Raw genomic sequence first — 576,716 nt, 5'->3', positions numbered from 1 at the left:
ATTAGTAAATGTTTCATCTGTTTCCACTTCTTCATGACTTATGGATATTTAAACTGCAAGATCACTGTTTGTTACAGTCTTTTTTTTCTCTTTAATGGGAAAATACACAGGCATTGATTCACATGCCCACCTAATAACTTTCTAAGGACTTAATTTGGGGGTGGGCGGAGCATCATAGGGATTGAATTCTGGGCTGGGCACTGTCCCTGAGCTCTTCAGCTCAAGGATATCCTCGAACCTCAACCCCACTTCCTGCTTTCTAGTGATTAATTGGAGATAAGAGTAGCTTGGCTTTGTATTGCCAGGGCTGACTTTGAACTGTAATCCTCAGATCTCAGCCTCCTGAGTAGCTAGGGTTATAGGTGTGATCCACTGCTCTGGCTAGGACTTAAAAAATCTGATCAGTGTAAAAAAATATTTAAAAAGTTCTTAAAAGACAATTAGTCTATGTAGAAAAACTACAAATTGGTGAATGCATTTTCTGCATTTGTCCTTCCAAGAAATGTCTCAACCAAACAGACTGAAATCAGTGGTAATAACAGAGGAAGGACTATCATGAGTAAAACACAATCATAAAAAGATGATCATGAGTTTTGCTTCTTACATTTTCTCTCTTAGATGGAGAAAAGTTAAAATTAATTATGCTAATTAATTTTTCAAACATTTAAGCAATCATTTTCAGGCAAACACAAAATGAACATATGCCAAATACTTATGTATTTTATCTATGCTGATGAAATATGACATTATAGCTACTTCAAATCACTTCGTAAAACTTATTGTACAGGAGAGTAAAATGTAGTGTACAGGCTATCTTATCTACAAGATAGAAATCAATTCCTTCTTTACCTGCTAATATTTCTTTGTATTTTTACAGGCAAAAGTAATTTGCATTACTATCTGCTTACTAAATTTTTCTAGTACAGAATTATAAAACAGGCCTTTCAATAGAATAATATTCTAAAGTGAACATTTGTATTGTTTCAACACCTGATTCATCTGCTATTCAAATCCAGCACTCCAGTGAAATAGAATATAGTGAATTTCTTTGTCTATGTCCAAATTCTCAATTATCATTATTATTTTTTTGCACAGGTCAGTTATGATGTTTGAACTCAGAATCCGGGAGCTGTTCCTGAATTTTGGTACTCAAGGCAAGTACTTTACAACTTTGAGCCACTTTGAAGTTTCCTGTGATTAACTGGAGATAATAATTCACTTTCCTCAGAGGCTCAATGGTTTCCTTCATTTGTAATAACTAGTACAAACCTAGGACTCTCTTAGCAGAGGATTACAATATCTTAAAACCTAGATACATAAGATCATGTAGGGTGCGGCTAAATGAAAGGACCTACAGCATATGGAAATGAGAGCTATATAATGTGTGATTGTTGTTCTTAACATAATATGTTATTTCTCATCTCTTTTGTTTTCCCTTGGTTATTCTCATATTGTTACAGTATGTTACCTTATTATTGGTATAGCGTAAATAACTTTATTTGTATATTTGAGATAGGAAAGTGAAGGAGGGGGAGAAGATGAAGAGAAGTGGTGGGGGAGGAAAATGGGGACAAAAACATGAGAAGGGATATCAATGTGTGTGAAGTAATGCTCGTTTTATCTGGTGAATATAACTGTAACCCCTCTAATAATTACAATAATATATATGCATAATTTAAAAAGAATTCACTTTCCTGCCAGAAATGATTTCCAACTGCAATCTTCAGACCTCAGCCTTCATAGTTATCTGTTATAGGAATGAACCACCAGAACTGGGCTGTAGATGGATATTTCTTTCTTTCTTTTTTTTTGCATTTTCTTTTTTAATATTTTTATTGTAATTAATAAAAGGGTTACATGATATTTGCCAGATAGAAGGTGCATTAATTCACATACATTGATACCCTTTCATATGTCTTGGCACCCATTACCCTCCCCCCCACCCACCCCCCTCCCCCTGTCTTGGTTTTCCCCCCTTCCCTAGATGAATATTTCAAATTATTCTTCTCACATAATTATTACTTTTAGTTGTAAGACTAAATTAAGACTTTCATTGAGAGTACTATATATACACACAACTTTCTTGAAGTTTATAAAAGAAAATGGGATTGGAGAAGAGAGGTCACCTGGAGAAATAGGACCTATCTCAACCTTTCTGTCACACACCAGAAGGCCTTGCTAGTACCACAATTACAAAGGAAAGGGACGACATTCAGACTTCAGGAGTTCTGGACCATTGCTTGCAATTAAAGCATTGCTGATTGATAGCTTGTTGGGTGTTCCCTGGGAAGAGAATGCATATTTTTCATAGGATGATGCTTTCCCCCAAAGTTATGAATGAATAAGACTTTTAGGTAAGGATTCACTGTGGTGTTGGAGAGGTTTTAGAGCAAGGAGTCTGACTCAGAATGAAAATGAATGAGGACATGAAGTTGAAACTACCTGCTGAGATATTTAATCCTATTTTGCTCAGCTGTCAGCATGTCTGAAAAAAAAAAAAAAAAAAAAAAACCTGAGAGATTCTGAGAGTCCAGTGCCATTCTGGCAAATTCCAAACCAGATTGAATAGAAGTTGTTATGAAAACCTGCCTTGATTTCACACCTTGCTGCTAAAAGATGTTATCACCCTGCCAGCTCTCTAAAGGAGATAGGCCTATTCTGGGAGAAGGAAATCAGGCTGACAGGCCGAAATATACCCTTGGTTTTGAAAGTGGAAAAGACATAGATCAGAGTGGTGATTCAAGAAAATCCTGTCCCACATGGATCCTGATAAATATGCAAACACTAAAACATTAAGCTACCCTTGTCAGCAATCTTAGATTTTGTTTTTTTTTTCTCTTCCACTAAGTTCTTTTATTAGACACAATGATAATGATGCTAATAATAATCCACTTATTCCAACCTCTGGAATGATTCTTAATAATTTATGATCTTCATTTTTTGTCTAAAATTCAGCACAATTCAGCCTTTATAAAAAGAAGAAAAACTAAGTCACACATAGAAAATGAATTATGCACCAAATTGTAAATATTCCATTTCTTTTGCTGATCTGAAACTCCCCAAAGAAATGTGAGCACTTGCTTTAAAATTCAGCTGCAGTGACATTTTCTAGGTGGAAAGAATACTTGCACAAATTCACAAATATTTGCAAGAAGATAACTTTTTTTGGTGGTTAGTAGTATATTATAATGTGTTTTTAAAAACCATCCTGCACTTAAATTCCCCAAAATGAATAAAATATTTCTTAGTGAAACATTCTTCTGTGAATAGACTTTTGCAACATTTCAGCAAGAAGGAAGTTTGCATTTCCAGGAATAACTTCATGACTGAAACTTCCTACCTGGTGAGTGGCAGAAGTTATACAAATGCTTAACATCACACTGTCAACTTCACAGTTACTCACCATGCCCAAATCATACATCACAAATGTAATCTCTAAGCCTGCTAAATTATTTTTTGAATTTATTTTTTCTTTTATTTTATTGTTGGGATAATGTGTAGAGGGGTTACAGTTACATTCATCAGGTAGTAGGTGTGTTCCTTCTCCCACATTGATACCCCTTCTAACCCTACTCAATTCTAAAAGGAGAAACTTCCATCTGTTTCCTTCTTCTCAAGCTTTACATACATGAATCAAATTAATTAATCTCAAGGGAGCTCTATTTGCTCTTTTATTAATCAATTTTGCCTCTTTATTTTTCTATAATTCTTGTCCTGACTTATATAGTACATAATTTTGGATGAACCAAAAATAAAAAGTGTCCAAGTATTTTGGACAGGTAGGACAGACAGCAAGCTGCAAATGGAAAGGTGACAGAGATCTTTCATTGGCTGATTTCACAACACACACATATACAAAAAAAAAATAAATGACATTTCAAGGAGAGTTTGTCTGAATGAGAGGGAAAAGTTTATAATGTCTAGAATTAAAGAAATATCAGTATCAATCAAGATATATTGTACTTATGAACATATTTTAATGGTAACTCCTTTATACAACTATTTAAGATTATATAATATAGTTAAAAGAGTAAGAAATGTATAACATTTATATTTAACAATTTTCTCCATGTACCCCACGAACATTATGATATTCTTCTACATGAACAACATATATGCAAACTTACATATTCACATTCATTCACATAGAATTCTAGATTCTTGACCCTTACAGTTAGCTTTAGTTAGCTTTTACTGTAAAGGAAGTATACCAATGTTTGGAAATAAGGTAATTTTGTCTTGTTAAGAAATATAAAGACCAGACCAGGCCAGGCACGGTGGCAGACTCCTGTATGCCTAGATACCCAGGAGGTTGAGATCTGATAATTGCCGATCAAAGCCTGAGGAAAAAAGACAGTGAGACTTTTATCTCCAATTAACCTCTAGAAAAGGAGAAGTGGGGCTGTGGTTCAAGGGGTAGGGCAGTAGCCTTGAGCTGAAGAGCCAAGGGACAGTGCTAGGCCCAGATTTCAAGCACCAAGACTGATGAAAAAAAGAAAAATGGAGATATTACACAGAAAGGTCCTTGTTACTGAAAGAAATAGAGATAATCAAGTAGTAGGCTGTCAAGGAAAGGTGTCTATAAGGCTGATATTGATGTGACTACAACAAGATTTTGCATCACTTCCTGATTTTCATGAAGAATCACTATATTTTCAATTTTCAATAGACAAAAGTCAGAGAAATGGCTAGGTGAGTTGTCTAGTTGTAGAGTTCTCACGTAGCATGTATGAAGACCTGGGTTTGATTCCTTAGTACTACATACTAAGAAAAAGCCAGAAGTGGCACTGTAGTTCAAGTGGCAGAGTGCTAGCCTTGAGCAAAAAGTGTCCAAGAACACTTAGAGAAATGACAATCAACCTGTATTTATATTTATGCTAACTAGGTACCAACAAACAAGTCTAAAACGAAACATGATTTTTGGGAAGCACCAAAGTAATTCTTTTCTTCTAACTACTCAGGATACTATCTAAAGATTGCTCTTCTCAGCCAACCCAGGCAGGGACTCTATAAGGTTCTTCATTTAACAATGAAGTATGTTTATCAAATCTACTTTCTTTAATCATAACAGCTGTCTCTATAACCTGAGTCCTAACTGAAATAAGAAGACACACCTACCACTAATAATCTGTACCTATGCATACTTTCTGCCCACTACCCTAGATTTGTCATCTTTTTCTCTGTCTCTTTCTACTTCCCTCATTCTCTCTCTCTTCCCCAACCCCCATTCTTTGAATCACCCTCCCTTTTTGGTGTTTGACTTATCAATATATCAAAAAGCAAATATGATAACTCCTCCACGTATCTGCTTTCAGACTTCATTCACCTTTGACCTATAATAGTTCAATTTAGCTCAAGTACTTTTATTTATGCTATTCCCAAGACCTATAGGTTTTGATCAAAGGAACGACACTCACTGTTCAGTGCCTTCAGAGAGCACTTTGCAGGTACCATCCGTTCAGAAAAAGCAGTCACCCAATACATGAGATTGTGACAAGGTATAATGTAATGGTAGTTACGCGAACCTCCAATAAACCAGTGCTACTTCACAGATTACTTGGAGAGAAAGTCTCTTAGCGTGCTTGAAGAAGTATGAAATGAATTTCATTTCCTTCTCATTTGCCTTGCTTCTGAAAGGTTTCATGCAAGATATGTGACCAACTATTATAGTACTAATCCATCCATGACAGAGCTCAATTTTCTCTGAGAATTTACTTCTGAATGGGCTTCCGAAACACTTGAAAGCTCAAAATTAAAGTACACTGAACAGAGCGGCCACTGAGCTGTGGACAACTGTCAGTCAAGGAAACCAGTCAGAACAAAATGTAAATTAGATTTTATTTTATTGTATTTTACTTTTTAAAAAGTGATGTATAATGAAGAGCTGGTAAAGTTTTATAGTCCATTTCCAAACAAGAACAGTAAGAAGGGCAGGGGCAAAACAAAACAAAGCAGAACAACAACAACAACAAAAATCCTGTGAGCTTTCCTTATTATTGCAAATGAAAATAGAAGCCTCTGATATTTCAAATGTATTTGGTATTTGCAGAGGCTGTGGCTTTGCTGTGTACACTCTTTGTTCTAGGTGAGAAAAGGGAATGAGCAGAACTGTGAGCCAGTCATCTGAAACTCAAATGTCTGCAAGACAATTTCTCCTATGAGTAGTGGTCAACTCATTTCTGATATTTGTTACAGCAAGAAAAGTTTGAATCTTTTATTTTTTTTAAAAACCACAGAGCTGTTTTATCTTGGCTTTAATTTTGAATTGAAGAGGCAGATAGGTATTCAACAAAAATAAATGTAAAATATGCTTGAAAAAGGTCTAAACATTCTGATTTATAGAAGAATAAATTCCTTACATACTGGGAACAGAAACTTACACTTGGTGCCCCACATATGCCCAGTGAACAAGAGTTGTAAAAACGTACATACAATTGACTTCATGATCTGAAGTGATAACATTCTACCATCAGTAAGAAAGAATGAGGAAGAACAATAGTGTTCCCGATTTGTAATATCAGCAACAAATTGTACAGCTAAGAATAAAATGCACTGAGATTTGGTGAAGATGTTTGTGTAGGAAATAAGCCCAGAGCAGTTGTACTTGCATTATTTTCTTCTAGAGAATTTTGGTATTGTTTCCTTTTGAAGAAGCTAGGGTGCTCCATTTTTCAGGAGATGTTGAAAACTGGAATCAGACATTGGGCATCTGAAAATGGTTTTATGGGAGACATCAATCCTTACTCTTCTAAAACAAGATCATTCAAGGAAAATTTTCACTGAAAATGATAGGATTTATATGAGGATGCTGTTGTTTAAATTGGGGAAGAAAGCCTTCTAAGATATTGAAAATTCCTTTCTACTCAGAAGACTGAGAGCTGAAGATTGTTGTTCAAAGCCAGTCTGGATAGAGATTCTTCTTAGCTCTAAAATTTTTTTAAGTCTGGAAACGGAGCTATGGTTCAAATGCTAGCGTGCTGCCGTTTAGCAAAAGAAACTCAGGGTGGTATTTGTATACAATGGAATTCTATGCTGCTGTCAGAAAAAACGACATCTCCCCATTTATTAGGAAATGGAAAGTCTTAGAAAAAATCATATTAAGTGAAGTAAGCCAGACTCAAAGGAACTTAGGCTCAATGGTTTCCCTCATTTGTCATAATCAATAGAAACCTTGGGCTCTACTAGCAGAGACCTGCAATAGAGCAAAACCTTGATACATAAGGCCATATAGTATGAAGCTAATTGAAAAGACCTCCAGGATATAGAAACAAAAGCCATATAATGAATGATTGTTGTCCTTAATGTACTATGTTATCTCTCATCTCTTTTGCTGTCCCTTGGTTATCTCATATTGTTACAGTATCTCACTTTGTTATCTGATATATTGGATTTATTTGTATTTGGTTATTTGAAATTGGATAGGGAAGGGGGAAAAACCAAGACGGGGGATGGGTGGAGGGGAGGGTAATGGGGACCAAGACATGTGAAAGGGTATCAATATATGTGAATTAATGCACCTTCTATCTGGCAAATATCATGTAACCCTTTTATTAATTACAATAATAAAAAAAAGAAACTCAGGGACAGCACCCAGGGCCCGCAGTTCAAGCTCCAGTCCTGGAAACATGCAAACATGCTTAAACACAAACACACACATACAAACACACATTCATTTTTAAAATGATATTAAAGAAGATTCTACAAGACTCATTCTGCCTCTTTTTTTTCCAGGTTCCTTGGCTTTTTTAATTTGTTTACTGGCTGATTAGTATCAATGAAAGGATTTTGTTTCGCCAGACTGTAAACCCAATTAAATCAACCACACAAAGGGTACAAAATGATTGCGTTGTGTTCCATAAAGCTCCATCTTCCAGAGTTTGCGTATGGATAAACATTTAAAACATGAATAATTTAAAAACGCTGATTTTACTTCCTACTTAGGAGAAAGGTACAGGTTAGGATATCACAGAAACAGATGTTCTTTTAGTCTCTCTCCATGATGACATTTCCAAATGCTTGATTTAAAACTCTAATGCACTATGAAGTCAGGAATAATGGAAAAGGGTCTGATTATTTTGTTTTCCTTTTGATATTTGTCTAAAGGCCAAATTCAACAAATTTAGAATATCTTTCCAGTTTTTCCCTCTGAGAATAAGCTTGATCTTTCTATCACATATGAGTAGAGTAATTAAAAAAGAAGACTATTCAAGCTCATCTTAATGACCTAACATTTTAGGAAGGTCACAGTAAATAAAGAAACAGGCATATATAGTGCAAACTATCACATACAATAGAAGACAATATTTCAAAGCAAAAATCTAAAAATTTGCTAGGCTATCACTATGTTGATTATGATAATGAGTGAGACAGAGTGAAAAGAGAAGACAATAGAGCATGATTCATTTAGAAGCTTTTCAGTAAGGAGCCACATATTTGGTTCTAAATGACTACCATAAAATATTTTATTTATTAATATTTTAAAAGTAATCTATACAGGGGTTACAGTTACATATGTCCGGTAACAAGTGGATTTTGTTTTGAGGAACATGATCTCTTCTTTCATCTTTTTTTGCTATTTCTTTTTTATATAAATTTATTGTAATTAATAGAAGGGTTGCATTATATTCACCAGATAGAAGGTGCATTAATTCACATACATTGATACCCTTTCTCATGTCTTGGTCCCCATTTCCCTCCTCTCTACCCCCATCCCTCAAATTTCAATAACCAAATTCAATAACCAATTTCAAATAACCAAATACAAATATATCCAATATAACAAAGTGAGATACTGTAACAATATGTGATAACTAAGGGACAACAAAAGAGATGAGAGATAAAATAGTACATTAAGGACAACAATCACTCATTATATGGCTTTTGTTTCTTTATCCGAGAGGTCCTTTCATTTAGTGTCATACTCTCCACACCTGCCTCCCAGGTTGCATAGTTTATTTTCAACATATGTCTAGGTAGTATCTCTTCTGCTTCTGTTCACCCTGTGTCTACCATTTCTGTTCTTTCCCTTCCCCTTCCCCAATTTGATAAACTTACATACAACACAAAAGGTAGAGAAATAAATAGCAACAATAATGGGGAACGCAAAAACAAAAAGGAAAATAGAAAGAATGACTTCTTTTTTCCATTTTTTGGAGTTCATATCAATAAACATCATTTTGTATGACTGTAGACATATTGCTATTGAGCCTGTGTGAGATTCTCCTGAGACTATTCTCCTTATTCTCACAGTGTGACTGTCTAGAGACCTGTATAATTGATCATATCCCACTGTATTTTTGTTTGTCTTTTACCATTCAGTGTGTTTAAATGCAGATTTATAAGCACATTCTAGTTATAACAAATGAGGGAAACGATGCAACCTATGTTTCTTTGGGCCTGGCTTACTTCATTTAATATCATTTTACAAAGTCTTTCATTTCCCTGTGAATGGCAGAGTATCATTCATTCTGGTGGTAGCATAGAATTCTATTGTGTATTTATACATTTTCTTGATGCATTCATTAACTGAAGGGACTCAGGGTTGATTTCTATTGTGGCTATGATAATTAATACTTCAATGAACATGTGCTGGTAGTTTTAATGTGGTCTTATCAGATAAATTCCCAAAAGAGATTTGCTGGGTCACAGGGGTAACTCTATCAACAGAGATGTTGAAAAATCTGTTCATGTGTCTCTTCATTCTTATCACTTCTTCTGAGAAATTTCTCTTTAATCATTAGCCCATTTAAAATTGGGTTGTTGTTTCTTTGAGGGATTTTTTTTGTTATAGGGATTAACTTTTGGAGTTCTAAGAGTGTTTAAAAAATGAGGTTGTTGTCTGGTGCATAGCTAGTAGAAATCTCCCATTCTTTGTGCTCCATATTATCTTTCTATCAACATCCTTTGACATGCAGAAAATCTTTAATTTGATGCACTTCCATTTAGCTAGTCTTTCTTTGGTTTGCTATGATTCTTGATCTGTACTTAGAAGTTTTGATCCATGCCTAGTAGGCCTAGTGTTTCCCCTATTCCTTCTTGTAATGTTATCATGATATCTGGCCTTTGATTCATTTAGAAATGATTCTGATGCAGGGTGATATATAAGGATGTAAGCTTCAGTTGTAGCCCATTTTTAATGGGATTCATCCCAGAGATGCAAAGCTGGTTCAATATATGCAAATCAATTAGTGTAATTCAACACATCAGCAGAAGCAAGGATAATAACATGATCCTCTCAATAGAGGCAGAGAAAACATTTAACCAGATTCAATGTCCTTTTATGATGAATGTTCTCAATTGGTTAGGAAACATTGCATAATTTCTAAATATAATAAATATTGTATATGACAAAGCAACATCTACCAGTATACTTAATGGTGAAAATTTAAAAAAAATTCTGTGAACTCAGGAATGAGAAAAGGATGTCCACTCTCTACACTGCTCTTCAATATAGTAGTAATAGTCTTCCTAGCAAATGTAAAATTGCAAGAGGAAAAGATAAATGTGATATAAAAGGGAACACCTTGCATCCATTTATCAAGAGTCGGAAAGAATTAGAAAAAAATCATAGTAAGTAAAGGTGATCCAAATAGACAAAATAGACATAAAACTATCCCTCTTTGTAGATGACATTATCTGGTACTTAATCCTATAATTCCCTTCATCAAGTTACTTGACCTTATCTGAAACTTTGATAAATGATCAAGGCATAAAATTAATTTTAAAAATCAGTAGCTTTTCTGATATGTCAACAATGAGATCATGACTGAAATCAGGAAAACAACTTCATTTGTTATGGCATCTAAAACATACCTATGAATTAACTTAGCCAAAGATGTGAAGAACTCCTATGATGAAAATTTCAAAAATCTGAAAAAAAATTAAAGCAAAGTTAAGGAAATGGAAAAACTTTTCATGTTTCTGGATTGGAAGGAAAAGCATTGTGAAAATTACAATACTGCACAAAGCTATCTACCAATTCAAAGCAATACTGATCAAAATGTTCAGCAATGATATAAAGAAAGCAGTTCAACAATTCATAAGGTGTAATAAAATATCATGAATAGCAAAAACAATGCTTAGCAGAAAGAACAGTGCTGGAAGAATACAATATCAAACTTCAAATTCTATTACAAAGCCACAGAAATAAAAACAGCTTGGTACTGGCACATGAATAGGCCTGAGAAAAAAATAGGACAAAAGACCCATAATTGAATTCATGGCTCTATAACCACTTAGTATTTGATATGGGAATCAAAAAATATTACAAGATGCAGGGTACTTTGAAGCTTAAGAGAGTTCTAGTGAACGAATCAAAGACATGGGAATCTTGAGTCAATGCCTTGAGTCATTATATTTGAGATAGATCATTTTTCTATAGGATTTCTTTACCTTTACTTTGAAGGGTAACATTTGATGATGACAGAGGACAAGTACTTTGGACTCTCACTTGTGGCACTATGGGGAGATGGGAGGCCCCTTTAGGAGGTTAGACACAGTGGGAAGATTTAGATCATTGAGGATATGCACTTAAAAGGTTTATTTTGTTTATTTTATTTATTCTGTTTCAGGATGAATTAGATGACTTGCTCTGCTGTGTTCTCACTTTATACGAATGAACCAAAGCAACATAAATAATTGATCATGGACTGAAAGCTCTGAAAATTTAAAGCAAAATAAACATCATTATAAGATGATTATGGTAAGAACTCCATACTGTAGCCCGAACTGATTAATACAGGAAATATCAACTGATATTCACAGTGTAGCATGACAAGCTATGATTCCCTCAAGCTTCAGTGAGGGCAATCTCCTTATCTGTTCCTTTCTTAAGTAATGAAAAAGAATGAACCAATGAGTACTTCTTCTCACTTCACTATAATGCCAACAGTATAACTCATTAGAATTTAAACGACAATGGGCTGGGAGTTTGGCCTAATGGTAGAGTGCTTGCTTAGCATGCATGAAGACTCTAGTTCGATTTCTCAAGGACTGTGCTCACGCCCTGAGTTCAGTTCCCAGGACTGGCAAAAATAAAAATGTTGCATAACAGAAACACAACATTGGTAACCTTGAAAAGAAAAAAAAAAGAACAAAAGGCCTCTAAGAGAAAACACTGTACTGTAATTACATTTTCCTAACTCACAAATTACCTCATCTCCTTAGGCTAGGCCTGGGGATTAGAGTTCATCATAAGCAGTCTCAATGAGTTCTAGAATCCCAAAGGCTAAAGAAAACATTCACACTGTAGAGGTAACCCACTTTTGGTTTCTTTCTAATAGAGGACTTAAACCTCTGTGATTAGATTTACAGTCTAATGCCTTTCTCAGTCATTCTACCTACCTATGTTCATCAACCATTGATTGTTTTCCACTAACCATAAAGACAGTACTCAAACTGGTTTTACTGGAAAACAAACAAACAAACAAACAAACAAAAACAAGGAAAATCTAACTTACTTGAAACTACAAAATAACTAAAAGCAGGAGAAAAGCATAACATCCTTGCTTCTATTTTGTATTTATCTTTGCACTAAGCCATTGCCTCTATAGTTATTTTGCAAACGTCTTGTGAACCAGAAAATGTAGGACTGTTTGAGAATAACTTTATGACAAGAAACTGAAGCCTTGTAGAAGAGACCACCCCAAAATTAACGAAGACCATTACCTATAATGGTCAGGATACCTGAAAGCCAGAGGAATCATCTCATGGGAATCAAGTTACTTTTTTTAATCATAACAGCTGTCTCTATAGCCTGAGTCATAACTGAAATAAAAAGCAACTAGGATGTACCTATTACTAAAAATCTGCGCCTATGCACACTTTCTGCCCTCTACCCCAGATTTGTCATCTGTTTTAACATAATACACAATCTGTAACCCAAAGATAACTGAAGGTTCTTTAAGGTAACATGTCCATACCACATAATAAATTTCCTTTCCATGTCCTATAATGTATCTCCTCATTAGTCATATAAGGACCAGTGGTTGGACTTAACATATTCCTTTTGTAATAAACTTTCCAGTCACTTTCACTATGCTTTGAGTCTCACATACATTCTTTTGTCACCAGAATCAAAAACTAGGGTAGATGGCAGCACTGACTCTCCAATAACACTAGCATCTATCTTAATGAGAAAGTCCCTTAATTACTCAAGACTCAGTTTCCTCCCTGACCCAATCCATTCAACTGGATAATTGAAAATTGATGTAACTGAATTTTGAGTAGGCACTCAATGTATACACAGGTTTGTTTTAATGAGAGAAAGAAAAAAGAAAAAAAAACAGCCCAGAATATTGTTGACATCTGTAACTAGTCTTGTGATACCATCATTCTCTCTTGTTCTTTGAGTGTTACTGGTGGCCCATTTGGAAAAATTATACTCTCTGTTTATGTGTCTTTATATGTAGTCCCTATCTAGCAAATTCCTGACTTAAATTCTTCTGTTGATTTTGTCACATTGCCTTCTCAAAGCAGATTATTTATCAACAAGTTCATAGCACATTTAATGCTATCCATTTGTGGTGTATTGCACCAACAAAATTTTACCTTTATCGTGATTCCTACAAAAGTTTGAAATGTGTTTAAAGTTTTCAGAGTATTAATTCTAAATTAACTTGATTAAGGCATGCTTCTTTAAAGCAAGAATCTTTGGTATACATCAAATTCCTTCTGTCTCACTTTGAACACAATAGCTATTCAACAGTTATACAGTTACCAGTAGTGTGCAAATTATATAAAGTTGATAGGATCATGCCCAAACGAGTGCTGAAAATGTTTGATGTGAGGACCTCAATGAGGAGTGTTTTATGCTTTGGCAAGAAGGAGGTTTTGAAACTGAAAAGTGAGCTAAGTCATGATTCTCCTCATTTTCAAGAAAGTTTTCATCATGAAGACAATATCAGTGGGATATTCAGTAGTTTTACACTTTTTAATAGAGATGGCTGTGGGATGGGGAGACGATGCATACTAAAACTTTTGCACTGAGGATTACTGTCAGTCACTGGACATAACTAATTTAGATTTGGTTCAATCTTACCTTTCCATTTACTTCCTGTAATCATGACAAAGCAACAAAAATTAAAATTTACCATGAGCCACAGAAAGTAAAAAATGAAGCAAGAATATCTTTTCATCTGACAAATATGTATTTTATTCCTATTCCATAGGCATAATGTTTTTCTGTATTTAAAGTGACAGATCCCGTCACAGAGGGTCTTAATATTATATTGAAGAGATATCTGCATTATAGCAGAGGTTAAAAAACTCATTTATTTGTAAGACTCTAGGGTCCTGCAGAGGTCTTCTCCCTCTTTCTCTCTGCAGACAGTTAATATCATTGAACTAAAAAGCTGTTATATTGTATGATAGTATTAATAACCAACATAGTGTGGCTGGTGCCATAAATGGGCTCTGAAGTTGGTAGATTGTTTCTTCTAATTGGAAGTAAAAATATAGGTGCTGTGTTTGTTTTATTTCCCTTTCTTGTTTCCCTTTCTAGGTAGTTTTGGAGGTTGTGCATGTAGATCTGTTTCATTAAAAAGTTACAAGTGAGTCAGATAAAACCAAACAGACTTTACTTTTATTTTTACTTTTATTTTTTTCAGCTTCAAGAAGAAAAAACAAAAGAAAACAAAACAAAAGTTACCTAAGGAATAGATGAAGGATGAGAATTGATCGGAGAGCCAGGAAGAAGGAGAGCACTCCTCATCTAGACTACAGAGCAACTCACAGCCTAAGAAGACAAGAAGCAATAAACAAACAAACAAAAAACAAACTCTGGTTAAAATGAAAAGGAAGAGCCATCTTCTCCCCTGCAGCCAGTATGGACTTTTATGGCCTTCATCAGGAAAGCTTTGGAACTCAGCTGAAAGAGTGAGGAGATGAACACAGGTTGGGTCAGAGTGGTACAGAGGACATTTCCCCTCACATCAGACACCCACTGAGATCAGATCTATAGAGTTCTCCTGCCTTGTATTTGACTCTGTCTCACCAAATGAGGCCAATGGCAACTGGCTCTGCTGAAGTAAAGACCCTGGAGTAACTGGGTCTCCAAAGTCGAGTGGGACCAGACCCAACTGTCACAAACTGGTAGTTTATTATGAGTCACCTAGAAACACATTATTAAACTTACCCAGAGAAAAATGAACAGAAAGTCAAAGGACAATTCAGTGAGAAAACAGTTTTGCCAATCTGCCTGAGCATACAACTGCTCAGAGAAAAGTCTATGTTTCGAGTCCTAAATTTAGAAAGAGTACAAAATTCCTTTTAACTTTTCTTCTCTAAACCAAAGTCCATAATAGGTGAGAAAGGAACAGCTGGAGGGATGGTGATAATTTCATTTTTTAATTTGTCTGCTCTGCTGTGGGCAATTTTTCAACTGAAAGTAAAGCATTTGGCTTCTTTCATTCTGCTCGTGTCGGAAGGAAAACCAAATTAGATTGAGGGTTTTCATCAGTCAAGGCCACAGACTACCCTAGATCAATTGACTTAGGTGGAATTTACCTAGTACTACTGTAGAAGAGGTGTTGGAGAAAGTTGTTGAGAAAATCCACAGTCTTTACCCTTAAAATCTTGACAATCAAAGAAGGAAGATGAGACATTCAAAGAAGGATCTTAAGAGCAGTAGCTGAAAGAAGTACAAACAAGGGTAATTTTTCTAATGACTGACGGATAAATAATTTTGATTCATATAAAATATAATTTGTTTCTGATGTCATTAACTTGAAAGATTGCTTATATATTTATATATATATTCTGCTTGGATATAGTTCTAGTTATAAATATAAATATACAGTGAAAATATAAACTAATTGTTAATTCTAAAGAGAATATGTGAGCTATACATGTTTTTCCTATTTATTAAATGCTGGGTGAAGAACAATGGTCATTACTGCAACCATTCTGCATTTTGTTCTGGAAAGAAATTTAATGCTTCCCCAAAAGGCAGTGTGAGATGCATTATCACAGAAAGGACATAAAAAGTTTCTTTTAAGAGATTTGGAATAATAGGTCTTAAGAGACCTAGACTTGTATCGCTTATCATTTATCACTTCACATAAAGGAAGAAAAATATGGAATTGATGCAAGATTTGTGATGAAAGTCATTTCTCAAAGTTTTCCCTCACTATTTTTTAATTTGTAATTAATAGAAGTGTTACATTTGCCAGATAGAAGGTGCATTACTTCACAAATATTGATACTCCTTCTCATGTTTTTATCCCCATTTCCTTCCCCTACTCCCTCCCCTCAACCTCTCATCTTATTTTCCCCCTTCCCTATCCTATTTCAAATAAATAAACATATGTACAATATATCATTCAGTAATCTTTTTTGCTATAAAAACACATTTCTTCAGATTGTGCATGTAGATATATAAATATATATCACTTAGAGTTCAGTTATTAGTAAATAACTGGTTATTATCAACTATTTAACAAAGAGTAGTTCATGGAATCTGTGAAAGAACTCTTATTTTCTTCCCTGACTGATACTACTAATGATATAATCATAATATTCCTAGCTCAGTTCTTCATTTATGGATGAATTTGTCAGTTATTTGAATGAAGCTACACATCCAGATTTGATTCTGAACAGGTGGCTGAGATCACAATATCTAATGGGATTTTCACTGGCAACAACCATATTTCCTTGTTCAATTTGCAAGGATCTCTTGCTTAATTAAACCTCTATTACAGTTGTGAAAATATATAAAACTCATAGAGTGCTGCTGTTTTTTTAAAAATTTTTGGAGGAGGTTGCCTCACACGGTTAACAACATTTTAAGGTAAAAATCTAAGATGCTGAAACAATAGTGTTGAAATTATGACATGACACATGAGACATGAGAATATAAGCATTAGCATTTTATATAATGGCATTACCTTTCATTTTCTCCATGGAGCCAACCATATAGACAGTGATGCACTAATTACTGGATTAGGGGTAGAACACAAACATAAAGAAACTTTTCCCCCTTAATTGATAACCAGTTTTACACTACAATAACTAAGCTATCATAAATCGCCCAGAAGTTCAAAACAAACTCTAATTAGTACTCAAAAACAGAAATAAAAGATTCAGCAAAAAGAGTCATCAAGGCAGGCACCAATAGTAGGAATATATATATATATATATATATATATATATTACAAAGTAGAAGACTGTATAGTATATGGTGAAAAAGTAATTCAGATAATAAATAGTATAATTATCCTAAACAGTTCCAGAAATGCATTAGTTTTAAAAATTGATTTTTTTTACAGTCCAGGTGCTTGAATTTAGAGCCTGAGCTCTGTTCTTGGGCTTTCTCAAAGATAGCACTGTACCTCCTGAGCCACAGAACCACTTCTGGCTTTTTCTTTATCCATGCAGTACCAAGGAATCAAACCTAGGTCTTTGTGCATGGTAGGCAAGCACTCTAACACTTAGGCAAACTCCCGGTCCCAAAATTGATTATTTAGGCATATAATGAGTGATTATTGTCCTTAATGTACTATGTTATCCCTCATTTCTTTTGCTATCCCTTGGTTATCTCATATTGTTACAGTACTTTACCTTATTATGTGATATATTTTATATATATTTATTTGGTTATTTGAAATGGGATAGGGAACAGAGGAAAACAAGATGAGGGGTGGGGGTGGGGGGAGGGAAATGGGGACCAAGACGTGAGAAAGAGTATCAATGTTTGTGAAGTAATGCACTTTCTATATGGTGAATATAATGTGACCCTTCCATTAATTACAATAAAAATATGAAAAAATGACTTTTTTGGCAGTCCTGTGGCTTGAACTTATCATCCATGACTCGAGCTCGGGAAATATGTTGTGTGCTTAGGCTAATTGCTTTGTCAGGTTGGTATGCTGAGGACACACTTCTATTTTCAATAGTCTATGTCTAAGCTGTTTTAGGGTTGCTATATTCTGTCAAAACAACCTAATAGAATGGCTTATTGTTCTCTGAGAGATACTCCCTCTAAGTTTAGACATTCTGACAGAGTCTCTCTTCTCTCTCTCTCTCTCTCTCTCTCTCTCTCTCTCTCTCTCTCTCTCTCTCTCTCTCTCTCCCTCTCTCTCTCTCTCTCTCTATATATATATATATAATATCTTTAACATTTAAAATATGTATGGGTGAGCAATATTTCAATCAAGCAAATGGTCAGAGATCAATCTGACTCAGAGTTCAGATGCTTGGATAACAGAGCTGGCAATTTCATAGCCTTTCTCTCTTTTAAGTTCCTTTAGAGACCAAATGAGATAAATTGCTATCTGACCCATTGCTTGGGGATAAACATTAAACGTTTTATCTGGGCAACCCAATCAGCTCCAGCCAGAGTAGAGAATTGCCCTAAATAATGAAGGTGTGTGTCATTCATCTCTTTGTCTGGCTCCTGGTAACCTTGACAGGAAAGAGTAGAGACATGCTGATTTGTACACACTCAATAATTCAAGGTGTTTGCTTATCTTTCCTTGTCAGATGCTGCTCATCCCAAGTCTATGTTACCATCTAATTAGACTTTTTTTTAACTTTGCCTTTCACATACTGCTTTCTTCTCCATTTCATGAATTTAATTTGCAGCAACACTTGCCTTTATAAAATGCCACACTTATTTCATTTGTTAACATGTTTGTTACTTTTGTTATTCATACCCTGGATGCATCTTGTCTCCAAATTATGACTTTCCTCAGTGTAATAATCAGTTTAACTTTGCCTTTAAGAATATAAATGAACAATTTTCATGAAAAAAATATTTCTCAACTGTGATGAATAAAATCTGGATTAAAAATTTTGTCTCAGCATTATTTCTCTGGAGTATTTGCTTCAGCTTTTTTTTTCTTTTTAGGTTTGAAAAAGTATTTGAATTTATTTTTAGTACAATTCCCTGCTTTTTTTAGTCACTCAAATGGGTTGTCTCTTTCTGAACCATCAACCAGTAGATCTCTTTCTAAACACCTGGTGGGGTATGATCACCTTAATCAATTAAATATAGGAAGAGACAGTTGAGATATTTAACTGCTTACATAAACATTCCTTCATAATTATCCTCCCTCCTTCAGTGATCAAGACAATAGTATAAAGCTGAACTATGACATAAAAGATAACAGTCCTGGATAGAGGACACAGGCTAGAAGAGCGTTTTCCTAGCATTTGCATAGTGACCCAGGTTTTATTCCTCAGTACCACATACGTAGAAAAATCCAGAAGTTCTGCTGGGCTCAAGTGGTATATCTCTAGCCTTGAGAAAGCCCAGAGACAGTGTTCAGGCCCTGAGTTCAAGCCCCAGGAATCGCCAAAAACAATAAAACAAATACCTAAATAAAATCAAGTAAGATGTTATCCAAGGGATGGAATGACAGGCAAACAAGCAAGCAGCCTGTGAGATCCAGTGAAAAAGAGGCAATAAAGTCTTTTATTCTTCATTGTTCATGTGGATTGCCCCTTCCACCAATAAATTATAAATCAAGAATAATTTTCTTCAACAGTACTATCACAGATATCTATATCTTAACAATAGCTTTTATTATTGAGCCAGACATTGCAATCTGAGTTCAGGAAGACTTATAGTCTTTTGAAGTACAAGTTTGGATTTACTTACTCTTAAAACCCAAAGGCTGAATTATTCAAAATACAAAACTTTTTGAGGGCACAATTATGGATCATACATACACACAAAATCCAACTCAATTAACTCCAAAAATATTTGTTATTTTAAATTTGTCTCCCGAAATGACTGGCTTAAACCTTGCACACAAACAGCTCACTGGACATGCTTTAGTCTTTCCAGCAACTTCTGGTATTTTCAGAAAAACATGCAGTTGGATGGTAGGATAAATATGGAACTTTATGACATCAGGTGTGAATTTTTTTCTCTAATACCCCAAATTAATGCAAACTTACTGTGTATTCTTCACCAAAGGAATATCATAGACCCCTGCATACTGCCATGTGGTTATCTGTCCCTCTTAGGAGCTGAAAATCAGATACAGTAGCTTTTCTTCCCTTAGAGATTCAAAGAATATGATGACCTTTTTGACAATAGTTAGCAATGTTTAAAAAATAGAAGACAATTCGCATAAATCAAATAGAGTTTTTCCTTTGAGCGGCTTAGTTAACTTTGAGATTTCCTTACCATCAAAACTAGCCTTCAAGGCTCTAAAAATGGCTCAAGAAATGTGTTCTTTTCCCTATAACATAAATTACAATTTTCTACACAATATGTAGAATCAATCACTTCAGATTTAAAATGTGAAAATGAGAAAGTATAATTCAACACACATATAGTCCTCCAACATGAACATTGAGAATAGTAGGTACTACCTAATTGCATCTTTTTCCATCTGTACATTTTAAGAGTGGTAGTACATCCCTTCCAGCATGTGTAGGGTTTTGACTCCTCATCCTCATAGGTTTTATTTTATTTATTTATTTTTTTGCCAGTCCTGGGCTTGAGCACAGGGCCTGAGCACCGTCCTTGGACTTTCTCAAGGCTAGAGCTCTACCACTTGAGCCTCAGCACCACTTCCGGCTTTTTTCTATGTATGTGGTACCAAGGAATCGAACCCGGGTCTTCATGCATGCTAGGCAAGCACTTTAACCACTAGGCCAAACTCCCGGCCCCCCTCATAGGTTTTATATCAACTTAATTTTATATTTAATGAATGTACTCAGTTTCTCAAACCTAAAAGAGTCTTACTTCATTTGTAAAGTGTTGAACTACAGCCAAGGGTGGTGAGTACTCCATATGTTCTCCTGTAAAGCCATTCTAAGAGCCACTATGATTAAATTCCATGGCCCAAGTGAGTGGAAACAATTTGTGCCCTACTATTGTACTTTTCATTCACTCTCAGTACTTCCCCATTCCATCTACATTCTTCCTCATGAATACATTTAAATACAGGCATACTAGAAGGAAAATATTCTGTCTTCTTTCTCTGTGAAGACTGTCCTTTCTTGAAGTGATGGCTTTGTCTGCCCAGTGCCTCAAAATTGACTCTAAAGCTTGGCTTGTTCTGTAAGAAGGTTCTGATCAACTGGACATAGGCTTGCCATTTAATCCAAACCAATGACCCAAGTCTCAAGTGCTCCATCTATCAGACCTGCATAATCATGCAGCTTAGCTGTGCATTGCCCATTTTAATTAAGGGCATGCAACACCTATTAGAGAAGTTTATGAGCCAGTGGCTGAACTTGTTTGTGCATGTACCAGTCCTAAACAGAGCTTTCACAGCTCCAAAACAGTAAGAATAATACCAAAAAAAATAACAGTAATAATAATGAAGGCTGTATTTCCTTGAATACCAACCTCCTGCTAAGTGCCCTTTCTCTGTTTGAGTTTCTTGCTAATTCAATGTCATTAAAACAGATTCTCCTAAAGACTGTTCTGTCAAACACAAAGAAGAGAGATATATAGAACATGGGATTTAATTATCACTGCTCTATATCTCCAAATGTGAGTTTTTCTGAGTAATAATTGCCCAAGTTTGTCTTCAAAAGGCATTTTAATAGTGCTAATACTAGTAAATATTGCTCATTTTGATACCGATGTGCCGTTTTAATGGTTCCCATGGTTTCTAAAAGTCATTTCTTATCGTTTTACTGTAGAAAGAATCTTACTTTAATTATGTCATAATTGTTGGGAAGCCATAGAATCTTAATTAATGCCAATGGCTTCAAGGCACAAACCAAATGTAGAGTTTATATTCGTGTTTGTTTCTTCATCTCTTCCAGCCTGAGAAGAACCCACTCTGCCCGCCCCCCTCCCCCGGTGAGATTTTGCAAGCTACATTCATAGATTTCTTTGAAAGATTTCAATGATGTCATTATTCCTTCATCTTTATAAGTCAGATTTTCTCAGTTTTATCTCAAATTTTATAGGTTAATAAGACTCAACATTCAATCTTCACAGGGAATCTTTATCTCAATAATACATTTGTTTGCTCTCCTGTTAAAAGTAGAAACCTATTGCTCTCTATAGGAAAAATGGGATGAATTCCATATACCTCTCCTTGGAATTGCAGGACCGCAGTTAGCAAGCCACAATTTTCCCCTCTCCCCACCTCCTTCTTATTGATTCTTTCTTTTAAACACTCTTGCTCAGTCTTTGCTACCTACTGAAAGCACACCTACCGAGTCTCAGAACCTCACTGCCCTATAACAGGAAGGCACAAGTGATATTTCTCCATTATTTCAATCCCAAGTCTAAGGTGGATTTTAGTTGCACAAGTGATTTTTCTCCATTATTTCACTCCCAAGTCAAAGGTGGATTTTAGTTACACTCATAGATTTTTGAACTGTTAATAGTACTGGACCAAAACAAGCATGTCTTATGAGGTTCACTTGATTGCCTATAGACTTCTCTTTAAGAACTGACAAGGAATATGGTATATGCTTCAAAAATATGCCTAAAATGCATTTACCATTTTGAATCATAATAATCAGCTTAGCAAATTTACTTTCCCAGTTTGTATACAATTTCCTTTTCCTAGTATGTATACAATCTTATATTTAACAGAGGAAATTCCTCCTCAGAAATTTTAGTTATATTTCTTACAGTCTGACAATTATTTAGTAGCACAACTGTAACCAGATGAGGGGCCTTTTGCCTCTATGTGATAAAGTTTACCCCTTAATTTTCATCGATTACTAATTTAGCTGCTCCAGATATCTATTTCTCTGCCATAGTCACATCCTCTTGTGCATTTTAGTTACCAAACACGATGGAAACCTTTGCTGATCTAGAAACACATTTTACATTTAGTTTCTATGTCTGACATAAAAAAAAAATCCAAGCAGCAATATTGCATCTGAATTTATTTGCAAAGAACTTCAGGATTTCAATGATATGACAGGAAATCAGGGGAAAATATTGGGTAGGGGCAGAACAGAAGGAGGAAAGGAGAGGAAACCAAAGGCAGAATGAGCTCTTTCCTGGGTTAAATCCCAGCACCAATTCCAGAATTGACCAATAATTATATGATTTCTCACGAGGAAACAGTAGTCTTGAGGAGTCCAAGAAATCCTCTCAAAATGTGGCAGAGAGGGAAAAAAAATATCTTCATTCTGTTGTAAAATAAACCAAATGTAGACAGTATAATTTTATGGCTGTGAAAACAATAAGGGGTATTCCTAACATCCTGGTCTTGGTAAACATATTCAGAACGCCAGATCTGAGACCCCTTCCAATGTGCTGCAGAGAAGGTTGGGTATAAAAGTAAAGATGGAAGAATGGATGGGACACACGCCACAATGGTCAGTATCAGACTGACAAACCCAGAAAAATACCTGTAGAAATATATATTTTATTCAGGAGATCTTTTCAAGGAATTGAAGTTGCAGACATTTCTGGTAAATGTATTTTTGACGAAACAACTTCTGGGAGACTTTGACAGTTTCAGTCTCTTTCCAAGGGGGACACAAAGTTAAGATAATAATAGTAATTACATAATAATATAAATAATAAATGCAAGTGGTCAGGATTCTCTATCTAATTTTGTCACTGTTAAAGCAGACTTTATCATTACCACATATATTCAGTCTGACCAGTTCATAAATGGTCAGCTGGTCCTGAACAGAGGGAAATCCTGAGTTCTAAAGAGTCTTTTCATCTTCATGCCCTAGGCCACACAGCCACTGGAATGCAATCTGGAAATTAACATTTCACTAATGATGAATTAAAAGATTTTTGAAGTTAAAAAAAGAAAGACTACAAACATAATCAGGATCATCAAGGTAAGTCACTGGCAAGGGACATTATAGAAAACCACTGGCACAAAGGACAGGGTTATTGAAACAAGGGAGTATCTGGATCAACTTTGGAGAGCAGGTATATGAGAATTACTATAAGCACATTTCTGTTATCTTTTCTCATGTTTGCCATCCATTATCTGCCTCTGTTCTGGTTCATGCTACTCTTTTTTATAATCCTTTTTTAAAAATACAAAATCAATAGAACTTTAATTACAAAAAGGCCCATGGCGCCTCTTGAAAAACAGGACAAACAAAAAAGGACATTTTGCAAAGGGGCAAGTGATCTGAGAAGCGTGACCTCAGGGCATCCTATTTCTGAGGGGTGATGTTGTTGATCCCTTGGTCCCATTATAATGATTTACACATCCCTATCTGGCACCTTTTGTTCTCCAGCAGGGCTTTGTGTATGGTAAATGGAGAATTGCATACCAACCAGGGGTTTGACATTTACAGTGCTTTGTAGCATAAGATAGAGTCACATCTGGGCAAACATTGTCTCTGGTGGTTAGCGGCTTGTATCATCTGTTCAGAGTCTGGCTGCCAAAATGATGAGCACTCATTAGAAATGTCCCATTTACTCCCAGAGCCAAATAAAAGCACAAACTAATCTGAAATGAACATTCACAGGGTGTGTATATGTGTGTGTTCAATTTGAGTTCTGCCTTCTTCCAAGGATCTAGAGAAGCTTTTATTTTTTTTCCTTTGAAGATTGTTTATATCAATGGTCTGAATTGATGTGAGTGTAACATTATAGAAAACCTTATTCTTGATCATGCTCCTCGGCCTGAACCAAAGGACGTTATTTAAAATAGTCAGATGAAGCTGGAATTTGGCTGATATTCCATAGGAGACACTGTTAAAAACTTTCTTTGCTACTTGACACGTATCAGCTTTATGAAGGGTCCTGAAGACACTTTTTTTCCTCTAAAAATGAAAAATGAGGAAGTCTTTCCTGAGCAAGTGGATTTTTTTCTATTTGTTTGTCTGTGTTATGCCAATTGTAAATCAAATACCTGATCATGAATTCATCTTTGGACTTGCTTTTAGGAAGGTAAGTCACATAATAATGTATCTAATACATTGTAGGGAAATGCTCAGCAAATATTTGTATGTATTATCCTCACCTCTGATTTCATCTTGTTTCCTATCATAATTTCTGGTCTTCCTAATTTTTCATGCTTTATATATTATCTGGCAGAACTCTATTTATTTTTCAGTCATTTTAAATCCTTCTTGGAATGAGGTGAATGTAAATACCTAAAACAAAGTAAAACAAAACAAAATGAGATGTAACTTGTTTCTGACCTCAAGAAGCCCATAAATTACTTGTGGAGTCTATATAAATTTGGAGAAAGATAAAGATATAGGGAGGCCTATGTAAGTGCCAATACAATCTAGACATTTAAAGCAATATTACCTGTGAAGATGGGAGATTCATCTGGGTTGTAGGACTCAGGGGAAATTAACATTTAGGATTAGAATTCCCTACTAAATACAGGACTTTGAGGCAGTTTTATGATGCTTAGTGGGACAAAACACCTTGGCAATGAAAGAAAATATGACATAAAAGAGTAAGAAACTTTACTGGGTAGGTAGATTAAGGAAGTTAAAAGTCTAAAATATTCACAATTTCAAAGGCCCCTCGCTGTGAATGTTTCATCTCTCCAAAATTTATAAAACAGTTATGGATGTTATTCACTATTGATATTTTTTGTCTTTTTTTCTGACACTACGAAGATTAAGCCTGGCCATGTAGGTGTTCTACTGCTCTATTCCTGAGCCAGATCTCAGGAGAAATAAAAAAGTAGAAACTAGAGCCAGGATTCCTGAGTTTAGTTCAGGGGTGAACCTGCAGACCAATTGCACCTCAATGGCCTGTTAGGCAGGGAGACACTCTAAGAATCCAGCTGACATTTAAAAAGAAAAATTCAGATTAAACAAAGGCAGAAAAATTGTCCATGAACTTAGGGACAGCCTTGACAGATACAACTTTGAATGTTTTGGGCTTAGAGTAACATAAGCATGCATTTTAAGAGAAGACACAAAGGAAGTAATATAATCAATGGTTTTGGAAAATTCTTCTCTAAAGGAAGAAAACAAATGTATTCTGCAGATGGAGTAGATTCAGGCATGTATGTATACTTTTGCTGTTTTTCTTCTACTAAAAGTATGGAATTATAGAAAAAATATGTTCATAGAAATACACACACTTCTATTACACACTTGTACACACTCCACAGTTTCAGGCAGATTTTCTTCATGTTGGTAGGAATTCTCACCTGAATGGGATGTATCAGTGTCATAAGGGAATAAGCGAATAGATGATAATTGTACTTTGCAAATCCTGGCATTCCAGTTGACACAGCTTTTGGTACTAAGGTATATATTCAAAGACCATTTTAAAGAAAAGAAAAAAATATTTATAGAAGTAGAACTAGCTAGAATGAGAAAGCACTGGAGATTAATGGGGTCTTCATTTTTTGTTTAGTAAAAATAGTTTGAAATCCTAACCAAAAAAAAAGAATAAAGAATGAAAAGAACCCTACGAAAACCAAAATCAACTGGTAACTTGTGGCTTATGCCTGTAATTCTAGATTACTCAAATGCTTGGATCTCAGCATTACAGTTTGAAGCCAGCCCAGGCAGTAAGCTAAATAAGATTCTTATTTCTAATTAACCACCCAAAAACTGGAAGTAGAGATCAAGTGATAGAACTTTATGTTAGAGGGAACAAAAATTCACCCAGAGTGTCAAAAAGAAAGAAAAAGAAAAGAGATCAAAACAAGAAATCAAAGTCGGCAAAAGTCACTCACTAATTAGTTGTCTGTCAAGGAGCACTTTCAATGATTGTCAATGTTAACTTTTCCAAAGAAATAGAAGATGAAATGAGGAGGAGAGAATGAAGAAGAATGAATACCGTAGGAAGAGAAAATTAGATAAAATTAGGAAAAGTTAAACTATCAAATGTTTTTTAGCTTTAATGGTCTTTTTATTTTATTTTATTATCAGAGTGCTATATAGAGAGGTTATAGTTATATTCATAAAGGAGTGAGTATGTTACCTCTTGAACATTGTTACTCTTTCCCATTGTAGTTGTCAATCAGAGAAGCTACATATTCTTGTACAAGAGTGTGAGGTATGGGTCTGGTGTTTCACTCCCTAGATCAAATATCTAGTCAAAATAAAGACAAACGAATATGGCTGGCATATTTTAATAGAGATTGTCTTTGAGTTTGGCTCTGAGACAATGGCCTGTGGTTGTATCTGATTATCACTCATCTCTGCGGGGGCAGAGAGCTCTTGTAAATGTCTGAGAAATTATGAGCTTCTTTAGAAAGATGAACTGTGTGATGATAATGACACTTGGCATCTACATATTATATCCTTTCTCATGTGAGAAATTCATGAAACTATGTCTGTATCATAACCAGATTTTTGTGTGCACTTTGGGAGTATGCCAGTAAGTACTCCTTTTTTATGCCTACACTCACTTTTCAGTTCCCTCCTTTTTGAAAAGCAGGTTCTAATTTTGTGTATTGTGACCAGAACAATGAAAAACCTAACCAAAAAGGCAGCCCCAGAATTCAATGAACTGAAGACAAACCTCCTAAGACATGCCATGGGAGCAAGGTGGTGATTGCCTATTAGAAGTTAAGAGGCTAATATAATATGATGCAAAATGAAAGGATCTCGGGATATAGAAACAAAAGCCACATAATAAATGATTGTTGTCCTTAATGTACTATTTTATCTCTCATCTCTTTTGCTGTCTCTTGGTTATCTCATATTGTTACAGTATTTTACCTTGTTATCTGATATATTGTATATATGCTTATTTGGTTATTTGAAATAGGATAGGGAAAGGAGGAAAACAAGTTGAGGGGTGGGAATAGGGGGAGGGGAATGGGGAGCAAGATATGAGAAAGGGTATCAATGTATGTGAAGTAATGCACCTTCTATCTAATGAATATAATGTAACCCTTCTATTAATTACAATAAAATATATGGTAAAAAAAAGAAGTTCAGAGACTACTGTTCAGCATTTTGTCTATAGGTAACCTCAATTTCCAAACATTTTCCCCATTCCTCAGAGGGAATTTCAATATGACATAATTTTAAATATGCTGACAACATTCCTATTTTGAAAATATCTTTTCACTAACTACTCACTAGCCAATTAAGCTCCTGAAAGTCTATCTTCATGTGTGATGGCAATGTAAACTAACTCCATCCAATAAGACTACATTTCTTACTGGGTAGAATTTGTTGCAACCACTTTCAAACGTGTGTGTATGCATGGTTGTGTAGTACACACTTGTATGTGTGTGTGTATGTGTGTGTAGGTGTGTGTGTGTAAGTGTGTGTGTGTGTGTGTGTGTGTGTGTGTGTGTGTGTAGGTATGTGTGTGTGAGGGTGGAGGTAGAAATACGTATTTCCAAAAAGTTTTGGGAGATCATGGACATCCAAAGAAACAGAGCTTTGAACACCAAAGGATGAGGCAGAATGAGAGACAATAGAGAAAAATTCTAGTCATATACTATAAAGTCAAACAATGTTTGTATATAATAATGGCTAGGTTATGCTGTTCTACCTATTTTTTTCTGTGAAACAAACAGGCTTAGTGAAAAAATAAAACATAAATTGAGAATTCCAACAATGAAATATGAGTAGTAAAATACTCCAAAATTTCAAACTTCATTGAGCATTGATAATAGCACCCAGTTGAAATTTCCACACCTGCCTTCATGTGACAGGTTGCAGTTGGAATGTATGTGCACTAAAACTACTGTAGAAATTTACCTTCAGATTATGAGTATAAACTGTAAATGAAACACAAATGAATTTCATGTTCCAACTTGTGTCTCTTCAAGATATCTCATTATGTATATGCAAATAATCTGACATCTAAAACATAAAAAAATTCAAAACAATTCTGGTTGCAAACATTCAGTCAAAGCAGAGGTAAAAATTTCAGAGTCTATATTGATCGAGACTTTTGGTTCGGCAGTAGTTTTATCAATGGTAAAACTTTGTCGGGGGCCAAGAGTTTGGCCTGTGCTGTTGGCACCAAATGAATCTAATAATACAGATGGAGAAAAAAGACCATAGATTTTTAGGAGATTCAATTTACTTCATCAGGTAGTTAAAGCTAATTTCCTTCACCCACAAGTTCTTTAGTATAGCAAATTTCCTTGCAAATTCTAAGATACAAAACAAGATGCCATGATCGTTAAGCTGGTATGAAAAACACATGAACAAATAGTGCACTAGGGAAGGAAGTTGAAAGCCAATTTGATACATGATAACTCAGTTACTGTAGCCTAGGCCCCAGAACCTACAACCCCCCAAAACCATTTTTTCTTCCTCATCCAGCCTTCATCTCCCCTTGAGAATGACCCAGTTTACCTTGTCACAGGGTAAAGCTGGGTTTGGGCAATCAGCAAATGTCTTTGCTATTCAAAATTACTGTAGCAGTTGCTTTTTAGATGCCTGTTCAGTGAGCAGGTTCCTGCTCAAGTTCAAAAAAGGAGCCATACATTCATTTGTGGGATGCTGTGTTGAAGTCAGACTTCAGAGACACGGCTTTGTGCAGCCTCCTGGGATTTAGCTGGGCTTGAATCGCCTGTGACCTCTGTGCCCTTACAACATCACAGAAAACACCATCTCGGTGCCCACTAATTGGTCACCTTGATATCACTCACAGGATGGAGATCAAGGACAGAGCTGGTCCTGGAAAGTGAACTACACACACTCTCAGAGGTGGTCTCCACAGGTCAGGCTAGCCTCCTGCTGAGAGCACAGTGTGAGAGAACCTTACCCTGGGACTACTTGAAACATGGCTGTGCTGCTCAGGAACAAAGGACAGGTGGCCCGATGATTGACCCTCTCCTGGCCACCCACCAGGTCCAAATTGTCAGCCTTTCACACCTATTTTGCTTCCATTATCAGAGGAAAACACTAAGTGCCATGCTCTGAATCCAACACATACAAAGCAGGCTCTTGAAATTAGTTTCTGCTTATTGGCTTTCGAAATTAGTCAGATTATTTTACTTTTAAGGTGGCAAATCAATCACGGTTGGTGGAGTGTTACATGCAAGGTACATTTGAGGAGCTCACTGAAATAATAATCACAGTTTCTTTTTCAGAATCCAAATGCAGTGTGTTTTCTGTGAAGAAGTCATAGCATTGGAAGAAGAATGGGAAGAAAGAGGGAATAAATTGAATATGTCTTGTTATTGTTTCCCTTGGATAGAAGACATTTATAAAATACCCTTTGCATACTTGGAGGCTAAGTATTTTAGGTAGTAAGAATGACTGAAATTTAAAATAAATTTAAAAATTCTGATCGAGAATATGAGAGGGGGGCAACAGAGGGCAAAGCTGAGGGTAAGAGAGAAAAGGGCAGAGGAAAGGGAGAGGGTAAAGAAGAAGGTAAGAAAGGCAGAAAGGGAAAGGAGAGAAAAGGGAGAAAGAAAAGCAGGGAAGGGATGGGGAGGTCTGTAACAATAACCACATAGAAGGTCGATTCTTAGAATTACTTCATTCTCTGGTTCCATTTATCAAATAAAATACTTTCAATATGAACCTTTATTTTAAGCATACTAATTATTCTCTATTCTCAGATTAGGCCAGGTTGTCTCTACAAAGATTTGATTGTTTTAACAGGTGACCAATGTTGCTGCAAAAACTGGATAAAAAAATACCAGAAAGGAAAAGGTGTCTTGGTCAATTAATGCTCCAGATGCTGACAGCCATAATGAGACCTCTGGAGGATGTAATCCAGTGAAAAAGCAGGGATCCACATCTCAGATGACCTGTCATATGCAGGAGAATGTAAGTTTCACACACACAAACATGGATTAGGGAGTCCACAGAGCTTCCCTTTGTTTTGTAAGAGAGCAGTTGAATATATTTCAGTAATGAAGGCAAAGCTATTGGGATGTACCTAGGTATAGTATTAGTGGACTTTAGGAGAGGTTTTTTGCAACATAAGAATGAGTTGGAATTGTATGAATGGATGGACCACCTTTCTTTCTGCTTCACTAGAAGGAAACCCAGGGTGTCAGATAGCCAAGAATCTGTGATTATACTTAATACCCCCAGAGAATCAAGCACTACTGCATTATGTTATTAATTCATGAAATATCACATGTAACCAAATCCCTAGAGTAAAATGCATAGAATTTTTTCTTGGAAAAGACTGAAGATACTTTCCTTTTCTGAAATGTATAACACAGAGAAAGTTCTTCCTTTGGAAACCTAAAGAAATCCTGAATAAAGCCTCCAGCCCTATGTGCCTTTAGATCTTTGCTTTGAACTCTTCACTGTTTTATACCTTGTTTAACTAAACAATGAATAGTGCCTGCAAAGCATGGTTACCTTGGAAACAGTTGGAAAAATGTCTTGAGTGAGGAAGACTTGAAGAGTTGATCAGTTTCCATCACTATGACAAAATACTTGAGTGAATCAACTTAACAGAGGGAAGGCTTATTTTTACTTAACATTTATTAGGTTTTAATTTATGTTATTTGTTTCTGAGGTCAAGGTCAGGTATGATAGTATCAGGCAGCATGTAAGAAGGTAAAGTTGTTCACTTTGTTGTAGCTGGGAAGCAGAGACACTGTGAAATAAGCCTCAAACAAGATCCTCTCCCCAAAGGTATAGCCTCAATGACTTTTGTCCTCTAGCTAGATGCTAACTTTGAATAGACAATAGCTTGTTGACTTGACTCACTTGCTTAAGTAGTCTGAATCACTGACATAACATGCTAACTAGATTTTACATATCCTACCATCTCCACTATTTTGAGAAAACAGATTCACGAAGAGAGCAGAGAAAGGGGAATAAAGAGACACTTGAGAAATTGTTTTGTAGTATGACTCTGTTTCATAAGGGACCTGGAGCTCCAATCTTAATAAAAGCTTAGGTAACTTGCTGGTACTATGGGAATAAAATAAAGGAGCCTGAGGGCATAAGTCCTTGTTTCTCATGCAAGAGGACTATTGAGGGTTCCTCTTCTCAAATGTGAACTCTGCTGGGTAATCAGTCATCCCCATGGAAACCCAGCAACTTTTAATTGTCTTTAATTAAGGGGCTATGGAGACAATCAGCTACATTTCTAGCACATTAATGAGGGAAGTATGAGTTGCAAGATGGCTGCCTGAGGTAGATGATGCTTAAGGCAACTGTGAATCCTGGCTGAATTTCTAAGGGAAACGTGACAGACAGTTCATACTTGAATTTCTTCCTCAGACTCAGGAGGGTAAGATAAAGAAAGTTCAGTAATGTTGAGGGAAGAGAGAGAAATATGAAAAATAAGTAGAAGCACGCAGAGAATTTTCTTGGCTAAATTATCCAAGCAAATAGGATACACTGTGAATCTCTATTTTCTTTTCTTATTATCATCTCTAGGTAGCTATGCAAAAAAGGGTTGCCAATTAACAATGAATTTTATAAATATAATATATTTTGTTCAGTGTTATTCCTTTCAAGATTCTCAGCCATTTTTTCCCACTCCTTCTCTCATTGTTCTTAATTTTGTAGAATAAACATTGGATTCTTGTCTACATTTTCCCCCTTTTCTCCTCTTCATTCATCTACTCCTCCCTTTGACTCCAGTTCACACCTTTAGATTATGCCCCATCCTGGTGTAGACCTTTCACATCACCAAAATCTTGATAGTTAGCTACAAAGTAAATTTGGAAAAATCATGACCCTCCAATTCATCTTATGTCTCCTATACGTAGTGTTCCCCCATCACTGCATCTCTTTCTGACAATTTGTAAAGAGTATTCCCCTCACATATATTTGCCTAATTATAAATGGTTGCACGATTACTAGGAGGGGACCCCTGACTCAACTGAGACAAATTAAGAGCGACTATTCACATTTTCATGCATGGTAATCAGCATTTCCTCATGATTTATGATACAGCATACCTCTCATAACTGTTCACAGTAAAAGAAAGAAAGCAGTGAAGCCTTGCCTGTGCTGCCCAAAGTACCAGAGCACTGCCTAGAACCAGATTAGTGCTCTATCCAGGAAGACATGAAGAAAAAGAGATGGAGTCTGCGTGCTCTCAGCCCTTCTGGACTAACTATGGGTTACCTACAGATATTTTGCCCATATCAGAAAAAAGAAATGTCCAAATAAAGTCTTTTGTTTTGAAATGGACACAAGGACAACCATAAACAACATTTTCTATAAGATGTGCAAGAAAATAATTATGTACTTTAGCATGATTTATTTTCTCTTATAGTCTCATTTCAACACACATGTGTCATATTGTTAAAATTATTTCTACTCCTTTACTTGGGTTGCTAAAGAAAGTCAGGAAGAAAAGATCTAGGAATAAGAATGAAAGGAAGAAAAGAACAATAATGAGTATGTGAACAATTATGTGGGGTAGAATTCTAGTCAGCCTTCCTGTGATATTCTCGGCAGTGATACCATCGATTTGTATTCAGAGCCAGTGTCCAATTGTTACCCAAGTTTACTATTATTTACAAACTAGCTTATAAAAATCATAATTGAGCATAGATTTAAGTTCTTTGACCCAGAGAAAAGTGTTATTGCCCTGGCTTTTGTGGTGTTTAATGTGTTGTAGCCTACATGGAAGAATGCTAACATAGCAGGTTAAACTATAGAATCAGTTTATATTTAGCTAGGTTTGATCAAGCCTATTTGCAGGTTTTATGTGCAGGTTTTATGTATATTTTTCTTATTGTTATCATTGTATCCATCCAGGGATGTAGATATTGTGATTCATATTACATTAAATGTCAATATAATCAAATCTGTGTTCCACAAAATCTTCAAATCTTCTTGCAACCAGCAATAACATAGTTATTGCCTTGGCTGCAAAGTGGATGAAAGAAGGCCACTGGAGTTTAGCTCCATTCTGCCTCTTGCACTGTGGTAGTTGTCTATTTGCCTTCTTAGTGAGTCCAGAGAAAGGGGAAGCTTATCCCCATCGGCAGCTTTGCGGCTTGCAGGATCTATTCACTTTCTGATAGTCTCTTTCTCAGATATTTACTTCAGTTCTCTATCTAGACCAAAATGTTTTGGAATGTCCTTTGTTAATTTCCCTAAAAGAATCTTTATGCCCTCCCTCCCTTCATGGCCACCGCAGAAACCAATCTATCACCCAGCTTTTCTCCATACATTTTCCATGGTAACATATGTGTTCTTATGTTAGTTTATAGTTATGTGTTATGTCTTTCTCCCCTGATGGCAGAGGCTTGGCTTTAATCACAGATATGTTACTGGTATTAAAGAAGAATCTAGCACACACAGGGCTCAAGAGATTTTTGAGGTATTTTTGAGTAAGCAATTTTTGGAGTCACTGAGGTGATTATTTCAGTTACATTGACATAGAAGAATGGTTGATAGTCTAATATTACCTGAATAATGATCACAGGAAAAAAATATTCTGGAATGTGATCGATAAAAACAATTTCCTCATATCAAAACATACAGATTATTTTATCTTTAAACTAATTTCTAATTGTTTTGCTTGTTTATTTAGTTTCATTTCCTTTGATTTAGTTTTGTTTGGCAGTCCTGGGGTTTGATCTCAGAGCCTTGTATATAGTATACAATAATCCAACAATTAAGACATATCTCCAGAGAGCCCTTCATTCTTTTTTTTAAAATATGATCTTATATCCATGTTCATGTTTGCCTGAACCTTGAAACTCCTATTCATGCTTCCTTTTAGTTGGTATTACAGGTCCTGTCAATCTCAGCTTTTTATTAGTTGAGATGGTGTATTATGAATACTGTTTTTAGAGGGGAAGATGGGACCTAGTGTGGATTCTGTGATTATTCTGATCTTTGCCTCTAAAGTAATAGAGTTACAAATAAAAGGGGCCACCATTCTTCAGTAAACTAAATATGAAAGAAAATTTTAAAAAATATTGTCATTATTTTTTATTTTTATTATTTATTCTCTTATTGCATCATCAAGTTAGTCACCATTCTATACAAGTTTACTATCTGTCAATGAAGAGATATAGAAGGAGAAATGTTTGATATATCAATATTTACAAACAGACCCAGAGAAACTCTAATGTACTGGGGCTGTTTTTCTCATCTCTAAATCCAAATATCTCTATTTTACATACCCTTTGAATCCCTTCAAATTAGCAAGACATCTTCCAAATATTAATCCAGTTTAAACGTTTGTATAAGAAACAATTTGTTCCTTTCCTAAATGTAAAGCTGGCTTTGGTGGGGCAAGGCATGGAAAGTGAAAAGAAAAGATGGAAAAGACTCTATTTATTAAAGAAAATAATTTTCTGTTTAAGTTTCTTCCCTTTTTTTTGCACTTCACTTTTCTATCAAGAGAGGGATCTTCTTTTCTCTATAAGGAATAACCTCTCTGCTATATACTAAGAAAATGTCATTTTTGCTTTATCTCTGTAATAGTTTGACAAATTATTGGGCTGCAAGAGATGCACAGACCTCTGCCATCCCAGGTGGCTTGAAAGTGAATAAGAAATGAAGTACAGTGGTACAGTGCACCTTACTATCATGACAGAGGATTTTTTAGGGGAGTGTTTGTGGCAAAATCTAACACAACTTTATAATAAAGGTAATATTCTTGAAAGGGTAATGTTCTCAAGTAGTCTTTTCTTATTGCACTATTTGTTCAACATATTTCTGATACTATAAGGAACAGTTTCTTTGGAAAGAGTCAAGTTTTATATTTAAGTATAAAATATGAAAGTACAAGGTATTTTTGGTTGTTTTTTTTTTAACTCTGTCTCCCAGTTAATTAAATTGAAATGGGGATTCTGCTGTTTACAGCTTTTAAGAGATAGCCAATTGAAATTTAATTGGTATCTTTTTTTTTTACTTTTTGTATTCATGCCCTGAAGCTAAATTAATGATCAGTTATAAGCAATTCAGCTAAAGACACAATTATGACTTTTGGTTGAAATTAAACTTAGGACCACAGAGTGGATAAAATAACTTCTGAGATAAGGTAGACAACTGTACTATAAATAGCAATGGGTTAAAACGAGTCTCTGTGTTCTTTTAGCTCTCTACCCCCTTGTCTCTCTCTTTAAAAACAATTACAGAGAGACAGGAGGCTAAAGTGTATTCTCAGACCAGTCACTGTTGTAAATCAAATTAATTACTTTTGCCCAAAACTGTCCTCAGTGGAGGATTTTTGGCCACTGGACTGTTAATATGTCTTTACTTAATCACTGTCCTATAATGTCATCCCCTGATAGAAGGGATGAACTGGAGCAATGCAATCTTTTCACCTTTCCTAAAGTCGCCACAAGACCTTGATTTATAGGGTAAAAGTGTTATGTATCATTGGGCTAGAAATTGTCTACCACTTCCATTCCCTCCCCCACCCTTTTTTTTCTTCCTTTGTGAGAACAGAAACCAAATAAGTTGATTTGGGAAATTATCATTATTTATTCATATCTTTCTCTTACAGCTGTACCTCTGCTTTTAATTCCTTGTGAATTTCTCATTTTGACTAGATTTTTAAAGCAACCTTGGTGGACATTGTATGCACAGAGACCTTTTTGATATTCTCATCTCTTTGATCAAGAACAAATCACTAAAATGACCTCAATGGTTTACACCAAACAGAACACCAATTCAATATAGCTTACAAGGACACACATGGTTGAAAACAATGCTACAGCAAAGCCGATTCACTGATACCTGGAAATAAATGTGTTCCTTTATAACTTACAATTGCAGATATCTCTATTTTCATATGCAGGTACTTATCATTCCCAAAGTCAAATGGAGAATGTAAGAGGAGAATTCAGAATAAAAACAAATCAAGAGCTCATTTCCTTCTGATATTTAGGTAAAAGTAGATCAAAATTAGAAACACGTATGAAAGCACACAGGGTCAAAGACATGCAGGAACATATTGCCCAGTGTGGTAGTCACAGGGAGGGATTATGATGGTGTCCCTCCTTCAAACAACTTACTTTCAGTGTAATGAATTAAATACCAGAAAGCTGGAATCTATGTTGGGGTGGCAGACAAATGGAAGGTGGGCAATCCTAAGCATAACGTTAATTAGGCATATGTGAGAAATGGAACTAGAAAAACAGAGGGGTGGGTTTGTTTGGGAGTGATGGGGGAGAAGGATGGAAGAGGTGACATTTTTCAAGATGTATTTTAGTTATAAAATGATCTGTTGAGTTGTAAATGCTGTATAATTACTTAAAGATAATTTTAAGTATACATATATAATAAGCAAAAATGTAAATGTCTTATTTTTTTTATATGTGGTTTTGTTTGGACTGATCATCCTGTGATAATCTCCTAATCCTTAGTACTCTAGGCATTATTTTATTTTATATTTATTTAATTGCTTAAATTATTTATTAAATTTATTTTATTTTATCTTTTATTTATTGAAAGGTGATGGACAGGTGGATTACAGTTACAAAATAAGGTAATGAGTTCATTTCCTTTTAAACATTGTAACGACCACTCTTTTTTTTCTCTTACTTACCACATCCCACTCCTGGCCCCTCCACCAAGATATAAAGTTTATTTCTGAGGTAGTGTCTAGTACGTATCATTTGTCCTGGCATTTCTGTGACTCCCTTTTCATTCTACAGATCAGATAAGCTTATATCCAAGACAAATCATTATTTGCTATAGCTAAAATACAGAACCAACCAGATGTTCCTCTGTAGAAGAATGGATAAAAAAGATGTGGTATATATAAACAATTGAATTTTATGCCTCCATCAGAAAAAATGACAGTCCCCCATTCATAAGGAAATGAGAAGGCCCAGAAAAGTTATATTAAATGAAGAAAGTCATGCCCAAAGGAATATGTTACAAGGTTTCCCTTTTTTGTAATAACTGGAATACATTTACGCTATTCTTCGCAGGGGATCACAATAACCCAATCACTAAGTTCATAGGGCCATGGTAATGAAGTGTATCTTACTGAACTCTGTAATTTATTTTCTTTTGTGCTGATTTTGGCCTTGAACTCAGGGCTGGGGCACTGTGTGTGAGCATTTTTGCCCAAAGTTAGTGCTCTTCTACTTGATCCACTGATCATTTTCTAGCATTTTGGTGGAAAATCAAAGATAAGGACCTCATAGATTATTCTGTCCAAGTTGACTTCAAACCACAGTCCTCAGAACTGTGGTAAGATGTCATGCATGCATCGTAGGCACCTAGAATCATTTTATTTTTAATTGTATTAGTGTGATGACCTGGATTATTTTTCTCTTTACGAAAATGCTGAGGCCCATTTTATAATAACAAAAATGTATTGTCTCGTAAATTGTCAGTTAAGGAGGAAAAATGAGATGTATTTGAATGAAAAGACTCCCTTATGTTTGAATACAGAACTCTTACAAATCCATGCAAGACTTGTACACCCGAGGCTGAGGTTAATGAAGCATCTATCATACTCAGCTCCCAGGGCACTGCTGACCTCTGCATGCTTTGGATGAACTAAGGAATTGGTCCCCGACCTTTGTAATTCCAGTTGGAAATTCCTCCTCAGATCTTATTCTCAAACAAAGTTTTACAAGACAGTTTAGCAATAAAATGCTAAAATTCTCTGAGTATCTTGAGAGAGAAATCAACTTTAATTGTTTCATTACTTTGCTCAATGCAACATCTGATTCTGAGGAGGCAGATTCACATCTATGATATTGTCAGCATTCTGCACATTCTAATTTCTTTTTGGCTAAGAAGATGGTAGTGAATAACCAGAAATTAAAGGGTCAGAGCCTGTTAGAGAATGACCTCACATCACTGAAGGTAACATCTAAACTGTCATAAAGATTGATTCCTACATTGTTTTATTTTTAAATAAAATCTGTCCTAACATGGGATGCCCATTGTTTTTTATTTTCTGTTCTAAAGAGTTAATGCCTAGAACAGCAATGAAAACATTCTTTTGCTTAACATTATACAATTTACAACTTTAGCAATTGTTTTTGGTCAGTTTCTTGCAATCTGCAAGGCAATTTTTTTCAATTTATTTGGAATTAGTCAAGTGCACTGTTGAAAAGGCAGAGTGAATTGATGCTAAATAGTTTTTGGAAGATGTAATTGTCTGATGATTTGTAAATAGCCAAGCTTATCAAAAACTAATTTAAATGTTATGCTGACAATTTCGTTCAGTTTGGTGGATTCTGTAAACTGAGGAATCCAATTTTTCCCCTATTAGCATGAGAATTATTTTTGTTTGGCTAAATAATTTGAAGACTTAAAATGTCCAGAGTAATCTGAACCTTTTATGATTTCATACCCATTATAAACATCACTCAATTGGTTATAATGTTTAAGTGCTTTTTAATAAATAAGCCTTGCACATATTTTAATACTTACAATGTATTCCAACTATGTGCTAGTAGTGAATGTGCATCTTAAGAGAAATAGAGAGTTGTTGAATCTCCCCCCCATACTTTCTCAACCTTTGTGTTCCTCAGTATGAGTAGAGTAAACCTCAAAGTGTTCACAAAGACAGAAGTTTTGGAGTTACTTCATCCTAGGCTCCTATTTCTAATAAACTTCCTTTCAAAATTTACTCACTGTATGAACTCAAGTGTTAACCACCATATAATATTGCCATACATACATAAAATGAAACACAAGACTCAGACACATGAAGATCTGTAAAGAATTTAAACAAATCCAGTTACAAGACAGGCTCCTGTGCCTTTAACCTGAAAAGCATAACTTCATACTCATTGTTGTTTACAGAATTATTTTGTTGAAGACTTTTTCATTCACCAAAGGACTCGTCAACAGCTCTTAATTTTAAGACTGCTGAATAAGCTACAGTTCTGCCACCAAAAAATCTTTGAGTAAGTCTTACAGAATGATGGATTAGTTGTTTCCTTTTTCCAACATTATCTCCTCTAAAGTGTATTGAGAGAGATATTAATTAAGGGTGAGATGAGATGTGTGGGAAGATGTTGGAAGGGCTAAGTCATTTGTTTAGTATTTACAGTAACATCTAAATCTGGGAATGACATTTTTTAAGTTGCCTAGCAAAGCCATACATCATGGCATATGACTCAGATCAAAGATAATGAAAAAAATAGAAGGTTCTAGATGGGAGTTCTATTGAAAGCAGGCTTGTATGGACCACAGCGATAGAGGTTTCAGAGAAAACTTGGCCAGTACAATAATACATGAATGGAAGAAAAGAATGGCAAAAACTAGGAGGAAGCTAACAAAGGAAATGGCAGGGTTGATTTGTCTATTACACCCTATCTCATGGCCTTGCTTTTTCTGCTTCCCTATATTTCAATTTGATTTGATGTGTAAAAACATCCACTGAAATGTTTGACCCACTAAGGAAGACATGGCAAAGAAGCCTGGAGTATAGCCAGCACACTTCTCTCTCCTGTTTTGTTCTATGGAGTTGAATAAAATGAATCTTTTCAAACAGATGAATTTTCCAACAGCAATGGTCCAAGCAGCCTCTCAGCTCAATGAATAGAAAGTGTAATGGTGATCTAAGCCTATTAGTTTTGATGGAGTCTGTGACATTTTCTTCTAGCATATTGATCTGCAAGAAAGAGGGAGCAGGAGAGAGAACTTTTTTCTTCACTCCTTGTCAGTCATTGTGATGCTAGTCACAGTGCATTAAAAAGCATTGAGAATCAACAGGGCTGGTATGTATTTTTTTGGAACATGAGTAATAAATGATGTTGCTGAGCTGAATTAAATTGCTGTTTAAAATTTATAGTGTAAATATTTTTCCAATTCTTTACCAAAAAATCTTTTTCTTCTACAAAACTAGAAATTAATATATGTATTATATTCATTAATAGTTTTCAGCAAATGTATGTATTTTACATGGATGATCCCAGACAAATTTTACAGAGAAATGTCACTGATAACTTCTACCTCCAAACTACCTCCTTTCACATGAATATTTACCTCAGGAACCTGTAATTTAGGGTGAGAAATTTAAAATTTAAAGCAATGTGTACTGCAACATCTGCCAACTAGAAATGCTTTGTTGTTTTTGTTTTGCTATTTAGCCATTGCTGTCTTGTATTTCTATTGAGTGATTCAATCTCTGGATATAAATAAATAGAAACGAACCAGCTTCATTGCATTGAAGTATAGCTTGTGAGATTGTGAGGGTTGTATCAGCATGGCTAATAGAATGTGGTGGAATTATCCATATTTCCTCAGAATTAGTTACTAGATTATTCACATGATTCCAGAGCATATTGAACTTCCAGAACCACTTAATTAAAGGTAAATATCATTCATTATTTTCAATGAAATAGTAATTTTCTACATTTGGCATGTATTTATATACAGAAAAATAACCATTGTGAGTTTCAAAGGAATATGTAACAGCAAACATTTCTTAAATGGATTAGGGATACAGAAAGTTCTGTAGGAGGAAGGGAACTACTGAACTATCTTTATTATTAACATTATTAACTTATATTGAACTCATTTGTTTTGTTTTTATCTTAATTTGGTCCATTTCACACCTTGGTCTAATATTTATGTATACTTTTTCTTTGTCTTACTATAAACATTTTGCCCTGCATGTTATCTGAATTTTATAATCTTGCTATTCCTTACAGCAATCTGCTGCTACAGTAGTTGCTAGTAGTTTTTACAAACTAATTTAATATCTGTTAGTACAGTGTAACATATCAAGCTATCAATAGTCAAAAGAACTTAGTATGGTTGCTAAATGGACTTACATTACTAATTGTATGATCCATTCCATATTTCACGATAACTCAGTGAATAATAAGTATTATCTGAGCTATTTTCCCAATGTTGTATACAATCCACATTTGAATCTAATTGCATTTGAAATAAGGGATCTAAATCTTTCTCGGCAAATGACTTGGAATTAGTTCTGATTAAAAAAATCATAGGGAATTCGGAAAATTAGTTTTCTAGTGTAGAAAGAAAGATAACAGTTAACAAAAAATAAGTTGAAGAACCATTTCAAAAGTTCCTTTGTGCTTTTGGTCTAAACAGACAACTTTTACATCTTGGCAGGGACAAATTCACCACAGACAAAACCATATAAACATGTGCTGCTGCACTTCAGGTTGCCAGGAAAGGAACACCTTCATGCAGGTGAGATACTACGAAATGAACTTCGATATAGGCATTAGGTTATGTGCTAGATAAATAAATGCCTCAGCTATGCATGTTATAGATAATTTTGAACAAATCCATGAAGCCTTGTGAGGTCTGGGCTAGAGTCTATAGTCACTTTTCAAGGAGGAAAATGTCAGGATTGAACGTGAAAGAAAATTTTCTGTAACAGGAAGAATCCCAAAGTGGCCCCACATTCCCTTCAGCTGTATAGCTATCTGGTGTAACTTTTCCAGTTGAATAGGGTCTGTTTTCCCTGTGAATATGATGGCAAAATTTTACTTGCCCATGCTACACTGCACTATTTACCTTAGCAAAGATATGGAACCAACCCAGATGCCCCTCAGTAGATGATTTGATCAACAAGATGTGGTATTTATGGAATCCTCTGCTGCCATCAGAAAGAACGACATCGCCCCATTTATAAGGAAATGGAAAGACTTGGAAAAAAAAATCATGTTAAATGAAGCAATCCAGACCCAAAGAACATTAGCTCAAAGTTTCCCTCATTTGTAATAATTAGTACACATCTAGGGCCCTCCTAGAAGAGGATTACAATAGCTCAAAACCTAGGTACATAAGGTCACGTAGGATGAGACTAAGTGAAAGGATTTCTGGGGATATGGAAACAAGAGCTTTATTTTGTGTGATTGTTGTTCTTAATATACTATATCATTTCTCTTCTTTGTTGCCTTTGGTTAATCTCAGATTGTTACTGTATCTGACTTTGTTACCTGGTTTATTGTAGATATGTTTAATGTTTTTTTGAAATAGGAAAGGGAAGGGGGAAAATAAGATGATTGGGAGGGGATTAGGGGAGGGAAATGAGGAAAAAAACATGAGAAGGGGTATCAATGTGTGAGAAGTAATGTACTACTATCTGGAGAACGTTAACTGTAACTCCTCTATACATTACCTCTATAATAAAAAAATAAAAGCAAAGAGAAAAAAACAAAATAGGTTATTCCTGTTAGTGAATAATCTGATGCACATTGTGTGAAAGTCTTAAGGGGAGGGGAGGGCCTTTAGTGAACTAGAACTTGTTTTGCAAATTATCAGCTGGTGATTTTCATATCATATCCTGGTAGTGAACACTTTTTGAAAAAAAAATGTACTGAATTGGATAGATTTCTACTGATTATGTAGCCCAATATCTTTATTTTTTTATTTTTATTTTTATTTTTTGCCAGTCCTGGGCTTGAGCTCAGGGCCTGAGCACTGTCCTTGGACTTTCTCAAGGCTAGAGCTCTACCACTTGAGCCTCAACACCACTTCGGGCTCTTTCTATATATGTGGTACCAAGGAATCAAACCCGAGTCTTTGTGCATGCTAGGCAAGCACTCTAACCACTAGGCAAAACTCCCGGCCCAAGCCCAATATCTTTATAAAAATTGTATGATGGCTCATGAGCTCTCTACTTGCTGGTGATGGACAGATTCACTTCTCTTATTTTTTGAACAACTTCTGGGATTTTTTTTTTTAGACGAGGTGGCTCCCGTTTATAATTCTGTGATTTGGAAACTCCTATCCAGAAGCTACAGAGAATTTTATTCATTAGAATAGGTAAGAATCCCTTTTCTTACTATCCAAATATACAGAATATTCCATCAACCTAGAAAGCATACTTGGAGAACTATAGTCAGAATTGAGTCATTAAATAATTTCTCAGTGCATGAAACGCTACAGGTGGCAAAAGCTTCCATATTTCAAAGTCAAACCATATGCATTTTTCAACAGTATATTAGACTCCTCTGTGAAGTAGTAGTCAAAGCCATAGCTCCTAACAATCAGAAATTCAAAAAGATCAGATTCAGCTTTTGCTTTTTCTCTAGAAGTAGTCATTTTTTACATTTGCTTTATTTTTCTCATAGGCCTGTTATTAAGTATTGATTTTAAATTTCTACACCTAATCTAAATTTCTACTAAACTTCTTCAGAAAAACAACTGCAAAATTTTCAATGAGAAAATTATAAAATGTTAAGATTAAGAACTGACAACTAAATTGGGTGCCTCTGGCTTATGCATGTAATCCTAGCTACTCAGGAGGCTGAGATCTGAGGATCACTTTTCAAAGCCAGTTTGAGAAGGAATGTCCATGAGATAATTATACTGCATTATGAAGTAGAAAAATAAAGTATAGGTACTGCTCAAGTAGTAGAGTTCTAGTCTTAACCATAAACTCTCAGTGACAGCACCCAGTTCCTATGTTAGAGCTACAGGACTTCACACAAATACACACACACAAACACACACACAAACACACACACACACACACACACACAGAGATAGATATAGAGAAAGCATAAAGAACTGAGAACTGAACTGAAAAAATGATTATGACTTAATAAGTTGTCTCTACCTCATTCTGTCTCTACTGTCTTGTGTTCACCATACTGGATCTTAAATTACTCTTCATTATCAAAAACATAAAAGTAAAGCCATATACTAGTGACTCATGCCTGTAATCCTAGCTGATCAGGAGGCTAAAATCTAAGGATTACAGTTCAAAGCCAACCCAGACACCAAAGTCTGTGCTACTCATCTCCAATTAACCATTAGAAAACTGGGAGTTTAACTGTGGCTCAGTGTGGTAGAGCACTAGCATTGTGTTGAAATGCTCAGGGACGGTGCCCAGGACCAACAAAAATATAAAATAAAATAAAATAAAATGAACTAACTTCAGGAAAATTTGTACTAAAGAAATGATTTTCATTCAATGGGCCTGATTCCACTTCAGATTTTTATTTTATGTTTCCTTCTATTGAACGAGAATCAGATTGATTCTGTAACACTGACAGTTCATTTCACTTTACACCACAGAAGCTATTTGCCATATACCTTTCTCAGGTGAATGCAATTTTAGACTACGTTGGTGAAGTACTCAGTTCTAGTGTATCTGTCTCCTTCACTGAGTTATTGCAGAATGCAGATCTAGGGAACTATCATTTTACAGTGTGCCCAGAAGATCAATCCTTAAAATAAAACCAAATTCAGCTGACTAATATCAAAATGAGCAGAGTATGAGTTAAGTGACTATTTCTCTAAAATTCAAAAAAAATCATAAGATTCAGCTAAAGGGCTGTAGAGAGATAGGATAGGGGAAGGAAAGTGGGAGAAAACATGAGAAGGGGCATCAATGTTCAAGAAGTAATGTACCCACTACCTGACAAATGTAAAAAAAATGGGTATGAAACTTAGTTATAGAACACACACTAAGTACTCAGAGGACTTCAATTCTCAATCCCCTCCCATAAAAAAATCAGAAAAAATATATAAAGTTCACAAGATATTTCACTGCATTGTGATATTTTGTTTTACACATGGAAATATCCTTATCATACAGTTCTTGTTTCCCTTTGTGAAAATTAGATTGCTGTGATCACTATGGTTCTTCCTCTCTGCTGTCCTTCTCCAACAGTCTTTAGAGATTGCTAATAGTACTTTATGATTGCTTCTGTAATTTCTTTTACTGCTCTGAAGTGCAATATTTAATGACAAAGACATTTATGTTTATCTTAATGGGCCAAACATAAACGCTCTTATTGTTTCTGCAAAACTTTTGGATTTCAATTTTTTTTGTAAATATGTTTTACTTTCCATCCTTTAAAATAATTAGCCTTAATTGAAAAGAATGAAATGATATAGATTGTGAGTGTGTTTTTACATTGCTGTTTTCTCTTAATGTTAAATTAAGCTGCCCATCCCAAGGAAAGCTATAAAATGACTTTAAGCTCCTCTAATATGCATTTGTTGTGAGCATCATTTTATTCATTTTAACTCTTCCATTATAGAAACAAGCTTTCATCATTTTGAACTAATTTTGGGTTAGCATTTTTTGAAGTCTAAGTGATTGTTTCAGTTTTAGATATTTTTTTCTACTGTACTTATGCACTCATAGTCAGTAGAACTACTGTAAGATACAGGGGAAGTTATTGAACTCATGAATTTTCTTGTTAAACTAATTAAGTCAATAACTTATTATTCAGATTAGGAAAAGTTAGCAAAGGTGAAGTCATAATCAGCTCTATTTGTATTCATTTTTAGATTGCTTTAACTCTGCCTACACTTTGAAATTTTTTATAATTGCTTAGTTCATTCTTATTCTTCCTTTAGTTCCAGTCCTCTCTGTCAGCATCTCTTCCCTCCTCCCACTTCCTTTCTTTCTCTGCCTGCCTGACTTCCTCCCTTCCTTCCTTCCTTTCTTCCTTCTTTCCTTCCTTCCTCTTTCCCTCTCTTCCTCCGTCCCTCTCTCCCTCCCTTCCTTCCTCCCTCCTTTCTTTCCTTCCTTTATTCCTTTCCTGACTATTTCTATTATTTTTTAATGCTATAGTTTGAGTCTTTTGTTTACAATAGCTACACAAGTTGAACTTTCCCTATCCAAATGACATTGTTTTAAGTTTTGAAATCTTTGCATAGATTTTATCAGTTAAGTGTCTTCATTTAAAAAGATTGAAATATAAATGCATCAAAATTTGAAGAATATGAGAATCGTGATTGATTCTTTTAGAAAATTTTAATTTGGGGTTTTAAGAGCAGTGATGCTCAACCCATAATTCTTCAGCTTTTGAGGGTTAGTTCATTTATCTAAAGATTGCATTTAACTGATAAGATGGAATTGCCCTCTTGATTCAGGGTACAAAGGCAAGAGCCTTATTTCAAGACCAGTAGCTGCATAAGAGTCCTTGTGTAAAAATAAACAATAAATACCTGGCATGTCTCTCTGTGGTCGCACACTCTCAGCTCATGAAGACTCTAGGTTTGATCTTGAGCAACACAATAAATAAAGGAAATATTGAATGATTTCTAAAAGCCCATTCACAATCTGTGATATGATTTTTGCATAAAATCTGGATGAAATATCAATGTTAGAACTCTATTTATAACAATAAATGTATAGTATTTTAAATATAGCATTTCTCAATTTTCATATCAGTCTTCTGTATTTTGAACAATTACCCTCATAATTTTTTTTCTATGTGATCTGTGATTATCTCTTTAAGCCTATTTGGAAAGGGTTATTCAATCTTCATTTTAGAATTATATTTGTCCTTCTCTGTAAAATTGTGTATTTATTGCTTTGTTTTATAACTGCTTCCTGTATTTCATACATTCTCCATAGCCTATAGGATTCTGATGTGACTAATGAGGGCTCATAATCCTTTTTGGCTTTGTAGTTAAATATATTTTAAAGATAGTATTAGGATTTCTTCCTTATTTAAAAAATTACCAGTTTGATTATGGTTTTATTCAGTGTTCTTCATGCTTGATATTTTGTAATTTTCTTGAAGCCAAAGGAGTTTTAGTTTCTCCAAATTCAGTTAAATATTATTCCTGCATATTTATCTCCTTTTCTTTTAAGACTTCAGTTATAGATATATTACACCACAAAATGTTGTCCCAAATTTTTCTACATTTCTAAAAATTCTCAATCCTTTTTGTTTGTTTTTCTTTCTTTTAGTTGTACTTTATTGTTAGAATAATGTATAAAGGAGTTGCAGTTACATTCATCAGGTAATGGGTACATTACTTCTCGAACCTGATGATACTCCTTATCATGTTTTTCAAATTTAATATATCATATTATTTCCAAATAGTATGTCACATAATTTTCATTCCTAATCTGAATTTTAGTTTTTTATTACTATTTGAATGTAGTTGTACTAAAGAGTTGGCATTTAATGAAGCAGTGTCGGAATAAAATATATCTTCATCAGTGTCACACCTTTCAACAGTCTCATCCACCCCTTTACTACTCACCCCTTGTTAATTTTATAGGCTACATATTGCATTGTCATCTGAATTTTCCCTTTTTTCCAATCTTTACGAATCTATTCCTTACCCTTTGACCCTAACCCATACCTCTTTGAATACATGTATATAAATATATCTGTGTGTGTGTTATGCTGCTGGGGTTTAAACTCCTGGTCTCATACTGGGTAAGTTGTCACTTGTGGGGCTTCCTAGCTAGTGGCGTTGAGGCCCAGGTTGCTATTTGTGCTCCCATGATATGACTCCATGCCTTTTGGCACCTAAGCTCCTGGGCACACTCAGTGATTTAAGCAGTCCAGAACCAGAGCATGGCCCCTCCAGGCAGCAGGAACTCCAGGAAAATCCTGACATGTGGGGCATGTCTCATTGACTGATGGTCGCATTCAGAAAAGACCCAACAACTGCTACTGGTATAACTTCGCGGCCTTCGCTTGATGTGTATTTTAATGAGCACATTTTCTAAAATAAAATTAATTTGGCACCGAGAGTCTAGTCTCCGGAGTCTGTGTTCCTGGGATTACTCATAGGCTCTGTCACCATTTTACCCCCCTCCCAGACGTCAGAGAAGGACCCCCAACAGTCACTATTAAATTCATCTGTGTTTTTCAGCCCTTAGTGTTTAAGCTATACTAGATATTGTCTCAATATCTAAGTCCTCCTTTGTATACTTAGTTTTGATTTGCAGAATTCTACCTTTCATTCTTTGCCTATTCTATCAGATTCACACTCTGACCCCCCCCCTTTACTCCTATAGGCTATAAATTTAGGAACCCTGAAGGGTCTGCCCTTTAGTGAATGCTTCCATGCAAAAACCTGAAAACTCATAAATGTTAATCTGTTGCAATTCAAGTTTTGACCAAGTGGATTTCTGTGAACAGCATATTTCATAAATGTTACCATATTTTTGACAACAATTTCTATAGATGAGCCGCAGGGCACTGATAGTGTGGAGACATGCGCCTGATTTTTATAATCATCTTTTCTCACGTTGGGTGTTCTGAAATTTCATTTTACTGTTTTTCCCTCATGTGTGATTTTTTCCACCCATTAATAACTACTTATTATCTTTCCTAAAACTAGCTTTGCTTTATTTCACCTTCATCACCACCTCAAGAGGGTAAAATAGAGTGCATTCAAATACAGATCACTAGCTTTGCCTCTCACTGTTAAGACAAATATCTGGTTTAGTAAAAATATTTGTTCACTTTCCAGTACTGAGGGTGTCTATTGCAACTAATCTATATACACATTCTAATCATTATTAGTTATTTCTAATCTTCCATGAGCTTGTATGGCTGTCATTGTCCTCGTTTTATAATGAGAAACTGAGAATGGAATGTGTAGCTGAGTAATGCAATGAATATTTCTAAATGAATAGACCACTCTGCCTGTGTCTAAAAAGCAGATTTCTCCCCACTTCTACATTTTTCTATTTCTACAATAAATATGCCTGATTCTCCATGTCCATGTCAACTTTCAAAAGGAAGATTTATTTTATGTCAAATGAAAAACATAAAATACTCTGATTCTCAGTAGAAGACTCTCTCCTGCTTTTCAAAAAGAAAGATGTTTCATTTGACATCTATTCCTATTCCATCTAGTTTGGTGGAAAAATCTATATTCCTCATTGCCATATCCTAATCATGACCTGCATATCTCTAAGTAGCCGAGATTACAAATGCTTTCCAAGAGGGAGTTGAGTGGAAGAGAAAAAAGAGAGAGCAGCTTAACTATGTGCATAATTAAGGACATTTTCACTCTGGTTAGATAGCAATCATGTACATTAATTGTATATTAAATAAAGCTGTGAAAATAAGGTCCATAACAAGCCTATACCAAGGACCAGAACATAAAGATTTCTCACTACTCTGTGTGGTCTGGGAATAACAGACTGTAGTGATATTATCTTTCCTACAGATCTAAATGAGCAACATTTTTTAAAAGCACATTCAGCAGGCCTCAGGCCATGTAAAATCCCTGGATATGTTTGTGTAAAACTGTGTGTGTGGAAGAAGAGGACTTTGGGGAAGTCTAAATAATGTAATGGCAACTATTCACTGCATTCTTTTTCTCTGATGGTTACACAAACTAGTACAGTTCAGGCTGTAAGCACCTGGAAGGAAATGCCCAGGCCGGCACTCACCATTGAAATATAGTTGGAAAGTCATTCCTGCATGTGAGTATCACCCGTTATTTTCCTTAGGGTTTTCAGCCTGGACCCAGTACAAGAAGGCATCTTTACAATCACAACCAGCAAGGAACTTGGTTGTTTGAGTGGGATCTAAGTTATCTGAATAGGAAAAATAGATAAAGGAAAGAAAAGAAAAGCAGAGAGAGAGAGAGAGAGAGAGAGAGAGAGAGAGAGAGAGAGAGAGAGAGAGAGAGAGAGAGAGAGAGAGAACTTGGAGGAGCAATGGGCATTAACAGCAGAGCTGACTGCAATACAGCATGTTTGTGGTAATAAACAACAGTGTTATTAGTGAATATAAAGCCTGTGGTAAACAATGCCATGATGTTCTATTCACCTTAATAGGCAGGAGCAGATAATTGGGACAAATAAAGTGCTAAAACAGTCTCTAACCACCTTTCTGAGCATCTCTCTGAATGAGTGAATCGCCCCTCGTGCTGCACTGCACAGCGGTAGCCCAGGATACCAGCTTTTGTGTCTTACTAAAAGAATATGCTCCCATTACTAATGGAAAACAACAGAAGCTAAAGACAATTGCTAGGATTGTCAGATCTCCTTTTGTTCTTTCTTTCTTTCTTTCTTTCTTTCTTTCTTTCTTTCTTTCTTTTTCTTTCATTTTTCTTTCTTTTTTAAAGTGGTAATAAGTAGACACCAAGACAATTCCACACATTCATCAAAGCTTGGGGAAGATTCTTTGGAATTCATTGCCAATTGAAATCCCAAACACTTGTAATCTCAAGCCCTTTTAAATCTAACTCAGAGCTCAGTTGTTTCATGTGGAAATTTTTCTTTTTCCATATTCTTTTCACAAACTGGCTTATGGATTTTTATTTATACCTCTCTTGTTCCATGCCCGATGGTCACTTGGGATATTTCATTGATTAATCAAATTTACTCAGTACATGGGATTTTGGCACAGCTGACTGATGCTCTTTGTAGGAAAATAAAGTCAACAGATCATTGTCCAGTAAAGCTCTTTAGCTTCCAGACTCAGTTTCCACATGACTTTCTTTTTTTTCATATATTTTTTATTGTAATTAATAGAAGGGTTACATGATATTTGCCAGATAGAAGGTGGATTAATTCACATACATTGATACCCTTTCACAAGACAAGCCACATGACCTTCTTAATAATAGTGCTTTAGTTTAACACTTCAGGTATACCTGCAGTAACACAAAGCCCTGTAATAGTACTGCTGTGGAGAATCCAGGGATTCACTTAGGTCAATGGACCAAAACTTAACTAGACCTATATTGTGGATAAATGGAATAAATGTGATTCACTCATTCATTCATGCAGTCATTCATTCAATAATTTCACAGATGTTATTGACAGTGGCATATCAAACACTGTGTGTTCCAGTGAGACTTTGTATTCAAATACAATGATCATAGTTTAATTATCCTTTGTTAAAAGAAAAAAAGTATTCTGTATGTTTTCAGTTAAATATTTGTTATCTCAAGTTAATCATGTCCACAGATTCAACATTCAAACATCTTTTGGGGATGTTGATATTTAAACGGGAGGGAAACAGTTTCCAGTTTCTTGATACTTGATAGAAAAATGATTTAAAAAAACAAGAAACAAAACAAAGACATGTGCAATATTGCATGTTATGATGTATAATAAGAAATAGATTTTTTGTCATTCCTGGGGCTTGAACCCAGGGCCTAAGCACTGTCCTTGGGCTTTCTCACCACTTGAGCCAAAATACCACTTCCAGCTTTTTCTACATATATGGTAAACCAAGGAATTGAGCCTGGGTCTTTGTGCATGCTAGGCAAGGACCACTTTTATGACTTACAGCAAGTCCGTTTGAAGTGTATTTTAGTTTGTGTTAAAAAGGTGCCCCATGGAGGATGGCCTTGACTGCCATCATGAGATCAGGGGTTAGAAACTTCAGTCTCATGACAAAACTAACCCTCTTCAAGGGGAAAGAAAATAGAAATTGAGTTAATCACCAAAAAAATGTAAATATGACTATACTATGCAACCTTCTTTAAAAAAAGTTGGACTTTTGGGAATGCTCCATGACTGACAAATGCAAAGAGCATCTTTCATGGATGGAGGGGGTTACCTGGAACTGATCCCCAAACTTTGTGGAAACCTTACTAACCCTTGAAAGCTAACAAGAATGTTATTGACAAGAATCATGTTGCTAAGAGTTGCTATTTGCATTTGGAGAACTGGCTATTGTAGGACAAATACAGAAGTGATGCAAATAAGAAAAAATAATTAAGCTGAAAAAATAGCATGTAGCAGACTCTTGAATATTGACAGAGAATAAGACAACTCATATAGGAAAGCAACATACAGAATAATACAATCTTGTCAAACCACAAAAAAAAGAATAATTAGTAAATTCAGAAGAAAGATAATTCCTACTTGTTTCATTGATTGGATATGAATATTTTTGTTCTAGATTCTTTAGTGTCACATATAGCATTTAATATATAACTATTATTGCTACTAAGACACTGAGATATTTACTGTGAGGAGACATTAATGTTAACTGCATTACAAATATACTGAGAAAATACTTGACACTCAAGGAAAATAGAGAAATAAATAAAAGATTATGTTCATTCAGTATGTTAATATGTTTATGTTTATTCAATATGTTAATATATTATCAATGATTTTAGGTTTTGGAGCTTTTAGGTTTCAGAAATCTAAGTTTCACCCTAATACTCAGATTATCTAATCAAACCCATATATTCAAACTGAGAATATATGTTATTTTTAATTTTTCCAGTATTTATCATAGCAATTAATGTGTTTGGTTTCACTTAATATTATTTATTTGCTGTGACTATATATAAAAATACAAAATGTACATATGTGTGTTTTATGTGTACATTTAGTACATAGATATCGATATATAAACAGATATATATATATATAAAGGTATATATATATTTACTATTCCATTTCCTTCAAATTTTCAAAAATATCCTTAGAGGAAAGGAAAAAAAGGACAAGCATTATGCCATCTGGCATATTTAATAAGTCCTCCAGTAAAATTCATCAGTTAAATTTGGATTGGGAGGGGTCAAAAAAAGTCCTGTGATTTCTGATATGTACTTACCTACATGTGCCTTAAATGAATTGTAGGACTACATGTAGTGGGAAAAGACGGAAACACATTGAAAAGATAGTATACTATGTACTTCCAGTGACTTCATTGTTTGTGTTTGTCATTTGAGTTCATTATCATTTTTGTGTGTCCTGGCCTATTTGCTCTCACCACTCACCCTCCATCAACACATACAGAGCATTCCTAACCCTTATGCACTCATTAAGGCTCTGACCTTTTTTCCTGAACACTGGGGAACATGCTAATATCTCATCCTGTGACAAATATGACATGTAGGTTTTGCTTATATGATCACCTTTTTGATATATATATATATATGTATATAGTTTTGTGAGGTTTTTATACGTACTCCTCCAATTAGCTTTTAAATTTCTCCCATGTCTACTATTGGATTTTTACCAAGCATTGGATTGATTAAAATGCCACAGATGCAATAAATGTTTAATGCTACTTATATCCTAACAAGTTGGATTTTCTGTATGAACTAACTACATTAGCTCAGGGGTTGCCACCCTCAGGCCACATCTGGCTCAGGCTTCTATGTAGTGGGAATGGTCTTTGCTCATTGCATTCCCAGCTCAGTTGTTTGAATCTGATACAAATTGATTGTGAGTGGAAGGTCTTTTCCCCCACAATCTGACAGCTGTCCAGTGTCTTGTATGTGGAGAGGCAAAATAAGATCATGTTGACTTTTTCTGATGGAACATAGGATAGAAAGTGAAGAAAAAAGAATCTAACATTTTTATGACAGTCAAGAATGTGCCCTCCTAGAGCCTGCCTGTATGCTCACGCTTGTCAAGCAGGCAAGATGGCATTCCCACAGTTCCTGGAACAAATGTGGTGACTAATTCTGACAGGATAACTGAAAACCTGGTAGCATCTCTGTGCCTTCTTTGTGTCAACAGAAAATATTGGTCTCCATAGTCATCACTGAACCAGCACTTTCTGCTAAAATTAATCTTCCACTAAAAAATTGGTATCAAAACAATCAATAGAAAGTATGTTACTATCTAAACTCATGGAATTTTCTCAAGATACAAATTCGTTATTTTACTATATTTTCAAGAATGGAAAAGATGAACTTTCTCTCTCTTGCTTCAGAATTTTACCCTCATGGATTGGCAAATACATTCCACTGCTTCTTAGATGAAATTATTATTATCATCGTTATTATTATATCACTGTTAGAAAATATGAGAGGGGGAAAGAGTAAAATATATGAAATAGGCAAAAGAAAGAAGAATGCAGAATATCAGTCAGGCTTGACGAGGTTCCCCTAAGAATAGATTACCTAGTCTAATGTTGTGGAAAAATGGCTGCTATACATCAGCAGAAGAGGTCAGGAAATTAAATTTTATGTGTCTTGCTTGGAGAAAAGAGTTTGGCTGAAAAATAGAATCGTTCATGGCTATGTTGAAATTTTGAACATTTCAATTCTGTTTAAAAAACAAGGAAAGAAAAAGAAAAGGAAAAAGCAACCTTCTGGTAGAAATAACAGCAACTCAGACAATAAAATACATCTCCTGAGCTATAATGGGTGGTGTCAGTGTTGTAGGTATTGGTCCTACTTTATGTCTGGAAGGGTCAAGTTTAACAGTGATCCATTGCATTCTCTATAATAATTTTAAGTATAATTTAACCAGGGAAAACTTGTAGACTCACTGAATAGAGAGATATTCTCTAGTCTATATAGCTAAGAAATTTTATTTTATTTATTTTTAAGTATCATTTATTTGCTTATTTGAAGAGACTTCCCCTTTCTCTTTCCTCATGAACTTGGCTGTTGCTTACTTCTCAAGTGACAGTCTGAATCTGGTAATTATTTTCCACTCTCATGTTTGTTTGTTTTTTTATGTTTTCTAAAAGTCTCAGAATATGTTGAGAAGAGATCCTGCCTTTTCTCTTCTCACAAAGGATAACTAAGTTACTTGTATCCCTCCTTTATATGCCATTGGCTATTAAGTTAGGAAGATTGATCCATCAAAAATTTTGAAGTCAGGATTGAGAGTGTAACCTTATTGGTAGAGTGCTCACTTAGCATGCATGAATTCCTAGGTTCAATTCCTCAGTACCACCACATACACACAGAAAAAGCCGGAAGTGGCTTTGTGGCTCAAGTGGCGGAGTGCTAGCCTTGAGCAAAAGTGTCCAAGGATAGTGGCCAGGCCCTGAGTTCAAGCCTCAGGACTGTAAAAGAAATATGTTTTTTGAAGTCACCTTAACAATCTTAATTTTCCTTACTGACAGGTTTCTAGATAATGGTAAATACTAACCTCTTAATAATAATGAAAAAATTATGACTTTTTCAAAATCACTTAAACACAGTCAGTGTTTAAGTAGACCTTTTATATATCCAATTTCAGTGGTCAAATTATTCCTTATATACATCCATTCAGTGGTCAAATAGAGTCTACTGTCTATGATATGTTAAACTTAATTTCCATAGAAATTAAAAGTTAAGGCAGATGTGGTGGCTTTTGCCTGTAATCCTAGCTACTCAGGAGGCTGAAATCTGAAGAGTGTAGTTCAAAGCCAGCCCAGGCACTGCATACCTTGAGACTCTTATCTCTAATTAGCCATTAGAAAACCAGAAGTGGCTCTGAAGCTCAAGGGGTCAGGCAGCAGCCTTGAGTTGTAGAGCTCAGGGACAACACCCAGGCCCAGAATCCAAGCCTCACAGCCACTACCACCACCACCACCACCACCAACAACAACAACAACATCAACAACAACAACAACCACAACAACAACAAAGAAATAAATTAGAAGCTAATATCCATGTAATTTTTCAAAACAGTAGTTACATATACTTGTATATTTTACTGTCAATATGTCATTCGGATCACCTTTATTCCTCTAGAAATATCAAGAATGTTTTGATTTCATTCCAAAAGCCATAGTCTGAGGCCTTTCAGCTAGTATCCCTTCCCACTGCAATCCAGTGTTGCCCCATACATTCCCCCAAAATATAAATATTTTGGAAATAGAGTCAACTCAGGAAATTGGGGTTAAAGATTGTAATAGTTTCTCTATAAAAATGAATCCTAAATCCAGGGCCGATAGCTCAGGCCTCTATTTCTAACCACTTAGGGGACTGGGGGCATCTGGATCACAATTAAGGACAATTTGATAGTAAAATTCATGAATCTCAATGTTGAAAATAACTAGTCAAAAACAGTAGAAGTATGTTTAAAGTAGCAAATCATCGGCTTTACAAGCATGAGAACCTGAGTGCAAACCAGAACAACTTAAAAATTAAAAGTATAAGGAACTCCATTTTCGACAAAGAGGGAAAGGGACATTTTATAAGTCCAATAGACATGTGACTGTCGGGTTAGATTTTTTTTTTTACATTATAGTTAATCAAACAATTCTATATATTATCACTTTCAACTCAACTGGCCTTAGTTATATCTACAGAAAAAAATCAGGGGCTGAGAAAACATCTATTTTTTTTTTCAAATTCATTGTCAACAGGAGATTTTAAATTGATTAAAATCATGGAACTGTGTTGTAAGGATGCTAACTTTAATTGACAATTTTGTGTTACTTACTGACACAATGAATATATTTCAATAGTGTATTATAAATTAACCAGTAGCCAAATCAATTAACTTGGCAACACCTTTTTTGTCCCTCATCCTATAAATGATTGCTATCTAAATTTATAAGCACTCACAGTTTACCATTCTTTCTACAGATGCAATCAAAAAATAGCTTTGTCAGTTATTGTTCATGACACCATGGATGCGATGGTAAAAAGAAACAAACAAACAAAAAACACAATATTATAGAAGCCAAGTCTTTGTGAACCATAGGAGCGACATAAATAAATATATGTTACAACAGTGATAGATTATTGAGGGCTTTTTATTAATGCATGACTATTTTAAATCCAGATTGTGCAAACTTCATATTTGACAAACATTAGAAAATATGGAATGAGTTATCATTTGTTGTACACAAATATAAGAGGAAAAATGAATCAGGCATGGAGGCTCCTGCCTGTAATCCTAGCTACTCATGAGGCTGAGATTGGAGGATCAAGGTTCAAAGGCAGTCCAGGCATAAAATGACCGGAGACTCTTATCTCCAATTAACCTCTACTAAACGGGAAGTATGGCTTGGCTCAAGGGTAGGGAGGTAGTCTTGAGCTGAAGAGCTCAAGGACAATGCCCAGGCCCAGGGATAGGGTGGTAGCCTTGAGCTGAAGAGCTCAGGGACAGTACCTAGGCTGAGTTCAATTCCCAGGACCCACAACAACAACAAAAGCAATGAAATAAAATACCTGTCCTTATTATAATGGAAATTAGTTATTTAAAATGAAACAAAAACTCTAAAGATAATGTTCAACTATTAAAAGTATACTTTCATCTAGCACTAATTTGCTTAGTATGGTATTTGCCATTATATTCATACAATGGGTAATTCATTTGGAAAAAATCCATAATCACATATAAATACATGTATTCTATATATGTCATTCGTATACATAAGCTCATACATATATACATAGATATATAATAATTTTAAATATATAAATGAAAAAAAGAATACAAAACAGACTAGCATAGTTTCCATAGAAATTATTAATAGTAAGTGGGAATAAAATAGCGAAGTAAATTTCAACTCTTGATCAAAATGAATCAACATGAACTAATTTACAATTCTATCTGTAAAACCAAACCTGGACAAGAGGGGTTTTGCAATATTGGATACAAAACAAAGAGGTACTATGAGAGAAAGGAGATAAATGAACTGGATTGAACCTCAGTTTCCTTAAAAGGGTTTCCACATCTCACGCAGAAGGACAAGTCATTTAGCTGGAGACTCTCTGAATGGAAACAGACACCAGAAAGCTCTGAACAGTTCTTCTACTGTCCACAGGGTAAGAGAAGTGACATTTTTTTTCACATGTCTGCTTTCAGAGAAATCTAACATTTCCATTCAAAAGTCCAACTCTATAATCAATGAGCAGTGCCTACTACTTAGAAGAATAAATCCTGAACTAATCTCAGTATAATAGACGTTAGATAACCTAATACTTAAAGAAGGGCCAATGGTTTGGCAGAATATCAGTTCTATCCATATTCACACTTATGGTGTGGTTTGTTTACAGTGAAATTCTAATTCCCAAGGTGATGCTATTAAAAGATAGGGATATGAGGATGGTGCTTAGGTCTGCAAGGCATAAAACTCACAAAAGAAATAAAGATTTTTAGACTTTAATGTGTTTACATAGTGTTGCTCCTCTCTGGGGCAGCAACACAGGAACGGGGAGGGACACACAGGGCCAGCCTGTAGTCCCCCGGGAGCCGAGCGAGATGGTAAGTGTCGAAGACCCAGCCCTCCCCCAATCACCGGGGAAGAAAAAACCACGCTGAGTCAGAAGCAGTGTTAACCATGAAAGCGCATCAGATCTCTCTGCTGATCTCTGCTGATCTCTCGTTCTCTCTGATGCTCTTCTCCTTTATTGCGTCAGACAATTAGTTACATACTGTTAGGGTAGGAGAAGGTGGGCACTGGGAAGCTAGCCAATAGGAAGAGGGCCCCTGTGCTACCACTAAGGGTCTGGGTGGGGCTTTCAGGTAGTGGGCAGGACAGGTGCAGGAAAGCGCGCGAGACTTGAGCTGCTGCGAGACCCGCGAAACTGCGGGGGGTTCAATCGAGTCACGTACACAGCCTTAAGAGATGTATGCAAAAGACCAAATGCCTGGACAAAGCCCTTTAATTGCAGCTGAGCCAGAATCAGGCCTCAGAGATGGAGGCTAGGCCCCAACAACATAGTAAGATTTAATTTTTTTAAAGAAATGTCAAGCCAGTCATTGTGGTACATGCCTGTAGTCCTGTAGTCTCATATACTCAGTAGATGAAAGTAGATATATGAGGAATTTTGTTAACCTGGATAAACTTAGTGATACCCCATCTCAGAGAGAGAGAGAGACAGAGACAGAGACAGACAGAGAGGGACAGAGAGAGACAGAGGGAGAGAAACAGAGAGAGAGACAGATACAGAGACAGACAGAGACAGAGACAGAGAGAGAGAGACAGAGAGAGGCAGAGACAGAGACAGAGAGAGACAGAGAGAGAGAGAAAGTGAGAAAGAGGGAGAGAAAAGTGAGAAAAAGAGAGGCAGAGAGAAACAGAGAGAGAAAGCAAGAGATCTGGTGGTGGTTGTTCAGAAATGTTTCCCATAAGTTTATGTGTAGCAGGACTAGTTTTTAGCTGGAGGTATTACTGAAACATGATTGAATCATGTGGGGACTAACTCTTATGGATAAATCCACTGAAATTTTTACATCTGAACGGACCATTACAAGTTGGTGACTTAATTAGAAAAACTGGGTAAATGAGGACAAGCCTTTGGAGGTTGTATCTCATCCCTCATCAAACCTTTGCAGCTTCCTGGGACCACAAGGTGGGTTTTCCTCAACCATTCCCTTTCATTTTGATATTTCGAGCTTGCCACGGTTTTAGCTATATTAGAGCCAAGTGACTATGGCCTGAAACCTCCAACCTAAATAACCCTTGTTCCTCTATGTTGATTTCTCTTAGGTATTTTTATTATTTTTAAAGAACAGCTAGTAGGTAGTATAGTGAATTTGGGGAAGTTATTTTTGTGTTGTATTGAGATGGTTACTCTGATGCCATGATCTATATAGATTATGATGCTGGGCATAGTGGTGTTTAAAATAATGCTAAAACAAATAAGGAATTGTTCTGAGTGCAGCATAAATATCCTGCATAAACAAAATGTTAAATCTTTGTATGAAGATGAGACAGCTTCCCACACACTGGCAGAAATCCTGTTCTGAATAAAAAAGACAGTAACAAATGTGTATGTTTTAGAGAAAAATGTGTTCTCTCTTTGTTGTTCTTCTGAAAGCTAAAAATGTAACTAAGCATTCAAGAGAAAAGAAGTCCCTCAATTATATACCAAAGACTCCAGTAGTGGTAAAATGGAGCTACATTTCCACAGTCCACAAATAAATTACTTCCAAATGTGAAATATGCACCTGTGTGAATGCCATGGTTTCCTGGCTTTTGTTTGAAGTGAAGAAAAAAGAAAGAAAAAAGAAGAAATGAACATCTATGGCTTCCTTAACCAGGATATCTTTTCTGACTTAACTTCATTCAAAGAATGATTGCTTGCGACCTACAAAATAAGGAACTGAGCTAGACTAGATTATGAAAATTCTCAAACATGACAGTGATCCTTTTTTAAGTGAAACCAGAATGACTAGAATTGAGGACCAGCTCTCCATGAATACTGGTGCTCATACTCAGAACAAATGTAAATTAAAAACATAATTATGCTAATATGCGCTTTCAGGAAAAAAAGATTTTCATATCAAGCTGCAAAACTCAGTTTTTACAATGGATGTAATAGTAATCAATTTAATTTGAAAAAACATTGAATAGATAAAAAGAAAAAGGAAAAAGACAATAGAAAAAGAGAAAAGTAAATAGATGAGAAGGAGGGAGTAAGAAGGGGAAGAGAGAGAGAAGGAAAGAGAATCATGGAGAGAGAAAGAGAATGAGAGAGTGAGAAGGAGGAACATAAACTGCAGTAGTTGGGATAGCTACTTTAAGGAGGGAGTACAATCTTTGTGCTTATTTGTATGAATAAAGCTTGATATGAAAGGATACAGAGGAGAAACATTCAGGAAGAACATGAAATGTTCTTTAGTTAACAACTAAATTTAGGTGTTAAGAGGAAATATCACCTAAATAATAAGTAAAATTTGGGTGATTCCATCGAGCATCACTTGGACTTAATTTTGCATTGGAATGACAGAACTGGAATAACAGCCACATAATTGCAGAATTGTATTTTCTTAATTTAAATACTTTCCCATTATAATAACAGGTGAAAATAAGTGGCTTGACCTTCTAAGCCACAGGCTCTTGATTGGCTTATTTTCTCCAGAGCCACATCCAGTCAGAAATTTTTGAGACAAAACCAACCAAAAAAAATGCAGTCTTAAATTTGTTATTCAAAGAATTTAGTTAGTACTTTTCTTTTATGGACAAAATGCTTTATTTCAACAATTTGAAGTAAAGTATTTATATCATTTATATTTTAGGGAGATAAAAACATATGGATAAGAGTTGGTACTTTTTCCACAGAAATGTTTTAAGTAAATTTAGAGGATAAAAGCAATTCTGATTTTTTTGTACTGTTAAACCATCTCAAGTAGGGTAGCCTGTGTCTCTAGACTATGTGAATTTTTGTTGTATATTTCCATAGTCCGCCAGAGTCATGTCCAAGAGGCATTCATATAATGCTGAAATGAGAGACACTTCAATACACATAAAGCATATTTTTACGTCTTCTTTGAAGCCTGGATAAAACTGAGGTGCAGATCAGTATTTCTCAAAGAAGAGCCTGTGGACCCCTACATGTACTAAAGATTTTTCTCAGGGGAAAGGCAGTGTAAAACTATCTCCTCCCGCAAAAATTTAAACTCATATTTACCTTTCTCATTGTGTTGATGCACAACTATACCAATAGTGGAAAAGAAATAGCGAAACAAATATGTGGTATATATGTCTGACTAAACACAATGGATTTTTTTTGGCCAGTCCTGGGCTTGAGCTCAGGGCCTGAGCACTGTCCTTGGACTTTCTCAAGGCTACAGCTCTACCACTTGAGCCTCAGCACCACTTCCAGCTTTTTTCTATGTATGTGGTACTGAGGAATTGAACCTGGGTCTTCGTGCATGCAAGGCAAGCACTCTACCACTAGGCCAAACTCCTAGCCCCACACAATGGATTTTATCAGTAATATTGTGATATTGATATTATTTATTTAATACGTATTGCAGAATTAGTATAGGAGGGAGGGAGGGAGGGAGGGAGAAAGACAGAGAGAGAGGAGGAGGATTCATTAGAATGTCAAAAAAGATGTAAAAAGAAAGTCTTTGAGATCCTCAAAAAAATTTTCCCTCTGTGATTTCTTCACTTTGTCATTTATTTTAGTGAATATGAGTTTGACCTTTATAAATCCCCAATGGTTTATCTTTGTTGTTGTTTTGTATTTATTATTTTTTAATCAAGGGTCTTACATCATCCTCCCACTCGTTCCTGGAATTGGCCTAAAATTGTGATCTTCCTATGTGTTTCTCCTGAAGAGCTACAAGCATGTGACAACACATGCCATCACCTTCTTAATATCTCAGCTTCCCAAGTGGCTGGAATTATAGGAATAAGGCACCAACACCAGGCTTTGTTGAATGACCTGTTTATAACATGGAATTCCTGGTACAACCCACCTATCTTACCTTCTTATATGATCACCTGCTGTATTCACCTTTGCCCATAAATCAATTATATTCTTGCTGTTCTCCAGTCTCCCATTACAACACCTATGAGTGATTTTTATGACACACATGTCTTCAAGCTATTTGATTATCGTTTGCAAAATTTATTCATCTCCTAAGCTATGGTGGCCCAGCTTAGACTACTGTCATCACTTACCATGACTAATGCCACGAAGCCTCCTAATTGGTCTCCATGCATCCATTCTTGGCCTCATTTAATCCATTACTTATTCAGTAGCCAGAATGATATTATTAAATCATTATCAAACTACCAATTTCTGAAAAACCCAAATGGATTTCCATATCTTTTAGAATTAAACCCAAATTGCCAACCCTGACCTGGAAATCTTGGCATGAACTGACTTTGCCTAGAATTAAACTTTACCAAAAACCATCATTCCATGCTGTTGCAATTTCATACCCAAGATTAACTTCGTGCTTTTCTTTAAATATCCAAGTTCTTTGTTTTTCAGGGAAGGAAAGATAAATAGAAGCTATATGTTACCTCTTCCTCTGGAAAGCTTTCCTACAGTTTTCACACCGTACTTCCAAGCATTCATAAATTTTCATCTTAAACGTATGTCTTCAAAGAGTATCCTTTACTAGCCCTCTCTTGTTTCTTTTATTTTACTTGCTGAAATGTTCATTTTCAGTGTGTTTAAGTGGGGCAAGATAGTTCATGCCTATTATTATATCTACTTAGGAGGCTGCAATCAGAAGAATATCATCTAGGAGATCTTGGGTAGAAAGTGTTCAAGGTCCACTTTCAAATAATAAACATCTGAGCACAGTGATGTATTTTTGTCATCTGAGCTACATGAAAAATAGAAATGGAAGGACAGAATTCCAGGGTAATATGTATGTATATATATCCCCAACATCCATAAAAATAACAGAATAAAAAGGGCTGGTGAAATGACTTAAGCTATAGAGTATATTTTGAGCAAACTTCATACTAGAAAAAAGCATAATAAAATACTGTAATTTATTTGTATTTTGTTGTCAGAAAAACTGGAATGTGATCTCCTTTAGGTAATATATATATACACACATATATAAATATATATGTTATATACATAAATATATGTATTTATATACATAATACACATATATTTGTGTATATATACATATATAAAGGATATATGCATATACATACACATATACTTTACTCTCCATTTTTTTCATCTTATTGAAATTATGGGAATCAAAAACTAGATCTACCTATTCTAGTCATCTCTCTCACTTTGGAAAGAATTAATTTCAAATTCAGTAGTCAAAAGGATTTATGCTTTTAAAAGTTCATAATGCACCATCTATCTGGCAAATATCATGTAACCCTTCTATTAATTACAATAAAAAATATATATAAAAAAAGTTCATTCATGCAAACAATGGTTTTTGACTTTCATTGTGGCAAGCATTGTAGACAATGTAAAACTGTTAAGCATTCTTGATAAAAAAATAAGTTTTATTAAAGAGGAAGACCCTATATTTCAGAGTAATTTTTTTCCCCAAGGTTTAAGGTACTATTCGTATCCCATTACAATTTGTGGGGTTTTTTTTTTGCTTTATTCAGATCTTTCATTGCATTAAAAATAATAAACAACATGGAACCAAATAGATTTACCACAACCAGTGTTGTTATAAACTTTAGGGACAAATAAAATTGTTTTAAACTTACAACACACCTCAGAAAGAGAAATGAGTTTTTATTTATAATTTACTTTACCAGATGATTGGTTGTACATGGAAAATGGTGCAATATTTTGGATCTGAAATGTTTCCCAAAGGTTAGTGTGTTTAAAAAAAAAAACAAACAAGCAAACAAACAAACAAACTTGTCTGCCAGCCCGTAGCAATACGAAATACAATGAAACTTCTACAATGTCATTCATCCTGGGAGTCTTTTATCAACCTCCTTTCTTTCTGGCTATTGTAGAGTGAGCAGCTTTCCTTTGCATGTATTTTTGTCATTTTTAATTTTGTAGCCACAGACCTAAAAGCAATCAGACCAAATAGCCATGAACTGGAATTTTGGAACTCAGTTGACAAAATGCTACTTTTCCCTTAATAAGTTGAATATTCGAGGTAACTTCTCCCAGTGGCAGATAGCTGATTAACAAAAATACCCATATCAAGCGGCATTGCCAGACACTGGAAGCAACAGTAAAGGTGCACAAGGACTCATTTCTTCTCTTGGGCCTTCTTAAATAGCAATTCATAACATAAGAGACCTAGCCATGGCCAGAAAATGATGCCTCCTTGGCACCTTCCCATTCCTCATCCATTTATTCAAAATTTCAAAAGTGTCAAGTTACATTTCATTGACAAAGTAAATGAGATGTTAAATTAAGCAGTTGGCATCTGAATCACTGAAGTTTTTTAGCCTTATCATTGTTGATATAAGAATCAAATCTCACATATATTGGCTATTCACAAAACATGGAGGGGCTTCTTCTCATACACGTGCCTTGATATACATTGGCACTATGGGATCCATTAAAATAAATAGGCACTTTATTCATAGAGCTTACTAAAAATTTACCTATTAATGGCAGGCCAAGAAGTAACATGACAGTGTGTCTAAACATGTAAAATGAATCCTTGCATTCATACAGTAAATGTAAACTGAAAACATTTTTATGTTATTGAGAAAATCGGTCATTTGAACTTCAGTGAAGTAAGCCAGACTCAAAGGAACTTAGGATCAGTGGTTTCCCTCATTCGTCATAATCAGTAGAAACCTTGGGTTCTCCTAGCAGAGATTTGCAATAGAGCAAAACCTTGATACAAAAGGCCATATAGTAGGATGCTAAATGAAAGGATCTCTAGGATACAGAAACATAAGCCATATAGTGAATGATTGTTGTCCTTAATGTACTATGTTATCTCTCATCTCTTTTGCTGTCCCTTGGTTATCTCATATTGTTACAGTATCTCACTTTGTTATCTGATATATTGGATATATTTGTTTTTGGTTATTTGAAATTGGATAGGGAAGGGGGGAAAACAAGATGAGGGATGGGGGTGTGGGGGAGGGAAATGGGGACCAAGACATGTGAAAATGTATCAATGTATGGGAATTAATGCACCATCTATCTGGCAAATATCATGTAACTCTTCTATTATTTACACTAAAAAATATATGAAAAAAATGTTTCACTTGATTATTTGATTTGAGAAATACGTAAAGTTCAAAAACGGGTGTAGTATTAAATATTGAAATATAAAACATTTGCATCCAAAGGGAAGAATGAACATTGTGTCAAATAAAATAAGCAGATGGCTAGGTGCTTGTGGCTGGCACCTATAATTCTAGCTGTTAGGGATGCTGAGATGTGAGGACAGCAGTTCAAATCCAGCCTTACCAGGGAAATTCATGAGAATCTTATCTCCAATTAAGCACCAGAAAACCAGAAGCGGCACTGTGGCTCAAAATGGCAAAGCACTGGACTCCAGCAAAAGAGCTCAAGAACAGCATGCACACAGGTCGCAAATTCAAGCCCCATGACCAACAGAGGAGGAGGAGGAAGAGGAGGAGGAGGAGGAGGAGGAGGAGGAGGAGGAGGAGGAGGAGGAGGAGGAGGATTAGGAGGAGAAGGAGATATGAGGTGGATGAGGAGATGTATGAAAAGTACAGAAGAAAAAAGCTAAGGGTTTAATCAAAGATCTTAAAATGATCATTTCAGTGAGCCTTTATTTCTACACAGAAGATGGAGTATGGCCGAGTTCCCAATTTAGATAAGAATATCCAGGAGTAAACACAAGGTTGTTACCACACTGCTTAATTTCAATTACATTTCCAATAAATTATTTGAATTAGAATCCCTGAATCTTGAAAAGTAGTATGAGTTTTCTAAATGATTTGTTCAACCAAGTGAACATTAACTGTCACTGTTTATGTTCTGGTCACTCTTATAATTAGAAAGCATCAAGAAAGTAACCAAAATAGCACTGTCCTTTTGGTGTTTGTATTCTAAGGAGAAGAAAAGGAAAATAGTGAATATTACACATATATATTAAATGTGAATAAATATTGTGGTTACAATTCTCTTTGTCTGCAGATGTTATTAGCTATGGTTTTGATGCTTCCAAATGAGAGTATCACTTCCAAATTCTCCGTCTGGAGTCAAGCAAAACGATGGACACTGGGTCTACAGGGTCATGACGAACCCTATGGACTCACTGACTACAATCTGTACCGGTGAGAGTTCACTAGTGGCTAAGTGAAGAGGACATGAAGAGAAGGTGTGGATCATAATAATCTGTCATCACTGCAGGGTTGGGGACACAAAGAAGGCCATGTGGCTGACAGAGGTTTAGGACGACCAAACACACATGACTCAAGCTGGCAGGACCTGAACGACCTGACTTCTTATCCAATATCTACTCGTGGCTGGAATAATTAAAACCCAGGAGAGAACCAGCAGGATGGATAATAGGACTTGATAATGACCCTCTTTGTTTCAACAAATTCATATGGCAGTTCCTGAATTTTAAAAAGTGCTGTGCAAATCGATTTGTTGGCTGATAAAAAAAAAGTGAATAGTAATTAGTTTATAATAAAATGGCCCATTTCCATGCTGGCTCGTGTGATTGGCTATGGGAGAAATAATAGGATTTCTGCGGCAAAACTCACTCAGGTAAAGCTTGGATGGATCACTTGAGCCAAATTATTGAAGCTCATCTACCATAAGATCCAGCAAGCCATATTTCATCGCTATTATACTTTGGAGAACAAGTTTTACTTCCATAACTCTCTTATTTCCTTTTACACACAACACCACATTAGGCCAGGAAAGGATCACTGAAAAGTTGTTTAGCCTGTCCCTCTACTAATCAGAAATTGTGCTTTGGGGTCCAATCAGTCTTTCAGGATGCTGCAGGTAAGGACAGCTACCATAATGAAAATAAAGATGACCAATTATTTAGCTTTTCCCATTATCTTGCATCACCCTTTCTTGATATCTATTTAATGCTCAAGTTAAATGCTTAAAAGGTTTTTTAAAGTACTATAATTACCACTTACAAAGGTAAAACATGGAGATCAAAGAGACTGACTACTAGACCAAAGTTCCACACATGACTACCAAAGCGAGAATCTGATCCCAGTGTAAACACCAAAGGCTCTGCTGTTCTTCTATTTTTGTAACAAAATGGTAAATGTGGATTCAAAAGGAATATATCTAAATCTGTGAAAGGTTAAGAAAGTGTTCTAGCTTATAGTCAAATGTAGTTGGGGTTATAACATTTGAACTTTCTTAGAGATGTTGGAAAGGTTAGGAAAGGGTGATTCGCCAAACAGGAAGAGTCATGGATATTTCATTAAACAATAACATGCATCATAATTAGTGTAACATGTCAAGGGTATCCCAGTGACCTAGTGGGAAATTGCAAAAGTGCCTCAAAAGAAAATGTTGTGCAAAGATGAATGTGTCTAGACGATTATGACCATAATTACCTGTGCTGAATTTTTACTGCTCAGTAGTTTCTTTAGAAATCCAGACAGAAAGTTGGCCCCTGACTGGAGTATGATGGACCATCTTGGAATTTGCAGTTATCTTCTTGGTCTTGGGGCATTCATGTAGTTCTTTAAATAAATGCTAGAAATTCCTCATAGTGGTAGAGTGTGGAAGACACACAATAACTTGGCTTTCCTGTACATAAGCACATTGAAAAACTGTGTGAGCCTTGAAAAGCACCAATAATTTGATAGTAAACAATGTACAAAAAGGAAAATGAAATTTAATGTTCTTTTTCTAAATGACAAAAAGTATGTTTTAGATTTGGTGTAAGGTGACATGTGAATAGCAGGATTTGGGAGGTACTGTGGGGAAAAAAAGTGTCAAGCAACCACAGTATTCAGAATATAGAAGAGGAATTAGGATCGTGTTTGGGGTGAATATCAATGTGTATAACAATTTTTTGTGACATTAATGCTTACCCCATGGGATTTCATGTTATGTAAGTTCATATCTACTGTATTTATAGTACAGGTACATTTGGATGTCTCTTGAGTACTGAGTTCTATGCATTCTGAGAAGTCATGGTTTTACCTTAGAAGTCTTTCTGGAACCATATACCTGTGACTCTCAAACTTCTGTTGTAAAGCAGGGAAATAGAATCATCATTAAAATTTTACAGATCAAATCCCACATCCCTACATATCTCCAGTTCAGTTTCCCCAATTCAGTTTCAAAAATTTGTCTGACAAGAAGTACATACTCATAAACTAATATGTTGGCTTGAAACCCTTTTATACAATTACTTAAAGATAATGTAAGTATAATTATTAAAGATAATAATGTCTTAGTGTTCAGTTCTCATAAGTGCTCCTGTAAATCTTTCTTTGAGATGGAACTTTGCATTATGGAATTACCTCATTTATTTGGTAGAATTTATATCTTCAGAGATGCAGAGTTATTCCTTTTTTGGTCTTCTACAAGTTTCCTCTATCTGCTTGGTTAAAAATGCTTAATTTTCTAAAGCAAATCATCACACATTCAGTATAATAGTTTGATTCTGAGATATTTGATATTAGTGAATGTCCCTTTTAAATGAGTGTTCCATTTTGAGATCACATTTAAATTTGCCAGTGCAAGAACTGAGCTGAAAGTCTGATTCAGTTGTTATGCTTAAAGATTCATAGTCAGTCTAAGCACTCAATCCAGCAACAGATACATAGGAGCTTAGACACATAGGAACTTATCTGCCGTAGAAAAATGTCACAAAATAATTCTTGCTATGATAACTTCGGGAATACGTGTGGGGGGGGTTGTGGGTGTAGGTGTGCGTGGGTGTGTATTTTATATTCTGCTGATAAAGCTTTGGAACCTTCTGAAAATTCTTTTAAAAGCATGTTGCTGGGGCAGGGAGTGCTGCCTAGTGGTAAGAGTGCCTACCTAACAGGCATGAAGCCCTGGGTTTAATTCCTGGGTACCACATACACAGAAAAAGCCAGAAGTGGTACTGTGATTCAAATAAATATAATTGCAATGCTTGTATAATTTTGATTAATTTCATTTAAAAATAGGCCATATTTTCTTTTTGTATATTTCTTTGGTTTGCATGGCAATTCTGAAATCCTTACAATGTGGCAAAGTCTGAAAAAAAATGGGGAGCTTACTACAAAAGTCTCTAAAGAAACAGGTAGAAATATTTAATACAGCTAATTATGCAAACACGATTTTCATATCCTAAGTTTTAATAAAATTAGGTTTAACAAAATTCTCCAGGGATCAAGCCCTAAGGAGTTTATCAAAATGAGCATTCAACTGAGGAAAATTGAGCTTAAGGCTAAATTGATTTAAGGGTGAAAAATTCAGTGCCTACTAGGATCTATTGGAAAGAAATGGACTTACTTTTGAAAAAAAATAGAACATCTGCACACATTTGAAAAAACTGATTTTTTTTATTTTAAAGCCTGAAGATAAAATTAAACCATGCTAATAGAGTAGCAAGCCTGTAGTGTGAATGAAGAAGCAAAGAGTAAAATTTTGTGTTTTCTGTATTCTTCAACCTGGAGTATACCATGGAAGGGTATTACTGTGATGAAGAAATGTTTTGATAAGATAGAGAGCCAGTGGGCTGGGAGTTTGGCCTAGAGGTAGAGTGCTTGAGTAGCACGCAGAAAGACCCTGGTTTGATTTCTGGGTACCACATACATAGAAAAATGTTGGAAGTGGTGCTATGGCTGAGGTGGTAGAGCTCTAGTCTTGAGAAAGCCCAAGGACAGTGCTTCAGTCCCTGAGTTCAAGGCCCAGGACTGGCAAAAAAAAAAAGAACCTAGATCCAATGTAAAGTGATAAGGTATATGTTTGTGTGGACACTCTTGATGCGTTATTTGTATCCTGGTATTTATTACCAGGGAAGACTTTAAATTCCTTTTCTGGGATAATTATGGATGCTTTATAAGTTGTATGCAATATTTTGCATATGTTAATATTTGTAATTAGCCCACTAACACATGACCAAAATAATGGTTAACCTTAAATGAGGATGTTTGAATGCATGTTGAAATTGATAAATGGATGAGACTTTTCCACTATCACATGTAAAACAGTAGACTATATATAGTCTATATATTAGAATGTTAATATCACCCTATAAAGAAATAAAAAGTAACAAATGAAGAAGTCATTACCTTCTTTCATTGAGTTATTACATATAAGCCTTATGTTGGAAAATATCCTTCAACATTGTTTACTGTCACCAAACTTGAAGATAGATATTCATATCATGATATTTCCAGGTCATGATCACTTTTTCTTAGTTTTCCATTTGCAAGATTCTCAGCATGCACTTCCAGGAATAGGGCATAGTAGTATAGAGTGCTTGCCTAGCATGGGTGAAGGCCCAGATTAAATTGTTCAGTACCATATACATAGAAAAAGCCAGAAGTCATGTTGTGGCTCAAGTAGTAGAGTTCTAGCCTTGAGAAAGTCCAAGGACAGTGCTCAGGCCCTGAGTTCAAGCCAGGACTGGCAAAAAAAAAGATATTCCTGTAGGTAGGCTGATACCTCTGTGTATAATCATCATAATTATCATTCTGCTCTTCTTTCCATGTCTTGAAGATTCAGTTGCAAATGCAGCTTAACTCTTGTCAAGGAGGCTTTGTTTGCTTGTGAAGACACAAAGAGGTTCCATTCTCTTTGTCACAGAGCACAGTGCACCAAAGCTTCATAGCACACCCCAATATCTGTTACCATCATTGACTGGTGAATTTGGTTCCATATATACATTACAAATCAGACAAAATGTGTTGTATTAGTTTCAAAACTATGGTCTCAGAGTAAAGTCTAGGTTTTCATGTACTCAGTAAACCATTGCTAGGTCAAAATATGAGTATGATAGAAGAAAAGACAGTCATGAATGGAAATCTCCTGCATTCTATTTCAGTTGTGAGATCTTTGAATGAGAACTACACTAATTTAATGTATGTAACAACAATATCAGCAATAATAACCTAAATGCAGTAGTTTGCTTCTATAATCATATAATCCAAACATTAATTTATTTCAAACTGTAATCAGACTCCCTTCTTTTCTTCTTTCCTTCTTTTTCTCTCTCTCCTCCTGTCTTTCTTTCCTCCCTCCCTCCCTTCTTTCTTTCCTTCCCCCCTCCCTTCCTTCTTTCCTTCCATTCTACCTTCCTTCCTTCCTCCCTTCCTTCCCTTCCCCTCCCTCTGTGTGTGTATATTTCTCTTTGTCTCTTGCCCCTCTCATTTCTCTTTACTTTCTATCTTCCTATTTTTGAACCTTTAAAATTCAGTTATTAATATTATACCCACTGTAAAAATGAAGCTTTTCTCTTGGTCATGAAGAAATACATTGAATTGTATCCTAGGATATTCATGTGCCTGAAATAAGCAAGGTCATGGTTTGAGGCTACCCTAGCCAAAAAGTTCATTGGAATCTACATCATGACCAAAAAAAATGCTGGACATAGAAGACAAAACTTATAAGTGCTACAGATCCCACTTAAGAAACATGGGACCCTGAGTTCAAACATTATTACAATCAGACAATAAAAATAATAAAATAATAATGATGATGATAATAATAATAACCAACAAGATATCAAACATTGAGTACAAGTAGCTGAATGTGATTCCATTCTGTAAATAAAATAATTCATTACAAATGGAAAAAGGAAACAAGGATTGAAGTGAGAAAAATGTCAAATCTTTCTTTAGGTAGACTATTAGAAAAAGAATGTTTAGAAAGAAAAATCCAAGTGAACTAAATGCCTACATTAGATATTTCTGTATAACACAAAAATTTATAATTACTTTGTAACATGGTTTGAACTCACACTGGGTTTTCTTGTTCACGTTGGTACTCTAACATTTGAAAAACATCCCCAGAACAGTTTCAACAGATTAGAATTGCAGCTTCACAAATGTTGTTTTCTGAGCATTATACGCATGAACTCTAGATGTGAGGATTCTTTATAGTTTAAAAATATTACTTGATTGTTGTACCCAAAGGTCATCTAAGTTCAGTGCATCTTAATCAAGATCACTTCCATCATCATCATTCTCTCCCAGTTTTCCTCCTACCATTTTTACCCTCTAGTTGCGTAGTTCATTTTCACATAATATATAATGAATATAAGGACTGTTTTTGGTTCCCCTTTCTTCACCCCTTCAAGTACTCCCATCACCCCTCTTTGGTTTTCCCTCACAAACATGTTGTTTCTTCCTGGTATAAACAATATTAAAGCTCATTGATTGTTCTTGCTAAATCTCTGGAATCCTCTCCTGAGTTTATACCATCTTTTGTGCAGTTTGTTTCTGTATTTGAACATAAAACCTTACATGTGTCATCTTGTATGTTTGTATCGTAAATCTAGCTTTCATATATGTGTGTATTTGAATATCTGGAGATCTCATTTGGTGCTGCAAATTGTTATATAGTTAGTGGATGCTAAAACTGAAATCACATAAAGCTTAAATAAATTTGCCACTCTCTACAAACTCCATGTTGGAAGGAGAAATATACCTACTGTCTGCTTTTGGACACTCAAATAAAATTCTCTCCTTTTTCTCCACAATATTTCTTTAAAGAGGTCTAAGTAAACTTCAAAAGTAATTTGTATTTGGTTATTTGAAATTGGATAGAGAAGAGGGGAAAACAAGATGAAGAGTGGGGGTGGGGGAGAGGGAAATGGGGACCAAGACATGTGAAAGGGTATCAATGTATATATGGGATTTAATGCACCATCTATCTGGCAAATATCATGTAACCCTTCTATCAATTACAATAAAAATATATGAAAAAAAGTAATGGATCATCAAATCAAATCAAAATAGATCACCAACTCAAAGGTCAGGATTCTTCTTAATTTAATCTGGTTTTGTACATTTAATTTGTTTTAATTTTAACTATATTAAACATGTTCTTGAAGTTAAATGTATTTTCTTACTGAAAGTACATATAACACTATTGCCTAGGGAAAGAATTTGGACATTGATCGGGATGCATTAAACTCATAAACTGGTATATTGAATTCAAACCTCTTTATACAACTACTTTAAAATAATAATAATTCTGATGATGTTATAATGTCTGTATATTTTAGCCCTCAGTACAAGAGGTAGCTCAGGAATTATGGCAATTCTTTCTTTTCTAGAAATTTCTACTAAATGTATGTAGTCTACACTAAATGTGTGTGTTGATTGTGACAGCAATAGAATTTATTATCTGTGATGCTTTGAATCCTCTCTAAGTAGCTGTACAAAGGGATTAGTTTAGATGTACAATGCGCCTTGACTGACATACCCCTTTCATCCTTCTCTCTCATCATTCCCAACCCAGCCCCTCCCTTCCATTTTTCTAGTTTTATAGGCTATGCATTCATTATGATTTCAGATGCTTATTTTTAATCTTGAACTTTGCCAAAATAAGTAACAGCCACAAGGAGGAGTCAAGAGCCCCTGCCCTCAGTGTCTCTGAGAAGGAAGAATCATCCAGAGGCAGCAGTGGACCTCACAGGGTGAGGGATCGGGGGTTTCTCCTATCTGAGTGTAGGCTGATGAGAGATGCTTATTTAACGTGTTAGGACAAGTGCATTTCCCTCTTATTTTTGATTTTCTATGATTTTTCTTTGTTTTCTGTTTAGACTACTGCATTTTTTAAATCTAATTGGCTATAGTCTAACCTACTAACCATTTACCTTAGAGAACCCTGAGGTACTTTCTTTCTGAGCTTGAAGTCAGAGAAAATGTATTTTACAAGATATTCCTTCCTTCTTCTGCAGCCAGTAAAACCCGATTTACAATAAAGTATAAGAAACACTAACAAATTAATGTAATTTTTAGGCCACTGTTATGGCTTACTGTGGTCCATTTCATCACGCATGATATCTAGAAATTTGGGACAAAAGACATTAACTAGGGCCAGGTGTTTGGCCTAGTGCTAGAGTGCTTGCCTACTAGCATGCATGATTCCTTGGTATCAAATACATAAAAAAAAAGCTAGAAGTGGTGCTGTGGCTCAAGTGGTAGAGTGCTAGCCTCAAAGAAAGCCCAAGGACAGTGCTTAGGCCCTGAGTTTATACCCCAGGACTGGAGAAAAATCCTGACTGAGATGTCTTTTTGCCTCTACTTCAAGGTGTTTAACTCCCTAGTGATTTCATGGCTCTTGCAATAATGAGTGACTAATTAGCTATTAATACCCTGAAGTTCTGCCGCTACATCATTCCAATGCCACTAATTCTAAGACCTACCTCTTACTCTCTTTCCTACCACAGGAGATATTTGAGGATCAAGGATAATATATGTTGGATTAGCCCATGTTATTCCAGGTGGCTTATATAGGTCCAGGTTCATTTGGATAATTTGATGACCTTTGCAATGTAATCTGCCTCAATAAGAAGTCAAAATGCTCCTTAACACGAGGGTGTCAGCTTTAATATTCCTCAAGGAGTGGCTCCCAATCATCTTAATAGAAGATATATGCTTTATGCATAGGATTATTTGTCTTTCTAAGGGAATAAAATGGACAGTTATTTAAGTGAGGTATCCTTAAGACTATCTTACAGAAAGCTCATCCCAAATATCTATTTATATTCTAAAATTTTTAATAAGCTTTCAAAAGTTTTACATGCCTTCACTGGTTTAGTTCTTTTTTTTTTTCATGCTTTATGCCTTCCTGCACGTCTTTGTCAGTTGGTTCATTTTCTTGAGCAAATTTTTTCATTGCTGTGCTTTCACTGGAAGATGACAATTGTTTCATGTTCCACATTATATGGAGTAAAATTCAGTCATGTGTGTTACAGGGACAATTCTAAATGCTCTTCCTTCTCAATTCTTTTTTTTGTGTCCAAGAAAAGAAGGCCACTCTAGACAGTAGAGTCCTCCAGACATCATATATGAAGTAGACAGCAAAAGGCCAGCCTGCAAATATGGCCCCAGGGGCAGAACAGTAATTCAGTGACAGAGACTACTAGTAAGTGCAAAGCCTGGAATTCAAACCCTGACACCACTAAATCTGAATGAATGAATGAATGAAATGAATAAATAATTAAAATATATTGATAAATAAGAAGGCACTGTACATGGAGAAGTCACTTTGTTGAAGGAGCTTGGATTCTTGAATATCTTCCAACACACTCTGCTGCAAAACTTTGATTCACATGGGACCTTGACATGTAGGTACAAATATTAGAAAAGTTCCCTAAAAAAATTAGTAAAGTTCATTTTCTTTGGCTCTCTCTTAACTGTGTGCAATACAAATTATCATCCCATGTTTTGGGACAGTTACACAATCACGAACCACCTTGTCAAAAGAAAGTTGTTTCCTCTTGTACTTACATTATACATCTTCAGTAATTACCATGTTATTTTCTGCTGTGTATTTTGAAGCTGGAATGATCTCTTCCTTTTTAACCCACCCAATATTCCTCCTTTGCATTCTGATTCAATATGTTGTTTCTCAAAGCATTATTGTCCAAATAATCCCCAACTGGAATCTGCTATGCTTTCATCACAAAAATTTTCCCCTAACCAAATTCGGTTTCTCAGTCATGAGTTAAATTATCAACTCTGAAAAATGAGTAGCATTAGGCAATGGTTCAAGTCAACAAAGTCACACTGCAGAAGCTGATAGGAGGAAATGAAGAAAAGGGTTGTGTTTCACAAAATCCTTTGAGTACTGCAACTCCATGAGAAGCTCATAGCTCAGTATTCATCTGTGAGCAGAACTTGGACAAGGAACATGCAGCTGAAGTGAAAATGTTCATGTACAAGAACATGAGTTGACAGAAAATGTCACTATCACCTGAATAGAGTCTGAGGAAAGTGGAGGAAGTGAGAAATAATTCTGTCTTTCAACCCTAAATATAATTTTCCAGAACTCATGATCAACTCTGGTGACAAAAAAAAGGAAACTATATTCCTATCCCTTATCATTTTATAGATAATCCAGTTAGAAAGACAAAGACAATTATAGTAGAATGTAGAAATGTGATCATCATTTCCTTTTTACTTGTTTTTACAAAGTGCTGTTGAGTTTCACTTGTGGGGAGGACTGAGAAGAAAAGCAATCTGTTACCTTTAGTAGCTATTTGAAAAGAGAGGAAGTTTGTGAGAGTGAAGAATAGAAAATATTCTGAACAAGGAAGATGTAATAGGACAGATATGGAGATAATAAATAAGAGAAACAAACCCTGAAAAGCAGAAATGAAAGAAATCATAGCACAAAGAACATTGCCTAGAAAGTTTCTAAAGTCAAGGATTTACTATGACATTTTCTATGGAAGGAGATAAGCCAACCAAATTATAAGGTGACCATGTTCACAAAGGTTCATCAATTTTATGAAAGCTATTTAGAATAAGTCTTTTACCTCATACAATGTCCTGAAAGGAGTTTAAGCAGAAGTGGAATAATTGAACTTTCATTCCTGAAAGTCCTTTCAGAACAGCACTGTACAGAATAGGGAACAGATATGCAATCTGGAAAGGGGATATTTTATAACTTATTATGTTCTTATTTGCATTATTTTAGTAGGTTTTCTGTGCCCTGTCTTATTTAACGTCATGTTAAATTGCTAAAACAAGAAAAATGTGAGATACTTGTTTTTCACAGAGCACAATGTAAGGCACATGTTTTTTTTTGTTTTTTTTGTTTTTTTCTTTTTCCTCCAAGCAACCAAGCAAAGGATGTTGATTAAATGTTTGATTAAAGTTAACTTTGCCTAGCCCCCTGCTGGGTGGAGAGGGATTTCATTGCTACCCTGCAGGAGAGAAGCAGCTGTATACTCTTGCCTTGAATAGATATCTTAACCTGTCCAGAACAGGGAAATAACGACATCCGTACCAGGGAGGTGTTGGGAAGTTTAATTAGCCAGTGTTTATAATCTTCTTTGAAGCTGAAAAGTGCTAATTATGTTTTTCCCACTTTAAGACTCTAAGTCACATGGACCCTATCTTAAGAGCTTCTGAGTTAGAAAAGTTTTACCTTCATAAATTGAGCTGAATAGCTCTGTGAGCACATGTTGTAGCAAGAAAGCATTTGGGTTGACCAAGTAACTGAAAAGATTTATAAGTACAGAGTCATTTTTGGTTTTGGTTTTGCTCCCTTTTTAAGAAGAGTTTAACTATGTTAACATCATTATACCAATGAGTACTACCCCATGATACTAGGTTCTATTTTAAATATTGGAGAGTTTCACTCTCATACAGGATATTTCTTCTAGATTACCTTTGTTAAATTTCTAATTTTGCTACCTGTGCTAAATTTCTCCCTTTGTATAGTAAAATGCTATTTTTTCAGATTTTAATTAATTACCATTTTGAGATCCCATCTTTTATGTTTTTAAGATTTCTGTTGGATAAATGTACTTTTCTCCTCTGAGAGGAGAAAAATATACTCCCTAAAGGAAGACTGGTGGTCTTTTAATATTGCTTCAATATGTGAAGCATGTAAATACACAACCTAATAGGATTCATAGTCATAGGAAAGACTGACACTAGTCAGGTTACAGTGAACATAGTCAAAGGATAAACATTTCAGAAGTTGCCTAGAGCAACACTGAGGTTATTTGTGTTTAAAAGTTTATCTTGTGAAGGTGGCCCTTCATAGAAATGGTGGTCTTCTTACTGGAGACCATAACCTAAGGGAACTAGTAACCCTGAATCATGCCGATGATATCAACCATGCATCAGTGACCTTCCGAGCACTCTACTGTGTGCTTTGCATGTAACATCTTTTCTCCCTCTTTCTATTAGGTACTAGTAATATGTGTGTATATACATATAAATTAGTGGTAATGAAATTAAACTAAGAATTGGTAGCCAGGATGAATAATCCTAGGTTTTGAGGAAGCTGAAAACGTAAGTCTGGAGTTCGGCAAGACAAGAATCTTGTTTAAATAATCAGCAAAAAGTGGTGACATGTCAGAAGCTGTGGATGAAAAAAAAATGAGTAAATGGGCCTTGGAAACAAACTTCAGTATTTAGGAAGGAAACAAAGAAGGAAGAAAAGAAGGAGGAAACATAAAACTGGTAATGGGTGCAATAAGAGACTTGCTTGAGATCATTGAGCTCATTTGTATCTATGTGAAACACTTCCCATGAATCTATTCTTTTCTAATGTTAGATTATATAACCACTGAAACTGTTCTTGTAGAAAGGAATCCAACAGTCAATAGAGTTGCAAGCTGACATACATGAATGGGATTGTCTTTCTAGATTTAAGCTAATTTAATAGTCAGTACTGAAACTATACTAAAATTTTACAAATTGGACAAGAAAGGGACAATCTTTCAGAACTGTCATTTATAGAAGGTTGTTTCTGATTGTCTTAATCTATTTTGGATTCTTACCCACTCTGCTCTGTCAGTACTACACTTTGGTAAAAGAGAATGATGACTTTCACTCTTGTACAATGCATATTGTAGAATTTTCTCTGATCATCACATAATCAAATTGCTCCCTGACTATCTTTTGCTTTAAAAAAAATATCACTGAGGTAATGTATAGAGTGGTTACAGTTACATTTATCAAGTTGCAGGTAGTAGGTGCATTCCTCCTCACACATTGATATATTTGTCCCCATTTCTCTTCCCTTACCTCCTCTCAATCATCTTATTTTCCCCTTTCCCTTCCATATTTCAAATAAACCAATAAACATCTTTACAACATAATAGGTAACAAAGACAGATACTGTAACAATATGAGATTAACCAAAGAGGAAAAAAGAGAAGAGAAATAACAGTGCATAAAGAACAAGATAAAACTCTTGTCTCCAGATCCTGGAGATCTTTTCATTTAGCCTCATCCTATATGAGCTTATGTGCATAGCTTTTGAGTTATTGTAATACTCTACTAGGAGAGTCATAGATGTGTAGTAGTTATTACAAATGAGGGAAACCATGGATCCTATGTTCCTTTGGGTCTGGCTTACTTAACATGATTTTTTCCAAGTCTTTCCATTTCCCTATGAATGGGGCAATGTCATTCTTTCTGAGGGCAGAATAGAATTCCATTGTATATAAGTACCACATCATCTTGATCCATTCATCTACTGAGGGGCATCTGGGTTGGTTCCATATCTTAGTTATGGTAAATAATGCTGCCGTGAACATCATTGTGCTAGTAAGCTTAGTATGCCCTTGTTTCTGGACATTTGGGTAAATGCCAAGGAGTGGGATTGCTAGGTCATAGGGGAGCTCTTATGTTTAGTCTTTGGAGGAATGGCCATGCTGCTTTCCATAGCGGTTGAACAAGTTTGCACTCCCACCAACAGTGTAGTAGTGATCACTCTTTGACAGCCCACTAGCATCTGTTGTTGTTAGATTTCTTGATAATGGCCATTCTAACTGGAGTGAGGTGGAATCTGAAAACTTTTGATTTGCATTTCTTTTATGGCCTGAGATGTGGAGCATTTCTTTATGTGTCTATAGGCCATTTTTATTTCCTCTTCAGAGAAGCCTCTCTGCATGTCTTTAGCCTACCTTTAATTGGGATGGTTGTTTCATTGAGGATTTGTTTTTGAGAGATACAATTTTCTAAGCTGTAGGTATATTTTAGATATGAGTACCTTATCCATTATATGGCTAGTGAAGATATTTTCCTACTCTGTGGGCTTTCTATTTAACTTACTAGCTATGTCCTTTGCCATGCCAAAGTGCTGCAGTTTAATGCAGCCCCATTTGTCCAAACTTTCTTTAATTTTTTGTGTTTCTGGATCTTTATTAAGAAAGTTATGACCTGCCTGTGCCAAGTAGACTCAGCATATCTGCTATTCCTTCCTTTAAAGCTTTGAGGGTATCTGCTTTTACCTCAAGGATTTGATCCTTTAATTTCCTATTAGTACTTAAGTAATTCTGCCAGCATGATTTGTTGAAGAGACTGCTGTTGTTTTTTTTTTACTTATTTTTTTTGCCAGTTATGGGGCTTGAACTCACAGCCTGAGCACTGTCCTTGGACTTTTCTCAAGGCTAGAGCTCTACCCTTGAGCCACAGCTGCACTCACAGCTTTTTTCTATGTATGTGGTACCGAGGAATCAAACCCCGGTTTTCATGCATGCTAGGCAAGCACCCTACCATTAATCCATACTCCCAGCCCTGAAGAGGCTGTCTTTCTTCCATTGTATTTAATTTGCTTTTGAAGAATATTGTCTGCATGTTTTATGGGAGACAGTAGAAATTTGTAATTCCACATTGTCTATAATGGAGAAAATTAACACTGTTTCCTTCTTTTTAATAGCAAAACTACAGTAGTAAGAAAATACATTAGCATAGGCATACACACACTTGCCCATTGACTATTTAGAAAAAAACCCAAAAAGATAACAGTAATATAGTCTTAAGGATATCAGTACATCTAGAACATTGTACTCTGTTGGACTCTGGTAAGCACCTATACGACAGTAGGAGGGATGGTTCACACACACACACACACACACACACACACACACACACACACACACACATTTCATTTACTTATCATGTAAGCAAGTTACTTGCTCAGATATCCAAAATATTCCTTTTTGGTTTTTGATTATTATAATTTCATTCTTTTCTTTTTTATATATAACCATAAGCTTGTTCTTGACCTAAGAGAGAGATTGAAGAAAATGTCCTAATGGACCATTATGTTGACTAAAGAATTAATTTTCAGATTTACACGTGTCCTTAGTATCTAGGTCAAATGATCCTAAGGGAAGTGCTATGGCAATGAAAGTAAGTTAATTCTGTTTCCTATGCTCATAATTTTATGATGATTCAATTTTCATAAAATTTATTTGGCTCCCTAATAATTTTATATGGTGAAGACTCTAATTTGAGAAAAAGAACTCCACATTTCTCTTCTATTCAAAATAATTGCATTATTATCAAATCATACCAATGGCTCTTAGTGCACTGAATTTAGTAGCTTCCCATTGGCAGGAAGCATGAGCCACTCAAGATAACATTTTTGCCTTAATCCAATTCAACTACTATTCCATACATTAATCAGATTCCAAAGACCTGGTGTCACATGATCTTGCCCACAGATTATACTATATCTGCCATTTTTATAGGATTATATATATAATCGACACAAAGCCTGCTTCAGTGGCAAATCCCATCAAACCATGTGGAATCAGTGGTTCACATGAGTCTTAAGACAGTTATGAACTTCTCTCCCTGCACATTTCACAGTCCAATGATCTTCATATACCCACATGTATTAGGGAGCAGATATTAACTTACACAGTTTCTCAAAGAGTGTTATATTGGGATCAATATTTCATTAGCACTCTCCAGAGCTAATGATTAAGCCATGCACCAGCTGGACCCAATTCCCTGCAGTGAGTCATTGACATTTGCACTGTGGCCTGTGAGGTAATCTGCCCTTTTAAAAGAATGGAAAAGGTTAACCCGGACCCTTGTAAACCTTTATCAATGACTTCACATCATTAAAATCTGTCCAGTCCATTTTCTGGAAGTCAATCAAACATAAAACTCCCAAGTGTTATGCCATCAATTTTTTTTAACTGGGAAAATCAAGCCAATAATCTCTTGGAAAGTATCATTTAAATATCTAATATTGAATAATCAATATTCAACATTGGAGTCAATGTATAAGATACTGTGTCACAGAAATGAAAGAGAATTGATGACTGTCTTCAGTTCACTTATGGACTAGCTAGGAAAATTGCATTAGAATTGATGAATATCCCAGGCCTCTTAAATACCTAAAACAATATATACCTAAAACTCTTAAAACCTAAAACCAATACATAAAAGGAAACACAATCACAAGAGTTGCAACTGAACTTTCAAAATTTATGATATTTGTAGACTTGTGAAAAAACAATAAAAGACTCAAAGGAATGCAAGAAATGTTATTTAAGTTTCATTGCTGATCTACAGGATATTTACTGGTTGGAAAAAATGAGAAGAATATTTTTGTTTGTGGGAATGGATAAGAGTAGATATAATGTAAATAACTAGGAAATTCAGAAAATAAATTTTCAGCAAAATAATTTTACACACCTGAGCTTGAACACTTGAATTTGACACTACTGTGAACTTATGCTGGGAAGTTGTTAGAAGTCTTACCTGTAGAAATGCAGAACAGATCAACTGTTTGCATTATGTGTGGGAGAAAAGCTTGCTTGTATTATATTTAAAAAGATTGCACATTGAAATTCTCTAGGTACATCTTGAATGCCTCCTAACCGCTTTCCTCTTTGTACACACTTCAGGTCTACCAATGTTCACTCTCCAACGGGTATGCTTTGCATTCTATCATAGTTTTCCCTCACAACTTCAATTCTGTTACTGAGATAACTATCAGGTTTGCTCTTGGCAGCTTCCAAAGCACTTGCATCTCCTGAAGACTTTACCCACACCCTTCCCTACATCCTACTGGGCATCAGCAAAGTTTGCATTCACACAAGACCACAGAATGACAGGTCCAACATTTAGCCTTCTCACAGTCTTCCATCTCCCTTGGCAGTAAGTGTGATTAATGTCAAAAATCTCTTCCTCTTAGTAGATTCAGATTAACATTAAGTACTTAATTGATGATAGCAAACACAAATGTTTGGGGGCTTGGTGAGATAGAAGTCACTTAAGAAGGAAAATAACCTGGCAATTTCTTTTGCCCACTTGTGGAGAATTTGGAAAGTAAACACATGTAGATCAATTCTTTCATTTTACTGATGGAGAATATAGAAGCATGGAGATCAATGTATGAAATCCAAGATGTGATGAAAACTTAGTGACCGGAGAGATGTAGTTACGCGAAAACAAAATCTAAAAATAATAATAGATATTTGAAATTCAACTCTACCTAGAACAGATCATCTATTATGCCTGATGCTAAGCAACTGATTTACAAGTTGAGCAACAGCCAAAACCTTACTTTTACCTGAAATTCTCAGAGAGCTGTGCTCTAATTACATTTAGTTTAGTTCTATCCAGCTAATCTACTAATATGAGCATCAATTGTTTGGTTTTTATCTTCTTTTATACCGATAATAGTATAATCCTCAGTCAAGTTGGGTGCATCAATATCTCTTTGGAGTAATAAAAATAAGTAGTGTTATGGGGACAGGAGTTTGGCATTGTGGTAAAGTGCTTCCTGGAATGCATGAAGACCCAGGTTTGATTCCGTGGTGCCACATATGTAGCAAAAGCCTGAAGTGATGCTGTGGCTCATGTTGTAGAGCTCTAGCACTGAGAAAGCCCAGGACACTGATCAGGCCATGAGTTCAAGTCCCAGGACTGGAAAAGAAACAACAACCACAATAACAAAAAAGCATGTTATATGCCTAATTCTTTCATTTCTATTGCTCCTTTAGATTGCTCCACATTCATTGTTTCCCTGATTACACACAATGATATGTCATATGGGAAAATACATGGCATTGAGTCAACTGTAAAAGATAGATTTTTTTCTCACAGAATATTATCACCTTTATATGTGCTAAATTTGAAATGATATTGAAAAAGTATAGAGAACCTGAATTAGCTACATAAAAATCTTTAAAAAGAGAACAGAGAAAGGATATTACTGTCTTCTCATTTTCATTTCTGCAACCTTATCATTAATTGGAAAAAATTGACTCTCTGTGTTCAAAGATTATCTAAAATATATTTCATAGCCTGGGGAAGTATTGAGGACACTTGGGGTATAATTTAAAGCCGTGTGGATTATTTAATGAAGTCCTTTCTCAATAGAATGTATGGTCTCCTAAGCTTCATTTATTTTCTACAATTAATATTTATTGATTTTTTTAAATGTCATTTTAGGTAAATGCTAAGTGTTTCTGAAATATAGACTGTGATTACTTTATTATGAGTTTTCTCTATGTTTTTAGTCTCTTCATATGCAAGAACTGATGATCGTGACCAATGGTCTCTAATCTTGAGTATGCATAATCTAAAACAATCACTAGGAGATAAAAGTAAAGTGATATTACAGGCATACACAGAGTTTAATACATAAATTAAATTATATATTTATATTACATATTTAATTCTTTCTCCAGTAATACTAGCCTAACTGCACTCTGACTTTGAAATGGAAAATGGTCTACTTTAATGTCAGCAAACATTGAGGTGAAACTGTAAACCTACATCGTATCAATACAGAAACAATATGACAAGGTAATTGAAAAACAGTATGAGAAAAAGGGGTGATACATTTAAAATATTTTAAATCTGGAAATGTGGCTAATGGTAGAGACAGTGCTTGTCTAACATGTGACAAAATCATGGGTTCAATTCCTTTCTACCACATACACAGAAAAATTTGGATTTGGAACTGCAGCTCAAGTGGTAGATTCTTAGCCCTAGAAAGCTGAAGGATAGTGCCCAGGCCCTTAGTTCAAGCCAAGCATTGACAAACATTAATTAATTAATAGGATCAGGCTATGAAAAACTTCGTAGAGTTCTACTTGGTTCTCTCAGAGAACCTAAGCAGGAATCGTAAAAGAATTTTACCCCCTAATTTTTTAATTTTATTTATTTTGATTCAATGTACTGCTTTTAAACTGTGATAGTGGTTTATAACATAGTTTGATTTCTCATGGAAATTATTAGAGTTTTAATCATTACTAGTATCTTGTTTATTTTATTACCTATCCATTACTGTTATTTTTAGTTCTTAGCCATTATATTTGTTTTTGATAGAAAGATCGATGTAATAAACTCATATATATCACTCAGGTTTAAGTCACACATAATGGATTCCTCTACCTTCTTTCTATTCAGTAAACATAATTGCTTTAAGGTAACCCACAGACAAACTATCATTTTTGTTTTAAATTGCAGTCTCTCAAAAAAAAAAACCTAGAAAATCTTAAGGTCTATTATCCAATGAAAAATCAAATTTAATAAATTAAGTATAACATCTTAACAGCAATAATTATTAGACAGTGCTGATCATTTTTAGTTTTTGATTTTGGACTTCTGCCCTACCTAGAACACTCTACTTAGAAGTATTACAATTATCTAGCTACATACTAGCAGTAGTGTTCAACAAGGGATTCTCTCCTCTGAATTTTCTTTAAATCTCCTAAGTCAACAGACTTGCTCAAATTCAGTGCCAATATTTCAGGGAAACAATACTTTAGCTATGCCTTTGGAATAGATATTGTGAAAGATCTTCCTATCTCTCACTTCATCACAGGCAAAACCATTAGTAATGATACAAAACTCTCACAAAGTATTCTGTATACTACTTCACATGGGTACATGGAATGTGGATACATTGGGGAAAACATGGATCTTTAGAACATATAAATATGTAAAAATTAAAAGAATTATCACATGGACTGAATAAAATACAGAATAGAATGTCAAATATGATAGACATTGAAACCCCAATGACAGAGAGTGTTTGAATCAAGTCACTTCAGAAATGAAGTGATTGTGTAATAATAAACACAAACGAAGCAAGGTATGTGCCCCACGTTATATGGTAAAGTTGTTTTTCATAGCGGTAGGAGATCACAACACTGGCATTGTTATATCATTACATAAAAACACTGTTCAACAGAGAGCTGGGTAATAAAATAACTGATGAAGGGTGATTGTATGCGTAGTGTCTGTCACAATCCAAGTATGGATTTATATGTAAATGATCAGGAGACTTGCTATCTATAGTAATTTTTGTCTGGATACAAGTTACTACTACATTATTAATTGTGTGCATGGTCACAGATGAAGCATCTGTATCCTTGTCTTCTTTCACTGAATGTGCCCAGAACCATGATTTCCCAGTAAACAGGAGCTTCTAATGTCATAGTAAACAGACTTAGCTTCTAATGGCATTTTCAGTAAATGGAACCAGTGACCAACAGCAAAGTAGAAGATAGTAGGATACAAGGGCAAGAAATATAAAAATAAAGCTGAAGTATCTCAAGTCAGAAAAATGTGGGAAAAAATTATCAACAGAGATGAAAGCACATCAAAAGGATATAGGAGCTAACTTCTAAATGTCTATTTCTGATTTGGGACAAATCAATTAATACTGATAGATCTGAATATTAAACACAATATAGGAGAAGAAAAAAGGCCCATATGAAATAATTAAAGTAATTCTTGTGAGTGACTATTCTCCCTCATGAAGCATGAACATAGTTTCCCAATTCTTAAATACAGGATGCACTGTCAGGCATGGTGGATCACACCTGTAATCCTAGCTACTCAGGAAGGAGGCTAAGATCTGAGGATCAAGGTTCAAAGGCATGGCAGGCACAAAAGGACCTGAGACTTATCTCCAATTAACCTCAAGAAAACGAGAAGTGATTGATTATGATGCATTGTATTAACAAACCATTTTGTAAAATTGCACTTTATTTGTATAACTATTTAAAAGTAATAGAATTAAATAAATTAGTTAAGGGAAGACAATAAATATGAATACTTGTTTTTTAAAAAAAGAAAATGGGAAGTGAGGCATGATTCAAGGCTAGGGTGGTAGCCTTGAGCTGAAGAGCTCAGGGACAGCATCCAGGCTGAGTTCAGCCCCATGACCCACAAAACAAACAGACAAACAAATGTATATATATTTATATGTCTATATATGCATGTATATATATATAATGTACTTTCTAACTTTCTTCTAAAGAGAAAAGTATTTTAAATGAAATAAATGAGTAAATTTTTAGTGGCTAAACCTGACAAATGAGGCAATATCTGCGACAAAAGCATAGGAATAATATGGATTTGATTTAACATTAACAAATCAAGATAAATTCACTAATTAAACAAATATATCATAATAAAGTTCATAGTAACGACATAATTGAGACAAATAGGAATTGTGCATTTATCCCCAGTCTGTTTTTAAATATTTTGTATTATCTATAAATAGCTCTAGAAAGAAATTGCCATTTAACCAAACAGTATATGAATACACATATTTGATCAATGCCACACCTTTGATCATTTTCATCCATCCCACCCCTACCTACCTCTCCCTTCAGTCTTTTGAATTTTGTAGGATATACACTGAATTCTTAACTACATGTTACCTCTTCTTCCCTTCAGTAGTCTATCACTTCCCTCTTGATCCTACCTCACCACTTTAAAGGACCCAGTTTCTGATGTGGTATAGTTACACAGTAGCATTTTATTTATTTATTAGAAAGCAAGATGGTGGTTTATTTGCAAAGAAATTAAAAGACTTAAAAATTATGTTAAGTGAACTAAGTCAGGTGCAGAAAATTGAAGTATGTATGTTTCCCTAGTAGGCAAAAACTAATATTTAACTTACAGATTCATGAGCAAATATATTGGATGATATGGAAATCAATACAAATGTTTTAAGTGAAATATTGCGGATTTAAGAGAAATCTCAATCAATGCAATTCCTTAGAAAGGCAAAAATCAACTAGACATTTTGTAGATCTAAATATTTGCAGATGAAAATTATTAGGAATAAATATTTCACATGTTTTCCTTCAGAAAGCTGAGTAAATTAACATTTTACACAAACATCTGGAATTAGTGATATACTAAACTCTTATAGTAACACACACACACACACACACACACACACATACACACAGGTAGGCTAAAACAAAAGAAAGCACAGGACACACATAAGAATACCTAAAATTTTGTGTTTTTCATTTTTTCCCATCTAAGAAATTCATATAGTTCATTTTGTGTATCTCTTATTGCTTTGCTAAAGAAAATCATCTTATAAGTTAAGTTTTTTTTGTCTTCAATTTGAGTGTTTCAATACATTCTAACATAGAAAAATCACTTATGTTCCAGTTCAAAGAACTTTTTTTCCTTCACTTCTGTAAAATATCTAATATTAGAAACTCATTTACTCTATGGGAGTTCTTTAATACTTGGAAAAGAAAAGTAAAGCATGTCTTGCCCGAGGCCAGTAAATAAGTGACAATCTGCAAATTTAATATAAAAATGATTAATTCTCATAGATAGTGGTGCGGCACAGTAAAACCTTGTAAATTTGCTCTATTAAATAGGTGAAAAATAAAAACTTAATGAAAGCTTATATTTAGTGACTTTTTTTTTATTGTGGAGTAGTAGAGATACTTTGCTAAACCTGGAAGGAATTTTCAACCTTTTTTTAAATAATATAACAAAGCAAAGATGCATTCATCATTTTGGAGTAACTATTTTTGTTTTGTTTTGTTTTTTGGACATGGTCTTTGAACTCTGAAGAGGAACTATTTTTTAAAACATGTATTTTATTTATGCAGCTAAAGAGAAATAGCCATAATGAGCTTCATAATAGTTTTTTTAAATCTATACATTTTTTTCATATAATTTTATTGTGATTAATAGAAGGGTTACATTATATTTGCCAGATACAAGGTGCATTATATCACATACATTGATACCCTTTATCATGTCCTGGTCCACATTTCCCTCCCCCCACCCCCAACTCTCATCTTGTTTTCCCCCCTTCCCTATCCAATTTCAAATAACCAAATACAAATATATCCAATATAACAGGAAACAAAGTGAGATATTGTAACAATATGAGGTAACCAAGGGACAGCAAAAGAGATGAGAGATAACATAGTACAATAAGGACAACAATCACTCATTACATGGCTTTTGTTTCTATATCCTAGATGTCATTTCATTTAGCGTCATACTATATAGCCTTGTGTATCTAGGTTTTGCTCTATTCCAAATCTCTGCTAGAAGAGCCCAAGGTTTCTACTGATTATGACAAATGAGGGAAACCATTGAACCTATGTTCCTTTGAGTCTGGCTTACTTCACTTAATATGATTTTTTTCTAGTCTTTCCATTTCCTAATAAATGGGGCGATGTCATGCTTTCTGACAGCCGCATAGAATTCCATTGTGTACAAATATCACAACTTGTTGATCCACTCATCAACTGAGGAACATCTGGGTTGTTTCCATATGTTTACTATGGTAAATAGTGCTGCAATGAACATTGTTGTGCTAGTGGATTTAGTATGTCCTTGTTTCTGGATGATTGGGTAAATGCCTAGTAGTGGAATTCTGGGTCATAGGGGAGCTCTATGTTTAGTCTTTTGAGGAACTGCCACACTGCTTTCCATAGTGGTTGAATGAGTTTGCACTCCCACCAACAGTATAGTAGTGATCCCTCCTGGCCACATCCCCTCCAGCATCTGTTGTTATTAGTTTTCCTGATCCTGGCCATTCTGATTGGAGTGAGGGGGAATCTTAGAGTTGTTTTGATTTGCATTTCTTTTATGATCAGAGATGTTGAGCATTTCTTCATGTGTCTATAGGCCATTCTTATTTCTACTTCAGAGAAGACTCTCTTTAAGTCTTTGGCCCATCTTTTTATGGGATGGTTGTTGCTTTGGAAATTAGTTTTGGAGTGATTCAATTATTTGAGCTGTTGATATATTTTAGATGAGGACTTTGTCCACTGTATGGTTGGTGAAGATCTTCTCCCACTCTGTAGGCTTCCTAATTAATTTACTAGCTATGTCCTTTGCCATACAAAAGCTCTGCAGTTTAACACATTCCCACTTATTCAGCCTTTCTCTGATTTGTTGTGATTCTTGGTCCTTATTAAGAAAGTTTTGACCTTGTGCCAAGCAGGTCTAGTGTTCCTTCTTGTAAAGTTTTCATTTTGTCGGCTTTTACCTCGAGGTCTTTGATCCATTTGGATTTTTGCCCTTGCTCCTGTTGATGTGTTGAATTACATTAATTGATTTGAGGGTTATACTGGCTTCATAGAATGAGTTTGGTAAAGAGCCTTCATTTTTTATTTTGTTGAAGAGCTTGAGGAGTATTGGTGTGAGCACTGCTTTGAAGACCTTATAGAACTCAGCTGTGAATCCATCTGGCCCTGAGGTTTTCTTAGGTGGAAGGTCTCTTATTTCTATTTCAGTGCTTGAAACAGGCCTGTTTATTTTGGTTAGTTCTTCTTCGTTCCATGTGGGTATGTTAATATTGGATAGGAATTCATCTATTTCTTCTAGATTCTCAAGTTTGTTGGCGTAAAGGTTTGAGAAGTATTCCCTCATGATACTCTTGATCTTGGTAATTTCTGTTGTGATATTACCATTTTCGTCTGTTATTTTGTTTATTTTGGTATGCTCCCTTCTTTTTTTGGTAAGATTTGCTAAGGGTCTGTCAATTTTGTTAATTTTCTCGAAGAACCAAATCCTTGTTGTGTTGATTATTTCTATAGTTTTTTTCGACTCCAATTCATTTAATTCTGCTTTGATTTTAATAATTTGCTTCCTTCTACTGGGATTAGGGTTGGTTTGTTGCTCTTTTTCCAGGAGCTTAAGGTGAGACATTAACTTGTTGGTTTGCAATTTTTCCAACTTGTTGTTGTAGGCACTCAGCGCTATAAATTTTCCTCTGAATACTGCCTTTGATGTATCCCAAAGGAGCTGGTATTTTGTGTGCTCCTTATTGTTAAATTTCATAAACTGTTGGATTTCTGTTGTGATCTCTTCGATGACCCATTGGTGATTCAACAATGTGTTGTTCAATCTCCATGAGTTACAGGGTTTTCGTTGGTAGAGATGGGTGTTCAGTTCTAATTTGATGCCCTTGTGATCTGAGAGATTACAGGGAATCATTTCAGTGTTTCTGAATCTTCCCAGGTTTGTTTTATGCCCTAAAATGTGGTCTATTTTGGAAAATGTTCCATGTGCTGCTGAAAAAAATGTATATTGTGTTGTTGCTGGGTGGAATAATCTGCAGAAGTCTGTTAGATCTAGTTGGTCTATACAGTTGTTCAATTCTAAGTTTTCTCTGTTGAGTTTTTGCCTGGTTGATCTTTCCATAGGTGAGAGTGGTTTGTTAAAGTCACCAACAATCACTGTTTATGGTTTCAATGAAAGTAAAGTTTGCTTGATGAAGTTTGGAGCTCCGGGATTAGGTGTGTAGATATTTAGTATGGTTATGTCTTCCTGGAGGAAAGATCCCTTTAGTAGTATATAGTAACCTTCTTTGTCTTTTCTCATGAATTTTAGTTTGAAGTCTATTTTATCTGATATGAGGATGGCAATTCCAGCCTGTTTATGGGGTCCATTAGCTTGATAAAATTTATTCCAGCCTCTCACTTTCAAAAAAAAATGTTTGGCTGTTTTTTTGTAAGATGTGTCTCTTGAAGCCAGCAGAGCGATGGATCTTTCTTTTTGATCCAACTAGATAGTCTATGTCGTTTAATTGAAGAGTTAAGTCCATTGATATTGAGAGTCAGGATTGAGAAATATTTATTACTTCCTGCCATTTTTACAAGCTTCATTAGGGCCTGTGTCTTAATAGTTCTTGTGGTACTTAGATGGTATGATGTTTAGGTTCCATTTCTTTCTCTGTATTACATTTGTGTTGGTTTTCTATGTGTAGAACATCTTTGAGAATTTTCTGTAATGTTGGTTTGGTTGCTATATAATGTTGCAGCTTTTCCCTGGAATGGAATGTTTTTATTGTTCCCTCAGTCATGAATGAGAGCTTAGCTGGGTATAGTATTCTTGGTTGGTAGTTATTTGATTTCAGCGCATGACATAATTCTTCCAATCTCTTCTTGCTTACATGGTCTCTGCTGAGAAATCTGGGGTTATTCTGAGTGGTTCACCTTTATAGGTGATTGTTCTCTTCTCCCTGGCTGCTTTTAGGATCCTATCTTTGGACTCTTTTGATCCAGTTCGGATTATAATGTGGCAGTGGTATGTCCTTTTCTAGTCAGGTCTGTTTGGGGTTCTAAAAGCTTCTTGTATTTGGATGGGCCTGCCCTTCTGGATATTTGGGAAGTTCTCTGACATGATTCCCTCAAGTATATTTCCAATACCATTCACCTCTTTCTCCAGACCCTCCTCAATACCAATTAGCCTTAAATTAGGCTATTTTATTTATGCAGCTAAAGAGAAATAGCCATAATGAGCTTCATAATAGTTTTTTTTAATCTATACATTTTATTTCAACATTGCTATCATGATTTTTTAGCAATGTTTTATTATTGCTAACATATTGTATGGAGAGGTTAACATTTCATAAGTCAGGAAATGAGTATGTTTGTTCCTTTGACAATGACACACCTTCTTATGCTTTCCATCAGTTTGACTTGGCCATCCCTGTCTACAAGTTACATTGTTCTTTTTCCATAAAATACACTGAATAGCATGATTACAATTGTCCACTCTCCATCCTTTATTATGTCTCCTTCCTTCCCCATAAAAAAATCCCATAAGGAAAAATAAACACCATCACCACCACCACCACCAAAAACTGTTTGCCACAATGACTTTTAAAATAATCATTATAACAACTCTACTCAATCTAGCTAGACTGAATAGTTTTATCAAAAGTGAAATCATTTGATTTTAAGAATTTACCAAACCCAAACTTACACCCATCCACTTCATTAACATGAATAGAAGCCTACTTATTTATTATTTGAAAGATAAAAATTTCCTATTAATAATAAAAGGCTCACTACCTTTGTATATCATTCCACTGAAGGAGAAATGATGGCACTAACTAGAGACAAAGACAAACAACACGAGAGTTATATTGTGTATAATATTTCTAGACAGAAAGAAGTAATAAAGATTTTATTGTGGATTTTATTTACTTGTTTATTTACTTACTGTATTCAGTTTTATTTACTTTGAAAATCAAAAAAGAATTATGGAGGCACAGTGGCAGCCCTTTTAATTTACCAAGTTTTTTTGTCCATAAGAAAAATACTGTCTTGTTTATAGCCTACATATAGTCAGATTCTTTCACAAACAATGAAGGACAAGTTTCTCTATATCCAGAATGCATTGTATCTTACAACTACTAATGGAAATAAATAGCTGTGATATATTTAATAAAACAAGCTTATATTTCATGCTTGGTTATTTTTGTTGTTGTTGTTAGAGGGCTTGAGCTCTGAGCCTGAGCTTGGGCTTTCTCAATGTTGGAGCTCTATCACTTGAGCCACTTGGCTTTTTCTGTGTATGTGGTACCAAGGAGTTGACCACAGGGTTTCTTGCATGCTAGCAAGCACTAACCACCAGGAAAAATGGCTGGCCCATGCTTGGTTCTTGATGGAGATACTAATTATTTTTGAATTTTCTAGGTGATAGAAGCAACCTTCAGGATACAATTTAGAGGACGAAAATCTTGATATAAAACCATAAAGACAATAGGCCAAGGGAAAGAGTCTTATTCTCTCCAGAGAGAAGAGGTGGCAAATGTAGTCAGAATATTTAATATACATATGGGAAAATGGGCATAGGTAATCCGAAGGGGAGGATGGGGGTTGGAGAAGTGGGAGCAAATGATGGAATTTGTAATGTTAATCAAAGTACATTTTACATGTAAATTGATATGTTGAAATAAAAACATATTGTTGAAGCCAGGCATGATGGCTCATACTTGTAATCCTAGCTACTCAGGCGGCTGAGATCTGAGGATCAAGGTTCAAAGCCATATTGGGCACTAAAGTACCTGATACTCTTAATCTCCAATTAACCTCTAGAAAACTGGAAGTGGGCTTGTGGCTCCATGGGTAGGGAAGAGGCTTTCAGCTGAAGAGCTCAGGAAACAGCATCCAGGCCCACTGAGTGATCAAGCTACATGACCCCCCCCACACACTATATATATATATATATATGTATATATATATAATGTATTTATAGTATAGAGAGAGTCCAGTTATTTAATGACTGTAATAACAAATAATAAAAATAAAGATAAATAATACATATGTTTAAGTATATATTATATACTATATAATATATAATGAATAGAATAAAAAATAAGTCTTGAGTATTTTGCTTTATTTCACCTTTTTGAGGAGGGGAGAAGAGCTTGGTTTGAGTTATTTTTCATGGCCATTAGATGAAATCTCCCTGAAGGGGCCAGGAGTATGGCCTAGTGGTAGAGTGCTTGCCTAGCATGCTTGAAGTCCTGGGTTCTATTCCTTGGTACCACATACACATAAAAATCCAGAAATGATGCTGTGGCTCAAGTGGCAAACTGTTAGCCTTGAGAAAGCCCAAGGATAGTGTTTAGTCCATGAGTTCAAGCCCCAGGACTAATAACAAACACACACAAAAAAACTCCCTAAAATTCTACAACTGGATGGGAGAATAATGAACACAGAATTAATGGGAGGAACTACTTTTTCCTGCTGGACTCTTCCTTGTCATTTGCATCTATACTACATGGCTATTCCTGAATCACATTCTTTAAAGTGCCATTTTAAATTCGCAGAGGAAAAGAGGAGAGATTATGAAAAATTAATCAAATGGTGTTGATAGTTATTATTTCAAAAATTGTCTAAATGTTATGAAATAAAAGGCAAATTCTTAAGAAACATCCAGATAACTTTTGTGCATGAAATTAAAATATATTTGCTAAAAAATCTACTATGATAAATTGCCAAATTAATCAAAGAGCTAAAATGTCAGAGATATCAGGGATTACCAGTATATGCAGGTCAAAATTATGAAGGGATTGAAGTTAGGAACAATTTTTCCTTCCCCCCACCTTATCCTCTCTGGATTATAGAATCAGTCCGTGGTTTTAGCTCTGCTAGGGAAAAGAAAATCACAGTCTGTAGTGATGTTCACTGTTCCTCAAAACATTGATGGAGATCCGCACCAAATTTTTCTCAGATTTCTGTCTATATATGGGACAAAGTTTCATGTTTATCTATGCACACACAAACACTCACAGCTGAAAGACTCTGCCGTGAATTTGAACATACAAGTCTAAAGAATATGGAGTTGGGAAAGTGGGAAAAATTTGGGGTTCAAATTTTTAAATATTCTTTCATTTGGTCATTGCATAAGCTTTTGAGAAATCAAGTATATATCCCTCATTAGTCTTCTTAACATAAACTGTCCTTCAGTCATCAAACATCATAACATAAGCTTCCAACCCAAATACCTAAATTGCTATTGGTTGTTTCAATATATTAACTCATATATTAATACTACAAGACAAGGTAATTAGGATTTTTTATATAATATAGCTTATTACTAAATTAACAGAAAAGGATTGGCATTTTCTTATCAAAACATGTTTGATTTTTTAGTTTAGCAATAGTTCTCACTAAGAACTGGGAGAAAGTTGTGGGAGAGTGATAGAAGGGGTGAATTTGATTCAAATGCCATCATCTCCAACTCTATATATTTTAAATAAATTTCTGCATTTCATGAAGACTGTTGCTTCTAAAAGCCCTTTGTGATCAGTTCAATAGATTCACAGAAGAGGATTGCTAAGAGAGTTATTCTGAACAATTCTATCATGCAAAAGGAAAATACTCCTGAAATGTTCTTACTCAATGTTTAAAGAGCTAAAGAATATGAAAACTCTTGTTCTGAGAAAGACCTGAAAATTAGTGTAATGAAAAGCACTACATAATTTTGACACAACTGTGATGAAGAAAAGTCTAGCAGAATTATACAATATAAGAAACAGAAATAAAATCAGACATTTTAACTCTGGTAACAAAGTGATAACAGAAGAAATGTTCCACTAGCCTTCAAACTATTTTGGCAATCGTTTTCTTTAAATTTTAAAAAATATTTTATTTTATTGTAAGAGTGATGGACAGAGGGGTTACAGTTATACAGTTAAAATAGTGAGTATATTACATTGTTATCCCTACCCTCATTTACTCCCACTTACCCTCCCTTTGGGCTTTCTTCATCCCATGTTGTAAAGTTCATTTACAAAGTAATGTTTGTAAGTATTTCTGTTGCATTGGTTCACCTTTGTCCTTTGTCTCGCCATTTTGTTATTCCCCTTTCCTTCCCCAATCAAATAAGGGTATTAACTTCCAAATAGCAGGGAATTTAGAAGGAATTGCCATATATGTGCCTCTTACATAGTTTTATAAATCTTCTAGAAGTTGAGCATGAATAAAATACACAAAAACTAAGATGGGGTAAGATACAGGAAATATAAACACCAAAAACAAAAGCCAAAACATAGTAATAAACAGAAGCTTGAGGAGAGTAAGCAAGACAGAGATTTAAATAAAAGCCACGCCCCAAAATTAGCAAGAATGTTTTCATTGTCTTTAGGATAGATGAAAATAGATAGAAAAGACAGATGGATTTCCTGGAAGATAGATGATAGTTCTAGCTAGCTAAGTAGCTAGATAAGTCCACATATATTTATAAAAAATAGTGGAATGAAATAAGGAAAGAAAGAAATAAAGAGAGCATGAAAGAGAAGATGGTGAAATTGTTTTTGTACCTGAGGAAATTCCTGATGAGTATATGATAGTTTCATCTAAATGAGGAAAAGTTATATAAAAAAATCATAAAAAATGAAAAATAAATGTTGATAATATCTAGATAATAATTACAAAAGTTGTTCCAAAACAGTTAAAATAATATAAGTGGTTGATTATTACACAACTTTAATTAATCTTTGTCCATATAACTATTGTAAATTGAGTTCACATTCCTAAGCAATGTGAAGTTTCTGAATTTTATGCACCTTGAGAGGATTGTTAGGGGCAAGGAATAGCTATGGAAGAGAGCTGAAATATCTGCCCTATTAAAATAAATCCATATAAGCTGGGTTCACATGACTGATGGCTGTAATCCTAGCAGAAGGATTATGGTTTGAGATGAACTTGGCTAGAAACTTCCTGAGACACTCTTTCAAAACTAGCAATCTATAAACAAGCCTGGAGGTATGGCTTAAGTGGTAGAGCAACCCAAAAGCCTTCAATTCAAACCATAGTGGCACAAAATGAATAAATCAATAGGCATGCTACCTAAAGTGAGTCAAAATATTTTATTGCACAATATGAAATTAAAAAAATAAGATGAATATTTAGAATACACTATATATATATATATAAAGTCATTTTATTTCTTTTTATGTGTATCTGATACCTTGTTACACTTATTTTGTGATTTTAAAACATCATGTGTTGGTTACTGAGTTATTTCTGAATATAGCTATATTCAAGCAAAAAGTGAGAAAATATAAATATTTTAAAACGCAGATGTGGGGAACTTCACATTTGGAAACTGGGCCAACCTGCCTGTCGCCTCATTGGGGGGTTTGGCTGTGGTCTGTGATGTTAAATAAGGCTACCTTGAAACCATGCTGCCCTCTCTGGCCACACCTACCTCCCCCTGTCCTGCCCACCTTTATGCTGATAGACTCCTGCATCTTACTTTAGCCCCTTGTACTTTCCCAATAAACGAGTTTATGTTGTGACAGTCTCCCTGGCGCGTCTGTGTCTTCCCTCTGGAGAGGGAGGGCTGGGTGAAGGCGGACAGTTGGCCCTAACCTTTCTCGGCCTTGTCTTAGTTGGGGTGCATTCTCCTTGTACCTCTTGCGGGTCAAGAGGCAAGAAGCGCTAAAATCCTCCTTGTACCTCTTGCGGGTAAAGAGGCAAGAAGCGCTAAAAACCCTGACACGCAGAGATTTAAAGACTATCAACTTAAATGTGAACATAATTGTATCTGAAAGTACCAGAGCAAAATAATTGCAAGATAATATGGGGAAAGAATTCATGACAGATAGGACGGGGTAAGAAAATTATCATTCAGTATGAGTTCTTTTACAATGTTTTAATTATTTTCTATAAAATAGACTTTCAGATAAAGTAGCTTTGTATCTAAACATATAGTTAAACTGGGTAAGATACACTGCACACATGAATTGAAACCCCTCTGTAGAATTATTTGGTGATGATAAACATAAATAAGTAAATGATACCAGCTTTTCTTGCAAATTAATTTTAACCTAAAATTAATAAAAGTGGAGAGTTCAATTTCATATGGAATTGGAATTAGTATTTATAAAATGTGGCCATTCTGAGTGTATTAGTTTACAAAAATCTGTCACAACAAAAATCTCAAGACGAGGTAGCTTAAACATGTGACATATTTTCCTATATTCCCAGAGGCTGATAGTTTAATATCAACTATAGTAAATTTGTTTTGGTCCGCTTCTGGCCCTTGTCTCTTTACCTGAAGACACTAGTGTTCTCTTATTAAAAACACAAGTCTTATTTATCTAGGGCCTATGGTGTATTGACTTCTCTAAAGTCTGTTTTCCAATAATGTCACATTGATGATTTTGGAATCTTGAGAGCACACTGTGTTTTCTGGATGATGCAGTCACCTGTCAAATCGTTGGATATTTTAACTAATTTTTGCATGGGTGGACTAGTGTTAACTAATACCGTTGGATAGAATTTTTCTTCCTAAATTTCCTCCCTCAGTTTCTCCTCTGTAAAATAATGAAAGTAATAACTTCAGAAGACCATTACAAGATTAAATGCAATAATGTATTCAAAACAAGCAAGAGTGCCTATGATTACAAAAAAGTAAACCTATTATAAGTTGTGGAAAATTATTTGCAGTGTAATTTTTTCCTGTACTCAAATACATATGGAAAGACATATAAGCAAATGGCTTACTTTGTGATGTTGGTTACTAATTCAAAGCATACGTGCTGCTTTTGTTAATATTAGGGTTGTAGAAAGTCATGATGGTTGAGTTGAACTTGCAACACATTAAACCACTCTCAACTGTAGCTCATGAATTATCTGTCTATGGGTGTATGTCTATCTGTTATGTACGAATGTTGCCCATCTTTACTCACAGATTTTAGTCAAGATTCACTAGAGCTGCTTCAAGCATGGTCATGTTAAAGACAGGTATTTTAATCTACCAATTAGTTTTGCCATAAATCAAATGTTTTGTAGTCACTTAAATATGTAGTTGAATCCTGGTGAGGATGAAGGTTTGCATCATATGACTGCAGTGTTTAAGATTTCCACAATAATGTATAATATAGAGAGTCTTTAACAGGAATCTTTTCCGTTCTAACTAGTGCATAATATTGGTTTTGCAATCATTTAGTAATTATATAAGGAGGACATATTTATTACATATTATTGATTTTATAATTACTGCTGCTGGTACTCACATTATTACACAATGAAAATCTTTTAATATACAATGCTCTTCACCCTCAGCTGGTGAAAGGACAGTGCAATGTAATTTACAGACTAGCCAACAGTAGATCTTTATTGGCACTTTTGGGGAAGAGCCAACCAGCTAAATGGTTTTATTTCTGAAAAATATTGCTAATGGTGCTTAAGCAGAAAGGAATGTCCAATTTCAAGGTCATTTTTGGAGATTGGTTATAATCACCAATAAGCACAAGGTTCCTATTTTACTGATATTTTATCCTGAATTCATTGCTGGGAATTAAAAGTTATGGCTATAAATTTGCTGCCAGCTAAATAGACATCAAAGGCCACAATCATACACCGGATCGTGACACATGAAGATATATCTCTTATGAAATTGAATTTTCTCCATGCGTAAGGCAGCTTTGCCTTACTTTCCTCTTGGAGTTTAGCACAGGAAATGTCTAGGCAGGATGAGTGTAATTGTCGGCATAGTTTATATTCTAGGCTCAGAACTCTTTTGATTATTTTTCTTTTCTCTGTGAAGATGTGGGGGAAAAACAGGTTGTCTAAACATATATTTTGATTTTACTTGCCAACAGTTTGTGAATAGCTGATTTAAGGTCACCATCACCCCCAAATGGGAAAAGATTAGGTTTCTGAGGACCAGAAATATTAAAAAGAAAAATTGGCCCAAATAATATTTGATGCTCATCAGAATTCAAAATTGCTGATTTTTACCCCAGAAATATCCCATAGAGTTTTCTAAAAGCGGTATATCTATTACACTGTTTTAATCCATAAGATTTTCACTATCATAAGAATAAGGCACAGCATACTTTTATAGAAGCTTGGTTAGAGTTTTTCTGTCTTCTGACTATATTGTTACTTTTACAGAGAGAAATACAAATACTGAAGGTTGAGACTCAATAAAATGCATGAAAAAAATTAAAAAATGAAATTATATTTCAGTGCAAATGGCTGTGTGGGGTGCTATTTGTTAGCTTCCAGTGTAAGATAGGTACGTACAATGTAATGAAAGCTGTATCTTTCCATCGTAAGACTAGGAACCCTCTGTAACAGCCAAGCAGAGGGAAGTCACTGATTCCAAGTTCCCTTCCATAATCAGAAAGGGAGTTTTATTAATATAGTCATGTACTAGCTAAATTCCAAACCTACCAGGCTGACTTTTAAAGGACTAAAAAGTCACTCTAACTTTTCTCATACAACCTGCATCCCATTTCATTTCCTGTCATAATACTTTCAGATAAGATAGTTCTTACTGTATTTAGAACACAGAATTTAAAATACAACATCTTCTTGATCCATTCATCTACTGAGAGGCACCTGGGTTGGTTCCATATCTTGGATATGGTATAAAATGCTGCAATGAAAATGATTGTGCTAGTAGCTTATGTATGTCCTTGTTTATGGAAATTTGGGTAAACACCCAGGAGTGGGATTGCTGCGTCATAGGGGAGCTCTATGTTTAGTCTTTTAAGGAACCTCCATACTGCTTTCCAGAGTGGTTGAACAAGTTTACACTCTTACAGACAGTGTAGCATCATTCCCTCCTGTCCATATCTCTACTTCTTTTATATATCAGTTTTATACCCAAGTACTAGAAAAACAATCTCTCTCTCCTTTCCCATTTAAAATCTGTGGAGGCTTAGTCATATTCTAATTGTTTTAAGTTTGTTTCAATTTGTCCAACTAGATTATTTGCTTAACCTGTGAATAGAAAACTTAACAAATATGTTAAAAGCATTATTTTAAAAGTTATTATTGAGCTGGGAATGTGACTTACTGGTAGAGTGCTTGTCTTGCAAGCAGGAAGCCCTAGGTTTGAATCCTCAGTACCACATAAATAGAAAAAGCCAGAGGTGGTGCTGAGGTTCAAGTGGTAGAATGCTAGCCTTGAGCAAAACAGAAGCTCAGGGGCAATGTTGAGGCACTGAGTTCAAGGCCTAGAGCTTGGAAGAAAATATTCTATTACTTAAGAAAGAAAGAAAATAGAATACTGAGAAGTGAATTCTAAATACCACACATAGGAAATATCTTTTGTAAATCCTACAACCCAGTAAATAATTTTTACCTTGACATCGTGACGGCATCTTTACTTAAAATCTGCAATTTGATCACTGACCTACAGCTAGGAACAACCATCTTCTCTCCCCTAATGTATAATAAAGCAGAAAAAAAGCCTAATATATATTCTATATGCCTTGCCAAGTGCTGATTAGACTGCAGATATTTCTACTTTAAGTCTTATATTAACTTTCTGAAATAATTATTGTTGTACTCATTCCATAGACAAATAGAAAAAAATAACTGCAGAGAAGTTAATGAGGTAGCATTGGTCATGACTTCAGAAAAGAAAAAAAAAAGCAATAGTAGCGAAGTTTGGAATCCTGACCTTGAGGTCCATATTCTTTCACATATTGCCTTCCTTGATATTCTACCAATGCACACGAATACTTTATAAATGTTAAATGAATAAAATAGTTTAATGAAGTTTTCAGAAAGGGCATATTATATCATTTTGTCACTATTAGTAGCATCTCCATCATTCTTTCTCCTCCAGATGATGTCTTCACTCATTTCTACTCTGTGAATACTAAGAGGCTTATCGGAGCTAACAGCAGCCTTAACTACAAAATCAAATTCTTTTTTAAAAAGATTTTATTGTCGGGGTGATGTATAGAGGGGTTAAAGTTACATTCATGAGGTAATGTGAGTATATCACTTCTTGAACTTTGTTACACTTTCCCATGTTTTTCTCCCTCTTTCCTTCCCCCACATACCCTCCCATGTTGTAGAGTACATTTCCAGCACATGGTTCTGTGAATTTACCTGTTACACTTGTTCATCCTTTGTCTCATCATCTTGTTTTCCCCATCCCTTCCCTTATTCAAATAGACAAATAAATGTATATACGATACACCAGGTACCAAAGTCAAATACAGCAACAACAAGGGATAGACCTGAAGGTAAAGAAAAAAGAAAAAAAAAAACAGAAAAAAGATAAGGAAAAAAACAAAGAAAAGGGCCTGGACTTTGGCCTAGTGGTTAAAGTGCTTGCCTAGCATGCATGAAGACCCGGGTTCGATTCCTCAGTACCACATACATAGAAAAAAGCCAGAAGTGGTGCTGAGGCTCAAGTGGTAGAGCTCTAGCCTTGAGGAGTTCAAGGACAGTGCTCAGGCCCTGAGCTCAAGCTCAGGACTGGCAAAAAAAAAAAAAAAAAAAAAAAAAACAAAGAAAAGTAAAGAATATCTTAACATAGTGCATTAAAATCACCAACAACAAGGATCGCTTGTTTCCCTGTCCTGGAGTTCATTTCACATAGCCTCTTCCTATATGGCTATGTGACTGCTTTAGGCCATGTTAATCTCACAGTTTATACATCATACTTGGTCCTTTGTGTATTTCTATTTTTAAAGCATTTTGCTTCAAAATAATTTTTTGGTCATTATGTTAAGATGATTTATTGAAAATTATTTAATGTAAGTGCACAATCTTAGAACTGGATGAACTCTGGCCAAGTTCAACCTTTTGTTATCTTGTATAGTACACATTGTAATTCAAATACTTTTAGACTTACAACTTATACATGTGCATATGCATATACACATACACACACATGTGACAGTGAGAGTGTGTGTGTGTGTGTGTGTGTTTGTGTGTAAGGAACACAAATAATAGATTTCATTTTGGCATTTTTGTAAATGTATACAATGTTCTTCCATTACTTTTATCATCCATCAGATCTGGTCCATCCCATCTCCCACCAGTCTCCTTCCAAATAATGTCCCTTGTAGATTCATGTCCTTTGGCTTATTTCTTTTCCTGTTTGGATTTAGACTATCAGAGAAAAGTGTGATATTTTCCTTCTCTATATGGATTATTTATTTTAATGAGGTGATTTGCAATTTAATCTACTTTCCTGAAAGTTATTTTATTCTTGTTATGAATGAAAGATATTCCTTTACATACAGACACAATTATTTCTTTATCCATCTATGCAAAGCTGGATAATTCCACATCTTGGCTGTTATAAATTGTGCTTCACTAAACATGGATATCTAGATATTTAAAGTGTATGATGTGTCTGAGACTTGTGAATATATGCAAAGAAATGATAGAGCAATTTCTCAGCAAGATTTTCTTTTTCTTTTTCTTTTTGTTGTTGCTTTACCTCCACATCAATTTCCATAGTAGCAACACTAACTTACATTCCCACCAATAATGAAGGAATCTCAAATCATCTCAAATAGGATATTGTCACTAGCATTCCTTATTTGTCTCCTTTGGGAGAGTCATTTTAAGTGAGGTAAAATGGAATCACATTATAGTGTATGTAAGTCCTTGATAGCTAAAGAGGTAAAATATTATTCCATGTCTTTAGTCACCATTTGAACTTCTCTTGTTAAATCCAGTTTATTTGCCCATTTCTTTTCTGAATTATTTGTAGAATAGGTTTTCACAGTGCTCAGATAAATGATGCAGTTACTACATTGTGTACTATAAGCCTGCTTGCCTCAATTACATGAAGAAGGATTCATATCAAAAACATATAATTTAACACCTAGGATTAACAGCTTAGGAGAAATGCAGAGTAAGGCAACGCTCAATTATAATGTCTAGCAAGATCTTCATTGAAAGATTCACATACAAATATATTAAGAAACTCTTATACAACAGGTTCAGAGGAAGTAAATTATACATTATTTTATTCAGATAAAATAATTTTGTTTTTTAAATGTTTATTTGCAAGATATGTGGCTAATGGAAACAGTTTTGAATGTTGTTATAATATTTGGATACCTTCTGTCGTCTCTTACTAATTTAGAAAGAGTCATGTATATAAAATTAAGCAAAGAATGTAGGACTTGTATTCCATAGCCAAATAATGAACAGATTCTTCCTGTCACTACAGAAGAACACAGTTAGAAAGTATTTGAGCATTTCAAATTCTTTAATACTTGATCTTAGCTTTGGTTGAAAAAGTAGTTCAACTCTCACAGACTTGTACTAGATAATCAGAGTGAAGAGAGAAAGAGAGGTGGGGGAGGAAAGAGGAAGAGCAAATTAAATGTGATGCTTCAGTAAAACCTGGGGTTTTGTGTGACTTTGCTTTTTCATTTCTTAACCTTGTATTTCAAATAATTTATTCTTTCTTTATTTATTTAGGCCATATTATTTTCTTTTGCTAGGAACACAGTTGTGAATATAACAACAAATGACCCTGATATCAAATGTTGGTACTCTATGGAAGAGAATGGGTACAAAAGCAATAAAAAATAAAAAATGTAAAAGTAAATGAATAAATTATGGTTTAAAACAGGTTTGTTTTAGCTGGCATCAGTGGCTCACATTTGTAATCCTAGCTATTGCAGAAGCTGAGAACCGAATGACTGAGAATCACAGCCAGCACAGACCTAAGAGGAATATTTCTATTATAAGCAAAAATAAACAGCCAAAGAAGCCAGACTGAGTGTAGTTAGAGTATTAAAGCTCAATCTTACCTTGTTATCTGCCATATTGTATATGTGTTTGTTTCTTTATTTGAAATAGGAAAGGGAAAGTAACAAGATGAGTGGAGGGGGTGGGAGGAGGGAAATGGGAACAAAAACATGAGAAGGGGTATCAATGTGAGTGAAGTAGTGCATCTTCTGTCTTGTGAATATGACTGTAACATCTCTATTAATTACCATAAAAAAGGAAAGAATTTTAGGGGAAAAAAGCTCTGGGTTAGAAAGAGGGAAGCCATGAGTTCAAAGCTGAACTCTTCTCCCCCACAGAAGATGTAAAGTTTGTGATGAACTAAGGCTGAGTACTCAGAACTAATACAGTGGAGAGTCACTGGCATAAATGAGATCTTTTAGGATAAACAAGTAGAAAAGATCACTCCAAATATTAGCGAGGGCAAAAAGTTTAAATTTTCAGGAAACACAGATGTCTTAAGATTTAGAGCAGAAATTGTGAAAGGTCTAATATGAACAAATTTGTTCACTGCTCTATAGAAGGAATAAAATATAACAGAACAGTGAGTGAGGCAGTTGAGATAACAGTTTTAGACAAGGTAAATAGCATTGTTTTAGATGATGTGCAGATTGGAGAATATCTGTAATTGAGGAGCTACTGGGAGACCTAAAAAAAGAAATAATGTGATCTTGTTTGTCATTTGAATGTACACAAAGTTCTATTGTATAAGGAAATCTCAATGATGGAATATTTAATGTATTTTACAGTTCCTACCTGCTTTAGTATTCTCACACAAATATCAACATGAAGGAGAAATTTCCCAGGCATATTTTTACCTCATAGGAGTATATATATATATATATATATATATATATATATATATATATATAAATGTATTATATATATGAGAGTTCCATACTTACCAACATAATATTTTGGAAATAAATTTTAAGAACTGCTTTGTTTGGACTTACCACAAAAAATAGAATATGACTTCTATCATTTATAATTTTGCTACATAATTGTTAACATTTTTTTACTTTCTTATTAAAATTAGATGATGTGACTATGTATATACCTTTTGTTTGTGTCCAAGTGTTCACAATGGTGACTGGTACCCAAGGAAACTAATAAATGGCGAAATAAAATGAACAGTGAACTCAATAATCCCACATCACTGAGACAGAAGGCAGATGGCTTTGACTAAATCTATCTCAGTATTTGTATGGTGCAATAGCACCATGAAGTCTAATGCAAGCAGTAGGAAAATTGACTAGGAAATACGTACATATTCAACAGACTGGAAAAGGATCATCTCCTGAAACAAATAATCACCATTTTTAAGTAATGCCCAAAGACCAGCCTTTGGAACCTATTCACTTACCTTACCAAAGCTGGAGGTGTAGTAAATTACCTTTACACTTTAAGGTATGGTTTACTGGACTATCTAGACAATTACATAGTTATTGTTCTAGAAAAAAAATTGTTGACCTAACAACTCTAATGGAATGGGGTTGGAGAAGGAATGGAATGAAGGATCATTAATTTTTAGGTAAGTGAGATACTAAAAAAATCCCAACTTATGACATTCTATGACCTAGTTGAGTTACAATGAGAATGTTGAGTTTCAATGTTCTCTCCCAGAGGTGATTTTATCCACCATGTAAAAATTTCTTTGTATTTTCACATCACTCTTGGCTATGTGCTACTTACTAATATTCACTTGTTAGAATTCCAGGATGGCAGAAATTCTCCACACTTAATGTTTCCCTTGAGACAACAATTTCTGATTTGAAAATATTTTTTTCCTTTGATGGTTCATATCAGCTTACTAGGTACAAGTCAGGGTGTAGTGTTTTCCTTCCAGTCTGAACTCTTCCTCTGAGTGAATCTCAGGACCAGGAACAACTTGACCTCAAATTGCCATATATTGGCAACCTTGAAATCTGACATTTTGATCAACCTGCTTTCAAACTTTTCATGTCACTGAAATTTGTTGACAAAAAAACAACCAGATGCCATCTAAATTATTTCTCTACTTTAAAGTCTTGCAAATTGAGCCAGCCTAATAGAGAATGTATGTGTGTATGCATAATACTTAACAAATTAGTTATCACAAGTCTGTCTTTCTAAGATATATGATGAAAGGGATGATGAGTGGAAAATTCACCACTTCCAGTTTTTTTTTTCCACATATCTGCAAAACTGAAGAGATGGTACCATCTCAGTCAATTTACTTCATCTCTGTAGTGTATCTGCAAAATATTGGGAATAAATGTATAGAGTTCCAGGGTATATAGTTTATCTCCAAAAATAGTTTTCTTTGTATTGGTTGTTTTGTGCGTTTATGTGTTTGTTCCTATCAATTTATCCATCCTATCTATTGTAAAAAGGCCTAGCAGAGGAATTACCTCTAATTTTCACAGCATTATATATTATTTGAAGTTTCAAATAAATGAGACACACTATATTTTGTATTTCTTTTTTGCAAAGCCATGAGTATATGTTTATTCATTTATACAACTTAAGTAAACATGTTATCATGTCTCTGGAATGCCAAGCCAGTAGTCAAATACTCAGAATAATGTGTCTTCCTTGCTACTGATGAATATTTCTGTCACTCTCCATTCCAAAGAACTTTCAGACTATTATAAGAGCTAGCACTTGTAGTCAGTAGTTTGATTTTACTGCTTCTCATTTTTTTATTTTCTCTTATGCTTTATAAGGTATTGTCATACTATTTAGCTTTCAGACCAAGTCTTTATGTGCCAAGCAAAAGCTCCCACTTGAGTTTAAGATCAATATTACTTGGGACAGACTGACTATCCTTCTCAAAATTCAGGGGTCATTATAAAATTAAATGTGGTAGCACTGCTTTTTATTATCTGTGACAAGATTTGACAAAAATAGCAGATCATTCATATTTGGCCTTGAGATGTATTAGAGGATGGATCTTTGATCTCCTTTTCTAATTATGTTTTGCTTTGGTCTAATGTTAAAGAAATAATTTGCATTCCCAAAGCACATACAACTAATAACAGAGGAAAGGGACATAGAAAAAAAAAGGGCTAGGGAGAGAGAAGCAGGATAAGCTTTGCAAATGCCATGGAGAATTCATAAAGGAAATGTGTGTGTAAATAATCCAGAGTTCATTAAATTCACACTTTGTTCTATAGGCCAGCCATTCTTTCTTGTTTTTTTGTATTTTTCTTCCTAAAATCAAAGTCACTGAGGATCAATAAAATTTTTTTGAAAAATAAATGCTGTGAGAACTTTTTGTTGTAAATGCTAAATAACATTCCTTATATGTGAAGAAGCACATGTCCTGTTATCCAGCAGCTCCTAATCTGTGCAGTGCAGAGCAGAACACATGACAGGACCTTAAATTATTGTAAAAATAAATTAACTGCTTAATAGTTGTGATGTATACACTCCTCAGTATAAACTAATTAAAGAAAATCCACAAGAGCGGATCTCAATCACAACTCAGAGGATCTCCCCAGGAGAACTTGAAAACAGTGCTTAAAATACGATTTAAGTAAATAGAACCAAGAGTAAGAATCTTTGAGATTCTAGGATCTTCAAAAAGAAATATATGGAAACTCACTATTTGATACAGATAGCCATTGTGTGTAGACAGAGTTGAGAAACATCAGTTTTGTGAGAAATTTCAAGTGAATGATCTTCAACTGAAAAGCATTATTTTTGGAAAATACGAAATTAAAGAGGGATAAAGTTCCCTGGACAACAGTAAATGCCAGGTGATGAAATTCACTGCCTCCTTTCAATAAGCACAGTAGCTGGATTTAAATAATTTTACAGATTCAAACAGCATATTACCATGGTAATATAGTTGGAAGGAGTCAAATTTCATGAATGAAATTTTTTGCTGTAAGGTCAAGGTGAGGGTTTGTCCCCAATTTCATGGTCATGTAACATTAAGGAAAAGGTATGGTTTTTTTTTAAAATATTTGCTCTGAGTGTGTGTGTGTGTGTGTGTGTGTGTGTGTATGTTAATATATTTTTACATCCCAAAACCATTTTTTGTGAGAAGATAGCCATAGAGATATACTTACAAAAATAAATGTATGTAGTCTATGACATATTCCTATTTTCCTACATTGTAAAATTCTGAAATTCCTTAAAGACTCTCCTCGCTTAAATATTTCTCATTGAAACCAAAAAAAGATAATTCATTATTTGGTAATAAGCAAATGTTTCTCACAGTTTTTACCAACTACAGTTATAGATCCAGCTGGATGCCGCTTTTTTTTAAAAAACAATATCCTGTGACTAGGACAAAGAATGAGGGAAAATGACCTTAGAAAACATGATATTGCTGTATTCTGAAACAGTCTATAGAGTAATTACAAGGACAAAGTTAACTACAGGAAGTACTCAAAATAATCTAATAAAATAAAGACAGAAGAAGATAATAAGGTAAGTTTGAAATGAGACAATGGGAAATGAATGAGAATTTTAGTATCAACATATATAGACAAAATAGCATCTTCAAAAGAGAAAAGTATAGCAATATTCAGTGTCAAAATATGAAAAAGAAGGACACTCATTCCACTTCAGGGAACATAATCAGGAAAATCTGCAATTTCCTATATTTAGTAATCCACCCAATTTTCTCTGTATTAAAATTTTATTTTATAGCTGGGGACAGGTTCATGAATTTAATCACTTGTATTACATAACTGTGAATGCCCAAATTATGTATGACCAACCCCCACTGCTTTATACACTCAGGAGCTATTTGAATAGATTTTGAGAATGAGAACTAAAGCAGATATGATCTTCAAAATAATCAGAACTAAAGATGATTGCAATTAGGTTTTCATGTCATGAATGGAGATATACAAAGAGGAAGACACAAAGCAATACAAGGGGCACACACAGAAAGCAGTTAGCATCACACAAAGACTTTGAGGCCATTTTAAGCCAAGAATGGAGTTTAAACTCTGTTAAAGTTTCCCAAGAAATTCTGAATAGATCCATGGATGAAAACCAATGACTTACCTGAAATCTCAGTTAATTTTCTTGTATCTTACATTCTACTTTATTTTTAGTTATTTAAGACCTGTGTATTAGATAAATATATTAAGGCTTACACTTGAATGATTTTGCAAGCCAGAATTAATAAACAAAAACACAATATCAAAAACATGTTGGCAACTCCTTTGGGCATGTTAGGGTTTTTAAATGTTTGATTCTTCATCCATGGATTAGAAACAACCACCTCCTACTAGTATTCTAAGTTATTAGGTGAGAGGATAGATGGACAATTTCTATCACAGCATGTGTTAATAATGATGCAAAATTAACCCTGCCATCCACCCAACTTTGCTTGCCTCTATTTTACCACTTTTAATGAGGAAATTGAGTGCACAGACTAAAGCAATTTGTCACAGGTTCCAGAGCTAATTGAAAGCACAGCAAAGCCTAGATGCTTTCAAGCGCCTCTTTCCTACATTGTTTCCATTATAAAATTTTAAAGATAGTGGGAGGAAAAACAATAACAACCATGAAAACTAATTGAAAGGAATAAATAAACTTGTATATGGTTTTCTCTCTCCTACCTAAAAGTCTACAATGTTCCCATGAATCAAGCTTATGACCTGCTTAACCTGTCTCTGCCTCATTGTATTATATACTTTTATCTCTCAGTTTTTGCAACTTTTTTTTTCAAACCTAGTCTGATATCTACATGTTATTTTCATCTTACCTTTTTCTTACTCATGGGGTTCTTCCTTCTTCAATGCTTCCTTCTATCTGAGAATGGCTTATCTGCATCTTTGGAGTGCCTGAGGAATGACCTCAGAGTCTTACTTTTTGTAGGCACATACTTTGTCATTACAACATACATTCAGACCTTTGCTTTCTCTAGTTTCTACTTCAGAAAAGATTATGTTACTTTTTCACATACTGATCTTGAAAGGCAATTCTTGTACCACAGTTTTAGTATGTGTTATTGCAGGTATACAACACCAGGCATGGCTTTTCTTTATTTTTTAATCACTGTATCTCCAACCCTCCCTCCCTGCCTTTTGTGTATGCATGTGAATTTTGGTTCATTTTTTCAGAACTACTTGAAAAATCTACTTGTCTCACAAGACATTTTCTCACAATTTTATCACCTTAGTCTTCGTTGAAAGTGAAAAACTCTAGTCATGAAATTCACTCTTTTATTTAAATTGAGTTGCTTTTTCCTCCCAGAAAAGGAGAGAGGGACAAGGGAAAGATTAAAACTCAGTTCATCAGGAGGTAGTTTTGAACACTTCCCGAGTAAATATTGGTAAAGAATATGTCAGATCATTCCATAGTTAGTAAAATAAGATTATTAAATTTTAGGACAAGAGTACACTACAATTAAATTTTCTTTACATACACATCTATGGTTTAATTCCATGACCATGTGAAAAAAAAATTGAGCAACAAGTCACCTTAAGAATTCAAGTTTATTACATGACCAGTTTTCTATGTGAGAGAAAGTATTTATTTCTTTAATTATTTGAGCTGATTCAGTCCACAATTCATTTTGCCAATAAAGGCTCACTCAAAGTTTTAATCCCAAGCTTGTCACTCATTTCCTCAATGACCTTGGGCAAGTCACTTAATTTCTCCACATCTCAATTTCTTTGTGTGTAAAATTGGGATAATAATCTTGACCTCACAGAGAGGTTGTATGAATTAACTGATTAATGATTATAAAGCAATTTGAAAATACAGAACACCATATAAATGCTAAGTATTGTTATTAAGCAAATCAATTCAGAAAATCAAGATAATGACATTTCTTTTCAATCTATTTCTTAAAGTGCTTAACGCCTTTGCATCAGTGTTGTAAAAATGCACTTTAAATATTTATAACTTGAAGGTTTTTCTTCTAGTTTAATCAGTTCCTAATGCATGTCATGGAAGAACAGAAGAGAAAAAGAAATCTCTTAAACTAGGAATTTGAGGGCTCACTCTGTTTGACATATTTGCTGATGTCTAATAAACAGGTATCTAATTATCTATCATCAACTATATAAATGGATATATATATTCATCTGCTAGAATCCTGGAACTTCAGATCTTACTTGAACATCATGGGCCTTGTATTCCTATTATTTTGTTTTATTATTGTGGAGAAAAACATGTGAAAATCATAACATGATTTCTTTCTCAAGTTTGTAGGAATTTTTTGTTGAAGGTCTGATTTCTATCCTCAGTCCTTGACATTATTCCCTGCATTCAATTTCATAGCATAAACAGAAAGGGAGAAAAACACAAGTCTTGCCTTCAGGAATCCTGCATAGCAGACTTAAAGTTCATAATCTGAAAATATATGACTAATGATTATGAATTTTCAAAGCCATGTGAAGTAAATCTGACCATTTCTTACTCTATCAATTATGAATTTTATCTGCTCAGCTTTGTAGGTACAAATTCATACTGTAAATTTAGAATCAACTTTGTCTCTTTCTCTTAACTGAAAGGTGAACAAATAATTGTCAGAATACATACATCTATATATCTATATAAATATGTCCCTAAAATAGAGATCTATAGATGGAGATATTTATATAGATACATAATAGCTTAAATAAAATATGGCTGCTTGTATGGAGTACTAAATTTCAATTAGTATATTTCAGTTCTCTGTCCAGCTAACTCTAGCCAGCCATATTCACTGAGATGTAACTCCCAAATCTATTAGAGAGTGAAGTTAGAGGAACCTGCTCTACCCACTCAATGCTAAACAGCATTGAAACAGAGGTAACAGTTCTGCAGATGGGCTTTTGTATTTTGCACAGGTCATAGAAAATAAATCTATTTGCAAAACCAATCACACTTTAGAACAAATCCTCGTTTGAGGTTTTCCACTTTCAAAAAATAACTTTTCAGGGTGGGAGTTTGGTTTAATTGTACAGTGCTTACTTAGTTGTAGTGCATACACTAAGACCAGGTCCGATTCCTCAGTATCACATATATAGAAAAAGCTGGAAATTGTGCTGTAGTTCAAGTGGTAGAGCTCTAGCCTTGAGAAAACCCATGAACAGTGTTCAGGCTCTGATTTCAGACCCCAGGACTAGCAAAAAATATATATAATTTTTCAGAATGTTAGTACTGGAAGAAATACTAAAATCATTAGATCTGATGCAGTCATTTGATGATGATAACACTGCAGTCTTTAAATATTAAATAAATAATCCAACATCTCAAAGTCAGTTAATAAGGAAGGTGAGTGTGTGTGTGTGTGTGTGTGTGTGTGTGCGTCTGAGCCTCGCTCTCCATTTTTTTGTGAATCCCAGTTGAATGTAATTTGTTATCAGAGTGATACTTTTCCTTTGAGATCAAAGAATTCATAATCAAAACATTTATCTGATCCTTAAAGTTTTCCTTTGTTATTGTTTTCTTTTGCTCATTAGAGGTGCTTACTCTGAAGACATAGATTCTAAAACGGACATCCCTTTCAAATCAACAAGACATAAATACCATCACACTGACAATTTCATAATATATACAGCCTTTCCCTTTTATGGCCCACTGATAATTGGCCTCATACATTTTGCTGAATAAATCCACTGGAGAGAAAACTTTGTTTTTGCCTTCCCTTTTATAGGATCACACACCTTCTTGTGCCCAGCCTTAGATTTTCATAGTGATCTTTCAGATGAAAAATGTTTCCAGAATTATTATAACACAGGGCTGGCTAAAAACAAATGAGGGTTTGGCATCCATTATTGAGCAATTTCTCACATCAGAAAAAAAATCACCACATTGGCAATTGAAGACGCAGGGAGTGGATGTTTGAGTGTAAAACTGCAGCAAGCAAATCTTGTGTACTTTGCCTTGAAAGATCAGGAAGAACTTCCATAAGAATGTGCTCTTAGAAAAATATGAATCTTGGTAGCAGGAAACATTTACATATCTTATTGTTCAACATTGCTTGTTTTTCAAATTTGGAGCCTTCAGCTTTGGTCAAAATCATGCTTTCATTGCAAGATTTTTTAAATTAATGAGCTACCAGAAGTCATTATAAAATATTAGATCAGGAAAAGCACGTATTTGACCATTTTATTTTCAATTTGAAACCCATAACTTCAAAAGTATTTTCAACTTCACTAACAACTCCCTAAGATTTATTTTCCCATCCACAATCACCACTTTCTGTTTTCTGTGGGAACTTCAGGCTTGAAATACCATCATCATCATCATCATCATCATCATCATCATCATCATCATTTTTGCCTGCCTTATAGTTAATAATTCACCAAGTGGCTCTTCATAAGCTTCTTTTCTTTTTTTTTTGCCATTCCTGGGCTTGAGCTCAGGGCCTGAGCACTGTCCTTGGACTCTCTCAAGGCTAGAGCTCTACCACTTGAGCCACAGCAACACTTCTGCTTTTTTTCTATGTGTATGGTACTGAAGAATCGAACCTGGGTCTTTGTGCTTGCTAGGCAACCACTCTACCACTAGGCCAAACTTCCCACCCATACTTCCTTTTTTTAACCAATGTGTCATTCTACATGCAGTATGATCCATGGTTTAAGTAAGTACCTTATTAAAAGTTAAGATTTCAATATGTAAACATTATTTAAAAATTATTGAACATGTCCATAAGGTATCCAATCATACATGCCATAGAATTAATAAGTTTATTATTTGGAAATTTGACAAAATAATTTTTAAGGAGAAAACCAATAGAAGAAACAGAAAACTGTGTGTGTGTGTGTGTGTGTGTGTGTGTGTGTGTGTGTGTATGTTTACTTATATTGACGTTTAAGGTAGAAGAAATGAAAAAGATATAAATCTATACTAAGTATAATCCTTCCTCATCCAAAATTTGGACCCATCCATTTGGACTCATGAGAGCACGAGTACTTAAATTTCTCTGCATAAAAATTGACAACTCAGACTCATTCCTGAATAATTAGGATTCTGTTGAGTTGATATGGAGCACTTTATTTGATACAATCTTTAAAATTCTACCAGTAATCCCACTAGATATTTATGGGTGGAAGCTGCTGCCCTGAACCTTGCATGTCTTTGCTTTCCTCATCAGCTTCTTCCCACCTTTGTGCCTCCTCCATTTCTCACATGCTGATATGAGATATGTTCCTCTAGAATGAGTTGCCCCCTCAGTCAGCTGACATATGGGACTGATCTTTATTTTTATATTTATTTTTATCGTAAAGGTGATGTACAGAGGGTTTACCATAATGTAAGTCAGGGAGTGAGTACATCTTTTTTTTTGAAAAATATCAACCCCCAATACCTCCCATTTTTTCCCCTTCAGAACCCTTCCTCTACACGTTGTAAAGTTCATTTCCCATGTAGTGTCTAGTAAGTATCCTTACTGGATTAGTTCACCATTTGTCCCACCATTTCTGTGCTTGTCCTTCCCCTGCCCAAATCAGATAAACTTATATATAAGTCAAAAGGTAAAATAGCAACAAAAGAGGAAAACATTAAAACAACACAACAACAACAACAACAATGAAAGAACTGCAAAAGGTAAGCACAGCACATAGTCTCTGAGTTAAAGCACCACAACAGGAGAAAAAAAGTAAAAATTAACAATTAGAGTGATCTTTAGTGCATGAAACTACGGTAACTGCGCAGCTCATAGCAGGAGATTAAATATGAGTGTTGTGAAAAGATCACTACCTAAAATGCACTTGAACCTGAACACCCAGGCATGTCGTCATCTTCCATACATTAGCAAAATAAAATTAGATGTCCATAGAGTTAGGGTTTTAAAGTTCTTGGAAAAAATTCACTGAACGCCATCATCCCATCTCCTCTTGAGACACTCCTATCTGTACTTACATTTTATGGAGTCCATTGCTTTGTAAAGCTCAGCTGTGAACTCCTGTGAGACTCCTGTTCACATATGTAAAAGGATTCCTCTCAAGGTTACTGTTTCTAATGAGGACACATCATATAGAATAGCAATTAAAAACTTGGGTTTTGAGTTTGAGCATGTACTAAAAAATTTATCTCCATTGCTAAATACTGGCAAGACCACAGGAAAAATCATGCAATATTTACTATCTCATCTCTCTCTTTCTTTACTCTAAAATTCATTATAAAAGTGATGTCAGAGGGATAACAATTGCACAAGTCTGGAGTACATTTCTTTTGAATAGTTTTTTTTACCCTTCCTGGTTTTCCCTTACCTTTTTCCATCCTGACCACTCCCTTCCCCAGGTTGCAAAGTTAATTACTACCACAGTGTCTAGTGAATATCATTGTTGAATTTGTTCAGCCCACCTTTTCTGTGATTTCTGTTTCCCTCCCCAAATCAGAGAAACTTATATAAAAGACAGAGTATAGAATTCAGAATCAGTGATAAAAGGGAATAAACTAAAGGGAAAAAAGAAATAACTGAAAACATTACATTAAGATACCTCGTTTCCATTTCTTTTTTTTTTTTTTTTGGTAAGTCTTGGGGTTTGAACTCTGGGCCTGGATGTTGTCCCTGAGCTTTTCAAAAGCTCAAGGCTACCACCCTACCTCTTCAGTCAAGTGCCACTTCTGGTTTTCTAGCAGTTAGTTGAAGGTAAGAGGCTCATGGACTTCAGTGCCAGAGCTGGCTTTGAACCTCAATCCTCAAATCTCAGCCTCCTGAATATCTAGTATTACAGATGTGAGCCACCATGCCTGGCCTCTTTTCCATTTCTTAGAGTTCATTTTGTGAAGCATCATGTGATAGGGGTCATCTGCACATAGATATTGAGCCATTGTGATCCCCTCCTAAGAATGTCCTCTTTTATGCTTACTGTGACAATGCCCAAGTGTAATTATTTGTCTTTTATTATCCATTGGATTAACTTAGAGATGTATAGATGTATTCAAGTTATTACAAGTGAGGGAAAACATGCATCCTATTTCTTTGCGTCTAGTTTATTCTCTTAATGTAATTTTTGTCCATGTCTTTCTATTGTCTTATGAATGGGGCAATGTCATTCTTTCTGATAGAAGGACAGAATTCTATTGTGTATGTATACCTCATGTTCTTGATCCATTCTTCCACTGTGGAGCACCTGGATTGGTTCCATATCTTGGCTATGGTAAACAATGTTGCAATGAACATGGTCATGCTGGTGGCTTTCATGTAGCCTGGCTTGTGGCCAGCTGTTTAGATACTCAGAAGTGAAATTTCTGTGTCATAGGGAAGTTCTATGTTTAGTCTTTTGAGGGATATCCATATTGCATTCCAAACTGGTTAATAAGATTACAGTCCTACCAATAATATAGAAAGTAATATTTCCTTTTGTCCACATCCCCACCAGTATTATTATTTGTTTTCTTGATAATGGTTGATCTCAATATTGTTTTGATTTGCATTTCTTTTATGACTAGAGATGTGGAACATGTCTTTGTTGGTCTGATGGCCATTCTTATTTCTTCTTCAAAGAAGAAGTCTTTTAGCCCATTTATTCATTGGGTTGTTCTTCCCTTGAACCTTTGCTTTGGGGAGGTTTAATTGTTTTTTTTTCTTTTGTGTGTGTGTGTGTGTGTGTGTGTGTGTGTGTGTGTGTGTGTGTGTGTGTGTGTGTGTGCTCTGTACATATTTTAGATATGAGGCCCTTGTCTGATGCAAAGACAATAAAGATCCTCTCCCTTTATGTGGGCTTTCAAGTTATCTTGCTATTTATGTCCTATGCTATGCCGAAGCCCTTCAGTTTGAAGAACCCACATTCATTCAGTCTTTATTAGATTTGTTGTGGATTCTGCATCATTACTTGGGAAGTTTTGGCCCAAGCCTAGGATCCTTAGTGTTTCCTCTATCCCTTGTAATATTATCAAGATATTTTATAGTGAGGTCTTTGGCCATTTGGAATTGGTTCTGATACAGAGTGGTATATAGACAATTCTGCCAGAATCATTTGTTGAAGAGGCTGTCTTTTCTTCTATTCTGTGTTTTTGGCTTGCTTGTCAAATATTAGGTGGCCATTGGTCTGTGCTTATGTTTATATAAAAGGGTACAGAAATATGTATTAGGAATGAAAAGTAATATAAAATAACAAAAATTAGCTATAGTTAATTAAGAAGAAGAAAATGGGGCAATTAAAGGAAAGAACAAAGTAAAGATAATTGATGACAAAATGATGGATTGATTCTGATGAAAGTCCTCTGGTCAGTTCTAATATGGTTGACCAGAGAAATGATTACCAGAAGTTAGTCAAAACTAGCTTTATTGCTACTAATGACAAAACAACCCCAAGGCCTGAGTTTGGAAGCATACACTTATTTTTACCAGCTAATATTTTTCATGCAAACTGACCTTTGCATATAAGAATAGATGAAATCCTGGTCATAGAATATTATTCCATGTAGATCAAGCACTCAAACAGAAGCATGTATTCCTGGGTGTACAGTATTCCCAGGAGGAAGCCCACAACAATTTGTGTTGCTGTAGATTTGTTATATACACCCTATTTTACATAGACAAGTCATAACATTGACTCCGGCATAAAACATATAAGTCAAAGCTTGGTTTTGGCAGGCAAATGCAAATGGAAAAATTAAAGGCATCCACCCTTCCCCAAAGAATGTAAGCACCTCACTGCTAAACAGAATTCTACATAAAATTGCTATATTTATACAAAAATAGATATATTGCCCATCAGAAATATATATATGTGTATGTATATATGTATATATGTATATACTTACATATTTCTTTTTGAAATATGTCATTCTGAGCTGAATTGAGGCATCCCCAACAAAAAATTCAGAGACAGGCTAAGCAACCACACTTTGCAGGAATATCAAGTTAGGAGAGCATTGAGGAGGAACACTGAGAATTAGGGGCCAGCCTATATTGGAGCCACCTACTCAGTGTATGCTCTTTGACCTACTTTCGGCTTCATATACCCAGCTTAGGCAACTAGGTATTTAGTGGACTATGGGTGAAAACTGAATCCTGCTATTCAACTGAGATTTGCACAGCAAACAAAATATCAAATTAAAACAAAAAAATCCCACATATGGATTTTGCTTTCCATTTCCATGGAATTGGATTCATAGGTTGTTAGATGTTCATGCATGATTATTTACATTCAATTATTCAGTCCATGCAATTGAGACAGGTTCACAAGTGCGAATAATGGATCTTTTCTGCTACCTTCTGTACTGAGTTTATAATGTAATAAGAGGCAGTTACCTAAACATCAAGAATCAATCATTTTGCAGAAAGATAAAATGAAAAGAATACATATGTTCATTACACCTATTCAAGTAGAACATCCAAGTAATTCCCTGAACAAGTGGTGAGCCCAAATTACATCAAAAGGCAATCACAACTGAAAGAGTAGGAGCCATAGATCTCTCTGCAGGGAGTTTGCCAATCTCTAAAAGCCTGAGGAGATGACCTGCCCTGAAAAACCCTTACAAATATCTCTTGTCTTTTCCCTAGTTCAGATCCATGTAGAGCCCCCAAGCTCCATTCTTTTCATAGAGAAAAATCTGCTAATGATTCAGCTAAAATCCAGTTCTATCTTCTAAGGTCCATTAAGACCACATGTATCTAAACAAGGTTTGTTTCAGCCAGGAGACTGAACACTCAAACAAAAGGTTCACATTGAGTCCAATCAAAAGAGAACAAAAAAAATTCATAAACCACTTTCTGCTGAACAGAAACTTAAGGAGAGGCAAGGAGACTTCAAATAGTGAAGTCAACATCCTTGTAACTCCATCCTTGATTCCCTGTGTTTAATTTAAGCCCCTAATGAACAAAGACCTTTTCATGAGCCAAACCCTAAAATTTGCCCCCAGAATTGTTAAAATTGGAGAATAGGAAAAATCAATTCAAATCTTTTCATTGCCTTGCCTTTTTCCTTTTGGACTTCCAAGGTCTAAATAACTGCATAAAACAAATCAAGGGAAAATAGGGCCCAGCTGCCTGTGGCCTTTGTTGATGAATAGGGCTCTAAGTCAGTCACTCAGCTGTTTTATTACTTGTCTTTAAGGCTGATGAGTCCCAAGCAGACCTGCATCACTGAATTCTCAATAAAGGGTTAGTGCTTGTCCTGCAGAATAATAAGAACTGCTAATGACACCAATTAAGAGCTGTAAATGTCATTTATACTTGTTTGTTATTTTTCAAATCAATAAGGCTGGAAAGACACAGCAGCCTGAGATAATTTAGATTGGAACAGTTTGTAGAGACATTGTAATGGATATATTACACTCAAGATTCTCGTTCTCCTTTCAGAGAGCTTGTGTACCTCATTGAGTCCATTCTGATATTTATTTAAAACAGAATTTCAGTTCTAAATAATTAAAAGCAAGGGAAATATATAGGGCAAAAGAAAGAGAGACAAGTACATACCTTCTTAAATTTGTGTTTGCAAATATACACATCATATCTGAAAAAGATTTCATTGACAGAATAAGAATAATTTAATAACATAAGAAAAATTTCAAAGACAGGGAAAAATAGTAGTAGAAACTACAGATGTGTGTTCTGATGAAATAATTCCACTATATGCTTTCACGAGATTTTGAAAAAGGTGTTCTTTCGGTAGAATAGGAAGTTTTGTTTATCTGCAAAATAAAATGGCCCAGGAGTCTCATTTTTGAATCCAACATCTAACAATAGAAAACCATTAAACACTTCACTGCTAGCTTGGAATCACTGACAGATCACCTCCTATTTCTGATAGAATCACAAAGATCTACCAATTATAACTCAAGAGATATCTCATGGCATAGTTTGAAAGTAGCTCACCAAACTCACTTCTGTGCATTGCTTTGTGAATGCACTGTTCAACTTTTCTATTATAATATGGGACACAAGATTAAAAGTCATCTGTCTTGGCTGCTTAGCTCTAAACTTCTAACTTTTTAAAAAGTCATATTTAAGTGGTTAACCTTATGAGTGCTCGTTTCTAATTATGTTTGAAAAGGACAGTACAATTTTTACATAAAAACATCTTACAATACAATTCGAGGAATTTACTGTTGAAATAAGCAATCAATGATCATTTTGTGTAAATGTCTAGCTGACAATACAACAATTAATTTAAAAATTCACATTTTGCCTACTCAATTTGTTTTGACTATGTAGCATGTGTCATCCAATAGGGTTATTTACATTGTAAATTTAGCATGTGGATATGGAGGAGGAATTTAAAATGATTTTAAACCTTAACAATATTTCAAAACAAATGCTGGATTAAAGTAGGAAGAAAATGAAAAAGTATAGAAACCTATACCATATTCAATCAACTTGTCTTTTATTAATTTGAAAACTACAATGTCATATAAAATAGAAATATGTTTTGGGGTTACTTATTTACTTTTAGTTATACATTAGTTATATATGAGAAGGGATTGTTATTTCTATGCATTTTTATAATGTATTCTAATCAACATTGCATCCCCTATTACAATTCCTGCCTCTCCACCAGCACCAAGAAAAAATCATCTCCCAAATTTGAGAAATGTTTTAATATCCCCAAAACATGCCAGGCATTTGTCTTTGTATGCTTCTGCCCAAATTATTTAATATTGTTTTGATTCAATGATTTCCAATATTACCAAACTTGTCTTTCTTTTGATCACTCCAATTATTGTATATAGAGATTGTGTCTAACTTACTTCCCTGTTCACTCCATTATATTTTCCCAAATCTATTTTTGAGACATATTTGTCTGCTCACTCTAGGAAAAACTTCTTACCTCTGCACAATATCTTCTAATTTATCTAATGTCTACCTATTAAAAGTATGTTCTTAAGAGGCAAATATGTGTCAAACACCACAAGAGGGATTACATTCAATCATTGCTTCTTCATCCTTTCATTCATCAAACACATATTATGGAAGTTCTACTCTGTTATACATTGTTACAGGCTTGTCTTTACATAAAAATTCTACATCAATATTTAGACAAAACACTTGACACTTGCTGTATAATTTGCAAGATGTTTAAGCCATTTACATTCTGGTGTATACAGAGGTTTTATGTTAACAGATGACTGTATCAATTCTTTCTATGATGAGAAATACCTTCAGTGGCCTCTGAATTTCACCAAACCTGGGAACTTTTCACAGAAATAGTAAATGAAAGCTATATACATAGGATTCCAACACAGCCATCGTCTTTAGTTTGAGACATTAACCAAATTAGGTGGTGAATTATATCAATGTAGATAAAATTCTGAATTGATTAATTTTACTTTTTCCTTTTAGATATCTACATTTTAAACAAAATGTTGTCAATGAACTTTTTAAACTTTGTTCAGAAGGGATAATAAGACCAGCTCTGGCACAAAGTTAGCAAGAATCTATATTAAAAAATAAGTCCATATGATTATTTGTTCATTTGAAATAGGAAAGGGAAGGGGAGAAAACAAGATGAGAGGAGATGGTAGGGGGAGGGAAATGGAGACAGGATATCAATGTTTGGGAAGTAATATACCTTCTATCTGGTGAATATAACTGTAACCCTTCTATTAATTATGACAAAAAATTAAAAAAAATAAGTCCAGAATGTAGCTATTTCTATATTCACAAATATATGGAAGGCATAGTTCAAAGACAGTCATGGCCCAAAATCCAAGACATTTTTTTTTTCAAAAATATAAAGGCCTGGGCTGGAATATGGCTTAGTAGTAGAGTGCTTGCCTAGCATTCATGAGACCCTGGGTTTGATTCCTCTTTACCACATAAACAAAAAATAAAATTAAAATGAAGGACTAGTGGTGTTATTCAAATGGTATACATAATGCCTAGCAAGCTTAAACTCCCATACATATATTAAAAAATTGTGTGTGTGGGTGAGAGAAAGAGAGAGAGAGAGAGAGAGAGAGAGAGAGAGAGAGAGAGAGAGAGAGAGAGAGAGAGACAGAGAGAGAGACAGAGAGAGAGACAGAGAGACAGAGAGAGAGACAGAGACAGAGAGACAGAGACAGACAGAGAGAGAGAGAGAGAGAGAGAGAGAGGGAGGGAGGGAGGGAGGGAGGGAGAGAGAGAGAGAGAGAGAGAGAGAGAGAGAGAGAGAGAGAGAGAGAGAGAGAGAGAGAGAGAGAGAGAGAGGGAGGGAGACAGAGAGAGAGACAGAGAGAGACAGAGAGACAGAGAGAGACAGAGACAGAGAGAGAGAGAGAGAGAGTGTGTTTCCTGGGGACCTGGATCCTATCCTTGAGCTTTTGTATCAAGATTAGTATCACAGCTCCACTTCTGACTTTTCGATGAGTAATTGGAGAAAAGTGCCACATAGAATTTCGTTCTTTAGCTGGATTCCAATCTTGATCCTCAAATCTCAAGCTCCTGAGAAGCTAGAAATACAAGTGTGTATTACCATTGTCCAGCTAATATTCGTATTTTAAGACCTATCACTAATATATAAAAATAGATATTTTTAAATAATCAGTAGGTTTTTATTTTTCCCGAGTCCCTTAGAAATTTTTATTTTAAGTTTGTTGTAAAAATGACATATAGAGTGGTTACAATTACATTAGTAAGGTATGAATACATTTCTTGTTTAATATTGTTACCCCCTCCATTGTTTTTCTTCCACTATCCATCCCCCCTGGACCAAAATTGTAAAGTTCATTTCCATTAGTGTCTTGTGAGTTGCATGAGATCACCTTTTGTTCTTGTTTCACCCTTTTGTTTTCTCCTTCCTTTCTGCAAATCAGATAAATGTGTATACAAGACCAGTCACAACAGGTGATAAACCAAATGCAGGGAAGGGATGGGGGTAGGAGAGAAGTGAAAGAACTTCAAACAGTGCATTAAAAACAACATTAACAACAACACCCTCTTGTTTCCATATCTTGAAGTCCAATTCGAATGGCATCATTTTATATGGTCAGATTTACAAAGCTTTTGAGCTATTGTGATCCTCTGCTAAGAATATCCTAAACATATGCTGATTATTACAAATGAGAGAAAATAGGCAGCCTATGTTACTTTAAGTGGGGCTTCACTAAATATGCATTTCTTAAGCTCTTCCATGGGGCAGTGCCATTCTTCATGATGGAAGTATAGAATTCCATTGTGTATATATACCATATTTTCTTGATCCATTCATTTACTGAGAAGCATCTGGGTCGGTTCCATATCCTAGCTATGATAAAGAATGCTGCAATTATTTAGAACTTTTAACATGTATTTATGTAATCAGTTCTTTGTGTCTGGCAGTGAATATGCTAGTTGTGATTGCTTATAAGATTCAATATAATTTGCTTTGTGAACTAAGGGAAGTAAGATCATGTTCCATAAATGCAGTCATTCTTTGATGAGCTCTATAGAGCTTAAGCACAATCCCTAGTGAAGGACAGATATGATGGCAGCTCATGTTAATGGACACTCAAGTCCATGCTGAAATAGGTAGGGAAACGAGCCAAGGTTTGCTCATTTGTTCCATGTGGTTTCCTCCAAGGCCACTTTTTCCTCTTCATTAAGTCTCATTTTGTGTTATGCCTGAGGCTCCCTGAACTCATTCTTTCACTCCCCAAAAGACATATGCCAGAAAGCAAGAGATAAATGCACTCAGTCTTAGAAGGGGGTTAACTTTAAGCATGAGGTGGAGTTATGTCAAGAGATTTAATACTTTCCATGGAATACCAGGTTCCTGAGTCATATAAGACTGCTTACAAGGGCAATCAGCTCTAAAATTAAAATTGAAGTAACTAGACATTTTGATTACCCTGTTAAAAGGTCATTGTGTTCCAGAGTCTTAAGCCCAATGGACATCTGCTTGATGATAGTGTTGACTCATTAGATTTCTAAGTTTAAGTGCTTCTGTTAGTGACAAAGGATTCAAAAAGGAAGGATGGCCTCCATGGCAGAGTGGACAGACACTGTGCTTATTATATTCTTCATAGAGAGAAATTTCTGTTTTTCCATATATAGGTGAATTAGAGGGTCACTAGTAAACAATATTCTCTGTTCAGAGAGGATTTATGTGAGTGTTCCCTTTCAGCTATTGCATATAGATCAGTATCTCATTATACTGGGAGGATGGGGTCTTTCAGGGACAGTGAGCTTATAAACCTGCAAACCACTTCAGTTTCTAGGGGTCCAGAGCTGGGCAAAGTTATTGGCAGGCTGGAGAACAGGAGATCCGCCTCTAGAGGGTACCTGTTCATCGCCATGAAAAACTCATATTTCAAGTTGTCACAAAAGTTCTGACTTTTCGTGTGAATGCACCTAGCTTTCAAAGGTTCACACATTAATTGACATGCTGATAAACAAAGTAATGTCTGAAGATGCCATTTCAGGTCTGTTAAAAATAAGGGTATCATGGCCAAGTCTTTCTTAGATATATGGATTGTTCAGCAATTTGTCACACTCCTTTGTTCTGCAGAATCCTGCTTTCCCTTCCTGTCCACAACTGTTATCTTCAGACCAGTTATACCCCCAAGGGGTTCGTTCTTTCCTAGGTAAAAAGGCAACTATCTTTTAAAATGACGTATGAAAATAAAAATCTTCTTCTAAAGCCTCTGATTTTTTTTTTGATGTTGTCTTTTCCTAGATAAAAGAGAATGTTACTTCAACAAAAGAAATACTAATCTTTACCTGGCTCCTGTTCTTGTTCAGATTTAAACTCCGTGTCAATTTTGTATTTAAGTGTTAATTAGTAATAAGGGCATATCAGAAGCCACTTGTGACTACAACTAAGAACTTGCTTCTTTATGAGGCTTGTTTATCCTAGCTAAATACTTGGTGATTTTTCTTATTCTAATGTCCTTAATTAGATTTATAGACTCTTTACAGTGTTTTATGTTGATGAGGGACTCAGAATGCAGTCCACACTAATAATACATCCCCACTACCCAACTTGTGTTTTTGCGTGTTTTATTTCAGTAAATAATGACTCTTAAATAATGTTGTGAACATGTTGTCAAAGATGTTCCAAAGAAATATGGACTCGAGATCCATCAGGAAACATTAATAAACAGACAACCACATGGAACTGGTGACCTAGAGAAAGTGATTCATTAGGTCATAAACTATGAAAGAATTTGGGTCATGAATGCTTGCTACAAATAAAAAAATGGATTTCACAAAGATAATCATTATGCATTCTCATTTTTTAATTTCCTTTCTGAGACTTTTAGCTTGCATAAATGTTTTAAATTGAAAGTAATCATTGTATAACATCCTCAATCCTAGGGTAAAGAAATTCACTCAGCATAGTTTTTTTTTTTCTTTTCCACATGGCATAGCCATTTTCATGGTTATAGCTAATTAGCTTCCTTTCGACATTAGATACAGAGGATGTTTAAGAAACGTAAACTAGCTGTCATCCAGCAGCATCATAATCAAAATGGCATAAAATTTGCCATAAAACCTGCAGCTAATAACATTTATAAGGCACCTTATTACATAAGGATATTGGAGAAGCTCAGACACTGTATATCACAATGCTTCCCCAGGGACCTGGTTCATTTTACTAATGACTGTGTGTGGGTTTACTTTAGGAGCTTTTACGCACCTGCCTGAGCACAGGACTAGCTCAGCTAGACAGAAAAGGACTGAGAGGGAGCAAAGACCAAAGTTGATCTATCTAAAAATGTGATAGCAGTCTGGCCACTTGGGTCATTTACTAGATAAACCATCATCATTTGCATGGCCATATTGGTTTTATGAACTTTTCCCATGCTTTTCTTGAAGAAGCTTATGCCTGTTTTCTACTTAAGAATCTTCAATGTTTTCTTCTCCATTTCCAGCTTCTGTACTTTTGTTTCCATTTTTCTTTCAAAGCTTCATTCAACTTCATGTCATTGTTGTCATTCTTCATGGGATCTTTATTCATCTTTTTTTGCTTTCTCTTTTCTGTTTCCCCCATTTTGTTTTATTTTATTTTATTGAATTATCTTGAAATTGAACCCATAGTTACATATTTGCTACACAAGCACTTGACTACTTGAACATACCCATTCGACTTTTTGTTGGGGTTTTGGTAATGAGATATTGACTCACTAACTTTTTACTGGTTAGCTTGCAATTTGTGACCCTCTTTTCTCTGCTACCTGTAATGAATTAAAGTCATATGTCACTGTGCCTGGCTTAATTAGGAAGTTTCTTAATGGTTCTACTACATGATTTTGTTTGGTTTTCCAGGGTTTTGAACTCAGCGGAATTGGAGTCATGGCTCAAGTGGTTGAGGAAGCAAGCCAAGTAAGCTAAACCATGTGTAAAACAACACCAAAAGTACTGTGCTGTAATAACTTCAAGAGAAGATTGACAAGTGTGCATTTTGCTGGGCAGCTTTAACATAACCTCCAGTACTCTCAGCAGTAAATCACTTATTAAAACAGTGAAAATTTTCAGTAAAATCTCAATAAAACTAAGTAATATTTCCTCTTTTCACATTAGCTTCATATACATTCTTTTTCATTAGAATGTTAGTTTAAAACACACAAAAATGGTTTTGTAGCTCTAGGAAGTAATGCACTGCTCCTTTAACCTACATAAATGCCCCCATGAAGCATGTGAAAAGAGCATAGAATGCAAATAAATCCTTTCTTATGAGCTTCACTCTGCACATTGCAGACAATTTTGCTGACCCCAGATCATGTGCACCATTCTCCATTCTTATTGTAAAAATCAAAGCTATCCAGACAGTTTTGAATTCTACCCATGCTGGCTCTGATGAAAACAAGATTAAAATTCATTTTAGTTTATAGGAAAAAAGAGGAGCTTAAAGAACAGTCAGATATACACAAGCAACTTTGAAATTATGATCAAGAGAATTCCTCAAGTGATTAAATCATAGGGCATTTGGGACAAAAGCTAAACTTCAAACATATGTAAACATTTATGAGTTAAAATTGACCATCAGGTTTTATGATTCAAAAGTTAGATATGCCTGTATTGTATCCACTGCCATAGTCAAAAGACCCAAGTACACAAGAAGGAAGGATAAAAAAAAATTCCTCATAGGTTATTGTGTATGGCTAGATTCAAATGGACTAAGAATTCAGAAATTCTTTAGAAAATTCTGAGATTCTTCAATTATGTTTGTCACCTACTGAATACACTAATTTAATAAGTGAGCCTGTGTGGTATGCACCCTTGCATGCTTCCACAAACTTCGTGTAGAAGAGTCCACATATTTGGGCTAATAATACCTAAATTTAGTTTTGCATTTCTGTGTCTCATTTGCTAATACAGAAGAAAGAAATGGCTACTCAAATGGAGAAAAATAGTCAGGAGATTCTGTTCTGTTGTTTTGTTTTTTCTTGTTTTCTACCCTTATACTGGGTTGGACTCCGTGTGTCATGCTTTCCCTTGGCTTTTCCTTTCCCATGAAAAACTGGTGCTTTAAGATTTGAGCCACATCACCACTTCTGGCTTTTTCTGTGTATGTGGTACAGAGAAATCAAAAATCAAACCCACGTCTTTGTACATGCTAGGCAAGCACTCTAGTACTTGGACATATGACAAGCCCTCACTTTTTTTAGCCATCAAAGCCTTTTAACATTGTTAAATAAATACAACCTATTTCTGTTTATATATGTTTGCATACTCACATACTTCAATATATGCACATACATTCTATGTGTGCATAAATAAACACAGTTATTTTGTGCTCATAAAATATTTCAGAATATTCCCAAAGATTTATGCCATTTTTCTCTTAACTTTCTAAAGAAATTTAATGTGTGAGAAAAGAAAAAAATAATCCATTTTTATTCATTTACACTTCAATCATCCATGTTGTTTAATATGAACTATTTGATATTCAAGAACCCTTGGGCCTTTTCAAGCATCCTTTGGAAATATTTTTTTTTCTTTTTACCCTAATGTAAGAAGTAGCATTTTGCCAAAGGCAAGCCATAGCACGTGTCAGGGGAGCAGGGTGCTACTTTCCTCTGAACTTATGAATTTTGAGTAATGTTTGAATGGGAGGCTAGAGCTCTTGGTAGCTTTCTCTCTGTGTGTATTTGTCTGTCTCTCTTTTGAACAGTTTTCTGCTTATATTCATTTTTAGTGATGAGAAGGATGAAATATTTCTATCCTCATGTTATTCTTTATTTCATGCCCAGCTTCCTCATGACTTTTTTATCTTCCTTCCTTTCTTTTCATGCTATCAAAAGAGTCATTAGAAACTGATAGGTTCTAAAATATGGAATCAACCCAGATGCCCCTCAAATGATGAATGGATCCTGAAGATATAATATGTTTACACCATGTAATCATATGCTGCCAACAGAAAGAATGACACTGCCCCATTTGTAAGGAAATGGAAAGACTTGGGAAAAATCATAAAAAGTGAAGTAAGCCAGACCCAAAGAAGCATAGGCTTCATGTTTTCCCTCATTTGTAAAAATTATTATTCATGTAGGATTCTTCTAACAGATGATCATCATAGCTCAAAAGCTATGTACATATGTCCAGATAGGATGGGTCTAAGTTAAATGAACTCCAGAATATGGAAAAAAGAGGTTTATCATTGTCATTGTTGTTCTGAATGTACTATGTGAAGCTATTTCTTTTTTTTTTTCTTTTCCTCTTAGGGTTTATCTCATGTTGTTACTGTATCTGACTTTGGAATCTGGTATATTGTATATATGTTTGTTTGTTTGACAAAGGGAAAGTAAGGGGAAAACAAGATGAGTGGGGAGGGGTGGAGGGAGGAAAGGTGGCAGAAAAACTTAGGAAGGGGTAACAATGTTTAAGAAGTAATGTACCCACACTCGAATGCAGCTTTAACCTCTCTGTACCTCACCCCAACAATAAAATAAAATCATAAAGAAAAGAACTAATAGCTTCTCACAGCATAATTTTCCCCTTTTTGTCTTTAATTTCTTCTTACTATCTTTAAGTAGTTGTACAAAGAAGAGCAATGCATCAAAAGAGTCTATTAATACAATACATTTTTTGTCACCCCCCAAAATTCTCACCCATCTCTCCCCCAACATACCCCTGAGGAGGGGAAGGGAAGCAAAAATGTAGTAAATAATCTTTCCTTTAGGTAGAAAAAAAATCAGTCACTCTGAAAGGTCATCATAGAATCTTGGCTTTGCATTAGATTTAGATTTTTTTCTGTTAAAACTTCTGCCAGCAATTTTCTAACCTCCAGTAAAATCCAGATATGTAAAGCCACCTACCAATATAAACAGCCAAGATTGTTGGGGACAAATGAAAGCATATGTGTATATATACTGTGGATTCCCTTTGGAAAATGCTTTGCTTTATTAACACAGATTTAACTATAAAAGTTAATGAAAACATTACACATTATAATTTTTTTCAGATGTTGTTGATGCTTCTTGAGACAGAATCTTACTAAGCAACTCAGGCTGGCCTTGAAGTTGTTTTTTAGTCACAAGCTGACCTTCAAGTTATGAACCACCTTCCTCGGGATCCACGGTTCTGGGATTTCAGATATATGCTATCATGTATGGTAATTCAAGAAATACGGTATAACTGCATATTTATAATTACCATGGTAGATGGATCAAAAACGTGCCAGATGTTGTCAACCTATTTTCTTTAAATATATTGACTGCTGACTCTGATCACATTTTCATATGACAAACATTTTGTAGAGTTGTCTCTTTTGTGGACTGAATAGGAAGATAAAATTCTTTCCTTTGGTAAGGTTGACGGAAATGTGTATTTAATCATCAATGGCTTATTACATTTTCTTTCAGTGCCTTACCTTGTCAGCAATGCCACATAAATTGTTAACACTACTATCAAAGCTCAGGAAAATTCTCTCAATAATTTTTCATGCATGTTATGTCAGGAGATTTCAAGTTGTGTGTGTGTGTGTGTGTGTGTGTGTGTGTGTGTGTGTGTGTGTTTGCAATGGCAAACAAGAAATTACTTTTAACTTGATAACAGATGTAGCTATTTTTATGAAAATGGTCTTATGGGAGTGATAGGCTAAGATGTTTGTTATTCTTAAATGTATGTGCAGTTTTGGCCTATCATCATGGCATGGCATTAATTACAAGAATATGTAAAGAAAAAGCTTGACATAGGAAATACTACAGAAAAGACAAGAAAAGAAGAATTCAAGAAGTGGAAAGTTGAAAAGAGCAAAAGGACAAAACAAATTTGTTGGATCTGGAGGTGGCCCAATGCTGCAGAGTGTTGTTGAGTCTATTTGGCTTTTAGTTAAGGAGTAGGTAGAAATCTGTTAATGCTTTATCGTACATAGAAAGTGTTGCTTTAGGAATATTTTCATTTGTGTTCCACAAAACCAACTCTTACTCTAACTAGCCTCTGGAATCCAAAGAACCACACTAAATCCACATTAAATTTATCTTCAGACAAATGGTCTCTTAGCCAAGTTTTATAACTGCCAACTGCCTACCTATCCAAAATCACCTCAATGTAACAAATGCCAAGGAACTAAATCTAAAGGTGGTCTTCGTTGTTTCTGGTTCATGCATTTGCTATTAATTATTTCCATATGCCAGATCACAGACATATGAAGGCCTAGGGATGTAGTTCAAGAAAATATGAACTATAGAGTTGTGGGTGGCGATAGGAAGAAAAAACTGAGAGAGAGCAATGAAAGGGGTTGTTGTTCAAAAAGAAATACACCCATTATCTGGCCTATATAAATATAACCCCTTCATATATCACCTTTACAATAACAATAGAAAAATGTTTTTAAAATAAAGACTACGAGAAAAAAAAGTATTGCCTAGCATATCAAAGGCATCAAGTGTGATTCCTAACCCAGACAAAAAGAAAAAATAAAGGTAGCCAAGATTTATTGCCTAAAACTTGACATTTATCCAGTAGGTACAAGAAGGATAAGTCTTTACTGACCATAAGCCAAGGGAACTAAACTAGGTCAGTTCAATGGAAGGTGAATGAGACCTATCATAGCCACGTATGTAGTTCTATCAGTCTTACATATCTGTGAAAGAGACCCATAAATGGGTAGTACACATATAAAAGTATTCAGTTTTTTCCTTGATCATTACCATTACATTCTTTTTGGAGTTGTCTGGTTCAAGTGATACTTTTCTTTCTACAAAGACAAAAGTGTCGAAAGCTGGTCAGACATAAAGAAAAAATCATCAGAAGGCTCTTTAACAGGATGATTCCTGAGTCAGGATATTAAGGTTTACTCTGCTTCTCTCTGCAGTAAAACAATGCTTTTCCTGCTATTTCCTTTAGCATGAAATCTGGAGAAACGATTTGTGCCAGGCAGAGATTAAAATCTAATGCTTTAATGTTGTTTTAGCATAGTTTTCATTTTTAATCTGTAGATAATCCTAACATAATACGTGGTGAATCATATTTTTAAATGAATTTTAATCTTTTATAGCTAATCCATAACAAACCCCAAATTTATTGAGCCCCAAATTTATAGGCCATAGATACATCCTGTAGTATAGTCATATATAGATCCCAATAATTCCCAATTGAATCCCAAGACACTGTAGATATGTTGCTTCACACTGCATAAGTGCTCTCAAAGAAAAAAAAAAGGAGCATATTTGTCTCTTACCTTTCCTTGGGATAAACACTGAAACAGTAAAAATGGGCAAAGCACTGCAGGGGATGCAAAGTAGACAGGCAGCAAAGCTTACAAGGGAGGCCATTACTGACTGACAGTTGCTGTTTCAGGGCAACCAGCTGTGCATCTGCAATGAGCTGGTTTAGACTAGATAGTTTTAATACAGGACCAGCATTTTTTTTCTGCCTTCAGTTTTTATTGGGATATTTTCAGGATGTATCCTCCCACTACCAGATGTGTAAACAATGACCATTATAGTGGTGATGCATCCTTTAGCATTTTTTTCTTCAATAATTGAATTGAACAAAGGCACATAGAGCCAAAGCAACCCAGTTAAGTGCTTCAGGGTCCCCAATCTAAGTACAGAAAGCCATGGTAATTAGGTGAGGTACAACCTTCACCCCTGGGAAGGCTGTATGCTGCTTATCACCGAATATGTTAGCACAGATTTCCTATCAGTCCTTCCTCAACTCCCTCTTAGACAAAACACAAATACACAAGACACCTACACTACACAGAGAACTCCACAAAATGATATAAAGGCCTTTCCAGAAGGCTCTTTGGATGTGTTCTGGGCAAATTTCATGTGAAGAAAATACTGACATTTAAAGTCTTGCCACACTGAGTTGACTTGAGCCTTTGCAGAAGTGACAAGACTGCAAGAACATGTGGAGTTACTATGGACCTGGACCAGGTGCTGCAAGTTTTCTTAAAAATTCATTTTCACTCCTTTACTGTTGAACAAAGACACAATATTTGTGTACCCAATGATATGGACATGGTGTTGGAAATATGAACACATCTACATAGATATAAAAATTATAGCTGTATAGACATAATGTGTTATTATATAGATTAATATGTATTTATGACATATAAACCCTCAGTCTAATTTAAATTATGTTCTAAAATCTAAGTTTCTTGTTCAAAAAATCGGTGTTTGTGAAAAGTGAATAAATGTTTGGCAAATAAAAAAAATGATTTTCAATGCTAAGAGTTGGAAAATATTCTCTTCATTCTCCTTATTCTGCTTGTTTGAACATTGACAGAGTCATTGCATTGTGGAAACTAGAGAATTTGCTGATGGGTATTTAGCAGGTCTCCTGGCTGTCTACATCACCTGAGCTGGAGATGTAGGAATCCAATGTCCCATGCCATATTGCTTGTGTGAAATACAGCCTCAAACAACATAAACATCTTTACTCATTAACAGGTATATATATATATATATATATATATGTATAAACTAAACTAAATAGAAAAATAAAAATGTGCTACAAAAATAGAGAATGACTATGCCATATAACACTTAGACACATCCTCCCTGCTTAGATGTCCTTGTTATAACCTTCTAGCTTGGAATAAGATCTTGACGTATAAATCATATCTTTTTATTTCAGAGATGTTCTTTTTATTTATTGTCAGAATAATGATTGTCTCATTCATCTGATGATAGGTATATTACTTCTCGCACATTGATACTCCTCATATTTTTGTCCCCATCACCTTATTTCCCCCTCTTCCCTTCCCTAGTAAAAATAAACAAATAAATGTATATACAATATACCAGGTAACAAAATCAGATATACTAACAACATGAGATTAAGCAAAAGGAAAAAAAGAGAAATAACAGTACATTATGAACAACAGTCACATAACATAAAGCTCTTGTTTCCATATTCTAGGGTACCTTTCATTTAGTTTCATCCTATATGACCTTATGTATATAGGTTTTGAACTATTGTGATCCTCTGCTAGGAGAATCTTAGATGAGTACTAATTATGACAAATGAGGGAAACCATGGAGTCTATGTTCCTTTGTGTGTGGCTTACTTCACTTAATATGATTTTTTCCAAGTCTTTTCTTCATGAATGGAATCATATCTTAAGAACCAAATGTTCCTGGATGATTGGATAAATGCAAAGTAGTAGAATTGCTGGGTCATCGGGGAGCTCTATGTTTAGTCTTTTGAGGAACTGCCATACTGCTTTCCATAGTGGTTGAATGAGTTTGCACTCCCACCAACAGTGTAGTAGTGATCCCTCCTGGCCACATCCCCTCCAGCATCTGTTGTTATTAGTTTTCTTGATCCTGGCCAGTCTGACTGGAGTGAGGTGGAATCTTAGAGTTGCTTTGATTTTCATTTCTTTTATGGCCAGAGATGTCGAGCATTTCTTCATGTGTCTATAGGCCATTCTTATTTCTTCTTCACAGAAGACTCTAAGTCTTTGGCCCATCTTTTAATGGGATGGTTGTTTCTTTGAAGATTAGTTTTGGAGTGATTCAATCTTTTGAGCTGTTGATATATTTTAGATTTAAGGCCTTTGTCCATTGTATGATTAGTGAAGATCTCCCACTCTGTCGGTTTTCTAGTTAATTTGCTAGCTATGTCCTTTGCCATACAGAAGCTCTGCAGTCGTCCAGAAACAGGGACATAGTAAAGACACTAGCACAAAAATTTTCATTGCAGCACTATTTACCATAGCAAAGATATAGAACCAACATAGATACCCCTAAGTAAATGAGTGGATCAAAAAGATGTGGTATTTATACACGATGGAATTCTATGCTAGTCAGAAAGAATGACATCACCCCATATTAAGTGAAGTAAGCCAGACTCAAAGGAACATAGGCTCAATGGTTTCCCTCATTTGTCATAATCAGTAGAAACCTTGGGCTCTCTTAGCAGAGATTTAAACAAAACCTAGATACATAAGGCCATAGAGTATGATGCTAAATGAAAGGACCTCCAGGATATAGAAACAAAAGCCATATAATGATTGATTGTTGTCCTTAATGTACTGTTATCGCTCATCGCTTTTGCTGACCCTTGGTTATCTCATATTTTTGCATTATTTCACCTTCTTATCTGATATATTGGATATCTGAGTATTTGGTTATTTGAAATCTGGTAGGGGAGGGGGGAAAACAAGATGAGGGGTGGGAGTGGGGGGAGGGAAATGGGGACCAAGACATGAGAAAGGGTATCAATGTATCTGGTGAATATAATTTTACCCTTCTATTAATTGCAACAAAAATATATGGAAAAAAAGAACCAAATGTTCCTTATCTTTTTCTTCCTATGCTGTTTGATGAACTGAAAAAAGACTTAGTGAAATGCACAGAGAAAAATTAGCACCCAGGCCTATGAACAAGAACTTATTACATAGAAAAAGAGAAAAATGAATAAGGAACTAGTAGCCAGAGAAGTGATACTGGAAGAAACAGCAGTGAATCCAGTGATCATTTTGGAGAATATCATTATGAAATCAACTGGAAACTATTTTTTACTGAGTGACTACCCCAAAACCGATTTAGTATATCTGTAACACTGGAAGCACATTCTGTGCTTTAGGGTTATTAACAGAGGGATTGCCAATGATGCTTCCACTTGAAAGAACAGGAACTGAGTCTCTCGGTCCCATATCTTCTTCTTTCTCAGACTTTCCTGTGGTAAGTGGTAATTCTCTGAGTAAAAGTCACAGGGTTATGAAGGCCAGTGCATGGTTTCACACTTGCCATAGAAACTGGTTGATTTATAAATAAAACCTTTGCATAAAATAACAGAGAACAGGAAAATAAGATTTTCCTTTTTCCAAACCAAGTTTTAAAACATCATTTACTGATTATATAATAGATATGGGTGAGAATTTTGAAAGGGGTGATATTGATGCTTTACATTCATAAAGTGCTTTGTCATATGGCAATTCCTTTATACAATACTTTTAAGTAATAAACATCTAGAATATTTAAAATGCATATGATAATAATCTCTTGATGATGGAAAAAAAGGAAAATCTGAAGTGCTAGCTCTCTTCCGTATTAATCAGAAATACCAGGATTCCGCTCTTAAATCTCTGGTATCAAATCATTTGTGTTTATAATATCCTTAGTGGATAATGACACAGTGCTTGCTATTTGCTAAACACTGTGAAGCCTAAATTTGCTGCACTGGAATAAGTTAAGTCTACAAATTCCAACTTACATAACCTTCATAATAATATTTCAACATAGGTGAAAATGTCCCTATATTCTATAATAAGGAAGGCTTGAAGGTACCTAAATTCTCACAGTATATTATGGCAAGGGCTAAATTGTGAACTTTTAAATTTATTTCTAAAGTCGAGCCTTTAATCTGTATAATTCTGCCAATTCAAACACATATTTGAACGTGAGAACTTATTAAGCACCTCTAATAGGCATCTGTATCAGACAGATGGATAGATAGCCAGATAGGTGATAAACATAGAAATAGACATAAGAATAGATGATAGATCTAGATATCAATACATATATATATTCTTGATTATATATATGTATATATGTATATATATATACATATATATATATATATAAAACCTTGTCCAAATGATGAAACTGTAGAAGAAACTAGTATTCAGAGACTACTGTTTTTCTCCTTCTTTGGTATATGGTAGTTCAAATTAGTTTAAGAGTAACTAGCCTAACCTAATTCTCATTCAATAAACATACCACTAGACGTAAAAATATTTCTATAAGATTTCTCCGTTGTACTATCTAGAAAACCTGGCTTAGGAAGACTAGGGGCTTACAATCTATAGTCATCCTGGTAACGAGAAACAAAATCCCAAGACTCAGAAGTAAATATTTAAGAGCTATTGATACCTCCTGGTATTCAGATCAAAAGAGAGTTTTCAGGAGAAAGTCAGATTTGACCTTTAAAAACTTCATATGCATTGAATTTCTATATATTCTTTTTTGAATTTCTATAAATTCTTGAATACTGAGAATTTACACACACACACACACACATGCACACACACACACACACACACACACACACACAGAGTCATATTCTAGAATTCTGAGAAAGGTGCAGGACTTGGGACTCTATACTTCCTACAGATAAGCTGAGACAGACATCATGAACAAAAGTTCAGAGACATTCTTGCCTGGTGTAGAAAGAGTAGGACATAAATTTGGGTACATCAGGTGAAACCCTCTTAAGAAAGCTCTGAAAAATAGCAGAGGGGTTTGGACTTAATGTGATAAAAAAAAAATAAGGCTGTGAAGGTTGTTGAGAGTCTGAAGACATGATAAAAAAAACAGTGCTTGGGAGAGATTAATCTGTCAACATTTTTCAGGATGGATGCTATTTTAAAGATTGTATATTGTTATAGTACTTTGTGTTTCCTAGGGGGTGTTTTGTATGTACTTTTTTCTCTATTGTCTTAGATTATAAACTTCTTTAAGACAAAATACATGCTTTCACCTTAGTCTTTCAATTTCCCACAATATTTAATCCAGTGTTAGGCAGCTAGTCTTGATAATCTCCAGTACAGAAAAGTTACCTAATAGCAAATATTCTAGTCTAGCAGCAATATTTTCCCTAGAGATTTTTGAAAAAATGTAGGGTTTGTGTTGTTACTTTTTATTTTTCTGAGTCAAAGATTTTGAAACCCTGGATCCATTGTCACGACCAGTTATTTTAAAGGAGGTAAAGGTTTTAAAGGAAGACCATGAGAAGACCTTGTTCACATGTGATAAACCACCATATTCTGGCCCGAGCCTCCAATAATATTGGAAATTTCCTTTTATTTCAGTATGCATAGTAAATTGAATAATGTTCTTAGCCACAAAACAAACTGGAAGAAAAATGATCAGAGTTAGGTTATGTATTTTTATCAAAATTTAAGAATGTCTTCTCACATCCCAGTTCTACTCCTGTAATAGGTTTGATATGTGACAGGGAGCAGTAGATAGGTAGGTGTATTACTATTATTAATGTGTGTGTGTGTGTGTGTGTGTGTGTGTGTGTGTATGCACGTTCTGAGTCTTGAACTCAGGGCTCAGACACTGTCCCTTCAGATTTTTGGCTGAAGGTAAATAGTGCACTTTCATTTTCCTGGAGTGGTAGTGAATATGAGATAAAGATCTCATGGACTTTCCTTCATGCACTGTCTTCAAACAATGATCCTCACATCTCAATCTCCTGTGTTACTAGGATAACAGGCATAAGCTTCTGGTGTCCAGCTGTGTTAGTATTTTAATATTCTGGTTAATAATACTTTTTCTGAAAGAGGGTAAGGAAAAGGTAGCACAAATCTCTACTTTTCTCAGTCCCATCATAGACCACATTGGAGCAGAGAGTCTCAAACATCCATTGCGTGGAAGTGTCAAGACTGAAATACAGACTGACTTTTTCCCACCCCCCAAATCACACATGTGATTTTTTCTCCATATCTCAAAAGCAAAAAATAACATATAAATATATTGAAAGTGCATAATATATAATAGCAAATATAAAGTCAAATATAAATATGGTGTAAACATATAAATACTAAAAAGCAGCTGTTTCTGGATATATTTATAGGAAAAAGCAGAAACTCCTTTGGCACCCAGAGATTAAATTTTGGTCCTTTGTGATACCAGATTTGCCAAGGAGAAAATTCCTGAACGTCCTCTTGGACAGGCTAGTATAGAGCGGGTAGCAACCTCACCTATTAACATCTGCAGTGTAAGAGTAATTTATACTTTCTTTAAAATGAAATGATGCAAATCTTTCTTTCATGCATATCTTTCAAGTCTCATACATGCAAACAGTTCTGTGTGTACATGTCCATGTACACACAGACACACACACGTATCTTCTAGGTACACGTAGCATCTTGTTTCCTTTATGTTCATGGCTTTTCCTACTAAGATAAGTGCCTCCACCTCCACAGTGGTACTCTTGGTAATGGGAAGTTCAGCTAGCGGTATAGTTTATATCACCATATACCGTCAGTTAATGGCCGCTTTATTAGGCATCTCCAGTGAGATGATGAGCCATCAGAGAGAATTAACACCTGGATTTACAGTCTTCATGATGGAGCACATTGAAGATCTTTACTAAGCCAAATTACTCAATAACATCTTAGAAACATAAATAATCAAGAAGCTTCATTTTCAAGCCTAAAAGCCAGGAGCCTGTCTTGCTAATTGACCATGATGGAGTTATAATAGTGAAATACAACACAGAAAAACTCCCTGGAAGGCTGCCTTGGGCATATAACATCCATAAAGCAATGGTGATCCCATTTCAAACCCCAAGATCTTATGAAGATCTCCTACAAGGCAAGCCCATGTTTGGAGATGCAGATCTATGGGGAAGAGTTTTAAGTGTCTAGTTATTTCACAGAATACTTGAGAAGCACTATTTTCATGTAATTAAATGTGAGCTCCAAGGAATTTTCAAAATGCGTTTTAGGCTTTTTGAAATTAATTTATAGGCTTTGGTTATCCAATGCAATTGGTTAAATGCATCAAATAAATAACAAATTAAAACAGGCTAGATGAGACTACAGTACAGTAGAATAAGATAGAATCAAATAGAATAGAATCAAAAGAAATAGAATGCAATGATAGAACAGAAAAATAGAAAGGGTAGGATAGATAGAATAGAGCAATACTGTCTGAAGGGATTCAAACAAAGCCATTGATTCTAAAACTAAACAACTAAGTAAATATGCAGTCAAAATAATATAGACATATTAATCCATAAATTATGAGTGTTTATTTAAATCAATGCTAAAGATAATAATTATTCATTTCCCCAGTGCAGAAAACTTTTGATCATAAAACAATTGATCCTTAAAATGTAGAAAAAGAAAGTATTGGTTTACTTATTGATTATAAAACTGCAGCTTAAAGAGTGATGACATATGTTAAGTTTTGTTTCTGGTTTTGTACCTATGCTTAAGATGGTCTGGTACTACTCTGTCCATTCTAGTTTTGTGTAGCAATGGCTGTTACACAGGTTTCAAATGAACAGGATTGTAAGTGCACTTTTTTCTTCATGTTAATGTCAGTCAAATGTACTCTTCATTATTGCTCATATAATGACCCACCGGGATTAGTTACTGTCAAAATAGTATTTATATCACATCCTACATTACTTTGCTGTAAAACAATGATCAAGTTTTTTTTAAGACAATGGCATTCCAAAGTTTTCAAATGTCAAGTATTCTGTCCTATTTTCAAAGCACTATGGAATTTTCTTGAGTGGAAAGGATCTGCATTACTGTAAGAAGATGGTAATTTGTTGGGTGCTTCATTATTACATGTGGGCTCTTTCTTATTTTCTGAGTAGTGATACATATTATCACCAGGGATGAATATCAATGGCAAGCATTTATTACTGAAAAATGTTTCTCTGCCTCTTCATTGACTTGGAATTTTAAACCGTGAGGAATCACCTATCATTTCTCCATTTCCCTCACTTGTCTTCCTTTGGTACTTACACTCCTTCCCCTCTTCATAGCTATAGTCTTGAATCATTTCAATAATGCTGGTAGATAGCAGTATAGAATAATGCTGAACCAGGATTCCAGACATAGTCATTCATGTCAACAAAATTTTGAATAACTGGAAACAAGCAATAGCTATCAAAGCATGTACAGAAATACCAGGCACCATTGATTCAGGCCTGTAATACTAGCTACTCAAGTGGCTGATATCTGAGGATATCAGTATGAGCCATTCCAGGAAGCAAAGCCACCCAAACTCTCATCTCCCACTAACCACCAAAAAGTCTGAAGTGGAGCTGTAGTTTAAATGATAGTGCACTAGGCTTGAACAGAGTTGTTAAGGCACTGTGCCTGGACCAAAATTCCAGCCTCACTAAACAAACAACCGCAATGTCTTTAGTTACATGAACTCTAATAGAAAGAATGTAAGAATAGACTCCTTTTTGGCAATACTTTAATGGAACTGCCTCCTACAAATGTGATCACTATTTAATAGGAAGGTAGAGCAGGAGGGAAAACAAATAGAATAAGTCATCACCTCATAAAGGAATGAAGGGGCACAATTTTAAGAAGCAATAAGGGACAAGCACCAGAGGAATTTATGTTAGAGTTTTTCGGAGAGAGTAATTAATCCATTGCATATGGAATCAACGCATCGAGGGATGCAATGGAAGTAATTAGTAAGAAGTTTTAATAAAGGAGCTAGACATGTATTTAGAGGAAAGAGAATGGTATGATGTACAATTAATAACTCTGAGCCTGGGATGAAGCATCTAGGACATGGGCTTTCTGGCTGCTTTTCCCTAGTCACTCATCAGCCAGTCAGCTAAGAATGTGCCTTAGCGAACGTTTTCCACAGCAGGCTCCCAGGAGGGACTTGTCTGTGGAAATCAGGGAAATCTAAAAACATCTCTGTTCTGTTTCAGAAAGGTAAATGAACCTTCTATGGAAAGCAAGGTGTGAAAGGCTTTAGACAAACTCATTACAAGCTCCAGCACACACTTAGTGAATGGAATTGTGACTTAGAACCTCATACTACCCAATGTCCCTGGGGCCCGGAATAATAGATGAAGTACAAAGAGAGAACACACAATTAAATATTATAAATGAATGGCAGAATGGCTCATAGTGAACTGTCATTATTATTCTGTCCCTGATGAAAGATATACTATAGGAAATGAGGAGCTTAAACTGTGGCTGTCTCTTATAGGCATTTGTAAATAGACTCTCCTATTTTCAGCAAAGGACTCCAGACATTTGAGTGAGAATATACCAGTTAGTGAGCATGGCTGGTAAAACCTGTGACTGGTAGTCAACATTAGAAAACCTACGTAATTAAACATTAAACATTTAAGGAAGCTTTAGTAAAGTTTATTAAATACATTTTGTTTCTATGAATGATCCAATAGGTAAAATATGTGCTGTTATTGATTAAACTGCTTGCATGAGGTTTAGCTATAGTTCTATCTTGAGAATTGAGAAATAGTTCAAGTCTTCTATGGTCTAGAGAAGCAGTGAGCAGACTAAGCAATCTCACCTATGTTTCCCTCAATAATATTTACAGTGGTTTCTGATATCCAATATTTGTCACCAGATAAAGTTTGGAAAGTATAATTTCTATGTTTAAACCCCATAATGATACATGTCTGTCCATAAAAATAGCTAAATAATACTGATGACATTTTTACATTATTTTAGTCATTCAATGTGCTCATTTAATTGCCACAAAATTCAAGATGGTAGGATTTTTTTGCATTTTTTATTGTAATTAGTAAAAGGGTTACATGATATTTGCCAGATAGAAGGTGCATTAATTCACCTACATTGATACCCTTTCACATGTCTTGGTACCCATTTCCCCCCCACACACACACCCCAACCGTCTTGGTTTTCCCCCCTTCCCTATCAAATTTCAAATAACCAAATACAAATAAATTCAATATATCAGATAACAAAGTGAGATACTATAACAATATGAGATAACCAAGGGACAGCAAAGGAGATGAGAGACAACATAGTACATTAAGGACAACAATCATTCGTTATATGGCTTTTGTTTTGATATCCTGGAGGTCCTTTCAAATAGCTTCATACTATATGGCCTTATGTATCAAGATTTTGCTCTATTGCAGATCTCTGCTAGTAGAGCCCAAGGTTTCTACTGATTATGACGAATGAGGGAAACCATTGAGCCTAAGTTCCTTTGAGTCTGGCTTACTTCACTTAATATGATTTTTTCTGTCTTTCCATTTCCTAACAAATGGGGCTATGTCATTCTTTCTGACCGCAGCATAGAATTCCATTGTGTACAAATACCACAACTTGTTGATCCAGTCATCAACTGAGGGACGTCTAGGTTGGTTCCATATCTTTGCTATGGTGAATAGTGCTGCAATGAACATTGTTGTGCTGGTGGATATAGTATGTCCTTGTTTCTGGGTGGTTGGGTAAATGCCAAGTAGTGGAATTGCTGGGTCATAGGGGAGTTCTATGTTTAGCCTTTTGAGGCACTGCCACACTGCTTTCCATAGTGGTTGAACGAGTTTGCACTCCCACCAACAGTGTAGTAGTGATCCCTCCTGGCCACTCTAGGCCAGCATCTGTTGTCATTCGTTTTCCTGATCCTGGCCATTCTAACTGGAGTGAGGTGGAATCTTAGAGTTGTTTTGATTTGCATTTCTTTTATGACCAGAGATGTTGAGCATTTCTTCATGTGTCTATAGGCCATTTTTGTTTCTTCTTCAGAGAAGATTCTCTTTAAGTCTTTGGCCCATTTTTTAATGGGATGGTTGTTACTTTGGAGATTAGTTTGGGAGTGATTCAATTTTTTGAGTTGTTGATATATTTTAGATATGAGGCCTTTGTCCATTGTTTGGTTGGTGAAGATCTTCTCCCACTCTGTAGGCTTCCTAATTAATTTACTAGCTATGTCCTTTGCCATACAAAAGCTCTGCAGTTTAATGCAGTCCCACTTATCCAGCCTTTCTCTGATTTGTTGTGATTCATGGTAGGATTTTTAATAACATCAACAGATTAGGAAAAACTGTCAAGAGCTAGGAAGTAACACATTTAAAGTTGCAAGCAATAGTTTCCAAATTTCAGTCATGGCACATTAACCTTGGTGTTCTTTGAAAGCAAGATATCCATAAAATGAATTATTATGAAAAGAGAACTTTTGGCAAGGCTCCTTCTCCTGCTCCTTCTCCTCTTCCCCCTTCTCCTTTTCCTCCTTTTTCTCCTCCTCCTTCTTCTCTTCCTCTTCCTCCTTCTCCTCCTTCACGGAATACTCAGCCTTATCTGTGGTTATGGGTACTATGTTAATAAAAAAGAAGACAATTCAAAATCACATGTTGTGTAAAAGATTATAATATAGTTTACATCTTATATGAATACTATGTTAATCAAAACAGAAGACATTTCAAAATCACAAGTTGTTGTGTAAAAATTATAATACAGTTTATATCATCGATGAAAACTGTGAAACATTCTTATTTGGCACACAAAAAAAACAGAAAATGTGAGAAAGGAAATTAGATGTTTTCCCTTTGTTTCTATGTCTTTTTCCATGAGTGTAATTTTAAGCAATGGATCATCTAGAGAAAAGAGACTTTACTCTTCCTTTTATATAATATCTAGATGAAAATACACTGTATACACTAGCCATGGTATATATCAACAAAACAATTTGAAAGCAACAATGTTTTATATGAGAAATATTTCTATTCCATGATCAAGGATTAAATCCAGTATTAACACAAACCAGTGTATAAAATACTTTACTTTGGTGTTTTAGGAAACTCAATATTGAATGGAAAACATGGATACTCATCATGAAACATTAGTTGTTGGTATGTTTTCCTTCCTTTATCCAGTTCTTTCTTGATCAGGTATTTACTCAATACCAACTATTTGATCACAATGATAGATGTGCGTGAAGACCATGTGGAACAGTTATACGTGATGCAATCCTCTCTGGGCTTATGTTCCACTGTGGGAATCACAGATATTAGCTAAGTACAATTGGTGTAAATTGCTATGTGGAAACACAATACAGTGGGCAGAAATAAAAGATTGCAAGAGTACATACTAATAAGAGTATGTAGATTGTTGGGGAATGTGAAGTAATAGAAATTACATTTCTTCTTGTACTCCTTTGATATGAAAGGAGAAAGGAAGATATCCAAGGAACAAATGGAGAATGATCATTCCTCATGTATGTGTTAATACCGTAAGGCTTTAAGGTATAGCAAAGCTTAGAAGTATTGAAAACCAATACCAGAGTATATGGTAAAGAATAGTGGAAATGAGTTCATATGGAGTAGAGGGATCATGAGCCACAAGAGACAGACTGCAACTACATGGCTCTGTAGGAGAAGAGTCCAGATGAGATTTAGACATATTCACATTGGTCTAGATCTCTTTTTAGGAGACAGAATCCAGAAAATAGGGAAGCAGTGAGGTATTTACTATGGAATTCATCCGAGATTTATTGCTGACTTTGTGTGCCAAGACTATAAGCGGGCAATCGAAAGAGTCAAAATAGACTTTGGTTTCAGAATGTAGATAACTTCCTTCTGATAAGTTGGATATTATTTCAGAAACTGCTAGATGGAAATATTTTGAATATTTTCTTCATTTTAATTAGCATATGTCAACAGTACAAGAGGTTTTAAAGTGATCATTCCATAGGTGCATGAAATGTGTCTTTGAAAAATTTCACTCACTCTACTGCATTCATTTCACTGTGCTCCTAATTCCTCCACTTTTTCAAGCAATATTTGCAGCATTTCACTATGTTATCACCATATATATGTTACTCACTCCAACCTGTTTCATTATCCATTATCCTTTATTTCCCCTCCACTCCTATTTACTTCCCTCAGAGGGCTGGACTTTCATGCTCTTATTCTATGTTGTTATCATCATCCTCATTATAAAATGAGGATTTGACATAAGTCAAAATTGCACATTAATTAAAATATGGCATTTAGCTTGTTGAGGTTGGTTTCTTTAGTTCAAGATGAGCTTTTATTTTTTTGACCAAAAATTAGCCCTAATGTAAGGATTTTCTTTCTAGATCGCATAAAGGGATAATTCAAGTTAAGGAATAGAATGGTTTATGAAAGAATTTAATTTTCACTGGGAAATATGGATTTCTTTTACTCCCAAAGACTCGAAAGAGTATGCATCCCCAAGATGACATCTCATTTTTTTTCTGATTCCAGTATATAATATGACTGATGACTTCTTGAGACAGAGCCTCTGAAGGATAGGAAACAACAAGGAAAATCCAAGTACAAAAATACAGAAATAATCATGTGAAGAGAAAACGTGATTTTGATGGCCACTCAGGTATCTGAGACTAATTTTAGCACCTTGTACATGAATAGACTAAAAGACTACTATAACAGACAAACAGAAAGTGCTAACGTTGTTAAGCACTTGAAAGAAAACAGATAAAAGTTGGAAGGAAGAGTGCTCAGAAATAGGAAACTAGAAGCATAGAGATAAAACAGAGCAAAGAAATATATTGGAACAAACACACCAGTCGTCCCCATTAGACTCCAAGTTGAAAATTAACTACAGAACTTGTAGTGGGTAGGGGAGGTTGGAGGAGGAAAAAAAATAGGGAAAAATGAGGGAAGGGATGAGATTGTTCAAAAAAGAAATGTATTCATTACCTGACCTATGTAACTGTAACCCCACTGTACATGACCTTTAAAATAAGAATAAATAAATAAAATGATACATCAAACTAAAAAATAAATAGTAATATGTAACCAATTACTTTAAGAACCAAATAGAAATTCTACATGAAAAGCAGAAGTTTGGGTAAAAAAAAGAAGTGTGGATGAGCTTGTGCTTCTCTTATCAGGAGAAAAAGGCCATAGGAAAGAGAAAGCTAGCTCCAAACCAAAAAATTATATACTTGGAAAGGACTGTGGAGAGCAAAATTGTACTTGAGCCAATCTTCCAGAATTCAGCTTACCCTTCCTTGGCCCAGAAAATGTTATAGAAAGCTCTGACAAATTACAGGTGGCACAGTAGCCACTAATCTCACTGGAGCCAATGCTATGTAAGGTTTTATTCACATACTTACTACTCCTATTTTTCCTGTTTTCTAAGGACTAAGCAAAAATGGTTCCCAGAAGAATGTCTACTCCACAGAGCAAGCTTTCTAACAGGTGAATGAAAAAATTGCTTTCAGTTAGCCAGTCAGTTGATTGTGACAGGTGAATTTCTGCTCAAATCATTACAGACATCTTAAAAAGTTGTTTCACTGTGTGTTTGTTAAAATAGTTGTATCTTTATTAATTTTGTCAAAAGATTATGAATTACATGACAAATATCACAATTTAGTTGTTGTTCCCCATTGGAAATGATAACTAAAATAGGCATATTTGGAAAAAGTGGGTTTATATATAGAAAATAAGCCAATAAGTTAATAACAAAAGACTTGTTTTTTTTAAATGAATCTTGGTTTATATGGCTTCATTCTTTTATTGATAATAAACAAAAAATAAATAAGATGGACTATAAATATTACATTTATTATAAGAATGAATGTACTAATGGGAAAAAATAAAGCAGGGAAATATTGACACATTTCTCTTTGGACAGGAGAGAAATGCCCATTGAAGTGGTATTTGTGCCTACATTTTTAAAAATGTGCCATTATTATATAAATGTCTTTATATTACTATATTGTCATTATTAACTGTCATTATTATATCATTATATAAATGACTCTGAATGCAATGAGTTATTTTATATTCATAGGCTTATAGAACTTTAGAAACTGTATTCCTTAGTGTTTAGAAAGAACAAACAAGACAGGCGTTCACTACAAAATAACTGCAGGGAACCAGTAGCTGGCTTAGTCAACTGCCTCTCACTTCCTGACACAAATCTTTTCCAGTTGTTTTCTCAGAACTTGAGTTCAAGTACACATGGACTAAATAGGACCAATGCCACCCACTGTCTTGTATTTTATCTGTTCTTAGGACATAGCAGAGAATTAAATGCACAAACATAAGTTAGGTACATGTATTGCTAGAGGTAAACTTCAAGCAATGCAGATACTGTATTTAACTTTGAAAATAAATTCAAAGAAAGTCTTTGACAAGAGTTTTTATAATACCTGATTTCCTTCCCTGGCATATGAGAAAACTATGGATAGTAATTCTGGGCATACGAATGATACATTGTAGTGTTTTTCTTCCCACTTCTAATTAACCAGTCATTGAAAAGTATGCTTCAACAAAAAAATCATACCATTCTCTCACTAGTGTAATCCAATGACCTGCATATGCTGCAAACTTCAAATGTGTTGTATGAGTCCGTGGGCTGTGACATTTTGGCTCTTTGGCTTTCAGATACAGCTACACTATTGATGTCATTTCCATCCTCTGCAATCTTCCTAGGACCTGCTGAGTGTGTCACCAGCCCTAGGACTTAGACGAAAACTAGACACTAGTTCAAAAGTCAGGAGGCAGCAGGTTTGTGTTTTCTACTGAGTTGTAGGGAACATCTGATCATTGTCAAGAAAGGAAGGTGAATCCGTCAAAGGTCTTCTAAGAATGGGCGGGGGGAACTTCATGAAAGGCAGGTTACAAAGGCAAGCAAGGGGCTGATACATTCCATTCATGCTGCACTCTGGAGGAAGTAAGAAGTTGGTGTGGATTCTTTGATCAGAAGGAAAGGAGCTGTGGAGGGGCAGAGCAGGAAACCACCAGTTGAGGATCATTTGGAAGCCACACCTTTCCCCAATCCCTTAGCTACCCACTCACACTTCTCATTTTCCTGCTCAATACCTCGGAACCTCAAACTTTATATGAAAACTAATTGATTCAAAGAAGAGAGACCAGAGTTACTTTAGCATAACTTCAGTGTTTCCCTACCATAATGAACGTTGGATATGCTCAAATACCTGTGAATGTTTGGGATTTATCACAATGAAACTCCCACTATGTTATTGTTTGGCCTCAAAAATTAAAAAAAAAAAACATTTTTTTAAATAGTTGGGCACCAATGGCTCACATATCTCTTCCTAGCTACTCAAGAAGCTGAGATATAATTATCACAGTTTGAAGCTCACAGAGAGATGAGAAGGTGAATGTGACTCATGTGGGAGAGTACTAGCTTTGAGCAAAAAAGCTCAGGGACAGTGCCCACACCCTTGATTTCAAAGGCATGGATGGATATAGAAGAAAAGAAAAGTGTTTTGTTTTTTTTTGTCACAAAAGAATAATCCTCTTTAGGCTTAAATTTCCTTTTAATTCTCATTGAAATGGATAGATTTTGAAAAAGAAAAAAAATTTACACTAAGTGAAGTAAGCCTGACCCAAAGAAACATATATTGCATGTTTTTCCCCTCATACTCCTATAAATCTACTAGTAAAACCCAATGGAAGTAAAAGACAAACATTACACTTACATATGACAAGCACTGCATTTCTTTTAAGTCATCTAATATATATATATATATGTATCCTGAGGCTTGAACTGAAGTTCTGAGCTTTTAAATTCTCAAGACTAGTGCTGTGCCACTTGAGCCATAACTCAATTTCAAAGTTTTGGGTATTTGGGGGGGGGGGTGAAGGTAGGCTAGATATAAGTATCTCAGAACTTCCTGGTCCAACAGGTACCAAACTGCAGTCCTCAGATCTTAGCCTCCTGAATTGCTGGGATTACAGTTACGTACCACCAGTGCCTATCTTGTGTTCTCTCTTTAAGTAGTGATGCAAAGGTGTTTTGTTTTTGTTATTGTTGCTGTTTGTTTGTTTTTACAGTTTTAGAGATAAAGAAAAATACCTCTGTGTTATGTTTATGAAAAGGTAGCATAAGCCAGGAAGTAGAGAATAATAACTAGTTTCTACAGCCAATAGCTAGATATGGGGATTCTACAGTAGCACTCTAACCCACTGCTGCAAGAAACTAGAAACAGAAACAAATCATCTCTTGACTCTTTTGTAGAAAAATATTCTATCAACCTGGGATTCTTAAGCTATAGAAATTTGAGTGTTACTTGGGCTTGGTGGCTCATGCCTGTAATCCTAACAGCTCATGAGGTTGAGACCTGAGGATCCTGGTTCAAAGCCAGCCCAGGCACTAAAGTCCATGAGACTCTTATCTCCAAATAACCAACAGAAAACTGGAAGTGGCTCTGTGACTCAAGGGGTAGGGCAGTAGTCTTGAGCTGAAGAGCTCAAGGAAAATGCCCAGGCCTAGAGTTCAAGCCCCATAACCCACAAAAAAAAAAAAAAAAAAAAAAAGAAAAAGAAAAAAAAAGAAAATAGAGTTAGGGTTACAGTTCCATAGTTCCCTCAAGAATAAAACTGTATGAAACTTCTGAAACTTGAGGTATGATGGATTATTTTTGTATGTAATTATTTCTTCCAAAGGACAAGTAGTTGGAAGGTAGGTAGGTGGATAGGTAGGTAGATATTTCAATGCTAACTTTCTCCTAGTATTATCAAGAAATAAACACATGGGATTTCCCTTTCTAATTCAGTTGCTAAATCAAACCGTCTGCCTGGTGAATGCAGATTAATCTCTGTGTTATATGAAGATATACCTGCTTCTTCTGCAGAATGAGCTCAATGTAGTGAAGTATTTAATATTTATCTTGAAATTTGAAGAACCGGGGTGACATCATACTGCTCTGTTTCAAAGAAGAGTTTATGATAACTAGAGAACAAAGAAAATATTGAAATGACTAAGATTATTTTTTTATTCGCTTGGTGAGTATCTAAAGTGACAGGTGTCACTTTATAATGCTGTAACTTCACTACAATATAGAGCCAGCACAAATCATAAATTTTACTTTCTGTTGAACATTTAAGCTGCAATGCAAGTTCAATATATAAAAAGAGGTATGAACAGGAAAGAGAGATACTGTTTTTCATCTTGTATGGTTCACCTTGCAAATGCTGAGACCACAAATTCCTGTATTTCAATGAAAAAGTTCCATAACTTAAATATTCACCAAAATACACATTAGTTACTCTGGTAAATAATCATTTCATCTTTTCTAAAGGAGGTTAATAAAAGGCACATTTACTTTTGATTCTAAGACAAACATTGTATCTTGGTTTTGGAGAAGGAAAGGCTACATCATAATTTTGAGGACATAATGAAATTATTAGCAAAAGTACAGACATTTGAACTTAGTCATGGAAGAAATGAAAAAATTTCCTGTTAATTTCATACATATGTTGGGATAAATGATTCATGGATTATATTTATGCATAGTTATAATATGCAAATATATAATATTTTAGTTAGTATATGGTATAAATATAATATAATACAATGATCTCAATTTGAGGGACATGTTATAGAGATTAATCATGAAATTGCTTTTCAAAGATTATATCAGTTGATAACTCATAATATTCACCTATAAACTCCAAGTATTACTACAATTATTTTAATTCAGTAGAACAGCATAAGGATTGTTTTCTACTTGAAATCAAATAATCATTCACAGTTCTTACTTAAATGAATTGTTTTGTCTTCATAAATATGCAGAAATATGATCCAAATGTTAGAATGCCAGCTCTGCCCAGTAGATTCTAGGTACATGGGTGAAAATATGTCCATATGATGACATCTCAGAATATCACTTACTAAATAAATAGGATGAGGAATAAGCTATAGGTATAGTTAATTTGAAATTCTGGGCTACAAACTCTACTATAATAGTTTCAAATTATCTCAGGGCAAACTTTAGGGATTTAAGGAAAGTGGCACATCCACAAGGGTTAGATGACTAAAAAAATCAGGAAGCACAAAGTAGGTTCAATTAGAGATCCAGGCATTTCTTTGTTAAGTACTTGCAGGGCCTTGTCCTTTTGACAAGAATTAATGCAAAAAGTCAAGACACATAATCCTGTGTCTTTAGATGTAAGATAAAAAACAATACAGCCAGTTTTCCCGCTAGTATTATTAAAAAAAATGTGTCATAAAAATCTCCTGCAGTTACAATCCCATAGGATCTAAGGATGAAAGTTTTATACTGGTGAAAAAATATATACTAACTAGTATATATATATATATGTATATATATATGAAAACTACACATCAATTGCACTAAGCAAGACTATTCTTCAACATTCAAAATAGAGATGGAAAGAAACTAAGTTCTTTACAATAAACTTTAGATGAATTCAAAAGATCAGATCATTCAGAAATGTAGGGGTATATGTGGTGTGTGTGTGTGTGTGTGTGTGTGTGTGTGTGTGTGTGTGTGTGTGAGTGTGTAGAGTTGCAGATTCAATTTATAGAATAGTAAGACTCCCTCCCACAACAGAACAAATATCATGAATTTAAGCAATCAAAAAGCATGCAGGCAATCTGATAACTGACACTACAGAGGAAAGAGACGGGGGAGAGAATTCCATTTTGGAGTATTAAGCCCTATATTTCAAATGTGAAATATGTCAACCCTCCATAGTTCTTTATTTTAATTATTATTACAAAATCAAAAGTGTTTAAATATGAAGATGCAAACCAAATTGGATGTCTAAAATGTTATGGATGAACATGAGTTCTGCCATCCTAGAACTGAAAGATGATCTATATAGCTATTATCCTGAAGAAAGGTGATTTATACAACAGTGACAGTACATTCAGCTCTGTACCGTGGGTGAGTGACTCGTCTCAGTTCGGTGGGATTCCTATCTAAATAAGACTACATGCATAAAAGGACAAAGGCAAAAACTCAATTCATCTTCAGAGACACAGAATTGAACTCATTCATATCACAGTCCAGTTCTACATGATATTTTATGAAATGGTTTATAGAAAGGGCTATCTTCTCTCATTTTTAGCACAATTAAGTTGTTTCTAAATTGATCCCCCGCCCTCAGCCACAATGCATGTATTCCCTAAGATCTCATCTTTCCCTTCTACTTTCCATGCATCTCAATTTCATCAGATACCTTTTTTATGAAGATTATTTCTAAAGGTACTTGAACTTGTATGCACATCCAACGTCTTTTCTAATTGGAAGAAGTTCCTCTGTACATCACAGATTTGACACTTGAGCAAGAAACCACACAGTTGGTGGGAAAGGTATGTATCTGCCAGTTGAAATCACTCCTATGGTGAATGAGTGAAAGTTCTTCCATCTCCATCAATAGCACAGTGAGGAACCACGAAGATTTTCCTAGACAGTGAAATCTTGAAGCATGGAAAGAAGAAAAATAAGACCTCATCTCAGAGGAGGGCATTGTTAATCACTTAACAAATCCTTTCAACAAGTGTTTGTTAAGATCTCTAATGGGCCTTCCAGGATGGTTAGTCATTTATGAATGGAGTTAAGCATGCAGAAGGGTAGAGTGGAAAGAAAGATCTAGCACTAGAACAAAATGACAGTTACTTGAAAGGAATATGATCGATCAATTTAAATGGAGGAATGAGTAACCCTCTGTCCTCTAAGTCCTCTGCTCATATTTGACCTTTAAATGCTTAGTGACAAGGTATGTGTGCACATACACTACTTCCTGTATCAGTCACCCAGTCCTGATTAGGAAAATTAATTTTCCTCGTAAGTGAGATTACTCTCTTGTACCATGTGAGCAATAAAGTTCACAAAAGGTAGTAAATAAATTCAGGGTAACTGGATATGAGATACAAGAAGAAGAAAAAATGAAAGAGATGAAGAAAAAGATATATGTTGGAAAATCCAGAAAAAAATAAAAAATATGGGGAAGTGTAGCAATGAGAGGGAGTTGAGATTCTCTAAAGAACATTGACTGGAGATTCTCCTTTGGCATTGATTTTGCCTGGCCCACCTTTCTTTAATTTACATAAGCCTGCATCAAGAGTGATTCTTTCTGGACTAAAGGCCTTTTCTTTCCTTCCTCATAGACAGCAGCTACAAGTCACTATCCCGGGTGCACACAAAGCCTCACACAGAGTAGCACACTGCACCTACTTCTTTGAAAGTCTATCATTCCTTCTAGCATTGGAGAAAGTGTGAACACTGTAGCAACACAGCTCAAGAAGCAGTGTAAAAGCAGGTCTTTAATATTTCCATTTTCAGTCTGTCTTCTCTGTGTGTAGATGTATTCATCTGGAACCTATAAACTGCATGCACAGTCTCTTTCTAGACTTATCCGACCATGAATGTAAGGTAAAATTTCCTGCAACTGTTAACATACATCATTTTAGAAACATGGGAGATATTCAGATGTTTTGTTGAGTTTAAGTTGGTTGTGAAAGGGAAAAGTGAAACTGCAATAAAAAGAAGATCCAAAGGCAGAAACAAAAAGCAAAATTGTGAGAGCATAGCAGAACTGACTGTCCACGTTGGAGAGCTAACAGAATGGATCTTTGGGCCCTGTCTTATTTTCATGCAACTCTTGTCTCCTTCTGTAGCTCAAAGATGCAAGTGCCCTCAGGCTATCTGAAAGTGAGTTTGAAAAAATGAGAAAAAAATCTTAGTTGCAAAACTTAGAGTAAGTTAGTTGATTGTTTATTTCACCTGGGTAAGTGGCAGGGAAATTTCTGACTGAACTACAGACAGACTGAAGGCAAGTGGGCATCAAGAAGATGCCAAATGTAAACCAGACAACATCTCTCCAACAACCAATTTCACTTTTTTTTTTCTCAGTTGTGGGCCTGGGTGCTATCCCTGATCCTCTTTGTACTCAACACTAGCGCTCTACCCCTTGAGCCACAGTGGGTATTTGAGGGGTTAATTGGAGATAAAAGTCTCACAGTGATTTTTCTTCCCTGGATGGCTTCAAACATCCATACTCAGATCTCAGCCTCCTGAGTAGCTAGGATTACAGGCATGAGCCACTAACTCCTGGCCAATTTCACCTTATTACCATGAAATCTATAATAACAATTTAATTTAGTTACTTTTGTAAGATGACTTACTAGGTTCAAAGTACAAAGACCATGTCAAACGCAAAGTATAATATTTAAAATATTTCCTTTTTATAGTATTTTAGCTTTGAGATAATGTATAGAGAGTATACAGTTAACATTAATGGATACTTTATTTCTCATACCATGACACTCCTCATGTTTTTGCTCCCCTTCCCCTCCTCCCATCCCTCCCAATCATCCTGTCTTCCCCCAGCCTTTAAGAGGCAGTCTAGACAAGAGGGCCTCATCTATGAGAAAAGTACCAAGATCTTTGCTGGGTGCCTGTAGCTAACCCCTATAATCCTAAATACTGAGGAGGATGAAATCTGAGGATTTATGGTTCAAATCCAGCCTGGGCAAGAAAGTCTGTGATATACTTATTTCCATTTAATCACCAAAAAAGCCAGAAGTAAACCTGTGGCTCAATTGGTGGATCCTTGAGAGAAAAAAAAGAAATAAATAAATCAGGGAATCTCAGGCCATGGATTCAAGTGGCAGAACCAGCACACGCACACGCACACACACACACACACACACACACACACACACACACACACAGAATATTAAAAATAAAAAAAAGATTCTTATAAAAGAGGTTTTGACCAGCATTTAGTTTATTTGCTTTTTCCTATTCTACCTGATGAGGACACAACAAAACTAACTCCACTGTACCAAATACCAGCACCTTGAACTGGATATGCCAGCCTCCAAAAAGAACAATGTGAAATAAATTTCTTCTTAAAAACAATGACTATTATCAAGTACTCTATTACGGCAACAACAACAGATTAAAACAAGTCTGTTCCAAAATGACAAACTTTTTTGCTTTAGATAAATCTAAGAGTCTTGTCTTCCTATTAAAACTTTGAGCTAATTAACAAAGAAATAAAAGAAGTATTTCCCTTTTTGACACAATCACCCTACTAATTATAACAAAAACATCATCAAACAATATTACTTTTTTCTTTTCAATCCATGCATTCAAAGGACTACTAAAATCAAGACAGTGGGTATGGGAGAGAAAAATTGGGAGATTAGGGAGGGAAGAGATGACATTATACAAAAAGAAACTTTACCTGACTTGAATAATAGTAACTTCTATCACTTTTTAATAACAATAAAACATTGTTTAAAAAAAACAAAAAATATTTCCAAATTCAACAACATCAATTCAAAGATGTTATTTTCCCATCCTATATTTGTCCTCCTTTTCTTGTTTGATTGTATATGCATATGTACATATGTATGCATATAAACATAAATGCACACACAAACATATGTGTATACGTATATATACATATGTACAGACAAATATATACATATTTCATTTAAACACATGAATATATTTCTCTTTCCTTGTTCTTATTTAATTTTAGAAAAGTATTTTCTACTGCAAATTCTTATGAAGCATTTAAATTAAACTGAATTCATAAGGAAGCAAGAAAGAGAAGAAAGAAAAAGAAACAAACAACAACCAAAACAACAACAAAAAAACCAAGAAACGATCAAGGAAGGCAACTAGACCCAGTGCAAAGAATAAAAGCATCAGTGAGTAGAACAGCAAGAGGTTTTGGAAAGAACTGAGTAAGAAATTGAACATTTCTGCTATATGTTCTTATGGCTTACAGCTACTAAAACTTTCCTCTGCATTTGTAGACTACCTAAAATAGGACATAATACCTTTATTGCTTCATATTAAACCACAGGGTTTTGTTTCTCAATCATTTACTTCTCTCTCTAGCCTCACTTGTTCCTGGGTAAGGGGCCACATTAATAATCATATCTGCCTCTCATTTTACTGGATGAATGAATGAATGATACCAGGAAGGTCAGCCATATAAATTGATGATGGAATGTGTTGACTAATTTTATGTGGGTAATTCATGCTTCTGAAACACAAATGATGTTCCAATTTGGGTACAGACAGTTAATTATCTGAATTGTTTCCTTAGTTTAAATGAATACATTGATGTTTATAAAATATGAATGCTCCTTGAAAAGGCAAACCATTCTTAAAAGTACCTAGGCTAAGATCAGATACATCTTGCTAATAGTTAGTTACTCTCCCGGAGTAGCCTATCTCCTCTGATTTCCCCTGGTCTAAATGAGACTGATCAAACATTGTACTTAGGGTTAATTTTTTGCTAAATGACTGAGACTTCTATGGCACATACATGGTGAAATGGAAAAGAAAGGAGATAGAAACTTTGGGAAACAAAGTCACAACATTTCTGTTACTTCAAAACCAATGTATTTGTGTGGGAAAATGTGTTTCCTTGGCCCACAATAAATGATGATATTTTAATTGATTCCATAAATAATGAAGAAAAAATAATATTCCACACAAAGCAGCTAGCATTTAAGCTCTGGTCAATATCCCAAATAAAAGAATATCAAACTTTCAAAAGCAACCTTAGGTACTCCAACTTAGACTTTATGTCTGACCTCTGTTAGTGTGTTTTGTTTGCTTACGTGCAAGAGATTTAAAATAAATCCCCCCTGGTTGATTGTTTTTTCAGAGACTGGAATGTGATAGCATTCCAATGACCTCACCAACAAGGCAACATTGCTTATCTCTGTGAGATGAATTATTCACCATTTCTGCTTTCTTTCAACATTGGTATATGGAAAGAAGGTGAACTTTACAGTCAGACTTGCACTTCTGGGGTCAACCAAGCACTTATCTTCAAAGCAGCCAAGCAATGTTCATTTCACAAGGTCTTCTTCTTGATTCCTCAGCAATGGAAAAGCAAGCAGCATCTTATCAGCCACAGAGATGGGCCTTAAAGCTGTAAGAGAAGAGACTGACCTTGCAATCAGTGATCTAGGCAGTGAATTTTCAGTTTCAGATATGACACCAGCCTATAATTTGTGCATTAGTATCCATCTCGCTTTCTCAATGAGGTTTCTGCCTTTCTGTCACATTTCCGAAAAATATTGAATTGGAATGTTATTCTGTATCTGACTCCATTACCCTGGGATGCTAGAAATCTCTTCACCAAATCACTTTTCTTCAATGGCAGGCTGATCTTAAGGTCCAGTGATAAAAATTGGCTATAGTTGCCTTTAACTTTCCTTGTTTGTACTTGTGGGGTCCCTTCCTCTTACTTTCTTTTGTTTTGATCTTACTGGCTGCCATCAGCAAATATATAAGGAAAGTAAGTTGTAATGAAATTAGCTAATTCACAGGTCCTTTTATTTGGAAGTGGTTTTGCCTGTTTACTTTTATTCATATAGATTAGCTATACTAAAGATATTGTGATATTTCTGAAGATGTACGTAATGGGCTTTGACCTAATTCATACCTTTTAAAATTTTTCTTATCCAGCTACCTCCATTTCAAGCAGTTTCAGCATTCTATTTTCATAAGGCATATAAAGTATTTTGATGCATTTATTCAACACCATCCTACCCCCCATTTGCTCTCTCCCTCAAACAGTCCCAGTTTTATATTTGAGTCATTCTATTTTTGTCCAGGTCACAATATGAAAGCATATGTGACGTTTGTTTTTCTCAGTCAAGCATAATATTTTCATTTCCATCTAATTTTCTTCAAATAACATAAGTTGACCTTGTGGTGTGTTGTGTGCGTGTGTGTGTGTGTGTGTGTGTGTGTGTGTGTGTTATATTCTTTAGCTGAACTCATCAGCTGGTGGGTACTGAAGCTAATTTAATAGGCTGGCTATTTTGAATAGTGCTTCTATGATCATGGCTGTACATCTCTCCTAATATATTTTTTAGATAAATCATCAATGACATACTTTTTTTTCAGAATAGTTGAAACAGTCGACATTCCAACCAAGTGTGTATTAGTGTTCTCTTTTGGTTATATCTCTACCAGCATCTGTTAATAGCTTTTTTGATATTGGTCATTCTAACTAGGGTAAAGTGGAATCTCAATGTTGATAGGTTTTAATGGTACCCTGGATGTTATTTTTTCCCTTTTTCTTTTGGGATATAATTCAGATGGAATCAAAAAGACTATGTAATTTTCTATTTATGTATTTTTTCATTTTTATCTTTGCATTTGTCTAAGGAAGTTTTATTAGGTTTAATCAATGAAAGCTAAAATTGGAAGAGAATAATTAATCCTGCTGCATTAGAGAAAAATTAATATTCATAATTAGATAAAAGAACTAAATTATAAGCAAAAATTTTTAATGCTCTTAAAAGATTGATTCCAAGAATAATTAATTTTATTTTCTTTGGTCTGAGACAAGAACTATCTCTCCACCAATGGAGCCATTCTTGAACAATTGTGTATGAAAATTTAAGAGTATTTACCCTATTTCACTCACATGTAAACAACAAATAATTGAAATAATATTTTGGAAAAAATGTCATTCTAAATGTGTTCACAGGGAATTTTTCTAAAACATTAGAATACTATTTTTTCCTAATATTTTCATGAAGAAAAGCATGTGTTTAGCTACAAACTAAAGTTTCAGTAGCCCAAATATTGAGCACTGGTAAATGTATTCTTCATCAGTGGGTATCTTTTCAGAAGATTCAAGTCACTTAATATTATGCATAAATAGAAGAATTATGTGGCACATTTTCATTGTTACTTAGTAAAGAATTTTAATAACTAAGTTCCATTAAAAATAGTGTTCTACAATATAATCATTTGTCATTTGAAGTACCTGGAAAAAATATCACAATAATAATGTCAGGCGAGATTGCTCAGGCCTATAATCCTAGCTACTCAGGAAGCTTAGATCTGAGGATCAAGGTTCAAAGCCAGCCCCAGCATTAAAAAGCCCCAAGAATCTTATCTCCAATTAATCTCTGGAAAAATAGGAAATGAGGCTGTGGTTGAAGGGTAGGGTGGTAGCCTTGAGCTGAAGAGCTCAGGGACAGCATCTAGGCCTAGGGGTAGGGTGGTAGCCTTGAGCTGAAGAGCTCAGGGACAGCACCAAGGCCTAGTTCAAGCCCCATGAGCAGACAGGAGTAGACACAGTTGTCCACATGGGTCTGTACTTTTCAATGTATACAGAATCGCAGGTCTTTTTAGTGGTTAGTAAGTGAGTTAGAAATTTTGCTGGACATGATCAGCCATGGAAGAAAATGAACAGTAAATGACATAGGCATAAGTCTCAAAGACCAAAACATCTTAGGAAAGATGGTTGCAGAACCAGTTAGCACCATCTAGAGATACAGAACAAAAGGAAACAATGTAAGGTATTAGATACAAGGCTCAAGAAAAAATCTGGAATTTGGGGGAACTGTGACAACGTGTCTTAGAGAAAAACAACTGAACTATGGACCTATTAGTTGTAGTATATTGTAAGAACTTCTTAGCCCCATTTGCATATGTGAAATCAAAGGCAAAGATTTGGATAATATCCATAAAATAAGGAAAAAGGGAAATAAGGAAAGAAAAAGATAAGAGAAGGGAAATTAATATGAACTTAATTTTTATGAATATTTTGTGGAAATTAAATTCCTGTTAAATAATACTTTTGCAAGTTTCTGACCACATCATTGTCTTAACATCTACAAATAAATTGTTCGATGTGTCCTTTCAATTTAGGAAGCAATCACACTGACAATAGTATTCTACAGAATCAGCTTGGTATTTCTTTACATTCTACTCACTGCCACATAATATATATATTATGAGCTCTGGGTCTGAACACTTTCCTTGAACTTCCTCACGTCTAGAGCTCCACCACTCGAGCCTCAGCACCACTTCCAGACTTTTTCTATGTATGTGATATCAAGGAATCCAATCCAAGTCTTCGTGCATGCTAGGAAAGCTCTCTACCACTAGGCCAAACTCCCGGCTCCACGAGGCAATATATTTTATTAAAACTTTAGGAGTCTGGGCTCTGATAAGACTATGTATTTATAGTTTCCATTGTATCTTTCTCACATATATGCCCATGTAATCTTAACATATGTCATTTCCTCTTCTTGGAATATTCTTTTCCCACATTTTCTTCTGCAATATCTCTAGCACTTAGAAAAAAAGAGACTATCATTGAGTTCTTTATGTAGCACAGATTCACATTTCCTCTTATATGTTCAGTTTCTATTACTATCATGCTATGAAGAATAATGACATTTTTTCTAGCCAAAAGGTTGAGTTGATTACAAACACCAACCACATTGCAAGGTCAATGGAAGATATTAAATAAATCTTTATTAACCTACTGGTATACAAAATGAATCAGTTAATGAATGTATTGACAACATCATTCCTGTTTAGTTCTGTTCCAATACATTGCTGCAGAAAACACACAGCTCAGTTCTTAAATTTCCAAGCAGTTAAAAATACCTTTTTTTTTTTAATTTTGAAAGGCTCTTCCAGCTACACCCTAAGTTATCTGCCTTATAATCTATCATAGATAGTAATGGCATAATATTCCCAGTGCCAGACTCCAGAACCCTGTTGTAAATGACACAGAGGATCAAGTAGAAGAAATGAACAAGAGGAATAAGATGAATAAATCAACTATGCATCCTACAACATAACTTCTATTCACTACAAACCTCCCCCTTTTTTTTCCACGATTTGTCACCCCTCTCATTCAGTAGGAAATTGTCTTTCCAATTTTCACAGCACCAACTAGCCATTGTTGGAAATGACAATATGAGTAAATTCAGTACAGGATAGTACAGGCTGATGAAGTGTTGTAATTTAATTTTATTGCATCAGTGGCAACAGTAAACAAATGCACACCATAATATGCTGAGATGGTCTATTGATCGTTTCAGTCAATATTGGATGAAAATTCCTAACAAAACATAAAATTACAATATTGTTAGAAAATACATTATTTTTAGCTTTGAATAATACAAGCAAATTTGGAAAGGTAATTGTTTCATTTTACACACATATATTTGCAGATGACCAATGAATGAATTTATACTTTATTATCTATAGCAATGACACATTTATCCTAAGATTGCTTATTATGTGACTTCTAGAAGAAGTCAGAGTAGAAGAATTTTAAATGCTTTTATTTTGCCAAAATTATATAAAATACAGATTTCCTTGAAAAACTACATCTAGGCACCCATCAAGATAAAGTTTGTTCTGTTAGCATCTCATTAGTGCATAACTTTAACTAGCATAAATATATTACAGAAGATTAAAAAGAAAAATCTTCATTATTAAGAAACAATAGTAACTTTACATTAAATAAATTATACTTAACAAAACATGGCTCAAAAAATAGAAGTAGCTGTGCTGTGGTAGCTTGTTCTTCTATCCTAGCTAATTAGGAGTATCTCAGTTAGAATCCAGCCTGGGCAAGAAAGATCATGAGACTCTGATCTCCAAATAACTATCAGAAAACTACAAATAGCACTGTGACTCAAAGTGGTAGAGTGCTAGCCTTGAACATTATTAAGCACTGAATATTTTACTTAAGCCATTCATTTTTAAACTTGTTGGATGCTTCTACACATTTTGGTAGAACATTTAAAGAACTAAGGATATAATTTTGAGATACAACACACAAAAAAAACTTTATCACAATGCAGTACTTTTGAAGAGTTAAATTTCTGCATTTTGATGTTTCCAACTGAGTTTTTATTTGAAGAGTAATTCCCTTGAAATAGTCATGTTTTTCTTCCTAATGGTGAACTACACAGTGTATCCTTTAAGAATCTGAAAATTTGTCCTACAAAAGAACCTATTTACATAAGACATCTTGCTGGATATTTGGAGGGAAAATATTGTTGTTAAAAACTAAAGTTCTTCTGATGAGATTTTTCTTCTTCCTTCTCCAATATTTCTTTCTCACAATTGACAGGACTGCCTTGTACATTAGATATTAGGGAAAGAAGACTCTTCATGCTACATTTGAGGTGGGATTCTGAATAAAATATGAATTCTTTGCCACCAGATTGTGAAGAACTCCATATATTAACCATAAGGATAGCAAAACATCAGCCTATGGTGACATATGGTTTCAGTCTCAGGAATTCAGTTTCTTCTGTTGTTTATTTCAGTATACTGATACTCATTTGGTGATGGTAATTTTAACATATGACCAATAAATGGATCAGTCTTGGAGGAAACAGGATCATCAAACACTACAGAAAATAGGAATACCTTAAATTCCTAAGAAGTAAAATTTAAGACAGTCTGTATGATATGTTTGTGTGTGTGTGTTTGTGTGAATTCTCATTAGATGCATTGATGGTATGAGAGTTCTTTAGAAAGCATTCAGTTAGGAAAACACTGCAAAGTCAATCACGGAAAGCAGTTTCTGAAGCAAGCAAATTCAAGTCAATTTAATTAGTGAAGGAAGGCATATAGAAACAATCCAAAATTCCATTTTTAAGGAAATTTCCCAATAAACTTTTGAGTCTATAGTAATAAACTATTTCCACAATCCTATCAAAGTGGTGGAAGTCCTAAGACTTTGTATTCAAATGAGAACGCAAATCCCACCCACATCCCTTATCGCTGCAGGATTCTTCTATTCTGTTCCTGAACTTCACTAACTACTGCTAACACTGTGAATATGACTACAATATTAATGATTGACTGATACTAGTAATACTAGTAGTGGTACAAAGAGGTTTCATTATACTGTATCAGTGTATAAATGCAGTAGATTTGAGAAAATGAGCGTATCGGCATCCTTCAGACATTTAAATATGCTTGTACAGCATTTCATATTAATTCTCACAATAGTTCTGAGCAAATACACTAGTGATTTTCACCTTATTTTCAATAGGTTCAAATGTTGCTCATCCAAGTGGCCATTTAATATGTAACTAATCATACCTGTAATCCTAGCTACTCAGAAAGTGGAGATCTGGGGAAAATGGTTCAGAATCAGTCTAGGCAGGAAAGTTCATGAGACTTTTATTTCTAATTAACTAGTCTGCCAGCCCCCCCCCCACTAAAAAAAAATGCCAGAAGTGGAGTTCTCGCTCAAGTGCCAGAATGCAAGTTTTGAGCATCCAGCCTTGATTTCAAGCCTCAAGTGAAGAAAGAAAGAAAGAGTAGAGGAAGAAAGAAAGAGAGAAACAAAGAGAGAAACAAAGAGAGAGTGAGAAACAAAGAAACAAAGCAAAGAAGGAGCAAGGGAAGGAAGGAAGGAAAAGGAAAGAGGGAGTGAGGGAAGGAGGAAGGGAGGAAGGGAAGGAAGAAGAAAAGGAGAAAGAAAGAGATCACAGAAGGTCAAAGAAGTTCCTAGAACTGGAATCAGTTGCCGGCAAACTACCCCAGCATTAACACCAGAATCATGCCCCACTCTAATTCACTAGCCCAGGACTTGCTATTAGAGGAATTACTTGCTCTTAAGTACAAAGAACCTTGCCTGGGAATGTCTGAGAATAAGGAAGCTTAGAGAAACTTCTGGGCTTTGTGTCCATCGCATTGTTCTTCCTCATCTTCCCAGGTCTGTGGCACTGCAAGCATGACATTACTGTTTATGAATGGCAAAAATCTTGATGATGGTCTATATGATTTGAAACCATGTGATCCTTCACATGCATAGCATTCTGGAGATTTCAAGGAAAGTTATTGAAAGTGTCAATCATGTATGTACAGTTCAAAATGTCTGAAGAAAAGATGCAAACTCTACATTTAAAATATTTCTATGTCTTGGGCATGGAGTTTGGCTAGCAAGCATATAGATTCGGGTTCAATTCCTGAGTATTACATGCATAGAAAAAGCTGGAAATGATCTATGTCTCAAGTGGTAGAGCTCTAGCTTTGAAAAAGCCCAAGGACAGCACCCAGGCCCTGAGTTCAAGCCCAGGACTGGATATATATATATATATATATATATATATATATATATATATATATATATTTCGTGTGTCTTTAGATGTCTTAAGAAAAGATGATAAAAAGATTTTGGGAGTTTAGGGGAAAGTTTTCAGATACAATTTGTGAGACAAGTAAAGGAAAATAAATTTTAAATAGCATGTTTAAAAATCTCTCCTTTTGAAATATCTCAAAGCACTCTTGTATATTTGCAACCAAATACGGAATGGCCTTAGAAATGTGTATTACTTTATTACTGAGTTAACAGTCATGAAAAGCAGACTCCTAAATAGAAGTAAGGCCCGTAGACTTAAGAACACAATATATTTGAAGGAAAAAAAATATTTGCAGATAAAGTATTAAAGAAAAATTGAAAGAAGAGAGCTTATATATTTGGAATATGACTTTATTGCAACTGGAAAGAGCCATTGGGTCTTGTTCACTACAAAGTTTTGAAAAGAGACCATTTAGCCATCTTTGAAGTGCCTCTGATAATGAACTGCTTCAAATTTGATAAAGAAGTCAAAAGCATGCTTGGGTGATGACTTCAGAAATTACCATCCCTAATTATTAGCTGCTGAACATTTAAAAATCCAAGAATAGAATATCTTAAACTTCTTTTTTTGGTAACAAGTCAATTTTTTATTTGTCTGGCTTTTAGCATAATGAATAACGAAGAGCTTAAAATTATAAAAAAATAAAAATAAAATATCAGAATCTCAGTTCCACTCTGATTAGCTAGATGATATCTGCTACAGAGATCATTTAATTTAACATTTATCCATATTTCAGAAGTATTAGATTTTAATATATATTGGAAACATTTATTTCAAAAGTACATATAACTGATTGCTATGCAAACTGTACCAATTCTATGTTGTGATTCATGTTCTGGGTAAATTATTTATTAACTCACTTTTTTTTTTCTCCAGTCCTGGTGCTTTGAATGTAGCCCTGTCTCAGAACTCCTTTAGCTCAAGGCTAATGATCTACCACCTTCACCACAGCACTACTTCCTGCCTTTTCTGTGTTAATTGGAGATAAGAGACTCACAGACTTTCCTGCTGGGCTGACTTCAAACTGAGGTCTAAAGATCTCAGTCTCCTGAATAGCTAGGATTGTAAACTTGAGCCACTGGCATCCAAAAGCATTTTTTTTTTTTGCCAGATATGGGGCTTGAACTCAGGGCCTGAGCACTGTCATTGGACTTTTCTCAAGGCTCTACCACTTGAGTCACAGTACTATTTCCGGCTTTGTTCTAGGTATGTTGTACCAGGTAAACAAACTCAGACACCGTACATGCTAGGCAAGCACTTTACCACTAGGCCAAACTCCAGGTCCTCACACACACAGAACACAACACACAAACACAGAGAGAAATCAAAAACCACCAAACACTTATGCACCATTTCATTTATAAATTTACTAAATTAAATCTATCATACTGAATGGAAATATGACCTTATATTAGTTAGTTTTGCTTACATTTACAACTATTTTCATTTCACAAAATTGTGCTAATTTATGAATACTCATTTGTTTTCTAAATTTATGCTATATTAAGAGTTAAAATTACTTCATAGATTTCTATTTTATCCTGAATATAAGGCCAATACTTGCATGTCATGTTACTCCTTCTAAGCTTACATAATGATCCTCAGTATAAGGAATTTTCCAGATGATGTTTTTTTCTCACCAGTAAAAATGCTGTTTAATGAAATGTACTACTTAGGATAATCATGGATTTATTTAATATTTCTAAAAGTATGTTACATATAGTAAATCCTTTAATCCTTACAACAACCTGAGAAGGCAGGTACATTTCTTATCTCTATTTTGATAAAAAGTAAATCCTCTGAGAAGTATAAGTTACTGACTAAAGTAACCATGGGTAGAAAACTAAGACACTAAGAGATACAGACAATTAAACTCAGGATCTGTATCATTACCACTAATGCCATTAGAGTAATTAAAATACACATTTTCAACTAACTGAATAGCTGGTTTAGAATAAAACATATTTAGTATTTTTCAGTGATAGCTTTATTTTGAATTCAGTGGAGATTTTCAATTTTTCCAAGTTGTGAAAGTTGTAAAAACAGGACTTTATCCTTCAATCACAAATATGCCAAGAGGATTTGATTTAAAACACACACAACACACACACACACACACACACACACACACACACACACACACACACACACACACACACAGCTAATGATTTAGCAAAGAGTTTCGTTCCCTAGTTGATTTTCCTTCTATGTTATTGCAGCTAAAACATGTAACCACTTGAGAGTATATTTGGCTTCTCTGATTAGAAACACTTTTATGAATATGTGTATTTAATATTGACAAATTTGTTTCCTGTCCAATCATTTTGTAACTGAGTGGCAATAAGTTGCTAAGAGCTCTAAGAAGTAAATGATTTTTATTGAGATTTTACATAGAGCTGTGCAGTCAGAAATAAAATTATTTGTTTTGTAACCAAACTAAGATAGTGTAGGAGAGTTGTGTGCTCTTGTATGTGAGATCAAAGTTTTAAAGGATTAAAAATACTGCCACATTGTATACATGTTTCTGTATGTTGGTAGATAAGTGTGTGTTGATTCCCAAAATTAAGTAAATTTACACTTTCCCTAAAATATATATTTCATGTCCAGTTGCTCCAAATTTCCTGAGCTGTCAGTCTTTTAAAATGTAGTCATTGTAAAGAATCAAAGATGAGTTTTCATTATGGTGTTGCTTTAGTTCCAACATAGTGACTATCTTTTCAAAAGATTATATTGACCATTCAGATTTACTCTTTGTATCTTTCTAAAAATTGGCACATGCTTTCATGAGTTGAAAATCATTATCTGAGATTTAAAATACAGAATTTATTCACTAATTGTGAATTTATGTATATGTGTTTATGTTTGTATCATTTTTTATTATGCATATCATCCTTCCATGTGGCAGCTTGTATTTTTACTTTATTTAAGATGCCAGTTAATAAAAAGCAGCTCTAAATTTAAATCTACACAATTAATCATTTTGTTCATTTATTTAAAAGGTTGTCTTTCCCTGTCTATCATATGGTCCCACCTTATCATAAATCATGTATGAATCTGAACCTGGATTTTTTAGCCTGCTTTACTAGCACAGCTTCTGATTTCCAGTGAATGTTACACAAAATAAGCATTTCAACCTTCTAAAATAGCTGACCACATTGTAGCTGTGGGTCTTTGATTTCTCTTATCCTTTTTCACTTATTTGCTTTTGTATTTCCATACATTTCATAACTGCTAACATTTTATTTTGTGATTTCATACCACATCTCTACATTAGAGACATCAATTTCTACTTCATTGATATTTTGTGTTTTCTCTTCAGAATTCTTCATAGCCATTTGACTTGTGGTTAATGCCACTGAAAAGTGATATTTACAAATATGCTATGATTAATAGTTGACATTGTTATTTGTAATAAAACAATTGACTTTTTGTAAACTAGCCAAATGAACAAAAATCTTTACAAAATCAGTCTTAGATCCATAAAATTATTTTAAGTATTTCATATGCAGAGTTCATGATCTTCATTTTTCAGAGATTTGGTCACTGTGTTCACCTACTCCAGAGGAAAAACAATTATTCATACCTATAAAATCTACAATCATTTTGCCTTGGTGATTATTTACAAACAGGCACAGAAAGGAGAACATTTTGAGCTGACAACACAAGTATGCTCATCTAAAGATAAGAAACTTTCATATTCTTCTTTCTTCTTTTCTCCTATTCTATTTCCAAGAACCATTTGGACTTATTTTTTTACGTCTATTACTTTGTTAGTGTTTTTGCTATTTTACATTGTCTGCAAAACACAGCGCTGTGTTGTGTAGCATCCCAAAGTGCAAGGACACTGTGTTCTACCTAATACTCAAAATTAATTTGTTAAATAAGGTTTTTTTCAGATATGAATTATAGTGTTGTGGGATGTGAAGTCAATGTAATGAGTCAAAAATAATTAATAAATAACAAATAAAATGATGCTAATGATTCAAAACTTAGCAAGGCAGCAGGGTATAAAATTAACCCTCAAAAATCAACTGCCTTCCTATATGCCAACAATGAGAGGAATGAGGCAACAGTCAGGAAAGCAACTCCTTTTGCAATAGCCTCAAAGAAAATAAAGTACCCAGGAATTAACTTAACTACAAATGAAAAGGACCTTTTTGATGAAAACTTTAAAACCCTAAAAAAGGAAATTAAAGCAGAACTGAAGAAATGGAAAAACCTCCCATGCTCCTGGATTAGAAGAATTAATATCATGAAAATGGCAAACTTGCTAACGAGTATCTACAAATACATCGCAATAGCCATCATTATCACAATGTCATTTTTTAAAGAAATAGAAGAGGTAATCCAAAATTTCACATGGAATAATAAAAGATCCCATATAGGACAAACAATTTTTAGCAGAAAGAACAATTCAGCAGGAATTTCAATACCAAACTTTAGATTCTATTACAGAGCTCTAGTGACAAAAACAGCTTGGTACTGGCACAAGAACATGCCTGAAGACCAATGGAATAGAACTGAGGACCCAGATATTAATCCACAGACCTATGGCCATCTAATCTTTGATAAAGGAGCCAACAAAATAGAATTGAAGACAGACAGCCTCTTCAACAAGTGGTGCTGGCAGAACTGGTTAAGCACCTGCAGAAAACTAAAGATGAATCCTTTGTCACCCTGCACCAGGATTAACTCCAAATGGATCAAAGACCTCAAGATAAAAGCAGATACACTGAAAGCGTTACAAGAAGGAACAGGACATACACTAGGTCTCCTTGGCACAGGTCGAAATTTTCTTAATAAGGACCCAGAAACACAACATATCAGAGAAAGGCTGGATAAGTGGGATTGCATTAAATTGCAGAGCTTCTGTATGGCAAAGAACTTAGCTAGCAAACTAATTAGAAAGGCTACAGAGTGGGAGAAGACCTTCACTACCCATACAACAGACAAAGGCCTCATATCTAAAATATATCAACAGCTCAAATAATTGAATCACTCCAAAAGTAATCTCCAAAGTAACAACCATTCTATTAAAAGATGGGCCAAAGACTTAGAGAGTCTTCTCTGAAGAAGAAATAAAAATGGCCTATAGACAATAAAGAAGTGCTTGACATCTCTTGCTATAAAAGAAATGCAAATCAAAACATCTCTAAGATTCCACCTCACTCCAGTTAGAATGGCCAGGATCAAGAAATCTAGTAACAATAGATGCTGGAGGGGATGTGGCCAGTAGGGATCACTACTACAGTTTTGATGGGAGTGCAAACTTGTTCAACCACTATGGAAAACATATGTCAGTTCCTCAAAAGACTTAACATAGAGCTCCCTTATGACCCAGCAATTCCACTACTTGACATTTACCCAATCATCCAGAAACAAGGACATACCAAATCCTCTAGCACAAAGATGTTCATTGCAGCACTATTTACCATAGCAAAGATATGGAACCAACCCAGAGTCCCTTCAATTGATGAGGGAATCTACAAGATGTGGTATTTATACACAGTGGAATTCTATGCTGCTGTCAGAAAGAATGGTATCGCCCCATTTGTAAGGAAATGGAAAGACTTAGAAAAAAATATTAAGTGAAATAAACCAGACTCAAAGGAACATAGGCTCAATGGTCATAATCAGTAGAAACCTTGGGCTCTCCTAGTAGAGATTTACAATAGAGCAAAACCTAGATATGTAAGGCCATATAGTCTGATGCTAAATGAAAGGACCTCTAGGATATAGAAATAAAAGCCATATAATGAGCGATTATTGTCCTTAATGTACTATGTTATCTCTCATCACTTTGCTGTCCCTTGGTTATCTCATATTGTTATAGTATTTCACCTTGTTATCTGATATATTGGATATATGCGTTTTGGGTTATTTGAAATCGCCTAGGGAAGGGGGTAAAACAAGATGAGGTGCGGGAGTGGAGGGAAGGGAAATGGGGACCAAGACATGAGAGAGGGTATCAATATTGGTGAAGTAATGCACCTTCTATCTGGTGAATATAATGTAACCCTTCTATTAATTACAATAAAAATATATGGAAAAATGATGCTAATGATTGACTAATTGATAAAAATGATGTGACTATAGGCTCTTGAGATCCAAACCTTATATTTCTCTTACAAGCAACAATTCAGTATTTGTTGGTTTACTCTTTATAGTGACGTACAATATCCATAGATCTATAAAGCACATTTGCTGACATATTAATCTCAGGAATTGTTTTCTAATAAGTCATCACTAAGAACAATGGCTATTAACCTTGGGAAAAGTATCACAAGTGAGAACTTCTGAATATTGCAAATAGTAACATACAAAGGAAATTCTCCTACTAAACATAGCAGTCCTGAACACCATAGACCCTACAATTGCAATGAAAATGAATAATTTATGCTTAGTAGCCATTCATGTGCAAAGAATGTCACTGAAGGAGCTCTAATACTCTAAAGCCCAAAAACTATCATTATTTGTGTTGTGGCCAATCTCTGAAAACTCTCACTTAGAGTGTGTGTCTTTATTTGACCTAACCCAGACTTCACCCAGTGGAAACTGCTTTCCCTTGGGGTATCTGTCAAAAATAATCCACCACAATTGTTAACAATGCAATTGCCTGAGGTGGAGATAAGACTCAGAGCAAACAACAGGTTTACCAAAAAGACTGAAAAGAAAAAAACTGAGGAATAAGCTGTCTATAGGGACTTTATAGAAGATCCAGATGTTGGTACTATCTTTGCAATAGAGGGCTGTGTATGTCCTTGGAGGTACTCACGGTTTTAAACAGGAAAGAATTCCCCACATTCTCAGCTTTCTTTGACTCTGAGAATCTATACAATGAGGAATTAGGATGAGAAACTTCTGCTAGAATTTTTATACCACCAACAACTCAAGGAAATTACCATGCAAAAATAGAAAACCACTGGGGCCGGGAGTTTGGCCTAGTGGTTAAAGTGCTTGCCTAGCATGCATGAAGACCCGGGTTCGATTCCTCAGTACCACATATAGAAAAAAAGCCGGAAGTGGTGCTGAGGCTCAAGTGGTAGAGCTCTAGCCTTGAGAAAATCCAAGGACAGTGCTCAGGCCCTGAGCTCAAGCCCAGGACTGGCAAAAAAAAAAAAAAAATAGAAAACCACTAAATATGTTGACAAAATTTTATTGACTTTACCTGCAGAATTTGTTTAAAGTCCCTTGTCAATGAAAGAATTTTTATCCAACACAAAATCCATTACCATCACTACCATTGCCACTAAATTCAGAAAGAGAATCTGATTTTTAGAATTATCATATTATATTATCAAATTTTCAAGAGGAAATTTGCAACATAATTAAGCAAAACAAAGCAAAAACCTCCAAGAGAAAAATAAAAAGTCAGAAGATTATTTTTACTGTCCTTGAGGAAGCCTAACTTTAGACTCATTGGATCTTAGAACTATTATTTTGAAATAAGTTCAAAATGAATCAAAGCTGCCATAAATAATAAAGAAAAAAATATTTAAAAAGTCTGATACTAAATACAGAACAACAGGTTTAAGTATTAAATATATTAAATATAAAGAAGTAGGAATTCTAGCTGGGCATGGTGTTTCACACCTGTAATCATAGCTATGTAGGAGGCTGATATCTGAGAATAGAGGTTCAGAGTCAGCCCCAGCACGACAAAGACAATGAGAATGAGACTCTTATCTCCAATTAACCTCTAGAAAACAGGAAGTGGGGACTGGCTCTAGGTATAGGGCGGTAGCCTATTTCTAATTCCAATTCTATTTCCAGAAAGGAAACAGCACTGAAAAAAATTTAAAGGTGTTTATATCTTTTGGTAATACTTGGATATGATACTTCAGATCCCATTGCAAATTATATTACTATGAGCAATCATTTCCTTTCTTTTCTTTTCTTTCTTTCTTTTTTTTTTTTTTGTGGGTCATGGGGCTTGAACTCTGCCTGGGTGCTGTCCCTGATCTCTTCAACTCAAGGCTACCGCCTTACCTCTGGGCTTGCATGTTGTCCAAAACCCACTTCCCATTTTCTAGAGGGTAAGTGGAGATAAAAGTCTCAGGTCCTTTTGAACCTTGATCCTCAGATCTCAGTCTCCCCAGAGGCATGAGCCACTGCTCCCGGGTAACAATTCTTTTCTTAATGATTTGGTTAGTACTCTGGAATGAGAGAGGAAAATGAGGTTGGGAGGAGTATATACCCAGAGATAGGATGTGATACTACTATGCAACTTAAGTCTATTTGGGTTTATTTTGTCAATATATTCAGTTAAAATATAAACAGATAGATGACCAAAACTTATCAAATGTATCATTGTGAGAGAAAAAGTGGCCACATTTTTTATATTCAAACATTGAGTAAATGTTTACATGATAGCACTAGATCTGCATTATGCAGTGGAAAGAATCATAACATGACAAAAGGACCAAAAAACAAAAAAAGATGCATTAACACTGTGATCTAATAGCTGTCACTAATCATGGCAACAATTGAGCATCAATAGATTTTTGATACTTTGGTGGTAGAGTAAGTGGTTCAGTTCTTTCCACTAAATATCAACAAACAACATTACCATGATAAACTATTCACACAAATAAATGAAGAATTCCTGCTCTGCAGTGTTCAACAATGGAAATCCATTTAGTATGATACCATTTTAAATAAGAGAAAAGGAAGGAAAAATATTTTCTTTTTTTTGAATACTGTAGATGACAAATGGGAAGGTAAGTATTTTAAAATATTAAATAGTGTTTCAAAGTGAAAACTTAACAATAATTCAGATGAAAGACCACATTAAATGTGTTTAAGGAAAATTGAAAACTGTAGTTGCTAATTTAGATGATGCTGGAGAGGATTTCAGATGGACCAGCATGAGTGCGGTGGTACAGAATGAATGGATACATACACACCGCTGTTATCACATGTCTGTATTCTATTCACTTAATTCATTTGGTCACATCATTTTTTAAAATAGCCTTAATAATCTCACTTGAATTATGAGAAAACTCAGTTTTATTAAGGCATGCATCTTACAGTTTGGCAATTCCTCTTGATTTAGAATCTACAAGAAAGCTAGTGAAAATGATAGTGATGTATAGTAGGATAGTGATGTAGAGCAGTAATGAATGGTTGAGCAGTATTCTGTGTGGGTTACACCTTTCTTTTCTTTCTCAACCCTAAATGGTGAAATGAATTTACATCTATAATAAATTGCATGGCTTTGTTTTTGTTGCTATGTCTCATTACTTAATAATACATTTCATTGAGTTCCTTCGCTTGTCTCATCCTGAGGCTTTTATGTGTCCCATGAAATGTTCATACCATTCCAAAAATGGCAAAACAGCTGTTGGAGGCACTTGATATTGCTGGAACAATGCCCTAGTGCACTCTGTAATTTCATAAAAGTCAGTCAGGGCAGGGCGGAGCTTTTAGACATGCATAATGGGAACTTTCCCAGTGAAGAAAAATGGGCGCCACTGCTTTGCCATTTGCATATAGATTTCCCCCCTACTGCTACCTGAGGAAATTAAGAGATTCCATCCTAACAGTTTCTTAAACATGTTGTTGAGAAGGTCCACATTTATGTCAGCGTTTTTTGACACGCTAATGATGTTTTTTTGCAAGGACCCTGGCATGTCTATGGCTTGTTACCAGCCTAATGAAAAGTTGCTTTCGGTGTCAAAATAAATCTAAGAATGTTCTACACTTTAGCTGACGGTAATATATCATCACCACAGTCTGCTTAAGTAGTATAAACTGCAACATGATAAAGCAGCTAACAAAACCTATGAGAACTGGTAACTGGAATAATGGGCATTCAGTAGAAGGATAATAGAAGAGCAATAAAAATTTCAATAACCAGGGTTATATACAATACTTTTTAATGGACTTCTTGGATAACTGAGCTTTCCTCAGTAGGAGACACCTAGATAGGTTGATTCATTACAAATCATCGTCTGACTTTTTCTCACCACTTGGAAAAAAAAAACTTAATGAGCTCTTCCCCTCAAGATGCAGGACTGATTAAATTCTACTTTTGGGGGACTTAAGTTTTATCTAAATTTATAGGTAAGTCCTAAATTTGTTCTGCCAAAAAAAATAGAATTTGTTTATGAAAACAATGATTGATTAATACTAAAAGGACTTGAACTCAGGCCCTGGACACTGTAATAAGCTTTTTTGCTCAAGGCTAATTCTCTACCACTTGGTCCACACCTCCATTTCTGGGTTCTTGGTCCTAATTGAAGATAAAATGTCTCACAGACACTAGACTTACTTGGAACTGTGATCCTTAAATCTCCAGCTCCTGAGTAGCTAGGTAAAGAGGCATGAATCATTGTCAACTGGCATAATCAATAGATTTTAATAAATATACCACTATAATAAATATTCAGCAATCTTTACCATAGAATAACATATACCTGAGCTTCCTATTAAAAAGATATTCTGAGTATGTGATCATTTTCACTTGTTTTTATTTTTACATCATTTTTTAAATTATCTTTAAGTAGTACAAAGAAGGTGACATGTAAGAAAGCATTTTATGCATATAACGCATTTGGATTATTGTCACTCCATCAGCACTTTCAACCCCTTTCAAACCAGTCATCCCCCTAGTTTATTTAGTTTTGTGGCATTCTCCCTTACTTCCTTCATTTGTCTTCCCTGTTGCACTTGTCCTGCCTCCCTGGGATTTACTCATTTCCTGGTGTTGATTTTGTTGGGTTCTGATCTAGTCTTTCTATAAGATTATGTCATTTGAGTTTTCCATAGAGTCTGTTATATTTCAGTTAATTCATTTGTAATCAATTATGTATCATCCAACATGTTTCTTACGCACTTTCAGGTACATTCTAGCTACCAAAAAGGAGGGGAACTATATTTCTCTGGGGCTGGCTTACTTCACTTAATACATATATATATATATATATTTATATATATATATATATATATTTCCCAAGAATTCCCATTTCCTCTGCATGCTGCAATATCATTTTTTCTAATAGATGAGTAAAATTCTGGTAGATAGGAAGATGATAGAAAGATAGATAGATAGATAGATAGATAGATAGATAGATAGGTGATGGATAGAACATGTTTCACTGAGGAATATCTGAACTGATTTCATATCTTGGCTATGATGAATAGTGCAGCTGTAAGCATGGCTGATACTTGCTATAATATTGCGTGTACTCCATTGGATAAATGTCCCAGAGTAGGAATGCTGGTCCCAGGATATTTCCATGTTCAGTTTTTTCATACTGCTTTCCAGAGTGTTTGAATGAGGTTTCATTTCCACCAACAGCATAGTAGGATTCCCAGTTGGCCACATCATAGTCAGCATTTGTTGTGGCTGTTTTTTTGATATAAGCCATTCTTACTGGTGTAAGGTGAAATCTCAGTGTTGTTTTGATTAGAATTTTCATCTGTTTAAAAATAAAATTCAGGTGATCAAATTGAATATATGTACTTATATAAGGATTATGTTTTGGGGGCTGGGAGTTTAGCCTAGTGGTAGAGGGCATGCACAAAGACCTGGGTTTGATTTCTTAGTACCACATATATAGAAAAAAAGCCAGAAGTGCTGCTGTGGCTCAAGTGGTAGAGCTCCAGCTTTGAGAAAGCCTAAAGAGAATGTTCAGGCTCTGAGCACAAGGCCCAGGTCTGGCAAACAACAACAACAACAACAACAACAACAACAAAAAAAAAACCTAAATGTTCTTTTTTTTTTAAATAGGCTATTATTGAGTGAACCCATAGCTGAGTATTATCCTTTTGTATATTTTCATTGTGATATATTGCTTTATCAACTCACCAATTCATGTCATCAATATTTGATTCTTTTATAGTATGGGATATTATGAGTATTAGAAATATTTAGGGATAATTATATCTTAATTTCTCTTGGAAAAATACCTAAGGAAAGAGCTAAATTTCAAAAGAGTATCACTGATCAGGACACATTGTATTCATAAACTGCTTTGTTAAATGAAAACTCTTTTGCACAACTTCTTGATATAATAAAATAATATGAAAATAACTACAGTCTTGGGAAAGTATCTGTTAAAATAATCATAATCCATATTTTTTCTTTTTTTTTTTTTTGCCAGTCCTGGGCTTCAGCTCAGGGTCTGAGCAATGTCCTTGGACTTTCTCAAGGCTAGAGCTCTACCACTTGAGCCATAGCATCACTTCCAGCTTTTATTTCTGTGTATGTGGTACTGAGGAATGGAACCCAGATCTTCATGCATGCTAGGCAAGCACTCTACCACTAGGCCAAACTCCAGCCCCTCCATATTTTTTTCTTGAAAAATATTTTTCCATACCATTTTATTCTTTCTTGTGTGTGTGAGGGGGTGCTTTGCACTGTTCCTAAGTCTTTTTGCATTTTTCTCAAGATTAGTTCTCTGTGGTGTAAGCCACAATTCCACTTGCAGTTTTTAGTGATTAGGAATTGGAGGAAGAAGTTCCACTGACTTTTCTGCCCTGAGCTGGCGTCAAACTTTGATCCTCAGATCTGAGTTTCTTAGAATTACAGGCATGAAACACTGGTGGCCAAACTTACTCTTCTTACATGAAAAAAAATAAAATTTAATCATCAGTTTCACTTAGTCTTCCTTGTTCTATGACATATTCACTTCTAGATTCATCTTTTCCATTCTATTATTTTGACAATATTAAGATTTTAACTTATAGCCTTGTACTTGCCATTTGGACACTCTATCATTTGAACCAAGCCTTTAATCCTTTTCACACAGCTAGTTCCAGAAGGAGGTCCTTGATTTTTCTTTTGTGGAACCAGACATCATGCAAAAGCCAATATTTGTACCTTCCGTAGTTGGGATTATAAAGATGAAATAATGTCCAATTTGTTCCATAGGATGGGTTTTCACTAACACTTCTTTTTCCTGGCTTCAAATTCCAATCCTCACATTCTTTTCCTCCTAAATAGCTGGGATTACAGATATGTGCCCTCACACCTGACATAGTTCCTTCTTATAATCATAATGCCTTGATGTTTATTTATTCTCTTTGGACTTGGCTGCCTTATAATAGTCAAGATTGCTCTTCTTATAAAAATGGGATCAACACTCAGCTTAGAGTTTAGAGTACTTCTCCAGTGACAGTAACCCCAAGCAATTGACTTTATCTTCTTTTGCTGAAGAATTTAGGTGTTGTCATGCTAAAACCTGTATAAATAATTAATAGGATGGAGACCCTTTGATGCATAATTCAATTGTATTAGACAAATAGATCAGATATGTTAGAGCCACTGCACTGGCAATAGATGGGTGACTTCTCCAACACTACTAAAATACAGGGCTGAGAGAGTTTGCTGGTGTTACAAGTAGGATGAATTACTGCGACCAGCAGAGATATAATAACTATGAATTATTGAATTGGCATCTTCCTGAGACAGCTTTGGTCACAGCCTTGCTATGTTCTGGAGATGATAGAAGGAGATTTGTGTGATGTAAATTTATAATCAAAGGGTGTTCAGGATGAAAGATGACCTCCAAGGTTAGGAACCTGAGCGGGAGACTGCGGCGTCACATGAAAAAGAAACTGTAAAATATGAACCATTCTTCTGTGTGTCGTTGGAAGCCAAGGAAATTCCACTCTGAGAAATTTAACTCCGGGAAAGTTTCAGACAGGCAGAGATAGAATGCAAGGCAGTGAGATAATCAGGCAAGAACACAGGCCTGGGCAAGGGCAAGTTTTCTGAAATTTTTCTCAAGATAAAATTTGGAGCTAATTCATACATTTGCCAGCAGTGAAAGCACAGAGACCTAAGACCAAACACACACACACACACACACACACACACACACACACACACACACACACACGCACGCACATACACACATTATTGTTACTTTTGTAGAGTAGCATAGCAAATTCTTGGGAAATTTGAGTCCTACGAACATTGATCATGCACTGTTGTTTCACTGTAACTACATAGAAAAGATGCTGTTAATTTGGAAAGAGATCCAATCCATATGTTCTCTTCCTGCTGAATAGAAAATCCTCTTAAGTTCCAATAGCAGGAGCAAAAAGAGGATGCTGCTTACCCTGGGAAGAACTCCTTTTCTTTGCCATAGCTACATGATGGGTTGAGTGATGGATACAGGTCTGGGATGCAGCCTTTCCTTTCTGAAAACAAAGTAGCCTTTAAAAAGGGCTGTTAAACTGCTGTCTTGTGTTTGATTATTCTGTCCTCAGTAAAGTCCTTTATTTTTTACTACTAAATGGCCACTTTTATGAATGACATTACTTTAGTCCAATGACTAGTTCAAGAAACAATAGGTCAAAAGCAGTGAAACTATAGATCAGGGCTGGAATTATAGAGAAAATTACTCTCAAATAATAGACCATGGTCAGTTCAATTGAAGAATGTAATCTATGGGAAAGTCTTAACAGATATTCAGGGAATTTAGGGAAAAACTCTTATAGACAGTTTTAATTTAATGTAATGAAATAGTAATGCATAGATTTATGCCAGGCAATAAGACATTTTTATGTCTATACATAATTTCAAATTACATATGAAAAATACAGTAACTCAAATTAATGCATTTCTCACATATGATCAATTGCATTGCATTTCCTGGCTGTAAAAATTGTGTTTTATAGCATCAATAACAAATGTAATAAAATGTATTTCCTTATTAGGACCCTCAACTTTTTTTTCAGAGAAAGGCAATAACCTAAAATTGTTATCTGCAATGTAGCATAATTTTCTTTTTTTAAAAATGGTTTAATTGTTCTTATATTGTATAATAAAGTAAACAGACGGTATTGAAAAAATTAATTCCCCCCAAAGTCCCCACAATTTTGCTTTTATTTTCCTGTAAGACAACTAAGATATATCAAAAACAACTAAAAAAAATCCCAGCAAAGAAAATTATTATTACATATAAAGTGTTAGAATCAATAAAATATAACCAATTTAGTTTATTGTCTTGAAGACATTTAAATCAATACTGTTTTACTTTTATATAATTAATTATCTTCACAATTTTATTTACTTAAATAGAAATTGTTTAAAGCTTGTGCTTGTACTACAAAGAACTAGTAGGCAGCTTGTCTGTATTCTTCTGCAATGGAGTTTATATTTTTCTTACCATGGTTATGTAGATTCTTCTAATTCTCTTTCCTCCATCATATTACACCTCTTCTGTTGTAACTACGAAAGCAATCTAATTTGCTCATGAAGAGGAATGATCATTCTATGAAATAAGTAATAGAAAGATTTAGAAATTTCTTTTTCCTAACCAGATGGAAGATAGATTTTGGTTTGATTGTTGAAAGACATAAAGGATTTATTTTTTTTTTTGTCTTTGAGATTTAAGGAGCTGATTCTAAGATTGTTTACACCATTGTATTATGTAACGGAATCCAGGAAGCCCCTACAAAAAATATCTTCATGCCAAGAATCAGGAGAATACTAACAAATGTGGTGAAATACAATGGTAAGTATTTCCCATTGTGATGTACTGAACATTTTTTATACTTCAAAGCAAAATAAAGCTACTATTAATATATGTTACTTGACTCAAAACAGTCTTCACTGGCCTGTTTATTTCTGGGTTATTGAGCATTCTTGTCATGATAATTGTCACTGAGCATACTCCCTCTAACCAAAACAAAAATTAAAAAAATAATCAAGTGCTAAGAGCTATAGCAAACATCAAGATAGAATACATTATATAGAACACATTTTAAACTCAGCAAATTAAATGAAATATTACTCTTCATTTTTCTATTTTTTTATTCTGTCAAGTCATGATTAAGGAGATGTTTGTCTGGTTGGTTCAGAATGGAGTCATTGTTTGTGAGTATGAGTATGCAGTCTTGATCTCTGATTTCTCATCCATGGATGAGTATGACAATGGATATCTGTAAATTACTGATGACCCATGGTATTAATCCTTTCACCTTGCTGGGGTATGCCTTCTCTATCACAGCAATCAGGTCTTTTCTGCTCTTCATAATCCCATTAACAAATTGAAAGATCAGGAATTGTTTCAAAACTAATCCTTATGAGAGAAAATAGTGCAAAGAGGTTATAATTATGGATTATGTCTTTTTTATTATACATTGAAGCAAGTTCACATTAGCCTAATTAAAAACACAGTGTGAATATGCAACTGCATCGAGCTGTGAATGTTTAAGGGCTGTCTGTAACAGCTGAAAGTATATTTTGGTCTCAGGAAAGCTCTTGTCAAGTTGTATGGCAAACTGAGTTCAAGAATAGAGGATTGCACATTTTTTGTTGGCGGATTTAGTGAAACCTCCTCATGTAAATACGTGCTAATCTAGTTGTCAGACAGACAAAGCATACCTGAATGAACCACAGGATTGTAAAGAAAGGCTGTCCATGCAGTGTTTGATGAATATAAAGAAGTCAGATACACAGTTTCAGTAAATCTCCCAGACTCTTTGGATTACCTTTAGAAGAATCTATGAATGAGCCAAATCAACCCCAAATTTTAGCATAAAAAACTGCTTCAGTACCTTATGAGTATACCTCATTTATCAACCTCAGCAGTATTAGTTTAAAACTGTGAAGTTCTAAAGCTAGATTGTCATGTTCAGAAAATGCAATCAAATTACTTGAAACAAGACAGAATAACAATAAGTGAAATAACTAATCACCTGGAATGCTGAGCCAGCATAGTGAAAAGGTATTTGGAAATATAAAATAGCTACCAGAGTAAAACTCTGATGAATGAATTGGGGAGTTCCCACTTCCCATAGTTTATTTCATGGTACCAGTACTTTCTCAACCCTCCTCCTTTAAATATTTAATTCCTCAACTTCTTCTCAGAAATCTCTTCCAATCTGAGATTGAACTTTTCCTTAATAAAAACACCGTATTCTCATTTTGTAGGAGCTGCTTTCCATAAAACAGAATGGAAGATTGCAGTATTATGGTGGAATTGGTATCTACTGATAAAAACTGATCCTTACTTCAGATAAACTGTGACTCATGATCCAGAAAATGCTTCACAGTGGTGGACGTATATAAACATATTCATGGGTGTAACTCATATCTGGACTGAAGCTGAAACACAACTGTGTAATAATGCTTGGTAGAAATGTGAACCTTCCATTGACAGGGAGAGCGCAATTAAGGTGATGCAGGATCTTATCTAGGTGTGTCGGCCATCTTTCATTTCCATTTGCATATAAAATACTGTGTATCAGAACCCAGAATAAATACCAGTTTGTGATCTTTCTTGCTCCAGGCCGATTCCCTCTGTTATATCCTCACAAAATCATTTAATTTTCAAATGTAACATTTTTCATAATAATTATTCATACATATTTCTAAAAAAGTTCATCTTGTTCATATTTAAGCATTAAGCATAATTTTTGTGTGTGTCTTTTATTTATCACTATACAGGGTAGTTAGGATTTTAACTAATGTAATAGGCTTGTCTTTTTCTTTTTTTTCAAATGAGATGATTAATAAGGTAGGGTTTTGTTTTTGTTGATGTTGTTGTTGTTTGTTTGCTTTGCTTTGCTTGCTTAGGGATTGAGATCTAGGCAATACAGTCCTTCGGATGTGTGTGTGTGTGTGTGTGTGTGTGTGTGTGTGTGTGTGTGTGTGTGTGTGTGTGTGTGTGTGTGTGCTCAAAGCTACTCCTCTACCATTTCAGACAGAACTCAACTTCTGGGTATTTGATAGTTAATTGGAGACAAAGACCAACCTGGCTGGCTACCTTCAAACAGATCAAAGCCTTGGGAGTAGCTAGGATTAGAGATATGAGCCATCAATGCCTACAACTTGCTTTTCCTTCAGGTGACATTTATGTGTTTCCCTAGAAAAAAAGTAATAAGTTTATTATTTCCATCATTGTGGTTAACAGTACCTAAGGGAGCTTGCATCTCAGTGGGATAATCAACAGGCTTACTAAACAAAGGCTGGTGTAAATACTCAAAAGGAGAAATGTACTTTCTAGATTGCTCCAAGGCATTGCCTGTTGTCCATGATGTCAGTTATGTATAAGAAGGGTTATGTTTTGTTCATTTAAAGTCTTTACATTCTACTTATTCACTAACTCCTGTAACCTGTCTTCTGGATCTCAGGAAAGACAATACTCAGAGTACTCCACAAACATTTTGACAGCCTGTGCAAGACCAGTTGCCTGAAAGAAAGCTGTCACTAGGTCATATTAATGACTTCATTTATACATGACCTAAACAAGATAACTAAAAAAAGCCATATGGCAAAGATGCTGAGAAAATGCCCCAGGAAACTCTCGCTTCACATTCTTTTCTCCAGGATAAATGACACAGTTCTTTCAAGTTCTTCATAGATTATATTCCAGAGTACTACATTCTCTGACCACTATTCCAAATTATAGAAATAAGTAATTCCCTTCAACCCATACAGGTTTGTTTTCTTTAAAAATCTCATTGAAAAAGAGGGCAATAGGCAGACAAAATCATAGTCTCAAAGTCTTAAGCATATGTAGACATGACTTCAACAATGAGGAAAGTAAGACCTGCAATGTTTGTCCACCTGAACAAAGCTTTGTGAGTAATGTAACTATGGTTTGTGGGGTTCTGCTGAGTATGAGTATGAGTTCACAAGCCTAGATAGCTATGTAATAAAGATAAAATTTGGAATACCCACCAAAATATCTCAGTGTTTTTTAATTGATGTTGACTGATCCATGCCATTGCTAATGGCATCTGTAGTATTGCTTAACGAATAGTAATTGGTTCAATCAAAACTCATCTAGAATTCTATGAGGTAGCATCCCTTAAGATACTTATCTTTCCCTTATTGAAGAATCCTGAATGTTGGAAAATTATACTAGTAAACAGTAGATGTAATTTTGTATCTGGAAAGATGTACTTTTTCCATTTTGGATATTTTTACACTCAATAAGTGATACATAATGCATCCAAACTTGTCATCATTTTTATTTTAATTTTTCGTTAGACTGGGCTAATTGATATTTAAATATGGAAAATAAAAAAGTTTAGGAAGTCAAAGCTGATGATTCTTCTCAAGACACTGAAGCTAGTTCTTCAAGTACATGAGGATATATGCAAACAGTTCTGACATTAGCAATTCTGGCATAAATATAGGGCAATCATTTCAAGGTGTCTTTCTTTCATATAAGCTCTTTCTCTTCAATGCTCATTGTAAACAACATAAGCAATTTACTGGTAATATTCAATAAGCACAATAATTACATGATCATTTAATTTGTCTTTTTGCAATCCCTACATTCTGGTAAGTGATTGACATTATTACAATTAGCTTCTCACTTCTTCACTTAAAAACAATAAACCTGCACAATTTCTCACTAGAAACAATGAGGACTACTGCATCAGTATATTATATATTGTAGTATGTATATTGTAGTATATTATATATTGTAGTACTAATAAAAAACTAAAATGCTAAAGGGATGTTCAATCACTGTGATACACAAAAGATATCACAGATGTCTAGAAAACAAGAAAAATGAAGACTTTCCACCAAAATGTTGACTTTCATGTAGATGGAAACTATAAGGAGATACCATAACACATTTATTAAAATGAAAAAATTAGAAAGACTGGATGTAATTCTAGCTGAGCATTTGGAGGAAGTAGAATTTGAAACAGTTCTGAGGGGAGTTCAATTACAATGAGTTTGGAGGTTTCTTGAAAAGTTAAGCACAAACCTATCATATGATTGAATTTTTCTGTCCCAGGAATTTGCTAAAAATAAAAATAAAGTGAAAAATCTGCCAAGTTGAACACACAGGTTCTCATGGCACTTATATTTATGTTGTCTTAAACTAGAAAAAGCATAAATGTTTATAAACGATGAACTGATTCCCAAACTCCATTACTTTAATGCTATTTAGCAATAATAAGAAACAAACAACTGATACAGAGCTTAGGTAAATCTCAATATAATTATGCTCAATGGAAAACAATCCCACAGGAAAGATATATGTATCCTATGACCTATTTATATATGATTCTAGGAAATGCAAGCTAATGTACAGAGAAAGAGAGAAATAAGTACTAGCTGGTAGAGTGTGGATATCTGGAGAACAGAAGAGAACATTTAAAGTGTGGAACAGAGGCATAAGGAAAATGCGGGAAGAGAGAAATACATTCGTAATTTTACTGTAGTAATGGCTCTACAGGTATAAGCATCTGTAAATCATTATCTATCAATCAAATGGCTGAAACAAACAGGAATATCACAAAAGTACATTTATTATTAAAAAGCAACACATAAATAATATCTTAATTAATTTTGAGAATGTGGTACAAATTAAGAATTGTGAAGTAAATGGAAAAATATAAACTGAAATAGATAAAATAATATAAAGTTAATCTTAAATCAAAATTGATAGTAAAACATAAAATAGCTCTTCATACAAAGCAAACCAAACATCTGATGTACAGATAAACAAAGTGATTCAAAGTGTAAAAAGTATTGAAAAGAAAAACAACAGATTTCATAGATGAAACTAAACATAAAAGAAATTTTGTCAAATCTCATGAAAACAATGTGGGAAAAATTAAAATCATTAAAGTAATACTATAGGAATATGAATATAATAAAATTAACTCCATATGTAATGTTAAAAAAAGAAACATGGACAAAACAAATTAATTTAAAAGTTGATTTTTAAATTAGGCCTAGAATTTTTTATTTTAATATTATTATTATTATTATTATTATTATTATTTTGTTGTTGTTGTAATGTGGTGGTGGTTGTGGGGCTTGAACTCTGGGCCTGAGTACTGTCCTTAAATTATGCAGCTCAAGGCTACTGCCCTGCCTCTCGAGCTACCGTACCACTTCTGTTTTCTGGTGGTTAATTGGAGACGAGTCCCCCGTTCTTTATTGTCTGGTCTGCCTTGAACTTCAATCGTCAGATCTCAGCCTCCTGAAATAATTATAGGTGTGAGTTACCCTGCTTGGCGGGCCTACAAAAATTGGTCAGAACCAGATACAGAAATGGAAAGATATTTAGAATGCTGTTACAGAAAGGTACAAAAGGAAAATGTCAAATGCAATAGGAGAAATATAAACAAAATAGAGTGAAAAGAGCCATATTATTATTATTTGATTGAAATCATAAACAATTACTCCATTTTAATTCAATTGATAATAAAAACTGGTTAACTTTTGGTATGCTTTAACACAGTCTTACAAAGCAACCAGCGCTGTTTTGTTTTTTTTGTTTTATATTTTATGGACTATTACTGTAATGCTATAAGGTAATCATATCTTAATAATAACTTATTAGAAAACCTATATGACATTGACTCTAAACTTCTCTAATAAAATATCTTTAAAATATTTTAATAAGTATATCCATTTATGACAGCATAATCTATACTGGCAAATATTTAGGAAATGAGTAGATGTAGAATAAAGATAGACTAAGTGGACATAACTTAGACAAATCTACTCATAAACATGGATTCATAACTTAAAAGTTAACTACAAAGATTGGTATGCTATGTATATATGTACACTAAATTATGATATAGGTAAATTTTAAATATCAATGAATGGGAAAAATGTATAATATAAATTGGAAATCAGGGTATATTCCTATCTTTAATAGTATTTGTATTTGATACCTGTACAAGTTTATTTACATGCCTAGCTCTCAGAACTTTTGATGTCTCACATACAGAGTTAGTTTTAAGATATTAGAAGAATGCTCACAATAATTTTAAACAAGATTCATCTAATAATATCAGTTTGGTCCTTTTATAACAGTTTAAAAATTTATATTTTCAGAATAAATTTTTATTTTTTTATTTTTTATTTTATTGTTATTTTTTTACCATCTGAGTTTTTTTTTAAATTTTTTTTCATATATTTTTATTGTAATGAATAGAAGGGTTACATGATATTTGCCAGATAGAAGGTTCATTAATTCACACACATTGATAAATTTTTATTTTGAAAACAATTATGCTATTTCCATAACTTCAAACACTCTGGGGAAAGAAAGAATTAACTTTGAGGTTTTTGTTCCAAAGAAAATAATTACTTTGATTCTGGTCTTGTGCTCCTCACTAACCTTCGTGAAGTACCAGCCAAAGAGTACTAAGTAATGTTACTGCTTTGAGCACTGAACAATATTTCTGCTTCGGAAGAGGTGTGTAGGGTGGTCAATAGGATGGGAAACTGTGTACTGTATAGAAATAGAGACAGGGTTTCTAATCCTGTAGTTCAAGATATTCCAACTGTAATTTACTTCAATTTAAACCCTTTGTGTTGTTTCCCAAACCATGAGTTTACTTGACATTGTATCTTGTTTTGAATGTTATCTTATTATTCTTTTTTCTTCAGAAATACAGTGAATCTGAGAGTTTGCAATATGTCAGGGACTTGTAGGAATTTGGGGTGGCATGCTTACATGGAAATCAATAGGAAAGACTGAAATCTAATAGATTCATAGCTCATTCTTAAAACTGTTGATCTCTTTTGCTGTCCCTTGGTTATCTCATATTGTTACAGTATCTCACTTTGTTATCTGATGTATCGGATATATTTGTATTTGGTTATTTGAAATTGGATAGGGAAGGGAGAAAACAAGATGAGGGGTGGGGGTAGAGGGGAGGGAAATGGGGACCAGACATGTGAAAGGATATCAACATGTGTGAATTAATGCACCTTCTATCTGGCAAATGTCATGTAACCCTTCTATTAATTACAATAAAAATATATGAAAAAAAAACTGTTGCTTCTTTTTTTTTTTTTTTTGCCAGTCCTGGGCTTGAGCTCAGAGCCTGAGCACTGTCCTTGGACTTTGTCAAGGTTAGAGCTCTACCACTTGAGCCTCAGCACCACTTCTGGCTTTTTTCTAGGTATGTGGTACCAAGGAATCGAACCTGGGCCTTCGTGCATGCTAGGCAAGCACTTTAACCACTAGGCCAAACTCCCGGACCTGTTGCTTCTTTTTTAACCAATCACCACACATTCTAAATTCAAGCTAACCCAGTGACAAAATCAGACAATCATCAAAGATTTTGACACTGACAAAATCAGACAATCATTGAGGATTATGACACTCCAACTAACTATAAATCTAGCTAAAAGTTAGAAGAGAAAAGAAAAAAACTACGCTGTGTAATTCTCTTAATGTAGAGATATGATCCACTTAATCTGGAACCATTACATCAAAGAGTTTGTGCTCTATTATGATATGAAGTGTTAACAGTGGTTTAGCTAAGTCTTTTATTTAAAGTTAATAGTCTTAAGCAGAGAAGAAAACCTTTGGTCAAAGACTGACTCATCTACACCTGTGGCCTGATCTTCCCAAGAATTGGCATGATTCTGAAACCAGGGTATTGTTTGCAACACTATATCTAGCTTACACACCTAACTCCAGGAGAGTCAACAGAAAGATAGAGAAATATCTTCCCAATCTGGCATTCCTGCTTTATTGTCTTTTGATTTGTTTGCTCAATGTTCTATTTCTCCAATGCATCTCTGACTCGATTCAGTGAATGCTTCAATGACAACTCAGTTTTGATAGCATGAAACTCAAAAATGATGAAAGCAATGGGCTCTGCTCCTCCTTCCCATCTCTTCTTCACCGGATTCTCCCTCTATCTCTCTATCCTGAATTGCTCTTCATTTCTTCTCTATACCCAATATGTTTCATCTGTGGTATCATACGTACACTGGCATGTTATTTCCATGCTGACTCTGTTGCCTGGCTTGCTTTGGTTCATCCTTGATGTTGGTACAGAATCCTTTTGGAGAAGGCATTTTGTCTGACCTCATGAATCTTTCCTGCCACACCTCTTAGTTATCTCAGTGTAGGACTTGTCATCATCAAACAGTTTCTTTGCTTTCTGAGTGTATTTTCAGGTCCTTGAAGTCAGTAGCTCTGTGGTGTTGATTGTTATATACAGAGGCAGAGACTTACCTTATTTCTGGTTTCTAAGGAGTACCCCAAGTTTGTGAATTCAAACCTAAATGAGTATTAAAATTTGCAAATAAAGTCAATGAGTTGTGAATACCATCATAACATAAAATTAACCATGTAAGCATATTGATTGAATTGGAGAAACACAGCAGATGGGACTAAAGTTTTCTAAAAGTATGTTGTAGTCATTCTCAACCCACTCACAAACTAATTTCAATACAGATATTTGCATGTTTACATATGGATAAACATTTATAAATGCACTATTTTACAAATACAAACAATTATATTCTTAACATGAGTTAAGTTATGAGTGTGCTAAGTCAATTAACCAGTTAAACTTGCAACTTGCAAAATAGCTTATACTACTAATTGCCTGTTTCCTGCCCTTAAGTGATCAGAATTTTTTGTGGTTTTGCATTGTATATGATGTTAATCATCAATGGGATCATGGTCCTGATCTCATGGGTAAAGAAGCAAAAATGTGGGTACCAGAAATACAGAGCAAGACCCAAAGCAACCACTGTGTTATTTCATGAATGTGGGAAAGTTTTTCAGGAGAAGTTTAATGCACTGGAGTTGAAATTTTACAAATAATTCCTGTCTTGAGAGACTACAGCCACTTGGGCTGCTTTCAGTTCTTTCAAGTCCTCTCTTCTGCTGATGTAGCGAGAGGCAGCAAATTCAAAGTAAAGCTAAAAGAAGCCTGGAAGCTCAGCCTCTGGGCAGTCGTTTTCAGTATTTATGAGTGCCTGTAAATGGCTAGTGAGCTAGTGGTAGCACCATTGATTCTATTTTTAACAGTTGACTTCCTCACAATCAATGGGATTGACCCAACTAACTGTCAAGTCAGCAACAACAAGAGGATGGCTACAGTGTGGCCACTAATGTGTGTTGCGTCTCCAGGTGGGTGTCCACTCCCACAAAGCCTGGAGTCAAGAGCATGTCCTGTGGTACCAAATATGCCCAACATCTCCCCATCTCCCGCAGCCAAGCTGACCCCAGGACCATAGAAACTTGGTGGACAAAAGCCCAGAAATAAATTATGCAGCTCTTTAGCACCCTCTTCTGTCCAGTCTTCCCAAAACTCCAAATTCTCCTGGGTTTCAAAATTTTCCAAAATGATGGTTCCTGCCTGTTGCTGTGCATCTGTTTGTGGATTACAGGAACAACAACAACAACACTAGAGGAAGGGGCTCTCTCACAAAACCAGGAAATCCCCTGGTGAATAAAAACAAGCAAGCCAAACACCCATTTATGCGGAAGTTACTAATTTGAATTATGTTAAGAGGAAGGAAAATGCCAAACAAGGAAGAACTTACCACTGCCAATCAAAAACTGTTGAGTGGTCATCTGATCTCCACTTCTGGTTTGGAATCCTCTTTTAGACTGAAACGTGATTTGGGGGATATCATATTTAATGAACCAACTGTTATAGTTCTCATCTATAATGGCAAGAGGAAGACATACGAGAATTTAAGATCCCAAAGGGTTATACAAAATAAGTTTCCATACAACCTGAAGACAGATGGAGTTTGATGTGCAGAAGTTTGAATCTTTTTGTAGTAAAGAAACGTTAGATGGCTGGCAGTTGGAATCAATTTTCCATGTTACCTTGAATATCAAATTAACAAGACTCTATGGCAATCCAGAAAACACAGGAAGAATGGTGGAATCTCATTTTAAACTCTCTCCTGATTATATGCTTTAGAATAAGCATTGGTAGTTCAATAAAAATTCTCCTTGTTTTTTAGAGTGGCCTTAAGCAATGAATGAGAAGATGTGAATTAGGGAGAAGGATTTCTGTAGAAAAATGCCAAGTGTTCTTCATATAACTTTTTATCATAACCATGCTCACTTATTAAGATCCTACTAGGTACCAAGAGTTTTAGCTACCTCATTTTATTTAATCCTCCTAACATTCTTGCAAGGTAGATTTCATTATTCTCATTTTGTAGAAAAGGAAAGTAAGCCTCAGAGTTGCAAAGCAATTTGTCCAAGGTAATGCACAACTTGTAGAGCTAATATTCAGATTTATTTTCAATTGAACCCAAGGCCCATTTTCTTTTGATAGAACTAGCTTCTTTTCATTTAGATAGTGAAGGAAAAAAGAGATAGATTTCTGAACCCATTGCTTGCTTTTCTTAAGAATAAATTATTTCTTTTCTTACAAATAGATGATTGCAAGATGTGTTGTCCTAGAAGCAAGTGGTTCAGAGTGTGCTGAGTCTTTCTGTCAGGAAGAGACATAAAGGTAGAGGACTGATGAATTGTATCATTTATAGTGTAAGATATCTGAATATTTTCTGGTCTTTTCAGAGATTTTAATTGAACATCTATGGCCTGTCATCTATTTCCAGATCAATAAATTAAAACTGGAGTTTCTTGTCTATATGTCAGAAGAACTATTTCAGGTAGTCCTAGGTGATACACACACACACACACACACACACACACACACACACACACACGCACGCATGCACGCACGCACATATGTTAGAAAACATAATATATCCTGATTCCCACAAAGGTCATTATAACTGCCAATACTGAGGGCTACATCCATCTTCTCAACAGACAATAGAACACAGAAAATCCTCTAATCCACACAGCCAGGAGGAGACTGCCAAGTCCACGCCACACCTTACAGAGTTTAGAAGGAATTAGAATATCACACTTTGTTCTGATCACACTGAAGTGATGCAGACACCCTACTGAGAAGTCTGCACATCTACCTGGATTTCAAGGTACCTTTTGGCTCTAAGACCAGTGTCAGAACACCACACACAATAGCAGGACCGGAATTCTAAAAGACAAAAGGATGTGCTTCCCTACACCTAGGCTACTGAGGAGGGAGCATGGTGAGCTGGAAGCCAGCCTGGGCTCTGACATATTACCATGGCTCAGAAAAAAAACAAAGAAACAAACAAACCAAAAAAGAATTCTGAAGAGAGTGCTCGTTTAACAATCTTTGTGGTATTTCTTGGCAAGCAGATAATAAAGCGACAAATTCTTATCTAATAATCTTTCCCTGTATGGTAGATTTCCATTCCTAGATATTGAAGAAATGTGTTCCAATCTCCCAACATCCAAGTAGGTGAAAAGCTGTTGGAGGTATTCATCACAGTCACCTTCATCCTATATGCCTTCCTGGGCCTGGCAAAGAACTTCAAGTCACCCAGAGCACTGCAACTGTGAGCTATGCAGGGAGAGGAAAGTGTCAGGGCTTGAAATAGTCATTGTGCCTGGTATAAGTTTGAAATTTGAATGTTGTGCATCTTCATCATCTTCACATGGAAGCTCTTGTGACTTCCAGAGCTGGAGATCAAAGACAATATTCATAATAATCTAGTGGAAAAAAACCAGCTAGAAATGCACAAATGACCGGGCATTCTCTTTCTGAAAAGCCACAAAGAGTTTGTAAAGCCAAGCTTTCAGAAAAGCAAACAGTGTTAACATGCTTTTTAAAAAAAATCTATCCTATCCCCTCCACCTTTTTTGTAGCTTATTCTACATCCTCTACTTTCCCCTTTAATTCTTTATTTCAGGATCACTGGATTCTACTGTGTTTAAGGAAAAAATTGGAACTATAAACCTAAATTATAGCCAATCAGATTGTACTCACAGCTCAACTACTAGACAAATTGCAGTTCATGAAATTTGCTATGGGTCAGGAGACTGAGTAATTTTATTTTAATCAGTCTTATTCGAAGCTCGAATGCCATTGCAGCAAATCCTCTGAATAGGATTTCACAGAGGATAAAAACTGGTGGCCTCTCTCTCTCTCTCTCTCTCTCTCTCTCTCTCTCTCTCTCTCTCTCTCTCTCTCTCTCTCTCTCTCTCTCTCTCTCCCTCTCTGTTTCTCTCTCTCTCTCTTTTTTGTTTTCTTTTTCCTACTAGACTGTTTCAGGTCTCAGGCAGATACAGTGAAATTTCATTGCAGTTCTGAATGAAAACATATCCACCACTTATATTGGCTCCACCCTTCATTACAATGCAGGATTAAGCTCTACTGAATCATGACCCCAGCTTTCACTCACATGTGGAAGCCCCAAGCACAGCTCAGGTCCAGCTCCAAGTCCACAAATGCTCCACTGCAGTTCAGTTTCCTGGGACATTAATTCTATGTCATGGAGACCATGTAGGTTGCTGCAACATTGGATGGACTGATATCACAGCTACACAGCTGCCTCTATATAGGATAGTGGGAGCAAATAAGAGTCTTTCAGGGCCGGGAGTTTTGCCTAGTGGTTAGTGCTTGGCTAGCATGCATGAAGACCCAGGTTCGATTCTTCGGTACCACATACATAGAAAAAAGCTGGAAGTGGTGCTGAGGCTCAAGTGGTAGAGCTCTAGCCTTGAGAAAGTCCAAGGACAGTGCTCAGGCCCTGTGCTCAAGCCCAGGACTGGCAAAAAAAAAAAAAAAGAGTCTTTCAGAATCAGAGGTTTATTAGTAGTTCTCAGCAATCCTCAGATTTGTAATGTGATAGATGGTGAATCTGAGAATACAATGTCAGGCTTCAAAAGTGGGGCAGGCAAATATTTATCATGTTAGGCCAAGAATCAGGGTAATCATCTTACTACTCTTCTCTAATGCTGAAAACAGTGTCATACAGTAGTTCAACCAATGAAGGAGGTGAGGTGCACTGGTGAAACAAGATCATTTACCAACAACCTAACCTACAGCCAGATGCTAGAACCCTCAAAAGAAAGTCCTTTCAATTCATATACATCATGGGTACATAAAAAATATTTCCTGTATGGGCGGATGAGGACCTAAAGTAATGTTTTGTCATACCTTTACAGTTTTCTTCAGCTTTTCTTTCTTTCTTTTTTTCTTTCTTTTTTTCTTTCTTTTTTTCTTCCTTTCCTTCTTCCTTTCTTTGTCTTAAGCTTAATTGCCTTTTCTTCTCTTTCTTTGTTTTTGTTTTTGGTTCACAGAAAATAATAACCTTAGCCAAATAAGCTATGATAACATAATACTGGTAAAATCAAATACCACAATACCTCTCTCTGGTATTTTCAGAAACATGTACTTATTTATATATTCCGTCAACAGAATATTATAAGGCCAAATTGAAAAAAAAATTAATGAGGTCATTGTTAGTAACCTCATGCAGCTGACAGTTTCAAGTATCAGCTATGTGAGGTCTGGGGACAGAACAGGAAGAAGAGTACCTATCTTACAGGATGACGCAGAACATTACGAGACTTTTCTTCAGAGAATGTGCTCCACTACATGGAAATGATGGATGAGGGCTCCTATGCACATTCCTTTGATTAGAGTATTAGCACGTACATACTTAGGATTTACTCAGTGCTGAACCAGGTTGTTCATTACACATATGACCCAATCCAACCTCACATTGGTATTACGACACCATCGTATCATCCCTGCTTTCTAAAAGGATTTTTCTAAAACCTGATCTGAAAATCAACAACTAATTAGGGACATTCCTATTGATAATGTCTAACTCTAACGCCTCAAATTACGTTTCTAAAAATTATGAGGTATAATTCCCTTTGTTAACAGAAATCTGTGAAAAGCAAGTTATTTGTAAAACTAAATAACCTGGAGGAGACACTGTATTTGTGTGTGTGTGTGTGTGTGTGTGTGTGTGTGTGTGTGTGTGTGTGTGTTTGTGTGTGTGTGTGCATCTTTTCTAAATCCACTAGGGGAAGAGTCCAAATATTTACCTCTTAATGAGTAAATTAGAACGATGATTTTCATATCTTTTTATATCTTAAGTCCACTTGTTTCTTATTTGGGACTTTCTTGAAAGCAACACTTGCATTTCTAATCAGCTCTCAAAATTTTCAATGAATGCTTTTACCTTTTTGTCATAATGAGAAAACAATAAACAAACAAGATAAAGTAAGCTTATCTAACAACCATACTACTACTCATTCTGTGTTGGATAGAAAATCCATTACCATACTACTAAAAACTTCGATAATAAACACAAAAAGGTTTCTAACGATTTTTAAGAAATTAGTTTTACTTACAGGTATTTTAAGTATTGTAAGCATTTAGCTGCAGTAACTTTAGTGATAAAATCCCCTCCCCCATTTTGTTGTAAACTCCTTCAGGAGTTTCCGATTTATTTGCTGGAATCTGAGACAGACATTGCAAAATGTATGAGTCTAGATTTGTATTTCTCCCAGCAGTTCAAAAATCTGCCTTTCCTCAGAAACTTTACTCATTGCTCTGACGTGTTTTGTTGACTGGAAACATTCTCTACATAAACTTCTTGGTGTTCATGTTGAATTTCTGCAGCGAATGCATTTTTCATGATTAGAAGTCACCGCGTGCTCGTTGTCTGGGGAACACAGTTTAGAAGAGCAGTCATTCTTAGTTATGAGTTCCTAAGTCACAAGCAGTTTTAAAGTTTGAGTCACTTCAAAATGCATAGATTTAACAATAAAATGGTGACACGGTGAATTGGGGACAAAATATTTATCTTGGAATTATATTTTCATGCAATAAAAACTTACATTTTATTTCCAATGAGGGCATTCTAGATTCATCTTTTCTGTGAGTGTCCACGTAGGCAAAAAAAAGCTGACTCAGTTTGGAATAATTCCAAAAGTTTCTTAACTCGGAACTTGTGGGATAGGATAGAGGGAACCAAAAACGGGGAACAAACCTGGGATTAGCAGCTGAGAAGTAACAAAAGTACTTTCTAAACTGATGGACAAGGAGAAAAAAAAAAACACAGGACCAAAGACAGTGTTACATTAAAATGGGATACTCTGAAAAAAAATAAGTAATCTGTTGAGAGACTTCATGCTGAGGCTATCTTGCAGGAAACAAGCTAAGTAATATGTGCCCCACCATCCATGCTTGCCTATAATTACTTCCTCTTTAGACTATTCTTGACTAAACCCTAAAAAGGACTGCAAGACTTAAAAATGCCTTAATATTACAAATCTGAGAGGGAAATGAAGACAGTGCAGGGATTTTCTGGGAGCAAAATAACTATAGTATTTATCTATAGTATTTATCATCTCTGATAATCTTCAAAACAACAAAAGTATGCATTACTACTTCTTCAATGAAGAGGAAATTAGGCAAAAAATACCCCCCAAAGCAATTCAGCAAGAAACCCAAGTCTTATGCAACAAGTCAAGGAAGGCAACAATATTTTAATATTTACTTCTGTGCTTAAAATGATTAAAAAAAATCAGGCCAGGCATGGTGGCTATGAATGTCATTCATTACAGCTACTCAGGAGGTAGAAATAGGAGGACTGTGATTCAAGTCTAGTCTAGAGAGAAGCACAAGAACATAAACATAAACTCAAAACAGAAGGACTAGGGGCATGGCATGAGGGGTATATTTCTTAAATAGTAATCATGAATCTCTGGACTTAATCTCAAACACCACCACAAGGAAAAATAAAGAAGTAATATTATAGTTATATTATAGTCCACAGAAAATGTTGCTGTAACTATGCTGGACCCAGAAAGATTAGTAAATATTGTGTAACACATTTATTTTATTTTAAAATAGGTATTGTTAAGTAAGTAATACATTTAAGCAATGAATTTAATAATAGACTTCCCTAAGAATGTGTTAAGCAGGGCCAGGAGTTTGGCCTAGTGGTAATGTTTGCCTAGCATGCACAAAGACCCGGTTCAATTCTTAGATACCACATACATAGAAAAAAAGAAGACGGAAGTGGTGCTGGGCTCAAGTGGAAGAGCTCTAGCCTTAAGAAAGTCCAAGGACAGTGCTCAAGCCCTGAGTTTAAGCCCAGGACTGGCAAAAAAAAAAAAGGTGTTAAGCATTAAAGCTCAGGGTGATAATGTTCTCAAATTAATAATAGCTGAATTCTATGGAATCTATATTTTTGTTCATTTACTCAAAATTTGCAAATGATTGATCTACTTAATAATTCAAATGTCCCTATGGATTTTTGTCTTGTTCATAGATGACTAAATTATTTCCATGTCTAAGTAAGACATTTGGTCTCACTGTTTTAATTGACTACAAGTTAAGGAATAAGAAATCCCAGAATAATTATAACTGTATATTTATGTGTGTTCAGATACATACATGGATATGTATATTATAGCATGTCCTCTTCTCCCCCTCTTTCCATTATTGTACCTTTCTTTTTTGTTAGTGTTTTGGTTTTCCTTGTGAAAATTTTTGAGAGCCAATGGCATGTTATTACAGGTTGGTTGAAAAAACTAAACGTAATTTGAAAGTCAGAATTTTTATCAATGAAAAATATAGAGTTTAATTGAGAGATATGCAATCAAACCATCATAAATATATTGGTTCTGAATTGTTCAAGAATACCATGCTGTGTGGCATCATTAGAGAGTTTTTCATTGATGCTATCCATAGATCAGACGAGGCTTCTTAGCAGTCAGGAATGACTTGTATCTATTAATATGAGGTAGACAGACTGAAGGTTAAAAAAAGCAGAAAGAGTAAAATACTGAACAGATTCATGTGCTATTCTAGAGGACTAAAACAGCCTCGATTCACACAAAGAAATAACAGAATTTTTTATCTGTTATCTCAATCTGTCCTTGTCATTTTCTCTCTCATTTTGAAGAAATTCTTTGTTTAAGTTTTAATATAAGATTTCAGATTGGAATGCTTTTGGCTAAAAAAAATTGAAAATCTGAGGTTTCTTCAAACCTCAGATGAGACAAACATATAATAAGGATTTACTAATGAAGGTGATGAACTTTGAGGTGCTAGAAAAGCAAATAGGATGAGTTGGGCTGTCCCCTTCAAGGATGGTTTGGATTTAGTTTATATATACACAGGAGTTATATTCAAAATTGAAACATCTGCTGTGGCATGAGTACTTTCATTGGAACAGATGTGTGACCAGTCAGAGCAGTTGTTCAAAGTACAGGCTGAAAATCAGTGTTGCCTCTGACAGTGTAGGATCACTTCTCAAACTCCTGGCTGAAGTCTCAGAGTGATTTGAGTAAATAGATACAGGGAGGAATTGAATCCTCACTATTGATATGCATGTCATCATCAGTCTTCCAACTGATTGATCACATAGCCTTCATTAACAAGAGTTACTTTCTGAAGCAAGAGTTTTCAAATTTGACTCTTGTGCAAATCCCTATTAAAGTCTGGACTCATTAGTCCAGCATAAGAGGTACCATTGGATCATTAGAACCTTGCAGCTGATGAGCTATATGATCAGATAAAACATGGCTCATACCTCTTTGCCATCTTTTGAGGAAATTTAATTTAACAAAAATGCAAACCATAGTTCAGCACAGATCAGCTTGAAACTTGTTTCTAGCTCTGTGACCTTGGGCTACTTCATCAACTTTGCTGAATCTGTTTCTTCTTCAGGCAAGTCAGATAAAATAATATCTACCAGGGAGGGCTCTTGTATTAAAGATCATTTCTTACATAAACTTCAGATAATGTGTTATGTACATAATGAATAACTTCTCAATAAATGGTGGTTGTTATTGTGAACTCCTTTCTCTAACTTCGTATTTGGCAGGCTCCAAGCATTTTTCTGCTCCCTAAGGTGCTGTCCCAGTTCCTTTTCTACATAAGCTGGGGTCAATTAATTGTCTCTAAATTGTTACCTGGTGAGGAATCAGGGGCCTTGGCTCTGACTCTGCCATTGGAACATGGAATAACCTTGAGAGAAGTCACCAGCCTTTTCTTAGCTCTAGTTTGTGTAGACGTAAATTGAGGTAATTTCTCAGAAAATGTCTGCTACTGCTTCTAACCATCTGCCCACAGATCTTATGGAATTGATTTGCTGAGAAACCATCTCTTAATCTCTGACTTGAAAGCTCTTTGGGACCTAGAACTTTTCCTATATTCCATAATATCATGAGCCTGTAGATATGTTGTCTTGAATAATTAACTATTTTTGATAAATTCATGTTATCAAAGGACTATAAGTATTGATTTCCCCTGAGGTCAGATAGATTTAAGAAAAAAAGAAACAAGAAATGGTTTTTAAAGGACTCTTCTTCATGTTTCTCATATTCATCCACAAAGCTTATCAAAACTAACATGAGTATATGTCTACACAACCAAGGAATTAACCATAGGAATATATGTGGCTTTTTCTTGATGAAATTTGAAGGTCTCTTTTGTTGACCTCAATTTGTAATAGACAGAAATGAAATCACCCAGATTTGTTGCCAAATACATGGTATATGGTGGATGTTTACCCAGTTGGGATCAAATAATGAAACAATTTTGGCAAGAAACCTACATTCATAGCTATTTAACAACTGGCAGCAAGACTTGAATATGCTTGGAATGAGGAAAAAAAAAAGTTGCATGTCTACCAAACCAGGGAGTGGGAAGAGAGAGGGAGGTAGGGAGAAGGGGGTAAGGAGAAATGGAGAGTGTGAAAGAGAAGGAGAGACAGAAGGAAGCAAGGCAGGAAGAAGGAAGTAAGAAGAGATAAAGAAAAAGATACATACGAAAGTAGACACATGAGGTTATTAATAGAAAATTGTAAATGAATGTCCATATATCTTTTGTTCCATGTATCTTTTGATATCATATTCCATTATTTCAAGTAGAACATTTCTGGATTTGTAAATCCTGACCATTATCAATTGGTCAGAGCTCACGAAGTCTGCATTAATGCTTTTAACTTTCGTATAATTTTTAGGTCAGTTATCCTGAGTTAGTATCATCTTTGTGTCCAAACTCAGCAAAAACAATCTGCTTAAAATACTGTTTTAATGTATTTGCTCTAGAAACATTTTAAAAGGTAGCAAATGGAGATTATTTGAAGTTTGAAATAATACATTGATGCAACATTACTAGTTCATTCAAGATTATCTAATGGAATTGTTTTGGATCCTAGAGAACAAAATAAATGAAATCATCAAAGACATCACTTTTGTGGAAATTCTGATGGAGCAAGAAGAAATGAAAAGGAGAAACATTTAAAAACAGACAAAAATGGTCAAAAAAAGAGGCATGAAGGAAGGAAATGAGATGGATAGGTGGATATGCATTCTCTCTTCCCTGACCTAGAATAGGACCTCCAACCACTAGTCCCAGTGTTACAAGGATCCAACCGGGTAGAGGCACAGGCACCACATTTCTTCTGTCCTGTGTGAAGATGGCCCCACCAATAAAATGACTAACCAACATGGCAGTATTTCCCAGAAATTACTCATTGATACATCTAACTTGAAATCTTGAGTCTGAAAACAGCTTTTGCCATAGCATACTCAAAAAGTGTGTTAACTGTTGTTTAGGTGGGAGCCAATGTGGAGAGGAGGAAATACTGAAAGATGAAAATCGAGATTTTACTGTCAGAATTCTCAATATGTTTGTAGGAAGATGGACACCAACCGACCAATCAAGGTTCTTTGTATTCCAGGAGGATGCATGTGAGAAGCAAGCAGAGGAAGAAACTGGTATGTAGGTGAGAAATGGATCCCCAAGGATCCATGAGAGAATTTCTGAGTCTTAGTTGGCAGAGAACCCAGATTTTCCATACTCAAAATTGCAGATTACATGGGGAAAATGTGTCAAATATTGTGCAGAAAAAAAGATCCTAGCCATGTTAGCCATTTTCATAAAAAATTCAAAACCCACATTATGTGGGGTGTTATTTTTCTGTACTGACTGAACATTTCTGCAGAAAAATTCTTGACTATTTTGCGAGTGGGGAGGTGGTTACATCACATCTGTGCTTTATATCCCACAGCATATCATATGTTTCCTGGCACATGACTGGAAATGATTTCTAAGAGCAATTGTGTATTTGAAAAACATATCTGGGTTTAGAAATTCTTTCAAGTTCACGTTAGGATGTGGTCACACTGGAATTGCTGTTAAGTCTGCGCAGTGGACCTTATGATTCAAGATCTCACCTGGGAGATCACTGCATGTTCAAGGTTCATTTAATTACATTGACATTAAATGGCTAAACTGTCCCCTAACACCCACATCTCATCCTGTTGCTTGTGAGTTCCTCTGAGTTTATCTTTTGCTCTTGTACGATGTGACGAGAATATGATGTAAAACCCAATTCTTTCCCCAGTCATGGCCACATTTTGATTCTAGGACCTTGATGCTGTTCAACATCAGTGTCATTTTTTTATCATTTTATACACCATGTGAATGGACTTAAAAGGCATCAAATTGTCTTCTACTTCTCCCCAAAATGCATAGACCAGTTATGTCATTCATTATTAACTTCTAATACTGCATCTCAGTCTCTACAAATTCTTAATAATATATGTACAACTTATTAATAATTAAGCTTCCAAATCACTGTTAACTAGTCAACTATTTTCAGGTTATTGGTTAATGAGATATCAAAGAGTGAAGTATAGCTGGACTAAAAGATGGGACTTGTGCATAAAATCACTTGGTTGACAGTCATAGAAAAGCAAATCTGTCCTCATTAAGTTAGTGAACAAGAGAAAACATTTGGAAATTTATAATTTAGATGTGGCACAAAGGAATAAATAGTGAGAGAATACAAATATCAAAATTGGTGTAAGTTTGTGCTGTTCAAACATGCCCTGATCCCCTTTCCCCACCCCCATATCCCCAACTGGTATAAATGTAAGACTTTACTTGTTCCTGACAATAACCCTGAGGTGCCTAGCCCTTTCTTTTCTGTTTTCTCTCTGTATGTATGGTCTTTCCTATTTGTGTGTCTGGGGAGTGTTCAATCAGTATGAAAGGTATTTCAAAATAAATGTGTAATCATTCAAAATACAAAATCTTCAGGATGATAAGACTATTTTAGATGATATTCTCATCCCAGAATATGTAATAGTGTGTGTATGTGTGTGTGTGTGTGTGTGAGAGAGAGAGAGAGAGACAGAGAGAGAGAGAGAGAGAGAGAGAGAGAGAGAGAGAGAGAGAGAGAGAGAGAGAAGAGAGAGCATGCATAAAATATGCCAATTTATGCAATCTCCTTTCAAGTGCACACATAGAACTAAGAAGCATTTACAGCTGTAAATGGACACTCAAGCATAGCCAGAGAGGATGGAGATTTTTGTATCATTCCATATCCCAGTTTTAAAATGATAGGTCAGTCCTCTAATCCCAAATTACATGCTAAGTTACAGACAAACTTCTTTTGTATATTGCTGAACTTTCCTAGAAATGCCCACTTTGCATAACCACCTAAGGAAGAGGCAGAGGCCAGATGCAGCCACATGCCAGAAAGAAGTAAGGAATACCATTGCTGGGCTGCTGGAATTCGCAGACTTCAAATCTGCCAAGAAAAGCAGTTAAATCCATCCAGCTGCGCTGACAACAATATGAACAAAATTCCCTTTATACAATGGTTTTGCTGAGGTCAGGTGATTACCTCACTAGGCCCCTGTTTGTGGAAATTGCAGTGGTCAGGAAAACGTGGAATGGATGTAAGCTCATCAGCTGGAAAGCTAGGAAGACCATTCAGAAAGCTGTCAGTTGAGAGACATTTTCAACATATCAGCGGTATGATGTCCAGATAGCAGATTGCATAACAACTAGTGCAGCAAATAGATGGATTCCCCAAACCCCAGAGGAAAATGTTTGACACAAGGATATGACCCATGGCTTCAGAACTCTCTCTTCAATTCAGCGTTGCTGGCCTTAACACACTTGATTGCCACATACAAGGTAACATCCAAATTGCCTAGGGTACCATAATTTTAACAACATACCAAACAGCAACCAGATTTCCCCAAAAAATTGCCCCATAAAATTGTTTCAAATATCTTTTAGGATATATTCAAAATCTAACACTTAAAATAGTGTACCTATTACACATCTTCACAATGGATATCTAGGATGAAGATCTACACCTTCTTTTCTGCTGTCAATTTTCTAATTTTAGCTAATTCTGTTTTTTTCAAAGTAAGAACTGAATAATAACAGATTTCAACTAGTGACATTCTTAATGTTTCTTAAAGCTATTTTTCATTGTGAAGTTCTATTTGCAAGTTGTGGCACAGCAGAGTTTGACAGAATTCTGAGAAATTAATTAATCAAATTAATCAAACTGCCAGATGCTTAAATATAAAATACAATAAATTAGATATTGTTTTTGACAGCTACCAATATAGTGTATAATGTTCAAATGGAAAGTGAAAAAATATATTAGTTATTCTTTGTCCCTTCTTATTTTCTAATTTTTATTGTTAATGTGTAGAGGGGTTAAAGTTACATTTGTCAGGTGGTAGGTGAATTACTTCTCATACATTGATACCCCTTCTCAAGCTTTTGTCCCCAGTTCCCTTCTCCCACCCCCTCCCAATCATCTTATTTTCCCCCTCCCCTTTCCTATTTCAAATAAACAAATAAGCGTATATACAATATACCAGGTAACAAAGTCAGATACAGTAACAATATTAGATTAACCAAAGGGCGACAAAGGAGAAGAGATATATCATAGGACAATAAGAACAGCAATCACACAAGATAAAGCTCTTGTTTCCATATCCCAGAGATCGTTTATTTTGTCTCATTCTATGTGACCTCATGTACCTAAGTTTTGAGCTCTTGTAATCCTCTGCTAGATGAGTCCTAGATGTGTACTAATTACTACAAATGAGAGAAATCATTGAGTCTATGTTCCTTTGAGTCTGGCTTCCTTGACTTAATATGACTATTTTCAAGTCTTTCCATTTCCTTATAAATGGTGCAATGTCATTCTTTCTGATGGCAGCACAGAATACCATTGTGTATAAGTACCACATCTTATTGATTTTAGGTCATGGGACCTAAATGTATGTCTTTGAACTTATAATGACTTTTATATGTTCACATATTGAAATATTTTGTGTTCCTTGATAATGGAATAATTGCCAAGGCATAATGATGGTTGTCAAAATACCATTATTTTCCCTAAAATTAGCAGGCATAAGTTGTGGGTTGGGAAAGACAATAATCTTCAAGTGTATGCTCTATTATTCAAGGGTAAATAGATCCCACTGGAAAAGTTTAAGAAAGTGGTGTTGTTTAGCTTGGCAAAGAAGAGATTAAAGGGTGCTCTGAGAATTGTGTTTGAAATATGATGATCTATTAAATGGAGGACAGGAGCCAGCTGTTCTCCATCTCCAGTGAGGCAAAGAAATTGACTCCATAGAAATAATGGATTTAGGTAAAACCTGTCTTCCCTAATCAACCCCATTTTTGTTTATCTGTACATTACTTTATCATTCTTTCACCAGAACATAGGGGGTTATAAGCATAACAAAACAAATACTTATATGTAGGCTTTTATATGTATATGTGTATGTGTGTGAGCATGTGTGCAAACAAAGGTGACATACAGTTTTATTCATCACTCTTAGTAAGCAACTCAATTGTATGAATCATTTCTCTCTAAGTCTAGGACTTATAAGTATTTATGGACTATTTGATATCCTAAAACTTTTTAAACTATAAAGAAAAAGACTAGATGCATCCAAATTTATCATGGTGATCTAGGTATCATTACAAACATCTTTTCATCCTTAATTATATCTCACATTAGGCAACACATAGATATTTCATAGGGAGCTATTGTTCTTTATCTGGTTCCTATCATATTACCAACTTAGCAGTCAAGTATCTCATTTTACTACAAGCCAAAGGATTTTCATAGGAAAAGAGAGAAACCCAGAACATCATGTTACATGTATGTAGAAAATTTGTACATTAAAAATCATATCATTAAGTAAATACATAACAAACTAGCAAGATGCAAGGCAATGACAAATATAGAATATGACGAATATCAATGCAAGGAATGCACACACTTGTCTTCAGGATCACATGTTCAGATAGGAAAAACTAATGCTTTTAGTAAATATTCCAATCAAATGCATACACAGGTTACAAACACTGGGTTTTTTTAATCAAGACAGTTCAGCTGGGCTGGGAGTTTGGCCTAGTGGTAGAGTGCTTGCCTAGCATGTATGAAGACCCGGGTTCGATTCCTCGGTACCACATACTTAGAAAAAAAGCCAGAAGTGGTGCTGAGGCTCAAGTGGTAGAGCTCTAGCCTTGAGAAAGTCCAAGGACAGGCCCTGAGCTCAAGCCCAGGACTGGCAAAAAAATAAATAAATAAATAAAAATAAAATAAAATAAGACAGTTCAGCTTCGGAACCTAAAACATTTCCAGTTATTTATTACATTGTTAGTATGAGGAATATGGAAATGAGACCATGAAATAGGGAATTGCTAGGAGTCAGTTAATCTTACAATACTAATTACAGTTTCTTAGGATGCTGAGATACTGAGGAATGATTTCTGAGTGTATCCCAACAGAAAAGTTTAGAGCAACCCATCTCCAAAATAAACAGGAAAATGTATGTCTTAGCTCAAGTTGGAGGACTTCAGCTGAGCAAATGTTAGGCCCTGGTTTAAATACAGGTAGTAGGAGAAAAATACCCGAGGGAATCATATTGCCTCTCCTACCTATGGAGCTACTAGTAGGCCTTAAAAGTTCAAATAATGGTAGAGGCGATCAAACAAGGGTTTTATATTGCCTCCCCTATATGTAGCTCAGAAGATAAGCAGGAAATCAGTAAAGAAAACAAAAATATAGCAGCTATATACTATGACAGAAGCTTATTTCAGTATAACTGATTGGCAGTAAAGAAGAAAAAAAACATGAAAATAAGAGATTTAGAAATGAAAATAATTTTGTTTCTTTTCAGTTGCCTTTTTTCTTGAACTATAGTTTCCTCAAAATGACAAAACCATTAATAACTAACAATATTTTTAATGGGTTTGAACATAGAAGGCACAGTAAACATCACAAGCAAACTAATCATTTTTTCAAACTTGACCCAGACAAAAGGAAAACCATACCAGGGTAAGAACACATGTCTAGAAGAAAGGAAAGTTCCTTGGGGATCTTGTTATTTAGGGAGGGAGTCAGAGTCAGAGAAATATATTTAATTGTTTAAAATGTAGAAAGCCAATACACTAACAAGTGAGACATCTAAGAAATAAAATAGGAACTCTAACATCAGATGAGGTATAATTCACCTGTAAACAGAGTATTTGTAGCAGCGTGGAATTGGGGAGTCGAGAGATTCTATAAGTGAATTTGGCAAAAGTTAGAGAAAGCAGTTTGACGTTTGGGTAGGACAAACAAAAATGTGCATAAAATTGTCTATGCTCTTTCATACAACAGTTTTATTCCTAGAAATATCATCTAAACATTTTACATATGAATATGGGTTCAAATTTGTAATTTTTGAAAATATGCCCTCAATAATGATGATGGACCATTTGTTCAGAACATAGATTAAAAATATTTCTACCTGTAAGATATTTTGACACTTGTTCTAACAAAACAGGAAAAACAATAGATTAATGCCTTCTTTAAAGTCTTATAGAAGGAGCTCTCTGCAGTTGACTAAGGATGGTAGATGATCAATACCTCATGGAAAATGACTGGAGATGGAAGAGGAACCTTGAGTATATATTGAAATCACTTCCTCACTTTTCAATCCAGCCAAATGAATTATCAAATAAAACTGAAAATGAATGGATGTTTCATGACCTAGATTTTATATTTGTTCTCCCAAACCATGATAGTTGACAAATTGTTGAACATTTGAAGGTTATTTATTTTAGGTGTAATAAACCAGACCAAGAAAAACAAATATCATATGCTTTGTCAAAATATTCAGAATCAACATCTAAAAAAATATGATGGGGACTGTTTGGACGTAGAAACCTTTGTAAGTGGGGAGGGGGACATGAGAAGATGATGGAGGAGGGAGATGGTGGATATCATTGAAACAATTTGAACATATGAAAATAGAATAAAAATGCTGAAAAGCAGGAGTGGGGATAAGAAAGGTTATTGAAGAGGTGAATATACTATATGTACGCAGGAAAATATCCCAATAGAACACCCTTAATGAATTAATATCCAAAAATGTTCAAATTCTTAAGAACTTGGTATCTATAGAAACACACACACACACACACACACACACACACACACACACACACACACACACACATGCACGCACATACATACACAGAAAGAGTGAAAGAGGCTTCCATTTTTAATATAAGGTCAAAACAAAGAACTGAAATAACTTAGACTTTATGTAATTGGAATTAATTTCTTTTAAAACACTGTAGAAATTGTTTTCAAGACACAAGATACCTGAAATTCTAAATCATTGAACCCTGTTTTAAGTAATCACTAGTAAAAACATTTATTCTGGTCTTGATGTGTTGTGGTTTTTTTTTGTTTGTTTGTTTGTTTTTTTATTGTAATTAGTAAAAGGGTTACATGATATTTGCCAGACAGAAGGTGCATTAATTCACATACATTGATACCCTTTCACATGTCTTGGTACCCGTTTCCCTCCCCCCCCCCCCCACCCGTCTTGGTTTTCCCCCCTTCCCTATCAAATTCCAAATATCCAAATACAAATAAATTCAATATATCAGATAACAAAGTGAGATACTATACCAATATGAGATAACCAAGGGACAGCAAAGGAGATGAGAGACAACATAGTACATTAAGGACAACAATCATTCATTATATGGCTTTTGTTTCAGTTTTTGTCTTTCTTGAAAGAGTTAATATTAAATAGCTGAATTTATTTTATGCATATAATTTGGCTTTGGACAGATACAATTCCCTTTTTGTCTTCAAGCTCAATTAAGATCTTTCAACTTTTTATTTTTTGCTTCCTTCTTTAAAAAAGAACAATGATTACTGCTTTACTGCTTTTAGGCTGTGCCTCAACAGGTGAGTTCTGTTACATTCTGGGAACTCCCTCTTAGTTCTCCCAGGATCCCTGAGCAAGATCTTGTTAGCACCTGAAAAGTTTGGCATGCACAAAAGCAATTAGCTTCTTTTCACACTGAAATTTACCTCAACCCCATGCAAACTTGCAGCTGTTCTCTTGCATTTGTTACTCAAATGATCTCCCTGGCAAACAATGAATCATGAGGTTGAGGCAACATAACCTTATTGGCTTCCTAGGGACCTGGTCTTATAATAATCTGGATTCACTGCCATTACTCAGAGAGTCACTTTCCCCATTTAGCACTGGGAAGAGGAATACTTTGTTATGCCTTTCTATACAATTGCAAAAACAAAATGCTTTGGAGATGCTTACCTCCAAGGATTAGCATTTCCATTGATTGTTGCCTGGATTTTCACTAATCAACTTATCAACTGACTTGTAATGGATGAATATTTATTTATTTTATGCACATACTTATGTATTTAGTAGTAGACAGACTACATATTCATTTAATAATAAACACTGGCTGTTTTGAATAAATGTGAATACAGAATTATTCAAGTAAAACAAATGTAAAAGTCAGACAGGATCACTTCATTTCATGAGCTGTGTATCATCACGTAGTTAAACTATTGCAAATATTTGAGGGTGCAGACAATACTAAAGTTTGAATTCAGGACTGTATAATCACTAGTAAATGTTCTATCATTTAAGTCTAGTCCTTAGGGTTTGTGTGTGTGTGTGTGTTTTCCCACTGTGTAGGTCTCAAACAACTTATCATCCTAACTCTGCTTCTACTATTTTATGGTCTTTTATAACACTTGCATTATTGTTTTCTATTTTCAGAAGGATTAATATAAGGATTATGGCCTTATTTTTTTGTGATATTCATTTTACATCAGATAGTTCCCTTCATTTACTTTCTTATTTATTCCCCTTTTCCTCTTAATGGCATGTTTTTCTTTCCTTCTTTCTTTTTTCCAGTTCTTGAAATATACATAATTCTTGTTTGTAATCCCTTGTTTTTCAAAACATTCATCTGAAAATGGACCAATATGCATGGTAACTACAAAAAACTCTATGAAACTAGTAAACAACCACAGCTCATTTACAATGACAAGCTTTTGTCAACATTTCTGTGTCATTTCTACATATCCAGCTACATAAACTATTTTCCACTAGTGCAAAAAGAGGGGAAAAAAAGAATCAGAAGTTAGCCTTAAGTGTCATCTCCTGACATTTTTTCTCATATTAAGATAACAAAACCTTCCTTATACACTGCTTTTTGGCTAGGTGTTACAGTCCCTTTATTGAACTTTTTGAGATAATGTCTTCATTGTGTTTCACAGTCTCATTATTTTCATCTAGAAAGAGGGCACAATTGTTTTCAGTGATGAGAAAACTGCTACTAATCTGGTAGCTTACTACAAAGTATACTGTTTATATCACATTCTCTGTTGCCAAAAGCCTGGGCTTGATTTATGTGGGTTCTCTGGTTAGGTGTCACAAAGTTGCAATCTATTTATCTTTTGACAAGGCTATATTTTCATGTGGAGGCCTGCACTGAGGATAAATCCCCTTCCAAAATCACTCAGTTGCTGGCAGGGTTCATTTCCTTTCGGCTGTGTGACTGAGAGCCTCAGCTTCTTTTTCTTGTCAACTGGAGGCCACCCTCAACAACTCAGCTCCCTGGCAATGTATATTCTCCATAGTGACTCTGACTTAATCAGTTTGATTCTTCAGACAAATGCAAGTCAGGTGACTTGGTACAGTATATGTAGCATGACACCACATAACAAAATCACAACTAACCTGAAGCATAGGGTATTATCAGAGCAACATGCCAGCATTTAAAAATGTACCTCTGGTCAAAAGAAAGTCCCAGCCTCCAACCATTCTAAAAAGAAAATTATATAAACACAGGAGCACCAGGAGGTAGAGGGCACTGAAAGTTACCTGCCACTGAGAGGGTCAGGTTTAACATTCACTGGTTTCAATACTGGAAATCAAGCAATCAACCCAATTTCATCTATCACAGCACAGCTGATCACCCCATCCATTTCAAAAAGATCCCAGGTGGTGAGAAATATGGCACCATAAAATAAAGATGATATTGGAGGGCAACCTGTTAGGTGACTGGTGAGTGATGAAGTTGCTGCTCTCACTATTATTTGTGGTATGAGTTCCTGATTTCTAATCTTAGCCATGATTCAGGGTCTATTAACAATGACAGGTCTAATTCCTCTTTAACTTCTTCCTCAACTTTCAAAATAGAGATGATGATGTGCATCAATCTTAAGAGGGCTTAACATGCAAAAAAATCATCTCAATTCCACATAGAAATACTTTGGAGTAAGATTTCTGCAGAAAGCGGCATAAATCTTTAAAGACCTGGCATAAAACAGTGCTGGAAAGGAAATAGAGTTCTAATTTAATATAGAAAACTGAAGGCTAAGGTGTGATTTAATTGCAATCTCCAAATAGAGGTGAATCTTTATGAGAAACAAACTATTTTGCATATGCAGTGAAAACTCAATTAGATTAAATTCAGCAGATAAGACTTTGTTTGGCCAACACATTTATTTCAAAAGCCATTAGAGAGATTCTATAGTCTTCTCTGGGTCTGTTTGTTTGTTTTTTTATATTTTTATTCTAATTAATAGAAGGGTTACATTATACTCACCAGATAGAAGGTGTAGTATTTCACAAACATTTTTTCATATATTTTTTATTGTAATTAATGGAAGGGTTACATTGTATTTGCCATATAGAAGGTACATTAATTCACGTATATTGATACCCTTTCTCATGTCTTGGTCCCCATTTTTCTCCCCCCCATATTGTTTCCCCCCCTTCCCTATCCAATTTCAAATAACCAAATACAAATATATCCAATATATCAGATAACAAAGTAAGATACTGTAACAATACGTTATCGCTCATCTCTTTTGCTATCCCTTGATTATTTCACAAACTTTTAAAGAGAAAACTGTATGTGTCTTAGAATGAGGGGTAGTGGCCTTGACTCTTATTGTCTTCTTAGATTAAAAGTGTGAAATTATTTATATAATAGAGATAAGCAAATCTTAGTAGATTTGTGAAGAAAAAATAATGAAATAAATAAATGAAATAAATGGCTCTAAGGTTTTGACTACAATAACCAGTGAGGCTCATGAGTAGAACAACCTTTCTTAGGAAAAGTAACTGTCTATGGAAAAGTATAAAGATTATCTATGGCCCCCAGATTTGGGTATTGTTTGTATCAGGGGAGCACTTGAAGACATATCATATGCACTCATATATGAAGATAGAAAAATCATAGTTTTAGGTGTACTTAAGCACGTAAGTATACTTAAAAAAGTAAACTAAAAAAACAATACAGGCTAACAAAGAATGAAAGGAGAAAACAAAAAAGGGAAGAAAAAGGAAGGGAAAGATAAGCAAAGTTATTTCACCACATAGGTTAAGTAAATTATAACTCTGTTGAAGATCAGCTAGAAAAAAGTGTATAGAAGGATAGTCTTAAATTGACTTGGTAATTTAGCTAGATATCCACGTCAGATGTGTAAGCAATTTTACTATACTCTACAGATCTTCGGTTGGATTCTTTATCATCATCACCTCTTTGGCTTATTTGTTACAGTGTAGCACTCTAGGTTCTTGTGCTAACTCCTTTTCACAAAATAGTGTGTGTACCTTCGAACAATGCTTAGCATTTTCTTTTATTTTAATATAGATAACTATTTGCATATGGGAAGGTAGACACTAGAAAATTTCTCAAATCTTGTGCTTTATTTTGGCCATTATCCAAATGTTTTCAACTGTTCAAGTTATCAAAAACAGACTTACGCTCCTTTAGAAGTTTTTTCTTACCTCCAATGTTCATAGGTTAAAGACACATGACAACAGGCCAAAAGACCTAGTGAGATGTGGATGGGGTGGGCATGCCTACGAATTTAGCTCTAAAACCAGTTGGTTAATCAGTTCATCACAAAGACACAGACTGGCTCATAAAACAACAGATGAATGAGCACACAATAAAAACCTAAACTGCAAAGGCCATTAAACACTAACGATATATTGTAGAAGGGAACTTGCTTAGGTAAGAGTTTCCTGCCCAGTGCCAGGCCATGATGATTCATGTGTGCATATGTGAACTTTATGAAAAAGATAATGAATTGATTGTGTTCTTAAATGATGCCATTTTAAAACCTGTTTGGCTCCTTTTTTTGAACCCCCTTTGGGAATCAGCTGACCATGCTTTGTGAGTTTAAACAAATGTACATTTGATATTTGCCATTGTGTCTACCAAGTTGGCTAAAATTGAATCATTTATCAAAGAACAAACGAGCAAACAAACAAAAAATAATGGCTTGGCCTTTTATGCTGAGAAGGAGGTATGCACTCCTGGTTGCTGATGAGTAATGGAGACTGCCACAATCTTTGATTACAGACGCAACATAATCAGGGCCTTGTTCACACTTGCTCACATGTACTGGTTTCTAGCCAACTCTGTATCCAGGAGACAATTTGAGTAAGAATGTTTTTCTCTTCTTGTTCTCAAAGATAAACTTCTTCCTCCCTCCCCCCTCAACTTTTAATGAAGGAAACAAACATACAAAAAACCATCTAAAACCGAAGCATATGGATGAACCACTTGTTCTTGCGGGTCTTGTGTCTCTCCTCAAACTTGACCTTGGCCTCCTGTAGGGCCTTGTCTCTGAAGAATCCTACTGACAACAGTTTTGTCCAAGGGGATATCCACAGATTACCTTGTGGGCATAAGGTGATTGAAGTTCTAAACTTTCACAAAGGACTTGATCTTTGACTTCTTGGTACCATTTTTTTCCACGTTAGCTGTCACTTTTTGGGGATAGCGATCAATTCCAGCCAACAATGCATGGCTGGTGGGACCATTTGAGGAATAGAACCCAAGGGTTTGTGTGTTCTAGGCAAGCATTCTACCACTAGGTCATGCTCTGAGCTCCCTTGTTTATTTTTTCTTGTATGGTTGACAACCTCCTCCTCCTCCTCCTCCTCCTCCTCCTCCTCCTCCTCCTCCTCCTCCTCCTCCTCCTTCTTCTCAATTGTGCACAGAAGACATGGCATATAAAAGAAGAGGTAGATAATTGAAATAAAATATTGCAGAACATTTCTAGCTAGGCATACAGATAATGGAAAACTGATACAAAATCAGTTCTATTTTTATATAAGGTAGTTAACTTTGAGTACCACTTTCTAAATATCCCCCAAGCCTTTTTTTCAGGCTTTTCTCCAAGCCTACTGCCCCCCATCTCACTGGAGATCTGGTCTTTTCTACCTGCAACTTTGTCCTTCCAGTGGTCTCTGGCCTCTCTGTTGGTTTGATACCAGCATCATTTATATTTCCTCAGTCTTTCTTGGGATCTGCAGTGGCTTGAAAAAGTTCCAGATTTTATCTTTTTAGTATTTTTTTTATTCCAGCAAACCTTACATAAACAGTAGCAGTTATTATTCCTCTAATTTCCAAGGGGAAGAAATGGCTATTCCCACACATAAATTATTGAGAAAACACCTACCACATTGTACTGTCATATCAAATAGTCATTTAATCACTGACTAAATCTAAGGCACTGAGATCAGAGGATTCAAGAAATCTGGGAACATTAAAAAACCTTTCCAAATGAAGCATTTATTGTTCTTTCATTGCTCCCTTGCTACTTCATTTTCCCGAGTCTCATGTTAGGAGAAATTTGTTCCTTTACCCTTACATACTTCATCACAACCAAAATGCTATTCTCCCTAGAGGTCCCAAATTATTCTTTTCAAATGTCTTTCTTATCTACCCTTGGAAACAACACAAGCAAATGGAGTTTGACTTCCAGCTGTCAAATCAAGTGTTCAGCAAACCCTGTGAGTGGGAATCATTTGATTTTGTCTTGTCCAATCTGGATAATGTGGCACAGTCCCAAGAATCTACTCCTACTACCAAAAGAGAGAAGGGGAAAAACAAGAGTTGGCATTATTTCAAAAAAATTGGAAAATGTATTGCTATTATTCATAATTTAGTCACATACAAACTAAAAGGTAGATAATGACTCTTCTTTATCATCCTTTGACCTCATTGGTCAGCTAGGGTAAACATCTGGAAATGTTATATGTGAGCAACCTGTTACCTATTCACTTCATACTTTACATTAAGACTCACTTTAAGTCCATGTCTGGGAATCTACACTCTGCAAATAACATTAGCAGTTTTGTGTGTTTCTTTTAGGGACTAAAATATATCACAGAAACAGAATGCTATTCAAAAACTATTGAGTTCATTGATGCTATTTATGAAAAGCATGCAATATTATTGGAATGCTCATCATCATTATGTGTCACAAAATGTTCTATTTAGTTATAGAATTTTAGTAGTGTCAGAAATAATATTTCAAACACTGGGAGAAGAATGTTAGTTTATGTTTGCCTGACATGTTTCCTTTATTTAAATCAAATTGTATTTTCTTCTGAACCTGATTTCTAGGCAATGGAGTTTTTACAAATGCACTCATGCACACACACTCATATGCACATATGCACACATATGCAAAATCACTCCTGTTTTGCAATGGAAACTTACAGACCTGTTTCCTTGCCTTGAGGATCCATCCAATTCTTGTACTTGCCAAGTAGCCTCTATAGGCAATCCCATGACAGATAGGATATGAAATATACAAACATCCTGAATTCTACATTTGCCCTGATGACTACTGTGTACTGTCATCAGGATGATGCTAGAATTTCTAAAACCTGAAATGCCTGGCAAGGTTCAAAGACATGAGGCAGATGTGTTTTGTGTGCCTTTCACGGTGGGTCTAAGTTTCTTCAAATGAGATGATAAAACAGGGATGGCAATTCTTTATTTTTCAGTCTCCACTGTCCCAAATCCTCAGACTCTATCAAAGCATACCTTGAGCTTCACCTCCCACACTGTGCTCTCCATTGGTGCCAATCTTCCTGCTAACTCCATTTCCCCTTTGTAAATGCTCGATGTGCTGACCTATTGAAAAATATAACTCAGGTGCCTGGCCAACCATGATGCCTGCCAACTCTTCAGATAAAGAGGCTCCACTTATTAATCTGCTCTGTCTCCATCTGCCTGCTCAATTGGGATTGACTGCTTGCTGTCCAGACTGATACCAGGGAAATCTGATTGAGAACAAGAATCTCTTTGTACATTTCCCCCACTGATATGGCTACAACATTTCTGTTGTAGCCAGGGAGTTAAGCTGATGTGACGTGGTGTCAGATGGACTGTCATGGAACGTCAGAAATTAAAAAGAAACTATTCTTTCAACCTAGAATTCCTGATGTGATTTTTCTTTTTCTTTTCTTTTCTTTTTTTTTTTAAATTTCCTTGGGCTTTGAGCAGATTGAGTATTGAATTGCTTGACTGGAGCCCATGGATAATTTAATACCTGTAACATTCATCCCCAGGTGAATTTCAGCCACATTTGACTTGTTCAGCATGGCATCTCAGCTCTAACTATTTCATGGAAATCTTGTAAATATTGATTGATGAAATCCCAAAGAAATAGTTTTCTTTTTTTAAGGTGGTACTAAAATGCTCTAGAAGCAGAGTCAAATATTCTGTGTCCATCTTCTAAGTTCCACTCATACTGTGTAAAAAGTAAATGCAAGCTAGAACTATTCTTTTATCATTCTCTGGCTAGATCAGTCAATTTGTACAACTTAAGACAGAGTGATGAGATTTGTTCCACTAAACTAGGCCAGGATAAAAAGTAAACAAATAAGCTCAAGCTAAATAAGTCAAATCTATACATTATTGATTCCTCATTCCATGGGAAGCTTCAGACTCCTCCAATTTGATGTTTTAGCTACATAATGTTAACATCAAGGAGAGTGTATATACAGTGTAAGTAAATGTGTTCTCATGTACTACATGGTGAGTGTCTCATTAGCAAAGAATTTGGATTTAGTGTGAACTTGTGTTTTTACAGAAAAGACAGGCAGGTTTAGTGTTAGATTATATTTAGCATCAAAATAGAATGATACAAAAACAGTACTAGAATGTATTTATTAACTTAAATAGATATGTGAATATGGCAACAGGTAGATAGGCAATACATAGGATAGATAATAAAAGTAAGACAATGATTTCACAGCAAATAGATTTCAGTAATGAGGAGTAAAATCGTATCAATATCCCAATATCCAGCCTTTCTTCTTCAGTCAGAATAATTCATTTGTTAATTTGTGTATGCTCTAGTGCCTCAAAGTTCATATGTGAATGAAATTCATTTTAATCTTTTATTATGACATAAAAGTATTAATGTAAATACTATTGAAAAATTAAGATTCTATTCATTCATTATAAATAGTGTTGAATAAGTTAAAATTGTTCTTCACCTGATATTCATTTGTTATGGCACTGATGTGTGTATATTATGTGTGTTTGTATTCACATGTGTGTCTGTAAATATATATATATTAAAAAATAAAAATAAGGGAGCCAAGTTAAACAGCTGAAGTATCTAACAGTAACAAAAGTGATAAAAGGGTAGGGATATATTTTAAATATCAGGAACTTATGTGAGTGATAACATATGTTGCATTCATTATAAAACTGTGTTATGGGGCCGGGAGTTTTGCCTAGTGGTTAAAGTGCTTGCCTAGCATGCATGGAGACCCGGGTTCGATTCCTCGGTACCACATACATAGAAAAAAGCCGGAAGTGGTGCTGAGGCTCAAGTGGTAGAGCTCTAAACTTGAGAAAGTCCAAGAACAGTGCTCAGGCCATGAGCTTAAGCCCAGGACTGGCAAAAAAAAAAAAAAAAACCAAAAAAAAAAACAAAACTGTGTTGTATACTTCTACAAGAGAAGAAATTGAAAATTTTGAATACAAATGTCTATTTTTATTGTAAAGCTGATGTACAGAGGTGTTACAGTTACATTAATCAGGATATATTACATTTATTTTTTAACACAATACCCTCTCCCTTATTTTCTCCCAGTGTTCTTTTTTTTTTTTTAACTCTCTTGACCCTCTTCCTCCCCAAGTTGTATAGTTTATTTCCAACATAGTGTCATAGTGTCTAGGGAGTACCACTGCTAAGCTACTTTAAAAGTATTAAAGCAAAAGTAAATTCACAATATATAGAGAATATATTTGTTTTAATCTGCTATATTGATTTGGTGCTGACATGGATGTTGAGTGCTCTATATCCATATCCATTTCCCTCAGATCTGCAGCAGAAATAATAGCCTCTAAAATGTACATTGTATTTATCAGACAAGTATTTACCCACAATTTGCTGCAACTTTAAGCAAAGTAAGTCCAGAGGAAAATTATCTTTTAAAGTCTCCACTAGAATCACTCATTCAGAGACCCTTCAAATATGCAGCTGCGTATTTATTTTCATTTGGAACCTAAGCCAAAATAGAATCTCCATTCAAATTTACCGCATCTCTAAAATAAGCATAAAATAAGTGAAGGTAGAAGTGGCCACATCACTGAAATAGTGCAATTGTACAAATTAGTTAGGGAAGCAAGGACCTTCATGATGAAGTAAGAAAATTCAGAATGACTTTGGATAGTCTTCAGGTTACAAACTATAAAAGCAAAGAAAATTTGTAGGAAATCAAATAACTGACACTTTGTTGCTTGATTTTTAAATCTGACATTCTATTAACTATACTATCTAAAAAAACGAAAATCTTGCTTGTTCCACCCTGCATTTCCTACAACATTCTTGAACTCAGTAAGTACCAAAAGAGATTGGAAATAAGAACTCCAAATAAGAGGTTTCTTTCTTTCTTTCTCTTTCTTTCTTTCTTTCTTTCTTTCTTTCTTTCTTTCTTTCTTTCTTTCTGTCTTTCTTTCTTTCTTTCTTTCTTTCTTTTCTTTCTGCTTGATTTTGTCTGTAGGGGCACATGAACCTAAGCTAAGTGAAACTGCATTTTGCACATGGATCTAGAAGAGAAAATTATTTCACAGACTTTGATGAAAGGGAGTCACTGAAAACAAGCAAATATAGCCTGAGGAGAGGATAGAAGAGAAAAAAATGAAAAAATGAAGGCTGTTCATTATTAATTTGCCTTTTGGTTCAAGGAAAATGTTTGCAGGCAAAGTTACTTATATCTGAAACTGAATATTTTTCACATCCACATGATACCATTCTAATAGTATTTTTCCTTTGCAAATTGTATTTCCTTCTTATCAAATAGCTGCTTTGAAGTCAATCAAGGTGGGAGGCAGGAAGGATGATAAAGCGGTCATTATAACAACGCAAATGGAAGACATAAAACAATCCATTTCGAAGAGAGGAGACCATTTTCTTTCAATATTTGTAAAATGTTTTTTTTATTTCACAATTCCTCTTCCCTTTTACCTCTATTGCTACCCCTTACGTGCTCCATAGTAGAAAACTTTGACCTTGCAGAGAGAAATAATAACACAACATATATGTACCATCCATGTGATTAATACCGTCCTCAGAAAGAAGCACGTCGCCTGGCAAAGTACAACTAAAATGCATGAACACACTGAGGAACTCTTTGCCTTATTCACCTTCTTTCTAAATAATTCATCAGTTTAATGATAATGACATTCAAATATCATAATTACAGCCGACTCTTTAAAAAACATCAATTCCGAGGCCAAAAAATGGAGCAACAAGCTCCTGCTCCTTTTCTTCCCATTAGCTGTTAATGCCAAAATATGATCTTTATTCATTTCACTGACATAATATAAAACCAATGTAGATTTCCCATTTTTCATAAAATTTTCATCTGCACTATTAGTTTCACTGATAGCAGACTGCAAAATGTTGTTAAGCTACAAGATGGAAGACACTGCAAAAACCTCAGCATGTTAAGAAGCCATAAAATTTTATTCAGTTCATTTACTTCTACAGTCCAGTAACCCTATAGTAAGAGTGTGCTATTTTTATTGTGTATTTATTTAAAGGTTGAATATTCCATTGCCTGAACTAGACATGCAGCAGAGTTAATCTAGATTGCTAATACATTGTGCTGTTGTGTACTCGGGGTTGATGATTTTCCCCCAAATCTTTTTGCATTTTGATTGTTGTAAAAAGAAATGAAAGCAAGATATTGAAAACAGAAGTGTGACTATCCATAGGTGGTTCTTTGGTGATCAGAATTAAAACACCAGCCAACAGGGCACACCCTTCCATGCTACTTATGAGACATGCTCCATTTTCCATCTTTTCCCTCCACCTGCTTTTCTGTGAAAGCAAAGCTAGCTTCAGGAACAATAAAAAGCATATTGGAAGAGGTTTTGCATTGGATGGCCTGGATGGAGGGGCTCTTGAGCTCACACAATCTTGTAGAAGTCAGTTCCATTTTCCATTCATTACTTTGTATAAAGATACAGTGTGAATATCTTTGTTGTTTGGCACTTTCAGTTAAAATCATTTCAGATAGAAATGGAGAAGGACATACTTCAAGTCTGCTAATGTTCCCAGGCTATTTAAAACTTGCTGATGATTTTCATATCAAATTTTACTAAAGGTTTATTTTTGTCACATGAAAGTTGAGGCATGAATTTGAATGGTAAAGAATAGACACTGTTTATGTATTTTACAAAGGTAACAGGTAGCATTATATATTCAATCCTATTTCTCAATCTTCTTTCAATGTGGGGCAATGATTTTGGGAACAGAGATGATTATGCCATGAAAAAGAAAATGAAGAGGAAGTCTCAGCACAGTCAGAATATTGAATGTACATATATGCAAGAAAATGCACATAACTTGAGTTTGTGGGTACAGTTGGAACCAAGAAGCCAAAAAGATGGAAGAGGCAACTGTGACCAAGGTGTTCTGTACTAATAAAATGACATGCTGAAAGTAAACCTACATAACCCCCTGTGTACAACTATTTAAATGTAAGAAAAGTAAGAAAAGACTGCAAGAACATAAAATGGTAAAGTGAAGCCAAAATATGCTAATGGTCAAAGATGTTATATAGAGTGGATTTGTTCATCAAGAATCAGGATTTTATTTTTTTTTTAATTTTCCCCTAAGACCTAGGTGCTCACTGCATGAGCCTTAGTAAACTCTCAAGAAGCTCATTCATTGCTTTATATGGCTGGGGGCCTCAGTCCCACATTAGTGTCCCGCGTTTCCTACTCAGTCCCAATTAAAGGCCATATAGAAACTCAAGGTACAGTCAATAGATAACTAGTGACAAAAACTACAATAGCAAATAGACTAGACAAATGATCTACCACCTCCCTACTACATTACTTCAGTGCTGGAACTTGTTAGAAACCTAGAAGACAAGCCTGTCCTTACTTGGTCACCTCATCTATAATAGAAGCTGATAAGAGACCCTATGCCAGTTGTAGTATTTTCTCTTGAAAGTTCAAAAGATAGCATTGATAAAAAAAAAACAAAAAACAAAACAACTGTGACTGTGTGTTTTTAAAGGCACATGAGGGAGAGAGAGAGAGAGAGAGAGAGAGAGAGAGAGAGAGAGAGAGAGAGGGGGGGGGGGGAGGGAGGGAGGGAGGGAGGAAGGGAGAGAGAGAGAGAGAGAGAGAGAGAGAGAGAGAGAGAGAGAGAGAGAGAGAGGGAGAGGGAGAGGGAGAGGGAGAGGGAGAGGGAGAGGGAGAGGGAGAGGGAGAGGGAGAGGGAGAGGGAGAGGGAGAGGGAGAGGGAGAGAGGGAGAGAGGGAGAGAGGGAGAGAGGGAGAGAGAGAGAGAGAGAGAATTAAATCACTCAAAATACTCTGTATTTATTCATTCCAAAGAATTACAAAGGCTCTGCCTGAGTAGCATTAAAGAGTAAAGGAGTAAAGGTTCAAAAGGAATACATGAGAGTCCCCAGGAGACTGGAAACATAAGAATGCATTAAAATGAGATGGAGAATGTGTCTTAAAATAGCCAAATAATGACACTTTGTAGTCACTATCTTGTTAGCATCGATTGTATAATATTTGATGGTCTGGAAGAATCAATGTATATGGTAAACATCCACCTCCTAAACCCAAATGTCAGAGATACAATTAAGAATAATGAATATAAAATCTAGACAAAACTAATGACCAAACAAGACGAGCAAATTAAAACAGATAAGCCACAAAGGGTGAGTGACTAAAGATTGAGTTAGGCACAATTCCTATGGAAGAATCTGAACGGCCTTTGCTGCATGGTATCAATGCAAACTGACAGCTGAGCCTTGAATACCATTCTGCTCTCTAGCTTCTGCGAATCAAAATTTGGTCTGTGGCTTCTGAGATACAGTAGCCAATGGAAGAAATATCCTTGTGTCTTCAAATGGCCTCTTCTGCAGTCTTCTAGGAACATGGTCTTCTGACAGTGTTGGGGAAAATCATTTTTCAATTTCATATTTTCACATCCATTCATTTAGCATTCTCAGACACAAAAGCTTTTATCTTCTGCTTATTAGACAACTTTTCAATGGAACCATCTTTCTCTTTCCTATCCTATCCTTATACACTTCTCTATTTTCTGTGTGTAAAAACTGAAGCATTGTAGATATCATAAGACTTCTTTTTGTAGTCTGTGTTGCAGAAGAAAAGTTCACAATTAAAAGTGCATGGATAATAAGGGGTGACTGAGAATACTTCTCTTCCTAGTGATATTTGTCTTGAACATAAATCTCTACCTTATTTTGAAAAAAAATCCATATCTAATGGCAGGAATTTCAGACATAAAGCAGTCAAGTAGAAGGATTTCTTTTTATCACAATTGCTTATCTGCATACCATGTGGGGAACATACCTTATTCTGCCTCAAAATAAGCCTTGGTTGATGCTCTTTGTGAATCATTTCTTGCAGGTTTCCCCCATAACTCTGCTAAATAAAAGGGTCTAGAAAATTAAATTTTCTACCTTGCAACATTGCTGAAAGGAAATTTTAATTTATAAGATATAGACAGCATATTTAAATGTATTATAATTTAAAATATTTCAATATTGCATCATTTCAGAAAATGCATAATCAAATATGCTTTGAAAGTTATCATATTTGGGTATATGACATTTCCTATTTACTATAGAGAATAATATCTCACTATCTTGTTATTTATATGTACATACTGGGTCCTGTCTCTGTAATTGAAGTCAACTCACTAGAAATGGTGCAAAATTTGTCCCAAATTTAAAGTGATGAATCACATCTTGTTGGACTTAAAGAACAATCGTATCAGTCTTAATTGTTACTAAATAATAGAATTACTATGTACTTCTTGTAACATCTACATTAGCTATGTGATCACTAATACATTCTGCTGCTATATCTGCTTTAAAACCTTGGGCCAAGTCAGAAGATAAGTAAAGCTGCCAAAGAAGAAACGTGCCTATCATTTTTAGGTGGATTCTCATGCTTTCTTAACCTTTGTTCAGCAGATTTAGAACAAGAACTTGGGACACTGTTGTATTCTAAGGTCACAGGTTTACCCTTACAAATACCTTGGGAAGTAAATTGAACACCTTTTCCACCAGCCCAAAAGGGCAGACTGATCAAAGGAGTTGACAGAGTCACACTTAGGGAGAAATTCTTCCCAAACCAAAGATGGTATTAAAAACAATGGAGACACGATGGAGATTCTTCATGAATCTCTGGTGCACTGCAAGTATTAAATCAATGACTGTGTCTGTATCCAGAAAGATCTTATGTGCTTATTGCCAAAAAACTTCTTAGCTAATATCTCCCTTTAGGAGTTGTTAATTTTATATTTTAAGAAATTGCCTCCTCCAAATATTGACTTTTTTAAATTAAAATACAACCTACTATATATGTGGAAGTCAGTTGAACCTTTCTGCATGCCCTATCTGGGCTTCAGGGTCCCAGTGCAAGAAAAATTCATACTCTCAGTATTAATCAGTATTGATGTGAATGATTAGTCTTCTTCTTTCCCTCAATGTTTCACGGTTTCTTCATGAACCTTAAAAACTGTGAAGGTTAACTCAATACCTTCTAAGTGGAATAAAACCAAACTCTTCACATTTACTCTTGAGGCCCATGATTAAATTATACTTCATTAACTGACTCTAGTAATTCAACCATCACTTAAATGTTCAATATATTAGTATTCTCATCAGTTTGCATACTTGCTATCAATAATATTCAATCTGAGTCAGCACAGATAGTTTGTACCTGTAATGCTAGATTCTTAGCAAACTAAATTTAAAGCCAGCTTGAGCAAAACACCAAAAAACATTTTTTTCAGTTAATAAGAAAAATGCCAGATTGGAGTCATGGCTCAACTGGTAGTGTGCCAGCAGAAACTATAAAAGCCTGTCAAAAGAACAGGCCCTAATTTAAGCCATGGTATTGGCACAAAAAAATCAATATGAATATGATCTTAAAAAATCATTCCTCATTTTACATGTAATTTGAGTCTTAAGGTTTATCTAAAAGAATGTAGCTCCATTGTGCCATCATGTGAGCAGAAATTTATTTTTTTTATCTTGTTGTCCTTCCAAGTATAGTCACATTCCAGTGCCAATAATGAAAAGTCCAAAGTTGATTTAAGGGGCAAATAACTATTCAAAAGAAATGTATTATAATGAATGAAATATGACCATGGCAAAGCAAATTGTCCATTCTACATCAAGGAAGGGCAGTAGGTTTACTAACTTGCCTAGGTTGGCATAAATCTTGGGATAGAGTTAGGAATGAATTTTTCCAGTCATGAAGAAAACACTTTGACAAGCCACATTTTCCTCTTGGCTAGCTGCAGCTATGTTTGAAAATGTTCTGAAGTAGGTTTTTTTGGATCTTAAATATGTCATGTCAATGGACAACAGGAATTAGCACTTTCTGCATTCATCCAAAATACAGGATTAGTTTCAGCCATCTTTCACACTCTGGGGGAAATCTTCCTTAGAGTGACAATAATTTAACCTCATCTCTCATTTTTTTTAAGCCTCTACACTCTTATCTCTGGAAGCCAATATCTTATTTTATGTTTCCTTTTTTTCCCTCTTGGTTACTATACTTCCAAGAATAAGGTATATTATATACACTGTGCAACAAATAACCTCCAACTCTCAGGGGCTTAAAATGAATTTTATTTCTTGTTCATGCTACACTGCAACTGTAAATCTTCTAGAGATTTTTAACCTGTTTTGTCCTGCGACTCAGGTTGACCAACCCTACACCATGAGAGCTTTGTCAAGACATCAGCTCTAGTGACATTTGTCTTTTAGTGATTATGTTGTCCCTTATGTCTATCCTCCAAACTGTATGGCCATGGCCAGACCCAATCCAAAGAGGAGAGGAAAGGAAAATGTATGCATAACATGTAAGTAGTGGTTTCAGTCAAGGCAGGGACCACAATGAGCTTAACCCTGATGTTCTCTTCATCAAGGCTTTTGTTGAATATCCCCAACCAGTCTAGCACCTTACCTTCTAATTTGGCTATACTTATTATGTTTAAAACATTTCCCTTCTAAAATACTTCACTCTTTTTTCCAAAAAAATTATTGATGCTAGTACATGAGGCAAATTTGAAGATTTTTTGGAAAAGTAAAGTGAGAGGTAAAAAGAAAGTTACAAAAGTGATCAAATAAAAGAAAAGAAAAAAGGGCAGTAGGGAAACAAGAAATAGGGGTAGGGGAGTTAAAGGGAAAGCTAAATAAAAAGAAGGGAAAGGTAAGAAAAAAGAAAGGGTTTGAGTAGAGAAAATATTGAAGAAAAGAAAGCCAGTGGGAAATGAATACTGAGAGAAAAACTTGCACTTTTCAACATACTTAGAACTCTCTGGGAATAAAAAGGTATGAAACCTATAAAACATTATTTAAATCTTATGATGTTGTGCCCCAGGGCTAAAACTAAGTCCAGGACTCATCATCTCCAGTTCCCTGCTGACTTAAAGGAGAAAAATATTTTTTAAAGCAGTAATAGAACAAAAGTTCTGAATCTCAAAGCAACTAATGAAAACACACACATAAAGTCTTCAGATTCTTCCTTTTCCCTTGGGCTCACTTTTTCTTAGAAGGAAAAATTGTGAGAACCCAGCTGAGATCTGAATTTGTTCCAAAGAGGCAGAACATAACTGCTTCCAGAACTTCAAATATGGGGAGACCAAATGACATTTCAAAAAGTAGAAGAGTTCTTGAATATTGTCTTTTTGTGATAGGCTTTACTTTCCTGTTCATCTATAATTCTGATTAATGGCTTTGGACTTGTCCATCAGTGGGTGGGTAGGGATAACTACAGGTGTGCTAGAGCTTTTTCAGATCTACTTATAAAGCCAAATTAGACCTGATAAGAGTATTTTTACCCATGGAAATCACAATACAAATTAAATATGTATATGCTTTTATTTGCTTTCTAGAAAGTTTGTTGTCAAATATTCACCAGAAAACTCGAGGAAGTGATGTTACAAGACCAAAATTGATGATTAAAAAAAAAGGAAAAGTAGAATTTTTCTTATTGTAGTCTTAGGAAAGCCTCTCAATGCAAGTGCCTGGGTTGATTTGGCTTTGTTTAGCTCTTGATTTCTTTTTAACTTGTGTTTGAAATAAGAGTGGGAAAAAACTATCAACTGCAGGGTGCTAGTGGCCCATAACTGTAATCGTAGTTATTCAACAACCTGAGATTTGAGGATGATGGTCTTTAGCCAGCCAAGGCAGGAAAGGCCTCCAACTAATCACCAAAAAGCAGGAAGTAGAGCTGTGGCTCAGTCAGAAATGTGTTAGCCTTGAGAGAAAATGTTCAGGGATAACCCTGAGTTAAACCCTCATGAGCAGCATAAAAACCAAAACAATAGCAAGCTATCAACCTATTGTCTTAGAGTCAGCTTAGTTAGCTATTGTTTTACAGTAATTTTTGAAGAATAAGAAAAGATACATGTTCCTAGTTGCACTGAGCTTTACAAGTTTTGGTCCTCTCAATTAAAAGGTTGATAGTTTGTCAACCTATTAGGAATGTTTGCCCTCAAATTCACAAAAGTGTAACCCCCCCCTTAATTAATTCTGTATTTAAAATGTACATTATGTGACATCCTAATACTTCAAATATTTACACCAGTACATGAATGACCAAGTAATACTTTATAGATAAAAATATATAATTAAAAATTACAAATTTCTTCATTTTATTTTTCCACCCTGGGTTATTCAGATGCTCATTCTTATGAATATCAAATTATAACAAAAGGAAGAAAATACCAGTAGACTTGGAAAAAGGTGTTAATTATAATATTAACGTTAAATCATTGAGGGGAGAAAGAACAAATTATAGGCTAATGCTTTGTTTCATCTGGTTTTGTGTATGCTTGAACATGCAGGGTTTACAGATTTCCCTGGGCTTCTTACTTAGACTGAACACAATGTCACTTTGGAGATGAACATTCTCCCAAAATATAAAGTCAGTACTACAAAGAACATGACTGGAAATTCATGTGGCACAATTCCTGGTTCATTTCTGAGTTTTCCCAAATGGGAAGATTCTCTCCCAAATTTGGGGAATAAACAGCTTGGATTTTGGGGGCCTCCATATGTGGCCAGCATAAGAAAGGAGTCCAAGGAAGGATATAGATATCAAAGCTAGCCCCCTTGATGAGAAGGAAATGATCAACACAGATTGCTAGGGATTCATAAGAAATAACACAAAATCTCCAAAGATAGTTGTTCTCTGTTTCATAGATTTCTCCCTTCAAAAAATGAGCCTATTTTCATTCTCATTTTTCATTTTAGCACTTTAGGCTGTCACAAAATTGGTATGTGAGTGCCCAAATGCAGAGGGTTACAATTACAGTTCTTCTGTTTTGGTGCTTGGAATTATTTGAAGGGCTTTAAGGTTCCTTTCTCTTGCCCCCAGGCAAGGGAGGTGAGCGCTGAATCCAAACAAACACAAAAGAATAAATTTCATCTCTTTCCTTGCTAACTCACATCAGTGTTTAATAACTTCCCTATAGTTTTTATTTACATTTTCTTTAATGTTTGGTCTGTACTGTATAAGTACAGTGTTGGTATTCTCTGCTGTTTCAGGGGAAGGTGCATATTTTAGTGTGTGTGTGAGTGTGTGTGTGTGTGTGTGTGTGTGTGTGCGTGTGTTTTAGTAGTATGAGAAAGTAGTAAGCTAAGCAAAATCTAATGTTGAAACTTAAAAATAACTTCATTAGTTAGCTACCAACTAAAAATTGGACCTGGATGATTTGCTATTGGCACAGTGTTCTAATCATTTGATAGTGTTTTGCTTCCTTGGGGGGCAGCTGAGGTTCTGTATGTGTTCCCATCCTATCCATGCTCATGCTGCATTTATATTAATACACACACATACACACACACACACAGTGTATTCATATTACTCTTAACTATTACAACTGCTTTTTTTCTTCTTTTATACAGTGGTCCTGGGCTTTTTTTTTTGGCTAGCACTGTATCACTTGAAACATTTCTATTTAGGGCTTTTTATTTTGAGTAGTTTATTAGAAATAAGACTTTCCTGCCCAGGGTGACTATAAACTGAGTCTCATATCTCAGCCTCCTAAAGAACTACGATTATAGTCTTAAACTACAGACACTCAATAATTCCCAGATAACTTTTAACCATTAACCACATCTTTCTGTTTGCATTCCTTGTGTAAGTCCATTTTCTCAGGAATTGCCAACCCTAGATCATCCCTAGAACTTCCTGGAGTATGTACTTTACTGAAGAAATAAAATGTCTGTATTCAGCTTTGAGATAAACTGTAGTAATATATCCCTGTAAATTTTGTTACATTCATTCCATGCGAAGAATCAGTATTCTGAGCCATAGCTTTTTTTTTTATCTTTGATTCTCCCACAGTACCTAGCTGAATCCTATGTATGCAATAGACTCCTAATGAGTATTTGCTAGAAGAATGAAGGAAACAATAATTTCATTACTTAGGAAATTGCACATAAACTCTGTGGCAGTGAGTTACCATTTCAAAAATATAATCACTGTCTTTTACACAATCTATTGTGGAAAGAATGTACAATCTCCATGTAATTGGGAAAATATCTTTCCCACTTGATTCCATATTTTAGTTTTTATCACTAATTGAGATTTATTGTTTAGATTAGAGCCATTTCAGCTAGATCCTTGATGTATGCACCAATCAGATTCCTCTTCTGGAATGGAAATCATGTATACAGAAAAAAATGTCAAAGTCATTATTTTTTTTAAAAATTCACAATATAAGATAAAGGATAGAAAAAAATACTACAGAAGTCGAGAGAATTTTTTTCCAAAGGTATGTAAAAAATAGTATCAATATTCAAGAAATAATGTACCCACTACTTGATGAATGAAACTGTAACCCCTCTATAAATTACCCAGGCAATAAAATACAATTTTAGACAAGGTATGTATTCTATTGGACACATAAAAACAATATTCTTCACTTCTTCATGCCTTGGAATAGATAAGAGAAGGGCACAGATAGAAAATATTCAGAATTCATTTTTTGCCAGTCCTGGGCTTCAGTTGAGGCCCTGAGCACTGTCCTTGGATTTTCTCAAGGCTAGAGCTCTAACACTTGAGCCTCAGGACCACTTCCAGCTTTTTTCTATGTATGTGATACAGAGGAATCGAACCCAGATCTTTGTGCATGCTAGAAAAGCACTCTACCACTAGGCCAAACTCATGGCTCTATTCATTTTTATTATTTTTGCTAGCATATGAATGGAATCCTACAAATAATAAAAAAATAATCTACAACCATTTTGTATGCAGATAAATACATTATTTGAGGAAAGCACTGAAATTTCATTGTATGACTGTTGTTTAATTTTGATTTTATAACTACATAGTCTAAGACATAACATAATTAAAGTAGAAATACTCTGTTCAGATTATCAGAGTGCAATTATTTCTTGTTTTTTTTTTCTTTCTTGACCTGTTAAAGGATCTAAAAATACAACTGAACACTTATAAAATAGTTAAAATGGATATTATATAAATAATGTAGGGGCCGGGAGTTTGGCCTAGTGGTTAAAGTGCTTGCCTAGCATGCATGAAGACTCTCGGTACCACATACATAGAAAAAAGACAGAAGTGGTGCTGAGGCTCAAGTGGTAGAGCTCTAGCCTTGAGAAAGTCCAAGGACAGTGCTCAGACCCTGAGCTCAAGCCCAGGACTGGCAAAATAAATAAATAAATAAATAAATAATGTTGAACAGCCCAAGCATGATAACTCTGATGAAATCTTCATTATATAGAATTTACTTACTTTATTGCCATTTTTTATTTTTAATTATTTTTTAGTTAGTACCATTGTATTTGTTTACCATTGATTCTACCTTTACTGTGTCACCCTTACCTTCCAAATGACAAATCATCAATACAAATAGAGAAGAAAATAAAAACAACAACAAAACAACAAAATCCTCCTGTTTCCTTTTCTTAGAGTTCAGTTTGTATAATATTATTATTATATATGATTGTATACACTTATCTATTGAGCCTTTGCGATCCATTCCCATGAATATCTTACTTATTTATGCAGTCATGTAGTAGAAATTTTGGAAACTATAATACTATTGCCCATTTATTATGAGATTATAATAAGTTTCAAAATTTATAGAAATACTACTGAACATTAAAAAATAAGAATAGAGGGCCATGTTTAGCCTAGTAGTAGAGTGTTCACCTAGTATGAACAAAGCCCTGGGTTTGATTGTTCAATAACAACATGCACAGAAAAAGGAAGAAGTGGTGTAGCTCAAGTGCCAGAGTGCTAGTCGTGAGCAAAATATATCCAAGGACAGAGGCCAAGCCCTTTGCTCAAACCCCAGGAATGGCAAAATAATAATAATAATAATAATAATAATAATAATAATAATAGACCTCATGATCACAAAGAATGATATAAGATAAACAATGAATAATTCAATTTGAATGGTTTAATATCAGATTTCCATATTGAGAACTTAATGCCAAGATCAAAAATTATTTTCAAAAATATGAGTATGATATTCATCAGATACATAACCTAAGATTAAATGAGACATGGCTGACTTAGGAACGTTTTCTGTGTTTCTAAAGTGCTAAGGAAGTGAGGAATTAATATTACAGTGTAAACTTGGTCATTAACTCAGAAATATATTTTCTTGATCTCTGCATATAGTTACATAACATGAAGTTGTAATTTTTTTCTCTGAAGGCCTCTATGATCATAATGTAAACCCTAAACAAGCATACTATATAAAACATGTTTTTGTTTTCGTTATCACCCACTCAGTCCTTTTCTGTGTCAGGACTTCAAAAATTTAAATGAAAAGCAGCTTTGTTAGATTGTGTATGCATATGATTCTCAAAGTCCAGGATAAATAAAAGTGGGTTCTGCTCTCCCCCCTTTTTTAGAAACCAAGAAATAGCCATTTCCTCTGAAGAAGAGAGTGTTGTGCTTAAGAATTTGTTCCATTGTGCTGTAATTAATGAGTCCACAGAAAAACATCAGGATGTCAGTGTGAAAGGGCAAATTACTAGAACTAGCTGCCTGTTTTATACTCTGCTGTTTACAAATTTTGTTTGGAGGCGAGTGGGGGTTGGGGAGAGAAAAGAAATAGAAAAGCCCGTTGTTCTCTGCACTGCAAAGTATCTTACAGGCCCTTGAAATAAAAGCATCTGGACTTTTAAGAAATCTTTTGTTTGTTGTTGTGTTTTTCCCCCTCTTTGGGCCACCTGAAAGGGACTCAGTCTAAATTGGTTTAATCAATCAATAGGAATTTGCAATTCTATGCTAAGTGCAATAAGAGATAGTGAAAGACTTGAACATTTTGAGGTGTTCGGTGAAATGGGGGTATTCAGGAGGCAGATGTCCACTGAGGCTTTCAACTGTCTCTCAGAAATCTCCTCAGGTCTCAACAGCAGACATGTTCCCACTTTCAATACTCCTCTGTATTGATTACTAGAGAAGGAAGATTACATCTCTAATCGGTCATTCTAATATCAGGTCTTTAGTTTTATAGAAATAAGTGATGAGGACCTACAAATGATCTGTACTATTCTTTAAAAAGCAAATGCTTTTAGATAAGAAAAAAAAGCACTTAGAAGAATAGAGAGGACTTCTTTTTTTGACTTGTATAAAATAAAAAAAATTATTAAAGCAACTCATGTTGAAATATGTTGACTTACACTGATCAGATACTTTCTTTTGTCAGTATAGATCAGTGGCTTAAATAGAGATTTAATTTTTCTCTTCTGTTTTCAATTTGTATTTGTAACTTACCACTAGATTGAATATCACTGATCAATAAAGGTCACTCAGACATAGAAACACGAGATAAGGGGAAAAGATGTCAAACTGTACTTGCATCTCTATTTCCATATTTCATATAGAGTCAAATTGTCTTTAAAAATGTTAATGTTGAATTACTATTAATTATAATTTTAAATGTTATATGCTAACAACTAATTTTGAAATATGGTACCTCAAATGATATGCAACAAATTATAGAAACTATGAAAACACAGAGTTGACTTGAGGTCTTATATGTCCTGCTATATGTTGGACAATAATTTTTATTAATATAGATTGGTTAAAAAAAACCCACAAAGGGGCTGGGAGTTTGCTAGAGTGCTTGCCTAGGAAGAACGAAGACCTCAGTTCGATTCCTCGGTACCATGTACATAAGAACGAAAGGCAGGAAGTGATGCTGAGGCTCAAATAGTAGAGCTCTAGCCTTGAGAAAGCACAAGGACACTGCTCAGGTCCTGAGCTCAAGCCTAGGACTGGCAAAAAGAAAATAAAAAAAGAAAAAAGCACCCACAAAGTTTCAAAATTCAACACCAGATATAATGGAGCTTCATGTGACCTATTGCTTGAATTCATTTGTTTCAAATTACTCTGTCACCTACATGTCTAATATTTTGAAACATTATTTTTTATACTAATTTAAACAGTGGATTCTTCCTTTCACGTTAGAGGTACAGAAACTATTCCTGGAGATATTGTATAACTTGACTAAAGACATTCATAATCAGTTGTCTCGAAGTCTGATTCATATATGTTTAAATACCAAGATTTAATACTAGTATCATTTTTGTAGTTATACAAAGTTGTGTGTACAATGCTTTTAGCCAGTGTTACCAATGGTAAAAGTAAAAAATCAAAATCTACTGCTTTACTAGTTACAACAATAGATAAAATGTTTACAGGGTCTGAAATCTTGAGATTGATAAGCAAGGACAAGTTTTAGAATTTGGAACTAGTTTTGCCTTGGTAACAAGTTAGTTGATTATATTGTGCTATGATAAATCCCATTTCTTCTCACAGAAATTCTGGCTACCAACACATTTCTATGGAAGTCTGATTATGGTTAATCAGTATGCCAGAATGCACTTAATTACAAATGAAGTTAAATGATTAGCTTAAATTATACAAGTTGTAGACTGGAAGACAATACCTTTACTTATATTAACTCAATCAAAATATGAGAAAGCAACTTTATTTTGATTTAGACTATATTTTTACATACTGGTTTGCATTTATAGTTCAAATAATATTTAAAATCAACCATGATCTTATGTTCCATGATTTTATTTTTATGAATAAATATAAATTTGACTCGTATATTTTTCCTGCAAATATTTCTTCATCACTTTACTTTTTCCTATTGTTTTAAAAGGTCTATTTTTGTAGGTCAAGAGGCTTAAACTCAGCCAAAGCACTGTCCCTAAACTCTTCAGCTCAAGACCCTACCACCCTACCCCTGGGCCTGGGCGTTGTCCCTGAGCTCTGCAACTCAAGGCTATCATCACCCTACCCTGGAGCTAAGCCACACTTCCCATCTACTAGAGGTTAATTAGAGATAAGAGTCTCATGTCCTTTTGTGCCAGGTTGGCTTTGAACCTTGGTCCTCAGATCTCAGCCCACTGAGTTGTTTGGATTACAGGTGTGAGCCACCACACCCAGCAAAACTAATGTTTTCTAGTGTGATTGCTGTTCTTAATGTACTATGTTATTTCTCTTTTCTTTTGTTGCCCTTTGGTTAATCTCATACTTTTACAGTATCTGACTTGGTTACCTGGTATATTGTATATATGTTTATTTGTTTATTTGAAATAGGAAATGGAAGGAGGGAAAACAAGATGATTGGGGGGAGGGAAATGGGGACAAAAATATTAGAAGGCTATCAATATATGAGAAGTAATGCGCCTACTGTCTGGCAAATATAACTGTAATTCCTCTATACATTAAAATAAAAAATAAATAATAAGAAGTCTATATATTTTGAGTCCTTTCATAAATCCCATTGTATCCTTTCATCTGTAAAACAAATAGGGGACATTCATTCATTCCTTGACCCTGCCAAATGTGATGGAATGAAACCAAAGTACTTGCCTTCAAAATAGAATTATTTATGTATTATCATTATTTAGGACAACTCTTAATAACCTCTGCCTAAAATAGGTAGAGAAAAGCTTTTTCCTACCTACTATATTCCCGACCTTTACCTGATTAAGGGATGAGTGGAAGTTCTTTATAAAGCTTGCTCATTCACCAGAAGAATTTACTAGCAGATTTTCTTCTTATAATTTTAAATTTCCACTCTTTTTTAACTTAGAAGCCCACAACTAATTACCTATTCTCTTGGCATTTCTCCAAAATGTATTGTTCTTTGTTACATATTGTGTTCTACTTAAATAAGGTTCCTTAAGTTTTTCTCTTCTTGATGTGAACGTAAAAGAGTTTGTTTCATTCTTTCTAATGTGTCTTTAGTTGCACGGCTCTGACCCATTTATGAAATTTATAAATTCCATAAACTTTTATGAGGAAACATATGAAGAAAATTTAAAGTATTCAATCATCACTATTAATCTAGCAAGAACCTGTAGTTACTATGATCAAAACAAGATTTCTTTTGGATCCTTCTTCCTCACAATCAAACCTATTTTTACTCTTCTCTTTTTACCTTAGTGTAAGTTATTCTAACACAGGGTCTTTATCTCAGCAATTCCTCTGTCCAAAAGGCTTCTTTGGATATTTTAATTCCTAGATTTCTTCTCTTAGTGTTTTCTAAGTATGGAATGTAGGTGAACATTCATATATCAATCTTGAATAGATTTTCTTCTTAAAAATGAACATCGCAGGGGCCGGAAGTTTGGCCTACTGGTAAAATGCTTGCCTAGCGTGCACGAAGACCCAGGTTTGATATCTCAGTACCACATATACAGGGAAAAAAAAAAGCCGGAAATGGTGCTGAGGCTCAAGTGGTAGAGCTCTAGCTTTGAGAAAGTCCAAGGACAGTGCTCAGTCCTGAGCTCAAGCCCAGCACTGGCAAAAAAAAAGGAAAAAAGGAAAAAAAAATGGGAAATGGACACGTGGCTCTGCCTATAATCCTACCTACTCAAAAGGCTGAGATCTGAGGATAGGAGCTCAAACCCAGCCCAGGCACTAACGTCTCTGAGACTGTTACCTCCAATTAACCACTAGAAAACTAGAAGTGGTGCTGTGGCTCCAGGGGGAGGATGGTAGCCTTGAGCTGAAGAGCTCTAGGAAAGCATCCAGCGTGAGAGTTCATTCCCTATGACCCACCAAAAACTAAAAATAAAAGAAATGGGAATCAAAACTGTATCCATACATTCTAAATAAAAATACTGAAATAAAAGCAAATCATTTTAATGTTTCATATTCTCGATACTAAGGTTATATCCATATGGATATTTAGACTGAAAGCTCTGAGTAGCTCTTAGTGAAGTTGAGCACATTGATTTTGTTAATTTCCTGTTTTACAGCTCTAGTTAGTTTAGTTTTTCTTTTAATTTTAATATTGTATTATTAGTTAATTCATCAGAGAAAATTTTCAATGCATGAGGGAATAGAAGACTTACCCAGTTTAATCAAAATCAAAATAACTTGGGGTTCTGAGAGACTACACAACACATAAGTATATGTGTATTCATCAGAGTATTGTCAGGTCTCTATGTATTTGCACATCTATGATATATGTAAATATACATATATGCAGAGAAAGTCGAATAGTGATATATATATACTGTTTCTGCTTCAGTTCACATCTTCATATTAATATATTTGACTACTACATTGTAGTATATAGACTAAGTATTTGAATATGAGTTAAGGTAAATTAAGGATATAATTGGTTCTATACAGATCATGTGCGATTTCATTTAAGGAAAGCAAACTTGAGCCTATTCATGGTTTTGCATAAGATTCTGGAAGCAATCCTCTGTATTTATTAAGAGGTAATTGTATAGATGATTTCATGAGTGATATTCTTGGGGAAGAAAATGTAACTAACATTTAGAAGACATTGAACATCTATATTTTATGTGCATGAATCTATGTATATATGTATGTATATATATATACATATATATATATATATATATGTAGAGAAGTCAAAGAGACCGAGGGAAACAGAGAATATCAGCCTTACTGGTCTTAGGACTTGGATTTATCATCTGTAACATAGACGTTGTAGCATCTTACCACTGTTGAGTAGAGAGAGTTCACACAAAACTTCAGTGCATACATATGCATATCTTATTAGTTTTTCTGGTTTTTGAAGTCCTTAGAGGAACAGAAACATGAAGAACTGAATATAATTGAATACATACTATTATCATCATACTTCTAGATGGAATATAGTAGGTTCACTATTTTCATGTTGCTTCTATCAAAACTGGGAAAAATACTTTTTTTTCTTCCTCTTTGACTCTTGGCATGACTGCTGGAGGCAACACACTGCTGAAGTACTTGAGTAAACAGAGAATAGGAGATTTCTCAAACAAGTGAATTATTTAAATCTGCATATGCAATGAAACCTGTTAGGCAAAACTTCTGCTCATAAGACCCTCAGGCTTCTCGGAAGATATTTGATATGTAATTTCTTAAACTGCATACTGTAGATTTTGCATCTTATTGTTTATTTTTCAAGAACTTGTATTGTCAGTAGGAAGGATCCCAGAGAGAGCTTTGATTGAAATATGCTTGGATGAGCATTAGGATTTACTTTTTTTTTAGTGCATGTAATAGTATTAAATCTTTTAATTATTGCTAGTTGGATATTTTCCAAGATTTAAATCAAAATGGTTTCTTTCTTTTTTGTGTGTTTTCATTCTGTTTGATTCCTTTTAATAGCACACATTTTCGCCATAGTTAAGCAAAAATGCTGTTAAAGTAAACAAAATGTGTTTAATTAGTAATCATAAGTATTTCTAATAGATGCTGGCTCTAATTCTGGAATAAGAAAGGGAACTATAATTTCCTTTGTCCTTAGAGCTTTCTTTGTCATTGTGGTTTCTGCACATTGTGGTTTCTTACTTTTTGAGTGAATTCATTTTCTCTCAACTCATTTTGAGTCAAAGGATGTCATGTATTTAAATGCACACTCAGATCAGTAGATCAGCAGATACTGGCACTCAGTCTAGATATGTTTGTCACTCTGGTGGGGAAAACACACACACAAACACACACACACACACACACACACACACACACAACTCCTGGTTTTGCTTCTCCTGTCTTTGTGAGCCAAAAATATTTTTACATATGAGACCGGTTTTACAAATGGCAAATTTCAGCTGTGTATGAAATCAAACATAAGGTGTATGTCAGAGGATGTCCACTGCATATACACATTCACAATTCATACAGACACATACTACAGGGAATATGATTTTAAATGTGATATTTTGTTCCAAAAATTTAAATATTAGAAACAACCTTTTTGTCAATGTTCTGTTTCATTTAGCTATTTTTTCCTTATCTTTTTTTCTGCTGATTACCCTTTTCTCTGTTCAACCTAAAGAAGGAAATTTGAAAGTTACTCTCTAAATTGTCTAGTTGTTCTTCTATCAAGTTTCTCAATTGTAAAGAATAAAATAATATATGACATTCTTCATAAAGTCTATATAGGGCTAAAAGAATAAAATGCAATTCTTGATAACACTCTAATCCAAATAGATGCTTTCTGGTCCTGGAGCTTGAACTCAGTACCTGGGCACTGTCCTTGGAACTTATTGTGCTCCAGGCTCTACCACTTAAGCCACAGTGCCACTTCCAGGATTTTCTGCATAGTTTAGTGGAGATAAGAGTTTCATGGGCTTTCTTTCCCTGGCTGGCTTTGAACTGCGATCCTCAGATCTCAGACTCCTGAGTAGTTAGTATTACAGGCAAGAACCACTAGCACCAGATCCAATTTTTTTAAAAAATGGACCAAAAACCTGGTGTCTATATTTTGCAGGAAAGCACAGAAGTGGTCTACCAATGAATTAAATCCCCTGTAAGCAAACTTGGCATTATTGGAGTAGGCTAAAAAGAAACAGAATGAGCTAAAGTTAAAATTGTCAAATGACATGGAACCCTGCAGTAGACAAACAACTTCTATTTCTTTTTTTTTTTTTTTTTGCCAGTCCTGGGCTTGAGCTCAGGGCCTGAGCACTGTCCTTAGACTTTCTCAAGGCTAGAGCTCTACCACTTGAGCCTCAGCACCACTTCTGGCTTTTTTTCTATATGTGGTACCGAGGAATCGAACCCGGGTCTTCATGCATGCTAGGCAAGCACTTTAACCACTAGGCCAAACTCCCGGCCCCTAGACAAACAATTTCTAAATGGAAGTAAAACTTCCATTTCTCTGTTTTTAAATTTTATTTTCATTTTAAATGACCTTTTTTCCCTCTATAGAATAATTCTTCTTAAGAATCTTCTCCATTTCTGTTCATTAAACACTGTGCACGATGTGAAGGTAAGTACAGCTACTTAGGCTGCAGTGGTCAGGAAGTCGCTCAGGGCTTAGGAATAATGATTGACCTTACAAGAAAACTGTCAGGCAGTTCAGAGGACATTGTTTGTGAGAGATTATGAATATGTAGTCATTTTTCTTCTATTTTTCTGTTAATTTCTGCAAGCTTTAAGGCTATTTGACTAAGCTCTTCCAATGTTCTCATCTTCCTATCCCTCATTACATTGAGCCAAAGATTTATTGTTCCCTACTTTGGAGGGTGTTGCTTGTTTGCAATTATGTTAGCTTAATTGTAGTTCATTCTTCCTTCTATATTGCTGTGTGACCTCCTTGTTCAGTTTATTGTGGGCTGTTGCTGTCAGGCCTAATCCCTGGAAAGATGTAAGTACATTGCAATTCATTATAGAAATAAAGAAAACACAAGCCATAGTGGATAAAGCTCAAAAACTGGGAAGAAGCTTAACTTGCTTCATCTGCCTTTAGAGATAGAGAAACTAAAAGGCTTAACTCAGGTCTACAACCCTGTTGTTGTCAGTGTAAAGTTCTGTCATGGAAAAAAAAAATGGAGCAAAGCAGGAGCTGAGTTTAAGGAGAATAATGTTTCTGTGCTTGCACTTTTCCATACACTTCTGGGCCTTTTTATGTGCTTGTTTCTGAGTTTTCCTTCACCATATCCTCATCCCACTCTCTGCCATTCCAAACTTATAGCTTCCAAAATTTTCAACCTCTTTGTTCATGATATCAAGACTTGAGGAAAGCATCAGATACTGAGAGTGACATAATCACTTAAATTTTCTTAAGTAGTCCTGTAATGGACTGCACCGTATGGGAATAATTCTTAACCCTAAAAATGAATTGACAATGATACTTAGAGGCCTGGTAAAAACAGGATTCTTGCCCCAATCATAGGATTTCTTATGCATCAAAGGTAAAGCAAGACCTGAGAATTTGCATTTCAACCAAGTCCTCAGAAATGTTGACTTTACCAAGCTAGAGAACCAGAGAGCCAGTGAGCTAATTGCTTTCTTCTACTAGTCCAATTCACACAATTCTATCAACAGAGAGGCATCAAGCCAAGGCCAGTCTGGGCTATGTTTATGTCCATCATTTTATTTGCAAACAGTTCAGCTTGAGAAAATGAGAAGCTAGCTCTCTAATAAGCTAATCTACAAACTTCCTTTGCCCTGTTTTTATTGTTGTTGTTTTAATGAGATAAGAGACAGTGGTGACCATGGTTATTGAAGTCACCCGATACAATTCAATCATAGAAGCAATATAATTCGTCACAGAACAGATCTGCCAGGGGTCTTGCAAAGCTGAACCTGAACTCGCCTGTAGCAGTGTGTTCCTTGGTTTCTGGAGCTCTTCTGCTCTATTGCCTCTATTTGCAAAATAGCATACTCTCACACCATTATGACTTATAGGTAAAATGTAGTTGCTATGGAGTCTGGACCAGTTTCTTAATATTAATATATATTGCATATGTATATGACTTGGAAATTCCTGCTCTATCTTTAGGAAGCTCAAATGGGACCGTATTTACATGTTCTACTCTTAAAACTCAAAGAAAACCTTATCTTCTGCATCTTCTGAATTCTTTCCCAACTTCTCCCATCTTCTCCTTCCTCTTCTTGTTATGTTACAACCTTAATTCATACTCCATCATTTTACTTTAAAAAGCAAATGAGAAATTCTTCCCTTTCCTTAGACCCTAAGTCATATGTGTGTGTGTGTGTGTGTGTGTGTGTGTGTGTGTGTGTGTGTGTCTATACCACAACCAAATTTTGTCAGTCAATCACACATGGACTCATTGTTTTTTCTGCAGCATTCCAGTAATTGCTCAGATACTCCCCAGCAGATAACTTTTACAAGGTTCACACATCCACTTCATTTTTATTGCTTCCTCTTCTACATGTTTGCATCAGTTATTTTCACAGCTCATTGATCCAAATACCTGAGAAAACCACTTTATTTAGTTCACAGTTTTAAAGGTTTCAGTCCAGTTTGGTGGTAGCTATGTCATGGTGACAGGAACATCTAGTGCATACTCTTCTTTATGTATTTACAGATAAGAAACAGAGAGATGGAAATGCAGAAAGCAGGGATCAGCTAGAACTCTCAAAGTTCACCTCCTCCAATGACATTTTCCCCAACAATATCCCCAGCATCTAATATCTGTGCAACCTTCTAAAATATCCCCACAATCTGGATTGGAGTGAGGGGAATTTCACATTCAAACCATAATACTGCTAAAACTCTTTTCCAGTAAGTATATAACATTTTCATTTTCTTTGTTCATTAACGTTTTTATTCTCACTCGCATTGTTGCAATCATGATTCCAACAATAGACTAATCATAGCTCCAAATTTTAGGGTATTGTTCATGATATACCTGTATTAAGGCAAGGACATCATGCAGTTTCAAGTGGCAATTAGGAATAATTAAGATCCACTGCCAATAATGTATAAACCCTTGAAAATACTCATAAATCTCCTTCAAAACACCTACAAAATCTCTACCTGCCTCTTTACTTTTAACTAATTAAAAAGGCTTGTACAAGTATGAGCATGAGATATGTTGCAAGCATATTTTCTTTAAATGTGAACATTCCTTGTCCTTAGGAATTAGTAGTTTTTAATCGATGTTGTACTTTCTTTGGTTTTATTTATTTTATCCTTGTTTTGAACATGAGGAATAAGTTAATTCGACATTGGAATATTTTCCCAGAGATCTCAGTTATTAAAATTAATATCTTCCACATGAAAAATATAAAATAATTTAAATCACTGATTTCTAGACAAAAGTGAAAGAATAATTTATTGTAGGCATGTACTCCTGAGTAGACATTCTTTTCTGCCTGTATGTGATCGCTGATTGGTTTTCCTTTTTAAAAAATCAGATTTGATTATATGTAATTGGTATATCAAATGATTTTTAACAAATTGTATGTTAAAAATAAAAGTGAATAAATTATTGAGCACACAATGCTTAATAATTGTAATTTTTGATATCTTCCTAGTGACAAGGAAGGCAAATCCAGCATCAATAATGGACATCCAAAATATAAAGAGGAAAAACGAAAGACTAATTTGAAATTCATTCCTGAGTAAACCAGCCCAGAATTTTTTTAATGAATTCCTCAGAACACTTGAATAGATGTATTCATTAAATAGTTTATTATCATCATGAGTTAAATAATGGCCACAAAACCTGTTGTGTCAATAAAAGCATTAAATGATATATTGGTCTCCTGGGTGAAAACTTCAGTAGCAAGTAAGGAGTTCAATAGGTTTTCTTTCCCTTAGTTAAATTGAAGACTACCATTCTGTCCCTGGGCCTGGAGGAAAATATCCAACTACCCTAAGCTGTGAGTTAAGGAAGGAAATATATCCCAAATTCAACGGTCCACTTTCCCAAAGTATGAGGGTGTCTATGACAATGAAATATACTCCACCCTAACTAATAAAGCATATTTAATTGTTCACTAAAATATAAATTCCTGGATCCTAAACCAAAACACTTGAATTACAATCAGCATCTATAGCAGGCAAATCTTAGTATTTACAGTATTTAGTGAGATCCTGAGGTGCCTGGATTAGAAACATTTACAACAAATTTTGTGCCAAGATGATACTTAAGCAACAAATTATGAAAAATTTATCAACCTTAGCTTATGGAAGCCATCAATGGAAGAATTTGGCATCTATCTTAAAAGTAATAGAGAGATACAGGTAATTGAACAATGGACACTTATTCCTGGAATACTAAATGTGAAGTTGCCCATACCCAACAAACAAACTTTGAACAAAACAAAAAGATTTATTAGAGTTGCTGAAATTCAGGTAGAATGTTACTATTGCAGAAATGTTTACTTTGTTCATGATTATGAGTTTTAAATAGCAAAGAACTACCTCTTAAATATTTATGTACATGAGATTTGAAGTGGCATTTCACTTACTTGATAATTATATTTTAATTAAAGATATAAGTTTGTTAAAAAATCAAGTAAAATTCACTGTATAAACATTCTTTAAAAAACAGTCACTTAAACATGGAAACTTGATAAAGCTAGAACAACTTTTATTAGAATTAACTTTTATTCTTGGATTTTGATTTTATAGTAGGAGTAGAATTTTTTTGGACTCTTGGAGGACAAATTGCTTATGTAAATAAAGTTTAGCTTTCTGTCTCATACTTAAATGCACAGATGTCTCATTTTACATATATACATCTTGGCCTTCTCCTAGTATGTAGAATTAAGTATGTTTATATTACATAAAATAATGCAAAATAAAGCATCCCATAGTCCCATATTAAGATGATAAATAATTCTACACAGTCTCCATAAAAATGACATTTCCTGGAACTCTTCTCTTTGAAATTCTAGATGGCATGTACCCCTTTCCATGTTATCACTCTCATCTTTATCATTATCTCATTAATTAAGGCTTAATCAAACCTTATTCAAATCCAACAATGGATTTGGTTGGAATGGGTGTAGAATCAGCTCCTCTGTGATCACTGTGAGTCATGCGCACAACTTTACCAAGGCCATTTAAAAAGAGGAGCTCTCTGCCAGTATGATGGCTCATGCCTGTCATCTTAGCTACTCAAGAGGTTGAGATCTGACGAATGTGGTTCAGAGCCAGCCCAGGCATTAAAAAGTCCATGAGATTCATTTCCAATTAACCACCAGAAAACTGGAAGTGGTGCTATGGCTCCTGGGGTAGGAAGGTAGCCTTGAGTTGATGAGCTCAGGGACAATGCCTAGGCTCAGAGTTCAAGCCCCAGGACCAAAATCAACACACACACACACACACACACACACACACACACACACACACACAGGAACTCTCATCTCTGTGGTATGTATGGAAGATGTCTTTTCCCCTTCACTTTATTTCACAGTATTTCCTTCTTCAGTGAACTTAATGTTTTCTTTTCTTTTCTTTCTTTCTTTCTTTCTTTCTTTCTTTCTTTCTTTCTTTCTTTCTTTCTTTCTTTCTTTCTTTCTTTCTTTCTTTCTTTCTTTCTTTCTTTCTTTCTTTCTTTCTTTCTTTCTTTCTTTCTTCTGCTTTCTTGCTTTCTCTTGAGACAAAACTTTTACTAGGTAGTCCAAGCTGTCCTCAAGCTAGCATTCTTCTGCTCAGCCTTCTAAGTAGTGGTTATCAGAAGCATATGCCATCATGCCCTGCGATTTGCATCTTTTTTTTTTTTTTTTGCCAGTCCTGGGCTTGAGCTTAGGGCCTGAGCACTGTCCTTGGACTTTGTCAAGGTTAGAGCTCTACCACTTGAGCCTCAGCACCACTTCCGGCTTTTTTCTATGTATGTGGTAACGAGGAATCGAACGCGGGTCTTCCTGCATGCTAGGCAAGCACTTTAACCACTACGCCAAACTCCCGGCCCGATTTGTATCTTTTTATAGAACAAAAATAGAGAGATTAGGATATAGAAGAAATTCATCACTGAACATAAAGAGGGATAAAACAAGTTCTTAGATTCTTCTGAGAAGAGTATAGAAAATGTATTTTTGTCCTTGAGCAAGGGGAGAAATTTATGTAAATGTCATATACATTGAGAAGAAATTTTTGATAATTACTTCCTATTTGGAATGGGAGGAAGAGATTGTCTCTTACAATGGCTAAGATAAACTCTCTGAGGCTGGGTGGTTTGAGATTCCAAAATAATGGCAAAATTAAATAATGGAACCTTGAGAGATAGGAGAGATAGGGCTAACCTGAGTGCTAGTTGTAAATTCAATCATTCTTCCTTGTTGATGAACACTCAACTTGAACCATGTCTCCCACCACCTCTTGCCTTGGATTGGAGATTAGAGGTAGGGTTTCATTTTATGTCTTGGTTAGTCTGGACTAAATTTTTCCTACCTGCCCTTCTCTGTGTCACTGGAGATGAGAAGTTCCAATCATCATGCCTAGTCAATGAGTTTCCTGTATCTGGGGAAACAGGTGCTGCCAACATGCCTAGTTATAAAATAGTTAAATTACTATTAAATAATACTCTCAAAAATTATTAATTTTTGCATGTGCATGTGCTGTTCCTGGATCTAGAACTCAGAACCTGGGCACTGTACTTGAACTTCTTTTTATCATGGCTATTACTCTACCACTCCAGCTACTTCTGGCCTTTTTAGTAATTTATTGGCCATAGAGTGTCACATACTTTCCTGGATAGAAAGAAATAGATGAATGAGCTAATACATAAACTGGTGAGTGTGTGTGTGTGTGTGTGTGTGTGTGTGTGTGTATGTTTGGGATTGTACCATATTTGGCACAAAAGTTAGAAATTTCTCTAGTCAATCTACTTTTTTCTCATTTTGCATAGATATAATTTGTACAGATATAAACTTGGATGCTTGAACATCTTTGCCATAGTGTGGGATGATGTCTGAAAATGAAGACAACAGAGAAGAGGACACATCCAGAGATGTGCAAAAATAATAGAATTCTCATATGTTTGTTATGGTGATATTACCTCTGCAATTAGACTGCTCATGTTTATGAAAAAATTTCCTTTATTAAAAAAACCTTGAAACCCCTTTAGAACTGCATCATAAGTTTGCAATTTAATAAAAGAACAACAAAAATCTCATCCATAAACTGGATAAATTCAGGCAAATTTGTTAATTTTTTTGAACCTGTTGTCTCTTAGGAAGAAGCACCTCACAGTGTTTCTGAAATACTTTAAGGAGATAAAACATGCAAATAATTTAGCATATTTCATTCATTTATTGTGTTTTATTTGTGTTAATTACAATTCATTGACCGAGATAAATATTCTGAAATGTATAATATGTCTTCATTTTTTCTTCCAAATAGACTCATCTTTTGGAATTATCCTTTGCATGTTTTCTTCATGGTGATAGTTCCTCTCCTGTTAAATATATAAATGATAAAGATCTGCTTAATCTGCTAGTTTTTATTTTCTGATTCTCTCAGTCAATAATATTTTCTGCTTGTTATTTGTGGGATATTTCTCTTGGCTACAAAGACATTCTTGTTTTCTTGGGAGTTCAATGTTTTTCCATATCACTGAAATCTGAAGTGCAGAAAAAAAAACAGTTTAGTATATTTTATTTTGGCTTCTCACTGCAGTAAAGCATAATTTGGCTGAAATAATGAGATTCAATTGCTCATAAGTAAACTGCTGCTTAAACAATGACAGTTGGGCAGTATTTGTTGTTGAATCTCCTGTTTCAGTGGCAAACTTTATTATTGACTTTTTTCTGACATGTTTCCTACAGATTAATAACTTGTTAAAAATATGGGGGAGGGAATAAACAAAAACATACCAGGCATCTAGTCTGAATTCTTACAAAGTGCTAAGCATTTTACATTAATTCTAATTCCATTTTCAAGTATTTCTCAACCATAACTTATTATGAATTGACTCTGAAAAATGCCAACTATCAAAGGTGTTTTGGAGCCTATGTTTTCCATTTGCATAGATCACACCTCAATTCTTTTGTCCAGCCCTAATTCCAGTTAATTTATGATTAAGCATTTTAGAAAACTTAATTAAATTATTCCTTTTAGTGTTCTAGAAGGCAAAGTCAAGATATCTGAGCCGTAAATGCCCTTTAGAATACCTAGAGATTTACATATATATGACATACTGGCTTACTGACATTCCCTAGGCCTACCTTGTGTGAGACAGAGAAAGATCAAGTGGATTTCACTTGAATGACACTTCCACATGAGAGAAGGTCATTTTCATCATCTTCAGTCTCCTTTTGTGAACTTGTCTCCACATTTTTAAATGCCCTGATAATCTTGTCACTTAGTATTTTTACTACGAGGTTATAGAAGTCAGAATTAAAAATCCTGTTTCGTATCTTTTTCCAGCAAAAGAAAATGTATTAAATGAAAAAGCAAAAAATGTAAATTTTATAGGCAATTAGGGATGAGAATTAAATAGTCACGCAGATTAATATGCTCTTGTATATAGGTACTGGATATCTGCTCTTGTCTCCCTGCTAAGATGCTCTACTTAGTTTCTCCTTGTTGTTTTGGGCACCTTACTAGTGTTGAGTGTTAAGATAATAGAGATTCCAATTCACTAGGACAATAGTTAAAACAACTAGTATTTGAGACAACTGGGCACATTGCCCAGGCACAGAGTGAGTAAGATTTTTCTCATACATTTCTACCCACATCAGCCTGCTTGAAGCTGTGGTCTAGCCGTTGACCTTTTTAGAACATTTCATAGACAAAGCTAAACTATCTTATTCTAGTTCCTTAGCATTTAGCTCTCTTCTGAGGAAAAAACTAGCGGTGCATCTGATTTAATTATTCATGACATTCCAAAGTCTATGTGTTGAAATCTAATTCCTAAAATGTTGGCATTGGGATTCGGGCCTCTGGGCAATTATGAGATCATGAGACAAAAAGAGAGGCCTCAGGGAAATTGAGGTGCAGTGAGGAGGCTTCATATTTCAATCAAAGCTGAAGACAAGACCACACCCAGAATCTCTGGTACTTTGGCTGCTTTCATAGCCCCCAACATTATAAGGCAAAGATTCATTTTGTGTATGAATTACCCAACCTAAGGCATTTTGTTTCAGCAGCTGAAGTGACTAAGACACTGGTACTACCATCTAGTTTTCTCTTAATTAATTTTTAATCAAAATAATAAGGAATTCTAATAGAATGATTCAAAAAAGTATACAAGGTTTTATTTATCATTTCCAATAACATTTTTAAGTAGTTGAATAAAAAATACCTTCCCAGTTTGTTCATTTTCTCAAATGCTGTTTAAAATTAGTATTTGATATTACATGTAACAGAAATATGATTCTCATGTAATGCCATTATTTTTATGTCATTTCAGAATTTACATCTTCAAAGGATTGTTGTTCCCTGGGAAATGATAAAATTATTTTAATGGTGACACTATAGCTCCTATCTCTGTTTGAATTTCTCATTTGTAATTTTCTTCAAAGCTTATAGTACAGTTTTTTGAAAGCCTTGGTAATTATAAATCTTCAATTCTTGCAGATAGATTCAATATTTAGAAAAAAGCTAAAAGTTGTTTGGTGCCACATTGAGTGAATACTATAAATCTTCAAACATGGTGATGCAGTTTTCAGTTAAAAACAAGATTTAATTATTATCTAATGAGACCTGTATTCTTGTGTTACTCATAAATGGAAAAAGAATAATTCACAGAGTTGTAAACCCAATGTATGTCAATTTTCTTTAAATGACTGGCTGGCATTTCATGGTGACAAAAATCATACTTGTTTACAGAAATTGTGATAAAAAACACCTATGTTTATATTTGCAAAAGTGGGACTCAGAAAAATACACTCACTGAACTTCGTGTAGTTCAATAGGTTTCCTAGCAAGAATATGCAGCAATTGAAATAATCAAATATGTTATCTTAGGAGATGGTTATCTTAGGAGTATGTTATCTTAGGAGATGGTGAATAATCTCTTTACATGATTCCAGTTAACTGGTTTACGGTGTAATCAACTACAATAACAAAGGCCATTATATCTGGGCACCAATGACTCAGACCTGTTAATCCTAGCTACTCAAGAGGCTGAGGATTGTGGCTTGAAGACAGCCTGGAAAGGAAAGTTTGTGAAACCTTATTTCCAATAAAGCTACTTTGAAAATGCTGGAACTAGTGCTTTGGCTCAAGTGATAGAGTGCTAGCCTTGAGCAGAAGCATCTCAGGGCCAGTGCCCAAGCCCTGAATTCAAGCACCAGGACAAGCAAAAAAGAAAAATTAAAATTGTGATGTTATTTAAGTGAAGACTTTGGTCTAGGAATAATCTAAGTACTACAAAATTGTTCTTTACTTACAAAATATTCAGCTGACTGGCATTAAACTCTAAGAATAACTTGAGTGTAGATAATTCTCATCATAATCCATTAAACTTCATCTGTACAAGGGGTTAAAGAATTTATTTGAATCAATTATTTGCTTTTGGAATATGCAACATAGTTGATTACATTTCTGTGTTCTTGTTTTAAGATTCCTCATGGTGGACAATGCAAGTCTGAGACTTTCAAGTGGTGCTATAGCTGTTAAATACATTATCCATACAAGGTTTCCATTTCTGATCTTTCTCAGCTCATGAGGTACTTTCAAAATAAATGGCAGCACTCTTTATACATTTGAAGAAAACTATCAAAAAAATCTCTCCAACTCTTCTGTTCTTATGGCTATCTGTACCATTATCCTCAAACATTCAGCATACAAAGTAATTTCATAATGTCATTCTCATATGGGTATCTTTTGTCACTTGAAATTCTCTTACAAAATGGAGACATTAGAATTGTTATTGCCCTCCTCGAGGGGAAAAATACAGTTCCTATATTTGTGTGATGAAATGAAGGATCTTGCAGCCTGCTTACTGTTAGGAGTTTGATGGTCCAGAGTGGAGGTAGACTGCTCTTTTTAGACTGCTCTTTTATCTCAAATGAGGATTATGACCTCTATTAGTTTAGGTCATCCATAAGTAGCAAAATAATTCTGAGAATTTTGCCTCATTTTATGGATTTTAAGTTTAGTATTATTGAAACCTCTGTAAATCTGGACTCTGTCTGCTATTTCATAATAGTTCCTCTGGATACATATTTCCTTCCCCTCCCAATACTTTATATTATTTTCAAATTACCTCATTCTCCTAAAATTAAAAAAAAAATCTAATGCTTCCCGGTTATTTCAGTTGTCTCAGAAAATCAAACATCATTATCTTTTCCATTATCAGTAAACTATCTGAAAGTTGTGCAAAAGAAAGTCAGAATTTGGGAGTTAAACATATGGCAAGTTAATATATATATATATATATATATATACATATTGTTTAGCAAGCACTACTGGAAGAAAACAGGACAACAGTAAGAAGTAATGGAAAACAAGAACAGAAAGATTTTGTGCACTGGGCAGAAGATTGAAAAATAATTTTATTTTGTTTTTACTAAAGTTTGAACCTGGGTCTTTTGCCTCCACTCTACTTTTTGAGACATAACTTCAGCCTATTCTTTTTAAAATAGTTGTACATGGGGTTTCAGTTCAATAAGTCAGAATATGATTACATCTTGATCAATGTTACACTTTAATCAATCAGTCTCCCTTATGATTCCCAGACCCATTCATACCATCAAATTACATAATACTATTTTACAAGCAATTATTACACCTAATGACTCTTTTTGACTACCGTTTCTTCTCTCTATTCATCTGCTCCACTTCCCACTTCACTGGTCCCACTTCCCCAGATCCCACAAATAAACATGTTTCAACTTTCTGTTATTCACTTGTTAATTTATTTGTTAGCTGTTCAGAAAAGTTGTATCATTGGAATCCTTTCCTGCATATACGAATATATATATATTTCTCAATATAATCCTTAACCCTGTATATATTTCCTTATATGCTTATAATTTAAATCTAACAACCAGACATGGCAGAAAACAGATGCCATTTTCTTTCTGAGTCTGATTTTATTTAACATAATTTTTTCTAGGTCCATCTTTTCCCTACAAATAGCATAGTCATACTGTAGTCCCTTTTTTGATTCAGTTGTTTCATAGAGACATGAGACAATGATCTTCCTATAACCACATACCCAGTAGCTGCAGTTGTAGATATAGCCTACCATATCTGGACCCAAACAAAAAGTTTTTAAGGCAACATGTTAGATTTTGTTCTCAGAACTTTATTACGAATTAGCAATAGGTATTTCAGAATAGAATAAATGGAGGCAGAAGTGAGTTAGCTTGCTAAAGCTATTTTAAAAATTAAATGAACTGGTAGCTGGTGGCTCATGCCTATAATCTTAGCTACTCAGGAGGAGGCTGAGATCTGAAAAAACAGTTCAAAGCCTAACCAAGCAGGAAAGTTTGTGAGACTCTTATTTTCCACTTAACAACCAATAACCTGGAACTGGATCTCTGGCTTAAGTATTGATGTGCCAGCCTTGAACAGAAAGGTTAGGAAGAGTGGACAGATCCGGAGTTCTAGTCTTAGCATGTGTGCATACTCACATACTCACACACCATCAACACTACCACCACCACCTCCACCACCGCCACTACCAACAACAACAACTAAACCAAAAAAAGCTAATCCTTGTCTTATCTCTCATAAGTATTGCATAGGCCTTCTGTTGCAGATTATGCAGCCATCTTTTAAAAATAATCTTTATATCAAATCAATGGAAAAAAGTTACTTGTTTTCTCTATACCCACATTCCTTCTCTTGTAAGAGTGAAGAATTAGGTTTAACACTTTATTTTTGGAATATAGTAGACGGGATGATTACTTTTTTTGAAAACCCCAAATTTCTATTTTTAGGCATACTCCTCTCTAATTCCCTTCATGGAAGTGGTAGCTAATACTTTACACATAGTAATCTACCAAGGTGCTAGGCTTCTTTTTTCATATTCCTGTGCTTTCAATGAATGACACATATCTTTCAGCTTGCATTGCTATTCTGGACACTAGAATTTCTTTAAAAGAGGCACATTAGAGACACCCACCATTCTTAGGGAGCTTGAATTCCATAGGTAACATTGTGCTACTCATTGTACAAGTCAGTGATACTTCTAATGATGTAAACCTTTGAGTTCCCTGAGACACCATTTTCTTTCTTTTTTTGAAAGATTTTATTTAACACTGATTTTTACATCATATTTCAAATGTCATGTTAAATAAACAAGTATTCAAGAAGGGAATCTCTATATACAATCACTGGTACATAGATTTTAGAACATATTTAAAATTAAGCTAAGGGTTTGTATCTCATAGTTATATATCAATCTGTATGATATAACATTATGTCTATAGAGTGTATATCCCATCATAGATTTATATGGCTATGTGGTTATATCTCCAAGACCATGTCCATAACCTTGGGTACCCAAATATTGAGTTATCGCTCTTGTAATATTTGAATCCTATTATTCACATATCAAGGAGACCATGAGACCTTTGTTCCTTTGGTCTTGACTTATCTCATGCAACATGATTTGCTCTAGGTCCATCCACTTCCCAGAAATGCCATGATTGCATCTTGTCTGTTGGCCATGTGGAATTCCATTGTACATATGTACCACATTTTTTATATCCATTTATCTGTAGCAGGGCATCTAGGTTGTTTCCCTGTGAATAGTGCAGAGATGAATATGGCTGAGCAGGTGTCCTTTTCATATCCTATGTTATAATGCTCAGGATAGATGTCCAGGAGTAATATGGCAGGATCATAGGGAAGGTCTATTTTCAGTCTTTAAAGAAACCTCCAAACTGCCTTCCAGAGTGGCTGTACTTGTTTACTTTCCCACGAGCAGTGCAGTAGGGTTCTTCTTTCTCCACAAGCCCAGCAGCATTTGTTATTGTCTGAGTTCAGAATACTAGCCATTCTAATTGGGGTAAGTTGGGGTAAGGTGGTATCTTAGGGTTGTTTTTATTTGCATTTTCTGTATAACCATGAATGATGAGTATTTTCTCATATTTTTTGCCATTTTAACCTCTTCTTTTTTATTAAATAATTTATTAAATTGATTTTTACTTAACCTCTTCTTTTGTTGTCTCTCTTTAATTCCCTTGCCCACTTACCAATCGTATTGTCTGGGGAGGATTAGTTTCTTGAATTCCCTGTAGATACTAAGTATTAAGCATTTGTCTGATATATTATTAGTAAATAATACATCACAGTTGGTTGGCTATTTTTCTACTTTAGTAGCTATGCTTTTGTCTGTGCAGAAACTTTTTTATTTTTGACCCTGGTACTCTGTTCAGGAAGTTTTTGCCTGTGCCTATGAGTTCCAGGAGATACCATTTTCTTTGGGAGCAAGAGGGCCTCTTTCAATAGTGGTATTTAACCTGATTTCAGTAATAAGACAGACCAGCAATTACAACATATGGAAAACTCACATATAAATACATAACACTTAAAACACAAAGGGGATAGGGGAGGTTATGATTTAACTTGATTTATTTATTGTGCGTTGCTTTTAAATTCCTGTTAGCACCATGTGTGCTTCTTTATAAGAAAACCTTGATAAGAAGATTAGGTATTGTGTGGAGGCATTCATACTCAAATTCAATAGTCAGATATTGAAATATATGCTGTTTCTGATTGTGTTGGTCTGTCTCTCAAAGAAATGTTTTGTAATAGAGGTTATGGCTATAAAATACATTTTTTTTCTGGAAACTACATATTTTCTTACAAAAACACCTTTATAAAACAAAGTCACAAAGCACATTTGTGTTTCCTTGTTATCTCTTGATACTTCCTTTATTAATTATTCTCCCAAATTCTGTGGGTGATTCCTCTTATTTGGATCTCTGATAGTTAATTTTATGTGGCAACTTATCTGCAGCATAATGCCAAGATCTACAAACATTCTCCATGATGCTGTGAGGGCATTTTTGGATGAAATTTACATTTAAATCAGTGAACTTTGAATAAAGCAGATTTCCTACCATAATGTGGGTCTCTTCCAATCCTTCAAAGCTTTGGATAGGCAAAAGGGACTTCTCTACCAGCCAGCCTTCAGTTCTCATCTGCAGCATCACTTCTACTGCAGATTGTGTTTGCATTTGAGTCAAGCTCTTTGAACTTCTGCCAGCCCTTATCCCTCATCAGATTTTGAACTTAATAAGCTTTAACAACTATGTTCCAAGTCCTTAAAATAAATGGATTTATCCCTTGAAGAAGTTTTCTTTATTATTATTGGTGTGAACCATGAATATATACACATTGTGTTAGTTCTGTTTCTCTGGGCAGCTGTGATTAATACAAGGACATGGGAATGTTGATGCCATCTCCTCTCTTGAACAGAACATCTAGTCTTTATTGGTTATTTCCCTGGCTGGGAGGAATGGATATATTTACCATTATAATAAGGTGTAATGTGTTAGCATTTTCAATGGTATTCCATGCAATAATGGCAGGGCTGTTGGGGCCAGGCTTCAAAGTCTGTTTTCAACTTCTTTTTATTAAATATTTTGTTGTGAAGAGGATATACAGAGGGGTTGCAGTTGCATAAGTCATGTAATGAGTATATTTCCTTTTAAACATTGTAACTTCTCCCAAATTCTCACAGTTTTTCCCCTCCCTACTCTCCTCCCTCCAAGTTGTATTGTTTATGTCCAACATACTATCTAGTGGATTTTCACTGCTAAATTGGTTCTCTTGAAACATTTTTATAAGTCAAAGCTTATAAAAAGAAATGAAGCCAGCTTAGCTATAACATCTTTGGGCACAAAGCAAAAATGCTACTAATAAAAATATAGTATTCTTATCAGTTTAGAAAAAAATGACTAATGTTTTAAATTGAGTTTAATTATACGTAAGTTTACAGATTTTGAGGTATGAGAATTCTGGTGTGTGTTTTTTTAAACTGGTTGAAAGATAAAAAAGCTCAATTCCAGGGAAGGATAGGCAAGCAGAGACCAAGATTTTAAGGATCTCAAACTCTTAGAAAATAACTAGACCTTTCAGAAAACTAAACCAAGGCGATGTCACAGGCAGAGCTGTCGTCCCTAGATGTCCTCGTTTGTTCCTTACTATGCTTTGGTATGCATTTGGGGAACTACAAAACAAGGAATGATCACAAACCATTTTAATGTAATTAAAAACATGGAAAGGCCAGACTCAACTGATGATCATGTTAATTCTATGCCTGTCGTTGCCAGAACAGAAGATATATAAAACATTTGACTTGTGTGTGTAAGGGTCCACTGATCTTTTGAGAACTTAAGGCATATTGGATTTTCATTTCCCAAGGCCTAACTTTTTCTCACAGAGATTTTTTTTTTCACCTTAGTAGTCCTTGTTGATCTCTTGCAGTCACTACCATTCCTCAAATGAGATTCCAAAAGGGTGACATTGAGACAGGGCTTTCAGTGGAATTCTCCCTCATGTGAATGCTATTTGTATTTGTTTCCTTACTTGTAAGTGTGGATGTGAGCTTGCATAATGATTCAGAATCTTGAAAATGAACTTAACTGAGCAGGGGCACCGGTTTGTTTGTTTGTTTGTTTTTCTCACAGAGAGGTGAACATGAAGTCAAATATCAGCTTAACTTCAGTGCAAACTTTCTGTACGAATGTATCAACCTATGATTTGATCTCACAGAACTGTATGACTTTTTTTTTCTGGCCCACACCCATCATTGCACATTAGTGGTTTTTACACAATATGAAACACATTAGACATGGCAGTAATGATTAATGTTTTATATGATGATCTCATGGTCTTCATAAAAATCTTGAGAAACTGGTATTATTTCCTTATTATAAGTGTCTTGCTTCTGGTTATTGAGCTCTCCTTTATAAAAACATCTAGTCATACAGTCTTCTCCGCTGAATTTCCAGTGCCTTGCATAATGCTTGAAACGTGATAGGTGCTCCAAAATGTATTGACAAGTTATTTGATCCATTGTTAGAGATATTGTGTGCTAACCTATAAATTTGATCATATCTATATTTTCAATGAAGTATTAGCTACTTGGTAAGTTACTACATATTAAATATTTGAGTTGATGGGAAAATATATCATCATTTTTTCACAGTTACAAATTAGCCAAATTTCTGACAAGTGTCTCAATTTACAAAGATGCTCACACTTTCTAGGCTTCTTTAGCATTGGTCTTTTAGACAAGGAGTAGTATTAATAAATATTTAAGAAATCACTGAATCAATTCTTCTATCACCTTCGTTCTGTTTAAGAAGTGTGAATACTTTCAGTTTCAATAGTATGAGGTAAGAAATGGCCTGGTTTTGGACACTGAAGGGTTTACAAAGAAAACAGAAACACATAATATCTGTTTAAAATTCTGTGGTGTACTGGAATGGGGGAGGGGAATGGGGGCCAAGACATGAGAAAGGGTATCAATGTATGTGAAATAATGTGCCTTCTATCTGGTGAATGTAATGTAACCCTTCTATTAACTACAATAAAAAATATATGAAAAAAAGAAAACAGAAACACATTTAGACACTTAATACTGAAATGAATCTAATGTACAAAATATATAAAAAATTTGTCTGAATATATTTCTTCATTAAGGAATGCATCCAAAACCCATTAAGGCTATTAACCCAAGCCTTACCATTGTTGATGTCTTTAAGGCTCATCTAGATCATCAAAATGTTTTGAGCAAATTCCATTTAGTAAACGATCTTTCCATTATGCTATTTATCTGTAATATTTCAACACTAAATGGAAAACAAGAATCTATATGACATGCCATAGGCTGCTGAAAAATAAATGAATGAGATTATCACACATTAAATAAACTATCGGACTAAAAGAAGAGGTAACTTCTTGTCTGAAATGTCTTTGAGAATATTGGATATTTCCTGAGGTCACATTTTTATTATCTTTTACAGGGTTTAGGCAGCACACAAGCTCCTATTTAGATAACTAGTGTCATAATATAAGTATCTAAACTTGATCTATCTATGGCACCTTGGACAGACTCTAAAATAATATCCAAATTGAGGTTTTGTGTTTCATCAGCTTCTGAAATTTAGGGTTTCAGTAAACCTCAGAAGTCAAGTGTGACACCATGAATTCTCCTCAGCCTTTCTCCCTAAATCTCTAAATAACATATTTACAGAATAAATTCATGATTAAAATTACTTTAATCATGTTAGCATCTTGAATCAACACTATGTTTTTTTTCTTTTTATATTATTTTTGTCAGGATAATGTATAGAGGGTTTACAGTTACAGTTGTCAGGTAGTGGGCGCATTACTTCTCATACAATGATACCCCTTCCCATGTTTTTATCCCCATTTCCCTCCCCGAACCACTCCCAATCATCTTGCTTCCCTTGCTTCCGTTCCCTATTTCAAATAAATAATTAAACCTATATACAATTACCAGGTAACAATGTCAGATACAGTAACAACATAAGATTAATTGTAGGGCAAAAAGAGAAGAGAAAAAACATAGTACATTAAGAACACCAATCACACAAGATAAAAGCTTGTGTTTCTACATCTTAGAGTTCCTTACATTTAGCCTCATTCTATTATGACCTTATGCACCTAGGATTTGAGCTATTGTAATCCTCTGCTAGGAGAGCACTACATGTGTACTAATGAGTATAAATGAGAGAAACCATTGAGCCTATGTTCCTTTGGGTCTGACTTACTTCACATAATATGATTTTTCCCAAGTCTTTGCATTTCCTTACAAATGGGGTGATGTCATTCTTTCTGATGGTAGCATAGAATTCTATTGTGTTTAAATACCACATCTCGATCTAATCATCTACTGAGGTCCATCTGGGTGGGTCCCATATCTTTGCTATGGTAAATAGTGTTGCAATGAACATTTTTGTGCTAGTGGCTTTAGTATGCTCTTGTTTTTGGGTATTGGGGTAAATGCCAAGGAGTAGAACTGCTGGGTCATAGGGAAGCTCTAAGTTCAGTCTTTTGAAGAATCACCATAATGCTTTCCAGTGTGATTGAATGAATTTACACTCCCACCAACAGTGTAGTAGCAGGAGGGATCTTGGCCACAAACCCACAAGCATCTGTTGTTATTAGATTTCTAGATCATGGCCATTCTGACTGGAGTGAGGTAGAATCTCAAAGTTGTCTTAATTTACATTTCTTTAATGTCCAGAGATGTCGAGCATTTCTTCATGTGTCTATAGACCATTTTCATTTCCTCTTAATTGAAGTCTCTAAGTATGTAACCCACCTTTTATAGGATGGTTCTGGCTTTGAGGATTTGTTTTTGAGAGATTCAGTTTTACTAGTTTTAGGTATATTTTAGATATGAGGCCCTTGCTTGTTGGATGGCTATTGAAGATCTTCTCCCACTCTGTTGGCTTTCTATTTAACTTGCTAGCTACATCCTTTGCCATACAGAAACTCTGTAGTTTAATGCAGTCCCATTTGTCTAAACTTTCTTTAATTTGTTTTGTTTTGGGGTCTTTATTAAGAAAGTTTCGACCTGTGTCAAGGAGACTTAGTGTATCTCCTATTCCTTCTTGTAAAGCTTTCAGGGTGGTTGCTTTTACCTCAAAGTCTTTGATCCATTTGGCATTAATTCTGGTGCAGTGTGACATAGAAGGATACAGCTTTAGTTTTCTATATGACCAATTTTGCCAGCACCATTTGTTGAATAGGATGTCTTTATTCCAATCTATTGTTTTGGCTCCCTTATCAAAGATTATGTGGCCATAGGTCTGCGGGTTGATTTCTGGGTCTTCAGTTCTATTTCATTGGTCTTCAAAACTGTTCTGTCCCAGTATTTTCCTGTATGCCAATAACGAGGAGAGTGAGGCAGAGATCAGGAAAGCAACTTCTTTTGCAATAGCCTCAAAGAAAATGAAATATTAGGAATAAAAGTAAGTATAAAAAGGAGCTTTATGATGAAAATTTTAAAATCTGAAAAAGGAAATTAAAGAAGAACAGAGGAAGTAGAACAACCTTCCATGCTCCTGGATTGGACGAATTAACATTTTGAAAATGGCAATCCTGCTAAAAGCTATCTACAAGCTCAATGCAATATCTATCAATATCCCAATGTCATTCTTTAATGAAATAGAGGAAGCAATCCAAAAATTCATATGGAATAATAAAAGACCCTGTATAACAAAAACAATCCTTACTAGAAAAAATAACACAGGAGGAGTATCAATACCATATTTTAGACTCTGTTACAGAGCTATAGTACCGAAAACATCTTGGACCAATATGTTTTTGAAAAATACTTCGAATTAACATTTATTGAGCATTTTCTATACATTGTATATAATACTACATATAAAAAAAAAACAAAAAACAAAAACATGGCCCGGAGGTTGGCCTAGTGATAGAGTACTTGCCTATCAAGCACAAAGAACTGGGTTCGATTACTAGGTACCACATACATAGAAAAAGCCAGAAGTGGCGCTGTGGCTCAATTGGCAGAGTGCTAGCTTTGAGGAAAAAACTCAAGGAAAGTTTGCAGGCCCTGAATTCAAGCCCCAGGATTGGCACAAAAAAATAAAAATAAAAACATGTCACCCCTTATATCTGTTTGGAAATTTACAACATCCTCATCCTAGCCACTAATCTGAACTGATGACTTAACACCTAACTAAGCTACTTTAAGGATTTTAATTAATTTAAATTTGCATTGCCAACTGTGAATAGAGTTCACCTTACTAATTGCATAACTCTAGAACCACTATCTCACTTAAAGTAAATTTTAGCCAAATGCTGGTGGTTCACATCCATAATTCTAGGCACATGGAGGGTGAGATTTCTAGAGTCACACACAGTTTGAAGATAAACTAGGCATACAAGTTTTCCAGATTCTATCTTCAGAATAAAGATTTTTAAAAAAAGCCTGAAAGTGTGTCCAGCTGAGGGAGCAAGGAAGCAAGACAATAGAGCAAAGCAAGCATATTGAAAGTTAAACATAACAAAAAAAAGATGTAGGACAGTAAATTTAAATCTTAAAGTAAATCTAAAATCATGTTATTTACTTTGTTATTGATAGAAAATATGTAAAGACTATTCTCTATGGTTAGAAAAATTTTAAATAATTTTATCAGAGACCACAGAAAACAATCACCATTTAGACCAAATGATTTTACACATTAGCAATGAACAACAATCATAGTATTAATTTCTATATGATAAATTGAGTATATATTTAATGTATTTAATGTATTCAATGTATTATTACAATATTTTAATTATATATACTTATGCATACACATCCATAAGCCAATATAACAACCTACCCAAGACTAAAATATGGTCACCTTTCTTCTTTGAGTTCGAAAGTTCCAAAAGGTTGGCTTTTTGTTATATTACATTTATATATATGTATATAGAACACATTTGTATATATATATATATGTACAAATATTGTATATATATATGTATATGTGTATATAATATGTTTTATAATTGTGTCAAACTTGTATTTCAGACCTTTATTCTTTTTTTGGTCATGGGACTTTAACTTGGCCTGGGCACTGTCCCTGAGCTCTTCAGCTCAAGGCTACCACCTAATCCCTGGGCCTGGGTCCTGTCCCAGAACTCTTCAGCTCAAAGCTACCACCCTACTCTCAAGCCAACCCCCACTTCCTATTTTCTAGAGGTTAATTGGAGATACGAGTCTCAGGTTCTTTTGTGCCTGGGCTGGCTTTAAAAAACCTTGATCCTCCGATCTCAGCCTCCTGAATAGCTAGGATTACAGATGTGAGCAACAGTGTCAGCTCTTTATTCTTTAAGATAATAAATTTTTATAGTTATTATTTCCTCCTAATGAATTTACTTATTTAATATTAAAAATTGCTACTTTTTGATAACTAGGATTTGCAATTTTATACTTTATCCATTTACTTCATAGTTAAACCATATATTTAATACAGACTTCTTTATATTTAATGGAGAATTCTTTTAACTAGGTTGCAGTGTTTCTTTAAATTTAATTGAGTAGTAATCACAGACTTCCAGCTGAACTATCTAGTTCTATCATTCTTTGGATTATTGTCCTTTTTATGTAAGATATTCCTTGGTATCCATGGGGAATTAGTTCCAAAATTTCATACACATAGTGAAATATTCAAATACTCGAAAATATTCCATATATTCAACAGAAAAGTTGAATTTTAGAAGTAATTTGGAAGTAATATTTTTGATCTAGGATTGATTGATTTTATAGAGGCAGAACTTGTACATATTGATAGCTATTTATAAAATGCAATTACAGATATGATATTGATATGATTATGACATGGTATAAGTTTATTAGAAATTTTACATTGGGTGTTAAAAAATCTTCATTTGCTCTGTTTTGGAACAAAAATTTTTTTATAATTTTAATTTATCTTGTTTCATCCTTTATTAGCTACAAATCTTATGAATTTCTGCTCACACTTCAAAGAAAAGTCCTTGAGAGTCTTACTGCCGATTAGCCACTAGAATAGTGTGAATGGCCTATGTATGTAGCTTTTGAGCTATTGCCTAAGTGAAAAGAACTCCAGGATATGGAAACAAGAGGTTTGTCTTTGTGATTGTTGTTTTTAATGTATTAAGAAAAATTATTTCTTTTCTCTTTTTCTTCTTATGGTTTATCTCATGTTGTTAGAGGGAAAATTGGAGAAAAACATGGAAGAAAATGGGAGGAAAATAATGGGAGAAAAACATGTTCAAGAAGTAATGTGCCCACTGCCTGATGAATATAAATTTAACCCCTCTATAAATCACCCCGACAGTAAAATACAATTTAAGAACAAGAGATATAACTAACAAAAAGTTCAATTTAGATGAAACAAACAGACAAAAATAAAAACTACCAAGAAGGTGTGTGGGTTTAGAGATGAAGGGGTGAGACACTGTAGAAAATATATGTAGCATAAATGGTCCAGGGAACTGAAAAGTGTAGTATACTGTGAGTGGCAGACCTGAATATAACTTGATACAGAGAACTTGCAACCTGGCCTACATTATGTTAAAAGTTTATGGTACAGTGAAACCCTTCACAAGATTTTTTTTTCTACCATACATTTTTCTTTTAGAGAGTCAGAATTAACTGCACAGTATGGATAGAATCTAAAAAGAGAAATTTGATACATAGAATTGTGTAGACACTGGAAACTCTTTTTAAGTTTAAACTATCCTCTAAACAATAAGCCTTTCCATTTTGGATGCAGTTCATCAACGAAGGGCAGGAAATGGATAAGACAGTCAGTTTAAGCAGTGTTAGCCTAGCAGGTCTGAGTGAAGTTTTCATTTCTTCTGTAACTTGTCAATCCCAAATATCCATTTTCCCTTCCCCCACCAGTATTTTATACAATGAGATGGTTAAGTGGTTCATTCAAGTGCAATGGGAGGGGATGTCTGGAAATTACAGGTGGTAAAGCCCAGCACCTCACTTAATGGCTTGGTTGAGCAGCTACACAAAGCATGCTGAGGATCATTGCTTTTAAGGTGGTTTACTGGAGACTCCTGAGGTATTGTTATAATGTCTCCAGTAGGTAAGAGGCCTGAAATTTGCTGGAGGACAAAATAGAAGCCATGGCACTTTATTGAAGTTCATTTATCATGTCATGCTTGTTAGCGTGCTGTTTTATAGCCATACCGCTCCACAGTAGAATCATTTTAGTATACAAACTCTTATGTTTTTAGTTTAATTTGCAACTGATATGATATAAAGATAAATGAGTGTGTTTCTCACTCACCAACAAGAATTGTCCCCAGTAGTTTAGGAGCGATCAATCAAGATGGGACAGAAATCCTCCCCAATGCATATTAAAGACCTTATTTGCAAAGAGAGAATCTATGTGCATGCATTACTAATGGATATTCAGTTCCACTCAACTTTTAAGACATGTTTGAAGAGACAATAACAGATCATCCATTTCAGGAAGTCATCAATGCTTGGTTTATTGAGGAGCCAACCAGTGTAGGGCATATCATTATGCAGAATGGGGCTTCCTTGTCATAAATTTTCTGATTAAGTCAGAGTTGCAATTTCTTCAGGCTCTTCCCAATAGAATGAATATTTTTATTTGTATTAAGCAAGTTAATCTTGATAGCCTGATCTTTTCCCTATGTACACATATGTGTGTGTGTATATATATATATATATATATATATATATATATATGTGAGAAACAACAAAACTTACACATATGCTATCCTTTACATTGCTTTGTGAGCCATTGCATTACTCACAGAAGAGCATTTCTTGAGTATGTGAAATGTGTGTCTCTCAGCAGTACACCTTAAACTATAAATGCAATTAAGCACACTGTAACACTAATATTTAAAAGATTTCATATGAGTGACTTAGGTTTCCACTAAAGGAGAAAGTATAGAGATTTGGGGCATCTTGTATTTTTAATGTAGATTTTCTTACAAAACTATGCCCTGGAGTTTGTACTTTGGTATGAGTATTCAGAAAACATTAAGACATCTGGCTTCAACCTGAAACTCAGTCTTTGAAAGATAGCAGAAAACTAACTCATGTCTAGCAACTGCTCAGTGGATTAATGACTGCCTTTATTATCCCCAACTCTGCTGGTCAAGGCATCTGTGTCAGGAATTTGAACAAGATGGTGAATTGACTGTTAACATCTGAGTAGTCATTAATATTCATTTTCAAGTTTAGTGGCATTCTGGATATAATTTGGAATGAAAACCCCCACAGACTTCTTCAGGCAGTTGAAACATAAGCATATTTATTTATTACAATAATAACATGTGAGATAATTAATACTGATTTTGAAAGCTGTTAATTTGGGGTACAAAATTATTAAAACTTTCTAACAGTTAAGCAATATTAGCAGTTATTATGAATAAGAGAGACTGCATTAGATAGATAACATTAACAAGAACATAATATCCGTTTTGAGCTGGCAAATGTTTATAAAAATTTAAATGCTAATAAAAAGACAGGATAATAGAAATTAGATTATATCACAATGCTAATCTTTAGATGCATTAAGAGCTATATTTTATTTCTAGTTATTTAATTCAGCTTAGGCCAAGAGTCTTTTAAGAAAAATTCCTATTTAAGAAGAATGTGTGTCTTGTGAAGTTGGAATTAACAGCAAATTCTCAGCTTCAATATTTCTAAATTCTATGAGTAGGAAAACTCACAGAATCAGGTGCAACCACTTACATGGTGTATCATCTTTGATCATATTCCAGACATCAAGAAAATAATTTCTTATATCTTTGAGGCCGTAATTTTAAGAAATATTGAAAGAAAAATTTAAAACTGATGACTCTTCCCACCATCTGAAATATGCCTAATTTAAAAGATACTCATCTCAGAATAATGCATATCATTTCTTATTTACATCTTGTATCAGTGACATATGATGTGTAACAAAGACAATTTATCTATTAGTTCATTAGAGCTCAAGGTAATGTACACAAAGAATATCAGAAACCAGTGTTGCAGAAACATTATTGTCCCTTGTCCGTGTTGTGGACCTGTTTATAAATTATATTTTTACTATCTTTAGTTGTACAAAAGAGCTAACATTCAACAAATCAGTCTGTTCATGCAATGGATTTTGGTAATGTCAACTTTTTCAACCTTCTCTCCCATCTCTCCCAACCAATTATCTCCCTTCAATTTTTTTACTTTCGTAGACTATGGAATTCTGAATATTATGACTACATTCTTCTCTCTCCTTCCTCTTTTCATTCCTCTACTCACCTCTCCTTAACTCCCCTTTCATGTTCCATTTCCCTCATATTCACTTTCTTGAACTGATTTAGTATTTCCCAGAAATTATACTGATCAAATTCCTCTGCAAATACTGTACTTTGGTTAATACATTTCTGTGCACCTGTGTACACTTGCATTTGCAATCCTCTTTATGTTAACTTTTATATTTATAAGTTAATTTTACTTTCTACATAAAAATAGATAACATTCATTTTGGGTATGACTTACTTCACTTAACATATTTTTTTCCATGTCCATCCTTTTCTTTCGAAAGGTTTTAACAGATTTTCTTTCTAATAGATGAGTAAAATTCCATTGTTTATATAGATATGTACCATATTTTAAAAAATAGCCATTTGTTTATTAAGGGGCCTCTAGCCTGTTTCCCTACCTTGGTTATGAGGACTAGTGTAGAAGTGAACATGGTTGTGCTGTTTGCTTTCCTGGGTTTTGCTTTGTAATCTTGGGTTGAATGCCCAAGAGTGGTAATGTTGAGTCATAGGGTAGACCTATGTTTAGGTTTTTGAGAACTCTCAAAAACCTATAACGACTGAACAAATTTACATTCCCAGCAACAACATACTGAAGTTCCGTGCTAGGGAACTTCTAGATTCAACAAATGGCAATAATTAAATTGCCAAATTCATTTTTTGAAAGTTTAGATTTTATTTATTTACTTACTTATTGGTAATACATTGGGGTTTGCATTTCAAGTCATTGCACTTGCTAAGCCAGTGTTCTATTTTCTGAGGCATGTATCCATCCCTGCTTGTTTGGCTATTATTTTGGTGATATAATATAGCAATCTTTAATTTCTGGGCTGAACTGAAACTGATCCTCCAGATCTCATCATTTAGAGGAGTTAAGATTTACAGGTGTACTTACATGTATCCAACTCATATTTAATCTTTTACCTAAAAATTGACACTCAGTTGGTCAAATATTTATTATTGAACCATAATCAATAGTTGATAATTTTCCACATAATAGTAAATTGTTTTCCACTCTCTTGGCTTTTGTTTGTTGGTTGGTTTGGTTTTTCCAATCTTGTTGGCTTACTTCAAAATTTTGGATATGGCAACTTTTGGGCAAGCTAAAGCACTAGGAAAACAATTTTACCTTGTTCCATGGACCTGTATTACTATAGAAACTAGGACTATCAGGCTAATTTCAAATTCATTATAAAGGGTCCAGTTCAGTAGTGTAGTGTAGCTCAGAAGTTCTGCATACTAGAGATCTTGTTTAATATGTTTCTTTGTCTTTACACAGAGTCCTGTCATCTTTTATCATTACCAGAATTCCAAGGCTCCTTAGTATGGTATTTCTGTTTCTGAAAAATTCTGCCTTGTTAATGTATGAGGGCATCTATCCATCACCAGAATATGGTAGTGTTCTGTAGTACTCTGGGTAAAAAATGGTGCCCACCACAATGTGTATCAGAGAGAGATAAGACAGGAGCACTTTTGCCCGATCTACATTGTCCCATGCTAAGTACAAATATATCAGAAATGGTAGCAAAGCACTGTATTTTACACTACAATAAATATAGGTGCACACAACTAATTAAAGTAAGTTTCATATATTTATCCATACATAACATGATAATAGGATTAGAAAATTAGATATTTCTGACACTTGAGCCTTATTTGTCAATGTTTACATTTGAAATCTTTTTCACAATCCCTCTGAGAAGGTGAGATATCACAGGGTTTGGTGGCTGGAGGCAGGTTGCCCAAGTTTGTCTTTTAAATATAATCCCACCTAGAACACTGACCCTGTGAAATAACAGCCTGCAGCCACAGTCTGCTAATGCCTCCTACTCCAAGGATGTCAACCTTTGATGCATGCTTTGTAACTGCAAGCTCTGGGATTGTTTTGTACCACTCCAGTGCACATGGTGAACAAGTTCACCCACACAGAGAGTTTCTACATTGGTCAGGGAATAGGGGTGGAGCTTTGCAACAATTCTGTGAAAATGACATATTTGAACTTTTGTGCCTGGTTGATTTCTTACTATAGGCAGTGAAATCCAGCATCGCTTTATATTCTTACATGGAGCCTTAGGAATCCTAAAAATGCACACTTCTACTGGAGACATAAGTCCTGCTTCAAATTGCTCTTTTCTTTCCTGCAGGTGGGTGAATTCCATCAGCTTACCCATATGTATGCAAAACCGCAGTTCCATGAGGTACACTTATGAGAAACGTTTCAGTGTGTCTCAAATAAAAACACAAAACAAAATAAAACAAACAGGACCTGGGAGTGTAGCCTAGTGGTAGACTGCTCTACTAGCATGCACGAAGCTCTGGGTTTGATTCCTTGTACCACATACTCAGAAAAAGCCTGAAGTGATGTTGTGGCTCAAGTGGCAAAGCGCTAGCCTTGAGCAAAAAGCATCCAAGAACTGTGCCTAGGACCTGAGTTCAAGCCCCAGGACTGGCAAAAAAGAAATCATAATGAATGAATTTTAAATGATGAATGTTTTTATCAGGAACTTATGTAACAGGAGGGAGGAAGAATTGGGGATGCAAAAGAGAAATATTGCAGGCTTCTTAGGCAAGAAATGGATATGAAGCCTCAAAAATGGTGGATCTCTTTTAAAGCCTTTACACTTTCTGATAAGGAAAATAGTTGTGGTCTTGCTTGCTAGATATTTCAAATTTTTAAAGAACAGTTCTGGGCAGTACGATGAGTAATATTTATTATTCTAAAAGATGGAGGTGTATCTGAACCTACTTAAAGCACATGCATAATAAATTAGTCTCATAACTTCCCTTTCCAGTTCAACTATTCATTTTTCAGTCTCTACCCACTCATGGAGAGATGACAAAATTTGATGATCCTTGCATATCTCCTATTCTTTTAACTTAACCTCAGAAAGAGGAGTAATAGGAAAGGAACTTAACTGCTTTTTCAGTTTACGGATTGTTTCTAACTTCTGAGTTTGTACTTTTGATATATATGTGCAATAATAAAATCCCCCTCTCTGTCTCATCATCTAGATATTATCATGCCTTTAACTTGGCCAACTGGTGTCACTCCATCAGTTATGTAGAAGTCCCTTTTGACAATGATACACTAGTTAAATATTAATTACTTCAAACAATATGTTTGCAATAGACTATTACACAGTTATAATTGGATTAAACACCACCTATTTTAAATTTAAATGTGGAAAGAAGCATATAAAAAGTAGTAAAATTCAAACTGAACAATGGTTCATTTACTTGAAGACTCCATTTCTCTAGAAAGAGAACTTAAATTTGGGCCATATTTTACTGTTAAGGTATTTTTTTTCAAATATTTATTCATACTCTGCTTCTACACCATTCTTCTAGCAAGCTGCTGTGTATATTTTTAAAATATAAAACCTTTTCTCTGTATGAGAATTTCAAGCAATTAGCTATAATCATCTTTATCACTTTCCTCTTTATGTGTTTGTCTCTTTTATCAATTTCATTACACATTTCATTTTCCAAACTTTTAAATTCTACATGGTCCCCTTTAGAGTACACTGTAATCTCTCATATCTCTTAATTCTTCTTTTAAAATAATGCTTGTTATTTTAATCCCAATAGCATCCCTTGTTTGTTCTAACTGCCTGAGAATTATGAAGTTCTCACGTCCCTAATTCTTTTCAATGTTATACCTGAAATCAGAATCGATTTGTGGTTTCTTATCAGTTATAATTTTCCATCTATGACCAATATTAGGCCTTTTTAAACTATCATTTTGGATATGCTTCCAAAATAAACTTTACATAGTGTGAGTGGTCTCAGTTTGCACAGTAGACTTTTAAAGAGATGTAAGCAGCAATTCATCTGTGAACTCTAAATCTCAGCAAAATATAAAGCCCCTTACATTTCATCATAATGCTTGATAAGTTTATGACAAATACATGAATGACTTTTTTCTAAATTTATCATGTTAACCACTGATTTACTTTTGCAGCTGCACTTCTGTTTTTAAATACAGAATTTTTACATTTTTTCTGTTTGGTTGAATCTCGGATGGACATGGCCCACTATTTTCAGTGTCCAATAATCTGATTTTCCATTTCTTTTTATCAAAATGTGGCCAACTATTTTGGACCCATAATCCTATAGATTATAATTTGTATTTTCTGTGATTAGCTATCTCACACAGCATTATAGCTTGGTATCATTTGCAATTTTCTTAAGCAGAGTAAGAGGATTAAGTTACAAAAAACAACAAAAAAGTAAATGATCTATTAAGTGCAGAATTGTAAGCTGAGGCTTTAAATGCTTTAAGAATTTAGCAGAAGGGTAGTGTCTGAGCATAAGATCTAGAAGGGAGAATTATGACAGAAGTAACATTGATCATGATGCAATATACTCACAAATTTATATGCTGGATTGATGCTCCCTTGTACAATTACTTAAAGAAAATTATTGAAAAAGAAAAAGAGTAGGTAAGAAGTGAATGGAATTTCTGAAATGTGAATTAATCAAGAAAGCTGATTAGGATATGGATAAACTGAAAACAGGAGATTCTGAGCAAAGGAATGAAAAGAAAACCATGGCCCAGTATGTTTGGTGGATTAGTTAGATAAGATGGATTTTAAAAAAATGAAGTATTATGAAACCTATTTAGAGAGGTGTAACCAAGACTCCAGGATCCCTTCCCCTTATTCTTTCTCTAATAGGGATGTAGTATGAGGTATTATAAACATGGATTCTGTCTTTTTATTGTTCATATCCCCCTTGAAATATTAGTTTTTCTGGGAATCCATGGAACATTCCTCAGTATAATAAAGGCTATGTATCACAAACCCACATCAAGTATTATACTTAATGGAGAAAAGCTAAAGCCATTCCTCTAAAATCAGGAATGAGACTAGGATGCCCACTGTCTCCACTCCTCCTTAACATAGCATTAGAATTCCTAGCCAGAGCAACAAGGCAAGAAGCCTTTGCAGATGACATGATCCTGTATTTAAAGAACCCTATAGACTCCAATCCCAAGCTGCTTGAGCTGATTCAAAACATTGGAAAGGTAGCAGGATACAAAATTAACCCTCAAAAATCAACTGCCTTCCCCTATACCAACAATGAGAGGAATGAGGCAACAATCAGGAAGCAACTCCTTTTGCAATAGCCACAAAGAAAATAAAGTACCTAGGAATTATCTTAACTAAGAATGTAAAGGACCTTTTTGTTAAAAACTATAAAACCCTGAAAAAGGAAATTAAAGCAGATCTGAGGAAATGGAAAAACCTCCCATGCTCCTGGATTGGAAGAATCAACATTGTGAAAATGACAATCTTGTCAAGGGCTATCTACAAATTCAACACAATACCCATCAATATCTCAATATCATTCTTTAAAGAAATAGAAGAAGCAATCGAAAATTTCGTATGGAATAATATAAGACTCCATATAGCAAAAACACTTCTTAGCAGAAAGAACAGCACAGGAGGAATTTCAATACCAAACTTCAGACTCTATTACAGAGTTATAATTATCAAAACAGCATGATACTGGCACAAGAACAGACCTGAAGACCAATGGAATAGAACTGAAGACCCAGATAGTAAACCACAGACCTATGGCCACCTAATCTTTGACAACAGAGCCAAAAAAAATAGAATGGAAGAAAAATAGCCTCTTCAACAAGTGGTGTTGGCAGAACTGGTTAAGCACCTGCAGAAAACTAAAGTTGGATCCTTCTTTGTCACCCTGCACTAGAATTAAATCCAAATGGATCCGAGAACTCGAGGTAAAAGCCTACACACTGAAAACTTTATAAGAAGGAACAGGAGATACACTAGACTTCCTTGGCACAGATCGAAACTTCTCAATAAGGACCAAGAAACATAACAAATCGGAGAAAGGCTGGATAAGTGGGACTGCATTAAACTGCAGAGCATCTGTATGGCAAAGGTCATAGCTAGTAAACTAATTAGGAAGCCTACAGAGTGGGAGAAGATCTTCACCAACCAAACAACAGACAGAGGCCTTATATCTAAAATATATCAACAACTCAAAAAATTGAATCAATCCAAAACTAATCTCCAAAGTAACAACCATCTCATTAAAGATGGGCCACAGACTTAAAGAGAGTCTTCTCTGAAGAAGAAATAAGAATGGCCTATAGACACATGAAGAAATGCTCATCTCTGGTCATAAAAGAAATGCAAATCAAAACACCTCTAAGATTGCACCTCACTCCAGTTAGAATGGCCAGGATCAAGAAAACTAATAACAACAGATGCTGGAGGGGATGCGGCCAGGAGGGTTCACTATTACACTGTTGGTGGGAGTGAAAACTCATTCAACCACTATGGAAAACAGTATGGCAGTTCCTCAAAAGACTAAACATAGAACTCCCCTATGACCCAGCAATTCCACTACTTGGCATTTACCCAACTATCCAGATACAAGGACATACTAAATCCGATAGCACAATGATGTTCATTGCAGCACTACTTACCATAGCAAAGATATGGAGCCAATCCAGATGCCCCTCAGTTGATGAATGGATCAACAAGATGTAGTATTTATTCAAATGGAATTCTATGTTGCTGTCAGAAAGAACGACATTGCCCCATTGTAAGGAAATGGAAAGACTCAGAAACAATCATATTAAGTGAAGTAAGCCAGACTCAAAGGAACATAGGCCCAATAGTCTCCCTCATTTGTCATAATTAGTAGAAACCTTGGACTCTCCTAGCAGAGATTTACAATGAAACAAAATCTAGAGACATTTGGCCAAATAGTATGACAATAAAAGTAAGGAACTCCAGGATAAGGAAACAAAAGCCATATAGTGAATGATTGTTGTTCTTAATGTAGTATGTTATCTCTCATCTCTTTTGCCATCCTTTGGTTATCTCATATTGTTACAATATTTCACCTTGTTATCTGACATATTTTATATGTGCTTAATTGGTTATTGGAAATTGGTTAGGGTTATCAAGATAAGCGGAGGGAGGGTAGAAGAGAAATGGGGACCATGTCACGAGGAAGAGTATCTATGTTTGTGAAGTTATTATGCACCTTTTTTCTGGTGAACATAATGTAACCCTTCGATTAATCACAATAAAAAAAGAATAAAAACAAAAAACAAGAATTATTGGTGTCGGGCCCGGGAGTTTGGCCTAGCGGTTAAAGTGCTTGCCTAGCATGCACAAAGACCCGGGTTCGATTCCTCGGTATCCCACATACACAACCAAGCCGGAAGTGGCAGAGACGAGACACAACCAAGCCGGAAGTGGCAGAGAGGAGACTGCAACAAGCGACAGAGAGCGAAAGCAAGCAAGAGGAGCCCAACCGAGTGGTGGCCGGAGCGAGCGGGGCCGGAGCGAGCAGGGCCGGAGCGTGCGGGAGCGAGCCGAGCCAGAGCCAGCGAGGCCGGAGCGAGCGGGGCCGGAGCGAGAAGGGGCCGGAGCGAGAAGGGGCCGGAGCGAGCGGGGCCGGAGCGAGCGGGGCCAGAAAGAGAAGGGGGCCAAAAAAAAAAAAAAAAGAATTATTAGTGTCTATTTTTTTTCAAAAATCCTATTAGGGAATTCAGTTAGGGAGGGAAAGACAGAAGAAGAGAAAAGAGCAAAGATAGACAATGAGACAAAGGGAGACAAGAGAGAGAAACATTTATGTTATTTCATCAAATGTTACATGAAAATTTTGAGTACATAAAACTTAGTCCTATCTAACATAAGGACAAAAATGGTCTTTAGAAAATATAAAATTGAACTATAGAATGATACTGCAAAAGAACTTTTGCAGTGGTTTGAAGGTATACAGCATATTTATGGGTCTGAAACATAATGCCCAATGTACAATGTAAAATTCTGATATTTTCAATAGAAAATTAGTGACTTCACAAATTACAAAGCTCTTGTTTCCATATCCTGGAGGTCCTTTCTTTTATTCTCATTATAGATGGCCTTATTTATCTAGTTTTTGAGCTATGGTAATCCTCTGCTAGGAGAGTCCAAGGTTTGTACGAATTATTCCAAATGATGGAAACCATTGAGCATATGTTCCTTTGGGTCTGGCTTTCTTCACTTAATACGATTTTATTTTCCAAGTCTTTCCATTTCCTTACAAATGGGGTGAGGTTTTTCTAATGTGTGACTGTTTTTTCTTAATATACTATGTTATTTCTCATCTCTTTTGTTGCCCTTTGGTTAGTCTCATATTGTTACAGTATCTGACCTTGTTATCTGGTATATTGTATACATGCTTATTTGTTTATTTGTAATAGGAAAGGTAAGGGGAGAAAACAAGATGAGGACAGAGGGTCCAGGGAGCGAAATTGGGATAAAAACCTGAGAAGGGGTATCATTGTGTGAAAGTAATACACCTACTTTCTGGCGAATATAACTCTAACCACTCTATTAATTAAATTAAAGAAAAGAAAATTAGTGACTTTGGATGTGTAGGAAATGTCCACATATGATCACAGTCACACAAATTGCTTTAATAAAAGGCCAAAGCAATTCAATAAATAATCTAAATTTAAGAAAAAAAAGGAAAATAAGCCAGACTCAAAGGAACATAGGCTCAATAGTTTCCCTCATTTGTCATAACCATTAGAAACCTTGGGCTCTCCTAGCAGAGATTTACAATAGAGCAAAACCTAGATACATAAGGTCATTATAGGATGACACTAAATGAAAGGACCACCAGGATATAGAAACAAAAGCCATATAATGAGTGATTGTTGTCCTTAATGTACTATGTTATCTCTCATCTCTTTTGCTGTCCCTTCGTTATCTCATATTGTTACAGAATTTTACCTTGTTATCTGATATATTGTATATAAACTTGTTTGGTTATTTGAAATAGGATAGGGAATGGGGGAAAACAAGATGAGGGGTAGGGGTGGGGAGAGGGAAATGGGGACAAAGACATGAGAAAGTGTATCAATGTTTGTGAAGTAATGCACCTTTTATCTAGTGAGTATAATGTAATCCTTCTAATAATTACAACAAAAATATATGAAAAAACGAAAAAAGGGTGGAGTGGGTGATACAATTGAGAATGTTAAAGTGGTAGGATATCAAGGTTCAAGATGTAATGTACCCATTACTGACAAATGTAACTGTAACCCCTCAATACATTATCCCTACAATAAGATATAATTAAAAATAATTTATAGAAAGTAAATAAAAAGGTAGTAACATTGATTAATAGATAATGGATTCATAAATTGTTCAACTGAGTGGCAACTCCTTCATATAAATACCTAAAGACAAATTTCAAATGAATAAATAATGAAATGCCACCTTAGTTTATTTTTTGTGCTGCTACAACAAAATACTGAAATGGGATAATTTAAAAATAAAAGAATTTTATTTTTTACAGTTCCAAGACATCCATGTTGGAAAAGTCTATGTAAGGCTAAAAGGTTCTTATTGTATTATCTTGTGGTAGAAGATGACATAGTATGTGTGAGAAAGAAGGGAAGAAGGAAAAATTTATCTTTTTAGGGATTCCACTTTTGAAATAACTACAGGAATGATGCAAGGAAGTTATGGCAGAAGAGAGTGGGTACATGTCATTTGAATGTGATCAACATGCTACTTAATACTACAGTATTTTCAATATGTGTAAATTGATCCATTTTCATGCTGAATGACAGTAAAATTTTTTCTTTGCAGTTGGAGCAAGAGCATTCTCAGTTCCACCAATCAGGAGTATATACTTTTAAAACAGCAGCTATATCTGCACAAAACAAATTTCCTTTGCATTCTGTCAGTAAAATATACACATTCAAGAGATCCCATTTTGCTTTTGGTAAGGTGTTGCGATAGGAGATAGTATTAGGAGAAACTTTGTGTTCTGCATCTGCCTGATCATGAAAACAACACCACTGTGATTTCAAAAGCTGTTCATCTACTTTGTTCATATACACAGTAGAAAGTAAATTATTTTGTCAGAAACCAGACCCTGTTCATCATAAGCTTAGACCGCAGATCCACCACACATACATTTATCCAGAATAATCTTAAAATTTATGCCTGTTTAACTAATTTGGGGATTTATGTTTCCTATTGCACAAGTAAATATATGACTACGATCACTCCATTATGCTATCAGGATTTGATGTGACACACTGAATAAATTAATCTTATAAAATATTGCTCAGATTACAAAATTTCAAAAAATACAAAGGTGTTACCACTACAATACACTTGGCGAATATTTCCTTATGATTATAATCTAATTTTTACATTAAGATAATATAAATATCAGCATTCACTGCGCATAGTAACTATTACATGCACAAGTGAACTCAGCTATGTGAAAAAATTAGACTAAAAATAAAGTAAATTCTGAATCAATCAATAACCATAACTGGAGCACTATTCTGTAGCAAGTCTAGGTATACACAAAGTAGTCCAATGTGTAGTCAACTTAAAGGATTCAATGCCTGCATGTAAAACCGTAGCTGTGTCCATATTATGACTAAGAAGAGAGGTAACTGATTGTCCTGGAACAGAAGAGTAATTGTCAGCGAAGCCTTGTCACTTAGTGTCGGGGTTTTTAGCACTCTTTGCCTCCTGACCAGCAGGAAGGGCAAAGAGAACACGCCCCGACTAAGAAGAGACCGAGGAAGGATAGGGCCAGCTGGCCGCCTTCACCCAGCCCTCCCTTCTCCAGAGGGAAGACACAGACCAGCCAGGGAGAATGTCACAGCAGACTCATTTAATGGGAAGATACCAAGGGCTAAAGTAAGAAGCAGGAATCTATTAACATAAAAGTAGGCAGGACAGGGGGAGGTAGGTGCGGTCAGAGAGGGTGGCGGGGCCAATCCTTGGGTTCGAGGTAGCCTTATTTTACATCACAAACCATAGCCAAACCTCCCAACCAGGAGACAGGCAGGTTGAATCTCCAAAACCAGGAAGTGAGCACTGGGCCATGAGGTAGGCCTTTTACCTTTGATATGACGTGCCCCACAACTTAGAAATTTCATGCTTTGGGGACAATAGTCTGAATCTCAACATTGACATTTTAAATGGAAGGCAATTTGGGATAGTATTTGGTATACCACTGTAAGTTCTAACATGGCTTTTCCCCAAGTCACTCACCTGCAAATACTTCAAAACAGAAGCTTAACTCAATTTGATGTTTGAGCCAATGCTGGCCTCCAAAATGGAGAATATTGTCAAATCATCATGAAGACACAACAGGGAGTAAGGTTGTCTTGAAAACCAGTGGCTTGGCACTTGGTGAGCATAGAGAAAGCCATAGCCATCTGTGTGTTTGCCAAGCCACAGCTTTTCCCTAAGCCTCTGGATTCCTAATCAGCATCTCATTACCATGCCCTGGGAGCTGGACCCCATCACCTCACTTTCCATCCATAGATAGATTCGACAATGTGCCACAGACCATCTGTAATACGATGCTGCCATCCACCTGATTATCAGTATTGCCTCTGCCTGAAGCCTACTACCACATGCCCCAACAAGCAAGACATGGCCATTGGCCTCTCTCAAACCTTGGAATGTTGAAATGGATGCTTCTAGTAGAACTCCTCAAGGCACAATCTCCACGTCAACCTAGTATTTATTGATTTCTTCCTTGTATGAAACAGGCTTCTAATGCTACAAAAAAAAATATATATATATATAGTATACTTTTACACAAACATAAATTTATATAATCCTTATAATAATCCATTAATTACTTATTCTAATCATTAGTATTAAAAAATAAAGAGAAACTAATAAAGAATGCTGTGATATCTGATCCAGGGTTTCAGTGTTCACAGTAATGTTGCAGGTTTTAAGCTGAAGCACAAACTCATTTGAACATGAGCAGGCCCTGCTAATTCATAACTCCTCTATTGATATGTAGAATTGTTTTCAACCCTTTCTTTCCAGAGTGGTTATGGCTTGATAAATAATGTTTCTTGACAATTAAGAAGTGTATTAAATAATATCAAAATAGAATTAAGGAAGGAATTGCTATGCATACTTTATATCCATATATGTGATAAGTATTTATATAATATATACATACTATATATAATATAGTATATATACACATACTCCAGTGTAACTGGAGTGTAACTATATGCCATATGTTATAGTAAATTGCATATATACTAAAGTCAACATATAATGTAATATAGAGTAATTATAATTATATACATACTATATGTATACTATATAATGTAAATTTTATTCTACATACCAAATATAGTATATAATATACCCTATATTACTACCTATAATATATATATAATTTTACATATGATACAATCTCTCAATATATAGTTTCATATATTTTTCATTTATGTAAATATGTGTATATATACATATTTTTTTGCATGTGCTTGTCTGGATTTCAGAAATCCTGTTCTTTATACCCAGGTTTTTGTTGATTAAGATGGGGGGGTCACACTAATATTTTTCAAATGCTGGACTCTAACAGTCCTTACCCTGTTTATCTCCCTCCCAGTTAGCTAAGATTACAGTTATGGACCACCATTCTCAGCTGGAATCTTGATAGACTAATTGAATGGAATCCAGGACCTAAAAGGCATGTGCCATGAAGTTCACAGACTCAGTTTTGCATGAGTGTGAGTCAGATCAGTCTCCCTGGGAAAATCTAAAGGATAAACTAGAACTATTTAGTATGTCTAAATGAAGCAATGACAGAGTTTGTGGCTCAGGTAGAAAGTTGAGACCCAGAAGCACATCTGGAAAAACCAGAACCCAGCTATATCAGGGCCTAGCAGAAAAAATTAATAATAATTGTTTTCTTATCAGAGTTGATTTTGAAATGTGCCTTCTCTTCTCCCACTACCATTAAACTTACTATATAATAACCTCCTGCTTTCTCAATACCTCCAACAGTTTTAAATCATGCCTTTCATTATATCTAACTAACCTATGGATGAAAAGTTTCCTTCTGGTTTATATACCAAGACTGTCCTTTCACTTTGGAGCAAGTATGGTGCTCAAAAACTCTTGATTTTTTTTTTTTTTTTGTGAGCAATTTGGAGTTAGCTCTGTTAACACTCCCAGGAATTCAAGTTGCCTCAGAGTGTAGGACATGCTAAAACTGTACTTGTGAATAATTATCTATACGTGGCAAAAGTAAATAAAGAGTATTTTATTAAGATGACAAAATAAACCATTAGAATATCTACCTTTTCAGATAGAATGATTACACTTAATGTTAAGCTTCAGAACAATTTGGCAAATCAATACCAGATCAGATTCAAAGTAGTTAGTCAATGAAATCACTGATATACTCCCAGACCCTTGAAAAAAAGTCAGGACTGAAGAAGGTAGAAAGAAAGTGTAGAATTGCTAGTAACAATGAGCTGGATTGACTAAATGGATCATGGCATACATATCACATTCTATAAATGGCTTCTGTCATAAAAGGTACATTGCCATTCAGACAAACTCAGTTCTGGTTAATTCTCTGGAAACATTCCTATTATCTGAGCTGATAGATTAATTCTGAGTCTTTCCTCTTTGTCCATACCGTGTGAATGTTTCAAGACAGGGTCATCTTAATAAAACTCTGCTTCAGAGTTCAGGACTTCTACATCCTTTTGTGATGAACTCAGTAAGATACAAAATAGATGATAGATAGATAGATAGATAGATAGATAGATAGATAGATAGATACTTTCCATACTTTATTGTTGCCTGTTCTAGGGCTTGGACTTAGGTCTTGGGTACTGTTCTGGCGCTATCTCACGGTTAGTGCTCTACCACTTTAGCCACAGCACCACTTGCGACTTTTTGTGTATTTGGTACCACCGAATCAAATCCAGGGCTGTATGCATCCGAAGCAAGCATCTACCACTAGGCCATACTCCCAGCCCTTTCCCTACATTTTTTGAATTGTTGTGTTTTTGGGGGGTTGTTGGGTTGTTGTTGTTATGAGCCATTATCCTTGGCTAACTCCATACTCTATTACACTGTTTTAGCCCTGGAGAATTAATGCTTGCCTTGTTCTAGTTTTTGTTCAAGAAATTACTGATGAAACTGTGCTGTTCAGCCAAAATTACTATTCATTAAATAATCTATAGATAAGCTGAGCACCAGTGACTCATGCCTATAATCCTAGCTATTCAGTAGGCTGGAATTTGTTGATCATGGTTCAAAGCCAGCATGGGCACAAAAAATCTGTGAGACTCATCTCCAACTAACTGTCAGAAAACCAGAAGTGGCTCTGTGTCTCAAGTGGTAGCTAGACCTCATATGAAGAGCTCACAGACAACACCGAGGCCCAGGGTTCCAGAGGTGAAGCTCCAAAACTCCCCCACAAAATCTACACAGATTTTCTGAGGCAGCCAATGAAGAAAAAGGTTATTTATTTTGTTGTTGAGGTAATGTATAAAGAGGATACCGTACATTCATCAGGTAGTTGGTACATTACTTCTCCATCATTGTTACCCCTTCTCATGTATTTGTCCCCCTTTTACTGCCTGCACCTCCTCCCAATCTTTTAGATTTCCCCTTCCCTTCCCTATTTTAAATAAACAAATAAATGTATATACAATATACCAGGTAACAAAGGAAAGGATTTCCAAAAATAAATGCCCTTCTTTCTCTTTCAGTGGTGGCTTCGCCTTTAATCTTAGCGAATCAGGAGGCTGAAATCTGAGGATCAAGGTTCAAAGCCAGCCTGGGCACAAAAGGACCTGAGACTCTTATCTCCAATTAATCTCTAGAAAATGGGAAGTGGGGCTTGGCTAAAGGGTAGTGTGGTAGTCTTGAGCTGAAGCGCTCAGGGACAACACCCAGGCCCACGGATAGGGTGGTAGCCTTGAAGTGAGGAGCTCAGGGACAGCACCCAGACTGAGTTCAAGCCACATGACTCACAACAAAAAATAAATAAAATAAAAAATATAAAAATGGGGCCATAAATTTGGACTAGTGGTAGAGTGCTTTGTGTAGCATGCACGAAGACCCAGGTTCGATTCCTTGGTACCACATACAGAGAAAAAAGCCAGAAGTGATGCTGAGGCTCAAGTGGTAGAGCTCTAGCCTTGAGAAAGTCCAAGGACAGCGCTCAGGCCCTGAGCTCAAGCCCAGGACTGGCAAAAAAAACCCTATATATATATATATATATATATATATATATATATGAATGTCCCAAGAAAATTTGTAGATGGCTAACTTGTAGAAGATTTAGAAGAACAAGAATAAAATCTTTTGACTCACAGTCAGACAACACATGTTGCTTTTCAATATACCTTGAAATGGCATGTAGCATAAATAATACTTTTTTAAAGAGAGAGAGAATGCGTTGTACTCTTCTGATCTATACAACTCTTGCTAAAGTTCTGGTAATAGGTTTGCCTCTGAGAAATATGTGAACAAAGATACAGACAGTCCAAGAGCCTATGCTAAACCCATCATTTATTTTGGACTGAATATTCCATATTTGAGAGAAGAAACTGCTCATTCCGATTTGGGGTATGATTATACGGTAGTCCAAATTGAAGTGTCTGTGGAAATGGATTGGGTGAGCTTCTCTGTTGTCAGTCATATCACTTATGCCATGCTGAGTGAGATGAGGGCACTCATGGAAAACAGGAGAAGTGGTTCTTTGCTACACCTAAGACAGATGGGAGTATTTTTCTTGTGAGGAGGCCTTCACTGTGGATGACAAGCAGGCAGGAAAGTTCGCCACTGCCATCCTTTGCATTGTGTTGGAACTGATTCTTACATATACCCAAACCCCAGGTTCTGGTCAAGTCAGCAAAATGTGAGAAGAACTGGTCTGGGGCAGGAGAGGTTTTCTAGGTGACACAGTGATAAGGTTGCAAAGGGAGGCTGTAAACATATAACCACTGAGATAATGAAGTAATCTGAGCACAATACTCAAAAGCTTGGCAAATGGTGTGGCCCAAAGTTGCCCAAGTATGTTATGCTGAAAAAAGAGATTCCAGAGATTCCAGGGGTTTTAGAAATGTGTTCTAGGATTTGATGGTAACTCAGAGGCAGAATGCTTACCTAGCATGCAGAAAGGTCTAGATTCTATGAACAAAGCTACAAAATCAATGAAGAAAAACAAGACTTTGTCAACTAAAAGAATCAATGAATGTTAGTAAGGGATACAAAAATACTAGGTTTGTTTGAATATTTTCTTTCTTTTTTCCATATAGCCTTTTTTAGATAAACTGAACAAAGGGAAGACAGTATATATATATATATATATATATATATATATATATATATATATATACTAAAAGCAGATTCATAATTAGCTCTTGGGCTTGAGGCTTAACCTACCTGAAATGTAGGTTTGTTCTTTTGTTTTGCTCTTGGCACATTTATATGATCTGGGCCAATCCACCTTACCCCATAACCTTTAGCAGAAGCTGATTGTAACAAATATTAATTATATCTACAAAATATCTTAACAGCAGAGCTACGTGAGTGCTTGATTAAACTACCGAGCACCAGTGGCCAGCGAATTTGCTGTATGAAATTAACCACCATGGTATTTTCAGAGGAAGGCAAAACACAAATGCATGTGTGTGCACACACATGCACACACAGACACAAACATACTAACATGGTAAATTATAAGGCACTGAAAGTCTTCAGATAAAACTGCTGCTGCCCCTTTTCCTTTCTTTGTATCATTATTAACACTGTTAATTTTTGCTGTCATTAAATATTCACAAAATCACTTCACCCACTATTGCCATTTTCCTTCATAAATCTGGCTAGGGTTCGCTGTTCCTTTCTTGATTACATTGGCAGGTTTTCATCAAGTCTGAGCCACCCTGCCTCTCGGTGTTATTATGTGGCATCTCTGTTAGAGGTACGGAACCTTTTTTGCTGCCAAGGGCCTTTTGGATATTTATGACCTCATTCACAGGTCTAGATTTATTGAATTTTGCTTCGAAAAAGGCTCCTAGATTTATTGAATTTTGAGTCTTGCCTGCGTTTCCTTTGGCAGGACCAGACCAAATTATTTCCCAGGCCTTATATGGCCCGCAGGCCTGATGCTCCCAATCACAGTTCCAAACCAAGATTTAACTTCTTTCAATTGATCAAAGCTTTCTGACTTAGATTTGTTCTTTTCTTTGTTTCTTTTCCTTTGTTTTCTTAGCTTTCTTGTTTGTTTCCCCTCTGAGACAATAATATTTTTTTCTGAGAATTAACATTTTAACATATATCCATCATCATTTGTTAAGCACAGGCTTTCTTATCCTTGTGAAGCTTTGATAAAAGATATTCAAATTTTGCAGTTCTAAGATATCTCCTGACTGATGTATACTTATTCATATTTCAATTCATTCCCCATTCTGTGAGCAATAAGTACTATAATGCAACGTTCCATCTTCCGTTGTCTCTCACCCAGAGGATAGATAATACATTGTGGGTTTTCAGGATGTTCTATCAGAGTGTATTGAAAGAGAAGGAAGAGAATGAGGGAGAGAGGATGGTAGAGAACTAAAATACATTTCATTAAACAATATAGTAGAGAGAAAATGCACCATCATGAAATCTAAGCATTTTATAGTGAAAAGTAAGTAGTAGTTACCGTGGGTTTCCCTTCTTTATATAAGGGAACAAAAATAAGACCCAGGGATTTTAAGTGACTAGTCTGAACACCAGATGAATAATATGGGTGATGTTGTCAGAGACAGGATGTCTATCATTACAAGTAATTTCTATACCATGTTGTCAGCTGACATGAGAGATATCAATAAACTGAATAATTACTTTCTTGAATAACCCTCCAAATGTATTCATGTTTTTCTGTACTTTGTACTTCCACGGGGGTAATGTAGTACAATCATAGATAGATCTTTTGATCTTCTGATTGTCCTGCTTCCTGCATACAGGATAATTAAACTTATCTGGTCCATTGTGTTTGAATTTATCCCAGTGACTTCCTTTGGCCCAGTGTCATTGAAGAGTAAGTGGTATGCCAGAGACAACTTTGGTGACTTCTCTGTCCACTAGCAGGCTACCCTTGTTTTTTCCATGGGTAGAGAAAAATCACATAGAGTAGAGACTATTCCACCTCACCTGAGAAGGGATATGTGAAAACATTTTTGCATTTCACCTATGGAAAGATTGTGTGTGTTTTTAATTAATTTTACTCCAGTAGAGCTCATTCTGTTTGATGTCCAGGCCATGCTGAAAGTGAAAAGAGTAATTTCATGTATCTTCAACAAGAAAACATGAATGATTAAAATGTTGTCAGGAATCTCTGAGTTCCAGATCTTATAGCATATACAAGTGTGATTTTATCTGAGGACACTTCCTTGACTTTTTGGTTGACACCTCTCTCCATGATCACCTATCTTTTTTCTGTATAGGAACATCCTTGGTTTTTATTTATGTATTTAAATATGCTCATCTTTTAAAGATATACAATTGAGTGATTAACCATTTAGCAGTATACTTAAAATTGATTATTATTTTTAAAAGTTTTCTTTGGAAATACAATGCTATACTGAAATGCTGAGCTTTAGAACTTCAAGATAAATTTTGTGTGAAAACAATCGATTCCATGAGAGTAAACAAATTCTTTTTTTATGGCTTATTCTTCAGTTTTATTTATTTATTTATTTTTAACTGCTAGATCTTTTCATGTATACAAGTGTGGTTGTTGGTTGAGTGGCATTATCACTTGAAAAATTATTACAAGTGCAAATTTTAATCATAGCAGTTCTAAAATTCATTAGGGCCTAGGAGCTATAGTATTGCACTCTCCAGTACCATGATGTCCTTGCTTATATACGAAGCATACTTTCATGGGGTGCCCCTGTGAATTAACACCAAGTATACTTCACTGTCTTCTACTGAACTAGCTAGCTTTAGTTTCAATGCTACAATCAGCTCAGTGTTACAAGCAATGGAATTAAGGAGGCACAGAAATAAAAGAAATATAGGAGTTGCCCTTCATTTCCCTCCGTCCCTTCCTTTCTTCCTTCCCTATTTTATTCCCTTTATTTCTCCCTTACCTGCTTTCTTTTTTGAGGAAGCATGGCATTTAAAGTCAGGCAAGTCTAATTTCTGGTTTTGATCAGTCAGCATTTATGATGCAAGAAACAAACTTTTTAGTCCACCTGTAAAAATATATTTTTACTGGAGTTGGAGTTGAGCATGAAGTGAGATTAAGAATAACACCACCACATACAATGCCTTTATGTGAATTTAGAAAAGATATCCCCTCTAGGCTCCAATTAGCATCTACTATTAATTTTTTACAAGCTCTCAATTCCTTTATTTTACTTTTTTCATATGTTTTTATTGTAATTAATGGAAGGGTTACATTATATTCACCAGATAGAAGGTGCATTACTTCACAAATATTGATACCCTTTCTCATGTCTTGGTCCCCACTTCCCACCCCCATCCCCGCCACTCATCTAGTTTTCCCCCTTCAAATAAACAAATATGCATATATACAATATATCAGATAACAAGGTGAAATACTGTAATAATATGAAATAACCAAGTGACAGCAAAAGAGATGAGAGATAACATAGTACATTAAGGACAACAATCACTCATTATATGGCTTTTGTTTGTATATCGTGGAGGTCCTTTCATTTAGTGTCATACTATATGGTCTTATGTATCTAAGTTTTATTCTATTGTAAATCTCTGTTAGGAAAGCCCAAGGTTTCTACTGATTATGACAAATGAGGGAAACGATTGAGCGTATGGTCCTTTGAGTCTGGCTTACTGAGAGTGAACAAATTCTATAATCTTTTTAAGATGCTTAGAAACATACTAGCTAGTTTTTGAAGTGTTTTTGGTTTAGTTGTCTTCCCCTGGCCTCAACCAGACACTACAACACTTCCACTTTACAGGATTTGTTTTAGTGCTAATTTTTTCCAACTGTTTTACCAGAGAGTGGGGACTAAAAATGAAGCACACGTACTAATTGCTCACTAAATATTTGTGAGCTCTCCTACATTTCCTAGCCTTCTTTTGAATAGATGGTGAAACAAGACTGTAAACCAAAGAGAAAAAAAAATCCCTTTAAAAAAAAGGCAGTCATGAAGCATTTTCTTCTCTTTTAATGTAAATGGACAATCTGAGGGTTGAAATGACACACACACACACACACACACACACACACACACACACACACTGAAAGCTACCTGGATTTCTAGGTTACTACTTTGAGTTTATATTCCTTGTGGAGTTGTTGGATTCACAGATGGTTTGACTGAGGAAAAAGACCTTATATTATTTTTCATTATTTAAACATGTACTGTTTGTTATTGCAGCACATACCTACTCTATCCTCACTTTAAAAAGAAGCACATGATATGTGTGTAATAAGTGAGATGATGACATACAGTAATGATTATGGGCACCAGAATTATTACTATGAATCTGAAACCTTAACAAGTATGAGCTTTCTTGATTATTTTTATTGTTCTTTCCTTTTTCCTTTTTGACATGGAAAAATTCCAAGTTAAAAAAAAAAAAAAACCCACCTTTTTCAGTATTTTACCTAGGGCTGGCTGGGAATACAAACCTAACAAAACCATCTTTTCTCTCTGGACAATTTGCACTTCAGAAAAGCATTTGGAACTAAGTTTTCATAAGGTAAAAAGTAATTTAATGTTGAAAAGGTAGAGCCAACTATACATGAATAAATGCATATCCATTGCATATTAATAATGCAATATAATAATCTATCCTCACTTTTAGAAGATTCCTCTGAGCCCTTTCTCAATGTTAAGATGGCTCTGAGCTTCAGGCCAATTCCGACTTTTTCTCCTTGTTTCTACGAAGTGTTCAGGAAAGTTACAAGTAGGTGCCAGAAAATCCACTGGAAATGGATTGCTGACAAAATTTCTCTGAGAATAGAGAATGGTGAGCTAAAATATATTAAAGTTTTTGTTATTAAAATAGTTACATAAAAATCAGTTGTTTATTGTCCATAAGAAATAAGAGGGAAAGTATGACTACTTACTGGATTTCATTATTTTAAAAGGAATCATATGTAGGATTGTAGAAATAAAAGAAAACAATGTGGTTTTACTTTTAGGTATTAAATAGGGATCCACTAGTTTTTAAGAAAAATATTACTATTATTTGGGCTTAATGTAAAAGAAATTTCTGTATTTGAAATTCTGTTTGATTTAATAATAGTTGTTCTTTGTATATCTAAGGATCTATTCTGTTTCTTCTAAGTAATTTATTTGGCCTCATAGAGCAAAAATAGTTCAAATTAATAAGGTATACAGGGGTAAAGATTTCTATACATAAGGGAGGGACTAGTACACTAGTGCAGAAAGAAATACAATGACTTCAATGGGATATTTGAAGGGATCTTTAAGAAGTTAGATCTTGCATTAGGTCTTCTAGGAAAGGCAACACCAAGAAGAGATCAATAACCTACAATAAAATCAGATGCGTGAAAAAAAATGTTATCATGACCAGACAAATGCAAGACATGTTGAAAATAGAGAGCATCCAGTCATGGTGAGAGATGAGGTTGGTAACACAAGTAGTAGTTTTGGAAGCTTCTGGACTACTAGAAATCTCCAGGAATACCTAAGTCTAAAACTAGCCAAACTTATGGCATAAACCGTTGTACAATCACATTTATTCCCAAAATTAAATTATTCCAAAGTGATAACAGATTACTATTTCCTTAATATTGCAGTTTGTATCGTAGCAGCATTTTTTGCTTCATGGTAGTATATATTTTAAATTATTTGTTTCTTTTTTATTTTTCTTATGGGAAAAACAAAGAAGACAAGAATTATGTGTTTTTTTCTTATAGTACCTATCATAAATAATTGCCTGTATTAGATGCTCAATAAAGGGATATTGCTGTGAATCTAAGACTTTTGCCCTGTGGAGATTTTCCTGTTCCACTGGCAGAATATTTAAAGTATTCTGTAAGTTAAAATACTTGACCTCAAGATCAAACCAGATGACTTCCTTAACTAATCTGTGCCTCAGCTTTCATGGTGTAAAATGACTACAGTAACTATGATATTTACCTCAGGTGGTATTTTTAAGACTGAAGATTATAAGTGAAACTTGCAGAAATTGTGAAAAGAAAAATTTGATGGGGTGTTCATTAGAAGGTGTAATAATGAGACAATGAATAGTAATGGAAGTTATACAGAGATACCAGTAGCTTTTTGCATATGAATATGTGACTTCTATAGCTGTGATATAGCTCGATATAACATAAAAATTTGGCGGGCATACAGGAAAAGTCAAGCTGGTACCCCACAGTTATAACAAATAGGCACATCAGCAATATATATGTCCTAGGATCCATGCTTGTGCACATAGAAACTCAGTTCATAGAATAGTTAATTTTTCCCAGTCACCAGAACTGTATAACAATATTATTGCATCTGTACAGGTGCATGAAGGAGACAGGAAAGGAAAGGTCAGTAGCAAGTGTAGTGCCTTTCTAACCTGGGTTCTTCACTTATTGAGGCAGTTATTAGGATGTTCTAGAAAGAATAATGATTTGTTTATACACTAGGTACTTTGTTCACCTCTGAAAAGGAGGAGAAGATACTTTCATTATTTCTATGAATATGTATTCATCAATTAATTAATTTGCAAGTGACTTCTGGACACTTTCTTTGTACCAATCATATATGACACTTATCAATTTTCCCCTTGTGTGTCAGTACCCCTTTGAGGTCTTTTTTCCCCTCAGGGAAACAGAAAGAAAAGACTTTATGAAAGAATTGAACTTCAATGTGGTTACTAAAATATGACTGTCTTTGCATACTCACCCAAGAGGAAAGGTGTTGGGAGCCAGAGTGGAATCAAACTGTACCTTGACTTGCATCAGACGATGGCTATATTGTCTTATTGCTTTCTGGCCCTATTCTATGTAAATAACCTGAGAATTACCATATGAATGTAACACCTGGAGGTTCCCTGGGAGAGGAGGAGGGAAGAAGGGGGAGTGGAAAATAAACGCTGCAGTCTCGGCAGTCTTCGCCTGGACTGCGGACATCCCGGACCCGGTGTGTCTGTCTCTCTTCTTTTTCTTCCTAGTCCTTGTCCCCTATTTGAGGAACCCCAATCTGCGAACCCTGGTTTGCTGCCGGTTGGCCCCGGCATCTGGCGCCCAAACAGGGACCCTGAAAATCTGGGACGAAGGTGAAGGACCCCTCCCTGTGGTGAGTAACACATCATAGGACTATTAAGAGAGTATAGTCAGGAGTAAAAATTATGGGTCAAGCTAATAGTCATGGGTTATTTCTACCGATCTTAACAGGCCTATTTGAAGCCCACGGAACGTGGGTGGAAAAAGGGGTGCTTCAGAGCTTCCTACAGTTTCTCGAGGAGGCATGCCCGAGGTCTATAGAGGAGGAATTCCAAAAAGCCTGGCAGCGGATAGGAAAAAGAATTCAAGATTATTATGATGTATATGGCCCCGAAAAGACCCCAGTAGAGGCTACTACTGTATGGAATTTAGTAAGTGAATACATAGATCCTCTACATGAAGATGCTGAACTTAATCTTGAATTAAGGGAACTTTATGAGTTAAAGGACCCTTCTGAAGAACCTGAGGCTGAGCCATATGCCGCAGCCCAAGAGAGTCTAAGTGAGATCTTGCAAAGGGAACAACAACCAGTAGATATTGAGTATCAGAATTCAGGTTTGAATACCAAGGAGGAAAGTTATGATGAGTCATTGGAGGGCCGGGTGGCTACGATAGAGAAGAAGTTAGAAGAAATGCTACATCTTCTATCGAAAATGGGGACAGAGCAGAGAGCCCCCCCAGAAGTAGGAAAGAAATATGACCCTCAGGCCACTATGGTGTCTGATTCTAAACCTTACCCCTCACACCCACCGCCTCCGGCTGCAGCCTTACGGCCTCAATCCCTTTCTCAACCTTTAGGCAAGCCTAAAGGCCCTAGGCACTACAACCAGGCACAGTGCATCGCAATTAAACCTGACTCAGGCTGCTAGAGAGAGGGAAGGTATTTCAGGGCCTCGATGCTTCCCTAGTTTAGTTGATCATGATGAACAAGTATACCATCAATCTGTTCCTGTTAAACTATTACAGGATTTAAAAAATGCCTGCTCCCAATATGGGCCAACTGCCCCTTTTACTCAAGTAATATTGGAGGCCGCGTGTGCTGGTATTGCATGCCCAAATGACTGGAAGCGGCTTGCCAGAGCATGCCTTAGTGCAGGAGAGTACTTATTATGGGAGACAGAGTTCACTGCACAGTGTCGGGCTAAAATTGAAGCAAATAGGTCTAAGAACCTGCCTTACACTGTTGATCAGTTGTTAGGAGAGGGAACCTATAAAAACACCGAAGATCAATTGGGTTATGCAAAGGAGGCCTATTTACAAATAAATGCTGCGGCGAGAGAGGCTTGGAAAAAGTTACGCAATTCCAATCGTACAAAAAATCTAGTAGAAGTTAAACAGGGACCGAATGAACCTTATCTAGAATTTTTGTCTCGATTAATGGAGACTGCAGACTGCCTAGTACAAGATGAGAATGCAAGGGAGAGTATAGTTAGACACATAGCCTATGAAAATGCCAACGCCGCCTGTCAGGTGGCTATCAGACCCCACAGGAATAAGGGAGGAATCACGGACTTTATTTCACTGTGTGCTGATATTGGACCCTCCCATGTACAAGGCCTTACTTTAGCCGCCGCTCCTCAAGGAAAGACTGTTAGTGAGTCTCTAAAATATAGAGGTCAGCGGCATTCTCGGGATGCTAGACCCCCAGGGCGTTGCTTTTCTTGTGGACAAATAGGACATTGGATGACGCAATGCCCACGCCAGGCCAGGCAAAAGAGAGAAAAATCACCTGGCACATGTCCACGCTGTGGTAAAGGGAAGCACTGGGCTAAAGATTGCAAGTCAGCAACAAATCGCAATGGCCGCCCGTATTTGGGAAACTGGAGAAGGGGCCAGCCCCTGGCCCCGCAAAACCATGGGGCAGTCCCTCCCTCTTCTCGGCCACAAGTGCATCTTCTAACAACCCCCCAAGATCAGTCTCCGGCCTCCTCCGTGCCACCCCAGGAAGTGCAGGATTGGACCTCTGTTCCTCTACCTGCTCAGTATTGACCCCAGAGATGGGGACACAAGCTCTCCCCACGGGGGTCTTCGGCCCCCTTCCCCCGGGAGTGGCTGGATTGCTGTTAGGGCGAAGTAGCTCAGCCCTTAAAGGGATACAGATTACACCTGGCAAAATTGACCAGGATTTTACTGGAGAAATCAAAGTTATGGCCTCTGCCCCGAAACACGTGGTATCGATCCCAGCCAGTCAAAAATTAGCACAATTAATACTTGTGCCTTTACCTCCCGGGGAGACTGCTAATTCCCCATGTGGACAGAGAGGATTTAGATCTTCTGATATCTATTGGGTACAAAGCATAAAACAAGAGAGGCCTGAGATGACTATATTTATACAAGAAAAGCCCTTTAAAGGAATATTAGACACTGGAGCAGATGTGTCTGTGATATCTAAAAAACATTGGCCAGCCCAATGGCCCCTGACAACCTCTATGACTTCCCTACAGGGGGTTGGGCAAGCAACTGACCCACAGCAGAGCAGTGCGATCCTTGTTTGGAGAGATGAGGAAGGGCACTCTGGTCATTTTCAGCCATTTGTCTTGGATCATCTGCCAATTAATTTATGGGGTCGTGATATCATGGAAAAAATGGGAGTGTATATGTTTAGTCCTAGTGCTGCGGTCACTAAGCAGTTACTTGATCAAGGCCTCCTCCCCTTTAGGGGACTAGGCCGAGCAGCACAGGGGGAGCTAGAGCCACTCCAACCCCAGTCTAACCCTACGAGACAAGGATTGGGGTATCCCTTGACGGGAGCTGTCGTTTGCCCTCCCCCTCATGCTGATCCCATAAATTGGCTCTCTGAACAACCGGTATGGGTTGAACAGTGGCCTCTTTCTCTAGAAAAGATCATTGCAGCTCAGCAGCTGGTACAGGAACAGCTGGACTTGGGACATGTGGCCCCTTCTAACTCTCCATGGAATTCTCCAATTTTTGTTATAAAGAAAAAGTCAGGTAAATGGAGGCTGTTACAGGATTTGAGAAAGGTTAACGCGACAATGGAACTGATGGGGGCCCTACAGCCTGGCTTGCCTTCACCCATGACAATCCCAAAGGATACTTATAAGATTATTATAGATTTGAAGGATTGTTTCTATACTATACCCCTGGCGCCTCAAGACTGTAAGCGCTTTGCCTTCAGCATCCCCTCTGTTAATTTTAAAGAACCCATGAAGCGATATCACTGGCTTGTGCTCCCACAGGGCATGGCAAATAGCCCAACTTTATGTCAAAGTTTTGTAGCTAGAGCCATTTCTTCCACTCGTGAAAAATTTTCTTCTGTTTATATTGTTCATTATATGGATGACATCTTGTTGGCTTGTTCTGACCCTATCGTCGTACGACAAGCCTTTGGACAACTAAAGCAAGATCTGAGCCTCTTTGGCCTTATAATAGCAGCTGAAAAGGTTCAGGAACACCCCCCTTTTACATATCTAGGCCATATATTAGGCCCACACTATTTTAAAAGCCAAAAAATACAATTAAAAACTTCCCACTTAAGAACTCTTCATGATTTTCAGCAATTCTTAGGAGATATAAATTGGCTTCGGCCTTATCTAAAGCTCTCCACAGGAGAGTTAAAACCCCTTTTTGATCTCTTAAAAGGAGATACCAACCCTACATCCTTGCGTGAATTAAATCCTGACGCCAGGAGGGCCATCCAAATTGTAGAAAAGGCAATTTCCCAGCAACAAGTGACCTATTGTGACTATTCTAAACCATGGGGAGTTTATATTTTAGCTACTTCTCACTCCCCAACTGCTGTATTGTGGCAGGATGGCCCACTTTTATGGCTTTATCTACCATCAACACCCGGCAAAGTGCTGACCCCCTACTACGAATTGGTAGCTAATCTGATACACATGTGCCGAGTGGATTCCCGTAAATATTTAGGTCAGGAACCTCATTTTATCTGTGTCCCATATAATTTACAACAACAAGATTGGCTATTCGCCCATTGCGATTCTTGGGCCATTGCTTGGGCCAATTATACGGGAAAAATTTTGCATCACTACCCGTCTAACAAACTTCTCCAATTTGCTGCATGTCATACGTTTCTATTTCCTTCCATAGTACAGGCCTCGCCTTTATCTTCTGCCGCTTTGGTATTTACAGATGGATCCTCAAATGGAACGGCTGCTCTGACCATTAATGGGAAAACTCAATCTTGGGTTACAGGTTTTTCCTCCGCCCAAGAGGTGGAATTAAAGGCTGTTTTACAAGCACTCGTCCTGTTACAAGACGAGCCCTTTAACTTATACTCAGACAGTCAATATGTAATTCGTGCTCTTCAAGTCATAGAAACTGTTCCCTTTATTGGAACTACTAACTCCAATATTCAGACCCAATTTCGCCAAGTACAAACTTTGCTTTGTTCTCGCAACCACCCCTGTTTTTTTGGCTTTGTTCGAGCTCACACTAATCTTCCTGGCCCTTTAAGTGAGGGCAATGCAGTTACTGACTCCGCCACCAGAGTTTACTTAACTCAGGTTGAACTTGCTAAGCAGTCACATGCCATCCATCATCAAAACAGTCGAGCCTTGCGCAGACAGTTTAAATTATCTAGAGAAGCAGCACGACAAATAGTTAAGACTTGCTCCAACTGTGTCCCTTTTTCACCAGCCCCCCATTTAGGCATAAATCCACGAGGACTGCTTTCTAATCACATTTGGCAGATGGATGTCACACATGTTCCATCATTTGGCCGATTAAAATATGTTCATGTTACTGTAGATACTTATTCTAATTTTATCTTGGCCACCCCCCTTGCTGGGGAAGCCACTAAACATTGTATCTCTCACTGCATTCGATGCTTTGCTGAGATGGGGATTCCCTCGCAAATAAAAACAGATAATGGCCCTGGCTATGCAAGCCGAGCATTTCAATCCTTCTGCCATTCCTATAATATCACTCATATTACAGGCATTCCTTACAATCCTCAAGGTCAAGGCATCGTGGAGAGAGCTAATGGATTATTAAAACATCAAATTGCTAAAATACAGAAAGGAGAGTCATATCCCGCTACCCCTGTGAATATACTTAATCATGCTTTATTTGTTTTAAATTTTTTGAATTTGGATTCAAATAATTTATCTGCTGCTCAGCGATTCTGGGAAAAAAGAGCGCAGCGTCCTTTTGCCTTAGTAAAATGGAAGGATCCCCTAACTGGTGCTTGGCATGGACCCGATCCTGTTCTAACCTGGGGTCGAGGGCATGTATGTGTTTTTTCACAAGGAGAAAATGACGCCCGCTGGCTGCCTGAACGCTGCGTTCGGATCGTGGAGAGTGACAGTGGCCATCCAAGCAGCGACTCACTGGGCCTACACCCCCAACCCTCCAGTGGTGCATCCTGCGACGTGGGAAGGACCTGAGTTATTTGTGCATGTCAATCGGGACTGCTACTGATCCACTTGTTCCACACATTCATATGAGCTGTGTTTCTCCTCCTTTTACTATTATGTAGGGACCTTTTAACATATTTATTGACTCTACACAATTTAATATGTGACATTATTTTGTCTTTACCAGCCCTCTTCTTAATAACCTTTTTTGTAAAAGATGCCCAGGTGAAAAGCAAAGGCCTCCAGAGGTAAGTAGAAGTCGGCCGACCCCCTTGTATGTCTGCGTTTTATTTTATTTTATTTTATTTTATTTTTGTTTGTTTGTTTGAAAAGGTGCACTGTGGGCCTAAAACAGAGGCCTGGGTGGTCAAGGGACGCCTTGACCTCCCCTCCCCTTCTGAGTTTCTTGTCGATAACAAGGCATACCTGAGAGTCCCACCAGCAAGACATGTCTAAATCTAAAAATAACTGTTTGGTGAAAACATTCATTTGAGCTCATGTTTTTTGTGTTAAGTGTATCTGATTGAGTCCAATTTTCTTGTTATATGTCAATGTCTGATTATTTAAAAGTCTCCGTTTCTCTGTCTTGTTCGTGTTACGTATTTTTTCTTGTCCAGTTTTGTCTTTAAAATTGGTACCATTTCTAAGTATGGATCCTTATGGTTTTTCTGTGCACACTCAAGCACACATCCTTGTTATTTATTTGAACATTTCTGGGCCTAGCATGGCCGCTCCCCCATGTCTGCAGTTGTGACAAGCCCTGGAATAATAAATTCCAGCTAAGTTGCCTTGCAAAAAGTTTTGTTTTGAACCTGGTTCTCATCTGTAAGAGTAAAATTGGCAAAACTCTCTTGACACAAACTTCCGGAAAACGAACGGCCAATATTAATTTTGCGCACTTTATGATCTTTGAGTATGAATGTGTGTGAATGAGTGAGTGAACATGTTCAAGGTTAAATTGTCAGCATGCTGTATAAAACAATGGTTGAACTCATTTGAAACAAAGGCAATTGGGTAAATCTAAGTCTAAACTTCAAGAAAATTATTATGCTTGAATGTTTCCTATGTCTTAAAAGTATTATTGCATTGTTTTAAAGAAAAACTGGTAAAAAGTATTTTTCTAAAGATCCTGAAATCTGCATTTTAAAAAATCTGGTATTGCAATACATACAGCTATTTACATTGTAAACATTGTATCCTGTTCAGCACAGAGGTGTTAGGGAATTTGGGATTTATTACTTTACGTTAAAGTTTGGAAACATGTATTAGAAATTTAAATGTAAAATTGTTCATTAACGTCAGAAATTTTGCCTGTCCTTTCTTGCAAACTGACACTAGAAATCTGATGGTAAAATGTGGATAATGTAATTAGTATTTTAAAGGAATGTTTAAAGATTTATCTCCATGCTATTGGGTGTATTTTAAAAAAAGGAGAGGAAACTAAGTCCAGACTTAGACTTTTGGTGCACTGATGTCTATAGTTCTTGAATTAGGGAAAAACTGTTATTTGAGTTTAAACTGTTGTTGGAGTTCTAGACAGTAATCTAAACTGCAAAAGAGCCCTTTTTTCTAAAAGGCAAGAGGAGTGCCTTGAGCCTTAGGGGGCCTGAAGGCAGAAGGAGTTCTTTGTGCCCTTAAAGGTTTTTCAATTGCAAATAAAGGCTAAGGTGTTAATTGTTTAAGCCAGTATCAGTAAAAGTTATTAAGAACATTGGAAATGGGTTTCTAAACAATATTTGAAAGTGAAGTTGTCTTAAATGTTTAAAGAAAGAGAAAAAAGGAAAATTAGGATTACCAAAGTAATTGCTTAATTGCTATTTCAGCTTGCTCTTGTAAGTTACCTTATAGCAACTTCCAGCTAGCCCATGGAGAAGGACAGCAATCCTTATTCAGATGTAACTTTGGCTTTTACCCTAAGAAAATGGGGGAAATAAAAGCACTTCAAGTGTCAACAAGGCCAGAAGTTTTTGGATGACCAATTTTCTGAGTAACAAAAGTCTTGTCAAATATAGAGTATATCCTGCAGGATACCCAGTAAAATATTCATATATACATATACATACCTATGCTTATTAGAGTCATGTGGGTACAGAGTGTGTTGATGATCTACCCTTGACTCTCCATTCAGCCTTGACTACAAAATACAGCCCTGAGGGAAGAAATATCTCTCTCAGAGTGTAGCCAGTCTTCTCTCCTGGTTTCACAGTTAGATAAATATAATAGCATTGAAGTTCATCCAGTCCTCTGATATGGCTTTTGACCTAGTCCTTTCTTCTGTAAACTTTTGTATACTTAAATTTTACCAGAAATCTAATATCCCCTAGAGCACGTTCCTGATGTCACAAATTTGTCTTCAGGTAGGTATGGAGTCATCATTACCAGAACTATGATCACATGGCAGTCAAGCAGACAGCTCATATTCGGTCTGTAAGAGTAAAATCAACAGTAAGAAACTATACTACACATACTTATGTACTACTTTATCTATAAAATGATAATTATAATAATGCTTTATCGAGTTGCTATGAGATATATACCATATGGAGAATAAATAAAGTTTTTTTGTTATGATGATTACTGTTCTTATCAAAGGTGGTATGTTATTTGTCCCTAACACACAGATAACTGGATCAAGGTTCTTGTTAATGTAAATCTCACATATAACATCTTGTCTAAACATTTCAACCAGCAAATTATCAAGGATACATATGAGACTTTGACTTGGAACTTTTATATATAATTTGTTTAGGTTTGCCAACAATTTTCACATTCTAAACATTTTTTTAAAAAATTTTTCAAACTTAGATGTAAAAGGAAATAATTTTTGCTATATTCATCAAATTTCCTTTTAATGACTCATAGAAAAAAAGAAAAGAAATTCTTTTTATGACATTACCTCCTCAAAAGTCACATACAAAACTAATAGCCTCTCTTTCCTAAATAAATAAAAAAAAAGTTCCAGCATGAAAATGCATTAGCTAAAATAAGTGTTTGATCCTTTCAACCAAAGCCCATTTTCATCTTCCATCCAGAAAGCCTTGAAGTATGAGTATTATACTACTTTCAGATTTCTATTTAGGCAGGGGATAAATAGTCTCCTTCTGTAATTAATATCTATTAAAGCTGTTTGACTGATAATATCTTTGGGCTCCTGAAATCTCGTTTGTGCAGGTGTGCATTAATGGAACCCATTAAATTCATATATTTCAACAGATAGTAATTTTCGGTTTCTTGTAAGGTCTGTCAGGAGCTGCAGCAGGAGATATAGGGATGTCTTAGGGCATACAGTGTATACCAGACTCCCTCAGAAATGACTCACGTTCATATACTTTGTAGGAATGTCAGTGCCATAATCCCTCACTCTGGATACTGCCTATGACACTGACTTGGAATATGTACAATCAGTTTTATTTAACACCAGAAAAACTCATAACACAAGCAGCACAGTTCAAAGACACAGAAGAAAAAGTGTATGGGAGCTTTAACCACTTTATATTTACCATAAAAATCTTAAAAATGAGACTATACCATGCTACAGTAAAATAGTGCATTTCTCCACAGGTCAGTCACTCTCTGCCAGCCAACTGCTCTGTAGCTGCTGAGTTCTCTTAACGTGGTAGCATCTCCAATCAAGCTATTTTTCCAAATGAATGAAAATTAGCCTTCTTATCATTTATATTCCACGGTCTTCTCTACTCCAAGACAAGTTCCATCCTCTCAAAGGTAAGGTGTACCAAGAGCAGGGACAGAGACAGGTCTTCTAGTCACGAGTAGAGCAAGGGTGATCGTCATCGTTAGGAGCTAATACTGTAAAAACATAGTTTCCAACAATTGATTGAAGACAAAATGAACTAACACCTAAAATATAATTGGTGGATGGGAGCTTAGCATAGGTGGATGAATTGACTCAAGCTGAAGTTTTATTTGAGTCAATGCAAACAAAGAAGAGTTATCCAGTTAGGGAATTTGTTCTTATGTATGCAAGTCCTAGAACTTAAATTATGGGTGCTATTCCTGTGCCTTTTTGGATAGTACTCTATCAATTGAACCACACTTCAACTTATTGCAATGTGTTTGTCGATTGGAGATTAGAATCTCATGGACTTTCCTGCCTGGGCAGGCTTTGAATCACCATCCTCAGATCTCAATCTCCAAAGTTAGCTAGGATTACAGGTGTGAGTCATTGGCATGTGGATCAGTTAGAGACTATCTTGAGTGAGATATAATCTTAGTTGATACTCAAATCTACACTGGACATGGCAGTAACAAATGTACTCTAAGAACAATTTTGGTGGGAGGAAGGAGTTAGCCTTATTGCCTTAATGGATCATGCTTTTCTCTGACTGCTGTGGTATGAGCTGATGAGATCCAGCCTGAAGCAATAGGACTGTCTCAACACAGATTGCCTCTCTATCCACATGGGTAAACACTTTACTGGGAGATTTAAAGTGAAATTTAGAATTACAGCGAAGTACCTAAAAATGGATATTTTTTTTTTCTTCAGTGAACTCTTAAGAGGGCTTGTCAGTAAAGTTCAAGCAAGCAGGTGTGCTGAAAATTGCTTTAAAACCAAAGAGACAGTAGGAGGCATGCATATGCCAGAAATCATATCCCCCAAGAGAGAGACAAGCCCATTTTTCAGCGGGAGCAGCTGTTGGTACATCTGCAGACAGGTTGTTGTCAGGAGTGTTGAGCAGAGAAATTTCGAGCGAAAGGCGCTCAGGAGAAAGGAAGAGGCACGGGGTCTCTAGTGTATGAAATTTTGTAAGGAAACTTGGGTGATGGGCTGAGCTCCAGGCTGACACTGGTGGAATTCAGAATTTCATCTGAGATGTGGAGGCTGGCAGAAAGCGGCACTATGACTTTAGATTGGAGTTTGTCAAATCCTGAGCAATAAAAATTGCAGTTCACTCTAATGAAACTTCCTGGGAGGACTATTAGTATTAAACAGGGAGGTTCTCCTTCATAGAAACAATGCTAAATCAGAGTCACAAATAATTCCGAGTCCAGTTCAGCACAAAGCAGAACATGATTGCACTTTTTAAATTAAGTTCACTCTTATTGCTTTGGTGGTTGCTGTTTTCTGAAATTAATAGGAATTATACATGGGACCCAGAAGGGCTAAAGATGGCCACACTGTACTAAAGGACGGGAAGGTGCAGGTAGTTAAAGAAACAGGCAGGGGAAGTAGAGGTAGAAGTGAGTGGTCATGACATCTTTGTTTGGCATTTACTTAAAAGAAGGGTTATGTGGAAACATAAGGACTCTAGCAACTAAAATCCACAGAAATCATTTTAGGTTTCCTTTTCCTATATATTAAAAAAGCTAAATGTTTCTTTTACTGTCTCTGTGAATAGTACAAGAAATCATGGTTCTCGCCGAGTATCGTACAAGATCCAGAGTAAGCAGCTATTGTGCTGTCAGTAAGTATTCACTTTTAACACTTAAAAAATTACATGATAATATCCGTCATAATCCTCAAGAGATTCTAATTTATTAATAGGCAGCGTCTTTATTCAACTGGCCTCCATTTGAATCACTTCCTGAATTCTAATAAGTTAATGACTTATTTATGAATTTAGCAAATATTTGTTGAGTCTTCCCATTGTGTGCCCGGTGATTACTTTTTGGAGATAGAGATTAACAGCATTTGGCTCCTACCCTCAAGGAGTTCACTTCACGATCAGTGGAAGAGATAACAAAATGAACAACCACAGTTTCGAGAAAGCCGCATCTGTCAAGCCCAAACACGGAGCCCTGGACCTCAGCCTGGGAACAGAGACGGGACACATTGTCAGGACAGCTTCTGTTATCAAACCTGGATCTCTGCGTGGATCAGGGTCAGACGCGCAGTGACAATGTGCATCCGAGTCACGGTGGAGGGAACACAGGAGCAAATGAGGAGCTGAGGGTAAAAATCAGAAAGCCCGAAGGTGAGGTGTGTGGAGATCATGGACTGAGAGAAGCCTGAAGCAAAAGCTGAGGCTGGCAGCTGAAGTAGGGCAGGCTGGTGTCCATAAAGTCATTACAATGAGCTAGGAGATATTTGAATGGTAGTGACATGAACACACTTGTACTTCAGACTGGAAATTCAGAGCTGTTTTGGAAAATAAACTAGAACACACACACACACACACACACACACACACACACACACACACACACACACACACAAACTAGAGAAGAGTAGAAGCGTGGAGGCCATTAGGGAATTATTACTGTAGTCCAGGGGAATACGAATCAAAACATAAGAAAATACAGAAGATAGCAAAGGGTGATTTAATACATTTATGAAATAATGTTTTTATTGATGAAGGATAAAGTGGAGAGATGTGTACAAGTTATAATAAGATAGGGCTGTACATTAAAAATACCAACATTTGGGCCATGATTTTGGCCTAGTGGTAGATTGCTTGCCTAGCGTACACCTGGGTTCAATTCTTCAGTACCACATACATAGAAAAAGCCAGAAGTGTTGCTGTGGCTCATGTGGAAAGCCCAAGGATAGTGCTTAGGCCCTGACCTGAGTTCAGTCCCTAGGACTGGCAAAAATAATAAAAAAATACCAACACATTTGTAAAATCATCAGTGCTATTAATTAGATAACAACATCAAATCAGTATTGTAGATGAAGACAACAACAAACACACCTAGGCAATACTCCAAATAGCTCCTTCATGCACCCTCTTATTGCAGACCAGAGTACTCCACTGCAGAAAACATGCTGCCTATAGCAACCAGAGAAGCAAGGCTAATAAGAAAGTAGACTTCAGTCAAATGAGAAGGTAATTTTGTGCTTATCTCATGTCCTGTCCCTTTCATGTTTTATCTATTATTAATTTGTATTTATGTAGTATTAAAAGCTCTTATAACATGATTATATGTGATATGATGTCAAATAAATACAATAAGGAACCACAATGAGGAAGCACCATAGTGAAGTGAATTTTGAAATGAAAATTGAAATGATTGGGAACTACAATCAATAACTAGCTTGATCTTAAGTTTACATAGTTATAAGTAAGACAAGGAAGACGAATCCACCTCTAAGAAGATCTATATGAATATGACTTATGAATATTCAATTTATAATGCACCAGGGAAAGAAAAATACAAATAAAATAGTATTTAGAGACAACTAGAAAGTAAATAATTCAACATAAAGTTTGTGTACTAAATAATAAATAATTAATAAATGTAAGTAATAAATTAAATGTAACTGGGAACATGTAGCTTAAAAATAACAAAAATGGATAGTTTTTTGGGGGGGGAATTTCAGCTGAGGAATCCCCCAAAATAGAGTAAGACAAACTAAAAGGCTGAAAAATATTACCAAGTAGTATCAGAAAACAAAAATCAACCCACATATATAATTAATATAATTAAACATTATTTTCTAGACAATGTTAGATCAGACTGCTCAACAAATAAAAGTAGCTCATTAAAGAATATTATGTAAAAAATCACATGATCTCACTCTATGTGAGACCCAACATTTTTTTTTATCATAGAAACTGAGAAAATAGTTGGAATCAGAAACTGAGGGGTGGGGTATGGCAATGGGGTGGGGATAAGTCATTGGATCCAATGTTATAGTTGGGAGAGATAAGTCAGTGAGTTTCACCTAGCAGTGGGTTGGGTTATGCCTGAGATAATATCTTAGTTCTTGATCATGCTGGGTGAAACTAAATGTGCGTGTGTGGGTGGTGGTATCTATGAGATACAGTGCACTGCATCCCAGAATATTTGGAAGGGATGTGAGGAGAAAAATGCCGATATTTGAACTCAAGGCCTTTTGATCTATTCGTTTGAGTCAGGTGTCCAGTAATAGAAGATAGGAATTTGTATGTACTTTCTATAAAGAAATGATGTTTAAATTACAGATTTCTTAACTGCCATGATTTGAGCTTTCATCTTTGTACTTCAAGCAAAATATTGTATTACATACCATCCATAGCCTCAAATACCATGTGTCAATCAAAAACTAAAATCCATAACAAAATAAGTGCTACGAACAGAAAGCAACTGCAAAAAAAATTGTATTTTTAAATTGCAGTCTAGCACCATGAAAAGCTTCATTTCAACGAACTTGGAAAAACAAATGATCAATTTGAGAGAAACATTTTAAATTGTACTATTTAAATATAAATGATAATTAGAACTAAGTGTTACATGCCACTGAAATAGTCAATAATTCCTCCTCCTTATTTTCCTTACCTCATTTTACACATATCCTATTCAATTTAATTGAGAAACTTTTGCAGTCTCTATCTTTAAAACTCCTTAAGAAAGATTGCCAGGTGTGATGGCTCACACCTGTAATCCTAGCTACTCAGGGGGCTGAGATCTTAGGATCACAGTTCAAACCCAGCGTAGGCACTGAAGCCCATGAGACTCTTATCTCCAATTAACCACCAAGAAATTGTGGCTCAAGGGATTGGGCAATATGTCTTGAGCTGAAGAGTTCATGGACAACACCCAAGGCCCAGAGTTCATGTCTCACACCTGAAAAAAAACTTAAAGACATCCAATTTATGTAATAAAAGTGCAATAACTTACTAAGATGGATTTTGGAATGCAAGTTCTTTCAGATATTTATCTCCAATTAACTAGCAACATGTTAGAAGGAGTAGCAGAATTGGTAGAGCATTATATATGAGAGAAAAACTTGAGAGTTCAAGACTCATTACCAGCACTATAAATAACACAAACAGAAAGGTGTACAAAAGTGAATTTAATAAAAAAAACATACATCATAACTAATGCAATAATTAAGCAAAAAAGTTAAAAAAATATTTTGCACAAACCCAGCAGTAGAGCTTATGGATTAATAGTAGGTTATTTCTTCAGAGTTTTAACTTATTGTTTTATACATTCCATTTTAATTAAAATAGTGCCTATTTAACACACAAGGAATGAGATACATAATGAATAATATCTTCATTGTAACAAATTATCTTAAAATGACATTGAGAAACAAAGCAAGACCGTCATGGTGCAATAACTCTTGTGTAAGAATTTCAAACTCAAAATGTCCTAAATGTGATGTATACATTAACAAATAAAGTAAAACACTCAAAAGTGTTGAAATATAGACAGTTGGCAAATAAAAGTTATTGGTTATCCTGGGGAAGAAAAAGAACAAAAAAGGTTAAGGGGTGCTAAGGTTCATTTTAGTTGAAATTATTACACTATAGTTCTCAAAAGAATTTTACTTTAGGTACATCCAGTTAATAGAATACAATTCTTCATAGTATAAATTTTATGATACATAATATAAAAGAAAACTTAAATCCTTTAGAGTCTAAAATGGGGATCCTACTTCTGAAGTAAGAAATAACACAAAAAAGAAATCCCCCATGCTACTTGAGAATTAGTATATTCAATTATCTTTCATATCATTCTATGACATTGGCTTAGAATATTGGTTATTGAGACTATTTCAATTATTACTGTACTATGAGCATCTTTTTGCTTCTCTTATGGCCAGGAGTTTATAGATCTTACATGATATCCACAGACTGTAATGTTTAAAGAGTTTTATGTGCTTTTTTATTATATTAAGAAATCCAACCAAAAAGTAGGGCCATCTGCATAAGTCTGAGCCATTCTCAGTCTATCTTTTTATAAAGCATTGAAGTCACCAGCTACATGGGAAACACTTCTGAAGAAACTACATGTGGAATAGATTTTAAATCAGATTTGGCAATGAATAGTTACTTAAAAAGAATATCTCATTACATGGAAAGAAAACACAATCTGATGTCTATAATCAAAATCATTCTGATCATTTTTGATTTTACTAGATAGGAAAGCCTACCCAACATCCAGGGCATCTAGAAGGGTAAAGCACAATACAAATGTTCTATACCTGTGATAGACCATTTAATACAAGTAAAGAAATGTGAAGAGTGACTTACAAATATCTTTTCAATGCTGCAACTGTCGAATGTCTGCACCCAGAGCAACTGGGTAACCAAATAAAAGAAAAAAAAATCCACAAGTATCCAGTTGGTTGATGATCAGTATTTCAGTATTTCATTTTCTCTTTTTTCCCTAGTACAAAATATATTTGCTTTTTTGATGAAAATGCAAATGATAAGCATGAAAAAAACCATCTAAAACTATTATTTATATTTTTATTGCTTTTTTTATTTTATTTTTACTTTCTTTAAGTATTTGTACAACAGGGTTGTGATCCAACAAATCAGTTTATAATACAATCTCTCAATTTGAAGTGGCTTCTGTTCTACAATTTGAACCTACTACTTCCACCACCTTTGGGGGTAAATACAATGGAAATGCAAAATATTAATAACATACACATCATTGAGCACATCCCCAGGGTATTGTAAAGATTAATGAATTATTGTTTGAAAAGACCTATGTGGCTTGCTGGTGAAAGGTATAATACAATAACATACAGTTGTTGGTTTTTTGTTGTTGCTTTTTTTTGGGGGGGGGGTCGTGGGGCTTGAACTGGGTCTAGGTGCTGTCCCTAAGCTCTTCAGCACCAGGCTACTGCCCTACCCTTGAATCAAGCTCCACTTCCTGTCTTATAGAAGTTATTTGGAGATAACAGTCTCAGGTTCTTTAGTGCCCGGGCTGGCTTTGAACCTTGATCCTCAGATCAGCCTCCTGAGTAGCTAGGATTACAGGCGTGAGACACTGTGCCCAGCAACACATAGACTTTTTTTTTTTTTGCCAGTCCTGGGCTTGAACTCAGGGACTGAGCTCTGTCCTTGGGATTTCTCAAGACTAGAGCTCTACCACTTGAGCCTTAGCAACACTTCCAGCTTTTTCCTATGTATGTGGTGCCGAGGAATTGAACCCGGGTCTTTGTGCATGATAGGCAGACACTCTACCACTAGGCCAAACACCCATATAGACTTTTGAAGGCTTTGTTTTGTGGTTGTCATCTAAGTACAGTAGAGTTGTGTAGCCTCTAAATCCTGGGGTTAGCTAGGCATCTCTTCTAGCTCTGTCCATGCACTTGAAAGTAAGCCTCTTGCTCTCTTTTAGTCTTGGTTGTTTTAAACTCTTTTTATCGTTAGGCCTGACTCCATGGGCAAATTTTGAATTATTCAACTGAAAAAAAAACTCAAGGTTTTGGAAATTTTCCTGACCTTCTTTGCATTCTTGTTTCCTCTTTTTGATCTCTTCAGAGTATTCCTTTTGTGTGCCAGACATTCTATTTTAATACATTATCTAACCTGCTGCATTTGGGGGAAAAATTCAGCAAGCCAGACTAAGCAGCACAAAAAAGGCTAAAGCAATTCTGACCCATCTTAAACAAAAAACGAGTCTGGTTTGCCAACCTCTAACAAGGTACATAAGCTCAAACCCATCACTCAATAATAATTGTGCATAGATCTTTATCAGTAAGCTGTTTTCTCTAGATTGCTTTTGACCCTGGATTGTTGGGGGCTGTTTTGCATTTGCTGAGTAGTATACCTTCTCCCTGCTGCCTTTCTCTCCCTTATTATGTATGGATGTCTCCTTTGAAAATTCCTTATGCTGATTTTCCAGACGTGTTTATTTATGTTCACTCGCTAATTGAAAATCTCATATTTGAAGTTATTATTCTGATTGATATCTGTCATTTTGATCAAGCAGTAGCTCATAGTTTCTTTGTTAGAACAATTTTACAAGTGAGTTTATCATATCTTTCTTGCCTGACCTTCTGGATGGCTGGTAGCAAAAATAATGTCTCCATAGAGGATGAAAAAAAGGGAAAATTTGGCAAAGCACTCACCTATGTTCAATTGTGTGCTCACTACTAAAACCAATTCTTCTCTTTCAGTGATGTTGACAGCAATGGAGGAAAGACCTAGCACTCAAACTCAAAACAGGAGAAAAAAACCAAGTAGAATCATAATCTTTCCCAACAAGTCAAACTGTTTTTCTCTGTCCCCTTAAAGTGAGCTAATCTTTGTTATCCTGCAAAAATAATCTTTGAGGAAGGAAATGTGCTAATCTAATTTTCTTCATGATATCTGAAATACAGGGGCATTCTACATGGCTTTAGGTACAGAACATGGAAAAGTAGAAAGCTTCTGTAAGAGGGGAGAATGACACAGGTCACAAATTTTCATGTACTTTACTCATTTGCTGATACAGCACTTGCAAGAAAAAGTGTTTTCCAGTGAATTTATTATTTTTTGTCAACCGAAGAACCTTACAAATCAAACCTAATTTTTAATGACTCAACTGTCCAACTGCTTGGGGGATTAGCATCTATTTTTGTAATTAAATTCATCCTATCAAGAAGTATATTTTAATTTACCAAATGCCAAGTATTCAAATGTATTTAAATCACTTTTATCCACTTACCTCAAAGATGCTGATTGCAAGGAGATATTGCCATCTCAAAAGTTCCAGTTTTAGCCACAAACTTCAATGTATATAGATTTTTTTTAATCTTTAGAATCCTGAAGCATTTAATATTGGGGGAATGTTTAATTAAACACTGTGCCATTCTAAGGCATAGATTTCTTCCATAAGATAAACTCCTTTTACTTCACTCAGAATGTGCTAGAATATCTTTTAACATCCCACTTTGTGGAGCATCAGTAGCTCACACCTCTAATCCTAGCTACTTAGGAGGCCGAGAGCTGAGGATCATGGTATGAAGCCATCCTTGGGCAGAAAAGTCCCCTATAACATCCTTATCTTTAGTTAGTCACTCAGGAGCAACAATGACAACAAAGGATATTGTTGTTTAAGGTGTAGAGAGCTAGAGTTGAGCCCAAAGAAGCTTAAGGACAGTACCCACATCCTGAATTCAACCCCCACATCCAACAACAACAATCTCATTTTATATGCAATCAGTACTAATGTTTGGAAATATTAATTTTGGGAATATGATTCTAGTTGAGTTAAAATTTGGCTCAACTTCCTTGTGGCAGGTTATACAAGTAAAGCTTTTAGATTAATTTAGTCATCTCATATGCTACTCGGAGTTCTCTGCTTCTCCATTTCTACATGCCAGTTGAAGTCATCTATGTATCTAATCCATTCATCTCCCTGGTTTATAATTGGTTGTGCTGGTAATCGTAACCCTCTTACTGTTTAAGAACTGGAGTTTTGGAAATAGAGCACTACACACGATTTCACTTTATTGGGGTCTCTGCATAAATTTTTTAGAGCAAAGAATATTATGTTAATATATACTTACTTAGAAAACTTCAATCTGAAATTTATTGAGAAAATATTCTCTAGGTTATAAGCGAAAGTAATGATAAAATTGTTATTAACATATTTCGGTTTTAGGGAGAAGGGAAAAACTGTGATATTTCACAAATTTTAGAGAGTTTCGGAAATAAAAAACCTTGTGTTATAATGTCATTTATAGCTATCCTGGCCTTATTTTGTGTGATGGTTTTAGATGTCAACTTGACTGGATTAAAGGATTCTTAGTTATCTGGAAAATGCAATTTGGACTAAGCTTGGATGTTTCTAGAAATGACCAGCACTTGAAATCAGAGGACTGAGAAAGGAAGATCTGTCCTTACCCAGTGCATCCAGACACCATCTAATTGATTAAAGCATCTATCAGGCATCTGTCATCTACCAAGATAACCTGTATCAACTGCCATTCATTTTCAGATTCTGTGGTCCTTAAAATTTTGGCCTTTGACTAGTGAAGCTTTAGCTTTCTAAGTCTTTGATCTTGAAATAAGAATGAAAACTCCAGTGTCCCTGATTCTGAGATTGTCATACCTTCAACGACCAACACTCTTAGCCTTCCTGACTAGACTTTTGAGATGGTGAGTGGTTAATTATGGATTCTCTTAGCACCTGAAATTACATGGGATGATTCTTGAAATAAATAACTTACCATAAATATAACTGTCTGCTTCTATATCTATGTACATATGTATCTGTATACAAATTATATTTTCTGTCTTTCTGGAGAACCTTAACCTTTGAAATGAAGAATAGATGTAATTCCAAAATAAGAGACCACTTTGACCTTGGTGAATGGAGGTATATTTTATTAAAGCCCAAGGTAATATCAGTGAATACATCATTTTTTGGCATTCTATGACTGTATATTACAAAGATTAAAAATAATATAAATAAACAATATAAGTGAAACTACTTGAATTTTATTCATTATAAATTGTTAAGATTTTATTCAAAACCCTAAAGTTTTGAATAGGAAAGAGATCAAGAAAGAAAATACATACATGTATATAAATTGCATGTGGAATAAAGCACATATCAATAATATTTGTGGAAGCATTTAACTAGATCCGCAGCCATTGGCCGATTAACTCCAACTGTTCCTTTGATTTCTCAGGGTAGTACCAGCTGAGCTTTTAAGCCAGTCAAGGGAAAGTATATTATTTCCATCCTCTTTTTAAACACTCTATAAAGAACTCTCTCGTTCATAATAGCTTTGTTTACTGCATAGTACAGCATGTTCTAATTATCACCCCTGCCTCACTAACTGCACAGCTTATGTTCCCACACTCATCAGTTATTTTTATGCCTCCTGCAGAAATGAAGAGAACATTAATAAAAATAATACTTGGAAGATGATATTTTTGGTAATTTTTTATAATGTCTGATCATACATAAAATTAGAGCTTTGAAGTGAAATTGAAATGACCTATCACCAAGAGCAAGTTTCCTTTCCTGTTTTTATTTTTGATGTGCTATTAACCACTAAGCTGATTCTTTCTCTTTTTCCTCTAATTATATATTTGGTGTCATTATTGATTTTATCTGATTTTATTTTTTTTCTGAGACTATAATTGCTCCTTTTCCATGCATTCCCTTTAACTTGAGAATTTATCTCTTTGAGCTTTCTGTATTTTTCAATTATTTTAATTATTTTATGCCCATCTCCTTTTGCATTATATATTTTTTCATTTTTTCTGTTGCTTTTTCATGTCTTTCTCATTCTTTCTCTGTCTTCTAATAGTAATAACATCTCTAATGTATGCACAGAAAATATGTCTTTATACCTCTGACTGGCAAAAATTGTACATATATAGATATAGATATAGATATGGGAATGGATACATTTTCTGCACAAGAAATGGGGCCAGTGGGAATGTCAAATGGAACATTATAACATTTAAAAATCACTACATTAGCTGAGTAAGGTTTAAATAATATTTGCAAGGCACAGGATCTAAATAAAGAAGCAAGAATAACGAGGTAATAGAAAAGGAAAATGACTATAAAAATGATCTTTTCAAAAAAATAATATACTGGCACAGAATCAGAAGTATCTTTCCCACCTATAAAAGGTGGAGTTGATGTGCCTTTTGCATACAGCCTTTTCTAACATTTAAAAGGATATGAGTGCTTACATATTTCTCACAAGATGAAGTAAGCAACAGACATCACTTCATTAACAACCATGCTTAAAGTGGGATATAATTTAATGTTAGCAGCACTTGCTTGCATGTGCAAGGAAGGCTCTGGCTTGGATCAGGAGCACCATTAAGAAAACAATGATGTGTGCTGTTGTGTTGGTTCATATTTGCAGGAATGTTTCACCTGAAAGAAATTGTGTGCGTGAGGAGGAAATGAGTTAAATGAAAAGAAGAACAAAAGCGGAGATCATTGTTAATTAAAAGGGGAGAAATGGCAAGGGGACATAAAACAGTTTGTGGATACATGTATCTTCTACAGTGACTTAGGAACATGTTTGGTTAGATTACATCAAATCTTTTCTCAACAGTTGAATATTATCCTTGTGAATTGCTTGGAGTTTGAAAAATATAGAAATGATATCTTCTATGTTATGCTTATAATCATCCTCTACATATGTGGCATGTTAGATAAGTTGATACAGGTGAAAGAATACTCTGCAGAAGGAAAATAGAAGAGTACATAGGTATTATTATTCAGTGTAACTGAGTTAGTTCAGAAGTCGTTTATTCCATCTTTAACATGAGGAATCATTTTGCTGGAGTGGAGGAAAAGAACAATGGAAATCAAAGCCCATTGATAGTTATATCCTGGATATCCAGTGTCACATCAAACTCTGTTTCTAGCACTATGTTCCAATAGTCCCTTTTCCCTTAGCCTTCTTTGTTGATCTCAAGTTAGTACTCCTGGAATACTGTTCTTATGATAAAGATAAGAGAAGAAAGAAGCCTTTATTTTTCTCCTAAGTCTTGCCATCACATTTATTTCCCTAATTCTCTCAGGAGAGAAACTCTGTTTAGCCAAAGAGGCACAGTTGTGCCTCCTGCTTCAGTGCAAACTGTAGGAATTTAATTGAGAAACAGAAAGCAAAAACAATCAAAACAAAACAAAACAACAACAAAAACCTTGGAATCTGTAGCGCAAGTCTATAACACTATCTAGACAGAAGTTTCAGATCTAAGAATTTGGTTCTGAGCAAGCCCAGACAAATTCAGAAGAATTTTTACTTCCAATTAAGGAGTGAAAAGCTAACATTATAAGGATGGATCGATATTAGAGCTCCATCAGAAAAAAAGAGAGAGTAAGCCCCAATAAAAGAGAAAAGAACCAGCAAAGCAACAACCAAAAACCTTTTGAGTTTGTTTTTTTAACTACATACAACAGACACATTATGGTATCTTAGCTGAAATGGTATGCGGGAAAGGAAGAATTGTGATACTGATCTTCACCATCAGAACCCAGTGTAGCATAACACACTCCTAACCAGTGGAAATGGTTCCCACAATAGCCATGGCATAAAAAGAATTCAGATTGTATTTCCCAGACACAGAAGACATTAAGAGCAAATCAAAGCAATAGTCAATATGTGACAACAAAGGATTCTTTTTTTATATATATAAATAGGGTGAATTTATTGGGGAAGTAGATGGTGAACTGACCGGCCAGGGTCACTTGCAGACTTGGGAGCTGACACTGTGACCCTGAACAGTTCTCAGTTGAGAACAAAGGATTCTATCACCATGTCCTGACATTCTTCCTACTCAGGTGTCTTTCAGAGAAAGCAGGGAACTAGCATCTCAGAGGAGGGTCAAGAATGGGATCTGGGGAAGGGTCCTGAATGGGAGGCTTTAGAGATAAATCAAACCCAACCAAACCTAGAGCCCATTCCTTAGATGGATGTGAAATCAACAAAGTCATTTGCAAATGCTTGAAGCTTTCTGGGATCAAGACTTACTCTTGTTTTCCAATAACTCTACTTGGATTATGTTTCCCAGAAGGAGGAGTATTTCAGAGCTGAGCGATGTGGAAATGTAAGAAAAGAAGTAGCAGCTTGATATGGCTAGTGGATGTAGGCCTAAAGAATAACTTCAAGTTCCCAAATCAACCTAGATTGAGAGGAGGCCATGGAAACCGTTACTCCTTTCCAAGCATTGCCTGGAACTAAATCCAAGGGCAATACTGGATGACAATGAGGAACAGAGAAATTCAATAGCTGCTTTTCGTCCACTCCGTTAGAATGTGACATGAGAAGGAACAAAATTGTAGCAGCCTGATACCTGAGCATCTCCTAGGTCACAATGTATTTTACCAAATTAAAACACTAGAGAAGCTTACTGTTGCCATATTTTTTGGAAAGGAAGAAAGAAAAGAAGAGAGAAAGAGAAAGGGAGAAAGAGAGAGAAAAAAGAAAGAAAGAAACCAATGCATCAACATAACCGAATTCTTTGAAAACATCCTTAATTTGGACTTGTTGTCGGACTGGTTTGCAGTCCAACAACAGAGAAGAAAATTTCTGTGGCTTGCTGGGTTGCGGAGGGTGATGAAGTTGCTTTTTTTTTTTTTGCTTTAGTGAAGAAAATTTTCTCGTTTTGAACAAAGAAATGGAAGCTTCCTCCTACAATCTTATTGGTCCAACAGAGAATGTTATGTATATCATTGGGTGCCAAGCACATATAATTTATACCAAATCTACTTGTTTCATTCCACCCTTGATAGTTAATGACATTACTAACATTATTGGATTTTGTTCCTTTATCTTTTACTGTTCCAAGACATTTTTGGACTTATGAAGCATAACCCCCCCACCACCACACACAAATACTTGAGCACTAGGACAAGCAATTCTCATGGTGAAAAGTCAAAAGATAATGCATTCTCTTATCTGGAATTAAAAGGTTTATCAGGAAATATTTTTGGGTTTATTTTCAAAGGGAAATAAATTCATCCACTGTGATTTCATATACTTCATAAAAATATGCAGAATAACCTTCAGTTCACTCCATTCATGTATAGTCATCTATAAAATATTTTCCCTTGTTTTAAATGAAATTCACTTGTTTCAGGTTCCTGCTGCCCTTCTCTCCTCAAGTCTCCATGTCAGCGGTTACTATCAGCAATAATTAAACATAAGCAAGCATTGTGGTTCATCAACAACTGATAGACACATTGTGGATATAATAAACTTGCCTCAGCCCCAAGGTTAGATCAGGAAAGAAGCTGGAGCAATTTCATACAGAGATGTGCTCAACTGAATGTTTACAAATGTATCTCTTTTCATATCATGACTGATTAGGTATGCACATATAAGGTGTGTATTTATATCAAGAAGTATGTATTCTTGTTTCTTGGAACTTAAATAACTCGGGTACTAACAGTTACCATGGGAAATCAGTAACATGCTTAGCACACACTAGTTCATTTTGACATGTCTTTCCAATGAGCAACTCAAAGTCCACGGAGGTAGCTTAAAAACTATAGTTCTAAACAATAACAAAACCCAAACAAACAACAACAAAAGCAGCCAGGTGCAATGGCTCACATCTGTAATCCTAGCTACTCAAGGGGCTGAGATCTGAGAATCACCATTTAGAGCTATCCTGGGTACTAAAAACTGTGAGACTCTTGTCTCCAATTAGCCACTAGAAAACCGGAAGTGATACTGGCTAAAAGGGTAGGGTGGTAGTCTTTAACTGAAGATTTCAGGGACAACGCGCAGAAGAGAACTGACCTCAAGACACTGGAAAGTTCCACCCTCACTTTAGGTCTGAATAGGAAATCCAAATACGTATTACTTACATTGGACCCTGCCTGTGATAAACTTCCTCCCTGATCTGAGACCTAAGGAATTTTGGTCTATGTGTTTTGGCTAGATATTCTTTAAAAATTCTCTATTTCACTAACTCACAGATCATCCTGAATGTATCTTCTGAGTTTTCTCTCTTCCCATGATCAATCATGTTTTACCTGAACTCCTTATATTAACGTGCTTTTGTAAGAAAAATAAGAAATGCAAACTTACTGTTTGAAATTAATTGGGATTCATTCTCCTATAGTAGTGGAGACCAAAAGCCTGAAATCCATTTTCTATGGCCTAAATGCAGGATGTCAGGAGGACTAAATATTTCTGGATGTTGTAGGAAAGAATCTGTTCTTTGGCCTTTTCACATTACAGATGTTTGCAGCACTCCTTGACTTGTGGCTATGTCACTCCATTGTCACACAGCCTCCATTTCTTCCATAGTGAGTTTTTGTCTTCACTTCTTTACAATCATACCTGTGATTACATTTACTGACAGAAAAAACAATCCAGAAATGATCTAGAATAGTCTTCCCTTTTAAAGAGACTTATGTAAATCAAATTGAATCCCTTTAGCACATATTGTCATCTACCGATTCTCAGAATTTAGCTGTGATGTGTCTGGGAATTGTGTGAACTGTTATGCCTTGTTTTTTCCTCCCCCCCTTCCCTTTTTTTGGTAATATCTTTTTCAATGTTTGCCTTCTTTACTCAAAATATATTCTTTTATTGTTGGGGTGATGTATAAAGTGATAAAGTTATATTCATCAGGCAGTGGTACATTACTTCTTGAACATTTTTACCCCTTCCCAAGTTTTTCTCCCAGATTCCTTTCCCAATTCTCTCCCAATCATTTTTTTTGTTTGATCCACCAGTAGAGATGTAATTCCCTAGTTTGATCTAATGTACTCTCTTGACTTTCTAACACTCTGTTAACTCCATTGCATTTGGATGACATGCTCAAAGCAAACTGAAAGTGCTAGAAAGTTAATTCCAATGTGCCTATTCTTTCTCCCTCACGGAGATAGTGAAGTGTCCATCATTCTCATTATTGCATAGTTGTGAGCACAGAATAATGTTAAACTCCTATTTTCCCTGCTACCCATCACTGTTCTCAATTACAAATTAGGCTATGTTTCTTTAATACAAAATTCTTGTTATACCAACAACTACCACAGTTGACATCTATATTATGCCATACCCCATAGCCTCAATAAACCTCAAGGAACTTCCCAACATCTAGCCTCTCATGATCCCACTTTCTCAGATACAGAGCCTGGCCAGTGACATTGGTTCAAATGATGACTTTTTATGTTTGTTTTTAGGATGGGGTGTGAAAATAAAAATCATTCAGTAGAAGACAAACCATATTTTTGGAGTTTAATCTTCCCACAGACAGTTCTGTGTGATTTGAAACACTCTAGAAATGCTATGCAATTTTAGGACCAGAGGGATTAGACAACTGACAATCTTCAGAATATTGTGTGGCTAAGCTAAGTCATGAAGATTTAGGAAGTCGAATATACTATATGAAGGTTTGATTTACCAGTTTTTTTTAACTTAAAATGGGTTTATTGATATATAATCTCATTGTAAGTTGAAATGTACTTATATTTCCTTACAGAAGAGTTACTGTAATTAGTATCATTTTCCTGAAAACGTTTACTGTTTGTGCATGCCTTAAAGCCCTTCTAAATCCAGTTAAATTAGCTACAGACTACCTTTTTAGGTACACAAATTTTCTTCTATTTAATAATTTCTACTTGTTATAGGCAGTGCCTCAGTCTCTTCTTTCTGGTTGTTTGCTCTTTGCAATAGCCTCATATCTCTTCTCTTCTGTTTTCATGCCTTCTGATGATCCAAATCAGCTAAGGTTTTCTTAAAGTAAAATCATTTTCAGATAGATTCTCCTTTGTCCATTTACATGAATAAGACAGTCTCAAAACATATTAACCAAGACATAGATGAACCAAATTTGCTTAGAGAAAAGAAGGAAGGTATAATTCACATAATTTCTACTATTTCAAAGATTTACAAAGCATAGTATGTCGAAGCAGCCAGCAACGTAGGCCTACTCTCAACAGTTTAAAAATCACTCACATACAGTCTCAAAACTGAAACTGTTGTTTAATTTTCTTAGTTTTCAGTTTCTCAGCTTAATTTACCTGGGCCCTGTATTTGAGGAGCAGGAAGAAACTTCCCACATATACACATAAAAATGAAAGTCTGTCTTTCTTTTCTTTCACACATCATTTGAGTTTGATGGATACCAAGAGACATCTATCAGATCCTGGGTAGGATCCCATTGAGAGTTCTCACAGCACTCCAGTCACTTAGTCGTGATCTATGCTCTGAACAGCAGAGGATAATGACTTCAGGAACAATCGTTCACGAATTTCATATTAAATGATACGAAAGTGCAGGGACGGCATTAAAGCTCCTTGTTATTTGCAGAGTACTTAGACTAACCTTAAATATGGAGATGATCAAATTTCATGACCTTTAGTTTTAATTCTTTCATTTTTAACTTCTTGTACAATTCCTAGTTTTAATAAAGATGTGTGTATATGTGTGTGAGTTTCTGCCTAAATTAACTAAGTCCGTGCTGCATTAACACTTGAGTTGAAGACAGAAGCTGGGAAATGACAATAAAATGTGCTTAATTTTTACTGTAAGTTTATCTATATTACCTCCGTCACCATACACTTTAAAGAGACTATTATTTTAAAATGTGCTTGGGGCACATTATAATGTTAAGAGGATTCATCATTGATTTTCTGCCTACCAATTTACATATTTCAATTTATAATAAAATGCAGAGCTCATTAAATTCTATTTTCAACAAGATATTTTAGTTTTAATATTAATCACTAATGGAAAGCCTTCCCAAGACAACACTTTCAGTGTTGTCTCCACGATTGTTTCCATTATATAGGAAGAACTGGTAAAGAAGAATCCCTAAGGGAATGGATATGTGCATATTTGCAGAGGGAAAAATAGCCATAGATCCTTGTTAAAATCCATAAGTACAACCCAAACACATACTTATTGATTCTGATGAGCTAATATCCATATGTATATATAGCATAGAAGGTATCCTAAAATACACTTGGGCACAATAATACAATCCCAGTAAAAATTGGAGCAAGGCCTTATAAAAGTAACATCATCTGTTTTAACATTTCTGGTCTATTTCATATGTTCTAGTTTCTAGTACAGATCATATATTGGCTAGTGAGAGAGAGCCTTCTAATGCATTCTAGATGGCTGACTTATAGTGTCAATAAATTTCAATGAGAGACTGACAAAGAAAGAGTGAAAGGTAGGTAAAGAACACCAAATGTGGATTAATTTGAATAATGATTTTTAAATCATCTTGTAATAGCATCCAGTCTGCCAATATTTTCAAACTTTTATGAAAGACTTTTCTTCAGTGTGTTTGAATGGGTATGGTAAGACTAACAGGAGTGTACTCTTTGTATAATCATGTCTCTTCAAAAACACCATTCTGCACATACTCTCTTATACATTATCAGGATCTGTTGTCAGTATGGTACATGTTCCATGAACATATCATCAAGCAATCAAGAGCTATCATTAATTTTTACTCTAGTCTTGTACAACACAAAGACTTGAGAAAAAGAACAATGTATGACACGGGCCATCATGATTATATTATTTGAGGTATTTTCAGTGTAAATATTCTGTGTTCTGCCTGATCTGCTCCTCAACCCTCAACTTATGGCAACTGCTGATCCTGAGATTGTCTCCATAGATGGACAAATCCCCAAAGGCCATATGCTGTAATGAAGTGTTTTTATATTACCTTCTTTCATCTAGTCTTTTCTTGCCTTGGTAGTTCATTTTTGTTTTATAATTGAATACCATTCTCTTGTCTGAACATACCTCAATTTTCTATCCAATCACCTACTGTAAGAGACATTGTGACAAGAGATATTGAAACTTTGTGGTTATTTCCTAGTTTAATGTAATTGTGTATAAAGCTGCTATAAATATATACATATACATATATATATATATATATATTTGCCACTCCTGGGCTTGGGCTCAGGGCTTGAGTACTGTCCTTTGACTTTCTCAAGGCTAACACTCTACAACTTGAGCCTCAGCACCACTTCCGTCTTTTTGCTATGTATGTGGTACCGAGGAATCGAACCCGGGTCTTCGTGCATGCTAGGCAAGCACTCTACCACTAGGCCAAACTCCCAGCCCTGCTATAAATATTTTTAATAAATGTTTTTGTGTGGCCATAGCTTCTGACACTTCAAGTAGATACCAAAGAACATGACTGCATGATAATAAGGCGAGAGTAAATTTGATTTGGCTTTTTGGAGTTTGGAATAATCATTTCTCTAAGTTTTCAATAATTAGGTGCCTCATTTTGTGTGTGTGTGTGTGTGTGTGTGTGTGTGTGTGAGAGAGAGAGAGAGAGAGAGAGAGAGAGAGAGAGAGAGAGAGAGAGAGAGAGAGAGAGAGAGAAAGAGAGAGGGGGGGGGAATCGATATTGGCTCACCATCTTTCTCTCTCTACTTTGAGCTTGAGCTATCAGAGATAGTAGCTTCTTCTAATTCTTCTAAGTTAATGACAGGGATGTATAAGTTGTCACAGTTTCTCATGAAAGAGCTAGCTGTTTTGAGAGAGATATTTCAATCTTCATTATCTTTGGTAAGGACACTAACAACGCTATAAGTAATTTATGTTCTTCCCGTATTCTTTTACACAATGTTGCTCTTTTTGTGATTGTTAATTTTGCTATTAAAAATGCAAGTTCTCCAAAGAAGATCATTCTCACTTGCATTTCTTTTGTTATTTCCAGCTTCATAAAGAAGAAAGGTAAATATATCATTTGCATGCAATGAATGCTGTTGATTGACTGGCAAGCACTTATTTCCTAAATAAAAATGTCATATTCAGAAAGAGTTTTTGAAAGATAGAAGATTACTCCTGAAACTTGGCAACTCCTCAAGCTAATACATTCACATCGACAGGACCAAGGTACACAGCTAATAAACTGTCCAACTCCACAGGTTTCGATTTAAAGATCTTCCAAAGACTGGTTCTCTTTGGGTCACCACACTTGCCAGTTTAGACTTTTGAAACCTACTAATATGGGCTGACATAACAAATTAGCAACAAGAAAAGTTCACGGAAGGACAAGTGTGAGAAAGTGTGCCAAATATATTAGCATTCATTTTGCAACCTTGTCTCCCGTTTGTATGAAGTTGATGGTTGGAGGTTATGCTTTCATTAAAAATTGACAACATTTTAAATGCTAATCAAAACTGCTTGTCCTTTCTACTTTTATTTATCTTGGAAGGGGAAAGAGAGAGAAGGGGGAAAGAGAGGGAAAAAAATAGATGACTTGCTTTGAACTTCAATTAAGCTCTTTTCCAACACCCCCACAGAAACCCAGTGGGCTCGTTCTGTGGAGGATAGATAGGAACTTGGCCAACAGAGTGGCAAGAGCTCAGCCTATAGTGTCAAGGTGCCAGGCATGGTATAAAGGATCTCTTCCCAAGGAGAAGAGACAGGGCAGGGCATGTGTTTGTGCATGAGCTTGTATACACCCTGTACATGTGTGTATGTGTGCATGTAGGTTTGGCCTTTGCATATAAGTTACTTTATATTTTATTTTATTTTACTTTTTATCTTTCATTAGGCTTGAACTCAGGTCCTGGACTCTGTTCCTTAGCTTTTTCCACTCAAGGCTAATGTTCTATTACTTTTAACTACAGTACCATTTCTGTATGAGTCATTTTAATTGACAAAAAATTATTCTGGAAGTTCAATCAACTTTTCCTTGGTTTAAAGTTCATATATACATATATGTATATATGTGTGCATGTATACAGACATAGGTGTGTCTATTTCTCCAGAAGAAAAGACTATGGTAACAAGAGGTTTATCTTGTGTGATTGTTGTGCATAATTTACTGTGTTATTTCTCTTCTCTTTTTTGCCCTTATGGTTAATCTCATGTTATTATTGTATCTGACTTTGTTACCTGGTATATTCTATATGTGTTTATTTGTTTATTTGAAATAGGGAAGAGAAGGGGGAAGTCAAGATGATTGGGAGGAGATGAGGGAGGGAAATGGGAACAAAACCATGAGAAGGGGTATCAATGTGTGAGAAGTAATGCACCTACTACCAGACGATTGTAACTGTAACTCCTCTATACATTACCTCAAAAATAAAATAAAATAAAAAAGGACTATTGGTAAACTGAATTATAAGAAGTCATAAAATTTTTAAAAAGAAAATAGAAGAAAATAGGCTATTTTTTAGACAGATAACCAAAATGTAATCAATAATTAGCCATCATAAGTAGTGTATCTCCTTTAAGGGTATTGTTAGGAAGGATATGAAAGGACAAAGGATAATGCTTGCTGGTGTCAACTTTTAAAGCATGTGAAAAGTGAGGAGTGTATTAAATCTTTCTTACTATGGATATATATATATATATATATATTCTTTCTTTCTTTCTTTCTCCCTCAGATTTTCTGGCTTTTCAGTGCTCCATGACATACAACAATACAGACAGGTGAAATAGACATGGAAATACTTCACAATTGTACAAGCCAAAAGATGGCTTGTATTTATAAGTGAAAATGACTCAATTAGTCTTCCTGGATTTCATGTTCTAATTGATTTACCAAGCTAGATGTTTTATTTCTGACAAAACTGACTATTCACTGAACCAAAATTTTTAAATGTGTTGGCATCTATTTATGTGTGTGTACGAGTGCATGCAGGCGATGGTTTATGTGGCAGTTAAGCTTCGCAACCTGTGATTAAAACGACTGTAACTAGAACAAATTTCCTCAATGGAGATTTAATGTCTGTACCTGTATTTCTAAAATAGGACTCTAATTTCATACGCACAGTGTAATGCTTTGAAGGCAAGACTATTTATAAATGTCAAAAATATATAAGTCAAGATTGACCACATATCATGAAATCTTGGCACAATTTCATCACTGTCATTCATAATTTTCTTCTCTTCATCACTTTCCTTTTCATTTTCTCATTCTTATTTTTGCCATCCTCTTCCTTTTTGTATCTTTTCACTGTTATCATCATCATCACCACTGTCATTCTCAATTACTGCTATAAAATCAACATTCTTCATTTTATTTAATTTGACACAGCATACTATGGATTTGAAGACAAAGTACTCAGTCAGAACTATACTAGATCCTAAAAAAACAGATTTGTATGACAATAAAACAAAGGCCCCTGACCATCAAGCTAAGGACTAGACCATCCTTAGTAACCCATTACTGATCTTAATTCAGATATGACTCTTTGTCTGAGTCTATTTATATTTTTAATGAAAAGCAATGGTTGTGATAATGAGTTCAATAAGTTTATCTCACACTGTGTTAAAAAATAATTCTTTCCATTTATCCTAAATCCTCCCTTTTCAAGCTTCAAAGGGGGCCTTTTGTTCTGGAATTTGATGAATAAGTCCATCTCAATCCTCTCTCTATTCTTTTCAGTTTTATAGACTTTTGGACTTTGAGCCTATTCAGCTTTGATTTTTACAGGCTGAAGAGCCTGATTATATGATATGTCCCCAAAGAAAATATTTCCATTCATTTGGTCACTTTCATTGCTGTATTCTCTCAACTTTCACTAGCTGTCTCTGAAACAAAAGATACTTCAAACATAGCACAACCAAGGAGAGCATGGCTAATTCCTGACATGGAGCCTGGGAAAGTGGATTGGGCTGAGTTTCCTTTCTGCTCATGCAATATCATAGCTGACCTAACACAAATAGCATGATTCACAACTGCCAAGCAATTATGATTTTAATAAATGAGGGAAGATCTATAACTTCAGCAAAACTGCCCTATTTTCTCTCAAGGTTTGAAATGCAGTTTGAAATGTATTTTCAAATTGCAAATTATCCACAAGAAAAACAATAAATGCACTTAACATTTTCTAATTTTTTTCCACTACTGCAGTTTGCCTGAGTATTGACCCTTAGTTTTTATGCTCAAGGCTAATGGCTAATGTTTTACCACATGATTCACAGCTCAATTTCCAGATTTTTGGTAGTTAATTGGAGGTAAGAGTCATGTAGACTATCCCACCTGGGCTGGATTGAAATTGTCATCTTCAGATCTCAGCATCCTGATTAGTTAGGTTATAGCTAATATATTTCTATAGCAATGCACTTTTTAATTTATTAAACTTTCAACATGCTTGTGCCTTACTGAAATTACAACCCTAGTTGTGTTGAGTGAAGAGAGGGCAACAAATCCACAACTTGTGGCCTCACTTGTGAGAGGCCTGACTTGTCGCCTACTTGTGAATACTGAGTGGGAAGAGACTCCCCTGACTGTATGTAAGATTTCCTATATGCCATTAATCTGACAGTGGAGTACCTTTGAAAGTCATTCCTGGAGTAGAGGCATGCCAGTGGCAATAAAGGAAAAGGCAGATTCTAGCCAAGACTAATGCCTTTCTTTAGCTAATGTAGCTGACACTACACATGTTTCCTTTTGGACTTTGTTTCATTGTGTGTGTGCTGTTATTCTTTGTGTTCATCTTCAAATTATCCATGCTTAAGTTTTCTGAGTTCAAAGATTGTTTTGATACTTGGGTTCATATGAGGCAAACAGCATACAGCAATTACTGGGAGGTGCTTTGTATCAATAAATGCCATTTATATGCTAAATAATTACATTGAATAGATAGCCTTTTTCACATTCTTGATTCTGTTATAATGTTTAAGTTTCAGAACAAATATATAAGGAAATATATTATTTTTTTAATAAGGGGGAGACTTTCTCAAGTGGACATGGATTGATTTCCTGATGCTGTCATTGACAACAGGTCTGGGCTATCTGGATCACCTTGCTATCCTTCTCAAGGACATGGTACGTGCTAACAACCCATTAATATAATTTCACAGATAGAGAAACTCAGATACTGAGAAGTGAAACCATTTCTCCAAGGTCACATCATCAGTACTATGAACTGAGCTAAGAAAAGACAGCAGACTCTTAATTCTAAGAATACTCTTTAAGTGGACAAGAAATCCCTGCTATTGATTTAAATAGAGCCCAGGCTCAAGGTGGACAACCACAGTGTTGAGACAAGTAGTGAGAGACACAGCCGAAGAAACATTCTGCTGCTTGTGAAAGTAAAGGAGAGCATATTCTGTATCTGAAAACAGTTCAATTAAGTTTTCATTTCATTTAACAGTCATTTTTGAAAAAAATAAATCTGTATATTTTTATACCTTTAAGCTCAGTCATTTTATGCATTAGGTTGATGTGCACTGTATATAAAAAGGACTAACTCAAAAGTCAGTCACTTTGTAAAGAAATGGATAGACTGAGCAAATTTATATTAAATGAAGTATGTCATGTCCAGAGTTATAAAGGATGCATGTTCTCGCTCATGTGTGAAAGCTAGAACTAATCTATAAATATACAGATAAACATATATGCTGTTGTAAACAAGCACCCACAAATGTATTAATTGAAATATGTATTTGATAGAAAATTTCAACTGATGTAATTCCTTAGAAAAATGAACTTATGATCCAAGTAAATGAAATTGGAACTTGAAAGTTGTAGGTATTAGGGGAAGGATTCTGGAGAGGGGACAGAGGAATGAAGAGAAGAAGGGATAGGAATATAGTATAATATTCAAAACATATCCCATGAAATTAAGAAAATTGAGAAGGGGATGTTTGGATGGGTGTGACCATGACAGCTATAAAAATGTGACATTGATCCAGATGCACTGTGTATATTAAATGATTGGTTGAATGGTAACTCCTTTGTACCACTACTTAATTATAATAAAATTATAAATTAGAAAAAGTAAGCTGAGGTCAGGAATTTGGCCTAGGAGAAGGGTGCTTGCCTAGCATTCATGAATACCCAGGTTCCATTCCTTGGTACCACATACATAGAAAAATCCAGAAATGGTGCTGTGTCTCAAGGGGTAGAGCTCTAGCCATGAGGAAGCCCAAGGGCAGGGCTAAGGCTCAGGGTCAAGCCCCAGAACTGACAAAAAAAAATGAAAAGAAAAAGTAAACTAACTTCTTGGCTTAGTCACAGCATTGAGAACACCCATTCTAAAACCTGCTTTCATCTTATGGGAAAGAATTGAACAAAAACCAATTTGAGTACGTCAAGTAAAGAGATTTTCTTGCAGGTCTGGTGTGCACAGATTCACAGTAAGCAGTGATTTTTACCACCTCTCCACATACCCTACCCATGGGTACATGGGGACATTTGGCAATATCTGAAAAAAATGTTGATTGTCAAGGCTGTTGTGGAAAGGGACGTGGTATTGAGTATGTGCGTAGAGGATAGGAATGCTGGCTTAACATGCTTCAAAGCACAACACCATCAGCTGAAGCAGGTATCATCAAGGATCGAATGTCAATCTGGCTGACGTTGAGGAACCTGGTCACTCTTATAACTAACATTTCCATACTGATAAGTGACTGACAGCGTTGATAATTCATTTTAATGCATTATTATGTTTGAAAAGAGTTTTTAAAAAAGCATACAGTAAATTAAGCAAGGGTTTTTTTTTTGTTTTGTGGAACTATAATATGTGTCTTAGTTGGATTTTTCACCTATTAATGAAGATGAAATGAAGAAAGTAGTATGAAATGAAACACAAAGAAGAAGGAGGAAAGTGAGAAGTTAAAGAGGAAACTGGACTAATAGCATAAGTCAGAATCACATTTTTACTAAAGTGAATATGTAACTAATTCTTAAATTTTTAGATTGATCTAATTCTTTCCTTTCCTTGCTATAAATCCATCATAGAAGACAATTACCAACAACATAAGCAGAAGTCGAAAGAGATTTTAAACCAAATAATCAGAGTACAGGCTAATGTGTTGAATAAATAGGTCTTTAGTTAATATAACCAGGTTGAAGCAAGGGATGGTGTATCCCCTGCCTGCAATGTATGACCACATTCACTCAACTCTCTGCACATCAACTTCATCTGATGTAGTGTCATGCCATTTGGTTGATGGGCCAACAGTTTCACTGAGACATAATTCTGACTCACATGCCTAGAACTGCGTCTGAAGTAAATAACACACAATATTTTTAACCAATGGTAACTTTACAAGATATGTAACACATCATAAATAAATCTTATGCCTTAAGTCATCTCCTTGTTATCAGCTCACCTTTTACTCTCCAGTCATGAACAACCGCTATATATTCTTCTCAATATAGTACTTTTTAGGAGGCATAATTTTCCACGATAAGCTTTGTTGTTAAATCCATTTGAATTAATAAAGGTTTATAATATGAGAAACAGATACAATGTTATTCTATCACATGATGGTATCCAATAGGACATCACAATACTCATTGAGAAAATCACTTATTTTCTTCACTAAATGGTCTTAGCATGCTTGTGAGAATCAGATGAAATTAGATCTGTGGGTTGATATCAAGTCTCAATTTTATTCCATTGACCTATGTGATTGTATTATTGTAGTTCTACCCTTAATTCACTGCTATAATTCACTAGTAATTTTGTTATGGAGCATGTGTGCATTGTGAAAACACATTATTATTTCAATATATGTATTTTGCACTACCTTTTTGGTTAATTTATGCAAAATATATGATTTTTGACATTACTAAAAATGGAAATTTTTTAATTTTAGTTGTTGCCACCCTACTAAACAACTTTCATGACTAGAATATTTATTCCTGACTTTTTTTTTTTGCCGGTCCTGGGCTTGAACTCAGGGCCTAAGCACTTTCTCAAGGATAGGGCTCTACCACTTGAGCCTCAGCACCACTTCCAGCTTTTTTTTATGTATGTGGTACCGAGGAATTGAACCTGGGTCTTTGTGCATGCTAGAAAAGCACTCTACCACTAGGCCAAACTCCCTGCCCCCATGCCTGACTTCTTTAAGATATTTATATATGATATTATATCATCTGAAATTAAAGTTATAATTTCCTCTTTCTAAGTTTGATTCCTTTTATTTAAATTTACATTTTACATATTTTTATTAGCATGTAGTCGCTATATAAATTGGTTTCAAATATTATTTCTGTGCATACATAAAATATAGCCTGATGGAACTACATCTTCTCATTATTTCATGAAACTTTAATGGTAAGGACAAACATCCTCCTTATAACCCAGCTCTCCAGAAGAATGGACTTAAAGGGACTAATAATGTTTGAAAATAACTGTAAGAATTTCTTTTCTCATGTAACTGTAACCCTCTGTACACCGCCTACACAATAATAAATATGCTACAGTGGAAAAATGCATTTAATCATTCACAAGTGAGCCTTTGTGTGTGTGTGTGTGTGTGTGTGTGTGTGTGTGTGTGTGTGTGTAGCATTATTTTCACCATTTGAGTTAGTTACCTTCTTTCTATTCTTTTTTTTTTTTTTTTGCCGGGCTTGGGCTTGGGCTTAGAGCCTGAGCACTATCCTTGGACTTTCTCAAGGCTAGAGCTCCAGCACTTGAGCCTCAGCACCACTTCCAGCTTTTTCTATGTATGTGGTACCGAGGAATCGAACCCGGGTATTCGTGCATGCTAGGCAAGCACTCTACCACTAGGCCAAACTGCCGGCCCCCTTCTTTCTATTCTTAATGTACTTAATTCTTTAATTTCAAGAGGGTGTTTTATAAGTCTTATCTGCATCATTTGAACTCATCTTGCTTTGATCTTAATATCCTTATTATTGTTACTGTTGTATATTTTATTTATATGATTTATTACATTGCTGAATTTTATGATGCTAGTACAACTGATCATGCTACAAAAAATCTCACTTGGATGTGATGCATAATGCATGATGCATAATCACTTTGCTAGTATTTTGTAGAGAATTGTTGAGCTGATTCATAAGATATTATCCCATAGTTTTTCTGTGTGATGATTTTTGTTTGCATTTCTCTCTATGTTATACTAGTTCTATAGAAGAATTAAGAGCTCTTTCTGTCCTTTTAGTTTCTGGAGCATTTTCTATAACGTATTTTTTAAACAATTATATAATATTCACTGTGAAACCATTTAAATCTCAACATTTTTTATGAAAAATCATAAATTCACCACCTTTTTGTTATTATGTTGAGATTGACTATAATTGAATTAATTTCAGCAGACTATATATTCCTAGAAAAATTTTGTTTCTAAGTGATTTAATTTTCTATGTATATAGGTGCTTATAAGACTTTCTATTTTTATTCAAATTCCAAAATAATATGCCTTTTATATTTCTAATTCTAGAATTTCAATCTTTTTTTACTTGTCCCTCTTAATTACTGAATTTTATCAATTTTAATGGTCTCTCTAATGAACAAACATTTGTAGACAAATTGATTGGAGGCATTTTTTTGTTTTAATATCAAGTGTGCAGCTATTAATTGCCTTACACAGTTTTATCTTAATTCTAGAGTCTGGAACCTTTACATTCATTCATCTGAATGTTACTGATACTTTGCTTTCAAATTTGATTTGTCTTTTGAAAATTTCAAAATGTTGTTTGATTTACATATAAATTCTGGAGTTTGATAGATCCTATCGTTCAAGTATTTGTATTGAGATCTGATTTTTCAGTGTGACAATATTAAAGAGATCTTTCATGGAAATTGCCTTGGCGTTTCTAGGTTTAGACTAGTTCTGCATGTGTTGTATAAAAAGCACTACGGCTGTCAACAGTAAGGCTTTCCAGTTTTCTTTTTGTATGTTGTGATATCCTAACTCAGAGGCTACCCAGCCTTATGATTTTACCAACAATGAGTTTTCATCATCTGTGATAAGCTCATATCTGCTGTATAGTAAAATCCACAAAATTGTAAACTAAGCTTATAGAATTGCCCAGATATTTCATTGGGATGGCATAATTAATACAAAATGTTTCTAAATTAATTTTACTTTTATTGATTTCTTATTGTATTGTGGTTAGATACCATACTTGCACTGTTTCCATCCTTTTAATTTATTTCAGTTTGGCTTACAAACTAGAATATGATTTATCTTGAAGGATAGTCAATATAAATTTGAGAAAATATTCTGTAGATTTGGAAAGAAGATTTCAGAGGTCTATTTAGTTTTCTCCCTACTTGTTTTAACAGTTATTATTAAATTGTCTATATTTTCCTTTATGTGTGTCAGCTTTTATTAGTATGGGCATTATCAGTTGTCCTGTAATCATCATCCTTCTCCATGAGGTAAAGCATTTGTTGTCTTGTTTGTATTGTTTGTACCTTCACCAAGTGTCTTTCCTGCAGCAAGTGAACGTTAAGTAACACACATGTTAATATTTTATTAGTTACATGGCATATCAAATGTATGAATTCAAACTGTTTTGTAACTGACTTGATCGTCAGCCCAAAAATTATGGAAATGTGGCTATCATCTCCTTAGAAATTATTAGCTGTCCATGTAAGGCTAAACCCCAAAATAAAAACATTTCCTACCACCATTCTCTGGAGTAACAGATACAGGAAACCTTGATGGTATCTGTGGCTGTAATAGCAAATTGTATTGCCATTCCAAACCAAAATTTTTAGTTTCTTCTGATAGTAGGGAAAAAAGCAATCAAGAACTGGGACTTTGTTTGTGAGGCTAGATGCGAATGAATTTACTAAATGAAAACATAAAATCCCTAAATTTGCTTAATTGTACAATATTAAACTAGGGGAGGATTTCATTTTAACCTCAGCTGGTGATCAGTTTATGCCCTGATATATGTATTTAATGGTCTGTATCATTTTTATCATGTCACTGCAGATGTTATTCTTACTCATATGAATTCCTAATCCTCTTGTTGGATCCTTATGCCTGCTAATTATTTCCACTGTGTTTGAAGCAAGCCACTCATGGTCAAGGCTTAAGAATAAGAGCATCTCTTCCCTGGAGCAAAAACAAGAAATTTAAACAAAATCAAACATTCTAACAACCACAAAATACAAAATTTATGATGAAATATACTTTATTTTGAAGTGATTCCACATTGCAGTTTAGGGGGAAAGGAGGGCATAGTTTTTACGAATACTTTTTTCTGTTTACTTTAAAAACTGTTGTGGTTTTAAAGGTGATGTACAGCAAGGTTATAGTTACATAAGTCAGAAAAACATTACATTTCTTTCTGAACAGTGTTACCTTTTCCCTTGGTCCCTCCTAATGTTTTTTTCCTTGCCCAACATAGTATCCACTAGCTGCTGTATTTGTTCTTTCTTTGTCTCTCCATTTCAGTGCTCCCTCCCATCTACCAAAGAGAGAAACATGAACAACCAGGACAGAGAAAAGAAAGAAAAAGAAAAGACCAGTAACAAAGAAAATAGCCTCTTGTTTTCATTTCCTAGAGCTCATTAAATATCATTTTATACTCTCAAATGCACATAGGTGTTTTGCCTTTATGTTCTTCTTTTGAAAATATTCCTTTTTTATCTCACTGTGTGTAAATGCCTAGAGTTATGTATAATTTCTCATGGTCCAATGTATTTTTTCAGTATCCAGTGTGTTTACTTATAGAAGTACAGGCACATTCTAGGTGCCACAAATGAGGAAAGTTTCTATGGGTCTGGCTTATTTCACTTAATTTTCTAAATCTTTCCATTTCCTTATGAATGGTACCCCATCATTCTTCCTTATGGATATGTAGTACTCCATTGTACATATATACTATGTTTTCTTGATCTTCTGGTCCACTGAGGTACAACATCTAGTCTGATTACACATTTTGGCTATGGCAAATAATCCTGCAATGGAGTTAAATTCTTCTGGTAGCTCATGCCTATAATCCTAGCTATTCAAGTGGCAGAAATCTGAGGATCACAGTGCAAGCCAGCCTCAGCCAGAAAGTCAGAGACTCCTATCAACAAATAGCCACCAAAAAGGTAGAAACTTCAACTAGTGGCTCAAGTGGAAGAGGGTTAACTTTGAGTGAAAATGTTCAGAGACACTTTTGAAATTAGGTTTGGAGTGATTCAATTTTTTGACTTGTTGATATATTTTAGATATGAGGCCTTTGTCCCCTGTATGGTTGGTGAAGATCTTCTCCCACTCTGTAGGCTTCCTAATTAATTTACTAGCTATGTCCTTTGCCATACAAAAGCTCTGCAGTTTAATGCAGCCCCACTTATCCAGACTTTCTCTGATTTGTTGTGATTCTTGGTCCTTATTAAGAAAGTTTCCACCTGTGCCAAGGAGGCCTAGTGTATCTCCTATTCCGTCTTGTAAAGTTTTCAGTGTGTCAGCTTTTACCTCGAGTTATTTGATCCATTTGGAGTTAATTCTAGTGCAGGGTGACAAAGAAGGATCCAACTTTAGTTTTCTGCAGGTGCTTAACCAGTTCTGCCAACACCACTTGTTGAAGAGGCTGTCTTTCTTCCATTCTATTTTTTTGGCTCCCTTGTCAAAGATTAGGTCGCCATAGGTCTGTGGTTTAGCATCTGGGTCTTCAGTTCTATTCCATTGATCTTCAGGCCTGTTCTTGTGCCAGTACCAAGCTGCTTTGATAATTACAGCTCTGTAATAGAGTCTAAAATTTGGTATTGAAATTCCTCCTGCGCTGTTCTTTCTGCTAAGAAGTGTTTTTGCTATATGGGGTCTTTTATTATTCCATATGAAATTTTGGATTGCCTCTTCTATTTCGTTAAAGAATGACATTGGGATGTTGATGGGTATTGCATTGAATTTGTAGAAAGCCCTTGGCAAGATTGTCATTTTCACGATGTTGATTCTTCCAATCCAGGAGCATGGGAGGTTTTTCCATTTCCTCATTTCTGCTTTAATTTCCTTTTTTAGGGTTTTAAAGTTTTCATCAAAAAGGTCCTTTACATTCTTATTTAAGATAATTCCTAGGTACTTTATTTTCTTTGAGGCTATTGCAAAAGAAGTTGCTTTCCTGATTGTTGCCTCATTCCTCTCACTGTTGGCGTAGAGGAAGGCAGTTGATTTTTGAGGGTTAATTTTATAGCCTGTTACCCTTCCAAAGTTTTGGATCAGATCACGGAGCTTGGGAGTAGAGTCTATAGGATTCTTTAAATACAGAATCATGTCATCTGCAAAGAGGGAACATTTTACTTCCTCTTTCCCTATTTGGATCCCCTTTATGCTTGCTTCTTGCCTTATTGCACTGGCTAGGAATTCTAATACTATGTTAAAGAGGAGTGGAGAGAGTAGGCATCCTGTCTCATTCCTGATTTTAGAGGGAATGTCTCTCCTAGCTGAGATTTGCAATAGAGCCAAACCTTGATACATATAGTATGACGCTAAATGAAAAGACTTCTAGGGTATAGAAACAAAAGCCATATAAAATGAATGATTGTTTTCCTTAATGTACTATGTTATCTCTCATCTCTTTTGCTGTTCCTTGGTTATCTCATATTGTTACAGTATCCCACTTTGTTACCTGATATATTGGATATATTTGAATTTGATTATTTGAAATTGGATAGGGAAGGGGAAAAACAAGATGAGGGGTGGAGTTGGGGGGAGGGAAATGGGAATCAAGACATTTGAAAGGGTATCAATGTATGTGAATTAATGCACCTCCTATCTGGCAAATATCATGTAACCCTTCTATTAATTACAATAAAAATATGAAAAAAATGTTCAGACACAGCCACTCACTCTAGGTTCAAGCTCCAGGATTGCTAGAAAGAAAGAAAGAAAGAAGAAAGATAGAGAGAGAGAGAAAAAGGAAGGATGAAGAGAAGGAAGAAAGGAAAAAAGGAAGGAAGGAAGGAAGGAAGGAAGGAAGGAAGGAAGGAAGAAAGGAAGGAAGGAAGGAATCCAAGTGGGTGTCTCATGCCTATAATCTTAGCTAATCAGGAGGCTGAGATCTGAGGATCAAGGTTCAAAGCCAGTCCGGGCAGAAAAATACCTGAGACACTCATCTCCAATTAATGTCTAGAAATCGGGAAATGAGGCTTGGCTTAAGGGTAGAGGGTAGCCTTGAGCTGTAGAGTTCAGGGACGGCACCCAGACCCAGGGGTAGGATGGTAGTCTTGAGCTGAAGAGTTCAGGGACAGCACCCAGATTTTAAGCCCCATGACTGACAATAGATAAATAAATAAATAAATAAAGCAAGCTCTCTACTTATAAATCTGCAATCAATTTGGCCAATCTTTGATTAGAATAATAAAAAAGTACATGAGAAAAGATTCCTAAGTATCAGTTTCCAAGAGAGTCTACAAAATGTTGAACAGAGGTACACTCACAAGTGAACCCTCATACAGAATGAAAAGCATCAGTTCCTAAAGACTAATGAAATTAGGCATTAAAAATTCTCGATTAGCCAAGTACAGGTGGTTCACCCCAGTAATCCTAGCTACACGAAAAGGTGAGATTCATTTTAAAAACAATCACAATTTAAATGTTTCCTGTTCAGTGTGTGCCTCTGGAGCCCATAGATAAACCATCATAGTACTATGCCTTTCTATTTAAGCATGAAATGATGATTCTAGATGTACCAACATGATTGCATGGAGAGGGGTAAGATCCATTACCTTTCTAGCTTAGATGCACCTTATTTATAAAATGATTTAATTTTAAGGCCTAGATATCAGACTTGATTAAAATAAAAAGACACATAAATAAGCGAGTCTCAAGTTCTTAAGAGACTTACCTTAGTGTGTAAGACCAAATGTGTTAGTTAGCTATTCTTTACACTGTGATGGAAAACCTGACATAAATAATTTAAAACAGTATGGAAACATTTTTATCTCATAGTTTCAGAATCTCAGGTACACGGCCTTTGGCCAGTTGATTCTGGATTTATGGCAAGCCAAATCATAGAAGTCAGAGAATGTTGTGGTACCACCTACTTTATTTATGGAGGACAAGAAACGGACATAAGGAAGAGAAAAGGAAGAAAAATAAGGAAGAGAAATGTGGAGGAAAAGAGAAGAGGAGATGGCTTAATCCCTGCAGGATTTCTCATTTACCCAAGTTTATTTCTTCAGAGATTCCAGCCTCTGGGATGGTGCTACCCAAAGTACACACAAAATGCACCTCTTATTTAATCCTCTCTTGGTAAGTTCTCAGGAACCCAGATCTAGATGTGATTATCTAAATCTCCCAGGGTCGCTTCAATCTAATCAAACTGACAGGATTAACCTACACATTTTTGACTGTTCTCTCTTATTCCAAAGTCAGGGCAATATTACTGTAGCATCTCAGGTATGAAGGAAACTTAATATCTATGTTTCATTGTTTTGATGAGTCTTCCTCCCAATATTTTTTTAGATGGATTGGCATGTCCTGGGTATCAGCCCAGTGATAAAAAAAAATAGCTACTTCAGTTGGCAACTCTTCCTATAGGATTGCCTCTAGCAAATGTCCTTCATGAACACATAATAAACAGGTAAACTGGTGAACAGCAACTAAGTTCCTACGGAAAGCTGACAATTCCACAAATTGAGAAGCCTAGATTTTAAGGGAAAGGGGGGGAATTAGCACACATGGAGATTTCCTGGGTGCAAAATAATGCAGTGGCTCTTTTTCTAACACTAGGTCATAAACGAAGATAATATATGCCTATTTTATGTATAAGAAAACTGAGGTCTCTACATGAAATCACTTGATTAAAGATATAAGATGTAAAAGAACAGAAACATGGTTTAATTTCTCAACTCCTTGTGCCTTCTGTGCTTGAATCTCTCTGTGCTGATTTTATCCACATCTGTTTATCTAAAATTTCAGTGTAATTTGCAGCCACTTGTTTAATCTCATGGGGACTCCCGTTCCTCTAGCTCAAAACTGTCAACAATCCCATTGAGGAAAAACTGGCAATGCATGCTGTAAATCTCTTATTGATTAGCTACACAGTAATTATCACCTAAAGAACACAATTCTCGAGGAGATTCTTACTGTGTAGGACTACACAGATGTCTGCACCCAGTTTTCATTTTAGGCAGGCATGATAAACAGTGATAAAACCACAGATATGCATTGATGATATATTAGCATAAGAGATACAAAGTGGAGAATACTTTCCTGTATTCAATACCAGTTGCCTGTTCATCATGCTATAACAAGATGAATGCCAAGTAAAGTACAACAGAAAATGTAATTGTAAATTTGAGATCAGTTATCACATAATATAGCAATCTCTATTCCAGTATGTTTAAACAATCTTGATGCATTGTGAGGCCTGCTTCTGTGGCTTTTAAACCATATGACACACCTAATAAAACTGCTTTTCGAAAAATAAGCTTTACTGCTGAACTTCTGTAATTAAATACGTTTATTATAATAGGGATGCAATTTACTGGAGCTCCAAATGCTAGTCTGTATAATTAATAATGAAACATATTTTAATGAACATTTATTAGCAGAATGAAATACAAATATCTTGTAGATCAGCTACCATCTAGGAAAACTTCATTTATTCCCTAAGATTAAAAAGCTCTGCATTAACACTATCAACATTGTGGTCTTGATAGCTCAACACTGTGCTCTGTGAAATCTCATTAATTTGGACCCTTCATAATTTGGACAGTGTGATAATTCAGAAGGTGGTGGGACTGAAGTTTGCCCTTGTACTATCAATGAAAAAGAGCTCACTAACTAAATTAATCATGTAAACAAGCTTATAGAAAGGTCTGTTTAACCACTTAAAAGAATTCTCTTTCAAGTATCCTAACACCATATATTTGCATAAACACAATTAATATGGCAATTACAAATGAGTCTTATTTATTCATATGAAAGGATTCAGTCTCATTAAGAACTTGAACAGATATAAACAAATTTGGGAAATGAGCAATTCTAAATAGATCATATTCAAATTCTGTAGTCCCTAAGTTCAATGTTGTTTTAGAATTATCTGGATAAAAATTTTAAAACACTAATTCATAAAGCTCATTTTTAATGATTCTTATTTAAAGAAGCTAGGTTTGACATCAGAGAACCACTGGAAATTGGAGTTAAGACATTATAAACTTGTAAATAAAACAATTTTTAAGATACAGTCAGCATTCCTGACTTCCTGAATGGAAGTCTTTTCAGACTGGGGAAGGCAAACGGGCATGATCAAATTGGCAGTTTGGTCATATATTCATGGTGACCCAGAATAGTTCCTATATTTATACTTACTGTCCTGCACAATTGTTATTGGATGCATTTTCAACCTTTTGATTTAGATATACAATTATAAGATACCCAAGTTTGTTCCCCAATTCTCAAATCTCCTGGAATCATTTCTTGATAACATAATTTCTTGTCTCCCCACGTGCTCTATTTTATCCAAAATCATTGTGTTAATCCTAGTCATTTCCATATGAGATCTTCTTGCAATTGGAGAAGATTCAATTAGCTTTAAGAATAAATTGCATAAAAGTTAAAAGGGTAAGCTGAGTCTTCTAATGAAATACCCCATCTAGACTTCAGTCCCCTACTCTGAACACTCTGCCCTTCAAAAAGACCATTAGATTCTTTTGTTTGTTACTTTAACTTACAGACATTCTGCATTCTCAGTATACATTCTCTACATTCTTTCTGGAGAACTTATCAATGTTGAGATTGTGTCTGTGTATATGATTCTCTTATGGTTGTGAGCAACTTTGCTTTGTGTTTGTTTGCTTGTTTTATTTAATTACTGTGCCTTCCTTGATAATTTTCACTGGGAAGTGCAATTAAATGTAAAATTTTGCTAACCTAGACTATTATTTCAGGATCTCCACTTAGAAAGCATAGCCCAAAACAGGCACCAATGGCTCTCAATTATAATCCTATCTACTCAAGAGGTTGAGGTATGAGGATCATGGTTCAAAGTTAGACTGGGCAAAAGAGCCCATAAGACTCTTATTTCCAGTTAACTTCACAGAAAATTCAGAAGTTGTGTCGTGACTCAAGTAGTAGAGCATGAGCCTTGTGCACAAAGCTGTTCAAGTACATGGCCCAGGCCCAGAGTTTAAGCCTCATTACCAAGGGTGGGGGGACATATAGTTGTATAGTATTAGCACTGGGGAAAGTTTAGAATGCAATTTCACATGATGAAATGCACGGAGATAACCTCTAACAATTTCCTGAAACTTCTCTAGGTTTCCCATAGGGATAAAGACATTGGCATCTTGTAATTTCCCAAAGTAAATAATTTGGTATGTATCTAGATTTTTGAAAGCATAAGTTTTGGAATGGATTATGTCACATCAAAATCCATTGAAATATTTACTATATACTACCTACTGGTAGTATATTTGATGAGTATATTTGATAATTAGTATAATTATTGGACATATCACAGTTATTATAACTTAGTTCCTCTGCAATCATAACTAGAACTTGAATGGTAACATAAAAGCTATTTCCGGAGATCAGCGGCAGATGGCGGTGTTTCAGTGTGAGTCTTTCTGAGAGCTCGCCAAGATACCAGTTCTAGTATTGTAGGGGAAAGTTTATACCCAAAGATGGATTCTAAGTAAGCTTTAGCACCACAGAGATCTCAGTCAGAGAGGAGAAAGGCATGAAACCAGAGCAAGAAGACAGGGTGCAGCAGCCACTCAGAGCCACTGCTAAAACAAAGCCTCTCTCCGGCACCTGAGCAGACAGCACTTCTCTGCAGCATAGACCTGCCAGCTCCAGACAGAGCCAGACAGAGCCTGCACAAGCCCAGAGCTGAGGCGTGGACATGCCAGCTTCACAGAACCAGAAAACCAGGCAATTTGTGAGTAACTCCGTGGAGACATTTCCACTTCTGCTTTCTGAACAGCATTGGGAAGGAATCCCCTTCCCCACCAGCCTACAACAGCGCCATCTTGACTGCTGGCAAAGACTCTGTCAAACCAACTGGAGCCTGAGAAGTGGTGCTGATAGCACCATCATTCAAAAAGGCAAAGGATTTCCCAGAGGCAGCTTAGCTGGTTGTCTGCCCCTGGTGTTAGCGGTAGTTACTCTTCCTGGGTGGGGCCGCCCTCCTGGTAAACAAAGCCTCTGGCAGGTCCACTGGCTTTTTTTTCTTCCCAATCAAGCAAACTAATCAGAAAAACTGCAAAGCCAAATCGAAGGAAAAAAAGACTTTTTAAAGTGTTTGGATCCCGAATTTAGTGGAGACAATTCTCCTACCCCACCCAGCCCCCCCCAAAAAAAAACCCTGAAGAATATGCTCCCCCCTTTTTCTACTACCTTTTTTCATTTGCATATTTATGTATTCTTATTCTTTTTCCAGTTTACCTCCACCTTTTTTAATGTTATGATTTTTCTTTCCATTTTTTTCTTTTTTTCCTGCTTTTCTTCTGTCATTGTGGTCATTCCTAGAAACACAGTGACAGAACTGGGTACAGACTGGATACAAATTATATTTTTATTGATACTCACCTGCTTTTTAATCTGTCATTTCTTACCCCTACTATTTCTTGTTAGGAACAATTGTATGGGTTCTCCCCCCACCTTTTTTATGATTTTTTTTTAAAATTTTTACTTTTATTTTTTATCATTGATCTCTCCTATATGTACCTTCCTCTTTTCTTTATATATTATTCTTACTACTCTTCTTATTTTTTTTATAAGTTTTATCTTTTTTTTTCTAAATTTTGTACTCAACTATTTTACCTTTCTATCACCTTAGGTCAGTTATCCTTATACTATCCCTTTCCTTCATTACTATGTTAATCTTACACTCTTACATTTCTCTTTTCTTACCTCCCCTCTTGTCTTTCATACTATTTTTCTATCTCTGGTCCTCTGTTCATCTTTCAACTTTTACAATGCATGGATCTACAGTTGATGGTTCTTGAGCAATACTGTATACCTAAGTGTTCAATTATACTATAGGACCAGAGTATTTAAATACCATAGAGATTGATTGTGGGTTTTTTTGGTTTGTGGCTGTGGTTTGTGATGTAAAAGTAAGGCTATCTCTGGGATAGGCCCCGAAACCTTCTGCCATCTCTCCGACAGCACATGATTCCCCTTCTTTACCTACCTCCTCCACTCTGCCCACCTTTGTGTGGATAAGCTCCTGCATCCTATATTAGCGGAATGTACTTCCTCAATAAACGAGTTCTTGCCTTGACGGGTCTCCCTGACTCGTCTGATTATCCTCCGGTGAGGGAGGGCTGGGTGCAGGTGGTCAGTTGGCACTTTCCTTTCTCAACTTGTCCTGGTTGGGGAGTGTTCTCTCTATCCCTCCTACAGGTCCGGAGGGACCAAGGACTAAATACCTGGACAATGAATGATTTTAAGGCATTCTCTCCCATAAAATGTAATCTTCTCTGAGTGCCAATGGCTTATGCCAATAAGGCATTCTTTCCTATTAAATCATTTACTAAATTGAGAATAATTACAACTCCAAGGAATTACAACTCTGTCCTGATGTTATATTTTACATCATTATCATTCTGAGGGATGAATGGGACCCAATCTAGCCCCAAATTGAGACAACCAGCCCAAATTTGCAACTAGTTTTCACATGTTTTCTGAACTAGCTTCTCCATTACTCTTATATATTTTTTATAGGGGCTCTAAATTTTTTCCTCCCAATACAAGACCTGTACTTGTTTTAGGTCTATTCTTAAGAGACATAAAGTCTTCAGAAACAGAGTTGTTGATGTCAATTCATATTTCATGTGTTAGAATTTCATTCCCTTTCAGGCTTATACCAATGAGACCTATTTGATTGGCCCACCTTGCAATCCCCCACTGAAAGGAAAGAGATGCATGCTTCTGTGCACAGTGCCATCTGGCAGATACTTGAATGCACAATGACGTATTATTTGGTTTGATTTTTTTTGCACTAAAATGATGCCATATAGGCCATACTTTTATCAAATGTAACACTGAATTTATTGCTCAGGAAAGGCACTAAATATCCTTACCACCTCTACATTATTTCCTTCCATACACCAAATTGAGAAGGAACTAGAGGGTGGATTTTTCTCAGAATAAAGAATTATAGCAAACCTAACTGAAAGAAGTGGTATTTTGAAGAAAATGGGGACTTATAAGTCATTCCTTCTATCCACAACTAACATCAATTCTGGCAACTTAATATTTCAGATCCAAAGGACTTTGGCAGTGTAAGAAAATTGTTACAGATCCAGTCAGTAACTCATCTGAAACCCATGTGTTGAACTCAGATAGTTAGCAGGTCTCCTGCTTTTCCTGTGAGTTTTGAAGGAGCCCCAGCTGTCTGTTTCTTTGCGGTAAACTAGTCAGTTTAAAAGCAGTCCTAGGAACAAGACCTTCTCAGGAAAGAATGGATTTTATGCCCTGCTTATTGCCTTCCAAATGCCAGGAGCTTTTCAGAGTAATAGCAACTGGTGTAAAAAGAGAATTTGAAATAAAAGAAGCTTTTATTGCCCCAGAAAGAGGCTGCCCATAAACTTTCCACCTGCCTTAACCACGAGGGAATATGTGTATATGTGTGGGTACCAATAGTTTCTGGCCAATGAGAATTTACCTTTCCTATTAGCCTTGTAGCCTCCAGTTTAATGGACATGATAAAAACAGAGCAGAAAAAAACAGGATCAAATGTGTTTAATTGCAGTTGTCAAATGTATTCCTACTTAGCACTTCGTGTATCCTGTCATCAAGAAGACATTTTCCTCCTGGTGCCAAGCTTTACCCTTATGCAAAACCTTTCATCTTAGAATATCAAAGATGCCTGCAAATATGAATTCATTAATTACGCTTGCAATGACTGATCAGTAAAAGAGGAGAGACATACATTTCAAAATGAGAGTGGTTAAAAATTTGAGGTTTGAAGTGCTAGCCATAGAGAACAAAAGGTGCCATTTCTCTCATTTATGTTGTGACCTCCTCGCCACACACACACACACACACACACACACACACACACACACACACACAGAGGCATCACATCAGGAGCTTAATCCACAAGAGATTTTTCTTGGAACTTGTAAATGCTTTGCAAGTTGGTGCTTCATAAGTGGACTTTACTTTCTAATAAACCTTCTTTATATCTCTTGGTCACAGCATTTGTGCTTAATTCTTTAGTTCTTTTGTTCTCTTTTTCAAATAGGTTGTGCAACCATGAGAACTTGCTGAGTTCCAGTCAGAGCTATTGCAGAAAATTGTAGTGTTGAACCTCTACCCCTAGGCAGAGGGGAACCTGCTTTGAATATGTGCCAGATTTTTAAGTAACTATTCTTAAATAAAAACTCAATGAAAATTACTATTTTGATCTTAATTATTAGAAATGTTGACACTCAAGTCAAACATAAAACATGTAAATCAATATGAAAATAAGCCACTGGAGAATTTTTGTCTACTCCTCCACTACTGAAAGTTTCACTTTAAGTAAGATGATTAAGTAAAATGATTAAATGTCCATAAATGGCTGTTTGTTTTTAGGAATTTTTGAGGACTATTGTTGCTAAAAACAAACAAAATGAAATATAAAACCAGAATAATGGGAAGACAAAGGGAAAAGTTAATAGAAATGTTTTTGAAAAATCTTACTGTCGTGGGGCCGGGAGTTTGGCCTAGTGGTTGAGTGCTTGCCTAGCATGCATGAAGACTTGGGTTCAATTACTAGGTACCATATACATAGAGAAAAGCCGGAAGTGGTGCTGAGGCTCAAGTGGTAGAGCTCTAACCTTGAGAAAGTCCAAGGACAGTGCTCAGGCCCTGAGTTCAAGCCCAGGACTGAAAAAAAAAAAAGCCAAAAAAAGAACTATTATTTAAAAAAAAAATCTTACTGTCATTCATTCCCCTAATGACAAACACAAAAGTCTAAGTGTTACAATTTTGAATTCATCCAAAAGCATTTGAGGGTCAAGCAGTATCATTATAGCTAAAATTAATTTAAATATTTTCAATACTTTATTAATTTAATCTAAGTATATTGTTTGGAAACCCATGTGTAGAGAGTTCTATGATGAATAAGTTACTCAACTAATAATAAATACCTGTAAGTGAATCAGTTCTATATTGATCTAACATTTGTTTTTTCCATGTCGAAAAACACAAAATAAATATGTTCAAAATACCTCATGTATATATCTGAAAATGTAACAAAGAGGCATTTGAGATAGGTTTGGGAAATGATGAGTGTGAAATGAGGAAAACTGATGAAGGGAAATTCATTAATTAGTTATACTGTATAACTAGTTCTACAGTATAACTTATTTAGTTGTACTAAATAAGTACATGTTTATATACTTACAAATAAATATTTTCTAATTGTGGTAATTAAAATTATGCATTATTTAATTGCATATATATTGGTGGTATTAATTTATTTATTATGACAAACATTTGTACAAATACAAATAAATATAGTCTAAAACTTTAAAAATATATACTGTATGTATACACATATCAAATTAGACCTCCTTATACTACTACTCAATGCTAATAGAAATGTGAACACTTGCCTGTCTCTGTTTTCTTGTGTTTTTCTTCCTTTCACAAAAATGTAGCAGTGTTGCTAAAAAGTAGAATGAAAGATTTGCAAACATGACATGAGAAAATTAGAAAAATCATTAACAATTTAATTGAAAAATTATATAAGTCAATGACAAGTACGTAAATCTCAGCTACACTACCTATTTTTATCTCATTTTGGTAAGAATTTCACTTTTCTGAAATTCACTTTCATAATTTAGAAAGTTGGAGGGCTTCCAATAAGCCCCTCAGAGGGTGGGAAGCAGAGTTTGGCCTCAACAAATGTTATGTAAATGGGTAGATGGGGACTTGGATTCACATATATATCATGTATCTTTTTTTACTGGATCATAATAAAAGGCTAGAAAGCAAGTATCCTTGTTTCATAGAGTGGTCTTCAGGAAAGAGGGGGCAGCAACTAAAATAAAACCAAATATATTATGAATTATTCCATGTTCTTTTATAAATACATTAAAATAAAATGTGTACATCATTGGCCCTTAAAATAACAAACATGCATCCCGGGACAAAATTAACAATACACCTGGAAAGTAACATTATAATATTAATAGTAAGAAAAATAGATTATCCAGATACAGAAGGAAGATTTTCTTTTTCAGTGTAAGCCTGACAGAAGTCAAATCATCTTGGAACCAGAAAAAAATGTCATAAATATATGACAAACTCCCAGGCAGAAGTTAAATTCTAATTTTTCTCAAGCCATAATGATAGGCAAAACTTATTTTAGAAACATGTATTTAGTGACCATAACAAGGTTTTATTTGTTTCTTCTTTCACTGAGTATACTTATGGAAATAAACCATTCAATATTTTTATTGAATTAATCATTCAATAAATTATTTTAATATTTTTATTGAAATATTGTAGTCTCATAAAATTGTAGAAAATGCATGGAAATAAAATTTAAAAGTCAACTAAGATTAATTAGGAGAGATAAAATCTGAAGGAAATTATTTGAGTATATAAACAAAAATATCCTTAAGTGATGAATAAGCACTAAACATGAAATATATTCTGGATCCTTTGAACATTATATCCACACATTCCAGTGTGGAGATCTATAAAATGTATATGAGATAATAAAAATAATAAAATATCTGACTATAAAATAGTACAAACCAGTGTGAAGAATGTGGCTAATCAAGGTCTGTCCAACATTAGGTTCATTAATAAAATTATGATAACTAACTTCATATTTGAAGGGGAACTGCTTTTGATTAAAGAATTTCACTAATGTTTTTTTCTTATAACATTTTACTTACAAAGTCAATTCTTTAATTGTAAAAACATTCAAGACAGGGGCCGGGAGTTTGGCCTAGTGGTAGAGTGCTTGCCTAGCATGCACGAAGACCCGGGTTCGATTCCTCGGTACCACATATATAGAAAAAAGCCAGAAGTGATGATGAGGCTCTAGTGGTAGAGCTCTAACAGGACAGTGCTCAGGCCCTGAGCTCCAGCCCACAACTGGCAAAAAACAAAAAACCAAAAAACCAAAAAAAATCCATTCAAGATATTAAATACAAAATATGTAACATGTATAAAATCAAAACTTATGTTCATGATAAATGTGTTGGCTACTGGCTACTTATTTACAAGGAAACAGATGCCTTAAGCATGTTGAAGGATAGATAGTAGTATTAGTTGAGAAAGCAGTGTCCTTTTATGTATTGATATTTAGCTTCTCATCCAGTGGCACGATTGGGAGGTAATAGAATACTTAGAAGATGTGGCTCTAATAGAAAACATATTCCTAAATGCAATTTGGACCCCTGATCCCTGTGCTGTCTCTGCTCTCTGGAAGGCATGAAGTGAAGATACAGGCTTCAAGACACACCCCTACCACAGTGTTCTGTCTCACCTCAGGTCCCAAAACACTGAAGCCACCAAACCATGGATTGACATTTCTGGAACCATAAACCTAAAATAATTGCTCTTCCTTAGAAACTGATATTTTTACATGTTTTTGTCAGTAACAAAAAGCTTACTAGCAGAGAGAGGACTGAGCTGAAGGAATCTGCTGGACTTCTACCTTCAATACAATCAACTTCAATTACTTGAAGTTATATACATATAGCATGTCAGAACTTTGCATTAGGTGACAAAACACCTAGATTAAACCAGAAACTCTTTCAGAAATTTATTATTAATACATAGTTTTATCTAGGAAACTATGGTCAAATTTAGTTTCATGAACAATTTTAATAAAATACTAAACTATCTAGAAGATTAATGTAACAGATTATTAGAAATATAGGAAATAAGTAGCAATACACTTCCTACCCTAAAGTGTGTTTTTTAGCCTGAAGAAGATGACAGAAGATTTCACTGTACATCCACACAATTATATGTTTATTTTGTCCAGATTTCCAGAAAGATAAGAATTTCCAAAATGAAATTGCCCCTCTTTTTTGGCATCATTTTAAAATAGAAATGAGACTGTGCAGTGAAGTTCTAAGTAAACTACCCATTCACAAAATACTTCCATTTATCTGATTATAAGATTTCTATGCACCATCACTGGACTTGTTAGATTAACTCTAACACCTTCCAATTCAAATGGTTTTATTATCATTACTCAAAACAGAAACACCTATTTGTGAATTGGACAATCAAATAAAGGCTATGTGCACTAATAAAGCTATTGCACTAATTTAGACTCATTAATGCAAATGCAAATGACCTAGGGCTGCAAGGCTGTTTAATAAAGCAGCATGGTAATCCCATACAATATGAATAAAGTTTAAATGTTCACTCATACACAGACTGAGATTTTCATCTATCTGTCATACATGTTTGTCAAACTACAATTCTCCATTCCTTAGTAGGCAAAGCCCCAGGTGACATTTGCCTACCTTTACTTATTCCATATTTATTTTTTTATATATAAAGTTGTTGGATTCTGTTTCTATGAATACAGTTGTGCTGCATTTCTTCTAGTTCATAAGGTGACTTATAGAAAGCAAACATTTGACTTATTTGCATGACCTTTTATATTCATTTTTGCAAGGAATGAAATCATGTGCTTTTCTTGTAAAAGATACCAATGCCAGTCAGCAGTCTATAGTGTTAATTGTTATTTTAATGAGCATGACATGCAGCACTAGGTAAGAATATGATTTTAAAAGCTATGAGCTATAAAGGTCACATATCAGTGGAGTGGCAAGTTTTGACAACATATTTCTAGGAAACTTGTCAAATTTATGCTTAAAACCATGTTATTCTTTGCCTACTGCAGTCCATAAACTTTGACAGCACGAGATTTATTATTATTATTATTATTATTATTATTATTATTATTATTGCTATTAGAATAATGTGTTTTAAAATCTTTCCAAATTACTCAGGGTTCAACTATGGAATTCTGTGGTTGGAATGAGCCTCAAATATAGATTGTACATAAGACTAACAGCATAAACTAAGAAACATAATCAAATCATAGAAAGTTGAACAGAATTCATAACTTACCTACAGAAAGAAAGTGCTTAATCATCACTGTGTTTTCAAAGTTCCAAATAAACTTAGGACAATAAAGACATTATATGGAGTTCTATCAAATGAAGGAACTCAAGGGCTACTCTATAATCAGAGAGAAGGGTTCCCTGAAGAACAGGGATATGAACACTTGATTGGCAAAGAGGAGACAGGTTTATGTTGAGGCAAAGGGGACAGGAAGTGCAAGGTCTAAAAGTTTAACTCATGGGGATTTGGGAAAACTTCAAAAAAGCCACCAGGAGGATAATTTAGAGGAAAAAATAGGAGTTGGTTTACTTCGAAGCCTAAGAGCTCACTGGTGCTCCAGGGAGGGAATTCAATTTAATCATAAGGAAATAGGAAATAATTGGTAAGCTAAGCTATGTGAACTGTTTCTACATAGATATCATCATGGAAAATAATATAGATTTGCAAATAGAGAAAATGGGAGAACAGTGGAAAAGACCTAGAGTTGTACAGCTGAAATGAAGTGGTGAAAGTAACGGAATTGTTCATCATTGTTAAAATGATATTTTGGATATTTTGCAAAAACAGAAAAGACAGGGCTAATGCTCAAGTCAATATGGAGCCATATGCCGGTGGCTAAGGCCTGCTATCCTAGCTACTCAACAGAGGGAGATATGAGCATTGTGAGTAGTAGCCTTCCCAGATAGAAAAGACTATGTGATTCTTCTTTTTTTTCAATTAAGAAACAAAATGTCAGAAATAGAAGTATGGCTCAAATAGTATAATGCCAACTTTCAGCCAAAAATCAACCAAGAATTTGAGAGTCTGCCCGAGTTAAACCCTCAGGCCTATCATACACACACACATACACACACACACATACACACACACACACGCGCGCACACACACGCGCACACACACACACACACACACACACACACACACGATCAATCTACAAAGTGGACTTTTTTCATGAAAGTCTGCTTGATTAGGGGTCTTCTTTGACCTGTTCTACAAACTTCTTTTTACAGACAAGGCACACTTTAGAAGCAATGTTCTTCCTTCCTCTTCAAGATGAATGAAGTCAGTATACAGACAGCTAATAATTTATCTCCAAAATAAGTTTGCTCTGACTCTACATGTCCATCAGAACCACAGTTCTAAGTATCATAATGTTAAAAGTGCCTGTCCATTTTTCACGTAGCAGTTGGTGTGTGTAAACATTGCTGGGGTTAATGCTTGAATGGAGATATTAACTTGTACAAACTAACCTAGGATTTGCAGTACCTAGTAATTTTAGTAACTAAATAGAAAACAAAATACAAAAATGAGGTAATTGAAGCACTATTGATAAGTGAGAAGTAGATGTTAATATTAGTTCTCATTTCCCATCACTCAGGGCTTCACAAGAATTTTGTTAGCCAAAAAAGAAATGCCATAACCCTAGAAGTGACTGACTGAGACATAGTCTATTAGTTCAGAACTTCTGGCTGCTTATTAATAATTTCATCTGCTTTAGGTTTAAAAAAATGGAAGAAAGAATTTGCTGATTTTTGGGCTGGGAGTTTGTCTTAGTGGTAGAGTGCTTACCTAGTGTGCACGAAGACCCGGGTTTAATGGTGCTGAGGCTCAAGTGGTAGAGCTCTAGCCTTGAGAAAGCCCAAGGACAGTGCTCAGGCCCTAAGCTCAAGCCCGGGACTGGCAAAAAAGGAAAAAAAAAAAGGAATTTGCTGATTTTGTAATTTTTGCCTTCCTCTTCCTCCTCCTTTTCCTCCTCCTCCTTTTCTTCTTCTTCTTCTTTTCCTCCTCCTCCTTTTCTTCTTCTTCTTCTTCTTCTTCTTCTTCTTCTTCTTCTTCTTCTTCTTCTTCTTCTTCTTCTTCTTCTTCTTCTTCTTCTTCTTCTTCTTCTTCTTCCTGCTTCTGCTTCTTCCTCTGTCTCTGCTTCTGCTTCTTCTGCTTCTGCTTCTTCTTCTGCTGCTTCTGCTTTATAACCTGCTTAGCCATGGCCTCCTTACAGAAGTTTTAAGCGTGTATGAAAAATCAGTCCATTGCTGGCTTTTCACAGTTACTGACATTCTCTTTTCTACAAGTGGGGTCTGTCAAAGGCTTCTTTGTCTGGGGATGACAACATAGGCAGCTTCTGGTACAAGAATCTTATTTCTAATTCATTCATTTTACAAATGCTTAAAGATAAGTGTGTGTGTGTATGTGTGTGTGTGTGTCTGTGTGTGTGTGTGTGTGTTTTCTTTTCTTTTCTTTTTGGGGGCAAACTCGGAGAATTGTAATTCATACATTTGAGATTGTTTCTTTGTGTGCCTGGGATCTTTTTCCTCCTGTCATTTCCCTGAGTTATTGACATTTCTTGTGATAATGTTACTATATATTCTCTAGCACTGAGAGTCACATCACTTTCAAATCATGGAATAACAAATAACTTGTGGGGGGGGTGGAGGGGAGTTGAGGAGGGACCAGGAAATGATGAGGCTGGACATACCTCTACTGGAATTTCCATTTTGAAAGAAAGGAATTCTGTGCATTCCCATTTGACATTTATTTTATGACTACAATTTGGAGAAAGGAAAAACTCAGAACCATAAAGTCACATTTTTACTAAATGTTGCCTGTGACAATGCTTTCCTAAGTAGGATTACTGAATCAGCTGCTAAGACTTTACAAAACATAAGCCAAAGTCCTCCAGCAAAACTTCTCTGTCTACGGGGAAGGAGCTGTCCTGAGGAATGTAGTGTGTAGTTCAGCACATGGAATCAGCCACCTTAGGAATGCTCCTGGACAGAAGACTTCAACACATGGTTAAGCATTTCCTCAGCTATTTATACACCTTTACTTTTAAACTGGGAAGTGGAATTTCATAAGTACAAAGAGCACTGGCCACCTGCTCAGTAGCAGAGAAGTTGGGCTACTTTTCCAAAGATCTATCTTTTCAGAAATGAGATTCATAACCATAGCTGCTTCTTATGCTGGTTTATGTGTAGCTCAGAGACATTTGTTCATTCTGCTGTCTCCAAACTTCACTCCTTCCCTACAGAGATGACTTGCTACAAGGTATTTTCTCTGATCTGGAAAAGAAAAAGCAAGCCTCTGTACTAGCACAATCCTTTGACTTGTGGAAGAGCCTTGCTCAGTTCAGTTATTCAAAGAACATGATGGAACCAGTGGTTGTCATCAGAGTTCTAAAGAAGAACTTCCTGTTCACACATGCAGAGATACATGCGCACGTTTGCACACAGATATGTTGCTATTGCAAAGCCGAACATCTGGAGCTTTTCTAAGAGCTAAACATGTATCAGAAAAACATGGATAGGAAATAGAGATAGGTATTGTCATTAATGTCAGCATAGTCAGTTTGGCCACAAGCCAGATCATTGTGACAATCTCCAAACTAAGATATAAAATCACTTCTTTTTTCATATATTTTATTGTAATTAATGGAAGGGTTACATTATATTCTGCAGATAGTTTTTTGTCCTATAAATGCAAGTTTCCCCAGCCCCATTCCAGGGCAAAGAAGTGTGCTCATAATGAATGTTTGCAGTCTTAGCATATAGCTCATTGTATAATTTTGATTCCCACCACTAAAAATCCATGTAGTTTTTTTTGTCAGTTAATGAACCTTTAAGTACCTATCTCTGGAAATAAAGCTGTGATGAGGGCGTAAACAAGGACCCATGGCAGAGAAAGCATTGATTTCTGAACCCAAAGAGTTTATTCAAACTTAACTTCCTCTTTCTAATAGAATTCTGTGACTAGTGAAGAAGCCTTTAAACATCCCTGTTCATACTCACATAGATACATATTTACACACATGGGCTATAATTCATAATAATATTATTCCATCTTTTCAATGCAATAATTTTCTCATATTGATGACTGGTAAGTATATTGCTTGGCAAATAGTAGGCTCTTGTTAGTTTGTAAATAAATGGCATATCACCATATGATGATTTAACTTATTATTATTATTCATGCCTTCCTGTGGATTGAATTCTGGGGCTAGGTACTGTCTCTGAGCTTTTTCCATTTAAGACTGGTTCACTATCACTTGAGCCTCAAATCAACTCCTGACTTTTTCTAGGTAGATTATTGGAGATTACAATCTCACACAGACTTTATTACTTTGTTTGGCTTTGAACTGCAATTCCCAGAACTCAACCTACTGATTAGCTATGACTATAGGTGTGAGCCACCAAACCTAGCTTCAAATATTATTTTTAATATTGATACATTTGTGCTCTTAACATTTCTGGTGCCCATCATTTAAGTTTGATTATTCAAGAGGGAGTAATTACAAGGAAAGTAGAAATAAACACTTGATTTGGAAGGTTTTTTATAAAGGCTGTTGGTTTAAACAATGGAAAGACTTTTGTTGATGGAGTTCAAATAATGGGTAAGATTTGATGAATTTTAACCTAGGTTGAGTTGGATAATACAGACTTAGATTTTTATCACTATCTTTTGCAAAGCAAAAGAGGGAAGGTCTTTATAACATCTTTATTTTAAATTGGTTTAAAATAAACTTGGATCTTTTTCTAAAAAGAAATCTACACAGTTATAGATCCTTGTTTGTTGTTTTTCCATCGTATTCATCTCGCTCCTTCCTGGTCCCTGTGGACAGCCAGCATAAAAGGTCAGGCTACTTGTCAACTATGAGAAAGACTGTTTTAGACTTTTTTCTTTGTTCTTTTTTTGGGGCTGGCTAAGTTCTCCCAGGGGATATCACACCTTGACATGTAGAGTCAAGGACAGAGGGGGATAACTTTAAAATTCATATGTAAATAAATCATTCAATCGTTTGCATTTAGGTGCTAGGGTTGTGGGAAGAAGTGTGCATGTGTTATTTATGTGACAACATATAAATAGGTCTGTGCTGTGTGTAGAGTTGCAAGTGCTCTATAAATATGTTTGCATTGCATCTAAATGCATACTCTGTGCCTATATGGTATGCGTGTTGTAGATGTGTGCTTTCTGTGTGCATCTCACAGATACATGCTTGCTTTTGTATTATATGTCTCTTTCTCTCCCTTTCTCTTTCTCTCTTTCTTTCTGTCTCTCTCTGTTTGGCAGGAGGCAGTTCTGCAAGGGTCCCCAACTTTGAAGGAAGTAAAAGAAAAAAAAATATGTCATTATCTGTAGAGAATGCAGCCTTAAATTAAATAGATTAAAAGCAACCTTCCTAGGCTGTCAGAGAAAATGTTGAAGGGTTTTCAAAAAGGGAAGAAAATCTCTTGGGCAACCATATCTATATTTGCATTGCTTGTTTCAGAATGAAGCCAATAGGAAAAAAAAGCAAAAAGAAATAAGGAAGAAGAAGCAGCAGCTAAACCAATCCATGCCACGGGCTCCTGACAGAGTTGTATTTTGAAAAGTTGCTGGTTGGTAGCAGCTCTGTGATGTCCCTGCCTGTGACATTTTAAGATCACAAATTGCTGCTAGGAAACACTCTGGCTTTTCATATTTACACTTAAAAAGCCTTTTCTTCTTAATGGTTAATTAGGTCACTAATCAAAAGAAGCTCTTAAGAGGAAAATGAAATGTTGACATTTTGCAATTATTTGCTACTGTGAATAATACATAAACATACTACTTACGGAGAGAGTGGCTTTCAAACCCTTTTTCCACCATGAAAGCCCATGCTGACAGCATGACTGTGTGCCCCGGTCACTGATGGCCATGTTGCCAACTTCCCTGCTAGTCTTGATTTTGGATAACTGGCAAGCCATTGTGCTGTAGTTTTCCACAATTTAGAATGTGTGTGTGTGTGTGTGTGTGTGTGTGTGTGTGTGTGTGTGAAATATTTTTCCTAGTTCCAGTTACAACATTCATAAATCACACACTAGCAGACCTATTACTGAAGTAGAAAATCATTTTCAAATCAATATAACCAAATCACAGATAATAAACTAATAAAATGATACTCTATTAAGTCTCTTTTCAGTTCTTTGTTTTTAGGATTACAGTAAGTATGAGAGATGTGAAGATAAGGAGGACAAAAATCTCCTGCCCTTTAAGAATCATATCCAGAGACTCTTTAAAGGTGATTATGGAATATTATTCAGTCTTTAAAAAGGAGACGGTTCTGTTACATGGAATATCATCAATAGAATTTGAAGAAGTCAAATCTTGAGTGAAACAAGGTGATTGCAAGAAGACACATTCTGCACAGTTTACATTTAACTGAAGTATCTAAAAGAGTCAAAGAATTAGAGAATTGAATAGTGTTTACCAAAACCTAGGGATAGTAGGAAATTAAAAATCACTAATCCATGATTATAATGTCATGAAAATCAGGAAAGAACTTGAGATCTAGTAACAAGAAATATATTTGTAATTGAAATATTGTATGATACAATAAGAAGAAAACAGTAAGTCTAATTTTAAGTATTTTTACTGCAATACTATAATTACTTTCAGTATTTTATTTCTTGTTGTTTTGCTGCCATGCTTCAAATGATAGCTTCCGCTATGTCTCCCCAACCTTACTGCTTAAAATTGTCTATTTTCTATTGAGGGAGCAGGTTGAGTTGACAATGGATTAGAGTCTGACTTGAATTCAGTTCATTTGTTTGTGTAATCATTTGATATACTTGTGTTTTAGAATCTCTCACAGGTTTTGTTTCTCCAGCTACAACATGAAAGCAGTATTTATTGATATAACTATTGTAATTATTATTTGCTTTAAAGTACTAAATCAAATAATCCATAGCTCTTTTTTACATTTTTAATTGTGAATCCAAGAAAGGAGGATAACTATATTTTCAAAAATGCACACATAAAGTACCATGACACAAAGACATAACAAAGGAGATACAATGGAAATGATGATCAAACCAATGTAATAGAAATAAATTATAATCTTAGGGAAATCAGACATAGCAAGTACTGATTCACTCACTCACAGGGAATCAGGAGCAAGCAGTACAGTCTAACCCCTCAAATAGTTTGCTTATATCATTTTATAAAATTATCTTAACAGAAGTAGAGATATAATAAAGAATCCTATCATACTGTGATGAGTAAATTAATGACTGGGAAATTTAAATACCTTTCCCAATGCCTTCAACTTCATTTGCAGTAAAGATGAATTTGAATAGATGTCAGGCTAAAGGTAAAGGTTAGGATCTGGGTGGGAGCTGACAGGAACAGATTAACTCTTTGTAGGGACTAGAGTTGGAGTGTGCAAGCAAAGTGGTTATTTTATTAAAAAAAAAAAAACCCTCTTAACACCCAGGCACTGATGGACGACTCAGAAAATGAATGTTTTTGCACCTGGCAATTTCAGGACACCTTCCAAGATCTGATGATGCCTTAGCTCTCTGCCTTTCAGGATAGTTGTTTGATTAATGAGCTCCCATTCACAAAGGCTTCTGATGAAGAACACATGCCGTAGCTATAAATGGCAAGTCGTATCATTGTTTGCATTGGCATTGAGACACGGAAACAAAATCGCTATCCCCGTGGCTATGGAAATAGAGGGATAATATCATGAAATCGGTGGATTCATAATCTACAGGTCTGCAGACTTATTTTATTTATTTATTTATTTGCTCCTTTGAGCAAAAGTCAGCTGAGTTCCTAACTTGATGTTGTAGGTTCCAGTTCTCATTGTTTTATGACTTGTTTTCAAGATTATATCAGGACTTAATCCTTTAAGAACCTGACAGTTGAATGAAACAGCTCAGAAGTTAGAGAAAATGCCAGAGCACTGTTTTTCTTTCAATGATATTGACTGGGGGAAGAAATTAGGTAGCAAGAATTTAAATCAAAAGAGATTTGGGGAGTCAAATGTCATATGAAAATACAGGCATAACATGTTGGCTGTAAATCTTCACAGAGGCTTACGAAGAAAAATTGTATACTTTCTGGGCATTAAATGTAACTCAGGTTAAATGATTATATTTTGTTTGAACAACTTTCTAAAACTTCTAACAAGTTGTGTCTACAAAGGCTGTATGTTAATGGAGTTATATAGGAAAGCGATGTAGTCAATTATATTCCTTTTTTTTTTGTAGGATGCTAAGTAATCTAACCAGTTTGCTGATAAACTTGTATAAGTATAAAAGCTGCAGCCCAAATTGAAAGTTTCCTTATTGGCCCTTCCTGGTTCATGTTTCACTGAGTCTATATTTGTTTTTAAATTTTTATTTTGCCAGTCCTGGGGCTTGAACCTCAGGGCCTGGGCATTATACTTGGACACTGTTTTCAAGGCTAGCACTCTGCCACTTGAGCCACAGCACCACTTCCAGCTTTTTCCTATGAATGTGGTTCTGAGGAATCAAAACCAGGTCTTTGTGCATGCTAGATGAGCACTAAATCACTAGCCTATACTCTGGCCAGGAGCTGTTCAATAACTCCAGGACTTCTTCACGAAAACATGGAACTTCCAAAGAAATAGAGATATGTTGGCCAATTGCAACATGCAATTTTGTAGGGAAAATCCAAAATTTTATTTCATTTCCTTATTCTCCCATTGATCATATAATCAAGGTTCCAGAGTAACTGTTGTATATTAAAGAAAATGGAAGGAATGATGATATTATAAATGGTAACAAGTCTTAAACACTGGGGTTCTGAATTGTCATATGGAGATATACGGGCATGTCTTCCCTTCTCTGCTGTGCAGGTTGCACATGACAGCTTCTAAGTTGGTGGCAATCACAAAGCATACACTTAAAGAAGCTGAAGGCATTCATTAAGTGACATATAGAGTGGTTTGATATTTTAATCTTCATACCTCTTGTGTAACACCTGTCTCAGTGTCGGAAATGTCACCATATATATTTTTTTTAATCACACAGAACTGACCTACAGTTTTCTGATAAGGGCAAATACTTCTTGAAAAAAGTGGAATGAGCTATACTAAGTTCCTTTCATACACCAAGCCCTGAAGATACACACAAACACAAATATCCATCACCTCTGGATACACACACATTAAACTTGCTGAAAACAGGCAATACTTAGTGTATATAAACTAAAGAACATACAGTTCTCTTAGTGATACAGCTTAGTTGGTACCACCTTTAACACCATCTGTCATGGGACAAGTTAGCCATGCACAAGTGCTAGGATGTAATTAGAATTGCCCAGTTTTTACATTTCCCTGCCATAAAGCTAAACTAGGATCTAACTATAAGGAAACTTCAAACATGACTCAAACTGGTGTTATTCTACATAGTATCTCATCCTTTACCTTAATGCCTTAATGCTGACATAGTGACTTTTTATTTTATTCTATTTTTCTTTTTGTGGTAATGTATACAGTGGTTACAGTTATATTTGCCAGGTAGCAGGTGCATTGCTTCTCACACATTTATCATGTTTTTGTCCCCATATAGTGATTTTTTTCTTCCATATATTTTTAATTGTAATTAAAAGAAGGGTTACATCATAATCACCAGATAGAAGGTACATTACTTCACAAACATTGATACCCTTTCTCATGTCTTGGTCCTCATTTCCCTCCCCCCATCCCGCCCCCTCATCTTGTTTTCCCGCCTTCCCTATCAAATAACCAAATAGGCATATATATAATATATCGGATAACAAGGTAAAATACTATAACAATATGAGAGAACCAAGGGATGGCAAAAGAGATGAAAGATAACATAGTACATTAAGGACAACAATCACTCACTATATGGCTTTTGTTTCTATATCATGGAGGTCCTTTCATTTAGCGTCATACATAGTGAATTTTTTAAAACATTGCTAATGGAACCATTTCAGAGAGAACTAGACTCATGGTAACAAAAGAGTCTGAACTAATTTCTTAAAGGACATTTCTGGAGGAATTGTAGATACTTCATAATGGATGAATCATTCTATGATAATGATATAGCAAGTTTAATTTTCTGCTTTGTTTGTCTCCTCTTCCAGAAGAAGGGATTAAAGTCAGGATTTTGAGGTTGCCATAGAGTTGTTCTACCAATTGATCTACAACTCCAGTCCAAATTTTCTGGATTGTCAAACCTAACAGAGGTTTGACAAACTCTTTTGTGAAGACTTAGTAAGTGTATATTTTAGGCTTTGCAGGCCACATAATTTTGTTAAACTCTCATCTTGGCCACTGAGACATAGAAGGTACGTATTGTTTGCAATACATGTAAATGTGGCAGAATTCCAATAAAATTGCATTTACAAGAAAAAACATAGACACACAAGCAAAATGTGATGTTTGACCTTTGAGGCTCTTTGAACTGTTCATGGACTATATAGAAAAATGTTCTTTGAAATGGAAATACACACAAAAATCTTAAAGGTCAGGGGCACTGGAAATCAACAAGTCACCTGAAAAACAATTACAATGTGCTTGCAATAATTTGAAGTTGTTTCAAAGCAAAAATATATTTAGAAGTGGAGGTATGGGTCAATTGGTCACTGGCCTTAAGTGAAAAGAAAAAAAAAATGATCTGGAATGGGAGGCCATGATTTGAAGGCCAAGTGTCATCACAAAAAAAAGATACTTACATACAAAAATATCCGATAGTTCTGATATATGATTTAACCATAAATATGATAGGCCTTGTAAAATTCAAGTGTATCCAACAATTTAAAATACAGATACAATGAAGTTGTTTATACTAATGCAAAGTTGACCAAAAGCATTTTGAAGGAAATCATTTTGGAGAATTAGGAATAAAAACTGAAATATTTCTAAACAAACACATTTAAAATATATATGTATATACCATTAAGTAATCACTAAGTAGAAGGTTTTAATCATCTAAATTGTCTTCAGCAGCTATTTGTTTATTTAAATTACATTCTTGAAATATTTCATGCAATTTAAGTTGGAAGAAAAAAATGACTCTTGTTTTATTATTTTAGAAAATCAGAGGTTTAGGAAAACTCAGACTTTGCTCATATAATGTACATGATAATGTTCACCTCTCATCCTGTGAAGTTTTGGCCCCTTCATTAAACTGATCTACTCCATCTGAGTTTCAGGATTCTCAGCTATAAAGTTTGATGATAAGTTTCACAAAAGCTGTTTCATTTTCTGGATTGCCATGTTGTAGCCTCTTTTTTTCTGATGATATATACACTAAATTCTACAATTTTTTTTTGGGGGGGGGGGTTGAGCAGTCATGGTGCTTGAACTCTGGGCCTGGGCTTTGTCCCAGGGGTCTTTACCTCAAGGCTACCACCTGGCTCCTCCGCCTGGGCATTGTCCCTGAGCTCTTCAGCTCAAGGCTACCACCCTACTCTTGAGCCACAGCCTCACTTTCCAGAGAGTAATTGGAGATAAGAGTCTCAGGGCTTTGTAGTGCACTGGCTGGCTTTGAACCTAGATCCTCAGATCTCAGCCTTCTGAGTAACTAGGATTATGGATGGACATGAGCCACCATGCCCAGATAAATATACAACTTTAATCAACATCATTGCCTTGAAATAATACATTTCCTTCTCTGAGAAGGAATTTTTCCATTTTTCCTCTTAGTAAACCAAGTGGTGCAAAATATAGACCTAAGGAAAATTAGGAAATATTTGGTTACTGATTTGTTAGATATTTTCTCTCAAAATATTCTTTCATTTCTTTTATGTTGTGTCATTCAGAATATCTGGTAAAGTAAATATCAGATAGGCAGAATCAATTTAAGTTAATTAACAAAATTTATTTTATTTCTACTCTATCTTAAGACTTTGGAGTGTTCCCACAAGGAAATCACAACTTCTGGAAGGAAAGCCTATGAATACAACTGGTTCAAGGTAATCTAGAATTCATGACGAAGTTCCTAGATTAAAAAAAAAAAAACTTAAATGCAAATTTTGAGATTGAGTTTCACAGTCACTACTAATCAAGTTTTATATCTGTGAGCTAAAGTATGGAAATAATGGAAAGATACATCCATTTCAGGGATGATCAGGAGAAATAGAAGTGATGGCATTTGTGAAACACTTGTTTTTAAATGTAGACATTCTATAAACAATAGGAAAGTTATTTATGAAAGATAATAGCAATTCTATTTAACACTACTCCCAGTAGTGTAGCTCTTTAAATCTTTAGTTTGCTTTTACAGCATGCAATACATATTTATTTTCCTTTTTTTACTTGAAGGCATGAGTCTCAGCAGCTCTATAATGGGAAACTCAGTGGATCATCATTTAGAGATTTTTAATTCTATTGTAATCATTGTAGCCAATGCAGTAAACAGCCTCATTACAGTGAAAATATAATTTAATTTTTCTGAGTTAAAATCCCCAAGTGTCTAAGAGAATTTCTATAACTCTAATGTTACACAAAATTACATTTTTTTCCTGTCCTAGGGTTTGAACTCAGTGCCTGTACACTGTTCCTGAGTTTCTTTTGCTAAAGGCTACCACTCTACCATTTGGGCCACCTTTGGCTGTTTCTCTTTATGTGATATTGTGGAATCAAACCCAGGCTTTCATCCATGCTAGGCATTTACCACTAGGCTACATTTTCAGCATATTACAAGTTTTATTTCTGAGTATGTCCATCATTTTTTCTCTTCTCCAGTGATAACACTTTGCAGTTCAGATTTAAAGCAAATCTAAGCTATAATGTTGCTTTACGAAGGGAGACTGGCTGAAAAAATAACAATAAGAAGTTTGAAAGTGAATTGTTTGTTCTCAATAGAAATTATAAAATTATAGGTCATAAAAGAATTCGTTCCCACTCTGTTTCTCTCAAGAGCATAAAACACTTACCAGCAGAACAGTTTGGCAGTAGCAGCTGCCCTGGAAAGCAAAAATTAAGAGAAATGAGTCATTCTTAATGATTTTTGCCAATGAAGTATTTAAAGCATAGTTATGCAGAGACACGATAACTTAGTTGGAAACTTTTCAGGGGCCTAAAATAGTGTTTGAAATCCTGTGTTTTTCAGTTAACTGAAACCAATCTCTTTCAACACCAATCATTAATTAGTATATAACAGCACACACCCACTCACATTTACAAAGTTACTAAATAGAAATTCATGTATTAAGTGTTCCATAAGCACACAATAATAATGCTTTAAGTGGTTTGGCAAAATGGTTCTCAAAGAATTTACAATGTTGTCAAGAAGAGAGGGTCTTAAGTGTCCTGGATCCGAAGTGGACCATGATCTCTACATCCTCACTTGGCCTGGTTTTTGACTCACCCCCTATGAAGATCAGATGTACCTGTTCCCAAATGGAGGTTATTCTAAAGTCGTCTCGTTTCTTTACCTCCTTAGGTATATTCTGACCTACTGTGTAGCCATTCACCAAAGGCCTCTTGTGACCCTCTGCACATAATATCCCTGGTCTGTTTATAACTCTATGTTTTATCTCTGTGAACTCTGAGAGCTCCTGACTGGGGACAAGGGGTGAAGCATCGGTTAAAGAGGTGGTTAGAAGAAAAGAGGAGAAAAGAATTTTTAATACTCACTAATTGTCTTTTCCTTTGACATTGTCTTGTTTCTCTCACCACAGCGTTGTTCTGCCAGATATATTTTGTTTTCTGCCTTTTTCTGGAAGGTCATTGGAAGTCATAGATTTCAGGTTTTACCTGTAGAATCTTCTATCACTGAAAAATAATATTTGAAGTTCAAAATTAGTGTGAATTAGTGATATCTTAAAAGTTTGCATCATTTTGATCTTTCTTGGCTGTTGTCAACTTTAAAGAATGCCGAATATTTCTTTTGCTTTGTACAGCAAATATCTCCAATGAGTATTCCTTAACATAAACCAGTCTTCCCTCTTACAGATTTGATGGTGAAACCCCTTGCTGTAAATGTAAAAATTTGTTCTGTGAGTAGCACTTAACAGCCATAAACTCTCCCATCCATCCCCACACAGGGGTCTTGTCCTCTCAGATAGTGACTGAGGTAATCTGATTGTGTCCAGTTTCTTTGAGGCAGCAGTTATCTTGGTTATCCACATGCATTTTCTCAACTCCTAGGCAACAAAATGCCCCCAAGAGCCTTTGTACACCATTCCCATTCAAACATCGGCATGTCATTAAAGCAGATTAAACAATTAAATCTATTTTAGCAAAACATACATATTCACAATCTCCTACTCCTCCAGAATTCTAACACAATTTATGAGCAGCAGTTTGTATGGAACTGAAATACAAAATAAGAATCAAATTCCTAGATAAATATTTTTTGTAACTTAAAGACATGGTATATTCTATCTTTTTATAGCTCTTGGACATCAAATTTCAAGAGGAATTTTGATATTATTCCAATGAAATAACTGATTGTAAGATGAAAACAATGATTTGAAACAAAACTTGCCTTACATTATGTATGAAACTAAAGTATATTTCACTGGATATAATATTTCAAAATGGTTCAATTGAAAGCCAGTATAAACAAAAATTTAAAAAATAAGGAAGTTCATTTGTCATAATCAGTAGAAACTTTTGGCTCTCCTAGCAGAGATTTACAATAGAACAAATTCTAGAGACATAAGGCCAAATAGTATGACACTAAATCTAAGGACCTCCAGGATAAGGAAACAAAAGCCATATAATGAGTGATTGTTGTCCTTAATGTACTAAGTTATCTTTCATCTCTTTTGCCATCCCTTGGTTATCTCATATTGTTACAATATTTCACCTTGTTATCTGATATATTTAATATATGCTTAATTGGTTATTTGAAATAGGATAGGGAAGGCGGGAAATCAAGATGAGCAGGGGGAGGGAAGGAGGGAAATGGGGACCATGACATGAGAAAGGGTATAAATATTTGTGAAGTAATGTACCTTCTATCTGGTGAATATAATGTAAACCTTCTATTAATCACAATAAAAAATAAGGAAGCAAATATGGAAATATGATTCAAATGGCTATGCAAAGAAATTTTGTTTGTGTGGATATCACACAGTTAAATACTGAATAAATTGAAGTTTGACATTACAATATCTTTATGATTGTGTATATATTTTTGAATGTAATTAAAATAGCACTAATAAACTGAAAGGAAATTTGGGTCCTCCTCAAAGTGAATTATTGCAAGTACTTAGAAAATCATTTTGAGGGAAAAAGATGGAATTGGTGAGAATTACATTAACTAACACAATTTAGCATCAGAAAGTCAAATAGCTTATTTCATATACAGATCCTAGATTTAAAATTTAAATATAAAAAGAAAGTAGAAGTGGGGTACAATTTGAAAAGGATAAATTATGTGGAAGAACAAAAGTTAACACTAGAGTGGATATGATCTAATTATATTATATGCATGTATAATGTATACATTATATTATATGCATGTATTATAATGTATACTACATTGTACACATAAAATGCTAATTATAAAGAAAAAAGGAAGGAAAAACTCTAATATTCATACCTTTCAATAGTGGCAAAAATCCTAGTAATAAACATTTCCTATTTATTCTTAAAATAAGTTATACAAGGAGCTCTGAAAAAACAAAAACAGGCAGGCTCTTGAAAAAATTAGCATAATTTTATGGGCTGTTCTCTGCTGAGTGAATTATTAGTTATTTTGATTTACTTCCAAATGCATAACATGATTATGCAATAATGGAGAACACTTAAGTTGAACATTACTTTGATTCTATTATTTGATGAGATTTGACAAACTTTTACTTATTATGTCTTCCCTTTAATTATTTTCTCAAGATATTAATGTACATTTTTAAAGTATCACCAGATACATATCTCTGATTCCTAAAGCAAAAAAAAATCTTTTTCAGTTTCAAACAAACATTATAACCTACATTAACATGTATTAAGGGAATGCAAATTCACTTCCATATTTTCTTTCATAAAGCATTATTTATTTTTCCACAGTGTTGTACACTTATTTGAAAATAAAAGACCAACTTCCTAATAATTATTTAGAAAGTGTAAGCTTTCCCTTCCAACTTCTAGCAAATTACTGTTATGTTTACTAGTCTTTATATCAAGGTAAGTGTATCTTAGTGTAAATTTGATTTGTGGAGAAATTCCAAGTCCAGATGGAATGACTGAGATTAACTTGTATGTATTATCGAAATAAAAAAAAGTCGCTTAATTTCATGTGATTTGGGGTTTCTCTTTTAGGAAAATTAGTCCCCAAACTTGAAGAAACATGACTTTTCCCCAAGATTTTCCATTTCCTTATGAATGATAAAATTTTATGTATCTTTTTTATTGTAATTAATAGAGGGTTTACAGTTGTATTCTCCAGATAGAAGGAGTATTACTTCACACACAATGATACCCCTTCTCATGTTTTTGTCCATATTTCCCTCCCCAAAGCATTCCCCTCATCTTCTTTTCCCCCCTTTCCCTTTCCTATTTTGAATAACCAAATTAATATATATACAACATACCAGATTTCAATGTAAGGTGCTATAACAATATGAGAATAACCAAGGGACAACAACAAAGATTAGAATTAACATAGTACATTAAGAATAACAATCACGCATTATAAAGCTCTTGTTTCCATATCCTGGAGGTCCTTTCATTTAGCCTCATCCTCTATGGCTTTCTGTATCTAGGTTTTGAGCTATTGTAATCCTCTGCTAAGAGAGTCTGAGTTTTGTACTAACTATTACAAATGTGGGAAACCATTGAGCCTATGTTCCTTTGGGTCTAGCTTACTTCACTTAATATGATTTTTTCTGTTTTTTTTTTTTTTTTTTTGTCAGTCCTGGGCTTCAGCTCAGGGCCTGAGCACTGTCATTGGACTTTTTCAAGGCTAGAGCTCTGCCACTTGAGCCTCAACACCACTTCCAGCTTTTTTCTATGTATGTGTTACCGAGGAATCCAACCCGGGTCTTTGGGCATGCAAGGTAAGCACTCTACCACTAGGCCAACCTCCCGGCTTAATATAACTTTTTCTTTTTTTTTTTCTTTTTTGCCAGTCCTGGGCTTGAGCTCAGGGCCTGAGCATTGTCCTTGGACTTTCTCAAGGCTAGAACTCTACCACTTGAGCCTCAGCACCACTTCCGGCTTTTTCTATATATGTGGTACCAAGGAATCAAATCCGGGTCTTCAGTGCATGCTAGGCAAACACTTTAACCACTAGGCCAAACTCCTGGCCCCAATAATTTTTTCTAAGTCTCCATTTCCTTACAAATAGGGCAATGTCGTTCTTTCTGACAGCAGCATAGAATTCCATTATGTATAAATATCACATCTTGTTGATGCACTCAACAACTGAAGGGCAGCTGGGTTGGTTCCATATCTTTGCTATGGTAAATAGTGCTGCAATGAACATTCTTGTGCTAGTGGATTTAGTATGTCCTTGTTTCTGGATGATTGGGTAAATGCCAAGTAGTGGAATTGCTGGGTCATAGGGGAGCTCTATGTTTTATTTAGTCTTTTGAGAAACTGCCATACTGCTTTCCACAGTGGTTGAATGAGTTTGCACTCCCACCAACAGTGTAGTAGTGATCCCTTCTGGCCACATCTCCATAAAAAATTGTATTCATGAGTAGAACTCCATTGTGCGTATATACCACATTTTCTCAATTCATTTGTCCACCGAGAGGCATCTAAGTTGATTCCATATCTTGGCTATGGCAAACTATACTGCAGTTAACATGGTTATTCTGGCAGCTTTAGTGTGGTTTTGTTTGTGGTCAACTGAATAAATGTGATAGGTAATCTCTATGATTTGCCTTCGAGGAAACTCCTCACTGCTTTCCAGAGTTGATGAACAAGTTCACATTCCCACCAACAGTGTAATAGAGTTTGCTTTGTTTTCCATATATTTTTATTGTAATTAATAGAAAGGTCACATTTTATTTGCCAGATGCCACATTCCTGCCAACATCTGCTACTGTTAGTTTTTTTTGTTTGTTTGTTTAGCTTTTGTTGTTCTGTTCTGTTTTGTTTTGTTTTGTTTGATAATGGCCATTCTAATTGGGATGAGATGGAATCTCAATTTTGGTTTGATTTGCTTTACTTTTATGTTCAGGGATGTTGTGCACTTATTTATATGTAAAGTGTCCATTCTTCTGAAAAGTCTCTTTGTAAATATTTAGGCCATGCATTAATTAGATTATTTTTTCTTTGATAATATACCAATGAATCTATAAGTAAACACACTGAGTTGTAAAATAAATAAATACACTGGAACATGATAAATTATATGGAGCTCTAGGAATTCACACAGAGTGAGACCTAAGGGAAGATCTTCTTAGGAGAGAATCACAAAAGCACAATAGTTGTGTGCATCTGAGCATATAAAATATTTATTGAAATGAACTCCAAGAAATAGAAATGAAAGGATTTTTTCCTTATTTCTGTTTTGGTTTTCTTTTCCTTTTGTTCTGTTGGTTTGTCTTTGGGAAGGTAATGGGGCACAGAAATAGTGGGTCACAGGGTGAACAGGTGCAGCACAGGTACTCACTAGACCTCATTTGGAAAATGTGTGTCGATACAGGAGGGCAAAGCTGTAAGAAAGTGAGAGAAAGGTTGATATTGTCCAAAAAGAAATGTGCTCTTTATCTGATTTATGTAACTGTAACCCCTCTGTATATCACCACTAGAACAACAATACATAAACTAAGAAAAAAATAACTTGGTTGATCAGAATATAATTGGGTTCAATGATTGGATATATTCTCATATACCCAGTAATAAAACAATATGGATCTCTCAGATTTCTGAGCATTTAGTAAACATTGGTAGCTCCAGGGAAATAAGGTGAATGTTTCTGCTTCCTAGCAGAAATAATGGGTTAGACCAAGAAACTTCTGTAAATCTCTACTCTGATTATGTTAGATTGGCCAGGAAAACAAAAAATGAAAAATGAAAAAATAAAAAACACAACCAAAAAAACCCTCATGTGCCTGGATGTCCTCGTGTCACATTTATAAATCTTGCTCTGAGGGCAGAAAAAGATGTCCGTGAGAAGCCTAGGATAGATTGCATTAAAAAAAGCATTTGGAAATCAATTTCCAAGATTTCTGTATATAGCAAAGAAAATATAACTGCTCTTAGTATTTAATTAGTCATATAACTGATCAAAATGTAAAATTTATCTTCCTTAGACAATATCAGTAGCTTTGTGAAACTCCTAAGTAGTTATGACAAGATTTGTTCCTAATGAGGAAAATAAACAGAATAAAATTAAAACGCATAAAAATTTCATGGGGCCTAGCCCACAAACATCAGATAAGGCTTTGCATGCCAAATGTAAATGGACTAATACATGCTGAAACACACAAAATCTAAATAATGAAATTGATTTGGGGATTAAAAATGACTTTGGCATTATAACATAGTTGTCCAAATGTTTGGTAATTAATTCAAACTTACTCTTTGGATTTTTTTTAAACATGAGGACAATCTCAGTTTATAAGAAGAAATGTAATTGATCAGCAACAGCATAACAAGGATACAAACGTATGACTTATAAACACTTTTAAAATGCAACGCTAATGCCATCTTTCAGAAAGTAAATTTAGATATGTAAATATAGTTATTATAGCAGTGAATAGAAAGAGAAAGAATCTGGAACGAAAGAATAAAGAACCAGATGAACAATTTTAAATTATAAAATACAATAATGAAAATTCCCTAGGTAAGTTCAAGCACATAATTGGAACAAAAGAGGAAAGAGTCAATGAGTTTGAGGATAGAAAAAATTTAAAACAAATCATCCAATCTGAAGAACAGAAGGAAAAAATAATTAAAGAATGAACAGAGCCTGAGAGACACTTTTGACAATGTGAAAATGTTCAATATTCATGTCACTGAAATCCTAGGAGAAATGAAAATGCATGGATAAAACACATTTGAAGAAATAATGAGAGACAGCTTTCCGAACTTGGTAAAACACATAAACAAAGACAAAATGATCATCAAACCCCACACAGAATGAGATAAAATGTTTACAAATTTCTTCACACTAACTCCCAATTCATTCTTGAGCATGTACTGGGTTTTCTATAATTGCGTTCAATTCTCACACTACCCAACCAAGTGGACAGGATGAGATTTCAGTCATATAGCTGTTTGTCTAGACAGCAATCACAAGTTAGTAGTATGACACCTAAATTTCTGACCAGTTAATATTAAATCATCTCATAACCTGTTAATTGGGCTTCATTGATTTGCTAATACATATTTTATATGTTGACAGTGATATACATAATCTAATCAGAAGTACTGAATGCCTTCTTCATATATAAACAGAGTAGACTTCAATGCAAAGGAGAGATCCAGAGATTATGTTGTATGTTACAGAAAGAAAGAAAGTCTACTCTGCCAGTGAATACTCAATGGTCCTAAGTGTATTACTGAATTTCAATGGTCCTAAGGGTATAAGTATCATAGAGCAGAATTTTAAAATGAATTGAGGAAAGATTTTACAATATTAAAATAAGAATAGCTAGGTGTTGGTGGCTGACAACTTTAATCCTAGCTGCTCAGGATACTAAGATCTGAGTATAATGGTTTGAAGCCAAGCATGGCTGAAAAGCCTGTGAGACTCTTATCTCCAATGAAGTACTCAGAAAAACCCACAAGTAATGCTGTAGCACACATAGTAGAGTGCTAACCTTGAGCAAAAGAAGCCTAAGGAAAGGTCCTAGACCCAGAGTATACACACACACACACACACACACACACACACACACACACACACACACAGAAATAGAAAAATTCACAATTATATTTGAAATATCAGCAAACTTGATCAAAACTACTAAGCAAGAATACATACATTTTATTAGGAAACTGTACCAAAATAAGCAATAGTCTAGTGCAAAGAAACACAGCCAAACAATATTAAAATAATTAAAATCCTACAATGTGTTCTAGAATCATAAAGAAATTAGGCCAGACAGAACTAATACAAAGAAAATCAGAAAATCTTCAAAGAGTTGGACACTAAACAAGTCTTCTCAATAATTTATGTTTTTAAGAAATCCCTCACTGGAGCAACCCAAAGGTGGAACTTTTCTGAACATTTGAAAAACTTTATGTTACAACAAATTCCAGGAAGTAGAAGCATGAAACTTTTAATGTTATTTTTGTTATTGTTGTTGGTGGTGGTGTTTGTTTTTGCTTTAGGCTTTGCTTTGTTTGGAGTAGAAATGAAAAGGGGGTTCCAGAAAGGAGGGAGGAAGGGTGAACAAATGCAATTTGCTTTTCAATATATACAGTATGGAAAATGATCTATGTAACTTGTGGAGAAGGATAGGATACAAAAGCAGTTGCAATGTCATGAAAAAGAAAGACTAGAAAAGAAGGTACTCATTACCTGACTTATGAAATGGCAAATCTTTTTTACATGGAATACCTAAAAAAACAGCAATAAAATTGTGTACTAAAATAAATAAATACCTTCAGAAGTTCACAAAAAATGTCTCTTGTACATGGACAGGGTAACAGCTTAAATATTTACTGTTACTTCCCATCCTGACTTCAATTTTTAGAGGTTACTACATGAAAAACTTGAGTTTAAAAAATAAAACAACAACAACAACAACAAAAAAAAAAAACTGTGGGGCAAGGAGTTTGGCCTAGTTTTAGAATGCTTGCCTAGCATACACAAAGACCAGGGTTCAATTCCTCAGTACCACATACATAGAAAAAAAACTGGAAGTGGTGCTGTGGCTCAAGTGGAAGATCTCTAGGCTTGAGAAAGCCCAAGGACAGTGCTCAGGCCCTGAGTTCAAGGCCCAGAACTGGCAAAAAAAAAAAAAAACAACTGTGCACAAATATTGTATTAATGTATTCTTAATTGCTCTAAATGGGAAAAGTCTCAAATATTAATCATCAAACAAATATGAAAACAAATTGGTACATCTAGATGATGAGATCTACTAATAATAGTAAATTAAACATCTTAAATGGACCATACCAAGTGAAAAAGCCAGTTCCTGGTGATTACATGTTACTTTAGTCAATGAATATAATATTCTGGAAAGAAGATCTTCTAAATCAATGTTTGGCATAATTTGGGAAGAGCAAAAGAGACAGGGCTTTGAAGTTTTTTAGACACTTGTGCCTCCTAATTCTGTCCATTGTTATCTTACACCACCTATGCAGCAATGATGTTACAATAGAAATCCTAATTTTTCTCTGAACGAATTTTTAAAGTATATATTTAAATATTTGAGTCCTTAGCAGAGAAAGAAACTAATTTACTCATAGGATTTTTATGCATGTTCCAGGCACGTCTGACTTATTTTCAGTCTTTTGTTTTTCATGTTTCATATGGCATGTGGCAGAAGGATAGGCAAAAGCTAACTTACAGCCAAGGCTCAGAGGCTATGTCAATGTTTATGGATCATGATTCATAGGGTTGTGACAGAGTTGCCATCTTCCACACCTCAGGTGTTGTTTGCAGGTACTGCTAGGGTTTGCTGCCCCTTGGAGTGACCCTGACGATAAAACTTTGTCATCACAGAGCAGTATCTTCTGACCCCACCCCTCATACACCAATTGCTCCAGACACTTCAAATTTCACTAGGAAAAGAACTTCACTTATTTAACTTGAGTTAAATCTTCATCTGAAATGTCAGTTTAAGGGGAAGTCACATATATTGGAAGTTATATGACTAAACTTAACAAGTAATGTCTGTCTCTTTTAGAAATATACTCTGTTGTAATTTTATTGCAGGGAAAAATATTGATGTTATTTATGTGCATAGGGATAGCCAAGTGTTTTTGTTTTGACAACAGTAGTGTTACATATGTTAAGTAATTCAGTTCCAGATCTGTTCTCTCTGGAGTTGAGTCTTGTTTCTTTCAGTTAAGAGCTATACGGTTTTGCCTGTTCTCCTGTTTACCATCACATACATTTGGTGAGCTTACTAATAAAATAGAAACAATAGTAGTTCTTGCTTCATAGATAAATTAATAATTAATCTAGTAGGTCAAGTATCTTGTTGGCCATCAGTTCTAAATAAATAAACCCTTTGTGAAGAAAGACATGGTGACAAGGAAGGAATTCACAGTTCATTTATTTTGCCATTTTATTTTGGCTAGAATTAGAGCAATGATTTTAACCTAATTAAATCTAAACCAATAATATTTATATCATGAACTGAGGGCATGACAATAAAGCCTACCTTCCTTGTATCTTCAGCTAAACAGGTGAGCATTTTCAAAGCAAGATAAATGTGATTGGAGATGAGAGAGAGAGAGAGAGAGAGAGAGAGAGAGAGAGAGAGAGAGAGAGAGAGAGAGAGAGAGAGAGAGAGCGCACAAAACCACAATGAACCCAAATAATCTTTTCTTCTTGTATTGTGATACTTCAAGTTATAAAATTCTTTGCAGACTCCTCCTGAAAGGGATCCCCACAGTGTGGTACACACTAGAGCAATTAACTGATTATTGCTGTTTTGAAAATGTAGCCTTTGGCACAGTAAAAGCCACCTCCTCCCAGTGAGACACAGACTTGTTTATCATTATTGGTTTGGACTCTTCTGAGAGTCTTTGACGCATATGACAAGGCTCATAGCCAAGCCAATTTGAATTAATTTCTTTCTTAAGATTCCCATGCAACACTGGCAAATGCTTTCTCATGTAAGAAACCCTGACATTTTCTGCTTTTCCTTACTTCTCCCACTGACATCAGCTAGAATTAAGTACCCATATTGAGTAGAAAGCAGTTCCTTTGTTTTTACACATGAATGCACAGTTTACCTACTGTAACAATATTGGGTGGACTCACAGAGTCATGTTTTTTAAGGCTGGAAGTGATGAAGCAAATTATGATTTTATTCATAGATTGGAAATAGCCATCACTTCTGAAGTTTATTTTCTAGTGAAGATTTCATCATCCCTCCTCTCTTTTAGCCATTACATCTTATTTAACTTAATGCCTCTTTCTTCTCCCAAGAACAAGTTTTCAAATGCAATCTTTAGATCCCTAGCAATTCTATTATTTATTTATGCCATTTTGCATTTGTATCTAAGCACTTCAAAACCTTGGAAACATGGGTCATTTTCTCTTTTACCAAGCCAAAGTTAAAATAAGGGTTTCTCCACCTCTCTTCAGCTCACCTCACTGTCCAAACTCTTCTATATAAATATGTTTCCATTCTCTAATGAAATAATAAGGTGCACCCATGTGTTGGTATAAAATCACAGTTCCTAGGAGATGATTTACCTTGTGATTTATGCTTTGCTCTCTCCCATTCTGGCAAAGTAAATTTAGGTTAGTCAGAGCCATCTGTACTCTCATATAATATTAAAAGAAATGACAGCTTAGCAAGATGCCCAATAACAGTAGATGCTACACTTAAGTTTGTTTGTTTCTGCTATAGAACATCTTTCTCATGCAGGAATAAGTGAGTGATCCTAATTTCCTGGTAATATTGGCTGAGATGATGTTTAGTGCTATGTATTTGTTCATATATGGATAAAGCAAAATGCTCTATAATCTCATGTCCAGTTGCCCCTCTGTATATATGTGGACACTGATACCTATATACATTTTTGAGGTACTTCTCTCTGCTCAGCAGACTAATGAATAATTATTTTTTTTAAAAAAGGGCTCATTTCTACAGTGACCAGGTTCTGTTGTGAATTGTTTCCTTTTTTACACAACAAAGCAATAGCTATTCCAGGACAGTCACTGATTTCATTTGTCACTTTATTGTCAGAGTCAGAGGAGTGAATTAAAGCTGGAGCTGTCATTGTCATTTTTTGAGAACATTCCTTTTCCAAGCTCAGGTTATAGTTTGCTGTTTCTCTAGGTAGAAAAACATTTCTTTGGAGAAAAAATGGGGACCTTGCTTTCACTTATGACCTTCTCTTTCCTTGGAACACCAAAACACTTTTTTAAACCAATACAACCCTCCTGAAGTCACAATTGTAAGCTAGACCTAGACAAGTTGTAAAGCTATATTTTATACATTACAGCAATTCCTAGCTAGATGAGAGAATGGGTTAAAGACCAAAGGAGTCTGATGAATGCTGATATAGCTATGTGAAAAAGAAAGTTCTTCCCAGCTTTGGAGCATTTCTGATAATGTGCAAATAGGACCATGCTTAACTAGTAAAGTAACCTTTCCTAGACTATAAAGAAATGTCTCTTCTTGGCAGACACAAAATGACTTGTCAAGCTCAAACCTGACCATATACTTGTTCATATTTATTCATCTTGATCAGAAATTCATTTACAGCTCTGTTGTAGAAATACTCACAGTCACTATTGGTGAAAATTTATTTTTTTTCAGATATTCATATCTTCTTAATGTTTGTTTGTAATTTTTCTTGCTTTCCCATTCAAAAATTCCATTTCTGTGTTCAGAGGTGAAATCAGATAAACAGACTGCTGTCTGTTGACAGTAAGCTGTCACTATACTCCACTATATTCCAACTTGTATCATTCAGGGACAATTCCAAAAACACCTAGGAAATCTCTAAACTGAAAGAATGACAAGGAATAAACCAAAGTGGGGTAAACAGTGAACCCTTTGTCTTGCATATAAGTTTATCTGACTTGGGGAAGGAAAGGGGAGTCAAAGAAATAGAGGGACAAAAGATGAACCAATTCAACAGTGACACTAGACATTATTTTGGAAATGAACATTTCAACTTGAGGGGAGGGGTTCGGTGGGGAAAGTGGGAAAAATGAGAGAGGAAATAACCCTATTTAAAAGAAATGTAGTCATTACCTTACATATATATCTACAGCCACTCTGTACATCACCTTTACGATAAAATTTAAATTAAAAAAGTGGCAAGGAAGCTGGTAGTGACTCATAGCTATACATTAGTGTAAGATCTAGAGGTTGTGTTGAAGGCTAGCCTAGACAGAAAAGTGCACTAGATTCTACCCACAAAATTTCTAGTAGTAAGATCGACCATCAAAACCAGGAATCTAAGCAAGTAATAAACCCCTAAGTTCAAATCCTGGTAAGCCATACCCCCACAAAATAATTAGAAAAATCCTTTTGTTTAGATCTCATTCTATCTGGAAAAATGGTGTCTATATGTTGGGAAGGCTTGTCCATTACATAGCAAGCATCATTTTGTCAATGACCTTTTTAGATTCTAGATCTAGATTCTCCAAATCTGAAGATAGAGAGATACAGTAGATGAAGGAAGAGAGAAATCCAAACAAAATGAGAAAGTCTCTGTATGTACTGAGAAGCTCCATAGTAGAACAAGAAAATATCATAAAAGAGTATCTGTAATTGAAATGGGAAAAGAATCTATATATCCACTTATGTACTCTATGCTCTTGGGAGTAATGTAACAGCAGAGATTCCTGAATTCCTAGATAAGATGGAGATCATAGAATTTGCTCATGGAGGCAGAACAAGTTAGCCTTGCATTGAAGATTGTGGGTAATATCAAATTTCCTCCACTATCAAATCACAGCTCTACAAATGAAGAATATGGGGAGGTGATCCCCAGAAAACTTGGGTTAAAAGTTTTCCCACTCTAACTAGGTGGCCTATAAACAAACAATAAAATGTGAAATATTTTAAAATTAATTGATAAACATATCATTGTCTTTCAGTGGCAGATCTTCAGGTTTGGAGAATCTAGATCTAGAATCTAGAAAGGTCATTGACACAATTATTGGATGGGGTCCTTGCTATGTAATGACCAGAGCCCTCTCAAGCTATAGACACCATTTTCCCAGATAAGATGAATTCCACACAAAAGGATATCATAGTACTATCACTCTCCTTCATAGTGAGATGGCCTTGGTACAGATTCTGAAAAGCAATGCCTCAATACTTTGAAGCAGTGAGTCCTATAATAAGTGATATATATATATGCATGTGTTTGTGTGTCTGTGTGTGTATGTGTGTCTGTATATTCAGATGCCACACCCATTTTCCATATCTCCTTATTCTCAGAAGATTGCTACCCATGGTGGCTTTGTCCTTTTCTGTTTAAGATACAAAACAAAACAAACATGCAAAAGAAAACTGACTCTAATTCCAAAGAAAACCCCATTGTAAAAATCTTTGGACCTATCCTTTGCCACCAGACTGAATTTCAGGACCTCTTCCTACACAGAAAGACCTGTTTGCATGTCTGGCTGCAACAATGTTAACATGACAGACCTTGGAATTCTGGAAGAACAAACAGTTACACGTATATATACCCCCAATGCTCTGGCAGGAAGGGAAAAAGATTGTCACCATTGGAAATGACAATCATCACAGGAAACTTATCGACCTTGTCATGAAAGGCCACTGGCCTGGAAACCACCATGAATTCGCTAAATGGGTATATTCTCTGGACAAATCAGGAGGTGGCATGAGGGCGACAAGTATAAATGGCAGACTAGGTAATTACGTGGAAAATACATGAAATCAAAATGGAATTCTTTATGTCCCTCTCTGAATTTTCTCTTTATTTTTCTCACTCCCATCCCTCCCAACCATGATGAGAGAAGAAAGAAAAAAAAAACCCTGAATGTAGAATTTTGCTATCTGTCTTTATGTTACTAAGCTACTTTGAGGAATTACATCCACTTACCGCATGAAAACGTATTGCCTCAACCAAAGTAACTTAATTCCATCCAAATCTGAGTGAGGGCCCTGTCTCATGAGGTTTTAGCCTCTGACAAATGAGGAAATGATGGCTAGGGGACGTGAGCAGGTCTCCAGCAGAAATGCTGGATGTGGCCTCATGATGTAAAGAGCACCAGAATCTTGGCTGGAAATCCTGGAAGCAAACATATGAAAATAACTTCAGAAACAGATTTGGACCAGAAGGACTAATCCTGATATGTCCATGCCTGGGTGTACATCTACGTGGTACGATACAGTACAATTTTTATACTATACAGAGGCCGACAGGTAGGAAAGAAAGGTCAAGTTGCTGAGGACAATCAAACATTTCACTAAGTCTGTGAAACCTATCACTGTTTATGTCACACTATGAAAAGACTGGAAAAATGGAACAGATGTAGACTTCCTACTGAAATATCTATGACCTTCAAAATTCATGACTTAGGGTATCCTGTTTTAAATCTCAGACACCTTAGAAAAGAGGTCCAGAAGGAAAAGAATACCGAATAGATGACATGGGATTAATTTGGCTCTTGAGATCTAGTCCTCGTCATGGGTATTATAACTAAATTGTGTTTGCAAATTTGTGAATTGTGAATTTTTAGCAGAGAGCTATAAAGCTTGTCCTTGGAAGACAGGTACTCAAACCTGGACACACCCAGTTTGAAAATATTTTAATAGAAGTTATACATTCTTCGAAGCCTGTTGAATAGTTTTGTGTATGCAAATCTCTGGCTTGACTCTGAAAGTCACAAATGAAACCTGCAAAAAAATTAAATATGTAGGCAAGAGAAGATTGCAGATAGAAATATTACAGCCTTTAATATCATCCTGTTAACTGGAGCAAGGAAAAGGTATCACAGAGAAACAAATTGTAGTCCTGCTATAAAACAGAAAGTCATTGCCTTTTGTTAAGATCTCAAATAATTTCTCTTTGGCTACCTACTTAATCTTTTCTTTCTTGACAGCATCAGTGATAGCAGTTTTTTTACTATCTCTTCTTGGATATGAATGCTGAAAGCCAAATGATTACATCTTCCCATCTCAATCATCCTGAACTTTTCTTGAAACTGTATAGAGCCAAGTTATTCTTTTTTTTACTGTGTTAACTTTTGGAAGTGAATAGATGAGAACCCAGAATTCCTAAAACATGTAAGAGGAAGCTCATATGGCCCAAGTACCAAACTGGTAGATTGCCAAATCTCAGGCCATCTGGTTGTCAGTGGGAAAGGATACTCCCAGAATTCTGCACTGTGATACAAATGACAATCCTTAAATATGGATCAGCAAATCGGTACAGGCATAGTGGCTACAGCTTTAAAAATTGTTTTAGTAGAGCTCTGATAGTAAGGATGCAGACTGACCCTTCTGCTCAGAGACAGTCCCTTGAACCAAACAGATATGGAAGGCAAAATTCTCAGTTCTATGTTCTACTTCATGACTCCCTATGTAACCTAGGTGGTTATTTTCAGAAATATCTGGTAAGTGGCTACGACACAGCATCCTGAGACTGCATTTTGCTTTCCAGATAGTACATGCCTAGTCCCTATCCCTTTTGGGGAGCATGTAGTTGAACATTAGTTTTAAAGATGTCTCATATCTGCAAAGTTCTTATTGAGGGAAAGTAGTCACTTCCTACAGAAGCTTTACATTTCTTAAATTGTTAACCACTGCTATGGTCAAGCTTCAGTCTTTTATTTAGATAACACATTTTCACCGTTGCTAATATCCCTTTGGTTTTCAGTATGAGAACACAAAAGAGTGGCCCTGAGGTCACACTGGGTTACAATGAGTGAATTACACATTGCTAGTTACAACACAAATGCAAGTCCAGGAAAAGGAAGTTTGTGTAGGAATCGTGTTCTAAGACTATCTCATAGTATTCAAAGTGTGATGAAGCTACACATGTTTTGAAGGTCTGAACCAGATTGTGAAGGTCAGCGATGATAAGGAGAAAATACTTTCAAAATTGATATTCACCAAAGTTCATAGCATGGGTAGCCCAGAACTTAATTTTTTAATGTATGTGAAGCTTTGTTTCAACATCCTTCCAAATTAGCAACTTTATCCTACCAGGAAATTCCAAACAACTATCACTGTGCTAAGCAATTTCATAGCCCCCTCCCCCCCTCCCCGGATGTCATTCCCTCTCAATCTGTCCTGTGCGTCTGGCTTGCTCAGCCTCTCCTCAGGATCCTATACAGGCTCCCGCTCATCTAGGCAATAGACAACTTGTCCTAATACAAAAGCCCAAATAAAGAAAATAGAATAAAAATAAAAAATATAGAATGAACTTATTTCTGTTATGTAAGAAAAATGCCTCTTCTCTACCACAAACTACATGCACTAGGTAAGGGACAATTGTTTTTTTGAGCTACATTCAAATCCACTAATGCAGACAAACTCTGACAATGAGACATGATCACACATAAAATCATGAGGAATAGAGCTCTGGAGGGTAAATAAAAGATGTTTGCTTCATCATATTGACTGGTAATTTATTCAGTTCAGGATAGATCCAGACACATACTTCAATTTTTGCCTGTTGAATGATCCATTTTTATTAAAATATTCTTCCAGTTTTTGAAAGTTTTTTACATGTTCAATTTTATAAAAACCCTGCTGTGAATTTAGGATCTTCTTGCAAGTGTTCTTTTTCCTTTTCATTAACAGTGGCCTTAAGCATCTTAACTTACTCTTCAGTCAGCACATTCTGTGGGGGGCTTAGGAAATTTTTTCCCCATTGCAGTTTCTTTTAAAGCTAAAAATGTCTCTTCTTATTACCATTTCAGGGCCTTCTCAATTCTGTCACTAAGATCCAAATGTAGTATGCAATTTTATGGAAAGATCTTTTTTTTTCTATGAATGGAAGAGATGTGGTTCACAAAGGAATACTTTGCAACCAGATGTTGAATCCATTCTAATTTAAGGAGTCCAAATCTTAGAGATGATGCCTGCTCTCTTACCATTTTACATTTGTTCCTATAGCTCTACTGATTCTGTACACTATCTTAAACCCAGCATTCCAAGTGAAGGCATTAATTGATGGGGGGCAGGGAGGGAAGCTAGCTCCTTCCCAGTTGAGGATGGCCATTTCACTAGGAAATCATTGACTTATTTACAGTATCAAAAGGGAGATATCTTGGTAGGAACTAGGGATGTTGAATAACTCTATATGATAAATGAGAGATGTTGGATGAACCACATTTTCAGGCTTCTTCCTTAAAGGGGATTTGCAGAAATGACAATCTTAATATTTCACTATCATATTCTTTCTCTAGTCTTGTATTTGCTTTTTCTCTTCTACTACTCAGCAAGCTCCTTAACCACTGGAACATTTCAGAATACCAGTGCCACTACATTGGCTTTCTGACAGAATAGTCTTGATAAACACGAAGGGAACTAAATTTAATAAATCAGGAGAGCCACTCTTTTGGGTTTCTAATACAAAATGGCCTTGGCTATTCTGTTTTAAAATATTTAGCAGTTCAGTTAAAAACGCCCCCGTGAATCTTTTATGACATCATTTATCTTTCTATTTCTTTCCAGTTTTAAATTATGCTGCCAGATTTATTTGCTATGGTATTAAGTTTCGTGTCTACCCAGTTCTAGTCCAACTCTTCTAATGTGATTCAGTCTTTTTTTTAATGCAAGACTCAGACTCGAATATTAAATTGGCATTTGCCATTAAGACTCCACATTTGTCTATGGGATGATGATTAGATTCAGCTTTTGGGAAAGGATCCATATAAATACATCTTCTCTAATAATGTCCAAAGATAATCCCTTTCTCCTCCCCATCCCCTGCTGTGTTTCTTAATGATGTGGATACCAAGACTGTCTAAGTCTCTCTCTCCCTTGGGCTATGGTACCATCTACAGTTATTCCATTCCCTCCATTGCCTGATATTCCACAGTCTGCTGCCAAATAAATGGTTTCAAAAAAATACAGCATGCTTTGCCATTTTTATTAAAAGTAGAATCTGATCAACAGCGTTCCAATTACAACTGTTCAAAGAGAAAAAGATAATCAGGCTTTGAATTAAATCACATCTGGACAGTCCTGTTTTGGGGGGAACTAATAATATATTGCATATGTATTTGTGCTGAGCATGTGCCAGAAGTGAATTCCACATCATTAACAAAGTTCTCCATCGATCGCTCACAATCTGGCAGCTGTAACCGGCAAGGTGCAGAATCAAGTCTTCTGTGCTACTGAATATGTATCATCATGGCCCATGCAAGCCCTTTCTCTGTCTGTGGGATCTGCCAGGCTCACAGCTGCTTGAAGAACATAACAGGGCTTTGCATTAAGACTCTTCAAGTCTCTTTCTTAGACAGGTATCTTGCATTTTAAACACCACTGCACAAAAAAAGCTTGAAACACTTTCCCTGGGCTGGTGCTCCTGGCTCACCACAGAGAACAGACAGAAGTACATCATCCTTGAATTTGGCCACATCAATCCTCAGAAGGTATGAGGCCGAATGAAGCTGTGGCTTCTTTAATGCTAATGGTGAAAGGAAACACTGGGATCCTTCGCTAAGTGATCAAGATGAGTCAGATGGAGTAGAAGCTTAGAATGACCCAACTTTGCAAAATATTCAGTTTAAAAAATTTGCAAAATCACTGCCACCATCTTTGAAAATAAAATTTGCAACAGTAGTTCTGGAAATTGATATCTGCTTGCAACGAATCATTGGCAAAACAGTAATGCATATGGATTCAAGACCTGAGCACCACAGCCACATACTGTTACTGAGTTCTAAATGGGACCATGAGCTCTGTGATCTTGGATAAGTTATCTATCATCCCTTGCTTTGTTTTTCTCATATGTAACACGTGGATAACACTGTCACATTTGTAAAAAACAAATACACAAAAAGCACTTGAAGACATGGGCTTACAGAATAAGCTTGGTTGGATAAGTTAGTTAAATTCAGAAGGAATATATGTACTCTGATCTGTTCTGATCATTTCTGGTAGACTTCCCTCTTTCCATGGCATTACAAATAAATGGCAAAGAGGCAGTAGGGATTTAAACCTATCAGCTTAAAATTGCCCTGGCTTCCTCTAAGCTGCCTGATAAGTCATGGAGGCAGCTGAGGCAAACCTTTTGGCAGTTTTATTGCAATGTTTGGGGAAAGTGGAGGTCAATAAGCAGACATTTGTTTCAATCTTTGTGCAATTATCTGCTCTGAAGTAGTTTTTCTGTCATCAAAAATATTACCAAAGCTTGGAGTATTTACTTTTTAATCTTTTTTTCATATATTTTTGTTTTAATTAATAGAAAGGTTACATTGTATTCACCAGATTGAAGGTGCATTACTTCACAAGCATGTCTTTCTCATGTCTTGGTTCCCATTTCCCTCCCCCCCATTCCCACCCCTCATCTTGTTTCCCCCCTTCCCTGTAAGCATATATATTATATATCAGATAACAAGGCAAAATACTGTAACAATATGAGAAAAGCTTGGAGCATTTTCAATGTGCAAAGCCAAGACAAAGACTTAGACTGTAGGCTTACATCATAGTTCCTGTCCTCACATCTACAGTTCTGCTTAGGGGCAGTTGTCACTGGCTATATGTGCTGAGACATCTGAAATTTCATGGGAGATGATGAGGAACTGTCTGCAGCTCTGGATGAAATGGGAACTGGAATGATCCTCTTAAACTAGCAGACATTGATAGCCAGAACTCTGATGAAGAATGCTCACATCAGACTATTGGGTTTTAGAGTGATCACCACAGAGCATCCAATGGGATATTTTAGGATCAGAAACTTTCCTACAAGATTAAAAGAAAGTTTAGGAATAAGGAACTCTCTGTGTCTAACACATATGTGCTATGTGGTCAATCACTATAAATTTTGCAAAAGAATCAGGATATATAATCAATATAAGAGCCCTTGTCTTTGCACGAATAATTTCTCATTGAACAATGATATAACATTTAGAAATGATAATATAATAATATACCATATATATTATATAATCAATACAAGACCCCTTGTCTTTGCATGAACAATTTCTAATTGAACGATATAACATATAGAAATGAAAAAGTAGAAAATGATACCAACAAGTAGGATCCGTTCAAATGAAATGTTGAAACTCTTTGGCCTATGCGGACTTGTTCAGAAAGGATGTGAAGGGAATCAAAAAACAAATCCTTGTCAGGGTATGGAAGCTCCCTTACTTGAAAACAGAAATGCAGGCGCATTCACACCATCTCAAGAGCCTTTTCTGTACCACATTTTCTGTGGCACCACATCATTCTTATCATGTTACTCCCATCCAGCCCCCAGTAATTGCTCCTCTAAGTTTATCACTTGCTTTTTTATCTCACATGTTAAAATTTAAAACTTGACTAATAGATTTCCAGTGTTTTTTTTTTCGAACACTTTCTAAAAAGGCTTCCTCCCTGTACTACCTTGGCTTAGAAAATGCACAAAGAAGAGGAAGGGGAAGGGGAAATAAAAGGGATGAGAAAAGTGGTTAAAAACTTAATTTAATATACTACACTAAAGATGCTGAAAAATGCATTTACTTCAGAACCTTCACCATGGAGTACTGTGAAGTAGCATTTAGCTCTAATAGGGTTTCTGCTTCATCAGCTACTATAATTATTTTCCTTAATTTGCCTTGGACATTCTGTATAATGATCTCCATGCTTGGGGTAGGGGCTGTTTTTGTAATCACAAACAAAAAGCAAAGTGTGTACTTTACTTCACTCCTACATTTAGCATTCTTTTCTTCTGACAGGCCCCAAAACATGTGCAGTTACTTTCCCTCTGTCTTTGGCACACATTTCTTGACATCAAGAGCATCTATCTCTATCCGCCCCCAGCCTTCTCCCTGCCCCCAGTCTAATTGGCAATTTGCCACCTCTCCCCTTTTCTTCCAAACCAGATTAGCTTCTGTGAAACTTGTAAAAATATTCTGTCCCTGGCAAGAAACCCCAGAGATGCTGATCTTGAAAACGTGCAAATGTATTATTTTAAAAAATGATATTGAGATCAAACTGCGATATGTTTATATTTTTTGATCTCTATTTTTGTCCTTTATTAACTATCCCCTTACCTGTTCCTGCGAGTGTTAGCTACAGATTTTCAATCACACCCACTGGCAAAGCCAGCCTGCAGGGAGGTTCTCAGCAGTGGCCTTCCACAACCAGCCCAGCAGACGAAAGGCAGATGGAAAATTCCAGGGGTTCTGATCTGAGCATTTAAATGATCATTTAGCGTAACACAAAACTGCGAGATATGTATTTTTAGTTTCCTATGCAGAGCAATAGAAATGAGACAATGCAAAGGACCCTGGAGAGTGTATTGCACAGAAAATGCTTTAGAAAAACTACATATAGGCAATAGAGAATGAATTTGGGGAGATCCTGAGAGGGTTTCAGGACAGTAAAAAAGCGATTTATTAAAAAAAAGTCCTTTCTGCTGTCTGACACTCTTGTCTTTGCAAAATTGCATTTGTAACTACTGTTTCATTTTATCCTTTTTTTTTAATTCTCACTTTGGCAGGAGCAATAAGAAGGTCCGATAATTTTGCATGCATTTTACAGATCCTAAAATCTTCATACCCTCAGGGATGGATTGGTGACAATATTAGGAACAAACTTTCCCCATCCATTGGAAGATTGTTTTTCCTTGTTTTGTGTTTTAGGATGTCTAAAATACTATCTGGAAAACAAAGCTGTGACTTGGAAATAAGTTCAGCATTTCAATAGTTAGATACTGTTTTAAGAAAACATTTTTATAAATCAATATAATTGTCAGTAATCTCCATGCTAGACATCAAATGCTTTCATTTAACATAATATTTGATTTAAATGTCTTGCAGTGGTTCACATCTACAGATAGAAAAAGTAGGGGAAATAAGATACATCAAAACAAATTATGTGACTGTACCTTAATTTCCATATCCAGTTTTGCATGACCGACTCTTCCCTGCCATAATATTGGATCAATGGTCATTTTTGTCCAGCTCCCTGCTGGGGAAAAGGAGAGTTCTGTACCTGTGGGACACCAGAAAGATATGTAAAATAGAGGTTGTTAACCAATGAAAAGAAAACTTCAGGCTCCCTATGACTGCATCGTGACTTCTATCAAGTCTTACTGATGAATAGCCATAGTAATTTTAGTCAGTTGTCAGTTGTACATTATTGAAGCAGTATTTGCTAACAGTATGTTCTCCCATCTGATGGGACTTTTCTTTGCTTTGTACTTTCTTTTGATGAGTGGAGATCTATTATTTTCACTATTTTTGATTCTGGATTTTCAACAAGAATCCTACAAAAGAAGCCACAGAAATACAGAATAATGGAAAAAATGTGTAAAAACATGTACCTATCTAAAGAAGAAGACAAATTATATTTCATCTCAATTCTCTTACTTAAAAATAATTGTATTCCTGGCCTGAGTGTGTGGCTAAGCGGTAGAGTGCTTGCCCAGCATGCATGGAGGCCTGGGTTTAATTTCTCAGTATTACATAAACAGAAACAGTGGGCAGTGGAACTGTGGCTCTAGTGGTAGAGCTCCAACTTGAGCACAGAGAAACTCAGAGACAGTGATCCCCTAAAAGCAAAGATTATATTTATCTTGTCATCTCAACTAGCTACCCAATTTTGATTCAGGCAAATAATGGAACTGTGAGAAACTTGTTCCCAAAATTTTATCAAGACATTGTTGGTGATATCAATATAATGTTAAGCTGAGTGGAGATTCTTTCCTAGAGGGTGTGAATGCAACTGCCATATACCCAGGTGTTGAGAGTGTGGTCTAGTGGTAGAGTTCTTGCCTAGTATGCATGAAGCCCTGACTTTAACTCCCTGGTACCACACACAGGAAAAAGAACTGGTAGTGTGGCTCAAGTGTCAGACCACTAGCGTTGATCAACTGTTCATAGACAGTGCCCATGCCCTGATTTCAAGCCCCAAGACTAGCAAAATTAAAAAAAAAAAAACAATATGCCCATCACATCTGCCACCATTCTCCTCTCTGCACATAGAAGATTTATGAATTTGTTCATTCATATTTTTGGAAAATTAATTGTCAAATAATGAATAAATGTATTAATGAATAGGATTAAGGAAACTGAGCTGGGGGCTATGAACTTGTAAACAAAAGGAATAAAATTCGAAGTTGGAAAGGGAACAACTGCAGGCTAATCAGTTATTCTCTCTTAGCCATTTTATCCCAAGGCAAATAAAATCTAGTTTCTGGGGGAAAAATAAATCCATTCTCTGCTTTCAAGAAATTGAATACCATGTAGAAATTTATAATGACAAAAAAATGGCAACATTGAAATAAAGCATGCACAAAGTATTCTAACAGAAGGTTTTGGTGAAGTTGTAGGACTGACCATTGGAAAAGCTGTAGTGAGTTAAATATTGAATTTTGGTGAGTTGTATGTGATGTGTGTTCTTTTTTTTTTTTTTTTGCCAGTCCTGGGCTTGAGCTCAGGGCCTGAGCACTGTCCTTGGACTTTCTCAAGGCTAGAGCTCTACCACTTGAGCCTCAGCACCACTTCCGGCTTTTTTCTATGTATGTGGTACCAAGGAATCGAACCCGGGTCTTCATGCATGCTAGGCAAGCACTTTAACCACTAGGCCAAACTCCCGGCCCATGATGTGTGTTCTTAAGGAAGATAGGATTTTGAAACATCTGAAAAATGAAAACACATTAAAAAATAAAAGTGTATCCAATAATAGATTTAACACAAAGAAAACTACTAAAGAGGAGAAAATCCAATGACACCAAAAAGAGTCAGTGTGAAGTGACACTGAAAATTTCTATTTATGATAAACAATTATTGATTAGAGTTTCACTTTCATCTAGTAAGAAATGAGAATGTGGTAGCTTTTTCCTCAAAGCATAATTTAAGGAGAACAATTCTAGCTACAGTTGGCAGTGGGCAAAAAGAAACCACAGATCGTTTACATGAGGATAAACAAGCAAAAAGAGGCTCAAGGAAGGAAAAAGAATACTGAAAATTGTAATAAAAGTAGGAACTTAAATGGCAACTTGAGGAAGGTAAAGGATTGGTGATTCAATACGTAATGTTCTTACCGTGTTTTCATTGTTGTATACATACTACATTTAAACATCATAACAAATATTTCTTTTTTTTCTCAATATTGGCTAAAATAAAAATCAGAGGGATTAACTTTCAGTGAACCACACATAAAGTACAGAAATTGGAGTGTGAACTTCCCTGGAAAGATCAGGGATAGAAACAAGGAAATAAACACTTGAAACTATATAGGGACAGCAAATACTTTTCCATTTTATAAATTATTATTCCTTTGTATGTCTATTAGAGTTCTCTTTGTTTTTTATAGTTTAATGCACTTGCCTTTAAATAACTAAAATTATTTTATTTTTTACATTTCCTAGTAGTTTACTGAGTTACTAAACAGGTCATCATTTCTTTATAATTAGTATGCATAAATGCAACCGATAGCTGGAGGTAAAATATCTAGATTTCAGTAGCTCTAGATCTAATATTTTGATCCAGATCTAGCGTTTGTGTAAAAAAAATATATATTTTGACCTATCAAGTAAGAAAGTAATTTTAACAGATTTACTATTAAAATAATTACTAATTGTTTTCCTAAATATTTTGTTTTAAATCCTAGAAGGCATAGAAGATTGATGGAAAGATATTCAAACACTAACAATATTTACTGCTGGGTTCACTGTTCTTGACGAACTTTATACTCACCTACCTGCCATGAACACACCATGAGCTGTGGAACTGATTTTAAATGATATTACTCATTAGACCTATGCATCAATTCCTTCTGCCTTGTCTGAGAAAAGACAGTTTCTATTTATTTAAGTTACTTGCTTAGGAGCAACCCATCATCCCATGAGAATCTGAACTATGTCTCTCCTTGGGAATTATATGACTAATTTCATTTAATTTGAGGGAAAAAATTGGAAAGAAATCTTGTTTTTTTTATCCCTGGAGACAGCATACACTTCACAAATGAAGGATTTCCATCTAATGTAGTGCTAAGTCCTACATCCCATCATGTTTTTGCATATATCCCCTTTTGCTTAATTGACACATGAAACCATTTTTATTTGTCTTTCATTAAATATCAAGAGCACAGAGGGGTAGATGAGAGACATTTCCTCCTTTTTTATCTAATGAGACCACCTTGGAACTAAGTAGGAGATTTGTAAACCAGGTGCAATTAGTTTACTGCTATGATTCATAGTAATGCTTAGTATAGGATCAATGGGCCAAAAATACCTAGTTCTTTCTACACAGGCAGAACAATGGCTGATGCCCAAGAAGCAAAAATAGTAACAGGAATATTCTTGGATTTAAGATAAACACTTTTGGCAAAATGTCCTAGTCATTAGAAAAGTTCAAAAGAATTATAAATGGTATATGAAAATGATTCACATTTTAAGAAGCTATATACTCGAACCCCAAAGCTGATTCTACCATGTGTCATTTGGATGTGAAGACATAACACAGATAATGTGTACAATTGTGCAGTATCCCTGTAAAGTAATTGGGCAAAATTTTACATGTATACACATGAATAACATTTGACTAAGAAACCATTCCTCAACAAAAGATAACAGTAGCAAAACAAAACAAAACAAAACAAACAAACAAAAAACGATGTTTCTCATTTGCAAGGACCAGGAAGAATCTATAGGCATACCAGTGTAGGGATTTCTTCAACATATTTTGCAACTCTATATGTTAGATTTTTGTAACTCTTTATAGTAATTGAGCAATTTTTAGGGATACAGATTTGAAAGGTCAGCTTGAAAAGTATGTCTAAAAACAAAGATTAGTCTCTATACAGAACTCCCTCAAAAATATATCACAGAAACCACACATAGGTATGAGATTAGTTAACTCTTAGGAGATACTTGTATATATTTATGCATGAATATACACTTATATGACATGTACTTAGATACATGAATATATTAATGCCATATCATATATTACATACATATATAACTAAACATATATAATAAAATATAATATAAAATATAATAATATCATGATACACATATATAATTTAAACACATATATGGGAAGGAAAAAGGGTAAATAGGCAAAAATATATAAAATTAATTTAAATTTTACTTCAGACATTGCAATTATTCTTGCTGAGAAATATCTTTCATCCCACAGTACTTATCATTTTATTCATTAGATTATGGACCCAAAATACACAATAGATTTTGTTTCAGCTCAGAAAGAGCATCCTTGAGAAAACATGAAAATTTTAATAGTCTGAAATTACTTTATTCCCTTTGATTTCCCATTTTCAAAATCATTGTCATTTCCTGGATAAGAATACCAATGAAAATGATGTTAATCCTTCGCTGGTCAGGCTGGTTAGGTAGAAATACTTATGTAAAATAAAAAGATACCAACTGAGTGAATATGGGGAATGTTCTTCAGGGCAGAGTATATCAAGAAGATAAGAGATTCTATAGTTGGTTTACTGAATGTTCTTCAAAAGTCTACATGTTAAAGGATTCATCTGCAGTGTAGCCCGGAATGTGTTAAAACCTTTGGGAACAAAGGCTTGTGGGAAACCCTTAAATCATTTGGAACAAGCATTGATGAAAATTGTTGGACTCCAACATTCTCTTCCATTTACTGGCTTTCTGGCTCATGAAGGAAATGGTTTGTCCTACTACATACTCTTGCCAATTAAGCTACTTCAGTCAAATATTCAAAGCAATGGAGGCATTCAACCCTCAACTAGAATCCTAATTAAGAACCTAAATGAATCCTTTTCTCTTTATAAATTACTTGTTTCTGGTATATTATTATTGATAGAAATATTAATAATGAATGGAACCTGTTATCTTAATAGCCAGTCAAACACATGAAACAACGGAAAGGGTCATAAACACCACTGCTGTCTGGTAGCTCCAGAGCTCAGGTAAAGTGTGACATAGTCACATAAAGCTGTGACTCTCAGATCCTTCATGTTTTTCTCTCACTTTCTTCACAATTAACTGGAATACTTTGACCCTTGTTTTCTCACTTGTTAAATCTATGCCCTTCACAAATTCATCTCAATCCAACCTCCCCACAAAGATAAGATTTTGGTGACATAATTCTTCCCTATTTTCCTGCATATTTAAGCTAACCATCCAATGACTTTCTTCAAGACGGATACTTTCTTTTATGCAAATTACTGTACAAACTCTCTCCAAAATGTCTTGTAATCACAGAGACTTGCTCGTGCATGGACATGGTCAGAGAGAGTTTTACCATCCTAGACTAAAACTGGCCAAATGTTTCTGACTAAGCATCTGTCCTGAGGTAAGAACAACAAAGATATATGGTCAGTAAATAAGGAAAATGTACCACTTCCAGTTTTATTAAAGTCAGATAAGAATGAACTCAAAAGAATGGAAATATGGAGTGTGGAGCACCACCAGCCGCAGAGCAGACAGTGCTTCACGGCGGCACAGACCCGCCAGCTGCAGACAGAGCCACACAGAGCTTGAGCGAGCCCAGAGCCCACACCCGGCCATGCATGGACCTGCCAGCTTCACGGAACTGGAGAATCCAGCAATTTGTGAGTACCTCTGAGAAGTTTCCACTTGTGCTCGTGGAAGGGCATTGGGAGGGAGCCCCTCTCCCACAAGCTGAGAGCTGCACCATCTTTACTGCGGGCAAAGACCCAGCCAAAGCAATTGGAACCTGAGAGGTGATGCTGGCAATGCCGTCTTTCTAACTGGCAAAGGATTTCCCAGAGATCTCTTAGCCAGAAATGCAGCCCCAGTGCTGCTGAAGTCCGTCCCCTGGGCCCACCACAGACCTGGTAAACAAAGCTGCCCGCGGATCTTTCAGGTTGTTTAACCAATCTGATCCGAAAAACTGCAAAGCCAAATCACAAGAGAAAAAGACTTTGTGAAGTGTTTGGATCCCAAATTTAGTGGAGACACAAGTTTTCTATCCTGACCCTCCCCCCCAAAAAAAACTGAAGAATACCTTTTTTTTGTTGTTGTTCTTCTACCCCTTTTCATTTGCATTTTTAGGTATTCTTATTTTCTCTTTGCCATTTTACCTATACCTTTTTTTCTAATGTTACAATTCATTCCTTTTTTTTTTTCCTCTTCTCTTTTCCTGCATTACTTCTGTCACTGTGGTCATTCCTAGAAACAGAGTGACACCTCTGGGTACAGTTTGAATAAAAATGATATCTATATTGATACAGTCTCATGCTTTTTAAACTCCTGGTTCTCAACCCTAGTATCTCTTGGGTAAGAACTCACAATAGTGAGGAATCTCCCCCACCTTCCACCTTTTTTTTTTGCGTGGGTGTGTGTTCTGTTTTATTTTGTTGTTGTTTTGTTTCTTTTTTCTTTTTAAAATTTGTATCCTTGAAATCTATATCTACCTCTCTCTTGCTCTACATGTTCTTCTTATTACTTTTCTTATTTTCATAAGTTTTATCTAAGTTCATCTAAACTTTCTACTCAAATATTCACCTTAGGTCAGTTATCCTTACACATATCTTTTCTTCATTACTATAATAATCTTACACTCCTGTGTTATTCTTCTCCTACCTCCCTTGTTGTCTTTCATATTATTTTTCTATCTCTGTACCTCTGTTCATCCTTCAACTCTTATAATGAATGGAACTACATTTGATGGTTGTTGAGCAATGCTGTGTGTCTAGGTGTTCAATTATACTCTAGATCCAGAGGGACTTAAATACAATAGAGATTGGATTGAGGGGCTTATTGTTTTGGTCATAAATCGGTAAACTTTGATTATATTAGATTTGTATGTAAGTGCACAAAAAGAAAGAGAGAGTGATATTACCAATCTAAAAGTGTGAACATCTATTGTCAGCCAACTAAAAAGGTCTAGGATGGTTATATCTGAAAAATTATAATGTTGTTTAGTATTGATCTTGCTCCTATTTTCAAACATTCAGAACAAGAAACTTAAGAAAAAAGTCAAATCAAGGAATAGCATCTCCCACCCAACATAAACAGGCAATGGAGCAGTCAGTGGCAAATCTAGAGTAGAGTCTTCCAAGTGCTATACAAATGCAATTGATAAACATCATTAATGAATAGTGTGAAAACATAAAGAAAGCAATAAGGGAGGAAGCCACAGCTAAACAAGAGGAAACCATAAACAAGGTGATATGTGAAATAGGAGAAGCCATAAAGGAGGCCATAATAAAGGTTTTTCAAAGAAAAATGGATGAATTCATAGAATCCTCAAACAAAAAGATGACTGAACTCTCCAACAAATGTCCAGAGAGAATAAAGCTGCTGAGCTAACCACTCAAATGGAAATTAAGGAGCTAAAGAAATCCATACATGATCTAAAACAAGAGATGCAAGGCATCAAAAATGAGCAATTAGGAACAAGGGACATGAAGAATAAAGTAGATAGCTTTGATAGCAGGTTAGACAATGCAGAAGAGAGAATTTCCGGAGTTGAAGATAATTTAGTTGTTATAGAGAAAGAACAAAAAATGAGTCAATTCAAATCTAGAAAATATGAGAAAATGCTTCAGGAGGTCCAAGATGCAATTAGGAAGCCTAATTTAAGTCTAATTGGTATTGAGGAGGGTCTGGAGAAAGAGGTCAATGGTATTGGAAATATACTTCAGGGAATCATCTCAGAGAACTTCCCAAATATCCAGAAGGGCAGACCCAGCCAGATACAAGAAGCTTTTAGAACCCCAAACAGACCTGACCAGAAAAGGACATCCCAGCACGACATTATAATCCTAACTGGATCAATAGAGACAAAAGAAAGGATCCCAAAAGCAGCCAGGGAGAAGGGATCAATCACCTATAAAGGCAACCCAACCAGAATAAGCCCAGATTTCTCAGCAGAGACCATACAAGCAAAAAGAGATTGGAACAATAGCCCTGAAGTCAAATAGCTACCAACCAAGAATACTGTACTCAGCCAAGCTCTCATTCATAACTGAGGGAACAATAAAAACATTCCATTCCAGGGGAAAACTTCAACCTTATATAGCAACCAAACCAACATTACAGAAAATTCTCAAAGATGTTCTACACATAAAAAACCAACACAAATGTAATACAGAGAAAAAAAGGGCACGTAAAACTCATATCATCTAAGTACCACAAGAACTGTCAAAACACAGTTCCTAATGAAAGCTTTTAAAAATGGCAGGAACTAATAAATATTTCTCAATCTTGACTCTCAATATAAATGGACTTAACTCTCCAATTAAACAACATAGACTATCTAGTTAGATCAAAAAGCAAGATGCATCATTCTGCTGTCATCAAGAGACAGCCTTTTCAACAAGTGGTGCTGTCAGAACTAGTTAAGCACCTGAAGAAAACTAAATTTGGAATCCTTCTTTGTCACCCTGCACTAGAATTAACTCCAAATGGATCAAAGTATTTGAGGTAAAAGCTGACACACTGAAAACTTTACAAGAATTAATAGGTGATACATTAGGCCTCCTTGGCACAGGTCGAAACTTTCTTCATAAGGACCAAGAATCACAACAAATCAGAGAAAGGCTGGACAAATGGGACTGCATTAAACTGCAGAGCTTTTGTATGGCAAAGGACATAGCTAGTAAATTAATTAGGAAGCCTATAGAATGGGAGAAGAGCTTCACCATCCTTACAGCGGACAAAGGACTCATATCAAAAATATATCAACAGCTCAAAAATTGAATCGCTCCAAAACTAATATCCAAAGTAACAACCATTGCATTAAAAGATTGGCCAAACTCTGAGGCCAGGAGTTTGGCCTAGTGGTTGAGTGCTTGCCTAGCATGCACGAAGACCCGGGTTCGATTCCTCAGTACCATATACATAGAAAAAAGCCAGAAGTGGTGCTGAGGCTCAAGTGGTAGAGCTCTAGCCTTGAGAAAGTCCAAGGACAGTGCTCAGGTCCTGAGCTCAAGCCCAGGACTGGCAAAAAAAAAAAAAAAAAAAAGGATGGGCCAAAGGCTTAAAGAGAGTCTTCTCTGAAGAAGAAATAAAAATGCCCTATAGACACATGAAGGAATGCTCAACATCTCTGGTCATAAAAGAAATGCAAATCAAAACAACTCTAAGATTCCACTCATTCCAGTTAGAATGGCCAGGGCCAAGAAAACTAATAACAACAGATGCTGGAGGGCCTGTGGCCAGGAGGGATAACTACTACACTGTTAGTGGGAGTGAAAACTCCTTCAACCACTGTGGAAAGCAGTATGGCAGTTCCTCAAAAGGATAAGCATAGAGCTTCCCTATGAACCAGCAATTCCACTACTAGGCATTTACCCAATTGTCCAGAAACAAGGACATACTAAATCCACTAGCACAACATGTTCATTGTAGCACTGTTTATTATAGCAAAGATATGGAACCAACCCAGATGTCCTTCAGTTGATGAGTGGATCAACAAGATGTGGTATTTGTACACAATGGAATTCTATGCTGCTGTCAGAAAGAATGACATCGCCCCATTTGAAAGGAAATGGAAAGATTTAGAAAAAATCATATTAAGTGAAGTAAGCCAGACTCAAAGGAACTTAGGCTCAATGGTTTCCCTCATTTGTCATAATCAGTAGAAACCTTGGGCTCTCCTAGCAGAGATTTGCAATAGAGTCAAACCTAGATACGTAAGGCCATATAGTGTGACACTAAAAGAAAGGACCTCTAGGATATAGAAACAAAAGCCATATAATGAGTGATTGTTGTCCTTAAAGTACTTTGTTACCTTTCATCTCTTTTGCTGTCCCTTGGTTATCTCATATTTTTACAGTTTCTCACTTTGTTATCTGATATTTGTATTTGGTTATTTGAAATTGGATAGAGAAGGGGGGAAAACAAGATGAGGGGTGTGGTGGGGGAAGAGAAATGGGGACCAAGTCATGAGAAATGGTATTAATGTATGTGAATTAATGTACCTTCTATCTGGCAAATATAATGTAACCCTTAATTACAATAAAAATATATGAAAAAATGGAAATATGTTGAGCTTTATGATGGAAATTTTTAAAACCATTGTCATAAACAGGTTATTAATAAGTGCTGAATTACCATGAATGCATATAAAGAAATTTCCTGGCAACAAGAAATCATTTTAGGCTAGCATATCTCAAATTAACAATAGTTTGCTAATACATATACAAAAATATGTTTATTCTGCAATAATTATAGTGCAATTATTATTTGTTCTTCAATAATAACAGAACTAAAATTATAGTAGTTTTTTTTTTAATTTCTCACACTCCAGTGACATGATCTAACTTTCTAGTTGCATCAAATTGTCCCTGGATTTAATTTTTGCCCCCCCTAAAATCAGAAAGAAATTAGTAATAAATGAAAAGAACACAAATCAATAAATAGAATTAAAACAACAAAAAGAATGACTAGAACAAAATTTTAATTTGTTTCATCTCTTTTCTTTTTTTAATATTTTAGTGGCATAATTAAACCTTTTAAGCTTGTGGTGTAGCGGGATTCATTAATTGAAGAAATGTCCTAGGATATTATTGTGATTAAATGGAGGTGATTTTTCATTCATGCATACATGATTTTTGTAAATTTGTTGCCAGGTCATTATGTCTGTGAACTAGTGAAGTAATAACTGAGTGCATATCTGTTATGAAAATATCCTTCCTATGTCTGCCACATGTGTATTTCTGAACATATATTACTATGCAAAGAAAATTATGTAAGATGATGTAAGTAAATATGTTTACAACTGACAGCACTTCCCCAAACTCTTTGCCCTCCTTCATGCATAATCAAATCAACTTACTAACACAAATGCACAGGGAGAGAAGAAACATAACGATGAACAGCAACTTCCCTCATGATACATAACCTAAGCAGCTCCTAGGTTTAAAGGGGGGAAAAAATCTCTTATTTGTTCCAGTTGTCTATGCCAAGCATTTTGCAGTGAAACACCCCCACAGTGTGTTTCAATGAGATCTCATCTGGGAAAGACAGTGTTACCTAGGGACAATGGCACTTCTCACGCCTGTTTCTAAGCCATTTTAAAACAAGTAATGCATGCAGGAATATGTTCAATGTATTTTATAGCAGAGCAACATGGTGCTGTTATCAGCTTCCTTGCAAGAAATGGTAATGTGTATTCCTATAAACACAATGGGGTTGAGCACCACCTCAGATTCATTCAGATGCCTCCCAGCATTGAGGCAATTCTCCCACAACTGTCTATGAATCTACCCATAGGTTATAGCAACCAAGGCTCCCCAACCCTGACACAGACCCTGCTGTGGCCCAGCAGCATCATGAGCAACTGAACCTTGCAAGAATGTCATAGTTTCCACCATCAACCTTGGAACTTTGCTTGGATTTCATTCTTAGACTAAGTGCCTCAAGATGATGTGAACATGCTAGCGTTTTTCACAATTACATATACATATAGATATGAAAAGAATGTAATTTTGTCCACCCTCTCCTAAAGAATGAATACAGAAATATACAAAAACGAGGAGGGTGGGGACAAACAAAGAAGCAAGCATTATGGTTCCAGCAATGGTCTAATAGAGAAAACAGATTGGGAGAACTCTGACTGGCAATAGTACTGATTCTAAAAACAAAATTTAGGATATCCTTAGTGAGGAAGATAATACATTTAATTCTTCCATTTCTTTTTCCAAGAAGATTTCCCCCTAGGTTGTATTGCTATACAGCTCATATCTAGGAAGAAATGGAATTCTCAGAGGCAAAGTTGCAGCATAAATGCCTCTGTAGGTCTCATTTTCTTCAAAAGTAAAAATTATGTTTTGTTTTTTTTTACATGAAAGGGAGCTCTGTAGGGAAGAAATATAACCAAGATGCTTTAAAAATGAGATGGGGAAAGAAGAGAGAAATGTTCCCTCATGTTAAAGCACCGATACTGCTATTTAGGGGCTATGTTGATGAACATAAGTCATCACATGTACTGTGCTGGACAACAATTAAAAGTTGCTGTTCTTGGCAGCAAGGAACTTCTTTACAATTGTCAATACATCATAGGAGTAACTCACATTCCAATGTTCATTGTTTATTGAACGTAAACCTATTTACCCTATAGATATCTTAATGATTTTCCTGAATTAACTTTTTAAAGGCCTGATAAAGTATTATATGCAAATTTGAAAACTTTGTTTCTGCCAACACAAAGTAAAGGTTGCAAATAAGGAAGGGAATAACTAATGTAATGCCAAGTATTTCAGACCAATAGCAGTAACCATGGAGAGCAAAGTTAAAGTCCAAAAAGTCCATAAAATTAGAAACACAAAGAGTACCACAGTGCACAAAAGAATGACTGAACTTGTCATAGCTTGGGATAAAGCATTCGCCTTGGGGATTTATAATCCCAAAGCAGCCATCATTCTGATATTTGGTTTTATTTTAGTTTCCTTTTACTTTTTTTCCTATGGTCAGAGAAGCATGAAATAGAAAACTTCTTCCTGTACTTAGCAGATGATAGCCTCTCTTCATAATCTGTTTTAATAATTATAATCAATTATAATTTATCTGTGGTCGAACCCTCCTTTGACTCAAGACACAGAATTTTCTCATATGATGATCCAAGGGAAATGGTAGCTCCTATATGAATATGGATCTAAGTACCCTAAGTCAAATATTACAAGAAAAAAAAACAGCTAACAGAATTCTAATTATCAAATGCCAAATAAAGAAATACTGGGTTTAGTATGTTTAAGTATGAAAGAGATGGTTGAAAGTAAGACCGAAGGCAGAAGAGATTATTTGAAACCACATATTGTTAATTAGATATTGAGTAATCCACCCTTATTGTAATCCCTCAAAAGATTAGCCTTTTCTAGAAGGAAAACTTTAACATGGGAAATATATCTGAAAATGCACACAGCTCTCTGATTCCTTTTATAATTTCCTGCAATGTGGTTCAGATGGAGACACAGTAAAATCAAGAGAGTAAAAAGTTATTGAAGGAAAAAATGAGCAAAATGAACAAAGCCGAAAATGTCAGCAATCATCGTTTAAAAAAAATAAATAATGAATGCAAAAGAGGCCAAGTTGAAAGAACAAATAGTTGAAAATAAATAATATGATTTGGAAAATGAAAATCCTTTGGGAGTCAAATATATTATAATGAATCTCAAGTAATATTCTCATTCAAATGCTCTCTGGAGTTCAGGATTCACCTTTACATTCATACACATTCAAAAGCTTGACAGAGCACCAATAATCCAAAATCTTCATCCATGTTAAATAAAATAAATCACTTCCACTTCATAATTCTTCAAAAAATGATAGAATCATTCTACAAATAATTCATAAAACAAACCTATATTCCTATAATCTAAAATGCCAGATGAGAGGAGAAGGTTGAATTTGAGTAGACTTAATCTCCATATTTGGAAAGAACCACATATTCTGTTATTGGTGTACAACTTTGTTTTTTCTTACTTTTATCTGTTGGACAAAATAGAAGTGTCAGGATGTAGCATAAAAAAAAAGTTTTCCAAATTTTAGCAGGCAAAACTAATATAACTCTTGATCTAAAACAATTTATAATTATGTAAAAATAGAATATGGAAGAGAAAAGCTTCATATATATATATAATTTCTGAGGTATAAACAAGCAAGGACTTTGAAATGGAAGATGTGACATATTCCTCTTTATAAGACTAAGACAAAATAGAACATCAGTAGTGTTTTTTATATACAAGTAGAACTTAAAGTTTTTACAACTAAATATTTCTTGCACAGAGTTACTAATTAAATATCAATTTTCCTATTAAGAATGTAAAAAGGAAGATAGACATAATTAATTAGATTTTAATGGATTTTTAATCAAGAGATTTAAATATATTAATTTTACAATTTCTAAGTCTAAAATGAACTTAAAAATACATACCCTAATAATTCAGTTTCAGTTAGCACATTACACTTAACATATTTAACAATGTAAAACACATATTAGTATATTGGCAATATTCTTTCTAGCTTAATATTTTGTTTTAATATTGTATCTTGTCTTATTCTAATATTCTATCTTAATACTCTTTCTTATTTATCTTATTCTATAAAACCTCCAACTGAATCTTCCTTTTCTTATATTTTCTTGAATTTTTTCCATTATGTGCTAATCTATTTCTCTAAGATTCTACATGAAATATCTTCTATAGTACTTATTTTGTTTCCTAGGGTATGTCTTATTTTTATGCCCTCTCAATTTGGAAGGTATTTAACACATAATGTGAGTTTTAAGTACTCTGCAATTAGATATTACAAATTTTTCCCTTGACAGTTTGTGCTACTGAGGATGGAGCACTTCAGAAAAAAAAAAGCATTTTGGTTTCTAATTGAAATTAAGTATTAAATATTTTTCCTTCAACTTTGAATGAATGATAAAAAATAATATTTCATTTTATAAATATAAATAAAAATTACTACTATCAATCACAAAATCTTTCTCTTTAGGATAATGATGCCCTGGTGGTATAAGAAGACACTTAAATGGTTCAGTATAGTGCTTACTATCCTGAAAGCAAGCTAATGAAAAGGTAAAATTGAGGACTGTGATTTGAAGCTGACATAGGCAACAGGAGAGACTATAGCACACACATACACTCACACACACACACACATGTGGAACAGAACACACAAATAGACAAAAAAAGGAGGTGTTAGCAAGCATCATACTTTGTGTTCAATGACCAGTAGCAAAGGGGGAGAAAACATAAAGCATTTAAGGAGAATGATTTCTAGAAATGGAAATTTTAATTAAGAAAAATCATCATTGACACACAATATACACGTAGAACACAAGAATAATCTACTTTAAAGCCTATAGATACTTCAAAAGGAGTACTTTATAATTAAAGTAGGCTTTAAAAAGTTTTTTGTTCAGCTGTATATTTGACAAATATGAAGTAGTGGTACTAAACGTTGCCCATAATTAAAGCAAATGAGAGAGCAAAAAAGCAATTATTTGGTTCATCAAATGATTGATTGCACTAGTTTGAAGATAGCAAATATCAGATTAAATTTTCTCCAAACTTATTAGACTTACACAAGGAGGGAGGGGAGATGGTAGAGGCAGATAAACAAAATCTCTGTTCAACTTTGATGTATTAAAATCTAAGTCTTTTTCAGATAGTCATCAATTTATTTGCTAAAAGTAGTATAATTATTTGAGTCTCAGTTGCTCTTCTCTAAAATAAGAATCATTAACTACTTTGAAGAATTGTTTTACATGTGAAATAAGGAAAGTCAATGTTAGCAGTATTCATGAAATCATGAACAAAGTAGCCATGTTCCTTGAAATAGGTAATAAATTTAGTTCTTGCCCTTCAATTCTGTAGTCATTGTTATAGTGTTCTTCAAGGTTATCTTTCCTCATCTCTCCAAGTGAGGTACTCATTTTCCATGTCATGTCCTTGGATACACCTTGTTGGCTGACAGGCTGTACAGGTTCAAACGTAATCCTCTATGTGTGCAAGAGTATCTGTAAAGTGCATGCTCTCTAGTGTGTATAACCTGGGACAACTGTCCTCTTTATCTCAGGAATTACAATGGAGAAATATAGAGGGTAAGCTCATGGAACACAAGATAGAGGGAATTTTGAGGGAGAGAAGGAAGTTGATATGAAAAGAAAGACCAAGACAAAATGACTGGAAATGTGGACAGCAAAAGACAGAAGGAGGTCATGATAAAAGAACCATCTCTTATCTAGGAAGTAAGTAGAACAGACATGCACAAATGATAAAAGAGTAACAGAGTCTAGAAATTAAAAGTTTGGAAAAATGGTTCATCACAATCTCATTCCTTTATGATTCCTAGACATGCATCAAGACCAGAGTTCTTCCATTCAAGAAATTCCTAGTTTTAATGACTTCTCTGTCCCTGTGTCCCGAGGAGGTAGATGCTGTTCTTGCATTTCTCCTATCTTTTTATTCTTCGGATAAATGGAGAGTTTTCCTTTGCAAACAAATAAACGCTTCCAATATCACTAATATGGCTGGGGAAAACTTTAGGCAGGTTGAAGATTTACCAGAAAAAATAATGAATTAAACTAGAATGGTAAATTCATCATTACATTTGCCTCACCCGACATGCCTAGTGCTTCATGCATTATCATTTTCCTGAAGTTACTCATGTTGTCCCATATGTAAAATGTCATGTTCACTACTGTACAACTAGTCAAGTCTCGCCTACTTATAAGATGTCACTAAAAGCCACCTATCTTCCTGATCACAGATCATATAAACACATCTTGACTACATTAATACTGTTTCCCCAACGCTTACTACTGCTATATGCTGTCTTAAGTTTAAATCTTGGATTATTAGTTAATTCATTCCTATTTTACCTATTCTGGGAATATACCTAACCTAAAATAATACCTTCTGCTGAGAGCAAGAACTAGGACAGATTTTCTAAATTCTCTTTGTTATCAACATAGAATACCTCCAGAATCACAATGTAGAAATTCTATAAATAAGTAATAAAAAAATCAAATGACTGAATGAATAAAATTTAGGATGATTCAAAAGCTTCTGTAAAAGTGTTTCCTATAAGAAACTTCCTTCATTTTTAATGAGTAATTCCATGGTGTTTGCACAGCAAGACCTGTGATTAAACTTCTGTTCCTATTCACTATAGGGAAGACTTGACAATCATCATTTTCTTCATCAAAAGAAGTCTTAGGTATAAAAACCTCCTTTTTGGCAATAATTAAATCACATAGCCTTGATATTTATCTGGCTATTTTACAGCTGTGTGTCAAGGAACTCAGATTGACAAGGTGGGACAGAGAAGGAACTGGGTGAGGAACTCAGAATTACTTGTTTTCACATTCTTCTTTAGTTCAGAGGAAAAGAAAAAAAAACATCTTCCATCTCTTTCCTGCTTGCATGGTCAGTAGACTGACACTGATTTTTTTTTTTGTTCAGGAGACCAAGCATGTGGGCAAATCACTGGGAGAAGTTCAAATGTCATGTACATTACTGATGTTGACAAGCCTAACTGCAGGACACAGGGGAAGCAATTCTAGCTGGGGTAAAGCTGGCATTTTCAGTTTTTTTTTTTAATATCAGTGCTCTGACAGTTATCTAAAACCCTAGTTCCTGAGGGCTTTGTATGTAACAGCCAAATGTGAGACCAGGCATATACAAGAGCAAGGATGGAAGATTTTGCTTGAATAAAATTGAGAGTAGCTCATTATGTTTTGCCATTTGTCAGATAAACTAGAGTTGGAATACACTAGATTTGATATTCATGGATTTTTTTTCTTTATTCTACCATCGCTTTTTCAGGGTCTAGACAAAGGGAACATGAGGGTGCATAGCAAGTAGCTTTGAAATGTGCTAATAGTGTGTAACCTGGATCTCTTGAGTTTCTGTGCACATGTGTGTGTTTCCATTAGATAGTGTGTGTGTGTGTGTGTATGTGTGTGTGTGTGTGTGTGTGTGTGTGTTCACTCATTTTAACTGACTTCACTCATATCCCAACTATGGATTGTAACCTACTGTAGAAGTCAATAAAATGATTCAATAGGAATATAGAAGTTATAGCACCTAAAAATCTAGGTGCATGTATAGAATCACCTGAATTTGTTTACAAGGTCTTTAGGATACAAAGAAACGTATGGCCACATCTTTGAAAAATCAGGGTGCCTTCCTGTTCATCCATATTTATGCTACTGCCTTAATTTTGTTAAATTATCTTTAAATCATGAGAAAGTATGGTAGGAGTGTCATAGGGATATTGTAGTGTTTCACATGTCTAAGCCTCTGAAATTGAGCTATAGCATTTGAAAATAAACAGTTGTAATTTAAAAGTAATATGAAGACATTATAAAAATTGTGAGAATATGAAGATATTCAGATTGAATTTGCACAAGAAGAGAGGGCATTGTTACTGTGCATGTTTTTTTTCTATTTCCTTAAATCTTTGACTCATTCTAATAGAACAAGAAGCTTGATGACTTCAGACTTAAAGCTGGATAGCCATAAGGATGTAATTGTACAGCATCTCCAAACCAGACTGAAATGGTTATCACTACCTTCGATTTTTGCCATAATGTTTTGTTACTTTTACTAACCAAACTGGTATGTTCTATTTTTGTCATTTTCATTTTAGAGATGATCTTCTACAATTTGGATTATGTATAACTTCATCCTTAATTTTATTGGAGTGTCAATATATTCAAATTAAATCTCAAAAATATCCTTAATTTATGTTTAGAAAAATAGAGTTGGCTTGTCTCTGTTATAGAAAAAATGTCTTATCAGGAATGAAAAGATCCATGTCATTTTAGGAAAAAGTAGATGTAGACACTATTATTGCTTTTTTGTGGGTCATGGGGCTTGAAATCTAGGCCTGAGTGCTGTCCCTGAAATCTTCAGCTCAAGGAAACTACCCTCCCCTTGAGCCACAACCCTACTTCCTGCTTTCTAGAGTTAATTGGAGATAAGAGTCTCACAGTATTTATTTCTGGGTTGGCTCTGAACCACAATCCTCAAATCTCAGCCTCATGAGTAGCGAGTATTACAGGTGTGAACTACCACTCCCAGCTTAGTAGACACATATTTTGTGTTTAAAGTTTGATTATTTAGATCATAATTTCCATGTGTTATGTGCTACGTTAAAATGTGATGTGATGCTATAGAAATAAATTAAAGTTTTAGTGCATGTCTCTACCATAATAGTGGAAATCATCACATTGGTGAATCTACTGTGTCCACCATTCATTTTCCCAAATATTCATCTTTGTCTCTTCTCTTTTCTGATACCTCAAAACCTACACTGCCTATGTCAAAACCTAAAATATGCACTGATCACTAATGCAAGAGAAAATGTCAAAATAAAAGTGGTAAAGGAGCTAAGCACCAATGGCTTATGCCTATAATCTTTGCCACTCAGAAGACTGTGATTGGAGGATTGTGGTTCTAAGCCAGAACAGGCAGGGAAATATGTAAGACTCCTGTCTGCAAAGAATGGCAAAAAGTTGAGATTGCAGCTGTGGCTCAACTAGTAGAGACAAGGCTTGAGAAAAAAATCTCAGACCTTGAGTTTAAGTCTCAAGAATCAGTTTCACGTGCGCGCGTGAGCGCGCGCGCGCGCGCACACACACACACACACACACACACACACACACACACAAAACAACAACAACAAATAAAGAACAATATATTAGATAAGTGCAGATTCCAGTGCAGCAGTCCTGGAATAAAGTTTGTGTGTACATTGTTAAAGAACTTCCAACTGCTGTGTAATGGATAATAATTCCTTAAATAATTATTAGCACTTATTTTAGGATTAAAAAATATAATCAAGACTTCTGACTATGTTATGTGGAAAGAGAGAATCAGTCATTGAAGAACTAATGAAAAATATTATAGGCAGAGAGAAGGAAGTTATTTGAAAGGCTGTAAGAAATAAGAGTGATGAACAGATTAAAGATATGAAAAGTGTTTCCTGACTTAAGTATCAGAAGATAACCAGAGAAAGTGTCAAGGTCATGTCATGAAATGTAGGCTTAAAGAAATTGATTTGATTTTCAGCATTAAGTTAAGCCATTGAAGAATTTAAACAATGATCTCCTTTACATTTTCTAAGGTCCTTCTGGTTAGGAGATGGAGCAGAGACTACAGAGTAGAAGCAAAGTTGCCAGCTGAAATCTATTGCAGGTGTCCAGATGAGAAATGATGGTTGGTACAATCAGGATGATAGCAATGGAGATTGAAAAAAGAGATAGATTAGGGAAATGTTTTGCTTTTGTTTCCACTTGATGGATTGGTTGTAAGAGGTAAGAGAAAGAAAAGGAATTTAAAAAAATTCTCTCTTGTTTCTTAGGAACAGTTGCTGGGAATAGTCTGCCTTCACTTACTTTTCCTCCAGGAATGATGCAGATACAGGAGAGGGAATGAAAGCTTCAATTCAGTTTATGAGAAAAAGAGACATGTGTGAGGTATCTTAAAATCTCAGAAAAGGTGAGAGATGAAAATAAAAACATAAAAGTATGTAATGCATTCCTGAAGATGATACTGAAAGAGAAAATACAGACTATAAGAAGGTAAGCCTCGTACATTTTCTTCTACCAGAAATATTTGAAATATGAGTGGAGGAAATCCAGAATAGTAGGTTAAGACTGTGTAATTGCTGAGGTAAGGTAACTGTCGTGAGTGGGTACTGTATTCAGTTTTAAAATGAGACTTGTTAGGAGATTATCAGTGGAGAATGGTGCTTTGAAACTAACTGCTGGTAATTATGTGCATACACACAAACATGTGTCCACAAACACACAAGTTTATACATACTACAAAGGCTTAATATAGGATTAGAGATGATGAGTTTAAAAATACCTAGTCACACAATAAGTTGTGAAACAGGTAGTCACAAAACCAATGGATACCCACAAAAATAATAACTCAACAGCAGGAAATATTTCTGTCTCCAAAGTGTGTATTTTTTCTGCTCTGTTTCCAGCTCTTACCAGCTGTATCCCTATTGGATGGGAGAATGTGTTTTGTCCAACTTTGTATATACATAATGAACCATGATCTATATGAATATATGCCCTTGGGAATAATGAGGAGGAAATAAAGAAGAAAGGAAGTAAAGAAGAAAAAATATAGGAAAGAGGGAAGAAGGGTAGAGTGAAAATGGGGAAAAAAAGAAAAAGAACAGAGTTCTACCTCTAAATCACATAGAATAGTTTAATTTTGTAAGTTGAGTGAATCTATTCTTTCTATATCCTCCCCTTTTCCCCCCTCTCTGGGTAAAATACATGTGGCTATCTCCTCAGTGGAAATTTTGTAAGCATCTATTTTACACCTGGTGAATAGAGCTATCTTTGCGATAAATCCTGTCATCTTCTTCCTTCTCATTATTGAACTCTCATGATCAAACTTAATAAATACTATCTGCATTTTTAATAAAACAAAGTGATCATTGTCAGAAACTGAAGCATCAATATGCGTTAAAAATATATTCTTACCAAAATTTTGGATCCCACTGTTAACAAGTCTCTTTCCTTATGAATACCCTACTTCCTTGCATAGTCTCTCTTATTTAATAAAATATCTTATCAATAAATACCTCTTTATTTACATTTGGATATTTGGATTTGACCCTATTTTGCCAGTTTAATAACTCTTTTGCACAACCAGTACATCTAGCCAAACCAGTCATCTGTCTTCAAGTTAATGCCCAATATCTAGTTAAAACAAAAGGTGGTAAAACAATTCACTCACACCTTCAGAAATCTTGTGGAACTTCTACCAGTGATTTGTCTTAGACAGGTAATGCAAGAAAATAATATACATCCTAAATATTTAAGGTGAGTTGCTGAACTAAACTACGTCATGGGTGCCAGTGCACAGGGTAGGAAGAAAATGAACAGGAGAGCTAGAAAATGTGAGTCTGAGACCTTTTATCTCCTGGCACCTCTTGGCTTCCTGGGTATTTGGTATTGTTTGTCTCTTGATTAGTGAGGTGTCTCTAGGTACATTAATGTGGAAGGTTGGATGTGTTTGACAATAAGTCAATGATTCTTTTTGACACAATTTTAATAGTACTGAAAAAGTGATTGTAAGATGAGACTTTTTAATGGGATATAGATATAAGTGACCTGCTTTTTATGACAAAGGTCAATGGTATTGATGGGTAGTGTAGAGAAGATAATTTCCCTGGTATGGTAGGTGACAACTTACATGATTCATGAAGGTATCTCTCTCACACACACAACACTGTTTTTGCTCTCTGCCACAGGGAGGAAAGAAAACTGACTCTAATAATCTCCTCCTATTGCTACTTCATTTGAAATGAGGAAAAGGTGATGTCCCACAATGAGTGACTCAACAGTTCGTGGTGACCTCTAGCTAGCCGAGGCCTATGGAATGTGACAATCATAGCTAGAATGATTTATCTTTTATTATGAAGGAAAATGGATACATGTCATTCCAAAGGGACATACCAGCAGTGAAAGAGCAAAGGCCGATTGCAGAGATGGGAGGAGTACAGACATCACAGCTGAACTCTAAGCCACATCCACTTGTGTCTGTGTATTACATGCAGATCAGGTAATAAAGTACCAGACTCGGATTGGAAGAATTAAACTTTCTGGAAGGGTCATGGCAAGCAGAATGCAGGGAACTTTGTGGATAAAGGGCTGCTCTGGAAGTAGCAGCTACTGACCATTAGGTTGAACTTAGAATTGATGGTTAATCAGGAAGTGGACAAAGAATACATTACACATCTCACAGCAATAGCTACTACATGAAGGAGTAAATCTCAGCAGATGTTTCTTGATCATGGCTTACTAGGTTTTTCTTCGCTGAACCTTAGTGTTCATGATGACGGTCAGTATAGGAAATGTAGAGTTTGGAGAAGACAGAGAATGTGGGAAAAAAGGATAACATGAAAGGAAAAGACTTGAGGAGTGGCAGAGAACAAGGGAGGATATAAACATGAGAATAATAGAATTTGCACATTGGAAGTGTTCAGGAAACTAAACAGTCCCCATTTCACCTAGCATACTGGAAAGACCTTGACCAAATTAAATTTAAACCTTTATAATTTCTCTCTTTTTCTGTCCTGGAGACTGAATCCTCCATACCAGGGAACCTGGCATATGGTAAGTATGTGTTTTGCCACTGAGCTACTATCCTATCCCAATCTTCCTTTGCATCGATATACCTTCTTGAGCATCTCTCTCAAACCCTTTCTGTTTATAATTAAATAAATTTATATTTTCACATTTATTAATTTTAAAAAATTCTTTCTTCACCCTATGCAACCTATATAATATATAACCCACATTTTAAGAATTGTAAATATTTGTCACCTCAAGGTGACCCATTGTCTTTGGACTCTCTTCTCACTTTCCTCCCTGTCTTCTTTGACAAGTTAGAATAAATTGGTTCTAGTAATTCTGTGTGTCTTTGCCTTGTGGCAATAGCATCCATCCACAGTCCCTTGATTCTTATTCCCAGATCCCTTTGCACTTCCCTACCTACACATGGCCTCTAAATATTGGGAGTTCTCAGGATTTTAAACTTGGTCTCCTTATCTCATTCATATCAATCTAAGGTTGGAAATAATTCCCAGTGGGAAGCTTCCAAGTTTTCCACAAATGGACTCATATACATTCCAATATAACCTTCCAAAGTATATCAAACTTATTTCTTATTTGCATTTATTACCAAGCTTGTCATGACTCATTTATAGGTCAGAATCCCCATGGTTTTAGCAACTCTCTGGGAAGAGTGAGTGACTTACTTTTGCTCTTGTAACTTCAGGAATGAATTCCATGCCTGGAAAAATTATATATCATCAGAAAACGTTTTGAAGTAAGGAGATTACTTAATTTTAATGTTAACAACAACAGCAACAACCACAACAAAAAGCTCTGATATTCTGAAAACTTTTAGGTTATATATCGTTATATGGAATATATTTAAATTACGTTAGTGAATTAGTGTTAGACATCAAGATAAATATATGCTTCTAAATCCAAAAATCTCATTGTGATATTATGATTGCTGTGAGATTATGAATAGATACATAGAAGCAAATATCTCCTTTTATTATTTTTTTCTTTTTTAAATGGAGTAACAGGTATGTACGTATGTGTGTGTGAATATTATACAAGTACATTATAAAATAAATGAAAATAGCATAATGGAATAAGTCCACTAAAATGTAATGAGGATGTGCTAAAATATTAATCTTAGATAGTGTGTTTACATAGTAATATAATGGAGTATTTTGAACTTCTTCCAACTATTACATGCATATAAAATATCACAATGAAATAATTTGTCAAATTTATTATAAAACATTCCTGTAAAAAATACATAAATATTAAACTTCCAAATCCTCTTAAAGTTACATGAAAAGTATGATGTAATAACACATAATAATTCCACTGATAGTTCTTTTAGAATTTTACAGCTATTAGATATCTAGTTATAAAAGATATGTGTAGCCAGGCACAGTGATTCATGCCCATAATCCAAGCTACTCAGGAGGCAGATATCTGAGTATCACTGAGTCAAAGCCAACCCAGGCACTAAAGAACCTGAGACTCTTATCTCCAATTAACCTCTAGAAAGCCGGAAGTGGCACTGTGATTTCAGGGGTTGGGTGGTAGCCTTGAGCTGAAGAGCTCAAGGACAACACTCAGCCCAGAGTCCAAGCCCCATAACCGACAAAAAAAAAAAAAAGATATGCCTAAAGATATGCCTAAATTTCCCTTTATCTATACCTCTTACTTGTTAGTTGATTTACATTTAGGTTGAAGAATCTATGAATTACTGAAAATAAGCTCAAAACATGGTAAGCATGAAATATGGTTGCACAGCAGAAAAAATGTATAAAATTGTACAATGTATTTTTCCTTTCTTCACAGATATCTAAAATAAAATGTTATTAACATCGTTTTAGCACTGAGAAAAATAATGATAATTATGTTGGCATAACAGCATGTTTGTAATCCCAGCAATTGTGAGTTCCACTAAAAGAAAGCAAGTTTGAGGGCAGTCTGTACTCTAAACAACGCATATCTCTGGGAAAGAAAAAACAACTCAGTGATAACAAATGTTAATTAAATTTTTCATCACAATATTACCCCTTTTGGTTTTAGGAAACTGGTCTCTAGGTTCTAATTTGCTAAGAAATATCTTGTTTGAAAGAAGAGATCTGCAAAATAGTTGTAATTGTGGACTTTTCTTCAAATAAACAATAGAAAAAATGTAATAGGTAAAGGATGAGATTGTGTGTGAAATATGGTTAATGTAATCATCATTTTCCCCAAATAAGTCTTAAGTAATGGAACAGAAGAGAACATTGAGTCATGTGTTCACGAATACTTTCATGTTTTCCTACAAGGCATCAAAAAATTCAGAGAATCAGAGAATCTTTATGCTTAAACGGGGTTTTGGTGATTGAACAGCCTCAATACCTCATTTTACACTTGAGAAAATTGAAAACTGATTTCTCAGGCTCAAACAAAGGAAACTAAGCACATAATTTTCAGTCTCTCTGGCATTGGTGACTATTCTTCTTTTTCCAAATACCAAAGCCAGTGTCATTCACTTTCTCTAAAATCGCATTTTCCTTTCACCCCTAAGCAAAGGATGAGCCTCAGTCAGTGAAGTTCATTACCCTAACTTCCCCTATCCTTTCTCCCTTATATTTCTTTTTTGAACTCAGACTTACACCTGTTAGACACACTCTCAGCTGCTGAGGTCATGACCCAGTCTTTTTTGCTCTCATTTTCAGATAGGATTCCTTCCAGTGCTTTGCCTGGTCTAGCCTCCGATTACCATCTGCCTACCTCTGTCCCCTGAATAGCTAGGATTACAGTCCCTTCTGGAACATGAATTTCTCTTCCCTAATACATACTAAAATAGTGACAAATATTCTCCATTATGATTCTGATTAGGTGTTGTTTGTTCTTCTACCTCAGGATCTACCTTCATTCCTTCATAACCATGGATTTACTTCTCAGCCCTTCTCTAAGGTTTAGCACAGTGCTCTGGCTACAGATGGAACTTAAGGAATGTTCACTGTAAATATGAACAAGAACATCCCATCCTATGGGTCAAAAAAAGAGATAATAATGGATTCAATTGTTACTTCCCACATGGCAGTGCAATTTAAATTATTTTAAATTGTGTTTCATTTTATGCACAAATAAATAAATGTGTTTCTATGCATACACAAAGATGTCATGAAAGGAAAAATGAAAGAAAACACTTTAAGCTAAAAATTCTACTCCAGTGACTAATTCTTAAACTGTGTGAAATTATTTTTATTGAGATCCCTGAGGTAAATGCAATGGGAGCTTGGCTGACCACGTACACCTCCAAAGTGTTGTGGCATATTCACCATAGCCAAATCATCGTCAGAACTTGTGTAATGAGAATTATTGGCTTAGGTGTCTCTGAATTATCTCTTCTGGTAATGTTGAGCATGAGAGGCTGCTACGCTTTGGCTTTGGCTGGATCTTTGAAAAGCACTCAGTACTCCATGCCAGTGATCCAATCTAAACCCTTGTCAATTTCCTTAAACAGAGAAAAAAATCATGATCCATTTGACAACATGATATATATTAGAATAATAAATTCCTCAAGGGTTTTAATCCACATTATTTACTAGACAACCATAATTTGTAATGTTTACTTTAACACTGGCTCTCAACAAAACACTTAGAAACACTTAGCATTTTGTCCCTGAGCTGTTTGCATCTGAAATGTGGACTGCTTAAATTCATTGTGCAGAAAGAATTTTAGTACATTCTTTTATCCCATCTGTTACCTCTACCACCAAGTCTGAAGCCATAATTGGACTGGGATATCTGGAGAATCTCCATTGCTGTTGGAATAAGACAATGCCTGCCAGAAATCATTGTGTGGTTGTTAGAAGACAAGAACTTCACCATGACTCCAAGTGAAAGAAAAAAACAAACAAACAACAAACAAAACCGACATGATATTTATAAGTAAGGAAGTCCCTGCTGGAATACTTTCTTTAAGCTCTAGAGTCTTATTTTTTTCATCATCTGATACACTTTGCTGGTTGCTTTAGCATTTAAAATGAATTAAGTGCTATTAAACCCCATTTTTAGGTAGTTTCATCAGTACAGCCTAAGGGGATATAAAGCAAGGAGCTTTTTGTTTTTCTGGCAGAAATCCAGATACTAATGGTGTTAAAATGCCTTCTTATTGCATTTAAGTCAGTAGTTAGGTCAAGTAGACAAACATATTTTAGAATATGTTTAAATAAGCACTCTATTTAGTGTTTTTTCAATGTACACATTGGCTTTTCCTTATTCTCTCTCCTGTCTAATACTGAAGGTGACGTGGTTTCAAGCACAGTGGATTTTGTGCCTGGAGAAATCAAAGCTTTCAGTTAAAGGCTGAAGACCTGAGACTAATGGCAGTGGGAAGAGCATGATGTGGAAGCCAAGGGAAAGCACAGAAGACAAAAGGGATGAAGCCAGTGGCAAGTCCTCACTGTATAGGACCCTAGAACATCAAGGAGTCCTATGTTTCTGTTTATGTCAAATTCATAGAAATAAAATTGGTTGCCATATGGTATCACTGAAGCCATTGAATGAGGTCTGTGGCATTTTATTTGTAAGCACCTCACTGTAAATGGCATGTGAACATGTGTTTTTCTCTTTTTTTTTTTTTTGCAGAATGGAGATAAATTTTAAAGAAAAGAAAGGAAATAAAAGGTGTAAGGGTAGATCATTTTTACAAAATATAGAGTGAGAATCAGCAGTTCTTGCCAAAAAATAAAAATTGAGGGCTATGAAAATCCCAAAATTATATATGATGGCAAGTTGATGGACTAAAAACAAATGAAATCTTAGAGCAAAATGTGCCTGGAAAAGCAAATCCTAACGTTTTGATGGAAAAAAGAATGAGCGATAAAGAAAACAGAAGATAGTGTGATTTAAAAAATGTTTTAATGAATACCATGGGGCAATCAGCTTTTTCAGGTAGTTGTTAGTAATTGAATATGCATTTAGTAGGATGGTGAAACAAGAATGAAAACTCAGTAAAATAACTATATATAAAAAGTGGTTGAATGGTTTGATGGATAGATGGATGCATATAAATGTGAATGGTCAGGGATCTCCCAATTCAATGGTCAATAGAAAATTAGAATCAAACTATCGGACTTAACATTGATCAAAGACAATATCGTAGTGTAAGACAATAGTAAGGACATGCAGTATCCCTCGTAAATCATTGAAAAGTTAACATAACCCCCCCAGGAAAACTTCTATACTAATACTGCCCCCTGATAGGTTTTAAAGGAAAACCTGCCAGGAAATTTTCTGTATACAAACTAATGATCTAATCATGTACCATAAAATTTTTTTGGAAATCCTGTATCGGATGAATAAATAATTATTTAATTTATGAAGTGTATATTTGTTTGCATTTAGTGGTGTTGATGTTTGAAATTGACTTCCTCACATATATAATCTATGTGCTTTACCAATTAACCCATGTTACAACCCCTTTTGTCTTTTAGTAATCTCACATAGGCTCTATTCTTCACGCATACATTACTAAATAGTTCTCCTACCTGTACCCGTCTACATAGCTCGGATATACTCAAATATTGTTATGCCCAGATATTTTTTGAACTAGTGAGCATATTGTTATCTTTTCCTCTAAGCTGTCCATGAACCAAGAACCAGCAGATGTCTGCTTTCAAGGTAGCTGAAATTAATCAAACACTGATTAATCTTCCTATATTAATGATATGTCTAGAATCTCTTCCTTCATTTTCTGAAAATGTGAGAAATAACTTTGGGACCATCCTTATCTACTAATAAAATTTCATTTTAGGATAAACATTATGTTTGTAATTCATGCTCTTCTTCTTCCCTATCACTCAAATATATGAGGATTTATCTCATATATTAATCTCCATGCACTGTTTTTCAGCCTATATCTAATAGATGCGGAATTTGTTTCTTTTTTCCCCCCAAATTTTGGTACCACAATTCAGCAATGCCACATTGTTTGTTTTTGTTTTTCTATTATGTACACTTTCTGTGGGTGATATATTTTATGGCCTGTAGAATCTTGCCTGGTGGCTAGAAAAGAAATAGTGAATAATATACACTTGTTTTCTTGATTAAAATTATATCAATATTTCACACTTACAATTTTTCCATCTGTACTCACTGGAATTGATATTTTCCATTAAATGCAATTCAACTTCGATCTATGTTTTCAGTAGATTCTCAGTGTTCCCATATGTTAGGAGATATGTAGATCTCAAGGGTATGTCCATCAACTATTAATTTTTACTCTACCCTTGGAATCATAAGCTAACAAGATTAAAACCCTTTTATGTATCCTAAGATACTCACTTGTAAAAATGAACTAATTTGACACTATGTAGAAAACATTTGAGACATTTTAAAAGGTAAAGTGAGTGTTTCATTTTGAAAATATATTTCCACAAATTATAGCAATACCCATGGCTGTCACAGTCACAAAGCAGGCAAAGCTATATGTGTTGTACGGTCAGAAAGGGAAGTGTGGACATGTAAGTTTAATTCTTCTGGAGAAGTTGAGATTTTAATGTGCACAGAATCCATTTCTTCTTCATTATTGTAATATTCAATTGGACTAAATTATCCTGAAACAGCATTTGATCATGCAGCTACTGAATCTGGCTTCATTTACTTTAAGGTTAGTAAAGTCACAGTTTAAATTGCTTAAGAGTTTGGCAGGATCAAAGTTCTCTCTTTTCTTTATTAAGTTCTTTACTGGTAAAGAGTCAGAAATGAGCACAAGAACTGGAAGGTCAGGAAGGAAGAAATACTCCTAATCTTTACCTCCACTTGTAAATGTCAACCACACAGTGAGATAAAAAGAAAAAAAAATAAGATGTGATGCTTTAAAATTGTCTTAAGTCCACTAATCCTCAAAGCGAATCCTAAGTCATATTGAAAACTATGAAAATGAAAAACATCCATTTGGATAATTATTTCACTAAGTGTAATAGAGACTCAGTCTCAGCAATTGTATGCATTAGGAATATATTATTGCCGACCTTTACATTGGTATTCAAAGTGAATTGAGGTGAGTGTCCTAAAGAACATAACAAGAATTACTCGCCTTTCTGGAATCACATAGGAAAATCTGTTCACTTTCAGATGATGGGAAAATCATAAATGAGTTAAATGAGAGAACCAAGAATTAATAAATGTACTTTTGAGGAGGGGTTTCTGAATTGATTAGAATCCTGAAAAGATTAGATTGGTGCTATGGTGGGAATGGCCTCAGATAAGAGATCAGAGAGCAAGTTAAAACATGGGGACAGAAGACAAAAAGGTCATACAGATATGATATGCCAGAATGCAGAGCAGCTATTCTCCAGAGAGCAAAGAAAGTTTACACCCTTTACCTGGTACAACGTTAGAATCAGAAGCAGTATTTTAGTAATTATTCTACATATCAGGATTCACTTCTGGATGTGAACTGTCAAAAGGCAGAGGTAAGACAATGATGGGAGCATGTACTAAAGCCTTCAGAAAAGGAATGGTGGGAGTGATAAAGTGCTTAAGAATCCACTGCAAGACACAAGACTGACTATAAATCAGATCAGCTGCAATCTCTATAATCTCTTCTTACTAAGTATATTGTATTGTTACAGCATTTTCAGATCTTAAAAAAAATAGACACCAATGCCATTACAACAACCATGAACTACTCAACCATTTAATACAATCAGGCTACAAAAAGAGACAGACAATTTCATAGAAGAAATAGTCTGTCCTCCAGAGAAAGATGCATAAGCAATTGGGGATGGTGATGACAGGAAGAAACTCAGTTTTGATTTTCAAGAGTCACAAGCCAAAAGATCTGTTTGCAAAGCGTTTCTGACTTTGACTTAGGATTCGCTTTGAGAGCATGCAGATGGTAGCTCTGAGACCAGCATGAGCAAGATGACTTCGTGAGCCATGCCACCTTGTTCTATTTTTTGAACAATAAAGAATTGAAATCTCTTTTCTTGAATTTGAAATGGGAGTTTCACAGTGTGTAGCATTTTCACATCAACATCTGGAAAATCTTGGAATTAATATAATATAATTCACTGTGCTTCTAAACTGGGAGTTTTGGACATGGAAATGGCACCTTTTTTCAAAGAGTACCAATAAGAAGATTTTAAGAGCACTGTGCTATAATTTCTCAATGACAAAGTTAAGCTACAGATGTCCCTTGACACGGTTTAAAATCAAGAGTGTATATTTTTATAAGGTATAGAAAATAACACTTCCTTCCCTGGTTGGAAAAGTTTACCATATACAATGGCACTCTAATATGCGGGAAAGCTGAAGGACAGAAGCCCAAGACAGAAATGCCATCAAGTGCAAACATTTGAAATCATCAGGAAGCCTCTTGAAAGCAAATTATGTTACTGTGTGTATTTTCACATCTCTCTTAATAAAATACTTATAACTTTATATATGGCTTTTAGGACATAAGGATTAGAGAATATTAAAGAGAAAAAAATAATGATTGCTTAGCGCTGGCTTACTACCCTTTTGTTGAAAACTTCTGAAATTAAATCTACAAGTTAAATAGAAAGACATTTATTTAAGGAAGAATACTGCTCTCAAATTTGTGAAGTGCCCTAGGGCTCATTGCTGGGATTCTTTATCTCCTCTCCATAGGTAATCTCATCTACTCCCTTGGCCTTAAATTCATCTATATGATAATGACTCCAAAACTGTATCTCTAGCCTTGACCTCTCCCCTCCTCTCCAGGCAAGTATCTCTAAGGGATGTCTAATATGCATCTCAGATTTATCATCTTCAAAACAGAACTTTTCACTACCTTTGCCATCCTTCATCCTCAGTCTCATCCTTCCTCAGTTTTTCTGATCTCCCCTAGCTAACTACTGCAGCAGCCAAGCAAAACCCCTGCCTACACCAAACACAGCAACTTTTCTGGTTCTTTTCTCTTTTCCCATGAAATTCACAAATATTCCCAGCTCTGTTGGTTCTTTCCCTCTCTTTGTCTCTATACTTCTCTCTATCCCTCTTTGTCCTCCTCTCCCTCTCTCATATCCTCCTCCTCCCTTCTCCCCCCCACTCTGTTTCTTCTTGGTGTATTTTCTTGACCAGAAACTCAAGGACTCTATAGTAGTTATAAACTAACACGTGCCAGTCTTACTAAAAACTCAAACTAAAGTATCTATGAACAATAATATCTATATATCTGTCTTTGACTTATAAAGCCCCAATTAATTTGGCCACCCTCTACTTCTGACCCTACTTGATAATTCCGCTCTGGGCTAACACATCTGTATCACAAATTGTATATTTTTCTGTTTCTGTATTTGTACTTGTTGTATTCTTATCTTCCATAAACCCTTTGCCTCCTAATTTTTACAAGGTCAGCCATTTTTTAATGAAAAGTAAGTAACTTATCATTTCTATTTGAATAGAGTCATTGACTACACCATTCGCAATTGTATGGCCAGTGTCTTGTATTCAGAATATATGTAGCGACATTCAGTAGCCACACACTTTCTTTCACACTTCTATGAGTAACTAGCTAATTAAAAGTGTACCCATTTTGAACCAAGTCTTTTCTTTGAAATAGATGGACATGATATTAATATTGGGTGCTATAGGATTTGGTACTTTATAGTTATTCAATAACCAAATTTGGATAGAAATGCCACTGAAGGAAATAAAAATGAAAATACACCAAAGGTAAGGATTTCTCTCCAGCCTTAACTCCCCACCCCCAGGCAGTGTCGTGGGGCTTGTGGCCTGGGCCCCCTCAGCTCAAGGATACCTCCCTATTCCTAGACTTGGGCCCTGTCCCTGAGCTCTACAGTTCCATAGCACCACTTCCAATTTTCTATTGGCTAAATATATATAAGAATCTGGCAGATTTTTGTGCCTGGGTTGGCTTTGAACCGTGATCTTTAGATCCTAGCCCCCTTAGTAGCTAGCCTTACAGGCGTGAACCACCATGTCAGTCTTTCTTTCATTTTTTAAATTGTACCAGTTCTCAGCAATTATATAGTTCAGCTACTAGACCACAAGTTTCTGGACAACTGGGTAAATGCCAAGTAGTGGAATTGCTGGGTCATAGGGGAGCTCTAGTCTTTTGAGGAACTGCCATACTGCTTTCCATAGTGGTTGAATGAGTTTGCACTCCCACCAACAGTGTAGTAGTGATCCCTCCTGGCCACATCCCCTCCAGCATCTGTTGTTATTAGATTTCTTGGTCCTGGCCATTCTAACTGGATTGAGGTGGAATCTTAGAGTTGTTTTGATTTGTATTTCTTTTATGACCTGAGATGTCGAGCATTTCTTCATGTGTCTATGGCCATTTTTATTTCTTCTTCAGAGAAGACTCTCTTTAAGTTTTTGGCCCATCTTTTAATGGGATGGTTGATAATTTGGAGATTAGTTTTGGAGTGATTCAATTTTTTGAGCTGTTGATATATTTTAGATATGAGGCCTTTGTCCATTGTATGATTAATAAACATCTATTTAAATATAATTGTTTTATTTCATTAGCTGTGGCTGATCATTTATTACTCTGACACTAGTAGTCAGGCTGATAGAGAACTATCACCATTAGGAAAGCTGGAGAATAACTCTTCTCAGAAATCTTTTACTACCTGATTCCTTCCCTGCCCCCTCCCCCCACCTCATAATCCACTGTTCTATACTTCTGTACACCACCACATGCTTTAATTCCGGGAGATATAAAAATAAAATGAATTTAAAGGTGAGGTTAAAAGAATTCCATTCTTGCATTCATTGCTTACCAGAATAAGAGAATAGATAAAAATTAAAATTACCTCAGATTCCTTATGACTAAGAAATCCTGTTTTCTTTTTACTAATAAAGGAGAAATTTTCTTTAAAATTGATTGCTTCTCTCACCTTACAAGTCCCCTTAAGACATTCAACTATGACCAATCTTCTCTTCGTATTCATGTGTATGTATTTGCTCAGTTAGTGAATTCCTATATTCCTATTTAAAAGGATTTAAGATGTTAGAAGTTCCCTATTCTGTCAGAATATTATTTCTGAGGAAGGACAAAAATAGGTGATTGAAACTAAAATAAGTAAGAGAAATAAAACAGATGAAAATAATTCACTAATTTTTCATGCATAAAAAATGATAGTACCTTTAGAAACATTTTCCAATTCATTTCTCTCTGCATCCAACAAATAATAATAATTAATATTATTTGGCTTTAGTGCATTTAGTGATTTTGTCATGGTTTCAATTTTAAATGATCCCCAAAGCGTAAGTCCTGAGTCTTTCTCACTAGTCTGTGGTATTATGGTAATATGATGGGACATTTAGGGTGTGAGACATTATGGGAGGAATTAAGTCTTTTGGACCATGTCTTTGTAGTGGATATTGGGAAAGTAGATCTTTCCTCTCTCTCTGCCTCCTAACCAATATGAACTGTATACTTTGTCCAAAACAACGGAGCCACAGACTATATACTAAAACTTCTGAAACTGTGAGCCCAAATAAAACTTTCTGCTTATTGTATTGTTACTTAGGATATTGTCATAACTTTAATAATGAGCATCTCATTTGCATTTTATCAATGAAAAAATAGCAAGGCCTGATATCAATCTGCCACTCTAAATCAGCAAGATTTGATGAGTATTTAAGCACATATTTGTATTTTGCAACCACTTTAATGCTTTACCCTATAACATTTAGACAAAATGTCACATGGTCCTCACATGAATAATTCTAGACTGAGGAATTTTGGTATAGACCAGAATAGATTATTCGTTATGCAATACAGTTGTCACTGGGTTTTGTAAAAAATTCTACCCATATTTATGTCCCAATAACTTCTAACAAAATATGCTAAATGCTTGTTAAATCTTAAAGACAAAATGTAAATCTCTGTTCTCTATGGGCAAAATGTCATCATCATGTCTCCTTTCTTCCTCAGGTTAAGCATTTAATTATTTCAACAATACCTCGTCTGATGTGGCCTGCACTTTCCCATCCAACTGCTTTTCAGTTTGTTCTCCTGCATTGATCAATGTCCATTTTAAAAGGGCTCACAGAATTTAAAAAATAATGTGAAGTCATCATTGAAACAGTGGGGCTGTCAGGCCATAAAATCCTAGGCCACATTCAAATTTCAGCCCTATGTCATTGCTTTGACATGGGTATCATCCTTGCTCAGTTAAAGCTGTGACCATATTTGGTAATAAGTAAGATACCTTTCATCTATATCTATCTATCTGTCTATGTATCTATGTATGTATGTATGTATCTATCTATCTATATGGTTCATTTGTTGTGAAGAACAAAAAAAAATCACTTCCTTGCCAGATTAATCATATATAGAGAAATTGGAGGTTAAACAAACAAACACAACTGTTGTGGAAAATGCTTTATGTGTTTAGGGGAAAAAAATATCATCCACCATTCTGTTGTGGCACGGAAGTGGCAGAATAATGAACTAAGAGGCAGGAGAGAGTACAGCTCACGACATGGCTTGTTTCGCCTGAACCCTCCTTTGGATGAGTTAATGATCACTATCATGATCATTGATGGCACCCATCGCTTTGAACAAGTTTTAGTTAGAAGCTGAGGCAGCCTTGTTGATGTAAAGTGAGTATGTGTTCTTAACTATCCCTCATAGCATATACCAACTACAGGTGTCTTTTTTTAATTTTAGTTTTTTGCTTATCATTTTTTGTTGTTGTTGTTTCATTTTGGAGACAGAATGTTCTGCATTCCAGGCTTGTTGAACTCACAATCCTCTTGTCTCTGTCTGTGGAGTGTTGATGTGAATGTCCATTCTCACCTGGAATCCACCTATAGTTTTAATACACAGCACTTGGCTCATTAACAAGTAGACAGAGATATTGAATACCCACAGACCAATGTAAATCCTGTATCTCAATCAATTGTATAAATTATGCTAACAACCATTTATCCATGAATATTTTAGATATGATTGTTAGAACATTTTGGATGAACTTAATTTTTCCATCTTATGTATCTCAAAAATCCTAACAGATTTTTCATCAAGACCTAAAAGAGATAATAAGATAGTATTTCTTTTCCTTGGAGAATATTAAATTATTTCTAATAAAATAACACAGTTTAAATCTGGACAGACTATGGCCGCTTCCATCAACTTAAGGCATGTTTGATATCCCTGAGAAGTTCCATTAGCCCTGTCTTTTGCGGGTTATTTTTAGAATTGTGTTTTCTCACACAATATTTTTATTAAATGTTGGAAAATCTCTCTCTCTGTCTCTCTGTCTCTGATTTTCTGTCTCTCTACCTCTCTTTATATCTCTCTCATTGTGATTATGCTAGGGCTTGAGCTTGGGGCCCAGTACCTCAGTTTATGAATTTTAACCCTTAAATGCTATCACTCAACCATATCAGCCACAACACCTCTCGGGCTTTTGTTGCTGGTTAATTGCAATTAAGTGTCTCATGGAATTTCCTGCCTGGGCTGGTTTGGAACAGTGATTATTAGATCTCAGCCATCTGATTACCTAGGATTGCAGGTGTGAGCCACTGGTGCCAGCTCCTTCCATTATTAATTTTTTATGAAAGAAATGGTATTCTAGTTCAGTTTCAAATTCCCAAGGGAAAGTGGAATTATTTTTGGTTAAGTTTTGTTTGTTTGTTTGTTTCATTCCCTAAGAGATATCTAGACTAAAAGAATGCTTTCTAATTTGGAAAATTCACAGTATTCTTAGGATACTCTTGCAGCATAGGTCTTGGCCAGTTTGTGGGTGTAGTTAGACTTATACTAATTTCCTTCCTTCCTCATTCTTGCCTTCCTATCATCTCTGATTCCCTCTCTTCTTATTTCTGTATTTCCTTCATCTGATTCTTCCTCTTTTCTTCTTCAAACATGTGGTCCCTATAGAAAAAAAAAAGAAATTTCTAATAATCTTGAATAGTTTACTAGAGCTAAGCACCAGCCCAAATTCTCTTTCCTTCTGTTGCTTTTATTTTTGAAAACAGTTTGACTGTCTTTGTACTGATTGAAATAGAGAAACAGCCTGGTTTTTATTTCAGAAACCAGATTTATTACTAGAATTCATCTTTTCTTCACCCTCAAAGGAAAAGAAAAATCTGTTAAATGTCTGAACCAAACAGAAGATGTTGTTCACTAACATTCACTGAGAACAGTCTGCAACTTCTGCCTTATAGTTAGATACCATGAGGAGAAGGCATCTTTTAAGAATTTGCATTGTCCATTCTACCACTAAAGGTTCATATACATGGTATCATTTCAGTGTAACTTAATTCCTTTTGCATGAAGTTGTGATCATAGAAACAATCAATATATTTAAAGCTGATGGGAGGTATCTAGGATGAAATAACGTCCTCAGGATAGACCCTCTTCATTAAATACTAATGATGTATTTTTAGGGCAATAGATAAATCAATAAACACAGAAGTTCTTATGTTTCACCATGTGATCTTCTAGGCTATACTTTGGGATAACCAAAAAGTACCAGAATTGTGGAAAGTTTCTGTCCTTGGGACAGAATTGTGGTCAAAATCCCCTTTGAACCTTTTTCCTTCAAAATGGTACCCAGTTTGGTACTGTTAGCAATGCAGAATGTACTGTGAAGTTCAATTCAGAGTACCCCATGTCTGAAAAGATAGACATAATTTAGCGATTTACTCAGAAACTGGATTTTAATTCTAAGTTAATGAAGCATCCTAAAGCAAAAGTATGACTAAAAGTATTGTGTAAGAAAAAAATCCTAGAAAGCTGACTTAAAGAAAAACAAGAGAAGCTCGTGTGCAAATAACACTTTCTGATGTGCTGTTGAAAGACCAAGACCAAATTTTTAATTATGCACTTATATTTTATAATTTGATTAAAATTATTTTCCTAAGGACCATTTAAAAGATTATTAACAGGAAATCAAAACCAATCCTATACAGACATGATTAGTGACACGTAGAAACTTTGAAGTTATTACTCAATATTCCAAGTAAATGACATAATATTCAAAAGTTCTAATATTGTTTAGATTGGCCATGGACTACTCTACCAGACAAAACTCTGTGTAGCAGTATTCAACTGATCCTTCCAATTTCTTTTTTTTCATATATGTTTATTGTAATTAATAGAAGGGTTACATTATATTCGCCAGATAGAAGGTGAATTAGTTCACATACATTGATACCCTTTCTCATGTCTTTGTCCCCATTTCCCTCCCCCCACCCCCACCCCTCATCTTGTTTCCCCCTTCCCTATCCAATTTCAAATAACCAAATATAAATAGAATGTTATAATTAATCTATAATAGGTATCATTATATCACTCTTTTTAAAAATTGTTATGAAAATTACATGTGACAACAGGTATATGTTGCATCCCCTTTCTACCACATACTTGAGTAGAATCTCCATAGAAAAATAGCTGCCATTGACTTTTAGTTTAATATGTCATTGTCTTCCACTTTCTTCCATCTTTGAACCATTTTGAAAGAGCATTTTGTCTAGTACACTACCCACTAAGCAAATTCCTTATGTCTCTGTAAAGATGCAGTGCTTCAAGTCATGCAATATGTGTGGAATTTTTATTTTTCCAGCCAAGGGGCTTGAACTCTGAGTCTGAGCACTGTCCCTCAGCTTTTCAACTGAAGCATATTGCACTTGAGCCAAAGAGCCACATCTGGTTTTCTGGTGGTTCATTGGAGATAAGAATCTTATGGACTTTTATGCTCAGTCTGGCTTTGAACTGTGATACTCAGATCTCAGTCTCCTGAGTAGCTACGATTACAGGCATAAGCCACCAGTGCCCAGTTACATTTGTAGAAATATTTGACCAAGAGAAAGTAAGGCAGACATGACCACAGAGATAATAAAGAAATCATCTTTAGTATACATGATGTTTCTGCCACCTTTGTTACAAAGGTTTCCATGGTGTAACTCTCATACCTCAAAGGAAACATACAAATATATGGTAAAATATGTACTAAGTCATTCTTGGTGTAAAGTCACACTGTATGTCATGCTAACAGTAAGGTTTTGTAATAAAGTCTACCCCAACCAGAGTAAATTTCACTCCCTTAAATACACTGGGTGTAGTGTTTAGTAATTACAAGTCTGACATATAGCTTTCCAACTGGCGACATGACCCATGAAGAAGGTTTGGGTATAGATAAAAGAAGAGGCTTAGATATGAAGACCTGCAGTTTCTAAATCATAAAGCAACCTCCCCCACACCCTTGTTTTCAAATAACATCTTTCTGATTGATGATAATAAACAGTACTGGGATGTTTCTTCCACAGGAAGGAAAATTTCTGTTCTGGGCCAAATGCTGCAGCAGCAAGGCTGTGGCTGCCAAAGTGATTTTTATTTTCCTGTCTTTGTTCCTCCTCGTCACCCTAACTATCTATTGTATGTACACAGAGCCAAAAGCTGTAATAACCCCAGTTTTACAAACAAGATAACTGAAGCCCAGAGACTGAACAAGCCTCTTCAAAAAAATGTACAGAAGAATAGCTGTGAATGCAAGAAATAAAGTCTCAATCTGTAGATTCTCTGTGTTCCTGCACCCCCCCCCCCCGGTATCTGGAAGCTGAGAAATGTTTTGCCATGAGTTCCTGTATGTGTCCTCTATGGGTTCAAGCCTCTGGGACTTTTGCCACTGTCAAGAATGACTGGACTTTACTAGGACACAATCTCTGAGAGAGGAGGATTCTCACTCCCTCCCTCCTTTTCACAGTAGCTCCTCTCCCTGTGAAGAGAGGCTGTGGTGTCCAGAGCTGCAGGATCTGACCCCAGAGGCCTTGCCAGCTGCATCTGTCCGGCTTGCTCTTCTGTTTGACCTGCACTCCTGGGACGCACTGGGCTGTTTAGCTGCTGTATCCCCTGGCAATCTATTCAGGAAAATAGACCTGAAAAGGCGTGTGAGAACTGCACCAGCTTCAGAATCCTGCTGCCATCTAGGGATGAGAAGAAGCTTCTTCGTCCATGCAAGAGCCAGTGATAAATAGCTCAGGCCTCAGGTGGGGTTTGCTGCTGTCCCCTTTCTGTCCTCCTCAACCTGAAAGTAGGAAAAGCTGGGAATGTCCACCTCTGTTCTCTGCTCCTGTTCCTCTCAATCCAGTCCAGGTGCATTTGTCTGCCCTGTGAAATCCTGTGGTGGCCATCCTGGCTGAAACTAGTATCACTGGAACTTAGGAGCATAAATAAACACTGACAGAAACAGAAGAGAAAAGGAAGGAAGGAAGGAAGGAAGGAAGGAAGGAAGGAAGGAAGGAAGGAATGGAGGGAGGGATGATTGGAGGGAGGGAGAGTGAAAGGAAGTAAGTGAGGGAGGGAGGGAGGAAGGGAGGAAAAAGATAGTGAAAACAGATAGAAATCAAGATAGAAACAAAAATGGATTGAAGCCCCTTGGAAGACTGCATCATGAAACGCAGTGTGTTCTAGTGTGCAGTGTTCATGTATGCATGCATGTATGTGTTATGTTGTGTTGTGTTTGTATCTAATCTTGTCCCTGTCATACACTGCTGTCAACATGCAGCATAAAGACGACATAAAGCATCAAGCTAGTTCATTTTCTATATAGAATTTTCAAGTTTTCCTTTTTTAAAAGGGAGTGAGACAAGTGGTGAGATGCCAGCTCTAGTAAATCCTGGCCAGAGGATATTATGGAGTTAACTTTACTGTTTGATGTTATAGAGCAAGCATCTCTCTAGCCTATAAAACGAACAATGAGGCTTTCAAAGGAGGGCAGGGGAGAGGGTTGACTATTATCAGGAAAAGAAGGAAGGGACATAGATTGGGAAAACTGGCCCTGCTGTGGATTGGGAGGTCCTGCTGGGAAACTTCAAATCAAATTTGGTCTGAAAGGAAGTGTTATTAAAAGTAACTTTAATCCTTCCAGCCAGACGACTCATAAAAGCATACAATTAAGTCAAACAAAAGACAAGAGCATTTTCTCTCCTACCTGTTTCCTCCTTCTGAGAGTAATTACCACAGGCAAAGTCGTGTCTTATTTTGTGCACACAGGAACAAAATGCTTTGGTGTGTACTAGATTCTTTTCCTCCTTCTTCTCTCCTCTTTCTTCCCTTCTACCCCACCCCAGGCCCTGCTCAGCCACAATTCAGCTCAGTACCAGCCAGTCTGTCCTGGTAATCCAGACAAGAACAAAGGGGAGAATTTCAATATTTCCTCTTTGTGGAAGGTTAATTGAAAATCAAAAAGTCACTTTTCAAATGTCATATTAAACCCGCCACTGCATCAATTTCCTTTTGGTTCCCATTTGCACAAGGGACAGGAAAGTGTTTGGGGATAAGGAGGGCATGGAGGTAGGGAATTAGAGATACAATGAGGGGAAAGAGGAAAGAAGAAAGGAAAGGATTTTAAGGATTAAAAAAAGTCACAGATACCCACAGGCTTCGATTGCAGATATGCTCACGTGTAGTGGAAAATTATTTCTTAGAGTGTCCTCAAAGGCAACTATTACCTTTAACACGGTGTTATTTGACATTCTAGAGACAGAACTGCATCCTAAACCAAGAGAGATTAGGGTTTCAAGTTTTTATGTTTTAGTGAATGAATCCAAATAGGATTGTCATAAATGTTACTGTGTTTTAAAATCCCAAAGAGTAATGTAGTAACCCTATCAATCTCATTCTTCCTTCCCACATTTTATTCCCTTGTGAACATGGATATACATGATTGTGCAGAAGTACACACATATACATGCACACATACATACAGTCTTGAAATTTTGGAGGCTATGGGTTGGATATTCATTTGCAAGTATTATTAGTTTTGCTAGTGCATGCTTCATTTTTCTCTATCTCTAGCTTTCCTGACCCTCAGTCTGTCTCCTCATTCCCAAATAAAAGCTTTCTATGTGACTGCTCTAAATCTTGTCCATACTCATGTGAGATGTCTCAAGGAAGCACAGACCATCTCATGCTTATCTTTCCTAAATATTTGTCTTTGATTGTCCTTTCAGTTCCATTTTCTGGTTCTGGAATCTAGTCTTGTTTACCAGTGTTCTTCTTGATTTCTGCAGAACCACTGTGGGACTGCTTTTGCCTTCAGCTTTCTCATACTCATTATCTAAGCCACTCTGTGACTCTGCTGTACTAGCTTGCTTGCATTTTTTGAAGCCACTTCTTTCACTCACCCATTTGATTTAGGCCTTCTGTCATGTATTTGTCATCTCATTTTCCTAATTGTAGTTTGGGGCTGAATCCCCTATTGTGTGCACCACTAAATCCATTCCCCCAAATTAGCCTTACCATGGCAGCCTTATCTAACAGAACATTTTGGATCTACCACAATTTGCACTTTTAAATATGTCTGCAATAAGTCTTTAGCTAGACAAGTAAAATAAAGAAGCAGAAGTATGGAATAAATCCATCCTAATATAGACCACCTGTGAAAGCCATGCCCCTAAACCTTATTTCCTTTTCAGTATTATTGTAATACTGATAACAAACATATCAACACTAAAGGAGGGGTAAGTGATAAGAAGGCACACAGTCTAAACTCATGTGAATGTAGAGGAAAAAGAAACACTCCACATTCACCATCTAAGTTTCCTTACAATCCTGGTGGCATTATTTTTCAGAGGTAAGTTTAAATAGATAGTAGCTATGTCTTAGCCCTTTTGGATTTCACCCAGCTCCTATCTGTGTAAATGGATTCTGGGCTATACTGAATCCCTTCTGAGTTACTTATTTAATGTATACTCTCTGGTAATCATATACTTAGCATGCTCAAATACAAATGGATACATTTTTGGTGTAGTATCTGTTCCCATACAAACGTCTTGTCTTTCCTTTTTTAAAAAATATTATCATTGATTTTAAACAATTTTACAAAGAGGTTATAATTCTATAAGTCAGGTTTCTTGGCCCATGTCACCCTCAAAATTGTCTTAATCTATTCAACATGCTGTAACAAAATATCTTAGATTCAAAGAGAGTTTATAAACAGCTGATATTTGTTTATTTACTTTTTGTGGGTTCTGGGGCTTGAACTCTGGGCCTGGGTACAGTCCCTGAACTCTTCAGTTCAAGGTTAGCTAGCACTCTGCCACTTGATCAACAGCACCATTTCCGATTTTCTGGTGGTTAATTGGAGATAGTAGTCTTATAGACTTTTGTGCCCTGGCTGACCTTGAATGGCGATCCTCAGAACTCAGGTTCCTGAGTAGTTAGGATTACTGGTGCCCACCCAACAGCTTATATTTTTTACTCACAGTTCTAGAGGCTGAGGAGCCCCACATTAAGGTCCCAACAGATATGACAAGGATAATAGCTTCTTTCTCTGAAGCTGCCAACTTGATATAACCTCAACTGTGAAACAAAAAGCAAGCTTCCTTGTTCTTCTTTTATAAAGGCACTAACCCCCGTTTGATTTCCTGAAATTATTGACCTTCCAAAAGCCCCATGGCTCAGGAGATTAGGTTACAAGATATAAATGAGAGGAGGGATGAATAAGCATTCAGATTATAGAAAATGTTATTAAATATCAATCCTAAGTATTGTACATGTTTGTTAAAATAGCTAGACTCCCATATCACACTCTATTTTTTATAAACTGGCACAATATATACTATGTTTCTAACCTAGGAATTTAAGAGCTGATAATCTAATAAAATTAGTGACAGGTGATAAATTTATGGGAATAGTAAACATTTAGAAAATTGAGTTTTAAGAACTAGGATAACATTTACCCATTTTTTCAAACCAGGTAAATCACACAAGCCAATTTGATTGCTATATTATGTTGGAGAAAAGTAATCAGGTAGCAGTAAGAATACTTTTAAATAATCGTATTTGAGTTTGTAGATATTGCTAGAAACTGAGGCTCACTCCTATATTCCTAGTTATTTAGGAGGTAGTGATTATAGGATCACAGTTAGAGGTTACCCTGGGTGAAAATGAATGAGAGATACCACAGCACAGAAAAATACAGATATGGTAGTGCACACCCATCAACCCACCACCATGATTACCAGAGGTGGGAGGATTACATTCTGAGACAAGCCCCAGGCAAAAATGTGAGACAAAATCTGAAAAACAACTAAACCAAAAAAGGGCTGAGTACACAAGTCCCATCTAGAGTACCCACCTAGAAACATGAGCTCCTGAGTTCAAACCCTAGCACTAGCATAAGGTTACTATACATGCATGACCTAAAATCTCTTCTTAAAGAGGGCAAAGCTATTCTCTTAACACATGTTGAAATGCGAATTTTCTAGTAACACTTGCCATTTCCTTACTTTATTTTCTTTAAAAATTTCCTCTAAAAACTTACTTATCTATATTTACCAGGAAAATGAAAGAAAGAGAGAGAGAAGAAAAGAAGGGAAAGAAAACAGCTGTATTAAAAACTGATAAATCATTTGCAGTCATAGAGATGATTCCAGAGAAACATAGTAGGAGACTCTAGGCCGTGACATGTCTTCAGTAGAATGCGATTGATGCTAACTATGGTATTCTTCAGAATTCTTAAAAGGCTCCCATGAGAATGTGAATTGAAATATAAACATATAAATTGAATTTATTTACTATAGCATCACAAAGAGTTGGAATTTGTGTTGCATCCTTAAAGGAAAGTCTAAGAACTTTGGTTTAGTAAGACTGGAATCTTGCCCTGATAATTCCTTTAATCCTCTTTAGAACCTTGGGCAAGGAACTAAATCCCTCTGATACATGCCTACCTCAGATATGCAAGTTTAGTTCCAGACAATCACTCTAAAGCTAATGTCACAATAAAGCCAGCTACAATTTATTTTTATTCCCAATGTAAGTAAAAGTTATTTTTATTTGTGAATGTAAGAGTATAACAAGGAAACTTGCTGAAACTGGTTTAAAATATAGGGAGGGGAGTAAGGGAGAGAAATGGGGTGAAGTTGATAGAAATTATGTAACATCGTATGCACAAATGGAGATCTCACAATATACCAAATTCTTTACAACTAATACATGGTAATTTTTTATTAAATAATTTATTAACAATGATTTTTACATCATATTTCAAATGACATATTCAACAAACGAGTATTCAAGAAGGGAATCGCTTTATACAATCACTGGCACTTATATTTTAGAACATAATTAAAATTAGACTGAGGGTTTGTATGGCATAGATACATATTAATCTATGTAATGAAACATTATGTCTATAGTAGACACATAAAGAAATGCTTGACATCCCTGGCCATAAAAGAAATGCAAATCAAAACAACTCTAAGATTCCACCTCACTCCAGTTAGAACGGCCATGATCAAGAAATCTAATAACAACAGATTCTGGAGGGGATGTGGCCAGGAGGAATCATTACTACACTGTTGGTGGGAGTGCAAACTAGTTCAACCACTATGGAAAGCAATATGGCAGTTCCTCAAAAGACTAAACATAGAGTTCCCCTATGACCCAGAAATTTCACTACTTGGCATTTACCCAATCATCCAGAAAGAAGGACATACTAAATCCACTAGCACAATGATGTTCATTGCAGCACTATTTACCATAGCAAAGATATGAAACCAACACAAATGCCCCTCAGTTGATGAGTAGATCAACAAGATGTGGTATTTATACACATGGAATTTTATGATACTGTCAGAAAGAAAAATATTAGAATAAGTGCAGACCTCTCCACCAAAATCATAAATGCAAGAAAAGCTTGGAAAATCATCATTCAGGGGCTGAAGACCAACAAATGCCAACCCAGAGTGATATATTCAGCAAAACTAGCATTTACATTTGAGGAAGAAACAAGAATATTTCACTACAAAGAGAAGCTATATGAATACATGCACACTAAACCAGTATTATAAAAAAATTAAATAATCAAGAACAAATTGCAGAACATCAAGAACCCCTATCATGAAGAAATGACTAAACACAAAAGGGGAAAAAAGAGAGAGAAAGAAACTCAAAAGTAAAAATAAATTATCACAAAGGACACTGACCACTTCTCCATAATTTCCCTAAATGTGAACAGGCTGAACAATCCAATCAAAAGACACTGAGCAGCAGACTGGATTAAGAAACAAGACCAATCCTTATGTTGCCTCCAACAGAACCACCTCCCTGCCAAAGACAGAAACAAACTCCAAGTGAAAGGATGGAAAATTTTCCACTCCAACACACCAGGCAAAAAAGCAGGAGTAGCGATCTTAATCTCCAACAAAAGTAACTTCTCAGTAAAATTAGTATATAAAGATAAAGGAGGCGACTACATATTAGTAAAGGTACATATCCACAATATTATAGTTCTAAACATTTATTCCCCCTGGGGCCGGGAGTTTAGCCTAGTTGTAGAGTGTTTGCCTAGCATGCACAGAGACCCGGGTTCAATTCCTGGTACCATATACATAGAAAAAAGCTGGACGTGGTGCTGAGGCTCAAGTGGTAGAGCTCTAGCCTTGAGAAAGTCCAAGAACAGTGCTCAGGCCCTGAGCCCAAGCCCAGGACTGGCAAAAAAACAAAAACAAAAACAAAAAACCACACATTTATTCCCCCAACAAAGGAGCACCCAAATACATAAGGCAAGCTCTCTTAGAATTACAGAAAACGACAGACACAAACACAATCATAGTGGGAGACCTCAATACACCACTTTCATCAAATGACAGGTCAACTCAAAAAAATTTAAGCAAAGACACCATCAATTTAAATGACACCATAGCTCAGATGGGCTTAACAGATATACACAGAATCTTCCATTCAACAGCGAAACTTAATACATTTTTCTCAGCAGCACATGGAACACACTCCAAAATAGATCATATAATAGTTCATACAAAAAACCGAAGCAGATACAAGAGGACTGATATAATCCCATGCATTCTATCTGACCACAGTGGAGTCAGACTAGTTCTGAACAATGCAATAAAAGTCAAAAAACATTCAAATACTTGGAAGCGGAACAACACATTTATGAACAACTCCTGGATTACATTTCAGATCAAAGAAGAAATTCAAAACTTTCTTGAATGCAATGAAAATCAAGAGATATCCCAAAGGAACTAATGGGACACAGCAAAGGCAGTTCTAAGGGGCAAATTTATCTCACTAGAAGCACATATTGAAAAGACAGAAGAAGAGCATGTAAATAACCTAATAAAGAAATTAAAATACCTAGAGGAGCAAGAAAAAGTCAATTCTAAACAACAAGAAGGACAGAAAAAATAAAAATAAAGTCAGAAATATCAGAGATTGAAATAAAATCCACTATACATGAAATTAGTAAATAAAAAAGTTGGTTCTTTGAAAGCCTCAACAAAATTGACAGACCCTTTGCAAGATTAATAAAAAAAAAAGTAGAGGGAAGACTCAAATAAAGAAGATTAGAGACCCCATGGGAACAATCATAACCGATATAAAAGAAATTCAGTGCTTTATGAATAAGTACTACCAGGGCCTATATTCAAAGACACAAGAAAATCTAGTAGAAATGGATGACTTCTTAAATAAACATAGGCCACCCATATTGAACAATGAAGAGGTAAACAAATTGAACAAACCAATTTCATACAATGAAACTGCAGAAACAATTGGGGAAATGCCAACCAAAAAGAGCCAAGGTCCAGATGGTTTCACTGCAGAATTCTACAAGACATTTAAAGATGAAGCAACATGTATTCTCTTGAAACTTCTGAGAAATAAAACCAGAAGGAGCAATACCAAACTCATTTTGTGAAGCTAATATTATGCTCATCCCCAAACAAGGGAAAGACCCAACAACAGCAAAAAAAAAAAAAAAAAAAAAAAAAACAAAACTACAGACCTATCTCTCTAATGAACACAGATGCAAAACTCCTCAATAAAATATTAGCCAACAGAATCCTGAAACAAATTTTAAAAATTATACACTAAGATCAAGTAGGCTTCATCCCACAGAGGCAAGGCTGGTTTAACATTCACAAATCAATCAATGTAATACATCTTATCAATAGAGCTATTAGGAACTAGACAGGGATGCCCACTCTTTCCACTTCTCTTCAATATAGTGCTGGAACCCTTAGCCAGAGCAATAAGGCAAGAGAAGAACATCAAAGGGATCCACATAGAGAAAGAAAAAAAATAAACTATCCCCATTCGCAGTGACATGATCCCACTTAAGTGACCCAATAAGATCCACTCCTAAAGTTCTAGAATTAATAAACCACTTTAGCAAAGTGGCAGGATACAACATTAACCTTCAGAAGTCAGTAGCCTTCCCGCACACCAACAATACACAAACAGAAGGCCAAATCAAGAAAACGATCCCATTCGCAATAGCCCCCAATAAATTAAAAGAATTAACTTAACCAAAGATTTAAAGGAATTATTTAATGAAAACTATAAAAGCCTAACAAAAGAAATTAAAGAGGACACTAGGAAATGGAAAGACATCCTATGTTCATGGATAGGGAGAACCAAAATAGTGAAAATGGCATACTTCCAAAATTGATATACAAATTCAATGCAATCCCCATCAAAATCCCAAAGACATTCTTTACTGAAATAGAAGATACAATCCAAAAGTTCATATGGAACAGGAAAAGACCTAGAATAGCCAAAACAATTCTAGGGAAAAAGTACAATGCAGGTGGTATTACAACACCAGACTTCAAACTCTACTATACAGCCATAATAACAAAAACAACATGGTATTGGCACAAAATAGATCAGAAGATCAATAGAACAGAATAGAAGATTCAGAAATAAAACTACATGCCTATAGTCAACTTGTATTTGACAAAGGAGCCAAAGGTATACAGTGGAACAAACACAGTCTATTCAATTATTGGTATTGGCAAAACTGGGCAGCCACATGTAGAAAACTAAAAATTGACCCTAGCCTTCTGCTATGCACAAGCATTAACTCAAAGTGGATCAAAGACTTCAATATCAGACCAGAAACTGTGAAACTGCTACATGATAAAGTTGGAGAGACACTGGAATTCATAGGCACAGGCAAAAGATTCGGAACTGAATCCCAGGGTCATAACAGATTGGAGAGAGACTTGCTAAAAGGGACTACATAAGAATAAAATGGTTCTGCACAGATAAAATCATAGCCAGAAAAGTAGAGAGACAGCCAACCAACTGGGGAGAGATAGTTACTAATAATACATCAGGCAAATGCTTAATATCCAGTATCTACGAGGAACTCAAGACACTAATCCCCCCCAAACCCAACAAATCATTCACTAAATGGGCAAGGGAACTTATCAAAAGAAGAGATTAAAATGGCAGAAAAGGATATTAGAAAATGTTCATCATTGTAAATGAAATGCAAATAAAAACACTCTAACATAGTACTTTACCCCAACAAGAAGAGCCAAGATTTTGAACTTAGACAATGACAGATGCTGGTGGGGTTTTGAAGAAAAAGGAACCCTACTGTGCTGCTGGTGGGATTGTAAACTAGTTCAGCCACTCTGGAAAGCAGTGTGGAGGTTTCTTAGAGAACTGAAAATAGACCTTCCCTATGATCCCGCCATACCACTTCTGGGCATCTATCCTGAACACCATAATCCAAGATATGATAAGGATATCTGCTCAGCTATATTTATCTCTGCACTATTCACAATAGCCAGGCCATGGGAACAATCCAGACACACTACTGCAGATGAATGGATACAGAAAATGTGATATATACACACAATGGAATTCTACATAGCAAAAAGTCAAGATAAAATATTGGCATTTGCACGGAAGTGGATGAATCTAGACTGAATCATGTTGAGTGAGACAAGTCAAGACCAAAGGAGCAAAAGGCACGTGGTATCCTTAATATGTGGCTATTAGATCCAAACAGTACAAGAGCGAGGACTCAAAAGTTGCATACCCAATGCTATGGACATGGTATTGGAAATATAGATTCAACTACATAGACGTAAAAACTTATGACTCTATAGATATAATTTTATTACATAGATTAATATGTATCTATGACATATAAGCCCTCAGCCTAATTTTGATTTTGTTCTAAAATCTAAGTGCCAGTGATTGTATATAGAAATTCCCTTCTTGAACACTTGTTTGTAAAACACATCATTTGAAATATGATGTAAAAATCAATGTTAATAAATTCTTTAATAAAAAAGAATGCTTAAATATATGATATAACACATAATATACTGAAAGTACACACATACGCATATATATATATATATATATATATCCTTTTTTCCCCTGTTCTGAAGCCACAAGCTGGCCTACAGTTATCCTAGATCACTGAAACAATACTAACACCTCTCTGGTACAGACAGTATCAATTCAAATGCTCTACAACCTGGAAGGAAAAAGACAATGGTGCTAGATGGGACAGCAAAAATTTTCCAGATTGTTTTTTTCAATCATTTACATTACATACATTTATTTAATCTTGTTGTTTAAAAAAAGACTCAGTTTCCCTTAATTGCCTTATTGCTAGTATTTTCTAAGATACTTAAAATATGTATTTAATCCATCCAAACTGGTAATCTCCGGTGTCAAAGCTTTTGCTAAATGCTGAGTTAATGCTTGGTAGTGCCAAAGCTTGAAGCTTTCAACGCAGCCCTGAAACCAGCTGTGACACATCACTAACACTGAAGCTTTGGCTCAAGAGACTGCTGCCTGCATAGAGTAAATGCATCATTTTTTAAAGCTTTGTCAGTGCAATCTAAGAGCTGCGTAGGGTGTAATTGGGGATCTTTGGAAAAAATTATATTTGAAACTGTTTTACAAGAATCATCTGGGGAAGCTTGCTAGGAACTTTTCCTTTTGAAAATCTCTCAGTTCCAGAAAAAGGTCTATCATTTCTGACCAGACTGTTTCTTTGTTTCCTTTGACGATTTCTCCCTTTTCAGTGACCTGAGGTAAATGCATTTGAGCAGGCAGACATTTCTCTTGTACACTCAAAACTGCTAGTTGGAAAGAAGGACTTATATCCAAAGCTAGTGAGTGTAGTTTCAAATATGGCCTATAAATAAAATCATCAACATGTATGTATGGAAATTGTCTAGTGATCTAGAAAATATTTGGGATATTTGTGTCATAATAAGACTCAAGTAGGTAAGGTTCAAAACTGAAGGTGAGGAAGGGAAGGTTTATACCAAATGTTGAGACAAAGGATGAAGGGTGAGCCAATGAAGGGTGAGCCAATTGAACAGCAATACAAGACACTATGTTGGAAATGAACTTTACAATTTGGGGGAGAGGGAAGTTGGGGGGAGGAAAGTGGGAGAGAACAAAGGAGGTGGTAATAATGTTCGACAAGATCTGTTCTCATTATTTTTCTTATGTAATCTTAACCTCTCTGACATCATCCTTACAGTAAAATAAAATAAAATTTTATAAAAGAAATCATAGCTGTAGGCTATCTAGATGCTGAAATTCCCAAGTGTATCCTTACTACACTGTTCTACAGCTTTACCCCAAACATTTTCTAAATGTGAGCATCAGTATTTTAAAACTAACTATGCTGTGATTAAAAATTATTATAAGTTTGGATTTTTAAAACTAAATTTGTCATCTCTTTAGCTCTTGTCATACTGTACATGCTTAATATACTTGAATGAAAAGGAGGAAAATACAGACTAGGAATTTAGCTCACTGAGAAATCTCATTACTATTATGTATAAATTCCTAGATTAAAAACTCTAGCCGGAGAAAGAGACAGAGACAGAGAGAGAGAGAGAGAGAGAGAGAGAGAGAGAGAGAGAGAGAGAGAGAGAGAGAGAGAGAGAGAGAGAGAGAGAGAGAGAGAGAGAAACAGAGATGGAGAGAGAGAGAGACAGAGAGAGACAGAGAGAGACAGAGAGAGAGACAGAGAGAGAAACAGAGAGAGAGAGACAGAGAGAGACAGAGAGAGAGAGATAATAGTCACCTTAGTATGATATAGAAACTTACAATTATGTTTATTTTACAACCAGCATTCAAATCTAATCTCATCTCATGTTTATAAGCTGAAAGAAGCAAAGCAGTAATTAAACATAACAAATGTTACTTCATTTGAAATTCTGTAGTAAATTTGAACTTCTGGTCCTTAAGAGCCAGTACAATAAGAATGAGACCCTCTTCCCCATATTTCCATAGAATGGTCTTCAATCATGAGTGAATCACCTAGATGTTTAGTGGTCCAGGGACTGAGGAGAATGTGAGGTGAGCATTAAGACGAATGGTGTTTGGGAGCTCCCAAGGGTTGCAAAGAAATGAAACAGTACAGAGTGAAGTGTTATGATGGGAGAGGAATATTAACTACACCCTCACACCAAATATACTAGTTGCTCCTCAGTAGAAGTAGTTCTATCTGGAAGAATGTCCGATAAGATTACATGGGCAATAGGACATTCTAAACACTCTTGTACCAAATATGTAATACATATTGTATGAGGACTTTTGACTCAGCATCAGAGAATTCACTCGAGCAACTTTTAGTATGAGATTCAGTAAAAGTATCCTAAGGTTTAAGTGAACATATGCAACAAGAATACTTTCATTAATAAAATTGGTATTATATTCAAAATAATCCTTTAAAATTAATTCTACTATAGCCATAGAATTAATTCTTATAGCCATAGATAATTTAGTTATCATAGATTAATAAATACATATAGTATCATTATTTTATATAGCTCCATAAACATAAAATATGACAATTTCTTCAAATTGTATCCACTGCATAGCACTGAGAATGAGGACGAAGATAATGACCTTCTTTATTCAGCTACCACCATGTTTGTTTCTTACTACAGTTTTCCAAAAACATGGCAAACAAGGAGGACATCTTTACATCATTTCCTCTGATGCCAATTTAAAAGTAGAAGTGTAAACAACAAACATTTAGATTAAATAATAATTTTCTCATTTTTATAGCCCATATTTCTTATTTTAATATGTCAGGATAGGTACCAGATGAAATAACTGATGAGCAACTTTCTCTAGGGGTTGAAAAATGTTCTGGCAATTTCCAGAATATAATTATCATGAACACGACTAAAATCCCAATTATACAGAATATTGGTTGTATTCTTCCTATCTTCTATCCTGCCTCAAATATGTAACCAGTGATAAATAAATCAGTGAGCCACACCTCTTTATTTGACATAAACCTCTGCAACCAATATTCTTCTATAGATCTTCCAACATAGATGATGATATTTTTTTTTTGCCAGTCCTGGGCTTGGGCTCAGGGCTTGAGCACTGTCCTTGGACTTCTCAAGGCTAGCACTCTACCACTTGAGATTCAGCACCACTTCTGTCTTTTTGCTATGTATGTTGGGTACCAAGGAACCAATCCCAGGTCTTCCTGCATGCTTGGCAAGCACTCTATCCAGCCCCAGATGATGATATTTTTAAATACCAATTCAGTGAATAATATAGAATAAAATTTGAAATCAAGAAGGCATTGACTTCAGAGGCCAACTTGAGGTAATTGTTTTATCATGAAGCCCATGGCTACTCTTTATTCTTTCAAACAGACCACAGAAAGAAATCATATATAGCTGCAAATGAAAATTGGAACCCAGGAGACAGTATATGTGAGGAAGCAGAGTTCAGAAAGAAGTTACTAATAGGTCATTGTATACAATGCCTGAGGAATGATAAAATATCCTAGAACTAATGACTCTAGTTTTTTTTTTTTTACAATGAAGAGCCATAGGGGCAAAACTACTGTATCCCTTTTTAGTAGGCTTCCCATTCTCATCTCCACCATCTTTGTTTATGGAATTCACAGACTGGCGTAGTTGTGTTGAACATTTGCTTATGTGTTCTAAGGATTCTGTACCTTTTAGCAAAGATGGAGTTCTCTATGTCTGTTCAACCTACAGGCACAAATTCAAGAACATAATTCTTTTACAAGCAGTGGTTATTGGACAGGTAACACTGCTATATATAACACACAATATCATATCTAAGTTGTAAACATTTAATACATACCTATAAATGACAAATATTAAAGCCAAAGTTTACTTTGAGTTGTATGAGACACATATATTCACCATGTGACATTAGAATTTTGGAAGATCAAGTAAATAAGAGCATGTTTTGATTAAAAATAAGCAAACAAACAAACAAAAAGTCACCAGTAATTCAGGACTGTAGTTCTAGCAAGTCAGGAGACTTGACATCTGAGGTTCATATTCAAAACCATTCTAGAAAAGACTCTTGCCTCCAATAAAATATTCAAGAAAGCAGTAAATGGAACTTAGGCTCAAGTGAAAGAACACTAGTCTTGCTCAGGGGCCTGAGTGGAAGACCCAGGATCAGCATGCATTTGCACCAACACAAACATATACACATAAATAATATGCATAGATGATACATACATACATACATATATACATGCAAGAAGATGCTTTTAGAAACTCAAGGCAATTCACATGCCCAATCATATTAAGTGTATGAGTATTCCTTAACCAAAATTATGCACGTTAATAGTCACAATCATTATGTGAAATGTCTTATCCAAAGATATACTTACATGTGGAAGTATGGATAAACATCAAAGAAATAAAAGGTACATCCATGGAGAAAGCCTTCAAGAGTATAAATTATACTGTATCTTTTGAAAGATAAATGCATATAACACAATTTCTGATATAAATTGATAGTGAGGAATCTTCTGGTGAAGTATTTGTATAGCATGAGAATTAGCAGCGTTAGGAACTGGAGTCAGGCCAATGGAGTCTGAATAAATCACCAGGAGATTTTCTGTGAATGCTCTGCTTTTATATCCTTAATTTATGCAAGAGGTATAAAGTCTTCTTAACTTTAAAGACACCTGGTATGTCTGTACCTTATCCCCATTTCTCTGTACTCAATTTTCCATTCATATTTTCATAGGCAAATGCATACATACATAGCTTTACTTAATTATCCTAATAAAACTCCAAAGACATTAAAGAATTTTTTTCCTGTAAAGTCATATTTTTATAAATTTCCAATATCTTCTGTCATGAACTGTTCTCCTTTCACAGAGTATAAATACCTATAACACACACACACACACACACACACACACACACACACAAAATCCTTCATCAGGTTTGTTTTCATTTACTACTTCATCTTCTGGATGAGTACAATAAAGACCCATTTAAGAGTGACACCTCCCCTTCAATCTGTGACTAGAATAGGTCCTCTTTATTCAGGTAGTTGGGGGTGAAGGCATATTTTTGTATTGTCTGATCTGATTTCATTGCAAATTAGCTCTGGATAGAATGTGTTATCAAGATTCACACTGTTCCACAACACCTTCCCTGAATGCTTGAATGCACATATTCCCTCTGCAGAGAACTTCAGGTTCCATAGTCAGAGCGTGGTACTTGATGCCAGTCTTCTTAAATGATGCTGTACCCATGCCTAACCAGGTCTTCCAATCAATAAAATCATCTCATTGCTGGTTCATATCCTTTCCCCTGAGGTTTAAAGTACTGAAATCTCAGCACCCCTCCAAAACCTCATTATGAGTTGCCATTATATTTATACTTTTATTTGAAAGTGGTGGGACTTTTATGGATGATTGGTGGGATTTTTATTGATAATTCAATCTTTTCAATCAAGATATAATGTTTTCTCATTTGCCAACCAATGTAAACCTATGTGCATTTTGATCTCTACAGCCTACTATCCTTCTTTCATTTTCAGTGCTTCTCTTACAATCCAAAACTGACATAAAATTTATTGATGTCTTCTATGTTACACCACTACATTACAGAGCGATGCTTTAAATAATTCCTCTATCCCTATTCCACTCACATGGTGGAATAATAAGTTTCTACCTTCTCTGAGATTAAAAATCCATTGTATGTTTTTCCTTTCCTGTTTCATTCTTTCTTTTATTTACTTTTGCTTTTACGAGTTCTGTAGCTTGAATTTAAGGTTTTATATTGTCACTGGGCTTTTTGCTCTTACATCATCTCAGCATCATCATGAGTACATAGAATCATAGGTATGAACTGCTGATACCTTGGTCTATTAACATATCTTTGAACAAGGAAGCTTACAGTTATTTACCTTACTCTTTTTGCTCACTTCTGTATTTACAATATGCAGTATTAGAGACTTAATTCAGGATAACCATATATATCTAGATTCCCTAGTGGTTGGGATGGGTATATTAAGAATATATTCCACCCAACTGATGACAGAGAAGCACTGTAAGGAATAAACAGCCCTCTTGTTTCTGAGATTGGGGGTTGATTTGGTGCCTTACTAGAACAAAAGCTAACATAGATGAAATTTCACTGAAATACTGGTACCTTGGCTTTCCTACCATAGAAATATAGACTTTAAAAGCAAGATTTCATTCTACTTCTATAACATATGTATCAAACTTGAAAGGAGTCTAGAAATCCTTAGACCATAATCAATTTGTTCAGTATAAATTGATTGAACCACATTTTTTTAATATTATCTCTGTGATAATGATTACATTGCATAGGACAAAGAGAATTGGGTGACAGGACTGTTACTGAAAGTTATCAAGGTCATTTGGCTTAGAAAAACTGGCCAAATACCTTCTCAGAGAGCAAGTGAGGAGTTTCCAGGTGTTCAAAGTACCTTCCATGTGTCACTGCTAAATGGCTCCTGCAATCCCAAGACATCAATTTAAGAAAAAAAATCATCAATGTACGTGAATTAATGCACCTTCTATCTGGCAAATATCATGTAACCCTTTTACTAATTACAATAAAAAAATGCAAAAAAAACCCAAGAAAGTATTCTAAGACATGAGAAAGGGTATCAATGTTTGCAAAGTAATGCACCTTCTCTCTGATGAATATAATGTAACCCTTCTATTTACTGCAATAAAAAATACATGAAAAAAAGAAAAAAATCATCAAAGAAAACTTAACCTGCCTATTGTCTTTTTGTGTTTCTATGTGTGAGTATGTGTATCAGTTATTAGTCTTGGAACAATTTTATGTTCTAAGAATTTTTACCTGGTTTTTAAATATAGAGTGAGAAGGCATTATGTAAGTACAGGGAACAATAAAAATGCATGACTATTATTTTATTTAGAAATTTTACAGGGACATACTATATCTTATGAAACTCAGATCATTGTAGGAGAAAGAACCATGTAGAATTCAGAGTTACAAATAGAATCATCTAAACAATTATGTCAGGGAGAGCTACAAAGTGGACTATACTTGAAAAGGTGAGATCATGAAGTCAACAGACTAAGAATGGAAAACTCAGTAAGAACTTTATCTATCCACTTATCCCTCACTAATACATTCATCAATTCACTCAACATATTTACCAAAAATATACAAAATGATTATGGTGGGGCTTGAAGTGCCAGGAAATGTAGCTACTCCACTCATCATTGTTAAGATGTTTAGTAATGCAAGATATAATCATTTCACTTGCAATGGTGTTGAGTTCACTGGCAAAACAAGATTTAAAGGCATTGACCAAACTACATTAGACTTGGAATGGTAGGATGGACAAAATTCTTCAAGGAACAACTTGGAAGGGATAAACAAATATCCAGGTGAAATACACAGCACAAAACTGAAAGGGCTGGCAAGGATTTTGGTCTAGTAGATAGAGTGCTTACCTAGCATGCATGAAGACCATGGTTCGATTCCTAGGTACCACCACATACATACAAAAAAAGCTGGAAATGGTGCTGATGCTCAAGTGGTAGAGTTGTGGCCTTGAGAAAATCCAAGGACAGAGCTCAGGCCCTGAGCTAAAGCCCAGGACTTGCAGAAAAAAAAAAAAGGCTGGAGAAGGAAGATGGCGCCTAGACAATAGGGACGCTGCCTAGTTCTCTCTCACAAAAAGAGAGAACCAGGGAGTCCCACGAGCCAACTACCTTAAGAAATCCACAACAACAAACTCAAAAAGCAACGGAGGACTCAAACCGGAAAAGAAATCTAAATAAAGCTTACATCCAACTTTCTCAAAGAATTCGAAACACGAGGACCCCTCCCCCACCTCTCCTCGCTTTATCCAACCCTCAAAAGCCACAGAAAGCCGCGAAAAGCAGCAGTTGGCGCCGGCTCCAAGCTGCGAAAAGCGGCTTCGGGTGCTGGCTCCAAGCCACGAAAAGCGGCAGCAGTGGAGGGTGCCAAGCCTGGAGCCCAACTGCTGCAGTAACCAGCACAGAACCGGGCCAGCAAATGGCGGAAGCAGCAGAACCCAGATGCGGAACCAGAACAGCAAGCAGCGGAACCCAGACGCAGAACACAGGTGGTGGCGGCTGAGACTTGAGGGGAGTGAAAGACTCCCCACCACCATGGAGCACCCGCAGACAGATGCAGAGGCGTGAGTAATACAGCTCATCCCCAAACACATCGGGAAAGCAGAGCGGGTGCCAAGAAATAGAACTTAACTCAGACCCCTTCACTCCACCCGAGAAAGACTGGCAGGAGCGGAGGGGCAAGGAATTTAGAATCCTGTCCCTTCCCTCAACAGCCCCCTCCCTCAGGCCATTGACTGGAAATTGACAGGCAGGCTACCTAAGACCCAGCACCTCACCAAGGGAGGCGGGGCTGTCCAAACTCCCACCCACCCAAGGGGCTCAACCCCCAGTCCTCTGACTAGAGACTGACAAGCAGGCTGATCCTAAGACTCATCACCCCACCAGGGGAGGCAGAGCTGTCCAGCTCCCACCCGCCCACCAGGCTCCTCACCCAGGCCACTGGATCAGGAGAGTGGAGGGTGCTGGGACCCTGCCTTACAACTGCTGGTAGGGGGTGTGGGAAAATAGGAGCCAGCATCTGCTCCCCCCTCAATTCTTGAGCAGGGCATCCTCCAGCTGGGAATCCTGAGCAAGACAGCACCGAGGGGCTCCATAGTCACAGACTCTAACAAAGCAGTGGAAACACAGCAGGGATCTGAAGGGCCAACCAGCAGCCAAGATCCCCTTCTGAGAATCAAAAAGGTACAGCTCCGCCCTTGGAGCCCACATCCTCAGCTGGGCCCCGCCCCTGGGAACAGAGGGGTCTCCTGCTGGTCCTGCTGAGAGCCCCTGAAACTCTCAATCCCCAGACCCTTGGCTTGGGGCCGCCCCTGGAAGCAGCACAGGAAAACGTCTGCCAACCACACTCAGACATAAGCTCGCAGATCCATCCCATGGTCCACTGTGAGGCCACTGGTTGGGCTAAGAGCTAGTCATGCAGCAACACATAAGTTTTATTCTAATACTTTCCAAAGTTTGTACTCAAATACGCTACCTACTTACCAACTTGGGTCAGTTATCCTTACGCTATACCTTTTCTTCATTACTACAATATTCTTACACTCCTACGTTAATCCTCTTGTACCTCCCCTGACCACTCTCATTCTATTTTTCTATCTCTGGACCTCTGTTCATCTTTCAACCCTTATACTTCATGGATGTACATTTGATGGCTGTTGAGCGATACTGTATATCTAGGTGTTTAATTATTCTCTAGGCTCAGAGGGACTTAAAGACAATAGAGATTGGATTGAGAGGCTTATTGTTTTGGGTATAAATCGCTTATCAGTGGATGTATTAGACTGGTCGGTAACTGCACAAAAAGAAAGAGTGATAACACCAATCAAAACTTGTGAACATCTAGTGTCTGCCAGCTACAGAGGTCTAGGTTGGTTATATCTGAGAAACTATAATCGTGTTTAGTATTAATCTTGCTCCCATTTTCAAATGGGCAGAACAAGAAACTCAAGAAAAATGTCAAATCAAGAAACAACATCCCCCACCCAATGTAAACAGACAATGGAACAGTCACTGGCAAACCTAGAGGAGAGTCTTCCAAGTGCTGTACAAATGCAATTGATAAACATCATTAATGAAAAATGTGAAAATATAAAGAAACAGATAAGGGAGGAAGCCATAGCTGAACAAAAGGAAACCATAAACAAGGTGATAAGTGAAAAAGAAGAAGCCATAAAGGAGGCCATAATAAAGGTTTTTCAAAGAAAGATGGATGAATCCATAGAATCCACAAATAAAAAGGTGACTGAACTCCAGCAAATGTCCAAAGAAAATAAAGCTACTGAGCTAACCACTCAAATGGAAATCAAGGAGCTAAAGAAATCCATACATGATCTAAAAGAAGAGATGCAAGGCATCAAAAATGAGCAATTAGAAGCAAGGGAGATGAAAAATAAAGTAGATAGCTTTGATAGCAGGTTAGAAAATGCAGAGGAGAGAATTTCCAGGGCTGAAGATAATTTAGTTATTATAGAGAAAGAACAGAAAATGAGTCAACCCAAATCTAGGAAAAATGAGAGAGAGCTTCAGGAGGTCCAAGATACAATTAGGAAGCCTAATTTAAGGCTAATTGGTATTGAGGAGGGCGTGGAGAAAGAGGTCAATGGTATTGGAAATATACTTCAGGGAATCATCTCAGAGAATTTCCCAAATATCCAGAAGGGCAAGCCCATCCAAATACAAGAAGCTTTTAGAACCCCAAACAGACCTGACCAGAAAAGAACCGCCATATCGTAATCCGAACTGGATCAATAGAAACCAAAAAAGGATCCTAAAGGCAGCCAGGGAAAATGATCAGTAACCTATAAAGGAAAACCAATCAGAATAACCCCAGATTTCTCAGCAGAGACCATGCAAGCAAGAAGTGACTGGAAGCATATATGTCATGCCCTTAAGTCAAATAACTACCAACCAAGAATACTGTACCCAACTAAGCTCTCATTCATAACTGAAGGAACAATAAAAACATTCCATTCCAGGGAAAAGCTGCAACAATATGTCGCAACAAAACCAACACTACAGAGAATTCTCAAAGATGTTCTATACATAGAAAACCAAAATAAATGCAATATAGGGAAAGAAATGGCACCTAAACAGCATACCATCTAAGGACCACAAGAACTGTCAAGACACAGGCCCTAATAAAAGCTTTTCAAAATAGTAGGACCTAATAAATATCTCTCTATCCTAACTCTCAATATCAATGGACTTAATTCTCCAGTTAAACGGCATAGGCTGTCTAGTTGGATCAAAAAGCAAGAGCCATCGTTCTGCTGTCTTCAAGAGACACATCTTACCCAAAAAAACAATCATCTTTTGAAAGTGAGAGGTTGGAATAACTCTATCAAGCTAACGGCCCCCATAAACAGGCTGGAGTTGCCATCCTCATATGAGATAAAATAGACTTCAAATTAAAATTAGTAAGAAAAGACAAAGAAGGTTACTACATACTACTAAAGGGATCTTTCTTCCAGGAAGACATAACTATCCTAAATATTTACACACCATTCCCGGAGTTCCGAACTTCATCAAGCAAACTTTACTTACACTGAAACCATACATAGATAGAAATACAGTGATTGTCAGTGACTTTAACACACCACTCTCACCTATGGACAGATCAACAAGGCAAAAACTCAACAGAGAAACCTTAGAACTGAACAACTATATAGACCAAATAGATCTAACAGACATCTGCAGAATATTCCACCCAGCAAAAACACCATATACGTTTTTCTCAGCAGCACATGGAACATTTTCCAAAATAGATCACATCTTAGGCCATAAAACAAACCTGGTCAGATTCAGAAACACTGAAATTATTCCATGTACACTCTCAGACCACAAAGGCATCATACTGGAACTGAACACACATCCACCAACGAAAACCCGGTAACTCGTGGAGACTGAACAACACATTGTTGAATCACCAATGGGTCATCGAAGAGATCACAACAGAAATCCAACAGTTTATGAAATTTAACAGTAAGGAGCACACAAAATACCAACTCCTTTGGGACACAGCAAAGGCAGTACTCAGAGGAAAATTTATAGTGCTGAGTGCCTACAACAACAAGTTGGAAAAATTGCAAACCAACAAGTTAATGTCTCACCTTAAGCTCCTGGAAAAAGAGCAACAAACCAACCCTAATCCCAGTAGAAGGAAGCAAATAATTAAAATGAAAGCAGAATTAAATGATTTGGAATCCAAAAAAACTATAAAAAGAATCAACAAAACAAGGAGTTGGTTCTTTGAAAGAATTAACAAAATTGACAAGCCCTTAGCAAATCTTACCAAAAAAAGAAGAGAGGATATCGAAATAAACAAAATCGCAAATGAAAATGGTAATATCATGACAGAAATTTCCAAGATCCAGAGTATCATGAGGGAATACTTCTCAAACCTTTATGCCAACAAATTTGAGAATTTAGATGAAATGGATGAATTCCTAGCCAATATTACCATACCCACACTGAACCAAGAAGAACTAAGCCAACTCAACAGGCCTATTTCAAGCTCTGAAATAGAAATGGCAATTAGAGAACTTCCACCTAAGAAAAGCCCAGGGCCAGATGGATTCACAGCTGAATTCTATAAGGTCTTCAAAGCAGAGCTCACACCAATACTCCTCAAGCTCTTCAACGAAATTGAAAATGAAGGTTCCTTACCAAACTCATTCTATGAAGCCAGTATAACCCTCATCCCCAAACCAGACAGAGATTCATCAAAGAAAGAGAACTATAGACCTATCTCTTTGATGAACATCGATGCAAACCTTCTCAACAAAATACTGGCAAACCGTCTACAACAACTCATCAAAAAAATTATACACTATGATCAAACTGGATTCATCACGGGGAGGCAAAGCTGGTTCAACATACGCAAATCAATTAATATAATTCAACACATCAACAGAAGCAAGGACAAAAATCACATGATTTTCTCAATAGATGCGGAAAAGGCATTTGACAAGATCCAACACCCCTTTATGTTAAAAGCTCTGGAGAAACTAGGAATCCATGGAACATTCCTCAATGTAATAAAGGCTGTGTATGAGAAACTCACTGCTAGTACTACACTTAATGGTGAAAATCTAAAGCCATTCCCTCTAAAATCAGGAATGAAACAAGGATGCCCACTCTCTCCACTAATCTTTAACATAGTACTATAATTCCTAGCCAGTACAATAAGGCAAGAAGCAAGCATAAAGGGTATCCAAGTAGGGAAAGAGGAAATAAAACTATCCCTCTTTGCAGATGACATGATTCCGTATTTAAAGAATCCTATAGACTACTCACAAGCTCCTTGAGCTGATTAAAAACTTCGGAAGAGAAGCAGGCTATAAAATCAACCCTCAAAAATTAACTGCCTTCCTTTACGCCAACAATGAGAGGAACGAGGCAATAATCAAGAAAGAAACTCCTTTCACAATAGCCTCAAAGAAAATAAAGTACCTAGGAATTAGCTTAACTAAGAATGTAAAGGACCTTTTTGATGAAAACTTTAAAACCCTAAAAAAGGAAATTAAAGAAGAACTAAGGAAATGGAAAAACCTCCCATGCTCCTGGATTGGAAGAATCAACATTGTGAAAATGACAATCTTGCCAAGAGCTATCTACAAATTCAACACAATACCCATCAATATCCCAGTGGCATTCTTTAAAGAAATAGAAGAGGCAATTGAAAATTTCATATGGAATAATAAAAGACCCCATATAGCAAAAACACTTCTTAGCAGAAAGAACAGCGCTGGAGGAATTTCAGTTCCAAACTTTAGACTCTATTACAGAGTTATAATTATCAAAACAGCTTGGTACTGGCACAAGAAGAGGCCTGAAGACCAATGGAATAGAACTGAGGACCCAGATATTAAACCACAGACCTATGGCCACCTAGTCTTTGACAAGGGAGCCAAAAAAATAGAATGGAAGAAAGACAGCCTCTTCAACAAGTTGTGCTGGCAGAACTGGTTAAGCACCTGCAGAAAACTAAAGCTGGATCCTTCTTTGTCACCTTGCACTAGAATTAACTCCAAGTGGATCAAAGACCTGGAGGTAAAAGCTGACACACTGAAAACTTTACAGGAAGGAATAGGAGATACACTAGGCCTCCTTGGCACAGGTCGAAACTTTCTTAATAAGGACCAAGAATCACAACAAATCAGAGAAAGGCTGGATAAGTGGGACTTCATTAAACTGCAGAGCTTTTGTATGGCAAAGGACATAGCTAGTAAATTAATTAGGAAGCCTACAGAGTGGGAGAAGATCTTCACCAACCAAACAATGGACAAAGACCTCATATCTAAAATATATCAACAACTCAAAAAATTGAATCACTCCAAAACTAATCTCCAAAGTAACAACCATCCCATTAAAAGATGGGCCAAAGACTTAAAGAGAGTCTTCTCTGAAGAAGAAGAAACAAAAATGGCCTATAGACACATGAAGAAATGCTCAACATCTCTGGTCATAAAAGAAATGCAAATCAAAACAACTCTAAGATTGCACCTCACTCCAGTTCGAATGGCCAGGATCAGGAAAATGAATAATAACAGATGCTGGAGGGGATGTGGCCAGGAGGGATCACTACTACACTGTTGGTGGGAGTGCAAACTCATTCAACCACTATGGAAAGCAGTGTGGCAGTGCCTCAAAAGGCTAAACATAGAAATCCCCTATGACCCAGAAGTTCCACTACTTGGCATTTACCCAACCATGCAGAAACAAGGGCATACTAAATCCACTAGCACAACAATGTTCATTGCAGCACTATTCACCATAGCAACGATATGGAACCAACCTAGATGTCCCTCAGTTGATGAGTGGATCAACAAGTTGTGGTATTTGTACACAATGGAATTCTATGCTGCTGTCAGAAGGAATGACATCGCCCCATTTGTTAAGAAATGGAAAGACTTAGAAAAAATCATATTAAGTGAATAAGCCAGACTCAAAGGAACTTAGGCTCAATGGCTTCCCTCATTTGTCATAATCAGTAGAAACCTTAGGCTCTCCTAGCAGAGATCTGCAATAGAGCAAAATCTTGATACATAAGGACATATAATGTGAAGCTAATTGAAAGGACCTCCAGGATATTGAAACAAAAGCCATATAACGAATGATTGTTGTCCTTAATGTACTATGTTGTCTCTCATCTCCTTTGCTATCTCCTTGGTTATCTCATATTGTTATAGTATCTCACTTTGTTATCTGATATATTGAATTTATTTGTATTTTGTTATTTGAAATTTGATAGGGAAGGGGGGAAAACCAAGATGGTTGGCGTGTGTGTGTGGGGGGAGGGAAATGGGTACCAAGACATGTGAAAGGGTATCAATGTATGTGAATTAATGCACCTTCTATCTGTCAAATATCATGTAACCCTTTTACTAATTACAATAAAAAAATGCAAAAAAAGGCTATACATGCAGATGCAGATGGAGAAGGAGCAAGATCTGTCTAAGAAACTTTATTTTTCCCCACCACGGAAAGCTGGATCTTGAAGAAAATAACGACTTGGCTGAATTTACAGATTTTTTTTTTCCTTTTCAATATAAAAGTCTCAGTGAGACTGATTTTAGGTGTCCAGGGATAAATGAACAGAACTATTTAGAGCCAAATCCTGATGAACATAAAATTTAGAATTAAAATGGTCATCTGTCTCAAATATCTGTAATCTGGAAATTCTTGTAGAGTCATACTATGAACCATCATTGTATCAGAAATAAATCCTTAATAGAGGCTGCAAATGTTGGTGACTTCATTGAGACTGAGTACATGAAAGCATATCTTCCCTTTTAAATGTTCATATTTTTAAATAATGTGTAGCATGCCCATTTATATATGTTTATGATTGTAAATTGTATATACGAAGGAAAATGTCAACATTACCTTTTGTGAAACTGTTATATAAAACAAGGGAGAATTATTGCTATTCACTCACTTGGAAATAAATCTATAAAGATATATTTGGGTTGTTTTCCCAATAATTGTTTTTAAAATGTCACTACAACTACCTCTTTTTTTCATTCAGCCCCTAGGATGACATAGGGCAGCTTTCTTTTCTGAGGCTCAGCCAATCATACCTACCCTCTTCTTTGAGGCGAAGCAATGTGTAGCGGGGAGCTGAGGAATGGTTGCCAAAATGTTTGTATCAATGCTTCATCTCCCTGGTATTTTCTGTAAGAAAAGATTTGTAGTTCCAAAAACCTCCCTGAAACATAAAGACACCCTCTTTGGGCACAGTAGTGTGGACACCCAAAATCCTATAAGGTCATGCTAAGGTAATAGTAGCAAGACGATAACAATTTCTGTGTTTACCATCTCTGTGGACCCAGATGTACTATAACATCAAATGAGAGCAAAGGCAGCCTCCAGGAACAACTGTTCAGAAAAGTAACAGGGAGTTGAGAAACTGAACAATGAAGAGGAAGGAGAAATGATCTAAGATTTAAACAGTATGGCTTAGCCAGATGGTAGGGCAAACTCACTAGCTGATGAGCCAGGAGCATTGAAAATCATTTGGGACCAGAGAAGCTATGGTTTAACATCAATATTTTCTTGGTGAAACCAGAGGAAAAAAATAAAGAAGTGTAGGCTTTTGATTAACTGTGTGGATAAAGTAAGTGGTGAATCATCTTCATAAGAGGAATCCTGTTTATATGAGTAAAATCGATTAAGGTAAATTGTATAATATGTTATATTATTTTAAATTAGATTACAAACATTTACTGAGTCCTTACTCTACAGTATATATTGAAGTAGGAACTTGGAAATTAGTAAAATAGAAGGTAGCATGTAATTTCATGTCCGTAGGACTTTATGCTTTGTAATGCAAATGAGACATAATGCATAATATAGAAATAAATTATGTTTAAAAAGTGGAGAGTTGAATTTATTGGAAACACAAAGGAAAGGAGAGATATTTGGTGGAGTGGGAGGTGAATGTGGATATATTTTCAAGAATATGGTCACTAAAGTCAATCCTGCATTCTCAGATAATTTACCAAATTATGTGAGTGGTAGATGGAGAAAGCTTAATTCTAAGCAAAAGGAAGACAATATGAATAATAACTGTTGAAAACATTTTATGGCAAGTGATGTTTCTGTAATTTAGAAGGACAAAGAAGTTCATTTTTGTTCTTATATTATGTTCAGTTGGTAATATGACATACAAATTGAAATCTAGTTGATAAAATGTATTTTTGTTGCTTGAAACCAAAACCTTTTGTACACACATGCATTCACAGGATCTATAGGTCTAGCAAAAACCTCTGAGTTAAAATTTTTCACATTTTCCTTTTTCTAATCTTGTTTTTGGCTCATATTTTGATTTTTGTCATCAGTTTTAGAAGAATGGAACCAACTTTTCCTATTTGTAGAAGCACAGATACACACACACACACACACACACACACACACACACACACATGCAAATATACTCATACTTATGCACATACAGAATCATCTACTTTTATTCTTCACAATTCACTTTTCACCCCTTTCTGACCACTACTCCAATTTAAAAAAAAATCTTACAACTGAGATATTTTTGTATGCAATCCAAACCTAATTATCTATTATATAGGATGCTTCGATCTCAATTAACAGAATTTTAAAATTTAATTTGAATAATTGATAAAACATAAGGTGAATGGAGAATCAGAAGTGTGATTTTAAAAGCAACAAAATATACTCATTTGGTTTTACAGTTAGTATTGTATAAGAAGACATAGTTACACTAAATTATATAACAAAGCTTAGTCATACACTATTGAAAAAAAGGTCACATACTAACATGTAATTAAAATCAGTTTCTTGGAAGTATTGGTTTGTTTTTCACATTATTTGAGACACTTGAAGCACTTTTTCTAATATGTATATTGTGTGTGTTCCCATTCTTCTTGTCCAGACGATGCAGCTGCTGTTTTTCCAGTCAAAATATTGAATGGGAATTACCTAAGAACTTTAAGCCACATGTCAGAGTTGACCTGTGTCCCTTTTGGAGAAATCATGTTTATTATGAGGACTTGAATGCGAATAGATGATTCTCCGGATATGGGTCAACAGGACTTGAGGTGATGCTGGCAGTGAGTTGGTATGCATGCTGATTACAAAAAGATTATTTTGATGATTGAAGAGGTTGGGGTCAGCTCATAAGGGATTCCTGATATGGAAGATCTAAGAGTGCACTAGGCATTACTTTTTAAGAAGTAACCCATTAAAAATAAAAATGGGAAGAAGTCTTTGATCTGTGCTTGGAGCCTGAGAGAAAACTAAGTAAAAATGAAATCAGAATTAGGTTGACTAAAGTGTATGGTAAAACCTGTTATCCAAAGATCATACCTCTCTTCTTTACTCCATCCAGTATTCTAAGATAAATAAGTTTATGTCATGAGGCAATTTTTATTGTGCCACTACCTAAAATTAGTTACATAAGAACAAAACTCAATTTACTAACATTATAGATCCCTTTATAATTAATGGAAAGAGGTAACTACCAAACCTTGAATTACTCTCAAATTCATAGCTAAATAATATAAAGCTAGGTTTTGTGTCACTTTTCTTTTTCTTTTGAAATTAATATTAACTATGCACTATTCCCACAAATGTAAAAGACAGAAACTCCTCATAAAAGGTATAAAAACAAATTTTCATTGCAAAGATATTTTTAGACAAGTCTTTGTTCACCAGTGAAGTACACTTTACCTCAACATATGCAATCATGGAAGGCTGCTCTCAACATCGCAGCAAGCTTCTGTAGCAAATGACGGAAGAGTTTGACAGAAAACATATAACGTTGCATATCTGTAAGTTCATGGCTAGAGGTTGTTGCCTGATCTCACATCTCTTTCTTTCAGGTGACTCAATTGCAAGAAAGAGAAAAGCAGAGCACCTGTCACAATGTGTTTTTTTGAGTGGCACTACTAAACAATATTTGTCACACATTTTCAACCTAACTTTTCATTTGATAACTGATCAATAAATAGAAATTACAGATGACATAGAAACATCTCAGTGGGTAGAACACTTACTTAGAACAAATTCAATTCTGTATACCACCTCAGAAATAATGATAAAATAAAAAGCCCACAGAAATAAGACCATGTAATAAATGTTATCACATATTTACAGAGCAAGGTTCGTAATTATAATTTAATACATGAATTATTGAGTGGGAACAAGTGACTCAACAGAGTGATTGTAGCTACTCAGGTGTCTAAGATATGAGGATCATGCTTAGAAGCCAGCAAAGCACAAAGTCTATGAGACTCTTATCTCCAGTTATCCATCAAAAAGCTGGAAGTGGGGCAGTGGCTCAAGTGCTAGACTACTACCTTGAATACAAAAGGTCAGGGACAGGGTCCAAGGCCTTAAATCAAGTGCTAGCATGTGTGTGTGTGTGTGTGTGTGTGTGTGTGTATACACTTTGAAACAATGTGCATAGGTCCTTCAACCTCAGGATCGCCAGTACAAAAGAGAAGATTACGCCTTTCTTGAGAGTGTTCTGGGCTTCATTATTGCATTATAAATCACTGCTACAACTTGGGGGAGAAAACTATGTTTCAAGGCCACCAGTGAATGGGGTTTGTACTTTTGTTCATTTGGAAAACCTGAGCAAACCTTTCTCTGTACATTAAGCTTTCTTGACCTTTATTGAAATAACAAAACAGTTATTCAAAGGACACGAGGATGAATTAAAGGTAACTTTCTATTTGCTAACTTTCAAAGGGGGAATCACTTGGTTGACTTTCTCAGAGGGTTTCTATGAGAGAATGTTTGCAAAGCACTCAGTCTTCTCAGGGGAGGGGGGTGCATTGAATTCTGCTTATTTTTAAAGAAATTAAATGTCTGGATATCAAAAGTGATGATTACTTAAGAGTGAAAAACAATACTAACAATTTGAGATGGCTTTAAACTATAAACTCCAACTTTAAGATTTAAAAGGAAGCAAAAATGTACAGAGCAAAGAAGTTGTAGATTCCTGAGATCTTCTAAGGCCAAGTGTCGCTGTGATTTCTGATTTGAGGACTAAGGACTCTAAATAGTTGTGAAAACTTGGACAGACTTGTTACATAAATTTATATATCTCACTGATAGTGATAGTATTGGTGATCATTTTTGTTTATTTTGTTTATTCTCAAAAATTTTAAAGAGACTACAGCAAGATTCTGGGGATGGCTCCAAAAGTTATCTAGAACATAGACCATAGTTCTGAAGTAAAAGGCCTTAGCAAATTCACTTTTGTCTTGAAATAGCTCTCTCATTTATCTCTCCTTCTTCTGTTCCCTTTGCAACTACCTAGAGGAGATGTTAACGCCTGTCAGAGTTTCAGAAATGATATTTTTGTTTAAGTCAACTCATTCACCAGACAATATATTTATTATAAATTTATCTTTATGGGGCGGAAGATGGCGGTGGTTCAGTGTGAGTCTTTCTGAGCTCTTGCCAAGATACCAGTTCCAGCCTTTCAGGGGAAAGTTTATACCCAAAGATGGATTCTAAGTAAGCTTTACCACCACAGAGATCTCAGTCAGAGAGGAGAAAGGCATGAAACCAGAGCAAGAAGACAGCTTGGAGCTACAGCAGCCACCCAGAGCCGCCACAGAGGGAAGCCTCCCTCAGGCACCTGAGCAGACAGCGCTTCTCGGCAGTGCAGACCTGTCGGCTCCAGACAGAGCTAGACAGAGCCTACCTGAGCCCAGAGCTGTCACCCGTCCATGGCACGGACCTGCTAGCTTCACGGGACCAGAAAATCCAGCAATTTGTGAGTACCTCCATGGAGAAGTTTCCACTTGTGCTCACTGAAAGGCATTGAGAAAGGAATCCCCTCCCCCACCAGCCAAGAGCAACACCATCTTCACTGCTGGCAAAGACCCTGCCAAACCAACTAGAAGCTGAGAAGTGGTGCTGGCAGCGATATCATTCAAAAGGGCAAAGGTTTTCCCAGAGGCAGCTTAGCTGAATGTCCACTCCTGGTAAACAAAGTCATTCACTGCTCTACCATTTTTGTTTTGTTTTGTTTTGTTTTTGTTTTGTTTTTTTGTGGATTTTTTGTGTCCAATCAAGCAAACTGATCAGAAAAATCGCAAAGCCAAATTGCAAGAGAAAAAGACTTTTTGAAGTGTTTGGATCCCAAATTTAGTGCAGACACAAGTTTCCTATCCTGTCCCACTCCAAAAAAACAACAGAAACAAAACAAAACAAAACAACAACAACAAAAAACAAGAATACCTCATCTTTTTTTTTCTACCTTTTCTCATTTGCATTTCTAGAAACATAGTGACAGCACTGGGTACACACCAGATACATATAATTATATTTTTATTGATACAGTCACCGGCTTTTTAATCTGTGGGTTCTTTTTTTTTTTTTTTTGCCAGTCCTGGGCTTGAGCTCAGGACCTGAGCACTGTCCTTGAACTTTCTCAATGCTAGAGCTCTACCACTTGAGCCTCAGCACCACTTCCGGCTTTTTTCTATGTATGTGGTACCAAGGAATCGAACCCGGGTCTTCATGCATGCTAGGCAAGCACTTTAACCACTAGGCCAAACTCCCGGCCCCAATCTGTGGGTTCTTAACCCTAGTATTTCTTGTCTAAGAACTCACAATTGTATGGGATCTCCCCCCGCCTTTTTTGTTGTTTTTGGTTTTTTGTTGTTCATTTTCAAGAGACACATCTTGGCCCCCCAAAACAATTATTTTTTTGAAAGTGAGAGGTTGAAATAAAATTTATCAAGCTAACGGCACCCATAAACAGGCTGGAGTTGCCATCCTCATATCAGATAAAATAGACTTCAAACTAAAATTAGTGAGAAAAGACAAAGAAGGCTATTCCATACTAATAAGGGGATCTCTCCTCCAGGAGGATGTAATCATGCCAAATATCTACACACCTAATCCCAGAGCACTGAACTTCACCAAGCAAAATTTACTTTCACTAAAACCACACATATATCAAAACACAATGATTGTTGGTGATTTTAACACACCACTCTCACCTATAGACACATCATTCAAGCAAAAATTCAATAGAGAAACCTCAGAATTGAACAATTTTATAAACCAATTAGATTGAATAGACATATGCAGATTATTTTCTCCAGCAACATCACCATATACTTTTTTTTCAGCAGCACAAGGAACATTTTGCAAAATAAATCACATTTTAGGGCATAAACTAAACCTATGTGAATTCAGAAACAATAAAATCATTCTGGCATTCTCTCACATCACAAGGGCATCAAATTGAAACTGAACACCAATCTCCACCAACAAAAACCCTGTAACTCATGGAGATTGAACAACACATTGTTGAATCACCAATGGGTCATTGAGGAGATAAGAACAGAAATCAACAGTTTATGAAATTTAACAAAAAGGAGCTCACAAAATACCAGCTCCTTTGGGACACTGCAAAGACAGTACTCAGAGGAAAATTCATAGCTCTGAGTGCTTACATTATGTTATGCCCAAATCTCAGGATGACCACCAAGAGACCACCGAGAATCAGATGTTCCGAAATGCATAAGCAAGGTTTATTGAGAGTTAGGAGCCAGCAAGGGGCTTGTCCACTCACACCTCAAAGCAGTGATGCAGTGAGGTGCGGGGGGGTGGGGGGGGGAGAAGCTGACAGTCAGGGTTTACACAGTCTTTTTAAAGGCAAAAATCACAGCTTTACACACATCAGGTGGTCGGATGAGATAAGATAGGGATTAGGGAGCTTCCCAGGCTGGTGGGATCCAATGGGAAGTTCCCCTCGGATCCCATTCAACTGTCAGAGAGTAGTTTTATGGTTTGGGAAACAAATGCTATACGTGCAGTCTAATTTTTGACACCAAATAGGTTAGTTTCTGAAGCTTATGGACACTTGTGCAAACAATGGCTGACTAGGGTCCAGAAGTTCCTGTTTATTCGGCCTTTGGGTCCTTGGAGATTTTTCGAATTGGAGGTTTTTTTTTTTTATTCGTTTACTCTGATTACTGAAGGGAAATAATTTTGGGTTTGGGGGTAGTTTATTTTTCATCTCTACAATTAACCAATTGGAAAAATCACAAACAAACAATTTAATGTCCCAACTTAACCTCTTGTATAAAGAGTAACAAACCAACCATAATCCCTGGAGAAGGAAGCAAATTATTAAAATCAAGGCAGAACTAAATGAAATGGAGTCCAAAAAAACTATAGCAAGAATCAACAAAACAAGGAGTTGGTTGTTTGAAAAAAAATAACAAAATTGACAGATCCTTAGCAAATCTTATCAAAAAAAAGAAGGGAAAAAACCCAAATAAACAAAATCACAGATGAGAATGGTAATATCATGAGAGAAAATACCAAGATCCAGAGCATCATGAGGGAATACTTTTCAAACCTTTATGACAACAAATTTGAGAATCTAGAAGAAATAGATGTATTTCTAGGGAGCATTAACTTAACCACAGTGAACGAAGAAGACTTTAACTAAACAGACCTATTTCAAGCACTGAAATAGAAATGGCAATAAGAGGACTTGCATCCAAAAAAAGCTCAGGGCCAGATGGATTCACAGCTGAATTCTATAAGGTCTTCAAAGCAGAGCTCACACCAATACTCCTCAAGCTCTTCAACAAAATTGAAAAGGAAGGCTCTTTGTCAAACCCATTCTAGGAAGCCACTATAACCTTCATCGCAAAACCAGGCAGATTCATCAAAGAAAGAGAACTATAGACCATTTTTGATGAATAACGATGCAACACTTCTCAACAAAATACTGGCCAATCATCTTCAGCAACTCATCAAAAAAATTATACACTATGATCAAACAGGATTCATCACAGGGATTCAAAGCTGGTTCAACATACTCAAATCAATTAACATAGTTCAACACACAAACAGGAGCAAGGACAAGAATCACATGATTGCCTAAATAGATGCAGGAAAGGCATTTGACAAGATCCAACAGCCTTTTATGCTAAAATTTCTGGAGAAACTCGGAATCCATGGAACATTCCTCAGTATAATAAAGGCTGTGTATCACAAACCCACAGCTAGCATTATACTCAATTGCGAAAAAGTAAAGCCATATCCTTTAAAATCCGGAAGAAGACAAGGAGGCCCATTCTTTTCACTCCTCTTTAACATAGTATTAGAATTCCTAGCCAGAGCAATAAGGCAAGAAGCAAGCACAAAGGTGATCCAAATAGGGAAAGAGGAAGTGAAACTTTCCCACTTTGAAGATGACGTAATTCTATATTTAAAGAACCCTGTAGACTCCACTCCGAAGCTGCTTGAGCTGATTGAAAACTTTGGCAAGGTAGCAGGGTATAAAATTACCTCTCAAAAATCAACTGCCTTCCTCTATGCCAACAGTGAGATGAATGAGGCAACTATCAGGAAAGCAACTACTTTTGCAATTGCCTCAAAGAAAATAAAGTACCTAGGAATTAACTTAACTGAGAATGTAAGAAATCTTTTTGATGAAAACTTTAAAGCACTGAAAAAGGAAATTAAATATAATTGAGGAAATGGGAAAACCTCCCATGCTCCTGAATTGGAAGAATTAACATCGTGAAAATGACAATCTTGCCAAGGGCTATCTACAAATTCAACGCAATACCCATCAATATCCCAAGGTCATTCTTTAAAGAAATAGAAGAGGCAATCCAAAATTTCATATGGAATAATAAAAAACCCCTTATAGCAAAAACACTTCTTAGCAGAAAGAACAGCGCAGGAGGAATTTCAATTCCAAACTTTAGACTCTATTACAAAGCTTTAGTGACCAAAACAGCTTGTTACTGGCACAAGAACAGGCATGAAGACCAATGGAATAGAACTGAGGACCCAGATATTAAACCACAGACCTATGGCCACCTAATCTTTGTAAGGGAGCTAAAAATAGAATGGAAGAAAGACAGCCTCTTCAACAAGCAGCACTGTTACTACTGGTTAAGCACCTGCAGAAAAATAAGTGGGATCCTTCTTTGTCACCTTGCACCAGGATTAACTCCAAGTGGATCAAAGACCTGAAGGTAAAAGCAGATACACTGAAATCTTTCAAGAAAGAATAAGAGATACACTAGGTCTCCTTTGCACAGGTTGAAACATTCTTAATAAGGACCAAGAAACACAACAAATCAGAGAAAGTCTGGATAAGTGGGGCTGCATTAAACTGCAGAGCTTCTGTAGGGCGAAGGACATAGCTAGCAAATCAACTAGAAATCCTTCAGAGTTGGAAAAGATCTTCACTAACCATACAAGGGACAAAGGCATCATATCTAAAATATATCAACAGTTCAAATATTGAATCATCTCAAAACTAAACTCCAAAGAAACAACCATCCCAATAACGTAAAGCGAGTCTTCTCTGAAGAAGAAATAAGAATGTTCTATAGACACATGAAGAAATGCTCGACATCTCTGGCCAAAAAAGAAATGCAAATTTAAACAGCTCTAATGTTCCACCTCACACCAGTGAGAATGGCCATAATCAAGAAATCTAGCAACAACAGATGCTGGATGGGATGCGGCCAGGTGGGATCACTACAACACAGTTGGTGAGGGTGCAAACTCATTCAACCACTATGGAAAGCAGTATGGCAGTTCCTCAAAAGACTAAACATAGAACTCCTCTATTACCCAGCAATTCCACTACTTGGCATTTATCCAATTGTGCAGAAACAAGGACATACTAAATCCACTAGCACAATGATGTTTATTGCAGCACTATTTACCACAGCAAAGATATGGAACCAACCCAGATGCCCCTCAGTTGATGAGGGGATCAACAAGATGTGGTATTTATACACAATGGAACTCTATGCTGCTGTCATAAAGAACGACATCGCCCCATTTTTAAGGAAATGGAAAGACTTAGAAAAAATCATATTAAGTGAAGTAAGCCAGTATCAAAGTAACATAGGATCAATGGTTTCCTTCAATTGTCATAATCTGTAGAAACCTTGAACTCTCCTAGCACAGAGTTATAATAGAACAAAACCTAACATAAGGCCATATAGTATGACACTAAATGAAAGGGTCGCCAGGATATAGAGACAAAAACCATATAATGAGTTATTGTTGTCTTTAATGTACTATGCTATCTCTCATATCTTTTTCCATTCCTTGGTTATCTCATATTGTTACAGTATTTCACCTTGTTATCTGATATATTGCATATATGACTATTTGGTTATTTGAAATAGGTTAGGGAGGGTGGGAAATCAAGATAAAGGGCAGGTATAGGGGGGAGGGAAATGGGAACCAAGACATGTGAAAGGGTATCAATGTGTGTGAAGTAATACACCTTCTATCTGGTGAATATAATGTAACACTTCTGTTAATTACAATAAAAATATCTGGAAAAACATATTTATCTTTATAATTTGTTTATAAAATATTACATATACGTATAGATACTTTAGGTTTAGTTTATAATTTCATTCAATAATTTTAGAGTCATATACTATGATACCATCCCCTTTCTGTGTATTCAACTTTTTCTTTTCTTCTTATTTTCTTGTTGTGTTAAAAAAAGATATTTTTTTAACTTAGAAAAAATCATATTAAGCGAAGTAAGCCAGACTCAAAGGAACTTAGGCTCAATGGTTTCCCTCATTGATCATAACCAGTAGAAACCTTGGGCTCTGATAGCAAAGATTTGCAATAGAGCAAAAACTTGATATATAAGGCCATATAGTATGAAGCTAATTGAATGGACCTCTAGGATATTGAAACAAAAGCCATATAACAAATGATTGCTGTCCTTAAGGTACTGTTATCTCTCATCTCTTTTGCTGTTCCTTTGTTATCTCATATTGTCACAATATCTCACTTTGTTATCTTATATATTGGATAGATTTGTATTTGGTTACTTGAAATTGCACAGGTAAGGGGGGAAAATCAAGAGGGGGGGTTGGAGGGAGGGTAATGGGGACCAAGACATGTGGAAAGGTATCAATGTATATGAATTAATGCACCTTCTATCTGGCAAATATCATGTAACCCTTTTATTAAATACAATAAAAATATTTAAAAAAAGATATTTTTGTGAAGAACAGGTTACTTACAACCATCAATTTGTACTTTTTTTTTCTTTTATGCAATGGGTATTGGAAATACTTCTCTGAAGTTCTGATCATGCTTCTTTTTTGAGTCTTGAGGACAATAAGCACACAGAAAACACACAAATACCCAACAGTGGTAAGGTATACAAGGTAAGAAGTTGGAGATTTCATTATTTGACAGAATTTATTTCTCCTTGGCTGCGTAGGAATGGATTTAGATCCTTATTCTGTAGACAAGCACTCTACCATGGTAGCCTTCCCCCGAGTCCCTGGGAATTTTGTTTTTAGTTTGTTTTTCAGCTGTCTGTACTGTTCTTGGACCAGGCTCTTCCAAGCAGTTGGGATCACAAGCATTAATACTATCCAGAGTCCACAGAGTTGCTACAGAAGCTGCAAATACTGAGTGGTTACTCCTTGACAATCACTTAATTATCCTTTAAGATAATTGAGATGATTTAAGGTCAAATATGTGTTTTTGACATCAAACATTTGTCCTTAAATCATTTTATTTCTATTGTAAGCATGTGGAGGGGGACATTTCGAGGTCAAGAGACTAAAGGGAGATGGAATCCACATTATGTTCCTATTGGAGAAATGTTAGTTATTAGCATACTTATCTATTACCTTTTTCTTTTGTTTTTTACCTTAGATAGTACAAGGGTTGAACAAGGATATGAACTCAAGGATTGTATAATGATCTACCATGTGAGTCAGCCAGTTTTTGTGGGTTATTTTGAAAATTCAATTTCATAGACTTTTCTCTATGGGCTGGCCAGTTTTTTGGAGGCAGGCTTCTTGAACAGCTAGGGTTATAGGCAAGAGCCATTGACATGCAGCTCATATATGAAATTTTTTAATAAACTGGCACAGGGCAGAGAAGAGTTGAGCCATATGTAGAGATGAAAAGTCTGCTTTCAGATTTTCTCCTCTTTTTGGATATTCTTTGAATCTTGAAACCCAGACTATATAATACTTTCGAACTTTGTGAAAATGGAGTCATTTCTATTATGCATTTTATGGTTACTTTTATTTATATATTGAGGCAGTTAGTCGACAACTTGAAATTTTCTACCAAATATTACTTTAAATATTAGGATTTTTTGTGGATGTTGGGGACATTTTTGACTTAGTATTAAGTACTAGGAAGGGAAACCCATTTTTCATAGTGTCCCTTCAACTTGTCTCTGTTCTTTTTTCTGCATTTTCCTCCTTTATATTTCTCCACCTTCAGACTGGAACCATATGTAGTAAAGCATAAAGTGAAGTCCTTGCTTTCTTTTAAAGATTTTACAAAACTTCCCTGAATCAGAGTTCAAATATTTTGAGAAAGAATGCAATGTATTAACTTAACCTGGAAAACTGATCACCAGTCATCAGCTCTCCAGGTGTAGAAATTTGACTTAGATATCTATATGGAAGCTTCTAGTACAACTGTGTGGCTCAACAGGGTAAAGTGACTGTCTTTCAAAGGAATTCATCACTACAAATCTGTATGGGGAGAAAAGTCTATTCTGATATGTTTAAAACCTACACATAGTTCTCTGAATAGCTCAGCATTTGATTGCTATGACAAGTAAACTGATACTTGATTATAAATTGCCTTCTCTTTTTCTTCATCATTTTCACATACCTTGCTTGCAAATTGAGGTATAGCTATTTGATATACAGCTATATACATTTTTGATGCATGTTTCAGAGGTGTGACTTTTATAACTCTTTAACTCTAACGCATGAGAAACCACATGCAGATCTTTAGCTCAATCAACATGATTAACTGCTTCACGACATCTATTATATAAGTTTACAAGAAAGTAAGTTTAATCATGTCAATTAAACCAGTTATTCATATTTAAGTATTTACAAACCTCCTTTCAATTATTTATTTATCTTTTTGTTGAAGTGTCTACATAAAGATGTGGTAGGGAAAGGGTAGTAGGTTAAGATGGCTGAGCAGACATGGACAAGAATGGCTTGAATGAGGTAATTAACCAAATTTTGGTTATACCAAAAGTTCATAGGAGAAGAATGATACTAAATTAGAGTAGGATAGCCCTCATTGTCAAATGCCATTTTCAGAGTCTCAAAGAAAAAAAATAGGACAAGGTTTTCTGTCAATTGAACATTTATTTACCAGAGCAACATTTTCTAAATGAAATAACAGGTTGCAATCATAATAGAAAACTGAACTTTTATCCATGCACACATGTTTCTGTTTTCTTAAAATACTGTAGAAACGGTTGCAAAGCATTCATTAAGGGGAGATGACTGAAGAGAAGAGAGGGAGATTGCAATCAAGAATATAATATTGACCTTACAAAATTCAGAAGGGTGAAGGTGTGAGGAGAGAAGGATGACTGAGAATGTTGAAAAGACTAGCATTGATCAAGAAAAAACATATTCTTACACTACTTTGTTAAATGGAAACTTCTTAAAAGTGAAGCTGTAGCTCAAAGTGGTAGTGCTTTGTGGAAAAAGAGTGCAGGGTCAAAGCCAAGGCCCTGAGTTCAAGTTCCATAACTGAAAAAAAAATTGGCAACTCCTTTTTACTATTACTTAAAGATAATAGGGAAGAAACAGACATAAATAAATTAAAATACTTTGGTTTCCTCAAAATTATTCATAGACCTTTCCAACTTATTAATTTTCACAAATACTTCTCTGGCAGAAAGAAATACAACAGCCATAACTTTTCAATTAGTGACAGAATTAGTGATATTGCTGATTACAATCATTTCAGTGTTCTGATTTCTAGCAAAACTTTGAATGCTAAAATGACTCTAGATATTTTATAAAAAGTTTTATGCACAGAAATGTTGAAACAAAAGATGAGACAAATACAGCAGTGCTTCTCATTAGTACTATGTTGCAAATGAACTATATGACTTGTGGGATAGGAGTTTATGAGGGGAAAAAAAACTGGTAGAAAACAATGGAATAGGTGACAATGTTAAAAAGGAAAGGCACTCATTACTTGATTTATGTAACTATAGCCACTCTGTACATCACTTTTATAATAAAAATAAAAACAAACAAAATCTAGAAAGAAGAAAACTGAAAAGTTTTATAACATATTCTGGTTTATCTATGTTTAACACAGTATTTAAAATATGATTTTCATTCTGTTGCATAGGAATATACATTTAAAAAAATATAGCTCCCATGGAAATGGTGATCAATGAATATTTGCTAGGGAGTCAAACTGTTTGGTGAACTATTTCTTTACTAACAGAAAAAGTTGAAAAGAACTGAGTCTGCTAGGAAGTTTTAGAAAAGTTTTTGCTACCTACTACAGTCCTTTAAAAATAAATCATGACTAATTTTCCTGATAGTTTTTGTTGGAAATCAGGTGAGTGGGAGTGGGGAACTCAAGTCTAACCTACTTAAATCAGAGGAAGCATTAGTGCAAATATTCTTAAGTAAGCATTCGTCATCTAATCAAACAAAACTGGCTTACTCAATGTTCGGAAACATGTCTTTCCAAATCCTGGCTCAGGCTCTTGACTAATGTGAGCTGCTTGCTCTGATCCTGTTGGGGCTGCAGAAATCTCCTATTTCCTTTCATTTCCATGTATGCAGCTGCATTTCTAAGCCATGACTACATTGATAAATGAAGCATTGATTTGGAAAATCTGAAGTGACCTTCAGCTTGTGCTCAAGCTCTTCCTCAATGCAGAAGAGTGGAGGAACCCACAAAATACTGCAACAAGTTTTCACAACGTCTTTCATAACATGAAGAAAGTTGTATGTTACACTGCTATGTGTATGCATGAGAATGTGTATATGTGTGTATAAAATTATACTTTATATTTAATGTGTTAAGTAGAGCTCCAAAGTAAACGTTTTATATTTTAATTTATTTTTATTTTTAATATTTTTAAAATATTTTTATTGTTTCATTTATTTTGTATTATTATTATTATTATTATTTATTACTGTTTGGATACAGAGAAAACATTGTTTTTTCTCCTTTTCTCTTGCCTGTTAAGATATATACTTCCAGCAGTGTAATATTTTTAATGATGTGGACTGGATCACACCTGCATATTTATCTAATTATTACAGTGATAGTCTTTATGAATAGTCAATCCTTTATTTTTTTAATGATAGAAGCTAAATGAGTAGAAGCATTTCCCTTTTTCCCTTTAATTTCTAGCTTGTTTTTCCCTTGAGGCCATGAGTTATATTTTAGAAATAATTATTGACATTCACACAGCATTGTACTTTAGTCCATATTGACTAACCCCTCCACATGAAAATGAGATCTAGTTACTCCCATCAATATTCAATAAACCATATAGATTAACCTGAGGGACTGGCCCAAACAAGTTCATGTAAGGTCCATGGTAGATCCAGGTATCATATCTACGGAGTCACTCTTTGACCTCACACTAGAAGTGTCCTCATTCAGTACAGTAAAATTAACCTCCCTGCTCTATCTGTTGAGTCTCATCTGCTTTGGCACTACTTAACAAAGGTTCTCTGAGCTGAAGCAGGCATTAAGCAAATAATTAGTGAAGAATCAACCATTAGGTATAAATAAACTCTTCTCAAATAGAATGGTTTATGTAACACAGTATGTTCCAGATTCAGAGGCATTATTTATGTCATAGTAGTGCATTACATTTTTTCCAAACTCACCATCTGAATGAGCACATAGGTCCTGTCTTGCTGAACAATCAGGAGGTCTTTACATCTCCCAAGCTGTAGATTTATTTATTGCTCATAAGCTATATTTTAGAGCTAAGGAATTAAGAGGCTGAGAAAGTTTGAGTAGCGATGCAGAGTTTAGCCTTCACCCATGTGGGTATAGTCACATTTCTTACTTCTGCCTTTATTGGGTTTGCTCCAGATTCTTCATTACATTCCCAAAGTAAATCACGTTGACAGATTTCTCTCCTGCCTCTGATTTCTCAGATGCCACATAACCATCTTCCTATGATGAGTTGCTTTTGTTCTCCCTCCCATCTGTTTGTTCAGGTGGTTGAACCTGATATCTATAAAAGACAATCAATATTAGGAATGGGTAGAGCTCTGTGAGCCAATCTTCAACCCTGAGCAAAGTGACTTGTGTCCTTACCTGTAACCTTGGCACACATGAAAACAACTTCCATTCCATTTTATCAACGTTATGGTCAAAGATCAATTGCCATTGTAATTATGTCATATATCACACGATAGGAATCAGTGAGAGGGCAGGCCCTCTAAACTAATACATATCATTAGCATTTATAGAACATGAAAAGCAAATTGAACATTAGTCCTCATGTAACACTTTTTTTCTAGAGCAAATAATTTTACAAATTAAAATGAATAAATTAATGAAATTGCCACATGTCTCAGAATAAAGCAAGTTGGTAATGTTGTCATCAAGCCCTCAGCAAAGTTTAACTCATTGTACTTCTTTGTCGCATCATTATAACATCTAATCAAGGGGAGCTTAAATACTTCAGAGAGCTCTCAAAATAAATTTGATCTGAGCAGCTCAGGTCTCATGGATTCCTAGGGTTACTGACTAGGTGAAACATGTTTTTGTTTTAATCCCTGTCTCAGCTCAAAGAGGATTAATGCCCATAATTCCCCTATCCCCATTTAATTGAGAAATGAAGTTTGAAGAGCCACCTCCTGGATCACTCCACTTTGAAGTATGATCCATCCACTGTCTCTACAATAAATCTGCTCACACTCATTTTGACTCATCAATTCTGTTGCAAAGAAGAGGACGGTAGTGTGCACATGCATTCATTTTTATTCAAAACATTTCTTGGTTTCCTTTCTAGTTTAGAATTATCCTAAAGTGGGCCTAGTCTGGGAGGCTCTGTAACATTATCTCTCACCATAGCCTCCTCATTGGAAAGGATTCTTTCATTACAATACCATAATACATGTTTTTGTGTTATATGATATTATATGTATATTGCTTTGTATATATAAGTAGAAAAAAGATATCTAAAAGAAAAATTTAAAAAACATGGTACAATATACAGGGATAGAATACTTACTAGTTACTTATTTCTCTCTTGCATATTCATTTTGATACACACATTAGTACTTTTTTAATCAGTCCCTGTTCCTAGAAACACATTTTCTTTCAGAAAATAGTAGTAGTCATTATGCCCAGAGAAATTTCTGCATGCACACACACATGAACACACAGGCACACACACATATGTAGTCTCTCTTCTTCTTTTATTCTAAAAGAAATTTTGAAACTTATAAATTCAAACTTGAGGAAATACTTATTTTTTTCCTTTTGGTGGTACATATTTTTTTGCTAATAATATTTGAATTAGCAGCCATTTGTACATTGAGAAAATGAATTCTAATGGAAAAATCCAAAGTGGATTTAGAAAATCATTGTAACTATGTTTCCATGGGTTTAGGCCTTTGACAAAACACCTATTCAAGGATGGAGAATCCACTATTCTTCTTTGCATTTCTTTTTCTGAGTAGAAGTGAATTGAATAACCATGCTTGATAAAGGATTCAGAGCAAATGCTTTGCTAAGTAATATTTAGCTGTCATTCTAACCAGTGGTACAGAAACTAGCCCTCTGAATATTAGACTAGCAGGCCTTTCAGTGGCAGAATTGTATTAAAGGATTTGGGAAAAGAGCCAAATATTTCTAAAGATAAATTTTATTATCCCCACAGCATATTTCATCTTATCTCCTGTTAATGTGCCCATTTCAAAACTCTACATACAAAAGGGTTATGCTCAACCTCAAAGAATTGTTCAGCTACTTCCTTGTGCTTTCCACACAGTCCTGATTTCTTTCTTCATTTTTAGGGCCTAGTGACTCTCCTCTTGAGTCCTTCCAAATTTTTAGTTATAATCAGATTAAATCATTGTTCATGTTGCTTTTATTCTCAAACTACCTTCCCCTGCACTTATACAATCTTAAACACTATGTACTTGGCTTCATGAACGAGGAAAAACACACTTGATGCAGTTTGTTCAACAAACAAATTATATAGAATTGAATAGATTCTGGGACTGGTCCTTCCATCAATGATTCCTGTTATTTCACCTTCATATATCACTGAAGAGATTTTCCTATTCTGAAGGCTTAGAACTTGTGTGTCCCTCCTCTGTCCTCTAACCATGCATTTCCTGGCTGCTTCCTTTGTACCTGTGTTTCACTGACCGTCTAGAAAGATACTGGTTCTCCATATTTTCTATGTAGCTTTCCTATGCTTTTCTTTTTCTGCGATTTCCCATAGATGATCCAATGGATAGAAAAGTGTTGCAACAAACAAGGAAGAATGAATTAGGTGTGTGTGTGTGTGTGCATGTGTGTGCATTCTTCATTTCGCTGGTACAGATTGTTGAGACAGGTAACAGCTGATTCATAACTAAAATTATGTAATTAATTACATAGCTAATTCAGTTAGCATAATTCATTCTTACTATATATTTTCTGTCCTGGAGTTTGGTGATATATATTAAAACAACTGTGTTATGCATTGTGCTTCTAGGGACATAATAGTGACCTTTAGAAGCATAAAATTGAGTGCAGATACTTCTGTTCTATTTAATGGGAACAAATATAAGCACCAATGTGTGTGAAAAATAATTATTCATTTATCCACCAACAGGAGATTGAATATATATTAGATCTCAGTGAATCACATATATGTCTTTTCTAGGACAGCTTAAAATTGAGTATCCAAATGTAGTTGATGAATTATTTTTAATGTAAACTAAGCATTTTATGTCAGAATTTTATATGAGCCTTAGAAATTGTGAATGTGATACTTTTTCTGTTTTATAATATAAGTTGTATTAAACAAATACACAAAGAAGAAGAGAGAAATCAAAGATTTCATGGAGTTTGGTTTCCGTAAGAAAATATACATTCCATTTATATCTATAGTGTTTCACAGATGTTATGCAAATCATTTTCAATAATTCACTTTTATATTAATTTTTGGGTAAATGCAAGAGTCAGGACATATTAATATACAAAAAATACTTACTCAAATTCAAAATGTGCCTTCAATGTGTCTAATCAATAGCCACTTTGATTAATTGCTTTTTAATGTTGCCTTTTAAAGTGCAAGATTGTATGACCAGAATTTCTTTCTTTTTTTTTTTGCCAGTCCTGGGCTTGAGCTCAGGGCCTGAGCACTGTCCTTGGACTTTCTCAAGGCTAGAGCTCTGCCACTTGAGCCTCAGCACCACTTCCGGCTTTTTTCTATGTATGTGGTACCGAGGAATTGAACCCGGGTCTTTCGTGCATGCTAGGAAAACACTCTACCACTTGACCAAACTCCCGGCCCTTCAATGACCAGAATTTCTGCCTATACATCCATGATTGCATATCCTCGTAACTTTCTGAACTAACTGAATATAGACTATAACTGATTTTTTCACTAGGTGACAAGTCATTGAGAAAAGTCATCGTTGTTAAATGTAATGGAAGATTCCAACAGGTCAAAGAGAATGCAAACAACAGCAATGAAATTTTTAAGAGTCATCAACGGAAGTATTATGAATGGAGACAGGAAATAAAGGCTTCACTTGAGTTAAACATAAAAGGATGAACATAATTTTGCTTCTCCAGAAATTAAGGAAGAGTTTAGAACTGAGATGTATTTCTTTTACCACAGTGTTATTTTAAGGCAAATTGTCATATTGCTTGAAAAGCTTGTCAACTTGTGGTGACATTTCCAAACAGCCTTCATAAAATTAGGATGATTCCAAGGACTTAAAAACAGCAAGTATTCCTGTGATATACAGTCTTCTCTAGATTTACCTTATAAACTCTTTTCTTTCAAATCAAATAGTAAGGCTGATTTTTCTTTCTTTCTTTGTATTCATTTTTCATTCTTCTTCACAGCTCTCTAGGCTAGTGTTTATTATTTAATGTGGATCCTGTACTTCTTAAAGGAAAATAAAACAGTTTGCAACATTGCCTGTGTGGTAGATACTATATAAGTAAAACAATATTGATTTCACAGTAGCTATTTACTACAGTTCTGAAAACAATGAAGGAACTTGAGACAGTGAGTTGGGATAAGAAATACAATGTCCCACCCACAAACCAAAACAGAAAAATAAAGAAAGTAAAATTAACTCATAGACTTCAGAATTTTTATTCATGATATACTTAGTGCCAGGCTGGAAGGCTAAGATAATATTTGAACTCACAGCTACATATAGACATCAAAGAAAGAATTTGCTATACATTCAGGCTAGTTTGTTTTTTTTTAATTTACCACCACTATTTAAAAAAATTTACCACTAAGTCCTCCACAAAATACACATCTTTGTTAGATTTCTCGAGGTAGAATTTCCATTTAATCTTCTGGTTCTTGGTGATTCTTTCATCACTTCTGAAATGAAGTGGCATGTGCTTAGATATAGTTCTAGCCCTCATTCTTTTTCCACATATCTCTTTGTTCTTCATGTCTTTGTTCTGGTTGTCAGGATAGACATTGGAAGAATAATACTACCAAAGTTTCGTACTTAATATCTGAATTATGTAGTAATAAACCCATCTGAACTTTTCTTTTACAATAAAAAATGTAAAAAGAATACACAAATTCTGTGGTTTAGCTCTCTTAATGGACTATATTCTTAAATAAAAGTGTAAGAAAACTTTAGATGTATAAAAGGACCCAATACAGAAATGTAATCAGAAAAGAAAAAACTGAAAGAATACATTTAAAAAAACACCAAAACATAAAGAAAGAGACATCACCAGCTTACAACAACTCAACACTCCAGGAGTATGAAATCTTAATAACAGATGTCCAAGATTAAGTATTAGCTTATATCTGTGGAAAAAGAATCAAGATGAGATATAATTTATCACTGACATTTAATTGGCCTCCATAGTGAGGAAGTGCCCCACCCTGGAAGTATAATCAATATTTAAAAGGCTGTAAACAGGCAGACAAAATAAAGCAATCATATTTTCAGTGTTTCCACAGAAAATATGTGCTTTCTTAAAGGCAGTTTAGAAGACCAATGTAACACATAAATCAATCAGACTATACTGTTTCACAGAGGAAAGTTTGGTTTCTACCATCTCTCTGAATTACCTCCCCCAAAAGTGAGTGATTTGTAATAGTTGATAAATATTAGAGCTTGTGTTATTTTAACAATATATTAAATTGGACAAGAAACATTTACTTTGTTTATTTGGGACAGAATATCCCTGGTAGGCCAGGTTATGCCAAGATATACCTGAACTATGGACTTGATAGTAAAAGAAAAAGTAATATAAAGAAACAAATTGTATTGCAATTAACACAAATGCATGCATCAAATATTGCCTTTATCAACTAATCATTAGTAAAGTTCTGGATAAAAAATTGAGTCAAACTGGCTGTTGGCACATCCTGGTAATCAACAATGTAGGTGAGGCAGGAATATGGAGAGTTCAAGAACAGCATGTGCTGCAATTTTTGTCAGGCAATGATGACTTATGCCTGTAATTCTAGCTATTCAAGGAGCTGAGATCTGGGGATTACAGTTCACAGCCAGCTACAGCAGGAAAGTCCGTAAATCTCTAATCTGCACTTAACTTTAAAAGTCCAAAATGAAGCTGTGGTTCAAGTGGTAAAGTGCTATCCTTGAGAAAAAAGGCTGAAGGACAGAGCTATGACTCTGATCACAAGCCTTAGTACCAGTAAACACGAAAAATACTGAGGCAAAAACACAATTGCATCATCTCACTAACTTTTATTTCATTAACATTTCTAATTCTTCACATAATACACCACTGACCTATGCTTCTAGTGTTCAGTAACGAGTATGGTATGCGTGTCCTGTCCTACTTGCTCATGTAGATATGAGTGACATAGTAAGGTTTCGGGAAGGTCTTGGACAAACTAATTTGAGTCCTTAGTCCTGACACTTCATGAACAGATAGTGGTAGTCTTGTAGAGTTCCCAAATTTAATGCAAAAAGCTAAGCCATTTCTATTATGTTGTTGTTATTTAAATGGTATCTATTTGAAGTTATGCACACATTATGGTTAAAATGGATACATTGATTTCTCTACAAATTAAGTTTTTTGCTAATTTGCACTGATACAATTGAAACAATAAACACAATGATAACACAAAGCAGCTAATTAAGTTGATGATCATTTAATTTTACTTTTGATAATGCATATGTTTTTATTTAGACTAATATGATGTAAATTATAACCAACTGGCTTTAAATATCTTCTCATTTGATATGTCTGCTCAGTGAAGGAGAACCACTGAAATGTGCATTCCCTATGCTGATGCTGTTTATAAGAAATCAAGACTCATAAACTTGATCTGATTCCTGCATTCTTTATTCATTTATAAGCCTATTCCTTTATTTATCACCCCATTCATTATTGTGTTCGATGCTTACAATAGTATCTTTAAAATGCAACTTTTCATTATGGACATCAAGTCATAGAATCACACAGATGTACATATCTGAGAAGCTTAGGACATTGAACTGCCACAATATTTAAGAAACAAATATTATTCTAATTTTTAACACACATGATATTTAACTTACACATGCCAAGTAAACATGTGCAAACAAGAGAGAGTGAGTGTTGAGGTAATGTAAGATTTAACAGTGAAGAGTTGGATACAGATCATTAATGCCAAAGCAAAAATATGGAGGATTGAGTTTTTACAAACTGTTATGAAAGACATAAGAAAATAATATGTACCAATGTTTTAGGTGTATTTAGCAATATGATGGTGAAATAGGTGAGGAAGATAAGTAGAATCAAGTAAATAATAGTTATAAATTTCCTTTGTACAATAAAATTATGTTGTGAAAAGAAAGGGGAAGTTGGTTAATAGTTCAAAACAAAGGACCAAGAGGAAAACAAAAATAAGCAAAATGAATTTTTTGTGTTCTAGTAGCAGAAACAAATTTGATAATGAAAATTTAGAGAAGACAAAAACTAGGAGTTCCAAATAGTTGACAAACGTCATGACATGAGGAACTATGAGGAAAGACAGTCAGAAGTGAATCATAGAGAAGGTAAAAGAAGGAATTTCAGAGAAAATCAACTTTATCCCACAACTGTGTGTTGTCTGTACTCTGACCCCAGATCCTCCATTGAATCAAATTATATTTAACCAGCTTCATTGCAAAGTGTATGGGTTGGCCCTGTAGAGGATTAGTTTCTACAAATTCAGGAGAATTTCTGTTTGTTTTGTTTTTCAGAAGTGAGAAGAGGACTGGGAGTGTGACCTAGCAGTAGGGTGTTCCCCTAGCATTCATGAAGCCCTGGGTTTGATTCCTTGGTACTACATACATAGAAAAAACTGGATGTGGTGTTATGGCTCAAGTGGTAGATCATTAGCCTTGAGAACACCCAAGGAAAGTGCTCAGGCACTGAGTTCAAGTCCTAGGACTGTCAACAACCCCAAAAAGTGGGAACAGGGTAGAAATAACAACTCACTATTAGGTATATATGTTTAGTATCTTTTCTCATACTTCCATTTGGTTTGTTCATTGATATGAGGCTAAGCCTTGAACAGTTTCATGATGCCTCAACATCCTGAATGCAAGAGGCCACCACACCTAGCTCTTCAAATACCTTAATGACTTAATTCGCAGGTATTAGCCATAAATAGAAGCAACATAGTTTCTCCTTTTGAACTCCTTAATACTTTCTTGAAGGGATACTAGCCTACATACACTTTGTATGTAATTTCTCACTAACCACAGTAAAAGAATTGTGTTTTCTGGATTCTATTACAAAGAGTTTGTATTCTTAGCTGATTATTTATGCGATGCGGTATTTGCAAAAGGCCTTCAAACCCTGATGCCAATGAAATTCCTCCTGGGGATTTGTGAAGGAGTGTTGATTAGCTCATTATTTCGTGTTATAAGTATTCACTAACTGACCTCAAGATTATCATACAGCTGCAGAAATCAAGACAGGCTGGTCTTGGTGAAAGAACAAATAGGTCAGTGGTATAGGATAAAACTTCAACACTGGATTTGCGACAAATGCAGTCAACTGTTGTCTGACAAGAGAGCAAAGGAAATTCAACAAAGGAATCTGGGACTAGTTTTCCCCATAAATGCTGCTTGAAAAATATCAGGCAGCCATATGCATTAAACCTAAATATAAACCTTTGTTCTTATAGTAAAGGTATATCTAAACTATAGGAATAGAAAATTTCTACAACGCTAAACAGGAGAACGTCTATGCGGCATTAGGTTTGGTAATTATATTTCAGAAGCAATACCCAAAGCATAATTCATGAAAAGTATTGATAAATTGGACCTTATTAAAATTAAATTCTCTTACTCTGTGAAAGATATTATAGGAATAGAGAAATGCCAATGACTACATGTAAATAGTAGCAAAACATGTACTAACATTTTTAATTAAAAAATTAGTTGGAAATAAATACACCCCAAATTGTGTGTATTTATTATGTGCAACATGATGTTTCAAAATCTATTTTCACTGGCTAATAATGAAATAGAGGTAATTAATGTATGTATTACATTATGTATTTATAATGAAAACATGTATCTTCTTGTCAACTTTTAAGTATTCAGTACATTATTATTTTTAAATAGACAATGCAAATGTATTTGTAAAAGAAAGACTGGAAATTAGACTTTCTGAAGACAAGAGCTTTAAGGAGGAGCCCCACAACAATATATTGTTATGAATGCAGCAATCACATCTTAAAGAACTCTTTTCCAAAAAAAAAATAAGAACTGAAAATGTGCAAACCATGAGAACTGAGACTTGACTCTAATATGTACCCTAACAGTCCATTAGTTCTGAAAGCAGATGGCCTTGGGGAAATATGGAATCCTGAGAGCTCTCATTTCAACACTGGAAAGATCCTTCGGTGGTTTCAAAGTATGCTGGTTTACTGGAATATGGTGGAATCCTGGAAGAAGGGACATGTTGATGAAGGAGGTCACTAAGACTGCCCTGAGGCACATGTACAAGAATATTATTCAGTTTCATGATGGAAGGAAATGATATCAGCTACATGGATGACCTTTACAGATTAACTGAGAGTTTCACCAAGTGAACTAAGATAACTGTAAGAAAACAAATACATTATCACACATAAGAGGCATTTATAGTATTCCAAATAACTAGGGTGATGGTTTCCATGCTCCAGAGAGAGAGTGGAAAAAACTTTTTAATAAGTATGTACTTCCAATTTGCAAGATGGAAAAGTATTGGAGATCTTGAATACAGTTTGTAACTCATACTAATTCACTTCCAGTCACTCTTACTGGGAACCTCACTCAGAAAATGTGGGTTCATACTGTATGTTCTGTTCCTTCCAAATCAACACACAATGGTATGCATTCAGCTCTTCAATATTCTCTCACAAAGAACTAATGGAATCTTCCCATGTTTTCTACAATCATTTCATTCCCTACTAACAGATAATGCAGTTGATTGCACTTTGAATGAAAGATAGAAGGCAAAACCCTTAGCATTCTCTGGCATTAATAAAATCCATTGGGATTGTCCACTACACATTATGGTCCAAAATAATTCCCAGGGACAAACACATGCTAGATGTTTGGCCACAGTGTTTATATGTTTTGCTAATCTAGAAATTCAGTTATTTATTTGCGTTGCTCATCACAGACAAAGCTGATCTGTTATAGATGTCTTCAGCAAGGCACCAGATTAATGAAGTTAGTACCGTTCCAATCACTATGTTCATACCTGTAATCGCAGATATCTTGGCCTGATTGATAAGGGGATGGCAAGTTGACCTGTGCAAAAAAAAGTATATGAGGGCAAAAATATGAATCTTAAGAAATATAGTTGAAGCTAGTCTTCAAATGGTAAAATGCTTGCCTACCAAGTTCAAGGTTTGGATTCAGACCCCAGTACCACTGTCCCTGTAAATAAATCATAAACAAAACAAATATCTGTTCAGAAGAAGGAAAACCAAAAGTAGTCCAGATGTAATAAGCCAAGTGTTTTCATATTTTCTGTATTCTCAAGTGGGGCCATTTTTGCATTTCCCATGGAGAAGAGAAAGTGGCAGTTATAAAATGCAGGCACAAATGTGTTAGCCATATGGGAATGCAGCCACACTGAAAGATCTTCATGAAATTAGCTTGTGCAAAGTATGCAACATGCTGCATTTCTTTTTAAAATCTATTCTATTGGAAGTGGTGCTGTGGCTCAGGGGGTCGAGCCCTAGGCTTGAACTGGGCACTCAGGGACAGCACCCAGGCCCAGAGTTCAAGTCCCACAACCAGCAACAACAACAAAAAAGAAAAATCTATTCTATTATGTTTTAGTAGCTATACAAATTGACTCCAACTCACTTTATCAATGTATGTGGACAATTTATCTTGAGCCATGTCAAGGTTTCCTTTTTCTCCCACATCTCTTTCTAGCCTACACATCTCCACAAGTTACCAACTTCTGTTTTGGTGTAGGTGTATTGAATATTACCATTTACATTCCTGATAAATTCTTATACTTCCGAAGTATAAGAAGGAAAGATGTTTAGAGAGGTGGGAATGGTTGTTATCACAGGTATCCTACTCAAAGCAGTCTATGATCCTGGTAACAAGGTAACAACATCCTGCTTTAATAGAATACTCAGGTTCTCTGATTTCCTGAATAGTTCAGGACCAAGTCAAGGTGGGGTTTTTTTTTTGCACATTATAACTAGTTATTCTCACCAAAAAGGAGAAAGAAATAATTGTTGAAATATTGATAAATGTGCCCCGATATAATCGTCAGAGGATAATTCAATTAAACACTCATAAAATATCCAGATTCAGAGCTGTTGACTCACAACTCTTTCATACTTTTCATATATTTTTCCCCTTCTGGCTCTAGAGGGCTTAAATATTTTTAAATTAGCTCAGGCTGCCTCCAGAGGTCTTCATTTCTTCATTTGTTTTATTTGATCACATTAGCTTATAAGCTGCCTCATACATTTTTGGAATGTGTTTGGTGACATAAATACAATAATGAAATTAACATTTCTTCCTTTAAATGTTGAGCTTTAGGGTGTGCTGCGCATATTTGTTAGCCTAGCTTCCTCCATTGCAAATCATAGACCGTTAGCATATATTTCTTGATTGATGTTTGTATTTAAATGTTTCATTGCTTACGAGGTTCAGAAATATCTGTGTGCTCATATCCATTGATTCCTCTAGAAACTTATTCCTTTAGGAACTTATCAAATTATTTTATTCAAAGTTCAATTCAGTATCTCAACTCTATGATTTCAACTTAGTGGTGAATATTTTCAGTTCTAGTGGGGGGATGGGTGCTATGGCCCAACATTTGTGCACCTCATTTAAACACAAAGGATGCTTAATTAGTGTAATAAATGCAATTAGAAATGTCTGTAATGAGAAAACTGCTGCTCAATTTTTAGTGCCACAGAGAGGGGTTGGCCAGATGGGTTAATTAATCAGTGTTAACTCTCATTTGATAAACACTTTAAGCTCTTTGATATAATGAAGCTGCACAAATATAATACACTGTTATTAAGACTAGGTAGAATGTATTTTTTGACTTCCCAATTTAACAAAATCTTCATTTCCCAAGCTGATCTTTGCTTTCTCCAGGTATAACTTTTCTGCTTCAATTTCCTATTAATAACTCGGGCTATGGCACAACTAAAGAAAGTCAATGTGGGTTTCCAAAATTTAAGAGATTCCTTTGTACCTTGACTAATGTGGTACTTCATTTCTTTAGTGAAAGAAACTCATTTTACTGTCACTATTGCTCTGTCACTCTCTGGATAACAGTGCTGTTCTCTAAGTGGAAAATATTCTTATCCTCTAGATCACGTCACTTAAATTTCTACCAGTAAGTATTTGTAAGATTTATAAGATGTTTTTGTATGTGCATGTGTGTGCGTGTGTGCATGTGTGTGTGCGTGTGTGTGTGTGTGTGTTTGTGTGTGTGTGTATGCACACACCATTGTCATTACAGGGACTTTAACTTAGGGTTCAGGCTTTCACTCAGTGGTATTCTACTACTGAAGCCTTCAGCACTTTCTCAACTAATTGAAGATAAAAATCTCCTGAAGTTTCCTGATAGAGCTAGCTTCAAACCTTGTTACTCAGATTCCAGCCTCTTAAGTTGCTGGGATTTAGATAAGAGCCACTGGCACCCAGGGGAATAATTTTTTTATTGTTTCTAATGAATTATTACTTAGAAAGATGAAGACAACGACTACATCTCTTGTCATACTTTGAGGACTGTACCTATTGTACAAGTACAGAAAACTAGCTGTAGTAAAATTACTGTTTAGACATTTAAAAAGCACTTAAAACTTTGTATTGAAATAATGAAGAGAGTTAACTTTGCCTACAAAGGCTCAGACACTGACTTTCTGACTTCTGTACTCACAAATGCCATTCCTCGTGGCATTTGGTGGCCAGAGAAAACAAAAGCCCTTGGCCACTAGTGTACTTTGTCAAGAATTTACACAAAATTACTGACAGTCATTAGGGAATTGGGATGCCAAACATTAAAAGAGTCTGAAGCCTCTAACTGACTGAAATGCTACTTAAATTATTATATGCTTGGATGGCTGCAAGAACAACAGATAGCTGTGTAATTAATGCACGTCATGACAGCCTCCGATGCTTCCTTCTCATCTCCAGGCAGACCAGTAATGAGACGCTTTCATGACACACAATCACAGGCAAGGCACTGACAACAAATTTGGTGTATGAAGAGCACAATGATAGCCAGTGCCTGCAAACACATCACCTTTTCATCAGAACCTTCAGGTCAAAGGTGTTTTGGAGGCTTTATTCCTTGGTCAGAAAAATTGTTTTCAGGACTACAGAATAACATCCCGTATAGCAGAGGCTGATAGGTTACCACAAAGAAAGCAAAAGTGGTTATTTAGACGAATGATTGCCTGCTTTCTCCTTACAGTTGTATTCCTGAGAAAATATTGAAAATGAATAGTTCTTGGACAAAATTGCACAGCTCCCTGCATATTTTCATGACTTTGTACCTGCTACCTAAGTTAGATATTTTATTTTGTGTGTCTTTCTTGTCTGGGTTAAATTGACACACTGTTGACCTTTGTTATCAACAACATGTGAATTATACTTTTGATTGTAAGGCATGCAATCCAGGCTTCACGGAATTTGTCCATTCACATTCCATTGTCCACCTGTGTGCTTTCTTTATTTTCATAAGTGTGCTGATTGTTACCTGCAATATTCAATTCATGCAGCATGGTTTCTGACCATGTGGTTTACCTCAAACCAAATTCAAAAATATTATGTAGATTTTTTGGAAGGCAATAACATCTAATTCCAAGTGGAACATTTATACAGGACGTATGTTATGATATCAATATCTAAGAATGAGACCATCACTGGAAATGTCAAAAGAAGTGCAACTACTCTAGGACTGATAGACACAAAGAAAGGAATGCTAGAAAAGCATAGGCATAGAAAATCAAGACAGATATACTGAAACAATATTCTATTGTATTTGTTTATTATTCTGTGAGAGTCCTAGAGCTCAAACTTTGGGTACTGTACAGAATCATTTTTGTTCAAGTCTAGCACTTTACTGAGCCAAAGATTTTTTGATGCATATTTTGAGGTAAGAGTTCCATGGAGTTTCTTTCCTGGGCTGCCTTCGAACTGCATTTCTTAGATCTCAAACTCTTGAAAAGCTAAGATTACAGGGGTGAACCAGCAGAACCCAGATCATATTTCAATTTTAAAGAAAAGTGTTGGGAAGTATTTTCCCTTAGTTGCAATTCTATGAGCAGTCTTGCTCTGTAACTACCTTAAAATTGTACATGAAAGGACATTAGATATAAAAAGGAAAAGTAACAGATACTTTAATCTTCATATTTGGGGAACCATGCAATATTTTAAGCTTCATGGGACTTTTTTTTTTTGCCTGGGCTTGAGCTTAGGGCCTGAATGCTGTCCTTGGGCTTTCTCAAAGGCTAGAGGTCTACCACTTGAGCCTCAGCACCACTTCCGGCTTTTTTCTATGTATGTGGTACCAAGGTATTGAACTGGGGTCTTCTTGCATGCTAGGCAAGCACTCTACCAGTAGGCCAAACTCCCAGCCCCTCTTCATGGGACATTATCTGAAAGAAGTTTCAAGAAATAACTGTAGCAATATAGCAGACTATCAGAAAAGTGATAATTTTGAACATTGATTTTGAATTTTAGCTAATATTTGAATTTCTAGTAAGAGAGAATAATTATCAGATTGAAGCCAAACATAAGCCAGCACATTGACATTTGGTTTGTGTGTTTGTTGGGAAGTGAAGAAATAATACAATTCCAGACATGAAGCAACTGGGAATAGTGATACACTGTTGTAGAACTAAATGATGGAGAGTTGTTTTGAAGGATCTAATGAACGACAGTGTTTCCATGATTTATATTTCAGACATTAGGGCAGCTCTGGAAATTAAATTGTCTATAACCCATGTGTATATAGAAGGAAGTGTGTCTCTGTCACATTATTATTGTATTTTCAAACTAACTTGTTTAAATATGTACAAAATTGTACAGAAAGTAAATGTGATAAAGAAATTTCTTGCAAATGTAAACAAGTCTATATTTCCTCCACATATTGGCATATATGGTTATTAACCTAAAATTGGCAGATGCATTATTTTCTTTAAAATGTTGACAGCTTACAATAGCATTTGCTTTTTAGCTACTAAATGATAAAGTGACTATAGTAGGTGCTCAAAAGTTTTCATTTATTTTCTTTATCACATACTAATTGAACCAATTTAAAAATCTAACCGATTTTCTCAAAAGGTTTTCATTCAGAAATACTATCTAAATTTTAGATTTTTAAGGTATCTACACAATCTTTACTCTATTTTACTCCATTGTTTTTCCTACAAGGTTAACATCTTTTCTCTGTCATTCAATATTTGTGGTCCAGTATGTTTCTGAAGATCAGAAAATAAAGACAAAATTCTGGATTTAGCTGAGAGTGGCACATTTTGAAGTTGAACAAGTTTGTTTCATTTACTATACACTTGAGAGTTTCATGAGTTACAACATATAAACTTGCTAAGCACAAATATTCCATCCATCAAAAAGCGCCAAGTACTGAGTACAAGACTTGATGAGCTAGAGGAGCGAGGACAGAAGCAGTGCAAGTAAACAATAGAAATTCAGCAAGAAGTCTTATTACACTGAAACATGGAAAATATCAACTGGTTTTCTAACTTTTCTACCCAAGATAATCTCCCAGACATCTGCCCCCAAATCTTATTTTTAAGTGAAGTTTTTGGTTTTTATTTTACTTTTTTCAGAACATGGAGTACAATGGTACATATGCCCTTTATAGGAGAGGATTTAATTGCTTTTATATAAACCTAAACGTTTTGACCTTAACCTATACTTTCATCAACTCTTTAGTCTAAGCTACTTGGGGAGAAAAAACTTCATTCAGCCAACCTGCATTGCTCATTCTTAGAGCATTTCAAATAGGAAACTCTCTTAAGGGGAAAACATGGTAGAGTTCCACAGAAGTATAACCTGTGGAATATTTTGTCTGATCAGATTAGTTTTGTATGAATGAAGTTTAGATTTATGAACACTAATTTGATTAAGTTTATTCTGGAAATATGATTTTGAAGAAATATTTGTTTTCTGTAAAGGAATAAAGGCAGACACTGATAAGGCTTTCACCATATATATGTCAGAGCTATATGCATCTGTGACTATATCCAAATTAAGATCCATATACACTAATACATGTGTTAGCTTTAGGTAGAAGCCCATATCTGTATTTTTTCTTCAATGACTTTTATCTTTATAAGTTCACTGTGAAAAACAATTTTACCTGTAATGTTTTCGTGGAATTTTCTGAGTCATTCCAAGGAATCATTTTGAAAATTGTCTAGACTCCCAACTCACACTTTCTTAAGAAAGAATCTTAATTTAGATGCTCTACATTTCTTCTCTTCTGAGCACCAATCAGTATCAACAACAAGGAACTTAAATAATTTACAGTGCACCCTTTGTGTTATTCATTATCAATTCATACACTGTGGATTTCTCAATTAAATCAATTGCATGCTTCAGCTCAAAATTCCTGTTGTTTATCGGACAAAAGTCTAAAAGGAGAGTATGACATTGATTTTTGTTTTTTTTCATCTTGGGCCTCAGTTGACTTTATTATACTCAAATCATAAGTCTTCATAAGAAAGATTTTATTGGTATAGAAACAAAAGCCATATAATGAGTGATTGCTGTCCTTAATGTACTATGTTATCTCTCATCACTTTTGCTGTCTCTTGGTTATCTCATATTGTTACAGTGTTTCACCTTGTTATCTGATATATTATATATATGCGTATTTGGTTATTTGAAATCGGATAGGGAAGGGGGGAAAACAAGATGGGAGGGAAATGGGGACCAAGACATGAGAAAGGATATCAATGTTTGTGAAGTAATGCACCTTCTATCTGGTGAATATAATGTAACCCTTCTATTAATTATAATAAAAATATATGGAAAAAATCTGAGATCACATCTTCCTTCCAATTACACCATGCTTTTATCACATTGACCATTGAATTGGTGCACAATTAGTATTTTGTATTAATGACTCACCAAGAAATTAAGAGAATTAATACTTAACTAGAAGTAACCATTAGTAATTGATTTAATTATGACAACAATACCTTGAACATAATGCATACCACAATGTTGAGGGAATGTATATATAAAAAGAAGAAAATTCTAGTAGCTCATTTTGATCAAATGTTCTAGAAAGATTGATTTATGAAAGTTCTAAGTTTGAATTAAATATTTTAGCCTGAGAAATTGCTTCTAGTATATGAAATTATTCTGATGTTTTCTTTAGTCATTTACTGTGTGTTCATTGATGACAGTGGCCAGCCAAGAAAATATTCCTCAGTATGAATTTCCAGAGTTTGAGGGACCCAAGTTTGTTAATTAAATGTTTTATTGATTGTGTAGTTACTACTAGTGAACTGCAAAAATAATTGTTAAAGCACTGTATAAATGGAATAAATTGTAGAGTAATTGCTAGAGAATGATCTTTAAAAATCATATTCAAAAAGATCTTACAAAGCTGAAATCTGTTCTGGTGAAGGAGGAAAATGATGAGAATACACAAATGGAGAATGGGAGAGTGAAAAAAATGCATTCATCCTATTCAATGTTCATTACATAAAATTTGAACTACATATGTTAGGGGTATGGCTGAGAGGCATATGTTAGGGGAGATAAATGGAAGGGGTGATATTGACCAAGAAGCATTTTACTCATAATATGACTTCTGGAATTGTAAACTCTTTGTACAACTACTTAATAAAAATACATTTTAAAAGTAACAGTATAAATAAAAAATAAGTAGAAAAATATAATGGAATCTAATTAGGGAACCACATACTGCAGTTGATTTCAATTGACCTACTTTAGCTTGTAATCTATAAACTGGACTTGTAAAGCTTATTTATTTATTTATCTTTGCCAGTCCTTGGGGCTTGAACTCAGAGCCTGAGCACTGTCCTTGGGCTTTCTCAAGGCTAGTGGTCTTCTACTGGAGCCACAGTACCACTTCCTGCTTTTTTTATGTATATGGTAACAAGGAATTGAACCTGCTCCTTCATCCATGTTATCACTGACCAAACTCCTGCCCCCCATCTTTAAAGCTTTAGTTGAAAGATTTCTCAGCTATTCCAAACAGGACATTTTTGGATTGTGTGTGTGTGTGTAAAGCATATCATAACGGGTAGATGAGAGATTAGATTCCTTGTTTGCCTAATATACTGTATAATGGTGGCCTGGAAAGGCAAGCTAGACTTTAATTATAGTATTATTGTGAGCTTGTTTGTTAAACATTATTTTAAGCTGGAATTGTCACTAAAATATACTTAGTGTTTTTCCACTAAAAACAAAGAACACTTACATTTTACTGTACCAGCTCATATAGATCATAAATTCACCTCACTATAGTAGTTGAGATAAAATATACCTGCTGGTATTGTAGGCAAATACAGCCAATGAATTGCTAGATAAGGAAGATAAGGACTGCCAACTTTATGAAGTTTAGAACAATGTCTCAGCTTTCTCCCTATTCTCAGGTGAGTTTTATCAAAGACCTGAAATAATCACCTTTGATCAATTTAGAATATTTTCCTAAAATAGGTAAGAAATTAAAGTATGTCAAGCAGTAAAAGAAAAAAGAGGAAATCAGGCAGAAATTCAAGAAGATGGCTAGTGAAGAACTAGAGTATGCAGTATTCTTCAGTGTTGGCAGTTACACAAGTTAAGTATTGAAGCTTTTTTTTTCTATCATGTATCTGCTAAGGGTTCCTTAAAATCTTTAAACATTTAGGTACTTTGTGCATTTTCTGTTATTTGTAAATAAAAACATGAAAAGGGTTAAAAGTTTAACCACCATAATCCATGAAACCTGGAAGAAGTTCCACAGGGATGCACATATATCAATGACACCATTCTCTATTGGTGAAAAAATATGTATTTGTGATACACAATATGATCAGTAGATGTCTGTTTTTTTAATAAATTAAATTTTCAATACTCTTAATAAGCATATTTAATGGGAGCTGTTTGTTCAGATGAATAGGACAGGCTGTAAAAATCAGGATCTGCTAGCACATTTCAAGAATGGCTTCAAAAATTCCTGGCCGGGAGTTTGGCCTAGTGGTTAAAGTGCTTGCCTAGCATGCACGAAGACCCGGGTTCAATTCCTCGGCTAGACCTCTAGCCTTGAGAAAGTCCAAGGACAGTGCTCAGGCCCTGAGCTCAAGCCCAGGACTGGCAAAAACAACAACAACAACAAAAACAAACAAACAAACAAAAAAAAAACAGCATCTTTAGTTTTCATTGGGCAGGGAGTTTGTCCTAGTGGTAGAGTGCTTGCCTAGTATGCACGAAGACCCGGGTTCAATTCCTTGGTACCACATACATAGAAAAAAGCTGGAAGTGGTGCTGAGGCTCAAGTGGTAGAGCTCTAGCCTTGAGAAAGCCCAAGGACAGTGCTCAGGCCCTGAGCCCAAGCCCAGGACTGGCAAAAAAAAAAAAAATCTTTCTTCTCCTTTAAGTGAGCACCTATGCAATGTCATTCTCCTTTCGTTCCACCTTTTTTAAAGACATAAAAAAATCTTTTCTCATCTCATGCCTCTGGGATGGTTTTCTGTCGTGTTTCGATGACTATCTGTATAAACTGAAAGGACGGTGTTAGGTGCTCTAAGGTCAAACCTTTAAAGACTTGTAGCTTGGGCTCCCACTTCTTAAAACCAGATGCTACAATGTGAAGAAACTTGTCTTAGACTGCTAGAAAATGGGACATAATATGATGGAGTCATGTTAAACTTGTCATAAAAGCTAAGCTGCCAATAAATGAGAGTCACATTTTTGGCACCTGGATAAAATGGCTAAATTGGAAATATTTCCTTTCATTCAGCACAGATACTTAGTGCCTGATTCAAGTGTGTTATGGGAATCATGTACAGTGACTTCTTTTGTGCTTTTATATCAGCCTCTTGGGAAGCATGTAATGAAAGTCAGGACATATTTTTATCCTATTAGTTTCTATTTTTAATTACACAAACAACCACATAATTATATATACATTAAACAGTCAAACCCAAGAGACACTCTAGAATATATCCTTTGGACATACTTGACAAAAGCTTTTGTGATAAAGATGAAAGTGAAAAATAAATCTTTTATTACATGCTCATTAATTGTCTTTACATTGATTATCTATCATCTATCTATCTCTAGTAAAAAATTATAGTTGGCTAATGTCATTTATGTATTGAAAATGGATCATCGATCCTTATAGTATGATATATGTATTTAATATACCTTGATTAGACATGAATAGTCAGTTATCATCTATGGAACTAATGGGAAAAATCAAGACAGATCTATCTTCATGTTCCCAAAATTATTATAATTGCCTTGCTTAGCAGAATTCTGAAGACTGTGGAACAGCTTGTTGACAATGGATTTAAAGGCTTTCTATCTGTCACAATACAATGTTCTTGGTAGGATACTCTCTAATTATGATTATGAACAATCTATCAACACTTTCTCTTTGTCTTCTTAAAAAAAAATCTTTAAAGTGGTCTGATTAAATTAGGCTTCATGCATGTCTCCCTGTTAAAGCACAAAAGGGAATACTTAACTTCATTGAGAATTGAAGGAAATCAGACATACATGAAAACCTGAGTATTAATAATGTGTGAAAGGTATTTATAGAGAGATCAGTAAAGAGAATTTTCTTTAGAGTAAATGCAGATATCAGATAGAAAGGATATGCTCTAAAGAAAAATAAAATTATGCCACTTGCAGAAAAATGTATGGAAATGGAGAGCATCATGCTGTTATATATAAACCAAACACAAAGTGTCAAATGTTATATGCCCAATGAATAAGACTTATTTTAAGAGTCTGGATCTCAAATGATGATGAGGAGGAGGAGGAGAAAGAGAAAGAGGAGGAGGAAGAGGAGGAGAAGGAGGAGGAAGATGGTGATGACCTAATTATGATAGCATTAGTGATTATTCATGAGATTTGCATGCAAAAACATACAGCTACATAGAGGGGATCTGTGGGCTGGGGAGACAGAAAGAAGGAAGAAAAGGAGATGAAGGACTGCAGAATTGTATTCACACACAGATACACACACATAAAAACACAAACAGAATTCGGCAGAATGAAGCCCACAAAACTTTCTTTGGAAAAACGAGAGGAGAGAAGGAAATGGAATATGGTGAGTGAAATTGTTCAAAGTACATTGACCCTATACAGAGAGATATCACATATATATATATATATATATATCACATAATATATACAGAGAGTATATATTAACTCAAAAGTTAAAAAGAAGAAAATATCCAGAAATATTTATTGATATACACAACAGGTTAGGATCATCATAAGCTCCATTCTGAAAGTCATGGAAGGAAAAATAGCAGGAAAGGCTAAGGAAAAATGATTGAAGACATTTGACAGTAATCATTTGATGAATTCTGACATTTTTGGAAGCAAATGGCTAGTTATGTACACCAATGATTATTATTCTTCTTAACCTTTCACTTTGGTTCTTTTTTATGTCACAAATAGTACATTAATTGATAAGTATAATTTTGATATTTATTGGAAGACGCAGACATCATTAATAAAGTGGTGGTTGGAAGAGGGTCATGAAAAAAGAAAAGCTCCTTGGAGAAAGAATGGAAACTGGACTCCAAAAGAGAGTAGAGTTTTATAACAGTGTGGTATTTTGTCTGTTAATTTATTTCTCATATATATATATAAATGATTTTTATTGCCTAATGTGATTGAATGTCATTTTTACTCCCCCTACTGCAATGATGTATATTCTAAATTTGTTTCTCCCCTTTTGGTAAGAAGGTACATTCCCACAAATGCTAGCACTCAATAATTGCCAACTTTTAGCTGAGAATGACCCAGGAAGAGCTCTGATCTTGAGACCCATGTTTTGTAAGTACTTGGCACCAGAAGGAATGTCTACACTGTCACATTTCTTCCTCATGTAGAGATATCTAGAAAAATTCCATATTCATAGTTTCCTGAATGTTCAACTGAGGCATTTCAATAGCTAATTTACAGATCAGCTTTTTCCCAATCCTGTTACCCTTAATTCCAAAGCACATGCATATGTTTCTATGCCATTACTGAGATGGAAGCTTCCATCTCACATGGACATTCGCATGGACATGCATGGATGCACACACATACACACACACATGTGTGCACACATGCATGTGATAAGTTGAATATTTGAAATTTCAGGTAACAGGGCAATGAGAGTTCCACCATTTCAAAGAGTTGAAACATTGATATTTTCTTTTATGGCAGAACTACTATTAAATACTTCATAGACAAAAGCATAATATAAACTAATACTGATAACAAGTAATAAATTAGCATTGTCTGAAAAATTTGACTAAATAATAATTGTAACATATATGGAATTGATGGCTTCTGTTGGTGTGAATGACATCTTGCAGAAAGACAATAAAAAACAAACATTCATCATCAAAAGTTAAGCATCCTTTCCAGAAAACTTCCCAAAACACAGAAGAAAATATAAAAGATGAGGACTGAATATGACAATTATAAGCAAAGTAGAGTCATTTCAAATTTTAGTATGAAAGTAATGGAAGTGGTGCATCTACTGGAAAAGACTGGAGTCATTTGGTTTGACACACTCAAATTTTGATTTGCTTAAACTAGATCATGTAATTTGTCCACTCCTCTGTGTTAAAAGCTAACATGCTTTATGACATGGGCCTGAAAAGGATGCAGAGGTTTATCTCTTTGAATGAAACAAGATCTCATTTTAATTTTTTCCTGATCAATGGACAAATAAGAGGAAAGATAAAGTCTACTCTTGGGTAAAGACACTGAGAGAAATAATCTTAAGAGATAGGGTATAAAGTTGAATGAGTGAATTTTATTGCTATTTGAGTATACCCAATAATACAAAATTTAAAATTCTGGAAATGAACCTGAACTGCAGTGCTACTATATAGCTTTAATGATTAGAAACATAGGAAAAGAAATAGCTATAACAAATGGTCTAGTAGTAGCAGAGTTTTGTGCTATAAAAGAGCACAAAAGAGATTAATAAGCTCAGGACTTTCTGCCTAGAGCCACAAAGCCAATAAGAAGTCATGTCCTGCCAAAGGGCAGGAAGAGGATCTTTCCATTTATCCAAGCGGTAAGGCGCTCCTAGGTGAAATGGTATCAGTGTCATTGAGTAGCTCAGTTGTAGCTTTCTTCTAGTTAATTTAAGAAGATACAATTCCAAGGCTAGACTCACTTGCAGTAATGGAATGGATAGAATTCCTGTAGAGGAGATGTAAGGTTAGAAATTCAAGAGACAGATTGATACGTTTTTTAGAACATGAAGCAAGGTTATAGTGACAATCAATGGGTCCACTCCTGTATGGAGATGCTTTACAGAACAGAATTTCATAAGGCAATAGCCAGGCAAACAAAAATATATGTATGCATTACCATATACAAAAGGAACAAATCAACTATAAGGTTTAAGAAGTAAAGGTGTTCTACTGAAATTTCCTTACCAAAATCTGTTACAGAATTTTCTCCTATAATATATAGGAAACAGAACAATTCTATAGCATGTATATTTGTATGTATGCATACACATATATGTCTCTCTCTATATATATACTTTCAGACTATGTATAGATCTATCTATCTACCTATAGATCCATTCTTCCATTTCTTGTCCATCTGTCCATCAGTCTGTCTGTATGTATTTTCAGACTTTTATGCAAAAGTGAAAGACCAAGTGCATTGAAAGTGGCAAATGCCACTTGGGAGATAGATCCCTGTAAATACTTATTTTTTCATATTTTTGAAAGCAAAGGCACTGATTGAATTTATCCCAACCTAAGGTTTAAAAGTATGTTTAAAATTATTGGAAAACATGATTAATGTCTCCCTCTCGAGCAAAGGTTAGTTTGATTTCTTCCTATTTAGAATAATGAATAGGATGTCTTCCCTAGAGACATTGGTCAGGCAGTCCTATTCATTTTAAAGTATGGGGTCATTAAACTCAGTGTTTCAGGCTTGTGGTCCCATAATGTATGCCCACTATGTGAGGAGTATTTATGTGAGAGTTCCCCTATCTCCACAATGGAACTTGGTAAGTATGCAGAACTGGCAACAAACATGATTCAAGTTCCATTTCTTCAATTGACATCCTTTATTTTTCATTCCATAGATTTTTCCCTTCAGTAAGCATCTACAAAACTGATATGAACTAATAACTTTAGCTTATGAGTAGAACAAGGTATCTTATACTTTTGGTTTCTAAATAAAGCCTTCAGAAACTTTCGAGTCTGCACATTTGCTAACCGATATAGAGTTGACTATTCAGAAGCATGAGACACCATATTTGCCAGTTCACTAAGGACTTAGCCATGCTAAATTCATTGAGAAACGATTATGGAACCAGTCACCTCTCTACAATGAACCCAGCTGGGGCTTAGTCATTCAAACTTATGAGTCTTTTGAGGTAATATGTCATAGCCAAATCATAAGTGATGCTGAGAAGTTAAAGTCTCATTCCATAGTCTACCATGTTTCATATAAATATGTATTGAGCTCATCAAAGCAATGAAGTTAAGATGAGCTCATGAAATTGGATAGGAAAGGGGGGACAACAAGATGAAGGTGGGGGTGGGGGGAGGGAAATGGGGACCAAGACATGAGAAAGGGTATCAATGTATATGAAGTAATGCACCTTCCATCTGGTGAATGTAATGTAACCCTTCTATTAATTACAATAAATAATTTATGAAAAAATAGATTGGAGAGTCTGATAAATCCTAACTCCATGCCTAATTTAGCTTCTAGATACCTTACAATTGATGATGACTGAACATGGCTGGTATCAACTACTTAAGTTATTCTGTTAACTTTGTTCTGTAGTGCCATTTCTGTGTCCTTAGATAGTCATAATTATGATCATGTTGTGAATGTGTTCATGCATCATAACCACTTGAGTGTCTTTCCACATGCTTCTTTCTCAGAATTCTTGATTCTACAGACTTTCCCCTTCTGGTTCTCTGGCTTCCTCCAGTCAGGCAGCCATGCTGAACTTTAAACAGTTATTCCTACACCAATCAGCTGTTTATCCATATATGTTAATGGCCAGATCACTTCTGCCTATTTGGTTAATTAACTTCATAGTAACTTTTACAGATGGTTATAGTACATCATTATTTTTTTCTGCATAGCATTTGAAAAATTTATAAAATTTATTAAGGAAAATTAAAAAATTGGCTGGAATATACTACCTGACAGAAGACTGTAAAATGGAATCTAATGGAATGTTCTCAACTTGAGACTGATCACTTCCCCTATTAATATGTCCTTACAATAACATTGGGATCCACTCCCATTATTAATATTTTTGAATGTATAAATGTCCTATAATTATATATGATTCCATTACACTGTTTGGCTTTTATAAATGGAATTGCTTTGGACATAAATATATATATATATAATATTGTTTTTGCTGATCAACAAATATATTGAATCATTCATTTGGGTAGATTCAACTATGATTCATTTAAATTATATTTACTGTAATCTCTTGAATGAATAAAGTATAATTCATTAATCTATTTGATGTCCAGTAGATGTTTTGCAATTTTCTCCTTTGGTTTAATAGTCTATAAATAATGCTGCAATGAAAAATATTAGATAAACTGATGAAATCTGAAGAGTGGGTTTTATTTTAATTATCACTACCGATTAAACTTGATTTTTTGGCTATCACTGAAAAAAAACATATTGTGTTGATGGTAGTTTGTGCCCACATACTGAAAGAAAAATTTATGAAAAAATCTCAACATTTTCTTCTGTCTCTGTGACTAGAAATATGAAATCTATCAGTTGCAGAATAGATATGATCTGAAGAAAATGTCCTGGTATAAGTTTAGTATATGACACTGCATTCTGTTATTACCTATAGTAACATTTTTCTTGTGTTTCATCAGCAGGAAACTCCCTCCATATTTAACAGGATTAGTGTTGCATTATTTTATTTTCAAATAATGGGCTAGACTGTTAAGAGGAGGATGTTTCCAGGGTGTGTACCTTTAAGAGGTGTTTCTTGCCTTTGGCCTGTTTTGATCTCCTGTTCTGCTTTCTGGAACTCATGGTGTGACTAATTTCTTTGCTGATCATCCTCATTATTATTTTTTTCTGCATCAGCACATATGAATCCAGAACACATAGTCATAGACAGAAAGATCTGAAAACGTGAGTCAAAATGAATCATCCATTCTTCCTTTAGTTAATTTCTCAGGTATTTTATCAAAATAATATGAGGTAAGAGAGTAACATAGGAATCCTTTTCCATTCTTATCCCATCCCTTTCCTAGGGGGAAATAAGTAAAACATATGTGATAATACGATGGAGAAGTAATAAATGTAAGGAATTTAATAAAAACTTACGATTTTGCTTCCCATCTCTGTGACTTGGACCACTTTGTACTCTTGAAACCATTCATCCATAGTGCTTTGTGAGAATGCAAACACAAAAGAGCCAGTGGTAGTACAGGAAATGCATTGATATTTTAATGTCACAAGATGCAAAAGAAGGACTTCGAAAGTGATTTCACTATATATTAGTCAAGATACAAACTATATAGTCTTATTAAATCTAATGTATTGGATCATGAAATAGTTTTCATGAGACAATTTGGACAGGATGTTAGTTCATAATTGCATTTAATTCACGTTACCTGACTTTTTTATTCTTTCTTATGCTGAAATAGGATTCATGGCTATTAAAAGTAGAATGAATTGAGTATTAAATGAAATACTATATTATTTTTCACTGGAGTCTCTAAGATACTGTTAGATCTTTAATGTCCATTCTGTCCTGAGATTATTCAAAGATGTCACATTATGGATACAAATAGTATTGTGTCAACATTTATTCATATTTATTCCTTATTGTCCCCCACACAAAAATGATTCAGAGTTTTTAACTATACAAAAGCCAAGTTTTCTTAAACACCGATTGAGTTCCAAGAAGCACAACTTTCAGATATATGTCTTTGCCATAAAACAAAATCATTAACTGAGAAAACTGATAATTCTGCTGTTTCTGAAAAATGAAGCTTAAGTGTTTGAGAGCACTTTTATTGTAAAATTTTCCATAAAATAAAGTCATATTATTCTTACAGTTATTTTATCTTCCTACTCATAGGAATCATATGAAGAATTTAAAAATAGAAACCCTACATGAGTTGTTTTTGGTATTTATTTTAGAAAATCCACACATAATTTTAAATCACAATATAAACAATATGTATGCCTGAAGTAGCAATTAAACAAGGATTATACATTAACAAGAATGAATGCTAGAAAACTGAAATAGGCTTTTTTTTGCAGGAAGGGACATATACCAATGGGAGTTGGGAATGACAATGGAGAATTTAAAGAACAGTAAATATGGCAGAAATTTAGAAATAGAAAAATACATTGTACTGAAATTGCTTTATAGGGAAGAGGAATAAAGGAAAATGATGAAGGAATGATGTACATGTGTGTCTGTGAGTACCCATGTATATGTGTATGTATGTAAATGTTATAATGAAATCCACTCATGCAGGCCACATATGCTAATAAAGTATTTTTAAAGCACCATAAATAGAAAAGAAACTTTTATAAAGATAAATTTTTAATACTCTGCTACCTCCACATTTCTGGTTACTCGGATAAAAGCAAATTTTGATAAAAAAAGTAGTTGCTACTTTTCTCTGTTTCTTCAAATAACATACTTAACTAATAATTTAGTAATTGATTAGGAAAATTACAATCACCAGACTTTCACACCCTGTTTCATCTTTCACTTTCACATATTCTAGGCATTATTGTCTCATTCAAAAAGTAATATGTCAGAGTTGGGATCAGGACCAAATTCAGAAATATGCACTTGGGATGAGGAATATACTTAGTTCATCTCATGTATTACATACTTGAGACCGTGGTGTTGATGAGAGCACTGATAAAATAACTATAGTTATAATCACATTGAAAAGTTTTTTTAAAATTTATTTTCAAAGTTAATGGTTTACTTCAGGAATTACATTGGTTTTCTTCCTTTAACTTTATAGTAATTTAATTTAATAGTAATTTTCGCTATACTTTACCTGGGGAAATTTTTTAAAAGAATTTATTAGAGTTGATTTTTACATCATATTTTAAATGACAGGTTTAGCAAACGAGTGTTCAAGAAGGGAATCTCTATTTACAATCACTGGGACTTAGTATTTAGAACTTAATCAAAATTAAGCTAAGGGATTGTATGCATAGAAACTTATTAATTTATGAAATAAAACATTATGTCTATAAAGTCATAGGTTTTCATATCTATATAGTTACGTTTATAGTTCCATTACCATGTCCATAGCATTGGGTATGCAGCTATTGAGTTCTCACTCTTGTACTCTTTGGATTTAATAGCCACAGTATACTATCTGTACTTATCCATCTCATCTTCTTGAGTCAGCTTTTCCTTGAAGCTTCTGGATTGCTTCAGTCATAATGGTTGGTCCATAGAACTGTTACATACATGGATTTCCTTTCATTCCTATCTGTGGCAAGACCTTTATATCTTCATTGTAGCAGATCCCAGGGTTCCAACGAGCAGTATACTCATTTTCTTGATTTATTCCTTTGATCTGGATTGCTGTATTATCATTTTGAAGGAGGGGATGTATTACTTTTAATAATTGTTTATTTTTCTTTTTATTTTATCTTATTTGCATTTCTACTCTTTTATATGTGTTTCTGTAAGTTCCTTTTCCATTATCCCACTCTTGTTTTGTAGGCTCTTGGATTCTAAAACTTTTATGCTTAATTTTATTTTTTATTTTATTTTTTGAGTTTCAATTTTCAAGTCATTTGTTTTCTTTATTGCTTTATAATATATATATATATAATTTTAGTTGAAACTCAGCTGGTTGTCATTGTCTATCTACATTTCTGACCTTGTATTAAAACACTTATTGAAACTTCTGAATGAATGGAGTCATCAAATGCAATGTTCACTGAGGATAATCTTGTTTAGTTGCTTCATGGAGGAATCACTGATGTCAGCAGGTTTAGAATTTTTTGCATGAGCCTAGGAAAGACGTTTCCTAAGAAAGACGTTTGACTTCTTCTCCTTCTAGGATAGCTTCTTGTTTGAAAGTAAGGAAAACTGGTTGGGAAAAGATACCTGAGTGCTTCCATAACAACTGCCAACATGTCCTGAAGCACGGAGTACCCTTCCACAAGCATACTTGAGCTTGTCTTGTCTAGAACACTGCTTAGCCTCTTCAAGGTATAAACCCAGGACGCTGGGGAGAAAACCTGTGCTTGACCTAGGCAAATTAAAATGAAATGCAGAGGAAATGAAGTTAATGATTTTCAGTGACAAAGTGATTTGCTTTGGGACCCCTATAATTCTTAGTTATACAAAGTTGTCACATACAATGCAGGGATATAATATCTCTGATTCCAGACAATGAAATATCTGAAATATAATGTGATATTTACAAGATGTACTCCAGTCTTCTCTCTCTAACAGTCTGTGGAGATTAAACTATTTTAAATTAAAAAGTGATTTCTAAATACACTCACATCCATTTTTCTTACTGTAAAACTTGGATAAAGCCACTCACAAAAATAACACCAAGAATTGAGATTTAAATATTTCTGTCTGAATGCCACCCATTCTAGAGATAATTAACGGTTTCACAGGATGAAGCGAATCACTTATTTTAATTTAGTCCATAACCAATTTTAAATTCATCTTTTGGGATTTAAGCAAATGATTTACTGTCCATTAGCTTTCCAGTCTTTAAATTGCTATCACTATTGTTTCTATGTGTTTGTCTTTCAATCAGATTCTCTTATAATGATCTTAGTGGAAGTTTTGCATGAAATAGAATCTAATGAGCATGTTCTACCTTAATTCCTGTGGTAAATTTTCCCTGAGTACCACTCATTTATGTTCACAGAAACCATCTAAGGAAATAACTTAAAATCATCTCCCATCTTTTAACCCAGGAAACTGAGGCTCAAAGAGGTTATGTTCTTTGTCTGAGTGTCCCAGCTTTTGCAAAACAGAGTAATATATTTTTGTTAGATGCTCTGACATTGTGATATTTGCTCTCAGATATTATATGAAGGATCCTTATGCATTTGCTTTCCTGTGAGTTCAAGGTGGAACAGGGAATACAGGTAAAGGGGTGTTGCTACAATTGGCCTTTGAATTTGTTTTCAAGGTCTCATGGTCAATGTAGCTAGTGGCTTCATTTTATCTTGCAGTTGAAATTCCACATACCTGTGCAAGCAGACCTAATGTCATTTTAGAAACTAAGTCTGATAAAGAAAATCTCTCCAGACTGTTGCCTGTGTAAGCTGCACTCCCCAACCTGCTTTTTGCTGTTTAGATAGTGCTAATCTACCTTCTGTCAGTACAACCGAATACTACATATCATGTGATCATAAACAATGGAAGTTTGTGCCAGAGTCAGGAGAATGGAGAGTCCAAGAGCATGGCTGAGCTTTTGGGAGAGTTCACAGCAGTGCAAGTATGCATATGTGACACAGAAAGGAGAAGCCAAAGACTGAACATATTTTAAAACTATCCCAATTCCATGGAAGATAACCTACCCACTGGCATAGAGAGGGTATTTATCCTTCTTCATCTGGCCATTTTGAAAGGTTATACTTTAAAAAAAACATTGCTAATATGGCAATGAATTTTCAATATAATTATAGAAGAATTTTCAAGCCAGAATAAATTTCTTTCAAAGTTTCTCATCATTAATATATATTAATGATTTGAAGTTGACAAATACTTTAGAAACTCTAGTGTAAGTAATGTGTTCTCTCCTAAATAGAATTTTCTCAGCAGATAAAAAAATTCCCTGTCTTTTAGGAGAAATTTTAAGCCTTCTAAATATAATGTTACAGTTCTGGAAGTTTATAGATACTTCTCTTACAATAAGAGTAGAAATATATTCTGAAGTGCACTCACTTCAAATCTTGCTTTTTTATGTACGTAAGAACTAGGCTAACATTTTTCCCTAGAACTTCTAAAACATGCTTTTGAAAAAGATCCTTTGAAGTTGCAGTAGGTAAAGTTATTTTAAGTCTGTGTTACCCTGTTTTGCTTTTTCTATCCTAATGAATAAGTGAACTATATTTTTTTCACTTATAGTAACCATGAGAAAGAACATGAATATAAAACTTTGTAGACCTGTCTTTTTTCTCCAAAATTTCAGGGTGATATCCATTAACAGCACATCATAATTCCAACAAAAACACCTTTTCCCAAAATATTATGGCTCAGGAATAAATCTCTGACATGCTTCCATTTCAAGAACAGTGTAATATTTAATTTCATATATCAAGATGTCTGCAACCCCATATTTGGGTCTTAACTATATCAGACCTGAAGGCTGATTTTTCCTCGTGATTCTTTGAACTATGACCAGAATCATACTATGTTTTCTTGCTCCTCCAGCTTGTCCACTTATCCTGAAGCCTCCAGAAATGTGTTAGAATTACATAGGTGGGAGAGGGAAAGTGGGAGAAAAAAACATGATAAACGGTATCAAGGTTCAAGAAGTAAATGTATCCACTACCTGGCAAATGTAATTGTTGCCCCTTTGACAATAAAATACAATAAAAAATCAAAAAGGAAAATATCTTTATATAGAATGTTTATGTTCTTTATACATATAGATGTCACAAATATATGTACATACACAAACACTTACATATTCATCCTATTCTATTTCTCTAGAGAACTGTGAGATAGATACTTGAGAAATGCATATTAAACACAAAAAAAACCGGAAAACTGATGGAAAATGTAAGGATAGTTTTTGTTTCCTCTTAGGATGTCATATTTTGCTCCATGTTATGAGTCCTTAGAAAGATAAAGATGCTATATTTAACCTTGTGATAAACTTCTTATCACAAAGAACCCAATCCTACAGACTCTACAAATATACACAGATCTATATCTGTATATATACTACATATATCTGCATATATCTATATATACTGTATATATATTTATATATATACTGTTTATACATCTGTGTATATATACTAGATATATACTTATATATAAAAATATATATACTATATATATTTATTTTACTCCAAAGACATTCTATGTCAGTAAATCCAAGGAATTACAAAGCAGAAATTATTGTTGGGTACAAATTTCAGTTCTTCCTCTTGTTAGTTGCATGAATGTAGCTAAATCGTTTAATCCTATTTGGGTTTCTATTTTATACTTTTGTTTTTGCTGTTAAATATAGAAAGTAATATCTGACAATTTTCCTTATGGAGTTCTTAGAAAGATTAAATGGAAATGTGTTCATTACATGTCTGATGATTATTGGATAAGTTTTAATACCCACAAAGAAAACAGAAAGAAGAAATAACAATCACAGTTCTGTGAGAAGAAAATAACCCTTTTTTAATAACAAATACTTACAGAATGAGTATAGTTGATATCAATAGTCTAGTATTTTTCTAGTCTCATTTGTGTGTGATACCACATATACATTAAGTTAGATCTCATATTTGTGAAGATAAGAATGTGAGGAACTATATTGTAGATTTAATAAAAACTGATGAAAACCATCAGTGTCTCTGTCTGTGTCTCTGTCTCTCTGTCTCTCTGTCTCTCTGTCTCTCTGTCTCTCTCTCTCTCTCTCTCTCTCTCTCTCTCTCTCTCTCTCTCTCTCTCTCTCTCTCTCTCTCTCTCTCTCTCTCTCTCTCTCTCTCTCTCTCTCTCTTTCTCAGCTTTGGTGGAATAATTCCAGAATGAAAACAATATTGATTAATTCCTCAAACTCCCTGTGGACAAAACATCACTAAGATTATCTCAAAACTACTGAGAAAAGACATAATAGGATTAGAAAAGTTAAAAGCAGAAAGAGACTATCCAAGTTAACCGTTCATGATAACAAAGTGTTTATTAGTTTATTTTGGCCTCAATGATAAGCAGACTCCTCATATTAGCCTATCAAGTCCCTGCCCCATCATTCTATGCTGTTTTTCCACCACAGAAAACTCCATTAACCTGGGCATACCTTCTTCTAAGTGTTTCATGCTGATCCTCTGGCTTTGGTACCCTGATCTTCTTCTTCACACAGCTGGAAATGTGAACAAAGGATTTATTTGATCTGAAGTTTATTTAGCAACGAGTTGGAAAAAGATCAACACAACTGTGGTGTGAGGCAGTTAACTGTAACTAGGGCCTAAAGGAATATGTAGACATAATTTATTATTATTTTTATCCTATTTTATGTAAGATTGCTTGGGCCTTTTCTTAGAGGTGCTACAGAAATATTCTCCTTGAATGTTTTTCTGCTTCCTTGTTTCACAAAGGAAAAATTAGCCCTATGGTCATTCCTAAGGGAGAAAATAATCTGTTAATAGTTTTGTGTGTTGTGTCAAAGATTGTTATCTTACCTTGACACTGACTCACACATGAACAATCATAAGAAAAACAATAAAGTATATCCTGCCCATTATTTCACTTTAGACTCTTCCCCATAGAGCTTAGGAGAAATATAAATGAGCTTCTATTACCAAATATTTATGAAAATATACTATATTCCTAAACCACTTTGTTCTTGTACAATTATTAATGATAATTTTAAAAGAGAACATTAACATAATATAAAAAAATTAAAAGATAAACCTGGAGATGGTCTGGGATAAAGCATATAGTTTATTTCCAATGTCCTATTGCCTTATTGTTGTATACTCATTCCCTGAGTTTTAATATTTACCTGAATTCTCCAGGCTCACATACCTTCTCAGGGCTTCTTCTAAGAGCTGTAAAAAATGCTAAAATGTTCAACTATTCTGAAATATGAACTATTGCTTTAGTAGGTTTATTTTGACTATATTGTATTGCATTACTTTCTTTAATGGATAATTATCTAATGATTGTACTTTCAATGATGTCATCAAGTTCTAGAGATGATTAGAAGTAGAATGTTAATCAAGAGGAGGGTTGCTTTGCAACACTGGGCAATGGTGAAAGGTGTGACATTGATTTAGATACATTATACCCCGAAACTGATTTTTTTTGTTTTTTCTATGTGTCTTCATTAGAAATGATGATGATTGTAAGGTGCAGAAGGATTACAGTTATATGCTAGGTAGTGAGTATATTTCTTTTTTAATAGCGTCGCCTCCTTCCTTATTTTCTCCGTTTTCCCCTCCAAACTCTTCCCCAACCAAGTTGCAGTTTGTTGCCAACCATGAGTATCTTGACTAAATCAGTTCACCCTTTGTTTCACCATATATGTGATTCCACTTTCTCTCCCTAGATCAAATAAATTTATATAGAAGACAAAGTATACAGAATTTGTGTGTGTGTGTGTCATGGGGCTTGAGCTCGTCCTGGGCACTGTCCCAGAGCTCTTCAGCTCAAGGCTACCACCCTACCCTTGAGCTAAGCCCCGATTCCCGTTTTCTAGTGGTTAATTAGATATAAGAGTCTCACGTCCTTTTGTGCAGACTGTCTTTGAGCTTTTATCCTCAGATCTCATTCTTCTGAGTAGTTAGGACTACAGGCATGAGCCACCACAAATAGTGACAAAAGGGTAAACACAGAAAAGGCAGAAAAAAAAGGGCAGGGGAACCCTCAAAAACTTTTTTTTTTTGTACGATCATGGGGCTTGAACTCTAGCCTGGGTGCTGTCCCTAAGCTCTTCAACTCAAGGTTACCGCCCTGCCACTTCAGCCACAGCACCACTTCTGGTTTTCTAGTTGTTAACCGGAGATAAAACTCTCATGAACTTTAGTGCCCAGGGTGGCTTTGAACTGCAGTCTTCAGATCTCAGCTTCCTGAATAGCTAGGATTACAGGCAGTGAGCCATCAACGCCCAGCATAGAAAGTAAAAATTTTTAAATAGCAACATCTTTCTAAAACTACTTGAAGATAGTAAAAGTATAATTTATAAAAGCATGGTTGTGAACAGCATAATTCTGATAAAGGGACAAAATATTAATCATGGCTATATCACTTTGTGATATATGCACTTATTTAGCAGCTCATGGTTCTAAAGAGAAATAATGATTTTCTGCTATGTAGAAAATTTTTTGAGTTTTAGTAGTCTTATTAAAAATGTACCATCATGTATACATAATAGTCTATTATTCTTATAATTAACAAGGTACATATATACAACTGAACCTTTCTCTTTACATTTAGTTGCTTACTGCAACAAAGTGTAAATTAAAACAATCCAATTTAGCCATTAGTTCCACTTATTTATATATTTCTAATGATAAGCAACAATGTCTGGACTACTTCTTGGGCTTATTCTTTCAATAAGAATTATGTCAGACCCAAGTTCTGATTGTTCAACATGTTATTTGACATTCTTTTTTATTTATTTTAAAGATATTATTCAATTTCATTACCTAGCTTCTCGATTACAAGTATTCCTAGGCATTATTTTACCCAGTCACTTACACTGATGCCTTGAGATAAATTTAGACTTGTTTAGTCAACTAACCTCTTGTTAACCATATTCAAAGTCATTTTTGTGCTTTGTATTAGAACATTTTACATTCCTGTCACCACACTAACAGTATTCTTCCATTGTTTATTATTGGCAACGTTTCGTATAAAAACTTTCAATCAATATTGGACAGGAATTGAAGACTGATTACCAACTTTGTAGTCATCTTTGAACAATGAGTCCCGAATTGTCATGTACTAGAGGATTGGTGGAAAATAAGAAATAAAAAAATGCTAATAGGAGCTGCTCCATTTCCAATCGAACAGTAGACAGTTTTCCCCCAAAACAAAACAACTGAACTGTATTCTTCCAGACCCAAATGTATTTATTGCTTACCTCTTGGAGCGTTGTTAGATTGGTATACTCATCTCATGCCCTGGAAGTCTTGTTGGGCTTCTTTCTTTATTATCTCCTCTTTATCAAACTTACTTCTTTTACTTGATACTTGGCTTAGATTAATGCCTCATGATCTCAGACTTCAAGAAGGCCTTCAATATTCTTATTTTAATTTTATGTTTCAAGTCTAATCTGTGTGAATTTAGGTTCCTGTTCCATGAGCATGATCCTGAAACTCAAGTATTTAATCTAAGTTCTTCATTTAGGATGTTGAGATGCCTTAAAATTGCCCAGGGAATGATGGGTTCAGTGTTCAAATGCCTGTCAATAAGAAGAGTACTACGGATTCTTATTTGTGCTTTTACTTATGCTGTTCCTCTGCTTGAATTATTTGCTTCAGGCAGGTTACTGAGCTTTGTTCCACAAAAAAAAAAAATCCTAGCAAAAATCCTAGCAAGAACAACTAAATAATAAACACATCATGATGGCTTTCAGCTTCTATATGTGTAAATCACATACATTCATTTTCTCTGCCTGGGAACTTATAACTTCCCCCCCCCCTTCATTAGATCTAATGCATCATCCATGTCTTAACTGAAATGTTCAGTTTTTACTTTCTCTATGAAGCCTTCCCTTGCAACCTCAAAGCATTTCCCCCCTCTTATCTTCAGCCATATTTATTACTTGCATTAATCATGTTGGCACAACTTAATCATTAGTGATTCTAGTTATTTTTTCCATGCATCTCTTTTATTTACCCAGCTGCATGTTAAAGCCTACAAAATAGTCAGAGAAAGCTTCCTCTAAGACATATTTGTTTATATCTTCTTTGTGTGTGAAATACCCTAACAGCTCCTGTGGTGGTTAGAATTAAACCCAAATGCTTATAAAATGCTTCACAATCTGACTCATACTTACTTATACAGCTTTGTCAATAAGAACATGCATTATTTATCATTTTCAAATTTTAAACAAGTGCATTTTCTTGGACACCTTGTGATCTTGATTTCTGTTACCCCATAAAACCAGACAGAAAATTCCGATGTTTTTGCTTTTGATATAAGTGTGGAATATGTGCATTTGTTCCCAAATCTAAGGTCACATTTTTAGAACAATATCCATTATTTTTTGGATGACTGGTTTACCTTGTTTCTTATATTGATTCATTTTTTAAAATAAAAAAGCTACATTTGAAGTGTTTTGGAATTATCTAAGTAGATATTCAGAACATGAATGCAAATATAGACATTCTGAGTTTAGAAAGGGAATTTGGAATCATTAGCAACTGTTAATGTCATTAATACTTAGGACAAAAAAGAAATGAGTCAGAAAGTATATATCTGAACATCAAAAATAACAACAAATATTCCATAAGTTTTATGGCTTCTGTTTGAAATGTCTTCAAAAGTCTTCATCTGAAGGGGTTTATACTACTGGAATGTGGTGAGGTGTAGGATGAGGAGCTTAGTTGAAGAAGATGAGATAACTCTGGGCATATTCTTTGAAGTATTATTGAGGCCTAGATTCCATATCCCATCCTCTTTTTGCTCTCTGTATCTCTGTATCTAGCACTTCTCTCTACTCCTTTCCTTTTTTCTCTTCCTCCTCTCTTCAATCGTCTCTCTCTCTGTCTCTCTCTCTGTCTCTCTCTCTGTCTCTCTCTCTCTGTCTCTCTCTCTCTCTCTCTCTCTCTCTCTCTCTCTCTCTCTCTCTCTCTCTCTCTCTTTCTCTCCTTCCTAATAGCCATACATTGAGCAATTTTGAACCTCACATGCTTACTACCATGACGATTTACCTCACCATAACGTCAAATGTTGGAGTAAATGGACCAAGAACTGAACCCACTGAAATTATAATACAGAAGTCTACACTTCTTTTAAGTTGCATGCACCAGGTACTTTGTCACAGCTATAGAAAATAAATTTCACTAGACACAGCAACTAAATGACAGCGTGCCCAGAGAAAGAACATTTCAATGGAGTTATTATGAGTGTTAAGAACAACATGGCATAGAATTAGGATTATACATTGAATCCTGAAAGCAGATCTAGTACAGGTAAGGATGGAGAATCAATGTATTACACATTCATGAAGATAAGCAAGTGAGAATTATATTTAGTGTCTATCAATTACTTAACTCCTAACAGTTTATTTGCATGCTTTAATGACGAATTTTTCTAATCAATGAATGATATTTGCAATAGAAATGCTCTGTGAGCTGTAGAGTCCATTTTAATTTTTTTTCTTTCGTATTATTTTTATTTGTTAGAGATTTAAGCAAACTCAGGTGCTGTTCGATAGGTGCCTTGGGTTAGAAATTTTGTATTTTCCAGAGTTCATATGTTAAAACATCATCACAAATGTGTAACATAGAGAATGATCTCCATTGGAAGAAGGTTGGTGCCTTTATAGAGAAGGTTCATTTCTTTATCTCTTTCTTTCAGCATGATGAACCCACATTAAGTAGACACTAATTTACGAAACAAACACTTTGTTTCTACTAGTGAACAATTCTGCCACAATCTCACTCCTAGAAATCAACTACTGAAAGAAAGAAATTTCTATTGTTTTTTAAAGACACTTCCATTTGGGATACAGTTTAGGAAACCTGGTATAGAAGTGAATGGATACTTTTAGACCAAATACTTAAAATGTGAAAGAGGCTTTGAAACTGGGTAGTGGGTAGATATTAGAAGAGTTTTGATGTTTATTAAATAAAATCTTGTGTTGACATGAACAGACTGAATGTCCATGCACAACTCAGGCCATGGTGGTTCACTCTTTCCTCAGAGAGAATAGAGGGAAAATATTGACAGTGCCACCTATATGGTATAATTTCTCCTAGTCCCCAATATCCGTGAGTTTTGGAGATTTGGCTACTATCCACTTTGCCAAAGGACCATGCCTGCATACAGTTCCCACTAGATTAGGACCCAAGTGAGTTGTAAAAGAAAGCTGCTTTTATCATCAAGATCAATAGGTATCAGCTGTGGATTCCAGCTTTAAAGAACTATGGGCCTCAACTACAAACCCTCAGAATTTAAGGGTTATCTGTACCTATATAAAGTTGCAAGCCCTTGTTGATCAAAATTCTGCCGATCAATGTTTATGGGGAAAGAGTTCTGCCTCAGTAGGCATAATGAATTTTGCCTCAAGTGAGATTATTTCCAAGACTTAACGGTTTGGACATACTCAAGACCTGTAAACTTCTTCCTCACTATTTTTTATCCATATTAGCAATCTAAATCTCTGCTTTAAGGCAGTTTGATCTTTGTATTTTGGAAACCTGAAAAGGTTTGATTTCACTAACTCATTACTGGAGAATGAATCATGCCTAAATTTCCACCTTTGCCCAGGTGCTGCTGTTTAGAAAAGACAAAGAACTTAAACTTTGAAGTTGATAATGGATGTAGTAAAGATTTTGGGAGCAATCTAAATTGAATAAATACATTTTTCATGTTAGAAAGACATGAAATTGGGAAAGCTCAGAATGGACTCTTAAGATCTTAATTCTTATGTTCCCTCAACATTTGTAGGTGATTATAATCAGGGCAGGACAATTAGGAAGTGGGATTTTGGGGGGGGTAATTATTCCACTAAGGGAGAATTCTTATGAATGGCTTCACTGGTTTTATAAAAGAGATTCTAGAAAGTAAACCGTTCTTTCTATCGTATGAGGATATGTCAGAGCCCAAGTACAGACATGAAGCTTAACCAATATGAAGAAAACCAAAATTTCTTACATTTTCATATAACACCTTCTGGACTAGTGAGAGACTAGAAGTTGAAAGAGTGATGCTGTTTCTTGTTTGTATAATTTTTTGGCCAGTCCTGGGCCTTGAACTCAGGACCTGGGCACTGCCCTTGAGCTTTTTCGAGGCCAGAGCTCTACCACTTAAGCCACAGCACCATTTCTGGCTTTTTTCTATGTATGCGGTATTAAGGAATTGAACCCAAGTCTTCATGCAGTACGAGTAGGCTGAATTCCCTGGCCTTCTTTGTATTTTTTAATGATCTAATTGGTAGAATGGAGCTGAGGTAAATGCTAGAGGTGATGAAATTTATCAGGTCACAGAATACTTAAAGATCTGGGTTCAAATTTCCAAGTGCTGATGATTTGATTTGATTTGATTTTTACATTATCTACGTAGTCTTTTTTGAGTTCCCAAACTGGATTCATATATTTTAAACTTAGAGGATCACAATGGCAGTGCTAAATCCAGAGCCTTTCTCATTGTGGGTCCTGCAACACCTAAGGTTAAATGTGCATCTTCATTGCCCTCTACCTCATCCTTCATTTTATTGAATTAGAAATCAGTAATGAGCTGTTCCAAAGCTTTCTGCCAACAGCCCTTTAAGGATTAAAAAAGCTCCAGAGAAAGAAAAAAAAGAAAATTCTTTAGTAAGGAGACAGTGCTATTCTCTATAGAGAGGAAGGGCCCTCTGACTTAGCACCCACCAAGCCTGGAGCCATTAGTGAAACCTGATTCCTTTTTTCTCCCCATTGCAGCCATTCAAAAGAGAAAGTTCCTCTTGGCAAGGGAGCCCTATTTTCAGAGACAAGATTAGGCTCATTTTGGGCAGGAGTCCTGCTTCTTCGGTCTCTGTAGCTCTGAAGATTAGGTTAAAAGGTAAGGAGGAATGACTCAGAATAATTGCATTGCTTTACTGTGAACTTTAAGATCTTTTAGTAGAGGAGTTTTACAAGCAGTGATAGATAGTCATGGAGAGAGGAAAAGCACAGACTCAGGGGAAAAGAATTGCAATGGCTGACTGAATTTCTTCAAAAAGAACCTTGGCCAGCCTTGTTATTTTTTTCCTACCTTCCCCAATTTCATGAGGATTTTTTGAATATTTTCTCATTGTTTCTGTTTCTGATAAAATATTCCCTCCATCCATCCATCCACTTTTGCTGTGTAATTGCATAGATAGTCTATGAAGTAGACTTCACAAATCTTAATGTGAGGCCAGATAATATAAAAGTAAAACTCTTTATGCTGATGTTGGTTTTAACTGTTATTTTATTTGGGGAAGGAAGTATATCACATAATTAATTTTCTAAGAAAGAAGCTAATTTCTTATTTCTCAGCAATAATCAAAGTAGTAAGTGATAATATGTATGGATTCTATTATTGGCATTTTATCATGATACTAAGCTGTTTAAGGTGTGTAAAGAAGAGAAGGCTTTCCTGGACTTAAAAGTTTACCATTTATTTGAATAGAAATGACATAGTTTATGTGCATAACAGAGTATGTGAATAATACATAATAATAGGTACTTAAATATTACTCATATTTATTGTTTTAACTTATTATTTTTACTTCTTTGCTTTCTTCCCCTCTCCTATCTCCATCTACTTGGATGCATGATCAGTAAAGTTGCTTTCTCTCACTTTCCATGTCTTATCAATTATTCTATTTTAAGCCTATTATCCCTAAATATCCTAAGAAATTACCCATTTATTTCTGTCCCTTATTATCAGTGTCCTGTCCACAATGAGATAGAAAAATTTTACACCTTTCTTTTCTCATTTCTATTGACACAATCCAATTGTAAACTGTTCTATGATTTGCCCTGGGTCTTAAAATAGTGCTTGCATTTTCATCATGATTTAATGATACCTATAGTTCTAGTCATAACATGACTCACAGAATTCTGCCCTGACTTTTCTCCAAAGTAATGTACACTCCAGTTCCACTGACTCCCTTTGCATGTCTCATTCACCTACTCTGCATTTGCATCTGCTTCTGCCAAGATTCACTTATTATCTTCACCTTTGAAAAGTCCTCCATTATTATTTGTATGTGTATTATATTATCTTCTACCACAAAGGCCACAACTTGATTTTAATTTTTTTAAAACTTTTGTTTTGTTTTATTTAGGGGAATTACTGAGTTTTAAACTCTGTGTTCCACACTTGTTAGCTGGTATCCTACCTCCTGAATCACACCTTCGGTTCCGTTTTTTTTAGTGCTATTTAATTTTGAAATATGATTCTACGGACTTTTCTTCCCAGAATGGACTGAAACTTTGATCCTTAGGCTTTCAGCCTCTTGAAAGGCTAAGATTATAAACATGAGTTAATAGTACCAAATTATTAATTGTTAATTTATTTTAGTCCATTATTTTCAGTAATACCCATACTTTAAGAGAAGGACTACATTTTACATACTATTTGTTTCATCAAAGGCTGCTATATCAGTGCATGGCAAATAAAGTAATAGTTAGATGAGTAAATATCCAACTGGGCAAATAAAGTAATAGTTAGATGAGTAAATATCCAACTGGGCAAGATAAACTATAAATTCTATAATAGAAGTCCACCTTGATTTATATATCATCGGGAAATGATAGCATTTCAATCTAGAAATCCATATGAAGAAAATGTCATCAATATGAGGAGAATAATTATTTTTATAAGCAAAATATGCATTCTGGTAACACAGGAATTGACAAATTCATCTAATACGAGCCTTTATGACAGGGAAGATCTCTTTCTTTCATGAAATAATTCAAATATTCAAGCGTCTGGACCACAGAAGTAGAAAGTTGTATGAAAGTAACAAACACTTCTCTTGTCCTATTCCAGTTCTAGAGCAGTGAATCCCTTCTTTCCACAATGATTGAAGTACAAAATGACTTTTTATAAAACCGTGATTGACAGACAGTATGCCAAGAAGACATAGTCACAAAGGCTTTGTAGCTTGATGGGTAAGTTTCAAAGTAAATGCTCCTATAGCTCAGGTATGTAGTATTTATAATGCTATTTCACTTTCGTAAGACTCTGTTTCTTCACTGAAAATGGGGCTAAATGTAACCTGCTTCATAAGACTGCCACAAAGGAACAATGTAATTGAATTTCTAATCTCATCGTAACCATTCAATTGAAGTCACTGTCATTGCTATGCTGTCATTTTTGTTTTTAGGACATATCACCATTTTCTTTTTTACTGTTTGGTACTCACAGTTTCCATTCAAAGGGAGAAAGGTTCAATGTGAGTATGTGATCTTGTTTAAATTAACTTTCTGATTGTATTATTTGATTAAATGCCATGTAAGAGTTAAAGAAAAAAATAATCAGACACACAAAATGTTATAACACAAAAGAACCACAGAACATAAATGGGGGAGATATTTTGTCATTTGTATCATTGTCTCATTCACCTGAAAGGCTGTGAAACAATCAGAAGAACTTCATATTCTGTGAATTAGGAAGTTAGCTCATTTGATCAAATATTAAAGCTGATAAATCAACACATGTTCTGTACTCATATACAACAAATGTGATCACATACATAGAAAATTGCCAGGTATGGTGATGTGGCTCAAATGGTAGAGCTCAAGCCTTGAGAAAGCCCAAGGACCAGTGTTCAAGCCCCGAGTATTAGCCCCAGAACTGGTAAAACAAAGAAACAAACAAACAAAACAGTAATTTCAACCCTTTATTTTGTATGTTAGCATTGCCATCTCATTATTACACATGATACTACCAAGGGTTTTCCTGAGAGAAAAATGATTAAAATCATTACCTCCTCCTGGTCTTCGTGCTGTTATTCTTGGTAAATAGGTTACTTTGCTATAGCAGTATCTAATCTTTTATTAGAATGAAAATGCAACGATAATTTCAACAATTTGGGGCTAGAATATTATAGTTTATATATTTATCATATTAGCATTATTTTAGTAATTATGTATGAAGTCGTAGAAAATGCAGATCAGCAAAAAAACTTTTTTGTTTTATTTGCAAACGAAGAACATTATTTTTCAGATAGGAATGTGCATTTAAAAAATCTAAACATCATCAGTATTTGTAGATTCTGTTAGAATAGCAAAGAGCTTTTGTTTTGGGGGATATATAAGAATATTTCTAATATATGGATTAGCTGAAAAATATTCTGGAATAGTATGTGATTGCTCTGCAATTTTACCATGTACCAAAGACACTCTTGTATTCAATGCTGCAAATACAAATAAATTTTTATAGAACATCTTGGAGGAGCTAATAGATGAGCATAATGTTTCTGTATGATTATTGGAAACAGTCTTTAAAGGTCATCTGTTGTACTGACAAGCCAAGATAATAAGCAAAAGAATATCTATTTATCATCTCTTTTACCTTTAACTTAACTTTTCTTTGGATATGATATGTAAATCACGATCACACTGCTGGTTTTCTTATTCAGATATAAATCCTTGTCAAGCACAAAACAAACCTTTAAGAAATTTATCTGAATGCTATGTACTCTGGGACAAACATTTCCTCATCATTCTATGAGAAAATCTCCCCTTCTAAAAGCCAGAGATTTTTTTTTTTGGTGTCTCGGGAAATAAAATGAGCAACTGAGAATTTCAGTTGTTTTAAAGATTAAATACAGTCTGAAACTCTTTTTTTTTATAAACCTGCTTTTCAATAATCTCTACTTTCAAAGAATAGGAGCTACAGCTGGCTGAGAGGAGGGAAAAGGGCTTATAAAAGCTCCACAACAACTTGTCTCCTTTGGCACATATGCAGTTGAATGTTTTAGCTCTACTGCCAGGATGGTTAACTTAACACTTAATTAGTATGTGTATCAAACAAAATGAGCTTCTGGGCAATACATTGTTTTTTGTTTTGTTTTTCCTTTTTTTCTTTTTCTTTTCAAAATTTCCCCCACTTCTCCACAAATAAATAAATTACTTTCTACCCAAAATATTCAAGTAAAAGACTATGCTTGCCTGGGGCAGAGGCCAGATGCCTTGACTTCCAGCTTCCTTCCATCAAAGCTGTGCAGTTTGGAAATTAAAATCTACAGCAATAATGAAACATATTAAAATGCATGCAAAGTCTTGAGGGCTTATAATATGCTAAAAACTGGCAATGCATGTTTACATCCATATATCAACTTGGATGTGCTGAAAAGATTTAAAGTGTAAAATATGCAAATATGTGTCATATTGTCACACTTGGTCTCTCTAATGGAACTCCCTTTCATCTCAAGTCGTCTTAATTTCATGAATATTACATGGCCCTCACACCTTTTACTCCTGCTGTTGCTAGGCTGAGAAGATTATGAAAATATGTTAATAGTAACTTTCATCAAATAAAAGTTGCAATATTCCAAATAAAGCATTTTCATTCCTCTTAAAATACAAATGGTGAAGGGTTTCATGCTATTTTGTTTCCCTGTGGGAGACTAGATAACCATAGGCCAATTAAATTAATGAGCAAAGACCATGTGAATGGAAATATTTGCACATAATCCTGGCTGGTTGAGCATATAGACAGGTATAGAGCAGTATTTAAAATATCTTTCTAGAATAAAAACATTCCTAGGTTAGGAGTGTCAAGGGTATAACGAAATGGTTTCTAAATTAGGCTGACCTCCACAAAAGCACATGAATTTACATTTAAAGGAAATATGGTAAGTAGAACGAAAGGGAAAATTTTAAAGATCCCATTTTCATTTATGTAAAGATGAAGAAGAATTTATGGATCTCAGGTAAGCATACAGGAGGAAATATTACACTCTGTCCATCTTGAATACTTTATCATGCTACTGCCAGGATGAAAACCTTGTTCCTATATCCAAATATCTGTCAAAAGGCTCACATTGACTAGCCTCATTAGAACATTTAATATTGGTTGATGGGGAAAACAATAAGAGATAATGTATTGTGGAGCTAGTTTGAAGCAGGAAGAATTAGGGTCTATACAGAAATCATAAAAATCTTATGGGTTCCCTAAGAGGATAAAAAACAGACATGAACCTAAGTTAATCTCTCACTTAAGAGTAACACTGACTTTAATAAATTGGAAGAGAGATTTGTTTTTAATCATATGGACAAATATTCTATGCAGGGTATGTGTTCTGGAACTAAAAACTGATAAAATGATCTGTGCCAACATTTGAGGAGAAGAAATTAAATAACACTTGTAGAAACCATGCTTGTATCCCAGGAGAGTTTTTATTCTAAACACTGATTCATAAATGTATTTGTAGCAAGGCATTTTGGTGCATTCTTATAATACTATACCTCTGGAGGGAAAGACCATCTTGGACTCCGTATCAAGACCCTGCCTGGAAAAAAAAAACATTTGCAGAGATGAGGAAAGGTAAAAGAAAGAATAGTCAATCAAGAAAGAAAAATACAAGTTTTATGCTCATTGCAAAATTCATGGTGGGAAGATTGCTATACAGAGTGTATTGTGCAAGAAGGTGGAAGGATATTTGAAATGATTTGAAAATCTAGAGAGAGATTAGACTACAGCTGAAAACAGGCAGCTTAATGCTGACAGATAACCAAATTGAGATAAATCTACCTAGCTGTTCTTTGTTGTCAACAGTGGCGGTTTAGTTTATGTAGATGTTCTCCTAAGTAATTTTTACATGAGAACTCTTAGGATAAATAAATAAATAAATAAATAAATAAATAAATAAATAAATAAATGTGAAATGAATACTTTACAAAATACAGTAAGCAAAATAAGCACATATGCATTACTTTTATGTTCCAGTGCTGAGACTCAAACTATTGGTCTGGGCATAATCCTTGAGCTCCATTTTGCTCAAGGTTCATGTTTGACCATTTGAGCCACCATAGAACCACTTTGAATTTGTCTGTAATTTATTTGAAATGAGTATAATGGACTTTCATTCTCTGGGTTGTGATGAAAAAAAGGACATGTAGAAATGTTCTCAATTGAGAGAGAAAATAGCATTTACTTCTTTACCAAAGACATATTTTCTCTAGTATATATATATACATATATATATAAAACCTATATAAGTATTTATTAAAACTATTTTATGTGTGTCTTTAAAAAGGACACATGTTTTGAATTGTATATATTTAATTCTCAATTAGTTGCTACAAGTTTCTCATCTATAGTAGATATTTAGCTCGTTTTAAATTTTTGTCAGCTAGTTTAAATGAACTACTCAATATTATTTATGCATTGTTCAAAAACTTAATATAGTTCAGTATAAATTTTATTATCTTTAAGTAATCTCACAAAGGGTGGACATTTAATGCAGTGCCTCTTGATCAATATCACCCTTTTCATCATCCCCTCCCACTGTCCCAATGTCAATTCCTCTGCCAACTCTACCTCTTCTCTCAGGTTGCTTAATTTTGTATGAAATTGCATCATATTTTATGAATGTGTCATCCTCTTCTCATTTTTTGTCTACTCCCTCCTGTTGATCTCACCCCTCTTCAAAGTGCCTAGCTCCTGGTGTGTATTTTGCTGGATTCTTAGTCTAATAAATTATGCCTGTTGATAAAATGTGTTTTAAGATGATATTATAAGTAGTAAATACTATATAGAAAATTACTGTGGCTACTAAGTCCAAAGAAACATAAGTGTAATTTTTTTTCTGTTACCATCAATTAAATTTACTTTTAGATTTATAGGCACATCCTAATCACTACAGATGAAGGAAAACTTGCAGCTGCATTTCTTGGGTCTGGTTTATTTTGTTCAATATAGTTTCTTACACTTGGACATGGTAAATTAAATAGGACTCTAAACATTCACACAGTGAGGCTAAAATGAGGACAGTCTGAGGAAAGGATCATCAAGGCTTAATAGCTATGGGCATATAAGCTTATAAAATGATATTTATCACAATGAACTGCAAGGAATGGAAGCAAGGTTTTTTGTTGTTGTTGTTTGTGTTTATTTTTTTGTGTTTTCCCTCCACTTTGTCACTGTTTCTGACTTCTGTACTAAAATTAAACAAAGAAAGAAGTCAACACCACTATTCCAAAAACCGTTACCATTCTTTTTTATTAGTACTGCTGAAAGGCCCTTGGTGTCTGTGTGTGTGCAGTTCCCTTGAGAATGTTTCTTATGCATGCTCAGTGGACAGAGAGCTCAATACTGTACTGTGGATGCTTAACTAATTTTCTCCCATAATATTGCCCAACCTCTCTTAAATATATGCCTGTTTCCAAAACATCTGAATATTTCACAAAGCACATTAACTTTTACCTTGTACTTTGAGCACTATTTGCTTTTATGAAAGTGTACTTTCACAAATTAAAGGGCTGGAGGAAATAGATGATGCAAAGTTTGAAAGACAGCTTACAATAATGTGAGGCTTACTGAGTCTCTACATCAAATAAGCTGAATAATGAACATTGACTTGTCCTGAAAGTTCTTCTAAATTTTGTCATTGATATATTATTACTAATAATACTACTACTATTATTATGAATTTGGTAAAAGTAATACTTAATGAAACTGTAAAAAATTCAGACTAGTAATAGTTATTGAAAATGAACATCAAGTAGAAATTGTTGATATGTAGTTATATACCTTGAACATTTGGGAATACAAGCTTTAGCTAGTGAATGATTGAGCTGGAAGGAATATTTTAAATGACAGAAGCATTGAAAATTGTGTGTAATAGGTAATTAAAAGTAATATATAAACAACTAGCTCTCCATAAGAATGTAAGTACTTTCATACTTCTAACTTACAAACATTTATCTTATTTAAATGGAGAAATAAAAGACAGCTACAGATGCTAGGAGAGTATGAAAAAGACAAGGAAGGGAATCCTTCCCTCTGACCAGTAAGTGTTGAGTTACAGTCAGATAGGAACAGGAAGTTCTGTTATATTCTCACACACAAGGTAGCTGTAGATAATAAGATTGTGCATTTCAAGACTTAAAGGAAAGTATTTTGAATGTTTTCACTCTAAGTATGGTGAATATTTAAAGAGATAGATGCTTCAACTTGATTTGAGTACTTCACAATGTGTACATATATTGTTGTACCACATTACTTCATTAATATGTATACTTTTGCATTTTTTCTTTCAATTAAAATTACTGAGAATTAAAGAGGGAAAAATAATATCAATTTCCAAAGAAGGAAAACAACATATGCAAGGAGTAAAAATTAAATGCAGATAGAAAAATGAGACAAAATTATATCTTAAACACTGAAAATGTACAATGTTTGCTATGTTCGAAAAAAAGCAGCAAATACTATCTCTAGGGCATAAGAAGTTTCATGAATGTAGATTTCAAAGCAACAAAATAGGACTACATAAATATGATGTACAATAAAATAAATTAAAAACTCAGTGGAAATGTTTAACATTAAAATTGAGAATTAATATACCAGAAGATAGATAAGAAGAATCTGTTCATAAAAAAGCACAGAGGAAAAAAACAACAAACATAAAATGCAAGAGCAAGAATATGGTTTTGGGGAATAGAATAAGTCCAAGAAGAATAATGAAGACAGGCCTGTATAGAGGTAATATGCACAAAGATAATGACTGAGAATTCTTCGGTCCTGATAATAAACTATTCCACAGATTCTGCCCCAAGCAAGATAAATTAAATAGAAATTCATACCAAGATACATAACAGTCAAATTGTTGAAAGTGAAAATCAGACATGAAACAAAATTAGTTAGCAGAGAAAACAGGTTTTCTGCATAGAGCACCAGATAGAATAACAACCAGCTTAAATACTGACACAAGAAATGCCTCCTCCCCACAAAGTGGAATGCCCTACTCAAAATTCTAAGAAGGATCTGCTGATCTACTGTCCATCGTGTGTAAATGAAGTCTTGAGCAAATTCCATAGGATTCTAATGCAGGAGGTGGGTGTCAGGATGGTCGAGTGGTCTAAGGCACCAGACTCAAGGTTCTCTAATGAAGGAGATGAGAGATTGACCCGCCAGGCATCTTTAGTAAGAACTTTTGAAGTATGACTAAAAGACAAGAAATGGTCTTCAAAATGTAGTCTCTTTGCTGGGTACCAGTGGCTCACGCACCTGTGATCTGAGCTACTAAGGAGTCTGAGATCATGATGTAAAGCCAGCCTGGAACAAAAAAAGTCTGTAAGATTCTTATTTTCAATTAACACACCAAAACCTGAAAGAGGCTCAAGGGGTATAGCAATATCATGTAACCCTTCTATTAATTACAATAATACATATATGAAAAAAAGGGGACACAGCCTGGTTCTTGAGTGCAAGCCCCAAGACCAATATATGTACAAAGACAAATCTAATCTTTGATATTTTATCCATGCACAAACAATGGGTGTTTATTGCACATATAAATAAATAAAATAATAATAGTTGTGTCTAGTTTAAGATTTCAGAATACAATTCCAATAATCGAGATGGAGCCCAATGGTGGATTGCTTACTTCTCATGTTGAGCCATTCCCAGCAACTGGAAAGCAAAAGTATCTATAATGTCAGGTAGTAATGAGATATAATTATTGTGGAAATATAGTTAAAAATAGCAAAACTCAAATATAAGGGTTGATTATATACTGGTTTTAATGAAGCTTGTTTGTATATAATACTGAAAGGTAAGATAAATAATAAATAAATTATGTAACTACTAAAATTACAGAAAAGGAGAATGATTGTAAAATTATATTGTATTAAGTAGAAATTACCCCCCAAAATTTAGGAGAAGCCATGCTCAGATTAAAATTAAAAACAACAAAAAAAATGCTGTTTGTAACAGAAACTTACAGCAGAGATGAGTGAAAATTGATTCAAATCTTCATTTTCAGGCAAAACAGATTATATAGGAAAAGGCACATTATGCATAAATCTAACTTGCTAATATCAAAAGATTAAATTTCCAAGAAGAAATAAACACTTAATGTATATGTTATTAAAATGTAAACTCAACTATGTAAAACAAAGATTACTGACTTAATAAAATGGAAAATTCACACTCATTGTAAAATGTATGTCCTAGTAACTGCTATAGCAATTCAAGAAATTAGTAAGGAAACAAAATTATCAAATATGTAGGAAATCAACCTTTCTGATAAAGAGTAGATTTCTTTGATATAAAAAGCAAAACAAAAAAGTAAATGTTGGGGGGCCGGGAGTTTGGCCTAGTGGTTAAAGTGCTTGCCTAGCTTGAATGAAGACCCGGGTTCGATTCCTCGGTTCCACATATAGAAAAAAGCCGGAAGTGGTGCTGAGGCTCAAGTGGTAGAGCTCTAGCCTTGAGAAAGTCCAAGGACAGTGCTCAGGCCCTGAGCTCAAGCCCAGGACTGGCAAAAAAAAAGAAGTAAATGTTGGGATATTTTTTATTTTTTATTATAGTCTGGTTATATGAACATGAATTTGAATAAATACACTAGAAATTCTTTGAAAACTATTTTTTACCAAGTAAACTTAGCATTCTTGCTGAATATTTTGTTAGGAAGTGTCAATTACATTTATATGATAGTGATAAGAAATTTAAAATATATTAAAATCCACTTGAAATATGAATTAATCATATCAGATTTACAGGAATAAAGATAACAACAGCACTGTTTATTCTGTTTAAAATTATGCAATTTTATTTTATGCCTTAAAAGCAGCCAAATTAAGTCTTTCCATTTCCTTACAAATGGGGCAATGTTGTTCTTTCTGACAGCAGCATAGAATTCCATTATGTATAAATACCACTCATAAACTGAGGGGCATCTGGGTTTGTTCCAGGTCTTTGCTATGGTAAACAGTGCTGCAATGAACATCCCTGTGCTAGTAGCTTTAGTACATCCTTGTTTCTGGGCAATTGGGTAAAACAAAAACCATATAATGAGTGATTATTGTCCTTAATATACTGGTATCTCTAATCTCTTTTGCTGTCCCTTGGTTATCTCAAATTGATACAGTATTTCACCTTCTTATCTGATATATTGAATACATGTGTATTTGGTTTATTGAAATCGGATAGGGAAAGGGGGAAAACAAGATGAGGGATGAGGGTGGGGGGAGAGAAATAGGGACCAAGACATGAGAAAGGGTATCAATGTCTGTGAAGTAATGCACTTTCTATCTGGTGCATATAATGTAACCTTATATTAAATAATTACAATAAAAAATATATGGAAAAAAACAGCCAAATTAAAAAAACAAAAAACTAGGTCTCGGACTAGGGTCTTTGTCATATAGTTATATAATACCTAGATTTCTGTTAAGATAAGGAAAATGATCATAATCATTACACTGAACAGTGGAGATATGTGTTCATGATTAAAGTTGATTGAAAGTGTGGATCCAATTTTTTATCTGCATTTGAGGCCCTTGGGCACTGTCCTTGGACACTTTTTGCTCAAGGTTAGCACTCTGCCACTTGAGCTACAACGCCACTTCCAGTTTTTTTCTGTTTATGTGTTTCCAGGGACTTGAACCCAGGGTTTCCTACATGCTAGGCGTGCACACTACCAGTAGGCCATGCTCCTGGCCCCTAAACATCCTCTTTTGACAATAGATATTTAGCAAAGCAGTGGAAGAAGACTGAATGAACTCTTGACTGATTTTGCTAACCTCCACCTTCATTTGCCATTGAGAGTTCTGATTCTCTGTCTTCAGATCTGAGCTGGACAGTGTAGTTGTTGACTCTCAAGTAAATCATTAGTTTTCCTGCAGCTCCAAGTATGGATAGCTCATTACAAAATTTTACACTTGTATTACCCTGTGAGCCCACTGTACTTAAATAAAAATTTCTCCATATGCTTATTTCCTGTTTCTCTGGGGAAAACTGCTCAGTGAAGATACTGAATATGTATATGTATTGTATTTATGTATGCATGTTTTATAGCAATGTGTTTTTGAAGTATATTCTTACATATTGAGATCTAAATGATTATAAATGTAAAATAACTATGGCTAAATTTGCAGTCATTTTGCAATGGGAGATCATGTTACCTTGGTGCTTTTGTACACTGTAAGTATGATCTCACTTGCTCTTCTAAGGACAAAAGCTGAGGGGAAAGAATTCTTCCAGCCTCAGCAGAGGTCATTCCCCAGAGAAGACATACTATTATATGTTTGTGTTGCTGTAATAAAATGCCTCAGTCAGGAGATTTTATCAAGAAAATAGTTTTACTTAACACACAGTACTAGAAATTCAAGTGTGGCACTGAAATCTGTTTAGCTCTGTTGAGTTCCTTTATGTTGGATGGAGTCAACATGGGCTGGAACCATGCAGGAAAAGAGGCAGAGATACAATGGAGACAGGAGGAAAGAAAGAGACTGGGAAGTGGGGAGACTTGCTTTTTCCATCACAACTTGATCCCACAGGAAAGAGGCCATTGTTCCAAGACTTGACATATTCCACTGAATTACCACTATCTTGTGCTTGAAGGCAGAGACAAACAAAACTGTCTATTTTCCATCAGGCCACACAACTTAAGAGTTTTACCACCTTGACACCACTAGAAACAAGCCCCACCACACCTGGATCTGAACTTCTGCTATGTGAACTATGGAAGGCACACTACAGACAAAGCAAAACATTAATAGAAATAAATGAATAGGAAGAAATGGATGAAAAATTAGTTAATCTTGATCCTTCTTAACTGCCAGGCTGTAATGCAACCAGTAGACACTGCCTACATTGGTCAAATAAACTTCTTTTCTTGGTACAGTATTGACTCAAACTGATGTTATCATAGTGACATAAAACAGCTGAAGGCACCATTTTCTCTTTCTAGACCCATGGTTCCTCATACAATAATAAATTTGAAGCAGAGTTTTAAAATTCTTTCCAGAATCATATTTTTCTGCTCCAGTGATGAATTGTGATTAAATGATAATTTGAGCAGAATAATGTAGCAGTTTGTTGTAGCTATAGCCTTAAATATCATAATTTTGGCACCATTATTGTATTCTTGTTTGAAAATGGGGGAAAATACCAGAGGTATATTTGGTCTAGTGTTTGAATGATTGAAAACATCATGATTGAGTGGATCAACAAGTTGTGGTATTTGTACACAATGGAATTCTATGCTGCTGTCAGAAAAAACGACATCGCCCCATTTGTTAGGAAATGGAAAGTTTTAGAAAAAATCATATTAAGTGAAGTAAGCCAGACTCAAAGGAAATTAGGCTCAATGGTTCCCCTCATTTGTCATAATCAGTAGAGACCTTGGGCTCTACTAGTAGAGATCTGCAGTAGAGCAAAACCTTGATACATAAGGCCATATATTATGAAGCTAATTGAAAAGACCTCCAGGATATTGAAACAAAAGCCATATAATGAATGATTGTTGTCCTTAATGTACTATGTTATCTCTCATCTCTTTTGCTGATCCATGGTTATCTCATATTGTTACAGTATCTCACTTTGTTATCTGATATATTGGATTTATTTTTATTTGGTTATTTGAAATTGGACAGGAAAGGGGAGAAAACCAAGACGGGGAAGGAGGGGAGGGTAATGGAGACCAAGACATGTGAAAGGGTATCAATATATGTGAATTAATGCACCTTCTATCTGGCAAACATCATGTAACCCTTTTATTAATTACAATAAAAATATATATATATATATATAAAAGAAAACATCATGATTTATATAATCAACTCATCTACTAAAGTTATTAATTGAGACTGATATATTTATTTGGATAGTTGAACCCTTATTCTGGTTAGGTGCAATCCATGACTCTGACAATTTCCAGCAATGTTCAAGAATGAGTCCTCTCAGGGCCAGGAGTTTGGCCTATTGGTAGAGTGCTTGCCTAGCATACACAAGGACCCAGGTTCCATTCCTCCATATCGTATACATTGAAAAAGCCAGAAATGTTGCTGTGGCTCAAGTGGTAGAGCTCTAACCTTGAAAAAGCCTAAGGACAGTACTCAGGCCGAGTTCAAGCCCCAGGACTGACAAAAAATATAGAAAGAATGAGTGATCTCAGAACCCAGCTATCTTTCCAGCTCAGATTTAAGCATCAGGCAACTAAAGTAAGAAAGGCAGGCTTCTCTTGATTCATTGTTGACTCTCTTCCCTGCCTTCCTTAGCAAGATCTTTCTTGGACTATCAGAGTTTGATTTGGCAGAGTTGCTTCTAGTATTTTAATAACATTTTCTCCAATGTGTTTTCAGTAGGTTACACCATGTTCTCTTAACAGTGTGAGTCACCAGTACCAGCTTAAGGAAGTTCATTGCTTGTAAATAAGCCACAACCAGTGCAGTTTCCAACAGATGCACTACACTTTATTCCACCCCCACGGTGAAGAAAGGAACTTTGACAAGGACAGAACCACTGTATTTCTTACACATGTCATCACTGCACAACTACAAAGTAAGAAGTGGTCACTTCCAAGCCTTTGTTAGTAATCACAGTCAAGTGATGATTCACATGTTTCATTTTTAGTATCATCATAACTGTTCCAGGTAAAATTACACAAGCCAACAAAGACAATGTGACCATCTAGCCTGTACACGAATCTGATTCTGTATCTCAGAACAAACTAAATGAATATGTCTTGGCTACTCACTAAATGTTTTCAAAGCAACGTTTTATTTCAAAGTCTAAAAATGTACACTAGGAATTACCAAGTTCCAATGTGATAAATGTTTGGATACTTTTAAGTCTACAATTAGGATTTTATTGCTGGATGAGCCAAGAAGAACAGAGATTTTCTATCACAGGTAACAAGGTTATGAATGCATGTAGAGTTGACAGATTAAGTATTTAATGTTGTTTCGTTTTCTTGCAAAATATAGCAACACTGACACAAGTGCCATTCTTACTTCAGCTGAGATGAAGGAAGTAAAGTTTGACATCCTATACATAGGAAGAAAAATTGTGAGGTATTAGAAATTTTATAAACAATGATTTAAACTTACTAATCTCGCTATCATATGTGGAAACATTATCTGCATTGGACAGCAGGGTAGAGTATAAGATAGTTATGGTAACTTCTAAGCAATGACAGCAGTCCTTGTCTTAATGGCTTCTGATGCAGAAAGAAACAATATTAAACTCTATACTCTACTCTGGCTCCCTAAAATCAAATTGAAGAAAGGGGAATGTTTCTATTCTGCTTTACTTGCTTACTATGGGAAATTAGTATAATATCATCCTTATACCAAAATGATGAGGAGAGTACTCACATACAGTCTGGTTTATTCTGCATGTGGAGCATAAAATTATAAAGAAATAAAATAAGATCGACCAACTCACTGACTAGTATGTTACACCTTACCATGACCACAATATCCATCATGATGTCTTTCTCCTGATGAGTAATTGTGCCTCTAAAAGAACTCTTGCTCGTATATGATCACTTTTTTCAGACCTCATTTTCAAATAGTCTCTGTAACTATGTCAGTTAATAGAGGAGGTGTTGTCTCAGGATCTAACTCAAGATGATTCATTTGTACACAGGAAGTTCCTGCTGTTTCATGAAACAATTAAATTTGCATCGATGACTGCCACACACATTTGTTCAGTCACAATAAAATATCCTTTTGTTTGACTGATAAATATTAGGGTAAAAAAATAAAAGGCTAATATTTAAAGCAAAATAAACACATATGAACAGATTCAGCTGGCTTCTGATTTCTGCTATGAAAGCAAATCATTAGTTATTTTTTCTGACTTACACTGCTTCATAACAGGCATACTTGGACCTAAGTCTTGATAGTGTCCTTGCTTCCACCTAGGTACGGTATGTGACTTAAGAACATACAGGTGAAGAAATAGTTTATTTCCTACATTGTGTCTTGTGGGTATTGCTGTTGTATTGGTTCACCCATTGTCTCACCATTTTCTTGTTCTACTTCCTTTCCCCACATGAACTACAAGATATGAAAACAAGAGCAGGTTTTTTGTTTTGTTTTGTTTTGTTTGTTTTTAGAGTACTATGTGGAGTTATTTCTTTTTTTTTTCCTTTTGCTTCCCGCCCCCTTTGGTTTCTCCCCTGTTGTTATGGTTTTTGGAGTTTGGTACCCTGCCTGTGTAACTTTCACACATGACTTTTAAAGATAGATAATATATGCTGGGGTTTTACTGGCTCAGTGGGAAGGATTGTAGTTGAGGGATTAAGAAGACATGTGGTATCTGATGTCTACACATGTTATTCATGCCATAGGAGTGCTCAAATTGAGAGAGATGCAATGATTCTTTCTCTTTGAATGGATATTCTTTTTTGAATGTCACTCTCACCTTCTCAAACTCATTACTGGGAATAGGGCCAGTTAGATATGAATTTAGAGCAAAATCCCTGCTCAAGCTACATGATAAATGAGAATACATGTTGCCACAATTACTACATCATAAAGAAATCACAAAATATTGTTTATTGCACTAGTGAGGAAAGACACTTCTGCAAAATCACAGTTCTAATTGGTGACACAGACATAATGGGAGCATTTTCTTCTAAAGGTAAAACTTACTGAATGAACAACATCTAACTCACTCCCCTCTAGCATATTTACCAATGTAGACAGAGTTTGTAGCTACTCTGTAAACTCCAAGAAAAGTGTCTCTGCCCTTGTGTTTGCACAACATATATCAGCTAGCAGGTTTTCTAAAGCCCAGGAATCTTATAGAATTGACTGATGCTGGTGGTGATGGTAAAGAGTATTTCCAAACCACAGGCTTTTGAAGAAGATAGGAGAACCAGTGGAGTTCTCATCTTAAGGTATTCAATGACTAATTTAAAAAATAGAGAGCTATAGGTAGAGGAAAGTGATTTCAAAGGTAACTTTGACCCTGACACCAAAATAGGACATGTACTACTTCACATTTTATTAAACGAAGGTTTAAAATAAAAATAAACAAATAATAAAGAAGTAAATGTGGAAACATCTCTTTGCTAATTAAAACAGCCAACTAACCTTACCCAGATTACTCCATTTCCTACAGGCCATAACCTAATTATAAACCATCCTAATTAATCAGCAAATAGGACTGCTGTTGCATTCTGAGGAAAAAGTTTAAGAAGTGATTCTACCATTGTTGGCTATCTCTGGAATGAGGCAGAAAGACCTAAAATGTGACATAAATCAGTCATCCCCAGACATAAAGCTTATTTGCTGGTATTAGTTGGCTACTGTCTATGTATTTTGTGGGGCCTTTTCAGCTTACTGCTTCAAATTCATTCAAGTTGCAGTTTCATTGTAGCGAGGCTTTAAACCTAAAATAAGCATTATGTAAAATATTATTTTGACTGCATTAAATGGATCTTCAGAACTTGCAAGTGCTCTAGGGCAAAAAGAAGAAAATCTTCTAGGGAAAAGCCTTAATATTTGAGATATAATGAGTTTGTTTTACATTAACTTGCTTATTTTTTTTCCCTCTGGACTATTTTCACTTGGGTTCCTTTCATATCCCAGTTAGCAAAGGAATTGACCAGAACTAAGAACAGCCCTGGAGCAATAGCTGAAATTCCGCTGTGCTTGTCAGATACTGTCTGACCACTGATTACTGCCTGAGGGGAGTTTGTTTTCTTTGTAAACTTTTTGGTGGGCTCCAATCTCTAGGGAAATAGCTTTCTTTCTTTTTTTTTCTTTGGTGCTGTTTTTTTATTTGATGGAAAGCACCAGGATGATGTTGAGGAAAACATGAATTAAGAAAGAAATATGATTTCCAATCTTTGACTTTTTGTGTGCTATTTTAAAATATAATGTGAATAGTGAGCTTTTGTGTGGAGTTAAGACGGGAATGTAACAATGGGTCATAATAATGTGATTGACCTTACATTTGCCTGAGGTCTAGAGGAGCCATGTGAGTAGAATTCAAAAACAATCTGCCCTCTCTGAGTTCTACCTATGGAAAATACACAATTTTGTGTATTGGAGAGCTCTTCAGGTTAAATCAGTTTTATCTAGTGTTGTAAAGAACAATCATTCACCTCTGGTTCATAAAAAAACTAAGGGAGAAGGGACTCCATGTAAGGTTGGGGCAGGTTTAAGAAGGTAAAGCAAGGAGAGTAAGGTAATAATGAGAAGATTTTTGCCATTCTTAAGGACAAAGTATATGGGGAGGAAGAGGAAAATGCTGCTGAATGTCATTGGAGACTGATGGTGAGAAGGAAGGAACATAAGGAAAGATTAGGAGCATACAAGAACAAAGAAGAGCACAGATTATGGTACATGTGTCAGGCATGCTATTGGGCACAATGGACTTTCAAGAAACACACTTGTGAATTGGCAGGTACCCCCAGATTACTCTTTATGGACTATAGGAGAAAGAATCTCCAAAATAATGAATAATTATGCTTATGTGCTACATTAAGTAAAGACTTCTATGGCTGTGACACTTTCTTCGTGAGGAGTCACTGACTTGAGCAGTTCTGAGGAGAGCACCAGAGAACAAATGTGCCTGAGTATGTTTCTCTATTCTTTCTTTTTTATTATTATTATTATAAAAGTGATGTACAGAGGGAGTACAGATAGATGCTAAGGAAATGAGTGCAATTCTTTTCCAACATTGTTCACCATCCCTACTTTCCTCCCAATTCCCCCCCCCCTCCTCCTTGGCTTCCCTCCCCTCATCCCAAGAGTTAAAGTTCATTTCCAACCAGTATTACTGGTGCTTAGGTGCATGACTTTCCCCATTTTTGCCCTTTGGCATAGGCCATCCTCAGGATGGAATGGGTCTATCCAGGAAACACAGCAAGAATTTCAGGATCACAGACACATCAAGAATAGAACATAGAAGGCTAAACTGATGAAAACCTAGAAGTTCAAAGAGAATAGAATAATTATTTGAGATGCTCAGAGTTACAGGTGCTTATATACTATTCATGTGGAATTTCTCATTATTGTGTCTCCGGCACTAAGTATTTCAGGTATTGCGTCCGAAGCAGCCCTTCTATGTTTTCTGGACAATGAACTCTACAAATTCTCCCCCCCCCTCATGTTCACTTTAATTCTATTTTTTCTGTTTGAAAGCCTCAACTCAAATTCTATGTGTGTACTGATGGGTCTCCTCCTTTAAGGAGACTCAATATTTCTTTTAGGAAGATATACATTATTTGAGGGTTAATAGGATATAATATCTCAACACCTGTTTTAAAGCTGCATATGAAGTAAAATTGTTTCAAGTAATCATTTATTTTAAGTTAGGCATGGATGTGTTATTACTCAGGCTAAGGAAATATGATGGTAATTGTAGGTGTCATTTTGAAGAAGTCTGTAAGTACTAGTGCACCATTCAACATATTGCTTGTCAGCATCCAAGGTGAAGTTCTATTGGTGTGTTCTCTAGCTGGTGCTTTTATGACTGAGCCAAATCTCTAGCCCTTCGTCTGACTTTGAGAATGCTTATTATTTTTATTATAGGAGCCTCTACCTGAGTTGTGTATATTGCTTAAATGAGAAGGGAAATTTTTGTTTTGACTACTGCAATGGTGTGCTATTTATCACTGCAACGTATTGACCTAAGACTTATGCATAAGTTGTAAGGTATTTCATCATCTATTCTAATGGAGCATTTTAAATCCCATTTTGTGCAAAAAAAGAAATCCTATAAAACATTACCTCTGTGTTATTTCTCTTCTCTTTTCTTGCCCTTTGGTTAATCTCATATTGTTACTGTATCTGACCTGGTATATATATATATATATATATATATATATATATATATATATATACACATATATATATATATGTATATATATATATATGTTTGTCTACTTGAAATAGGAAAGGGAAGAGGGGAAAACAAGATGATAGGGAGATGGTGGATGGAGGGAAATGGGTAAAAAACATGAGAAGGGGTATCACTGTGTGAGAAGTAATGTACCTACTACCTGGCAAATGTAACTGTAACCCCTATATACATTACCCTGAAAATAAAAATAAAATTAAGAAAAATATTTTTTGAAAATATTTTTATTGTAATTAATAGAAGGGTTACATTATATTTGCCAGATAGAAGGTACATTAATTCAAGTACATTGATACCCTTTCTCATGTCTTGGTCCCCATTTCCCTCCCCCCCACCCCCACCCCTCATCTTGTTTTTCCCCTTTCCCTATCCAATTTCAAATAACCAAATAGAAATATATCCAATATATCAGATAACAAAGTAAGATACTGGAACAATGTAAGATAGTCAAGGGATAGAAAAAGAGATGAGAGATAACATAGTATGTTAAGAACAACAATCACTCATTATATGGCTTTTGTTTTTATATCCTAGAGGTCCTTTCATTTAGCATCATACTATATGACCTTATGTATCTAGCTTTTGCTTTATTGCAAATCTCTGCTAGGAGAGACCAAGGTTTCTACTGATTATGACAAATGAGGGAAACCATTGAGCCTATCTTCCTTAGAGTCTGGCTTACTTCACTTAATATGATTTTTTTCTAAGTTTTTCCATTTCCTAACAAATGGGGCGATGTCATTTTTTCTGACAGCAGCACAGAATTCCATTATGTACAAATACCACATCTTGTTGATCCACTCATCAACTGAGGGACATCTGGGTTGGTTCCATATCTTTGCTATGGTAAATAGTGCTGCAATGAACATCGTTGTGCTAGTGGATTTAGTCTGACCTTGTTTCTGGACAATTGGGTAAAAGCCTAGAAGTAGAATTGCTGGGTCATAGGGGAGCTCCATGTTTAGTCTTTTGAGGAACTGCTATACTCCTTTCCATAGTGGTTGAACAAGTTTGCACTCCCACCAGCAGTGTAGTAGTGATCCCTCCTGGCCACATCCCCTCCAACATCTGTTGTTACTAGTTTTCTTGATCCTGGCCATTCTAACTGGAGTGAGGTGGAATCTTAGAGTTGTTTTGATTTGCATTTCTTTTATGACCAGAGATAATGAACATTTCTTCATGTGTCTATAGGCCATTTTTGTTTCTTTTTCAGAGAAGACTCTCTAAGTCTTTGGCCCATCTTTTAATGGGATGGTTGTTTCTTTGGAGATTAGTTTTGGGGTGATTCAATTTTTTGAGTTGTTGATATATTTTAGAATTGAGGCCTTTATCCATTGTGTGGTTGGTGAAGATCTTACCCCATTCTGTAGGCTTCCTAATTAATTTACTAGCTATGTCCTTTGCCATACAAAAGCTAAACTTTCTTAATAAGGATCAAGAATCACAACAAATCAGAGAAAGGCTGGATAAGAAAAATATTTTAAAAAAGAAAACTACCTCTGAAAATAGTGAAACATCAGCCCAGAGAATACACCACAGAGATATCTTTCAAAACAGATTAGTAAGAACAAATATATTGGTAGGGAGAGATAAGTCTGTATTTTAGTGTATATGTGTACAACCATACGTAAGGAACATGACGACATTTATTTGCCTCTAGTAGAAGTTTTAGGATAGAGAATAGTTCTGAAAATACAAATGCAAAAAGTAAAGCTGGCCTGGATTATCAAGTGAGCAGAGTTCATAAAATCCCAGTATCAAAGGATTGAGGAAGATCTTGAAAGGTCACTCCGTTCATTCACCTCCTTTCAAGTAGGATCACACCAAAACCATCCCAGAAAAATGAGAAGCTATTCTATTTTTAAAGCTGTCCACAGAAGGAGATTTTCCCTGGTCTAAACTGTTCTTGGGAGCTGTTAAAAATCTGTGTGAAGTGAATGGTCTTGCTCATATTCAGGACACATATCAAAACATTCAGCAGCTGTGTTAGCTTCCTCAGGATGAAGTAACAAATCACTACAAATTAGGAGTCATTAAACAACATAAATTTATTCCCCTCAAACATATGAAGTCTGAAGAACTAAAATCTAGGTGGCTGTATGCCCATGATCCTTTTGAACGTTATAGAGGTTTGTTCTTTTTGCCTAATCCTAGCTTCTGTGTCTTCCTTGATTTTCTTGGCTTGTAAGCCATCTGAATCTGTGTCCTCCATCATCATATGGATTTCGTCTATGTGTGTGATTCATTATTCCCTCTTTTCCTACGGAAGACTCAAAGTTAACCTAATCCAATTCAGTGTATCCCCATTCTACCCAATTACAATAACAGACCATTTCTAAATAAGATCACATTCTGATAGACTCTTGTAGACACACATTTTTACAGGCTACCATTAAACTCACTGCATCATTCATTGTGTTTTTTTTTTCCCTGTAGCTGAACATATCAATGTTGTCTTAGCTAAATTGTATTCAGAATTATTCTTTATTCAGTCAGTACGAAATGCATAGTATTAACCATTTTCATTCAACTATTTTTTCTGGATACTATAAACTAGTGAAAATGCTCCACCATCAGTGAGGCCCATTATATTTATGTTTTTTGTTTTTGTTTTACTTCTTTTATTGTTCATGGGGTTTGGACTCTCGACCTGGGCACTGTCCCTGAGCTCTTCAGCTCAAAGCTACGGCCCTACTCCTTTGAGCTTCAGTGCCACTTCTGGTTTTCTAATGGTTAATTGGAGATAAGAGTCTCACAGGTTTTAGTGTACAAGCTGTCTTTGAACCTCAATCCTCAGATCTCAGCCTCCTGAATAGCTAAGATTACAGGTGTGAGCCGCTGCACCCAACTACAGAACAGAACACATTTAGTTGAGGAGACCTCATGACAAATGAACAGAGTTCAGAAAATAACAAAATAGATGTCAAGAGAATCAACACAATGTAAAAAGGCTAACCTGAGAGAATTTTCTGTGAAGAGATGCTGTGGGTAAATTTTGGTAAGTTCTGTGTGGGGAATATTTTCATACTAAGGATGATTATAAGCATCACTGAAGGTTTTTTGGAGTCCCTGAAAATATTGAGCTCCAAGAAATATTATACAGAAGGCATTAGGAGAAAATGATTTGATAACAGAGTAAAGGTAGTGTTTTAGAACTGAGAATCTGAAGGCTATTGCAATGATTCAGACAACTACTAAAGCCTGGTCCAAAATGAACAGTAGGAATTAACAACATGAGTCTTAATACTATAGCAATCATTTCCATGCATTGAAGATTATAGTCCACAGAAGAGATTCTGTTGTGGATCTTCAAAGAAGGCATATTCTCCTTCCCATGCTTCCATTCCTCCTTTGCTCTGGACAGTAGAGCACAACCATCACTGACTATGTGTGAAATCTGCTGCTTTGGATGCTCTCTATGTAACCTGAACTTCATTATAGAGAATAAAAGAAAAAGTACATTCTCAGCCTTCATGTTTTTTTGGGGGAAAAATCTCCTTTTTCAGCAAAAGATAATGTAAGGTTGCCCCGTTAACTCAGCCTTGCAGAAAACATTCTTGTCAGTTGGCATGAGCTTTTTGTTCCTTTCACCTCAGGCAGGTGGTAAAGGCATTTTGTAAAGGAGGATTCCAATTTAGGTTAAGCACCAAAATAGGGAAATGGCCTGGTTCACCCTGGTGGGGAGAGATTGGACTGCTCAAGTATATCCAAGTTCACCTCTTTAACCAATGTTTTGGTGCATCTCTTATATGAACAAAAATGGGAAAGAAAGGTTGACTATGGTGTCCTTCCAATGTCCTTATAGAGGACTATTCTCTCATGTTCTGGAATCTGAATACCACACCAGTAAATAAGTTACAGTATTTCACCGGGTTATCTGATATATTGTATATATGCATATTTGGTTATTTGAAGTCAGATAGGAAATGGAGGAAAACAAGATGAGGGGTGGGGGTAGGGCAAGGGAAATGGGGACCAAGACATGAGAAAGGGTATCAATGCTTGTGATGTAATGTACCTTATATCTGGTGAATATAATATAACCCTTTTATTAATTACAGTAAAAATATATGAAAAAAATAATTTTTGTTTACTGGGTTTGTTGGAGCCAGATACCCTTCTTTAGGCTGTCTAGATATCAATTCCAAATAAATCTTTTTGCTGCTTTTCATATAAGGGTCATATGCACATAAACAAGTACTCTTGGAGATGAAAACTTTTGTAAGATACACAAGATTTTCAAACAGAAACTGTAAAAGAGCTATGTGGAAATGAATGGTCACACAACTGAAATTTCTATGAGCCAATTATATAGAATCATACACAAATAATTGTAATGTTCAAAAGTTCATAACATTGTTTCTTAATAAATCTCTGTTATCTTCAGACAAGCATACCATGCATTTGGTTTTATTATGGCTGAGGCATACTCACAGGAATTGAACTTGAGTGATAAAATGTGTCCATGAAACATTTATAAAGGTTATGAAACTTCCTTCCATTAGAATGCCTTTCATGTTTCCCAAATGCACACAGATACTGTTGACTCAATATGATGCTGTTTCCTACAATGTTTCTTAACAAATTCTCTGGCCACTCCAGAATTTCTGGAAGGTCAGTAGCCTCAAGAGATTGTAGTTAAATTTAGCATTCATTTGTCTAGGTATCTTTCACTTAAGATATTATTTGTATCATATTTAATGTTTCATACTTTAGTCAATGGCATAGTATCAGATAAGTATTATCCAGGTAAAGCTGTCTGATAAATTAGATTCTCAGACATGAAATTAGGAATGCTGACTTTTCCTATATCTTTAGAACAGGAAAGAACATCAGAAGATACATCCACACATTTCTAGTATATTCCTCTTGACATTCTTTGGAGCCCAATGAAACCAGAGTTGAGAATTCCTCTGTCTATAGGCTGTGTATGTATATATAGATTGCATTTTTATTCAAACATGCAAGCATATATCTGTATATAAGGATATTCACACATATAGATACACACACACACACACACACACACACATATATTTTGGACATACACAAACAGCTAAGCCTAAACATCTCTGGAAACAAAGTTTGTTATGAGCTAATTCCCTGGCTTCTTAACATCCACATTACAGAAACTTGCTACTATGAATGTTGTATTTCTCCCACAGATCTTTCCTTTTAAAAAGGATGTCTCTATGATTTAAAAAAATGCCTAGCCATAAATATGTACATATGTTTACTCCTGTGCCTATATTGAGGAAACAAATCACTATTCTTACAGGTATTATTCATTTATACAGGATAATGCTAAACTGCTTTGCAAACTGCTCATATCACTGTATACTATTCCTAATAAATATATAAAACTGCTTGTTTACATTTCAACATTTGGTATTATAACTGTGTTAATTTTTTGAATAAAAGAACAGTAAGTAAAACCTTATCTGATATATTGGCAACTTCTTCATATTTAGTAGACATATATTTTATTATGTATATATTCATTATAATGAGTGTGAACATTGTTTTTAGGCCTAGGGTGGTCTTAGTACATTCAGTCTTCTAATGCAGAAAGATGAGAAATATTTTTCATGGTGCATGGAATCTTGCAAAAAGTATCCTGAAAAGATTTTCACTAGCTCAATTTCCTCTGGAAATGGATGGTTTCTATGGAATTCTGTGTGTCCTCAATTAGAAAATCTACAGAATAGTTCAAACATATTACAGTACCTTTTTGGTCATAGAACAATGGTAAATATAGGTTGATTAATACCATTATTCCAGGATTTGAAATTTTGATCAGATCATCTGATTTAATAAAACCTTGGCATTGTACATATGCCTTCTTACTTTATTTTCCTACTTTCAATTTCTTTTCTATTCAGGCAAAAGTAGAGATACATCATAGCAATTTTATAAACCTCAATAATGGAAAAAAGCAATGAATGTGAAAGTTAATAACAATCATTTTTAATGTTTTGATAATAAACTTTTGGGAAAGATACCCAGTTGATACATTAAAATTAGCCATCTCCCCATATAAACTTTCCCCTTCCCATTTTACATTGTTCTTGTCTGACGCGGACTCTGTTTGGCCACTTCCAAGTCACAGCTCCTGAAGATATATACCACATTCCCAGAGTTCCTGAGGTTGAGGCTTTATATGATCTAACTTCAAAGCTATTCGTAAGAGCTTTGTGGTTTACCCAACATCAAAGTGTACTTGAGATTATTTAACATCATTAAATAGAGCAATGTAAGAGACAAAGGCACAGACTAGAGTCAAAGCAATTTCAAAGACATCATACATCACTGTCTTTGCTCTTACATTTCCACTTGACTTACTAAAAACTGGTGATTTACCAATTCAAACATGTGTCAAAGAGTATAAGATGAAATGCAGTATGGGTGTGTTTGTTGGAGAGAGACAGAAGAGCTTCGAACTCACAATGTTGCTCTATCATTTCATTCTTTCTTAAAACTTTTTTGATATATCTACCTTCATTATGTTGACTAAGCTGATGAATTAAGTTTTAAACAAACACAAGACCATATTTCCAAAGTCACAGTGGGAAGCACAGCTGTCATAGTATTGACAAATATCTGTAGCCAAGGATATGACCTAGCAAACCTGAATGCAATCTCATTCTTCTCATCGTTTAACACTTATCTGTCCTTCAATCAGTAGCATTTGTCAACCTGCCTCCCTTCATGCCAGCCTTTCTTATTTTAATACTTATACTCTTATCCAAAAAATTTACATTTTTGCTGCTATTTATTGTCAATAAATACTACTTCAAAAGTGGGAAGCCCAGTCAACTTGCAAAGGAGAGACTTTCAGAAGAAACACATTGCTTTCCTTATAGATGAGAAAATATATGAATAAATAATAATTGAAATAAATAAGGTGGAATGTTATTCTGAAGTTATTCTGACTTTTCTCATAGCCTCTGTCAAAGAGTACTGGTAGTGGATCAGTTACATTGGTTAACCTCAGAGTTAAATTTCACTTAGCAAATTTATAATATTATAAACAATAAAACAAAAATATGATGCTGTATATACATACCCATTTATGATACATGTGTTTTCATACATATAAGATATACATGTCTGTCTTTATTTATACATGCACTTATATACACACCTATATGTGTTTCACTTACAGAAACACAAAACAGCGAACAATATTAAAGATTATTTTCCCCAAATCCTTACCTGCTATTTATAGTGACCATATAATTTATTCTATACATGAAAATTTCTGTGATTATGGTTGTTATCAATAATGTGAATAACCAATAGCATAAACAATGACTATGTCTATCAGTGAATGAAAAGTGATTACTCTAATTTGTGTCACCTGTCCGTTAGGTATGCCATCATACCATTAACTAGTGTATCATTGAGAATGTAATGTAATAGACAAATCACTACATAAGATCTTTCATTCTCAGTCTGAGCTCATCGGTTTGCCAAAGGTTCAAGGATGAAACCCATCCAACAGCTGACATCAGAGAATGGAATTATGGTCTCAACTGTGTTCTGCTAATTTCTCACCAGACGAGATAGTAAAAGTGTTTATGATTACCCTTGGGGTCAAAACCAGGCTGATAAGATCGTCTCATCTGGCCAATTTGACACTGTGAGGGTTAATGCCCTCCTCAACATTGCAAATGCTTCAGTCAACACCTTAGGTACAGAGACACTGTGTCTGTGGTCAAATCAAGGAATGAGTAAACATGAGGTGGCTGTTCATCCACCATTTCTCTGGTTCTCCCTCTTGCACTGGGGTATCTGCAAAGGGATGTTTTTACTATCTTGAGAATTTTATCTTAATCTCCTTTTGGATATTGACGTGGATTTTTTTATGTACTTCATTATTATTTGTTGTATGTGGAGTGCTGATTCCTTTTCTTATGAGGTAAATTCAATCACTTGTTTTCTGCATTGTCTAGGCATCTCACGCCTAGTTGTTCCTCAGGAAGCCTGACACAGCACAACTTGTGCCAGTGAATGAAAGTTCTGTGATCACAATCTTGTTTCAGGGTGTAATCATTTCCATTGGCCTGAGAGCTTAATCCTCAAATTCTCATATTAAGTTGATTGGCAGATGGAGATTTGGGGACGTTTTTGGAGCAGGGAAGCTCTTAAAGACATTGGGGCTTTCTGAGGCTTGAGAAGAGAGGCTTGAGAAATATTTCCTGTCTCTTTGTGTGACACTTTCTACCACCTGACCCTCTGTACCACAGTGTGATTACAGGACCATCTCCAACATCACAGGGTGTGCTTCACCGTGAAGACTGCGGCTCGGAGGCCCTCGTCAAATGCCCAGCTGAACTTTCTGCCCCTGGTCTTGGATTTCCCATTCCTCAGAATCATCAGTCAATGAAACTTCAGTTCTTTGTAATATTGTTGTAAAAGTTTACCCGATTAATACAATCACAAAAGAAAGCAAAAAATAAAAAAGAAATCCCTGCCATTCAAAAAAATAAGTCTTATTTTATTTTGCTTAATTATATTTAAGTAGTTATATAAAGGATGTACCATTTACCAAAGCACAGTGTATCTTGAGCAATGTCACCCCTTGATCAAGTACCTCTTGATCAATATTCTCAGCCACTTCTCCTGACTCATTGTTTCCTTTATTTATCTTCCCTTTTGATTATATATTATTTTTTGCCATTTAACAAAACAGTTTATGTGTATAATACATCTTGATCAAGGCCATCACACTGTATGGTAGGCAAGGAGTTACAAATGACTTTCCTGAAATGCAGTAGACTCTATGGAGAGCACAAATAGTATAATTCTTTAAAAAGACTTAGTCAAAGTCTAAGAAAATACATAGAAGGAAATGAGTGCTTGCAGGAGGGGAGGATGGGGCTAAGGGCAGAGGGATAGACCAATGAAGGAGGCTAGGGGGAAATGCAGACAAGAACTTGTATATATCACAGATGAGAATTATTATTTTATTTCATTTTACAACTTTTACAGCACTATAGCTTAAACTTGGGGTTCAGTGAACTAGTGCTCTATTAGTAATATATAACTCCTGTTTTTAGGAAGACATATTCGGATTTGTTCAGCTATATTTAACAAAGAAAATTTATAGAGAAAAAAAAGAAATCTGGAGCAAGCCTTTGGTTTGTATTGATAAATAACTATTGAAGAGTTGTATGGGTGGAGTCCTTCCCTGAAACCTTATACATCTTCTTGCCCAAAGGAAGATTAAAATCTGTGAGGAGGAATAACTCAAGGACATAAATGACTATGTTATAAAGAGCAGGCGTGCTGTAGCTTAATAAAATTCAAAGATTGTGTTTCACTGTCTAAAGCAGTAGAGAATGCAACAGAAATTGCTCGTGGAGGAAATGATACTTAAGGTACGATTTGAAGAGATAGATAAAAGTTGTTAGTCAGACAAGCAGAAAGCAAGAACATTTCCAGACAGGAAAAAAAAAATAAGAAAATGAATGAGCTGTGACAATGAATGTGTAAATACATTAAAAAAAAATAAACTATGATTACGAAATATACAAAGTCCATCATGGGTAGAATTCAGGGGCAAAAATAAATGAAGCAATACTAAAGTTAGCTCAGATGATTGTATAATCCGTCTTAGGAGAAAACGAAAGATTATATTTTAATGTATTAAAACCTACTGGTACTTATTATGGAAAACCATGTTATTACTAGACTTTTTTAAGATATTTGTCCTGAAGTTTTAACTGAGCCCTGTATCTGAGCTTCCTTATTCAAGGCTAGCCCTCTACCATGTGATCCACAGCTATATTTCCAGCATTTTGGTAGCTTATTAGAGATAAGAGTCTAATGGACTTTCTTGGTTTGGCTGGCTTTGAACCATTATCCTAAGATTTCAGCTTCTTGAGTAGCTAGGATAACAGAAATGAGCCATTGGCACTTGGTGCCATTGTTCCTTTTTGCAGCTCTGTTGTATGTGTGTTTAGGTTAGGTTGTTATGATTTTCATCTTATAGGTTGAATAACTCAGAGAGCTATCTTGCTAAAAGCTGGTGGGCAGGTTGATGGCTGACTTTCTCTTTCCTTAGTTCTCCTACTAGCCACAAAGTGCTTGGTCACTTTCCTGTGGAGATTTGATTTGAGTTTTGAAAGTGGGACAATGTTTTTGTCAGAAAACTCCAGTAGATGAAGCCACTGTTTCAACCCTGCTAATAAGGCTACTGCACTCACACTGTGAGCAGAACCTTGCCAACTTCAAACTGCTGATGCCTTGTCGGGTCATCAGTCCACCTCTCATGCACCTAGCATTGAGTCTCAACTCCGAGGCCTAATCAACTGAATATCTGCTCTGGCTTCAGGCCTTTGTCTCTTATAATTCAGTACTGCTGTCTACTGTTCTCATTCCCATCTTTATGCACCAAATCCCTAGCCTAAAGCATCTGACCAGTTTCTGGAAAAACAAAACAAAACAAAACAAACAAAAACCATTTTGCCATTGAAATCAAGTGGCAAGTCCAAGTACCTGCAGATGGAAACCCAAGAGGTAGATCAGACCCCTAGATTCAAAGATGATGGAATTTAGAGAGGATAAATCGGCTGTGGAAATGATACTTATTGGCTAAGTAAATAATTAAAAAATTATCTTATTTGGGTTTGTAAGTAAATGTAGTTCAAAGTCTATGATGAAATGTAAAAAAATTCAGCTATTTTTCATGCCCCAGGGTCACAAGCAGGTATATAAAATAGCAAAGCCATAAATTATTTGCATAAGATTAGCATAAAATTTTCACTTTTCTACTCACATTTCACAGTTTGTTCTCAGTCTCTTTTTAAGTGAAAATGCCTTTAATTATGTTTCTTTTGTGAGTGACCTTCATTATCTCCTTCCATAATTTCCTCCACCAAAGTCCTAACAGGAATAATCAGAGGAGGCGAAGAATCACAGAACCAACATCAAACACAACAAATCTTCTAGATTTATAACTGTGAGAACTATGAAGTGATTTGAGCTATGGAAATTATTCCTTCCCTGAATATATTCAGAAACTACTCACAAGTTCCTCTAAGAGCTGGGCACAGGTGGCTCACACCTGTAGTCCTAGCTACTCAGGAAGCTGAGATATGCTAATCAGGGTATGAAATTGGCTCAGTCAGGAAAATCAGTGAGACTCTTACCTCTAATTAGCTACCAGAAAACACTAGTCGTGTCTCTGTGCCTTAAAGTGCTAGTGTACTAACCTTAAGTGAGAAACAACAACAACAACAAAAATACAAAAAACAAAACTTAGGAAAAAACATCCAGACCTTGAATTTAAGCCCCACTACCAATAACCACAAGAAAAACAAAGAACATATTCATGAGGTATTTCTGATGCAAACATAATAATTGTGCTTACTGAATATCTAGAGTTACATTTTAGCACTTCATGTTTCAGGAAAGTTTCTGGGTTTTAATTGTCAATGATTGGCCCCAAATGGGTGGGATAGTATCTCCTTTCCTTACTTGATGCCTCTTATCATTAAGTTTTAGATACTTTATTCTATGCCATTTTGCATTGATTTCAATTTTCAGAAGTGCTGTTTGAAATACCTATATTAATAACCAAGTATGATGGTTTTTATCTCTTATATTAGTTACTGGTGAGGATACTAGTAGGATAACAATTTTAGTTCAGCCTGGGCAAATTATTCAAGAGACTTCATGTACATGTTCGCAGTGTGAAAGAATGTTAAATAGCAAGATCATAGTCTGGATCAGCGCAGACATCAACTTGAACACAAGTATTAAAGCTGATTAAGCAAAAGGAGATTTAGACATGATGTCTAACAAGCATGAACTCATGAGTTCAAACCCAATTATCCTCAACCAAGGAGAAAATACATGCTTACCTTGACCCTAAGTTCTATTTATTTTTAAACCCTTCAGAGTTGCTCCCTAAGCGAGTTCTCACTGGCCTCACTCTAGCCCTTTCCTCAGCATACGGATGTATTTTTGACATGGTAGTTCATTAATGCAATTTGTAATCAGTAATACACGGTGGGAGAATAAGGGTTAAAGGTATACTGAGCATGTTATATACTTCAGTTTGGAGAAGAAATCTGGGCACCCAAAGTCATTTAGAAACAAATAGTCCACTCTTTTTTTAGTCTATGCCCTGAGTTCCTCTCTTAGAGGAATGACAACCTCCCCTGAGGATGTAATGCTACTTCCCCTACCTTTTGAAAGGAGGAGTAAAGACTCTTCCATTACTCACTTCTTTCATTGTTAGATACACAGGTGATTTCTTTTAGCTACTTTTCATTATTACTGAGACATCCCATTTACATTTCAGATTTTAGTGTCCTCATTCTTATTGTTCTTCCTCCAAGAACTCCTTTTCTTTCTTTTAAGCAGAAAGAAAAAAAAATTACCCAGTCTATTAAGTTCAGCAGAATCATTACTTCTCCATTAGGGCTTCTTAGACAATTCCAGACAAAATGGTCTTTCTTCATAACATAGTTTCTTTAAGTGCTGTCTCATTGTGTAAGGAATAAGAACATCTACTTAGCTATTTTGTGTATGTGTTCTCGCTTTACTTCCTCTAACTAGCTGGTAATATCAGGAAGGACAAGAAATGTTAAAGGTTTTAATTCCCCTTATAAAATTTTACTAGGATTATATAATATCTCAAATACACAATGACATATACAAATGCAAACCCTTAGACACATACTCCCTTACACATACACATTGTCTCTTTCTATGATGCTACATACATTGATATATTTCAAGTTATATAATTCAAATCACATAACTTTTGCCACTATAATATAGTCATAGTTATATCTTATTCTAAAATATTTTCAGTAGTTTCTTAAGAAATGCTTAACATTTTTAAATCCACCACAACAAAAACTATAATTTCCCGTTAATATACTATGCTTCAAGATATTACAAGTAAAACTGACATTTTTGAAATTTCACACCTAAAACTCCTGAGTGAACTAGCATGGCTGGTATAGAAAATATAATTCCAAAAGGGATTATGTAAAGAATTGTGGTTTATCTGGATAACTCATTCTTTGATCTTGGTTAAATACTTACGATAAAGTTACTTTGAAATTTAAAATTTATAATGAATATTTCTGAACATCATACATAGTTGTTTATAGAACTTTATATGTTAAATCACTATTTTAAGTAGAGACAAGCTATTGACAGGACATGCGTGTGTGTGTGTGTGTGTGTGTGTGTGTGTGTGTATGTGTGTGTAGGTATATGTAGATATGTATTCTGGTTCATTTTAGGGTTGTGTTCATAGACTATAAACTTGTAAGTAATGACCACTTTTGCCAGGAATCTTACCAGGAATAGAAGATAGTGAGTGGAGACTGTTGATAAAGTTCATCTATAATTAAATTTCACAAAATATGTCACTTTCAAGTTGGAAAAGGAACTCAATAGAAAAGGCAGGAGGGTGACGCAGGTCCACTTATCCAGCTATCATCATTGGTCATCACTATTTGCATTGGGTTTATCTCTAACTTTGTTAAATATTATTTTTCTGACTCTGTGCCTTGATGTGAAATCATTATTCCACAAAGGAAATATTATTTTTGAACTTTAGTTGGTGACCCTATTTTAACATAAAATACTAAGAGGAAAAGGCCTCTAAAGAAGAAAATCTTATTCAGAAATTTTTATCTCTACATTTCAATGTAGTTTCAATTTCAAATTTCAAATTTAAATTTTAAAATAAGCAAAGTTTAATTTGCATGTTATTTTTCTCCTCTTCAACTTTCTTATCAGAGTTCTCTTCTTCTTCTATATTTTCAGATCCAAATAGTAATGCAACCAGTTGTATGCTTGTGGTACCAGATGAGGAATATGAATATTACATTAAAAATAACTTCAAGATTATTTGTAAAAGTTTAAAAAATAAATATCATTTAAAATTGAATTCCAAATACTTGTTAAATATGCTTTATTAAAATGTAGTGAAGAATCAGCCACATATATCCTTATTTTGCGGCATTTACTTTGTATTTCACACACATCTGGGGGCATTCATGTTAACTCTGTGTGTATATAGGAAATGTAACATAGTAGTATCTGCTACCACACATTTCTTCTCAATATATTTAGCTATTTCACACTAGCAGTGTATTGCTCTTGAAAACTAGGAGAGACTAAATCTTAGAATGTGTTGTATTGTTTTGTTGTTCATCTGAACATAGTAAGTTGAGGGAGGAATTAGAAGTATTAAAAATGAAATAAAAAGCCCTTGTGTCTGTGGTCCTAATCCTGGTAACAGAACAGAAATAGGAAATATTTTTGTAGTATTTGAAAATGATTACACATGTCAACATAAAGCATCACTTTAAAGTGATGGAGGTGTGGGTATGTTACCATTGTCTTAGTTTCTACTTTCTTATGAATAAACAAAACAATGTAAATTACGAGCTTATATTCAGATGATATGTATCAGTAATTGGAATCATAAGACTTGTCAGAGTTACACAAGTTCAGCAAATAAACAACAAAGTACTGGGGATTATGTAGAATTTTCAGTGCGTGCTCTGTAAATATCTCATTACTTTTGTATGATGTGTCTGCTTTAAAATTTTTCTACTGATGTTGTAAGTGGAATGTCACAATTACATAAGTCAGGTAAAAGTACATCCTTTTCTGGACATTGCCATTTTTCTGATGCTTTTAAACTTAAAACACAAATGTACAAGACTTGATCCAGGTGTATTTTTGTGTGCATAAACAAATACAGGTGAAGAGTCAGGGTCAAAACAAACAAACAAACACAGGACATATGATCTCTTTGATGAGGAATGTTATTCCAAATAAGCCAATCTAGTAAACACATATGACATGATATTCCCTATATGTGTTGACAACATATTTTTATTTGAAACACTAATCTTCACATTATGAAGATTCATGTGTTAAATAATGTCCAGGAAAGTACATATTGGACAGAAAGATTCAAGACCTTTTAGATGCTCTTAAATCAGACTTAATTAAATTTTACTGTCTATTTGATAAATATCTATTCATAGAGTAGTAAACAATTGCTACTGCCAGATGCAAATAAATTTCTTAGACAAGGTGAGTCAGAATCCCACCTCATTTTAAGCTTCAGTGCAGATGATTGGTAATGAATTGTTTACTATTGGTAACTCATTTATTTCCCCATGAACATAAAATCAAGGAATAATACTATTCTAGTGTGAAAGGAATGCACATCAAAATAACCTAAAAACTGCTAAAAATCAAAATTCTTTTCTACTGGTCAAACTGATAAAAAGTGAAACGTTAGACCAGAAAGGCCAAGAAACTAATCAAGTATTGTATTTTTCTAGCTATTTATTCTTCATTCTCACAAAAGCTTTTCAGTTTATGGAACCTTAATGTTAAAAGTAGGAAAATGTATAGTTGCTACACGTTTATGTGAGTAAATGAATCACTATTTTTCCTATCTCATCCTCTTGAGTTGCTAGGATTATAGGTCCAAGTCACCTCACCTATCCCTATTTCTTTTTTTTTTTATTGTAATTAGTAAAAGGGTTACATGATATTTGCCAGATAGAAGGTGCATTAATTCACATACATTGATACCCTTTCACATGTCTTGGTACCCATTACCCTCCCCCCACACCCCCCACCCGTCTTGGTTTTCCCCCCTTCCCTATCTAATTTCAAATAACCAAATACAAATAAATTCAATATATCAGATAACAAAGTGAGATACTATAACAATATGAGATAACCAAGGGACAGCAAAGGAGATGAGAGACAACATAGTACATTAAGGACAGCAATCATTCGTTATATGGCTTTTGTTTCAATATCCTGGAGGTCCTTTCAATTAGCTTCATATATCCTTAAAGGCTATGCCTCATGTCTTTTTAGTGATTTTATATGTGCTCCCCTACTAGAGGATACATAATAGTTTCTAAATATTTAGCCACTTTATGGAAAAAATTATGTGTCAATATTTCTTCTTATGCAAGTTATTGTGAGTAATTTTAAGAAATACTTGCTTATTAAAACCAAGCTATCTCTGGTACAAGTACTTGAACCATAGTGCAAAATTTATGTGAAACAGAAAAATATTTTAGATAAGTTTGTATTAGATAATTTTTGATATATTATAATTTATGTACTGTTTAGTAGCTCCATTATTTTAATTTATTTAAAATTTCTACCAAATTGATTTCTCTAAAACTATTACTTCATGTTCTTTTATATCATCCAATAGAATTTCTCATTATAATTAATAACAATTACAAAAATTGATCAATTAATTTTAAATTATCATATGGATCACATAATTTTATGAACAGTGAGCTTAGTATTTACAATGATCTGTAGACACAACGTTCCCTTTTGTGTGTTTATTGAATGTTATCTTTAGTTTAAATGCTCATTATGAAGAATATTTTGGAGATAAACTCAAAGATAGGACATTATTCTTTTGGACATTAGCATTTTCACAATAGCAGGATACTCTTCCAGAATAAAAATAATATCTGAAAAATATCAGCAAAATAATACTAGTTCTTACTTGTTAAGTATTTCTGCAGATTTTTGATCTCTCTTTTGATACAGTCTCTGGGAAAACACTGGACATTTGCAACTGACATATAATTTATTTTTAAATTTTCCTTGGGAATTCTTAGTGTTTTACATTTTCTTCCCTAACATGATTGTCCAAAAATGTAAACAGAAAATTAGGTGCTATTGAATTTTGCTCTCAATGGTCAAAATGTTTGGCACTTCCTACAAATTGACTGAAAATCCCTGCCATCTGCTTCTCTCAATTTCATCTAAATGTAAATTAAAATAAATACATGTCTTCAGTCAAAAGTTAAACAACATAAAACTTGGCTCATTTTGTTGAGATTTAATAACTTTTCTAACATCCAACGCTCCAGGTTTCCCAGAAAACATCTAAGGATATAGCATACAAGTGCCATAGAAATAAATAGACAGAATCTCACTTTCTCTTCTTTTGAAATTGAATCTGTGGGGATTTCCAAGTGGATGCCATTCTTTTCTTTGTATTCATAATTTTAAGATAACACATACTAATATATGAATTCATCAAACAAGTGGGAAAATGAACTGGCAAATTGTATGTGAGGTTCTGAGTACTAGCAGCTTTCCTGTTCTGATTTTCATTTACTCCTTCAAAGCATATTATTGGAATATCAAATGTGGATCAAGATTGGTTCTACATAGCAGTCCTAAAAGAGCTTATTTTTGCTATGCCAATCTCCACTTGCCATCACTATTAGATGTAATTTCTATGCTCACTATTGCCTTCTTAAACGTACATCCTACTTTTTCTTGAGGACACAGTTTTTCTTGGATTTGTAGGGTTTCAGTGCGGAAAGTCTTATAAGTCTTATAACGTTGACAGATTTCTACTGGAGGTGCTCTCCCATATAGAATCAAAGTGAACTTGACTTCCTGATACTTGAATTGACTTTGAAAATCCTCCTCTTGCCTTGATTTAATGGCAGACTCAGTACTTAGGACAATTTTTTCCCCCAATTAGCTATTAAAATTTTCTTCTGGGACTGGGAGTTTGGCCTAGTGGTAGAGTGCTGGCCTAGCATGCACGAAGACCCGGGTTCAACTCCACGGTACCACACACATAGAAAAAAGCTGGAAGTGGTGCTGAGGCTCAAGTGGTAGACCTTTAGCCTTGAGAAAGTCCAAGGACAGCACTAAGGCCCTGAGCTCAAGGCAAAAAAAAAAAAAAAAAAAAAAAAAAAGTTTCTTCTGTGTTATATTTTTCTCTATGTCTAACTTGTCTGCTACCAGCCATAATCCTCTCATATAAATGTGATCAAATTCATTGTTTTCTGTGGTATAACTCAAACTTGGAGCATAGAACAAGTTTGTTTGTGACAGAAATTATGACTACACGATCCGATATAATATCTTTTCCCCATCCAGACAAATACCTTCTCGTAAATGAGTGTAATATCTGCTTTTTTATAATGTGCTCTATGTAAAAAACACCTAATGTCTCTAACAGATTTTAAAAAGTTCATGAATGTTTATCAAAATTAGGAAAGATTTTGTAATTATGACACTAATATTATCTCTGCAGAAATGGCAAATAAAATTTTGGATAAGAACATGGGGCACATCCTTTCTTAATTATAAGCAAATTATACACTAAATGGTCATCTGCATGAATCAGGATCATCTCCATCTTGATCTGACAAATAACCCTCAAATCTTGGTAGCTTAGAATAATACAGACCTATTCTTATACTCACTGTGCCTGGTCTTTAGGTTATCTAAGGGGTTCTCTAAATGTTCTATCATTACTTGAGTTGGAAACATATTGGGAATTGAAATATTGTTGTTCCTTGGTCCTTATTAAGAAAAAAAAGAAATATTGTTATTCCTATAGTAAATTATTGAAAAATCTACAGTGGATGAGATGTATCATTGTGTGGTATGATCTTCGCTATGTCACTACTTTCTTGCTGTCTCAGAACCCCAAAGCCAGAATAAGACTGTACCAGATGCTTAGGTAGGACAAATTCATGCATTTGTATTTCACAGTAATGACTATCAAAGCATCTGCTCAACTAGTGAAAGAATGCAAACATTTAAAACACAGATTTTTTTAATGAATTATGCCTCCAAAATGTTTATAAATGAACTGGGCATGGTGGCTCACACCTGCAATTCCAGCAAGGAGGCTGAGATCTGAGGATCACAGTTCAAAGCCAGCCCAGGCACTAAAGACTGTGAGATTCTTATCTCCAATTAATCACTAGAAAAATGGAAATGAGGCTGTGGCTAAGGGGTAGGGTGGTAGCATTGAGCAGAAGAGCTCTGAGACAGTGCCAAGGCCCAGAGTTTAAGCCCCATGCCTCACAAAAAAGTAAAAATGATGCAAGTTAAAATGTTAAGCCATAAAATTAGTATATATTTCTAAGGTGATTATCTGTGAATTGACTCTCTTTCTATAAAGAAGAAATCATCCAAGTACAATATGCTTCTTTTACACTTTGAGGAAGTATATTCTAGAATATTAAAATAGTCATACTTCAGTAGAGTACAATCACATATTAAGCCAGTAAGAAGAGGACAACATACTAATAAAACAGTAGAATTAGAAGTCAGGCAATTGGACTTACATCTGTAATCCTCGCTACTTAGGCGGCTGAGATCTGAGCATCACAGTTCAAAAAAGTCCATGTAGGAAAGTCCCTAGGAGACTTTTATCTCCAATTTACCATGAAAAATGTCAGAAGGTAAGTTATAGATCAAGTGGTAGAACCTAGAATGTGAATTGAAATGCTATGGACTATCATTCAAGTCCTGAATACAAGCCCAACTAAAAGCAAAAGATCAAATTATATTTTTAAAATGAAATCCCCCTTCTATCATTTTGAGCAATACTAGCAAATTGAATTCAGGACAAGTTTGCTAGGCAGTCATTATCACTTTAGCCAACACTCAGCTACTTAGTTCTGTTAAACTTGAACCATAACCCTGAGAGCTGCTGTAATACAGAAAACAAAAGGAAGACATAAGTACAGAGTATAAATCAGGAAGATTTGGAATTTCTGCTATCAATAATGAACTAAAGCAGAATGTTTTATTGGGGAAGGAAGGAGAGTGAGAGAAAAGAAGGAAGAGGATAGAGAAAGAAGATAGGAAAAGGGAAGGTAAAGGAGAAGGAGAATGGAAGGGAAAGAAAAGGAAGGGAAAGCAAGGCAAGGAAGGTAGGAGGGAAAGAAAGAAGGGCAGAAGGAGAAAGGGAGGGGGGATGGAGAAAAAATCCACCATTACAAAAGCAAACTAGGGTATCTATTATCAAGAAAACTATCAGACAGAAGTGACATCTATAAACACTTAATTCCATGAGCTACTTGTTTGAAAGCACTGCATGTGGAACAAAGGCAAACAGATTTTGGAATTAGGTAAAAAATTACAGAAAATTGCATTTGAGACTATGTTAAGTATAGTGTTCTTTCTTTTTAGCTTCCTTTTCTTTCTGTCAAGGTCCTGGGGCTTAAACTCAGGGTCTACCTGCTATTACTGAACCTGAGGCCTTCTTCACTCAAGGCTAGTCTTTCTCTCTCTCTCTCTCTCTCTCTCTCTCTCTCTCTCTCTCTTCTCTCTCTCCTCTCTCTCTCTTCTCTCTCTCTCTCTCTCTCTCTATCTCTCTCTTCTTCTCCCTCTCCCCCCCTCCCTCCCTCCCTCCCTCCCTCTCCCTCCCTCTCTCCCTCCCCTCCCTCCCTTCCCTCTCCCTCCCTCCCTCTCCCTCCCTTCCCTCCCTCCCTCTCCCTCCTCCCTCTCCCTCCCCTCCTCCCTTCCTCCTCCCTCCCTTCCTCTCCCTCCCTCCTCCTCTCCCTCCCTCCCTCCCTCCCTCCCTTCCCTCCCTCCCTCCCTCCCTCCCTCCCTCCCTCACTCCCCTCCCTCCCTCCTTCTCTCTCTCCTCTCTCCTCTCTCTCTCTCTCTATCGTCTCTCTCTCTCTCTCTCTCTCTCTCTCTCTCTCTCTCTCTCTCTCTCTCTCTCTGTCTTCTTGCCCTCTCTACCCAGGTGTTCACCTGTCCTACTTCACTTTTATTGGTTAGTTGGAGATAAGAAACTCTTGTTGGGTCTGGCTTTGAACCACAATCCTCAGGTCTGTCTCCTGAGAATCTAGAGTTACAGCCATGAGCCACTGGCATCAAGCTTGAGTAAAGCTTTTATTTAAGAAAATATTAGCCTGAAGACTAACCTTTGCCTTCAATGCATAAGACTGCTGAAATTCTGAATAGATTTTTCACATTTTGACTGCATTAAAGAACTAGCAGACAGCTTTTAGCAATGTAGCCATTGGTCTACAGAGGATACAAGACAGGAGAAAGCCACAAAGTAGGGAGTCTAAATAATTTATGTTTTGCTTTATCCCTGAACCTAATATGTGGTGTTTGGTTTTAAACCTATATCAATATCAGAACACTAAAGTCAGATCTAAATCCATCTAAATGATAGTTTTTACTTTAATTTAAACTAGGTTATAGAAGTGGAATAAATTCATACATAAAAGAAAGAATTGGGCCAGGAGTTTGGCCTAGTGGTAAAGTGCTTGCCTAGTATGCACGAATACCCGGGTTCGATTCCTAGGTACCACATACATAGAAAAAAAGCTGGAAGTGGTGCTGAGGCTCAAATGGTAGAGTGCTAGCCTTGAGAAAGTCCAAGGACAGTGCTCAGGCTCTGAGCCCAAGCCCAGGACTGGCAAAAAAAGAGAGAAAGAATTGTAAATACATATAGAATAAACAGCAGAAAAAAATGTCCTGAATCCCAAACGGAAGGATTAAACTAGAATAATAATCAATTCTATAATCAAATTGAACCGTCTTTGCAAATATATAAGGAATTTATTTTTTAAATACATAATTGTAATTTGCAGGCAATTGGTACAATCAGAACATAAAGTAGCTTTTACTAAATTTGTTCATTTTTTATTTAGTTTTTATCTTTATTGCAAAGGTGATGAGTGGGGGAGGTACAGATACAAAAGAAGGTAATGTATACAGTTGTTTTTCAACACTGTTACCCCTTCCCTCATTCCTATTTACCCCTCCCTACTCCCTCCTCTCCAGGTTGCAGAGTTAATTTACAGAATTGTGTCCAGTAGGTTTCAGTATTTCATTATTTCATCTTTTATCCTGCTTTTCCTACATCTAGTGATTGATATTTTAAAGCAGTATTTTATAATTTTAATTAAATTAAAATAATTATTTAATATATCTGGAGAATACATATTTGGGAAATAAAAATAAGCTTCTAAATAATCCTTAGTTTTTAAAACCAAGAGAATATAGGAAATAGATACAAATGATGCATTATATATACATATACAGCATTATCAAAACTCAAAAATGTATTGGTAGCTAGTAAAACAGAGCTTAGAGGAACAATTATAGTTATAAATGCTTATATTTGTAAGAAAAACAAATTAAAATCAATAGACCAAGATTTCAAACTAATGAGATAATTAGTTAGAGCAAAGAATGCCAAATTAATCAAATAAAGCTGGATGCCAATGGCTCTTCCTGTAGTCCTAGCCACTTCCTAGCCACTTGAGAGGCTAAGATCTGAGGATTATGGCTGCCTACCTGGACAGGAAAGTTGATGAGACTTTTAACTCCAATAAACCATCTATAAATGAGAAGTTCAAAAGCAGCTCACATAGTAGAGCACTAGCACTGGGAAAAAAAAAAACAAAAAACAAAAAAGCAACTACAGGTCTGCACCGAGGCCCTGAATTCAAGCCATAATACTAACATGAAATGAATTCATTAATTCTTTTGTTGAAACAGAAAATAATGAATTCTTATGAGATCAGTTTGAGGCCATTGATGATGCAAGATTTTCTATTTATTTATTTGTTATTTTTATAGGCATGCTAATTAAGAAAAAAAAGCTTTCATAACCTTAAGCCCAAAAAACTAGGAGAAAAAGAGACAAAGTTCCATTTATAAGAGGATAAGACTAAAATTGCCATTTAATTTAATATAGGGAGAGTTAATGACTTCATATAAATTCAATTACTTTTTGAATAAAATGCTATTAGTACCAAGAATATGCACTCCTATATTGTTGACTGATATCTATTAGAATTATGGTTTTTATAGTTTTCTAAATTGTTAATTTTGAGCAAGTCTAGAAAGACTTCCTTGATGGTTTTCTACAAACACAGCTTTGGATAGAGTTGTTTCCAAATGTTGTTTACTGGATCAGTGCTATCCTTGCTAAGTAAGCTCTTTTCCTATCTTCCAACTGAGTCTAGGTCCCTAGACATGTACAAAACTTAACAGCTTTGTAAAATCTATTAAATTTTCCTATAGCTGTGTTAAAGTATAGTGGATCACAGAAGATTTTTTTAATCAGACTTTTCATTGCTGTAATAGAACCCTTCAAGAAATAGTTGAACAAAAGCAAGGTTTCCTTTTGTTTAGACTTTCATAGGTTCTTTCCTAGGTTGACTGATTCCATCTTTTGTGGGTGTGTGAGGTGCGGGATGATGGAAGTGTGTAGGAGAGCAGAGATATTCACCTCAAGGTAGCCAATAAACAAAGAAAGAGAAACAAGAGCAAAATCCATCATTCTACAGCAAAGCCCAAATCACTTATTTCATCTTACTTGTCATCTTGCTCTACTTTTCATGAGCTCCCAATGATACCATCTTCTTATCAATCTCCTGATAGAGTCAGAAGCTTCAGTTTTCAAATGTCAATCATCTGTATAGCCAGCTACCAACTTTCTAATACATAAGCCTATATGGAATACCCATAGCATGGAAAGATCTCATTTATATTTTGTAAGAAAAACCAACTTTCTCTAAAGTCTCTAGGTCATTATGCACCCAGATTAGGCCACATTCTCACCAGAATAAAATGAAATCAATTATGCCTACAGCTCAAGCTCAAAATAGAAGACAGCCTTTTTATTCACTAAACACAAACATATTAACAAATAAAAATGACATAATTACTGTAGAACCTAATGCTCTATAAATTAAACAAAAAGTATTTCAGTATAATAACTCCTTTTAAAACATATATTTCATTTCTGTTTCTGATTTTCACAAATTGTTCTGAATGTTTGCTCAATCCCTACTACAAATCCCTACTCACTGAAAGAGAGAAGAAATGCAATGGTGTTACTAAACTCTAGCAGGTCACGATGGATGAATATTATCTATAAAATATGGCAAAATTTCACTTTGGTTCCCCCAGCCAAATAGCCTTTATAATAGGATGATAACGAGGTAAGGAAAATTAGTTAATCAAAAAAAGCTGAATAATATGTGAATTTTCTCTGTTTAGATTGAGATATGACCCTCAGTGTGTGAAAATATTTATGTATTTTAGTTTTACTATGTAAGAAAAATTATCACTATCAGATTATGTAAGTATATATGTATTTTGACATATGTTTATATACATTGATATGTATTTATATATGCATGTGTGTATGCATATATCTATATCCATGTGTCTACACACCCACAGAAACGTAGTTCTCTGTAAATACATAAACCAACAAAACCTTACTCCCTTGATGACAGCTTGGTGAATATTTCTTTCCTGTAGCAAAATTCTGATGAACTGACATTTCAGATTCATGCAAACAAAACTCCCCATAGAATGAATTTATTATTTGTATCATTATTAATATTATACTTCACTCTGTGTAGGATGCCTTCAAACGATTCCACTGCCCTTTGTTGTGTTTGACTGTGTGATTTTGATTAGCAAACCTGCACACTTCCTCTAAGTTTCCTTCTGAGCTTGTGCAGTTAAAATAATTATAATAAAATCTATTAACTGCTTGTTACTGCAGGGGGAAAAGGCACCGCATCCAAGCTTCCATCTGCAACCATTGATTCTGAAGTGGTGAGTGACAGTTCCCCACCGCCTAAGTAGGTTATAACAAGCTAGCTTCAGGCTGCAACAGCCAGTAGAGTGCAGAGGAGAAACGACTGGCCTCCAAACTTGTCTTAAGCCTCAAGAAAGAAAGAAAGAAAGGGGGGGAAGTCTCTGCCAATAACTGCGGAGCTCACTCTCACATTCAGCAGCAGGAGCTTTGTAATTGCCAACTCGTTTTAATTCCCACTCACACCTTAGGGGGACAAGGCAGAGAACTCTCTCTCTAACGGATAGTAATAAAACTATTATTCATCTAATCACCCGAAAACACATGTGTTTCTTTTGTAAGAACTCTGTTGCCCTTGTCCGATATAACACACATATGCGCAAGAGTGCGTGCGCACGCACACACACACACACGCAGACACACACACACACACACACACACACACACACACACACACACACAGGCCAACTTATGCAAATGAAAGCACAATAGTGGAGACAATGGAATCCCACCAAAACAGGCCGCTTTGCAGACCTAGAAAAAAATTGCACATCATATTCATGTATTTTCTCCACCATTCCAAAGAATCCTCTCAATTCCACATATCAAGTTAATAAGGAAAACCATCATTTTTATTTATATCTTTAAAATGAAACCATTCCTTTTTGCTTCAATGACTGGCCTCAATATATCTGGTGACAGCACATTTCAAAGTGGAAGATGACTTCACTTCCTCTTTGACTTTGCATATGTATACTTACAGAAAATATTGAATACATATCATTATACCCTTATATTTTCATAGATGCCTCTGCATTTATATGTGTGTGTGCACGTACACATTTAATGTAAGCTGAATCTATCTGATTTCTTTGTTTTTGTCAAATACACATACTCTTCATTGTAGTTAGATTCACAGAAATGTGCCTGTCACTGCATATACACTAGTTACCAGGTGTTTCATATCAAGACACAGTGGACTGGTATATTTATGAGTGATTCTAAAATAATTAAATTATAACCTAATACCTGAAGATGTTCTAATTGTCAGGTATATCCACACATATTCTTGGTGCCCTCTAGAAAACTATTTGCAGTGTGATGTGATTTAGCTTATTTGAAAATTTGAAATATATTTTTTCATGGAAAATTTTTCTTTAAATAATTTTGTGAAGTAAACTCACAAAGCAAATGCAATAGGTAATAATAATAACTGGAAAACTAATATAAAATACTCAGTTTTATCCTTAACACATATTTTCTAATAAGTGCTCAGTACTTTTACATGAAATCTATACTTAAAAATTCATTTAGGGCTGGAGGATTCTCTTTAAAGGTTCAGTACCTACCTCGAAAATTTGAGCTATATTCAAATGCCAGTGCTGCTAAGAAATAAATTGTTTCCTACTATTAAGTTTTTTCCTGATGAAAACAAAAATCATCTACTGAACCAAATATCCATTGTATACTATTATGAATATGCTTAATAGTTATTTTAAGTGCACATGTTTCAACAAGAAGCAAATCTGGAAAATTGGGTTGGCGATCAAGATAATGGAAACATATTACCACAGTCACAACATTAGAGGAAGCCATATGAATTTTTTAGAAGTTTAAATGCTATTTTATCAACAATTGCCTTATAAAATTTGAATGGAAAAACACATATATATTTCTCATTGTATTATTGCCACTGTCTATTTTTTTAGAATTTCTAAATATCCTAAGAGCCCTGTGATGTTGTCATTATTCTGAGACTGCATTAGGTTGTCCACAGTTAGACTGAAAAGCAGAAAAAATTTTATCAGAAATGAGAGTAAAATTAAAATTTGAATTAGATTTTCCTCCTAATTTCCAGAAAGAAATGTCAGAAATTGAGACCTATTTAGACCAGTGCAGATAGGAAATGTGTTCCTTAGAACATACAGCTGGTGGTAGGTGTGAGAATGTCATTCATTCTTGCCAACATTCTTATCCAGCAATGACTAGTCTGGTGACTTTAGGATCTGGAGGAGGAGGCCAGCTTCTGAGACCTTATCAGCAAAATTGGCTATAAAAAGAGTAATTCTCTCCTTGATTGTACTCATTGAACAGGGAGTATGGGAATTACAGGTTGTAACTGAATGACATACAAGCAATGGATGTAGACAGGAAAATGGTTGAACATACCTTCTTAGTTTACATTTTATATCAGTTTCCTTATTCCTTTTATGTTCCTTTTCTAATCATGAGAAAATGCAATTATAAATAATCATAATAACTAGTAAATAATAAATATCATGATAATGCTCCCCACCTTATAGTCAATTATAACTTAGCATGATTCAAAGGATTTACAGTAATATATTAAATGACATTAAATGCTATGGTATAACATTTCAATGGAGCCCATCAAGCACCTCTAAAGTAGGCATTATTGTTTCACTCATATTCAAGATAGAGGTTACTAAAGAAGAATAAATAACCATCAAAAATTCTCAGTCCTTAGAACTGGCAAATTTAGAGTGGTGTTTGTTGGATTTTACCTGAGAATTAAACCCAAGTCAAATTTTTGAGTAAAACTACTCAGTTGTGAAGTGCAGGAAACAGCATTAGGAGAGAGGAAATGGAAAAGAAATGTAGTTGGTATTATGCTCATCATCAAACAGGTTTTCACTGTGGTTGAGTGAATATTACTCTTGTGTATAATTTAAGAAGCCTTATATTTTCCAGACATAAGCCAATATAGCTAAGGTGGAGCTAAGATATGCCTGCTTCCTCCTTTTAGTTATTAATTGAAGACAATTTTTAAATTTCTTCCCCACAGATTATGATACTGTTCTTTGGATTTTCAGACAGAAACTCCAGAAAGTAACGTATATCCAAAAATCAGGCAACCTTAACTGATGTAGTAAGATTTTAGGTATATATGTATATGCCCATGTAGACAGATATCTGTATATGAGTGCATGTATGCATGACATTGGAACCAAATTAGCAGACTCATTGTACATGATATGAAGTTAATTTGCTTAGGGTGCTGTATTTGTATAATAGCTACATTGCTCTTAGTTTATATTTTTATTTGAGGGTGGGTTGGTTATGAGAAAACACTGAGATATTCAGGCATTTTCAAAGCCATAGGCAGCTCCTTTGTTATTGGTATCTAGTTTGTATCCAGGTCTCTCTACAAAGCCCATGGACTTAACTTCTGTACACTATCTCTGATGAAAAGCAAAAGTACAACTCTCCTCAACTGGATAAAGTTGACTCCAATATCTCCTTTCACAGGATCTCCGTTTTCTGAGAACACCTGTGCCCTTCAGTCAGCCCTGCATGCATTAAAGATCTTCTAGGACTTTATGAAGTGACTAACGTAGCAATGTACCCTTGTGATTTGATCTGTTGGGAGAAGGAGTCAGTGACCTGAGAGGAAGACACTTGTTAGCAAAACTGTCTCCCCTACTGTTTTTACACAATACTTGAAAATTCACCAGCTGAGACGAAGTTCTTGGGGAGGTGCCTGTTATCTGTGGACTGCTCTGCTGGTCTGGTTGGCAATGCCTTGATTGTTAATTTCTCCCATGGGAATTTGCATTATATGACTTAATCACACATTACATTTTAAGTTACAAAGATCCTAGTACTGAAGCAATGTCATGATGGGAATATTATGATTGTCACTTCAGAGGGAAAAGGGGACTTTTCTCAGACAATATATACTGTTTTGGTGCTAACAAATGGAACCTTGAACAGTATGCAGAAGGAGAACTTTGCTTTTATGACAATAATCTTGTAAAAAAGAACCAGGGATAAAAAAAGAGGGTGGTACAGTCTTTAAAATATATTTTGGCTCAAAACAGGTTTCTGTAAGGGCAAATACTTTCATAAATATCCTAGAAGAAACAATTTACACTCATGGATCACTAGGGTACATATGACAGAAAAGTCCATAAATTACAATTATAGGTTAATACCCTGAAAATCTTAAAAGATGTTAACTCCAGAAAGAGGAATGCTACAGCTAATGATTTCATAGAAAGAGGACCTTCTAAGTACCATCCTGCTATCTTCCCTTGTCCATTAAAATGATTACGTCTTTTTTTTCTCCTCAGCAGAAATGTGGTTGAAGACAGAAAAGAAACAAATGACAATTAGGAGCAAGGAAAATAAGGGAGGAAGAAAAAGGGATGGGAAAATAATGTTAGATGGCTATTCTGTTTATAATTAATAATTGGTTCATAATTCATTTGAAAGAGCCTAAGATGAAAGGGACTCTGTGGAAGCATCTTATAGACCTGATATTCAAAGTAAATTACAGTAAGCTTTCAAAAGCAGGAATCTCCCCTTTTGATTTTAGCTGCACTCAGGGTTGGTTGAAAGATCAGAGGCCACACACTGGATTCATGCAGATCCTTAAATAGGCATTAAAATGGTTATCCTATTATCCTAAACCAATATCAGAAAACTGTATAGAGGAGTTGACTTGTGAATCTCACATAATGTACAGATGTTCGAACTTAATTTAACATAAACATATTCTCATTTTTTATATTCAATAGCAATGAATGTCTCTAGGGACTTTAATTTTATGGTAAAAACAGAATATCATTTGGTGAGAAAATACTGTTATTTCTATAAAAACCAGAGTGATTGCTATTATGCAAAATACAATGTAGGAAAAAAATCTGAAAGCATTGCATTTGGAAAAAAATTCAACACCTTGACAGGAAACATGATTGCAATTACTTTATTTCCTTAACTTGGTGTATCTGACATGTGACTATGAACAGCTCAAAATACTGAGCTAATGTCTACCTTTTGAAGGGCCTCTACACAATGTAATCAAGCAATACTTCAATATTTTGAAGTACAAATTGTACATAAAGCGAGTTTCACTGTCAGGAAATAAGATGGAGAAGATGAATTTAACCTTACTCTGAAGGATAGATTTTATACATAAGGTGATAGAGACCATTCTGTTTCCATTAGGAGAACATGGCCAAAGATGAGTCAAAAGCAGTAATAAAAGATACAAGCCGGATTTCTTGGAATATCTCTGTTATCCTGGCATGTGTGTATGTGGGGAAGACAGACAGGAGAATCAAGAGTTCAAGGTCAATCTGAACTACATAATGAGAACTTTCCTTCAAAAGAAAAAAGTAAGAGTGAAAGTACACTCTTTCTTAACCTTAGGAAAAGTAAGTTCCAACAATTTGGTATGGCTCTTTTTTGTCTTTCACCAAAAGACAAACTGATCATTTAATAGAGAACAAAAAGTATTCAGAGGAGAAGAAATTTCTATGTTAAGAATGCAGTTATTCAGCAGGAACTCTTCTTTAGAATTGTGCAATCGAACATGGAGTGTGAGAGTTGGATAATTATACCTTTCACAGGGATGCTGATGAAATGCAGAATCCCCTCCAAGGTTGGAAAGTATTTCTTGTTTTTGCCTGACATGCTTCACAATAAACTATTGAGTATGGTGGCATTTCGATTAAGATTTTGTAAAACTTAATAATAATTTCTAAATTCCACATCTTCAGCAGACAATGGTTAAACATTAGTGAGATATAGATATTAGAATAAAAATTCATTTCAGCACAATGCCTAACCTATGTCAGGGGAAAAATCCACTTTCCATTGTTCTATTGTATCTCTTTCTCTGAATTGCTCAGCATTTCTGGAACTCTGTTATCTAAGACCTTATCTATGCAGGAAAGCTGAAGCGATTGCCCAGAATTTGAGGCAAACAAAACAAACAATAACAGAGTGAAAAATGGAGTTTAAAATAGATTTTTAGACTGCTTTATCAACTTGGACAGTTTACAAATTTCCTTAATGGACAGGCAAACTCTTTATCTCCAGATAGGTTCAAGTTAGTATTTGCTGTTGCCACCAGGCACAGTGTTCTATATGGAGGATTTTGATAGGAGGATCGCTTGAGGCCCAAAGTATGAGAGCAGAATACTTGCAAAACTCTATCTCAGAAGCAAATAGAGATTGATTGATGATGATAGAGTGGTATAATAAATGCAATAAAATTTGCCATTATCAGTCAATAAGGGCACAGAGCTACTAAAATACCTCTGACAAGAAGTCAGTCTCTAGACAAAAGGTTTATATTATATCTAAACTCAAAATTTCCTACCAAATATATACTCATTTTATTTATCTTCCATTAATGAGGATCCTTAAATGTAAGGAATAGTTGAACTAGATATCCAAGTCAGCTCACAGAACCCAGCAATACCGGTCTCTCATTAATTTTGTTTATTTATTTTTATTTCTTGTCCTAAAATTGTTTTGTTGTAATAACATTAATGAAAATGAAACTGGACAGTGTGATTGAAAAATAGTGTCCTGTCTTGAAAAAAATATGTCCACTTTGCCTTGATAGTTATTTTCTATAACCATAGGAAATCATTATCTGGTTGGATCATTCAGTTCTATCCATGTTGCATGAGCTATTTTAGTCATTGGTTTTAAGGGAAATTATTTTTTCAGAAAACCTGTGCTAACCCAAGTCTCAGAAGACCACTGACAGAGAATCAAACACCAGTGTGCTTAAGAATCAGGAAATAAGCTTTATACAGAGCCCTTACTTTGAACTGTTTTATGAATTCAATTAAATAGTGACTATGAATGTCTCTGACCAGTAATAAACCCCATGTCAAGCAATTAAACCTGTTGATAGTAGATGATGTGTGACTTTTTCAGTAAATACTGTGTTTCTAATGTTTGGTACCAGCTCTGTGAGTTCTTAAACTCCTTACATTTTCTTAACACTATCTTTTATATCCAGCTCATTTCTTGTATCATATGTAAATAAGTTTATTTTAATTTTTGACTATGAATTTTCCTTTGCAAATTCTTCTACCTGACTGCAGAAGTTCTTGAGACTGTAACATAATGTTAAGCAGCATGACTTTGAAAGAATTTTTAATATTTAATTTCTGTTACTATTTCATGCATAATAAATTCATAATTTGTTCTAATAATGTCAATAACTAAAGCCTTTATAGTCCAAATTATTTTTAATTATTCCTTGTCTGACTTCCACTGTTAATAGGTAGTTTACTTGTATGTTTGGTGACTTGAGACTGATTGGTGTTTTATTCAAATTATGGTAGGCATCTTAATACAGAGATATTTTCTTCTCCATTCTATTTTGAATGTAGGTATGACCCTGATATAAATCTTTTTATTCCTTTTGTGCAAGACAATTTAATTTTTTAAGTTTTAATTTCTTTTTTTTTTTTTTGCCAGTCCTGGGCTTGAGCTCAGGGCCTGAGCACTGTCCTTGGACTTTCTCAAGGCTAGAGCTCTACCACTTGAGCCTCAGCACCACTTCCAGCTTTTTCTATATATGTGGTACCAAGGAATCGAACCCGGGTCTTCGTGCTTGCTAGGCCAGCACTTTAACCACTAGGCCAAGTTCCTGGCCAAGTTTTAATTTCTTAACATCACAGAAATAGCAGAATATTTTCATTTGATCTTACTACTAATGCCATTGTAGCAGGGTTTCACATATTCTCTCTTTGTGTTAGCTTTCTGGATTCAAGTCAGTATCATTAATAGATAGTTAATTTTTTTTTAGTTTTCTTTAGAGATTTGGTTTATCTTCTTGTGATTGTTTCTAGAGTTGTTTACAGGACGTTTTTCCAACATATTCCTAGGGAATTCTTAGTCTTCCATATTTCTAAGCATACAATTGCATGGTTCATTTATTTGTTTATTTAATAAAATAAGGAATTGTTCCCAAAGTACTATTATCTAAATAACAGCATTCTTGAAATACACGTAGTCCATTTCCAAACCTAATTAGAGATGACTTGAGACAACATCAGTTTGTATATTTTTTAATTATCAGAGACAGCAGTGAAAATTCTCTGTCCTAGGACACAAACTGCAACAGGATGCTAGTAAGACACAAATGCAATCTTCATTACTCCATGACTGAGTTCTGGAGGATCTAATTTCAAAGCCAGCCCTTGCAAAAAAAAAAATCCACAAGTATGGATCTTAGCAATAAAGTGTATGTCTCAATTGTCAGCCAGTAATCAGACAAGCATTCCTCCTAGGGTTCAAACATGGTTACCAACAAAAACAACAAAACAAACAAAATTTACACAGAAAGAAACAAGAAATTGTCTTTACATTAATGACAGGATAGTGTTAGAAGGGATAGTTAGTTCATTTAAAGATGAGTTCAGATTGTACATTTTTCATCATTACAGCTGATCTTATCCTAAAGTGTGTATCTAGATTCATATTAAGAACTATCAGGTTCTACCTGTCAGACATACATATGTGCTTTTGTCTTTTCTGTGTCTGTACCTAAAATGTCATTGATTCCCCTTTCCTTCCCCTTGATTTGTCTTTAAGGCGTACCTTTCTTTATTTGTTATTGCTATAGATCTGCTATGCAACACCTGAGCTCAAATGACACTACCTCCAAGAAAGTTTTATTCAAACCTTTCCAGAAAGTAATGCTTAAGAATGTAGCAACTATTGTTATGTATCTATTGTATATTTTATCCTTGTTTATTAATTCAGCTCATTACTAGGCCAAGTGTTGATAGAAGGAATGGATTTCCATGTATCCAATTTTCTGCACCTAGGGCTTAGCACATTTTGTGATACAGAGCAGACATCCAGTAAATATATTCTGATTGGCAATTCCTCTTTTGCAGGAACAATAAAATGCAGGGAACACGTTTCTGTCTTTGAAAAATTAATTTCTGTTCTAACACATTGAAACAGTTTTAATACACAGACCTGAGGTTAGAATGTACGTACTAATCCAACATTCCCTATAGTTCTTCAGTTATCTTTTTCACACATTGGAATTGTTTGCTTTGTTTAAAGGCCACACATGGTAATAGGTAACATGATAAAAACTTAAACCAAAATATTTTATGAAAGTTATTGCAATAGGGTAAAAGACATCACAATATTAGGCATAGCAGATCACAAATATGGCATGCACAGGTATAGATTGATAGCCAAGAATCAGAAGAGAGACAGTGGCTGGGAAGTTACTTGAGAGAAGTACCAAGGTGGAGGTGCCTTTGTTAAACTGATTTGAATTTGTGGTAAAGGAAAGTTAGGGTGATCAGGTAATAAGAGTGGAGGATTTTAGCTAAACAGATTGGACTGGAGTAGCATTTACATTAGATTTAGGAGGCTGAGAATGGGGACAAAGAATGGCATTTAATCTGAAGGAGAAATACCTCTAAAGTTCTGTCAAAGACTTGAATCTTTACAGACATTTTTCTATTCTGGATTTTCATGCAGCTATGGCAGCATAGTGAAAATCCATGAACAAGTTTAGAGTCCCTACTATTACATGGACAGAACAATATTCCTGTCAGTTTTGCATCTATGTGCTTCAAATGCATTTCTCATAGAAGAGCTATAACCAGAGGCTAATTTTCCATGTCAAAGGTGAATATTAGCTCTTTAATTAAAACACTGCTAATGCATTCAAGATTGTCAGATAGCCCAAGCATATTCTTTCATCTCTTTGCTGCTGCTGCATGTAGCAGTTTCCTTTGTATGAGAAGGATGAGTGTCTGACTTCAAAGGATGAGGCTTCAGTAGGACTTCAAAGGTGATGTGACAGATGGTGCATGAGGAAGCATGGCCCAATGCCTATTCTCACATTAAAAGGTGCCTTTTCTTATTCTAACATGAACTCTGTTGACATTTACACATGATAATGAGGATGGCATTTCATCTGCCCATGCTCCTCTGTTGTAGTCCCTAAAGTTAGTTAGCCAATAGATACAGGAGAAGGCAAGTAGCCATCTCGAACAAGTGGAAAGACAGACAAAATGGCATTTAGTAACCTTTCAATAAATATCAAATTTCACTCATGAAAGTTTCTCCTTGTCGATATAATGTAGGTGAATGTGGGGTCATCTATGGCAGTTCTATATACCAAATTCTTTGCTCAAGTCTTGCTTTGCATGCAAACTTACCAAATTGCTATGAGTTTTGTCATGACATAATTCCTATCAAATGAAATCTATGTGAGCCTATAAAGACTCATGTTTAGAAAGCAAGATGAAGAAAACAAAACGTTTCACCCACCATCTATTCGTTGAGACTTTAACTCAGAAAAAGTACTTTAGCACTATGTTTGTAAGAACTTCTCAGAGATGAGCAAACTCTACAAGAGAGTACAAGAACAGGAAGGCACTGATTTATGTTCCTTCCTAGGCAGGCAGAAATTTGCTGTGGAAAAAAAAAAACCTGGGAAGACCATGACAATATAGGCATAATGGTTTCTTAACAAAAATGAGAGCAGGGGCCGGGAGTTTGGCCTAGTGGTAGAATGTTCTAGCGTATATGAAGACTGGATTTCAGTTCCCTGCTGCCACCACATACATAGAAAAAAAAATCTGGAAGTGGAGGTGAGAATCAAGTGATGGAGCTCTAGCCTTGAGAAGGTCCAAGGACAGTGCTCAGGCCCTGAGCTCAAGCCCAAGACTGGCAAAAAAAAAAAAGAGAACAATTTTGGAAATACTGAGCTTGTTTTCACTTTACATGTTCTGGATATGCACACTAAAAAATCAGTAAAAGTTTTAAAACAAATCATTTTTCTTAAGTGTGCTTTTGGTGGGGGTGAGGGGAGGAAAATGGGGACCAAGACATGAGAAAGGGTATCAATGTATGTGAATTAATGTACCTTCTATCTGGCAAATATAATGCAACCCTTCTATAAATTACAATAAAAATATATAAAAAAATAAAATAAATCCTCCAGTTGTATAAGTATAATTTATCCCTGGCAAGGTTAGGCCTAAAATGACTCATAAGAAAATGGTGAAATGTAAATTTCTAATGTTTTATCATTTTACCCCTACTCTCTGCACACAAAATCATAGCCACAGTAACTAAAAATTATTCTCTTTTAAACCACAAAATAAAATGATCATTTATGTCAGAGAGCTTATGCATATAGACTGTGTAAATTGTTTTCAGTTGATATAAAAATATCATTCTTAATTCATTTGGCATTTCATTATTTTGATTCATCTAAATAAATGAATTCTGAAAGGTTATTGTGGAGATATCTATCAAGCATCTTATCCAACAATGAATAGATGAAAAAATGGACATTCTGCACATTGCACACTCTAATCTAAATGTGTCATTAGACTGAGAACAAGTTGTTAATGTCGCCCTTGTAGGTGACCCTGTCAGAAAGAAATGTAGACACTGCTCCACAATCTTCAGTTTGAGCTATCTTCCAGACTTTCTCATCATTCTTCTTCCAGTGCAGACATATATCATTATTCTTATCTAATGATGAGCACATACCACGAGTAGATAAGTTTTCATACCAGTATAACCCCACCGGTAGCTAAGAAATGACATTTTTAGAGAAATATTTTGCTAATCATGAAAACCAGCACATTTTCTGTGGCAGTGTAAAACTCTATGAGTATGTAAGTTGCTCATTAGCCACACAGGAAAATTCCAATTCAAGATAGTTTCACATCCTACCTGCACTGTTTATCCTCATGTATATACTTATGCATATCCTTATGAAGAAGACTTATCTGCAAGTTAGACAAAACAGACTGCATAGGAATGATAATACAGTGGAACAATGACCTTTCCTGTGGTTATATGATACAACATAATTCCTACATGATGAGAAGTGATATGCATAACATAGTCATTGCGATGCAGTATTATGTGACAGTGTAAAGGTTTCATGAACACAAGCATTTTGTTTCTGTGAGTAGCTGGCTAGCTAGACACTGAGACTCATGAATTATCTTACTAAGATGAAAACTAAATATAAATCTATTGTGATAGAATTAGCCATAGCTTAAAATATGTAACTATTTTATATTGCTCCATCTCTCAAGACAAGTGCATATGAGGAGATGCATTAGTCACTCATGTCTACAGTCACTAAAATTTCTTCATGTGTACTAATAAGATCTTTAACACTTTGAATGAAGTACTGAACTGAGATTAGTATCTTTTCTACATTTTCGCACTCTATGAATTAGGAAGGAAATACATCTATATCCAATGGGCCCGATGTTATGTTTAGAATTGTGTGGTTGTATTCAAAGCCTTGTTAACTATTTTCTTCATTCCTAACCTATATTTCATTGAATACAAAAGCACTAAAGATATTTACTAAATTAATATGCATAAAGTCTGTCAAGCTTATTATTCAAAGGTGAAGAGATTTGACAAACATATTAATAAATGTATGTTATTATTATGGCTGGCTTTTTACTAGCAAAATAGTTTATATTCTTCATAGATTAACAGGATGATTATGTATTCCATATTCCCTTGCCATTGGGTGGTTAGCCAACTCCCAAGCAAGGCCCAGTAAAAGGCTCCCATGCATTTTATAATTTTTGATAATCTCTTTATATTTCTTCTCTTGATATAGCTGAAGTCATGTATCATGGTAGTTTGGCTCCAATGTTAACAATCATGGAACCTCCTCACTGCATGGGAAAAGATCACCAGTGAATGAGAGTATCTATTTGACCTTTATTTTCATGGGAGATAAAGTATCATTCAGTGTTTTTTGAGTTAGTATTTGATAGAGTCATCAGCTTCACTTCATGACTGCAGAACATTAGCCAGTCTGGTGAAGGGTTTAGAGAAGATAGATAGAAATAAAAAGGTGTGACACTGGTTTAAATGCTAAGCAGTTGAGCAGCAGTGAATATGTATTGAGAGAATACGTACTGCAGGGTACAAGAAGATCTGTGCTGCACAATGTTACAGTGATTGCCAAAATTATATTTCCAAAATAATAAAGAAAAAATTCTGTAAACAGAATTCCTATATACAGAGCATGGGGTCAAAAAAAGCCCAGGAGCTATGATGATATGCTATAATTTATTAGCTTTAGGACGCTGTTATTAAAATAACAAAAATCATTATGTTCAGTCATAATTGAATCTGGGAACATAGATTGCAGTCTTGAAAAATGCCAAAAACAGTGCAACTACTTCAGGTTTCTAAAAAGGAAATGAAGTGGGGAGCGGTGGCTCATGTCTGTAATCCCAGCTACTGACGAGGCTGAGATCTGAGGCCAGCCTGGACACTGAACTCTGTGAGACTCTTATCTCCAATTAACTATCAGAAAATCAAAAGTGGCACTGTGGCTCAAGTGGTAGAGTGGAAGCCTTGCCCTGAAGAGCACAGGGACAGCACCGAGGCCCAGAGTTCAAATCCCACAACTGACCAAAAAGAAAAGGAAATTAGAGTATTGAACATCAACATGGCACAGTATTTTACTTCAAGTAAATGACTCATCCTTGTATCACAGACAACACATGACTATTTATCTCATATTAAGCCTGTTGTTTCATGGCCCTATTAAACTTGGAGATCAAGATATGGAGAAGTTTAAACAAATAAAAGAATCAGAGATGAGAAATATATTGTAGGAAGAAAATGAGCCTGGATGCCATAGAAACTGTGAATGGTTGGAAGTCTTGAAAGTCTGCGTTTGGAAGTTTGTGCTGACCTGACACAATTTTTTCGGGTTGTAGCAGAAGCCCCAAGAATCCTGCGTGTCCAAAATGAAAAGCAGTTATTCAGATAACAACAGAGGAGATGTTGTTTATTTTTTTCTGTACAAGTTCCCTATTTTCCACTTCCCACAGGGAAATGGGAAGACATTCACACACTGAACATAAAATGCATAAGAAAAAAGTGTATTGATACTTCAAAGTTCTATAACAATGCAGCATGCATGCTAAACCTGTCTGCCTGTAAGGAGATGCCATTTTATCTTAAGAGTCTCCATATAAATCTGCATATAACGTATGTCTCTTAACATCGTGTGGACATTGCTGCACATACATCCTATACACAGATTTCAGGGGAAAGGACACAGTCCATGTTTATGATTGCATGTTTTGCAGAATCTACTGTGTGTACTATACTTAGAAGATCATGCAAATCATATAATAACTTCATATTGTACAGACACATGAAGTTAAAGTAAATTGATTAGAAGCCTACCAAATATTTGAAGGAATGATATTTTTTGAATGCCAGCAATCTGAGCACAATATTAAGACTTTGTAAGATTTTTACTCTTTGGCAAAAAGAAAACCAATCAAAGCATGCAAATAAAGCACAGCAAATAGCAAAAATTTCATCAACAAACTTATATAAAGGTATGAAAACCCTCTACCTTAAAGGAAGACTTTTATCAAATGCTTTATGATAGATCTATGAAAGTTACAATAAACGATATATCACCCAAAGTACATAACTGAAGATGAATTAATTATTCACGGTAAATAAATATGTCTCTCAAGCTGGATGTGGGTGACTATAATCCCAGCTACTCATAGTCTAAATTTGAATGATCAGAGTTGGAAGTGACTCCAGATGGTAGGCATTGCAAACTTCATCCAAGATCTAAACAGCCAAAAGCAGAAGTGGCAGAATGACTCAGGTAGTAGAGCAACAGCAGAGCATTCAAGATGATCGACATTAATTCTTGATTTCAAACCTGGGTACTGTCAAATAGTAATAGATCCACTAATGTTTTTTTAATATTATTTAATTATTTTTCTAAAAACTTTATTTTATAGTTTTACTATATGGTATGAATAACTGAATAAATTATTAGTATGTCTGGAAAGGTACAAATTAAAGTTCATTATTATTAATATGCAATGATTCCAAAATAATTTTTTGAAAATACAGTCTATTCTCCATTGAATTTCTTTGTATCGTATACATAGCTATAGTTATATATCAGTCATCAATCAAACCCCAAATCTGAGGAGTCTAAAGCAGTTTACAAATCTTTACTCAGCATAGTTATATCTGCCTATGAAAACATTAAGTATATGGACCAGTAAAAAATAACATGCAAATGATTAGTTTAAAACTCTCACTGATACATGCTATAGGCTGCAGAAGTATCAATTTCATTGGTTGAAAATATCACACAATTTAGTCCAAGCAAGATGAAAAAATAAGTGATCCTCTTGGTAGGTCAGAAAATCTGTTAAGGTGTTATGAAATATGAAAAATATTATGAAAAGAGAAAGATCATATGATTATAATGACCATAAATTTAAGCTAGACAAGAAATGATAAAATAGAGAGAAAAATTTAAAACCATTGTATTTGCGAACTACACGGGATTTTAAATCAGCAAGTGAATCAACAAGACTATTTGAGAGAGCTAGAAAATATGTAAGAATCTGATTAGAGGAAAAGATGATTAGCATTTTCACAGCAAACTTTCTTTGATTAAATCAATATCAAAATATCACTTTTCTTGAGTTTGGCATTCTAATATTGGACTTGTCACAATCTTAGAATTTCTGGCACTTAGAAAATGTCAATATGAGTGCAATTAACACACATTGGCATGCTGTTGTTTTTCTCTAATGGTTTTCAGGAAATCTTTGAGATCAATATAGACCACCGAATATGTGTTTGACTGGATTGATGGATATTAATTGCAAAGACAACTGAAATTAGTGTATTGATCAGATGGAATTCATTTTTTTATCTTTGATGTAGATGGGCCAACATAATTTGATACTATAGAAATGCCCAGATTACGTTGAGTTTGAAAAGGTTCCATTTGTTTTACGCCATTTCCAGGTGATTTTTATTAATTTAATAAAAATAAAATATTAAATTCATATATAAATAATAATTTTATATTAGTCAAGAGTGGTAGTGCCATCCCAAATAAATAACACATAAGGGTAGTGAATTTTAAGTAAGCTAAGTTTGGAGACTAAGGTAAGAAACTAAGGTAGGAGACACAATCTTAAACATAAAATAAAGACAAATGTCCGGGAACATAGCCAAAGTTATATACCTCCAGACTATCATGCTTGTTGCCCAGGGGTGTTCAATTCCCTGTACCATACATACAGACAAAAAAGAACAATTGATAAGTGAACGCCTCCCTTTAGAAATTTCTTTGGATGGAAGCAATTCAGCACAAATAATACAAGTTTGGTCTACACTTGTGCAGCAGGAAAGATACGAGGATTCAGTACTAGTTTCTTTTTAAATAATAATCCATAAATGTCAGAATAAAGGCACAAAATAACTCCTTTATTCTTTAAGAAAGGGAACTGTGAGGATGAATAAAGTAACTGAGAATGAAGTGCTGTATTTCATGACCAAGAAAACTTCAATTGTGTATTTATTAGTTTACACTGTGGCAGTTCTGCCCCCATTTAAAAGGACATAGAACTCATTGTGTAGCACTCCAGGAACATGGGAATACCAGGAGAAATAGGCAGCCATCATCAAGAAAACAGGGAAAGGAATTGCTACTTGTCACCTTTCTAACTGTTCCGTTGACCTGTTGTTCATCTACTCTGAGTAGTTTCAGGCACAATTCTTAATAGGATACAAAAGCAAAACAGCCCAAGACATGTGAAAGGGTATCAATATATGTGAATTAATGCACCTTCTATCTGGCAAATATCATGTAACCCTTTTATTAATTACAATAAAAATATATATAAAAAAGCAAAACAGCAATGAATGCATTTTTAGCAAGAGAACCATCCTCCAAAGGTTGCTTCTAAAAAGTAAAACAAACAAAAGCCATCCTCATTTTTGCCCTAACTTTTCTTTTCCTGACAGAAATTTTAAAATAATTGATCTTTTGAGTAAACTTTCCTTTTTTTCTCTCTCTCTCTCATCCGCAATGAGTAATAAGAGACACAGATTAGATTCTCTGGCCTATCCTCAGATCAAAATGCTAACTTGCCGCTATTTTCTCCCTTAAGAAAGAGATATAGGGTTTTCATAACTGTAGGCAAGCTTCTACTACAACACAATTAGGAGTCTGCATTACCAGCCGAGCCCTCGTTCAGTGGGTGTGATCAGAAGAGAGGTTGGTGATACTGCACTCTCATTTCCTGGCCACATTCTGCACCTTCAAGATACAGAAGACAGGGGAAAACCATTCCCATGTTAACTTATTCCCAACCATGTATTTGATTTTAGATCTACAATGATGTTGTCTGTAGCAACTGTACAGATTGTCAATCACATTTAAGTGATGCATTTCAATATCAATGATAGTCTAATCAACATGAGATACAGAACTGGGCGAATTTTTTTTTTTTTAGCTAATTCTTTGATTCTAGTCGTGTGATTCCATGGTGCCTAATTTACAGGAAATAATTTGAGGATGTGGGATGGTGTAATCTTGTCTAGCTGAAGAATGCTATATTAATATATGAACTAAAAAGCTTAAGAGGAGATATCTTACACAAGCAATCTCCTTTAATAATTAGTTAATTAATTAATTATCCTTAAGTAGTTGCACAAAAGGGTTTCACTCAACTTGTCCATTTGTCAATATAATGCATTTTGATTGGTAATAGTCACTTCAACTTACCTAGTTCCATTTTTCACATGTGAACATTTAATATTATGACTGCATTCACCCATCTTTAATCTCTTCTTTTGTTTATTCCCAAAGAACATATGCTACAGCTTTCTGAAATTCATTCTGTTAAACAGTTAGTTGCTCAAAGGCATTATTCAATTCGAATTCTCCCTTGTATACTCTTTACTTTAGTTAATATGGTTATGTATATATGCATATGACTATGTGATAAATTGATAACAGAGTTAAATAGGGACTTCTCAGAAGAGAAAAAAACCCAAATCATTTAGAAAAAAATGTTCAGACATATTTGGACACAAAGAAAATGCAAATCAATACAACACTGAGATCTGTCTCAATCCAGTAAGATTGACCACCATCAAGAATACGCAGGAGCTGAATTCAAGTCCCATGACGACTGCCTCATACACACACACACACACACACACACACACACACACACACACACACACACACAAGAATACAAAGCACAAACAACAAAACAGATGTTGGAGAGGTACTGTCAGTAATGGATGGTTGGAGGACCCTATAAACACTGATACATTTTTGGTCGGAATGGAAATGGAGCTATGGCATTGAGGAAGACAATTAAGAGATTTCTCAAAAGACTAAAGAAAAAACTGTTGTGTAAACTGGCAATACCACTCCAGTGCATGTATCAAGAAGATTATAGGTCAGAACAATATATGGACATATATACTCCCAATGGATCAAGAAAATGAGATAGATAGATAAATAGATAGATAGATAGATAGATAGATAGATAGATAGATAGATAGATAACCATTGAATTTTATTCAACCATCAGGAAGGATGATATGTTATTTGTAGGAAAATGGATAGACCTTGAAAACAATTGTTAAATGAAGTTAGTCAAGTTCAGTGATACAACATATACATATTTTCTCTTAAATGTGAATGGAAGACATAAATCATAAACATATATGTTTATGAAATCTCATCTTTTTATACAGAGCACATGTACATTTTTTGATATTTGTTTCATTTTCTAACTTTCAGTTTTGCATTGTTTTTGGTAAACTGGAACTGATGAAAACCATTTCTTTTCTTGTTGACCAACAGCCATCTGCAACATTTCAGAATCAGTTAGAAGCCACCTTTAGGTATATGCTTTGTGATAAAACATAGACCTATATGTTGACTGAAAATAGAGTCTACAAAATTAACCATTGTGAGTCACCTCTTCTGATATTAAACACAAGATACTAACATTTTCGTGTTAAAGTACGACAAAACAAAGTCATCAGATAAAAACACAAACAAATAAGACCATTTGGCTAAAAAAATCCTTTTCAAAAGTGACGTTTTATTTTGTGACATTTTTCTTTTTCTTTTCTTTTTTGTTAATGATCAATATACCCTAATTAAACCATGACTACATAATAGATCTATTTGGCTGACTCTTTGTTCTTATATTACAAATTTGATCAGAGTTTATTTACAATAATATTCTCCTTAACAGTATATATGTTTTAGTATATTTTTCTTTTCTATCAAAATTCTTTCTAAAGCATGAGGAACAGTCTGTATTAAGGGAGTCATTCTATCTCATATAAAAACCTGCATGATATCTGGAATTAACTTGTAGGGTAAAAGAAGGCCAATAAAAAGGCTTACCCAAGAAACTTCCAAGTATTTAGCCACACATCAGAAAATGGCCAATGTAATTTAAAATAGTAAGAAAAATAAGCTACACAGCATTATATCTTATTATTATTTTTAGTGTAGTCATTCTAAAATGCTTCTACTTTTATAGAAGTTTCCATTGAAACTATACAGTTTTCTTAATTTTAGTATTTTATTCCACAATTTTTTGAAAATATTAAAGCAGGAGACTGATAAGTGAGAATATTAATTCCAAGCCAGACTGTAGAAAGAAGAAGCCTTGAGACATTTATCACCAATTAAACTGAAAAATAAAATGCCAAAAGAAAAGCTGGGCTCCAGTGATAGAGCACCAGCCTTTACTGGAAATGCCAAGCAAGAAAGCAAGGCCACGAGTTCATGCATCAGTCTCTTCACACACACACACACACACACACGCACACACATTCATATATATTCAATTCATATATAGTTACACATATTTATATATGTATGTGTTTATAACATTTTATAATTATATAATATATGAGTTTGACATTACTAGTATCTTAGAAAGAACTATTTACAAATATTAGGTATAAATGAATATTGAAAAGAACACTAGGGCACTATTGAATGTGTGTCTCATACACATATTTTTTTCTCTCTTGGGGAAGATATAAGATCAGTTTGAGATGACAAGATATATTACTTAGAATATAGAAATATATTTTCTGAAAGTAATTATAATTTTACATGCTATTATTGTTTTTTTAACTTATATTGGGTACAAAGTTTTATGAATTCATTGCTATATATATTTACATTTAAAAATATTTCACCATAAGGATATTTTCTTTCTTTCACATCCAGGTTCTTGAAACAAATGGTCCAGGGTAAAATGACCTGCCTACATTTGTTGTTGCTGGGTTTTATTACTTTTTATCTTTCTTTCATGTATTTTATTTAAAAATTACATTTCAGTTGAATGTTCTCCAGATAAAGATATTTATAGTCATAGAATTTTTTCTAAAAAAGGCATTTTTTAAGATAAAATCAGTATAAATAATAATTAACAGCAGGATATAGTGTATTTATATTTATCTTTCTCTCACCGGAACTCTGAGTCATAGATTAGTCTCTAACCATAAAAGAACAGAGATATAGAAAAGAAAGAATTTGAAACATAGTTAGTGATTGCTATTTATACCATGGCAAAATTTTGTTTTCAATAAAATATATTACAAAAGATATAGATATAACCTGCAATACTTTATTCAATTTTATTTGAAAAATAATTAACTTACATTTGTATATTTTTAAAACAATCCTAGTAATAGAAATATGAATATATAATTTCTTCATCATTTTCAAAATTGGTACATTACTGTTTATTTTCTTTTAGATAACTCTATATATTTGAAGATATAAACATATACAATCCATTAAACTCATCTTTTTAAATGAGAAAATCAGATACTTTCACTTGAAAAAGTGGCAGTAAGTGATTTACATCACAGGAGGTATGTATTCAAAAAGGAAAATGAAATTACAAACTGGTTTGTTTGATCCAAAATATGTAATGGAATAATATTAATTGGATAAGTAGCCAAAAACCTAAGCCAACAAAAGAAGATAAACATTTATTTTAAATTCTTGGTAAAGTTTTGGCTAGGTAATTTTCAAATACTCCTTATAAATAGAAATAAGTAATTGCAAAGTACATAATATTTATGCATAAAAATGTGAGGAAGTCTCTGGTAGCTATTGGCATGACAGGAAAGTGGGCAGATGAAAGCAACAGATGAGGTTAATATTACCGAATTCTGTTATATGCACGCATAAATTACCATAGTGAACTCCCCCAGTATAATTAATGTAGGCTAACTTAGGAATGGGAAAGCAGAGGATCAGAGGAAAATGAAACAAGCTCAGCTGTGGGATGGCACCAATAGGATGGAGAGGGCCATTTGAGAGAGTTAATGTAGGTGATACAAATGAAGTATTTTGTATACCTTTATAAAAACAGAACAGCAAAGGCTGATAAAATTGTTTTAATAAGGGTTAGGGAGAGATTAAGGCAAGGGGCTTTCAGGATGAGTTTGATCAACATCTATGTAAATGTCACAATGAAATCCCCCGTATACAACTAATATAGGCTAATAAAAAATCTCTTAAGAAAGAAAAAAAAATACATAGAGGGGTCCCTCTTCATCTATACAGTCAAGGTAGTAAATACTTCCTTGATAAATCCCTCTCTCACTCTATTTATAGTAGAAAGTCTTTGTGACTTTTTCCTATACTACAAAACAGGACAAGGATACAAAGGTTTTTTTACTATGTGTTCCTCACATTTTATGTATACTTCACATCCATGTTTAGGCACATACAAATCCTGTATGACAAAGTGTTGTGTACTGACATATGTCACCATGCCTTTGTAACTCGACATGGTAAAAGACTGGGCCAAAGCTTTCAGAAATCAAATGTGAACTCATTTTGAAATACCAGCAGTGTTTGAATTTTAAATTAACCTATTTACAATGAAACTATGCCTGCTGATTGCCACCCTCTTCAGGAAAATTAACAGTAACGATCATTGGTGTCATAATGCAATTTCCCTGCAAAAATCACATAGGCTTCATTACTGTTTACATAAATTGTCATAAATACCAATTATGGGTGAACATAAAATGTAATGCTCTTTAAAAAAATCATAATCAGACAATTGTTCTTCTAATTCCGATGCTAGGGGAATAAAGATTCGGTGCAACCTTTGTTGTGAAAGAAGTGTGTTTTCAGTAGTTAGCTCTGCTCTAAGTGCTGGTTGGCTTCTTGTCAAATCATTCACTCTCCATTTGGATCATGTAGTCCTTGTCCTCATTCTGTGTGTCCTCTAACATATCAGGAAGAACATGGAGATTTGCTAATGGCAGAGGAGGGAGACATACACAGAAAGTGTCCTCTAGCCGTCGGCTGAGAGGTGGCTTCCGGTGGGATTTATAACAACATTTGGTGTGATTATAGTAATGCCCCATAAAGAAATAATGCAATAACAGACCTGTTAGAAGAGCACATTTGTAGCACCAATTCCCGCTTCCCCTACAGGTCAGCAGAACAAATAGCCAGTAAAAGCAATGCCCTGTTAAATGGCTAATTTTCAAAACAAATAAGAGTGAAGTTGTTCAGCAGCAGGGAAAGGCCAAAAGGAAGAGATACAGAATCTCTATCATTCAGGTCTCTAAGAAGAGGATAAATCAGCCAGAAAAGGTTATTCAGATAGAAAGCCAGAGCAGGCGATAACACTCTCAGAGTACAAAAACTCTCTCTGCCTTTTTTCTTTCTTTCTTAATCCTGTTTTATCTCACTGTAGACTGTGCTAGGTCATTCTTTCCAGTTTTTCCTTGACTCAAACTTAAAATTAGATTCTGAATAAAATCAACCCATTGATACTTAGCATGCTAGAGATGTTTTTTGATGATCTCCTGAAATTACATTGGATCTTGAGGGCTATGATGGATTTGAATGGCTAGAGTCCCTCCTGGTCACTCAAGATGGAGGAGGATTCTCTACTCACTTCATTCAGTGCCAGCAATTGTCCTAGTTTTATTCTAGTTGTTTAAAGCAGATGTAATGATAGATACATATGATTAAATAACTTGTAACCAAGTTATAAGTCTTGATCTAGAAGAAGATAAAAATGAAACTGACAGGGCTTTTATCTCTACCAAAGATCAGTGTAGAAGGAATAAGAATCTTAGTAAAATTAGCTGCTGCTACTTCTGTAAATAAGCTAGAGAAAAAAATGTTAAATGATAAACAAATAACACCAGCAGGGAAGAGAAAATGGGACTGACTTTGTTTTTGTCTTTCATAATCATACACATGATTAGTGTGTAAGGGTACACATATTATTTGTGTGTAAAGGGTAAAACATTTTAATAGGGTGTCATCATCATTAAAAGACAGATATTTATTTTGCCACAGTGCATTAAACTCCCAGAATGAAACAGGACAAAAGAAAATAATGAGAGACTCCCATAAACTATTGATATAAGATCATAGCCTCAGATTTCTTTGATTATTTATCATTAAAAATGTTTTTGATTGGACAAACCCAATTCCAAACACACTCAGATGATACTCAAGGTCTGTGCATTTTGAGAAATCTCTACTATGTTCTGACTTTGTTTAATAATTTCTAATTATGTTCTACAACACAAAATTAAATATTTCTGTCTCTGTTGTGTGTATTTATTCATGAGCTGGGCATTAATCGTAAAACAATGTATCTTGTTTATTTATACCAGATGTGAGTATTTATGTTGCTCTGTTCAGGGTTCTGAGATAGGTCTTTGTCTGCTGAGCTGTCTGGTTTTGCATGAAAATGGTTTCTAGGCTCTGGAGTTCATTTCTACTCTGTGTTTAAAACAACAACAACTTTTTTTAAGGGAAAGGATTTATGAATAACTAAGAGATTTCAGCTGTGGCTTCCCACATCTCTCACCAGCAGGGCAGGCAGAATACATTTTGGGGAATGGAGAAAATTCAATTTGGGATTTGATTCACAAATTTACAATGCTGGCTTCTTGCAAACAAAAGCTGCCTGGGCCAAGGAGAGTTTTGCTTCTGTAATACATTTGCATAGTGTTAATTTTCCACTTATTTATTGACTATGTACAGATGTTTGATGGGAGGATGGGTGAAACCACCTTGATTTTTGTGTCTACTTCTATATTATTAAGTGGACTCTCTAATAGGCATTTCTCTAATGGGTTTTTTAAAACACCGGTTTGTACTTTATTAGTGTAATTGGCAATGTAGTCAACTAAACTTGGGGGTTAAAATGCCTCCTTTATCTTTCTTCTCCTTTTCTCTTATAGCATTTTCCCTAATCAGCATATTTCTCCTACACAATATATCTTTTCCTTCTATCAATGAAATTTCAGCATACTCAGCTAAAAAAAATGAATCTCTTCAAAGCAAATCTTCAAAGAATAATCATCTCATTAAAAGATGGGCTAAAGACTTAAAGAGTGACTTATCTGAAAAGAAAATATGAATGGCCTGTAGACACAAGAAGAAATGTTCCTTATTTCTGGCCATAAAAAATACAAATCAAAACCACTTTGAGATTCCACCTCACTCTAGTTCAGTATGGCCATTATCAAGATATCTACAGCAGATACTATGTATGTGGCCAGGAGGATACACTGTTTGTAGGAGTGTAAACTCATTCAACCACTATGGAAAGCAGTATGGCAGTTCTCCAAAAGACTAAACATAGAACTCCCCTATGACCCAGCAATTCCACTACTTGGCATTTACCAAATTGTCCAGAAACAAGGACATACTAAAGCCACTAGCACAGCAATGTTCATTGCAGCACTATTTAGCATAGCAAAGATACGGAAGCAGGACAGATGACCCTCTGTAAATGATTGGATCAAGAAGATGTGGTCTTTATACACAATGGAATTCTATGGTCTCATCAGAAAGAATGGCATCGTCCCATTTTTAAGAAAATGGAGACTTAGATAAATCATATTAAGTGAAGTAAGCCAGACCCAAAGGAACATGGGGTCAATGGTTTCCCTCATTTGTAATAATTAATAAACACCCATGACTCTCCTAACAGAGGATTGCAATAGTTCAAAACCTAGATACATAAGGACTTATAGGATAAGGCTAAATGAAAGCATCTCAAGGATATGGAAACAAGAACTTTTATCTTGTGTGATTGTTGTTCTTAATTTACTATGTTATTTCTGTTCTCTTTTGGTGTCTTTTGGTTAATCTCATATTGCTACTGTATCTGACTTTGTTACCTGGTATATTGCATATATGTTTATTTGAAATAAGAAAGGGAAGGTGGAAAAACAAGATGATTGGGAGGAGGTAGAGGAGGAAAATGGGGAAAAAAACATGAGAAGAGTATCAATGTGTGAGAAGTAATGAACCTACTACCTGGCAAATGTAACTGTAACCCCTCTCTACATTACCCCCAACAATAAAAAAGAAAATAAATAAAATCATTTCTATAGCAATTTGAGGCAGTGGATTCATGACAGTGATAACACCCTGTGATCACAGCCTGTGAACATATTCTATTGATTATTTAAAATGTCTTTATGATAAACAGGCCATAGTTAAGAATTTAGCATAAAATATGAACATGTATCTTCTATTGAAAACATAGTAAATTATTTTGCAAGAGATGATCTTTCTCTTAATGATAGCCACCCGTGGAGCTGAGAACCACTGATGTTTTTAGATAAGAGGTTGATATTCATAAACTGACCCTGTCTTATTAAACTATATACCTACCTACCTACATTCAGGCATTCAATTTTGTTATATCTGGACTTATAATACACACACACACACACACACACACACACACACATATATATATATATATATATATATATATATATATATATATATATATAAAGGCTTAGTCTTGATTTTGTGCTGGTAATGATTACTGTGATGTTAATCTATTCATAAGGAGAGAGAAGTATTTAGATAACATATATAAAAGTAAGATGAACTGCATTAGCATATTCCTTTTTCCAAACACTTTTAAATGTGCTTCATTTTGCCTAGACATAAACTATTTAAATCATTCCTAGGCCATGTGTGAAGAATTCCTTGTAGTACAAAGGAAGTAAGAAAGAAATCCAAGATTTTCATTAATGCCATCTTTCCATATATGCCTGGCGGGGTCCATATGGCAAAGAACCATAGGCAAAGGACATGTCAGTCTTAATGCCAAGAGAATAATCGGCTGTAATTCATGCCTAAGTTCTGGAGTTCACTTCCTTTTCTGAAACTTTCTAATCCTACAGGAAGATATACTGGTTATATCCTAGATCCATTAGAATGCCAAAGACTATAAACCATCCTACATTTGTGATACAATGAGTAAAAGCAATAATATAATGATATAATAAATAAATATATATATAACCATTGTGTGAAAGCTATGTATATTTACTATGAATTATACTTGAAACTTTGAAGTTTGATCCTATCTCCAGCCAGTAATGTTTCATATGACTTTTTTTCCCCATAATGCAGAGCAGCACCAGTGAATTCTAACATTCAACAGACCTGGGCTCCTGAAGTTAATCAAATGATAATCTCCAATGCTATGAAGCCCCATAAGGTAGTTTAAAAATGAATTTTCAACTTACAGCATTTTCAGTTTACAATGAGTTTAATATGACATATCCTCATCAGTTACTAAGTTAAGGAGAGGCTGAACAAGAATTCCATATTCAAGAGAAGGCTCTAAATACTTACATAATTTAATGGTCTAGTGTGAGGTCTGGATATAATTAAAAGCCAAATTAAATAACATCTGTTGGATCACTCTGCCATCCATTTTTCCAAAAAATAAGAATTTCCCATTTGCTTGTTTCTATACCTTTGCTGTGAGAGCTTTTCTCCATCTGGGAAAAGACTGTGAAACTGCCACCCCTACTTTTCTTCACCATAGCGTTTTTTCCAGAAAGAATACCCAGTTGAGTAATGACATCATATTTTAAAAGGTTGATCAGCATATTGCAGAGGTTTTTGCATCTGTCACCTTTCTGAATAACAACCTCAAAACAATCAGGCTTTGAGAATGGAAACTATTAAGAAGTAATGTTATCTACCCACACACAAAGTATCAGTTCAGTTCTAGAAGAGAGAGGCAATATGGAGGAGCTTTTACCTCTAAATCCCTGCTTTGGCTCCAGGTATAACTGGAATGAACCAAATGTCACTCTAATTAGAAGGTAATAAAGTTCCATAGCAAAATGAATTCCACTTGAACTTGCTTTGAGGGGACATTCATCTTCATTATGGAATGAGCATACAAGAGTTTGGAGGCCATTTCTGTTTTAAAGAGGCTCATGTCATAATGATATGAAGGTGGAAACCTTTGTTCAGTGCCACGTTCCAGGAGGTTGGCCCAAACAAGGAGTCAAGGCCTCCAGCTGCAACCTGGCCAGTTCTGGTCATTCTTCAACACCACTGCATTGTCATAATTGTTTAAAGAGAGTTTAGGAAAGAAAAAAGAGCACTTACAGATTATGGAAGTGATAACATTTTTTAAACTAATATGGTATTATACCAACTAAATTATGCCAATTATGAAAACTAAAATTATACTAACAAATAATATCCTTTATGTGTTGAAATAGCCTATGGTCTCATATTCCTTTCCTTTTCTCTGGTTTAAACAGAAAGATAGAACTCTGTAGGGGATATATAGCCCACTGAACTTGCAACAAGTCAAGAAGAGGTGTGTAGATGATTGTGATCAAGGAGAATAGATTTTCTCCCCTCCTTCCTACTCCCCTCTCCTTCTCCTTGAACACTAGCTAAGCAACTTCCCCATTCCTACTAATATGACTGTCTTGCTTGTGACTTCTTTGTCTTCTAGAGAATAATGAGGATGTTAAATCACTCAGGTACTGACAAATGAACTCTGAAAGCCAGAGTTTCCTTTTCATCATTTTGTCCTGTTTTAACTTTCACAGACTGAGTTTCAGTGACAGTATGTCCTATTCTCTCTCAGACATGTTGCCCATTGTGGGAGTGGGTGTAGTGTGGGGCCTTCATAGGAACCAAAGTGGTGCCAAGAAAGGTGTGATTTTCCAGCTGGCCAACATGTTGTATGTGAGAGGTAATAAATAGCAGAGAGCAAACACGATACTGCATGATCTCTGAATTATACACTGCCTTTAGAAGTACATCTGATTTGACTGTAACAGGATTCCCGTAAGAAACTAATACTCAACAACACAGATAGACTAGACATTTGCAAATCTAACCAACAAACGACTTCTTATATTTAAATTAATAAGGCCCCGGTAACTAAAAGGCACACAATTTAAAAAGTTTGGAAGCCTTTCAGAAGATGGCACTGAGACAATAGGGACCCAGCCTAGCTCTCTCCCACAAAAAGAGAGAATCAGGGAATCCCACTAGCCAACTATCTTAAGAAACCTACAACTACAAATTCAAGAAGCAACGGAGAAGTACACAAACTGGAAAAGAAATCCAGATAAAGCTTATATCCAATGTTCTCAAATAATCCAAAACACGAGGACCCCTCCCCAACCCCTCACCACTGGCTCCAAGCCACGAAAGCCGAGGCGGAGGGCGCCTGCCCAGGAAGCCCCTAACTCCAGCAACACCAGCAAGTGGCAGAATCCAGATGTAGAAACCCACACAGACCAAGCGTGGACAGCACAGACAGTGGTGGAGACCAGATGGGAGGCGAACAACCCTCCAACATCATGGAGCAGCTCACAGGCAAACACCCAGAAGTAAGTAATCCAGTGGGTTCCCCCAAACCCATCAGGAAAGCAGAGCTGGTGGCGAGCTACAGAACTTAACCCAGACCCCTCCCACCCCGCCTAAGAAAGACTGGCAAGTGTGGGGGGCAAGGAATTCACAATCCTGTCCCTTCCCTCAAAAGGCCACTCCCCCAGGCCATTGACTGGAGACTGACAGGCAGGTGGGTGCTAAGACCCAGCACCCCACCAAAGGGGGTGGAGGTGCCCCTGCTCCCACCTGCCCAACAGCCTCCTCTCATAGGCCACTGAAACTGGAGACTGAGGGGCACTGATACCCTGCCTTCCAACAGCAGGTGGGTGGGGGTGACTGACCCAAACCTGAGCCCTGAGCAGGGAGCCCTCCTGCTGGGAGTCTCCAGCAAGACAGCAGGAAGAGGCCCCACACAGAGGCACAGACAAACTCTCTGCCAAAGTGGCTGAAACACAGCAGGAAACTGAAGGGCAGATCAGCAGGGGCCAAGCCTGCCCTCTGAAAGTCAGAAAGGCAGGAGCAATACCAAACTCATTTTATGAAACTAATATTACACACATCCCCAAACCAGGGAAAGACCCAACAAAAAAAGAAAACTAAAGACCTATGTGCCTAATGAACACAGACGCAAAACTCCTCAATAAAATACTCTGGATAACAGAGAAGGCATTTGACAAAATACAACATTCACTCATTTTGAAAGTACTAGAAAAAATAGGAATAAAAGGTAGATTCCTTGAAATAATTAAAGTTATATTTGACAAACCTACAGCCAGTATTATACTAAATGGTGAAAGACTGGAACCATTTACCTTAAAATCAGGAACTAGACAGGGATGCCCACACTCTCCACTTCTCTTCAATATAGTGTTGGAACCCTTAGCCAGAGCAATAAGACAAGAGAAGGACATCAAAGGGATCCACATAGGGAACGAAGAAATTAAACTATCCCTGTTTGCAGATAACACAATCCTCTACTTGAGTGACCCAATATGCTCCACTCCCAAACTCCTCGAATTAATAAACCACTTTAACAATGTGGCAGGTTACAAACTTAAGCTTCAGAAGTCAGTAATCTTCTTGTACACCAACAATACACAAACAGAAGGCCAAATCAAGAAAATAATCCCATTCGTAATAGCCTCCAAACAATAAAATACTTAGGAATTAACTTAACCAAAGATGTAAAGGAATTATTTAATGAAAACTACAAAAGCCTAACAAAAGAAATTAAAGAGAACAATAGGAAATGGAAAGACATCCCATGCTCATTGTTAGAGAGAACCAACATAGTGAAAAATGGCTATACTGCCAAAATTGATATACAAATTCAATGCAATCCCCATCAAAATCCCAAAGACATTCATTTACTGAAATAGAAGATACAATCCAAAGGTTCATATGGAGCAAGAAAAGACCTACAATTGCCAAAACAATTCTAGGTAAAAAGAGCAATGCAGGTGGTATTACAATACCAGACTTCAAACTCTACTATAGAGCCATAATAACAAAAACAGCATGGTATTGGCACAAAAGCAGACCAGAAGATCAATGGAACAGAATAGAAGATCCAGGAATATAACTGCATACCTGTAGTCAACCTGTATTTGACACAGGAGCCAAAGATATATAGTGGAACAAACACAGTCTATTCAATTATTGGTGCTGGCAAAACTGGGCAGCCACATGCAGAAAACTACAAATTGACCTTAGCCTTTTGCCATGCACAAGCATTAACTCAAAATGGACCAAAGACCTCAATGTCAGACTGGAAACCATCCAACTGCTACATGATAGAGTAGGAGATCCACTGGAAATCATAGACACAGGAAAAAGATTCCTGAACAGAATCCCAGGGTCACAACAGATTGGAGAGAGACTTGATAAATGGGATTGCCTAAAAAAAAAATTCAGCACAGATAAAAGCATAGCCACAAAAGTAGAGAGACAGCCAACTTACTGGGAAAAGATATTTACCAATAATATATCTGACAAATGCTTAATATCCAGTATCTACAGAACTCAAGAAACTATCCCCCCCCCAACTCAACAAACCATTTACTAAGTGGGCAAGGAAACTAAAGAGAAACTTAACAAAAGAAGAGATTAAAATGGCAGAAAATGTTCATCATCCATGGTCATAAAGGAAATGTAAATAAATGCAACCCTAACATACCACCTTACCCCAACAAGTATGGCCAACATTTTGAACTCAGACAATGACAGATGCTGGTGGAGTTGTGGAGAAAAAGAGACCCTACTACACTGCTGGCGGGACTGTAAACTAGTTCAGCCACTCTGGAAAGCAGTGTGGAGGTTTCTTAAAGAACTGAAACTTGACCTTTCCTACAGTCCTGCCATACCACTCCTGGGCATCTATCCTGAACATCATAACCCAAGATATGATAAGGACACCTTCTCAGCTATGTTCATCTGTGCACTATTCACAAGAGCCAGGCGATGGAAACAATCCAGATGCCCTACTGCAGATTAATGAATACAGAAAATGTGGTATATGTATACAGTGAAATTCTGTATAGCCAACAGACAAGTAAAATAATGGCATTTGCAGGAAAGTGGATGAATCTTGAACAAATCATGTTGAGTGAGACAAGTCAAGACCAAAGGAACAAAAGGCACGATCCAAACAGTACAAGAGCGAGGACTCATATTTTCATACCCAATTCTATGGACATGGTATTGGAAATATAAACACAACTACATAGACATAAAACTTATGACTCTATAGACATAATGTTTTATTACATTTATTAATATGTATCTATGATGTACCAACCCTTAGCCTAATTTTGATTATGTTCTAAAAATTAAGAGTCTGTGATTGTATATAGAGATTCCCTTCTTGAGTACTTGTTTGTTAATCACGTCATTTGAAATATGATGTAAAAATCAATGTTAATAAATTCTTTAATAAAAAAAAGTCTGGAGGAAGATGGGTGATTGCATAGGAAAGATTCAACAAATAATTCTGGGTGAAACATCTGACACTTGTTTGAATATATTTAGTACACCTAGGTCACTTAATCCTACTGAAGAAACTCTCAAGTATTCCTGCTTCAATATAGTTTTTATTATACCCACTTTGTTCTTTTGAAAAATACCCGCACTTCCTGTATATTTGAAGCAAATTTTTTATTGATTCCTACTGGATTTAGAAAGCTGAATCCCTGATCCCTCGAATTTACTCTAATATCTCTCCCATAGAGATATGTTCCCATAGTTGAAGCTTAATAAGTGCTGCCTTTTTAAAAACGTATTTTTATCATCTTTAAGCGACTATACAAAAGATCTACCATTCAATGAGTGAAATACATACCCTTACATGTTTACCTGTGATTGAAATTCAGTTACTTTGCAAATAATTTGGGAACCCTTCAATTTTTGTGTTTTCTTGTATTTCTTATTTAAGGCATAAAGTATTACTCAATCTGAATCTCAGTTAAGTAAGGTAGTCATTCAAGATATCAATTGATCAAAATTAGTGAATGCTTACCAAAAATATGTATTAAATGTAAAACATTCTGTCAGATACCCTGACTCCTTGAAGAAAATTTAGAATATCATTTCTGATATGTTTATGTGCATTGAAAAAAGAGGTGGAGACGGAGGTATAAATCCTAGGAATGAGTTCTGATTACATGAACTTGAAATAACTCAACATTTACCACAGAGAATTAAAAACTCAGAGAAGTGGTACTTTAGTAGTGTAGGAACTATTTCCTTCTCTACATTTAATTCTTTTCCTTTATATTTAGCAATATCAGAATAATCCATCTGAAGATGATAATTTACCATAATTGGGCCTCAGATATTATGTTATATAAATATATAGACAGATTGATATATGAGAGATGAAATGTATGGCTATTCTCCATCAAACTGTTCCATATGATTTTCTGATTAGTTTATAAACAAACTAGAGTTGCAAGAGTTTTAGTACATTTCTTTGATAAAGTTTTCTTTCCTAAAGACAAAAATCATAAGTTTCAAGATGTTATCTCTAGGTTGGATACCTCAGAAGTTTGAAGTTTGAGAAAATGATGTGAAATGTAAACCATGATCTTTAGACTATTTAATCTCAATTCTAAAAATTAAAATGACTCCAGTTTATAAGTCATATTTGTTAAATATTAATATAGCATACTTAAATGAAATATTTGAAGTCTAAAACACATTTTCATGTACTTTTAAGTGCAATACAGTAAATTCAGTTTTGAAGAAAAGTAAAAGAAAATAAGAAGATATGTATTGAGAGTATATGTGATAGGTAGGATTCTTGAAGTAAGAGAATGCATTTGGATGTTTTCACCTAATTATGGGAGAGTCTTGAGTGAATCAGTGACAAGACTACAAAGGTAATAGGACTGGCTCTCAACAGATGTGTTATTACCACCACTAAGGTAATTTTTTCTGAAATGACAAAATCAAAAATCATCGAATTCTTTTTTTTTTAAATTTTATTGTAATTAATAAAAGGGTTAAATGATATTTGCCAGATAGAAGGTACATTAATTCACATACATTGATACCCTTTCACATGTCTTGGTACCCATTACCCTCCCCCCCACACCCCCACCTGCCTTGGTTTTCCCCCCTTCCCTATCAAATTTCAAATAACCAAATACAAATAAATTCAATATATCAGATAACAAAGTGAGATACTGTAACAATATGAGATACCCACGGGACAGCAAAGGAGATGAGAGACAACATAGTACATTAAGGACAACAATCATACGTTATATGGCTTTTGTTTCAATATCCTGGAGGTCCTTTCAATTAGCTTCATACTATATGGCCTTATGTATCAAGATTTTGCTCTATTGCAGATCTCTGCTAGTAGAGCCCAAGGTTTCTACTGATTATGACGAATGAGGGAAACCATTGAGCCTAAGTTCCTTTGAATCTGGCTTACTTCACTTAATATGACAAAAATCATCGAATTCTTTACCAAAATGAAACATAGAATGTGTCTGATGGATAACACAGTAACACAGAATATCATTACAAAATGTGGTGTTTTTAATGTATAAAGCAGGTTTTTATTGTCTTGTTAGTTTTTTGTTGCTGTAATACAACCTAGCCCATTTACAAAGAACAGGGATTTCTTTCTCATAATTCTGAAAAGGTTAAAGTCCAATCTTGTAGTATTTGTATCTGGCAGAAGCAGAGGCAGAAGCCAAGTGAGTACAACAGAGACAGAAGATGAAATGACATCAAATGAATCCATTTGTCAGGGATTTACTTCAGCAATATCCCACTTACTCGTACAGTAATGGCACAAATTCACCTCTTGAAACATTCCATTGGAGATTGTATTTAGAACATATGAACTTTGGGGTATTTGTCCATAGCATAACATCTTACATATGAGGCATTGTGAAGTTGGTTGCCTGTAATTTTTCTCACATGTAAATTTCTAACCACTGAATTCTGATAGTGCCCTTAAATACTTCTAGAAATAAAATTCCCACAACTAAATTACAGACATGACTCTCCCAAATTATACTGACTTCATTGGCTGTGAGGGACAATAGATACCATTATCTATAATTCATATGAGAATAACAAATATGATGGGACTTTTAGGGTCAATACGAAACAGTTCGATTTCAGAGAGATAAAGAAACTAAGAATAAAATTGGTATATTCAACTTTGGGAGAGAAAAACAAGACTCATAGTCTTATCATTCATCAGTGTCACTTACCATAGATCTAATAAAATTGTATAAAAGTCTACAATGTCTCAAAGGAAGATCTCAGATTATCATTTTATAAATTCCTATTAATTGACCAAGCTAAACAATTCAAATTCCATTGGAAGCCATTAGATCTGACTTTTTTCCATAACAGTGATATATTTATTGGTTAAATTCTGTGATTTCTTGCACCATTTACTTTTCATGTTGTCTGTGCATAATACATCAAAAATAAAAATCTCTCACTAGTCAGTCTCAGGTGATCAGAAAATAAAAATGTTTTCTGATGACGACTTCTGAGTCCTTTGCTCCAACATTTCTCCACTCAGATCTCCACAATTCTAGATTAACTTTTCCTCTGGTTCTGAGTCTTTATGAATACATTTCTTCTTCTTCCTCCTCCTCCTCCTCCTCCTCCTCCTCCTCCTCCTCCTCCTCCTCCTCCTCCTCCTCCTTCTCCTCCTTCTCCTCCTCCTCCTCCTCCTCCTTCTTCTTCTTCTTCTTCTTCTTCTTCTTCTTCTTCTTCCTCTTCTTCCTCTTCCTCCTCCTCCTCTTCCTCCTCTTCTTCGTCCTCTTCTCCGTCTTCTTCTCCTTCTCCTCCTTCTCCTCCTTCTCCTCCTGCTCCTCCTCCTCTTTCTCCTCTTCCACTTCTTCTTCTTCTTCTTCTTCTTCTTCTTCTTCTTCTTCTTCTTCTTCTTCTTCTTCTTCTTCTTCTTCTTCTTCTTCTTCGTCGTCGTCGTCGTCGTCGTCGTCGTCGTCGTCGTCGTCGTCGTCGTCGTCGTCGTCACCTGCTCCTGCTTCTTCTTCCTTTGTTATCATTATTTTCATTTCCTTCTATCAATTACATTTTTAAAGTACATTCATTTTTCTAAGCATTTCTTGTGTACCAGAAATAGTTTTAGCATATAGTTTCTGCTATAGTTAACAAATAGTTAATTATATTATTGCAAATATCATTTTGAATAAGTTGAATGTAAGTAGCAGTAATTTTATGGTAAGAAGCCTAGCCATTCACTTTTGCAAAATCTATTTAAAATTTTGGAAATTTATTAAGTCACATAGGTAACTTTTATATGTACTTGTTATTATTGTAAAATTGTGTATAGAGGAACTACAGTTATGTAAGTTAGGTAAAGAGTATCTTTCTTTTGGAACAGTGTTATCCCTTCCCTCACTCTCTCCCAATTTTTCTCTTCCCTGCACCCACAAGTTGTATAATTCATTTCAATATTGTGTCGAGTGAAGAAAGGGTGAACAAATGCAATTCATTTTTGAGCAATATTCCCTGCACTTCTTAGCTTGAATATTTGCAAGAACAGAAAATCCACAGTTTAATTCAGAACTGTATAACAAAGACATGAGAAAATGACTTTCTTTGATAGCTCTAATTATTAGAGTCAGCTTTACATCCTTGCCATGGTATTTTTTTCATATATTTTATTGTAATTGTAATTGATAGAAGGATTACATTATAGTCACCAGATAGAAGGTGCATTGCTTCACAAACATTGAAACCCTTTCTTATGTCTTGATCCTCATTTCCCTTCCAGGACCCCCACTGCTCATCTTGTTTTCCCCTTTTCCCTATTCAATTTCAAAAAAAAACAAAAATACATATGTACAATATATCAGATAACAAGGTGAAATACTGTAAAAATATGAGATAACCAAGGGACAGCAAAAGATATGAAGTAACATAGTACATTAAGGACAACAATCACTGATTATATGGGTTTTGTTTCTATATCCTAAGGTCCTTTCATTCAGCGTCATACTATATGGCCTTATGTATCAAGGTTTTGCTGTATTGTAAATCTCTGCTAGGAGAGCCCAAGGTTTGTACTGATTATGACAAATGAGGAAAACCATTGAGCTTATGTTGCTTTGAGTCTGGCTTACTTCACTTAATATGATTTATTTCAAGTCTTCCATTTCCTTACAAATGAGGAGATGTTGTTCTTTCTGACAGCAGCATAAAATTCCATTGTGTATAAATACCACATCTTGTTGATCCACTCATCAACTGAGGGACGTCTAGGTTGGTTCCATATCTTTGCTATGGTAAATAGTGCTGCAATGAACATTGTTGTGCTGGTGGATTTAGTATGTCTTTGTTTCTGGATGACTGGGTAAATGCCCAGTAGTGGAATTGCTGGGTCATAGGGGAGCTCTATGTTTAGTCTTTTGAGGAACTGCCATACTGCTTTCCATAGTGGTTGAATGAGTTTGCACTCCCACCAACAGTTT

The sequence above is a fragment of the Megascapheus bottae genome, chromosome 19, assembly GCF_031878675.1.
Source record: "Megascapheus bottae isolate mThoBot1 chromosome 19, mThoBot2.hap1, whole genome shotgun sequence".
NCBI lineage: Eukaryota > Metazoa > Chordata > Mammalia > Rodentia > Geomyidae > Megascapheus > Megascapheus bottae.
This window is presented reverse-complemented; position numbering follows the sequence as displayed.